This window comes from Uranotaenia lowii, chromosome 2 (assembly GCF_029784155.1).
Source record: "Uranotaenia lowii strain MFRU-FL chromosome 2, ASM2978415v1, whole genome shotgun sequence".
Classification (NCBI taxonomy): domain Eukaryota; kingdom Metazoa; phylum Arthropoda; class Insecta; order Diptera; family Culicidae; genus Uranotaenia; species Uranotaenia lowii.
Window position 1 is genome coordinate 290895894 of NC_073692.1, and position 474014 is coordinate 291369907.

At 36.5% G+C, this 474014-nt stretch overlaps 8 protein-coding genes and 1 long non-coding RNA gene across 11 annotated transcripts; 4 read left to right on the top strand and 5 right to left on the bottom strand.

Moving 5' to 3' along the window:
• Positions 1-75839: 75839 nt before the first annotated feature.
• LOC129742782 (uncharacterized) lies at positions 75840-76466 on the top strand. Its single transcript, XR_008736555.1, has 3 exons — positions 75840-76151; positions 76219-76320; positions 76385-76466. It is a non-coding gene; the product is annotated as an uncharacterized LOC129742782 (long non-coding RNA).
• Positions 76467-80692: 4226 nt separating this feature from the next.
• LOC129750054 (tubulin beta-1 chain) lies at positions 80693-97140 on the bottom strand. The gene is made up of 2 exons (XM_055745249.1): positions 96779-97140; positions 80693-82125 (listed from the first exon to the last, which is right to left on the bottom strand). Exons 1-2 carry the CDS (start codon positions 96833-96835, stop codon positions 80839-80841), a joined length of 1344 nt encoding a protein of 447 aa, XP_055601224.1. The 5' UTR covers positions 96836-97140; the 3' UTR covers positions 80693-80838.
• A 19049-nt stretch (positions 97141-116189) lies between these two features.
• Positions 116190-133731, bottom strand: LOC129747337 (uncharacterized). Its single transcript, XM_055741493.1, has 4 exons — positions 133636-133731; positions 121345-121728; positions 121015-121263; positions 116190-117130 (listed from the first exon to the last, which is right to left on the bottom strand). The coding sequence occupies exons 2-4, from the start codon at positions 121652-121654 to the stop codon at positions 116628-116630; spliced, it is 1062 nt and encodes a 353-aa protein (XP_055597468.1). The 5' UTR covers positions 121655-121728; positions 133636-133731; the 3' UTR covers positions 116190-116627.
• A 38801-nt stretch (positions 133732-172532) lies between these two features.
• LOC129746398 (uncharacterized) lies at positions 172533-193644 on the top strand. The gene is made up of 3 exons (XM_055740036.1): positions 172533-172974; positions 192499-193236; positions 193391-193644. The coding sequence occupies exons 1-3, from the start codon at positions 172553-172555 to the stop codon at positions 193461-193463; spliced, it is 1233 nt and encodes a 410-aa protein (XP_055596011.1). The 5' UTR covers positions 172533-172552; the 3' UTR covers positions 193464-193644.
• Positions 193645-213531: 19887 nt separating this feature from the next.
• On the bottom strand, positions 213532-388971 carry LOC129745195 (oxidative stress-induced growth inhibitor 2-like). Of its 3 annotated transcripts, XM_055738118.1 has the most exons (8): positions 388623-388971; positions 371723-371767; positions 316684-316724; positions 254555-255928; positions 232199-232404; positions 232024-232107; positions 217397-218184; positions 213532-217331 (listed from the first exon to the last, which is right to left on the bottom strand). In XM_055738118.1, exons 4-8 carry the CDS (start codon positions 254622-254624, stop codon positions 216212-216214), a joined length of 2268 nt encoding a protein of 755 aa, XP_055594093.1. In that variant the 5' UTR covers positions 254625-255928; positions 316684-316724; positions 371723-371767; positions 388623-388971; the 3' UTR covers positions 213532-216211. The 3 variants fall into 3 exon arrangements, with proteins under 3 accessions (XP_055594093.1, XP_055594094.1, XP_055594095.1); XM_055738119.1 differs by lacking the exons at positions 371723-371767; positions 388623-388971 and adding an exon at positions 343756-343862; XM_055738120.1 differs by lacking the exons at positions 316684-316724; positions 371723-371767; positions 388623-388971 and adding an exon at positions 304331-305051.
• Positions 388972-389458: 487 nt separating this feature from the next.
• On the top strand, positions 389459-391850 carry LOC129745909 (uncharacterized). Its single transcript, XM_055739287.1, has 4 exons — positions 389459-389684; positions 389755-390621; positions 390701-391459; positions 391521-391850. Exons 1-4 carry the CDS (start codon positions 389562-389564, stop codon positions 391695-391697), a joined length of 1926 nt encoding a protein of 641 aa, XP_055595262.1. The 5' UTR covers positions 389459-389561; the 3' UTR covers positions 391698-391850.
• A 26231-nt stretch (positions 391851-418081) lies between these two features.
• Positions 418082-420870, bottom strand: LOC129745340 (uncharacterized). The gene is made up of 5 exons (XM_055738355.1): positions 420638-420870; positions 419789-420574; positions 419029-419628; positions 418508-418966; positions 418082-418438 (listed from the first exon to the last, which is right to left on the bottom strand). Exons 1-5 carry the CDS (start codon positions 420758-420760, stop codon positions 418169-418171), a joined length of 2238 nt encoding a protein of 745 aa, XP_055594330.1. The 5' UTR covers positions 420761-420870; the 3' UTR covers positions 418082-418168.
• Positions 420871-421420: 550 nt separating this feature from the next.
• Positions 421421-423670, top strand: LOC129746211 (nischarin-like). The gene is made up of 5 exons (XM_055739773.1): positions 421421-421609; positions 421663-422493; positions 422561-422682; positions 422745-423147; positions 423204-423670. The coding sequence occupies exons 2-5, from the start codon at positions 421743-421745 to the stop codon at positions 423416-423418; spliced, it is 1491 nt and encodes a 496-aa protein (XP_055595748.1). The 5' UTR covers positions 421421-421609; positions 421663-421742; the 3' UTR covers positions 423419-423670.
• Positions 423671-427270: 3600 nt separating this feature from the next.
• Positions 427271-471163, bottom strand: LOC129741522 (protein patched). Its single transcript, XM_055733261.1, has 7 exons — positions 469470-471163; positions 432564-433114; positions 432023-432503; positions 430591-431949; positions 430317-430524; positions 429976-430247; positions 427271-429909 (listed from the first exon to the last, which is right to left on the bottom strand). The coding sequence occupies exons 1-7, from the start codon at positions 469605-469607 to the stop codon at positions 429163-429165; spliced, it is 3756 nt and encodes a 1251-aa protein (XP_055589236.1). The 5' UTR covers positions 469608-471163; the 3' UTR covers positions 427271-429162.
• Between the last annotated feature and the right edge of the window lie 2851 nt (positions 471164-474014).

Below are 474014 nucleotides of genomic sequence, written 5' to 3' on the forward strand. Positions count from 1 at the left end.
CCAAAAAAGCACAAATTCCGATCAGCATCCGAAATTTGATTGTTGAACATGACAAAACCGGCAAAAGCTACCATAATATTGCCGATATTGTTCAGCTTAATAAAGATACGGTTGCTAAGATTGTTCAGGGGTACAAACAGCGTGGTTCAATCTCACCAGCTAAGCAATCGGGGTGTCCTTCAAAGACTACACGTGGAATTGACAGAGTTATCGTGAAGAAGGCAGAGCTGGACCGGGGACTATCAGCTCCGAAAATTGCGAAACAGATAAAAGACGAATTCTCCATTCAACTGACATCACAATCCGTGCGAAATCGTCTTCATAAGAAAGGTCTTAAGGGCAGAGTAGCGCTTAAGAAGCCATGGTAGTCCGCAAAAAATATCGAAAAAAGATTGAAGTGGGCCCTGGACCACATTTCATGGACCAGTGATGACTGGAATAAGGTGATTTGGTCAGATGAGTCAAAAGTAATGCTATTTGAGTCTGATGGTATCAGAAGAAAATGGCGGCGAACCGGTGAAAGTTTGAAAAGGAGTGTTTGCGGCCTACAGTTAAGCATGGTGGTGGTGCGTTACTTAACATACATTGGTTTTTCAGCCAACTGAGCATAACTTTGATTCTCATTTGCAGGTTGAGTCATGGTATGGGGATCTATGGCTACATCCGGCGTTGGAGAACTTGAATTCATCAAGGACCAAGGACCAAGGAGGTTTATTTGGATATTTTGAAGCGGAAACTACCAGCGTCTGCACAAAAGCTAAAGTTGGGGCGCAACTATACGTTCCAACAAGAGGGAGATCCGAAACACACCTCAAAGCTGGTTTCGCAATGGTTCAAAGAAAAGCGTATCAAGGTTATGGAGTGGCCAGCACAGTCTTCCGACCTTAATCCGATCGAGCATCTCTGGTCAATTTTGAAAATTAGGGATCAGGAGCAAAAACCAACAAGCATCCAGCAATTGCGGCAGGTAATCTCAACTAAATGAGACAAAATCACCCCGAAAACAACTGCTAAGCTTGTTGAATCGATGCCACGACGTTGTCAAGCAGTTATTGAAGTCAAAGGAGGTCACACGAAGTACTAAAGCTATGTGCGCCAGAGGGGTGGATAAACTTTTTTTGCGTTATTCTTTATCTTTTTTTAACATCATATTTCAAATGCAACAGAATATGTTTTTTTATTTGGAGCTTGAATGAATTGACTTTGTTTTAACATAAACAATAATAAACTGAACAACAATTAACTGTGTTTTAATTTTCCGTAGGGTTTTTTGGAATAAATCTAGTTTTTCGCTGGGGGTGGATTAACTTTTTTGGCATACTGTATGTATCGTGTGACCAACATCTTTTTGCTAAGTGTTAGTGAATCTCGTTTTTTAAGCTTTTTTCCTCAGATTTAAGCTTTTTTTGCCTTGAGAGCATTGGAGCTGAAAGCTCAAATCTGAAAATAAAAAGCTAATATCTGAAGGAAAAAACTTAAATCTGATATATGTGCTCCACACCACACACACAGCTTTTCAACAACATGCCCTCTAGCTTAAAATTTCAACATCTACCAAGCATTCTTCTATTGGCGCACTAATGCCTGTCTATCAACCTTTGTTTCATATTCTATATAAATAAATTTCTCTATAGAATTTCATCCCGCCGAACATGCCACCTAAAATTTCAAATCAGGTACAAATTGTTGATTTGGTTGAGTAATCGATTAAAATGCTTATTTTTAGAGCTCGATAATCATTATATTCTGTCACCTAACAGCCAATTTTGTTTAATGTTCATGTATTTGAACACCAGTTCACTTTTTAATTGAAAAACAGGAACTATAGGAAGCACAGAAAAGATTTTTGATTTTAGGAAATACGTACTTTTGTATAAAAGAGGTGTGTCCACCAGGGGCGGTCCTAGAGTTGGCTCTTGGGGGGGGTGATTTTCCAGTTTTCAAAAATCAGTCAATATAAAGGAACGTTAATATCTGGTGAAAAAAAACAATCATTTTAGTGAGTAAAAGGGGAAGGGATGGGTTGGGGGGGGGGGGGGGTTTGTTCCTTTATAAAACAACCAGCAAATCTATAATAACCACTGCGAAAAAATGTTGATATTTTTTTTTATTTGTAGGTACATCAGGTATTTTAGAATTATCCCTTTATGAGCTCTTTCAAGAATTTCTCGTTATAAATGTAATTTTTCCAATGAAAATAATACATACGTTGTTGAGAGATGAACACGTAGAAAAAACTCAAGTTATCTTTATTTTTTTCCCTGAGCTTCTAAATATTAGCGCTCTGGTATTCAATAATTTATCGGAAGTATTTTACTTTTTACCGATAAGCCCGATAAACAAATTAACAAACATAACTAACGGGCATTGAATTCTTCATTGGGGTATTTTACTGAATCGTGATTTGGAAATTTAGTATTATAATTTTCAAATTTCAATATATTAAATTAACACTTTAAATATAAATTTGTAAAAAAAAAACGGATAATCAAAATCAGTTTCTAAATGCTGGAACCGAATTTTATTTGATTTGCTCTTGAATTTAAAGTGTTCATTCAAAATTTTCAATTTTAATTGTATAACAACAAATAAATTACAAAGAAAAGTGATCAATCTTTGTTCACTTTCACATAATTACCAATTTTTCAAATAATTTTGAATTATAAAGAAAATTATGAAATGAAGGGTTAATTCTGAATGTTATCCCTTCGTTTCATTAAGTAACAAATTTGCAACAATTTATGTATGAAAAAAGTGAAAATCGTAAATTATTTTAAATTTTTTTCTTGATGTCCTCATAATTTCCAACTGTAAAAAATGATGTTTAAGGAAAAATAAAAAAAATCATGAAATGAAGGGTTAAGGGGTTTTTAGTGAACAGTCTCAATAATTTCCAATTGAAATAGCCAAGCTTTCAGATATAGAATATCAAACCTTAAGCTAAATTTTTTATTAACATTTCAATATCATTGTGTAGATGAGCTGAACGCAGTATCGGTGACATAATTGCTGTAGATCTAGAAATCCAGGAGTGTTTGTTTAAAATCACTAAAAGATCTTCTGACTGTTTTGCATGATAGAATGCCTTGTTGTCGAAAAAAAAGTGGAATGATAAGGGGATAGTTTTAATTCACAAGGGAAAAATTAAAACCGTGGCAAATTGATTTTGGAAGCATTTTGCGTCTCAAACTCGATTTTTTATCTGTTTTTTCCCTTCTTATTTTCTGGCATTGAGTAATTTTAAAACTTAGCAGTTCAGAGTAAAATCAATCAATGATAATTGATGAAGTAACTAACCTGAACAACAAAAAATATGCTGAATCTTTTCATTATCCTTTATTCATTCAACGATGCAGGTCAGAGGGAAGAGTGCTAAAAAGTAACAAATTCCCGAAAAAAAAACAATACAGATTTAGTCTAGATAATCTTCGTATTTTACAAAATGGGGAAAGATACTTACTTCTATAATTTTTTCTCATGGTAAATTACTCACAGCCTTGATGAAAATTGATCATTAGGTTAATACCTTTTTTCTCAATTTTTTCGACATTTTACACTTTTGCTTAAAAGTGCACAAATTTCTCCAATGAGCCTTGTATTTTCAAAATTTATACCGGAAAAAGAGCCGATAAAATAATATAAATTTGCATTTAGAGCTCCTAAATAAGTTGAAATCAGTTTTCACATTCTTTGCACTTCGGAAAATGTGAATTTTGTTTTCTTGTGTTATAGTTTTAAACGCAGATTTTGGGTTCTAGAGATGAATTTGAATCTCTATCTCGAACACCAATTCCTGAAACAGCTGATATAAATACTTTTTTGTTCCTTTTGGCACTAAAAACTCATAGGAAACGCAAAAGTCATAAAATGTAATCTCTTTCTTCGATTTATTGTTGCTGAAATCTCTTGAGAGGATTTTTTTAAATTTAAACTCTTACTATGAATATTTTATATTCGATTTCTGTTTGGCAGTACTTGTATTTTTTTTTTTCACAGTCATCCATAATGTGAATGTTTGATGTGATACATTTAAAACAGAATTAAATAAAATCAGATCTAAAATTTAAATTTTTGTTTTTGAATTTCATAATATAGGTTATGAATTTTAAGCTTATAATTCATATTTGAATGGTGGATTAATTGAAGGTGAAAAATTCTCGCGAAAGGGAATCTTTATTGTGATTCAGAACCTGATTTTTTATTTTGCAATTGAAGGCAATAAATGTATGATGAAAGCAGAACAAATATTTCAAATATTTCAGTGTTATAACCATTTTCACCCCCCTATATGACATTTCCAAATTTCTCATTTCATTAAAATTCAAAACAAAATCAAGAATTCAGAAGCTCTGAATTTGAAGCAAATACTAAAATTTGTTGCGATTTGCTCGTGTTAATTGAGGCATATGAGGGAAATTAGTAACAATTTAAAAAAAAAGTTGTCCCTACATTTTATTACTAGCAAATTCCAAATCAACACTCAACAATACACTTTTGTTGGGTAACTTTTCAACAAAAGTCATTTGGTATACATAATTCAGTCCAGGGAATCCTTAGTTACAGCTGCTTGAGTTTGGTGGACCGACTTTTTTCAATATTGAGCCTTTTAAGTGATAAATTAATTTTTTGTTGAATAAACACCCCCACGGAGTGGAAAATTTTTAAAATTGAAAGCACATTTACTAAGAAAAGTTCCAACTTTTTATAGAAATTCGAGCTTTTACGGGTATTTTGTAACGGATTTTTGCCGCTTGGGGGGGGGGTGATCACCCCGATCACCCCCCCATAGGACCGCGCCTGGTGTCCACTTCTTTCTGAGTACTCCTCCTTAGCCATTATTTGCCCTACCTATTTTTCTTAAAATTGGCCAATCTGTTTTTATTTCTTATCGCCAGTCATCAACTTGCGCCAAGAATTTGAATGAATTCTACTTAATTATCCTTCGAGACAGTATTCACTACAAAAAAGAAAATCCAATAGTAATTCTGGGGCAGTACATTACAATTAAGCAAAATGTAAATTAAAAACATTTATAAACGCTTGAGAATTCAGATGGATACATCTTTTTCTAGTCTATCGTGTTGTCAATTCACACTTCGAGCACTGATTTTTTAGAATAAAATATATTTCGTCCATTTTCTTCCTGAAACCAGTGGACAGTGGTGCAGAACATCAATCTAGCTGTACGAAATTAATAGCGCCCAGGGATGAAGAGATAGACATTTGACGTCTTCAGCGACATTGTTCAGTTTTACAAGGAACATATTCTAGTATCAAAATTTTTGCCGAGGGGTCCACCGATAGCGAGATAAAAATGCAAACTTTTTTGGTTTTCAAATTAGGGCTTTGATGTCTTCGACAAAGTTGTTTGTCTCATCAAAATACATAAGTTTGTTGAATATGTTAAAGCCTTATCATATCACCCTGAGGAGTTACAGTCAAAGTAAAAAAAAATCTCTTGAAAAAACAGTTTTTTGAACCTGATACGTTGTAGATTGGATAAAATGGTTCGCTATCTTCGAAACAAAGTTGTAACAAGCCACGATCAACGTTTGACTTATACATTATGATGGGTTTAGAAGTTGTTGAAGCCCTATAGAAAGCTTTTAGTGTATTTTATTGGCAATTTTTGAAGGCTCGTCCATCGAAAAGTGCACATTTTCGCAACACCCCCTTTTTTGGGATTATTTTTGATGATAAGCGGAACCATTTCCATTTAAAATTAGTGCGGAAATCGGTGGAACTAGTAGAGATTTGAATGATTGAACATACACATTTTATGTAAAAATTACCTATTTTACTTATAGAAAAAACGTTAAAACATTTAATTTATTAATAAAGTGATGCAGTTTTCTTTTATATAATTTGTTTGATTAAAAGACACTTAAATTCGATTTTCCAAATCATTTAAACCCCAAAAAATGAATGGAACTTATCTTTTAAATTTGGTAGAGCTCTAAATTAGTATTTGATATAACTTAAATGAATAATAGATTTTTGCCATTACAATATAACTGCTTTAATTGGTTCCAAGTAACTGTATCCAAGCAACCAATCTTACAAGCAATTCGCTTTTGTCTTTCGTTGAGTCATAAGTTTTAATCGAATTTAAATGCCTTTTAATAAAACAAAATATATAAAAGAAAACTGCAACATATTATTAATCAATTAAATGTTTTAACATTTTTTTTCTATAAGTAAAATAGATAATTTTTACATAAAATGTGTATGTTCAATCATTCAAATCTCTACTAGTTCCACCGATTTCCGCACTAATTTTAAATGGAAATGGTTCCGCTTATCATCAAAAATAATCCCAAAAAAGGGGGTGTTGCGAAAATGTGCACTTTTCGATGGACGAGCCTTCCAAAATTGCCAATAAAATACACTAAAAGCTTTCTATAGAGCTCCAGCAACTTCTAAACTCATCATAATGTATGAGTCAAATGTAGATCGTGACTTGTTACAACTTTGTTTCGAAGATAGCGAACCATTTTATCCAATCTACAACGTGTCATGTCCAAAACATTGTTTTTTCAAGAGATTTTTTTTACTTTGACTGTAACTCCTGAGGGTGATGTGATAGGACTTTGACATATTCATCAAACTTATGTATTTTGATGAGATAAACAACTTTGTCGAAGACATTAAAGCCCTAATTTGAAAACCAAAAAAGTTAGCATTTTTATCTCGCTATCGGTGGACCCCTCGGCAAAAATTTTGATACTAGAATATGCTCCTTGTAAAACTGAACAATGTCGCTGAAGACATCAAATGTCTATCTCTTCATCCCTGGGCACTATTAATTTCGTACAGCTAGATTGATGTTCTGCACCACTGTGCAGTGTTATTTTTAAAAATTTATCATATGTTTACTATTTCCGGTGGGTCGTTCAAGACATCAAAGTACCTTGCATAACAAGAAAAATCTGTAGCCCCGTCCTTTCGGTTTCCATTACGGTGATTTCTCAGGTGGCTTATCCCGGAGCACACATGTAGTGAGACCCATTCAAGTGTTCCTGTCTGACCACGTGTGCATTACATGTTTCGAGAAAAGGCTCCAACTCGAGACTTTTTTTTCTGTTTCCTACCAAGATATTATCAATTCTGAATCACCGGAGGCAGCCCAAAAACTTCTAGCATGGTGACCGTTCTCGAGAGGCGAAATGGAAAAGTCATGCGCCAATCATATTATGACAGAGACCGCATCAGAGCCGAAGGAAAAACACATAAGAAAACCGGCTCGAAAGCTATTCAGCAGCAAAAAGCCGGCCGCAGTCGGAAAATCTTGTCTCAGGGCCAAGAATGGTGAGGATTTTTTCTTGCCTTCTCTGGATCCCGATTTTCTGAGAACATCTTCATCTTTGACACAGATCCAACAGTTAGTTGGGACGACCGACGATGGGCGGGTTCGATGTCTGGGCAGAAAGCTATTGGCCGTATTTTTAGATCGATAAAATGGTAATAGGTGGAAGTTCATAGTTTGAACGGGGAAAACTCAAGGTTTTGTTTTATGTTTTTAATAAGTTTTAAAAAAAAGGCAACAATTCTACAAAAATCTTTTACTGCCACATATACAATGGGGATGAGATAATAAGATGGAGAGAAAGTCAAAATTCTCACATAAGTTGATATATTTTTCGTGTTTATATTTTTAGTCGGTTACAGATTGAAATGGAGAATTATTCTTCGACCAAAATTCCTACTGTTACCGTAATCGACATGGCATCGATGCGGATGGATTGTCTTTATACGGTCATCCTCGATTAAGTCGGATGCTCCGCCAAGTAACAACTACTGCTGCTACCGTTGGAAGTTGGAAGTGGCCAAATAGACCCGGCGTCTGTTCCGTTCACCCTTCTTAAATACGACAGAACACTTTTGGGGGGACAAGAGTGAGTGTTTTTTTTGTCGTTGCTGATGGGGAAAATGGGTTGGCGCAACAGGGGGGAATATGGGAACAATATGCGCATTATACCGGGAAACATGTTGGCAAAAAGTGTTGGGTTGATGTGCGACGTGTTTGGAATTTAATGTTTTGCAGTTCAGCAAGGCGGAGGATTTACTGTGCGGTACGAATTCTCAATCTTCCTCTCTCGGAATCAAATCGATGTGCGATGGATGATGATTCATCGAGAGGTTGTATTGTAGGTACCTATACTGATATTTGGATTTGAATTAAAGAAAGGACATCAAAATGTTCACAGTATTTTATCCAATCCATAATCTCAATAAAAAGAAAAACAAACGCCCAGAGCTATACCATGCGGTTTGACGTTTATCATTAAACCATTATGTTGCCAGTTTTCGTACTGTTTATTATTTCATGTTTAAAGATGACGCAATAAATTTCCAATTCAGTATTTATTCGTCAACAAGATTAGAAGTGATTTCAATTTCCCATCCGAAAAAAAAGTTCTGCATCCAACAAAGTTCATTGTGATAATTTCCTTTAACAGTTTTCATTTTATTAAAGTTTAATTATTTGATGGTAATTTACCGTATTTTGAAACTAGTCATTTGATATCCTCAAGTTTCAAAAACTCTAAATCGTTATTTGATGTTTTTCAATTCATTGCTTAAATTAACACTTTTAAATGAAATTCCTTTCTTATAGAACAGGAAATACAACCTTTGTGGGTCATGCACAGCAGTGCCGTGTAGATTTAATATGACACCCAGGATGGCCAATGTGCCTGATTTTTTAAGGCCCGTTTTGATAACCTGATAAGCCTCCGGTTTTTCCTGATTTTTTAAAATATTTTTTTTTAGGGGATTTTAAGCTTATTCATCCCGAGCCTGATTTTGTTATTTTTACGGAAAACAATATCTTACAATAAAAAGAGGGTCGAAGCAACCCATAGGACTGTCAAGACGTGAAAAAATCTGCTCTTCCAAAAACTGTTGAAGTTTTAAAAAAAATTTGAAAATTTTTGAAATTTCGGTTAAGTTGGTTTGGTGCAAAGGGGAAAGAAGCCGGATTTGCTGTGATTTGGCAGATGGATTTGTGCTGCTCAGGTTCCCGGTTCCCTGATCTAAGGCCAAGCTTCAAATCAGGGGACCTCCGGACTAAAGACTGCACTAAAGATGAAGGAAGTATAGATGCTAAGTACCATTTTTTATCGTAACATTGTCATCACATGTGTTGCATTCTAACGGAACGCTCGTAAATAAGTTTTTGTATCGAAGCTTTCGTAAATCGTTTATTTTTAGCGGATGTTTAATCATTATCAAAAACTTTTACATGAAAATCTGCTGAGAAATTGTTCGTTTATGATTTACGATCCAAAGCCTCATCACTTTCATGTTGCTTCGACAAAAAAAAACAGAACGTGGTTTAAAAATTTCAAATAAAGCCGAAACGAATTTCAATTTTTTCTTTTGTCACCCTTCCTACTTTCGATGTTTCCGAAAATCCAGAAGGGGGAAATAAATAAATTTCAAGGTATTTTATTATAAAATTTGACAAGTTTTTCCTATATTCATATGATTGGAAGAGCGAACGTTTTTTGTTTTCTTCTCCTGCCAAAATTCCTGAAATTTTTTTCATGATTTGTGATAAAATATGAAAAATTAAATGATCCTGTAAAGTTCAGTTCACATTAAGAGCAACCTGCCATCCATCAGTTTTAAAAACGATCCAGATATGTAAAAATCTTAGGAAGAAGCCGAAGAGGATGTTTCCGTACTTCCGATGGATACCGCTACATCTTCTGGCATTTAGATACAGTAATTTTTCGATTTTATCACGGTCGAAAAATTTTTTACCGTGAATATGGCGAAACTGAGAATTTGGCGAAACTTAAAATTAAAGTGGAAAAATGTATTTTTATTGTCTTTAATCAATAATTTATAATATTTATAGTGGTGGAAACGTTTTGCATCAATACATTTTGGTCATAAGCTGTAATTATCAAAGATTACTTAACAAAAAGGATCGATTTCAGTTCAAATTATTCTGCTCTTTAGAAATTTTGAGATTTTTTTCATGAAATAAAAACGTGTTGAATATCTTTTTGATAGGCTACATCTAATTAAAGTGAATTATTAAGTTTTTTTATGGAACTTTAACTGTCGTTATCTCTTAAGTCGATTTTGAAAAAGAGTTTATAGAAAAATGCTCCAAAAAAGAAATTCTTCTGCAAATTTCATATTTCAATATTTAAATCTTCACACCTTATATTAACTAAAAAGTTTTTCATTTTCGAAAATTATTTTGTATTTTGCTGAACTTGGACTTTTAAAGTGTGTTTCACGAAATTATTTCATGGACAGATAATCCTTGTCCTAGAAATCTTAGTCCTTTTTACACATTTTCAGTAAAAGCTTGCAGAATTTCGTTTTGATCTTCAAATTATCCATTCAGACAATACTAAAGGCTGTCCAATCAGGATTGCGCACGCCACCATTTCAAATAAACAAATTAAACAAAAAAATCAGAGACCCATATTTTTTTCAAAGACGCTTAAATTCACCCACATCTTTGTATGATTTGCATAACCAAAAAAAATATTTTTTTAGAGCGGCTAGCCAAGCACAAATATCAACACTTGCATTAGCGTGACGTTAAAATACTTAGATATGTCGGTTATTACAAGTGTTTGACAAATGACGATTTTAACATTGTTCAGCTGAAGTAAGCTGTTCAATAGTATTTTCATATTATCCAATACCTATATGCCATAACATGAACCAAACAAAAATATCATGAACAAATATGGCCTACGCTTTTGAAAGAAAATCAAGGTCCTGGAAATGGTTTCTGAATGATTTCTAAAAAAGCGTGATAAAATCGAACCGATAACCGTGATAAAATCGAGCGTGAATTTGGCGAGCATTGATAAAATCGAATAGTGATCAAATCGAAAAACTACTGTAATCTATCAAAATCTAAAACGCTGAAAGCTGCGAAAAATTCATCAGGAGCTAAGTATCTTTCAATGTTTTTAAACTTTGATATTTATCCGTTGATGGACAGTTCGTTTCTTCTCGCGTTACGTTTCGGGCACATGCACCCATAGAAGAGGTTGCAAAAATCCAATGCCTATTTAGCAAATCTCTATGCCGATAATGCGCTGAAATGTGCACTATGCCGAAGACGATATGTTTGAAAAACCGTAAGTGGCATAAGAACTCGGCTCCCAACTAAAATTATGCATGACCACTAGACCGCTGCAGGCTTTGTATGGGAAATCTGAAATTTATAAGTTATTACAACTCCCATACCATTTTTTGAGGGCATTTTCACACACAAAAATCTCCGTAAAGTTTGGAGGCGATACATTGAGTCCTGATTTAGCGCAACGAGTTTTAATTTTGTATGGAGAATTACATGGGGAATCAATTTTTTTTATTCAAAAATCGCTACAGATTTACAGAAACTTCGGAAAAATAAAAAAAAGGCTGAATACTATTCCTCGAATTAATCTCTACAAATGATGTGAAGGTACTACGATGCTTAGTTGTAACACAACAAAGATATTTGGAGTTTAGAAAAGATTTATTAAAAACTCAGACGAGTTTACTTCACTCATGGCATCGCTGGCTGAAAACTTGCATGCAAGTTATTCCTTCCCAGATCGAAGAAACGGTCCCGAATCGGCCCGAAATCGGTCAGAAATTAGTCCAAAGTCAGTCCGTTTAACATGTGAAGATTTATAATGTTGAATTCTTTATAAACTAGTTCAATAACTTTACTTTACACTATGGTGGAATTATTTAGAGAAAAAGCACCATTATTACAGTAAAAACCCGATTTAATACACTTGACAGTGGATTGTAGCCTTTCTTTCAGCCTGTAAATTATATTTGGGTACATATAAAACAAAACGAATTATGAATTATGATTAATGAATTTCATACGCAATAAATCCAAAATTAATTTAGGAATTAAAGATTCAAAGTTTTTATTAGGGTAAAAGTATTTTTATATGATCATAATTTTCATATAAATAACCTTATTTGCAACTAGTTGGAGATTTTTGAATGACTAGATTCTGGAATATCATGTATGATTCCGTTTCTATGCCATTATAATCTAACTCAATTTACTCCTTTTGGAGTTACAGCATATGATATCTTCAAAATGGAAGGGGTATAAAAATTAAGAATACAATTTGAAAAAAGATGCCTGACCATGTATTTCAAATAATTCAACCTCTCAAGTAGAGGAATCAAATACATAGATAAAATTATTGGAACAAAATTTCAATTGCTAGAGTAAAATACGATACCAAAATGCAGAAAATCGGTAGAATAAATTTTGAAAATTAAAAGTATTGAAAATTTTGAAAGCGTAGTATTTTTAATTTTGTTATTTTGAGATTTTTATTCTGTTTTGTTGATTTTGTCTATTTTGTTAATTTTGTTAATTTGGTCATTTTTTCAATTTTGTCAATAATGTCAATATTTTCAATTTTCATAATTTTGTCAGCATTCTTAGTTGATAAATTTTGTCAATTTAACCAATTTTCTAGATTTTGTCAATTTTGTCGATTTTAACAATATTCATGATTTTGTAACATTTTCAAATTTGAAAATTTTGTCAATTTTGTCAAATTTGTCAATTTGGTCAGTTTTGTTAATTTTGTCAATTTTGTCAATTTTGTCAGTTTTATCAAATTAGTCAATTTTGTCAATCTTGTCAATTTTGTCAATTTTGTCAGTCAATTTTCTCAATTTTGTCAATTTTCTTCGATTTTGTAAATTTTGTCAATTTGTCAATCTTGTCAATTTTGTCAATTTGGTCAATTGGGTCAATTTTGTAAATTTCGCCAGTCAATTTTGTCAATCTTTTCAATTTTGTCAATTTTGTAAATATAGTGAATTTTGTCAATTTTGTCTTTGTCAATTTTGTGAATTTCGACAATTTGGTCATTTTGGTCAATTTGGTCAATTTTGTCAATTTTGTCGATTTTTGTCAGTTTTATCAATCTTGTCAATTTTGTCAATTAAGTGAATTTTGTCGATTTTGTCATCGTTAATTTAGTAATTTTTTTTTTTCAATTTTGTCAGTTTTATCAATCTTGTCAATTTTGTCAATTCAGTGAATGTTGTCGATTTTGTCATCGTCAATTTTGTCAATTCTGCCAATTTTCTCGATTTTGTCAAATTTATAAATATTATCAATTTTTATGATTTTTTCAGCTAAGTTAATTTTGTCAAATCAATGAATTAAGCCAAGTTTTTCAATTTCGTCAATTTTGTCAATTTTGTCGATTTTTGTCAGTTTTATCAATCTTGTCAATTTTGTCAATTTAGTGAATTTTTTCGATTTTGTCATCGTTAATTTAGTCATTTTTTTCAATTTTTATCAATCTTGTCAGTTTTGTCAATTTAGTGAATTTTGTCATCTCTTTTGTCAATTTTGTTAATTTTGTCAATTTTGTCAATTTTGTCGATTTTGTCAATTTTGTCAATTTTTTCAAGTTTGTTAATTTTGTCAGTTTTATCAATATTGTCAATTCAGTGAATTTTAATCCAGTTTTTCATCGTCAATTTGGTCAATTCTGCCAATTTTCTCGATTTTGTCAATTTTATAAGTTTTGTCAATTTTATGATTTTTTCAATCAAGTGAATTTTGTCAAATCAATGAATTATGTCAAATTTGTCAATTTCGTCAAATTGGTCTATTTAGTCAATTTTTTTTTCTGTTTCTTCAACTTTGTCAATAAAGATTATTAGCTTTTTAGCTATATATGCATGTTCAAAAAAAAATCCCAAATGCTTCAAACTCTACTATGGAGGGCTTGGTGGCGCTACTGTTTGGTTGTCATCTTCCATTGGCTTCAGCAAGTGAAAGTTCAGATTGACCTCCAAGCCGTCATCGTTTTTGCAAGACACCAACCCCAACAACAACAACGCAACGTTAGATCTGAAGAGAGGAAGAGAAAAGGGAACAAAAAAACAAGCTCGAGAGCTTAAAGCTCGAGAGGATTCGGTAGCATTTGTCTTATTAGATTTAATTTGCTTTCACGGGCGAAATACTCTCCTGTCGTTGCTGCTTAAGAAAAAGCTTCGTAAGCACGAACGGCACGTGAGAAGATGAGAGGATGTGCATACATCGTCCGCGTACCCGTGTTGTTTTCCCCTTCTCAGAGCAATCTGTTCCTGAATATAATGTTGGGCGAAGTTACTATCGCTTTCGTACCATGCAGTGTGGGCATGACGTACTCACCTTGGTGAAAACCATTTTTATGTTCAATAATTCGGAGCTTCGGTTCCGAAATTTTTGAAATGGTTCGGTTTCAAACTGAACCATAAAATGAAAAAATACAACCATTAGCTGGGAAATTTAGAACTGTCGTCTTCCTCCTACACGGTTTCTGTCACGATGACATCAAACCTGAGTGGGAGTGAAGCCTGTCTGTTCTCCCTTCCACTCATCGACAGGTCCATACTTTTAGAAAGCAAGCGCGTATCTATGACGTCACGTATAATTTGACGTCATATATACGATAATCTTGATTTTAGTGATTGCTGGTTGTGGCTAGCAAGGCCAATTGACACGTTTTTTGGAGTCATGATTTGATGATAATTACTATGAAAATTTATTTTTCAAACTATTTTGTTTTTTTTCTTTCATTTATACATTGAAGAGGGAAAAAAATCAAATTTTTTAAGACAAAAATCATTTTTATTGTACTTCCCAGTTTCTCAAAAACGCGTGGACAAAGTTTACAAAAAATCACACCAACACACACAAATACACTGACATCGTCTGAACTCGTCGAGCTGATTCGATAGGTACCTACAAAGGTATATCTAAGACCCATAATTAATGATCTCCCAAATCGACCGATAACTATACCTCTCTGAAAGAAAGGCAAAAAACATAACTTATATAATTTTCATTCGATTTCGGTAAAAAACCTCTTGAATCATTTGTTTTCACTGATTCACAGAATCCACAGGAAATGAAATTTTTTCAAATGTTAAAATCAGGTCCAAAACCATAACTAAAATTAATTTTTTCGAAAAAATAGGCTTCGGGAAAAGGCTATAAATCAGTTATTGAGTACTCGAAAAAAAAAATTCACTAAGTGCCTGAGAACGCTGAAGTTAGATGCTATATGTTACACATATGGAAATATTTTTTTGAAAATTTCTTAAGATCATGGCCACTAAAAATGTAAAAAAATTGGTGTAAAAATCGTAATTTTTATTAAATCAACCGACAAAGCTGTTCCTGTTACAGTAGAAAATTCTTGTAAAGTGAAATGGAAATTTGACGTTATTGACATTTTGGCATCTTTAGATTTCTAAAACACGAAACACAGATTTTTTGACGACTTTTCAAAGGTAGCTGTTTCTATTTTTGCTTTTTATCAATCTGCCTTTGCTGAGACTATTCTAGCACCTAGATATGGCTTTGCACTGGAGCGCAGCGTTCTCAGGCATTAAGTGAAGTTCTTTCCTAGTACTTAATAACTGATTTATAGCCTTTTTCCGAAGCCTGTTTTTCGAATTTTTTTCTTTGACTTTGAATAACTTTGAGAAAAATAATTGTAGCTAAATTTTGTCTGAAAATCATATTTGAGTCACATTACGAGCTATCCAAAACTATAAACTTTGTAGAAAATCGGTTTTAGGTTTTGTAGAAGAGAGTTTTAGGGGAAAGTGTTTGCCGTCATTTGCCGCTCGCGGTATGCAAAGGTATACCACATGCGTAACTTAATCTTATTTTTCAACTTGGTTGTGAATTTCGGGATCGTTTCACCACATCTATCACCGTGTATCTCCAATAATCTTAAAAAGTTTGTATCTTACTTTCTACATAGTGCTGTAGTTTTTTTCTATCTACGTTACCCGATTTAAAACGCCTTTGTGTATGCCACGCAGTAGCTTGTACTCAAGAATTCAGATAGGAATATTGCATGCAAGTTCAGGATTCCAGTGCTGCTGACAGTTTTGACTGATGATCTACTAAGAATGATTTTTTTTTTACAGATTGCTTTAACTTTTTTCTGGTAGCATCTAGCTGAAAGTAACCTTAGTAAAAATTGAAGTTTAAGAATGCAGTAACCCATTGAAAAAGTTATTTTTTGCATAAAACCCAAAATCGCTTCCCTAGCGATTTTAATCTGAAAAAAAAACTTTGCCCATACTAATTTCCATACAAATTTAAAACCCGTTGCGCTAATTCAGGGATGAACCAAATCATCTGATATTTAACACAGATGATTGGAGAGCAAAAAGGAATCGGAAAAACACATGGGAGCAAAAAGTCAGTTTTTGCAGCGGTCTAATGACCACTACATTGAAGCGAAACAAGAAAAACATTTTATGGGATTTCCTTCCTATTGGATAATTCATCCCAGAAACAAGAAAATAAAAATATAAAATACAGCGCCCGTAGGGAGAGTCGAACTCAAATCACCAACTAGATCGTCTTGCCAGTCTGACATCCTAACCAGTGTACTATTCGAGCTTCATGCAGGACGAGGAATATTTGTCATAGGCTTTCTGCCACCGAACAATCACAAAAAAAAACGCACGACGGTGGCTTCCCGGCGTTTGGCCGCCTTTCAAGGTAGTCCTTTGTCTTGCGATGGAAACGGGAAAGGGAACGGGAGTGAAGGCAAAGGGAAACCCATTGAATGAGAACTGTGCTTTGCTTACTGCCTGCTATTACATACACACGCTACATATACACAGCTGCTAAAGCCGGGCAGCTTCGCCGGTGTTTGTTTGCAGGTGAATGGGGTATGATTTTTGACAACCTAGTTCACTATTCACTAACAGGTGGTGCTGACCAAATTGGTTCTTTTTGGTAAAATTTTGTATGGAAAAAAATCTACTTACATTTTTTAAATTTTTTTGGTGAGGGTGGCACACTTTTTGAAGAGTTCTGAAGATTTCCATTAATGTCCCGCATCTTTTGCGCTGGGTGTTGATACCGAATGAGGTGGTGAAAATTGCTAAAATCGCGAAAAACTTTTCGAATTTTTTCATGTTTGTTTACTTTTCGGACGGTGGCAATGGTGCCAGTTGCAGTATGTTTTATTTATTTTCGTAAAATTTTTGTAATAATTAATAATTCTATAAACTTTATTTCTTCAGTGCTAAATATTATTATAAATGAATTGAAACTAACAAACGCTGAAAGCTGGAAAACGGAATTCCATCGATATCTATCATTTACATTAAAAAATGACAAAATTCAACAACCGAACTGTGTTGAATTTTGTGTTAAACTTATTGAATTTTCATATAGAGGTATGTTGAGTTCTAATTTACTAGAAATACTTTCGAAAACTAAGTTTTTCTAATATTGTAAACAAAAATATCTCAGAAAAATTAAATATCAATCAATTTAAATTAACCAAAAATGTAAGCTTATATACTAAATTATTGTGTTTAATCATGTCAGATGAAAAAGCTTATAAGTGACATCCCATATTTCGTCTTTTAGCCCAGACTATAGTAACTAATCAGAGCAGAGCTTGAATTCTTGGCGCTAATGAACTGCAAACTGTCTACGGAGTTTGTACTTCTTTTCTGGATTCAGGATGACAAATTGCAATTTCGCACTTCTTGTCACTCGATTCACAAAATAAGCCCCTATGTATTCAGATTATATTTGTTGCTTAAAAACATTAAATGAAAAAAACAAAACTCAATGTTTTGAAAAAAATTGGCATCTCTGCATTATCGAAATGAATACATGCACTGTAATTTTTTTTGCATCGGTTCCATACAAGCTACACGAAATTTTATCAAAAGAAGTTTATGTGTAATTTTTGGTGTTATTTTTTTTTCCATTCAAACTAATCTTTAAAAAGTTAGTTATATTGAAAACAGATTAAGGTAATGTTATTGCATTGTCAAGCATTAAAATGGCAGAATTATATTTATATTTTTAAACAAAAAAAATTATAAGAAAATCTTAATTTTTCATTTGAAATAGGCACATTTTTTTTAATACCTATTGACCAAAAAATATTCATTTGATTTAAAATAGTTTAAACGAAATTTCAAAAAGCTATGCCTGATGAGGTAAAAATAGAAGGTAACAAACTCGTTAGTAAAAATAAAATCGACCCAATGTGTATTTTGACTTATAACGCTTATTAACTAGCAGTGGCTGAAGCTGAATTTGTGGGGCAAAAGAGTGCCAACAAAAATATGTGTAATAGTAGTAGTAGTTAGTTTATCAACTATCTACAGATATGAAACTTGTAACAACTTAAAACCTCTAGCAAACAATTTAGCAAAAATCTAGACAGATAGCAACTAGTCAGTATCATTGGTATCATTAATCATGCTCCCAATCAAAAAGACTCAAGCACTTGTATGGTACTTTTTATTTAATAAGTAACATATCATCGAAACAGTGAACGAAATAAGAATCTAAGCAGTTATTTTTTGCAAGGATCCACTCCAAACATTTGTTTTTATATTTATGGAGCAGAGGCGAATTAGTACAGTCGAAATAAATCTAGCTAGTGACGGTTAATGTACACAAAAAGGACGAATGTGTTCGCAGCAACGTTGTTTTGTTGTGCATCTTGAACCAATGTAGCTTATTGGGTCGAGATCTACATCTGAATCTCCCACGGAGCTTCACATCGCCGGCTCCGGCACCAATGTCTCTTTTCTTGTCCGGACCCCGAACAAACTTCATGGGCAGTTGCAGCCAGGGGCGCCGATTTTTGACACCCTCATTGGTCAGATACCAGTAGTAGTAACACCAGGCAAACTGCTTCTTGATTGAATCGCCTTTAAGCGCAATTTCGGGATGGCTTCCAGTTCCAGATGGTTTGAGGCATGTAAATCCTTTTGTGCAGCGAGGACTCCTTCCATAAACAGGTGCTCCTGGAAGGGTTCTCGGCATTGCCATCCTGAACGTGGTGTCACTGCACGTCCAAACGATTGCCGGAGGAAGAAGGACAGAAAGCAGCCGTGACCGCAACAAGAAAGTAGTGGTGCAAGCAGCGCAATTGGATCCAATTCAGTAGCACATTACGTTCGTGATATCCGAATCGGTTGAACGAAGCACTTAATGAGGGAGGTCCTTGCGAGGACTTCAGTTCTGAGCAGCGATAGTTTTGGTTGTGATCGGAAGCAGCATTGAATGGGGTATGAAGTGCATGTGTGGTGAAACTAAAAAGCGCGAATCCTAGAGGAGAGCAATAAACTCATATTTAGATCAAGATAATAATTATGATTGATTGATTACCTTGCAGGAGGTTTTTGTTGCAAAGGAGCCCTTGGTTTCAATCTTCAAACTTGAGATCTTGAGTTTCGGCTTCAAGAAATTGGTTTTTCTCCCTGCTGTTTCGGCTGACCAGGTTCCTCCAGTTTGTTTACAAATGTTGACATCAGCTCACGTTCAGCTTAGAGAACCCAAATTCGATATTTATTCCATCCAATGTAAATACAGAGTAAAACTATTTTCATTCCAAGAAAGATAATAACTAACCAATTAGAAGTACACAGAATAGCAATTTAAATCTGCAGTTGGAATTTTGTCTGGTAGTACGAAAAAAAAAACAACTGTGATAAGGAGGAAATTATCGTTTTTCTCCATTACATTGCTTTCTGGGTGAAGATTGGGGAGGTTAAAGAAGGCATACAGTGTTTCAAATTATAATTAATATTTCATCATAAGATTGGATAATGTGTCCCGTTAAATAACATTAATCAAATCATGGTGTGAATCCCGCCCTCACACATTTCCTACGTTCAATGATGGTTCCTCAAGTGAGAAATTCTACAAACGGCAGACATTATCTCTAGAGGCTATGCAAATGCAGTTCTGTTTCGCTTTTCTAGGATTTTGTTAAAGAAAAATAAAAATATTACCTATAATCACTTGAAAAAAAAACTTGAAAAAAAATCAATTCGTTCCTGTGCTTTGATAACGCTATGAAATGCAATATTTTTTATTAATCAAGTATCAGATTTTTTTCCTATGTAGCACAATTTGTGCAACCATTATTCAAACTAACACTACCAGAATTTGAAAAGATGCTATCATATTTAAAAAAAAAGTTTCGTTGTATTAAATAAATTTCACCTTGAAACTGAGTGTAAGAAAGTTGGCAAGTTGGAGAAATGGTGAAATAAGTATAATGGCTGCAACTGCACAACAATTCACAAAATCCAACCATGCAACGGGCAATTTCCCATTTATTCAAATTTTTGAATAATTCAATTTATGTATTGACATCCGCGTTCTGATCCTCATACAGAACAATCCATCCCGAATATTCTGATCGAGAAGCTTGAAACTTGATGTTGGGGATGATGAATGCAAAAACATATCAAATTCATTATAAACATTGCATTTAATAAATGGTTATATTTGTAACTCAAAAATAAATCTGCAACGATCAGTGATTTAAAACTAATATTTCCATTCCATTCTGAATATTCGTAGACTGCATAATGTGTAAAGTTTTATAAATTTAAGTGTGTGTTTCAGATTAAGAAAAAAAAAGTTAGCGTGTATCGATTTGAGTATACTGGAGTGAGCGTGCAATGAGAGTGGCGACTCCAAGCGGTCGCTAGTTTAGAGCGCTTCCCGACAAGCCTCATTGGAGGAATATATTTTTGTTGCTTTTGTTGCTACATACACACGCACAGCTTAGCCGTGGTTGTTTGCCGGCGAATTGAATTGAAGGAATGTTTTTTTGTTGCTTTTGTTACATTCACACGCACAGTGCTCGGTTCGCTGGCTGCCTGGTGTTGGCCGATATTTATTTCCATCCTTCTTCGTCTTATGATGCGATAGGGAGGGACGTGAAATCGTTTTTAATTTGTTTCTTTCAGACATACGTAATTCGGTTAACTTGGGAGATTAATGCCGGTGGGAGCAAATCGAATCAGCACCGGTCGCGTTATCTTCTTGTACCAATGATGCTATGTAATTGACAACACGCCATTGGCACAGAGGCTGAATTTTGGGTGTGGCTTTCTTTCTAATAAGCTGCTCTTAAATGTTGGCTTATAAATTTTACTTCTGATGATTAGTGAAAAGAAGTTTTGAATGATTTTGAGAATAGACTAGCTATTTCACTAGGTGGTGGCAGATATTTTTTGATTTTTCCAAACCCCAGTAATCAACATTTCCATCACCCACACTTATATTCGAAGAAATGATGATAGTGATGCCTAACTCCAGGGGTATAATTTATTTGAGTGCGGCCCACCGGAAAGATTTCAAATTAGAAATGGCCCTGTGCCTTAAAAGGTTGCTCACCCCTGGAATATATACTCATTCTATCATTAACAGTATTACTACGAATGCAGTCGAAATTACTATGCGCAGCCAAAATTAACACAAAGAAAAATTACTATGCGCATGGTAATATCAAAAACAAAACATTATTGACTCAAAAATATGGTTGCGTGTTGTTCATTTAAACCACGGAATTAGTAATTTTACTATGTTTTTTTTGTGTGTAGGGTTCGAATAAAAGCACACTGTGAATAAACGCTTTTTGTGATTCGATAATAAGAAGTGAATTACACACTCATTTTACGGAACCTCTAAAACTTGTGAGATTTATCCTTTATTGGGAACGTCCATTATCTGTCAAATAATGGGTCATTTGGAAGGGTCAATATTACACATGTTTTTGAAAAAGCATGAGTACGCTTAAAAACGGGTAGCCTTTGATCTTGTCAAAATTTCGACAGTCATCCGAGAAGTGAAAACGGTTGATGAAACAAACGAGGCGCGATAGATTGCAGTAAGTATTTCAATATCTGTAATATATTCATAAAAATGCTTTATTGTAAATAGTGAAATTTTTATTACTTTCGTTATAGATGCGGCTGAGAATTCCGCTATTTTGACGGCAATTTGAGACATGATTCTGAAGAAAAAAAGTGGACAGATCATCATTGCATCAAAAGCAAATTTCGTCTTCCAATGATTAACCCTTCATTTCATGATTTTTTATTTTTTCTCGAAAAAAATCACAATAGTGCGCAATGATGAATACATGAAGGGAAAAATAATGAAAAAATATTATTTTCACATATTTCGGTTATTTGGTAAAAATATTAATTGTTGCAAATTTGCAACAACATGAAACGGTTACACTTTTTTGTTCTTCACACTAGACAACTGGAAATAAATGCTTATTCCTAATTTCTTTTGCACTAATCATAGTTTTCGCGCAGGAACATCGCAAATCTAGATTTCTGGACACCGTGAAAGTTGAGAATTCAGCTGGGAGTAGTTATGTATGTTGGTTATCCACCATGGGTGCACGAATTCACCGCAGTTTCTGCCTAAGTATGTGAAGTATGTGCTCACATGCATTATTGGACTGAACCCATGGCTTCGTATGAACTGTTATGGAGTGAAGTATTGTGTTGATGTAGGTATATTTTGGAAGAACGAGTCAATCAGGTTACTTAGAGGTATTCCGGCATCCGTGTATATACCTGGCCAGCAGACAGCTGGTTAAACATTCATATAATCAGAGGAAACACATCTTACCTGCCGGCCACTTTTGGGATTCGAACCCAAAAGTTTTCTCGCCGATATCGGGAATCGAATCCAGCCTGGCACATCGGAACCAGACTCGCAACAGCTTATCCACTAGACCATAAAGGTTCTCGAGAAACTAGCTAGGAGTAGTTATGCGATAATATACCAGCTACTGAGGAAATTATTCCTTACGTTTGCTTGAAGGTGCTAAATGGAAAGCTTCTTACCTATACAACTTATTTACCTATACATACTTTTCTGAACATAACCTTGAACAAATCAACACAAATCAATTCCGAAAACGTATTTAAATTGGTTCTGATAAAGATTCTTAATCTTAAATCATACCATAACTATATGCCAGTTTTAATAAACAAACTTGAGTATTGAAGAGCAAAGTCTCAATTTAGTTTTGAAGGAATGATCCAATTACAAATTACATTTAACTATTAAATAACATTTGTTAGCAAAATTAAAGGAACAATAATGATTTCTTCGGAATGAGCATTTGAATATGGAACATGATTCTAAAATTAGAATTCAAACTTGAAATCAGTATAAAAATAAAATAGAAATAAAAATAAAACTTAGTTCAATAACAAAAAGTTTCAAATTAAAATCCACTTCCAGAGCTTTCAGGAAAAGGTTGAATAAGTATAAATAAAGAGCATTTTTCGTCGATTAATTATATAAAACGGCTCATACTTTAGTGAAAAATAATGAGGATTGTAATTTTCAATCTAACCATTCATTCATCTCTAAGAAAAAAAAAGCAAAACAATACTTCAAACCTCGGTTATCGAATGTTGGCAGATAGTACTAAATTTTCAAGTGGAAAAATGAAAAAAGTATACGTTGTTTGTTATTATTTTAAACTCTCTGGATAAAGCCCCGTACTTGAATTTCAATCATGTTCAATATTGCAGAACTTTTGAAAATTGGTGAATACTTATTTTGCAAGTTATGAAGGCATCTGACAATTTTTTTTATTCAAAATATGTATTTGTAATACCAACGAGTCGTGAAAAAAAAACCAAAATAATGTGTTTTACATACGCTGAATTAAAAATCATAAATAAGTTAATTATTCGGACCCGTCCTAGTTTAAGATTTGATAAATTTCAAACTTTTAATAATATTTTTCTAGTTTTTGATAACGGTTTAGAGAAAAACTTTTTATTTTTTCACTACGAGGCCCTCTTTATCCAGGGGGGGGGGGTCAATTTTTCCCATTCCCCCCCCCCCCTCTCCTAATACAGCCATAACATGATAATAAATCATTTATAACGAAAACACTTTTACCGGGAAACAAATACACTGTTTAAACGATGCAAGTTTCGAAAACTCACTATGGAACCCATGTAACTAGCTAGGGTACTACCGTTGCATGGTGTTGCAAATTTGCAACAATTATTGAAAACCCATTATATCAGAGAAAAAACAAGAAAAAATTCTCAAATTTTGTTTAATATGTGAATTACTTTAGTGGGAATTCGAAAATATTTTTTTGAGTCGAAAAAAAATTTCAGTATGAATTACACTAGGCCAAAAGTTTGAAAAATAAGGCTTTTTCCACATTCCATATTTTTCAGATTCAAGTTGGTTTTTTTTGTACCTTTAAACACTGAAAGTTTTTTTTTTTTTAATTGAACGTGATCTTGAAGTTAGAAATATTATACCCATCGAAAAAAAAAATTGACTTTTTAGCTAAATGTGAAATTTAGAACAGTTTTAATTAATTGTTGCAAATTTGTAGCTTTATGAAACGAAGGGTTAAAGTAAGCTCATTTATAAAATACTTTAATATTCCTAAAATGCCGCAATATTATTTGCTTGTCCTCCATTAATCAGGGAGATCAATAAGGTTAAAAATTTCAATCTCCCGAGAAAAAAATTAAGGTTATTTGATAACAATACCTATTTTTTATTTAAAGATAATTGACCATCCTCATAGTCAAAAGGAAACAAAACAAATAGTTGCATGAATGCCTTTTCCCAAGCAACAAATCGAAATGTTCTTATTTATTCCGATAAACTTCTCTTACTCCAAAATAGATAAATCCATCATGAGCGTGTATTCCATTTAGAGAAACGTCAAACGAAGCTGTGATTCAAGCTATCTTAAAACTATACTGTTTATTGAAATTGTTCTATAACAACATTTTTCTAACTGGCTTAAAACAATTTTAAAATTGTTTTACAACTACTTTAAACGCTATGTTGATTGTGAAATTCAATCGAAATTACTGAAGCCATCTTGCTGGAAATAATATTATAATACTTGAAACTAGACATTTGTAAAAAAACAAATTTGACAATGTTTGCGGTACTATTTGTTGTATATTAAGGTAACGAATTTTTATACAAAACAAATGTTGCATCATTTGAGCAAATTAATATGTTCCTTAAATTATTATTTTTTAATTAAAAAATGCTTAAATGTGGTCAGCCTTGATATTCTTTTTGGCGCGCTTATGGCTACTATTTCGTATTTATTTTACCAGAAATCTGAGGTTGCAGTAAGTTTAATGCTAAGATATATTGAAAATGAAAATGAAAATATTTTCAAAACAATTTAAATGGAATCTTCACCAATCACCAAATGCTTGGAAGAGTAAGTGATAACACGAGAAAAAAACACGGAACAGAAAACTCCCATCGTAAGATTCCTATCAGTTTCAATGAAGTAGTTTAAAAGAGCTGTGGGTAGTAAGAGAACTCTGAAGGGTTTCTTAAAGCTATCTCTATAAGGTCCAATAAAACTACTCTGTTGGATGTTTTATTATAGCTCTTTAAAGATGTTAACAAAACCAGACCAACTAGTCCATATGTAAGCTGCTTAACTGAAGTAGGTACGACGTAAAATAGAATATCAAAACATTATTGTTGGAAGAATGATATCGTAAAATGGAGTGAAGCGGTAGAGTTTTCGGGCGGTTTTCGTAATATTTGTGTTTAAATCAACTTTTTAGCCCACGGATTAGAGCCAAAGGAGTAAAAGTACATCAAATATTTTTCGAGCAAACGTGCATCAAAGTTTTTGTTTTGCCCGTTTTTGATATATTTTTCGTACAGTAGTAGTTTCTGTTCGATAAAGAAAGTACATAGATGAGATTTAATAAAATATGAAAATACAGACCCTGTTCGTTCTTGGTAACATTCGATTTTGGAACATGTACCAAAATCGAACGGTTTTAAGAAAGAACATTAGCTCATAATTTTCGCTATAACGCGACCAATATAATTTAGACAGCACCACAAATACACGTTTTTCCGTTCTTAATGGTGATAAAAAACAACAACAAAAACAAAAAAAATAATTATAGAGTACTCAAGATTGACAAAAAAATTAAAACTTCATGAAACTTTAAAACAGATACAAACAAAATTAAGTTACTGATAATAACGATAGTTTTTTGTAGTTATAAGTGGAAAAAAAAATAAAAAAACCGTTAGATATTGGCAACATTCGATTTTGGCAACACAAATTGTTGTGTATTGCCAAATTATTTCAAGAATTTTCATAATGAAAATGTTGATAAATTATATATTTGTATTAATTGCAATTCACGAGAAACATATGTATCCCTGCACTCGAAAACTGCATACTGCACCGATTACATGTGTGCCCTACAGAAAAACCACTTTATGTAACGCTTGAATATGTCGCCTCGTTTCAAAGAAAGGGAAAGTTCATCAGGGGCTCCACCGAAAAAGGATATGTCGAGGATAACCAGCAACGGACGTGGCCATACGATGTCGAATAAGTCAAGTTTTCTAAAGAGTAAGTTAAGTGTCTACTTGGAGCCATTCGAGCGCACATTCTGCAGTAACATGAATCGCAATATAATCCACCAGCCTTAACCGAATGAATGACTGACTGACTGACTGACTGGCTGGCCGTTTCTATATCTCTGCTTGTTCCGTCGCTGGTATTTCCTTATGTGGGATTCCGGAGGGAGCTCGGCCGATCTTTGCCACCTCTCGACTCAACGCAACCCAACCCCTGTTTTGCACAATTTTGCACAACGACGCATTCTAGGAGAACAAACACGACAACGATATATGAGCGATCAAGTTGAATTATTTCAGACAGCGAAACGTGAATAAATTCTGCGATAAGCCAAGCCCACTTGTTTATGAGCGGGTTAAGAGAACTACCTAGCATAAATGGTGATGAATCGATATCAAAATAACAATATTAACGACCTTCGGGCAAGATTCAGAGGGAATTGTCGAGATTTTTTTTTTGTCAAAGCAACGTTTTTAAGTGCAGAAACAATAAAATCACAAGATACGGAAAATGGAGACATCCCAAATTTTTGTTCATATGTTGGTGTACATTCTATAATTAAAAATATAATTCAATTTGACCAAAATTATAACTAAAATCTTCTTGAGAGAATTTGTATTTCTGGTACAGTATAAGTTGTTCGAATGAGGAGCATTAGACATCCGACAGACAGAACATCATCATATGGTGATAAAATTCCAAAACTAATGTTCCCCTTGGAAAATCTCTCTCGCTCTTCAAACAAGTGAAATAAATACGATGACACCTCGCTGCCGGGGCATGCAAATCTCATAAAAGCAATATAACGAATTATAAATGCTTGACATTATTTGACACAATAGGACATTTCCGAAAATGAATATAAAAATGAATCTCCGCTTTGCTCCTGAACATACACGAAGATGAACAAAAATACCATCATCCAGCTACAATGTCAGCGAGATGAGAATGATATGCTGATTGCGACCGAGTGATGCTCATTGAACTGAAAATAAAATAAATTGTAATTTACGAACTGAACAATGACGGCGATGTTGGTGAAGTGTGACGTGACGTTGTCGTCGAACGGTTTATTCTTGGAGAACTCGCTTCAGGAAGGTATACTTTTTTATGTGTGACAAAAGGTAAGATATGATTTCTTATTGTGCTCCAAGAATTCGATTTTAAGTTCACAGACAACAATTTTTAATTTATTATTTGGATTTTCAATAATTTTTCATGCGTAAAATATTTTCGCAGGTCAAGTTACGAATTCTGAACAAACTTAAGTGGTTAAAAAATAAGCTTATCAGCTACATACATTCGTATTATGTGCCCCTGTACATTTTGTAATTGACGTGCTTAGCAATGAACCGAAAGTGAGCTTCTTAGTTCCCTTAGACTTAATTTCGGAGGAAAAACAAAAATGTTTAGCCGTGTCCGGCATTAAAACAATAATCGCTAATGTGTCTACTCCATTTTTCTTAGATAATTTTCGTTTTCACTTTTATTTCCACCAAACTACTAGCGGATAAACAATCTCCACCAAAAGTAATCAGTCAAGGAAGAATGCTAATACATGACTTTTTCTAGTATCTAATGTTAGATCGCTTATTGCTAATGAGTCCGCTATTTTTCGTTGGCAAATTTATTTTCTCACTAGAATTCTGGTTAAGTAACAGATATATAAACTCCACTAAACGCAATTATTGAAGCAAGAAAGCTGATGAATGTTATTTTCCACAAGGTGATGGAGTTCGTTCATCCGTAACTTCTCCAAAAACAACGTGAAAAAAGGATACACAGGTCCCTTTTGTTTTTGGCAACACGCTCGAGAATTTTGTGTTGCCAGAATCGAACCCTGCCAAAATCGAACGGTTTCTTTCATCAAATTTTTTCACCAATTAATCAAAACAAACCATTGTTATTATTGTTAACTAACTTTTTCATAATTTTTTGATAATTTTTAGCCTTTTTTGTTATTTATTTATCATGTTTTAGTCACATCAGAATATTTGTTATTTTTATCTCATTTGTTATTTTTGTCATTTTGCATCTTTTTATAGATATTTTTTTTCATTTCTATTCTTTTGTTTGTATTTGTTTTTAAGTATTTTGAATTTTTTATATTTTTTGTTATTTTTGAGTGCTTTTTTTTATTTTTTGTTGTTGTTATATTTGAACGGCATTGAAGAACGTAAACACGCATTTAAGGTGTTTGTCTAAATTATGCTAGTCCGGTTATAGCGAAAACTATTTTGTAATGTCGTACCAAAAAAACCGTTCGATTTTGGCACATATGCCCAAAATTGAAGGTTACCAAAATCGAATGTTGCCAAAATCGAATATTGACCAAAACGAATGGGATCTGAATAAAAATGTAGCGGACTAATTGACGAATAGTGTTTAAGGTCGGCCTCTGAAGTTTAGTAAATCGAGATTTAGAAAAACTTGTCTATACATAATCCAGCGTAAAAGAGAATCCTATTGCCATTCATATATTGTGCATTTAGATCAAATTTTTAGGTACGTGTTGCTGAACTGACAGCAGAATACATACTTCAGACAATCTTGTACATAACTTTTCTTTGTCGGAATTAAGTCTGAAGTCCGACCGAAGTAAAATTTAGCGCGATGAGGGGCCGTCCATAAATGATGTCACGCGTTAGAGGGTGGTAGGGGGTATAACTGGTCGCCTTCGTGCCGTAAACAAGAATGACCTTTTGCGCGTCGTTGTTTTCGTCTTACCTCTTTCCACACGGTCGTTTTCAAACCACTCATTCTAAGATAGTTAAAACCCCAATACACGCATCGTTACATCCCTTCTTTTTTTAAATTCCAACTCATCCAATATGTTCCAATCATGAATAAAATACAAAAATTTCAACAGGAGATATTATATGACGAGTATACTCATACTGAATCATACTCACCCCACAGATGTAGAATGTGACACTTGTGGGATCTGTCAAACCAGTCATTTAACTACAGGCAACAACCTCTTGGATAAACCTTCTTGATTCCAAAACATTACAATAAATTCAGTTTTTAATGCTGCACCAATAATTCCTTTTCTCCTCAAGCGAATCAAAAAACACTGATCCGAAATTCAAAATAAATTGTGACTATGAATAAACGTTCTCTACTACTGATACTGTGAGTTTTTTTATATTTTGTTTGAAACCTTGTGGCTATCATTACCTTAGACGTTCTTATCTTCTTCATCTTTTTCTGCATTGATAATTATGAGACAAGTCAGAGCTTTATGAGAAACATGAAGGATGTTACATAAACACCTTTCCCGAATTAAACGACTTTTTACTGAATAGCATATTCATTCCTCCACCTCACACTTAATTTCTTACTAAGAAATGTTTGTTATAAAGCTCCAGGTTGCGGAGTACTATTCATGACATCATCCTTCTCTCCTAATGTATGAGGGAAAACATCCAAAGTCCTCTGTCTGCCCTCTCCTGATGCTGACTCCTCATCACCTCCCATTCGAACTCTAAGGGATTTTGAGTAACGGTACTTATTATATCGTGTATCAAACAAATCTTTAAAACCCTCCGCAATACTTCTCTTCCTTTATCTGTCCCTCGACTTACGACCCAAGACTCCACACACAATTTCAAGACACATGCTGTGCCACAACAATACAAACCACATAGAATAGAATTGTGGTTTGAAGTCTGTAATGAACGATTAAGAACTGAGAGTGAACTCCACCCGATCCCACATGCTTTACAGTCATTCTAATGTTGACTCAGGATCGGCTCGTGTGCCTCAACCATGAGACCAAATAGTTTTCTCCCTGATTGAGTTTAACCTTGCAATGTTACAACGATCAACTGTTATATCCTTGACCTCATTCCAAACACCAGTCTGCAGGACCCTCATATTATTCTTTACCAACAAACTCATTAATAAGCCTGCTATTCAGTTCGAGTTCCAAGTAATAACTTACAATACAGCTATGTACCTTCAAAATCACTGTGGTCCAACAGCACTAATGCAATATCATCAGTGTTTAACATCAGAGTTTTATTTCGTTTCTATTGTTATTATTTTGTTTCCCTTTACCCGGAAGTATCACCTCTTAATTTAACTCTCTATCAGTCTTCCGCGGTTCTTGTGGTGATATCCATGTAAGTTTTGCACTTCCTTAGCAATGAGCACTTTGAACACATTGAACATTACAAACAGCACATCCTCCAATATACAAAAATCTTTGAAAAAGGCTCCTCAGTCACATCAAGAAATTAAATATTCAACATTGGCTTCAAGGAAACTACACTACTTTCGCTCATGCCATCTGAAAAACGATACATTTTATTTGTAATATCGATGTGAATCCAATCGATCTGAATTCACGGGCGAGGTCCATCCTCGGAATCTGTTAGTTCATTGTCAATCTGTTTGGCATTTAAAATTCTCTCTGTAAAAATTATTTCCTTGCAAAGCTCACAGACCAGTAGTACCAGTACTCAACCAATATTCCCAACCCTTTTTCAATTACCTCAAATGTCTGCTTCTTATTCACCTAACCAACTATGTCAGCTTTCTCAGATGGAATTGATTGATGCGAACAGAATACGAGACCAACTCATAGCAGTCAGTCGGAAAACCAAAAGGTACGAGGAAAACACTAGGATGATGATAAAGCAACTCGTTGTTTGTTTCAACCTTTGATTCCAGTTGGTTCAACCTCTTCGTAGCCGTACCAGACTGCATGGTCCAACCCAAAAGAGCCAATGGACGCGTTAGAAGATCTGTAAGCGACAGTCAAATATATTGTATGTAATATACATGTGAAGGTATCTGTAAATAAAAACTCCTCTCTACCATTTTTTGCAAGAATTCGACTATATATCAGTTCACCGATTGCCAACAAAAATCAGTAAAAAACTGTGAGTATTAAGTTCAGGACTCAAGTATAAATTTTACATATCAACGCTAAGTCTACGTGTGAAGGGACCTAAAAATCTTAGTTTAATTTCTCCTTTCATGCAAGCTACACTTCGAATGCTCGATCGAATCTGTATCATGCCTATTTAAAAAGTCACCTTCCGCAGCAAACCATCGCACATCTGTTACTTGCTTTTTGTGAATTCTTTCATCTCTCAATTCATTGTTCATGTTCATTAGAGTCTGGCATCACGGTCATGTAGATGCCCGTATCACCGACAATTTATATCGTTTCATTTGTATCCACTTTGATAAATATATCTTATTCTATTTTATTTGGAGTCTTTGACTACTGTCATACAGACTTAATATTAAAACTAACTTATGAGTAAGATTACAAAACTATTTAGATATATGAATGTCAAATAAGTGCGAGACAACATTAAAAACTTGACAACATCGGTGTAAGGGGTGATTTTGTCCAAAGACTGTTCTGCTTCTTGGCAACCAAAAAATCAACTGACTAGTTGTCGAGCTGGGGCGTAGAGGTTTAAACTCAGGAGCAGTTGGGGTCAGTCAACAGCGTTGGTCAAAATATCGTAGATGAAGATTCGTTGAAGATGGTTTCTTCTTTGACTCAAAGGTGTCATTGATAGTAGGCCACACGTCTCAGAGTAAGGCGGTAGCCTTACGGGATCTTGCGAGGGCATACGGCGTAATGCGTACCGCAGAATTTTTTTCTGGATTCTTTCAATCCTGTCGCTATGAACGGAGTGGTAGGGTGCCCAAACTGGATCCGCATATTCTAAGACGCTGCGTACTAACGAGCAGAATAAAGTTTTCAATGCGTAGAGGGTCTTCAAAACTTGACGTATTCCGACGAAGAAAACCGAGCAAAGCAAAATCTTTGGCTGTAGTCGTCGCGACATGCTGGGCAAAAGTGAGTTTTTGATCAAAAGTAGCCCCAAGATCGTTTATGGAGGTTACCCTTTCGAATGAGCTGCCACTTAAAGCGTAGTCGTAAACGATTGAGACTCTACTCCTGAAGAAGTTAAGCACTTACACTTAACGCCATTAAAAGTCTACGGGAAGCCGTAGCGAGTAAGTTTTTCTATGACGATTCTGTGTGGAACTTTATCGAAGGCCTTGGCGAAGTCAATGTATATTGAGTCCACTTGCAGTTTCTTAAAGCATGGATCACCATGAATCTGGCCGGATTGTTTATTAAACCATTGCGCTCCTAGTTGTTGGATCTGGAATGTTTTGACAGTACTTTGTTCGGAAATGTTTCCTCTATCAGTGCTGAAAATTTCTTTACGATTCGTTTTGTTCCAAAAAAGTTACACGTGATGGAAGCCGCGAGACGAAAATAAATTTTGGACACCCACGTTAACAACCGACGTGGTCGGGTTAAAAACACCGCGAAATCGTTAAAAATGCTCAAATCAACCGTGTGCAGCGTTCTCAAACGTTTCCGTGAGATGCATACTATCGATCGGCAGGTTCATACCAAGCGCCATAGTGGAATTAAGGATCGGAAACTGCATTTTAAGGTGTTGATAACGATCAAGGCAAACACAGGGTAGTCGGACTACGACATCACCGAGAAATTCAACGTCGACCGGTACACCGTCAGAAGGATTAGTCTCCGCGAAGGAATACGATCCTATCGGGCCAGTAAGCAACCAAACCGGACATTGAAGCAGAATTTATTAGCCAAAGGACGTACCCGGAAGTTATACAACAAGATTCCAACGAAGTACGACGGATGCATCCTCATGGATGACGAAACGTACGTGAAGATGGATTTTGGGCAGCTTCCTGGCCAAAAATTTTATAAAGCCACTGCAGTGGTGCACTGCACTGGTCAGGGTGATGTCCCCGCCAAGTTCAAATTCGTTTTTGCCGATAAGTTGACAATAAAGTGTTTGATCTGGCAAGGTATTTGCAGCTGCGGATGAAAAACCCCGGTTTTTGTGAAAAACAAGACCATGGACTCCGAAATTTACAAGGAGGAATGCCTGAAAAACTTTTTTTTTTTTCGTACATTAGATCTCACAAAGGACTAGTTAAGTTTTCGCCAGATTTGGCAAGCTGCCACTACAGCTAGGAGGTTCTACAGTGGTATTGGGCCAACGGGTGGATTTTGTCGAAAAGGACATCAACCCACCCAACTGCCCTCAATTCCGCTCTATTGAAAAATTTTGGGCAATTGTCAAGCAGAAGATGAAGAAGAATGGTAAGACGACTCGGGAAGCAACAAAGATGAAGAGATTGTGGAAAAAAATGGCCGCTGAGGTCAGTGAATAGGGTGTCCAAACTTTGATGACTGGTTCTAGACGAAAAGTTCGAAATTTTATCAAGAAAACATCGAAATATTTTTTTCCTTATTTTTCCTTTGAAGTGCAATAAAAACCCTACATTTTGATTACAAAATATTTTTATTTCGTTTACATAGCTCCGAGATAGACCCGTTTTAATGCGTCCAGATTTGTAGTGATCCATGCTTTATATGTTGCGGTATGCAATTTGCTGGCATAGCACATAAAATTTGTCAACGTTGACCTTTTCTTGACAAAGCCGTGCTGGACCTCCGTGAGTAACGGGACAGCTGCAGTCTACAATCTTTCGTACATCAGGATTTCAAATACTTTGGAGAAACAACAAAGAATGGATATTGGTCGGTAATTTTCCACACGATGAGCGTTTCCAGACTTATGAATTGGAGAAATAGATGCCATTTTCCAAAGAGCAGGAAAGACACCTTCCGATATCGATAGATTGAAAATCATGCTAAGTGGCGTTGCAAGTGATACAGCAATTCTCGAGAACAACGACGTTGGGAATCCGTAGATACCAATACTTTTAGAACCTCCTGGTCTGAAAATACGGGTTGCGGGAGTCTAATGTCACGGTTTTGCAGTGTTCCAATTTAATCATTAGTGCAGTCTGGAGAGAGTAAATAAATATAAATAATGATCAAAATTGAACGATACAAACATATCCACTATTGAAGACAAATCAATCATTTAAGACGATAAAAATACATTTTCCGACTTTAATTCAGTTTCGCGAAATTCACGGTTTTGCCATTATACCGGTGATATTTTTTTTGAGCGTGATAAAATCGAAAAACTGAAATCGCTAGCTTCGATGATGACACATGTTTTCTTGTGATCGACGCGCTTCTGATGCCGAAATTGCCCATAAATCTAGCGAGAAAATGAAAAAGAGTGTCCTATCTGTATTAGTCTGTGGTTTAGAGCCCCTAAACCGGGAGTCAATTGTTTTCGAGAAAAATGGCTATGTTTTAAGGAACGAATCAGACAGACCAGGCAGACCGGGTATGGAAAGGAGAAACCAATTACACATGTTTGTATTAGTCGTTAGTATGAATTTGAAGGTTGAACTAAACTTTAAATTAAATTAAAATTTTAAAAACATGCTTTCTAGAATAGGACAAAATATAAACGCCCATATCAGTGGTTATTTCGTAACCCGCTCCGTAAGACCACTCCTGGCATCGGGCCTAATTTGATTCGACATGAAATCAGGACATCCGTAGCGCGGGGCTCATTTGCTTTGGCCAAGTGCCAGACTGGAAAAAATACGCTGAGCCCAACACCGAATAAGGTAGATGTTCCTGCTATGGACACAACTAACGAGCTTGCATTGCTTGCATGGGATGAAAGTATGGTTTTGTAGCCAATTGCCGAGGCTTCAACCATAGTTTGCAATTGGCACTATTTACCTCCCCTGGCACATAGAGTGCATTTCCGGTGAAGGAACGGCAGGCGGCGCGCTCCGTTTCATTTATCGGTTCTTGACATAGACGACGGGGAGTTCCGTTCGGCGATGGCGATGACGACACAATATGGCGAGGTCGTTTACTTGGAATTGAATGTGAACCACATGGGGGGATGTAGGCATTGCATGTTGCAGGAATATTACGATGAAGGTACTTTTACGATAGTCTAATTTATTATCAGCAAGCATAACATGGATGTATGGAATGGAAAAAAATTATATCATACCAGTGAGATTAATTTTATAATAACGTGGAACAATTGGGTTACAAGCAGATAAATTAATATAATACGGAAGTGTCCTTCTGAATATATTTTTGTTTTATAGAAACTTTCATAATACTTAAACAAACCTCTGAACACAATCATTACTGCCGAGTGTTGGGTGGTTTTTTAATAAAATTTGATTTTATGACATTTTTGAAGCATTATGAAGCCCAAGGTTGACTAGATTCTAGACTTACTAGATTTCGAACATGAAAATATTGTCACAACAACAAAAATATTTTTCCAATATGTCATTCGTTAGAGTATAACATTAACTTCAATATGCCTTATTTTCAAAGCTGTGGAAAACTCTCAACTTATTTACTAAAAGTTTTCTGTTCTGTTCGTTATGCGTTCAATTGATCCCTTGAACAAATATTTTTCTTCTAAATCGATCGTGATCATCGCTTAGCGCCAAATTACTAATATAAATATAAACAATAACTCAGGGTGGCCACTCAAAATCAATTTTTAATTTCCCGCATTTTTCCCGTTTTTTTCCCGCATGATCTCACGAAATTCCCGGTTTTATACAACAGAAAACCAAACAAAATTCCGAATATTCATTTTTGAAGCCATATAAACGAAAATCGATTAAGCTTTCTTTTAATGGTAAATGATCTTTAATGATTTTTGTTTCAGTTATGTTTACCAATTAACCTGCAAATCATTAAATTGATAAGCCGGTTTTTTTTTTCAATTTTCTAAAACTATGTCACTCGATTCGAAAATGTTGATTATAATTTTTAAATTTTATTTGTATGTCATATATTTTTAAATATTTCAATTTTTTCGTCCATGAAGCTTGCCTCTCTCTAAACGTCGAAAAGCACCTTAAATTTTTTCGCTTCCAGTTCCTTACTCTCCTTTTCTGCCTGTCGCTCCCGTTTCGCTATAGTTTTTTTCAGGTTTTCCTCCATTTTTTTGCTTTTGAGGACTCGACATATCTCGAATGAGAATTGAGACCATGCATCCTGGATTAACGATTTCGTTATCGTTATATCTGTAACTCCCCCCTGACCCCCTGAAAAGCCTCTTACCATCGTCGCGTTGCCATGAGACAAAATTAGAAATTTTCTGCAATAAGGTCGTTAAATTGAAGAACTTCTTTTTCGATTCGCCCATAAGTTCCATCCAAAAAATGTTCAATCGTTGTATTTTTCTTCGTTATCCCGAAATGATGTTTTTATTGAAGGTATTGCACACAATTGTCCGAATTCGTCCTAAATTTTATCAGTACAAGCTCTAATTAAGTGTTGCTTGTCAACAAGTACTTCTAGACACAGGTCTAAACGTTTTTTGGCAATATCTGGATAGTGTGCAATCACATCGGGATTTGATGGGATAAGTCGAGGGAGATCGTATTACCATTTTATTCAAAAATCCACTGTAAAACGAACTACAGCTATTTCTGAATACAAGGATATCCTTGTCGGAAACATGATCAGACTCTTTTGCTTTCTTTATTGCCGATTAAGTTGAGAATCCAATTTCTACGCTTCCAGGAGGTAGGAGGTTTATTTTTGTGTTCTATAAGTGTTTTTGACTTTACGTTTAGTCGTTCAGACTTGGCTTTACAACTTTCTCTATCAATGCTCTTACAAGCCCGGTTTATTCATCGAAGAGTCTGTCTGATACTCGCGAAAAAAGGACTCAACAGTCGAAGCGGCCGTAAAAAAACTCAATTTTGGTCCCAGCAAATTATCATCTACAGCTTTAGTAACAATGTCGAATACCTTCGACCAGGAAATCGCTTAAAATTGGAATGATTTTCCTTAATCTTTTTCTCCTCTTGTTTTTTTTTACCTCGTCGACAAACCGTTTGAGGTACGTTAGCATTTTGGCAGCACGTTCTGCAACGCGTTCATTTTCCACCCAGCGAACGTCACAAAATTTTAACGGAAATATTTGAACCCGTTACTGCAGTATAATCTGCCCTTCTAAGTGAAATGTTTTTGTACAGCCTATACAACGTCTTCAAAAATTCATCCAAATTCCATTCACTTTTCCTCAGTCCCTTCTTGAACGCTTTATGTACAGTGTGAAGTCCACAGCTCCCAATGGTGAGAATCGTACGCCGGATTCGAAACAAGTTCTTGAACCTCGCTAGTTAGTTCCTTGAGCATTTTCCAATTTACTGCTGGACAACCATGGAATACTGGATCACTCGTTTCAGTAGATCAGGATTTTTCGAAAAACATAGTTTCACGCCATTCAGCAATCTGGCTGTTGTTCAACGAAGCAAGCTCAAACCAATCGAAACAGTTCCAGTTCGGCAGGAGGATTCGTTTCGACCTGGTAGAAATCGGTCGAAGTCAATTAGAAAGCGACTGGTGATCAGCTGTCAATCCATTTCTACTTGTTTCGACCTATTTCGACTGAACTTCATTGAACAGATTTTCACTGAGTCAAAAATTCCCGTCTTTTGAAAAAATTCCCGGCTTTTTCCCGCTTTTTTCCCGTTGGATTTGAAATCCCGTCTTTTTCCCGCTTTTCCCGTTTTTCCCGGATGGGTGGCCACCCTGATAACTAACTAATGATACCTGACAATTATGTCTGAAAATTAGAAAAAAAACATCTTTAAGTACTCAAACTATTAAAAATTCCATTAAACAGGTGCGAAAAGCTTACTCAACCCCATCATTGATCTGAAGTACGTTCTATGCAGCTACAAATTTAAGTTCTTATTGATACTTTCAAGTTCCAAAACAATTATAAATGACCTTCTATTAAGCTTCCAGCGGTCTTTTGATTCAAATTCAAATAAATCGTAAAATGAGCTTAAAATTCTCTCTATTTCTCCGTTTCACCCAAGGCATCAGGACATATCGGTTGTGAATTTTGAAAAGGGCGAAAGCATCAAATGTGAATAAATTGAGTTATCAGCTGGGTAAGAAAGTACGTTGGGATACCTACATTCTGATTGTACGTTTAAAAATATCACTATTGTTACTCCATGCTTCTAATTTGTATACGGGCGCAAGTATCTTTCTATTTTTGGAGTATATAAACTTGGAATTACATGCTGTTAAAAATTTAAAGGACGGCGAATTGCTGTTTTTTTTTTTCAAAAAGATTTGTTGAAAACAAGAAAATGGTGAAAATATCCCCATTCTACCCTATTTATTTCCACATATGAAAACAGTTTTTATCACGTAAAGCTTGTCACTCGTTTGTCAATATAATCAAACAGTCTGTTGGCGCCAGGCAAGTGTCACGCAGCATAATTTAATCTAACGTTAGGTATCAACTTTTTCCCCAAATACACCAGCACCCATTCATTAGTTTTATTGCAGCCATGGCTCTCTCCCATTTTTGGTTTCTATACTAAATAACACGTTTGTTTAGTTTTAAAACAGACAATTTTGCAATGGCATCATACACACGACACAAGAAAATGAACACCAGCAACAACATCGCCAGGCCAGAATTGGCAGAAACAGCTTTAGGTGTATTTTTCTTGGCCGGGGTGACACTCTGGCGGTAATTTCAATCGATTCCGTCCATAAGGTATAATTTACCAGTTGATTCCTTTTCGGTTCTAACGAGATGAATATCGCAAACTCTTGAAACCCATCGATGTGCCCATGAATCATCCGGTGTTTATTTGTACACCATGTTGGAGATCTGCGCAAAGTTGTTGAAGATATTAAAACACAGTAGCGTGTACTGATAGGGGTATTTTTTTCAAAAGTTACTGTTGGGTCAAAGATTTTAGCTACAAGGATCTTGTACAAATTTTCAATTTAATGAAATACCATTAAGACCCTTCCTTGAAACATTTCCAAACACACCACTCTGAGTTACAATAACACAATATACCCAAGCTAAATGGCAGAAGATTCAACTCTCCGAGAAGCTCGGTAAGGGATCAGCATAATCAATCATTCAACAAGCCACAAGCCGATAAAAACCAGAAAATTTCTTCCACCTACTTCCATCTTCAACACCAACCCGTGCGGAGTCACATTCGTCAAAACAATCAAATAAATGTAAATCTTCCTTATACGCACAAACATCGAAACGATGAGGCGCATATCCTCTCCGTGCAGTCACTTTATCCGACTTTAACCACGTGAGAGCACACAAATCAGATAAATAAAAGCATATATTACCAATTGATTCCCACTTAGGGATAACTTATGCTTTCTTAACTTAGCGCTGCAAACTTGCGTTTTAGGGTTGGGGTTAGGTTCGAATCGTTTTTCCCCTCAATTGACTGGAAGGCGATTAATATTCATTAGAATAACTTGGCTCGTGCGTGACTACAGAATGATCAGAATTGAGGGTTACATATCACGCGACATTTTAACAACAAAAATCAATAACTTTGAAATGGTAAAACAAGCACTCATTAAACTTTTTTTTATATCATACTAGCTGATTTACCCGGCCTTGCTCGGGTTTGCATAAAATATAAATCAAAATTAGTCATTTGACTTTACGAAATTTTGGTAGCTTTGTATTCAATATGTTTTATATATTTTTTATGAGAAAATTTTACCCATGTTGTGCCATGTATGTAAGCTTTGAAAGTTTTGTTAGTGTTTTTCAAGTTTTGAATGACAATATTTACTGTGTTTCCCTTTTCATAATTTTAAAACACTTATAGTTATGAGGTTCGTATACATAGAAATTAAAAAAAGATTCCCATGAATGCTTTTTTTATTTAATCATGAAAAAAATTTATACCTACCCTTTCTTGAAGGAAGCTTGAAAAGTTTTGGAGGTCTATTTTTTATATCTTCAAATGATTAAAGTATATTTTTATCTTTCCACCTCCATCTAATGAAATCTCTTTTGGAGATTATCTCCTCGGACGCTATATGCCAAATGCTCTCCCGTATGCTATATTCAAGTTTTATTTGCCCAGAAAATTCTTAGGCTTCCGAAACTTGCCGCAGCTGGTGGCCTCCAAGTCTTCCAACCCAACGGCCATGAGTTCGAATCCTACTTACGGCATACACAGCAAACTTTTGTGGTTTAGTGGTTCAAGCATTTGTGAGATGCTAGCCATCATATACTTGAACGATGTACACTTAGAATTAAGTAAAAGGAATCTCTTCGAGGAAACATTAAGTTTCATTGAGATCCTGTAAGTACTTGTATTTGGTTTTTTAAACTTGTTAAGACTCATTTTTCATGTTTTCAAATTTATGTGTACTTTGCGTTGTTTTTTACACACCGTTGTATCATTAGTTTTTCTTAAATGTTCCAAGTTCCACTAATAGTTTTTTGAAGTGATCTAAAACAAATTATCTCGGAACCCAAATCGCCCATTTTATAATGTTATAACAAAAGATTTTTTTCAATTTTTCAATTCTTGGAAAAAAAATCTCATTAATTATTGTGAAGAGTGATAAAGTAAAAATTCTTGGAAATAATTTGATTGAATTCACAGTACTTAACGGTTTAAGTTTTCGCATAATTGGATGGTAAAATTGAACACATTGATGATCAACATTTATACAAAAGTCATAGATTTCCCGATAAAATTGAATTGTATAAAACTTAAAACCTCATACTTAATTTCAAATAAAGTTTCTTGCGTTGGATTTGATTTTTCCAGATAAAGCACGTTAAATTTTTGAGTCCTCCATTTAGATTTCTCGACGGCTTTCAAAGCGTTGAAATCACAGCTCTCAACTTATAACTCTGAATTTAATTAAAATTTAATTCTCTATGAGGAATTCTCAAAATACGAAAATGGTTGGTTCTAAAAAGCTTGATTTCAAGAAAATAGCTTGATTTGTTTTCAGCACTCAATCCAAATTCATAATGAAGATAAATCATTGCATTCATACTTCACACATTGTATATTCTTATAGACTCCAAAGCCCTGCAGCAGTGGTAGGGAGTATGTTCTTTGAAAACCACTACAATTCAAGTCAATACATACTTTACAGGCTAGTTGTATTTTTCAATCCGAAATGTTAGCTCATTATTGCATCCAAAATTCCCTCATCTACCGGTACCACGTGCTTTCAGCAGTAGAAGGAACAAAAAACACCCGCCAAAATTTCCCCTTTCAAATCTTCAACGCTCAGCAAGCTTTGATTTGCTTTCAAGTACACGTGAACTCTGGATAGTCGTTTCTTACGCCAGGCCCATGGTGATGGCGAAAACAACCCGCCAAAGGAAACGAAAATCGGCTGTCAAATGGGTGCCATGACTTTTAATTTGTGAGAATAAAAACAAAAGTTGTATGGGAGGGTCCCTTTTCTTAGGTGGGAGGGGCTCAAAACTATCACTAAAACCTTACCCTAGTCCAAATACATCTCTGTACCAAATTTCAGGCTGATCGGTTAAGCGGTGTCGATTTGTATAAGGTGCATACAAACATATATAGTCCAACTCATCTTTATATATTAGAAGTGGAAATTAAAGAAACCATCAAAATGGTTTTCTGACTATTCAGAAAAATAATAATAGAATGACGAGTTAAAAGAGAAGCATTTAAATAAATCTACAGAATATGGATAACAATTGTTCTCACTTTTGAAGCTGATATTATATTATTGTTTTCCATGGTTTAATGCTTAAAAAATTAAATGAAAACGAAGTTCCTAAACTAAAACAAACCGGTATTGAATATCTTTTCCTAGCTCCGAAAAGAAAAATACTTCGTAAACAAGCTGCAATTCTGGGAGCAAGTTGTCGGTAGTTAAGTTGGAAAAACCCAATTAATAAAAGTTACCAAATCTCATAAAGGGTGATACGGTCAAAATTTGGTCAATATCAACTTGACGTATTTCTTTCAAATTTGCATTTAAAAAAACCTGAACACCCCTCATTTTGAAGGTGTGTGTGTGTGTGTGTAGAATGTTGCTCCTATTTTGATTTTGGAATTCACTCTTCAGTTGTCAAAATGCCGTCCAAGGAAGAAGAGCAGCGAATCAAAATTTTGCTCGTGCATCGCGAAAATCCGAGCTACTCGCACGCAAAGCTGGCAAAATCGCTAAAAGTTGCCAAATCAACCGTTACAAATTTGATTAAAGTGTTTGGGGAACGTTTGTCAACAGCCAGGAAGTCTGGATCGGAGGGAAATCGAAAACCGGAAGCCGCTGAGACGACAAAGAGAGTTGCCGGTAGTTTCAAGCAAAACCCTAACCTCTTTCTCCGAGATGCCGCAAATAAGCTGGGTGTATCGTTTACAACCGTGCATCGAGAAAAAAACGAGCCGGACTATCGACTTACAAGAAGGTAGTGACTCCAAATCGCGATGATAAACAAAATACGATGGCCAAAGCGCGATCCCGGAGGCTGTACACGACGATGCTGCCGAAGTTTGAATGCGTGGTAATGGACGACGAAACCTACGTCAAAGCCGACTACAAGCAGCTTCCGGGACAGGAGTTTTATACAGCAAAAGGAAGGGGAAAGGTAGCAGATATTTTCAAGCACATTAAACTATCAAAGTTCGCGAAAAATATCTGGCTTGGCAAGCCATCTGTACCTGTGGCTTGAAAAGCAGCAGAGTGTTTGAATAAACGTTTGCTGCCTTTCCTGACGAAACATGGTTGTTCCGTACTGTTTTGGCAGGATTTGGCATATTGCAATTATGGTAAAAAGGCCATGGAGTGGTACGCCGCCAACAACGTGCAGGTGGTTCCCAAGGACAAGAACCCTCCCAACACGCCAGAGCTCCGCCCAATTGAGAAATACTGGGCTATTGTCAAGCGGAACCTAAAGAAGCAAAAAAAACTGCTGAGGACAAACAGCAGTTCAAGGTAAACTGGCTTTCTGTGACGAAGGAGGTGGACAAGGTGGCTGTACAAAATCTGATGGTAGGGGTTAAGCGTAAGGCCCGGCAATTCGGATTTGGAAAAGCGGACGCCTAACTGAATATTTTTCCTAAATTTTATACTAATTAAACTTGAAAAAGAAATTTAATTTGAGTTTTAAATAAACGATTTCACCGATTTTCACGCGTCTTTCCTTGACCAAATTTTGACCGTATCACCCTTTAATATAGACACATTTTTTCAAAAAAAAAACTTAAGAAGCTCAAATTATCACAATAAATTGTTAAAAAAAATGGAAATGAATAAGTGCTAATATTAAAACATTCGAAAAAAAACTTATTGCCTCCAGTGAGGGGTTGAACCAAAAAATTTGGATGCTTTTGATCTTCACACTTGTGGTCTTGCATGGCCACAAGCCACAGCCAAGCCAACTACGATTTTGAAATTCAATGTCTGTAAGTAAAATTACAATTACGTTCATTGTTTGCTTGTTGAAAAACCTTTGAAAAAATATGTTATTTCGAAGTGTTTCCATGAAAATTGTTTCCTTTCGACATCATGATTCTTTTTTTTTTTCTTTTTTCTTTTTTTTTTGTAGCGGCCCACCACACTCCCCCACACCAAAAGGCTCAATTGAGCCCCCTGGTAATGGACGCTACTGTTCTCAGCACGTCTGGTAGCAAAACAAAGAAACTTCAACGCGAACAAAATTTTAATCATGCTGAGAACACAAAAGTTTATTATTTACTGCGAGGAAATGTATGCTATAATTAAACAAGATTACGATAAGGATCTCAATGGAAGAAAATTTCCTTTAAAGAGATCCATTTCTTTTTTTTAATAATGTTAACTAATTAAATATTATGCTAGATTTACTTAAGTTTACTTATTAATAGTTAAAAATACGACAAAAGAAAACTACGATGCTACAAAAACAAACAAAATTTGATTAAAAAAAACTGGTTGTTGATCGACTTTTTTAACGATTCAATTTTTCTTTTAATAACTGTACTACTTTGACTTTAAACATGGAACGGTTGTTGATGGTCTTTATTTCAGTAGGTAAAGCGTTGTATATTGTAGGTCCTATAAAAGAAATTCTTTTTTGCCCTAAAGATGTCATGGATCGGCTTCGTTGCTCGGCTTCGTTAGAAATGATCATAGAGAATAAGCCTTTATAACAGTGCTTTTGTTAATTTGCTACAGTGTTGCCAGATATTTTTATGACTAGTTCTAGATCATTTTTATTGTTCTTTTTTAAATTTTCATCGAAATTTTCACATTTTTGCCAACGTTTTTTACTAAAATAATATTTCAAAAAAAATTATTTATTTTTGAGGGAGTCTTTACCCATCGAAGATAAAAAATGTAAAATTTAAAGTTCTTAAGAAAAATTATTAGTGAAAATTTTAAAATTTTGCCCGTGTATTTTGTCCACAAACCTTCAAAAAAAAGTTGTTCTGGGCCCCCAGATCGATATTTTTGCTGATATTTTATTTTTGAATGTCCAGTAAAAGACACCGTCACGCGATCATTATTTCCAAATTCTGCATTATAAACATTGAAAAAAAAATATTTAAATACAACGTTCATTGATTTTCCATTGATTCCAAAAGCGAGTTCTGAATAACTTATTTAAAATTCTTACAGAAATAACGTTTTTTAAATATAATTTGCCGATTTTTTTTTTAATAAATAATGAAGCTAGGCTTTGATTTTTTTATTCTGAAACCAAATTAGAAGTTTTGTATGTTTTTGAGTTCACAGTTCAATTGAAGCAGGGAGCTCCACTAAAATTTCTAAAAACATTATTTTAAAAAACATCTACCAGGGCCGGATGAAGCCATCAAGGGGCCCGGAGCTATTTTTCTCGGGGGGCCCCTATGATTCAATTTTTTTAAGGACATCCCAGAGAATACAAAACATTTCAATCATGTTAAAGAACTGGATATGAGCTCAGTTTACTGTCTTCAAATTACCATGATGTCTGCGTATAAGTTAGTTTCTGGTACCTTCTAATAAAAATTGTTAATTAATCACGTGCCGAATTAAACATTGCCGAAGAGTTTAGAAATGTTTAAAAATTGAAAGCTCTGATTTGAGCTGCAAAATGTTAATTTTAATTCTTATTTTTTAAATACCCTTATTACCAACTAAAGTTCCCTGATGTAGAAAAATGATCGGTGAGATGTTTTAAATGATTTTTATTTCATCATTGATTGTCTGGTTTGTGTTTCATCGAGAAATATAACCTTATGATAATTGGAAAGCATCATGAAGATTTGAAACATGGAACACAAAATTCAAATAAATAAACAAAATAAATAAATTCAAATTCCATACAGATACAGATATAAGAGTTTAAGAATTCATGACTGAAAAAAAGTTTATATTCAGAACCACAAGTCAGTGTCTCAAATCTAAATCATAATTTAAATAATTTCAAATCGAGTTTAGAGAAACAAAATATGAATTACATTAAAAAAAAGAGATTTAAATCGAAATTGCACCACATGTGATTTCCAATTTTATATCTTTGAAACACAAAAAAAAAAACGATTTCATGAAATGTTTATGAATATGATTCTCATCAGATAAAAAAAAATTATTATCAAATTGTTATTCTAAAAGTGACAAAAGTTTTATTCGATTTTCCAAAGTCAAAGGGTTATAAGTGAAAATGATCGATTGAAAAATCAGATTAGAGATTAAATGTTCAAAACACAGAATCAGTTATCTATGAAAAAGTCAGATAAGAAATCCAAATGAGTTTAGTACCTTGAAAAAGTTCTCGAGTTCTCAAAACTCAATAAAACCATGAAATTGAACTTCAGTAACTGAAGAAACAACACAAGACTTGAAAATCTCAATAAATTGAATCTGGATAAACATAAGACTAAAAACATAATGATATTAGTAACTTAACTATGAGATCGTTTCCATGATCATTTAGAAAATGAATAATAATAAGTAAAAATGAACATTATTATTGCGCAAGACGTTTGTGTGTTATGAAAATGAGTAGAATTTGAGAAAATGAGAAAATTTGAGATGTTTTGCTTCATATTCTACTTATTTTTTTTTATTTTTTTTTTTTTTTTTTTTTTACATTATTGTTGTCCATATTTTGGGTTGAAAATTTTGAATTTCAATACCGCAAGATTTTGATATTCTCAGCCCGCAAAATGCTGGAGAACTTCTTCACTGGTTACTCTAGGGGGCCCCCTTAACTTATGTAAGAGAAAAACTATTCTAGATATTATTTCACGGGGGCCCCTTTAGTTCTTATATTTCAAGTTTTCATTCCGATTTTCTAGTTTTGTTTTTTTTTTTTCATAAATTTATAGAAATTTAAGTTGTATGATTAAAGTAATGTTAAAACATTTTCCATCGGGGAGCCCTCTGAGCCGGGGGGGCCGGGGCAATTGCCCCTTTTGCCCCCCCCCCCTTTATCCGGCCTTGATTGGAACCGAGATCAACATTTGGTTGAACGGAAATTTAAAAAAAAAACTTATTTTTTATGTAAACGGAAACTTTTCTCAAAACTGTGAAAATTTATTTGTGATACAATTTTTTTTTTCAAACAGTTTATCAAAAACGAAATTTCTCGAAACCCTTAACGAAAAGTTAAGTGAATAGTGTCTACACAAAATTGCATGAAATATTCTCAAAGAGATCTTAAGCAACTTCATTTTTTGTTGAACATACCAGCACTTCACAGGAGGAAATAAAGCCAGGATATGTCTTATGGCATATGTCATGAACGGAAATATAAAGAAAAATAGCAAATCTTCGATTTTCTTCTTGAAATGTATTGTATTTTTTACTGAATGATTAGATTATATTTATAAAACTGGGCAGATAAATTATTTAATCTAGAAAAACATGGAAACTAACTAACTTTTTTATGATATTTTTATCTCATTAAGAATTGCGAACAACATACAACGAGAGACTCCAGGAATTCGCTGAGCCGTATTTCAACAGAAAATGGATTAAATGTGTAGATATCAAATTCTTGAGTTAATTGAAGTGTCGGATTTGATTTCTAATAATATTATTTAAAAATAAATTTAATATTTCAAAGTAGATATGCTCAGTACGACGAAGCTTCGCTATTTTAGCCAGATTTGGCATCATGCCACTATTCTAAAAGTGTCCTGGAGTGGTATGAGGCCAATTCTGCCCATTTTGTTCCAAAGTACATGAACCCGCTAAACTGTCCGGAGCTGCGCCCGGTGGAGCATTACTGGACAATAATGAAGCGGAAACTCCGGAAGAGCAACATGACAGTTGAAGGACATGTTGAGAAAATGGGGAAAAAAACTGATAAACTGGTACCGGATGACACTGTAAAGACTTTGATGGAAGGCATCAAGCGAAAATGCGTTCAATTTTACACTCAAGGCTGCATCGATTAACTTTTCTTTTGATTTTAGAAATAAATAGATGTATTATACTACCGTAAAATTATGGTTTGATATTAAACATTAAAAAAAAATTGGCATGACATTTTCAGTGTCGCAATAATTTCATGTTCACCTTTTATAGACCCTAACCGCAAAGGAAGGTTAAAAAACTAATAAAAAATGTTTAACTTGTTTTATACCAGCAAAAAAGATAATCAACTGAATATGACAATCTGTAATGAAGGGTAGCCTTTTTTTTGTTTTTTTCTGGGATTTTATCGCTTTCGCGTTAGTCATCCCTTCCTATGAAGGGTAGCCCATAATGCCCATACTTTACACAAGAATAATCTACATCAATAAATGACTTGCTGGTTAGTTGCATATCCTGAAGGTATGCTAATTATTGGATTCAAAACTTCATATCGGTACCATGTAATCAGTAGGAAAAAAGGGTATATTTTAAGGTTGCCAGATTGCCCGGTTTTATCCGGGATTGTCCGGCTACATAATTTGAAATTTGGGAACATTTTGGCCCAACCCGGTTGCCCGGATTTCATTGGAAAAGTCCGGATTTTGCCCTGGTTTATTCTCATTCTTATTCCCAAATCAAACTTTAAAAACAAATTGTGTTGAAAAAAAATTATTTATACGTCCAAAACGATTTTTTTGGAGATAGTTTCATAAAATTAATCATGAAAGGTGTTTTGAAAGCCTAAAATACGATTTTAAATCTGCTGATAAAATTTGATGATTTTTTTTTCTTGATTTTTGATACGTAGTTGCTAGGTTTCGACCAAATTTGCCCGGATAAATATTGCACGGATTTGGTCGAAAATTTTTAAATGAAATGCTGGGATTTTGCCAGGTTCTTCGAAAAAATAGCCCGAATTGTCCGGCCCGGATACTACCTGAAAAAATTCTGGCAACCTTAGTCTATTTCATTTTTTAAACGTTTCACAATCAGTAAACTTTTATTTATTTTTATTTATTTGTTATAAATACCTACACATGGGTTCCGAATACTTGATACGTATTCTAAATTAGACATGCCTACATTTTAAATCCATCTCATCTTCAAATATCAGATAGCCATAGTTACAATGTTTCAAACATAAGTGTCCCTCCAAACCCAACTAAAGACACTGCGGGATCATGAACAAACAACTGACTCATGTCGTAAAACAGAAACAAAAGCAAAAAAACTATAACTCAATGTTTCATCCTTCGATCAAGCAACAAAACGAAAGGAAGGAGTTGTCACTTCCTCGACACCCACGCACTTCCCTCGATTCTAAAACTCGATTACCTTCCACTATGCGTACTGCTCAGCCCATAGCTCAAGTTCCACCAACACAAGTCGGGTGCGGGTACGAAAATGAACCACAAAAACGTTAAGTCTCTCTAGCCAAATCTAGTCCAAGAAACAATTTGCCTACTTCCATGAACAGCCCCGGGTAGGTAACGCTCATTACGCCTGACTTTTTATGATGTTCGGTATTTCTTTTTACTTTGGGTTGATGTCACTCCTCAATCCGCATTTTTTTTTCGTTTTTGAATACCGCGCGAACCGCGGAAAGGAAATGTTTATTAGAATGGGTGGAGAAAACCCTCGCGCTCTGATCCCAAATACTTAGTACCTATGTGGTACTTATGTATGTAGGTCCTATACAAATCTTGCCGCTTGAATGACTTCGCAATATTCTTTGCGTAGGAGTACAATCGGGGCGAATATGCTGCAAAGCTCCGTTGAGAAAGCAATACGGTAGCGTGTATCGATTTTGTAATCATAATCATAATCATAGATTAGCTGCTGTGTGACTTGCTTCACGCATATACAACAAGTACATAAGTATGTATGCTGTGTGGTACTTGGAACGGGCGACGAAGTTTAGATTTTCACTCGGTGATTTTATTTTCCAATATCGGTCGGCCGGGCAGAGTTGAATGACTTCCATCTGGTTTAAATATTCTGTCAACGATCCAATACCAGCCTGCCGCCCTCTTTAATCCAACAAATCATCGATAGACTGGCTACAATCGGATGCGGAGAACATACATTTTTCATAGCCGCAGCATGAATCGGTAGTTCTCAGATGTCCTATTGTTTTTTTTATTGATTCAATACTTTGGACTCGGAGTGAATTTTCGTGGTTTAAAAACTATAAAATTTTCATCTCTAGAGTGTATGCTTCACGGCCATTTTAACGTTCCCAGGAATCGGGAAATCTAACAATTCATTTCTCGGAATTTCCGGGGAAAATTGAAACAAAAAGATTTTAACGCTTCACTACATACGAAACCTTATCTAAATGGTGTTTCCAAACTTTTAAGAACTAGTTATTGTAAAAAGATTTCAGACCCAATTAGACAAACATGAGATATCAAAGAAACCAAGAACGTACGCCATTATTATCATGAATTTTTCGAAAAAGATACAACGGCTCACCGACGGGACTTGAACCTGCAATTTCCGCTTCAGTACAACGGCGCGTTAGCCAATTACACCCCGGTAAACGTGCCGAAACAGGCTCCAGCATGGGCACATTTCTCCCTCATCACCCAAACTTACTCACTTAATGGTCTCGCGTCGATTCTCCGGCGCATAGAGCCGTAGTAAAAGACCTCCACTGTTGACAATCCGGAGCCAGCGTCTTCAATCGGTCCCTGTCAAGATTTTCGTCGACAGTTCGGATTTCGGCGGCTATAGGCTCGCCGCCACGAGTTTCTTATTTATTTATTTATTTATTTCGCCAAACATTGTAGGCTACATATATAATAACTTAAAGCTAGGGATTACAATTTTCAGATAGGCTTAATAATAATGATTTTTTTTTACATTTTCAAAGTCAGGGTCTTCGGTGCCTGTTACCGTAAAAACCTTTTTTCAGCTGCTGTTTTGACATAGTAAAGTCTATGTTCTCATAATATTTATTGTAACTATACATTAAACAATTCATTGGACTATATTTTCCATAATCAGTTCGAGTAGAGGTTATAATGAAAAGATTTCTTGTTCTTAAATGACGGCAAGGACAATAAAAGTTTAATTGATTTAGTAGATAAGCAGACTGAACGCGTTGATTAATTATGTCGTTTACAAAACAGATTACAGCAAACTCTCTTCTTACACTTAATGTTTCGATGTTAATAAGCAGGCAACGTGATTCATAGCTAGGTAATTCTCTCTGAGACCATCCTAAATTTCGTAAAGCGAATAGAACAAATTGTTTCTGGACTGATTCTAAACGGCTTTTATGTGATATTTGAAAAGGCGACCACACAACGCTACAATACTCAAGAATGGATCTAACATAAGCTGTGTACAATGTTTTTATTGTGTATGGGTCTTTGAAATTATAACTAAAACGTTTTATAAATGCTAACATACTGTTCGATTTCTGAATTATTGAGTTATAGTGATCTACAAAGGTAAGTTTTGAGTCCAATATAACTCCAAGGTCTCTAATCTTGTTGACTCTATCGACAGGATCATCTCCCAATTTGATAATTTCATATGACTGACATTTTCTTCTAGTAAAAACAATATTTGAACATTTTGCCACGTTAAGTTTGAGCAGACTTTTAATGCACCATTTGTTAAATACATTAACTTCGTTTTGAAAGATTCTGAAGTCTTCTTCGCTATTTACTTTCATATAAAGCTTCATATCATCAGCATAAATTAGCACATTTGACTGCTTGAGAAGACAAGTTATATCATTTACGTATAAAATAAATAATAGGGGGCCGAGATGGGAGCCTTGAGGTACACCAGAAGTGACGGAGATACTTTTTGAAAGTGAACCATTAAATCTAACAACTTGTGAGCGGGTCGTTAAATAGGACCTTATCCATTTCAGTAGGTGTGAACTGAATCCTTGTTTATTTAATTTAAAAATTAACATGGGGATGTCAATGCTGTCAAAAGCTTTACTGAAGTCCGTGTATAAAGCCTGAACAGAATTACCGCGATCCATACAGCTAATATTATAGGTAACAAACTCCAGTAAATTAGTGGCTGTAGATCTTCCTTTAACAAATCCATGTTGCTTTTCGGTAATGAGAGTTTTAATTTGGTTATATATTTTTTCATTCACTAAAGCTTCGAAAAGTTTTGGTATGCACGATAAAATGGCAATGCCCCTGTATTTTTTTATGTCAGATTTTTTTCCTGACTTAAATATGGGTACAAGAAATGATTCTTTCCATACTTGAGGAAAAACACCTGATTTCAATGAAGAGTTAAATAGAAGAAATAAAGGCATACTCAGTTCATTTACTAGATTTTTTAAAAGAAGTGGAGGAATTCCATCAGGCCCGGGCCCTTTAGTGCTGTCTAAGGAGGAAATGGATTTACATATTTCTTCAAAGGAAATTGATTCGACTACAGTTAATGCCGTTGAACCAGAGAGATAACTAAAAAAGGAAGTATCACGATCATGCTCAGAAAAACTAGTGTAAACGGTTTGGAAAAAGTCGGCGAATAGATTACAAATTTCGTCGGAATTTTGACCTTCTATGCTGCCAAAGTGCATGCGAGTTGGAAAACTATTGTTTTTCAATTTTGTTTTAACATATCTAAAAAAGTTTCTTGGGTTCGATTTTATGTTTTGCTCAATTTTTATATTATAGTCTTGGAAAGAAGTACTTAAGCGTATTGCTAGTAGATTACTGGCTTCTTGGTGTTCTAACTTAGTGACTAATGATGGATTCTTTTTCCAGTTTTTATGTGCCTTCTGCTTTTTATTTCTTAAGTACACAAGCTCTTTCGTGAACCAAGGCGGATTTTTGTTATTATTTGTTCGTCGCTTTAATTTTGTTGGAACAAATTCTTTGAGAATATTACCAAGAATTTTGTAAAAAATCTCTACTTGATTGTCTGTTGAGTTCTCAGTTTCTGGGTCTGCCTCTCCCTCGATATCCCTCTGGATTCCATTCAAACACCTCTCTGCAAATCTCGATCTCATCTCCTCGCAGCTTCTGCCCAATCCATCTCCATTTACGTTCCCGAATCTCGATTTTAAGCGCCCTTTGAAGACACCGGCGATGTAGTACCTCATTTGAGATCCAGTTGCTAGGCCCAGGCTTCCGAAAAGTACAGCTTTGCTATGACAGCCTTTTTCTTGCCAAACAAACTGTCTCGGTTTTCCTTACCACTCGGTTCGCTGCTGTACCGTCGGTAACGAATCGTAATGCTTCGGGTACATCGCACACGTGCGAGAACCCAGGCTGTATCTGAACAATCGGCTCAAAGCATGCGTCGCCGAAAATGTTGTGCTTTAAGCTGTAGCGAACCCAACCGACAGTTCGGTTTTCATCCCTTCATGACTCTTGTTTCGAAAATAATTTCATCCTAACTGTCGGCTGCAGGGCGTGACAGTTTTTGCAGGACTGTCACGGGTGACTGTCGTGCCCATACCGTACCCATACCCGATCGTATGCGCTGCTGCTCGGTTCGAATAGATCGAACGAGCCATATATTAACACCGAGCAGCAGCATACGGCCGAGGCGTAACGCGATGTGTGGTGCCGGTGCAGGTTAGGCGAAAGGGGCAGAGGGTGATTGGGGTGATCACCACCCGCAGTAGCTTCAAGCAAAAGGAAAATTCATACGTTCGTTCGAAATTAACTCGGCCCGAGCGAATCTCGGCTACAGTCGGACGGAGTAAGTAGTACTGTCATGCGAAATTCAACGCATTGAAAACTGTCACGAAGATATTCCCAAAACTGTCACGAAGCTTAAAAAACTTTCATACCCACGAACAAACTCTCGCATGGGGTAAAACGAGGCCTCGCTGTACATCGCACGACCGCTCCTTTTAAAACTGTCGGGGATGAAATATTCGGGAAGCTTTCATCGAGGTGCATGTGCGACCTTCGCAAGAATACTGTCGTTCGCCAGTACTTTTCGGAAGCCTGGCCAGGCCACCAAGCGCGGATGATATTCCGTAGGCAGCGATTCACAAATACTTGCAGTTTTCGCGTCGTCACGGCATATGTGCACCAAGTTTCACACCCGTACAGCAATACAGATTTGACGTTTGAGTTGAAGATTCGGATTTTCGTTCGTAGAGAGATCTGTCGTGACCCGCAGATGTTTCGGAGACTTGCAAACGCAAATCGGGCCTTTCTGATCCGTGTTTCGATGTCTTTCCTGGTACCACCATCAGGCGTTATCTGGCTACGAAGATACTGGAAGCACTTCACTTTCTCAACTTGATGCCCAGCTACCACGAAATTGGAAGGATTTACTGTGTTGATTTCCATCGACTTGGTCTTTCCGACATTGATTTTAAGACCTGCCTTGGGCGAGCAAAAAAATATCGTCTGCCAGGCGAGGTTGCCGAAATCACAGAAAAATCTGTAATTTCACAGAATTTTGAACAAATTTTCATCACAGAATTTGTGTCACAGAACACAGAATTTTGAAAATTCTCAAATATCACAGAGTTTTTGAATTTTGAAAAGATTTTCAAAACTATAATTTGTTTGACCAGTATAAAATTTAGTTTTCACTTTGTAATTCAGTAAAATATGATAGGATTGGTAATTTTAATTGATTTTACTCAACTTAAATGTAAAAAAGACCCAATTTATCAGGAATTTTCAATGGAATAAAAGGGAATAGCATCACAGAAAACTATCACAGAGTTTTAATGTAAAATCACAGAAAATCAGAATTTTTTTCTAAAAAGCACAGAATTTTTTTTCCGGCAACCTTGCTGCCAGGTCGAGATCGTCTGCTCTATTGTCGAAGAATTTCACGACAATCCTCGGTTTAGTCTACAGTAGGAATACCATACGTACTCTTTTAAAAGTACATGTACTCTTTTTCGATCGAGAAATGGACATACTATTATTTTTGTGAAATTTCTCCTGTACATTTTTTGAAGTTGTTGCATCTATTTCTTCTATTTCTTTGATCTTTCCACCTATCAATCTATCTACTTCGCCGACATGCCAAAAATATAATAAGAGAATATTAAAAAAAAAATAGAAAGCAGATAGACTTACAAACATCATGCCGGCACCATCATGGCGGTACAGAACATAGTAAATAATCAAGAGAAGGTGATATGAACCGATGCCTAAGGTGCAGTTGAGATAGAGAGAGTTTTTGCTTATTTTACGATTTTTTGGAAGCTGAATTAAAAGGCCGCTGGAAGCTGAATAGAGGATCATTAAGACTTGTTTTGGAACTTGAAATTATCAATTAGAACTTAAATTTTGAGCTGCATAGAACATACTTCATATCAATGATGGGGCTGAGTAAGCGTTTTTGTACCTGTTTTATGGGGCTTTTGGTGTCTTGGGAATGCTTTAGAGATTCTACAGTTTTTATAAAAGTTGAAAAAGAATACATTTATTTCTAAAATCACAAAAGGGAGTTGTAAAGATTTGAATATTAAAACTTTTATTTTATCTACAAATTTGTTGAAGACCGCCATATCTTTTGAATTAAACATATCTAAGATGCATTTTGGTTTAGAACTTCTTTGAAATTTCGTCGAATTCCTGAATTTTTATTTAACTGGAAAAAAACGAACACTTAGGTTAATTTTTCACAGAAGTCAAAATTACCTGAAATCATCGATAAAGTTAACCATTGCTTCAAAACCTTTTTTTTTTTCAATATATTTGTAACATTTTTACAGTTTTTTTCAAAAACCAGTGCACAAAGTTAAATGAATTTTAACCTATTTTTAAATGTTAGCTTGAATCTCAGAAATGAGAGCTGGTAAAATGAAATTTAATGGATCTTTGAATTCAACACGCCCGAACCAGTCAAACCCAATTTTTTTTATTTATTGCATCTCGGAAAATGTGAATTTTGTTGCCTTGGGATATCATAAATTGATCCTTCATGTATTTTTTTCAGTTATATCTTAAAAATGAATTGAAAAAAATTATAAAAAGATGTCATCAAGATAAAAAAAATCAATTTTTACTTTACTCATACATTCTCTGTAGCATTTTTTTTTTACTTTTCGAAACGAAGAGCTAAAATTTCATTTCATTCATTCCAGGTTAAATAAAGTTAAAAATTTTGGATAAGAGCATGAAATTCAAGAGCAAATCAATGAAACTAGAGTTTCAAGAGTGTCGTTCATCAGGATCACAAATCATAATTTAAATTCAGAATTGAACTTAAGCTTAGGAATAAAATTCAAATAAAATAAAATTAAATAAAAATTATGCTCCTGACAACTGGTAGGATTTTGAAAATTCATTCAAGCGAACGAGTCTTCAAAATTTTATGCATCTGGAAAATTCAAAAATTTCATTGCATGTCACATGTAATTCTTTAGTATTGTGCATTCAATTCAATGAAAAATACAATATGATACATTGTATATCTTTCATCAATGCTTGTCAAAGCTTAATTTGTTGGAGTAAAATGTTGATTGACCAGTATAAATTTCTAGAAATGAAATTATGTAGACTTCATGTAAAAACCGTGACAAATCGTAAGAAACAGTACATTTGAATTGGCAAAAATCAGTTTTTATCAATATTTTTAAAGTTTAAAAAAAAAATAACAATAAATCAACGATGATTAACTATCAATCGCAAATGAAAAATAAAATCCATATATATATATCCATATTGGTTGCACCATCACACTTAAATTTTTAAATATTTATGTTCAAAGACTCAAAGGTAACATTTTTTTTTCAATACATACTTATAAATTATTTAAAAAAAACTGCTTCAGAGCGAAAATGTCAATTTAGTTATTGGAAACAAATATTTAACCTGTGGTGAAATTTTCAAATAGTTTTTCCGAATTGTAATTACTATTTATTCTCAATGATGATTCGAGTTTGAAAGCTGTCAAACTTTAATTTGTAATTCTCAGTTCTTAGTTTTGGAATTTTGTATTTCAATGTCATGTAGATATCTATTCACTTTTTTAATCTGTTATTTATTGAACAGGTTTTCCAGAACTTTTCTGTAAGTATCCAGGCCGGGCATTGGGTTTCTAAATATAAAACTAAACGTATTTTTCGAAAAATACAAGAAAAAAGCTGAAAAATAAACACACGAAAATGATTTTCTTTACCAAGGCACATTAGAGGCGTTCAATTCTTATTTAACAATTTCAAAAAATGCATGCGAATTTATTTTGTAAAATTAGTGGAAAATTTGGAGTTTCATAAAAAAAAATTTGGAATAATCCTGGAAAAAACGGGTCTTTTCCCTCGATAAACGGCAACCAGACCGGACCAGAAATTTTTTCTTTGAAAATCTGGGCAAGCCTCGGATGAAGCGGTAAATTGGAATGCTAATGGCCGTAAGAACGGGGGGCGTTTTGAGGGTTAAACCCTCTACCATGAGGGTCCAAGAAAAGCAAGCGAGGTTTTTTACTCAACACTCAATTTTCGGTTCTCAATAAAATTTTGTAATTGAATAAGATTGTTCAAGTAACAAACTTGACTTAGAACTTTAGCATCAGTTCTAATTCAAGTCAAGTCAACCCACACTAATCCCAGGTTCAAAATTCTGCAACAGTTATTCAAATTTTTCTCACTTGTTGATTGAAACTCAGTTCTTTATATTAAATTTTAAATGAGAATCAATTCATTCCAGCAATTTTGATTCCAAACTGTCAAAATCATAATTGTATTTCTGTTTTTATATTTTGTTTTCTGTATCGAGTTTAAGATTTTTTATTTGAAATTTGAATAATTATTGGAAACTTTTGATAGAAAGATAAAGTTTGGAAATCCTGGTTCAAACAAAATTTGAGCCATGAATTTCACAATGCGTATGCATTTTCAAAATTAAAAAGCTTTATTTTCAGAATTTGGAAAAAAGAAGAATAATAACCGTCCTGAGTATTTGTTTTGTTTAAAGATAAAAAATTCTTGAACTTAATTCTTATGCTAAATTCAGGTATAGCCAAGCTTTAAAAGGCCATCCACAACTGAAAACTCGGAACTAGATCTTCATTTTTTTTATTCTGAATTCGAATTAAGATTTAGAAAGCGTATTGAAATTCGGAAACAGATTCAAAATTCAATTTTTTAATGCAGGTTCAGAATTTGGATTTAGAAACAATATTAAATTATTATTAATTCCGATTTAGATTGTAAATTGAGGTTTATAACGTTGATTGGTAACGTAATTTTAAAATTTCAGCTGAAGATCACAAATAATAAGCAAAATTTGATTTTATTTGGAAGTTGATTGTATGAAAAAAAAAACTAATTCCTTTTCATGAAAAAAGTATCCACATGATTTTTGCGTTGGATTTGATTTTAAATGAAGAATGTTTGCTGATAAAGAAACATGTAATCTTCACGAGGAAAAACTCGGTGTTTTGATTCGTTTATTTTTAATAAATATTTTTAGCAGTTAGCTAAAGAGTCGCAGCTTTATATTAAAAGAGCCGCATGCGAATCGCGAGCCGCAGGTTACCGACCTATGCATTAGACTGAGTCGATTTGGGGACATTTTTAAATTTCTCAAATCCTGGGGTCTTCGTATTTGTTCAAAACTCATCCATGAATTTTTGCAGAAGTTTTAAGTAACGTTTTCGTGAGTAAATTTTATTTTTTAGGTTTGTATGGGAAAATTGAATATTTTGTACTGAAAAATCAACATTATTTTTGTTTCTTCTGTGGAACTGATTTTGCTTATGGATATTGTGCCAATTTATAAATTCGGAAATTTTGTGCTATATAAACCATTCCGCAAATCATGGATGAGAACCAATACAAAGCTTTTTAGACCCCAGGGTTTGAGAAATTCAAAAATGTCCCAAAATTGACTCAGTCTAGTATCCATTAGCTAGCATACATATAACATTATTCACAAAGGATTTCAAATTTATCAACTTATTTATATGGGTTTGAGAAACACAATCCATTCACAGCTTATAGGCTTGTGGCTAGCTAGTACGTGCATCACATTATAAATGCATTGCAAAGATGTGATCAAGATGTGCATATATAGGAGGTGTAACGTTGTCCAATTCCCAATTCAGTCATTTTGGTTTTGCTTTCGCTGAACCTCACCGCGCTCTCCTTGCCTACTTACTGACAAAGTCAGAGAACCTTGTGTTCTATTTACCTTGGATGTGATCTGATTAGGATACCGTAATCTTCGACGAGCGTCCAAATTCAAAATTTAATTTCCCTCTACAATATGATAAAAAAAATCCAATCGATAGAGTTATTTGCATGTTGCTAACAGTATTACTTAAAAAAAAGATACGTTGTTCAAGAGTTATCATCTTTCATTCTGCTACGATTTTTTATCCAAAATAGTTCACTTACATCTACCTACTTCAGAACAGACCGGTTTTGTTTCCAAAAACCCATCGATTGTATAACAGATGGTTTCACTCGAAAGATGTCCATAATTAGTCATATCGCCCGATGTTGATCATTCTTTTTTGTGTGACTTCTTAGCTCAGTTGCCTATAAGTCAACTCACCACACTGGAAGACATGTTTGGGTTTATACGGGTTGTCACAGCTGGAAGGTTATTGGTTGACGATACATTTCAATACGAATAAATACGCCAACGCCTCTCGGTCCGTGAGCATCATCGCTGCGCGGCGGCTTCAAGCGCAGGCAGGAATGAATAAAAATAAATAATCATTTAGTGAGTAAGGCAACCGCGAAAAACAATAACAGCCATGCGTACTGTGTTGCGTAATGATGTACCATGCACTGAGAAGTTGACTGAAGAAGTTGATTTCAGTCAGCATCAAGTTCTGTGTTATCGATTAGTATTTTAATGTAGTTGCCTAAGAAAAAGTTGGATGTTTAATTTGAAGACTTCCAACGCTAAACTAATTGTGGACTGTTTTAATTCTTACAAACAAGCTCTATTGCCTGAAGATGGCAATAGATCTTATAAGGACCGCCATACAGTTAGAGGCGACTTATGAGTACCATATCGCCCACCATCTCAACCGATCGCGTTAATCGTTCCTTTCCGAGCTTAAAACTACCTTAATCTGGTGGCTGCGTTTGTGCTGTTCTCCGAACTTTGGCCCTGCTTCTGGTTAGCCACACAGCTATTAAAGTTATTTGATGCCGAGCTTGTAACGCCAGCTAGCATCCTCCCACTACCTACTCATGAGAAACTTCCCGGCTGCTGAACGTAGGACCTACGAACAAATTCTCGCTATATAAGATGTTAATCGTCGTTCGTAGTACCTATGTACGTGTGCCTATAGCACGCTCGAAAGGAAAAAGCCAAGCCAAAAACAACAAAGTGGTGCGCCGTCTGAGCGACTTTTGGGTCGTTTAAGTCTCCTCGCCCCGGTCGCTGTGTCACGCGTTATGTTCGCCCACCCGTGCGTGAGCAGTTTCACGCCCCTGCACTTGGCCTGCCTGTAAAGCACATTCTCCTACTTATTACATGCAGTCCGAGTTTAGGCGTAGGTGTACGGTTTTAGTCCGTGTACAGAATTCTGTCAACAGTTAACTTAATCCTATAATAAAAGTATGGAAGTTATGTTTGTACAATTAGTACCTACAACTTTATAGGACTTTTACTATTTTGAGGTGGAATAAAGATTGGTGCCATATTTCCTTTAAGGACTTTAAAGACTGCTTTTTGATCACATAAAAAAATTAAAATTTGAAGACTTCTAAGGACATTAACAGGCTAAGGCGTGACAGGCTTCAGGCCTGTATCTCACATGCAAACGTGGCACAATGGATATCCACAATTACTTAGACTTCAGCTATTATTTTCAGTTACTTCGACCATGCACTGCAGGATTGAATCCTGACTTCGATTAAGTTATGGATTGAAAGCTCAATTTCATAATCCAATTGGTACCGATATAATATTCAGATTTTTTACTTTGAATTGATAAAATTTTTAATTTTCGTCAGTTTTACCCAACTTATTATCACAGTCATCATAGAATTTTTGGTTCAAATCACAGAAAGTCAGATTTTTTTTATAAAAACACAGAATTTATTTCGGCAACCTTGATATGGTATTGATTTTTTTTTACATTTTTAGCTATATTCAGTGCTGTTAAACATTTCAAATAATTTTAATGCACCAAAAATATAATAGGCTGTTATAAAACCTAAAAAAAGAAGAGAGTTAAAAAATTAAAAAACTTTTCAAATGATACCAAAGTAAACTATTTTGTTTTTTTTTAGGTTAAGTTTTAGGGTAAAAAAGTTTTATTCATCCACAAAAAAATCTAAATCAATTCATTATTAATACAGCAGAGCGTAAAATAAAGACTCAAAATCGCCTTGCATGTTTTAAAAATCATACATATGTAAGTATAGAAAACATGAAAAACTTGAATAAGTTTTCGATAAATTCAAAATTTGAGTTGATCTTTTAACTTTAATCGAGGAGAAGAAAGTAAAGCAATGCATGCTTTTGAAAAGACATAAAATGTTGAACTTATAAGATTTATAAACGTGTAAACCCACATTTCAAATCCGAGAAAAAAATTACCTATTGGAACAATCATATTAAAAAAGCTAAATTTCACTTTAAAAAAAAAAAATCAAAGAAAAATTAAACAATGATTTTAAGAATATGAGGAAATATAATTGTTTGTTACGCATGGATTAAATTGAATCTTGAAAATACGAATAATCGTTCTCGGTCCTTCCTAGTTGTATCATATGCCTCTACTAATTACGGTCACGATACATCACTTGTTAGAATATTTAGAATCATCAATCGCGAATCATCAGTTTATGATTTTGGTTTATCTCGCAGCACATTGAAATGTAAATTTCGCAGAGAGCTTTGGAAAAGCTTAATCTAGGCCTAAGATTAACTTTACAAAATATTGATAGATTTTAAGATGTTTTTATTTAAAGTACGCGATGTATCGTTTGGATTCAAATTGTAATCTGTTGATGCAAAAGATGAGGGTTTTTACGCGACTTGTTGGATTGAATCTCACCTTATATGAACTGTTTCCCCTCCAATAAAGATAAAGAAAAAATGGAATTTAAAAAAAAGAGAAGCAAATTTTTGAAGATTAGATGTATTCCTTTGTTGGAAAATAATAAAAATAGTGACTTTTGTGAAAAATTTCAAAAAAAGTAACTGGTGAGTGACCAGTTAAAAAAAGTAAAAAAGTTACTAAAAAGTGACCAACTTCTAGCCCTGTATTCAGTCTAATCTTGGTTGTCGTTCTTAGGACGTTAGGCTAAACAGGTCATCAGCGCACGAACATGGCACTAGACCTAATGGGATGTTGGATCGAATCGACGATAAATCAAATGTTCCCAAAAATTGGGATAAATGCTTAAGATTCAAAGCAAATTGAAATTAAAAAAAACAAAAATCTATAGGTATTTATGTCACTTTACAACCGAATTGAAATATCTCATAATTTTGATAGAGGGTCAAAAATCTTTCAATAGTTGTTCTTGTTATACACACATACTAGCTGACCCGGTAAACTTCGTTTTACCTTCTCATGGAATCGTAATAAATGTTTGATTTCATCTACACGTCCTTAACTTCATCGTGTTCGCGAATCGATTCTTATGGAAATCGTAACAAATAAAGTTGAATTTGTATTGGGACCACCTTCCATAAAAAGTGAGATTCTTGAAACTATTATACAAACCATCTCTGACCCGAAAAACCCTCGGATACCAAATTTCACTTCATTACGACCGACCATTCATACGTGATGGTGTTACAAAGAAAACGCCTCCATTTTTATACATAAGATGTGTAAAGAGATAATTTTGTATGGGGCCCCCTTCAATAAAAAGTGAGATTCTTGAAACTATTATACAATACATCTCTGACCCGACAAACCCTCGGACCAAATTTCACTTCATTACGACCGACCATTCATACGTGATGGTGTTACAAAGAAAACGCTTCCATTTTTATATATAAGATGAATAAGAGATAAGTTTGTATGGGGACCCCCCTTTCATAAAAAGTGAGATTCTTGAAACTATTATACAAACCATCTCTGATCCAAAAAACCCTCGGATACCAAATTTCACTTCATTACGACCGACCATTCATACGTGATGTTGTTACAAAGAAAACTCCTCCATTTTTATATATAAGACAAGAGGTCTGTTGGGCACACATCAAGGGTTTTTATATGCGGAAAAAGTAAATTTAAATAAAAATGTTTTTTTAACTTAAATGAATGCGCCTCTCTCTTAAAAGTGCCAGAAAGTATAATTCGAATCATTTGCTAACAAGTGGAAAATTTTTTGTGAATATTTGAATGGTTAGAAGTGTGGAAACAAGCAGAACAAAATGAAAAAAAAATGACCATTATGTTCGAAAGGCACATTTAACAGTTCCCGTATTTAGATCTTTTGTTAAAGTATTCGGGTCTATCTTAGAATTTTGAGTCCAAACGAAAATGCTAAGCGTTTTCTTTGCAGATTTTATAAAGAAATTTATCACTTTTTCTTCAGCTTCCTAAGGAAACGGTCGTATTCGTACAGAATCTTCGTTTTTGTTAAAGAACTTCACGCAAAATCAGAAAATAAATTTGCATACAAATAACCAAATGTACTGGCTTCTTAAAAATGTGAATGTTTTACATTTCCTTCAAAATTTGATTAATGATTTTCGAAACTCAAACGCATTTTTTACATTTAGTTAATACTAGCTGACCCGGTGTGCTTTGCCACACCTTTCAAAAACAAATGATATTTTCGGAAATTATTCAAATTTTTATTGTTTATTGCATTATTTTGAATCACAACATAACATAACATAACATAACATAATTCAAAAGCAACCGCTTTGAAATGAGAGCTGCAGCTGGAGTTTTGAATTGCAATACAAAGATGACTTAAACTATTTTTCTGAATCTTGATCTAGTTCTGATAATTTTATTTAATCTGTTTCTTTAAGCTTCGCCCTGAAAAAGGAGGGTCTCAAATTAATCTCACGCAAACAATTTAACTTATAAAATATTGTTGTTTTTGCTTGATATGTTCTGGTTTTATACTAAAAACTGATAAGAGAGCCCCCCTGTCCTTCCCATCATCCCCTGCTGAATTGAGGTCGTGGTCTTTAATAATTAATCATGTATGTATGTATGTATGTATGTATCCACCTTGGGTTTGCGGCAGCGCCGCGGTTATGGCCAAGAAAATAACCCACGCGTCCGTCTTGGCTACCACGCAACACAGTCATAACCCCTCAATGAGACTTTTAAGGGAATGGAATCGTAGCAGAGTCACTAACGGTATCCAGGGTTGTAATGGGGACAAGTCTCGAGAAACTATAACAATATTGTTGACTAACCAAGATAGCTTGCAAATTATAATCCCGCCCCCAAGGTTTCCGAAAAAAGAGTGCGTCCTTATTTTACAAAAAGTAATCAAATACTTTCTTTTTCTCAGCCATGCCAAATTCCCTTGACATAAATTGAGAAACGTCCAGTATTCGAAACGGGTAACGAGCACATACCGCTACCTGTTCCTTTTGCAAAAGAAGGTTACCCTGATGCCCCTACCCTAGTTGTTTAAATATTTAATAATGATGAAATGAATAATATCACATTGTGATATAATTAAATAAATATATGTTATATAATATGATATAATGTAATACGATGTACTACAATATAATTTAATATGGCAATGTTATACATAGTATAATATAATAATTTATATGTATTATAATGTTATCTAATATATTTATGATGTTATTCGTGGCGATTTTTATTATGCTGAAAAACTGTAAAATGATAACTTACTAAATTAAAATGTGTTGATTTTCAAGCATTTTAAAGAAAATGAAACAAATGAATGATATTGATAGTATTAGAAAAATAATTTAAAACAATGATCTGATTAACTAGAATATCTGCAGACAATCGAAGCTATAATAGTTAAAATATAATTAAAGTAGTGTAACATCATTGGGCGAACATCATCTGAGAAAAAATATCTGAAATACATGTTGAATGAATGTGGGCTGAAACTGAAAAGAATTATATAAAATACTAGCTGACCCGGTAAACTTCGTCTTACCATGTTTAACTTGGCGTCTCGCTTTCGTGAACATGTCCTAGTTTTTTTTACATATCCTTCTTGTCACGCTTAATTCTATCAGAATCAAACCTAAAAATTTAAACTCAATTCTACGGGTCTTAACATATGTAGGTTATCAAAACATTACCCTCAATCGATCTACATGCATCTTACAGGAAAACTTTTAATCTACTTTTCTTTGATTCAAGTGCTTTGAATATTGCCGAATGGTGTCAGGTATCAGCTTCCCGTTGAAAATTTGAGTTTTTCAGCATTCAACGTGACCATCAAAGTTTGTAGCTTGTTCCATAAACTTTATGTTGATAATATCTATGTTTCATTTATTAAATACCATTTAGTTGATTTCAGAATGGGGGTGCCCAATATTATGTCTAACGCAGTACTTTCAACTCCCGAGTTTCTTCGGAGAGGAGATTTTTTACTAACCATTTTCAAGCAGCTTTTTGTTCACTTTTTTCACCCTTGGCAGTGATAATTAAATAATATCCATATTTTCATCAAAACCATGTCAAAAAAAAGTTCACCGTTTTATTATTAATTTCAGCAAAAAATGCTAATTAAATTCCTTTGAACATTTACCCAATTAATAAAAAAAACGATCGGTTTTGAAAGGAGAAAAAAATATGTTTTATTGTTTTATATTCAACCAAATTACAGCAATTTTATTTGCATTTTTATCCTAATTGGCATATCTGCCAATTTAAACCATTGTTTTTTTAAGATTCTAACTGAAAAGGTTATTTAATTTTTAAAAACCGAAAAGAGCTAATCTGTTAAGGCTACAATGATTCCATGAGTTCATTCGTTTTTTCTGGAAGTTTTCATGTAAATATACCTCGAAACCTTTAAAAACATATAAGTGTCGTTCGGCTATTATCACAGTTCAACTTTCATATTCTCTCAAAAAGAAATATTTAAGTAAAGGTACATTTGTCTCATTTACTGATGCAAGTGAAAACACATTGCTCTTTTTCAGATGCGTCAGCGTAAAGACTTTGAAATAAATTTAATACTTTTTTCTGTTTATCTATTTTATCAACTTTCATTGATATATCTTCAGTTTTTTCCAGAATAAAATAATGCTTGGTACTTCAACTTCGCTGAACACTGTTTTACCGTAAGACCTTCATTTACATAGACATTTGATAATTTTGAATATCCGCTTCAGATTTAACATTCAGCATACCTTTTCTGATCATTTTGAAGAAATAATTCTTAAAAGGTATATGTTTCATGACTAAAAGGCGCGTTGCCACCGTTGGTTTCACCGTGTGAAATGACAGGAGTTAATATCATTATCGACACTTTCAGGTCATAATAAAAACTTATCAAAAAAAAAATTCTGCTTCTGCTATCAAAAAAATAATGCTTCTGGAATATCAATCACAGAAAAACTTTTCAACAAATAAGCGGATCTAAAGTCTCTTCTATGTAGCCAAAATATGTTAAACATAAACACTCTTTCATGATAAGTACGTACTTGAATACTGTGTAAAAAAATAGGAACCTGTAAACAGTTTTTCGGTGAATGATTTGAAAAAAAAGTTGAGTTTATTTAGTCAGATTGTTTAATTGGGCTCAACGGTTTATAGATGAAGAAATAATGTGAACATGTATATATGAATAACGTATAAATTTTTTGTAAATGTTGAACGTTTGCACTTGATCTAGTGTATTTTTTAACTGAAAATTCTTTCATTTTTATTGATAACTTTCACTTATGCTTGCAGAAAATCAAAAAGTTCTTTGCATTAGGCCTTAAAATAAACATCAATTCTATATAATCCTTTTTAAAAGTCTTGTTCAGCTCATATGTCTGTTCATCTTCAATGGATTTTGTTGTTGTTCTGTAAATTTAAAGGCACCCGAAACATTTTCAGTTAAACACATTTGTACATGTTCGAAAAATGTTTCTAGGGGTATTGGATTATAAAATTGTATGTAAATCTTCCCACTTTCTTTTTTTTTTTTCAAATGTCCGCAAAGAGTCGTACCATAATTTTATATGCATCAGTACTAAGTTCATATTTTTCAGACAACAATTTCTGCAGAACTTAAAATAGTTTTGTTTTTAAATCGTTGAAATGGTATTGATTTGATTGGCAAAATATCAAACTGGGCGTCATTCATTACTATGTGCTGTACAAATGATCTAGGAATCAAGAAGAAAAAAAAACACATCTAGGCTTCATGCTTCATATCGCTACCACATGCATTGAAATTATGCTTGGTTTAGAAATGCGCGCCCAAATATTTCAACTAATCAGTATGCTATGCCATCGTTACCATCCTCTCTCGACGTTTGCTTGCGACGCCTTGGACGACCATGGAGACGAAAAACAAATCGCCCGGCGCCCGAAGTAAAAAAAATCTCCAAAAATGGATGTCATGACTTTAATTTCATTCAAAAAACTACAAATTTAATTATTACAGACAATTGATGCGACTTTCTGTTATTTTTATTCGATATAAACCGATTCGCATGCCTACAGAATATTCTAAAAATAATTTCATTTCAATCGTTTGGGTTACTTCGGAGGAGTAGTACTACAAACACCGTTACAAGAGAATTTTATATAATAGATTATAAGCATAATCGTGTAAATTAAAAAAAAAAAATCAATTGTTCAGCCGTTTAACTGATAGAATTAAAAAAATAGTTATCAAAATAAGGCCGGAACAAATTTAAAATCCTTCTTTTGTCACTCGGAGTTGGAACATCGCGAGGGGGGGACAATAAAAAATAATGCGAAAAACAAATAAATTGGAACAAATTGCAAAAAAGCTTGTATGCAAAAAATTGCAAACTATATCATTGCACAAAACCTATGAATCAAGTAATCTTTTTATCGAAAAATTCAATAAAATTAAGAATACACATGGTGAAATTACTTCCATCTTCAAAAATTTGTTTTTTGGTCTTGTAATCTTTCGAATACTTGAATTTTTGATCGAAATTACAATAAAATACTTAAAACTTTATTTTTTCCCCCTCCGAGTTTTTGGAAATTCCGAAGGGGGGGGGGGGGGGTGACAAAAGAAGAAATTGATATTTCTTCCAGCCTAAATGAATGGTAAAACAATAAATATGACTTATTAATTTGAATTGTGCGTTGAACCAGTCTGAAAAAATAGAGGGATACTGATCATCATTTATTGTAAACTTATAAATATTCAAAATGACCTGAAAAATAAAAACAAACAATTAAAGAGAAGAGTAGAAATATAATATGCTCTACGTTCAATAATATAATTTCAGCAGTTCCGACAGTTTTGCGCATTTTGACTGAAAATTCTGTAACTAAGTTTATTAAATTATTGAAACATAAATGGTTATGAAATCCTCTTCCTCAATCAGAAAATGTTTAAAATGTTTGATCAGTAAAAATGTTTGAATAGTAAAGCTGGAAATAGTTTGTTATTAGCCGTGGTCTTTAATAATTAGGGGAGAATGAGGATACTTGATCCCTGGGGATACTTGATTCCTTAGCTATATCTCGAAACTGGAATGTCTTACAAAGATCAAATGTTCTAGAAAAATGTGCCAAAATGAGCAAAATAACAATGCTTGTAGTTTAAAAAATTTTAACAAAATAATTGTTTGAATAATTGAACTTTGTTAGAAAAATTTCACAAAATGTAACTTGAAGATCTTTTTTCATCACTTTAAAATGTTCCTTACATGGGAAAATTATGAAAAAAATATTTGTTCCAAAATATCAATCGTTCGAGCATAAAATGAACTTTATAATGGCATATTTTCAAAGCAATGGAAAACTCTCAACTTTTTTCAGAAAAAGTTTTCTAAAATGTTGATTATGGGTACAGTTGATCCCCTAGAGTTGGTTACAATTGATCCCCCTTCCAAACGGCATATTCTTCTTCTGAATTGATCGCTATGATTGCTGATTACGAAATTACTAATATCTATCCAAAAGCTAATATTTATCAAACAATTGTGTGAAGAATAGAGCAAAAATAATTAATTTTCTCTTAATTATAAAAAATAGCGCCTTTAAGTATGCAATGTATTTAGCGTTGAGACAACGTTATAGAATTTTCTTCTGATGTCTGCTATAAGTTGTGAAATGAGAACAAACATGACCAAAATAGTCAATTAACATTCTATCATGGGGTTTTGTTTGATTTGTATACAAGTATTAAGGCTTCCTGAATAAAATATCAGGTCTCCTTCAATAGGGGATCAAGTCTCCCCTAACTTCAGAAAAATCGCAATTTTTTTACTCCCACGAAAATGCTTCTAGATCATCAACGGGTTGAAGTATCGTTCTAATTTTTGGAGCATAGAAATTTGAAGTTACAAGCTGTCAGAAAATGTCAAAGACGGCGAGTTGCTAAATTTTTCCAAAAAGATATGGTGAAAATAAGAAAAGGGGATCAAGTATCCCCACTCTCCCCTAATCATACCCATTTTTAGAGACCAAAAATCCTCTTATATCAAATATAGTTCCATTGGTTGATAAGTTTTTAGGCTTTACAACAAAATGTGTATGGAGCCCCCTCCTTTCTTCCCCTCTCTCGTAGCCAAGTACCTTTCCATGCCACATTTGTTTCCATTTATTGGCTTCGTTAGCATAAATTGAGAATAGAGATGTACCGAATATTCGGTGCCGAATATCGCCGAAAAACCGTTAAGCCGAATATTCGGCTCACCGAATAGTTGAGCTAAGTATTCGGCCGAATTGGCCGAACAGGCCGAATTGGCCGAATATCTACTACAGACTTGTAAATTTTTCAAATAATTTTGGATAATTTATAAAATATCGAAAAGTAATGTTGTTAAAGCTACACAATCATTAAAAACTTATGGTTCTGGAAATATTCAGGCATGCCCAGAAATCCAGTAAAGAATCCAGATAAGTCAAATCTGACCGGGATGTCCAAATATTGTTTAATATTTCCCGAGTTTTGCTCGGGTTCATCCAGATTATTTGCTAAATCAAATAACAATCTCAAATTCCTCTTTAAAATTTTTTAGATTTTGTGTTCAATATTTCTAAAATTTTATAAATATGCATAAATTTTGCCTTTTTCAAATTTTTATTTTTTTTTTCTAAAAATCGTTCTGAATGCCTGACCGTCTGGATACGTGTGGTTGAAAGTATGATTTGCTTCAGGTTAAAGATCATCAATTTTTCAACAATTATTTTAAAGATATCTTGCTAGAATTCGACCTTCATCTAATTCAATATCAAAGAAGCAATTTCAAATAGCTTGACACCTGTTTCGACATGTTTTATTCCAGATTTCACAGGAACGCAATCTCTTTGATGATAAACGCCATAGATGCGACTATAATCTTTTAACTTTTCAGTTATTGGTGACATTTTAAAAATCAGAAAGACCCTACTTTTATTAAAAAATATCTTGTAATACATCATCGGATATTATCACCTGGTTGAATATAATCGACTAAAAACATGAGGGGCATTAATATGGAAGAAATATAAAGCATTGGAATAATCGCATAAGGTTTTTTCATTGAAAACTCAATAGAATATTCGACCGAATATTCGGCCGAATATTCGTTTGGCCGAATAGTTGAAAAGCTCAATATTCGGTATTCGGCCGTTCGCCGAATACCACTATTCGGTACATCTCTAATTGAGAACTTATGCTAACAAAACTGTATTGGGCTCACAACCCTCCTCCTATGTACATACTCACTGAAAGGAGGATGGTGTGCCAAATAATCATAGAATCATACCAAAATGATTTTCCATATTATGTTTTGTACATTTCCCGGATTTAAAAAAAAAAAAAGTTAAATATATGCTTTCCTCTTCCCTTCCTATATTCCCAATTCTATCCTCCTACTGCAAGAAAACAATTGTTTCACATCGAAAAATTTCTCGTTTTGAAATACCATCCCATGCCAAATTCGGTTTTATTTGCGTAGCAAAGTAATGCGTAATCTTGAAAGGAAGTACCATCCCCCTTCCGTTCTCTGAATAGAGGGGTGAGAACTTAATATTCATAAAAGTATTTTTCGTACTACTACTACGAACTTTTTTTAATGCCAAATTTGGTTTCATTTTCTCGATTAATTATCGAGCTACGCAAAAAAACTGTATGGAAGCCCCCTTTTCCGCCTTCATATCTTTCTGCTGAAAAAAGGTGGAGCTTCAATTTATAATAGAAACATTTCTCGTATCCAAATATCCTCATATGCCAAATATGGTTCCATTTACTCGATCTGCTCTCCGGATATACTGAAAATTGTAAGGGAGAACTCTCCTCCCATTTGAAGGATTGAGGGATATCAAATATTCATAGAAATATTCCGCGTTCCCAAATACCACCCCATGCCAAATTTGATACCATTTGCTTGATTGGTTCTCGAGTTATGCAAAAAATTGTCTTTTGTTTGGGAGGCCCCTCCCTCCTTTCATGAGAGAGGGAGGGGTCTCAAACCAAAATAGGAACCTTCCCCTGCCTCCAATACCCCCATCTGCCAAGTTTCACGCAAATCGGTTCAGAAGTTTCCGAGTCTATAGGGAACAAACAGACAGACAGACAGAAATACATTTTTATTTATATAGATTGTAAATTTTGATTTGCAATTTAACTAACCTTTTGTATTGAAACTCTAAATTTGACATACAAAACCCCTACCTCGTCTTTAGTATGGGTTTTTATTAGGAAGTGTAACTTAACAAGAACAGTATGAAACGAACTGTTTTAATTTCGAAATTAATTAATTAAATAATTATTTTATACATCGGCATGTTGGAAACCATGTAACAGGCGTTTACCTCTCACGATAGTCAACAGAATTATCGAAAAAAAAAATTTAAGATCTAATACCTTATTACTAAAAATTTTGATTTGAAAAAAAATCATTTATGTTTGACAATTTTATGCTGATTGAAATATTCTTCAAGTAACCAACTTCAGTTTGAATTAGATTTTGTTTTTCTCGTTTTTCTAAATGTTAAACATCATAAATTTTAAATTACACAAGGCCACCGAATTTACATTTTCCGAGGAGCAATTTTGACTTATTTGAGTGCCCTGAATCTAAATGTGCAATTTTTTTTATCAGCTTTTGTTATTAAAATAAATCAGGATAGGTTAAAATAATTTAAGGAAGTTCTACACTTTTTTGGCAAGACTTGAAAACAAAAGAAAAACATTTGAAAACAAAAGTTTTAAATCAATTATTAACTTTCTTCCAGGATTGAAGTAATTATGAGTTCTGCGAAAAAATGTCTAGAAATTTTCTATTTGTTTACATTTTCTCATTTAACGAATTTTTAAAGAAGTTTTTTAAACCAAATTGAATTTTTGATACTTTTTAAAGCATAAATCTAATCGTTTAGCAGGTTCCAAGAAATTTGTGAATGAAATCAAGTTTTTTTTAACTTTCTGCAATGATATTTTCCAAATGTTTAAAAACTGTTAAATTTTAATTTTTCAGATCATGCATCATCATCATCAAAATATTATATCTAAATTGAATGAAGTATAATAAACGAAATCAGAATCAGATTTCTTCTTTCATGAAGGTGTGATAGTTAATCAGTTGTCAATGATTGATTTCAAATGTGACAAAAGATTTGAGTTCAGGACGCTCTAAAATCTACCAAATTCTATAATTAAATTTCTTCCTAAATGTTAAAAAAATTATCGTTTTTATTTCATACTTTTTCAAGGACGCTCTAAAATCTACCAAATTCTATAATTAACTTCCTTCTTAAATGTAAAAAAAAAAATATCGTTTTTATCTTCATACTTTTTCAAAATTTTCAAAAAAATTTACCGAATTTTATAGTACTTTTTTCAATATTTTTTTGAAAAAATTTACCTAATTTTGAAGACAAGCTATTTAAATTTTAGAAATATTTTTGATAAGTTTGTCTATGTTTTTAAATTCTGAATTTTTGTGTTTTTAAAACAAAACCTTTATTTTTTTTTCCTTATCAAAAATTTCCACTTTAAATAGCGATTAATTTTTTTTTAATTTTCAACACTACAGCGGAATTTTCAATCAACCCTTCTGTTGAAAATGAAGAAAAGAAATGTAAATTAAGATGCATAACTAATAACAATTATTATCACTTTCCTAATAATTTATCATGGTTAATTTTTTACCTGATCTGACATTTATTTTAGAATTCAGAATTTTATATTCAATCTGTGTTATGGAAATATTTATTTTAAGTTTGAAAACTAGACTGATTTGAAATTATTTTGAAGCGAATTTCCAATTCAGCATACCATCATTTTGAAAAAAATTTCAATGACTTATCGAAAAAATCATTGATTTGAAACTTTCGTTGTGTTTTTTTTATAGAAAATTCGATTTAGTATTCCAGTAAAGTTTATTATTTTATGAGTTGGTGTGATAATCATGAGTATGAAAAGCGCCGATGTGGTCTAGTGGATAGGCTGGCGCGAGTCTGGTATTGGTACGCCAGGCGTACTGGGTTCGATTCCCGGTATCGGCAAGAAAAACTTTTGGGTTCGAATCCCATAAGCGGGCCGACAGGTAAGATGTGTTTCATTATATTTACTATATAATTGGAATGTTCAATCAGTTGCCAGCTGGCCAGGTATATACACGGATGCCGGAATACCTGTAAGTAAACTAGCCCACCTGATTGATTCGTTCTTCCAAAATATACCTACATCAACACACGCAATACATTCACCACATAACAGTTCATACGAAGCCATGGGGTCCGGGTATGGTGGCGCGCTGCATTGGAGATTTGTCGAACTTAATAATCTAAGGAATGTATGTGAACCCATACTTTGGCAGAAACTGCGGTGAATCCGTGCACCCATGGTGGATTACCAACATACAACATACATACATGGTGTGATAATCATGAGTATGAAATGTTGTCAGAAATTCATTTCCTTGTGTATTGTGTTTTTTTGGTATTGTTATTATTTTTAGCTGAAATTGAATTTCGAAACCCACCCCACCCCCCATGAACCGGTCTTTTTCGCGGGCCTGGGTATTTTTTTTACGTTACAATAGAATTGAAATATCTCATAATTTTTGATAGAGGGTTTAAAATCTTTCAATAATTTTTTCTTTTTTTTATACATTTTTTCATACATTTTGATCTAAATTATTCAGTAAACACATGTCTTGAAAAATAGATCACTAACATTTTTTAAAGCTTATTGAATTTTTAAGCAGTATCAAAACTGAGAAGAAAGTTTTTAATTTATATGTGGAAATGAATAATTTCAGAAATAGTACAATTCTAAACAATTTATTTAATAGAATTCGTTGAAAATTTCAACAATTCAATTGAAAATCGAATGTTGAGAATTAATAATCAGGAATCTGATACACTTTGCAAAAGTAGAAAAAATGTAGTTAAACTTAATTCGAAAAATGAAAAAATTAAGGTGTGCATATGACATTTAATTTAAAAATATAAAAAAAAATATTTATCAATGATTTCAAGAAATACTCTAACTTTTTCATAAGGGGGCATCCATAAATTACGTAACGCTCCTAGGGGGGGGGGGAGGGAGTAAGCTCGAGCGTTACGAATTGTGACATAGGGGAGGGGGGGAGGTATGCTCATCGTTACGTAACGATTTTTTATTTCGAAAAAGATCATTTTTATCTCAGCTATTTTGATGTCATGCAAGTTTTCCAGGGAATGCAAACCAAATTTGTAAGATTCAACGTGATTCTAGCTGGTTTGTATCTTTTCCTTTTCTTTATCTTCATCTTCTTCTTCTTCTAACACCAACATGGTCAAAACTTGTTGGCATCCTGGAAAATGATAAACTTGCGTTCTTCATTTTTCGTTTCAACATAGTAGATATCTGATACATAGAACATGCATTGCAGATACTACTAGGGCCAGGCCAACCGTGTGATGTAAAACGCATAAGATACAGAAACAAGAGGGAGGAATGAAGCGTGGAGTTCCTTGCCAAACGTTTCATATGATTGTATGGAATTCGGGTTTGAAGTGATAATGTTCAATTTGAAAACTAAAAAAAATACAAAAAATGGATTGATCTTACTCGAAACTTTCACATTTTGACGTTCGTTCCACAGGTAAACCAACCTTCAAAATTTTCACTGAACCTCAACAAAAGCTCTCGTTCCTTTAAACTATCATTTAGATTTTTTTTATCTTCATTATGATGTAGTACATTTTTGGGAACGACTGTCAAATACATCTTCGAACGATCGATGCTTACTTAGATCCCTCTGGTTTGTATCTTTTCCTTTCATAAAGATTCTTTGAGAGATTTTTTAAGATCTGTGTTGAATAACCGTAAAATAACTGTTGGAAAACCGTTTATTAGACCCCCAAGATTTTAGCATGCAAAGTTTAATACTCCTTGAGTAAAATAAATTAAACGAAGATCATCAGCCCACAAGCTCAGAGACTTGTCTCGGAATAAGACAATCAATAATTGTTAACAGAGAGTTATCATTATTGAATTCTAACAAGCGATGTAGACAGATATTAACTCAGTTCATTTTGTTGTATGTAATTTGAAAAATGCTGAAAAAAACTATTATGTTAAAACTCGTTTTTAAACCTCCAAAAATCAAAATTCCTAAAAATGAGAAGAGGGGAGAGGGGGGGGGGGGTATTAATCAGCGTTACGTAATTTTTATAGGGGGGTACGCCTCAGCGTTACGATTTGTGACATACGGGGGGGAGGGGGTCAAAAAAGTCCATTTTTTGCGTTACGTAATTAATGGATGCCGCCTAAAATCTCTTTTTTATCTTTGCACACTTTTTTCAGCCATGTATTGATTTATTTTTTTTACCACAGAAGCAAAACCTTCGTAAAATCATGCTATTTTACACAAACTCACCTGGAAAAAGCAATTAGAATCGTGTTGGGACCTTTTCGTGAGTAGGCATCTCGAAGAATTTGATCTCTTAAATTGGGTTTTAACATTCATTTTTTTGTCCATCAGTTAACACATCTGTCATATTGCGCAAAAACCGGATGCACAGATTACAATCTTTGGAACTGATCATTATAAGTTATTTACTTGGTGTCTACTAATCTGGCAACACTTTTTGCCTGCCGGGAATGGATTTTTTTGATTATTTAAGGATTCTGCATTCAGTTATCCCCAATAACCATAGACTTTTTACCATATTTAAGGGCATCTGTATTCGTGGTCTATTCTTGTGTCTAATTTTTACAAGAATTGGACCATAGGAATTAGATCCGATCCAATGAAAAAACTGGCAACTGCACTCGTGTTCCATTAACTGTCAAACGGTTTAGAACTGCGTCAAATTGGATCCAAATCTCATCAGTTTTGGATCAATCCTTATACCAGCTCTAAAAAAAGTTGAATTGAAACTGGTATAATGGATCACTAATGCGGTTGCTCGGGTCGGAATTTGGGTCTAAACCAGCTGTTTGGACCACGGATACAGTTGCTCTAAGATCAAGGGTTCCACACCCAAAATAATTTAGAAATTATTTCTACGGTATTTTTCACGTAAACTAAGATTTTGATGCATCATATCGATTCTACGTGAATTTTGTAGTAACCCCAGTGTAACAAGGACGCCCCGGTAGCAACTACTTTATTTCCTCATAACTTACTCATGAATTTCACGTAAAGTCTAAGTGGATGATTTGTTTGTGCATTTTTGAATCCGTTTTGTGCATTTTTCTCCAGCGTGTGGTGGTAAATTCAAATTAGAATATGGAATTGTGGTTCGTCAGCTTTGTTCCATGTTGTGAAATTTTTTGAAGCCGTTGTGCCTGTTGTTATCATGATCGGATATCCAACTGTTTAGGATTTGTCGTTTTGGTAAGTGATAATAATTCTTAATTGCAATCCACTAACTTTTATTTTTCTAATTTCATTTTTCTGATAGCAATGGCTCTGAATACAAATGCTTTTCCGTTGGAACTGAAGATGACCTTTCGTTCTTTGGTGGGTCTGTTCGAATAAGAGGTTCAACGGAACAACAGACAAGGTAAAATATATTTTATTCCAATAATACTTCTTTTTTAATAATGTATACTTTTCAATTTTTACAGGATTTCAAAAAGAAAGCTGCGTTGAAGGATGTCCAAAAATAAGTGTTTCTTATACTTAAAAAGTGTGGTGTTAAGATGTGCAAAGATAGTAAAATAAAGTTTATTCACAACAAAATTTAGCTTTTTTTAATCATTATAAAAAATAACAAAAACAGGGAGAAAAAAAACACCCTTACTTTCATTCGGATATTAAAAACATTTCTCGTGGCTATCATAAGCAAACCGCATTGAACTGACAAAAAATTCACGTAAAATGTATGTGCGTTCCATGAAGCACAAATTCTTATAGGGACGCGTTCACATATCGATTTCGTAGCATCTACGTGAAAATCAATTGGATAAAAATTATGTAGTTTTTCACGTAGCCCCTACGTGCAAATTATTTTGGGTGCACTAAGATGCTTGGTTTGAACTTCGTAACCATTTGGTCTGAAAAAAATCAGAAAAAATCAACAGTTCGTGAGCTTTCAAGTCAACAATGAAGAATTTTCGAGGCGCAAAATGCATAAAAGGAGCAAATTTGTGCAAAATGATTTTTATCATGTCTTTTTGCGTCGTAAATATCTCAAACACACGTTAACTTAAAAATCTATCAAAAATAGGCAAGATAGTCCTTTTTACAACCAACACAACGCTACTAAAGTTTTACATATCCGAGCTCTATTAACGTAGATATCACCGAAACAAAGTGCCCGGATACTAAATGATCATAGCCTTAGTTTAACACATTGAGGACCGCAAAGAAATCTAAGCCCGAAAATACCAAAATTTGGCATTCTATATCTCAGCAACGACTGAAAGAAATTCTACAAATTTAGTAGTATCGTTAAGTTATCAAAAGTGTTTTAAATAATTATGTAGAATAAAGTTTCTTTAAAATGTATCACATTTAAGTTATGCTACTCAAGCAAAAAACGTGAATAGTTTTCTCTGCGTGCTGATAACAGTTTCAAGTTTAATATTCAGAACCCAAATCACGAATTCAATTTAAAGTTCAGAATTTCAATTGTGTATTGAAGAATTTCTACTCCGGATTGAATATTTTGATACCGAACTTATAACTATTCGTTTGGAACTAAGTATTTTTGATTTCCTAATTCATAATTTCGATAAAGAAAGTATTAGTGTTTTGGAATTTAAGAAAGCCAGAGTTCAGAATTCAAAGTAAAGCGTAAAGAAAAATTATTAATCAAAATATTCAAAAATCCGAATTCAAATTTAAAAGTACAAATAAAAGTTTCAAAATTTAGAAGTAAACTCAAAAATTGAAAATTCAGAATTCACAATAATAATAAGTAAATTCAGCTTCAAATTTTCAGAAACTAGAATTATTTTTTTTATCTGAATCTCTAGGATTTTTAAATTTTAGTTCAGAATGATGAGGATTCCAGTTCTACACCAAAGAATTTGAAATTCATGGATTCGAAACCAAGAAGACATAATCTATAACGAAAATTTAGGATCCGTTGTTTGTTCCGAATGCCATTTTAATAAACATCTTATTTAAAATTTTAAACTATATAAAATCCGACAATTTGAAAAAAAAAAAAGTTTCCTCGAAAAGATTCCTTCTTCTTTACTTTAAGCGTACATCTTTCGAAGATATGATGGCTAGCATCTTACAAATGCTTAAACCACCAACCCTCAGAAAGTGTACTATGCATGCCGGGACTGGGATTCGATTTTATGCCCACTGGTTCAAAAGACTTGAAAGCTATCCTCTTCGCCATGGGCTACGATAAAACAGAACCACGGTAACTAATTTCAATTATTTAAGAATTTGAATTTTCAAAATTCTAAATCTATAAATATGAATTCTTAATCGAAATACCTACTACTCTAAATTCTGAATTGTGAATTCCTAATTCTAAATTATAAACTCTCAATTCAACATTCTAATTGAGGCCCTCAGGATCAGAGGGGTGCAAGTCCCAAATCATCAGTTTTGAGTTAAGTATATCTGACGATTCTTCATGTTTCATTGTACATCTGGTGCAAAACTCGATTTTTTTTATAATTTTTTTTTTTTTGAATACTTTTTCAATTGAATCAAAACTGCTCAAATTCGAAAAAAATTAAAAATCGAACACCTTCACAACTTTGAAGCACGTTTTCTCGAAACTATCATTTAGGCACTTGCACCTCTCTGATCCCAAGCGCCTCAATTCTTAAATCTCAGTTTCAAATTCCTGATTCCTATCTCTTATTTTTTTCAATCCAGATTTTTTTATTCTAATTTTTTAAGTATGAATTCTAAATTTGAATTTCAAAATTCAACATTCCGAGTTCTGAATTTAATGTCTTATGGCATTGAAATCATGTTGAGCCCCAGACTGAAAAAAGTTCGAATTACCAAAATGCAGCGGTGCGATGATCTGGAATACGTTCAAGGTCGTGATTCCACGAAACGACCACCCTTGGATGGATGTAATTAACTAACACGATTCCTAAAGTGGCCTAAAATTCCTGTAGGTACCTACCTCTAAATAAAACTGCTTTCATCAAATTGACTCTATCTTCCAGCTTTAATCACTCAGCCCCAATTTTTGAGGCAATAAATGGAAAAGTGAATACTTACCCTCCTCGCTTTCCGACACCCAATCATTATCAGAAGAGGAATGCCATCATCACCCAATTTCGAAAGGAAACATTCCACAATTCGAGTGAAGGTCAATATGCCTCATAAATCATCACCTGATCTCCGACTGGGAGCTGATATAGAACACACCACGAACACCAAAAGAGAACCAGACATTTCCCACCGGAAACTGACCTTTGATGAACGACGGAAGCCACACAGGGCCCCATTGGCTGCCACCGACTGGAAGGGAAGACCTTCAAGGGAACAATCAAAGCGGAACGTCGATGAAATAACGTTCCTCCTTCATCAACCTTTTTAAGAAGCGGGAAACTACCACCGATGATATGCAAATGAGAAGGGTGTATGAATAATGATGAAAAAAAATTGATTCTCAAACTAATTTGATTTTTCTTTTTTGAAAGTTGGATTTATTTTCAGATTTCTTTCTGTTTTATGCGCTTATCGGGCCAAATGTGCTTCCGATTGATCTGCGTTTGCAAAGTTTACACAATCCAATTCACATCGTTCAATAATTTTCTTCTTTCTAGCAAATTATTTGTTTCGCTTTATTTGGTCACAATGAGCACCGTATCACATCCGCACCGATCGACTAGGGACCGGCACGGATCTTTCCATATTCCGAATGTTTCCACGTGGCTGAAAGCCTTAACTGCTTCGATAAGTAATGCTATATTGGATTTCAAGCTTGCCAATTACGCGCGAGAGGGTTCCAATCATTAATGACTTAAGCTTAAAAATATGTTCAAACAACAGGTAATGTTAAGCGTCCAATTATGGTTTGATTTTTAAACATCTTTCTTTTTTAAATAGAATGAGGAGGAAGGGGGAGAAAGGAGAAATAATTTTTCAAATTGTCCCTAAGTATGCAACACGCGTCAATAAATTAGCAACTGTTTTCTCTATACCGTAATAAATATCGAAGTGTGTTTTATCAACTATAATATAGGAAAAAGAAGCAAATTTGAACGTTTAGGCATTTACTCTCATGTTGGGTAGTTGGTTTTTTTTTCTCATTTTCATCTAACTGCTGCGCTCGGGTAAAGAGGTGTGACGAAGTGGAACCGAAAAAAAGTTTAATTACCCGATTGGCGGTGGTGGAGAGGAAAATGTATTTTGTGGGAGGTGGTGTTTGGTGAAAGAAAGTATAGAAGGAGAGAAAAAAATGGTTAAACCAATAAAAGAACAACAAACACACGAGGCTCTTGTGGTGGATCGAAAACGGACCAGATGGCGACTGACTGACTGAAAAAAGGGGGCAGCAAAAAGTAAAGGAAATTTTCTTTTGGCGATGAAATGATTGCTGGAAAGTGAGAAATGAATGAGTGATGAAGGAGTAAGATATAAAAAATAAGAAACAAAACAGCGGGTTTGATTTTAGTTGTTTTCCAGTTTTTTTTTAAATTACTTCACTTTATTCTTTCTTTTGCTGAGCTGGCAGTGGTTACTAATTTTGCGACTTTATACTCTTGTTTGTATTCTCAGGTTTTAGTTGATTTGCAAGCTGCGCTCTGGCTTGGTTGTTATACTGCTGCTGCGTTCCAGTTTTTTGATTCCTGATGTTTCTGGTTCTCAATGATTGATACGTTAAACGTTTTTTTCGTTTCGAAAAAATAACGTGGCAAATATCTCTCTGAATTGGTGGAATACTTTGTTCAACGTTTTCATTTTTCTTGGTTTAGGGAAAGGGGGATTAGTGTAGCACAGAAGTGGCGCAGGGTATATTCGAGAAGAAGGAAAACTGTTTTGGAATGACAGAGAGATTGTAGAGGTTTGCAGGAGGGCCAGGGAGGATAGAAGAAGAAGAAGGGGAGCAGGGTCGAGTTTAGTGTGTTTTTCTGAGAGCTCAGTTAGCTTAGTTTTCGTCAACTTCAGCCTCCTGCTCCTCGTCGAATTCGGCATCTTCGTCGGCGGTGGCCTCCTGGTACTGTTGGTATTCGGACACCAGATCGTTCATGTTGCTTTCGGCTTCGGTGAATTCCATCTCGTCCATACCTTCGCCAGTGTACCAATGCAAGAAAGCCTTTCGACGGAACATAGCGGTGAATTGTTCCGAGATACGCTTGAACAGCTCCTGGATGGCTGTCGAGTTGCCGATGAAGGTAGCGGACATTTTCAGACCTCGTGGCGGGATATCACAGACGGCGGTCTTCACGTTGTTAGGGATCCATTCGACGAAGTAGCTGCTGTTCTTGTTTTGGATGTTCAGCATCTGTTCATCGACTTCCTTCATCGACATGCGTCCTCGGAATACGGCGGCAACTGTCAGATACCGTCCATGTCGTGGATCACAGGCAGCCATCATGTTCTTGGCATCGAACATCTGCTGGGTCAGTTCTGGGACTGTCAGGGCACGGTACTGTTGCGATCCACGGGATGTGAGTGGGGCGAATCCGGGCATGAAGAAGTGCAGACGTGGGAAAGGAACCATGTTCACGGCCAGTTTTCGGAGATCGGCGTTCAGTTGACCGGGGAATCGCAGACAGGTGGTGACTCCGGACATGGTTAGTGACACGAGATGGTTCAGATCGCCGTATGTAGGGGTTGTGAGCTTCAGGGTGCGGAAGCAGATATCGTACAGGGCTTCATTGTCGATACAGTAGGTTTCGTCGGTGTTTTCTACAAGCTGGTGCACTGACAGGGTAGCATTGTAGGGTTCCACAACTGTGTCTGATACTTTTGGCGAGGGTACAACGGAGTATGTGTTCATGATTCTGTCGGGGTATTCCTCACGGATTTTGGAGATCAACAGTGTTCCCATACCGGATCCGGTACCGCCACCGAGCGAGTGGGTCAGCTGGAATCCCTGCAGACAATCGCAGGATTCGGCTTCCTTGCGCACGACATCCAGAACGGAGTCGACCAGTTCGGCACCTTCTGTGTAGTGTCCCTTGGCCCAGTTGTTACCGGCACCTGACTGTCCGAAGACGAAGTTATCCGGACGGAAGATCTGCCCGAATGGTCCGGAGCGGACAGAGTCCATGGTACCGGGTTCCAGATCGACTAGCACGGCGCGTGGCACGTATTTTCCTCCGGAGGCTTCATTGTAGTATACGTTGATGCGCTCCAGCTGCAGATCTGAGTCACCGTGGTAGGCTCCAGTGGCGTCGATTCCGTGCTCATCGGAGATGATTTCCCAGAACTGTTGAATGAAGAAATGAAAGGAAGCTTCTGTTAGACTTTTTGTTGGAATGCTATACAAAGCATTATGTACCCCTTACTGCTCTCAGGACTTTCAACACTTTATCAGTAAAATTTCGTTTTCAGCTATTAACTTCTGTGCTTTTTCAGGAATTTGAACTCTATAACTTCATAACCGGCCAACCGGTTCTTGACCTTAGTAATTACATAACTATTGCCCACGCTAATTGTAGTAAGTATAATATTTGTCCCTTCATTTTCCCGAAACGAATAATGATGAAAGCGTAAAATTATTCTGACAGAGCCTATTAATCAGTCCAAGTGGTGTCATTAAAGCCAAAAACTTTCTTTGTCATCCAAATACAACAATCGTTTTTCCTAACGTTTGAGTCATTTCCCATCAAGCTCGCACGGATGAGTCATCCTCGAGTCCTCAATTACTTTCCGGTTATTTTTTTTTTGTCCTGCTCCTGAAAGTTTTCATGTCGATTAAGGACACGGAACATGGGTCTGGCTGTGGGATTTTCCAGCAGCAGATTCGGAAGTACGCGGAAGAAATCTGGAATGGGAGGGGACACGACGAGCATAACAATTTTAGTCTCGGGTTCATCGCCCCATTTTCGTGTGCTCCCCTTCTATGTATTATCCGGGGACTCAAATGGGGCTCCATTAGGTCTCTGTGTTTGTGAACAATAAACAGCACACCATCTGTAATACGGGCGAAATTTTCGAGCATGCGCCCTTTGGGCGCCATTAGAGAATTTCGATGTGTCACACATCCCCCTGCTTTTAGGGTAGTTAAGCGGGGGCCAGGAAAACACGATAGTCTGGAGGAGAGTGTTAAGAAGGGGCAGGTTTATCGACCAAACCAGCTACCCCTTTTGCCTTTTACTGCCGGCCTCCGAGACTCGGTTTACTAGCCCCTATCTACAGCACCACGGTGTTGGTTCAAACCATTTATAACATCCTGCTTCCTCCTCAGGCCTTACGACACACCCAAAGGGGTATTGTGAAACAGAGAGACGGGGTCCGAAAGGATGTTTGAAAAATTCATGACTCACAACACCGTTGTTGTCGTCGTAGCTATCCGCCACCTGCAGAACAGGACGAAGAGACGACGACGACGGTGCCACAAACAGACGGTAACCGTTGAGAATTTCTAGGGACTGTGTGGTGTCCTCGTTTTATGATCCGATGGCCTCGTATAGAACGATCTTTTTTTTTGGGTGGAAACTTCTCCAGTTTATTAAACTCTTTCGACATGTACCTCCCTAACAACCCCACGCTTTTCTTTTATGGTAAAAAAGAACAAGGGAAAAAACTATATCGGTCGATTGCGTGTGCTTCCTTTTTTCGATTGAAAAAATGGTTCGAATTGTGTGTGCCGTGGTTGTTATGGTTGGGGTCGTGCGACAAGGCTCGAGCCAAACCGACGATGAATCATGTCAGGGTGGCATGATGATGATGGCAATGACTCACGCGCCCCATTTTTTATTCTATACACCTTGAAAATAACAAATTTGAGTCGTTATCATAAAACATTAAATTGTCTGTTTTATAAAGTTGTGTTAACGATGGTCGTTCGCAGTTTCGATCGAATATATTGAAGAGTACCTTCAATAAATTTCGAAGGCAGGGAAGGGGGTTCAGTTAACGAAATTTGAAAGTGGAATCATTCTAATGCCGTTTTCGTTTTTCTCCACTGGCGCGGGGCAAAACTTTCTCTGAATAAACAAACAGAATCGTCACCCAGGACGATGCAAATATATGGTTGCTATAGTCAACCTTATGCTTGCCCCCAACACTGACAACTTCTACGGGTTGCAACCGCCTGCTTGAGGTTCAAACCTCGGGCAATTCTAGTGGACTTCTGAATTAATAAACGAACACAAAAACAGCAGTTAGGGCAAAACTCGTGGATAACTAGGTTGCCACTGCTTATAAACGAAAACACTATAAGACAGATATATCTGTTATTGAACGTTACCAAAACAGACGTTTTCTAGGGCAGGTTTATTGAGACCCCTAAAGATGAATATTTCATGTTTAATAACAGGCTACTAGATCAAAACTTGATTTCATAAGAGTCTTAAGGAACCTGTCATGTTCGACCAATAACTTTCATTCAAATACCATATCTCCTACTTGTCACGAAAGCTGTATCGGTTTCCGATTTTGAATAACCAAGCATTTCAGAGATATTCGATGCCCTGAAGATTTATTCTGTGCACTAGTTCGTTGTCAATCTTCTTGCATATAAAAAGAGACGCAATCTTATTGAACTAGATACTCTGTATCGAGCCGTGTTTGATGTATCTTTCCAAAATTTCAATCATGACAAATGTTGAAAATGTATTTCATTTGAATGACAAATTAAATAAAACGCTTGAGATAGCTTGATCAATTTTTTTTTCGAAAGAGCCTACAAATATCGATCCGTTTAGATGCCGCCGTCTAGAAGCTATTTGTCTGAGAGTTTTCGCCCAACCTTCAACAAAAAACTGCCACGTAAGGTTGGTGGAAAAAGCTAATGAAACCTCCAGGTGAAAGGTATTCCGATTTGTTTGCATCGGAAACTCTCACCATGGTTTCTAGCAGGCCAGCTAGGCTGGCAACCAACGGTTGTTTGGAGGAGCCCCAGAGCAGAAGTGGGAAAACCAGCCACCAGCCACCAACCAATGTTGAGATTGGTGCCGTCCGATAAAATATCTTGGGTTGGTAGGTATTTTCATTTTTTTCCTGCTGGTGTCGTTACTTTCATCGCCAAGCACCGGACTAACCGTTCGCCGGTCGATTAGCCGTCACCGTCCATTGGCGCGCTTGCTGGCTGGCTGTCGTCGCCCCTTGTTGAGTAGTTTGTTGGGTGGAGGCGTTCTCGGCAGGAAAGAAATATTATGCCGTCAGTCAATCTACCTAGAGACCGCGGCCTAGGGTGGTCAGCCCCAGATTGGAAAGCATGTTCCCATTCACCCAGGTTTCTAATAGGCGATTGGATAGACAGCCCCTGTTAGGAAAAGTTTTTACACAGCACCTCACAGCTCACCTTAATAAGCCTCAGTGGCGGGTTGAGGTGGGTGAATTTGATAACTAGACGAGTGGGTTAAAGTTAAGCCGGTTGCAAGTCACCCTTTGCCGGGGAGAATCAGGCCACTTCGACTCTCTAGTCTAGATGCTTCCACAAACAGCTTCGCGACAACGAGGACGAGCTGCAAATCAAGGTTCCTAGACTGTATTGACAATTCCAAATACTAGCAGCAGCAGCGAATACTTGAAAAGGAACGGCATTCATGACCATAAATGGAGGAAATGAGAAGAATTTGCATTCAGAGTTAGTAGTGATCCCCCCTTCAGTTTTAGTTAGCGGTCTGTTAGCGGAGTCGTCAGGTTTCATGCGTTTTTTTCGATTCGTTTTTATTAATATGAACACGAACTCAACGACGACGGCATCACTCAATTTGCTGGGTCAGCAGAGCCGGTCATCGGATGATGTCATCGGCGACGCACACGCAGAAAACACACTCGAGTTTCACAGTTTTGAGTTTTATGAGATTTCAGATGATGTCAACAACGCCAGGCAAATCCTCTCTCTAGTCAGTTATCAGTTCAATCAATTTCAGCTGTGCGCTGCAAGCTGTTAATGGAACCAATTCAAGCCGAATAGGTTTCCTCCTCTAAATATGAAGTCGCTCAAGTGTGTATTTGTCACATTAAGCCAATTAAACCCCACACAGTTGTGTCGTAAAATTGGTTCAGGTAGATCGATAATTACTGCGCTAAACGAGTAAATCATCAGTGTAGCAAGATGGCAAGGGGATCAAATTTGAAACAAATTTTACTACACCGCGAAAGCTTTTGATTCAGTATAATTAGCCGGATCTCGCTCTTAAATGACTGCTTCTCGTTAGTGAAGGATGATTCGGCTTTTAGGAATTTAATTTGAAGAACCCAGACAAGGTCGATATGCGATAAAGATCTATCTAAACCTTATTTGGGTTTCCGTTGGCCATCGCTTCATCAGACTACAGCAAATTTTGTGGGTTGAAGACAGTCATATGGCGCTTATACTGAGTGCAAAACTCCGTATGTAGCAAATCTGTGCAATCGAAAAATAATCTTATCACCAACTGAATCGGTGCAACTCATAACAAATTATCTTATCCAGTCAAAACTGTTGAAAAAGTGACAAATGTTATGGATAGTATAAAAACAACAGGTCAACTCAAGAGATAAGCGTTTAAAAATGGTCAAATTTCACCTTGACACGAACCTTTTTCCTGCTCAAGGAATCATATTTTTCATAGGGGGTTGAAATCGGTTCTTATCAACCAACCATCTTTCCGCTTTCGTGAAAAACAGGTAGGTACTCAACAACATTGTTGACTAACTACTATTGACGCGGTTGGCTTATCAGTCAAAATTGAAGAAAAACTTCCCATCGATAGTTTCCTTTTACCTGCCAACATTTTTTACTCGCTACTTCTCGCGCTACATTTTCGCGTTATCGAACAAGCCTAATCTATTTTTAATTACATTCCACGAGAGGCTCGTGCACACCTTGAGAAAAAGTGGGTAGAGTACGCTTCAACAATTCCTACCAACTCGAAGTTGCATTGAACAAACTAAATCAAACTTTAGATTTATTCCATACGGTCGCCGTCGTCGTGGCAAATTCCCTTCCGTTTTTTCTCCTTTCGCTTTTTCATCACCCCAACCAACCAACCAACTCATCATTCACTCAATCAGAGAAGGTGTTACCGTCTAATTTTTTTTTCTGTGAGAGTCAAAAAAGAAAGGAAGAATCCCGCGAAAGAGTTCATTTGCTGCAGCAACAAAAAACAGCAGCAGTGAAAAATCCTATTAGCGAGGTGCATTTTTTGCACAGCCACCAGTCACAAACTGGGACCTGGTATGGCTCAATCAATTCAATTTATCATTCAAATCATTCGGCTTGTGGCTGGCTGTTAGGCTCCGGTGCCTGCCTGTCGTTTCACACGGAACGCAATCAACTTGCTGCTGACTGTATGTCTCTGTTTATCTGTAGTTTTTCCTTCCTACCTGCTGCCTCTGCCTTTCGCAAAAATTGGAATCGCAAATTGGATTTTCTATTTTTATCGTCACTCCACTTTTACAAGCGAAATTTTTTTGAGTGTAAGTGCTCGAGTAAAATTAATTGTTTTATCTGATTTCAAAACTTTTTAATTTTCAACTAAAACTAGGTATTAAAATTTTGATGAGTGAACTCTTGATGTCAATTAAAGCTTAATCATTATGAATTTAAATAAAATTTTTAGATACGTCGCTGGTGAACACGGACACGGACTTCCGACAATCTAGTACTTCACTTTTCTTTGTCGAAAGTCTTCCGGAAGTCGGAAGTCCGGACTTTCAAAGTAAAACTGGCGCTATTATATAAATTTAAAGTAGATGAAACTCATACGTTAGGATGTAGACTTGGTCCACTGATGTTCAGTTTCAACGTTCAAAAAAATCAAAGATTAAGCAAAAACTGACGACCCAAGAATACCTTCGGTCCTGCGGACTATGACAAAATCGGAAGACATGACCTTACGTTTTTTGATAACAAAAACAATAATTTAAAAATTCTCTAGATGGCATACCGAGTTAATCTATTAATTCTACAGATCTATGAATTAAATGTCGCATAAATACTGTTCATCAGATGCCCATTTTATGAAGCACTTTTTATATCATGTTAGTTTAGATCAGTGGTTTTCAAAGTGGTCCCTACCGCCCCCTTGGGGGCGTTGAAAGCTTCCAGGGGGGCGGTGAGCTCAATGTTGGAATTTGGGGGGCGTTGGAAGGGCTCAGGGGGGCGGTGAGGTCGTGATCCACATTTTCACAAATCACGATACAACATAGATTTGGAATAATAACGAGTAAGTTCGATGCAAAAAATGAAATTACTTTACAAAACTAGACATCAGGTTGGAGACTAAAATATTTATGATTTCACATAGCTGCAAGCAAATTTTTTGTTCCATAGTATCTCAATTATTATTTTTTAATGCCACTAAAAGATTTTTTTAACTTGTCACTGATTTTGTATATGCTCTACATGTTGATTTTGATTGATAAGAATATTTTGGGTTATACAAGAACAAGAATAATTTTAGATGGCAATGCTTGATAATCTTTAAAGTGTATTGTCTAAAAAAATCTGATAAACAGAAAATACCTTCGAAAAAATTTGTATTCAAAGGCGTTATATGTGATTTAGTGATGGTTATTTTTGAAAGAAATTGTGTAAGAATTATTTTAGATCAGAGAATTTTTATTTAAAGTTCTAATGCAAATTAATGATAAATAGTTTTTTTTACCAAAATTTAAGATATATAATTTGATGTCAAACTTATTAATAAGTTTATGTAAGTGTCCAGTAAACTTTACATAGAATTAAGTGTTTATTGGAGGTTTGAAGCAATATGAGGCCCTTGGAACCAAATAAGTATAAGTTAAGGTAGCCAGATTGCCCGGATATTTATTGCAAAATTCGTCGAAAGTTCGGTCCGGCTCGGTTGCTCGGAATTTTTCACTTCATTTGCCAAAACAAACAAAATAAAAACAAATTGTGTTGTGAAAATTTTTATTTATGATTCCGAAAAGAAATTTTTTGAACAAATTTTAAGGAAATAACCATGAAAAGTTTTTTGAATGCCTGAATAAAAACTTTTGATAAAATATGACAAAAATAAGTTTTTTTTTTGATATTTTGTTAAGAAATTTCTGGGTTTTGAGAAAATTTGCCTGGATATTATCCGGATTCTTAGTCGACAATTTTGAAATCAAAGGCCCGGATTTTACCAGGATTTTAGATAAAATATGCTGGGAAAATTCTGTCAACCTTAGTATAAGTGAATCAAAGCAAATTTCGAGAAAACACGCTTCTAATTTGTTATGTTCAGTAATTTTCCATATATTTAAAAAAAATGCTCTTTTCTTTCGAACAAAATAGTATGCAATTAAAATTCTTAAAATCTGAAAAATCATGAAATATAGTTCGAAATATAAGAATCGTTTGACATTATTAAATCAAAATCGACCATTTTTACACTTATAATACCTTTTTGGATCTGAGGGCCTCATATAAATTTGAATGAATTTTGAGTTAAGCATTACAACAACATCAAGCTAAAAGCTAATGGCTTTTTAACGATCCCAATTTTCATTTTTTCAATAGATTTTCTGAAAATTTGCTCAGGGGGGCGTTAAGCTCGAAAATTTTGCAAAAGGGGGCGGTAAGTGAAAAAAGTTTGAAAACCACTGGTTTAGATCATATGCGGAAGCGATATAAATTTACCTTTTTTCCAGATTCTCACTTCAGGAATAAAAGTGAAATCTTTTTGAAACAATTGTATCGATGTTTAGGAAGATTAAACTGAATAAGTCTTCATCAAGTCATATTGAACAACCTTGAAGATATTATTTAACTTTTAAAAAAAATACTTAGTTTTTAGAGCAAAAGTGTATAAATTCTCTCAACATGAGTAAGAATTGTTTCAAATGAATCGACCCCGGTTAAAAAATCGTCAACTTGATTAAGCCTTGAAGCACTTATACCGACTTAAAGCAATCCCACGTACCCGGAGAGAGAGACAAACCGACCGGTTAGCTCACTAAGATTCATTCATTTAGCCATTTAAAAGTCGTGTTCAACTTAAACAAGACTTATTTCTAGCGACGGACAAATATGGATGGCTTCTCCGTATAGTACTACCTACGGCCGTTAGATGACAAAGTTTCCTGCATCCCACGGAACGAACGAGTAAACTAAGACGCCAAGCAATCCAAACGGCTAAGTCAGTCTTAAACTCATTTCATTTGCTAGAGCGAGGAAGTTTATGGTCCAAAGAATTCACATGGCAGGCAGTAGTGGTGCGCTGAAACGTGCCCGGGGACGTATAGACCTACTCCGAAAGGCTAGAATTAACAGTTTATGACTGCAGAGCGCGTTTAGTCCGCGTCGTCCGTAGGAGGTTATGAATCCTCGTCTCAGGGTGCCTTTTAAGGCGCGCATGGACACGACCGACGACGACGCGTAGGTGGTTCTTCTCATTTATTAAAAGCATGAGGTAGCACAAGAAATAAGGGGAGCAGCGCGGGCATTCGTAAAGGGATCAGGGCTAACAACTAGTTGATGCTTTCTTTGCGGCCCAGGAGTTGCGCGGGCTCTGTGTGGGATGTGAAGTAGTTGCATCTGAGGAATGCGCGCACAGCCAGCCCAGATCCCCGTAAATGGGGAAAGTGTTTCACAGACCATCTGTTCCGAAAATGGCCGGCCAGAGCCGCTAGGCCACAACGAAATGGTTTCGCTTCAGCAGATTTCGGAAACTGACAGCGTTAATTAATCTCTGATGGTGCTGCTACCGGTGCCAACTAACGGCGATGATTCGATTCGGTAGTTTTTCTTTTCTCACCCAAAAAGTTAGACAAATGGGGATTGACCTGATCTCTGTTGCTGCTCTGAGGGGAGCCACGCAACCGAAAAAATGCATAATTCAGCAGAAATTTCTCTACCTCGTTGTTGTTGGTTGTGCGAACTTTCCCACTGCAAAAATAAAACTCGTTTCACTAGTGCTGCGCAAAACGTGTGTGAGTGTAAGCCGAAAACTGCTGCGTGGCAAACTTCTTCCGCATTTTTCGCACGGAAAACCGGCTTGGCTCTCTCACTGAGTAGTAGCTACACCGATCTACCCGAGATGAAATAAAAGGAAACCAAAAATTTTGAACAAACTCACGATGATAATTGCACATTTGCCAGAGGCCTTCCGTCATATTGAATAATATCACGAAAGTTTTCAAAAGGTATCCCGTATTTGGTGTAATGCTGAATCTTTTTTTTGTGATTCTTATTGTCTTGAGATGTCTCATCATGATGTCCCAGTATGGCAAGTCTCAACGCCACAACTTCCATTAATGGTTCATTTTTGACACCGTCGAGAGGCGGTGTCGGCAAATGACCCCTGCCAGTCACTTGGAGAAAAAACTTTCTCTTCCCAAACAGAATAAGCATTCCGAAACGTGTTCCCCAAGATATACAAAAAGATGATGAATTTTGAAGGCTGTTTACCTCAGATAGAGCCCTGGGAACTTACGCCCCAAGCTAAGAGCAAAACAAACCTAACGAATTCCGGGCGTGTGTAGATGACACTTCAACAGAATCTGAGGTGATCTGTTTATTCGAAGCACGACGCCCCGTCAAGAGATGTGTGTTTGGTTTTCCTAGAAGACATACATCGATGATGATCATCCGCCGAATGACTCAAAACGCTGTTGTGGTGAGGGCGACGCGCGAGCCGCAGAAAAATATTTATGAATGAAACGATTATCGCAACCAACAACAGCATCAGAACACCGAAAGATGTTTCTCTATACGGTTGGTGGGCCACATTTTTGTTTTTGGTTGCTCGGTTGCAGCCCCAATGATTGTTTCCTGTTAGTGTAGACTTCTCGAAGTCGGATTCGGTAATTTAACGATCGGTACTGATCGAATTCCGGAGCGAGGGGCCAACAAACAAACGGGAGACGCGGTTGATCCACTCCCTGCTTTTTTTTGAAGCAGCAATGGTATGTATCCGCGATTACTGGAGTGTGAAATTTGAGTCTGTAAAAATTTCGTTTTAATGACTAGCAATAACCGTACAAGCAGCAGTAGCGCAGCGCTCGACTAGCTTGTATGGGATAGACAGTCCAAGCACCATTAGTGCAAATAGTAAGTATAGGAAGGTAAGAAAAACTTCCGAAACGGGATCTCTGAAAGGAAAACGAGCGAGGCGCGGTTCCGTAATAGTTGAAAAATCAAACACGGCCAAGTAGTCAAGCACCCAATCAATCTCAAGTTTCGTTCGACGGTTGAACGGTAATGCTCTAATTAATCTACGACACATGATTGCCGATGATGCCTGCCTGCCCGCCGTCAGTTGTGCTGAAGAGAGCGAGCAATCACCACCGGTGAATGGATCGATCTTCAACTGTTTCTTCTTCTTCGTTGGAGAAAGATGAAGTGGCTCGTTGAGAGAAAATCACTCGTCCGTCGTCAATCGAACGGCCGGCAAAGAGATTTGAATGATCCATCCACAAACGCCCTGTCGGCAATTCGAACGGATAATGAAGAACTAATTTCCGAATTTAGACGCGTGCTAATGGATCCATTGATTAAAAATGCAATCACTTTGCACGTTCAATGGAAAATTAGAAGTTATTGTATCACGTCGTGATCAATGATTTTCGTTTGTCTTCCGATTTTCCATAAAAGGGGAAAACCTATTGCTTCAACCCAACTACTAGCGATTGTTTTATTACAACTCCCTTCTTATATAAAACCTAATTTTTTACTAGAAATTCAAAATATAGGTATCGAGCTGTATAAGACTAACTATCCACAAGGAAGATTGATTAATTTATCTTCAACTTGAGTCAAATACAACTAACAAATTCAATGATTCGGAAACGTTAAAAATGTATATTTAGCAGCTTTCGCTTTTTATAACTGACGCCGCTCTACCGGTCGATAAAATTCGAATAATTTAAACTCATACCAATCAACCTGAGTCGAGAGTGTTAATCTAAAACGCAAGCTTTCCCACGAACCAAAGCAACCGGAACTGATTGGACCCTCAATGGCTCGGCCTCAACAGAAACAACGTCCGATGGACCAAACCAAACCAAACCCATCGACAACAAGCGATCACCCAAAACGGGGTCCCTAACGTAACATAAATCATAACAAACCATAAAAACCGATTTTTATGGAAAGGTTGATTCGAATGAGTTTTACTTTTAATCCGAGCTACCTCGCACATAATAGCCATTCTCTTCCAACAACAACAACGGCCCCAAATGCCGATGAACCGTGGCTAAGCTCACTGGCACAGAAATCGAGAAATACTTTCTTTTCATCGTCGTCGTCGTCGTCATCGTGGACCACATTTCGCGAAATAAAAGTAGAGCCTTGTAATTTTTACAATCAATCTTTCCCTCCTTCTCCACTTTAGGTTTTATGACTTTCGACAAGCAATTCACTGACGGTCCCATTCCAGTCCACTGACCGATCGACTGATCGTCACTTTTGAAGCAAAAAACGTCATGTCGCAAAGCCTCTGGGGACGAATGGGCGTTCATAGTCAAATCTTTTGATGGGTGAGTTTTGAAAGAGGATCCTCAACTCATGTTGCAGGGATTGGAGGCTGAAACTGTACACGAAAGAAAGAAGACTACAGTTATCGTTTTTTCATCGCTTTTATTAAGTACACGACAAAAACGGGCGCATTCCAGACTAACTGCTGTTGGATGTTGCTGCAGTCAGCTCTTTCCCAAAGGTGCTCAAACTAACAACTCTCAAGGCTGTGTGGGGCGCTATAAGAGTTTCAGAGAAGCGAACACGAGGATTTACTGCCCCTGTAGGAGAAATTGGTATTAGACATTAGACAGATAACTGTGTGAGGTGCCCCGTGGATCGCAAACGCTGATCCCTAAAGAAACACCCGAGTGCTTCAACATCCAAAGGCATATGGGGATTGGTTTTTCGATTTAGTGGGAAACTTCTCTGAAGCGACCCAACTCAAGTGAGTGGTGTTAATCGAATTTTATGTTTTTCCTCGGCCGAGGGCCGATGCAAGGCGAACTCGAACCGGAGGACCGGCGCTAATTTTAGATAAATGTCGCGACAAATCTACAAATGGTTTCGATTTTTTGAGTTTTTGTTTTGACTTATTCGCCCCTGCCCCTCCAAAGATCATTGGCATTGTCTTCCGAAAGAACGACGATGCGGTGAGCTGTTGAATACATCCGAGAGAGTGGGATTAAAATCAATCTTTCGATCCAACCGAAATGCTCTTTTCAGGGTTCAAAAACCGTATGTGTTTGCTTTTGGCAGCTTTGTCAACACATCGCATCGCATCGGTTGAAGTTTTGTTTTAGGTGCGACGATTAGCGAGAGAACTTTTTCGAAAATAAACACGATAATTCCATTGCCATGTTGTTTTCGACAAAACATGACTCGTTGAAAAGTCTAGACAAATGGGAGGTTCGATGGAATCACAGTACTTAATACCAGTGGCAATACTCAAATAGGTACATTTGATTTTTTTTTTCGATATTTTAAACCTATCTGACCAATCATTCGTAAATACAACACTGATGTCAGGTCAGGTCACATGGTTTTGTTTTTTTGGTGGGCATATTTATTGAGCCACATTTTGAGAACAAATTTAAGCAGTTATTACAGAAGAAAAATCTACAAATGCAGCTACAAATTTTGATTGTTTAAAAATTTATCTAGGTAAAAACATAAAACATTTTGAAGACAGAAAAAAGGCATAAACTTGTTTGCAACAACTCTAGCAGTTTTTTTTTCTAATCAGATGTACTGCCGTTCTACGCAAGAATGTCCCATGTGACTTTTGGGTCATTTTCACTTTTTTGCTGGAAACGGTCTCTTTTAGTGTTAACTTTCGAATAAAAACACAAACAAGTATACTTTGTTCTGAACTTATACGAAATGTTCATCAAGGTGGTTGTCTCTATGTTGATAGTTCTACGCAAAAATGTCACACTAGAGAAAATTCTATGAAAAATGCAAATTTTATCAAAAAATTGTCTTAAGATGAGTTCAAACTGTTGAATTTAATGTTATTCACTGAAAAGAACACTAAAATAGAGGGCAGAGGAGGAGCGAGAAGCCTTGAGTGTTTTATTCAGAGAAATTTTCACTAAACACTTTTCGGTAGGCACTACTTACAAGATCCATACTCAACTATACATTTTTATAAACAAAGAGGAACGTATTTCTCAAATTACGGTTTAGCATGAGTTTTTGGCAAAAAAATAAACTACGCAAGCTTTTAAAATGATAGAAAAATTGTAGCCGTGTGACAGTTTTTCGTAGAACTAGCATCGGCATGCGTTCTGATTCTACGCAAAAGTGTCACACGGAGCATTTCTGGCTCTAATTTGCTGTTTTTTTTTGTAGGAAATGTAATTTTTTGGCAGAAAACATTGTAAAATGATTAACTTGAACTGTTCACTACGAAAAAAACTGTCGGTGAATTTTTAGTTTGAGAGAAAAATTGGAAATATAGCTGATATTTCAATCGCGTTTTTCTCGTTTGCACGTTTTTCCACATGGGACAATCTTGCTTAGAACGGCAGTGTAAGCTGCTCGAATCCACTTAAATGCTGCAAATGCTGTCAGTTTTCAAAACAAATTCCTGTTAGAATATGCTTGCCATAAACGGTAACATAACAGACCAATAAGAAAATGCAAAAAAACGGCCATGGCCATCTGTCAACCCAAAGTGACGCATTCTGGTGAGATGAAATGGAACACCTGCCTTCTTCAAACAAATACCGAAAATGAAAATTTGAAGATTTGGTGCTGTAAATTTCATTTTCGTACCAAATTTAAGGAAAATTGTTACATAAACGAGAATTAACTACACATTTCTTTAGTAATTTATTTGGTTGTTTTAACACATCAAGGATCGCGAAAACATCTAAGCTAAGAATCACTGGAATACATTATTCTGGTCTCAAAATTCGAAAATTTTACAAATATAATATCTGAGTTACCGAAACTATCATGTTCAATTTGGTAGAAGAAAGTTACATTATTAAATTTATGTTATGCTTCGAAAAGAACACATTCTCGGCAAACGAAAAAACGAGAAATCTCGTATTTGGTCCGCAAGGTATTAAATACAACTTTTAAATTCAGGATGAATAAACCTACTTGGTTTAAAATCTCTGAGTAAAAAAGCTAAAAAAATACAACTTTTAAAACTAATATTCTGCGCTGCTCGAAAGAACAATGCGCGTGTACTTTCATCGATTCAACCGCCAGGTCAGGATGTAACGGAAATTTTCCCGTCCGTTAGTATTGGTGAGTTCTAGGCGTTGTTCTATCTGGTATCGTCAGCCCCTTGATCAACCACACGGAAGTCGAGGCGCGTACAGCCTAAACTCACAGCCTGTTTGGGTTAAGTTGGGTTGGGTGGAGAATTCAAATAAAGCCGCGCGCGCGCCAACCGTTAAATTGTGAGGAATTCAAAAAACCTCTTGTACAACACACAATTAAAACTGCCTGTGCGGAGATGATGGTGTTGGTGATGATGATTCAATGATACTTTTTTTTGAATAGCCGGTTAACTTTTCCCTCGATTTTTCCTACCGTTCTGGGCGAGAAAATTTTACTTGGAGACACACTGCATAAACGATGCAATTTTCGCTCGAGTGTTCCAAATTTCAAGAGCGCGTGCGCTTTCTCCCGTCCAATAACTCATGAGCACGTTGTGGTAAGTTCTTCTTGGACAAACCCGGAGGCAGAGTGAAAAAAAATCGCCACGTAAGTATCTTCCGCACGATCTGCAAATCGATTTCACCATCTGCAGCACCATCATCCACAGACACCTTAGCCGTGTTTCTTCGTCCCCATTTTTTTTTGCGGCCCACTTTTGCAAATGGCGAGAAGCCATCTTGAACTATCATCTCCTTCCGCGGAGCACACTACCGGAATTTGCAAATAACTTATCATGTTCCGAAATTTCACTGGATAAAAACATTGCAGTAGTCCTTGTAAGCTTGCCCCCCACATCCTTACAGCAGAAGGAATCCGAAAATCCAGGATATCTTGCACTCACCTTAGCTCCAATCTGGTTTCCGCACTGGCCGGCTTGGATGTGCACGATTTCTCTCATGGTGAACTAAGTTTTTGTTACTTTTCTTCAACAAATACTAAACTTCACACGCGTCTTTCAGTGGCCTTTGGCTACACTCGAAGACGACTAGCAATAAATAAACGAGTAGTTTTAAAAACTTTAGGGCGAAGTTGCTTGCTTCCTCTTGTCTGGTTAAAATGCACAAGGAATGTCCTCTTTTTTCTGTCCTTTTGTTAGGAAGCGGTACACAAAACACCGACAATCTGAACTGTTTGACGATCACACACTAAATGAGCTGCTCGATTGTGGACTTTCAGCTTTTTGCTCTCAACTCTGGCTCTGGATTCCCGTACAACGCCCCTGGTTTTTATGAACGTACCAATACTTGCGCAAACGACCGCCTCGCTCGGCAACTGTACAGCTATGTGCGTAAAAGTTTCAATTTTTCCAGAGAACTTGTACCAAAAGAGACTATCTAAAATAAAATTTCATGAAAATTTGAAAAAAAAAATCTCACATTAATAACATAATCAGACAACGGTCATAGTAAAAAAAATAAAAATTATATTGATTTACATGATAATACAGTGATTAAACGAAGATATTTGAAAACTAACTTGTCGCGTCTCTCTAGAATCTACAATCTTCAAAGAAAATACCCAATGCGGCTTTTTACTGCCGACGCGGCGACTCGGGTTTCGCACACAAAAAATACACCATCATCGTCATCATCATTGCCCGAAAAGTGCAGCACCTTTCGTTAGCGATCCCACAAACCCAAGCTCATTTAGCCGATGCTTTGGATGTGTGCGAAATTTCGTCGGCTGGGCCGAACGCGTTCGGCGCGTTCGGCCGGTTCTCTCTGGCAGTATGCGTGGGATGTTGATCATCGCTAAAACGGAACCGCGAAACCGCTGACGGAGAAGGTACGATGGGCAATTGTTGTCCATGCCTTGAAATAAGGTAAAAGTTGGACTCAAAATTAGAACAAAACAATCTATTGATGGTATTGATACATAAAGTTTGCCTAAATTGTCTTCTCTCATGATGTTCATTTAGTTATATGTACATGAAAGTGCAATGAAATTCTGAACATGGCAACTTTCTAAAAACCATTTTCTGCGCTACTTAAAGCACAGCTTAAAGCTATATTTATATTTTTCACATTCATATTCATAAATGGCCTACGCCAACTCGCTAAATCAACGATTTGTGCGTGATTTTCCTTTTCAATCTTTAAAAAAATTAACCAAATTCACGTTCAAAAACATTTTTGATCTGAGCGATTGAGCGATTGCAAACACATACAGATTTAACTCATAAACAAAAAAAGGCGAAAACAAAAAACAGTCAAAAAATACAGAAAGACAAAACTGACATAAATAAAAAACAAAAACAATAATACCAAAAGGTTCTCTAGATACAATTTAATCCGGCGGGAGGTGGTTATTTTATCAAAATTGATATGTAATCACTCCCGTATCCCGTCGCACATTTTTCGCAATAACATCATTGATAGAGACACATATTAATGCGGAGAATCTCCAGCAACACCGGACCATCTTATATTCGCCTGCAGCAGGTTCGAGGATACTTACTTACTTAATGATCCCGCGCCGATCCTCCGGTGCATAGGGCCGTGGTAAAAGACCTCCACTGTTGACGATCCGGAGCCAGCGTCTTCACTTGGTCCCAGTCAAGATTCTCGTCGACAGTTCGGATTTCAGCGGCTAGGCTTCGCCGCCACGAGTTTCTGGGTCTGCCTCTTCTTCGATGACCTTCTGGATTCCAATCTAGCGCCTCTCTGCAAATCTCGTTTTCATCTCTTCGCAGCGTGTGCCCAATCCATCTCCACTTACGTTCCCGAATCTCGATTTCTAGCGCCTTTTGATGACACCGGCGATGTAGTTCCTCATTCGAGATCCAGTTGCCAGGCCACCAAGCGCGGATGATATTCCGCAGGCAGCGGTTTACAAATACTTGCAGTTTTCGCGTCGTAACCGCATATGTGCACCAAGTTTCGCACCCGTACAGCAATACGGATTTGACGTTTGAGTTGAAGATTCGGATTTTTGTTCGTAGAGAGATCTGGCGTGACCGCCAGATGTTTCGGAGACTCGCAAACGCAAATCGGGCCTTTCTGATTCGGGTTTCGATGTCTTTTCTGGTACCACCATCAGGCGTTATCTGGCTACCAAGATACTGGAAGCACTCCACTTTCTCAACTTGTTGCCCAGCTACCATGAAACTGGAGGGATTTCCTGTGTTGATCTCCATTGACTTGGTCTTTCCGACATTGACTTTGAGACCTGCTGCCTTGGAACTTTCGGTAAGGTCGTCGAGTTTGCTCTGCATATCTGGTTGTGTTTGGGCGAGCAAAACAATATCGTCAGCCAGGTCAAGGTCGTTCAGTTGCTCCATTGTTGAAGGATTCCACGGCAATCCTCGGTTCGGTGCACAGTCAATCGATCCAATCAGAATCACATCCATTACGATTAGAAAAAGTAGCGGTGACAGAATACATCCTCGTCTCACTCCAGCAGTTACCGGTATTGGTTCGGACAAGACACCGTCGTGCAAGACCTTGCACGAAAATGCCTCGTACTGTGCTTCGATGAGATGGACTAGTTTCTCTGGGACCCCTCGTCGCCTTAGAGCCGCCCAGATGTTTTCATGGTTAAGTCGGTCGAATGCTTTTTCGAAATCAACGAACACCAGCAGAAGAGAGTCCTGGAATTCGTTGATTTGTTCCAGTATGATTCGTAGCGTTGTGATGTGGTCCACACATGATCGTCGAGATCGGAATCCAGCTTGTTGCCGTCGGAGTGTAGCGTCTATTTTCTCCTGGATCCTGTTCAGAATCACTTTGCAGAGTACTTTGAGGGTTGTACAGATCAACGTTATGCCTCGCCAGTTACCGCACTCTGTCAGGTCTCCTTTCTTCGGGACCTTAACGAGGATACCCTGCATCCAGTCGGCCGGGAATGTTGCAGTATCCCAGATGTCAGCGAAAAGACGGTGCAACATTTGTGCTGATAGGGCAGGGTCGGCTTTCAGCATTTCAGCAGGGATGCAATCGATCCCAGGTGCTTTGTTGGATTTCATGTTTTTGATAGCCGCTTTTATTTCAGCCAGCGAGGGCGCTTCCGAGTTGACGCCATTTATGCGACTCACTGTTGGCGCTTCGAGCTGCGGGTTCTGTTGGCCATTGCTATTCGTGACTCGGAAGAGTTGTTCGAAATGCTCAGTCCATCGTTTGAGCTGATCTGTTCGATCGGTCAATAGCTGACCTGCTCGGTCTTCCAGCGGCATTCTTGCATTAGTCCTTGCACCACTGAGGCGGCGAGAAATGTCATAAAGTAATCGGATATCTCCATTGGTGGCGGCTTTTTCTCCCTCTTCGGCTAGGGAGTTTGTCCAGGCTCTCTTGTCTCGTCTACAAGCTCGTTTAACTGCCTTTTCCAGCTCCGCATATCGTAAGCGGGCGGCTGCTTTGGCTGACCCGGTACATGCCTGCTCAATTCCGACTTTCGCCTTTCTCCGATCATCGACCATCCTCCAAGTTTCATCCGACATCCATTCTTCCACAAACTTTACCGAGAGTACCATGGCTCGTCGTGATGAAGGCATTCTTGATTCCACACCACTGTTCTTCGACTGTTCCGTCTGTCGGCAGCTCCGAGGCTCGGGATTCTAGCTGTTCAACGTATGCCCTTTTCACCTCTGGATTCTCCAACCGGCGGACGTCGTATCGACACCTGACTTTCTCCTCGCGCCGTTTGACACGCGCAACTCTCAGTCGTATCTCGCCAAGGACGAGGTGATGGTCAGATGCAATGTCTGCACTTCGTTTGTTGCGGACATCAAGAAGGCTCCTTCTCCATTTTCGGCTGATGCAGATGTGGTCAATTTGATTTTCTGTTCGGCCATCTCGGGATACCCAAGTGACCTTATGTGCTGGTCGATGGGGGAAGAGCGATCCTCCGATCACCTTGTTATTGTTGCCACAAAATTCTACAAACAGCTCTCCGTTTTCGCTCATCTGTCCTAGGCCATGGCGCCCCATGATGCGCTCAAGGTCCTGATTGTCGGAGCCAATCTTTGCGTTGAAGTCGCCCAAATGGATTTGAATGTCACCCTTCGGAATTCTCTCAACCACGCTGTTCAGTTGACTGTAAAACTGCTCTTTCTCCTGCAAGTCGGCAACGTCAGTTGGCGCATAACACTGGACCATTGTAAGGTTTCTAACCCGTGTTCTGAATCTGGCTACGATTATTCTTTCGTTTATCGGTTCCCATCTAATGAGGGCCGCGTAGGCCTCCGGCTTAACAGGAAACCAACTCCTCGTTCCCGAGTAGCATGTTCTCCTCGTATGCCAGAGTAAAGCAGGACTTGCCCGGATTGTGTCTTGTGTTCTCCAGTATTAGGCCAACGGACTTTGCTCAGTCCCAGAATTTCAAGCTTGAGGCGGCTAGCCTCTCTAGCAAGTTGTTCCAGTTTGCCTTGTTGGGCAAGGGTTAAAACATTCCAAGTTCCAATTCGTGTCCGTGTTTTCATGCTAAAAGTCGTCGCCAAAGTTCCAGGTCGGTCATTTCTTTCGGATTCCGTAACAATTTCAAATCGGGAGCAGTAGGTTGTTAGCCTAAAGTCCCTATCCCGCGATGGGGCTGCCATCTTGGACTTAGCTGGCGGGAGCCGCATTTCATAAATTCAGCCGCTTGCTGCAAGACAGACGATGTTTGAGCCGCCCCTGACCTGGAGAACAGACGCTCGGTTGTTGTTGCACGCCGCCCCTGACCTGGGGAACAGACGCGTGTGGCCACCTTCTCAGTCTGCATGCGACCAAAGCATCCACCGGGGTTGGGTACCCGATCTCCGCTTAGGTTACTCGCATCCCAGCCGGCACCACGGGGAGGTAGAGATAGGAGTTGTGAATAAGAGGTGATATGACCACTATGGGGTCTCGTGTTGCACATTATCCACCGTTTACCAGCCAGGTTCGAGGATCAACGCAGAAATATGTGGCAAACTATTATTTCCGAAGGGATGATTCCCGATCTTCAGACTATCCTGAAAAACATGAACTTGAAAATTATGAAAAGCATCGCAGATTTCATCGAGTCGGCCAAGATTGATATTTAATATTTGAATGTTTTTTTTTTAAGTTCTCACTAAGCTTGGTCAAACAATGACAACAGACCATATAGATTAATTAATAAAAAAAACACAAAAGATCAAACAGAAAAAAAGAAATAAAATAAACCTAAAATAATAAAACGATGACAAAAATTGAATAACAACAAAACGATGACAAAAATTTAAAAAATATCAAAAAATGCATAATCAATCAAAAAAATTAGAATTGCAATAATTACAAAATCCATTAATTTAACATACTATAGGGAAGATGACGGCATAACGAGCACCCAGGGCATAATCAGCACTCTTTTTTTCTACATAAGTACCTATTTTCTTAAACAAATTTTTATAAGGACTTGTTTCGTACTATCTATAGTATTAATTTCTGACCAAAAAAGAAATATCCTTTTTCATATTTACAAAAATATTAAATAATAACCAGCTAGGCTCTCAAGTGACGAAAATATTATAATTTTTGAGCACCACCAAATAAGCTTTTATGACCTTTAAATCATCTTGATCTGAATTGTACGCACTGCAACATGATCTACACATTGTTTCTCAATTTTCATCATCATAAAATTTTTGATTTTTCACTTTAATCAATTTTAAAACGCTTTTTAACTTTAATTTGTTAACTAGAGGCGAATAGAGCACTATCAATGAATGCATAATGAGCATTTTCTGCACATACCATTCATGATTGATTTTTTTTATTGTTACATTATACGGCTAATAGCATCAAAGCATCATCCGTCAACAAAACACCAGAAACATAATGTATGAGCATGTGTTAATTCTTTGAATTCTACAAACAGACAAACAGAACAGAAATAATCTTATTTTGTTATTGTTTTGTTTGATGAATCTACACAGTAAACGAAAATTACCGAGTTCGGTAATTTTTTTACCGAAATCCTAACATGTGTAAATCGTTAAACTGTTCGGTAATTTTTTCGGTAAAAAATAAACGAACATCGGTAAATGAAGAACCGATTTACCGATGTTCGTTTTTTTTTACCGAAAAAATTACCGAACAGTTTAACGATTTAAACATGTTAGGATTTCGGTAAAAAAATTACCGAACTCGGTAATTTTCGTTTACTGTGTACGCCTCACCGTTTAGTGCAATCATGATCATGAATGATAAATGAAAAAAATCGAACTCAAAAATGAAAAGAATCGAACTCGAGTCTACTGATTACCTCTCAGACATCTAACCAATAGGTCAAATCGTCAGACGATGCAAATTAAGCTGTAGCTCTATTAGTCAGTTGACTTAATCGAGTCGAATTCGCTGCTAGATTCCCCGGCAGAAAACGCTCATTATGCCTTCATTAATGGTGCTCATACTGCCTCGGGGGGTTTCTCATTATGCCTCTACAGTGCCTGGTTTTCAGCTTTCGGCGAAAATTTTTAAAATGCACTTTATACGTTTTTATCTACTTTTTCAAGTTTCATCCAATTAGGCCATAGACTATTTGAGTGTCTGAACACGAAACAATGATGTAATTCACATATTACAGCTGTTCTCTATAGTTAAATAAGCTTTTTGCTTAAGGTGGCCATTATGCCCCCATCTCCCCTATAAATTATAAAAAAAAAATTACAAAAGATTACAAAAAAACACAAATTTAAAATAACAAAAATATGATAAAAAAATCTTTAAAAAATTGGAAAGGTTGCATTGATTTGAAAATAGGGTAGATACTTTAGATTTCGACAGGAGCTAGTTTTCGACAAAATTTTAATGAAAGGCTTATCTATCTGTTTGGTGACTCAAGCTATCTATTTTCATATTTTTCTATTTTTGCTCTCCCATTTTAGTATACCTTGAATATAAAAACTCCTCTAAATAAGTTATTGAATAGTTGTAAATAAATAATTTTAAAGGAACATTCTAAATCACCTGTGAAATTCAATTCCAACGACCAAATAAGAATGATTTTGAATCACGAAAAAAACCCCTTTTATTTGATTAAAAGCAACGTAAAAGGAATCAATGGAAAGGTTAAGGTTCTGAGATCAATCTTTTCGGTAATTTATTGAATATTTTTGCTAACATTTAATGAAATTTCAACTGTTTTTTGAGCTGTCGAAAACTAGCGCTGAAAATTCTCCCAATAGTTTATTTTTCGACACCCATCTTCTTCTGTATGTTTATACTGTTTCCATGGTGTAAAAAACGCCGTGAAGTAGACAAGCAATTTCAATAAGCAAATATTCATATTGCTGAGCTAACAAAGGAGGTGGAAATATGCTTGTCGAAAACTAAAACTTTTTGTGTCGAAAACTAAAATTGAATGTCGAAAACTAGATCATCGAGAGGTTTTAGTAAAAGGCTAATAAAAACGTTGCTTTAAAACTTCTGATCAATAAAAAAGGTAGAGAATGAAGAAAAAAATCTGATTCATATAACCAATCACATTTTAAATGAAAAAATTTAGTCAAATAGTTTATTTACACGGTTTTTCTGACAAATAAAGCCAAAACTGTCGAAATCTAGGTATTTTACCTAATTAATAATTTTAAACTTTTTGTCAATTTTTGCTATTATGAAATCAATTCATGTCATTGGAACAAAATTTGAAAGAATTGCAATTGAATATTGTTGACAACTGTTTTAAAAATACTAAAAATTCTGAACTTTCCAAGAAGTTCATGTTTTTACATTAAAAAAATCGAATTTGAATTATTTCTAAAAATTTCGAATCTTTTAAAAAGGTGAAAAATATGGAATGATAATTGATTTTTGAAAACATTAATAAATTTGTCAATTTTGTGAGTTTTGTCTATATAGTAATTTTGATTTATTTTGTCAATTTTGGCAATTTGAAAATTTTATTTATTGTGTCAGCTTGGTCTATATTCTTAAATAAGTTAATTTTTTTTCTATTTTGTCAGTTACCAATTGACAACTTTTTAAATAGATCAAATTATCAAATTTTTATATTTTATCAACTTTGTCAACTATGTCAATTTTGTCAATTTTGTCAATTTTGTCAATTCGGTCAATTTCGTCATTTTTGTCAATTTTTGTCAATTTTTGTCAATTTTGTCAATTTTGTCAATTTTGTCAATTTTGTCAATTTTGTCAATTTTGTCAATTTTGTCAATTTTGTCAATTTTGTCAATTTTGTCAATTTTGTCAATTTTGTCAATTTTGTCAATTTTGTCAATTTTGTCAATTTTGTCAATTTTGTCAATTTTGTCAATTTTGTCAATTTTGTCAATTTTGTCAATTTTGTCAATTTTGTCAATTTTGTCAATTTTGTCAATTTTGTCAATTTTGTCAATTTTGTCAATTTTGTCTTTTTGTCAATTTTGTCAATTTTGTTAATTTTGTCAATTTTGTCAATTTTGTCAATTTTGTCAATTTTGTCAATTTTGTCAATTTTGTCAATTTTGTCAATTTTGTCAATTTTGTCAATTTTGTCAATTTTGTCAATTTTGTCAATTTTGTCAATTTTGTCAATTTTGTCAATTTTGTCAATTTTGTCAATTTTGTCAATTTTGTCAATTTTGTCAATTTTGTCAATTTTGTCAATTTTGTCAATTTTGTCAATTTTGTCAATTTTGTCAATTTTGTCAATTTTGTCAATTTTGTCAATTTTGTCAATTTTGTCAATTTTGTCAATTTTGTCAATTTTGTCAATTTTGTCAATTTTGTCAATTTTGTCAATTTTGTCAATTTTGTCAATTTTGTCAATTTTGTCAATTTTGTCAATTTTGTCAATTTTGTCAATTTTGTCAATTTTGTCAATTTTGTCAATTTTGTCAATTTTGTCAATTTTGTCAATTTTGTCAATTTTGTCAATTTTGTCAATTTTGTCAATTTTGTCAATTTTGTCAATTTTGTCAATTTTGTCAATTTTGTCAATTTTGTCAATTTTGTCAATTTTGTCAATTTTGTCAATTTTGTCAATTTTGTCAATTTTGTCAATTTTGTCAAATTTGTCAAATTTGTCAATTTTGTGAATTTTTTCAATTTCGTCAATTTTGTCAATTTTTTCAATTTCTCCAATTTGTCAATTTGTAAATTTTGCCAATTTTGTGAATTTCGTAAATTTTGTCAATTTTGTTGATTTCTCCATTTTGTCAAATTTGTCATTTTTGTCAATTTTGACAATTTTGTCAATATCGTCATTTTTTTCAATTTTGTCAATTTCTTCATTTTTTTTTTTTCAATTTTGTCAAATTTGTCAATCTTGTCAATTTCAGTAATTTAGTGAACTTTTTTTTTTAAATTCTTGTCTAGTTTGTCAATATTGACCACTTTTGAATTCTTACAATTTTGTAAATTATTGAGAATGGTGACAATTTTGATTATTTTGCAATTTCGAGAATTTTGAAATGTTTTATAAGTTTGTATTTACTTTTTCAAGATTTGGAATATTTGGAAAACAACTTAGACCCCTTATTTTTTTTCTTCAAAAATTGAGATTAGATATTCTGAATTCTCAAATTAAATGTTAAATATAAAAATTCGATTTTAAGTTAAAGTACTCACATGAAATCAAAAATACAAACAGTGTATCCTGTGTATCTCAATTCTTTCTAAGATTTATACGATAAATTAAAAACGGAATTTAAAATTCAGAGTTTGATTTGAAACCGCTTACCACACACTAAAATTGCATACAAAAAAAGAGGCTTCTTTAAGCATAAGGTTTGCGCCGTTTCAAATAAACAAATTGCAAAAAAGCGTTCAGCCAGTCATTCGAGTTTTAAAAAAAATCTATAAGCATTTTGGTTTTTCCAAATACACATTTACTAACTAACTAGCTATGAAATACGAATTTGTTAAAAGCCAGCTAAATTAAATATTGAAATAACGTTAGAAGTCGTACTTGGAGGAACTCGTTATATCTATTTGTCAACACAAACCTCAATTTGTTGTTTTGAATTTACACATGCTGAGAAATTAAAAAATACATAAAACATATCCTTTACCTGAACTATAGGTTTAAATTGACAGTCTAATTCACGTACTCCTAACAATAAACATTGTAAATAAATTTATATTACAACAAACAGAAGCTGGTCTCAAATTATGGCAGTCTACCTTTAATCATCATCATCATCGAACAGTAAAAGTATGAATCAATCAGCCAACGCCTTCGCATCCATACTTGTTTAACTTTCTGGCTGTGTTGGTTCGATTTCGACTTCGGGTCCGTGTAAATACAGACCCTCGTGTATGGATAGAAGAAATCCAGTCGGCTCGGAATTCTAAACCAACACATCCGCAAACCCGTTCGGCCGATGATGATGATCGTCTTGTTGCTTCGGCCGAACAACGACGTCATCGGGTAAAGTGGCCAAATTAATGCCATATGAACACCTCCGGCCGAAAGACGACAGCAGCCAAACGAGACTGAATGCATCTTAATGTCTAGCTGTTTTTGGTGCTACACCAACTAAAACTATTAATCATATTTATTCATTCCACGGAGGAGTGAAATTTGGTCATCTTTGGTGCTATCTGGCCACATGGTTGCAGAAAAATCCGGCCGAGAGCCGACCATGTGGTGTGATTTCTTTCCGAATTGCATTGACTGTCCGGGTGTCATCGTCATCTGTCTGCGGTTGATGATGTCATGGAAAGCAAGCATGAGCTGGGCAAGAAAAGTGACTGTGGAGAGAGGAAAGCAAAATGGGTGGAACACACGATGAAAAACTGGTTCCGAGGGGGTGTAGGAAAACTTTCTGCATGTGGTGGTCTAACGGAAAAGCTTCCTGAAATAGGTCACAGTGTGTCACACCTGCAAAAAAGCTCGCAAAGTGAGGTTAGAAGGGCGAAAACTGCATCATTTCGCGCATATGTTGTGCATTCGAACATTGACATATGTACATATGTAGGTACATACAATAATTCGTGATCTTTCCTAACCTGAAGGGAGTTTCGAAAGCTTCGGCATGATTATGGATTGTTGAAAGCCAGTGTTCGAATTCGCTAACTGATAATGTAGAGGCGCTTTTTAATGTTATTAAATCGCGTATTCGATTACAAGTTAACTTAAAATTGAAAAAAAGACATTTGATCAGAGAAGGAGAACAGATGCTGTAAAATTGGATGAATAGTGACAATAGTCAGATTGGCGTTGTAATAATAATGTGTAGAATGACAGAAAAAAATGTCCCTGTCCAAAAGACTGAGTCGATTTGGGGTCATTCTTGAATTTCTTAAACCCTGGAGTCTAAAAAGCTTCGTTTTCCTCCAAAACTTATCCATAATTTTTATCAAAATTTTTACGTAACGTTTACATGAGTAAATTTGAACTTTTAGGTTTGTATGGGAAAATTGAATATTTTGTACTGAAAAATCAACATCATTTTTGTTTCTTCTGTGGAACCAAGCAAGCTGATGGTTTTCATGCCAATTTATAAATTTCCTAAAGGAAGTTTTCCGCTGAACAACTTTGTTGAAGATCGTAACTTTGTATCTTATTAGGCAAAAAAGTTATTAGCTGCTTAACAGGGGTATGTCTTTTAGCATTGATAAACAGTAAATTCAATTGACATTACTGTTGGAGCCTCGCGAAGTATTGGATGAAAAGTATAGTCATCTAGTCATCTAGTCATGCAATACCTCGCTAGGCACCCAATTCAAATTGACACACAGCAGTGATGTCAATTGAATTTATTTTTTTCTATGCCAAAAACCATTCCCCCATTCAACACCTAATAACACTTTTGTCTGATAAAACACGAAGTTACGGTTTTCGACAAAGTAAATTAGCACAAAAATTTTAATGCGACCCAGAAACGAGTCTTGACCAAGGTTGCCGAAAAAAAAATCTGTGTTTTTGCAAAAAAAAAATTCTGACTTCCTGTGATTTTACCCAGGAATTCTGTGATGGTTTTTTTGTGATGGAAAAAGCATAAATTTCTTTGAAAAGTCACGAAGAAATGAGTCTTTTTCAGGCGGAATCGGATTCAATTGAGAGCAAACACCCACGGACAAAAATGTCAATGTGCCTGAATTTTCAGGATTTGCCTGATTTTTAGAGGCTCAGCCTGACAACCTGATAAGCCATAGTTTTTCCCTGATTTTTGAAAATTAGTCTGATTTTCCCTGATTTTTGTGAATGTGATGGAAATTGGTGGTACTGAACTGCATAAGATACCACTAAAGGAGGTCAAAATGTGGAGCAACGTCCATAAAAAGGTCCTCACTTTGACAGAGACTTCCGTTACTCTGATGTATCCTGATTTTTATTTCACACGTTCCTGAATTTAAAAAAAAAATGTAGGCAGCCCTGCTATCACCACCCATCCACTCGAGATTTTAGCCGAGCGCGCACATGCTCGATTGCTTCGGGTTTGCCGCTGCTATATGTTACGGTCAAATGAAGACCATGTGCGCGCTCGGATAAAATCCCTAAAATCCCGAGTCGAAGGGTGGTGATCAGTGATGTCTGAATCTCCCAGACTTTTTGGACTTTCGATAGACAAATTTTTATGTTTCCAGACTTCCATACTTAAGACTTTTCTACCAGACTTTTGTATTTGGACATAATTTTTTTTACAAAAAAATTACATTACATTAAAAATTCAAAATTTTTTTTCGAATAGGTTATTGAAAAGTGAGGAGTTCTACGAAGATGGTGGAAACAGGGAATTAAGCATAGAATGTAGTTCTTTAGATACTTTCACAATGATGTCAGGCATTGATATACTATTTTATTTTCGTAGTATTCCGTCTCACGACTTAACTTTTGCAGAACAGTCGTCCGGCATTCTCGCAGCATGTTCTGCCCAATGTATCCAGCCAGCCTTCACCCCCTTCTGGATACTGCGTTCGTCGTAGAGTCGCGTGAGCTCGTGGTTCATTGTTCTCCTCCACACTCCTTCCTCCTGCACGCCGCCAAAGATGGTTCTTAACACTCGTCGCTAGAATACTCCGAGTATACGCAGGTCCTCCTCGAGCAATACCCATGTCTCGTGCCCGTAGAGAACAACCGGTCTAATGAGCGTCATATACAGGTTACACTTCGTGCGTGGGCTAAGTCTTCTCAACCGCAATTTCTTATGAAGTCCATAGTAGGCACGACTTCCGCCGCTAACTCGCCGCCGGATCTCACGGCTTGGGTCATTGCCTGCAGTCACCAGTGTATCTGGATAGACAAAATCTTCGACTATCTCCAGCTCGTCGCTGTCGAGCGTGACCTTGTTATTACCGGGCAAGTGGGTTCGGTCGGTCTCGGATCCGCAGGCCAGCATGTACTTCACGTTAGACGTATTAATCATTAACCCAATCCTTCCTGCTTCGCGTTTTAGTTTGAGATAGATCTCCTCCACCGCCGCAGATGATCTGCCGGCTATATCAATGTCGTCGGCAAAGCAGATAAGTTGACAGAATCTGGTTAAAATCGTGTCTCGCATTTCACCCACCGCTCGTCGAATAACACCTTCTAGCGCCACGTTGAACATCATGCAGGATAGACCATCACCTTGTCGAAGCCCCCTGCGCGATTCGAATGAACTCGACAATTCACCCGAGATCCGCACACAGCACTGCGTTCCATCCATCGGATCAGTCTGATCACCTTCCCGGAAAAGCCGTTCTCATCCATGATTTTCCATAGCTCGTCACAGTCGATCGTTTCGTATGCGGCTTTGAAGATGGTGAATAGATGGTGCGTAGGGAATTGGTTATCATGGCATTTTCGGAGGATTTGCTGTAATGTGAAGATCTGGTCCGTCGTTGTGCGTTTCTCTATGAAGCCAGCCTGATGACTTCCCACGAGTCTGTTTGCATGTGGTGTGAGGCAACGGAGTAGCACTTTGTAAGCAGCATTTAGAACACATCACTCGGTAGTTCTCACAGTCCAATTTGTCGCCCTTCTTTAAGATGGGTCATATTACCCCCTCCTTCCACTTCTCCGGTAGCTGTTCCCAGATCCGGACCATCACGAAAATTTCTCCGGAAAATAACTGACGCTGCGAAAAATTTCATGCTGCAAAGGAGAGAAAACCGACTAATGTTAACAGCATTATTTATTCAATATCACATTTCATCACCCTACTAACTTTTGAAGGGTTCTGGAAGTGCTGGAACTACGCCTACGACTCGTTTCCGAATAATTTTCTTGCTTGTTTAAATCAAACAGATATAATTTTACACTGTTTATGATATAAAATTCATTGACCGCATCACGGGATGTAAAATTATAGCAAAACAATATATTTCTATACAATAAAAAATACATTGGCTGATATGAATAAAGCTCTAGTAATTGCTTTTGCTATTTTCGTGCAGTTTTGTGAGTTAAATACTTCGAATGGCATGCATATATTTAATCCGGAGCTGGTTAAAAGTAAATGTTCTACTCTGCTTTTTCATATCTAGTTGAGCAAATGCTTTCAAATTTTGCCATTTTAAAGTTTGAGCTATGTAAAAGCTATCGAAGCAATTGCTATTTTCTTATTCATACCACTAATTATATCGAAAGGAGTTGAAAATTACATCTTCTTCGAATTATACTTGTGAAAAATTAGACTACTTGTGTTTAAGATTCCACATACTTTAAAAAATTTCTGCTGTGTACAGCGATAACTAATAGTAAGAAAAATATTTTTTTTTTTTTCAAAAATAAAGTCACATCAGAGTTCGACATTGAATCGGTATTGAAACTGATTGACTGAAATTTCTTCGATATTGTGAGAAAAATTAAAATTTGGAATTAAAATGCTTTGAACCTAAGATAAAAAAAATTGTATGGCGGTTAACCCTGAAAAGCATATTTAGTGCATTTAATTGAAATACGTTTTAGCCTAAAAGCACATAATGAAGTGAAATGCGGCAGCTTATTTAATGAGGATCTATCTCAACTCAACTTCTCGAAAATGAAAATAAAGAAAAAAAGAACAGGTCGGCAAAGGCCAGAGGAATCGATAATACTAAGTATCGACGTAACAACTTACCCATAGCATTAAGTAGCACTTCGAGTAAAGTCATCATCGGTTGAACCGGTTTGCGTAGGAGGACTTGAGAGCATCACGACACAACTGCTCAAAAATATTCCTTATAAGTCTCGTTAATAAAATCATTCACCAATGAATGTCCAGGAGGTGTAGGACTTGCCTGACTGGATCGATTGCTAGAAGCCTCCATCCCACGTGAATTTTTTTTTTCGTTCGGTATTGTTGATGCAGACTATGATCGTTATTATTTTGAAACATTTGCTTATATTTTGCTTCGAGCTATTCCGTAGTCTTTCCTTCTGTCTCAAACAATAGGAAAGTAGATGACTCTTCAATTGTTCATTTAAATTTTCTATGCATATCATTTCTCAAAAGCAAAGTTGGAAATTATAAAATACATTAAGTGCCAGCAAAAACTAGAAGCGTCGTTGCTATAATTAATTCGAAACTTTAAAAAGGAAAAAAGTTTGAAAATGAGGTTCCATATCTCTAAAATTCAAACGCTTTTCTTAAACAAAGGCTTTTGCATTTACAGAATCAGTATCAGAAAAGGGTTAGGCTTAAAAGCGGCACGTTATCCAAACAAACGGGAAAGTTGTGCCTACAAAAAAAAACAAATGTCGAAAAACTACTAAAACATTAGATTACAAATTTGTCAATAAAACTATACAAATAAATGTTTTAACTTAATTTATCTGCGTTAACGGTGAAAAGTGATGTCGTTTTTAGTAGGGACATCTTAAGATAATGAAAGTTTATAGATGGATAGAAAGTTAGAAGAAATTAAAGATGGTGAAAATGAGCGAGTAGAATTTATTTTGAGGCATTAAAGGGTGATACGGTCAAAATTTGGTCGAGGGAAAACGCGTGTAAATGGGTGAAATCGTTTATTACAAAAATCAAATTGATATTCTTTTTCAAGTTTAATTAGTATTAAATGCAGGAAAAATATTCAGTTAGGCTTCCGTTTTTCCAAATCTGAATTGCCGGGCTTACGCTTAACCCCTGCCATCAGATTTTGTACAGCCACCTTGTCCACCTTCTTCGCCGCAGAAAGCCAGTTTGCCTTGAACTACTGCTCGTCCTTAGCAGTTTTTTGGTCTTCTTTAGGTTCCGCTTGACAATAGCCTAGTATTTCTCGATTGGGCGGAGCTCTGGCGTGTTGGGAGGGTTCTTGTCCTTGGGAACCACCTGCACGTTGTTGGCGGCGTACCACTCCATGGTACGCTTTTTACCGTAATGGCAAGATGCCAAATCCGGCCAAAACTGTATGGAACAACCGTGTTTCTTCAGGAAAGGTAGCAGACGTGTATTCAAACATTCTTTCACGTAAATTTCTTGGTTGACAGTCCCGGAAGCTATGAAAATGCTGGTTTTCAAGCCACAGGTACAGATGGCTTGCCAAACCAGATATTTCTTCGCGAACTTTGACAGTTTCATGTGCTTGAAAATATCTGCTACCTTTCCCCTTCCTTTTGCCGTATAAATCTCCTGTCCCGGAAGCTGCTTGTAGTCGGCTTTGACGTAGGTTTCGTCGTCCATTACCACGCAGTCAAACTTCGTCAGCATCGTCGTGTACAGCCTCCGGGATCGCGCTTTGGCCGTCGTATTTTGTTTATCATCGCGATTTGGAGTCACTACCTTCTTGTAAGTCGATAGTCCGGCTCGTTTTTTTGCTCGATGCACGGTTGTAGACGATACACCCAGCTTATTTGCGGCATCTCGGAGAGAGAGGTTACACACAAAACTTTCGAAGCTCCACTTAGCAAAAAATAGCTGTTACTTTCCGTTAGCATAAAAAAATTTTTACTGATCAGTTAGCACTTTTCAATATTGTCCTAACTTTTGCTCAATTTGAGTAAAAAACACCCATTTACTACTTATTTTAGCATTTGTAGTAGCATGGACTCAAACTATTAGCCTGTGCCCAAACCGCGGTCTTTATGTGCTGAAATTTTAGAAGGGCGACACAAGCGGGAACCTGTCAAAAAAATTTTGTTTTTATTTTGCACCGCGCGAGGGTTAATTTATTTGGGAGCTGTTTTAGCCTCAAATTCTTTAATACAAAGGTAGCAGCTGACATGGAGCGGAATGTTAAATGCCTTTTTCCGAGAGATCGATCAGGTGACGCAGAAAGAACAAACCGGCCTTTGAGAGCGCTTGCCACAACCCGGATTCAGTTCGAGAATTCCTTGCTGGTGATCGGTATGCAACGGATTTCCTTATTTGCCAACAGGTAAGGAGAAATCAGGGTTGAGTTGTATTGTTTTTATTCTATTCTAAAGACATTTCATTACTTCCAAATCTTTCTGTGTATGTGACACAGAAGGAAACGATGCCAGCTGAAAGTCTTCTTTCTTTAGTCTCCCCGGTGGGGCAGCAGGTCAGCAGTTTTCCCAACAAAACTGGAAACAAAAGGTAAGTGAATGAGTGTTAAAATAGGTACCTGATGAACAGGCAAAAACTGTTTACAGTGCTCCGTTTGAGCTCAGAACTCGATTTGTCAGTTGACGGCCTTCCGGAACAATCAAATTACTGTTTGTGAGTTTTAAATTCCAATTATTAAAAGCTTCGTCACCAAGATCCAAACTCGAATTGTTCCAGAACGCAACTGAAAATATGAATTCCGAATTCAAACGAAGCACTGTGACAAGTTCTTCTCGCTATTCCGGACAAGCTGTTCCTGTAGGAACAGGTAGAATTTGAAAGAACTCTTATTTTGTTTTATTTTTTTAGGACTTCTTGAGAAAATGTCAATCTTGTTACTGTGTGGTTGTGCGGGAAGCTGGGCCTTGCGCTTTGATATTGATTTTTAAAGTTATCTTCCATTCAAAGACAGGTAAGTTCAAATATGCATTATTTATTGCCATATTCATTAAGCTCTCGCTAAGAATCGAGCTCATAATAAATTGTAGTTTTTGAAATTTATTAAGTTTGACTAATAAAAAATTGCCTGGTTTAATATTTTTAGAGTGACATTTTCCAAGCACTTTTCTTAACTCAAGTCAATAATCCTCCATATATTAAACTACTTTTCCTTTGAATATTCAGCCAATAATGTATAATACTAACATTCTGGTATTTTTTTCTGATTCTGTTAGATAGAACGCAAAATTCTGATAATAAGTAGTTGAACTATCTAAATCTACCAAGTTTCCATCAGAATTAAAAACGATTAAAGTCGTACGATCCGCTAAATCAATTCGATTCGTACGATTTAATTTTAAGCTTTGAATGACTTGTGGCATCCTACTACTTGTAAACTAACAAGTCGTATGATGCCACAAGTAGTTTCTTTTAACAGAAATATGCTTCTGCTTCAATTCATATTTTCAATTCTTAACCCAATTTTCCTCTTATAAAATTTCAGCTAAGATGATTGGTCCAGCCTGGAATAATACCTCGCCTCATTGATTGATGGCTAAGCAACGCCACGGTCCACTGACAAGCTTATCCGGTTTACGCATTCCCGAAGACTTTTCCTTTCGTTTTTTTATGACTTTCGAGCGAATCTCCGTAAGTTTAAAATTGGTTTTAAGATTTTTTAAATTCTATTCTAACCACATTGCTTTTTTGTAGAATGGTTTAATGGCTTCCGTCGAAAGTCCTCTGGTATTATTTCCTTCCTACAAGCATCGAATCTCCGGATACCATACAGTTGGCAAGAAGCTTCCGGTTTTCGATTTCCCCCGATCCAGACTTCCTGGCTGTCGACAAACGTTCCCCAAACACTTTAATTACATTTGTAACGGTTGATTTGGCAACTTTTAGCGATTTTGTCAGCTTTGCGTGCGAGTAGCTCGGATTTTCGCGATGCGCGAGCAAAATTTTGATACGCTGCTCTTCTTCCTTGGACGGCATTTTGACAACTGAAGAGTAAATTCCAAAACCAAAATAGGAGCAACATTCTACACACACACCTTCAAAATGAGGAGTGTTCAGGTTTTTAAATGCAAAATTGAAAGAAATACGTCAAGTTGATATTGACCAAATTTTGCCGTATCACCCTTTATCATCCCCTATTAAATTTTTGTTCAGCACGGGCCAACTACTACTGTGAGGTGGAAAATACAGATAGAGTTGCATCTACCCCACACAGTAGTAGGCCAAGCGTGGTTTTCCCCACAAGAGGAAAACTGGCAGGGTGAACGAACAACGTAAGTATGAGCAGAATCATTTAAAAGCTTAAAAATTATAGCTTTATTATTAAAATTTTTCAATGTATATTTAGGATTAAAATCTTCAACCTCTTAGTTAAATATTGAAGTTGATCATTTCCATAAACGATTTGTCTCCAATTTTTTCGAAGAAAAATAATCAAAAATTGTAATTTGTATGGGTAAATTCGTTTATTGCGGAAGGTGCTACAGTCAACTGACACATGTATTTATTTATCAACAGAATAAATGTAATGGTTTTACCCAACCTCATGCAGCTTTATATGGACGCTGACTCTACCTTTAGATACCCTCTTGTACATAGTATTCTACTTTTGCCAGCATTAACAATTGATAAATGTCCCATTTATGTCTGATGTCTGGACGATCTTCTTAAAAAAATAATTCCCTTTAAATATTGATAAATTTCACCATACCATTTTGAATACTGCCTCCCAGTTCCTTATCTTACTTTTGACACTAGATCTAGAATAAATATTTGCTTCGATTTTTTAATTTGCTTGGATGATGAAGGTTACAATTTCATTAAATCATAATTGAACACTATAAGTATTTGGATAATCCCAATACCACTCTGAAAGGATTTAATCGTTGGTTACAAAATCATTTGCTATGTCCCCGTAGTCGGAGAAATCCACCGGATCAAATCTCAGCGCATTCGCGGTCTCTGTAACGGCTGGTTCTTCGGCTGGTTCGTTGAATGGGAACTTTCCATAGGTCCTAGCAAACAACTGCCCTCGGATGCCCGTTTTGCGTGTTTCCATGTATCCCATCTTAAATCCTTCGGGCCAATCTTCCGCTTCCTGATCGGCGGTGCAGTTGCTTGGTTTTTCGATGGCCAAAAAGTCATGCTCGAAGGCGCTGTTATAGAACAGGGTGCATACTCCGTGCGATCCAAAGGCGGACAGAGGTGCTGCATCCTGTTGCTCTCCGCAATCTCCCAGGATCCAGTCCTGGTGGCAACTGCTCAGGAACCGCGTTCCATACTGTTTGCTGGTATGAATACACTGGACGTTTTTAGCCGCCTTGCGCCAGTTCGGGGCCACTGCGAAGGTCGCATCCATCGCCATGCCCACTACTTCGCAAACTAAAATAGAAGCAAGGCAATTTAAAACGTTTAAAAACATTTAAAAAAATGGGGTTTCAAAACAAGACTTTAAATTTTCCTAAAATGTTAAAAATTCTAGTTATAAATAAAAACATTTTTTATTTTGTATTTGAATTCTTGAGTTCTTTTAACTTCGTTTCGAAATTCATGAAACAGTTGGTACATAGGCACAATTTTTCCATATGTTTGGATAAAGTGCCGCTATTAAGCCTACCCTCTTCTGAGGATAGTGTTTGGATTATTAAAATTATTTGTCCATTCGAACGAAATTATTAGAAACGTCGCTGGCGAAATGGAAGCAAAACTCCGACTTCCGACAATCTAGTATTTCACTTTTCTTTGTCAGAAGTAAGTTCGGGAGTCGGAAGTCTGACGTAAGAGGGCTTGTGACATAGCCCAGTTGGCTGTTGAGCCGATGCCTGCGAGTTCGAGCCCAAGAGTAAACATCGAACCCAGTTGTACCGGATCAGTTTTTCAATAACTGTCCATCATCGCCTGCAATGTTAATGAATATTGTTTTAGCTTTGCAGATATTTTTTTAAATTATTAGTCAACGTGTTGATCACCAACACTTTACACTTATATTCGAGGAAATGTTATCCGAAAAAACATGCTTCGGAAACAGGACCGTAGCTACGGAATGCTAAAAAAATTCATTTTGTGTCCAAGAAAGCTGAATTTAGAATCTATAAGATACCCACAAGGATACATTTTTTAATATTTTTTTTTATCATGACTAAAAAATGTGTAAACCATACTTTTCAATAAAGAAACCGTCAAAATTGTTAAAGTCACACCAGATACATTTTGAAAAGGGGACTCAATTTGGCACATTTTCGCATTTTTTTAAATTGAAATACGAAACACAGAATTTTTGACGAATTTTCAAAGGTGACTTAAATCCAGTGCAAAGTTGAATTTGAGTGCTAGAAAATCTGAGAAAATGTGAATTGACAAAAAATTTGGAAAACTGCTGCCGTTGAAAATTCGTCGAAAATTCTGTGTTTCGTATTTTGAAAATCTTAATATGCGAAAATGTGCCAAATTATGTCAATTCTCCAATCCTCTTTTCAAAATTTATCTGGTGTGACTTGAACAATTTTGACAGTTCATTGGATGAAAAGTACGGGTTTTACACCTTTTTTCAATTTTGGTGGTCATAATCTTAAAAAAAAATCACAAAAAAATATCCTAACTTCAGCTTTCATGGACACAAACCGAGAACAGTCTTGTTTTCGAAGAATGTTTTTCCGTTTATCTTTATCAGACTATGAATAACGGAAAACTGAAGTGTTGTAGCTGAATATTGTCAGAGAAACATATTTCAGTAACATAACGAGATTTCTTGAACTATAAATATAAGAATAGGAATGATGCCAAATTAAAGATTTCAAAACTTCATTTAGGGTCGCCGAAGAGATTTTTTAATTTGGATGCACCCGAAGTTACAAGCCGTCAAACTTCCAACAGTGTCAGATTGACACTAAAAAACGGATTAGGGTTAAAATGTGTCACCATTCAAATTTAAGTTAAAAGTATCCTTTATCGTTAACCAAACTTGTAGATATGGCGCCATCACTATTTGAAGTGTTTACAAACATCATTTGTCATGGTATGACTTTGACGATCGTTTTATGCCTTCAAATAAGAATATTTATTATTTTCAAGCTGCATATGTTATGATAATTGAATTTCTATACATAAATACATCATGAATAAGGTTTCCAGATTGCGTCCACAAGCTCTAATAGCGTATGTGTAGCGACTGTGTATAAAACTATAATTTAGCTTTTGCAAAAAATGTCTTGGCATGAAATACGAAAACTCACGTATTAATCCACAAATGGGGGCACAAGTTTTTACAAGATTTGTTATGCGGGGCTTCCATGATAAGCAGTTGTCTATGTGAACTCCTAAGTATTCAAGGCACGATACTTCTTCTATTTAATTATTTTTGTGGATAAGTTGTGAATGTAGCGGAAGTTTAGTTTTGATTCTGCGAAAAATAATAAATTTGGTTTTAGTGACATTCAATGTAAGAGCACCTGTATCCGTGGTCCAAACAGCCGGTTTAGACCCAAATTCCGACCCGAGCAACCGCACTGGTGATCCATTATACCAGTTTCAACTCAACTTTTTTTAGAGCTGGTATAAGGATTGATCCAAAACTGATGAGATTTGAATCCAATTTGACGTAGTTCTAAACCGTTTGACAGTTAATGGAACACGAGTGCAATTGTCAGTTTTTTCATTGGATCGGATCTTATTTCTTTGGTTCAATTTTTTTATAAATTAGACCCAAGAATAGACCACGAATAAAGATGCTCTAAGTAGGTTGTTTTCGAGATATTTATCTATGGTAATCAGGTCCCTCTCCATTTCACGAATGACGGCTTCTACATTCTTATTCGAATATTCCAGTACCTTGTCATAAGCCAACAGCTTCGGGATACCGAACAGGGTAAGTTTAGATAAGTCTTTCACATAAATTAGAAACAGAAGTGGACATAAGTTGCTCCCTTGGGTTACGTCTACACTTATATGTAACTGAGAGCTTTATGTGCCGTTGATTTAAACTAATTGTTGACGATTTTCCAGATAACTGTGCATTAATTCGTTTGCTGAGCCTCTTATACCATATGTTTCTAATTTTTTCAGCAACAAGTTATGATCTATTGTATCAAAAGCTTTTGATAAATTAAGAAACAAGGCTCCAGGTATTTCATTCTTCTGGTCCAAACTGTATGAATCACTATTAAGTTTAAAATTTAGAAACCCAATGCCCGGATTTTGCCAGGTTTTTTGGGTAAAAATGCACATATTTGCCCAGTCCGAATACGTGACGAAAAAAAATAAAAATATATAATTTAATTTTGGTTTTTTGATGATATGAAAAACCAAAAATCTAATACAAAGAAACCTAAAAAAAAATTAGTTTTTCAAAGAAAAAAATATTTAAAAAATAAAAATAAGAAATAAACAAAAAAAAAGGATAAAATGGTCAAATCGGAAAAAAATTAAACTGCTAAATTTAATTTCTGAGATGACTAGTTTATCGGTAAATCACTAGTAAGAGGATCGAAAACAGTATAAAAAATTTCACACAACACAAATTGTAAACATCGACAATACCTTTCAGCGTTCCTATCTGATATAACCAATCTCGATATTGCGAATTGTTGCGCCAACAAAAGCCTGTCATTATGGTGAAAGGAAAGCATCCAACAACCAACGACACGCAGGGAAATGACAATACTTTCGTTCGGCTTCCAGTATAGTATTAAAAATGTGCGTGATAATGTGACGCAACCTCACGACGACCGGCGACGACGGACATCGCGACGACGCTCGACGTCTTTCGAAATCTCCCAGAGCAGCGGTTATTCGACCCAAAAGCAGGCAAAATCGCTCGAATCAATTGATGGCGCAGATCATTCGAGAACGTTAACTGCTGTTACCAGTCCTACGTGATTGGTCTCCGGTGGGTAGGAAAGCTCTTAATTGACCACGGTGGAAACCTGCTTTCACACAGAGACTCGGGCACCGTAAGAAGGTTCCAGAAAACGGTTGACTCGTTGAAAATATTACGAAATTTAAATTGGTTGAACAGGTTTTGTTCACAGATTGTTCTAGAACATGGTTTATTTAAACCTAATTCCATATTAAAAACCAATCATCGAGTGATGTTTTTGGAGTTAACATCTAAAAAAAGATTGCAGTTCGAGGCATCGTGAATCACCCTAAATAGCTCAACGTTCCGGTTGTTGCACAACAATGAATTTAACGCGCCAACGTGAGGGTTCTCTTAAGGGGGTAAATGAACTCCCACATTTAACCGTTAACAATATTGGTCCAAAACTTACCATCGATTTGTTTGATTTTCTTCACGCCGAACTCCTTGGCCGCTTCCAGAACCATGTTGGCCCCGAAACTGAACCCATACAGATAACCGTTGTCCGGGTTGAATCCCTCCGCCTCCAGGAACTGCAGCTTACGCTTCAAGATGTTCTGGATCTGGGTCTTCTGACCTCTCAGGCGCAGATAGCTCGGCACCTGAGCGAAGACGTCGTAATCCATACAGATCACACATCCTCCCCGATGCTTTGTGAGATCTGCGAAATTACAACAAAAAAAAACACATCAAATAAAATCCTAAACCCTATACGGAGCACTTCGCGAAAAAAGCCACGTACTTCCAATCAAATCCTGCACAAAGTACTTGTCGCACCCAACTTTCCACCCGAAGACGACGATGGCAAACTTCTCCGAGGGGTTGCACGACACGTCGTACTCGTACGATTTGTTTGTTGCAAAGCTGAACGCGTGCACGACGTCACGTGTGGAGTTGTAATATTTGAAGAGAATGCCCTCCTCGTACTTATCGGCACTGGACACACCATTGATGAAGCCGCCGATACATAGGAAGCCGAGCAGCAGGGCGGCTAGTAGTGATTCAGTCCGCCGCGGCAGACCGAGCGAGAAGACCTTTAGTCGCAGCAGCATAGTCGCTATCGATATTTTACTCACTCGCGCTCACTGACTAGTCGTTACGCCTATATGATCTAGCCGTAGGGTGACTATCGACGCGATTGGAGTAGTCAATGGAATAAATTTTGAAAAAATGTTATATGATTTTAATCGCCGTAATTTGTATGATTATAATTTTAATGGCATGTGCGGCGGAATGAAAACTAGAGAGAAATTTATTTTATAGAATTTGAAAGAAAGGTGGATAGACAGGCATTAGTGCGCCAATAGGAGAAAGCTTGATAGGTGTTGAAATTTTAGGCTAGAGGGCATGTTGATGAAAAGCTCCCATGAATTGCTCCCGCCTTTGCTCTGCATTAGCTAACTATACATGAGAAACCCAGAAAGAGAATTCCCATGTATAGCGAGCCCAATGGTTTGAGAGCGTGTTTTCACGCACACTTCAAACGAGCAAAAACGTAGCAACCCATGGGCCTACTGAGCTTTCCTTATGCGAGAACAGTTCTATCGACGTTGCCATTATTTCAGATTCGCTGCGAATAGTTGCTACTTGTCGATTTTTTCGCATTTCACATTTTATCTATTCCGCGTTCTAACTTTTTGGCCAAGTGTCAATTTTTTTGAACCGTATTTTTCTTGTTGTATTTTTTTTTTTTTGCCAATGATTGTTTGTTATATGATTTTAATCGCCGTAATTTGTATGATTATAATTTTAATGGCATGTGCGGCGGAATGAAAACTAGAGAGAAATTTATTTTATAGAATTTGAAAGAAAGGTGGATAGACAGGCATTAGTGCGCCAATAGGAGAAAGCTTGATAGGTGTTGAAATTTTAGGCTAGAGGGCATGTTGATGAAAAGCTCCCATGAATTGCTCCCGCCTTTGCTCTGCATTAGCTAACTATACATGAGAAACCCAGAAAGAGAATTCCCATGTATAGCGAGCCCAATGGTTTGAGAGCGTGTTTTCACGCACACTTCAAACGAGCAAAAACGTAGCAACCCATGGGCCTACTGAGCTTTCCTTATGCGAGAACAGTTCTATCGACGTTGCCATTATTTCAGATTCGCTGCGAATAGTTGCTACTTGTCGATTTTTTCGCATTTCACATTTTATCTATTCCGCGTTCTAACTTTTTGGCCAAGTGTCAATTTTTTTGAACCGTATTTTTCTTGTTGTATTTTTTTTTTTGCCAATGATTGTTTGTTATATGATTTTAATCGCCGTAATTTGTATGATTATAATTTTAATGGCATGTGCGGCGGAATGAAAACTAGAGAGAAATTTATTTTATAGAATTTGAAAGAAAGGTGGATAGACAGGCATTAGTGCGCCAATAGGAGAAAGCTTGATAGGTGTTGAAATTTTAGGCTAGAGGGCATGTTGATGAAAAGCTCCCATGAATTGCTCCCGCCTTTGCTCTGCATTAGCTAACTATACAACTATACATTTTGAAAAAATTAACAAAATTTAGACATTTGGTAAAAAGTTTTAAAATTGAAATTTTCTTTCACTCGTTTACTACATCTAAAAAATATAATTTTCAGTGTTTTTGATTAAACAATCGCCCAATCAAACCTGAAAACGTAGTCAATTATGTAAATTGTTTGAAAATTTACTGGAATTCTAGAATTAATAATCGGTAATTTTTTATGATGGACTTTGCCCTGGATTTAGGCACCACGGTGATCGAAAAAAAAAACTTGGAGGGAATTAAGATGCCGAGATCAAAAATAAAACAAAAATGAAAAAAATATCTCCAAAGCGAAAAACAACAAAGATCTTCGTTCAAAAAGGTAAAAGCATTAGCGAACGTATTAGACCAGGGGTGAGAAACCTTTTTGAAGCAACAGGACACTTTTAGTTTGAAATTCTTTCGGCGGGCCGCATTAAAATAAATTTAGATAATAAATCCAAACTGGAAAAGGATAAATAAAACGAATTCTTGCACTAATGCCTGTCTATCCACCCTTCTTTCATATTTCAATTAATTTTTTTTTCTGAAGCATAAAAATTTCGGCGATTAAAATCATATAACATAAAACGAATTCATGTACTTGCATAAAATTGTTTTTTATTTAAGGTGATTAAACCAGCCGAAATTGAATAGTTTCATCACTCAATCTTAATCATTTTTCAATAATTCAATTGTTTTAATTGATCTGAAATTTGAAGAGAATATAATTTTTTACCAAAAAACATCATTTGCTTCCCTTTAATTTATTAATAACAAAATATTTTGAAAGTCTTTGTATGGTTCGTAAAAAGATTTGAACTGTTTTCTGAGTAAATTCCTTTTTTGTTCGAACCGATGCGATGGTATTTTTTGTCATCATTTCCATTTAAAAGTTTCATGGAGTTTAACCATGGCAATTTTTTTCTGTGCCCATTTTCGATTTTTACAATTTATTTAAATTTTGTCGTGGCGCCTAGTTTTTTCAATAACTGGTGATTTTTTTAAATTTAAAGTTTCGTGTGAAATCATTGCATTGAGATTTATTTATTTATTCGATCCTAGGCTTCAGCCTTTAATCTTTGCTTGTTTGAACTAAATATTCAAGAATACGCTAACTTAAATTTATTTTTAATTTGTTCTCTGGACATTTCTAGCTTTATCACATTAGCATGAGCGTTGTAGAGCGCCATCATACTATAAATAGGTTCATTCCGAGCGTAGTTCTGGATACGGTTTGTTAGCTGAAACGGTCTTATGCTGCGCAAACTGCTACGTCCTTCGTTAGGTGAGATTTGTGACAACAAATACGGTGAAAAATATTTTCCACTATTTAGATCTTTAAAAACAACACGTCGATTGATTTCCTACCATTTTTCAGTGCATCCAATCTTACCAGCATACATAAGGCTCGATATTCCGGCATTTCGTCATGTCAACCAAGGATTCTTAGGGCGTATCTCAGAAATCGTTTTTGGACTCGTTCTATTCTGTTTTTATGTACATCGTAGTATGGCTGCCACACTATACTTGCGTATTCGATAGCAGTTCGGATAAGACCAACATAAATTGAAACAATGGTGTAACCGTTGTCCAGCTCGTGACAAATCCTACTTACCATACCGTACATGGAGTTTGCTTTGGCAACGACTTGTTCAATATGTTTTGAAAAACTGAGTTCCGCATCCAACTCAACGCCTACACACAAAATTTCTGAGGCCGGAATTTAGCAAAATTTTGCTCAAATTTGACCAGCTAAAAAGTTAGCAATGAAATTAGCAAAAAAAAATTACTAATATTTTAGCAAACTAGTCAAAAGTGTCTGGACTAAGTTTTTACTAATTTTTCAGTAAATAAAATCTTTGTTTGCTAAAATTTTTAACAAAAATATTTTTACCCCCAAAAATTACTAGAAATTAATATTTTTTTTAGTTTATTTTCATGCTATTTTTGTCACCTAAACGTTCAGCGCTACCGAATCCGTGCTTCGAGCAAAACATACTCTCTTGAAGTTCGCATTCGCTGATGAAAGCTGAAAATAAAAAGGAAGTATTGTTGAAAAAAAATTACATCAAAATATTTAACACGGTTGACATCAATACAATCAATACAATTAAGTTAACCTTAAATTAAGTATATCAAGAAGACAACTATGTCAGATGGTTTTTAAAACAATAAATATTAAAAATTCAGAATTCATGAATAGAATCATCATTCTCGTTATTAAAATACCATTTTCAAACTCAAACAGGTACGAATTTCAAATGCAAATTTTAGACATCGGTTATTCTTGGATAAATTCAGATTTAAATTCAAAAATGAGATTCAAATCTTAAATTGATAATTTGAGATGAGAACCGCCCCCTTTACGAAGATGAGTCTCATGTCCTTCCATCATCATTCTTAAATTAAATCGTTAAACAATTTTTCTCCAAATTACAAACAAAATGTTGTCGATTATTTGTCGCTAGTGCAAAATATATGCATATAGATGACATAATGATTTCGGAACTATATATTCTTAAACTTAACATATGGTTTACGATATTAAATGTAGAAAGAAACATCAGGCACACATATTCTTGAACTGGTGTGAAGGTCTTTCTACAACTGGGTATTTTTTAATCCAAGATCATTAGTGAACCAAATTTAACCAAAATATTTTACAATATTGATAGCCGAATTAGAAATTTTAGAACATATTTAGCATAAAGAAAGTCACATCCACTACTGTGATCTGAATACTTGTTGGATAACACAATTTTCATTAGTATAAGGGAATACAATATTAACAAACAAACCTCCACAGATAAACAGACGGGACACTCTTTTTCCGGTTTTCGCAAACCGGTTCAATATTTCTGAAAGCTAGGCAATGTCGCCACCAGAGTGCACTGGTCTTAAAATTAAAACTTTTCCATCATAGTAGCTGTTTGCTGGAGACACGCATCAAACTTGAAAGTAAACAAACAAGGTTGTACCTAAATAAAAAAGTCTGCAAAGTTTTTTTAGTTTCAAATTTTGTTAAAACCCCGTAGATACTCATCTCCCTGCGACCGTGTCCCATTCAAACGGATCATATTTCAATTAGCAAGAGGTGGTACCGGGAAGAATTTCTGTTGCAGTGTTCCTTTGGTTCCATTCATTTTGTTCCGAAATCTGAAGAGTTGAATAGCAGTATCGAATATTTGAACCCGAGAAAAAAGGATTATAATGAGGAACAGATCCCTTGTTTTCATACCCATGTTATTTGGCCGCAACTGAGAGTTTTTTTTAAGCAAATGTAAAGCAATGTTTCTATTGCAAATGAGAAAAAAATAATAAATTTGTTGAAATAAATTAAAATGGAATACCTTTTCTGTACGGCTGTGTTTATTTACTTTAACGCACATGACTAAACTCGACTTTTAAGTGGCTGTTCCTTTTGATTTAGCTACTGCAAAAAAACTGAATGTTGAAAACGCAAATGCAGAATTATGAAAAAAATTCCCTTTAAACTTAAAAACAGATCATTTGGAGGCGATTCAGTGCTCAATAGTCATGTTCTACGTTACATTTTTGTCGTTACGTTCGATGTAGTTATCGAAAATTCTTTTTGTAGAAAAACCCCGATATCCTAATTGCTTTCAGGGAAAACCCTGCGTGGGGGATTTTTTTTTCAATTTGCTACCACTCAGTAAATTTCAAACCGGAGTATCATTTAATCAATTCAGGTATGAATTTGATGTTATCCAAAGAATCGTATTTTTGTCAATAACTTATGAACGGCTTCCAGCACTTCAGCGAACACTTTTCCTCGAGCACCATAAGGAATTCATGCATGTAAAAGCACTCCCTAAATTGAACTTATGATTTCAACAATAATTCATACCAGTCTGTTTGTTTACAATGTTAAATGAAAAGTTTGATTTCATGGGTATCATGATGGTTTTAAATTTTCCTAACCGGTTCATGGCTGCATTTTGTCGTGATAGGCAATGTCGACACCAGATGGCAATGCAAGCAGTTTTGCGAAAAATGTTATAGTTTTTCTTCAGAGTGTCATGTCTGTTTGTCTGTGAAACCTCCATATATGATTGAAAAAAAAGGAAAAACAATTTCCAAATTCTAAATGGAATTTTCTGTGTAGGAAACAGCATCAATTTGCATTTGGTCTCAAGTGCAGTGTATCGATCAATAAAATAAAAAGAATAAAAACATATTGATAGTGACTTACCTAACTTCCATTCCACCAAACTTGTAATACACCCAACATCAGCCACAGCAATCAGAGAAATAACCTGAAAAATATAGTTGACTATTAGAATGATTTCTTTCAAATTTCTAGGATTTTGGTCGTTCGAAAACGAGATAATATGTAGGTAACTGCCAACTGCGAAAAAATATCCCTGTGCCCATTTGAGTTTTACGGAGGGCATTGTGGGATTGATTAAAATTAAATTACTTACCAACTTCATATAAGAACGAGATGCTTCCGATTGTGGTAAACGCCATTTCGTAACGCACCTCCGCCAAATTCCTGGAAAAAAGCACCTCCGCCAACTTCAACCAAGTACAATTTTTGGAATCGTTAGTCAACAATTCCACTTAATGTCGTGTCCTTTCGTTTGGACCTATCTCATCCTTAGCTGAAAAGTAAAGTTTAGTTAAAAATCAATTTTATTTTAAATGAAAATGTATTCTTACCGATCAAGTCAGCAGAGCATTGTGTCTTATCTTGGTTCTGCAGCGATTATTACGCATAATTTGAAGCAGCGGCTGGGTGGCCAAGGGATCAGCACCGGCTGTACTATTTAGTGATAACGACAGCGACGGTGGCATCGATCCTGATGTTAGCCGGATCGGGGTCAGCCTGGAGGAGCAGTGCCGGCTCGAATCTTTGGGACGTGGGAGCACCCGCACTTTCACCGGCTCCTCACTAGTTTTCTGAAGATTTTCCCGATCCGGATTCCAACTGAACGTGATCATTCTGGACTTTGTTTTGTGGGGTAAGCCTCAGGCGAATGTACAGCCTTGAACGGAGCATGCAAAAACTTTGTCCACACCGGATGTTTACAAGACGCTTCACTGGGACGAGTTCCCCGAGCAGCAAACGGAATCACCATTAGCCGATAAACGGAATAGAAACAACTATTTTCTTTTTTTATTGCTCGCTTTAAAAATCGGGAACGACCGAACTCGAAAAAACACACCGCCAAATAAACCACCGCGGTTTGAGCACGGACTAATTGTTCGAGTCCGTGCTACAAGAAATACTAAAACTGGTAGCAAATGGGTGTTTTTACTCAAATTGAGCAAAAGTCATGACAATTTGGGAAAGTGCTAACTCAATAGTAAACAAAATTTTTTGCTAACGGAAAGTAACCGCTCATTTTTGCTAAGTGGAGCCTCGAAAGTTTTGTGTGTAAGTCCTTCACCGACGATTTTCTAGCAATGATACTGCTGTTTTCGGAACGATATTTATGCAAGATGTTATTCATCTTCCGAGAAAAGGTTATCGTGCTACATTTGAGGCATTAACCTCCAATCCAAACGCGCTGCAGCACTCAGAAAACCTAAATACAGCGTTTTGTAGAGTCAAGCAATCCTTGGGGTTTCGAACTGAAAGGAACATTTTCAGATCATCTGCGTATATCAAAACATACACGCCACGCAACACTCCGGGAAACTCGTTCATAACAGTGATGAAAAGAAGGGGTCCCAAGTGACTCCCTTGTGGTACACCACTGTTAACCGAGAATACGCTGGATCTCGCACTCCAAAGCTTCACGAATTGTACTCTTTCTGTTAGGTATGAACCAATCCACTGCAGGCAAGTACCGGTAATTCCATTTTAACATAGAACTGACAGGAGAACATTAATGTCGATCACGTCAAAAGCCTTTGACATGTCGGTATATATGGTATCAAGTTGTGATCCCTGCATCATCCATTGAGTAGTGCGAGAAACGAATTCGCCAAGTTCGTCACTGTTGAACGCTTTTTCAAAAAAGCCGTGCTGAAAATATGACATTTTTCTTTCTAACCATGGGTACATTTGATCGTAAATTATGCTTTCGAACAGTTTGTGAGATGTTGAGCAAGGTTTCAAAATCATGAAGCATTCATATTTTCACATATTTTTAAACAGATTTGGCAACGTTACAGTTTATACTTTTGATTCTCAAATGTTTTTACAGATATCATAAATTTTATCAATTTAATTTAGATTCCTGTTGGATAGGCATTCTATGGCTGAATCACGAAAATCTTATGACTTTTGTAATGTGGATTGCTGGCCAGCAGATCGTGGCCTAGAGGATAGCATACTTGTCTTCTAAGCCAATGATCATGAGATCGAATCCCGGTCGTGACATAACCTGGCACACATAGTATGATGAAGGTTGGCGGTTTTAGCATTAGTGAAATGCTAGCCGGGTATACCTTGGAATTGTACGCCTCAATGATGCAGCACATGCACGTGGATGGATCTTTTCAAGGGAACTTAGATTGCACTTGGAGATCCTACCTAGCTATGTGTGTGCTCGTAGTGCTACCGGTAAACAACTGCAACTTCAACCAATAGTGCAGGTGTGTCAAGTAGCATAGCAAAGTGAAACTAATAACGCGGGGTAATACCACAATAGATCAACTTAATGGTCGCAGTGGACTCTCTCCCCAACAGGAAAAAAAATGTGGATTGCTAATTTTGAAATAAAATCACTCAAATTCATCAATGTTTGGCATGATTTGCCTGTGAAATTTTTGAAAATAGCTTTTTTTTCCGGGAATTTAACACAACGGTCATTCTTCCCAATTTTGAAAATAGCATCATAAATAACACAAAACAACAAAATTCACATTTTCCAAAGTGCACGGAATCTCGGAACTGATTTTGACTTATTAGGAGGCGCTGAATCCCAGTATTCATTTTTTTTTCTTGCAAGTTCAAGTTTTCGAGATAACTTTAAAAAAAAATAGGCAAAAATTAGTTATTCAATGTGTGTACTTTTTTGACAACAATGACTCAACAAATTTTGACGAAATTTTAAAGAGAATTAAACCAAATTGAATCTATGACAGGCGAATCATTCAGCAGTCTTCAACAAAGTTATTGAATGAATTCAAATCTTTAATATCCAATATTCAATAACTTTCTTTAAAGATGTCAGAAGAAGTTGTAATCTCATTTTTTAGAATTTCTATAAATTGTAGAATCAATTTTTCGAAAGCGTTGTATGTCTGATACAAGAATATCTTGGCAATTTCTGAGTCCTTGAGTGAATGAAGGGTAGTTAATTGATTGAAAATCAGCTTTTGGTTTTTATGTAGGTTTATTAGTTTATCAGTTATGAAAGATCGATTGTACCCAAAACTGATCAATTTAGTAATTTTCATCAATTTTGTAATTTTATAATGAAACTAGAAGTGACAGACGAAATCTGTGAAATGTTTTGAATTCAGGACGCCAAAATCTTACAAAATTAGTTATTGAAACTTAGGCACCAAAAACGCTGTATAATCGTTACAAACTTTTTTCGCTGAATCACAGAATTCAGATATTGTTTTTGTCGAGAAATCAGAATTTCGCTGAGTCATGTCGATAAGAAATCTATAATCGTACATCGAGTCTTAATTATAAAATTTTCCTTATTTCCGGGAACAAAAATATTTAACTTTATCATTCAACTAGCTGACCCGTTTGTTGAGCCTGTATTTTTGAGATTTTTTTTATATTTTAGCACTGTTCCTTAATCAGCCTTCCTTTTGAGTGAATAAAAGCAAGTAGATACCCTTGTGTCAGAAAAAAATCCAGAACTATAGTTCAATATACAAATAAGTTACGCTAACTTTTGGTTAGTGAACTTATTTTCTTCCAGTAACTTAAGAACGCTTAATTTATCAAGTTTCAATTTAGTTTAGCCATCATTCCTATTCAAAAACTCCTACCTGATCAAGTATTTTAAGATTGCTGAAGATTGATTTGAACAGAAAATGGATCTTTTTTTGCTGGAGTCGTCATAAACTGAGTTTTTTCCGATTTGTGTTTACCTCTGTATTTGAATACATTGAAATTTTCCTTAAGCATGATCGTCAGAAAAGAAAAATAAAAAAATGAATTGGACAAAACCAGAACATTTTTAGAATAATGAAAATAAACTTTATTTTTATTTTTTTTTTCATTATTTCGAATGTCGTTTTTTTTCGGACTTTGTACTAAATACCGTCAACTGGGGCAACATGCAACACTTTTCAACTTCAATGGCTTCTAAAATCTAAATGCTTACAGATAATCATACCTCTCGTACATCAAAAGTTTTAAGGTTGATGGGACACTGAACTGACTCAGTCAGAAAAATTATTGGTTTTACCAGTTATTTTTAAATTTACAAAAATAAGCGATTTTCACCCTGCTAAGAAAAAGGGGTAAGTTGCAACAAACTCTGTAATTAATGAAAAATCAAATGAAAACGTTTGAAAAATTAAAGTTGTGATACATTTGTGATGTCATAACACATGAAACACCAATTGCAGTAATTTTTGGTTTTGTTTGACATAAATTTTACATTTTTTTCTGTCAAAAATGTTTCTAAGAAAAAAGTGTTAATCTGCTGCATACATTTAGGGGTGAAAAATACTATAAAATATTCTATTATCTTAAATCATGTAAATAATTCTCAGAATGGATGAAATTTAATGTTAACAAACGCACAATTTAAAACAATTATATCCCAGCATATGGAAACGCTATTTATGAGATTTAGTTTTGATTTGCATTTTGTTGCATTTTGCCCCAGTCAGCTAACTGAAATTTAAAAATATTTATTTAAAAAAAATTGGTGATTGTTTGAAAAATATTTATGCACCAACAGTGTTTGTATTGGTTAGTGAAAGCAATATAAAATTTGTAGGTGATATTATTAAGCCAATCCGTCATACGAGGTAAAGTTTTTTATGGCATCGAAAAATGTAAAAAATTGTACATCTATTGCTCGATTTTTTAAACTTTTTATGAGAATCAAAAACTTTAAAAAACTGTTGTCCTCATGAATTTGCTATCATTCTATGATAACTTTATTAACGTATATTGTAATAAAAATTAAATGAGTGTTGTGGTATGCAAATTTTGCATCTAACCCTGCTTTTGCAGGATGCCCCGTTTGACGGTACACTAATTGAATGTTATTGTGAATTGACAGAGCTGAGTTTGTCAAATACAATTCAGGAAACAACAACAATTTAACAATTTCAGTCACTATTCATCTCATTTTACAGCAACACTTTTCTAATCAATATAATGTTTGAAAATGTCTTTAAAATTTGTGTCATCATTATCTTTTTTTCAATTTTCAGTTAGGGATTGGCAAATCGCACTATAAATTAGGAAATTAAAAAAAAAGAATTTAAACTGTCATGTTTTTGGATTACTTTTCTCTTAGCATTTGAAACCTTGAATGAAGGCAAATCTATTTTGAGTATTTGGAATAAAAATTCAAAACAATCATAAATTATTTAAAATTTTAGTTTATGAACGTAAGATAAGAAACTGTAATCCAAACAGTTAAATTTAATTCTGAATTTTACTGTTAATTTATATCAATATTCTGAATTTGGCTTTATGAATCTGGATTTTCAGTTAAATTTGAACGTAAATTTTGATCTTGATTTTTTTTTGATAGAGTTCAAGTGTTTATATTCTTTAACTCACTTGTGCTTGATAGATTGTTTTTTTTTTATCTGATATCTGGTACGAAACTTTTTTTTTGTATTTTTGTGTATTGGTTCAGATTTTTCTGTTAAATTTTTATATTCTTTCTTCTTCTTCTTCTTTAAAATCTTAAAATTAATTATCAAATTCCACAAAAACATTTTCGAACTTATCTCTCCATTGTGTTCAACTTCACAATTTATATGAAGGTATAACTAGTTTCCATCACATTTATTTTTCGATTAGAAGTATCACTTCGTTTCTTGTCGCGGATCAACTTTAAAACAATTTTTATACTTTTAAATCACTGACAAACAGAGTCTTCTTGCTCCTTGGAACTTGGAACTGCCTAATTAGTTCAATTATATTTTTGAAACAGAACTTTGGGTAAAGGTGATAAAGCACAATAAATATGAAACCGCCTCACTTCACACACCTTTTTCGTATCAAGAAAACTATTAGGGCTTGTGGTATAGCTCAGTTGGCAAGTCTGTTGTCTCCTGAGCCGATGTACGCGAGTTCGAGCCCAAGAGTAAACATCGAACACAGTTGTACCGGATAAGTTTTTCAATAACGATCCGCCAACTGTAACGTTGATAAAGTCGCGAATGCCATAAAGATGGTAAAACGACTATAATCGAAACAAAAAAAAAAGAAAACTATTATTATTTAGGTATCGAATGCGTCAACATTACTGTTTCGTGAAAAACGCATTCTGAGTTTGACAGCTCCATAAGCTGCCAGCAAAAACTAAATCAAAAAATAAATCAAAAAACTCCAGTTGTTTACATTCAGCGCATTAGCCTTTTTCAAAATTCACTTTCATTTTAAAACCTTCTGGTCAAACCTACACACCTTTCAGCCCCGCGTTGTCTTAACCTTAAATCTTCGTCCGAAAGATAGTATTAGTAGTCAGATCCAAAGACTTCTCAACCTTCAACTTTCAAGGTAACCGCACGATCGAAAAAAGAAGTAAGTACTAAAGGTAAGATTCTAGCCGAGGCTCACTTTTATAAGTTCGAGGCCATCCTCGAAAATTTCTCCTGACCCATTTCTGTCATCAAATGTCACTGGACGGATTTTCGGGTCTCGGGATGGATGGATGGATTGATACGAGAAAGACAATAAGAGCTACCTATCTGGTTCCACCAGCAGTGAATGATCTATCAAGCGTGGGACCATCATTGCGAGTCACCTATAAGTGACTCCAGCGTTATTGGGTATTTATTTTCGGAAGAAGCTGTGAATGAGTTTCAGATAGTTGCTTGAGATGTTTGTTTGTAATTGATAATTAATAATTACTAATTATGAATTCTCGGCCAGATCTTTAATTGAGAACATAGGTTGTTGTGTTCATCATTATTGTGCTGTTCAATAATAAAGATTCTAGAGAGCATTTTAAAATAAGATTGTGAACATGGCAACGTTAAAGTGGTATACTTTGTTTATTGCATAAAACTCAGACCATTTGTTATTTCTCTTCGAAATTAATTCCAATATCATCTATAAGTAGTCAAATTACAAACTAAGTACATGCGTCAAAATTTTCCATCTTGGTGTTTAATGACGGCTCATTTGTAGACCTCGGTTTCTGCTGAAGACGCACACAGGTCACAACATTTTTTGTCGAACGAAAACTTGTTGACTCTGAAGGCAACATCATACAAGTAAAATTACCTTGTTTATGGAGTATATTTTCGTGGTACACCAGTCGTTAAAAAGCAGTCAAGCGATATTAAATTACGTCATCTATGATGGTTTGGGGAAAAATATCGACGCAAGGGAAATTACTATAGCTTTTAATTGATAGTGGCGTAAAAACAAACAAGGGGTATTACTTTCAACACATTTTCAAAGACTATTTGTATCAATGCGCTAAAATGCTTTCTGTCAAATACAGTCTTTGCTTTCAACATAATTCAGTAGCAGCACATAAAGCGTTGATCGTTCAAAAATGGTGAAACCGGATTATACCTTGTTTCAACATTTCAGCTGTGTCTACGAGCCTCTACACGAAGATGAAAAATTTGAATTCAAGTACCTAGTTTGTAATTTAACTTCTGCTGTGTGGCAGCGGCATAAAGATTACTGCCACTGGGATACTGGTCCATATCGTACGAGGCGACTTATCCAGTACTTCGTAGATACATTTACCGCTTATTTCTGCCTTTAGGAAATCAATGAGATTATATTTGAGAGGGGGAGAAAATAGTTCAGGATCAATAATAGCATGCAGACTTCAGAAATGCTTTGAATATAAAGTAGGTAATTTCGAATTCCTGCTGCTATTTTTGTACTTTTTCACCTATTTTCTCTCAAGAAGGGTATGCTAATAGTGCATATTGCCATATGTGCATTTGCACAAGCTCCATATTTCCTTGATTTACCAATTTGGAAAATGATCTTTAAATTTAAGTTAGTAATCTCTTTGCTGTCCTGGTAACTTTGTTTCCACAAATAAAATACAAATGTGATCCTTTACTATAAATATCTTATGTACGCATCGCTTACAGCCCCAATATTGACCATAACGAAAAAAATGTTAAAACGATATGATTTTTTAGCCTATAGGCATTCCAATTGTTTATTGTATCTAGCTAGTTTAAAAGCAAAACTAGTATCGCATGTCGACAGTTATAAGGAGTGTTTGTATTCGAAAAAAATGCAACACTTTGTTTTGTATATAACTTTTGAATGTATGGAGGGATATTGATGAAATTTTCAGTGAAGCAGTAATCTGTCAAGTGGTTTTTGAGATAGCGTCTAATACTGGAGTTCATTGTCGAAATTTTTTGGGCAGGATCAAGAAAAATCTAGAAAAGTCCCATTAAGAGACTAAAAAACAGCTAGGAATCAACTATTCCAAATTGTTTAAATTGTTTAAGAAGCCCTAGAGGATCCAATAGTGAGCTAAAATTTAAAAAAAAAATGAATTTGATTGATTCCATGAAGTAAAGGAATGTGAGAGGTTTTTTCAAGCTCAATCTGAAAATATCTATAGAGCAAATGACAAAAAAAAGATATTTTTATCTTACTGGTTCGTCTAGATGTCTTATAAACAGGCCTGACTTCATTTTAACAAGATAAAAAAGCTGCCCACCGGTAACAAAATACGGTGGTCAAATTGTGCGCAAAATATGTGGACTGCTAGTGGGGAGATATTTTGAAAAATTTCGTAATGAACAGCAAAACGAACTCTTTAGCGGTCACCTAGCAGGTTTCCAACCAAGATCTTTTCGTTGACAAGTCTCGCCTGTATTTCTCGAAGTTAAACAAGGAAAAAAAATGAAAAAAACTTATGTCAAGTACCGTAAACCGGGGTAACTTTGATCAGTATGAAATATTCCACATAATCATCAATAACAGTCTTAAGTTAAACTATCTCAAAACTTTTTCTACGTTTAAAAACCTATAAGTTGAGTTTACAATTGGGAAAAACTTGGTTTGTTTGAAAAAAATTTCAAATTAAAGTAAAAATGTAATTTCACAATCATGAAATATCCATTTTTTCGAAGGCTCGCAAACAAACACCCTTCCTGATGAAATCATAGCGTTTAACCCTCATCCGCATTAGGGTGTCATTTTGACACCATTGCAAGTTTGAAGGCTTGTAACTTCTTTCAGAAGCTTCAAAATACAAAAATTTCTTCGGGGACCCTAAATGAATTCAAAAGTTCTTCAATATTGCATCTTTACTTTTTTTTATGGACGAACCCTGGAAGCCTGGACAAAAAAACTCCCTTTTCCGACTTTTGGTGTCATTTTGACACCACAAAAGTAAAATCTATTTAAGTCGTTTGAATTATTATGAACTTCATATAAAACTTATATCAATAGAAACCTTGTAATGTCAGTAAAATATGTTTAGAACATCATATACAGCTAAAGTTACTAGTTTTCTCGTTATTCAGCATGAAGGAAAAAAAATCCGAAAAAACATGCCTCACGAAAACTGCTGTAGTTCATATATTTTTTATATATTAGTTTCGCAGTTGGAAATTTTCTATTGACAGTAGTTCTCGTTTGCTAGTCACGACACGCATCATTATTTCGTCTGTCGGCTTCGCTCTCTGCCCGAATCACCACCCACCGTACCTACTCGGAGAGCAAACAAACACGATTTGCTGGACGCGGTGCTTGTAGTTCTAGAAATTCAGGAATGATTTTACGTTTATAATTTTCATATTTTTGTGAAATCTCACAGCGTGAATTGTAGCACCTCACTAGAATTTAGATTAAATGTGCTTTCCAATGAATATTCTTTTGATTGGTTCAAACAAAGTAAAAGCACTGATAATTCGGGTACAACCTGACAGTGGACCACAAAAACAGATAAAATTTCAATTTGTAAAAAAATCGCGCAAAGTAGTGAACTTTGAAAAATTCCAGTTAATTCAATTTTTGTTGCATCAAAAATCTAAAGACAGCAAAATGTTGGAATTTGAATACATTTTGTAGTCGTATTTTTTTCAAAACTCTACCATCGCTCCAACAGTATTTACTAGCAATCGAATGAAAAGTAGGTTTTTTAGACCACTTTTTTAAACTTTTTGTGACCATTTCATTAAAAAAAATTTAAAAAAATATTTCTTGTCTCCATGATGTAGGCATTAACTTCAGCTTTCATATGCATAAGGCAAATATTTTTTTGGACGTGTAACATATGAACTACAGCAGTTTTCGTGAGGCATGTTTTTTCGGATTTTTTTTCTTTCATGCTGAATAATGAGAAAACTTGTAACTTTAGCTGTATATAATGTTCTAAACATATTTTACTGACATTACAAGGTTTCTTTTGATGTGGGGATTTTTTTTTATTATCTGACGGGTTTGCGCCGGGGGTCTTCAGATTTTCCCCAAAATTGAAAATTTGGTTCATTTTTGCGACTTAAAAACACATGTATTTTTTTAGATTTCTAACATTTTTATTTTTTGAGTTAGCTTCGGTTAGATTTTTTTGTAAATAAAAAATAACCATTTTTCAAAGCTACATAACTCTGTTGTTTCTCAACGGAAATTATAAAATAGCACATCAAAATGCATTGAAATTTTATCAACTTTCCAAATAGAATAGTTGAAAAAAGTTAAATAATGACCTTCAACATGAAAAGTTGTAAATAAACTTTAAATGGCGTCTAAAAGTACCGTCTGCACCACCGAATATTTTGCAAAAAATACCATTTTATAGCTCGATTTATGATGCAACTTTCATCTGAGGACACCAAAGTGGGCCATTAACACCTTGAAGAGTTATGAAAGAAATAATGACAATAAATCTCTTTTTTTTGCATCGAAAACAAACAATGGTCGAACAACTGCACTCACATATGGAGATAGCAAGCACTTCTAACAACATGGAAACAAAAGAACTTATCAAAGCTGGTAAAAAACACTATTTTTTCGTCCTTTTCAGACTGCCCCTACTCGCATAACAGTCCCATATGAATTTTCGTCATTTTAGGTCAACATAAGGCTTCAACATAAAAGACTAAAAAAAGAGGTTTTGTTCTAGAAATTTCGAAAAAAATATCAATTCATGGCTGTCCTATACGAAATATACCTGAATAACAGTCCCATATGTAAAATACCACGGATTTGGTTACTTTTCAATGTTTCTTTCGGCGAAATAGTCTTTGATTTATTGCTTTGAATCATTTAAACATTTTTTTAACTCACTTGATGTCGAATGATGCACACTACTTTTCGAAGGCAGGTCTGACTTTCTTAGGAATGACTTCCTGAGCGAAAAACTATCGGATGCAATCAAAAATCGTAAAAAGATTCAACTTACAATGTGGAATTCATGATATTTTTTTGCAAAAGTATGTTTCTTTTTCTGACAATTGCATTTAGAAGTTCAAAAATGATCAAATTTAAGTCTTAGAAAGTAGCTTGGTGAGAAAAAAATATTCTGTATGTGACTGTTATGTGAGTAGATTTGAAAAAGGTTTCAAATATGGTCGATGAACAGTCCCATAATGAATAAAAATGGTGCTCTCGACCTTACCAATAACCCAATTTCGAAAATTTCAGGTCTAACGATTTACTATGACAACCTAGAAACGATTTTCGTTTATGCTGAAAGTGGTGGTCACAATTTAAAAATATATTCCAAAACAGAAAAAGCTGATTGTCTCGCTTGCTTATTTTTGTATATGGGACTGTTATGAAAGAAGAGGCGGTAGATTGTTGCAGCTTAACTGACTTCATGTTATATCCAAAAATCTAATAACGTATTCGTGTATACCCTGTTTTGCACCAGGTCACAACAAGTTATGCACATTTTACTGTCATTTTTAGAAGTATATGCGATAAGTTTTGCATCCGTAATTCCCCAGATTTGATTTAAAATGGACGGTGGAACACTGAAGATTCGTGTGTGAGCGATCGAGGTAGCAAAACACTGACGACGAATTATGTTCGTTCTAGTATGGTAAACCTCAAAACTGGGCGAATGTAGAAAACGAAACGGTAAAAGTATCATATTTTCATCATTTTACAGCCTGGGCTGGCCATACTGAGCTCTTTGATTATTTCTACACCATTTTTGTGCCACTTTCTCATACTTTTTTGATCAATGGGAAAGGATTTTGGTGTCCAGTGCTTAGCTCCCGATATAAAAACTATGTAAAGCACGTCTATATTTCATTTTTTTAATCACATTTTTGTGATCCCAAACACAGGGACTGAACCTTCTACTATTGGCATTGATTATGCTTCACATTGATCTTTGATCGAAAAATTAATAAGTTATATATTATATGACCAGGTTGTAAAAGCAACATTCCCATTGTTAGTTATATCACATAAACAATACGATACTCACAATTTTGGTTAAAATTTAAAGTCAGTTTTGCTGCAAACACTCTACAAAGCACGAAAAAGTAGTGTTTTTTACCTGCTTTGGTAAGTTCTTTTGTTTCCATGTTGTTAGAAGTGCTTGCTATCTTCATATGTGAGTGCAGTTGTTCCACCATTGTTTGTTTTCGATGCAAAAAAAGATATTTATTGTCATTATTTCTTTCATAACTCTTCAAGGTGTTAATGGCCCACTTTGGTGTCTTCAGATGAAAGTTGCATCATGAATCGAGCTATAAAATGGTATTTTTTGCAAAATATTCGGTGGTGCAGACGGTACTTTTAGACGCCATTTAAAGTTTATTTACAACTTTTCATGTTGAAGGTCATTATTTAACTTTTTTCAACTATTCTATTTGGAAAGTTGATAAAATTTCAATGCATTTTGATGTGCTATTTTATAATTTCCGTTGAGAAACAACAGAGTTATGTAGCTTTGAAAAATGGTTATTTTTTATTTACAAAAAAATCTAACCGAAGCTAACTCAAAAAATAAGAATGTTAGAAATCTGAAAAAATACATGTGTTTTTAAGTTGCAAAAATGAACCAAATTTTCAATTTTGGGGAAAATCTGAAGACCCCCGGCGCAAATTGTCAGATAATAAAAAAAAATCCCCATGTAAGTTTTGTTTAAATCGGTCTAACACGCCAAAAGTTATAACGATTTGAGCTTATGGTGTCAAATTGACACCACAAGTGCTGATTAGGGTAATGAAATCTAATGCGGATGAGGGTTAAAAGCATACAAGTTGATTTATGCGAGAGTTCAACTTTTTTTCTTAGTAAATGTACTATAATTTTGCTGTAGTTTTTGTTGTAGTTTAAGGTGAATTTTTGATATTTAAAAAGTAGGGACATTTTCCAAAAGTAAGTCTAAGTAAGCCTAAGCCAATAGGCTAGTATCCTTATCAAATGTTAAAGTTTGATGAAAACAATAAAAGGGGAATAGTGCAGAGGCGTAGGGAATTGCCAATTGAATGGCAAATTTCATTAATTTTTGTAGTTAATTTTTTTTAGTAATGTTAAAAATCTTAGCGCCTTAATTAATGCAGCATCATTGTCCATCTTTAGATTTTAATTGTCATTCGGCCTTAAATCATAACCGCGATGTTGTTTTTTTAGGACTGCAAAATAATCTAAACCAAGAAACACCGAAAATCAGCATTCTATATCTCTTCATTCTATATTCACTCAACTGAAAGTTACAAATTTTTTATCTTTTAGCCACCGAAAGTACTGTGTTCAATTTTTTAGTGTTTCATGATTAATTTCACAGAAATGAAAGAACGAGAATTCTCATACTTGGTCCGCAATTTGTTAATAAATAGCGTTTTTGATGATAAGCAGTTGAAATTTAGGTCTCCACAAGTTTTGCTCTAACTGCTGTTTATTTTATTTGTTTATTTATTTATTTTATTTGTTTCATTTGGTTTAACATATAATAAATGTTCTGAACTGCATTAGCAAGTGATAAATTAGCATTTGTAAATATTTATGAAGTTGTTTTGTATCCTTTATGATCAAGAAAACTCGTTCAAATCGTCAAAATAGAGACTAGTCAATGTTATCCCAAAGCATCAAATTCTAAACAGAGACGAAATCGATTTTTAAATCAAATTGAAAGTAGTCTAACTAATTTTTGCAACCATGTTTTACGTTCATAGGAGTCCACAGCAGGGGTGCCAGGTGGTTTCGTCAAAAATCAGGACGACGCGAAGTTAAAATCAGGATTTTTCAGGACACCTCTTGATTGATGAAAATAGTAAGGATTTCTGCTTAGATTTTTTTTTTTTTTTTTTTTTTTTGTAGCGGCCCACCACACTCCCCCACACCAAAAGGCTCATTTGAGCCCCCTGGTAATGGACGCTACTGTTCTCAGCACGTCTGGCAGCAATTGAAAAAGAAAAATTAATACGCGAGCAAAATCTACTCATGCTGAGAACACAAAAATTATTTAATTAATTGCGAGGAAATGTGATGAATATTATTTACACTAATTTAGACTATGAATCTCAATGGAAAAAGTTTCCTTTGAAGAGATTCATGTTGAAACAAAGTTAAACTAATTATACAATAAAACTATATTAAATTAAAAAAAAACTAACACTTCAAGTAAAAAATTATAAAAAATTAACGCTACAAAATTATAAATCTTTACACTTAAAGCTAGCTTTGTTCGACTTGTTTAACGACTTATTTTTTCTTTAAACATTTGAAGCAGTTTGTTTTTGAATATGGATCGACGATTTGTTTCTTTCAGATCATTGGGTAAGTTATTATATTTGGTTGGTCCGATGAAAGAAATTCTTTTCTGTCCTAAAGTTGTTGATGACCGACAGCGTTGTAAATAATTTAAATGACGAGTATTGTGTGTTCTTATTGCAGCTCTAAAGTTGATATTTTGGATGGTATTTGATGAGTGCATATTGTCAAAAACATACATGATAGTTTGGAAGTCACAAAGGTCTACTAATGGTAAGATGTTATGAGCACTGGAGGAGTAAACAAGTTTGGTTGGATGTAAAATAGGGAGGTTGTAAATATTTTTTAGACATCTGTTTTGCAAGGATTGCAGCTTTTGTAAATGTGATTGAGATGCTCGACCCCAAACTGAGATAAGGTAGTGTAAAATTGAATGGATAAAAGCGTAATAGAATTTCAACAAGACATGTTGAGGCACAAAACGTCGTAGTCTCCAGAGGACACCGCAAAGAGGAGAAATTCTTTTTTCTAGGTTTTTTATATGGCAATTCCACGAAAGAGTACTATCCAAGTGAATACCTAAGTATTTGAAATTTTTTACTTCTTCTATAACAAACTGGTTCATGCTAGGGTCTCTATGTTGTGGTAAGACTTTCCTGGCCGAGCGAAATATCATATACTTTGTTTTTGTGTAGTTTAATGATAGCAAATTGCTGTTAAAATATGCGGATAGTAATTTTAAATCATGCTCCATGTTATCGATTATGACATTCGGAGATTTTCCTGTATAGAAAAGTGCTGTGTCATCTGCGAAAAGCCTTGCTGTACCTAAAAGTGGAAGTTTACATAGATCATTAATATATAAAAGAAAAAGTAGTGGCCCTATATTGCTGCCTTGTGGGACGCCTACACCAATATTTCTAATTTCACTCTCTACTCCTTGAACAACTACATATTGTTTCCTATCCGAAAGATAACTGTGAATTATATCATTTGCTTTGCCCCTTATTCCATATTTATTTAATTTTTCCAGTAAGATGCTATGATTAAGCGTATCAAACGCCTTTTTCAAGTCCAAGAATAAAGCACCAACTATATTTTTGGAATCAATTTCTTTAATTATGGAATCCACAAGTTCAGAAATTGCAATAAGAGTATTTGAGCCTGCTCTAAACCCATATTGCATACTATATAGAACATTGTTACAATTGAGGAAATTGGTAATTCTATTTACTAGTAACTTCTCGAAAACTTTGCTAAATACGCTGAGACTTGATATTGGTCGATAGTTGCTAACATCTTCTGGATCGCCTGATTTAAAAATAGGAGTCACTTTTGCTGTTTTTAGGCAATCTGGGTAGCGTCCAGATTCAATTATTGAGTTAAAAAACTGTTTGAGGATGGGAGTGAATAAAATGCTGTTATTTTTTAACACACTTACGGGAAAACTATCAGGCCCACAGCTTTTTTTGTTTTTAAGGGTAATAATGACTGAGTTTACTTCATTTTCATCCGTTGGTTGCAAGAAAATTGTGTTCTGAACCTCGTTGATGTTGGACAAGACATCAAATTCAGTTTCAACGGGTATTTTCTTAGCAAGATCTGATCCAATCGAAGAAAAATATCTGTTAAATTTATTGCCAACAAGTTTTTTATCTGTAATGAGTTCTTCACCTTCTGTGAGTGTGATTGGTGTCGATGATTTAGATTTACCCAAGAGTTGGCTGATGGTTTTCCAGAGTTTAGAGTGGGTAGTATCATTTAGTAATCTCTCAAAATACATCCGTTTACACGTTTTCTTTTTATGGTGCAGTTTTTTGTTAATGTGCACAAGCATTTCTTTTAGATTGTTATCATTAGGATGTTTTTTTACTCGTTTTAAACAATTATCTTTCAACTTAATCAGAGCCCATAGGTCAAAAGACATCCAAGGACAATATCTGCCTTTCAAGCTTATTTGCTTAGATACTGTTTTTGTACACTGCTTAAACATGCGATTGTATGTAGCTACTATTTCTTCAATGCAATTATTTACGTTATCTCTTGGGACGAACGATCTTAAGTATTCCGAAAACAGATTATTAAGTTTAGTGTGATCCGTGATATCTTTATTCAAGACCACTTTTTGTCTTTCTGATGACATTTCAAAAGTTGTAAAGATTTGTGAATGATCACTTTTATCAGTAAGTATTGTGTAATTTTTAAGGCGTTCAATATCTTTTATTTTACATATAACATGGTCTAGAATGTTTTGACTTTTTGGCCTAGTTGGGTAAGAATTGGTACAAAGGAAACTAAAGGATTCCAGCAATGATTTGTATTTACACACAATATTTGTATTGACTAGGTTAACAGGGACATTTAAATCACCGACAATAAGGCATGAATGTGTATCAGATGTGGATGAGAGAATAGATTCTAACTGGTCACATAACAAGCTGAAAGAATAAGCGGGTGGTCTGTAAATTCCGTGGACGTCGACAAGTTGACCACATATGGATATTTCGACACTTATTCTATGATATCCGTCACAAGTAACATTCACCTTTGTTTTGAAATCTAAATCTTTATTGATAAACATGGCCAACCCACCATAAGCCAGGTCTCTGCACGAGAAAATAGAGTTGAATCCGGGTATATTATAAATTGAACAGATATCTTCCGTAAGCCACGTTTCACTTATTACAATTACATCAGGTGTTACATTCAACTGTTCTATTGTCTCAAGGATGCTATCAAATTTGTCCAATCTGTTCATACTGCAAATGTTCCATTGTAATACTCTCAGAGTTTTGTTAATGTTTTTATTATTATTATTATTATTATTATTATTATTATTATTATTATTATTATTATTATTATTATTATTATTATTATTATTATTATTATTATTATTATTATTATTATTATTATTATTATTATTATTATTATTATTATTATTATTATTATTATTATTATTATTATTATTATTATTATTATTATTATTATTATTATTATTTTGATTATTCTTATTATTATTTTGATTATTCTTATTATTATTGCTATTATTATTATTATTATTATTATTATTATTATTATTATTATTATTATTATTATTATTATTATTATTATTATTATTATTATTATTATTATTATTATTATTATTATTATTATTATTATTATTATTATTATTATTATTATTATTATTATTATTATTATTATTATTATTATTATTATTATTATTTTAATTATTATTATTATTATTATTATTATTATTATTATTATTATTATTATTTTTATTATTATTATTATTATTATTATTATTATTATTATTATTATTATTATTATTAAAATTAATATTACTATTTAAATTATTATTATTACTATTATTATTATTATTAAGATTATTGTTATTATTATTTTGATTATTATTGTTATAATTATTGTTACTATTGTTATCATTAGAGTTAATATTTTGACTGTTACAATACATGTTAAAATCTTCTACATTATCGAAAAATACATTCAGAACATTCTCGATCAGTATCTCGACCAGTGCGGACGTATTGTTCTTGCCGCAGTTTTCAAGTCTTTTGTTTCGACAAATCGTAGTGTGCTATCGAAAAGTGTTTCCACGTGGAGTGATTTGTTTGTTCTGCTGCTTGTTCGGTTGTCAAAAGCCGACATTTTAAGGACAATTCATATAAATGTGCGATCGCTGTGCATCAATTGTATTGCCCAGAACATCTCCGAGACATCATAATCTTCCGGCATCTTCCGAGTTGGAGGTTAGATTGCCGCTGACACATTCCCGAAACATCGCAGTTCGAGTTTGGATACTGTTGAGGCCGTAATTCGATAAATCCGGTGTTAGTTGCCGTGATCGGGTTGCAGTTCTCAGGACATTCCAGCGTCGACCGAGATTAACGACGTGTAGATTGATTGACGACGCCATCTTCTTTCATCGAAGGACCACGTGGTTGAAAAAATACACAGTTATAGAAAGTGTGAGTTCTTTTTATTCTTTTTTCCCTTTTCTTCTTTCTATTTTTTATCTTTATTTTTTATTTCGAACATTTTTTGCTCCGCTCATATTTTTGACACGGTAGACATTCGTGTCTCCGCGAAAAAATATGAGCGAAGGCGGGGGGTTGGATCCACCAGCTGTAGATGATGAGAAGATCATCTACGAAGATGAGGAGCATCTGGAGGATTCAGCAGTAGCTGGTCCTTCGAATGCCTCTCTAGTAGACAGTTCTCTCTCGCCACCTATATCTGCGGAAAACTTTTCTGGGCCGTGGGTGGTTTTTATCCGGCCCAAAGCTAACGGTAAAGGTTTGAACGTGGTGCAGATCACCAAAGATCTGGCGAGGTGGCCCTCCGTTACCAGTGTTTCAAAGGTACGGCCAAATAAATTGCGCGTCGTTGTGGCCGACCGGAAGGCTGCAAACGGGTTTCTTGTTAGCAATTTTTTTAATTTAGAGTATCAGCTCTATATTCCGTCTCGGGACGTGGAGATCGAGGGCGTGATCACCGAATCGAGTCTGGAGGCTGAATACGTTAAGGCCCACGGCGTTGGTAAGTTCAAGAGCCTTGATTCGACTTCGGTCGGAATCTTGGATTGTCGCCAACTCAAGACTGCCACCGTCGTTGATGGCGTTAAAAAGTATACGCCTTCAGCCTCGATTCGAGTAACCTTCGCAGGAACAGCCCTCCCTCACTACGTCTTGATTGACGGAATTTTAAGGCTTCCAGTACGCCTTTATGTGCCTCGCCCAATGGAGTGCAAAAATTGCATAAAATTGGGACACACTGCATCTCATTGCTGCAATAAGCAGCGATGCTGTCGTTGCGGGGAGAATCATGGGGAAGGAGCATGCTCGGCAATAGAACAGAAATGTGTCTATTGCGGGGGCTCACCCCATGAAATCTCCTCGTGCGAGGCATTTAAAGGTAGCTGGGATAAACAGAGGCGTTCTTTAAAAGAACGTTCCAAACGTTCTTATGCCGCCATATTAAAGAGCGCCTCTCCCCCGGTCCAACCTCAGACTAGTAACATTTTTTCAGTGCTGCCAGTTGACAATGAAGACACAGATACGGCTGATGAAGTTCAGCCAGTTTTCGTTGCAGGAGGCTCTCGGAAGCGTTCGAAGGCGCCTTCTCCGAAAATACCTGCTAAAATCTCTATGGTTGTCTCTACAAATAGAAACGAGAAAAATTCGTCTTCTGCTGAAAAGGAAAAACAAGTTCCTCCAGGTTTTCGCGGAAACGTACCACTGCAGAACAAACCAACAGCTCCGGGAGCTTCACAAACCCATACCCCTAACGTGATACCAGAATCAACTACAAAGTCTGGCCTCTTTAAGTTGACAGACATTTTGAAGGGAATTTTTTCGTGTTTCAATGTATCAGAACCCATTAAAGACATTGTTTTTGCAATGCTTCCTGTAGTTAAGACATTTTTAATGCAGATGATGCAAACTTGGCCCCTCCTTTCAGTATTTGTATCTCTCGATGGCTAATTTACGCCGAGAGGTCGGAGATATCACTGTTCTACAGTGGAATTGTCGCAGTCTTATTCCAAAATTGGATTCACTTAATTATTTGCTTCATAAAACTAATTGCGATATTTTTGCGTTGTCTGAAACTTGGCTTTCTTCTCAATCTAACATCTCTTTCCACGATTTTAATATCATCCGTCTGGATCGTGACGATTCTTATGGAGGGGTGCTTTTGGGGATCAATAAGCGCCACTCCTTTTATAGAATTCACCTTCCTTTATCAGGCGGAATTGAGGCTGTTGCTTGTCATACAACAATAAGAGGTAAGGACATATGTGTTGTCAGTTTGTACTGGCCTCAGAGAGTTGCAGTGGATCGAAGTCACCTAGAGGACCTGTGTTCAGTTTTGCCTGAGCCAAGGTTGATCCTGGGTGACTTCAATTCACATGGAACTGTTTGGGGGGAACAAATTGACGATAGTCGTTCTACTCTTATTTATGACATTTGCGACAGTTTCAATTTAACAATTTTAAACACGGGTGAAAAAACACGGGTGCCTAAACCTCCTGCAAGACAAAGTGCAATTGACCTCTCGCTCTGCTCAAATTCACTATCATTTGATTGCCAGTGGAAGGTGATCCATGATCCTAATGGTAGTGATCATTTGCCTATCGAAATCACAATCACCAATGGGGTCAGCTCTTCAAACACAATAAATATGACATATGACCTTACAAGACACATCGACTGGAAAAAGTACTCGGACACAATCAATACAGCCATCGACTCTATGCATGTTTTACCTCCTTTGGAGGAGTACCACTTTCTTTCTTGCTTGATACACGATAGTGCAGTTTTTGCTCAAACAAAACCCATCCCAGAATCATCTGTGCGTCGAAGGCCTCCTAATCCATGGTGGGATCCCCAGTGTTCCAAGCTTTATAAGGAAAAATCAACAGCATTTAAAGATTTTCGAAAATATGGAACTCTTATCCATTTTCAAACATACGCTTCTCTTGAGAATCAGTTTAAAAAATTGATCAAGGGGAAGAAAAAGGCCTATTGGAGGAATTTTGTAGGTGGATTATCACGAGAAACATCCTTGAATACTTTGTGGAAAGTGGCACGAAGCATGCGCAATCGATCATCTACGAATGAAAATGAGGAGTATTCACATACACTGAACCAAATCTGGAAATAAAATCTACTAGGTCATTCCAATAATTTTTAAAGTTAATCGCTCATATACAAAGTAATGATTTATCCTGTACAAGTTATTGGAAAATTCAATAGATTCTGCAAGTGTATTTTATCGAAGAAAAACATACTAAAAAGTATAAGAAAATCTAATGAATACCATGAGCTTAATAATCTTAATCAAATGTATTAGAAAATCCATTAATTTTCAAATGTTTATATTTATATAGAATTTATATTTTGCATATCTAATAAATTTACTAACAATTCGCATCGACTCGACATCGACTGATTTGTAAGGTTTGGTTTGGTAAGAAAACCCGTAAAATGGCCAAAAAAGTACTGAAAACTGTACGCACCGAGGCCGAAAACATCGCTAGCGATGAAGGTAAGTTTTTTTTTGTTTTTCTGGGATTTTAACACTCTCGTGTTATTCATCCCCTAAATGAAGGTAATTGGAAAAACTATTTTATATAGCTATAATTTTAATTTTTTCTACCCCCCGTACAGCTCGCATTAGATGCGAAAAAAAACTCTACCATCCGGCCGGACAAACGCCGGAATTGTTCCAGCGCCGAACGAGGTGAAAACTGGGCAGAAACGACCATGCATTCACATCATAAACAGCAGGCGGAAAAAAACATCACTCGTCCAGTTCCTCATTCATGATTGCGAAAACATAATCACAACATTCCGAAGGCTGAAGCAAGAGATCAACACCACAGAAGCAGCTACCAGGAGCCAGTTTTTTTCCCCGACGGTGGAAGCGCACTGAGCCGGCGATGATCGTATCACCATCGCCACCACCAGCGGCAACAGCAGCACACCAGCGACAACAGCAGCAGCACCAAATCCAAAAGCAGATATCCGCCGGAAACGTTTCTCGCATCGCATCACCCCACCTGCTGTAAGTTATTGTCATTTTTTCTTCTCCCACGGTGTAAGTGTATAGGAGATATAAATAAAATATTATAATGCTTCAAGTCCAGATGTTTTATTTTTCATAACAAATCCATTTAAAAATCGCAAGTAGAATTAAATACATTCATTTACTTTCACTGGAAATTCCTATAAAATTTATCGGAACGCTAAACTATATGCGCAAAATCTATAAAAAGTATTGGATTTTCTAGTAGTGCAAAAATACTAAAATTCCCAATACTGTTTATAGCCCGATTTTGTTCAGTGTAGATGGATATTTAACTTCGCACGAAAAGTCTGTCCAGATTCTACACCTGTAAAAAAAATAATTCGGAATGTGCCGCCAAATAGGTGTGGTCTGGATTCCAGCTTTTCGATGGTCGAATTCTCACTTGCCCTTCTCTCTTGCAACAATTCAGCTCCGGGAATTGATAAGATTAAATTCAACTTGTTGAAAAACCTTCCGGACGCCGCCAAATTTCGCTTGTTAAATTTATTTAATCAATTCTTGGAGAACAACATTGTTCCCCAAGCGTGGAGACAAGTGAGAGTTATCGCTATCCAAAAGCCCGGAAAACCAGCGTCCGATGCGAATTCGTACCGTCCAATAGCGATGTTGTCTTGTTTACGCAAATTGATGGAGAAAATGATTTTGTTTCGTTTGGATAAATGGGTAGAAGCAAATGGCCTCCTTTCAGATACTCAATTTGGGTTTCGAAGGGGCAAAGGGACAAACGATTGTCTTGCTTTGCTGTCTTCAGAGATACAAATGGCGTACGCAAAACGTGAGCAAATGGCTTCGGTGTTTCTAGACATAAAGGGAGCTTTTGATGCAGTCTCAATAGAGGTTTTGTCAGACAAGCTGCACTCCCGGGGTCTGCCTCCTCTTTTGAACAACATCTTATACAGCTTGCTTTGTGAGAAACATTTGAACTTTGCTCACGGAGACATTGCAGTTAGAAGAACCTCTTACATGGGCCTCCCGCAGGGTTCATGTTTGAGTCCACTTTTGTACAACTTTTACGTAAGTGACATCGACAGTTGTCTCTCTGAAGGCTGCACTCTAAGACAACTTGCAGATGACGGCGTGGTATCTGTCACAGGATCTACTGAGTCTCATCTGCACAGACCTTTACAAGATACTTTAGACAGATTGTCTTCCTGGGCTTTGGGGCTTGGGATTGAGTTTTCCCCTCAGAAAACGGAGATGGTTGTTTTCTCTAAAAAACGTAGACCTGCTCAACCTAAGCTTCAACTCCTAGGCAGAACGATCACTCAATCGAGGTGTTTTAAGTATCTTGGGGTTTGGTTTGATTCCAAGTGTACCTGGAGAACCCACATTGAGTATCTGAAAGGAAAATGCCAACAAAGAATCAATTTTCTCCGTTCAATCACTGGCACCTGGTGGGGAGCCCATCCAGAAGATCTTATAAAATTGTATCGAACGACCATTCTTTCAGTTATGGAATATGGTAGCTTCTGTTTTCAGTCAGCTGCCAAATCTCACATAATCAAACTCGAGCGTATCCAATACCGTTGTCTCCGCATCGCTTTGGGCTGTATGCCCTCAACGCATAATATGAGTCTTGAAGTTTTGGCAGGAATACTCCCCCTGAAAGATCGATTCAATTTACTTTCACTCCGGTTCCTCATCAGGTGTGAGGTCATGAACCCATTGGTGATTGTGAATTTCGAAAGGTTACTTGAGCAAAATCTTCAAACTAGATTTATGTCTATATACCATGTCTTCATGTCAATGCAGGTAAACCCTTCTTCGTATTCTCCAACTCGTGTTTGTAGCCCAGACTACGACCATTCTTCTGTCCAGTTTGATTTGTCTATGCAGCAGGAAATCCGTGGAATCCCGAACACGCACCGTTCACTTTTGATTCCAAAAATTTTCGAAGCTAAATATAGACACGTCGATGCTGATAAAATGTACTTTACCGATGGATCACTTATAGAGGAAACAACAGGATTCGGAGTGTTCAACGAAATCTTCAGCGCCTCATACAGTCTCCAGTCACCATGTTCGGTGTACATCGCAGAGTTAGCTGCTATTCATTGCGCTCTGGATAGTATCGCCTCACGACCAGTTGAACACTACTATATTATAACTGATAGCCTCAGCTCTGTTGAAGCGATCCGATCTATAAGACCAGGAAAGTTCACGCCGTACTTCCTCGAAAAGATACGAGATATATTGACTACATTATCAAGACGTTGCTCTTTCATCACTTTTGTCTGGGTCCCCTCACATTGCTCAATAGTAGGCAATGAGAGGGCAGATTCCCTTGCAAAGGTGGGTGCGATGGAAGGCAACATTTACCAGCGTGAAATCGTATTCAACGAATTCTACTTCTTGGCTCGGAGAAACTCTCTTGTCAACTGGCAGCGCAGATGGTACGAGGATGAGTTGGGTCGGTGGCTTCACTCGATTATCCCAAAGGTAAGCCTTAAACCCTGGTTTGATAGATTGAACCTGAGTCGGGATTTTATTCGTTTATTTTCCCGTCTCATGTCCAATCATTATTCCTTGAATGCGGTACTCTATCGTATAAATATTGCTAGCAGCAATTTATGCGATTGCGGCCTAGGATACCAAGACATCGAGCATATTGTTTGGTCGTGTGAGGACCACCTTGTCGCCAGAGCGAATTTCATAGATTCCCTTCGGGCCCGAGGAAAACCACCTGACGTTCCAGTGAGGGATGTGTTAGCTGTGATGGATTTGGACTACATGTTCGAAATATATCTTTTCCTAAAAGCTATTGATCTTCAGCTGTAATTCTTTTTATTTTCATATTTCCCTTTCTATCCTTCTTTGTCTTCTAAACAAGTGTTAAGCTAAGCATACCAATTGTAAAAATGCAAAACGAGTTTGGCTCCTTAAAGCCTAGAGGTATGAGCCGTTTCAAATAAAGAATTTACAAAAAAAAAAAAAAAAAAAAATACATTCAGAACGGTTTCCATTGATATTTATTTTAATTTCAAGTTTTTTTTTAAAATATATGGAACTCAAATAACTAGTTCCGCTTACGCTTTGGAGAAGGTGTATCTTTTTGAACTAATGGTGTATTATTATTTTCCTGAATCAGATGCTTGCTAATGAAATTGTTCAGTTTTAGTTCACTTTTTATGGATATTGGTTTGGAGTCTTCGTGTCTTTTTACCAGTATAGCGCCGCCCCTTCCAGGCCAGATATATTTCATTTTTAGTAAGTCCTGGGACTCACGAAGCTCTGTTAGTATTTCGATACCTAACGGAGTTAATTCGTCGCGGATTGAAACGTTCGTGGCTTTTCCATTATGTAGTAATGATGGGTCTATTGATGTGGAGGAAAGTTTACCGAAACTACGTTTTTTACTAAATATTTCTTCCTTTATTGCGGAGCTTTTCAGTGAAAATTTTATTGGTGGAATAGTATCATTAGTTTTTTTAGAGGAATAGAGTCTTACAGCATAATCAACATGTTCTTTATTCAAATCGTAGCCAATAGAACAACATGTTTTACAAACCGATTCAAGTATGTTCTCTTGATTAGTAACTGGCAAACCAAATATCATGCAGTTCTTAGAAACTGCATCCCTATTTACTCTATCCAGGTTTGTTTCAAGTTTATAAACTTCAGTTTGAAGATTTGAGTGTTTTTGTTGAAGATCCGTTACTTCTGCTTCTAGTGCCTCGTTACGGGATTTTAAGTCTTTAAAGTCTGATTGAATTTCTTCAAACTTCGAGGACAGAAATTCCTGAGAGGACTCTATTGCAGATGTAACGGATTTAATTTCAGTTTTAAGAAACGAGACTTCTGATGCAACAACATTTTGGATAACTTCCTTAATTTGATTATTGACGCTGTTTATAAATGTGTCCTGATCATTACGCTGCCCTATTATTTTAAAATAAATATCCGCACAGTTACTATCACAGAAAAATTGCTGTTTTTTTATTTTACGAGCTGCACTACCTAGTATGTTTTTGCAACGCAAGTGAACACTTTTATAACAATATGCACAAGTTAAGACACGGTCAAGACAATTTTCTACATTCTTACACTCGATACATATAACACTAGTTTCATTATCCATTTTCGCAATACAAAAAGCAAGCAAAAAATTTAAAGAATAAATAAGTCAAACCTTGTTTTGTATTCAAAGAGATAAAATATTAGAAATTAGAGTTAAAAAAAAAGTCAGGTCTTAAAATGAATGCTAATGCAAAACAAGTAGCAAGTTAAAAGAAGTTTTTTTTTTCGCAAACGAATAGTCAAAGGTTAAAACAAAGAGCTAGAAAGGACATTGAAAACTTTAAAACGTTGGAAAATTTAATGATTAAGAAAAAATACAACTTTGCAATTAAAATAAGCATCAGTGTAACTGTTTGAACTTATTTTACCATTCATCAAATTCACCTAGTTATGTTTCAACTGGTTATCGGGTATAAGAAGAAAGTTAAAACTGATAACATAAGCATGTACTGAATCTACTAATGTGTGCTACACATCAGCACAAAGGATAGGTTTTAATTTTGCTTGTTATTGCAGCTGATGTTCGCTAGATCTACACCGCTCAGCAACCGAGATTTACTAACAAAGCTGAGCAAATGATAGAACCAGGGGTGTCATTCGCTCACACAATGAGCTCAATGTGCATTTTTTCCATAGCACATTGAGAGAGCAAAACCGAGCACTGCCTGAGCTAGCTGTCCATCAATGTGCCACATCGTAGGAAATCACTGAGCTACGCAGCGGTAGCCCACAGCACATTGCGCTGCACAATGTGTACCAGTATACCACCACAACGCTGAATTCAACAAACGAAAGCGAATTCTTCCTATATAAACAAGCAACAGCAACAACACAGCCGAAATTTGGGCGGGCTCGGCCTCCCGGCTGCCGAACACCGTTGCCACAAAAAAATCTGTATCATAAATGAGTCTGGTCTTCGTCCATACATGTCCCAATTTAACAGAACTAAATACACTGATGGTGCTGATTTTCGTGGCATCGCTGGTCGGCAGCCGGCAGGCCGAGCCCGACCGAATTTTGTTTGTATTGTTGCTGTTGCTTGTTTATGAGTTATTTTCTTCCATGCAAGCAGCCGGTGTGTCTTCGTGCCGGACTGGACGAACGATGATCGTTTTTATTTTCTTTCGATAAGCAGAAAAAATAAAACGAAGAAGAGTGCTTGGTAAATTTCTAAAGCCAGAGTTCACATTGAGCAGAGTGAATCAGCTCAATGTGTTTTCATCATTGTGAGAAACCTCTCAAAAAATTCGATTATAGGCGCGCAGTAAGAGAGCGAGCAGTAGATATTCTATCGCCGTGCGCGCAGTTCTAGAAAGCTTGCGTTCACATTGTGCTTTAAGAACACATTGTGCTGTTTTGAGGAGTTTAACACCCCTGGATAGAACCACAATCTTAGAAATAATACACATGCAACGAAACAGTAATGAACAGAAGACTATACGCACCATCAGCTAGGTGCCCCAACAGCAGAAAGCGAGAAAAAAAAACTAGTTGAAACACTAGCAATCTTCACAACCAAGTGAGCTACTGGCAGTAAGCACAAGCTATATTGAATAGCTTTTTGCGAGGTGCTACTGGTGTTCGCTAAATCTACACCGTTTGGCGATTGAGATTTACTAACAGGCCAAAAAACAAGTGCTAGAATCACAAGATCAGAAGCGAATAAACCTATATCGCAGCTGTTTAAAGGGACCGAAACATCCACGCGCAGCGCACAATTAACCAAGTGAAGGGTTTATGAAACTCGGCACTTATTAGTTGCTCGCTACTGGGTGGAACAGTTTGACAAATTATGTGAAAAAATGATAGTAAAAAAAGAAAAAGAAACGACGTACAATACGCATTCTACTCACCGGGTGAAAGGAATGTGTACCATATGGACGATCTCACTTTTATCACACGATGTACTTCACTAATCCAAAACATAAGTTTTTTTCTCGATATTTTTTGCACAAATCATAAGCATTCAAGTAAACAAACAATTTCAACATAAAAATGACCCACTTATTTTCAGTACAAGTATAATTTCATGACTTTTAAGCACATAAAACAACTCAAGAATTAATATTCAAACTAGAGCAAAATCAGAACAAGTAGTATCGAACAAAGCAAGTGCTGCCAGATTGTGATTGCATAAATAAAGGCGCAATGTAAACGCTTTGATTTATGCAACAACAGTACGCATTTTGTTGGCTGGCCGGTATTTCATACCGAAAAACACCATATAAATATCATCTGAACCAAAGATTACCATCTGTTAAATGGGTTTAACTATTTTATAACCTTTTTATACGTTTTTTTTTATAGTTAAATTACAGATTCTGATTTATGAAAATCAGGACAAATCAGGACATTTTAGGGACAAATTTTCAGAAATCAGCACAACTCTAGAGTTTTTGAAAAATCAGGACGGTCTCTTGAAAATCAGGACAAATCCTGATAAATCAGGACACCTGGCACCTCTGGTCCACAGTACTGGTTTTAAAAATATGAAACATGCCAAAAGCCTATACTTCTATAGCTCAGTTGGTTCGAGTGGTGTTTGCTGGAAACATGCCACATTCCACTTAACAGAAAAAAATAATAGACAAATATGAAAAAATGATCAATTTCCGGATTACGGTACTTATTTTGTAACTTTACTACTTTTAAATAATATAGAAATTGATTTCAAATAAAAATAGCAAATGCTCTGAGTTTTATGCTATGAACAAAGTGTATCACTTTCACGTTGCCACCCTGTATAAAAATACCACAGACCATTGTATCCAACTTATTTTTGTAGGATGCCGGATTGGCGATTTGCAGCAAAACTTTTTGACATGCAGCGCCAACTGATTTTCACTTACGGAACTAACAAAAGGGTGATGATAGCTGATTTTTAACACGGCAGTGAATATGAAATGTTTTAAAAATTAAATTTTTTTTACAGAAACAGTACCATTTTGGAAAATAACAAGGGCTGGATCCAGTAAGAAAATCTTCATTTTATCAGACCCAATGATTTTTGCACACGCAATTAAAATATTTTACGTTTTTTTGACCAAAAATTAATTTTTAAATTCAAAGATTTAATCGAGAAGAAATATGTCTGGCTTGGTGGATATATACGAAACAAGGCAGCGTTCATCAGATTGAGCTAAGCTTGTTAATCCATATCCATTTGAAAAAGTGCTTGATAACAGAACAATGTAGGGAATTAACTTTAAATGAAAAAAAAACATTCATATGTAAATAATGAATCAACTAAGTGAATTTTGAAATTAAATTTAATTGTTGATGTTGTTGAATGTTTATTTAATTTATTTCCGAGCAGTGTAATTAAAAAAATTGTAAATAGTAGTGTAAAAGTTTCCTCATTTGAAATTCTTTATCGTAATCAATTTCTTCATTTTGCCTGATTCCGCTAAAAAATAGTTTGCAGCATTCCCTAGAGCTTCTGTTGTGAATTTTGATTGAGATGGTTGATAATCTTTTCTATTCAAACGGGTGCAAAGTTGTTGTCCAGAAAATAGTTATTTGAAAATAAATCCGGTTTTTTCTTCTAAAGAGTCACTTTCAGCAAAAGTTGTAAAAATTTTTATTCTTTTCAATTTTCATTTCAATCTGCTGGGTAGCAGTCGGGACATACAGTCCATTTAACACCAATTGCGTTGTTTTCAATCTGATCAGCCTTCTAAGAATGGTAAAGTTAAGAATGTCCTGATGCTGGTCTTAAATATATTTTCCGAGTGAACATATTCGCTGTCGAAATTTCCCAAATCTGAAGCCGAATCCGGGTTTCGGGTCCCTGTTTTCACGGGATTTTTTCTTGCGATATTTTATTTTCAGCTCCGTTTATTTTTTTAACGGTTTCTTATTCGTTTGATTTGTTGTCAGACGAGCTTCGTTTACAGTTACGTTGAATTATTTCTCCTGTTGATGAAGGGCGCACAAAGTTTTTCCGAAGAACTAAAATCAGCAAAAACTGAACAATAATCTGATTTAAAAACTACAAACGATTGAGTGAATCACATTTTCTTACCATTTTCTGCGGTCCATATTTCCTAATTTCACAATTTACATAAAGAATGTTAAATTTTATGTTGCGACTTCCAAAAATAATACGCGATTTGACGTTTGAATCAGAAACATCATCATTTTGATCGAAGTGCCCTCTGAGTGTCGTTTTGAACTGCAAATCGCCAATAAAATCAAAGATTTGCAGGTTTCTGATTTGAATGTTTATTACTTGACGAATGGAAAAGATCTGACACAATTTTTATAAATAGATCGTGGCTTTCTGAGTTTTATCATTATTCTGTCCTATGCCCATCTGATCCCTACAGCTCGACCATCCTCAATCAGAAACCAGAAAATCTTTCGATTTTATCCGACATCCTACAAATTCAGAAGTGGGATTAGGAACAAGACATCACCATGGACAATTAGCAACTTTAAGAAGAACCGAAACTCCCGTCTCTAGAAAACTGTGAATCGTTCCGTATCTGTCGGTAGGCTGAGGACCAGCTGTTTCAGACACTGACGCTGCTACGATGGCAGTGGTGGAGCCGGAGATGTCGGAAGTTCAATTTTTCTGGATTTGGCGAAATAAGGAGTTTGTTGGAGCTTTTCCAGAATCGTCAAGAAACAGGAAACGATCCGGGTGCTATGGTAAGAGCTGAAAGTGCAGCTTTCCAGGTACTGAGGCTGTCAAGATGGCAGGCAGTACTGGAGCCATAGATCGCGGAAGTTCGTTTCCTCTTCGGACGGTGAAAAGAGCATAGCAGGATCTTCATAATTTCAACGCTGAGATGTTCGCATGTTTCAACCACCAAGATGGGATTATTGAAGAAATCACCCCTGCTGAAAAAGTGTCTGGAATGCATTCTAATGAAAACTAGACGAAGAATTCAGTTCAAGGGAAATAAGTCTTCTTTTATATTACTTGCCATTTTTTGATCAATTTTGGAAAACTTACAATTTTTATTTTTATTGTTTTTGTACAGTACATCGAGGGCGATGTTATTTATCAGGATGGCCGAGCTGTAGGGATCAAATAGACATAGGACAGAAAAATATATAAAAATCAGAAGGCCTCGATCTATATATAAAAGTTGTGTCAGATCTTTTCCATTCGTCAAATAATAAACATCAAAATCAGAAACCAACAAACTTTCGATTTTATCCGGCATCCTACATTTTATCTAAATTCTAAATATGTATCTTAAACTGATTATTATCCCTATGTGCCTACGTTTCTTTTCATACAAAATCATAACATTTTGTTTCGAAAGTATTATTCTAGCAAGTATCAGTGCCATCATACCTAGTAATAAAAATCGTTATATCTCTCGTGAACTTTCATTACGTCGTATGACACATCTATAGAATTTACAGAAAACTTCTACAAAAATTTTCAAAACAACTTTAAAATTTGTATTTTACATACAGAATATGTTGTTCAGGCTACAAATATTCTAAATGGAAAGAAGTTGCGACTAGTGTGTGTGTCAGTTTTTGTATTTTTCTGTTTGTTTACATTTTGTTTCATACGACGTAATGAAATTTCACGCAAGATATGCTAATTGCATTAGAATATAAAGCAAATAGCTTAATAGATGAAATGCATATTTATTTTGTACTTAGTCAAAAACGCGAGGATGCCTCTTATCTGAACGTAGCGCTGTCAGATCAAACCGCGAATTGAACATGCTGAGATCAGTCGGAATATATATACTTTCCTAAAACTTCATAAACAGAGCGTAGCATCCCAAGGTAAAGCCAGCTTTGTCCATTCTAATTCCATAATCGCCCGCCTTGACTGAAATTGAAAAGAAAGTTCGTCGCTTATGACAAAACCAAGTCTTTCTAATCCGACTGAATCATTCTCGTGCCGCGAAACGAGTTATATGCGCTGGCTAATCGGCTCAACCTCAAGTTCACGGCTACTCCAGTAATCGTTCCTATTATACCATAATGGTCGAACGACATTGGATCTAATGAGATGTCTCATCACAACATCACAAACGCAAATGCCAAACAATTGTTCCAACCGAAAAAGGAAGGGCTAAATTTGATTTTTTTGCTTGCGTTGTTTATTTTGATAAAAAAAACCAGTAAATTGCGTTTGCCCATTGATCGAGTGGTATCATCCCCACCCCATTTTTTCAACTCCCCGAAACCAAGTGATAAAAAGCACACCTCCGATTTTACTGTTGGCTTGCAGCGCACAGGAAATGGCTTGTATTTATTTTTAATTCTATTTTGCTTTTTTTTTTCTCTAGGCTCTATCATACTCAAGAAACTTGCCCACAAGTCATGTTTTGAGCATGTCAATCCATCAAATATGGGTTAACTAGTTTTCATTCTCGTTAGAGGTTGACACGGCGGCGCGCTTCTGGCTAGAGCCAAGCCAGACAGACACACATCAAACATATTGGTAGAGTTATGAAAATCATTTCAAACAATGCCAATGGGCCGGACGGCTTGTGTACATTCGCTGCTGACGATTCCACTCTCTGTACGATGTTAGTGGATAAAGTCAGCATCACCGTAGAAAATCTAACCAAGGTACTAATGAGAAGGTTTACTTTTCTTATTCGGACATTGCAAAGCTGCGCAGTTCGCTTGTTGAGATAGTTTGGAAAGAAATTGAAACTTAAAAACATTTTAAATATTTATTTATTTATCAGTTAATTTAATTATCAGTTTTAAAAATCAAACTGTTACCATAAACTGTATTGTTATGAGGGTTCTATAAATAGATTTGTTTTTTTGTATAACTTAACAGTTGTTAAAAAGATTACGACCACATTTATGTTAGAACGGGTTTTCTATTTCTTTCAAAGCGATCAGTAGGATTTGTTACGAGCTGGATGATACCTATACGATTGTTTCACTCTACACTGGATTATTTCGGACTGGATTAGTGTGGCTACCGTACTACAACATTCACAACACCAAACTAGAGAGAGTTCAGGAGAAGTTCTTGAAATACGCTTTGAGAAATCTTGGGTGGCAAGCAGAAATGCCGGAGTATCGGGTCTTGTGCATGCTGGTAGGTTTGAAAACGCTGGAAACTCGAAGGAAATCGATCAACGCACTGTTTTGAGGGATTTCACCAGTGGAAGCTTTTTTTGTATGAGAAGATCCACTGCGACCAACTTTTTGTGATCTATTGTGGAATAACCCAATTTATTATTTATCTGATAACGCAATACTGTCACCATTGGTAGAGATGGCAGTTGTAGTCGAAATCACTACATTATTCCAGTTTGGGATGGTATTTCTTATGAATCCCACCACCTTACTGGCTTTCATCTTTCAAATATAATCGGGCGTTAAGATTCGTTTACCAAGAACTTTCAGTCGATGTGTCATAAGATATCCCCAGTCACACATTAAGTGCTCTGCAGTTTCTAATTCAGTAAGCCAAACCGGCACATCTCATTACTGAGTTTGCCTATTTTATGTAAGTGGTAGTTGCATGGACAATGCCCTGTGAAAAGGTCTGTAATCGTTTTAAGATCCATTTTCGAGAGACTTAGAAGTTCACAAGTTTTCTTGGAATCGGGCTTTATGAATCTTTTAGATTGTCTAGCACCGATGGCTACAAGCCATTTGAACTTGATTTTTAAATTCTCCAATTTTTTTAATTCACTTGTAAGAGCACAAGTAGATACTCCACAAAAAGGTTCAGGGCCAGTCATGCGCCTTCCAGATCCTTTCCTAGCGGTTCATCTGCTTTTTCATTGCCTTCTATACAACAGTGGCCTGGAACCCAGTATAGGTTCAACTCGCCGTTTTTGTCGATTCTAGAGGAACTTCGTATTTTTTACATTTGTTTTCAAACTATACATTTCGAATTCCATGATCGCTGGCGTGGCTAAGCAGAACAAGTTCCACGTCGCCAATGGTTGCTACTCCGTGATTAATCGAGGCCATCAATTTTGCACAAAATCTAAAAGAAAGGTAGGTACTTTGGATAAGCAGCCATTCTCACTGTACAAAACAGATGCTCTTCCTTTTTTACATAATTTATGTGATTGAAAACGGCGCCGGCCACATCCTAGTAGTCAATGGGGAAAAGGGAAGGATTGTTAGTATGATATGTAGTATCGTAGTTCAGGTTGATATGGCATTCTATACCATATTGCCCTTCCTACTATTCATGTTAAATTTATGTAGACAAGCATGCCTTGAAAAACTGACATTTGTGTTGAACAATCAGGAGTATCAGACGGCGCAGCGTGTGCTTTAGCCTGGTTAACGACATTTGGACTATCAGCAAGAGCTAACGGTTGAGTTCCAGAACAGATCCTTTTCTCGGATACTACAAGATACTCTTTAAGTTCAACTAGCAACCTCTTGCTCCTGCATACTAAAAAAAATTGAAATAGTTAGAACCAGAGAAAAAATCATATCACCAACTATGGAAACCGTTTATACGTCTGCGAATCCATATGCAAGTATCCAAGGAAGGGGTTGTGTTAGTTGGTGAAAGGTGGAGATCCATTCAATGATGATAAATCATGGTAAATCATGATTTTCCTACACCTCCTATGCTCCTAGACATTTCCTAAGGAAACTCCTATTTCTATGAGGCATTTGATAAACATCCAATAAAAATGGATCGAGTAAAATATCGAAGGCAAATCAGTACTATCCAAATTTCTACCTTGATAAACTAGCTCTGATCCCTGTTGAAGCGAAGAGTTTATAAAAGAGCTTTAATGGTTGAAGACGTGAAGCAACTTAAAATGAAAATGAATTATATTGAAATATTTAGACATATTTTTTCCAAATTGTTTTTCTACGATTATTGCCTTTTTGAAAACTTTTGGATTTTTTTTCTTTTTCCTTTGTGTGTGGCATTATAATCCACGGGAAACCACCCATCGAGTAATGCCGCCTACAAACCGTATCGCTAGACTGCCGCATCCTGACTGCCTCACTCACTTACAGCGGCACTCAAGCTGCTCGACTTGGCTGGCTGGTGAGTGGTGAGGTAATCTGCAATCGTACTCACTTACACATTCATTCATCCCATATGTACTCCACACATCCTCCTTCCTCTCGGGAAAAAAACGAAAGACAATGATAGGGGAAAGGTTTCCTAAATGGGCCTATCGGGTTAAATGACCCTACGGCTGACATAAAATGGCTGACTAGACAGCTTATCTGACCAATGCATTTTAAGGGTGATACGCTTAGAATATAAGGCAAGAAAGAATTTTATGAATTTATAAACTCAAAAAAATTAAAAAAATCATTCAAGGTTTTGATACATTTTGATGTAATATTTCGACTTTTAAAAATTATACGTAAAGAAGCTTAAAACAAAAACTAGGATGGTTTCTGTTTCTTACTCATATGAACTTAAGAAATTAAACATATTTCAGCTTTTTTTAAGGTTTAATAATTATGATATAGTGGAATAATAGAGTGTTTTTGTATGCCCCCATCATATTTGTAAAATGCCTCCATCCTAAAATAACAGGTTAAATAGAATAAATAAATGATTTTTATCATTGAACCTTCATATCTCAGCTCTGAATAACATCTTAAGAGAGAATTGAAGATCTAAAAACAGATTTGATAAAGTTTTTCTCATGGATGAACTGCCTCCATAGTATGGCAACCCAAACTTTTGTTTTACTCCATAAAATTTAATATGCATAGATTTTTATAAAACATCAGCTTTGTCGTACCAAAATTATTACTTTCTGGCAGTTTCAATGAAATTATACGGAAATATGTCCAAAAAAACAGAAATTTTGTTCAAAACATAAATAGGCGCATTTAGCCCGCACGGTTTGAGATTCGGCATTTTAGACAACACTTATAATAAAATCATTTTCTTGGAAACAGAAGAAAATTTTAACATAAAAATTACTCCAATGTATAGAAAACAGATGCCTGCACACGTGTATATAGTTTTTGTACACATATTCGATGTGATATTTGATTAAATCAGTGTTCTGCTTAATAGGCACATATAGCCCGCTCCTCCCCTAGTCTATTTGTCTGTAAACCTATTTTTATTCAATCTACTGACATAAGTTGAATGATGCTAGAAAATGGAGTGCTATCGGGAAACTCGTTTTACTTTCGAACTCAATATAACAATTCTAGGAATAGATTCTAAACCAGCAGAAATCGAAATCAAACTATCACTTTTTGTTTAAGGGTTTCTCATCATCAGTTCAATCGTTTGCATTAAGCCGCCCGTGATTTCTCCTGTCACTTTAAATTCTTTCAACGCGGAATTTTCCATTCTGTGAATTTCAAAATTCGCCTAAAATGGCGTCAGCTAATCCAGTGGAGTCAAATCCCGATTTCATTCAAATAGATTCTTTTCGATTTACAATAGGCGATGGGCGCGCTCGCAATCCCGGTATACAATTTCTTGTGTGTTAAATAGAGAAAACAATAGCCTTCACTCTAGTTTCACTCCGATTAGATGTCATCCTTATAAAAATCTGTGCTTTATTCTTTTTTTTTAGCAGTTCCAAACCCAATTATACGTTTTAGGATAGAAAGAAAGCGAATTATTACATATATTATCATCCTTGTTCAGCTTTCTGGATGACCAACCATAACTACTCCGAAACAAGAGACCATGCGTCCGTGGTGGTGTGGTGACCGCTAAATTTCTTTTTTTTCCACCAGGGAATGACCGTTACTTTTTCCAAGTTTGCTTTCCGCTGTTGTCATGTTACCCGCACTCACGCTCAATCTATGAATAACTCACAATACACACACTACAACAATAAACGCAACTCTCCATTTTCCGCAGACACGAATACATTCCCGTAACATCTAATGCTTATCGAGTATAGAGGCAAGCTCTACAGTGATGCCAAACCTAATTTCATTGCTCGTTTGCTGAAATCATATCATAATTCAGGTTTATCATAGCAGTTGTTTTTTTTGCGCGCCCATTTCCCATCTATCGTTTATGTTTTCGTAGTGGTGTTTGAATATCGAAAATCTCATTCAGTTTCTACATTAACATATAGATAAGCATAATTTTTCAGATTGTTTCCTATTTGAAAGCACCTGCTTTTTTATACATAGCCTGTTTATGAAACACCATTCTTTTTAATTAAGTGTATCCTTCTTTACAACATAACACGAGATCTATATATTTTTGATAAGGATATTACTTATCGTTACTGATAATGATAAGGATACTTCTTATCCTTAAAACTTGAACAAACTAATATTTTTCAAGATTCTATTAGATTCCTCCATACAAAAACATAGTTCGCTCGAAATCTTCCTTACTCCTTATGTAAACAATGATATTTTTTCAACTGGCTTTTTGTTATTCAAATCAGTGGTGTTGAGAACATACTTCTCTTTTAATTCATTTGGAGATGTTTTCATTCTTGACAAACAATTTGTTTTTCAGGCAGAACATTTATCATCTCTTTTTAATCTGACAGAGTCACTCTTCACACATTCGTCATAATGCTATCAAAATCGCCTTTTATGTTCTCAGTATGCTTCCATTCCAACACTCTTATTTACAATATCTTCCCGACTCTATCACCCCCGGGTTGCTCTATCACACTTTTTTTACGAACAGATTCTTCAGTAAAATGTATCCTCAAAGCTCCATGATAAAACTGGTTCTCTCAGCATACTCATTTTTTTAAAGCAATTCTTGACAAGAATTTCATTCATGCTTAGAGTAAGTGGTCCTTTCAACACACTTTCGTTTACAATAAACTATTTTCCCTTCCGAGAAAAGTGTTCCTTCCAACACACTCATATTTAAGCTGTCTCCCTACTCGCTTTAATTTTGTGCTTAGAGTAAGTGGTCCTCCCAACACACTTTTCTAAACTAAAAGCAATTTCACCGTTCTCTAGAATGGTCCCCTCATCACATCCGAATTTTTAGCTGTCCTCCCGACTCGCTATTTCTCTTTCTTAAAATAAGTGGTCCTCTCAACACACTTTTTGTTAATATAGTACAAGCAATTATCTTGTCAAGAAGAGTGGTCCTCCCAACACACTCACATGCTAGCTGTCCTCCCGACTCGCTGTTATTTCATGCTCAGAGTAAGTGGTCCTCCCAACACACTTTCATAAACAGTTAGCAATTCCATCATTCTCTAGAGCGGTCCTCCCAACACACTCGATTTCAAGCTGTCCTCCCGACGCGCTTTTAAATTTTCCATGCGGTCCTCCCAACACGCATTTTCCATAACGCTTTCAAATTTTTCCATCTGCGTAAACTTTCATAACTCACATAATTTTCACACTGAACTGATTATTATTCAAAATTAAGTTCCCCTGTGAATCTCACCATTTTGTGCCAATTTGCAAATTTTCACTTAATTTTCACTCTCATGTTCTATCATTCTTATCTGCCTATTTGGCAACACTTGACACTTTTCGATTCCTTTCAAATTCTAAGGCCCTGTTTTTTTCACGTTCACATTTTTCAGCCAAATCTTTTGGATGGGTGGTTTCCCTACTAGGTTCGCTATTTCCTAAAACTAGAACCACCTGTCGGTCGCCAAATGTGTGGCATTATAATCCACGGGAAACCACCCATCGAGTAATGCCGCCTACAAACCGTATCGCTAGACTGCCGCGTCCTGACTGCCTCACTCACTTACAGCGGCACTCAAGCTGCTCGACTTGGCTGGCTGGTGAGTGGTGAGGTAATCTGCAATCGTACTCACTTACACATTCATTCATCCCATATGTACTCCACACACTTTGCCTTACATTTTAGAAGTCTTTAGAGCTTAAATGTTCAAAGACCACAAAGTAATGTTTTGAATAATCAATACTTATAAATACATTTTCAATTTTCTTTCTTTTTCCATCAATTTGAATTAATATATTCTTAGTAAATTTATAGTAAACATTTCAAATTTGTAAATGTAAACATTTCAAGTTACAAAATCAAGCATGTTTAGCAAAAAAAAGGAACTCGTTTCGGGCACTCCCGGATGTAAACACTAATACCGTTTTTTTTTCACCTGGAGGCAAACTAGAGGCAACCTAGGTTCGCTCTAACTGCTGTCATCGTGCTCATTTATTGCTCGAGAGGCAACCTAGGTTCGCTCGAAAAACGGACGGAGTCGCCCTGAGAAGAAAGTCAGTTTTGCGAGAAGTTCACCAATACTCTCAACGTTGTTGTCAAAACATTAAACAGCTGTTTTTGGCTGAAAGCAAAACAGTTGAAATAATGAACGGGAAAATGATGATTGCCGCGATTTTGAACCTCTCAGCCAAGCAAAATCGTACTATCTGCTGTCCAGTGCAATCCGGACACGAAAATAGGCAATCCGGACGTGAAGAACGTGTGAAAAAAAAATCAAGTGTACTTGAAGAAGATTTTATTTATTGGAATTAAAGCTACATTGTCCATTGTGAAAAAAAAATAGCGAACAGTTGAAAACGGTCTATTATCAGTTGTTCGCCGAAGCTTCCGTTTGATGTCGGAACAGGAGCGTTGTACGGCCTTGATGTCAACTTTGTGAATATATTTCTTGATTCTACCAATAAATTGTTTGCAGTTCTTGGCTCTCCAATTATTTTTGTACACCAATGACCTCAAAGATCCGAAGAAATCTTCGATTGGTCGACACTGAGGCAGATTTGTCGGGTTGTTGTTCTTGGGTACAAATGGGATCGAATGCGATGACGCTTTATCTGGCCAAAACACGTATTGTCCATCTGCATGATGTTTGTGTAGAAACGGCATTAAAATTTTCTTCAAACATTCATTCTGGAAGGGCTAGGTTGGGTAATTATGAACAAAACTACTCAGTTTTTTATACTATCCACTCAAACAAGTATCTCTTTAATTTTAAAATTCTGGAAAGTAACCAAACATGAATGACTGGTTCCCTTCTCCATTTCAGAATTTTTCTAATTTTTAAGTTGCAGCTTTTGGGCGTTAAACGTTTGTTCATAATTACCCCGTTTGTTCATAATAACCCTTTTGTCTATGGGGTAATTATGAACACTGTTACGATTTTTGTTTCGTGATGACTTTTGATATTGGCTATATTCCTAGATTAAAACCCCATCTAAACTGTGCATTGAAGTGAGATTTGTTGATTTTTAAAATTTGCTGTAGAAAAGTTATGGGTTATTTTCAGTTTTACATAGGTGAGAGGCATCTTTTCATACAATCACAGACCCACAATTCTTAACAGCTTATAAGTTAATGTTTCAGGCTTATTTTCACAATTAGAATGGCTATCGTGATTTTAACGATAAAAAGTGAATTTTAACCATCAACCAAAGTTCTTTGTGCGTGGGTGGAAATTTTTTTCAACAGAAAATCTTATCACACCACATCAAGCATCAATAACTGAACTTAAAACTTTTAAAAACATTTTATCTTTATTCACATTGACGAGGGAGTCAATTGGTAAGAAACGTCTTAAAACGATTTCCGTTTCTCGGAGACATGAATTTTGTGAATAACTGAAACTACAAAATATACATTGTTAGGTTTGCAAGTTATTACTGTAACTTATCAATAGAATGACAAACTATCACATTTGATCAGATATGAGATCCTACTATGACCCTAACGGCGCTCATGGCGTTTGTTCATAATTACCCCACTTAGCCCTACACATCTCGATTGATAGCCAAACCAGAACCATTGCTTGGAAATACCACTCTCGGAAATGGCGATGTACAGCATCACTTTCTGTTCAAACTTAAGTTTGAACTTGTATTTAATGTTCGAAGATATAGTAGAACTATCCTTGGCTTAGTATCGATCGTTTCCGGGGATGTGTGTCTTCGAAAGAGGGAAGTAGGGTACTTTCGTCGTCCAAAACAAAACATTTTCCAGAATGTATTTTTATCATTCAGCAGCATTGTGATTTAAGGGTAGAAATCTGATCATCAGTGAATTCGGGGCCTGGTGCTCTTGTCTTCTTTCGATACTTATCTCCAACTTTTTTCAATGTCTTGTCAATGTACTGGTGAGAACAATTGAACTTTTTGGCGGCATCCCGTTATTTCAGTGCATCCTTATTGTTGAAGGCACAAGAACGAGAACGCAGTTCTTTTGCGTCCATAATTTTCGCTGGTCTGCGACTTCCTTGCTTGCGAGTAGTTGTTGGAGATTTTAGGATATGGTAAACAGTGGAAGCCGCCACATTTTCACTTTTAAAATGTTGTATTGTAGGGGAAGAGGGGGCATAATGCCCACGTTAAGAAGAAAGCCTTGTTTTAGAATACATTTGAAAAGATTAACTTTAATTCTCGATTGTGTTTGGAAGTTTGGTTTATTTTTTGTCTAAATCTGATAGTTAGAATAACTGGAAGGTCAAAACAGGCCACAAATTTAATGAAGTTTGAAGAGTTGGTAGAAAATTGGATTTCAGATTCAGTAGGGGCATAATGCGCATATGTGTGTACCCAATCGCGCCGTTTAACGTTTAATAAGTGTTTATTGATCCAAGTGCCTCCGAAAGTGTTTGCCAGGTAAAAACACTTCTATTCTACTTCACAGATGGAAAAATGTATTGCTACGCGCAGTGCTGCCAGATATACTGAAATTCTTGTGAATAGTTAATTAAATCTATATTTAATTTAGGAATTTTAAATAAATTTGTTTATATTCAAGTTATGTTTTCCAATACAACTTATAAATATCTTTAAAATTGATGTGATGAAACTGCATATAAATTTAAACAAATATGAAACATGCTTAAAGATAAACGGACATGGCGCGTTTTGCCCCACCTAGACATGTTTGTTAAAAATCGTTCAAAATAACATAAAAAATAATTGAATAAGAAAATTTTTCGTTTTGTGATGATTTTCAAGACCAATGTTCATCATTGTAACAGATGTCAGGTAATTTTTTTTGGCGATAGATGCCGTAATTCCTTACGAAAGTCAAGGCACAAATTGCAAGGAATATGGCTTCAAAAGTATTTTTGGATTTTTGCAGGGATTTATCGTATATTTGATGCTAATTTTTTGTACAAAAGGTTTCTACTGTTAATAAGAAGGGAATAGCGTACCGAATTCTTAAAATAAGTATATATCTAGCTAGATATCGCAGTGGGGCGTTTTGCCCACACTGGGCATTATACCCCCAGTTCCCCTATACTTTTGCCGAGTTTTTGTGCAGTTCGTATAGCTGGAAACATAAACAAAACAAAAAAATACTTGCGAAAAGAGAAGAAAAACTAACACATACACACTCTCATTTTTCTCTGAGCTCGTTTATGTTTTAGTATTAAGTCCTCGAAAAAAATCCAAAATTTTAGTTGCCACCAGTTTAACTGGATTTTTCAGCATTCGGTTGTGTTCATGTCATTTTGGCTGAAAAATCATCAATCAGTTTTCTATTTGCTGAACTTTCCAGCAATTGGTCTATGTTTGCTGGAAAATCAGCAATCGTGTTGTCAAAATGGAATCTGTTTGTTTTCGCATGTTGAATGAAGGTGAGACTCCATTTTACGAATTTTGGTTAGGTTAATACAATTATTTTTATTTTCCTCTTTATTCTAGCAACCAGACATCAAGTAAAAAGTAATTTGTAATTAGATAGATAGATGAATAGATTTTTCATGAAAAATACTAATCAAAACTCTTTTTTCAGGTTCCAGATGATCAACACTTTTGCACAAAGCTGCCACCCCAGAGCCGCACACAAAACTTTCGGAGCTAAATATACTTAATTTCAGTAATAAGAAATTTAATCATGCTTGATTTTAGTAAAAGTAAGGTTTTCTAGCCGCTTTGTTTATAGACAGCAGCCGCCGCTAGTTGAGAGAAAAACAACATCGAAGTGATCCAGTGCGGTTCCGATAATTCGATGTTTGCGGTTTGTTTGGTGCGTAAAAATGGTGGTCAAATAGACACCTGATGCGTAAAGGTAAGGGCCGATCTTGAAGTGCACCGATTTTGAAATTTCAAATTGTTTCTTTTTCCTATCAGGTTGCAACTGCCCGCAAATACGACGGGATTTGTTTTTGCAACAGTTCGAAAATAAAGAGGGACCACAACTGGCATGTCAACACGCTGCATCCGGCACAACCCAGGTGCATTCAATAATCAAGGTTGGCCCTTGGCATTTCGCTCGCCGAAAGGTGCGTTCCCAGGAACGGAACAAATCACTTTCAATTCAACGAAAAGTGGTGAATAAATTTTCGAAAAAATGTGAAAAATAAATTTAAAGTGAAGTTATTCATGTATTCTATTTGATGATCAAGCATTCCCTTCGAATTAGCAGAGAAAAAACAATAAATTTTGAAATTTCAGATCCGGAGCTCTTTTCTACCGGTTTTTGCTAAAAAAGTGAGCAAAAATTGCGGCGGCTAAATTTTTCTATCGTTTGCTAAAATTTTAGTTCGAAAAATTTGCTAAATTGATTGCTAATACCGTATTCGTTTTCACCACCCGAAAGTGTTGCACCATCCACGCTGAAAACGAGCATGAATCGAGTTTTGCACCCACCTTTGTTGGTGTGCGTGAAATCGGCAGTGTCAACAGAAAATTTTAAGCTGTAAAAAATCCATTTCAGCTGGTATTTGTTTTCGTTTGATTTCGAAAATTGAAATCAAATATACTTAAGTTTATCATTGCCATTTAAATAATAATTATTATGAATATTTTAGAATGAATTATGTTGAATTGTGAAGATTTCAGACTGAAACGAACGAAATTCAAGCCCACAATGCGGGTGCAGTCTCGAACTACCTTTTTTTGAAAGGCAACGGGTTGGAATCCGGGACTTGGCGCAACCGAGCATAGACACCCTAAAGCACTGTTCTTTCACGATTTTCACGCTCGAAGCTGGCTTGTAGCAGAGTAGCTTCGAAGCAGCTTTACGCTTGCTGCGCGAGACCAAACTATGGGATCCGCCCGAGCAAGAGAACTCTTCGGTTTGGGCGATTCCGCCAGATCTTTGGGTTGAAATTTTTGCACTCGGATTTGCTGCTCTTCTTCGGCATCGCAGATTGCAGCAAGCCTCCTGGGCACATTTCTTCTTGGGAGCGTCCGATCCGCATCCTCAATTTTTTCTTGAAGATGAAAACGGGTGACTCTTGGTAGCTTTCCGGCTGTTTCCATCGCTTGTTTGCTTTAAAATTTGCTATCCTCGCCTCTGCTGGAAACGGCACTGTTATTGAATCCGGAACAAGTTTCCTTTCTTCGGGATAAATTATGAAAATAGAAACGATGTGAAAATAGCTCGAGAGCAAATTTTGCGGTACAGAAATAAACCAGACCAGCTGATATTTGTTTACATCGGGAAGCACGTCCTGTCAGAATTCATGATAGTATTGGTGAGAGCGCAAGCGACACCGAATATTTTCAGAGTGTTCCAACGTCCACTTTATGGTGCACTACCAGTGGACCACTCTCCCTGAAAACGAGCATGAAAACAGCAAAAAGTGCACTACCGGTAGTGCCCCGGTGCACCACCACACGAAAACGAATTCTCTATAAGTTTCTAGCTGGTCAAATTTCAGCAAAATTTTGCTAATTTCCGGCCTCGAAAATTTTATGTGTATATTTAACTTGTATATTCATGATTGATACATGAAATTATTCAATGTTTTCCTTTTTTCCAGCAATTTAATTTGCTTATGATTATGATCAAATTTTTCCCATTTCAACATACTTTTCATTTATTCAATTTTTTAATGTTTAAACGGGGATATCACATTTTCGGAAATTCATCAGAAAATATTACTTCATATCAAATCACTGATAGGTACATTAAACGCCTGCGTTCAGTTGTTGTTGGTAATTGAGCGGTTTTGCATTTTACAGGTTATTTTTTCGGTTGTCTTCAGATAGGCTACAGATAAATATTGGAAAAAATGGGTCTCGGGTATTGAAATTCGCCAGCACCGAAAAAAATGAAGGTACCCGTTCATCAGCCCGACATGCACCGAAGTGATTGTCACTGTTTCAACAACAACAAACCGGCAACGGTTTTTTGCCTGCTATCGTTCACGTTGTTTTTTTTTTGCGCTCACGCGGGGGGAGCCTCTGAGGAACCATAAACCGCGAGCCCATCGGATCGGCCGCACTTATTGATACCTGAATGAGTCGCTGGGCTGCCAGTTAGTAGTCTTTTCGCAGTCGAAGATGATACGTTCGCGCAGTTCAGCAGCAGCAACCGTAATAGTGCCGGTCATTTTGTCGGTTTTCCTATGGGGGTCCTTGGTCACATCCGGTCGCGTTATGGAACGTTTCAAAACGCGCCAAGATGAGCGAATGATCAGACGCCATCGGGCTCGGGTACTTCGCGAAATGAACGGTACCACCGGTGACGAATTACCACCCACAGTGAACCTGCTTCGAATTTCCCGGGATGACGGAGTGGTCGGAAGTAACTCAAGTCAGGTGGCGACAGCTGCCAAAACCAGCCGAAACAACGAGGATTATCCAGATATGGTTATCGACGAGAGTGACATTGCGGAGGCAGCTCTTGGGCAGAGGTTTAGATACTTTGCCAATCGACGATCGACTCTGTTCGAGCAGAATGTGATCTTTCGGTTCTATCACAAGTAAGGAAGAGTGTACATATTCTTTTCTCAACCCACCCGTGGAGGAAACTGATCTTTAGTGAAGGCAAGCATGTTCGATTGTGCAAGAACTGTATGAACAAATATTCAATTGTGAATGAATCGTTCAGACAAGTGGATTGATTTACACTTCCTAGTTTCAAGACTTAAAGTGGGTTTGTCTACCACGCTACTTTACCTTGTAAATATTATTGGATCATTACCAGGAAGAAATCAAACGAAAAATGGATCTTCAAATAAGCTTTCATCGTCAACATCCTATATCAGTAAAAAGGGTGTGCTGTTCAAATAGGTGTTAAAAGCAGTTATGAGTAATCAACCGGTCTTGTGAATTGAAAAAATGCTCAATGAACGACGTTGTTGATTATATTAATTATCTACCTTACACTTGGCAGCAATTATGGAACTTCTTTTGTATTACATTGATAGGCATGTTCCAGTGCAGTTATAATTTGATGACCTTTCCAGTCACTGATGAAAACACAATAACGTTACAAAAGTGAAAAGTTATGAAAGGAAGTTGCACTGCAACAGAATTATTATAAACCTTTTAAAAAATGAAATTTGGATTTTAATTCCTATTCTTCTAGGAAACCTTATTTCCATTTCGAATTTTAGCTGCCGGTAAGGCAACATCTAAGCGTGACCTTGTGACAGCATGTTTGGCTGTCATATTTTTTTGTTATACTTAAAAATAATGTAAAAAATTTGGGATTCAGAGTATCACGGAGAAAAATATAAAGATTTATCAGTTATGTATATTACGCGTCTTCAAGACCATAAATATGATTGTTTGGTTCTGACCCGAAAATACAATCAAGCCAACAATCTGGTATACGTTGCCACAAATGGATAAATGGCTGATTTAACAATCGCATCAGCTTCGAGAACCCAACCGGAATTTTTAGTCAATCATTCGTATGGCTGTTTTTACCGTAATGCTGTTCCCACGTCGGGAAGCAGTATTAGATTATTGTAGATTCAAATATTAATAAAAAATTAATCAGAGCAGTTAAATGCATTGTTTTTTCTTTTTATTTTTTGCTAGCTGACCCGATGTGCTTTGCTACACCTTCCAAAAATTATTGAAACTTGTGGTCCCTAGTTATTTAACTTTTCATTTATTTGCACAAAATTCTAAATTCAATTTCAATATCATTAAAATGTTCTTCCAAATTAAATTGCAACGTTTTTTTATTTTGAAATCTTAATTTTTTTTTTTTAAATCCGTGTATTAATTCTTTTTATGACTCTGAATTTCTTTGCTTCATAAGTTTATAGCTTATGTAATTTTTTTTTATATATGGAATTTTTCGAGTCCCTTCATTTGTAGAGAGGCTCTCGAACTATCTTAGAAAAATTTTCTGTAACAAAATAACATCACGGGACACTCATTTAACCTATCCATTCTAGAATGATTATACAAATTGTGAGAGTGAACCTCTCCATCATTCCTTTTACTTTAATGGAAGGAATGGGGTTTCATAACACCAACAAAACACTTCTCATATAGATAAATACGATTACATATCATATATGGATTCATTCTCGATAAGCTCTCGAGCTATTCAAAAAATGGGTGACTCTCTCCCCACTTTATATCTCCTCTCTGGCAGGAGAAGGGGGTCTCAAACCATCGAAGCAATATTACCCGTACACAAATATGCTTCCATGCAAATTTGGTTCCATTTTCTTGATGTCTGAGTCACCCTCTTCCCGTTATATCGTTCCACTGAATGGAGAGAGGGGTGCTAAACCACCGAAAAACATTTCTTGTACTCGAATACCCTACCATGCTAAATTTGATTTCGTTTGCTTTATTAGTTGTCGAGTTGTGCCATAAAATTTGTATTGGAACCCCTCTTGCTGCCTGTCATCCCCCACCTGGAAGGAGGAGATCAAGATCAAACATTTAGTGTATTCAAATACATTCCCATGCCCTATTCTGATCCATTTGCTCGATTGTTATATTGTTCCCATGTCATATTTGGTTCCACTTGTTAGATAAATGCTTGGTTTATGCAAGATAATCGTATATGAGCTCCCGTCCTCTCATACTGTTTCCCCAATTGAAGGAGAGGAAGTCTCAAATAAGCTAATAACCTTTTAACGTATCCAAATGCTATCCCATGCCAAAATTGTTTGCATTTGCTCAAGTTATGCGAAAAATTGTAAAGGAGCCCCCTCTCTTCTCCCTATCACGTAAATGGAAGGAGGCAGTAGTACCAAATATTCACAGAAACATTCCATGTGCTCAAATACCCTTACAAACCAAATTTTGTTTCATTTGCTGGGTTAGTTACCAAGTGATGTAAAAATTGTATGGAGGCACCCTCCTCCTTTAAGATTCTACAACTTGAAGAACGGAGGGTTCTCAAAATATCATAGAAACATTTTTCGTTATCAAATACCTTCCCACACCAAATTTGGTTCCATTTGCTTGATTAGCTATCCAATTATGCTGAAAATTGTAAAAGAGCCCCCCCCCCCCCCCTTACTTTTTATCTCCTCACTGGAAGGAGGGAAGGGTAGCAAATATTCAGAGAACTATTTATCGTACCCAAATAAACTTCCAAGCCAAACTTGGTTTCATTTGATCGAATAGTTTTCAAGTTATGCAATTAAAAAGGTATAAAAACCCCCACCTTCCTTACTTTATCTTCACTGGAAGGAGGGAAGGGTTTGAAACAATCATAGAACCATTCTTCGTATTCCCTACCCTCCCATGCCAAATTTGGTTCCATTAGCTTGATTAGTTCTCCAGTTATGTAAAACATTGTAAGGTAGGCCCCCTCCCTCCCACCTATCTCCTCACTGAAAGGAGGGAGGGGTACCAAATATTCTTGGAAATATTTCTCGTACCCCAGTACACTCCCATGCCAAGTTTGGTTTGATTTGCTTGATCAGTTCTCGAGTTATGAAGACTTATGACTTTTATATGAAAGACCCCCTCCCCCCTTCCTGTTAAAGAGAGGGGTCTCAAACCATAATAGAAACCTTCCCCGGCCTCCAATACCCCCACCTGCCAAGTTTCAGGTAAATCGTTTCAGTAGTTTTCGAGTCTATAGGGAACAGACAGACAGACAGACAGACAGACAGACAGACAGACAGACAGACAGACAGACAGACAGACAGACAGACAGAAATTCATTTTTATATATATAGATAGATAAGACATATGTTTTTTTATGAAAACATATATTACATCAGTGATATATTTTTTTATTCAAACCAATGCAATAAACTTAATTGATGCGGCTGCTCCACCGTTTCCAGAAGGATGATTTTCGAGACTTGCGCGGAAAACGCCATCCTGGACCTAAAACAAAATTTTAAAAAAAATGTCAAAATCATTTTTTTTTAAACCGAGAGAACATTATAAATGTGTGTATGTATGTATGTATGTATGTATGTATATATGAGAACCCACCAGTGGCTCATAGGTCTTTCGACCCGAGGCGGTACGGGAAGTCTCGATTGCACATTCAAATATTGTTCAATGTTCATGCTTAACTCATCAACAATAATTGTAGCACTACCAAGGGGTCCGTTACCACTGGCTTGGGACAAGTTTGACTCATCTCACTCCCTTCCAACTGTTCGAAACAAATGAAAAATTCTGAAAAGGTTCCTAAGTACCATACTCATAACTCTAAATTTGCCGAGATACTCCGGCTGGCTTGAACCCACAATCCATTTGTGTCCAACAATTGTTAGTAGAACAAATCTTCTTATACAACAAATTAAACATACGTTTTCGCTTTCTGATGTGTGTCCTCCAAAAAATTACTTCCACCATCTTCTGTTTTTGTGACATTCTGAAGCTATATTTTAGAATCTTTAAGTGGACCTGAATAAAATAGCCAAATCCGCCATATGTTAGCCATATTCGCAATGAGCAGATGAGAAATCCTCGATAGCCAAAACAACTTTACAGCAACGCTGATTTGTTCATAGATATCGATGTTGATCAAGTAGAACGGTAGGTTTAAACAACTAGTAGACTTTTTTATCCATGTATGTACCTACATAAAAAAAAACATTTTTCACTTTCTTTATAATTTAGTTGTTGTAAACTTGTTACGATTTCATTTGTTTCAGTACAATGAAAATTGTAAATTTTGTATGATAACTTGAAATTCAAGTGCAATTGAACTTAAATTTATTTCCAGAAGCTTCATACTTCTGAAACTGATTTCGATAATCTCATTTTCAACTAAATTTATATTTAGAGCGACCATTTTGAAATTGAAATTGAAAAATAAAAACCAGAATTTTCAACGAGAGTTGTGTTTAAAAATAGAAAATAATAATACGAAATTTCCAAATCACGATTCAGTAAAATACTTCAATGAAGAATTTAATCACCGTTAGTTATGTATGTTTGTTGATAAATTTATCGGCCTTATCTGTGAAAGGTTAAATACTTCAGAAAAATACTAAAATATCAGAGTTTTACAATCAGTTTGAAATTCATAGCAAGAATTAACTAACACTCATCTCAAATGTTTGCTTTTTCAATCGTATAGTTTCAAAGTGAGAATCATTAAAATTTGTTTTGAGCTTAGCGCTGTTATTCAGAAGTCTGAAAAAAAGTAAGATAAGTTGAAGAACTTTTGGTACTTATATTTACATTCCTCAACATGTAGGGGAGAGCCACTCTTTTTCTTTATTTCATAACTTCTTTATTATAAAAGACTAGCTGACCCGGTAAACTTCGTTTTACCATTAAATAAATAAATCGTTATTAAAATTTTATTTCACCTAACGTCCTTAACTTCATCGTACGTGATGTGGTTACAAAGAAAACGCCTCCATTTCTTATATATAAAAATGGAGACGTTTTCTTTGTAACAACTTCACGAATGAATGGTCGGTCGGAATGAAGTGAAATTTGGTATCCGAGGGTTTTTTGGGTCAGAGATGGTTTGTATAATAGTTTCAAGAATGTCACTTTTTATTAAAGGGGGGTCCCCATACAAAATTATCTCTTCACATCTTATATATAAAAATGGAGGCGTTTTCTTTGTAACAACATCACGAATGAATGGTCGTTCGGAATGAAGTGAAATTTGGTATCCGAGGGTTTTTTGGGTCAGAGATGGTTTGTATAATAGTTTCAAGAATGTCACTTTTTATGAAAGAGGGGTCCCCATACAAAATTAGCTCTTTACATCTTATATATTACTAGCTGACCCGGTAAACTTCGTTTTATTATTAAATAAATAAATCGTTATTAAAATTTTATTCCACCTCTTTCATAAAAAGTGACATTTTTGAAACTATTATACAAACCATCTCTGACCCAAAAAACCCTCGGATACCAAATTTCACTTCATTCCGACCGATCATTCATTCGTGATGTGATTACAAAGAAAACGCCTCCATTTTAATATATAAGATGTAAAGAGCTAATTTTGTATGGGGACCCCCCTTTAATAAAAAGTGACATTTTTGAAACTATTATACAAACCATCTCTGACCCAAAAAACCCTCGGATACCAAATTTCACTTCATTCCGACCGACCATTCATTCGTGATGTTGTTACAAAGAAAACGCCTCCATTTTTATATATAAGATGTAAAGAGCTAATTTTGTATGGGGACCCCCCTTTCATAAAAAGTGACATTCTTGAAACTATTATACAAACCATCTCTGACCCAAAAAACCCTCGGATACCAAATTTCACTTCATTCCGACCGACCATTCATTCGTGATGTGATTACAAAGAAAACGCCTCCATTTTAATATATAAGATGTAAAGAGCTAATTTTGTATGGGGACCCCCCTTTCATAAAAAGTGACATTCTTGAAACTATTATACAAACCATCTCTGACCCAAAAAACCCTCGGGTACCAAATTTCACTTCATTCCGACCGACCATTCATTCGTGATGTGATTACAAAGAAAACGCCTCCATTTTAATATATAAGATGTAAAGAGCTAATTTTGTATGGGGACCCCCCTTTCATAAAAAGTGACATTTTTGAAACTATTATACAAACCATCTCTGACCCAAAAAACCCTCGGATACCAAATTTCACTTCATTCCGACCGACCATTCATTCGTGATGTTGTTACAAAGAAAACGCCTCCATTTTTATATATAAGATGTGAAGAGATAATTTTGTATGGGGACCCCCCTTTCATAAAAAGTGACATTCTTGAAACTATTATACAAACCATCTCTGACCCAAAAAACCCTCGGATACCAAATTTCACTTCATTCCGACCGACCATTCATTCGTGATGTGATTACAAAGAAAAGGCCTCCATTTTAATATATTAGATGTAAAGAGCTAATTTTGTATGGGGACCCCCCTTTCATAAAAAGTGACATTCTTGAAACTATTATACAAACCACCTCTGACCCAAAAAACCCTCGGATACCAAATTTCACTTCATTCCGACCGACCATTCATTCGTGATGTGATTACAAAGAAAACGCCTCCATTTTAATATATAAGATGTAAAGAGCTAATTTTGTATGGGGACCCCCCTTTAATAAAAAGTGACATTTTTGAAACTATTATACAAACCATCTCTGACCCAAAAAACCCTCGGATACCAAATTTCACTTCATTCCGACCGACCATTCATTCGTGATGTTGTTACAAAGAAAACGCCTCCATTTTTATATATAAGATGTGAAGAGATAATTTTGTATGGGGACCCCCCTTTCATAAAAAGTGACATTCTTGAAACTATTATACAAACCATCTCTGACCCAAAAAACCCTCGGATACCAAATTTCACTTCATTCCGACCGACCATTCATTCGTGATGTGATTACAAAGAAAACGCCTCCATTTTAATATATAAGATGTAAAGAGCTAATTTTGTATGGGGACCCCCCTTTCATAAAAAGTGACATTCTTGAAACTATTATACAAACCATCTCTGACCCAAAAAACCCTCGGATACCAAATTTCACTTCATTCCGACCGACCATTCATTCGTGATGTGATTACAAAGAAAACGCCTCCATTTTAATATATAAGATGTAAAGAGCTAATTTTGCCTTTCATAAAAAGTGACATTTTTGAAACTATTATACAAACCATCTCTGACCCAAAAAACCCTCGGATACCAAATTTCACTTCATTCCGACCGACCATTCATTCGTGATGTTGTTACAAAGAAAACGCCTCCATTTTTATATATAAGATAAAAAGAAAAAAATAAATGGAAAGGTTTTCTATATTTTTTAGTTATCATTAGGCATTTCTTTATAATGTTTAAAATACATTAATTTCCGGAGTTCTGACTGTTTAAAAAAAGTAATTTATTTTGGATTTTGAAAAAATGTGGGGAAACGTGGGCCACCGAATCCAAACTGACTAGACAACGTGCAAAGTTTATAAGTTGACCCAAAACTGAAATTTCTTGATTCATTTAGTTATTTTAAAGCGATTTCAGATGAGGAAATAAAAAAGAGAGATGTGTATGATCGAATAGTTCCTTAAACCTGGCTCGAGAACGTTTCGGCTAAATTCCATATATAGGATTTATGTTCGTCTCTATCGCATTAAAAAAGATACACAAAACAGTTTTCATAACTCTTAATTTGGCTTAAGAAAAATTTACATATAGTAATAACGTATTTTAAGTTTTGAAAGTGTTTAAAAACAACAAACAAGCAATGATTTGCAAATTGTGTGACTTATTAATGTTTCATCAAAAATTCCTTTTCCACATGAAAGAACATGACAAAATTAAGATCATAAGCGTATGAGCATATTATTGTTATGTACTTTAGGTCTTCCACGGATAGAATTTTTCGGGTGCTTGTTTAATTATATAAGTACATTTTTCTAGGCTAGTTAAATAAAAAGAGCATATGATGCGTACATACGTCAACAACATATAGAAAAACATGCTTAAGGCGCCCGCACAATAGCACGTCGGACGTCGCGTCGCGTCAGCTGTCAACGCTGTCGTTGAGTATTAAAACGCTGACGCGACGCACTAGGAATTTTTTGCAGCACAATACAGCGTCCACTGACAAGGCTTTCCAAAATTTTTTAGACAAAACTCGGGGTGCCTAACATTGCAAAACACAAAAAAAAATGACGATAATTTTATTTTTGAGTGTATTTGTGTCAAACTTTGACAAAAAAGCATTAAAAAAAGAATATTCAAAACCCTGCTGACGCGCTGGAATTTTGATTTATTTCAAAACAAAAACGTCGACGCTGGAGAACGCTGCTGTTTAGAACAAGTTCAGCGTTTTAGTACAATGCTGTCACTGACGCGACGCACCATTGTGGTGGATAGAACGGAAAACGGTATCCCCAAAATGAAATGTCAACGCGACGCTGACGCGACGCGACGTCCGACGGGCTATTGTGCGGGCGCCTTTACGCAAAGCGACGACGATGACAGTTGGATTGGGACTTTTATCTCAACACACAGCTGAGAAATTTAGAGGAGCCCACGTTTCCCCATGGCCCACGTTACCCCACTCTCCCCTATTATTTTCATTTGTAAAAAGAGACATTTATAACGAAAATTCATTAAAGAGATTTGCAAATTACGACAATTTTCTTTTTATCAACATTTTTTCGCAATGAATATGGATATATACGCTGTGTGAAGGATATTGAAATGAGTATACATATGAAGTATACATAGAAAATTTGTTAAAAGCTTTCAACACTCTTTTGTTATTTAATATTTTTTAAATACATCTGATTTTGTTCAGTGCAATTCAAGAGGAAGAGGAGGAGGAGCAGTACGCAGCTTATATTGTAAACTCATTTGCAACTGAATCCACCCCCCATCACCCCTCCCCTTCTTTTCGCTCTATCAAAATGATCGTTTTTTCACCACATATTCACTTCGAATGTGTTGAAAGAAATAGCTGGTTTATGTTTACTAATTTCTCCAGCAGTTCATATTGCTAGAAATTTTCCTTGAAAATCAGCATGACAAAAACCAGCAAAATTTTGTTAGTTTTTGTCCCGCTGACTTTTCAGCAAAATTTCCAGCAAACCAAATTGCTGAAAATCAGTAATCCAGATTGCTGGAAACCAGCTATTTCTTTCAAAAATTTCTTTAAGAACGTACAAATAATTGTATTAATCTAACAAAAATTCATAAAAAAGAGTCTCACCTTGCTTCAGTGTGTGAAACTAACAGACTCCAATTTGACAACTCGGTGGCTGATTTTCTAGCAAACTAGACTAGGTAAATAATTGCTGGAAAGTTTAGCAAATTGAAAACCGATTGCTTATTTTTTAGCTAAAATATCAAGAACACTACCGAATGCTAAAAATCCAGGAATTGAAAAACCGATTGCTGATTTCCAATAAAAAATTTTATTCCTGAACATTTCCAGCAATTATTATTACTAGAAATCGAATGAAAATCTTAGTGTGTACACAGTCTCACACATCATGGGAGAATGCAGAGTATCTGCAACTTGCAGACATATATCCAGCCAATTTACAAAAGCTAGTAAAATTTTTACAAGTGGCAAATTTATTTTGAAAAATTTAATTTAAAAATGAAATGTAATTAATTCCGAGTCACCACGAAGGTTAAAATCCTCTTCTAACGAATAACAATAGAATAGAATAGAAATTACGTTAACAAAGAATCTAATAAATTTACGTGGATGTTTTGTGAGCAGCTTCGGAGTAGTATAAAGCTTAGTTCTTTTAGAAATGGGACAGTTACGAATGCGTGTATCTCAAAACCATTCGTTTGATCGAAATACTTTCTATAAAGGAAATCAAGGTAATCTTAAGATAATTCATATAAAAAATTGAAAAAAGTATTAATCGTTTTAGGTAAGAATTTTTTTTAACTTTATTCTTGGTACCACCTATCAGCCGGGGCACACTTTTTTTCAGTCAAGATATGGATCAGTTTTTCAAACTTATACGTCGTTTAATCTGTATTTTAGGTGGCTGCATCCTCCTCCTTCAATTTCTGCTTTATTTCGGTCCAATACTTTTCTGTTAAAAGGAACTGAGGGCAATTCAGTGGATACAGCTGTTTCTAAATCAACAAAACTTGATTATTTTTGAGCTCATTTAAAGCGTTTTTAATAGAATTTCTGATGAAAAAATCTGACAATGACGAAGTAAAAATATCATGAGATTGCTTTTGCTTATACCAGCTAGTTAAATTTTTACAAGTCGCCAATTTAGTTTAAAAATGAAATGTAATTAATTCCGAATGACCATGAAGGTTAAAATCCTCTTTAAACGAAAAAAAAAAAAAAATTACCCAAACAAAGATTCTAATAAATTTTCATGAATGTTTTGTGAACAGCACGGAAAAAAATTGTTTAACATCAATTTCGTAAAAATGCGCATGATACATTATTGCAATTACTATGTACCAGGTAATTTTTGATAACTCTCAATGTTTGTTGTCGAAAGTACTATGGTCATGATAGTTTCATCATAATTTCTATTACAACTAGTGTCCGCATAATAATTTAAACATTGTGGCACCAATTCATATCAACAAAATACTACGCACATGGTAGGGGAAAGGTTTCCTAAATGGGACTATCGCGTTAAATGACCCTACGGCTGTTTGATGAAATGACTGACTAGACAGGTTATCTGACCAATGCATTTTGAAGGTGATACGCTTAGAACATAAGGCAAGAAAGAATTTTATGATTTTACAAACTCAAAAAAATTTTAAAAATCAAACAAGGTTTTGATACATTTTGATGTAATATTTCGACTTTTAAAAATTATACGTAAAGAAGTTTAAAACAAAAACTAGGATTGTATTTGTTTCTTACTCAAATGAACTTAAGAAATTCACCATATTGCAGCTTTTTTGGACGTTTAATTATGATTATATAGTGAATAATAGAGTGTTTTTGTATGCCCCCATCATGTTTGTAAAATGCCTCCATCCTAAAATAACAGGTTAAATAGATGAATAAATGATTTTTATCATTGAACCTTCAAATCTAAGCTCTGAATAACATCTTAAGAGAGAATTGAAGATCTTAAAACAGATTTGATAAAGTTTTTCTCATGGATGTACTGCCTCCATAGAATGGCAACCCTAACTATAGTTTTATTCGATAAAATTATAATATACATAGATTTTTATAAAACTTCAGCTTTGTCGTACGGAAATTATTACTTTCAAGCAGTTTCAATGAAATTATACGGAAATATTGCCCAAAAAACAGAAATTTTGTTCAAAATATAAATAAGCGCGGTTTGAGGTTCGGCATTTTAGACAACACTTACAATAAAATCGTTTTCTTGGAAACAGAAAAAAATTTTAACATAAAAATTACTGCATTGTATAGAAAACAGATGCATGCACTCGTGTTTATAGTTTTTGTACACATATTCGATGTGAATTTTGATTAAATCAGTGTTCTGCTTAATAGGCGCATATAGCCCGCTCCTCCCCTACGTTTGAGAACAAAACATATTTGACTCAAAAACATCAGTGCGTATGATAATTTTACTATGGTAAACATTTTTGTTGTTTATATTAATTAAGGATAATTAATTTTCCAAACCACGAGTAAACAAACAAATTTTTCAAGTTTCATAACTTTGAAAATCTTTTCAGAGTATCGGGAGAACACACGAGAAGTGTGAATTTTAATGTTTTGAATAATGTAATAATGCATGCAAGCAAATAAACAAACAAACATGCATAGTAATTTTACTATTTGAATCAAGCTTCTCGTGCATACTAATATTTATCATAACACATACTAGTTTCATCATGAAACATATCAATTCTACTACACAGTAAATTAAAATTACCGAGTTCGGTAATTTTTTTTACAGAACTAGTTCTGTAATTAGAAAATTTTCGGTAATTGATCAATCTGACGTGTTGTTTTTACCGAGTTCGGTAAATCGGTTCTTGACTTAACGAAATTCGTTTATTTAATGTAAACAAATCTCAATGTCATTGATTTTCGGTTAAAAAAATTGCCGAAATTAAACTGCAAAAGTGTAGCTGTCAAGGCGAACGTCGAAATTTGATTGTCATTTTTGGCATTTCGGGTCTTCCTTCTCATTCTTGCAACCGAAAGTAATCGTTTCGACTTCTTTCGTGTGCTTGAGTGTGATGGCTATCTTTAATCCAGCCAGTCGTCGCCATTGCTCGGCATTTTCGGTATAAACGATCGGAATTGAGACACCACTAGCACCGGTGCTTGGAAAGGATTTGCTGAATTGATCGCTGCTCCAGTAAAGGTACACCAGATGAATTTTTTTCTGCACTTTAGTTGAAAATTAAATTTTACTTCCAGGTGTTCCCGTGCCTGTGACAACCTTCCTCCAATCACCTTTGTGGACAGCGCTATGGGGCGGATGGCAGATGGCACATTGCCCACAACACAAGAAGCAGAGATATGGCCGACATTAACTCTATCCATGGATCCTGGGAAAGCTACTAGACGGTACCATGTTGCAATAACGCAGAAAATAAAGTGGAAACAATTTGATCCAGCTTCACATTTTTATTTGTAGATTGAGCCTCTGCTATTGAGGCATCTTCTGGAAATGCCGTTAGTATTTATCAAAAACTGTAAATTTTGTTGGTAATTTTAAACGAAAACCGTAAAACGTTCGGTAGTTCATATATGATGCACGGCATATTACACGAGATGTTTCGAGACTCGAATCATCAAGCGAAATATGACGGGACGCCGAAACTATCGAACCTTTTCCGATTTTCGGGAAAAATTATCGAAAATTTTACAGTTTTGCGGTAAATGTTATCGGCGTTTCAGTAATTACAGATATTTCAGTAAAAAATTTCAAATTTCCGGTAAAAATAACTGAATTTTCGGTAAAAAATAGTTTTTCTGTTAAAATCACCAGTTTTTCGGTAAATATTACCGAACATTTTTAATTTGCCTGGTAAAACTTACCGGTATTTGCGTAATAAGTACAGAAATTTCGGTAAACTCTACCGATTGTTCGGTAAATATTACCGAATTTTTACAGTTTTCTCGGTAAAAATTATTGGTATTTCGATAATTATTACAGTTATTTCGGTAAAATTGTAGGAATTTCGGTAATAGTTTTAGGTGTTTCGGTAATCATTACAAGTTTTTCGATCTAGTCTACCGGTTGTTCGGTTTATATAACCGCGTTTTTTAGTTTTTCGGTTAAAAATAACCGGCCGTTCGGTAATAGTTAAAGACATTTCGGTTCAACAATACCGGTTGTTCGGTAATAAAATGAGCTGTCATGTTGACATGATCAACCGAGTTTCGGTTATTTTTTACAGATAAAAGTCTGCAATATTTGACAGCTGTCATTTCTCTGCCATGAAAAAAATTACCGAACAGTTTAACGAGTTACACATGTTAGGATTTCGGTAAAAAAATTACCGAACTCGGTAATTTTCGTTTACTGTGTAGGCATGAAGTAATACAATGCATCATTTCATTGACAATTTTACTAAAACGCAGTCGAATTTACTATGCGCAGCCAAATTGAGAACATAGTAAAAGAGACATGCGTAAGGTATTTTAAACAACAAAACATATTTGACTCAAAAAGATGGTTGCCTGTTGTTCACTTGAACCACGGATTTAGTAGTTTACTATGATTTTTTTGTGTGTAAGTATGATTTTTTTTTCTTTTTTCTCGGGATTTTCATCCCGAAGGATGATGTAAGTATGAAGATTCGGATAATAATACGAAAAGTAGTATATTATTAGATATATTTGAGAAACATTCAAATTTAAAATGTTGCATTTGATCCAATAAACTAAGTTTAAATCTATCATTATAATTTACAAGTATCAACTGATTATTGTAAATATCCAATTATTTTCTAATAAAAATATCAATGTCTCAATTCTCGTTAGACAAATTTAAAACTTTTTTTTTTAGTATCAAATAAGTCAAGAGCAACTCAAAATTTTACCGGGAACTTAATTCGCCTTTTCAATTCATTTTAGAATATATACGTTCAGACACCTTTCCATAAAACTTGAAATTTTTTTTTAAATTATTTTATTATTCGAGAAAGATAGCGGCAGTGCACAACTTAAGGGATGAAAGAAAAATATTTTTAATACCTAACTACGAAAAACCAAATACGATATCAGTTTTATTGAAGTTCTTAAATAGGCTTGTCCAATGCCCACTATGCCTGTTTATTTTTTTAACCTCATCGTTTAACGCGGTGTCCACCATTGTGCAGGTTTACTTTAAAATCCAAATATTTCTTTTTGTAATTTAATTTAGTAGCTGACCCGGCAAACTTTGTTTAGCCTATATTTTTGAGATTTTGTTTTATATTTTAGCACTGTTCCTTAGTTAGACTTCCTTTTGAGTGGATAAATGCAAGTGGATACCCTTGTGTCAGAAAAAAATCCACAATTATAGTTCAATATACAAATAAGTTACGCTAACTTTTGGTTAGCGAACTTATTTTCTTCCGGTAACTTTCAATATGTCATTGGAATCAGGAAATTTTCCTAAAATTTGGAAAAGCTCATTTTTAGTGCCTATTTTCAAATCTGTTCGAAAGTCTGACATTCGAAATTATCGCGGGATAGCTATTATCTCTTGCATTCCCAAGCTTTTTGAAGCAATTATAAACGAAAAATTATTTTCCCAAATTAAGAACCGAATAACTGACAGGCAACATGGCTTTTTCAAAGGCCGTTCAACCTCAACTAATTTAATTGAATTTATAGACTTTTCATTGAATGCAATGGATAATGGCAACCATGTGGAAGCTCTTTATACAGACTTTAGTAAGGCATTTGATCGCATAGACATACCAATGCTTCTTTTCAAATTACAAAAAATTGGAATAAAATCTAAACTCCTGAAATGGCTTGAATCATACCTGACGAATCGCCAACAAATAATAAATTTCAATGGAAAGAAATCGCTCCCTATTCAAGTCACTTCAGGAGTTCCGCAAGGATCTCATTTAGGACCTCTACTTTTCATACTTTATGTAAACGACATTTCCTTTATTCTCAAAAATCTCAAAATGCTCATTTATGCCGACGACATGAAGCTCTATTTGGAAATAAGAAGTGAAGAAGACATCAGCATATTCCAGAATGAAATTCACATTTTCTACCAGTGGTGCAAAAAAAGCCTTCTGAAGCTCAATGTAAAAAAATGCAATTTAATATCATTTAGCAGAAAAAGAACAACACCAAACATCACAATTACATTAGGAGATCAGAATGTAGAAAAATGTGAACGAGTTAGGGATTTAGGAATTATCTTAGACTCTAAACTTACTTTCACAGATCATTACCATACTATCATCCATAGGGCAAATAACATGTTGGGCTTTATTAAGCGCTTTTGCTTTAATTTTCAAGACCCATACACAATAAAAACACTATATATTGCCTATGTAAGGTCTTTACTGGAATATTGCAGCGTTGTTTGGTCCCCTTATTCAATTTCACACGAAGAAAGAATAGAATCAGTACAAAAGCAATTTCTACTATATGCTCTTCGTAAATTAGGTTGGACATCATTTCCACTTCCATCATATAAAGCGCGCTGCATGCTCATTGACATACAAACACTAAAAGAACGCCGTGAATATGCAATGGTTTCATTTGTAAACGATATTGTTTCGCAGCGTATTGACTCAAAAGAAATTCTATCAAAATTAAACTTTTATGCACCTTCTCGGCAACTCCGAAATCGAAATTTGTTTTTCATTAATCACTATCGCACAAACTACGCGAAAAACGGGCCAATAAATCGCATGATGGCCTCTTACAATCAACACTGCGAAACCATTGACTTTACAATGTCTCGGCAAAAACTCAAACAATATTTTAATCGAAGAAATCTAAACTCTTAAGGAGAAATTGTAAAGCAGACACTGCTTAAACCTATTCTTAAGGAAATTCACATGTAAACTATGTAGTCTACGTTACGGTTGACGAAATAAAATAAACTAAACTAAACTAAACTAAACTTAAGAACGCTTAATCGCTTAATTAAAAATTAGTTTAGCCATCATTCCTATTCAAAAACTCTTATCTGATCAAGTATTTTAAAACTTCTGAAGATTGATTTGAACAGAAAATGGATCTTTTTTGCTGGAGTCGTCATAAACTGATTTTTTTTCGATTTGTGTTTACCTCTGTATTTCAATACATTGAAGTTTTCTTTAAGCATGATCGTCAGAATAGAAAAAATAAAAAATGGACAAAACCAGAACATTTAAAGAATAATGAAAATAAATTTAATTTTGAATTTTTTTTTTCATTATTTCAAATGAGGTTTTTTCGGACTTTGTACTAAATACACTAATTGAATCTTATTGTGAATTGACAGAGCTGAGTTTGACAAATATTTAACAATTCAAGAAAAGTAACTATTCATCTTATTTAACAGCAACACTTTTCTAATCAATATAATGTTTGAAAATTTCTTTAAAATTTGTGTCATCATTATCTTTTTCCAATTTTCAGTTAGGAATTGGCAAATTGCACTATAAATTAGAAAATTAAAAAACAAGAATTTAAACTGTCATGTTTTTGGATTACTTTTTTCTTAGCATTTGAAACCTTGAATGAAGGCAAATCTATTTTGAGTATTTGTAAGAAAAATTCAAAACAATCACAAATTATTTAAAATTTTAGTTTATTATCATAAGATAAGAAACTGTAATACTGTTGGGAACACTGGTCACCCTAGTGGTAGTTTAGCACTGGGCTCATCCAGCTGACAGTTGGATGTCATCTGGATTGACGTCACGAGTGATTCACATATTTTTGTCATCTTGAATTCCGCAGTTGAGGAGTGCACACGCGATAAAGATTTTATTCCGTTAAATATAGTTTAGTTTATAATTGTACCCCGGGTTTTTACTATCTATATCACCTCGTCTCCGGGAATACAACAAATACTAACAGTTAAATTTAATTCTGAATTTGTTAATTTATATCAATATTCTGAATTTGGCTTTATTAGATTTTCAGTTATATTTGAACGGAAATTTAAAAGCTGATTTTCTTTGATTTTAATTTTTTTTTGTTGATCGAGTTTAAGTGTTTAAATTCTTAAAACCACTTGTGCTTGATAGATTGATAGATTTTTTGATCTGATATCTGGTACGATTTTTTTTTGTATTTTTGTGTATTGGTTCAGATTTTTCTCTATACTTAAATGTTTCGAAATTTTAGGTGACATGCTTTTTACTTAAGTGTTAAATTTTTATATTCTTTCAAGTTTGATGATATTTTTGATTACGATCCTTTTTTCTGACTTTTGAAACTGGGAGTTGGATCTAATATCAAGTTAAAGTCCTATATAGCTAAACATTGGAAAAGTTCCTTTTAACCTCTGTCTGAGCATAAAAAGTAGTGTGCATTTTTCAATGTTTCCTGATCCTCCAATCCGTTCTTATGATAGTGATGCAATTTACTTGGAATCACAAAACTGATAACATTCAATTCTCAAACTGACTGGATAAATTCCTAACATCTTCTAAAAATCAACCAAAAATAAATAAAGGCGATTTTTTATCAGTTATATGACTTTCTATTGGTGTTATCAAAACTCATAAAAAATGATTTGGTAATGGTAATGCTTTGAGTCTATCGAAAACTTTACATCTATATTGCTTGAGTTGCTAAAAGAATATGACATTTCAAAAAAAAATTAACGGTGCACGAACAATCATCTAAGAAAATATTGAAATATTGAACACCACCCTTAAAAAAGTAAGCCCATTTTTGAAGCCTAATAACTTTTATATTAACTCAAATCGATTTGCAGTCTTCGAATAAAACATTTGTCATAGTTTGGGCTTTAAGAAAAACCGTTTTCAAAAGAAATCGGCCGAAGAAACCAAAGTTATTCATGAAAAACTGGTTATTCATGTTTCTCCCGAACAAAATGTCTCAAAATCCCATACAACCTTCAGGCTCGTTGAGCGACCCCGTCCCGTGATCCGAACTGGCCCAAATTTGGCATGAGATCTTGCACTAGGCCTAGGATCAATTTTAGCCTGCAGCACATAACTTTTTCAAAAGTCGGGTCATTTGAGGCACTCTAAGGTACATGATTAATGATCTATCATTCTTTTTTTCTTATGCACGTTTTGTTTCTGAATCTAAATGAATGAATGAATGAATGTACTGATTCTAAAGCTGAAATAGAGAAACTCAGTGCTAAAGCTTAGTTCTTTTAGAAATGGGACAGTTACGAATGCGTGTATCTCGGAAACCATTCGTTTATTTAATCCAAATACTTTGTACGAAGGAAATGAAGGTAATCTTATGATAATTCATGAAAAAATTTGAAAAAAATTATTGATTAGTTTTTGTAAGAAAAAGATCTACTTTATTCTTGGTACCTCCCATCGGCCGGCACACACTTTTTTCAGGTATGATATTGATCAGTTTTTCCAACTTATACTTCGTCTAATCTGAATTTTAGATTGCTATATAGTTTTCCTTCAATTTCTGCTACTTTTTGGTATCATACTTTTCTTTTAAAAGAAACTGATGGCAATTTAGTAGATAAAGCTGTTTCGAAATAAACAAAACTTGATTATTTTTGAGCCACTTTAAAACGTTTTTAATGCAATTTCTGCTGGCAAAATCTGACAATAACGAAGTAAAACTATCATGAGATTGGACTTAAAGCATTATCGGTTAGTATAGATTGTAGGTTGCAAAGAGTACATACAAAATTACTCTTTTTGGGCTTTAAAAAACAGCGAAAACTAAAGTTTTCGTTTTGAAAATTCTTGTTCTTTTTCCATAAGAGCAGAATTTTGGCAAATTATTGTATTTTATGAAAAACACCCAGCAAATACATTTTTTTAATATACTCCGGACCTTGCCACGAGCAGACATGGTAAAGGATTCAACCGCTGGAATTTGTTTGAATTAGGGTTTCATAAGTTTTGTTGTTCATCAGAAATCATCTGTCCCATTGCCTCGGTACCGGCTGAACAGTTAACAAGCTCTGGAACTAGCAAAAAAATGTTGTTTGAGGTTGGATTTGAATGACTCATTACTAGGCAACACTTTCAGCTTGTCGAAGAAAAGATTTACTGCACATTTCGGCGATCTACTCTTAGTTTTTCGCTTATTCCAAACTAAAAATGCTGGTATGAGACTTGACTTTCCAGATGACCTTTAACTGTAGTTGCCGATCATGCGCTTCACTACAATGCTTGATATGAACTTTGTGGACATTTTTGGCAATGTTTGCAAAATATTCCACCACTCACACACAGTAATTTTTTGAATAATCAACGGTTTTGTCAGCTATCAATTACATAGTGATGGATTTTGAAGGAAACTGTGCAAAATTATTTTTTTCATTTTCTCTAGCATCGTAAATATCTCAAAAACTCGTATATTTCAAATTTTGAAAAAAATAGGTCAGATAGTACTTTTTACAGGTAGCAAAATGCTGTCAAAGTTTTGAATTTCGGATGAAAAGTTATCGAGCTATCAGCAAAAGAAAGTGTCCCATTTCTAAAAGAACTAAGCTTTACCTACATAAAAATATCTTTTCTTTTTTTGAAGCGGTAACAAAACCAAAACTACAGCCCTCTCAGCGGGATCCCTTTTATCCGGAACGGACTGCTCCACAACGGAAAAATTCGCCATAATCGCCCACGGCTGGCATGAGAACTGTTACGAAACATTCTGGGTGAAAGATCTGCAGGACAATCTGAACGTTTATCGGGGCGGTTGCATCATCTGCATGGACTATTCCACTTTCGCCAGCAACGGATACACGTACCTGTTTCGGCGATTTAACGACCTGAGTGCGGTTTTGCTGAAATTTATTCGCACCCTTCAGTACGAGGGAGTTTCGCTTGACAATCTATATATGTTTGGGTTCAGTTTTGGGGCTCAACTGGCATTGGACGCGGGGAATCAAGTTGGTTTCAATTTGATCGAGGCAATCGACACCTGTGACATGGCCGGTCCCGGATTCGATGCCGATCGTTTCTTCAAGGGGGTTAACTTCCGAGGGGCGGCCAAGAATGTGCAGTGTATCCACACGAGTACCGATAAGGGAACTAAGATGACGAACAAATGCCATCAGAACTGGCGCATGGGGCAGTGTGGATTTTTCCAACTGGGAGCGGGAAAACCTCCTCTAGGCTCACATGGTCTGTGTCCCGTCTACTACAATCTGGCGTTTAAGGAGAATTTTTATGCCCAAGAAAAGCCGGGAGAGTGCGGAGTGCTGAGGGATCCCACTGCAGATTATCCTACGAATTTTAAGATGGGCTACATGGAGAGGCGCAAAAGGTAAGTTAAAAAATATCATAAGAAATACTAAAACTACCTCCAGGCGTTTGCTGAAAATACATGCTTCGCTTCGACTAAATAAAAGATTTTTAACTCCAAATTTAAAATAAATACATTCAATTCAACTTCTTAATTTGTTTTTTTTTCTTTATAGCCAAGTACGAGGAGAACTGTTTGCACAAACTTCGAATCACTACCCATTTGCACTGGGTAATGAACTATTTTAATGACAATGCTAATCGGAAAAATGTGTGTGATAAGTCTAATCCAGTGAAAACAAAAATCAAGCATTTGTTTGTTTAAAATTTATAAGTTAGAATAGTTTTTAGATTGAGTAAGATTTTGTTATTTAACCAATGCATGTTGAACAAGCATTTTGAATAAATATTGACCGAATAATTTAAATCTGAGTTGCGTTTCATTTTAATTAAGTATGTCCAGTAGTTTTTCGATTTTATCACGCTTACTTCACCGTGATAATGGTAAAACTGTGAATTCGGCGAAACTTTAAACTAAAATAGAAAAACGACAAATGGTTTCTGAATGATTTCCAAAAACAACGTGATAAAATCGAAACAATAACCGTAATAAAATAGAGCGTGAGCTTAGCAAGTATTGGAAAATCTAACAGTGATAAAATCGAAAAACTACTGTCTTTATTTGTACCAATTTATCATAACATTAATATTACATTATTATACGTATTTAATTACGCATTCAGCTCAATAATAAACTGTTAATAGTTAACTAAATATCTCAAATGATTAATTCGACTTAAATTTGCTGAGCACAATTTAGTTTTTTAATGTAGGAGAACATCCTGTAATGAGTCTAATTTGCCAAATTGCGTATCTACATATTTCTGTCATGTCTTAAGCCACTGGGCTTAACATTCTATTGAAAACCAATCCTTGTTCTAAGAGTTAAGTTCAAAAGACAGAGTCTCTATAGTAAAACAACAAGAAAAAGGTTCAATTAAGTTTGACCGACTTAACGCCTGTTAGCTGGGAAATTGGCGAAGCAGAACATAACGTAGATTTGCGTCAAGGTGTTTGATGTGACCGAACTCGTGCTTGTCCCCGTTAGACTGTTGGGTAGGTATCTTCCGATGATGCCATAAATGAAAGTCGCCTCACTGGATTTTCAAGTTCAATTTCGGTTAACAAGACCACATGTTTCTTTAATTAAGTCATGTTGGAAAAAGGTAATGATAACACTGTCAAAAAATTGTTGATTAGGTACTTCCCCACAGAACTGTTCTGGAATTTTGAGACCTGTTTGAGTAGGAATCACGCTTTACATCGAGTTCGATTTATTTAATTGCCAAAAGCCTAACAAAAAAGGTTCTGTTGAAGAAATTATTTTTTAGAGTCCAACCCCAGGAAACCTTAGAAAATGGTGATAGATGTGTATGTAAAACTATGAACAACCAATTTTTTTTTCTTCATAAGTTTCTTAATTTGAGGTGAATCAAGTCATTTTCATCGAAAAAACATTCTTTTCAACGCATCTGGATGTCGAATTTAAAAACAAACCCAAAAATTTTATTCAATCGGAGTTGATTCAGGGGTGCTCAAAGCTTTGATTTTTTACCCTAAAAATCAGCAAGGGAATCAACAACGGAAATCGAGGAAATCGAAAATTGAATTTCTACATTTGATAACTTTAAAATGCATAAAACGTCTAAGGTAGGCTTGCCAGATACTTTCAGAAAAAAGCGGAACATTTCACGACAAAAAAGCGGGACACAGCAGAAAAAAGCGGGACATTTAAGAAACTCTAAAAAAAGTTTAATTGTATTGCAATACTTATACGGATACCATCAGCCAAGGTTATTTAAAAAAAGTACGCTGAGATTTTTTTTAACACGGATTGATTTTGGTCAGGTTTTCTTACATGATTTCTATTAACACGTTTTTTTTTGCAATAAACACGATTATTTTTCACGGTTCTCGGAAATTACATAGCAGCAAGGTTGTCAAAACAAATTCTGTGTTTTGACGATGAAAAAACCTGAGGTTCTAAGATTTTATCCAAAAGTTCTGTGATGGTTTTCTATGGCGCTTTTTTTTCAATAATGTCATTAAAAAGTCATGTCAATTTACGTCTCTTTTACATTTTCTTTGAGAAAAATCAAAGAACATTACTAATATTATCATGTTTTCCAATTCATACTTAAAAATTCAGAATTATAACGACTAAAAAAAAATAATTTTGAAAAAACGTATGAAATTTTAAAATTTGGTGGAATCTGTGAATATTTCTCAAATTCTGTGTTCTGTGACAAAGATTCTTTGATGAAAATTGGCTCAAAATTTGTCAATTTGTATAATTAAAGATTTATCTGTGATTTCGGCAAACTTGATTAACACGTTATTTGTGAGAAATATATCAAGTCCTACATGTAAATGCCGAATTTAACATCGTGTAAAAACCTATGTGCATTAACAAATATATTTCAAATTTGTTTCAAAAATTTAAAACTCAAGAAAAGTCCCATTATTGTATACTTGACTAATTAAGTGGAAAAGATGGTGTGTAAAAAGCAATGAACTAAGATTCTGTCGAAAAATCAAGATTTATAATAATTTAGAAGCACTAAATACTAAAGGTATTTAATTGGTTGAACGTGATCCGAATCTTATTGTAACTTCAGGGCTTTTTAGTATTGTCTTATGTAAACTCTGGAAAATTGATGCTTATTTTGAGAAAAATGACCTTTTCGATTTTTGTTTGTGTTGTGTTGCTTATTTTGAGAAAAAAGACCTAATCATAAAGAGGATAAAGTTTGATTTTTTATAGTGTTAATCTGTGATTTTTTTAAAAGTTTTCCTTGAAAAAAAGCGGGACATTTTGATGAAAAAGCGGGACGGCGGGACATTCAACAAAAAAGCGGGACATGTCCCGCTTTTGCGGGACGGATGGCAACCCTAGTCTAAGGAACGTATTCGAAAAAAATGCAACACTTTGTTTTGTGTATAGCTTTTGAACGTATGGTTCGAAATTGATAAAATTTTTAGTGAAGCTACCTAGTGATGTAATGTGTACATTAGGGTGTCCCAAAATTGCACACCCAAAATAATCCGCACGTCGTGGCTACGTGAAAAACTACATAATTTTTATCCAATTGATTTTCACGTAAATTGTACGGAAAAAATAAGTAAACACTCCCCTAATAAGAATTTTGGCTTGGTTAATATCGCGTACAACTTACGTGAATTTCAAGTGAGTTCAACGCGATGTGATGATGGAAGCAACGTAGAATGTGTTTAGTATTGAAATGACGTTTGAATCTTTTCTAATAATATTTTTTCGTCTCTACTCTCGGTAATAAAAAATAAAAACAAATTTAATTTTATCGCAAACATAATTTACACGTACACTGCCACTTCATTAAATTGTCAGTAGAAAACTCAATTCCGGGACCTCTATGTGGAATCCTGTGGAAACGGAATTTTTTTAAATAAGAATTAAACTACCTAATTGATGAATAATGTACCATGTGCGCCATTCCATTGCTACATGAAATATACCTCAAATTCCTACGAAATCTTTTTGACTGGAATCGTCTCCTCGATGCCGACGGCTACTTCTCATGGTCCTTCCTTTTCTACTCGGCGGAGCTTCCAGAAGCTTTCTCCGAAGCTGGAAACAAACACAAATCCCAGCTTAGAATGAATTAATTTCCGACTGGGAAATCAATATACACTTACCTCCACGCTGCCGACGCTCGGATTCACATTGCTTGTGCAAAGGCCCCACAGGATGATAAGTGTGGTCTATTGGTCGACTTCCGACGACAGAAAAAAAACAAGTAAGCTGACTGACAAGAAGTCCCTTTTCGAATAAGATTTTATTATCACTATTCATCTGCTATCATCCACTTGATATTTACGTGAAATTCATGTGTAAATTATGTGAAGGTAAAGTAGCTTTTACCAGGGCGTCTTTGATACTCTGTGGTTACACAAAATTCACGTAGAATTGATAGGATGCAACAAAATCTAAATTTACGTGAAAAATCCCGTAGAAAAAATTTCAAAATTATTTTGGGTGGATAACTTCTGGGAATCTGGGGGCTCACCCTCCAAATGGTAGATTAGGATGTGCAGAACAAACTTTTGTATGGGGCCGAGTAAAAAAAATCATGTTCGGAGGTTCTGCAAGCGCGATCTTTGAAAAAAGTCCACTTTCAAAAGATTTGATTTTAAATAAATTCTGGGTCCAAAAATTTTCATAAAATTTACATATTTTATATTTTTTTAAATTTTGTTTGAGTTAAATACTACACGTAAAAAATTAAAAATGAACCAAATTTGTATCAAAATGTAAAACAAGCAAGCTATTTCCAAGAAAAAAATTTTTTTGGTCCAAAAATGTTGTATTCAACTGACCAAATTGTGTACCAAGCGTAAAATATTTTTGATACCAATGCCATCAAAAGATGCGGATTTTTGTGCACTTAAACTTTGTTGAACAAAACATGTTGTTTGTATCATCGTATAAAGAGCTATTCACGGTTCAATCCTTAATAGAAATCACAATTTAGGATATTTTTTATTTAATTTATCAAATTTGTCTTAATAAATACCTACTTTAAAATCAAAATACAGTGAAAACCCGATTTTGCCACACACCGATTTTGTCTACCTCCGATTTTGTCTACCCCCGATTTTGTCTCATTTTTTCACCCGATTTTGTCATCATATTTTATTCAACGCAATAATACTAAATATCGCCTTTTTTCATTTTCATTGAATACCTTAACGTTGAAATCATTCTGAAGGGACAAACTGATGGATGATTACATCGATATTGAAAGTGAAGATGATTGATCGGGGACGTATCAAGATTTTTACACAAAAATGTCAAGTGTTGAACAGGTTTTTTGTTATTAGAATTTTTACTAAATCAAAGTTGTTGAATTCAATTATATCTAAATATAATGGTATAACAGAACATATTCAATTAACCTTAAAGTTGTGTTTTATTTGTTTGGGCTTTTTTCAAAGCAATCTCTCTTATACGTCGCAAGAAGATGACATCATCTATCGAGAGATCTAAAGCATCAGCCCAATCAACTATGTTGTCCAACATACGTACAGCTTCAACATCATTTATGTTCCCTGAAGTTTCACATGAAACATTTGGAGTAGATGCCGCTGATTCTAAGTCTGGTGCTACAACCGAAATTTTTAATGGTTCCAATGATTCGAGGGGCTCGTTCAATGCTGACTGATCATCCAGCGTCATGTTCAGAATTTCTTCATCCGTAAATGCTTTACTTGCATATCTCTTCCAGGGTCCTGTGGCAAAATAGTTTCATCGCTGTTGTTTACATCAATCAAATGGATCAAGGGAACATCATTTTCGTGAACGAGTTTGTTATTTAAAATAACTCCAATTTTCTTCCATGACTGCTGGATTACTGTACGCTGTATTTCACTCCAAGCATCGTGCATCCAGAAACATTTTGATTCAAACGGAAGCTTTGAATCTAATCTTCAGTAATTTATAGCCAAAAGATATAATTAGATCATTATGATTTGAACCATTTAAGATTATATTATTTTCTGATAATAGCGATCGAAACAAGGTGTTTAAAGAAACGTAGAAACAATATTGTATAATGTGTTGATGTAAATAGAAACTGTTACTAGTAATATGTCAAAAAAGGGAATATTTACTACAAAACCTCTACACAGTTTTATTGGGATGATATACGTTTTTTGTAGTAATTGATTAGATTAGAACGGATTAAAATCATGTTTTTAAAAATCTCCCGATTTTATCACTCTCCCCGATTTATCACTCTAAAATTCATCATGGGGGTGATAAAATCGGGTTTTCACTGTACTTACAAAAAAAGACTTGGATGGTTTAAGGAAGTCATCAGAAGGCCATATGCCAAATTTGAGCGGAATCGGACAACAGGAAGGGGTTGCACTGAATCTCAAGTGTGAAAGGGATTCTAAAACATAGTGTTCTAAAGAAGCATAAAAAACTGACTTTTCATCATATTTTTTTTCTTTACCAATCGATTGCTTGATTATGTAGATTTTATTAAAATTTCAATTAAGACTAACATTTCACCTGAAGACTGCAACTCGATTGTTAAAAAAGTTATGGATGTTTTAAGGATTGAACCGTGAATAGCTCTTTATACGACGATACAAACAACATGTTTTGTTCAAAAAAGTTTAAGTGCACAAAGATTCGCATCTTTTGATGGCATTGGTATCAAACATGTTTTACGCTTGGTACACATTTTGGTCAGCTAAATACAAAATTTTTGGACCAAAAAAAAATTTTTCTTTGAAATAGCTTGCTTGTTTTACATTTTGATACAAATTTGGTTCATTTTTAATTTTTTACGTGATGTACATATTTAACTCAAACAAAATTTAAAAAAATATAAAATATGTAAATTTTATGAAAATTTTTGGAGCCAGAATTTATTTAAAATCAAATCTTTTGAAAGTGGACTTTTTTCAAAGATCGCGCTTGCGGAACCTCCGAACATGATTTTTTTAAGTCGGCCCCATACAAAAGTTTGTTCTGCACATCCCAATCAACCATTTGGAGGGGATCCCCCAGATTCCCAGAAGTTATGCAATTTTGGGACACCCTCGTGTACATGTGCAGTTTTTGAAATTGTGTCTAATACAGAAGCTCATTGAAATTTTTTTTTAACCGGATCGAGCAAAAATCCAGGAAAATCCCATTGGGAGACCCAAAAAAACCTGGGAATCAATTATTTGTCCAATGTTCATTGATAAATCGTTAAGTTAAGGAAGTCCTAGAGGATCTAACTGAAATTCAGAATGAAGTGAAGATGATTGATTTCATCATGTTAGGGAATGTGAGAGGTTTTATTTATCTGTGGTTTTATCAAGCGCGATCCGAAAATTTCTATAAAGCAAGTGTTAAAAAAGATAATTTTTTTAACTTATATGTTCAGCTGACTAATAAGCACTCCTGATTTTATATCCACAAGGTAGAGAAGCTGCCCACCGGTAAAATAATCAAAATACAGTGGTGAAATTGTGCGCAGAATATTTGGACCATTGGTGGGTAGATATTTTGAAAAATTTCGAAATGGACTGCAAAACGATATCTTTAGCGGGATTTTGGCAGGTTTCCAATCAGAAAAGTTTCGTTGACAAGTCTTGCCTGTATATTCTGGAGATAAAAAAAAAGAGAAAAAATTGAAAAATTTGATGTGTATTACTTGAGAAGACTGGCGATATGTGGAAGCTGCAAATCAGTCAATGTTTCATACCGATTGGCACGATGAATGGCTAAATATACAAAAAAGACTGCCTCCAAATACGACCAAGGGCAGTGCATAGATTATATACTAAGGTTGTCAGATTTCCCGGTTTTATTTGGGTTTACCCGGATATTTAGTACAAAATTTACAAAAGTCCGGCCCGGTCCGGTTGTGCGGATTTCATTGAATAATGCCCGGATTCAGGGCCGGATTAAGCCTTCGGGGGGCCCGGGGCAATTTTTCGCGGGGGGCCTCTATGATTCGATTTTGTTTTTCAAATGCTATCCCAGAGAATACAAAACATTTTAAACGTGTAAAAGAACTGGATATGAGCTCAGTTTACTGTCTTCAAATAGCCATGTTGTCTGCGTAGAAGATAGTTTTTGGTACCTTCAAATAAAAATTATTAATTAATCAGGTGCAAACATTGTGGAAGAGTTTGGACATTTTTAAACAATAAAAGCTCTGATTTGAGCTACAAAGTGCTAAATTCAATTTTCAATTTTTGTTAATACCCTCATCACCAACTAAAATTTTCTGATTTAGAAAAATGACCGGATAGATGTTTTAAATGATTTTCATTTTACCATTGATCGTCTGGTTTGCAAATCATGGAGAGATATTTACCTCATTACAATTGGGAAGTATCTTGAAGATTGGAAACATTGAATACAAAAAAATGAACAAAATAATGAAATTCAAATTCCATAGAGATACAGATATAAGAGTTTTAGAATTCAAGCCTAAAAATCAGTTTAGATTCATAATCACAATTCAGTGTCTCAAATCTTTAATCATAATTTCAAATAAAGTTTTGAAAAACAAAATATTAATTAAATAAAAAAAAGAGATTCGAAGTTACAATCAGAGCCAAAACAGAAATTGTACCAAATGTGAATTTCAATTTTATATCTTTGAAACACAAAAAAACGTCTTCATGAAATGTTTATGAATATGATTCTCATCAGATAAAAAAATGTTATCAAATTGTTGTTCTAAATGTGACAAAGTGGTATAAATGCAAAAATGATCGATTGAAAAAAAAATTCAGATTAGAGCTTAAATGTTCAAAAGACAGATTCAGTTATCATGGCAAGAGTCAGATAAGGAATCCAAATGAGTTTAGTACCTTAAACAAAGATCCTGAGTTCCTCAAAATTCAGAAAAACCATGAAACTTAACTTCAGTAGCTGAAGAAACAACACAAGACTTGAAAATGTCAATAAATTGAATCTGGAAAAAGATATGAAAAAAATCATAGAAATATTCATGTTAAGAGAATAACTCAATGATACTTGCAACTTAACTATGAGATCATTTTTATAATAATTTTAAAAGCAGTTTAAAATATTTCAATACGAATTTCAAGTCTCAGACAGAAATTATCATGAAAATTCAATAAAGAAACTCTAAACTGTTGTTTGGTCCAATTTAGGCAACTACAGTTTTTTCAAAAGATTTTATTTTCGAAAATTTGGAGGGAACAGGGTTGAGAAATTATAAACCAACGGAAATTTCAATAATAATGATCGAAAAGTGAAAAGTAATAACAATACCCGGTATTAACCCGGATACTGCCCAGGAAAGATTCTGAAATGCTGATCAGAAAGTTTCTCTGTTCTCTCTTAGCACTTTGAGCCAGTTTTGGCGAAATTAGCTGCTATTTTAGAACAGTTAGCAGCATTACTGGGATAGTTAACATAATAATAAAAATCATTATTGTGCAAGACGTTTGTATGCAATGAAAATGAAGAGAAGTTTTTCATAATTTTCCCTGTTCTGTACAGAATAATAACATTTTCGTATTCTTCTTATTTTTGTTTCTAATTCGGTTCACATTATTTTTGTCCAGATTTTGGTTTGAAATTTTTTGAAAATCAATACCAAGATTTTGATATTCTTAGCTCGCAAAAGCTTGGCAAACTTCTTCACTGCTTACTCTAGGGAGCCCCCTAAACTTATGCAAGAGAAAAATTATTCTAGATATTATTTCCAGGGGCCCCTTTAATAGTTTTATTTCAGGTTTTCATTCCGATTTTCTAGTTTTGATTTCTTTTCATAGATTTGTAGAAAGTAAAAGTAGTATGATTAAAGGAATGTTAAAACTTTTTTTCCCTCGGGGGGCCCGGAGCAATTGCCCCTTTTGCCCCCTCCCCCCCTTAATCCGGCCTTGCCCGGATTTTATCCGAATTTATTCAGTTTATTTGCCAAAATAAACAGAAAAAAAACCGTGCTGAAATTTTTTTATTTTTGCATCCAAAACGATTTTTTTTGAGCAAGTTTTATAAAAATAATGATGAAAGGTTTTTTGGAAGCCTTAAAATACGATTTATAAGCGGCTGATGAAAAAAAAATTTTTTTTTTTGGTTTCTGTTAAGTGCACCCAAAATAATCCGCACGTCGTGGCTACGTGAAAAACTACAAAATTTTTATCCAATTGATTTTCACGTAGTTTCGACCAATACCACAGGTGAACGCACCTCAATAAGAATTTGTACTTGATTAAAATCAGCTACAATTTACGTGAATTTCAAGTGAGTTCGATACGATATGAAGATGAAGAATACATAAAATAATTTTAGTTTGGAAATGCAATTGGGGTTGATTTAGTTAAGGCGGCATCCATAAATTACGTAACGCAAAAAATGAACTTTTATGACCCCCTCCCCCCCGTATGTCACAAATCGTAACGCTTCGACGTACCCCCCTATGAAAATTACGTAACGCTGATAATTACCCCCCCCCCTCCTCTGATTTTCTCATGTTTTAAATACTGATTTTCGAAGGTCAAAAAAAGATTTTAACCTAAATTTTTTTAACGTTCTTTAAAACGGAATTAATATCGATCAGAATCGCTTCTTAGTACTCATTGATCATATAATTCTCTGATAAAATAAATTGAATGACTTATTACGAGTTGCTGTGTGCTTGTAAACTGATGATTTACCTTGTTTACTTAATTTTGTTCAAAGTGCATAACTTGTTACGCAAAATAAACTCCACTTAGTAATATTCGTCGGAATAATCAAAATTGAATATTTTTGAATCAATTGAGAAAAAATAGTAAAATTTCCGTTTTAATATAGAATTGAGTTCTTGGGGATAAACGTACCCAATATTCGCTTATTCGGTTATTTCACGGATATCCAATACACATTTTAAGGAATCTATCTCAGAATCTTTTAAAAGGAAAGCTTACAATCCAGTTTCAATCATATTGAAGCTCACAAATTTTAAGCTGATTTTGGTTTGCATATCATTCTGCCAAAATTGCATGACATCAAAATAGCTGCAATGAAACTGAAATTTTTAAGGAAAAAAATTGTTACGTAACGATGAGCATACCTCCCCCCCTCCTCTATGTCACAATTCGTAACGATCGAGATTACTCCCTCCCCCCCTAGGAGCGTTACGTAATTTATGGATGCCCCCTAAGGCTTTTTTCCTCTGTTGATTTTAATAAAAGAAATAAAAGTTTTATTCAATTAAATTTATTTTCCCTACACTGCACACTGCACTTCTTTTACTGCACTTGTTAGCTGATTAACAATTAATTCGATTTCCGCTAGCTCTTGCGGCGCAGTTTACTTTGATTTCCAACATCCTGAAAAAGAAAAAACTTATTTCAGCAATAAATAAAAAAAATTAGAAATGATGAATAACTCACCATTTACGATGCGTCCATAATACCCTCTGGCATTCGTTCCAGCACACACGAAGCTCTTCCTTCTCGATGTGCCGGAACTTTTCTTATCGTACTATACTGAGGAGAAAATATATTTTCTTTCAGCGGGTATCAAATTTTTTTTGCTTAGACTTACCCTTTTCTTTCGATCTACACGGGCGTAAAAATTTCAGCATCAGTACGTTGACAAGGTTTCGAAAAAACACGGAATTACGGGAAAAACGTCCCACCCAATTTTCACAACCTTAACAAAGCTCAACAATGATTGAATCTTATTCTGATAAGAATTTACAACCAAACGTTTGAGAAAATTGCCCAATTGATTTCAGAAGCCATTCCCTTAGACTTTACGTGAAATTCATGAGGAAAAACATAAGTTACTCCGGATTCACGTAGAATCGATGGGATGCATCAAAAGTTCAGTTTACGTGAAAAATACCGTAAAATAAATTTCCAAATTATTTTGGGTGTAATTTCTGGATTTTGATCAAATTTGCCCGGATATTGTCCGGATTTTTGGTCGACATTTTGGAATCAAATGCCCGGATTTTGCCAGGTTTTAATATAAAATAGCCCGGATTTTTCCGGCCCGGGTACGTGCTGAGAAAAATCTGGCAACCTTATTATATACACTGCCGGCAAAAAGTTGGGATCACGCCCTCAAAAACATGAAAATTTTGACCGGCCATATCTCAGCCATCTTATAACATATTGGAATTCTCTTGATCTCATTCATTCTCATTCTTTGTATGTATTTGACAAAATGTTAATGTTAAGTTTATATAAGTTTAGCTTAAAGTTAAGACATTTTTCAAAAACCGAACTTAAAATTCAAACCCGATCATCTCAGGGTGGAATGGACCAATTTCAAAATTCGAGTTGCATTCGAATCCTTTTTTCACACTTATTAAAATACTGTGTACTTAAAATATATAAAACAGCTACTTAAGTCTTCGTCCAAAGTTTGGGATCACCCCGTAGTATGATGTAACGGCCAAAAGTTTGAGATCAGTCTTCTAAAACATGATTTTCAATTCACGCGTACCTATTTCTGTTATCAAACAACGTATTGTTTATCTGGTAAGCTGATTTGCAAGCTAATGAGTTGAACTAGCTTTAGGGATATTTAGTTGAAATATTTTTGAAGACTAACTTCTTTAGAACTTTAGCTAAAGTTTCATCATTTTCTGATGAGTTTCACCAAATAGTCTGACTTAAAAAAAAATGCAATTTTTTTACCATAACTTAGTTGTCTTTCAAGTTATTGCAGATCAGATTGGCTTATTAGAAAGCTTATGAAATGCACTTACTAATATGAAATAGTTATTAAAAGTAAAAATCTTGAAATCATACGATTTATGTTATCACAACTACATACTCATTTTAAAACTAATTTTCTCATTTTGGTTAACGTTCTGATGAGGATCATTTGGGATTTTTGAGGAGCTTAGCCTTCCAAATTAAGTGCAATTTATAAGCGTGCAAATAAGCCAATCCGATCTGCAATAACTTGTAAGACAACTAAGTTATGGTCAAAACAAATTTGCATATTTTTTTTAGAGGTCGGACTATGTTGTGAAAATCATCACAAAATGATGAAAAGATAGCTAAAGTTCTAAAGAAATTAGTCTTCAAAAATATTTCAACTAAATTTCAATAAAGCAAGTTCAATTAATTCGCTTGCAAATTAGCTTACCAGATAGACGATACGTTGTTTGAAAACAGATACGCGTGGAATAAAAATGCATGTTTTAGAAGACTAATCCCAAACTTTTGGCCGTTACACCATACTACGGGGTGATTCCAAACTTTTGGACGATCACTTAAGTAGCTGTTTAATATACAGTGAGCGAAATAAGAATAGCACCACTATGTTTTTTGCTTGTTAAAATATGAATGATTGAAAATTACGAAAATTTTCTTCCACAGTTTGTTCAGAATTGCTTAACGGATAAATCAAGCATAAGTTTACTTTTTTTGGACGTAGCAATTGGCGTTGAGGACCAAAAATGTGAAAAAGGGGTGCGAAATAAGAATAGAACCACTTGAGATTTTCAACAAAAACAGGCTTATTATTAAAAATTTACTGTGTGAAAGTGAATAATAACACTTCTATGAATTATTTGAATACATAACTTCATTTTATAGAGTTTTCCAGAATTCCAAAGGTTTTTATTGGTTTTAATTAGGGGGTTTTAAGAGATGCTCATCTAGCGTTAAGGAATTCGATATTTGAGCTGTAATTCTTTAACAAACTACTTATTTTCTTCATAATAATAACGTGAAATGATGAAACAAACATTCGGGATTAGTTTAGGATTAGAAAAAAATAGGTTGGATATCAAAAACTTTGATTTTGTTAAGTAAACTACACTTTTTCCAGTTTCAAGTCGTAGATGGCAGCACTATCTTGCAGTTAAAACCAAATTTAGTCTCAATTCTGATTTTCCAGGTTTATTTAGGCCCATATTCATCATTTTGAGGTATTTTCTCATCACAGTTTTGTGGAAGTTTACGCTGCAGAAAGCTTTTCCGGATTTGCAAAAGAATCACCACCACAAAAAGGTACAACCGCCAAAATTCCTGCTCATTTCAACTTCCGATTCAATTGCAAATCATATCAATTATACTGCTAGCCGTCTGGTCCACCAATTTCCATGGCAAAGTATAACTTTATTCTGATAATCGGTCCAAAAAATTCACTTTTAGTGACCTTGATGCAATTCTATTTTTTTTTGGATTTAGTGATCTTAGAATTTCCAAAGCGTGCACACGGAAGATGTATTTATTTCTTGACCAAAATCATCCAGCACTACCTAATTAATCTCGGATATCCGAAAATGGGCATGAATTTGGTTAAATGGCAAGATAGTGCTGCCATCTATGACTTAAATCTAGAGAAATAGTGTTTGACTATTAAAAAACATTAGTATTTTTGATTTCCTACCTACTTTTTGGATTCTAACTCAGCATCAAATCTATGTTTCATAATTTTGGATAATACTTATGAATGTTAATGAAGAAAATAAGTAGTTTGGTAAAGAATTACAGCTCAAATATCAAATTCTTTAACGCTAGAGGAGCATCTCTTAAAACCCCCTAAATAAAACTTATGAAAACCTTTGGAGTTCTGGAAAACTCCTTAAAATGAAGTTATGTATTCAAATAATTCATAGAAGTGTTATTATTCACTTTCACACAGTAAATTTTTAATAATAAGCCTGTTTTTGTTGAAAAACTCAAGTGGTTCTATTCTTATTTCGCACCCTTTTTTCACATTTTTGGTCCTCAACGCCAATAGCTACGCCCAAAAAAAAGTAAACTTATGCTTAATTTATCCGTTAAGCAATTCTGAACAAACTGTGGAAGAAAATTTTCGTAATTTTCAATCATTCATATTTTAACGAGCAAAACACATAGTGGTGCTATTCTTATTTCGCTCACTGTATATTAACCCTCATCCGCATTAGATTTCATTACCCTAATCAGCACTTGTGGTGTCAATTTGACACCACAAGCTCAAACCGTTATAACTTTTGGCGTGTTAGACTGATTTAAACAAAACTTACATCAAAAGAAACCTTGTAATGTCAGTGAAATATGTTTAGAACATTATATACAGCTAAAGTTACTAGTTTTCTCGTTATTCAGCATGAAAGAAAAAAAAATCCGAAAAAAACATGCCTCACGAAAACTGCTGTAGTTCATATGTTACACGTCCAAAAAAATATTTGCCTTATGCATATGAAAGCTGAAGTTAATGCCTACATCATGGAGACAAGAAATATTTTTTTAAATTTTTTTTAATGAAATGGTCACAAAAAGTGCAAAAAAGTGGTCTAAAAACCCTACTTTTCATTCGATTGCTAGTAAATACTGTTTGAGCGATGGTAGAGTTTTGAAAAAAATATGACTACAAAATGTATTAAAATATCAACATTTTGCTGTCTTTAGATTTTTGATGCAACAAAAATTGAATTTACTAGAATTTTTCAAAGTTCACTACTTTGCGCGATTTTTTTACAAATTGAAATTTCATCTGTTTTTGTGGTCCACCGTCATGTTGTACCCGGATTTTCAGTGCTTTTACTTTGTTTGGACCAACCTAGAGTATATTCATTAGAAAGCACATTTAATCTACATTCTAGTGAGGTGCTGCAATTCACGCTGTGAGATTTCACAAAAATATGAAAATTATGTATGTATGTATGGGTCCCCCATCGGTAGCAAGGTCCTGCCTATGTCTGTGTGGTTGGCCCGAAGGCTTCCACGGCCGATGGTTCGTCGAGAGAAGGCATCCAACCCTTAGAAACCTACAATGGTTGGCTACCACTCCGCTTGTAAAAGTTTCCTCAGGCTATCCCCAGATGCATTCCCTCTAATTATATACAAAAGTACAATATAGATATGAAATACAATGAAAACAAAATATAATCAATATGAAATGTATAAATGAAAAAAATATATCGATATAATAAAATAAACAAAAACCATTTGATGAACAATAATAATAATAATATCATTGATAAATAAAAAATATTTTATAACAAAAAATTTGAAAATGATAATAAAATAATAGAGATCAAATTTTTGGCATGATAAAATTTTTGTTTACTCCTGATGAAAAAAAGATATAAACTAAATCAATAGAATATTCTAGAAAATAGAATCATCTTAGCAATGATGATAACTTGAGAACATAAACAAAACAAATATACTTTAATGATAAAAATGAAAAAAATAAATAAATTCAAAATGATGATTAATTTTATTCACAAAAAATTCAAGCAAATCTGATTGTCAAATAAAAAAAAAAGGTCATATTTAACCAACTCAAATGCTGCTTATTGGGTAAAAAATATTGTTTGAATGACCCTTAAAAGATCGCAACTTTGAACTGTAAAATTCAATCCATCATACAATTACTATTCTTCATTATATTTCATTTAAATAACACTGCTTAGTTTAAAAAAAAGATTTTTTTTAACATAGCCACAATTATTTCGGATCAGGATTTCATTTAACCCAGATGTAGGAAAAACAGAGCTTGACGCGATGAACTGACGCGCTTTTGCTGTAGTATTTAGTATGATAGTATCGCCACTTTGGCCACCCCGCAACGAATTGAAATTTTCTTATTTTGTTCGAAACATGTATCGGCTCGAGTCCACCTAACAACATGCAGACCCACGGGTCGTCCAGCAATCAAAACTTTGCAATCGTCGCCTAGATTGATTCAATAAAGCGAGAAGACTACGATCCCGCAAACCATCATAAAGCGATTAAAGAAAAGCTAAACGGAGAAACAAATTTCAAATATGTTCTAAATCCTATGATATTTACATACTTCCCACTTGTTTCTCCCAGGGAAAAGTGGGTTATAAACCACGTAGCAAAAATCCCATAATTATTTCAAACAAAACTACACAAAAAAGAAGAAGCACGAGCAGAAACAAGCTTGATAAAAAAAGTAAAATGGCTAAAATGGAAACTTCTCACCGCGTAAAGTGTCAGCTGTCTGCAAGCCTCAATGCTGCCGTGCAACGCTTGCTTCGATCCAGCCAAATTTCCGTGCAATGAAAATCGAAGGTCGCGCTACTGATGCACATGTTCTAACATGTCAGCGTACTGGTGAATTAATCTTCTTCATATACCGTATTTTTTTTCACCTGGAGGCAAACTAGAGGCAACCTAGGTTCGCTCTAACTGCTGTCATCGTATTGCTCGAGAGGCAACCTAGGTTCGCTCGAAAAAGGGACGGAGTCGCCCTGAGAAAAAAGTCAGTTTTGCGAGAAGTTCATCAATACTCTCAACGTTGTTGTCAAAACATTAAACAGCTGTTTTTGGCTGAAAACAAAACAGTTGAAATAATGAACGGGCAAATGATTATTGCCGCGATTTTGAACCTCTCAGCCAAGCAAAATCGTACTATCTGGAGTCCAGTGCAATCCGGACACAAAAAACGGCAATCCGGATGTGAAGAACCGAATGAAGAAATCCAGAAGGGAGAACAAAATGACAGCTGCATGTAAACATTGCGCTCGTTCTCACGCACACCTACGTATGGAATAACTCGAAACCCGAAACTTGCTTTTTTATTCTGACGGTTCTAGAGCCAAATCCGGAATCAAAAAAAAATACGCCAATAGTTACGAATTAGTGAAACTATTTTCCACAACACTTTCATTTTTCACATAAGGAGTCACACAATTAATTTATTATCGTTGAGAATTGACGACACAATTTCGAAACATTCATTCCTCTTTTCACCTGAATCCACCTTTCCTTGCTCGAAATGCCGCTGGAAAATAGGCACTTTGGAAATCGCATATTTTTCCTGTTTTCGGGGTTTGTTCTAGAAAAAAACTGGTAGAATGGAAAGATGCTTAACAAGGTTCTAATTATGAACTTTTCATATAACACCTGATTAATGAAACCGCTCACACGCACAAAAACTTTCGATTCGAGTTGAAATAAAATTCGAAAAAAGCCTATGGTGTTCAAACATTTGCCCGGAGCAAAAACAGAACGCAACCGTTCGGGTCCTGGTGATTCGGGCAGAGAGCGAAGCCGACAGACGAAATAATGATGCGTGTCGTGACAAGCAAACGCGAACTACTATCATTAGAAAATTTCCAACCAAGAAACGCTCGACACGCATCGTTATTTCGTCTGTCGGCTTCGCTCTCTGCCCGAATCACCACCCACCGTACCTACTCGGAGAGCAAACAAACACGTTTTGCTGGACGAGGTGCTTGTAGTTCTAGAAATTCAGGAATGATTTTATGTTTATAATTTTCATATTTTTGTGAAATCTCACAGCGTGAATTGCAGCACCTCACTAGAATGTAGATTAAATGTGCTTTCTAATGAATATACTCTTGGTTGGTCCAAACAAAGTAAAAGCACTGAAAATCCGGGTACAACATGACGGTGGACCACAAAAACAGATGAAATTTCAATTTGTAAAAAAATCGCGCAAAGTAGTGAACTTTGAAAAATTCTAGTAAATTCAATTTTTGTTGCATCAAAAATCTAAAGACAGCAAAATGTTGTAGTCATTTTGTAGTCATATTTTTTTCAAAACTCTACCATCGCTCAAACAGTATTTACTAGCAATCGAATGAAAAGTAGGTTTTTTAGACCACTTTTTTGCACTTTTTGTGACCATTTCATTAAAAAAAAATTTAAAAAAATATTTCTTGTCTCCATGATGTAGGCATTAACTTCAGCTTTCATATGCATAAGGCAAATATTTTTTTGGACGTGTAACATATGAACTACAGCAGTTTTCGTGAGGCATGTTTTTTCGGATTTTTTTTCTTTCATGCTGAATAACGAGAAAACTAGTAACTTTAGCTGTATATAATGTTCTAAACATATTTTACTGACATTACAAGGTTTCTATTGATATAAGTTATATATGAAGTTCATAATAATTCAAACGACTTAAATAGATTTTACTTTTGTGGTGTCAAAATGACACCAAAAGTCGGAAAAGGGAGTTTTTTTGTCCAGGCTTCCAGGGTTCGTCCATAAAAAAAGTAAAGATGCAATATTGAAGAACTTTTGAATTCATTTAGGGTCCCCGAAGAAATTTTTGTATTTTGAAGCTTCTGAAAAAAGTTACAAGCCTTCAAACTTGCAATGGTGTCAAAATGACACCCTAATGCGGATGAGGGTTAAGTACATTGTAAAATTTTCGCACAAAATTAAACAAATGTATTTTAATAAGTGTGAAAAAGCATTCAAAGGCAAATCGAATTTTGAAATTTGGTTAACCCCACTTTTAGATGAACGGGTTTGAATTTTAAGTTCGGTTTTTGAAAAATGTCCCAACATTAAGCTAAATTTAAGTTATATAACTCAATATTAACATTTTGTCAAATCAGACAAAGAACGTTTTCCTCACGATCTGTTGAATGAGATGTCGTGATGTCCAAAAATTAAAGACAATAACTTCTTCATTGGATGCTGTTTCAAAAACCACTTGACAGAACGTCAAAAACACAACTTGAATGAAAAATAACAAAGATAACATATTTACATAACAAAAACTACAAAAAATCAAAAAGACAAAAAAAGTTACAAACATTATTTGACAATATTGATTAAAATAATAAAAATGATAGGAATGACAGGCAAAACTAAAGTTACAAATACGCCAAGGTTTTTTACTCGACATGAAATCCACCTGTCATGAGACTTTAAAAAATTCTCCCAGAAACAATGTCGAATGGAGCATTTTGCTGTTTTGTTGAAGCTTCACATTATCACAGTTTACGGATGTGATTGACGTGAAAGCTGCTTTTGTCGAGCATTTTTCCCGGAAATTTCACTCTGCAGCTTAATGTGAAATAAAAATTTATTTGGGTTGTAGGTAATTAGGTTTCAATTTAATCTCAAAACTATTTTATGACACCTGCATTTAACGCACAAAAAAAAACAAATCTCAACATTTGATTACGATACTCGGCTTTGAAATCAAGAATTTTCAGACCATCTGATCTACCATGTGTAAAACGAGCGCACTAAAACTAGTGTAGCCTAACGCACTATGGATATTTCAAATTCATAACAGAATAAAGTTTTTATTGTCTAACAAAAAGTCTAAGAAAAATTAAGTTAATGAAGGTGCTTAGTTGAAGACTATTGAACTTGCTCAATAGCAGTTCTATTCTAAACTCGCTTACACTTAGACAATATCTTGCCCAGGCGGAAAGTGTTTAGTTATTTAAACTGAGTCGAAAAAATTCATAAAAAATAGCCTTACTTAGAGAAACCCACCCCCATCTGTGTGAGGCATTCAATTGTTTCATTGGAGCTCCTTCATCTCACCAAATTTCAGCCGGTATGTGCCAATTCGGAGATGATCTTGACTTGGAGCTGCCTATTTTGGGACAGATGCGTTTTAAATGGACCCAAATAGGAATGAAGAAAAACAGCACCACAACAGTTCGGTCCAGAAATTGTAATTTATCCTCCAGTCAAACTTGGATCTAATGAAACAAAAAAAAATCCGAGGTGCTTTACGTGTTTAAATTTCATCTGCTGAACACCATACGGTTTAATTCGAGAAGAGATGAGTGGGTGCTGAAAGTGACAATTCAACAGAGACATTCAACACCCTCCAGTATTGATGACAGTATTTCTTTCTCGAAACGTTGTTGCTTTTAACTTTTTATTGAACAAGTCGTTACAAAATCATCTCCATTATTGTATTACGTTGAATAAATTCGAATCAATAAATATAAGCAATCAAATTTTCATCATAAATGAATTATACTTTATGGGGAAAAGAAGTGGTCAGTTTCGGATGCATTTAAAAGTCTTAAGATAATTTTTTCAACTCAGTATATTTCGGGGGACAAAAACTAACAATCGGCGCAACTAGTTGCATCAATAAGGATCCGAACAACTAGTGGCTTATAATAAAATTGTTTTTCAAATGTTACACATTTTGAATTTGATTATAATCTTCTAGAAATTGTACACGTTAGAACGGCAACGCTAGCTTCTCTAAACAGAGTGCAATCTCGAAAAAACGTACCTGCTCGTTACAGAAAGTTTGCTTCCAACACGCTTTACCCTGATTTTTTTTTCTAAATTAGATTTAATCACCTTTAATTGCTTCAGATACCTTACTGGCTTTTAGTAAACTAGCGTTCTGTCATAAATTTGGGAACAACTGGTTACTTATATTAGTTTTGTTTTATTTGATCTTTTTTATCCTGTTGTATCAACGAATGGGACTATCACCAAGGTTCAAATTTGTTACATATTGGTCATAAGGTTTTTTTTTCGGGCGAACGTCAAACAATTCAAACCCTTCTGAGATAACTTCACGCTTGAATGCCTACATACATTTGAGAAAATAGACATTAGATAGCAGTTAGAATATTAGTTTTTTTTTCTGAGGAAGAGTGTTTTAATGAGAAAATTCAATTTAAGAATTTGCATTCATTTTTTTATATATCTTTGTCAGAAATGTTCAACAGCACTAGAAGAATGGCAAAACAATTTTTGAAACTACGTGAAGTGTATCCATACTTTACTTACTGCTAGTTAGAACTGTAGTTTGCGTTTTCTGAAAGTATCCGGCTTAATTTTAACTTCGAAAACGCCAACCGATCATTGAAAACAAAACAAAAATACACAGAGAGATACAGTATATAAGCGTTAAAATGGTAATTGTTTTAAGTAGTTGTCACAATTCGAACATGTTACTTACGAACGAACTAGCTATCAGTATTACAAATCAGTCTCTAGTGGGGTTAAGGTTAGTTTTGAATCGTTACGAGAGCGTTTCCTATCACTCTCTTGGATATATCCCTATTATAAATAATTGAAACTGATGTCTAGTCGAATCGATTAAGTATAGGTTTTGTTGTTCTGCTCATTTTGTTTGTTTTATCCTAACGGGTTCTGAATATACCGCAAAGTTAACAACACTGCTTAAACTAATTCCTCGGTTTGTTAGAATATCATTGCAGATAATCGACAGTTTTGTGTGTGGGACTGTTGGGAAATTTTCTTAATGGCGGTTAAACTAAATATTTGTGGTTTTCATTCAAATCGGCTGTAATAGGAATGGTTTCTGATGGCATTGAGTGGCCTTGTTGATGATGTGCTGTAATAGTAATATTTTGTTCGATAGCTTTAATCTAAACTGATGCGATGGAAAACAATCATATCAATACTTTGTTATAATTTTCTTTAACTCCAAAAATCCTTCTATATGAAATTGAAATTTTATTAGTGTCCATCTGAATTAATGAACAAGTCTTGTTTGGAGAAAAAAGGTGATAAAAATAAATTTTTAATAAGAACAAATAATTAAAAAAGAAACTGTTAAAAGAAGTGAGTGGTGAAGCAAATAGTTTCCATAACCACTTAGCAAAACTTAAAACATATGTATGTGTAAGGAAAACATAATAAGTTATTTGATAACGATCTCATAAAAATATCAGGATCATATATTGTTGATTTAACAAATTTGGGTTCGAAGTTCACGGGATTTCTAATTATGAGTTGCAGTCAGATGCATTCCACTTGATATCATTGCACGTTATTCTGAATCGCTATTCGGAATATAAACTAGCACTGATATGGATTAATAATCATACTAATAAAATTGAAGTTTTACACATTTTATTTTCTTTAAAAATATTCCGATTGATAAAAAATTTTATTGCAATCTTTTTTTCAAACTAACAAAACAAAATACAATTTTGAACAAAGGGGTGAAAAAACAATTCTATTTTGGTTTGATCCAACTTTATCAGATACCAGATCCGAAACAAAAGCTAATACAAATTGCACACGAATTGTGTGGACAAATAAATTCATATTTAGTTATTCTATGGCATGTAATCGAAAGACTACACAACATGTCTATTAAAAGGCTTCCATTCAAATACAATTACAAAAAATGATACTTTTTCAGGTTTAGAAACGAAGACTTAAGAGGAGAGTCAAGCATTAAGTATCGGAGAAAGGAATGTACGTGGAGAAGGCTTAAAACAATAATATAGAAAGGTGACTTTTGTTTCAGAGTAAGCAGTTGCAAGAGTTGAGATTATAAAAAATGAATGAAAAAAATCTAAACGTAAAAATAAAAGTTGCTTAACATTAAATGTACGTACTAAGGAAACTTAACCCGGATAAACTTGCTACGCTGCTGTTCTACATTCGTAGCTGCAGGTTCGGATCTTGACTAGCAACGGAGTGGGGCGCCACCTGGCTAAGGGTAGGGAAACCACACTTTTCTAAAGCGTTTGCTAACGCTTTGTTGATACTCTCGAAACACGCTGCATTGCCATGCACTTGGAGATCGAGAGCATCGTTTCGGACAAAAGAACAAATTCCGGCTCTAATGAGACCAACCTGGTTGATCTTGACTAGTTTACAAAGGTGTTTACCAAAATTTTGACGATATGCCGATGAGAAGTTTAGTCCACTGTCCGAACTGAAACTTCTCAAACAAAGAACAACTGGATCGATGGGGGTTGGATGTATCAATCGTTCTCGGTTCGCTTGTGCATTGCTGATGTAATACTTAATGCTCCGCCAGGGATGAATCTAACGAAATTATCTCCTACCAAAGGTCCCATGGCGTAAAGTCCTTTATGCGCTGAACGCAACACTGCATTGGTGTACTTGTCAACATCGATAGGGTTATTCTTACAATCAATGGGTTTGGTGGGATCCTCGCCTAGTCCTAAGCCCGATGCATTCGTCTGGTAATCACCGATGACGGCCGGAATTGCCACCGGCAGGGTACACTCACAGGCTCTTCCCAAAACGCTCAAGTGATTGCAATTGCCGAATTTCTTGGCATCATTTGGTCCATTTCCGGTCTGATGGTAGTTCTTGTAGCGTCCGCGATCACAAACATTCAGATGACGGCATTTGTCGCAAATGTTCTTCAACCAAAACAGTTTTCGTCCAAAACTTGACGTCAACAAATGTTCGGCCAGCGACCAGAAAGCAACCGGACTAACTCCTCGATTTTCACAAACATCGTGCTCGGTAACTGTAAGAGCAGGTGATTGTTTCTGTAAAAATTCATCGCTAGTTTCCTTGGACAAATTGGCGGCAAATCGCAGATCCGGTTTTGAACCAATCAGAATAGCGCAAAACGACACTTCCATCTCACGCTTTTCGCCAGTCTTCAGGTGCTGCACCGTAACACGATGAACCCCATGGCCCTGCGAAAGGTCCACTATGGTGTGCTCAGGCAACGGGGAGTACAGCTCATACTTTTGGCTGGAGTCCTTCATCATCTTGTGTACCTCGTGGTACTCTGGATAAACATTCCCCGGAAGCATCTTATCCAATCCGGCCGTTCGATTCCGGTAAACGTGCACCACCGGAATACCCGAGGATCGGCAAATGGTCACCGCATCGGCAGCACTCAAGCCGGCTCCTACGATCAGTACCGGCTTCAATCGCGATCGGCCATCGTCGTCGTACCGCTCCAACGCCCGCTCCAAATGAGGCAGCTCGTACTTAACCCAGGGCATCTCCAGACCTTCTCCTCGGATGCCAAGTCGATTGGCTAGGTCCGAGGCCCCGTTGGCCATCACCAGGTTGCGACAGACCAGCGTGAACTGTTTGTTGGTAATGCGGTTGAATCTGCAATCAAAAGGGTGATCATTAGTAAGCTTTTCTAAAACATTCAAGTTTTTCAAGTAATTTACCCAGAAACGATCCACCGTCCGGTTTTCAGCTTTTCCGGTACCGCCGGATCCGATACGACGGAGAAATCCAGCGGCAGCACCGTCGTCACGATCGTATCTTTCATAAAGTATCGACTCAGATTCATTTCCTCCACGTAGCTCTCGTAGTACTGGGCGACGCGCGAAATCAACGCCCTCGTTTCGACCTCCTTCGAAAGTTGTCGCTTCAGCGAAAGATTACGCCTCGGGGGACAAAGCTTCACATTGACCTTGCCCCGGCGTTCCTCGTAGGCGATGCTGTCCTGCAGCAGGTTGTTCTGGTTCTCCAGAAGGATGCTGTTGTTGTTGTTGTTCTTACGGCATCTGTTACAGACTAAGGGCACTTTGTGCAGCTGTAGCCGGTTCAACTCGCTACATCTATCGCACCGATTACTGTTAGAATTACTGTAATTACTAGCGTTACTGTTACTGCTACCGATCAGTATCTTCCTATTACGATTTATGCTAGCACCATGGTGATTATTTGATTTCAGAATTTTAACGCCCTCCTCACTTCCGGCTGGCGGCGTCAGGTACGAATGGTTGTTATAGGTATGATAGGTATTGCTTTTGGACGTCGACGTGTTGTTTGTGGTAACAAAACTAGGCAAATCTGTGGGATCCAGGGTGGGTGGGTGTGTTTTCTCCCAATCGGCAAAGGGTAAGCCGGGCAGGGACATCCAGGCTGACAGCGATAGGGTACGCAGGTTCGGATCCATCCGGTGCCAGGAACCACCCGGGGGACCTCGCCCCAGAACTAGGTGGTCGATCTAAAAATAAAAGCGAGAAAAATTTATGAGTAATGGAAATCAGACAGACTTATGAGATAAGTGAGTTGACAAGGCTATCATTTGCGTGTGCTGGAGAGACTCGTGACCATTTTTTAGGACTACTCATTGCATCCTACATGCTAGGTGAGTAAAAGTGGTTTCAAACACAAAGAACTGCGATTTCTTTTTCAAACTTTGCACTTAAATGTCAGTGTTTTGGATTCTGACTTCCTAAGAATAAAATACATAATGTTAATACATTCATAATAATTGAATTCTTGATATCCAAAGAGAAGATTTAGCAAGAAAAAGCTTTTTTCGTAGAACTTCGCTAGAATTTTCCAGCCGAGCAGAGATGCATTTCGTTTATAAAATTTTTCTCACTGTACTTATACAATGCCATTCTTCTGGAGTGCTTTCACACGGAGCCGTGATCCACGTTCACTTTGTAATGCTGATAAAATGAACAGAGCCTTCTAGGAGGCTTTATTAGTCCAGATCATCTGCACAAAACCTCATAAAAGCTTATAACAATGATTAATAGTGATCCCAAGTGTCTGCCTTGCGGTACGCCTCAGTTTGCCGAAAATTTAGCTGAACATTTACATTCACATTTACTGAACATTTGCAAACTGCAGGCCCAATGAATCAACTATAAGTTTGGGGTCATAAAGGGTGTCCACGATGAAATTGTCACGCTATAAAATTACTCTAACTTTTTAACCGTTGGGTAGAATTTAACGAAAACTTGGGTGGATTAAGTTCATGATGCATTGTTTACATCCTGCAAGTTTTAAAGTCCTTGATCAAAATTCGCGGAAATGGAGTCGAAAGAACAGCTCGTGCGTGATAAAATCTTGCGCATTCATCACGAAACAAGGATCACTCACATCGTTCCATCGCTAAAACGTTGGGAATCGTAAATTCCACGGTGTCACGAGTGATTAAGCGGTTCGAAGAACGATTGACAATCGATCGGAATGCCAGAAGTGAAAGAAAAAGTATTCCGGACAACACCAAAAATCACAACCGCGTAGTTGGGGCCTACAACCGAAACCCGGACGCCTCCGTTCGGGATGTGGCTAAGAAGCTGCACCTGAGCCGAAGTTTTGTCCAGAAGGCTAAAACTAAGGCTGAGCTTCGACCGTTCGAGGTACAAAAGGTCCCTAATCGCGACGAGAAGCAGAAAAAGTCTGCCAAAACCCATGTCAGGAAGTTGTACCTCAACATGCTGATGAAAGTTGAATGCTGCATCATGGACGACGAAACATATGTTAAGGCCGACTTCAAACGGATCCCCGGCAACCTGTTTTTCACGGCCAAGGATAAGTTGAGCGTTCCGAAGCATGTCCGCCATCAGAAGATGTCCAAATTTGCGAATAAATTCCTGGCCTGGCAAACCATCTGCACGTGCGGGAAGGACACGATGGACGGACAGGTGTACATGGAAGAGTACCTCCATAAGCAGCTGCTTCCGCTCCTGGAGGTCTACAACGTCCCAACAATCTTCCGGCCGGATTTGGTCTCATGCCACTACTCCAAGGACGTGCTGAAGTGTTATGCGTACAATAAGCTCAATTTCGTGCCGAAAATTTTGAAACCCTCCCAACACTCCGGAGCTCCGCCCCATCCAGAAGTACTGGGAGATTATGAAGAAGCACCTTCTTAAAAGACCTAAGGTAGTGAAAAAGGTTGAGGAACTGAAGAAAATATGGTTTTACATGCAAAAAACGGTTGATTCGCAGATTGTGCAGAATCGTGCGGGCATTTGCGTATGGACTGTAAATTAAATACGAGTAAAATGGTAAAATGAAGTTTAATTGTTATTTTTCAATCCCTGACTATTTGATGGCAATTGGATGAAAACTAGGATTTTGCGAATCAATTTTGTGTGTGGCAATTTAATCGTGGACACCCACTGACAGGCGAAGTACTAAAACGTTGAAATTCGTTAAAAAATTTCTAACGGTCGCCATGGAAGAAGCCCCCTTTTACACTTCCTTGCTTTAAATGCCACCAAGGGTCTGGGTTTTCAGCAGAAACTTCGAATTGAGGTCCACCGCAACAACTAATTCTGGGAATTCTCCAAACACCAGCAATCAGTCTGTGCACCTCGACGTAAGCTTATATTTATCCCCAGATGTTATCTTGCAAATATTAAAAACAATTCGATAGACAGAGAGTGCATATTGCTCTTGCGAGCTAATATTTGCTGCATGCCAACATCCAACATGCTGATTAGGAAAATGTGTGTACCTCGTGGACAACAGTTTTCAATCAGTTTCCTCCTGAAAGGGGAAGAGAGAGAGTGTGTGTATAAATATTTGCATGGTGATTGATAGAGTGTTTTTCGCACTTTCACATAATTTATAGTTGAAAGTGCATACCGTTGGAGTTCTCCTGACTGATGAGTACATTTGCAGTACTTATAAATGAGAGTGTGGGTGGTTGATGAGAATGTAAACCACGCTTCGCACCTCACCTTCTGACATATCTATCTACCCAACCCTTTAAAACACGACATCGACCGTAATTTGGTGACAGGCATCGTGAATGGGTGTTGACAATGCACTCGAAAGAGTGCATCCGTTTCCGATGCCGACGAGGCTTTCCGCTTAAATTAACATCGATACCCGGGTGCATCATCATCCAGGGGATTATACCTATCGCCGGGCGATGTTCAATCGTGTGAATTGAACGGAAAAGATGAGAAACAACTAAAATATATATGAAAGAGGTAGATATACCGATATTTGTAGCATCTACTTCATCTGCTTCAGCAACCAGCGACAATGGATTCCCACAACGCCGGGTAGTTTGCTGATGATGGCAACATTTATTAATTCATATTCAATTAGACTCACGCTGCATAATTGGAATGAACGTTCTTCATGCATTATTTCCATTTGGTGGTACCAAAAATAGATGCACCATCTACAATCTGCCATGGCTGGTTATCGGTGAGAGATAACGGGACCGAACAAGCCTATCACACGAATTAGTTTTGAAAATGAGAATGAATGTATTTTCATAACTAAGTAAATCACAGTCAAAGATCCTTAGAACACAACTAATACATAGCAGAAAGTTTAATTAAAATTTTCAATTCATAAGATAAGATTATTTTTGCACAACAAAGGCTAATTTAATAGTTTAATAAAAGTTTGGGCTAAAGGCCGTGCGAACGGGGGAGGGATTTAACACTCTCTTCCCCCATGGAGATCTTTTTTAAGTAAAATTTCCAGCGCAAGAAATGAATTTACCGTAGTAACGTGAAATTACTTGATCCCAAAAGGTGATTAAAAATAAGTGTTACAAACATGTCAGAAAATTTACTTGTCCCCGGCGGTATTTATCCTAAATCACCCTAGGTCAGTGGTCGGCAAGCTTTTGAATCAGAAGAGGCAAAAACTTAAAATTTTCAGAGTTTGAAAGAGCCACATTGAAACAAAATATATGAATGATAAGTGTACTTAAGTTTTACGAAAATCGCTTTAAAATCATAGAAATTATTCTTACTCTTGGATATTTTTTCAAATTTGTTTCTGATTACCATAAAGTACGTGAAATCTCTTATGGATCGTTAATTTTGTTGAACATGGTGTAATTGTATATAAATTTCAATGCGTTGACAAATATCGGGTCGAGAAAACTTCGAATCCATTTCAAGCTTAAATTAAGAAAGTACATGAAGTTAAAGTCAAAGATTTGAACATATTAACATAATTTATAATTTCTTCGGCAAAGAAAAGCTTACCATAACAAATAACAAAGTAAAGGAGAATACATTTTCATAACATTTTCAAGCTTTCTCTTAACAATCCCCCAGAATTAGCTTATTCTTATCATCATCCATAAGTATATAATCCTCATTCTTTTAGAGATTGGAAAGGATCAGCTAATTCTTGGGAGTTGTCATGAGAAAGCTAAAAAAAATTATGAAAATGTATTCTCCTTTACTTTGTTATTTGTTATGGTAAGCTTTTCTTTACCGAAGAAACTGTAAATTATGTTATTGGACTGAAATTAATGTAGCCAAAAATCAAATTCTTCAAAATCATGCTCCTGATAACTGGTTACACATCTCATTCCAAAATTAATATTTTCGTAATGCATGACATTAAGCAAACGAGTGTTCCGAATTTTATGCATCTGTAAATTTAAAAATCTCATTTTTGTCACATGTGATATCTTCAGCATTGTGTGTCCAATTAAATAAGAACAAACTTTAATAGCCTCGATGAATAACCTACATTGTGGATAATTCATCTTACTAAAGCATATATTACTGAAAAAATCAGTGGTGTCACCAGTATAAATCGGCAATAATGTGACTTGAAGCCTTCATTTAAAATTCGTGACAAATAATAAAGCAACAGCACAATTTAACTGGCAAGATCAGTTCAAGGATACTTTTGTTTGAGCTTTCGATACAAAAATAATTCTTAATCCATATTGAAAAAAAAAGATGTCCGTTACTGAAACTTTGTTCGAAATTTCTGTGCTTTTAATAAATCTTGGCTGAAGGCATCACACTTGAAATTTTAAATGTGTTCAATGGATCAAAAGTCAACCTTTTGTTAAAGGCATACAATTTAATTATTTAAAAAGAACTAGTCAGTTTAATTATCTTTTGCGACTATTTAACCTGTGTTTGAGTATTCAAATATGTTTTAAGAATTGAAATTATCATTCATTCTGGATGCTTATTCGTGTTTGAAAAGCTATTACGTTTTAATTTGTAATTCTCAATTTCAGAATTTTGTATTTTAATTTTATGTACAATTTTGAAAACTGTATGCGAATTTCAAACAGTTTGAAAATTTGGAATTTGGTAGAAATTGTGGAAAAAAAAACTTGAAAAAAATCGGGCCTTTTTCCTCGATATCCGGTCAATCTGACCTGGCATTCTCAATTGTTTCTTTGAAAATCAGGGCAAGACCGATAAAATCCGGGAAATCTGAAGTACTAATGAGGTAACTGGATGAGGATACATTAAAATTATTATTTTCAATTTAAATAATTTAGATAAGATTGAGGTGGTTTTCTCAAAATTTCTTTGTAACATGTCAAAGTTGTAAAAATATTGGCGAAATGGTTGTTAAATTTAATTACGATTTTGCAAACTTCAACTGAGCAATTTATGTAGAAGGCAATTTAAGAGTGCTTACAATATAAAATTTGATGAGGGTTACGTTGTTTGATAACAAAACAGAGGCTGTCTCAAAACTACTTTTTTGTAAATGATAAACTTTGATTTTCCTGTTAGTTCAACTCTTTTGTTTGATTCACTCAAAAACATACACACGTTTTAAAAATAAATAAATTGATTTAAGTTTTTGCTTAAAAAACAGTTGTTCTTTGCAATTACTGTGTACAATAAATTTAATCTTGATATCTATGCCGATACTTCAAAAACAGTAGAAATAAAAAAAATTGTATAATTTTAGCGTAGTGAGCTAGAGAGCCGCAGCTTTACATCAAAAGAACAGCATGTGACTCGCGAGCCGCAGGTTGCCGACCTATTCCTTAGGCCTAAGACATTTCATTCTACGGAATTATATATATATATATATATATATCTTCATTACGTCGTATGGAACATCATAAGAATTCACGGTAAACTGCTGCAAAAGTTATCAAAATAACTTTAAAATTTGTGTTTTACGTATGGAATATGTTTTTCAGGCTACAAATATTCTAAATGGAAAGAAGTTGCGACTAGTTTAAGTCAGTTTTTGTATTTCTTCGTAATAAAACTCTTAGATTACATTTTGTTTCAGACGACGTAAGTAAAGCTCACGCGAGATATTTTTTTTTTGTTTCGATCATAGTCGTTTTAACAGGTTTTAACATCTTTATGTCATTCGCGACTTATATCAAGGATGCAGTTGGCGGACAGTTATTGAAAAACTTATCCGGCACAACTGTAACCGATGTTTACTCTTGGGCTTGAACTCACGAACATCGGCTCAGGAAGCAACTGACTTGCCAACTGAGCTATATCACAAGCCACCAGCGGAATCATATGACGTTTGCAAATCGCAACTAATTGAAACTCAAACCTTGACACACATAAACCCTAGTTCGACTTATGAATCGGATTTTATAAAGAAGTGTATCTTAACAAGTTCATCCCCTACTTAATTACTAATAGACTTAATAATAAAAATAAATCGTTTATATCATTACAAATTTTATGTAGATATGAAATCTTCTTCAAGAAACCAATTGTAGCCTCAATTTTATTTTGTATTTCTTGATCTTTTAATACACTCAAAAGATTTTTTTTATAAATTACACAAGGCCAAAAAATTCACATTTTCTGAGGTGCAGTGAATTTAAGAGCTTATTTTGATTGATTTTGGTGCCCTAAAACTTTTGAAAATGAACATGAAACATCTAAGAAAATTCTTCATTTTCCTGACAAAACTTTAAAGCATTCCAAAAAAAAATTAAAATAATGGCACGAAAATAGTTTCTTCAAGAACCACAGTAACTTTGACATCTTCGAAAAAAGTTATAAAAGTTTTATATTTGTTTGCTACTCACAATTCTGTGGAATAAAAGATTTTTAAAGAATTTTTAAATAAGTTTATTTCTAAACCTAGTTAGTTTTAAGATATTTTTAAAAGCAAAACTTAAATCTTTTTGCAGACTGCAACAAATTTGTTATATGAGAGATTTTTTTTAAATTTTCTTCAGTAATGTCAGAAATACTTGTCTTCCCATATTTATACAGCCCATTGAATCACTTTTTAGATCATGCATCATCATCATTAAAATATTATTCCTAAATTCAATAAAGTATAATGAACAATTTCTTCATATTATATTTTAAATTATGAAGAGTTTAATCACCTTAGTAATGTTTGTTAATTAAATTTATCGATCTTATCGGTGAAACTTATATTCTTTCAGTAAGTACTATGAATTATGAAAATTAGAGATGAGTAGAAAGAAATTCATACATAGGTATTTAAAATGAGCGAGTAGAATTTTATAGGAAGCATTTTTATCACATCTCATAAATTTGTTCCTTGTAGAACAAATTTTCATTTTCATAATCTTGAAATATTTATACTAAAACAACATAGCTTTTACCGATAAGGCTGATAGATTAATCTTACATTTCATTTAAATTTTCAAATAAATTTACGGAACTTTATAGTCGAACTTATGAATTTTTTGAAGCATTTTTTTTGCCTTTGTTTTTAACTCTGCAGTTTTGTGTTTTGCAAACATAATCTTCTATAAATCCTATAAATATAGATTTTTAATAAGAAAAACTTAGTTTCTACCTTTTGTCATTCCCAGGACCCAATATTTAAATTGACGGCGAAAAAAAATTCAGAGCCTATACTATAAACTATAATTGCGCTTGTCAATTTTTAAACCTTTTACTCATTTATAATTGTTTGTTATTGTATTGTCAATTCATTTTTTTGGAATCGATTATGACTTAATGAAAAAAAACAAACTTTTGCAGCCTTCTATTTTGATAACTGGAATAATTTGAATATAAATTTTTTTTATCACTAACTCTGATGATTTTTAAAATAAAAATATTTTTTTCCTTTGTATCAAATTCAATTTAATTATCATCTATGTGATTTGAATAAATTCTCTAAAGTTAAAAAAGGATATTTTTTCCTTATAGAAAATTTTCATTTCAAATCGTGATTAAATATTATTTCAAATTAAAAATTAAAGAGAGGAATTTTTCAATCAAAATTAAAATAAAAAAAAGTAAATTAATATGATAAATAATTAACAATTATATTATCATTTTGCAATATTAAATCACGGTTAATTATTGACCTGATCTGAAATTCATTTTAGAATTCCGATTTAATTCCTTTTTAACCTGGTATTATATTCTATGTATTTTATTTCTTTGCACTGATTCTTATGTCCAAAGTATTAAATTACGTTTAAATAACTTACCGGAAATAGCATTGATTGGAAACTTGACGGTTGATTGATTTGAAAGTATGAGTTTAACACCGTTTTTTTTACTTTTCATGGTCATGATTTATTCGAGAAAAAAAACATGTCTAAATACATGCAAAATGTAGAAACCAACTTTAGCAATCGGATACTTGTTGTTGGATGCTTTATTGCATTTGATAACTGGTCATTTTTCGATTTTTTTTCTTTGAATTTTGAAAACGTAAAAATAAATAAAAGAACTCGAATTTTATTGTTTGAGAATCTTATTTGATTTACGTGACAAGATTTCTAGAACTGGTAATTTTGTACAAATCGGTTGAGAAACAAAAGAAATGTAAGGCTTTTCAGACGGGACACTCTCTAGACACACAGATTGCCCGGATTTCCAATGAAATTCTCGAGACAAGTCCGGTCTGGCCCGGGTGTCCGGATATTGGAGAAATGAGAAAACTGCTCGAAACTTTCCCGGTGTTATCCAAATTCTTTGGAAAATTCATCAAAAATCTAAAATTTAATTTCAAATTTTACGTTCAAAACCTTTTTTGAACAGCTTTTTTCGGATGCCTTAAATACGAATAAAACACTGCTAATGTGATTCGATAAAAAATTCAATAATATTTCTTTACTTCCCCTCAAATGTTTTTGATTTGTGCCGGGTTTAAAAAAAATGCCTGGAACTGCTCGCAACTGTCTGGCCCAGGGTATCAGGTATCAGAATGGGAGTAGGCTTAATAGCGGCACGTTATCCAAACATACGGGAAAATTGTGCCTAGCCTTTTTTTATCCAAGATTTCATCATTTACCTGAGAAACCTGAAAAACCTATAAAAGGAAGAAATAAATTCAATCTATTTAAGATGGCATAAAGCCTTTCCACTAGGGATTATTAGCATTGAAGCTCTTTTCTACATTCGGTAAGGAATGATAGAATGTTTTTAAAGTTTAATTTCTTAAACTCAGATTCGCTTAAAGCGTAAGATCCCAGAGTACGAAAACGTAGTCTGGCAAATGAGGGACAGTTACATATAAGATGGAAGGGATCTTTCACATCTGATTCACAACTACCACATATTGGAGATTCAGCACGCTGAATGTTGTGCATGTGATAGTTGAGTTTACAATGACCGGAGAGTGCTCTGATCAAGATGCTGCAATGAGATTTATTTAAAGTTAATAAGTACCTCGATATGATTGGAGATGGTTTTTCTAAAAATAATTTAGTTTGACGACAAGTGTCCAACTCTTCCCAGTATCGTTTATGCTGGTTAGAGGACCAACTTTGAATTTGGTTTCTGAACCAACATGGTGATATTGGGAAAGCCGGCTCTGGTCCGTAAAATTCCTTTTCCGATCCAGCTCTAGCGAGTTTGTCGGCGCATTCTTTTCCAAAAATTCCCTTTTGTCCGGGTACCCATAGAAGGTTTAATACTTCGCCTCAGCAAGTTCTTCGATTGCTTTCCGGCATGCGATTACCAGTTTTGATCTAGAACTGGAAGCACTGAGTGATTTGATAGCTGCTTGGCTATCTGGACAGAAATAAATTGTTCTGAACATAATCTTCTTTTGAAGTGCAATTTGCACTCCATACATAATAGCATATAGCTCAGCCTGAAAGACTGTTCAATATTTTCCTAGAGGTTGAGCATGTTCTATATTCAACTCGTGACAGTAAATTCCTGCACCTGCACGACCGTTTGATAATGAACCGTCAGTATAGAATACAATATGAGAGGACATTTGGTCCTCTACGAAATCTGATAACCATTCTTGAGGAGAAGGAAATTTGACTTTAAACCCCATGTAGGGAAAACTACTCGAGAGTGTTAAATCGTTTGGAGCTAAATTAAACTTGTTTAATCTAACTAATTCAGGCCACACATTTGTATGACTCGATGAACTTTCGATATTTCCTGACAGCCAGAGACCAACTGCCTGTAGACGAAAAGCACATGAGAAGGCTTCCTGTTTTAGGAACAAGTGTAGAGGTTTGATAGAAAACAGAGCCTCTAGTGCTGCAGTAGGAGTTGTAGTGAACGATCCGGACAATCCTAAAAAACACATTCTTTGAAGGTGATTTAGTTTTGTCCGAACTGTTGCAACTTTTCCTTTCTGCCACCACACTATACACCCATAGGCCAAGATTGGTCTTACTATTGTGGAGTAAATCCAGTGAATATGTTTGGGTTTGAGTCCCCAGTTTTTCCCGATTGCACGTCGGCATTGTCCGAAGGCCATGCATGCTTTTTTGATTCTGAATTCGATGTGATCAGACCAGTTTAATTTGGAGTCAAGAATGACACCCAAATATATAAATTGTACGTCTCGGTGGTCGGGTGGTTAGCGTGGTAAGACGGTAATCGCTGGTCCACTGATGGCATGGGTTCGATTCCCATCTCGGTACTGGGTGTTAAATGTTAATCTTAAGTTGTCCACGTCATTTATTCAGTCTGTAAAGCCTAAATCGGCTAAGACGGTGTATGTCTTTTAAAAAAAAATATTTAACTTGATCAGACACGGTGATTTCGGAACCATAAAACAGCAGAGGGCGCACCCCGCGGGTGATACGTTTTTTAGTAAATAAAACAATATTAGTTTTCAGAGGATTAACTGAAAGTTCTACATGAGAACACCATCGTTCAATAGAGCGCAGAGCTTGTTGCATTATATCAAATAATGTGCTGATAATCATCTGCGAATCCATAGGTTGGTATTCCACGGTCATTGAGTTTTCTCAACAAGCCGTCTGCAACTAGGTTCCACAAAGCGGTGATAGTACACCTCCCTGTGGGCAACCACGTGTGCTAACTTTTGTTATTGAAGCCTGTCTTAAAGACGAATGAAGATTCCTGTTACTTAGCATTACGCTAATCCAGTTAATTATAACATTAGGCACTCCATGAAGTAGTGCCGCATCCATTATTGATGTAAACGAGACATTTTCAAATGCTCCTTCTATGTCTAGAAATGCTCCTAGACATGATTCTTTCTGTGAAAAACTATTTTCAATATTATGTACTACGTTGTGCAGAAGAGTTAATGTTGATTTTCCTGTTTGGTATGCATGTTGTGTCGCATTTAGCGGATGTTGGAAAAGGCATTCTTGCCGGATATGATGATCAATTAAACGTTCAAGTGCTTTTAATAGAAATGAACTTAGACTAATAGGACGAAAGCTTTTGGCTTCGTCGTATGATGATCGTCTCCCTTTAGGGATGAATTTCACGGCTATCTGCCGCCAAAGTTTAGGAATATATCCATGAGCAAAACTGCTTATCATTATTTTTCTTAATATGTGTTTGAAATGATCGAAACCTTTTTGAAGCAAAACTGGAAATAAACCGTCAATTCCAGGAGATTTGTATTGAGCAAAACCATCGATTGCCCATTTGATCGATTCTGTAGTAACTATTTTCCGAGCGAAATGCAAGGATTCTAGACTTCCAGGAAAGAATTCAGGCTCTATCGATGAATCTTGATCAACACATCCTGGAAAGTGAGTATTGAATAGACAACTTAATGTTTCTTCGTCGTTTGATGTATAATCACCACTAGGGGTTTTAAGGTATGAAACCTGATAATCTTTTGATTTGGCTAAGACTTTATTTAACCTACTTGCTTCGTGCAAGCATGAAATGTTTGTGCAGTAGCTCTGCCAACTTGAGCGCTCGGCAGCTCTTGTTGCTTTCCGGTAAGCTCGGCGAGCCAACTTGAAAGCATCAAAACCTTCCGTGCGCCTTCGGTTCAAGAGCGCATGCAGTTTTTTCGTAATTTACTGAGATTTGAGTTCCACCATGGTGTACTGTTTTTGTTGAATTTCAACGTTCGTAAGGACACGCTTCTTCATAAGAATTCAAAATAATTTCGGTGGTTTTTGCAACAACTTCATCCAACTCAAGAGAAGTAGTAATTTCAGGTGTATATCCATGATGTTAGTAGCAAGATGCTCCAAATATAGGTCCCAATTAGTTGTTCTTGGGTTTCTGAATATAATTGTTTCTAAAAACTCACCTGAGTTTTCAAAATAGATAAACCTGTGGTCAGAAATCGATTCTTCATTAGGCACATGCCAATTTGAAGTTTCCTGAGAACAAAGTGTGATGTCAATCACCTCTTCTCTATCACACCTAACAAAAGTTGGATTATTTCCTACATTTAGAATTTCTAAATCAGTGCTGCTTAAATATTCCATTAAATTTGAGCCTCTCAGATTGATATCTGAGCTACCCCTTACAAAATGATGGGCATTGGCATCACAGCCAATTATAAGAGGTATATTTTGTGATTCACAGAATAAAATGACATTTTTTAAATCATCCGTAGGGGATGATTGTTCATATGGTTAGTATGCTGAACAGTAGACGTATTTTCTATCAGGCAGCGAAACCTGAACGACGCAAACCTTTTTTGAACAGCTTTTTTCGGATGCCTTAAACACGAATAAAACACTGCTAATGTGATTCGATAAAAAATTCAATAATATTTCTTCACTTCCCCTCAAATGTTTTTGATTTGTGCCGGGTTTAAAAAAATGCCCAGAACTGCTCGCAACTGTTTGGCCCAGCTACGTGCGAAAATAATTCTGGAATGCTAGGAAGTTATGAAATTAAAGAGTTCATGAATTTATAAGGAACCCCAGATTTTTTTAACTGTCTTCTGTATCCGCAGATCTTTGTTTCTGTTGTTCAAGTCTCTAATGAAATGATAGACTGACACACAATAGACTGAGTCGAGTTGGGCTTATTTTTTAATTTTCAAACCTTGGGGTCTTGAAAGCTTCGTTTAAACTCATCCATAATTTTTTTTTGTAGAATTTTCAAGTAACATTTACATGAGTAACTGTTAGGATTGTACAGGAAAATTGAATATGTTGTACTGAAAAATCAACATCATTTTAGTTTCTTCTGTGGAACCGAGCCTTCAAATGGGTTTTTGTGCCAATTTACAAATTCTCTAAAGAAAATTTTCCGATGAACAACTTTGTCCAAGTTTGAACAGTCACTTTGTTTTTTTTAGCATTTTAGATTGTGTATTTTAGTTTCAAAATAAGTCTTCAGAAACAATTAATACCAAATTTTGAAAAAGCTCTGCGAAATACTTGTTTGAATCCTCAATAAGGTACCCACTTGCGAATTATCGTATTTTGAAGTTGTTCGATAGGCGGCTGGTCTAAAAGACAATGAGCTTAGAAATTCAAGCAATTAGTGTAAGACCGTTTATTGACCCTCCCCCCCCCCCATCTGATTAAGTTACAAACGTCGCTGAACAATACTCAAGTTTGTATCTGCTTTGGACATAGTTTGATCTACAAAATTAAAAAGAAACATTTTTTAGCTTCTTCTCATGTGTAAATGCATGAGAAAGTTTAATTGATTAAACATTAGTTGTAGTTTCTGAAAAGGTATAGAAACATCTTGCGATAATACGGGCTAAGATAAACAAGCAAAAGCTATCCACGCCTGTATATTTTAACGTTTGGAAGAAAAAAAAAATCTAAACTTTGAATAACCTAAAAGTGTCATTAATCGTCCATCAAAGTTTTCGAGAACCATCTAGAAAATCCAATAAAACCGCGATTTCGACAAGTGGAACGGCGACTCCGCCAATTGATGGAATAAATTTAGCTCCGGTCGCTGAACTACCACCACTTGTTCTCGCTTGGCTGAGCAATCATCAATGGAAGTTGCATTGACCAACCGCTTAGCAACCGATCGAGATAAGTAAGTAGGTAGGTAGTTAAGTTTAGTCATTCATGTCACAGCAACTTCTAGTCCTGCTCCTCCGGAGCCTCTGAGCAACTTGAAAGCTTTATCAACTCAGACATCAATCAATAGAAACACATAATGGAAAAATACTGAAGCCTCTCGGTTTGGTTGTGTTTCGCACTTACCTCCTTTTCCGGGTGATATTTGTACTCTACCATACACGGCAACTCCATGCCAAGGTCGGCACAGGGATGCTGCAAACTGTCCAGCTGTTGTGTTGAGAGAAAAAAGTGAACAATAATGCAGAAATATGTGAGTTATTTTACCTCAAGCGAACTGTTCACTGTATGTTCAACTTACCAGCAACGATACTGGGTTAGTGCTGCGTCCTTCGAGCCCATCGGCCAAACTGAACAGGTCGTGCTCGACCAGGCTCTTCTGGGCATCGTAGTAGTTTAGCCGGGCCCGCAAAAGCTCGTCCGGATGCTTTTGGATTTTTTCCGGGGACCAATATGGCCAATTGCCCGCCAGCATGTATGATAACGAAATTCCGCTAGGTCCATTGCCTGTGTTAGGATAGAAAAAAGGGGGAAATCATCTGTTAGAGCTTGCACAAAGAACTGGTAGGAATTAATTTGTTTTCATTTTTTTTTGCGTGGTGGAATAAAATTCTGCGACAATCGAGCGGAAAAAATGTATTGTTTGTAAATCGAGTTTGAAATCCCTTCCGGCTTATCAAAACTTTACCAGGTTGGTATGTCATTTAACAGTCGAGCACGTTGTTGTGACTTTAGTTTATTTTAAACGGTTATATGTGTTCCTAGCAAGTGAACCTTGATGACGACCGTGCAACTGACAACAAATGATTTGCATTGAGGAGCGATGTCGTGTTAATTGAATGCAATTTGCCTTAGTTATTCCAGTAAACCTTGTGTTGTGTCTTCATTTAGAAGGCCGACTTGGGTAGAAACAAGTGAATGTAGAATTTGGAAAGTTGAAATGAAAAGTTCTCAAAAATTGTGTGTTGATCTAAACAACAATTTAGGATTTCAGGTAAAGAAAATAACGTTTCAGGTTTTGGCAGTAAGAAATGGAACACAATATTTAAAATTTAGACAAAAAACCTTTGTGATAACTTTAATAAAAGCCTCAATTTCTTTATAAACGTTTAGAAATAAGTGGCTTTTGAAAAATTAAAGGGTGATACGGTCAAAATTTGGTCAAGGGAAAACGCGTGTAAATCGGTGAAATCGTTTATTTAAAAAATCAAATTTAATTTCTTTTTCAAGTTTAATTTGTATAAAAACCCTGCCATCAGATTTTGTACAGCCACCTTGTCCACCTTCTTCACCGCAGAAAGCCAGTTTGCCTTGAACTGCTGCTCGTCCTTAGCAATTTTTTTTGGTCTTCTTTAGGTTCCGCTTGACAATAGCCCAGTATTTCTCAATTGGGCGGAGCTCTGGCGTGTTGGGAGGGTTCTTGTCCTTGGGAACCACATGCACGTTGTTGGCGGCGTACCACTCCATGGCCTTTTAACCGTAATGGCAAGAGGCCAAATCCGGCCAAAACAGTACGGAACAACCGTGTTTCTTCAGGAAAGGCAGCAGACGTTTATTCAAACACTCTTTCACGTAAATTTCTTGGTTGACACTCCCAGAAGCTATGAAATGGCTGCTTTTCAAGCCACAGGTGCAGATGGCTTGCCAAACCAGATATTTCTTCGCGAACTTTGACAGTTTCATGTGCTTGAAATTATCTGCTACCTTTCCCCTTCCTTTTGCCGTATGAAACTCCTGTCTCGGAAGCTGCTTGTAGTTGGCTTTGACGTAGGTTTCGTCGTCCATTACCACGCAGTCAGCATCGTCGTGTACAGTAGACTGGCCCAAATTTGTATGGGATGATTTTTACAACATTTTTTTCAAGGCGACACCCCATAGATTGGTGCATTCAGGTCCAAAAATGACTTTCTGAAAGTTTCAGGTCATTTGGCAGAAGCACGAGCTGGCGCAAAAGACTTGAAATTTGTATGGATATTTTCGGCAAAATGTATGAAAAATCGACTCTTTGTGTTCTAAAATACGTCTCTAGTGTGCTAGAAAGCTCAGAATTTCAGAATTCTTTGCAAAAAGTTGAAAGAAAGGTTTGAAAACTATGAACGGCTGCGTTGTTTTGTGATTAGAAAAAAGACTTTTGGTTTAAATGATCTTACTTCAAAAATTTTGGCGTTCATATTACATTATTATATCACACATTTAATTGCAAATAACTCATCACAGTCAGCTCGTATCGCGTCACAATCTTCTACTAACTTGTTTGTCATTATTTGAACTACAATTCCTGAAATTCTGAGCTTTCTAGCATACTGGTAACATATTTTAGAACACAAAGAGAATTTAGAACAGAAAGTATGTCGAATTTTTCATACATTTTGCCGAAAATCTCCATACAAATTTTAAGTCCTTTGCGCCAGCTCGTGCTTCTGCCAAATGACCTGAAACCTTCAGAAAGTCATTTTTTCACCTAAAGGCACCAACCTAGGGGGTGCCGCGTTGAATATAAGGATTTTTTTCATCATGGGCCAGTCTAGTGTACAGCCTCCGGGATCGTGGTTTGGCCGTCGCATTTTGTTTATCATCGCGATTTGGAGTCACTACCTTCTTGTAAGTCGATAGTCCGGCTCGTTTTTTGGCTCGATGTATGGTTGTAGACGATACACCCAGCTTATTTGAGGCATCTCGGAGAGAGAGGTTAGGGTTTCGCTTGAAACTACCGGCAACTCTCTTTGTCGTCTCAGCGGCTTCCGGTTTTCGATTTCCCCCCGATCCAGACTTCCTGGCTGTCTACAAACGTTCCCCAAACACTTTAATTGCATTTGTAACGGTTGATTTGGCCACTTTTAGCGATTTTGCCAGCTTTGCGTGCGAGTAGCTCGGATTTTCGCGATGCGCGAGCAAAATTTTGATACGCTGCTCTTCTCCCTTGGACGGCATTTTGACAACTGAAGAGTGAATTCCAAAATCAAAATCCGCTGTTTCGAAGCTGCGCTGCTGCCATCTGGGGTAGTACGATGTTGCGTGAGCAACATTCTGGGTGAACGATAAATTATAGACGACTTTACATTGCTTCGAGTTAAGTTTTCATAAATCCAAATGATTATGAAAAAAAAACACTCCTTTGAAAAATTGGAGTTTGTTTTCATTAAATTTGAATAAATTAGCCTGGTAGGAGACTCAATTCTATCTGATAGTTCCATTTTAAAATAGTCAGTCGGTCAGAGAAAACTAACATGGGGCCGTTCAGATACCACCTGGACAACTTAGGGGGGAGGAGGGGGTATGGAAATGTCCACGGAGAGGGGGGTAGGGGTTTGGGTAATGGGGATTTTTTTTAATTATCTGACAATTTGCGCCGGGGGTCTTCAGATTTTCTCCAAAATTGAAAATTTGGTTCATTTTTGCGACTTAAAAACACATGTATTTTTTCAGATTTCTAACATTTTTATTTTTTGAGTTAGCTTCGGTTAGATTTTTTTGTCAATAAAAAATAACCATTTTTCAAAGCTACATAACTCTGTTATTTTTCAACGGAAATTATAAAATAGCACATCAAAATGCATTGAAATTTTATCAGCTTTCCAAATAAAATAGATTTAAAAAAATAAATAAAGACCTTCAATATGAAAAGTTGTAAATAAACTTTAAATGGCGTCTAAAAGTACCGTCTGCACCACCGAATATTTTGCAAAAAATACCATTGAATAGCTCAATTTATGATGCAACTTTCATCTGAAGACACCAAAGTGGGCCATTAACTCCTTGAAGAGTTATGAAAGCAATAATGACGATAAATCTCTTTATTTGCGACGAAAACAAACAATGGTCGAACAACTGCACTCACATATGGAGGTAGCGCGCACTTCTAATAACATGGAAACAAAAGAACTTATCAAAGCAGGTGAAAAACACTACTTTTTCGTGCTTTGTACAGTGTTTGCAGCATAACTGACTTTAAATTGTAACCAAAATTCTTAGTATCGTATTGTTAATGTGATATAACTTATAAACTTTTCGATCAAAGATCATTGTGAAGCATAATCAATGCCAATAGTAGATGGTTCAGTCCCTGTGTTCGGGATCACAAAAATGTGATTAAAAAAATGAAATATAGACGTGCTTTACATAGTTTTTATATCGGGAGCTAAGCACTGGACACCAAAATCCTTTCCCATTCATCAAAAACAAAGAGTGTGACACAAATGTAGAAATAATCGAAGAGCTCAGTATGGTCAGCCCAGGCTGTAAAAAGCATCATTCCCATTGTAGGTAATATGACATTGAAAATATGATACTTTTACCGTATTCGTTTTCTCCATTCGCCCAGTTTTGAGGTTTACCATACTAGAACGAACATAATTCGTCGTCAGTGTTTTGCTACCTCGATCGCTCACAAACGAGTCTTCAGTGTTCCACCGTCCATTTTACATCAAATCTGGAGAATTACGGATGCAAAATTGAGCGCATAAACTTCTAAAAATGACAGCAAAATTTGCAAAACTTGTTGTGACCTGGTGCAAAACTGGTTATAAACAAATACGTTATTAGATTTTTGGATATAACATGAAGTCAGTTTAGCTGCAACACTCTACCGCCCCTACTTTCATAACAGTCCCATATGCAAAAACAAGCAAGCGAAAAAATCAGCTTTTTCTGTTTTGGAATACATTCTAAAATTGTGATTACCACTTTCGGCATAAACGAAAATCGTTTCTAGGTTGGCGTAATAAATCGTAAGACCTGAAATTTTCGAATTTAGGTTATTAGTAAGGTCGAGAGCACCATTTTTATTCATTATGGGACTGTTAATCGACCATATTTGAAACCTTTTTCAAATCTACTCGCATAACAGTCCCGTACAGAATATTTTTTTCTCACCAAGCTACTTTATAAGACTTAAATTTGATCATTTTTGAACTTCTAAATGCAATTTTCAGAAAAAGAAACATACAAAATATCGTAAATTCCACATTGTAAGTTGTATCTTTTTCTGATTTTTGATTGCATCCGATTGTTTTTCGCTCAGGAAGTCATTCCTAAGGAAGTCAGACCTGCCTTCGGAAACTCGTGTGCATCATTCGACATCAAGTGAGTTAAATTTTTTTAAATGAATCAAAGCAATAAATTAAAGACTATTTCGCCGAAAGAAGCATTGAAAAGTAACCAAATCCGTGGTGTTTCACATATGGAACTGTTATTCGGGTATATCTCAGATAGGACAGCCACAAATTGATATTTTTTTGAAATTTGTATAACAAAACCTCTTTTTTTAGTGTTTTATTTTGAATCCCTATGTTGAACTAAAATGACGAAAATTCATATGAGACTGTTATGCGAGAAGGGGAAGTCTACAAAGCACAAAAAATAGTGTTTTTTACCTGCTTTGATAAGTTCTTTTGTTTCCATGTTGTTAGAAGTGCGCGCTATCTCCATATGTGAGTGCAGTTGTTCAACCATTGTTTGTTTTCGTCGCAAAAAAAGAGATTTATCGTCATTATTTCTTTCATAACTCTTCAAGGAGTCAATGGCCCACTTTGGTGTCTTCAGATGAAAGTTGCATCATAAATTGAGCTATTCAATGGTATTTTTTGCAAAATATTCGGTGGTGCAGACGGTACTTTTAGACGCCATTTAAAGTTTATTTACCACTTTTCATATTGAAGGTCTTTATTTATTTTTTTTAAATCTATTTTATTTGGAAAGCTGATAAAATTTCAATGCATTTTGATGTGCTATTTTATAATTTCCGTTGAAAAATAACAGAGTTATGTAGCTTTGAAAAATGGTTATTTTTTATTTACAAAAAAATTTAACCGAAGCTAACTCAAAAAATAAAAATGTTAGAAATCTGAAAAAATACATGTGTTTTTAAGTCGCAAAAATGAACCAAATTTTCAATTTTGGGGAAAATCTGAAGACCCCCGGCGCAAACCCGTCAGATAATAAAAAAAAATCCCCTAATGTCAACGTGGACATACTTACTTTCAAAATATTTTCTAAAGGTGAATAAATATTAAGATGTTTCAATCAAAATCTTAAAATTGCAAAGCTTTCCAGTTTAAGTCTAAGCAACTAGTAACCACTTGAAAGCAAGCTATAAATATGATAATTTAGAAATTAATAATAATTATAATTATTATAAATTAGATTTAGAAAAAAAAAAACAAGTTCAAATCTGTCCACGTGAACATCCGGGGAGGGAGGTAGGGGTTTGCCAAATATCCATGCTTGGCCAGGAGGAGTAGGAGCAACATTCTACACACACACCCTCAAAATGAGGGGTGTTCAGGTTTTTTAAATGCAAAATTGAAAGTAATACGTCAAGTTGATATTGACCAAACTTTTACCGTATCACCCTTTAATCAAATTCTTAAGGTTTTGCATCCTCATATAATTAATTGAAATGATTTTCTCCCATGTTTGAATAATATTTCGTGGGATTTTTAGTTATTTTTTTGTATGGAGACCAGTTTAGAAATGAAAAACTGTGAGAAACTATCAACACGGATAAAAAAGTCTTCAAGTTGATATAAAAATTCGTAAAGTTCGTTCTTATATGCCACTGATTTTTGATTGAACCTACTAGTTTTCTCAATCAACATCGATATTTTCGAACAAATTAAAGTTTATGTGAAGTTGATTCGGCTGTAGAGGATTTTTCAACAGTAAATCGCTAAAATAGTTCAAAATATGGTAGATTTGACTATTTCTTAAAGTCAACATTAAATATTCTTATAGTTAGTTCCATAATTTCACTGGATGTTAGACTAGACTTTAAATCTTATTCATATCTAAGATGAACAAGCCAAAATGCCGTGGCATCGAATAATCTGATGGTTGACCAGATTATTGATTTTAAAACCATTGAGCAATATTAAATCAATCAAATTGAACATTGAAACAAAACTAAAAAGTGACTGTTATCAGTTCTCCCACACCTTTAGGATAAAAAACTTGTTAAATTTTATGAGATTTTTTAATGTCTATTTAGTCTAAGCTTGCCAGATTCTCTGGTTTTATCCGGACATGCCAGAATCAGCTTTGAGGCGTTGAGAGCTTCCAGGGGGGCGGTGAACTCAATTTTGAAATTTGAGGGGAGTTGAATGGGCTCAGGGGGGCAGTGAGGTCGTAATTCATTTTTTTTTTACGAATCACGAAACAACGCAGATTTAAAATAACAACGGGTAAGTTCGATGAAAAACAATGAAATTATGATACAGAACTGAACATCTGATTTGAAACTAAAATATTTAAAATTTTTACAGAGCTGCGATCTAATTTTTGTTCCAGTATCTCAAGAAAATTTCTCCAAAAATGCATCTAAAAGGTTTTTTTAAATTGTCACAGATTTTTTATACGCTCTACATGTTGATCTTTTTATGTAAGATGATTTTGGGTTCTACAAAAAAAAAATTCATTTCAGATCACAATAATACTTGGTGATCTTAAAAATGTATTGTCTAAAAAATCTGCTAAACAGATAAAACCTTCATAAAAAAATTGTTAAAAAAGCGTAACTTGTGATTTAGTAATGGATTGTTTGGAAAAAAATATGAAGTTTTTAAGGTAAGAGAAATTTTTATTTTAAGTTCTTTTGTTCATCTTTATTTCAATTGATCTAAAAAATCAATTTTGCTATTTTCCATGGATAAACCACGATAAACTTTTAATCTATAGATTGCCGGAATTCAGTTATTAGGATCTTATTTAAACTTTACGACCCGTGAATGCTGCATAACTTTGAACAAGGCTCAAATTCAGATACCAAGAAATAATATTATTTTTAGCTTGACAGTAAACAATTTGTATTCAATAATGCAAATTAATGGAGAATATAGAATAAGGTTTATCAAAATTTAAGATCTATGATTTTATACCAAAACAGACTAATCAATCAGTTTAAGTAATTGTCCAGATAACTTTACATGGAATTAAGTGTTTACTGGAGGTTTGAAGCAATAAGAGGCCCTTGGAGCCAAAAGGGTATAAGTGCATAAAAGCTATTTTTCTTTCAAACAAAATAGTATGTAAGGTTTTTAATAATCTTTCAAACAAAATAGTATGTAGGTTTTTAATAACATCCAGACTAAATTGATGAAGAGTTAAAACACTTTTTATAATCGCCAACACTTTTAATAAAGAAAAAAACATCAATTAAACGAACAGCACCAAGTTAGGCTCCATCTTACTCCAGACATAAAAAAAACCATTGGATTTTTTGTTAGTGCTTACTCAATATCAAATTGCAGCCGATTGTCCTGGTCCTTTACTTCTTATCAAATCTATCACGTATCTCACATCTCACTCTCATTCGTCTCAAGTTTTCACTTAATTTCTACAGGTTAGCTTAAGGTGCTTTTCATGCCCTCATTCCCCTTACAGGTTATCCCATAAAAATAAATGTTAAAATTTTCTAAACCATTAAATTTAATGATCTTTAATTTGGGGAAATAGTTATCTTCGAAAGGTACAATGGGAAAATTTGGCCTCAAAATCCGCAAAAAAATCGAAGTCCCTTCGGTGAGCCGTTGTATCTTTATCGAAAAAAATCATGATATTTAAGGCTTATGCTCTTTCTCCCTTTGATATCTCACGTTACACTAATTCTTTCCATCACCCTTGAAAATGCGATAACTCCCAGGTACGATGATGTACGAAGACGAACACAGAACATTAGATTCGAAGCCGCGGGTTTGAGAACCAGAAATAATACTTATCATACGTGAAATCTTCACAGAAATTTAAATCTGTCATCGGATTCGATCGGAACAATTCGAGAGAGGTGTTTTTTACTTTGATACCCAGAATTAAGCTATTTTCATAAGGTTTTCAGTGAAATTGCATAAAACGAGCTGAAAGTTTTTTAATACTCAAACTAATGTAAAACAAACCATTTACAGATAAGAAGATCTTAAGAAGCGATCTGTTTTACCCCTTTTTAGCCTTACTAAGATTATGTAGTTTAATGAAATAATCACTTTGTATCTCACTTAAGTGTTGATCGATTTGAAGAAAATGAACACAAAAATTAAAGCGTTAGAATGTGTTCAACAACGCTCAAAATGTTAGATCTATTGAAGAATGTCTTCAGAAGACCTTTAAAAAAATTTAATTTATCAAAATAGTGTATTTATGTAAAAGGTCTCATTTATAAGGCTTGTAACTTATGTGACACTTCATCAATCTTCATGACCCTTTCATATATCTTTAAAATGATTCCCAAAAACATTTCTTCTGAAAACATTTTTGGCTAAAATTGATTTTCACGAAGTTATGCTTGTGTTTTTTTTTCATAAAAAAAGGGCAAATAACACTTCACTCAGATGTTTCTTGTCAAATCTGACGACAAATCTGAACTCCTAGGAAAATATCACACAAGGTAAGCATTACTTAAGGTCGTTAAACCTGCGGCTTGGATTTTTTAGAATTTTCGATACAAATTTTCCCACCGTTCGATGTGTGGAAAGATGAAGATAATCGTGGAATTTTTTGACAGTCATTCTCCAAATAAGCGATTACTCATTTTTTTCCAAGTTTACTGATCATAGAGTTGCTTATCTACCTGGCACGTGTACCAAATTCAACAATTCAAAGTGGGGAGGTATCTACATAAATAATAACAATTCATCAAAATTCCTTTTACCTGTCGCAGAAGTTTACTAACTAATGAACACATTCCCAGACACTGTTCATCGGTTCGCTTAGCGAGACGAACATTGTCCTTTGACATTTTGGACATAGTGTCCGCATTGGTAGCTATCATTCAAAGTTCTTCACGTCTACACGTCAGATTGTGCGTTTTCCCACAGACATACATTATTTCCGTTCCTTACAGCAGGGGGGTCTCTTCGGGTAATCAATTATGATTATGTGTATGAATGCGGACAACTTTCCCGATAAGATAAACTAGTTCCGATTACCTACGCTTTACGGACGGGCCTAGGCCCAAGTACAGATTGATCTAGTTCCCGGTTGTAACGATGACGCGGTACCTTTCAAACATAGCTGCTGAAGCTTATCTGCGCTCATTGTGCGGTTTATGATGATAACCTGCCTGTGTGTTTTCAAACACTGGTGGTTGGTAATTTTCCATTCGCGTGATATTTGGGAATGTGTCAAAGTGATATCAATCTAGGTGGTTGTTTTCCAAATTGGGTCCAAATGTGTGTCATCTGGAAATGTAGGATTTTGTTGCCGCCTGAAAGCTGTGAGATAAATCTAAATTGAAGCATCGAAGCGAAATTTTAGTATGGGCAACTACTATCTGAATCAGGCACGAAAATGTTCATCGTCATTAGTGGATAAGATAGGTGAAAGATTAAAACGTCCGGGTGAAGCTGAATGCCTCATCAGGCTGAGAAACCTAAAGATTAAACTATAGAGATGGATTCCCATAAATAGAACATTCTTGGTGCTGTTGCTTTTCCTAACTGTAGATTAAAAACAATGATAAGCACCATTGGATGTAATATTATCTTTTACTTATGAAAATTTAACGAAAGTTTGATGTTGTTATGTTTATAATCACCCAAACATTTTAGGCTAAAATAGATGCATCGTATATTAAATTTAGACACGAATGCAACAAGGATGCTTAAGAGTCGTTTATAAACCATAAAAAGTATATTCAAACACAATTATGTACTTACACCGTGATGCTCACAGTGTGAAAGTTACTTTTAGCATATTTATACATGTAAGCACTGCAGGAAAACGCCCAAGTTTTTGCTTTAAAAGACGACCCACAAATCAGGATCTACTACAACAATAGCATGCTTGGGAACTTGAAATATCGGCACTGGATGATGGCACTATTAGCATAGACAAGCTTTGCAACCGTTGGCATAGTCCTTAATCTTTTAAAGCTGTTCGAGTCAATATGACCCGAAGCGCAAAATCCAATCATCATAATCATTATTCCAATATGAAAAACTGAGATTTTGAGAGCCTAAGTATGTTTTATGAAAATAATAATCTCGTCTTTCCTAGAATAGGTATTGGTAAGCCGGTAAGATTCAATGGTTGATTATTCGTGACAAAAAACACAACACTTTTCAACTGACATTAGTAGAACAGATGGCACAGTGGTGCGTTTGAAAAGAAGAGTTCGAAATATTGTTTTGTGTTCGATTCTCACGCTCCCGTCGGATTTTTTACTCTGTTGTGTTATGAGCCTACTTGGTTGAATGATTTAACTGAATTAAAGCAATCGAAAGATTCCTTTTAATTCAACCACGGTAATTTTTTTTTATTACATGAATGTTTTTACAACATGAATGTTTGTATGTAGTGGTAATGCATCATCGTGCTCGATAGCTCGAGTTTCTATGCCAATGCGCAATGGTTACATAAGCTATCATGTCATTTTTGGAGTAGCGCATGTTTTATCTCATTTTTGGTAAAGAAAAAGCATCGATCGACATTGAATTCTGTAATTCTTTGGGTGAAGCGTCTCAGTTAACACGTTCGTCGCCACGCTCATTTTGGTAATTTTACTAACCAGGCTTGCTGAGCGGCTAACTTGAGTAAAGAGAGCGTCACACGTTTTTGATGTGACGGGGCCTCCCAGGAAATACACCAGTCACCAGTGGTGTCAACCTTCCAGATTTTTTTCTGGATCTTCCAGAGTTTTTGGACTTTCGTCAGACATTTTTTAGGGTTCCACACTTTCAAACTTTTGTGCTTTCTTCCAGACATTTCCAGAGTTTGAAGTTTGGACAAGAATTGTTTTACAAAGCAGTCAAAATTCAAAATTTTGCGTGGGGAAATATCGGGAAATGATTAGATTTATAATTGAAAAGTGATAAATGCTACAAAGTTGTATGAAATGATTAGATTTATAATTGAAAAGTGATGAATGCTACAAAGTTGTATGTAAAACAGGAAGTTAAGCTTAAAAAGTATACTCTCGCCACTACTATCACGTTCCAAGTATTGATAGTGGGGTGTATTGAATGGGATGTATGATTATTACACGAGTAATGAGCATCTGCAATAAAGCGATCTGGCGATCAAAAAAAAAGGTCACCACCTATAGGGGAGATGAGGGCATAACGAGCACCCAGGGCATAATTGTTTCTCAATTTTCAACATTATAAAATTTTTGATTTTTCACTTTAATCAATTTTAAAACGCTTTTTTACTTTAATTTGTTCACTAGAGGCGAACAGAGCACTTTCAATGAAGGCATAATGAGCATTTTCTACCGGGGAATCTGGCAGCGAATTCAACTCGATGAAGTCAACTGAATAATAGAACTACAGCTTAACTAGTTTCGTCGGTCGATTTGGCCTATTGGTAAGATGTCGGAGAGGTAATCAGTAGACTCGAGTTCGATTCCTGTTCGAGGGGATTTTTTTCGCACATACCATTCATGATTGATTTTTTTTATTGTTACATTATACGGCTAATAACATCAAAGCATCATCCGTCAAACAAAACACCAGAAACATAATGTATGAGCATGTGTTAAATCTTTGAATTCTACAAACAGACCAAGATTATTTTGTTATTGCTTTGTTTGATGAATCTACGCCTCACCGTTCAGTGCAATCATGATCATGAATGATAAATGAAAAAAAAACACCTCGACCAGGAATCGAACTCGAGCCTACTGATTACCTCTCCGACATCTTACCAATAGGCCAAATTGTCAGACGATTCAAGTCAAGCTGTAGTTCTATTACTCAGTTGACTTCATCGATTCGAATTTGCTGCTAGAATCCCCGGTAGAAAACGCTCATTATGCCTTCTTTAATGGTGCTCATACTGCCTCTGGGGTTTCTCATTATTCCTCTACAGTGACTGGTTTTCAGCTTTCGGCAAAAATTTTTAAAATGCATTTTTAAACGTTTTTATCTGCTTTTTCAAGTTTCATCCAATTAGGCAATAGACTATTTGAGTGTCTGAACACGAAACAATGATGTAATTCACATATTACAGCTGTTCTCTATGGTTAAATAAGCGTTTTCCTTAAGGTGGCCATTATGCCACCATCTCCCCTAAAGTTCGCAATCCAGCAGACTTTTCTAGACATTTTGTCAAATTTTAGGCTTTTTTGAAAAACAGTTGGCATCTCTGTCCGTCGCCCGAATATGAGTCTCATGGCGACGAACGTGTTAAACTTCATATTTCTTTAACACGTTCGTTGCCACGCCCAATTTGGTAGTTTTACTAGCCGGGCCCAAAGAAATTCTCGGAGCGACAAAATAAAGAAGGATAGTTAAGAATTTTTAGGGTTTTCCGGGCAAGTGGATGTAACCTACGTGGATTTCGCCAAGACATTCGATCGGTTAAGTTATAAACTCGTGATAGATGAACTGCTCAAAATGGAATACCCAACCTGGATGATTAAATGATTCGTTTCATAAGTTTTAAGGCAGAATTGCATTCATCGGACAATCGAAATTTCAAAACATTTTGAAATTCTGTTCCTTTTGTAAATAGTTCCCTAAGGAAGACAACTTTTTCCACTGCTTTTCAATTGATTCACTAAAGACTTTGTTGAACTAATCGAATCTAATGGATATGAGATCAACGCAGATGATATCAAAATTTGCCGTATTGTTTTATTTTCGTCGGTGGTTTGTTGTACCAAAGGATTAAGTTTAATATTCTAGAATATAGCTTTTAGTGTATTTCTAAGAATCGATTTTAATTGTTGAATCAACCATCATTCACTGTTGATGTGTGGTTAGTTCAATTAAATTTTTGTCATGACATTAACCAACAACAATTAGACGTTAAAGTTAGCGGTTAGCTTATTTCTTAGTTTTGCATCGAATAAACTAATTGATCTACGAGATCTACACTATTCCGAGAGAGAATTACCAGTATTTGTCGAGGGAAGGCAATCATGCAAAAAAACGAACCCAAGATCAGTCACCCTGCGATCAATTGGACCAGACCGCTCAATCTGGATTGCAATTACTTTGAGGCCTGAAACTTATATCAGTGACAAGCGGCATGACTTGTCAAAACACAATCTACAAAAGGCTGCCATACGCGGAAAGCACGTGGCCAGAAGTGTCCGCATTATTGTTGAGCTCGCGCGCGCAATCACGCGTCTCCAATTCAATGTTTGCGGGGTTCAACTGATGATGATAAGTTTGATGAAGCGAACCGATAAACATACGGTTAGACACAACCACAATCACTAGCACGGATAAGATTTATTTTTGGTAGGTTAGGGTCGATAAGAATGAGGTTTTAGCAGATAAAGCTAAATAATAAATTGTGAGCTTCAAAAACTTGTGTCTGTAATGGTTTGTTTAATGAAGTTCCTCAGTTATTTGTAGAATGACACTCAATATTCATATAAGTTCAATTATGATAAGAACAATATATCCGAAATAGAAAGAATTATTTCCTTTCTCGGGGTAAGAATATGAAATATTTACCTCACTCGTGACGTGACAGCTTTCGATCGCGAGAATGTACTATAAAATCATTAAATTCCTACCAACAACGACAAGCACTGAAAGTTACTGTGTAACTTATAGGGCTTTCTCCTCTCGAAGAGTCTTATGTAAACTTGATAACACTTTCCTCAGTAAGTGTCTGGAACGTAATCCCTAGCATGAGCGATAGTCTGTTTACATAACTAAGCCTTCCGTTTGGTCTTTACTTTAAAATTTCAAAACCTGGTGTTCTGAACCCTGTTGGCAAGAGCTATCGAAATGTCAAATTTGGCACTCAAAAGCCTCTGCATGACAACAATTGTTATGCGCAAAGTATGATTATAAATTCAATCCATCAATATCAAAAACCATCGAAAGTTCAAGCTTGTGTTGTGTCTGACCTCTCCAGGTCTTGTACATTCAATTTCCCCAAAATATGATTGGAATTGCTAACCGTTGCACAAAAACAATGTATTATCAATGGGGCAGGCACCCGAAAAAGGAAAAACAATTACACAATCTGTGTCTGGGAACAAATTCCTCACCACCCGTCAAGACACCGGAATTATTATTCTCCCAAAAGAAGATGCTTCTAGAATTGGGCTAAAAGGCGGTTGCAATGCTTAATCTTATCAGCCAGTGGGATTGGGGTTGTTGGAGCAAATTTGCAACAGCAAATCAAGAAAAAAAACCTGCTGTCACCTATCCGGGATGCGCGCCTTCGACTTATCAATTCTACAAGCGAAAAAAAAATTCAAGTTCACGTTCCTTTATCAATGTTGGTGAGTAAGCTCCTACACAACGAGCCTCCCGGACACAATTTGCTATCAGTAGACGTGCAAATTCCATGCCGCACATTCATAGGAACGTCACCATGGGGATTCCAGTGGGTCAATCTCTGTTGACGTCGCGCAAGTTGTGTTGGAGTGAACGAACTGGATTGAGCACATGACGGCGTCGTGGGCAGTTGGAAGATAAGCCCCGAACCGGGGCGTGCGATTTGAAGTTAAGAAACTGTTGCACGGATTGTTGGAAGAGCAAATCTGTCCGTAAACATGGCTGGGGATTCGAGGAATATGATCACCTTGGGATCATTGTTCCGTCAGATTTTGTATCTTGAAATGGAAATTTTGATCCAGATTGTGAAATTGCAGTGGTTTAAGAAATCTCATTGGATTTCGTTTTCTATTTTTTTTTTGTTTACAAGGCAATGCAAAATTCCTACCAGGATCGAGATCAGAATCAGAATGAGAATTAGGCTCAAGATCTGAATAATAATCAAGCATGATAAGGATCAGCATTAGTATTAGGAATAAAGGGTGTTTCGTTATGTCTAAGCACGATTTTGCTACAACGTTTCGTGGACAATAAAAATCTGGGCGGAAACCGGGTCCGGTGGACAAAACTTTGGACCGGAAAGTCATGCGTGCTTAAGCCAGTAAGAAGACTGCCTCAGTTCGGATGATGAGAATTAGGTTCAAGATCTGAATAATAATCAGCATCAATATCAGGATTATTTCCATGATAAGAACCAGGATCAGTATTAGGAATAAAGGGTGCAAGCACGATTTTGATACAGCCCTGCGCATTTCGGATGGCGTTTAAACAGTTTTCATACTTTTCGTTAAAATGAGGATCAATTCCCCGGAAAAGCGCAAAAATATAATGCACTATCCCTAACATGTCGCCGGATCAGTTGGCGAAAAAGGAAGAAGTAAGCATTCGAAGTATGACGGTACGGTGGACAAAACTTTGGACCGGAAATTCATCGGTGTTTACGCCGGTAAGAAGACTGCCTCAGTTCGGAATGTGGCCATAAAAGTGGGATCTCCTCTCCTCAGCACCGATGATTGGGTCTAAAAAATACAAGAAGCAAAAGAAACCGAAGAGGAGTCAAGACAAGCTGCTTCCATCAAACCATCGTTCGTAAATTATATGATCAACTGCTGTGTGTAAAACCGGTGTGCGTTATTATCGACGACGAAACCCATTGTAAGTTTGATTGAAAAACGCGAAAAAACGACTAATCCTCCAAATTGTCCTCAAGTGAGACCGAAACTTTTTGGGGTTTCAACAGATTCTATCTTATACTTCGAAGACTGAAAAAAAGTGATCGAAATGCTCGCAAATTAGTCTGTGCTGAAGCTGGCCTACGATTGTCTGGAATCTGATCTTGTATTGAATGACTGCACAAGAAAACTGTAGAAAACATAAAAATTCAATAAAAAAAAATGAAATTAATTAAATTGTGTTTAAACTATTCATTTTAAATCGTGCTTGGAGTTAATGAAACACCGGAGAGATCACCAAGATCAGGCTCAGGATAAATATAAAGTTAGGGATCAGGTAAGCATTAGGATCAGTCCCAAATTTAGGATTAGAATAAAAATCTATAACAAGACCAGCATCAGGATTCGGATAAGAATAATCGAAGAAAGGCGAAAGGTTAAACATAATAATCAGGATTGTGATCCAGATTAGGATCTGAATCAAATTCAGGGTATGGATTAGGACGAGGATCATCCTATCCTATTGTTTTGTATTTCAATGCTTTTCAGTTTAGAGAAATTAATTAAAGTTGAAGAAATTGTGTAAAAGACACAAACTCAAGGTGATCGTGTGTAAAATTCATGTTAAATATTAAAGCAAAATATCATGAAATTGTTCAACTCCAACACGCATAGGATCTCAGTGAAACTTTAAATTTCTTTGAAGACATCTAAATTCAACTTAAGACTAAAGCGTACATCTTTCAAGGTTATAATGGCTAGCATTTTACTAATGCCAACATTGGTTTACGTTTAAAACGTTTCGATCATTATTGGAACTTCTTCAGGGAAAACTTCAGGGGAAACAAACATGAAAAATTAAAGATATTGGAAAGCTGCCTCATTAAAACAACTAAAAACACAGTGAACATTAAAAAAGACACTGAAAACATTCACTCTTCATACTCAAACATTTTCCAATTACTCGAAAAAATAAGCGAACTACCAGATATAAAAAAATACACACATACACAACAGTTGAATTTTGATCAATACACAATGAGTGAAAAGTGAAGACTGTGCTTAGAGTTCGATGCTGTGGAAAATTAATCCCAAAAACACTAGACAACGAATTTTCATCCGCAGACATCTGTACGTAGTAAGTAGATACGCACAGCAAAAATTATTTCATGTAAAATTACCCAAATGTCCTGTAACAAAAAGGAGCAGGATATTTACCGTAACTTTACAGGTCGAAACCATAATTACGTGACATTTTATTTTTAGTGCACAACTTTTTTACATGACATTTGTTGTAATAATAAATGAATCTTTGTTAACTTTCAAGGAAAACAATTTAAAATTACAGGTTTTGTTAATTACAGGTGATTTATTTTAAAGGTTGCAGTTTTCAGTGACACGTAATAGTCAAAAAAAATTCTGTGCACCTTATATCTAAAATCATGAACTGACCTAAATTTTTCGGAAACAGATCAAAAGACATCATACACGACCAGCCAAGTCTCTCACTCACAAGAAAACGGCATCTTCTCGGTAAGAAAGCATAAATAATGATCAGCAGAACCTAGGAAGTAAACACTATTTTTATTCCCTGAAGAAGATCTAATAAGGATCGAAACGTTGGAAACGTAAATCAATATGTCGTTTTTGCTAAACATAAAACTGCAAGCCGAAAAAACTTCCCGAAAAAAACATATTTCCTGTCGAATTTGCTACCACAAAAGACAAAAGTTTTTAAAAAATGAGTAAATGTTCTCTGAATTCATTTCTATTGGACATTCAACATAGAAGAGCTCAAAATCGTATAAACAGGTGTAAAAAATCTGTGTTTTCAGAAAAAAAACGTTGTTTTTCATGCTACTGATTTTGGACTTCATTTTTTTAAATCCGCATCGTGTGTTCTTTGGTGTGTCAATTGACCTCACATTTTGATAATTTTATTCAGCATTTAATCATGTAAGTATTGCTGTAAGAAAACCATTTTATCATAATGTTCTTCCCCAACTTTATTTTTCTTACAAATCTAACGCACGAGAAAATGAATGAAGAGTCAATCAATGGGAGAGTGACATAAAAGAGTGAAATGATAAAATTTGTTGAGATATATCTTCATATCGAACGGAAATCTAGATGAGTTTTTGGTCGCCCTGGGGAAGTTTATTTCAAAGCATTGTTACTTATTTTAAGAGGGATTTTGAAAACAAACTATTCTGTTTATAAATAATCTCCGATTAGGATCATCCCAACTCTAGGCCATATATATTTTGCTCAGATTAAGATTAATACAATGTACAACGGACAAAAAAGTTTATAAACCGCGAAGAAATTGAATATCTTTCCTCCAACATAAACCAAATCTATGAAAATATACTTTCTTTTAGTGAAAATGTCCGGAGAATCGATTTAATATAGTTTCAGACGCCACACGAACATATGAACGGAGATACAAATTAATATTTTTTTTAAGTTAATTCAGAAAAACGGACGTTCAGGCTTGAAAATTTTAAACCACATGAGATGTATCTTGTGTAACTTTTTTGAGGAATCGTATGAAGCCTGAGATACCTTACCCATCGGAAAATGGAGTTATGGCTGATTCAACCTTAGTTCCCCTACATTTTTTAAATATTTCAGAAAAATCATGTTCTGACTTGAAATTTTTTAAGCCAATTAAGAATTATCTTGTGTGATTTTTTTCCTAGGAATCAATTGAGCGCTGATTGAGCCACCGCATGCTGCGTAAAAGTGAGTTATAGCTGATTTTACCCTCTATTCCGTATATTTTTCAGTTAATTATGAAAACAGTAAATTCGGACTTGGAAATTTTGAATCAAAAAAACTTATCTTGCGTGATTTTTTCGAATTAATCGAATGAAGTTTTCTTTAGCCACCGCACGCATTGGAAAATATAGTTACAGTAGTTTTCGATTTTATCACGATCAAAAAAAAATTCACCGTGAATATGGCGAAACCGTGAATTTGGCGAAACTAAGAATTGGAGTAGAAAAAAGTATTTTTACTGTCTTTAATCAATAATTAATATAATTTTAAGTAGTGGAAACGTTTTGTATCAATAAATTTCGATCATAAGGCATAATTATCAAAGATTACTTAACAAAAAGGATCGTTTTCAGTTCTAATTATTCTTCTCTAAAGCAAATTTTTAGGCTATTTCTTGAAATAAAACCATGTTGTATATCCATTTGATAGTCTACATTTAATTAAAGTGAATTATTAGGTTTTGATGGAAATTTAACAGTCGTTATCTCTTATTTCGATTTTGAAAAAAAGATTAAAAAAATAGCATAAAAAAATTTGTTTCTGCTTATTTCAAATTTCAATATTTAATCTTAACACTTTTGATGAACTAAAAAGTATATTTATTCGAAAAATATTTTAAAATTTGCTCAACTTAGACTTTTTCAGTGTGTTCCTCGAAATTTGCTTTATGCGCAGATAATCTTTTGTCTTTATATGTAGAAAAACAGAAATCTTAGTCATATTTTCAGACAAAGCTATCAGAATTTCATTTTATTCTTCCAAAATTATCCATTCAGACAATACCAAAGGCTATCCAATAAGGATTACGCACGCCACCCTTTAAAATAAACAAATTCAACAAAAAAATCAGAGACACTTATCTCTTTTCAAAAACGCTTAAATTCACCCACATTTTTATATGATTCGCATAACCAAAAAAGTTAAATTTTTTTAAAGCGACTAACCAACCCAAGTAACAACACTAGCATCAGCGTGACGTTAAAATACTTGTGTCGATTATTACAAGCGTTTTTAAAATCCAAATGACGATTTTGAACACTATATAGATAAAATAAGCAGTTCAATGGCATTTTCATATTATTGGATACCTATATACTATAACATAAACCATAAAAAATATCATAAACAAAGACGCTCTATGGTTTTGAATGAAAATTTAGGACCTGGTAATGGTTTCTGAATGATTTCTTAAAAATCGTGATAAAATCGAAACAATAACCGTGATAAAATCGAGCGTGAATTTGGCGAGTATTGATAAAATCGAATAGTGATAAAATCGAGACACTACTGTATGACTGTTTTCGCCCTCAATTCCCTTATCTTTTACAAATAGTTAAGCCATAACTCCATTTTCCGATGCCTTCATTCGATTTCTCGAAAAAAATCACACAATATTTTTTCTATTTTTTTCTATTTTTTTTTAATTTTTTAGTCAAAATCAGTGTTTTTCTGGATTGTTCACAAAATATAGGGGAATTAGAGGTTAAAAAGGCACTATATCTCCGTTCCCAAGCTCGTGCGGCGTTTAAAACTATGTCCAATCGATTTTCGTTTTCATTTTTACTAAAGTAAAGTATATCTTCATAGATTTTGTTCATGTAAGAGGAAAGATATTGAATTTCTTCGCGGTTTATACACTTTTTCCTCATTGTGCAATGGTTGAACAAGCTCGAAGACAAGAACGTTGCAATGGTAGATCAGTCATTTTACTTATATGTAAAATGTGCTCAATGCTTCATTCAGAAAGCAAAATCAAGGCCGGCATTTAGAAATACAAAAAAATCTCTTAAAAATTGCATTTTTGACTTCCGGAAAAATACTTTAGGATCATAGGATATTAATTTAAGCCAAATAGACTTACATAAGAACATTTCTGCCAACTTTTGAAATAAATGTAGAGTAATAACATTGATCCCAAAAAATTCTAAGTACCATACAGTGGGATCTTAAAATTTTACTCGACTCTTCGAGGTATTTCCAACAGTTTTTTTTTATAAGTCATTGATTTTATACCTTGCTCAACATTGCATTCAATTAAGTTTGGATGCCTATTCCTTTTTTATTCAGTTCTGAGATGCATGTTTGTAATTTTTTTTTTTATAGAAACAGGGTAGAGATATGAAAACTATATGTACAAGTTTAAAAATATAATTTTTAACATGTGTGATTTTAAGTATACACATATTTTAAATGATTATATGATTGAGTGATAAAGTGATTTTGTTGATATGTTTTGAACAGTTCTTGCATATTTTAAAATTAAGTTCATAGTAGGATATTTTTAATAAATATTCAATATGAACAGCATTTTACAGTTGAGCCTTTCTAGGCTTTCCACACTACTTTTGGTTCTGATTACGGCGTTTATAAATAAATGAGGAGCAACGGCCCAAAACTGCGACTGAAAAAGTTGACCAAAGCATAGCACTTGAACATTACTAGAATATTGATACTTCGTTCTGATTTTCCTTTACGTTCTAGCGCTAAAATATTAAAATCCCAATGCTACCTACCGCGCATCGACATTAAATTTTTTTTCATCATAATACACTTTCAACTTTATGTTTTAGCCCTGTAAATCTCTTTTTTCCACATTCGCTGATGCCATTTTCTTAGAAGAGGAAGAAAAGTCAACCTCAAAGAGCAAGGCCGTCGAAGTGGCCGCTATCGAGGGGCCAAAAAGGCCTGTGGGTTTTCCCATTCGTTCGTTTGGTCCTGCATTTTGTATATGCGAGAGCTCTTCAATCAATGAATGCCGGCACTAAACATGTATGAAGGAAGGTATATTTAGTATATACATGTAGGTATATGATGGCGAACGAACTCGCTACAACAACCCGTTTTCTCACTTGTGGGGAATCCGGAGAATGATTGAAAAAATGGTGCTAAGGGCTTCGGTAGGTCTTTCGTATGCAAACAAAAGGTTGTGGGATTGGAAAAAAAATCAATTTCCCCATTGTCGGGTTCGGGTATAGTTTTGAATATGGTTAATATTAAAAGTGTTTTACGTAAAGATAAAAAAAAGTTTTCCAGAACTATTTGGTGAGAATAAATTTGGAAGCAACCGGTTTGGCATCGGTTATCCCACCTGAAATTGTCGAGGTGAGCTAAGCTTTCAACAATTATGAAGCAACAAAGTCTACGGGATATTTTACCCATGCGTCAAGGAAAATATTCAAAGAATAGTTCGAGTAAGTGTCTGTGATATCTATAAATCTTCACAGCAGCTCCCCTACCCACAAGGGGAGTCCCCGTAACACGTTGAACCCAACAAATCAAGATCAGCCCGGCCGGTTGCCGGTTTCGTTTAGCAATGACATGCAAATTTCGGCTCGTTTTTGTGCTTGCTATCCTCCCGAAACCTCTGTTCAATGGTGAAACCTTCAATCAGTCACACGCGATTTGCATGCTGTGTAGGCTAGAGAGCTCAGTTCAGAGTGCAAAAACTAACCACAGTTCGATTTCAATACTTACCGATGATGACCACATCCTTGATGATGGTATCCTTGTTGATAAGGTTTTTGTTAGCAATGATATCCTTCATGGTGAAGTGCTGTCGGCTTTCGTCGGTTCCGGGAAATGCACTAACCACACACAATCGAATTTGGGTTTGGGTTGGAAGGAAAGAAAAATGAATCCACTCCCAAACTCACTATTTCTATGCGATATTTTCTTACACTTGTAAACTTGTACGATGAGTGTTTATATAACGTATATAGAGCTCCTATAACTTGAACTACACTCGATTCTAGCTTAAACTTTGAAAACTACCAGAATCGGATTCCTACTAACTATGCAGACAGAAATTGCACAATTTCAAGCAACCTCGAGGTGGTCTCGAGTGGACTTCCGTTAGCGTAGGTTCAACTTCCTAGCTTAAAGATTTTTTCGAGTAAACCGATATGTCTCGGGGATGTTTGTAAACAACGCTTTCTTCCTTCCTTTGCTCGACCGGTGCTGATTTACTTTCTTCTCTCAATTGGCACTACTGTATACAGACAGGGTAGCGAAAAAAGTATTCAGCAGCGTAGTATACAGTTGCATCAGCAATATGATGAAGCCTCAACGTTCGGTTCACTCGGAACGGGACTATGACTGAATTCATTCACGGCCGGCACTGGACTGTTGGCTGGTGTGGTGCTGATAGCGTATATAAGTTGCCCGCGGATTCACGCTTCCACGAATACATCGATTCGCTACTGGTCGTGACGCGCTAGTACATAAGTGAGTAAGGCAGAGGGTTGGCACGGAGTGGGTGGTTGGGTGGGTTGGGAGTTGTACGATACGGACGCTTGGCTGGAACCGGCGGCAGTTCGATTGTCGGTAATAAAACTCCCAAGTGCTCTGAAGTGGTTCAACAAACACCCGACGCGCCGTCCGAGAGCGACTGGAGAGAATAGCCGCCACCTTCCTTTGGCACGTTACGTTGCTGGTTGGAGATGCGAAATTATTTCGCCGGGTGCAAAAAGGCGCGCGCGTTACTCTCAGCACTTTCTTCGGCTTTGGACGATAGTCTCCCGAGTTGGTCTCTAGAACCTATATAATACTGCTGGCTGATCACCGCTTTACAAGCGGCTCTATATCCAAGTGTTGACACCGAGATAGCCAAAATAAAGATGGGATAACACCGATGTTCGATTAATTAATTCTTACACAACAACTTTTCGCTGACCGGTTGTCGGTAAACGTGATGAACTGGATGAATAAATAAATTATTCGCGGATACAATGACGATGAAGTTTCTCTGGGCAGCGCAGATATCAATTTAATTTATCACTGTACTGAGGGGAGCGCGCTTATTGACCTAAGATAAGATTAGCGGGTAAGAGATCCTTGTCGTTGCAGTATCTGTAATTGAAAAGAGATAATACGGATGATTAATGCAACGTCATGAGTGGAACTTGTTTTTTCTTGTTCTCAAATAACTAGATGGAGAACAGGATTGAACATGAAAAAGTTCAATCATTGTGCTCAATCATTGAACAAACAAGAGTCAACCTTCGCTAACAAAAACATTATAAACAGAAGATAGTCTTCTGCTAAAAAAAAAACTAGGCAATGAAACCACAAAATTTGATTTGGGTTTCCTCCTATGAAATTAGTATAATATTTGAAACGAAAATTATGAGCTCATCGTTTGTGTTTGCTTGATAACGCTTCTGTTTGTAGACTTGAAGGTTGACAATTTTTGAAAATTGAACTATAGATTATTTTTCTTCCGATTGACAAGAGGAAAGCTTGCTGCTGTTATATTTATTTATTTTCTTTTTGTTGTTTTCATTTCATATTTCATGCTTTTCAATCAGTACAAACGCATGTAATTGCTTTGGAACTGTAACGCACGGTATTCCTGATATCAAAAAAAAAAAAATATATTTTCTTGAATTCGAATCTTATCGATCTATGACTGTGACTTAATTATTATTTTTGCGGTCAAAACGATTTTTTTTAGGCAAGTTTCATCAAAATAATCATTAAAAGTTTTGGGAAGCCTAGAAAACGATTTAAAGTGAAGTTTTTAAAAACGTCGCTGTCGAACTGGCAACAAAACATAGACTTCTGACAATCTAGGACTTCACTTTTCTTTGTCGGAAGTCTTTCGGAAGTCGGAAGTCCGGACTTTCGAAGTAACATCGTATTTCCAACAATAATCCACTTATATCCAATCAATGATTGCTTCTCGACCAACTATAGTTATCAAAATTTAAACAATACATTTTTTTTTATACATATAATAGACAATCTGATTGATTGATCGTACATTCAACAATATATAATACATTCAACTATAGTTGTATGATTGATTTTGTGCATTCAACTATAAATATAATTGATTCAACTATAAAGTACGATTGATGTCAGACATTCAACAATAATTATAGTTGATTCAACTATAATAATACAATTGATTTCATTATAAATATGATAGATTCAACTATGATAATATGATTGATTTAATTGTAAATATGATAAATTCAACTATAATAATATGATTGATTTAATTATAAATATGATAGTTTCAATTAAATTTATATGATTGATTCAATTAGGTCAACTATAAATATTGTAAATTTAAATTCTGTTTATATTGAAAGTTATCATATCTTAAGATGTTTCATTTGCGGAATAATTTCATGGCTACGTCTTTTTTTTTTGAATTTATTATTTCAGCATTTTGCATCTAGTTCGTTTTAGCCGCCACGATGCTAAAAAGCTGACCGGAACCCGATATCTACGTCCTGGTTTCTCCGATGTTGTTCTTTTTGCATCTGGATGCCCAGCAAATTGTGCGTCGGTCCCGGAAGAGTTCCTCAGCAGTCCGTGCTTCTGCACCCGGTGAAGATTGACCTTGTGCGGGGAAAATTCACTCAATATTAGAGATGTACCGAATAGTGATATTCGGCGAACGGCCGAATACCGAATATTGACCTTTTCAACTATTCGGCCAAACGAATATTCGTTCGAATATACTATTAAGTTTTTAATAAAAAAAAAACTTAAGCGATTCTTTCAATGCTTCCTGTTTCTTCCTTATTAATACCCCTTATGTTTTTTAGTCGATAATTTTTAACCAGATGATATTATCGGATGATGTATTACAAGATATTTTTTTAAGTAGGGGTCTTTCAGATTTTGAAAATGTCACCAATAACTGAAAAGATATCAGATGACTCGTCGCTTTAGGGCGTTTTTCACCAAAGAGATTGCGTTCCTGTGAAATCTGGGATAAAACGATTCGAAAAAGATGCCAAGCTTTTTGAAATTGCTTCTCTGATATTGAGTTAAATGAAGGTCGAATTTGAGCAAGATATCTTCAAAATAGTTTGAAAAAAATAGATGATTTCAGGTCAGGCATTCAGGACGATTTTTGAAAAAAAAAGAATTAAAACGGGCAAAATTTACGTATGTTTTGAAATTTTTAGAAAATTGTTATTGAACACAAAATTTTGAAAATTTTTAGGAGGAATTTGAGTTTTTCATTTCATTTTTCAAATAATTTGAATAAATGCGAGCAAAACTCGGGAAGGTTTAAACAATATCTGGACATCCCGGCCAGATTTGACTGGATTCTTTTCTGGATTTATGGGCAAGCCGGAATATAACCAGAAAATCTGGAATAAACTATAATCAAAGTATAAAACGATACCGTTCAGCATTCTCCTGCAAGATCTTCAGTGAAAGATACGCGGATACACCTTGGATGTTTTACTGAAACCATGTTTTTCCTTTTTTATAGGAATTTAAACCATTAAGGTCATTCTTCCTCGTAAATAACTGCTGAAACCATAAGTTTTCAATGATTGTGTGGCTTTTACAACATTACTTTTGGATATTTTATAAATTATCAAAAAAAAAATGGAAAATTTAACAGTCTGTAGTAGATATTCGGCCTATTCGGCCGAATACTTAGCTCAACTTTTCGGTGAGCCGAATATTCGGCTTAACGATTTTTCGGCGGTATTCGGTCGACCGAATATTCGGTACATCTCTACTCAACATCATTACATCATACGCTGACTTACCAATGCTAGTTTCCTGTGGGATCCTGCCAGGATCACGTATAGGAACGTCGAGACCCACGTCGATTTTGCGGGTAACCAGAGTAGATGTACCTTTCCCAATTCCAGGAACTGTCGGCCTACTACACAACCGCTGCCAGGAACTGGTAGAGGAAAATTTTTTCCCACCGCCGGAGAATGCTTGCGCTTTGCCACCGACGTCAGGGAATACCGGCTGTGCCCTAAAAACAGCACTACAATTGCTGCAGGAAACACGTACTGGTCTCAGACTTACGATTTTTTTTGCTGATGAACACTATAGTATTCAAGTAGCACACAATCAATCATAAAAAAATATAGTTTAATTTACTATATTTATAGTTCAATATCTAGAATCAATCATACATTTGTAGTTGAATCTGTCAGTAGAATTTATCATATTTACAGTTGAATCAATTATACCACTACAACTGAATCTATCGTATTTATAGTTGAATGTGAGACGTCAACCAGGAACGTATAGTTGAATCTACTATATTTATAGTCGAATACCGAAAATTAATCATACAAATGTAATTGAATCTATCATTTTAGCAATTGAATCATTACAGTTGATTTTATTATATTTATTGTTGATTGCATAAATTCAATCATCAGTTTGTAGTTGAGTCTATATATTTAAAGTTGGATGCGAAAAAATCAACTACGTTAAGATGATTGGTATAATAAGCTGAAATAATTAGAACAATTGTGGTCTTTTTTCCCCGTGCACTTGTGCAACATGTAGCTTCTAACTTCAGCTTACTAATGCACTAAGTGAATTTTTTTTCGAGCACTTAATTACTGATTAATAGCCTTTCCATGAATCATGTTTTTAAAAAAAAACTTAAATTTTAAATAACGTTAAAATAAATATTTATAGCTGAGTTTTGTCAGAGAACTATACCTGAGTCAAGTTACAATTAAGCTCTTCAAAACTGTAAATTTTGTAGAAATCGGTTGAGGAACAAGAGAGTTTTAGCGGAAAAAGTGTTTTACGTCATTTGACTCCCTTTGTCTATTTGGTATAAATAGATATACCACATATCTACGTTATTCAAAATCTACAAAATTTAGAAAAAAATTTTTTTTGAAAAATACTAGCATTTTGAAAATAAAAAATAGTCCTGTAATAAAATTTAAGGAAAAAATAATTATTTTAGGCAAAATCATCATTTTAAGTTCTAAATACGTCATTTGACCCACTCCGGTAAGTTTTTGCTGACGTGTCTCGATAAAAAAAATTAATAATTCCTGAATTTTGACCAATTCTTTCCGAATATTGTCCCGGATACATGCAAAAGAAATTCTTACAACCTTGTTAGTATATTTTAGATAACAGCTCAGAAAAAAGGTAGACTTAACAGCGGCACATTTTCCAAGCATACGGGAAAATTGTGCCTCTTCCTTGATCCATCGAGTCCTTCAATTATATTAAATGACTAGCTTGTGCGGTGTGCTTTGCTTTACATATCTTCTAAAAATAAAATAAATTTGTTTTATTTTTAGACATTTCAAACCAAATTTCAACATAATTTAGAAGCAAATGCTTCAAAAAGACAGCTGCAACTGAAATTTCGATGATTTAATAATATTTTCTTGAAATTGATCTCTAAATTTGTATTTCAAAATCTGAAACTTTCATTCTGTTTTTATAAGCTTCAAAGAATTTATTATGATGTAAAAATGTATGTTTTAATGATATGGACTTCCAGCACTTTCCTTTTCCCAGTGCAAGAAGTGCTCACGTAAAATCATTTTTAGTATCTGATTGACGTAACATATCACTTTATTTATCTAATCGATTCGGTAAATTTAATTTGAAGCACGACTGGCGTACTCCAAACATTTTTGAAAGTGAATGAATGTTGAATGCTTTTTTTTTGGCTATGTCCCGTTTTATTTTCATTTGTCCCCATTTTGTAAAAAATTTCCAATAATTTCCCCTAAATTTCCAATAATATGGTAAAAAAGCGGCTTGTGATGGATAATAAATTTACATAAATTAACATACAGTATGGTGTTAATCCCAGGGTTGCTAGCGATTTTTCGTTTTGAAATTCCAAAGTTTTTCTCGATTCTTGCCGGTTACATATGATGATTTTCTCTGTATTTTTATACCCTTTTTTAAATAAAATCATGGTGAATGCAAAAATCAATGAAAACGCCTCAAATTTTCAGCAGTTGTTTCCAAAATTTGTTAACCGGTAAGAAATTATGACAATTATTGCGACAAGTAGTCTTTTCATAACAAATTGACAGGTTTGACATTTTTGGAACAAATCCAACGAAATTGGCATTTGTTCATTGTTCTGATCCGCAATATCAACAATTTTGCCAAAAAACAAGTCCGGTTAACTTGATCTTGAAATTATAATGTGGTTGTTTTGAACCACTGTTAAAATTTCAGTTTTCCTAGAATTTGTATAGAGTTGTAGAAAAAATAATTGTATACTTTTTTATAAAAATATGAAGAAAATACATCGAAATACAATATCAAATCAGCTTATCAACTTTAATAGGGTTTTGTCTTATAAAACTTAAAATAATCAGATTACTTAAAAATATTTAGTTATCTTAAATGCGGTTATTTTCTTTTTTTTTTTAATAAATCTGAAAACATGTTTTAAAAAAAATGTTATTTTTTTATTCAAAACAATGAATAACTTCAGCAGTGCCCTAGTCATTTGAACTAAGGATTCGTGAAAATATAGAAAATCGTTAACAAGACAGGACTGAACTTTAATCATTTGAATGTACGATATTATTTTGTATCAGGGTAAATGCCTTAGATTTCGACAGGAGCTTGTTTTCGAATAATTTTGACATAATAAATATGTACACATATTCCAGCGTAGGAAACTTTAGGCATAAGTTTAACCTAGAAATAATGAAAAAACGAAACGCCAACGATATAAGGCTTCGTTCTTCAGACAAATTCACACGAAATACACAACAACATCGTAAAAGATTTTTCTGACGAAAAAGATATTTTTTTTCGCCATAAAAATGTAAGTCTGCTTAGAAACAACTCACGGTGCCAAAATATTTTCTTTTTGCATAAAATAATTTCATGATCTACGCTGAGAAACACCGGAAATCGACACGCTTTATATACGACAGAAACCACTGGACCAAATTGTACAAAATTGGTATCATTGAATTACCAAAGGTTTTGTGATTAATTTTGTCGATAAAAGTTTTATTATTGAGTTTATAATATTTGAATTATGCTTGTAAGTGTAGCACACTCATGTAAAAATACTTTGTGAAGTAGATTTAAGCAATCGATGAATGTATTATAAAAAAAGCCCCAGACAACCATTTGGTGGGTATTTCGAATTTTCAACACAAATATACGTGCAAATATACGTGTAAACATATCGTATATAATGCAGCAAAACAAGTATAAACGTATCATTTTGGAGGTCATATAGGAACATTAGCACAAATATTCTTGATTTGGATTATATTGTAGTAATAAAGAATATACATGGGCCGCACATTGTAGGTGCAGATATACGGATTGTCGTAATAAAATCATGCAATGCATTTAAATACGATAAAGAATTATTTAAAAAAAAGTGAAGCACACTTGCGGAGAGCAAAAAATTGAGATATCTTATATTTGCTCCGCAATAAGTAAAAGGCGATTTAAACTTCTTATGTTTGATAATTAACGAAAAAAAAGCATTTATGAGGTAAATCTACATCGGGACTGTCAAAAAATTAATTTGAAAAAACACGTGAAAAAATTACAAACATGAAAATTTTCCCGGTGTGGTGCCAAAATGCTAGGTTTTTTCCCGGTTTCCCGGTGACGTGATGAAATTCCAAAGTTTTTCCTAGTATTCCCGGTTCGCTAGCAACCCTGTAATCCTTATAGTTACGAAAACATCAAGCACAAATATTTCACCTGAGAGGAACATTTTCCATTTTCTTTAATTAACACTTAGACTCTTACTCAGCGAAAGAGTTTATGGGCCAAAGCAAAGTTGACTGAACGTTCTATGCATCTATCGAAGTATCAAACAGACGTATAACATCGAACAATGCGTACACGCAAAAACCGCAATAACGGTTCGACGAGACTGCACGTCTGTAGATCAATCGATAGGTATTTTTAAGGCTAAATCACTATCGGAAGACATGCAAGCTCGTTAACAAGTAATGTACTAAACGGTTTAAGAATGTGTGCTACAGGTCATCATCGAGTTCAAATCGAAACTACGTAGTTCTACCTAGTAGTAAAGCTTCTTCAAATTTCATTCACGTTCTCCACGGAACTAGTCAGACGTGACGTGACGAGTTAGCTACTATGCAATCGTCAGAATCCGCAACCAATCTTGCCAACAAATCAATGATTATATGTGTTGTTATGATTGTAGCTATAATTAGCAAAACACTTTAAGTTGAAGAGTATAGCAGGATGTCAATTTGGTATAAGGTTAGGTAAAGGTATATGTATTTGTTGAAAATTCAAATGAGGAATGACTCTTGTCATTCCTCATTCCTCAAATGTCTAGATTTCCGACTGAATGAAAAAAACCCTTACGTTACCTGAAAATGTATATTGCACATGGCAAGGCTAGAAGTTGGTCCAACTGAGCCTATTTTTTTACATTTTCTTCATTAAAAACTTTATATTTTTTCAAGAAACGTGGTATTAGTCTATTCGTTTATTATTTATTTTACGGGTTCCTTTTCTTTACTGTCGAGTCCTTCACACGACCTAAATTTGGAGAATGACTCAGATTGAGCAAGGAAGATTATTGTTTTGTTTTGCGTTGATATATTATTTGGATAAATTTTAAATTTAAACAAAAATAGTTTTTCGCCTAAAAAAATATGTATTTTTTTGTTCATTTGTGACACTCTACCTACGTTTTGGCATTCGTGTCAAGAAAAAAAAACAGATTTATAAATTTATTACATAAAATATTTCCTAAAGAGACACTCTTACAGCATGTTTAACCAAGATTTGGATTTAATTTTCAACTTAATTTAAAAAAAAATCAAAAATCTGTACAGTGCACTTAATTACATGGCACGAAACATTCCATGCTATTAATGCTCTTGTTTGTATTGAATGGAAGGTAAACTTGTGAAAAGTGACTCAATTGAATCGAAAATATCAGATATTTCATTTATAAGTTCCCTTATTTCTAGACATTTTCGAATCATTTGTAAAATTTATAGATATACATAGATATCAATTTAAGATTTCAAAACTTATTGGAAACTTTCGATAACTTTCAGTAATATAAGGTTAATTGATATTTATTTTCTACACTATTCCAAGAATTTTGTGTGATGTTTCTTGAATCTGTTAATTTTTTCAAGAAATTGTCCTGTTAAATCATTTATGATTTTTTAAATTCCTATCTTTTTGAACTCCGTTTTCCTCTAGTAAATCTTTCTAATGAATGACATGTGAATCATGCATGAAAGTCTGCAGTGAATCTCTTTGGAAATGTTCCATTTTTGTAGGTTAATTCTCTTTGAGTTAGTTTAAAATTTGAAAAATTATGTTCTACCTTGAAGATTAGTCTCGTAAATTTTTTGAGCCTATTTTTGTTATTATCTTGAATCATAAGTCAATTTCGCCCAGCTTCTTTGAGTAATTGTCAATCTTCTTTCATCATTTTGTCGTTTATCTATTTTCAATCCTCTATCATTGATTTCTCACTTTTTCAAGAGGACTTCCCAATTTTTAATTTCATGACTCTTCCACTTTCTAATTGGCAAATTGTAAAACTTGTAATTAGCTTCCTGAAGATTTAAATGCCAATTAGAAAATAAAGAACCAAAGAATATCAGTAGTTTAAAATTACCTAAAAAATAACTCTTTCATGAAATGAAACTTCTGTAAATGTAAATCTTAACTCAATTTCAAGTAAATTCTTTAAACTTTTCTTGAAAGTGTGCTGGTTTTCTATTTGCATTTGTAGATTTCTCACATATAACAATTTTGTTTGAAGTTTTTGGTTCTGTAAATTTATTTCGAATTGTTAACTTTTTTCAATATAATTTAAGGCTTTTTCAACTGTTTTAACGACACTGAAAAAATTCTGATTTGGGTATATACACTATAGAGTGAATTTAAAAAATTCGTGAGTTTTTTTTTCAAAGGAAATGGATAATCTCGAAGTTCTAGTTGGGCTTAGTTGTCCTAGTCCTTCGGGTACGTCCTTTTGGTTTCCTCCCATTGTTTCCTTAGAACTTAAGGATTCTGCGGTCGCTATTCTTAAATTATCTTAGTTCATTCAAAATGTTCCTCTTTTCTCCAACATATTGCTTTTCTACTAGTAAGGCCAAGGGCCTTTCAAAACCCGTGTTTAAATTAACAGAATTGTCTTTAAAGCGTTATATTTTAGTTTTCAAAGTCATTTTTAAATTTGTTTTCGTCTTGATGTGGTCACTAATTTTACCCTAATTTCACTTCAAAGTAACTATTTTGCCCTACTTTTTTTCCACATGGTTGCTTCTAGCCCTGACATGGGCAGTTTTTTTATGCGCATGTCGAAAATAAACATAAATCCATTACTGAAACTAATAGTCTTGTTACTCTTTGTTCTGGAGTTACAACGCTTTAAATTAATAAATAGAAGAATGCAACCTTCAGCTTTACATGCACTGAACGAATCTTATTTAATGCATCAAATCTGCTAATATAGACTAGAACTTTAATCGTTATCATTTAAAAAGTTTTCACACAAGTTGGATATCTTAGAATTCCCCGGACCAACAAACTTGAGTGATAATAACAAAAAATCCCCTTCATTCTTACAGTGCTTATTTATAGTTCGCATTTCTCCTAACTACTTGACCTGATTTTTTCATATTTGTTATTTTTTCATATACACTGTATCAAAAAATTGTCCGTACAGCACGTACCTTGAAATCCAAACAATCCAAAATTGCACTTTTTCAGTCAATAAAAATACTTCAATTACATCATTCGCTGCAGAAACTAGTCCTTTTTGTAGATCAGTATTAAAAATGTTTATGAATTAAACCTTAAAAATAATCAAATTCATTTTGTATAGAAAGTCCCAAAAACGACGTCAAAAAATTGTCCGTACACTGAGGCCTTTGTCAAATATTAGTCAAAAAACAGTTATATGTCAGCCTGTCAAACGCAGAAACGTGAGTTGAATCTCAGCAAAGACAATTTTTAGTGGTCTGAGCGATAAATACGGTAAAATGAACTTTATCAGTAGATTTTCGTGCTCCCGGATGTCAACGGGTATTTTTTTGTGAAAAGCAGACATTTTCTTGTTTATTAAATCCACAAAAATTAACAAGAAAATGTCTGCTCCTCACAAAAAAATACCCGTTGTCATCCGGGAAACTGATTGCTGACCTGGAGAATGACGGTAAAAGCTTGTCCGAAATCGCAGGTATAGTAAAATGGCCACGATCGTCGGTTCAGTATGTCCTTAAAAACTTTAAGAAGACTAACTCCCTGGAGACTACTCCAGGAAGAGGCCGCAATCTGAAGCTTACGGATCGTCACCATCGCATCATTGTCAGGGAAATCAGTCAGAATTCTAAATTCATGCCCCGAAACTAGCAGACAGCCTGAAGAATTTTGAAAACATACAGGTTAATCCTCAAACGCTACGGAACATACTTCATGAGAAAAAATACCGAGGTCGTGTTGCTCTGAAGAAGCCGTTTATATCTGCTAAAAATAAGAAAAAGCGGCTGGAATATCCTCAAAAGTATGTAAAGGAACCGGAAGAGTTCTGGCAGAACGTCATATTCACTGACGAAAGCTAATTTAATATTTTTGGGTCTGACGGACATGTGAGAGTATGGCGTAATCCAAATACTGAATTGAATCCGAAAAATTTGTAACCGACAGTTAAGCACGGTGGTGGCCATGTAATGGTATGCTTTCAGCGCAAATGGCACCGGAAACTTGACATTCATTCACGGAGAAAAATGAATAGATTTATCAGTCATATTACGCGTCTACAGAAATATAAATATGATCGTTTGGTTCTGACCCGAAAATACGATCAAACCAACCATCAGCTTATACGAATAGTCTCCAGGGAGTTAGTCTTCCTAAAGTTCTGAAGGACATACTGAACCGACGATCATGGCTGTTTAACTATTCTATGCGTAATTCGAAGACAAGTAAATAAATAAATTTCGGACAAGGTTTTATCGTCATTCTTCAGGTCAACAATCAGTTTCCGGATGTCAACGGGTTTTTTTTGTGAGGAGCAGACATTTTCCTGTTAATTTAATCCACAAATTTAAAAAAACTACTGATTTATTCTAAATAAAGTTCATTTAACCGTATTTATCGCTCAGACCACTGAAAATTGTCTTTGCTGAGATTCAACTCACGTTTCTGCATTTGACAGACTGACACATAACTGTTTACTTGACTAATATTTGACAAAGGCCTCAGTGTACGGACAATTTTTTGACGTCGTTTTTGGGACTTTCTTTACAAAATGAATTGGATTAAGGCTGGAACAAATTTCAATTTCTTCTTTTGTCACCCCCCCCTTCGAAATTTCTGAAAACCCGAAGGGGGATAAAAATAAAGTTTGAAGTATTTTATGTAAATTTCGAAAAAAAAAAATTCTAATATCCGAAAGATTACAAGACCAAACAACAAATTTTAGAAGATGGGAGGTATTTAACTTTTTCTATTCATGATTTCATTGAATTTTACATTAAAAAATTGCTTGACCTATAGATTTTGTGCAATGGTATTTTATGCAATTTGGTTGCATACAAGATTTCGTGCAATTTATTCCAATTTATTTGTTTTTTGCATTATTTTTTATTCTCCCCCCCCTTTCGGTGTTCATACTCCGAGTGACAAAAGAAGGATTTGAAATTTGTTCCGGCCTAATTGTAAGGTTAAATTCATAAACATTTTTAATACTGATTTACAAAAAGGACTACACGGCAAAAATAAAAAACTCAACGGTAGCTTTTTTGTACGCAACTCGGACAAAAAGTGCAGGGACTTAACGTTAAGTTTAATGCATTAAACTCAACTTTAAGTTAAGCGTATTTAACTCAACGCTAGTTTAGTGCATTTTACTCAACAGAAAGTTTTTTCGAATTTTCTCGGCGGTGCGTGAAAATCGAGGAATCGTAAAAATAAGCGATTTTTTCGGATTAGAAGGCTAAATGAAAATACGAGAAAGGAATTTTGAAGGCAATTTGTTTATTGAACTATTAGTGTAGTATCTGCTGCTTTAATCGCATTTCTTTCGGGTTCGGTTTTATTTTAATCCCGTACTAAAACGCGAAACACTTTTTTGGATTGTTAGTTTAGTATAAATTTCAAAAAACGAAAAATATTCCATTCTTATTACTAACTACAAGAATAAAGTTCGGATCATACAAGTAAACCGGAAGGACAAACCTGACGTTAATTATTTAACTCGAATGATCGAAAAAAGCCCTCGTTTACAGCTCGATTTATGTTCTTTCTAGTTCCCCTGTTGGCGGAGCTCTTCTGCAATGAATACTTTCAACTGCGAACGAGTATAGTTGATAGGAATAATTGATTCATCCTTGAAAGAAAACATTGTGAAAATAAAACAAAAAATTATAAAATTAATTTAGTTAAACCTTACATTTACCAATTAATATTGTGTAGAAAATGAAACGAGCTTCGGTTCCTTCCCAGGCAGTTCGAAATTTCTTTCTTTCCGATAATGTACGTCGAAAATAACATTATCCGGATAACTTTTAAATTTCCGGAAAGCTTTTTTAAAAGTATTCAGATATTTTAGTGGACATTATTGAATGCTTTCTGGCCTCGGACTTCTAACAGAAAAGTTGGGACTTTTTTCCATCGACAGGACCTGTAACACAAAGATTTTTATTGTTACAATTTAACTCATAAAAACTGACATTACTTACCTGATTTGGTTCCGGGTTCATTTACCGTGAGTAGTTGGCTTCCAGGTGGTGCATGCACACTTCTATCAGCACCAGCCCACCGGTACCCAACCGTGACGTGCATCCTTCGGGTTTCTCGTTTACAAATTCAGCACAACTGTTACGGTTCTTATACCTGTCACAGGCTTCCAGGTATAAGATTTGGGTCTGCGCTCCGGTTTTTTCTTCTGCTTCCAGCATTGTGAGCATAGATCATCACGTAATTAAAATCCGATTCCTGTTTTGGCCGATAAGATGGAAACGAGTAAACTTAGCACCGGGAAAGCAGTATAACTCCCGGAAAGTTTTTCTCAGATCTCCTAGGAATCGCATCCTCCCTTCGGACATTTCTTGCCGCCAGGTGGTGTGCAGTAACTGCAGTTCGACAAGAACCAATTCATCGAAGGATCGTTGTCCTGTTTCTCCCATAAACAATCGCCATTAGCGATGCGGTTCGGACCTGTAAGAACAGATTTCATTTTAACTATCAATTATTCAAATGTGATTACCTGCATGATAGATATACTGACTGATTCGACTTGGTTGCCTCCGGAGGATCATGATACAAAAAGTTCTTCGAACTTGGCCGTGTTTGTACTAGGAACTTCCTAGAGGTGATGAATCGCAAAAATTCCGGCCAACGCGTCATCAAAAACCGCTCGAGAACAAACAAAATGGCTGGTGCAAAAGTACTCACGCAAAAGTTTTATTGGAAAAACTTTTAAGATGCATACAAATTATGGAACGAAAAGTATGCAAACAAAAGAAAATATCAAAAAAGGCCCGGTTGCGTAAAAATAACTTACTCGGTAAGTTTTTAAAAATTTGCGTGTAGTTTCTGCAGCGAATGATGAACTTGTAGTATTTTTATTGACTGAAAAAGTGCACTTTTTGATTGTTTGGATTTCAAAGTACGTGCTGTACGGACAATTTTTTGATACAGTGTACATTTATTTTGTACAAGATGGTTGGTTCAAACGTGCTAATAACTGTAAGTTATTGAAATAAATTTAAAAAAAATAGTTTAAAATCATAAAAATAAGTTTAGTTTTCTAGAAGTAGAAGTTGGTATTAGATATTGAATATTTGTGCGATAAATAATTGCATTTTTGTGCGATAAATAATTGCATTTTATAATTATTTCAAACAAGTCATAATAAAATAATAAAAGACTGTATTCTTAAAATCACTCCGAAATCTTTCACAATACACTTTCATATTATTAACATTTTTCAAACAAGAGTAGAGTTCAATAGAAAAAGTCGATAAAAATTATGGAAACGCCTCTTTTTTTCCCTCTGCCTCTAGGTCCACCGGCAGATTATTCTCAAAACAAAACGTAAAAATCAACAAAATTCTGTTTGAAGCTTTGCTACGCAAATTTAATCTTTTTTGTCCCGACCGAAAAGTAACGGAACGGGAAAAAGGCAATCAAAGCAACGGGCAGCCATTAAACACCCATTGCACAATTAATCAAATTTCGCTTGAAGTACCTATATCTACTCGTGTCGCTCCACTCGTCATCAAGCACACACAAGCTCGAAAACGTGAGATAAAATGTGTTCTAGAGCAGAAGGGAACGAAAAACCACTTCGATCGAGAAACCAGTCTCTCGATGAGCTATTTTAAACAATTAACAAAACGATTGACTTCATTCCGCCGCTGATTGGTCACACACTAGCTACTGGTGGCATATATTATTGATTGTAAAGTACGCGGATGAAATAATCCGTATCAGTTCGTTGAACGGATTCTTTTTTTGCTCGATGCTGTTCCCGAGTATTGAGGAAAAGGGGGAAATGCAGCACACGTATGGTTGCTCCTTCTAATGTTACATTATTGTAATTTTTTACGTTTAAAAGATGAGATTCGTTTAACTTTTTTTCAAATTAGCTTAGCTGGAGCTTAGCTTGATTGACTACTCACATCCACCTGAAATCATTGAACCCAAAATGCTTTATAACTTACTCTTTTTTCCGTCTAAGGGCCTTGCAGTTTTTAAATTAACATAACAATTAAAATTAAAATTTATTGATGTGGTCCAGATTATTATTTTTATGCATTTCGAACTCCATGATCGCAGGCGTGGCTAAGTGGATTCCACATTGCCAATGGTTGCTACTCTGTGATTGACCGAGGCCATCAATTGTGTTCAAAGGTTAAAAAAGTGCTTGGGACTAGCATGTCACACTCAATGCACAGAACTGATGATCATCAATAACGACGCCGGCCACGTCCTAGTAGTCCATATAGATAGACAATTGAGATGAAGGAATGATAGAATGACAATTTTGCCCTTGAATCGTTTAACTTAAATCAAATTGTTAAAAAACAACAAAAATCGAGTTCTTCTTTTGTCTCCCTGATATTTCAGAAAAATCACAAGGGAGAATAAAAAACTTTGATTTACATATTATAGAAGCGAAAAAATAATTTGAGGAAGATTAGAATTATACCACATTTTATATTCTATATTCTTATATTTTTTTCAAAAAAAATTGAATATTCCATTTTGAACAATGTACAGGAAGACAATAAACTTCCCGTACTTTTTTAAAATGCTTTAAAACATCTTGCTCAATAATTAATCAAATCGAATCACCAGTAACGAGCAGCATTCTATAGAACCTTGGCAACATCATCAAACGAAAAAAAATCGAAATTTGTTCGAAAATTCCTCCCACGACCTCTAAACATTCCTTTAGTCAGTTGCGAATGCCTCCGACGATGCTCGCTGACACTTTTTCCGTTAATGTCGTTCTAGCTAGACCGTTATCAGTGCCATTTTTTGTAAGTCATCTCCCGCCGGAAAAATCAGTTGTGAAAATTTTTGCGTTGGTGAAGAAAACCCCGCGAATAGTTTTAGTAGCGAGCAGCGACGAAGACATGTTCTAGTAATTGAAAAAGGCATGGAGGTCTAAGGAAGGTATTTTGAACTATTTTTTGTATTTTTTCGGTTCAAACTGATAGCAAAGATTCCAAAGAATGTTACTATTTATAGGTTGATGCAATTTGATTGTATATTTAAAAAAAAATCTATGTTGTAGAAGTATTTATGAAAAGTACGGGCAACTTATTGTCACTCTGTAGGAAGTATGCATTTTCGTAGCATACAAGCTTCTATCAAATGGAAAGTTCAGTAGTTTTCTTAAATTGTATGGAAAACCGAGCAACACAAAAACATTGAAGCATATTTTCTCGAAAACAGCTTGATTATACATCTTTGGTTCTAAGGGCCTCATGATACTTATTAAAGAATTCCAAAAGAAAAGCGTCAATTGATCACTACGTTTCATTATTCCTTCCTTATTTGGGTTTCAAGCGAACTTTGCCAATCCAGCTGAAACCTGAACTTTCAAACGCCATAGTACAAATATGTTATGTGTAAAAAAACATATAACAAATATTTATGTTGCTTGTTTCACCGTGCTTTGTTTTCGATCTCGCTAACAAATCTTTATCGTGGTAAACAGAAAGCTGATTTGTCGATTTTCGAAGGAATTAAAAAAAACGCTGGCGAATGTTGAAAATACAATCAACTCGGTGGGTTTGAAATTCGATAATTTTATGGTATGCATTTCTGTACGGTCATCGATTCACCGTCTTTTGGATATCTTTGCATTTACGCAAAGTGTCAAATTTATGTGTGTAAGCATTAGAGAACTGCGAAAATTGACTTTTTGCTTCCATATGTTTAATCGATGTCTTTTGAGTCACCAAGCTTCAGTGTAAAATTTGAGATGAATCGATTAATTTCTGAATTAGCGCAACGCCTTCCAATTTTTTATGGAAATTTGTATGGAAGGAGAAATTTTTGCATATCATATCATCCAGGAGATTCGAATAAGGTTTAAATAATATTTGCCTTTAATTTTTGGTTTTGTCCGTTTTAAACTGCTTTACTATTTTCATTTTTTTTAACCTTTCTATGCGATTAATATGACCCGAACTCTACCTTCTCGATGCGATATCTCAAGAACGGCTAAAACTAGATGCATGAAATTGTCTTGCTTTTTCGGAGTTCTACAATCTCTTGATATTTTGTCAAAAGGTTACCAGAGTCACCCAGCAAAAAAAAAAAATGATAACTCATTTTGTTGAAGTCGTATTGAAAAACTTTTGATTGTTATCAATTCAGATAGATTAGAAGTTCGTATTGAAATAATAAAAGTGCTTGGTTTGAAAAATATTTCCAATGCTTTTATCACTATATTTTCATGAGGTTTATGGAATTTTGATTTAAAAAATTGCTTTTCTATTCAATAACATTCTCTTCCAGAACGATAGAACGATTTTTGCTTTGCGTTTCTCGTAACATTGAGCACAACTGCTTTGAAATACGACACAAATACTCAATCAACTCAAGAATTTAAAATTTGTGTTGAAAAAAGGCTCAGCGAATTTTTTAAATCCCTCGTTGTATGTTTTTCGCGGTCCTTAATGTGATAAAAATATCATAAAAAAATCAATATTTAGTTGGGTTTACATCAGGGCCGGATTAAGCCATCGGGGGTCCCGAAGCAAATGCTGTCCCAGAGAATGCAAAACATTTTAAATCTGTAAAAGAACTGGAGATGAGTTCAATATATTCTCTTCAAATAGCCATGTTGCCTGTGTAGAAGATGGTTTCTGGTATCTCCAAATAAAAGTTGATAATCAAACACGAGCAAACATTGCGGAAGAGTTCAGAAATTAGCCTCCAAATGAAAAATTTAATTCTCAATTTTTTTTTAAACTCTTTTCACTAACTAAAATTCTCTAATTTTGAATAATGACCGGATAGATTTTTGAATGTTTTTCGTTTCATCATTGATCGTCTGGTTTGTGCTTCATCAAGAAATTTTCACCTTATGACAATTGGAAAGTATTATGGAGATTAAACACATAGAATACAAAATTTAAAAAATAAACAAAATAATAAAATTAAAAATTCCATAGAGATACAGATATAAGAGTTGAAAAATTCAAAACTTTAAATTAGGTTATTTTTTCAACCACAATTCAGTGTCTCTAATTTAAATCATAATTTCAAATCATGTTTTGAGAAACGAAATATGAATTAAATAAATAAAATAGAGATTAAATGTTACAATCAGAGCCAAAGCAGAAATTGCACCAAATGTGTATTTCAATTTTATATCTTTGAAACATAAAAAAAAACGTTTTCATGAGATGTTTATGAATATGATTCTCATCAGATAAAACAAATGTTTTCAAATTGTTATTCTAAATGTGTCAAAATTTTCATACGATGCCCCCAAAGCCAAAGGGGTATAATTGAAAAAAGTCATATAAAGAATCCAAATGTGTTTAGAACCTAAACCAAAGATCCTGAGTTTTCAAAATTCAGAATCCATGAAACTGAACTTCAGTAACTGAAGCAACAAGACAAGACTTGAAAATCTCAATGAATGTAATCTGGAAAAATATAAAATTAAAAACTTAGAAATATTCATGTAAAGAGAATCACTCAGTGATATTAGCAACTCAACTATGAGATCGTTTTCATGATAATTTTAGAATTTTCATTTGGAAAATGATATGCAGAATTCAGGATATTTATATCAGTTGATGGTAACATTTTGGTTTTATTAGTTGAAAATGTTGAAAAGTTGAAACGAATTTTAAACCTAAGACAGAAATTGGGATGGAAATTCAATAAAGAAACTGTCGATAAAGTACTGTCGATTGGTTCAATTTAAGCCACTACAGTTTTTTTTATAGATTTAAATTTCAAAAATTGGGAGGGAAAAGGGTTGAGAATTTATCAACAAACGGATATTTCAATAATAATGGTTGAAAACTGAAAAGTTATAATAATACCCGGTATTAACCCGGATACTACCCAGGCAAAATTGTGAAATGTTTATCATATAACTTCTCTGTTCTCTCTTAGCACTGTGAGCCAGTTTTGACGAAATTAGCTTCTATTTTAGAGCATGAACCATTACTTGTAAAGTTAACGTAATATGTACCGAGCTAGTTTCACGGATCACGCAATTAGTAGAAATGATATAGAACACGTTTTATGGACCTAATATTGCTCAACCAAGAATTCTCTTTCATGAGACTTACTCTTGTTTAGATAATATTGCAGTGTATTTAGACATGATTAAGATAAATTTTCTGTATATGTAGAAATGATCACGATAAACTCAATTGTCATTGACTTACGTTTCCTCCTTTCGTCAACGTGGCCAACCGCGGCCGGCGGGGCCAATCTTGCAGGATAAGGTCTTGGTTCGAAGCAATTCCCCTCTTAATTCATCCTAGGCTGAACAATTGAACCCAGCGATTATCGCATCTAAGGCGCTCACCAGAATCCGCCTCCAGTGTCCCAAGCCAGGTGCTGAGCGTGTCTACTTTGACTTGCTCAGTCCGAATGTAAACAAGCCTCACTTCTCACTCCTTCGTTGCGCAAGGCGGTTTGACACCAACACCCTTAAATGAAGCTTCTATATGCAGAAGCCTGAGATTGATGGCACGTACACTAATGGGCGAATTAGGTAAATATGCGCCCTTAATATTGATGAACAACCCAACGCTTCACTTATTCACCTACACACTTTTCATCGGCCGATGTCTTCACAACCACTGATACCCTATCTCTTCCGCTTTAAGGGCAACATGCAACTTTTATGCCTACTTCTATGCCTTATCCTCGGCTCATGCACTAACCTCCCGCTCACGTGCCGTCCTGGCCACTCTTCTTTTCGCTATACCCTTCACGAAACGAACCTTGGCAGTTTCCAAGTACGACGATCTACTGCCTCGCCACGCCACGATGGTTACCTTCCAAGTACCGTCGAACACTGACTCGAGCGCTTCTGTGGAGATGATTTGTCGGAGTTCCTAGGTCGCACCAATACTTCTTGCCCTAGGCTGCTCGGATCCTACGCTAGCGTTGATGTTCGGTTCACCAATACGAGTACAGATGATGATTCGTCCACTTTCACCGTCGCTATGAGTGTGAGTCGCTATGTGCCGTAGTCACCACGTGATGCTGATGAGGGATTCCCCAAAACCGGTTTTTAAAGGGCCCTTGATGTAAACATCGAGATGTTGGTTAGGGTGTGTCACTATGCATTTATAGTTATAATAAGATTATGCGCTTTCAGAAGGAAAATTTACCTCTTCGAGAACCCTTTTCGTTTGACGGTGATAGAACCGTACGTGCTTTTCCTGTTGAGGTCCCTCACTGCTCCGGGACTCGGTTCAGCTGTTTGGATATCGATGTATGTTAGATTTTTCACTTAAATCACCCTTTTCATAATACCTGCGAAATAGTATTCCTTTCCGAGTCGATGTGATGGGTTTCCGCCAATAACTCAGTCCTGCGATCCGCTTTTGATGTGAAGGATCTCTACCGAACAACTCTATGGTCGTTTGAGGATTGCCACGTGTAAAATCTACTGACGAGCTTACCTCTGATTTATTCCTATTTTCGGATTTTATCAATAATTGATTAATTTTCTACTCGACTTCATCACTAGCTATTTTTTACCTGATGAAGTTCTGCAATCCACTTTCTGTGATTGACATGTGCACTTAGGATTCGTAACTCCAGTGGAGATATTTTGATGTTACACGTTTGAACGACTGAGTAAAATGATTCAATGACAACTTAGCGGAAGTTGAATGTCCAGAGAGTTCTCTCTAGGCTCTCAAGATGACGTTTAGTAGTGTCAAAATAAAGCAAAAGGTGATATCCGATGTGACTCTTTTACTATAGCTAAAACTAGTTTGGCTAGTATTTTCATGAAATAATAAAAATTTGTGTTGTTGATTTTTATTGAGAAAAGTAACTCGTAACACAACCACATCATTTTCCGAAAAAAATTTTCGTGAATGGTAAAGCATTCACGAAAATTTTGCTACTGCTTATGTTGCTTGCTTAATATGTATTCGACAAATGCTTCCAACTTGGATTTCGAATGTTGCTTCGTTTGAGTTTGATGGGGATACTTTAGCACGACATCAATAATTGCTTGCTTTCACTTCGTTAGTGACAAAAACGCTAAGCTTTCCTCTGTCTTATTCTGCGCAGTATTTATATTTAAAATTATGAATAACACTATACTTTGATGATCATATTATTAACTTGAATTTAATTGATTTTTCGTATATAAATCAATTTGTATGGTAGTATGAGTAGATCAATAAGTACTAGAAAATTTAACATGTCTTTTATGTATTGCTTATGTTATTACAAGAGAGTGGGTTTTGGTTGAGAGGTCATGACGGAAATAGCTTGACATAGTGCTATTTTTCTTCCGTTTGTTTTTTGGGATTTTCATAAAACGTATAACAAATTGATTATTGCGGACGCAGAGAAACTAGGTATAAAAAGAGGTAAATTCTTTGTCCTGAAGTTTCTCGTGGCGTATGTTTTCGTGGCAAGGTGCTCTTGGTTGGCAGGCATACTGCGATCATAGCTGAAGGTTTTCGGTGTTAATCAGATTTAATATCTTTAGCGTGATAAACTCCGCTTTTAGAGCTCTTGACGTCTTCCAGGGCATAGTTGTTACATCCATGTTTCTGTCGAACAATACTCAAAACAAATTTAGGACCTAATTTCTTTGTGCGATGGTCTGCTGCCGAAGATTGATCAAACGATCGCCTCCACACGATGTTGCCAACCTTAAATTCTCTGGGACGGGCTCTCAAATCATAGCGTTTCTTACTGTCGACGTGCGCTTTACTGATTCGAGTTAGTACGAATGTTTGGATATTTTCAATTACTTTCATCCTTGTTTTGTGTGCTGCTACTGGATCTTCTGGAGTATTCATATTAGCTAAAGGGTAAGCTTCTGAGAATAAGATGTGATCGCGTCCAAAATTACAGAAATGAGGGCTACAGCCGAGCGTTTCCTGTTTCGTAGTGTTGATTGCGCAAACGATTTGTTGAATGTTACTATCCCAGTCGCGTTGATCCACATCCAGCAATGATCTTATGCATGTCACCAGCGTGCGATTTGTTCGTTCTGCTGCATTGCACATGGGAGTGTAAAAAGCTGTTCTCATGTGCACTACATTGTATCGTTTAAGAAACGCTTGGAAGACATGTGAAAGAAACTGTGATCCTGAGTCCGAAACTATTATTCTTGGCGTTGAAAACCTTAGAAAAACATATCCTTCTAAAAATGCCACCATCTGTTGGGCGTTTGCCGTGCGAAATGGTTCTACTATTATAAATTTTGTGACCCAATCAACTATAACAAGAAGTACAGTAAACCCCTTCCGCGATCGTGTCATAGGACCTACCCAATCAATTGATATTAGTTCCCATGGTAGTTTTGCTGGTTTGGGATTTCCCAGTGTGGGTGTTAGTGTTGCATTTGGGGACTTGGAAGCTTTGCATATTTCACACGCTCGAACATGTTTTTTAATGTCGATAGACATATTGGGCCAATAGTATTCGCGCTGAATTCTGTGGAGCGTTCTTTCAAAACCCAAGTGTGCAGCTGTTGGAATGTCGTGGAAACGGCGAATGATCTCGTTTCTGAACTGACTCGGCACTACTCGTTTCCAGCGGAGTGTCCTACCTCCAGTTTCGTCAAGCATCGAGCAATTCTTGTAGAGGGTTCCAGCAACAAGTTTAAAGTCTGGAAAACTATCACCTTCTTTCTCAACCTTATTTTTAAGTTCATCGTACCAGGGATCCTGTGTGGTAGTTTCGCTTGATATCGCGTTGACAATCTCAATCCTGCTCAAGCAGTCAGGGACAACGTTGGCACTTCCTTTTCGATATTTTATGTCGAAGGAGTAGGCGTTAAGCCGAAGAATCCACCTGGCCAACAAAGGCGTGGGATTTTTCATAGTTTTTAAATAAAGTAAACTTGAATGGTCACAATAAACGGTGAAGTGTGTCCCTTCCACATATCCACGGAATTTTTCGATGGCTCTGATGACAGCTAAGCACTCTCTCTGTGTTACAGAGTATTTTCTCTCTGCAGGAGTCAACTTTTGGGAAAAATACGAAATTACGCACTCTCCGTTATCGCTGTCTTGTGTCAACACCGCGCCTATGGCTATGTCACTAGCATCGCAAGCCATGGAAAACGGTTTGTTGTAATTTGGTGTGGATAAAACTGGAGCCGATGTGAGTTGTCCTTTTAGAGTTTGAAATGCTTTCTCACATTCCTCAGACCATTTGAATTTAATTCTAGCTTTCGTCAGTTCTGTTAATGGAGTTGCCGTCTTCGAGAAATCCTTAATGAAGCGGCGGTACCACCCACACATTCCTATGAACCGTTGGATTTCCTTCTTCGATGTCGGTGTTGGGAACTTTCTAATGGCTTCCACTTTCGTTTCGTCGACATGCCAACCTTTCTCATCCAAGACATAACCCAGGTAGTTAAGACTTCTCCGGCAAAATATTGATTTCTCCGAGTTGATAGTCAATCCCGCTTTTGATAAACGTCTAGCAATTTCCTCTAGCAAAGTTAGATGCTCTTCAAACGTTTCCGTGGCTAAAATAAGATCGTCCAGGTATACAAATACTTTTGGTTCCAAATTGATGAATATGTAGTTCATAACCCTAGACAGAGCCTGACTGGCTGTTGCTAGACCAAAGGGAACCACGCGAAATTGATAGTGGCCCCTCTGAGGTATTGTGAATGCTGTTTTTTGCTTTGAGGATGCTTCTAGGGGAATTTGCCAGAAGGCTGACTCCAGATCTATCGACGATAGATATCTCGATCCACTCAAGTTATTCGTAATCGTGGCTATGTGTGGTATTGGATATGCCTCCTGTACTATGATGGCATTAAGCTTTCTCGCATCGAGACATAGTCTCATGGACCCGTCCTTCTTTTTTACCGCTACTGTGGCGTTGTTCCATGGGCAGCACATAGCCTCTTCAATCACCCCTAGCCGAAGCATTCGGTCTACCTCCTTGTTCAGATCTTCCAGAACTGCTTTCGCCATAGGGTAGTATTTCTGCTTAAAAGGAGTTGCCGAGCCAGTATCAATGCGATGCTGGTATAAATTTGTTCTTCCCAGGTGTCCTTTATTCTGGGACGTCGGAAATTTCCCTACGGCGGCGTTCAGTTTTTCTCGCTGCGTGACGGTCAAACTGTCGATAATGGACGCGTTGTTTACCTCAATGGTTAGTCCGCAGATCGTAGCTTTAACACCAAATGAGTTCCAAAAATCTATTCCTAAGATTAATGAAGATGGCATAGTTTCCACAAATAAAACTGGTAGTGTGTTAGATCGTTGATTGTAGGTGGAGCGGTTAAGGTAACCCTGCATAGCTGCAGAAGTTACCACAACATCCGAAGTGGTACGTCAGCACTTAATGTGCTACTTGCCGCGAAGGAAAATAGGAAACAGTAAGACCAAACTGTGGTCGAAATAACAAACATCAAATTTGTCAGCACAAAATGTGCTATCAACGATGGCGCGGACTCAACGACCGAGCTCGCGCACCCAGCCAACCCAGCAGCAACAATGTTGCATTCATTTCGTGAATAGCAGCCAGAAACCTGAGACGCAATTCGAGATGTGGCCGTTTACAATGGAATCGCCACCCGAAGTCGCCGTGGAGAATAACATCTCCACTCACAACATTGTGGGCTACTCTGTGGACGCCCTGTTCATCATCGCGGCGATCATCATCGTCATCGTCTGGCGTTGGCGCAGGAATGCGCGACGCCTGAAACAACTGGAGGGCGCAGCGACGAAGCTGCGTCAGCAAACTTTAAACAACTCTGTATGATACAGTAAAATAAATTCCAGTCTTCTTAAGTCTCTCTAACCGTTGTGTCGCGTTTCTGTTCCGATGACATTTCTGTGTTAAACCCTTGCGGGAGCGGGGTTTTACCTTAATTTCTAATCAGGCTCTTTCTGCCTGGAACAGTAGGAAATTGGAACATGGGCGAAAAATGACACCGGGTGTGCCGAATTGTCCACGGTTCGAACTTCTCCTTTTACAGGAAACTTTTGAAGCATGTAATCGTCCGCAATCTTTGTGAGCTCTCCGCCTATCAGCGTGCATGTTGCTCCACTGTCAAGAAGTCCTCGAAATTCTTGTCCTAGAATGGAAATGCTAGCATATGGTCGTTTATCCGTGTATGCAGGATCTACAAGTAGTGAATCTGCTTTGTGAAATAAGGGTATCGTTGATATGTTAGGGATTGGATCTGTACTGGAAGAACACTCTTCCCTTAAAGAGAGCTCTCCCTGTTTACGTTTCCCGAGAGCAAATGGGGAGAATCTGGTGTGAGTTGCCTCCACCTTGCTAGACAGCTTTGACAATTTCGTGTTGTGCAGCCCTTTTGACCACAAGTAAAGCAAAAGATGAAACTCTTAGGGTTGGGGCACGTGAGATACGTGTGTCCGGGATTATCACATTGCCAACAAATAATGGTGCTGGAGGACGATTTACCTTGCTGGTTTCCTGGATTTGATCCATCTTCTGTTGGTCTGTTTGGACGGTATTGTTTTCTGGCATTCAAGTGAAACGCGTTTACATCTTCTGAAATGATGATATTAGGTTCCATTGTATCTGTGGTGGGCATCGGTTCTCGCTGTGAATACTCTGCGTCGTAATCCTCTGTCCGAATTTCTTGCCGTGAATCAGCAGCCTCAGCTGTTACCATATTTATTTGCTGTCTCCCAACGTTTGGTCGATATGAAGGCTGTTGTGGAAAAGAGCTTGGCCCTGGTTGACGTATATTAAAGTTGTTCATGGGTCTAGTCCAGGTGGGCCGTTGGCTGTTGTTTTGAGGTCGATTTTTCAGAGCGTATGATCGTGAAATTTCGAAGTCTTTACAAACTTTCACTAAATCGCTGACTCTGGTTACTTGTGACGCTGCAGCTATGGGAACAAAATCAATATTCAAATGGGACTTCATTATAAAAAGCTTTTCCGATTCTAGCATAGGTGGCTCAATAACTTCGAAAATTGCCAGTAGGTCTCTTGAAAAAGAAGTAAATGTTTCATTAACTCCTTGGAATCGTAAGTAAAGATCTTGTTTGAGAATTTCTGAGAAATTTGTTGGAAGAAATTCGTTCTTGATCTCTGTTTTGAAATGGTTCCAGCTATCAAAAGTCCCGTAAGCTCTTGTGTACCACTGTTGAGCTGGCCCCCTAAGCAGGTGCTTTACCGATCGCAATAATGTTAACTCGTCAATCCCTTCCGTGCAGGCATACACTTTAACGTCGTTTAAAAATTCTCCGAGCTTCCGAATGTCGTTTTCTCCACTATACTCCATCTTCCATTTATAAACTGGCTGTGAATATCTTTGAAAATATGAAGAATCTTCTACTCTGTTCTGCTGATTTGTCCTAGAATTTTCAACCGCCCCTGCTTGGAATTCTCTTGATTCACCGTTTGCATCAGCATGGGTTGGAAAGTTCTGTCGTTGCCGCATTAGTTGCTCGATGTTCTGTCTCTTCTCTTTTTCTTCAGCGAAGGTTCTCTGCAATTGCTCATATTGTTCCTGTAGTCGAATAAACTGTTGAACTTGCTGTTGTTGCTGCTGTAGAAGGTTTTGAAATTGTTGCTGTAGTTCGCGTTGAGGCATTTGAAACGGGTTTGGTGGAATATGTGACATTGATATTGATGGATGTTGCTGAGACTGCTCCCTGACGAGTCTCTCCCTTTGTTGCTGTTCCCATTGATGACGGTATTGTTCTTCTCGATGCTGTTCACGCTGTAGCTGCTCCTGCTGTAGTTGTTCTTGTTCTTGCCGAAGCTCATCTATTTGTAGCTGCTCTCCTCGTTGACGTTGTAGTTCGCATTGAAGCTGCTCTCTTAACTGTTGTTCCCTCTGTTGTTGTTCTTTTTGTAGCTCTTCTTGATGTTGCTGCTGTCGCTGTAGTTGCTCTCTTAGCTGTCTTTCTTGTTGTAATTGCTCTCGAAGCTGTTGTTCTCGTTGCAGTTGCTCGCGAAAGTGCTGTTGTTCTTGCTGCAATTGTTCCTTAAGTTGTGCTTCTCGTTGGTGTTGTTCTCGCTTCTGCTGTTCCCTTCGATGTTGTTCTCGTTGTTGCACATCTTGTTGCTGCTCTTGATGACGCTGTTGTTCTTCGTTGTGTTGCTGTCCCAGTAAAATGTGTTGTTGAACAACTTCCTTGATGCTTGACTGCAGATTTGAGTTCTTCAATCTATCTAGCGTATCTTTTTCCGTGGGCAGAATGTCCTGATCACCTGTGGTTACTTCCATCCTTGATGCTTGTCTTTTCATGAATTCTTGTATCTTAGCTAGAGAAGCTTCCACTTTTGCTATCGATTTATGCGCATTTCCTGTTATCATTTTATCTTGGATCAGCGATAAACGATACCGGTAGTGTAAGAGTCTCGATCGACATATTTTGAGTGTGTCTGGAGCTTCCTGTCGGATGGCACCATCCACTAAACTGATAATATGGGGAACCTTTGCTTGGCACTGGTATATGTTGTCTACATCCGTCATAACATGAGTAGAGGATGAGACAGTGTTTCCTGACTTTAACTCCTTGTCAACAGTCTTTTGTAGCGTCGAAATTTTAGCATCTCTAGTCAATGCCTTTGGGTCCTTGAATTTTCTAAGGGAAAGTTCAAAGACGAGTTCGTCGTCTTCTAGGTGTATGATTTCCATTTCACTATGTATATTTTCACTATATTGATTACTCACTTTGACAGAATTTGAAAATTTCCGAAGTTTGAAAACGAATATTTGCGGTTTTTTAGTTGGGCGCCAATGTACCGAGCTAGTTTCACGGATCACGCAATTAGTAGAAATGATATAGAACACGTTTTATGGACCTAATATTGCTCAACCAAGAATTCTCTTTCATAAGACTTACTCTTGTTTAGATAATATTGCAGTGTATTTAGACATGATTAAGATAAATTTTCTGTATATGTAGAAATGATCACGATAAACTCAATTGTCATTGACTTACGTTTCCTCCTTTCGTCAACGTGGCCAACCGCGGCCGGCGGGGCCAATCTTGCAGGATAAGGTCTTGGTTCGAAGCAATTCCCCTCTTAATTCATCCTAGGCTGAACAATTGAACCCAGCGATTATCGCATCTAAGGCGCTCACCAGAATCCGCCTCCAGTGTCCCAAGCCAGGTGCTGAGCGTGTCTACTTTGACTTGCTCAGTCCGAATGTAAACAAGCCTCACTTCTCACTCCTTCGTTGCGCAAGGCGGTTTGATACCAACACCCTTAAATGAAGCTTCTATATGCAGAAGCCTGAGATTGATGGCACGTACACTAATGGGCGAATTAGGTAAATATGCGCCCTTAATATTGATGAACAACCCAACGCTTCACTTATTCACCTACACACTTTTCATCGGCCGATGTCTTCACAACCACTGATACCCTATCTCTTCCGCTTTAAGGGCAACATGCAACTTTTATGCCTACTTCTATGCCTTATCCTCGGCTCATGCACTAACCTCCCGCTCACGTGCCGTCCTGGCCACTCTTCTTTTCGCTATACCCTTCACGAAACGAACCTTGGCAGTTTCCAAGTACGACGATCTACTGCCTCGCCACGCCACGATGGTTACCTTCCAAGTACCGTCGAACACTGACTCGAGCGCTTCTGTGGAGATGATTTGTCGGAGTTCCTAGGTCGCACCAATACTTCTTGCCCTAGGCTGCTCGGATCCTACGCTAGCGGTTCACCAATACGAGTACAGATGATGATTCGTCCACTTTCACCGTCGCGATGAGTGTGAGTCGCTATGTGCCGTAGTCACCACGTGATGCTGATGAGGGATTCCCCAAAACCGGTTTTTAAAGGGCCCTTGATGTAAACATCGAGATGTTGGTTAGGGTGTGTCACTATGCATTTATAGTTATAATAAGATTATGCGCTTTCAGAAGGAAAATTTACCTCTTCGAGAACCCTTTTCGTTTGACGGTGATAGAACCGTACGTGCTTTTCCTGTTGAGGTCCCTCACTGCTCCGGGACTCGGTTCAGCTGTTTGGATATCGATGTATGTTAGATTTTTCACTTAAATCACCCTTTTCATAATACCTGCGAAATAGTATTCATTTCCGAGTCGATGTGATGGGTTTCCGCCAATAACTCAGTCCTGCGATCCGCTTTTGATGTGAAGGATCTCTACCGAACAACTCTATGGTCGTTTGAGGATTGCCACGTGTAAAATCTACTGACGAGCTTACCTCTGATTTATTCCTATTTTCGGATTTTATCAATAATTGATTAATTTTCTACTCGACTTCATCACTAGCTATTTTTTACCTGATGAAGTTCTGCAATCCACTTTCTGTGATTGACATGTGCACTTAGGATTCGTAACTCCAGTGGAGATATTTTGATGTTACACGTTTGAACGACTGAGTAAAATGATTCAATGACAACTTAGCGGAAGTTGAATGTCCAGAGAGTTCTCTCTAGGCTCTCAAGATGACGTTTAGTAGTGTCAAAATAAAGCAAAAGGTGATATCCGATGTGACTCTTTTACTATAGCTAAAACTAGTTTGGCTAGTATTTTCATGAAATAATAAAAATTTGTGTTGTTGATTTTTATTGAGAAAAGTAACTCGTAACAAATAATTAACATTATATTTGTTCCAGACGTTTACATATAATGAAAATGAGGAGGTCCTGACAGAATATCCTGACTGACATTTTTCGATGAAAAAAATGAAAATTTAAGCTGTTTTCCCTCATATCCTTCTTAATTTTTTTCGAGTTCGGTGTACATCATTTTGGCCAGATTTTGGGTTGAAAATTTTGGAGTTTAATTCCAAGATTTTGATGTCCTCAGCCCGAAAAATGCGAGAAAACTTCTTCACTGCTTACTCTAGGGGGGCCCCTAATTTAAGTAAGAAAAAAAATATTCTAGATATAAATTCACGGGGGCCCCTTTGTTGTTATATTTCAAATTTTATATCTTTTCATAGATTTGAAGAAATTGAAGTAATATGATTAAAGTAATGTTTAAACTTTGTATTCCTTCGGGAGGCCCCCTAAGCCGGGGGGCCCGGGGCAATTGCCCCTTTTGCCTCTCCCCCCTAAATCCGGCCTTGGTTTACATACAAATATTATTTTTTTATGACTCAACGTTCAGCGTGGTTCACTTCCACAACTGCAGAGACACCCGATCAAAAGAGAAAAAAAAAATTATATCAAGATGATAAATTTTGATATTCAATTTGATATAATTTAGAAGGATGTTAAAATACCTCAAATTGAAACAAAAAATCGACTGGGACATGCAATAAATTCATTATATGGATTGCCAAGCATCAGAATTCAATTCAACGAATTTTCACTAACAATTTATTGAATAAATTTTATTCTGCTGATAATCAGTAATACTTTACTTACTGATAACCAGTGATACGTTGAGGGAACATAGAAAACTTCCGCTGTACTCAGATCTAACTCTTTTCGAAATTCTCATTTTTCACAACGTTGGGATTGATTATCGAAAGATTTTTCTTGAAAGACTTATTTTCATTTCGAATGGCATTCAGCTTCCATATGTGTATCAGAGAAGAGTGCGAGCAAGACATTTTGACCTCGAACGGATAATACCTTCGAATGTTTTCCCATGAAAACTATTTGGTTCTAACGAATTCTGTACCATGCATTGAAGAAACAAACAAACAAATATTTTTCAAATTATTTTTCAGGAAAGAACATGTTTAAAATATCTTATTAAATCCAACCAACAATAATTACATATTTTGAAAACATCGAGGACCAAATTCGAGAATTCTCGTTTATTTTTCGCTTGCCGGGAATGCGCTGCTTTTAAAAAGAATCATAACCTAAACGTTATAAATTTATCAATAAACTCTATTCAATGAAATTAACACAAAATTTTTGGAAACTCAAAAATACTAAATTCATAAAATTTGCTCCAGCCAGTTTTCAGATATGGAATGCCAAATTTCGATGTTTCTCTGTCTTGATTTCTTCACGCCTTTAATGTGTTAAAATGTAACAAAATACTGGATAAATGACCATGCTTGTATTAATTTTTCGTGCGCGATTAGTACCTTTAAGCAGAAATTGCTTACTTTTATAGCTATTTTGAGTAGAAACATCAATGAAATACCTTGTGAAATAAATTTTTTTGCAATTTTATGCGTCTAGGAAAGAGAGCAATGTAGTTTTATTTCGCCATTAAAAGTTAACATGTAAACGACAATAAAATTTCCTATCACGTCATTCGCGTTATGCTCTTATGTTCCTGCGTGAGATATTCTAATCTTGATCAGAACATACTCTCGGATCGTTTAGTTAATTTTTTACATGTCAGACGTAATTGGATATCAAGTTGAGCATAAAAATTGTTGGGATCGTAAGAAGTATCAAACCAGACAGTATACATGAATTCCCGATTCAGAGCTAGTTTAATGTTTTTGTTTTTGACAACGGTAGGAGATTGTCATGAAAAAAAAAAACAAAACCTAACTAAAAATAACTTTTTGTAAGAGTTGGTAAGTTTTGTACTTAAATTCACGATGGCCCTTACAGTCTTAGAAATATATTAACGAATAATTTGTTTCAAGGCTACAGATTCTATGCCGGACCGGCATTAACAAGCTTTCTAATAACTGGAATTGTTTTCCCTCCACCGAACCCCCCCGGCAAAACCGCATTGCATGTATCTGAAAGAAATCAAATAAAACATATCCCATATCCTATCCCAAGATAAAGTAGGTAAGAAACTATAAATTGAAATTGAACTCCATTTTTGGGATTCAGCAAATTTGTGGCCCACAAAAAATTACGAAAGGTTTTTTAGAGGAAGTTTTGATAGTGTAGCTTAAGCTTGCTCCACAGCTTGCTTGCTTTTTTTAATCCCAATAAGGCCGGAACAAATTTCAAATCCTTCTTTTGTCACTCGGAGTTGAAACATCGCGAGGGGGGGGGGGGACAATAAAAAATAATGCGAAAAACAAATTAATTAGAATAAATTGCACGAAAGCTTGTATGCAACCAAATTGCATACTATATATTGCATAAAACTTATAAATCATGTATTTTTTTTATCGAAAAATTCAATAAAATCAAGAATACAAAATGTGAATTCATTTCCATCTTCCAAAATTCGGTTCTTAGTCTTGTAATCTTTCTGATATTTGAATTTTTATTTGAAATTCACCTTAAATATTTCAAACTTTATTAATTCCCCCCTTCGGGATTTTGGGAATTTCGAAGGGGGGGGGTGACAAAAGAAGAAATTGATATTTGTTCCAGCCTAATTGATGTGGAAGCAAATAGCTAATTTTGTAACCTTATTCATACAATTTATAAGAAAAGCTAAACATAAATCGTACACCAAAAATTCAGCCTCTATGCCAATCGTGATAAATCAATATCATAGCATCATTGACATAAGAACAGAACGCGACCGGGGATGATTCGATTTGCGACCGCTGATATTAACCAATTGCATTGCGTATGACTGAAACAAACAAAATAAAGCGTTTTCACGTCCCTTCCTATCCATCACAGGACGAGGAAGGAGGATGAAAAGAATACCGGCCAACACCAGGCAACCAGCGGACCGAGCACTCTGTGCGTGTGTATGTAACAAAAGCAAAAAAAAACATTTCCTTATTTCAATCCACCGGCAAACAAGCTGCCCGGCTTTAGCAGCTGTGCGCGTGTATGTAAAACAGGCAGTAAGTTAAAAAACACAGTTCTTATTCAATTGGAAACTATTTGTTTTCCCGTTTCCTTCACAAGACAAAGGGCTATCTTGAAAGAAGCCAAACGCCAGGAAGCCAACGTTGTGCGTTTTTTAGTGATTGATCGGTGGTAGAAAGCCTATGACAAATATCCCTCTTCCTGGATTAATCTCAAGTAGTACACTGGTTAAGATGTGGGGTTGGCAAGACGATATAAAAATGGTGTTGTGAGTTCGATTCTCACTTCCCTACGGCACTGTTTTTTTTTTTTATTTTATTGTTTTTGAGATAAATTATCCAATAGGATGAAAGTCTCATAAAATGTTTTTCTTGTTTCGCTTGTATGTGGTGGCAATGAATCATTTTGCTTGGTAGCTCGAGTCCATATGCCAGTAGTGCTTTTTCAAACATATCATCTTTGGCATGGTACACTATTCAGCGCATTTTCGGCACAGAGATTTCTAAATTTGCATTGGATTTTTGCAACCTCTTCTATGGGAGCAGCCTTACTGCTACGTATCCCATATTTAGCATAGGATTTGATCTGTGGGTGTAGTGAACGAGAAAAAACAAACCGGTTGATCGTTTCGATTGGTATTGTTCCAACTACGTCCAACTGTTTCCGCGGAAACAGTCATCATAAAGACTCAAAATAATAAATAAATAATATAATTTAGGCTGAAAAAATTATACACCCCGATGAACGTAAACAAAACGAAAATCCTCCAATAGGTATGTAGGTACTGATTCATTTTACCTACACCGTTGAATGTTATCGATAGAGAGACAGAGGGGGTACAGAGAGAAAATGTGCAATCTGTCATTATTAGTAAATTGCTGACCAATCACGATACCACAGCAAGTGAAACCTGTGCGGTCGCACTGCTGGTGATGCAAATTGATAGATAAAATATGCTGTGTCATGAAAATTATTTCGTTTATTAGTGGGTATCTGTATTGATGGAACAAAGTGATCGAATGCTTGCAGTGAGTGATGTCAATAGTCTTTCCTCGTGATTAACTACGAAAGCACTGGCTGCAGTTATTTAACAAGTTTCACCTAAGAACAACATTCGATTTTCAACGGTACAATCTCAAAATGATCGCTTTGTTCAAATCTCTTTGATTCGTGTACGCCATTCCTGAAAGTAGCAATGTCACCTGAGCTGCCCTCGGTTGCCAATAAAAATTCCTAACACCCTTGAATAATTTGTTAAAGGATAATGACATTAACAGATAACTATTAGAACGTCAATCTTAAAATTTAATTTAGTTTTTCAAATCGCTTCCTCTTCTTGAGAAAACCTTTGTCTTCGGTAAAAACTATCTAGCGTGAATAAATCAACGAGCGAAACTGTCCACCTGTTGCTTCCCATCGGCGGAACCCACCTCATGTTCAGAAATGTATGTACCTACATATCTCTGCTGACCGAGAAAATGCCGCAAGGCAATGTTTTGAAAGGAAAAAAAGAAAATTTACTTCGGCGAATGTCCCTTTTTCCCCTGGGCGTCCCAAGCTTCTGTCTGATCAGCCGCTTGCGCTTCTGCCGCCAGGCGTTACGCAAACTAAAGACACATACCCCCAGCTAGTCTGATGTATGATTAGATACACATATATAATAGTTACGCTTGACCCGGTGCCAAACGAATGAATGTGAGGCCATGTTTGTTTTTATGTATTTCCTTCATGAGACGCTAAAAGTTGAACCTGAGAATGGATCGCCGCTTTGTAGGTAGGTTTGGTACAAGCCGGCAAGGCGGCACGGCAGCTGGCAAACTTAATGGCGATTGGGGCAACACACAGTTGGGGTAGTTATAGTTTATAATTTCCGACCTGACCTTGAATGGAATTCACCATGGACATCGCCGTCCAGGATGTGACCAATACGCCGTTTAGTGTGCGATACATCAAAGGACTTCGACGGACTGAATGGGTGATAGTTTTTCCTGATGGAAAGTGGCAAATAACGTCAATCCGATTCCGTTTCACGATTCCAAACGAGTCCCTTCTAATCGATTCACCCTACATGATTCAATCATTACGATAACCCACACGCGAGAACGTAATTCAGCCCGTGATGGTTTTCCCATATACTTGAGAATCGGACTTGATTTCATTTTCGCTAATTGGAATCCCGTGAGTCACACGAATAAACAAAAATGTAACTTTCAATCTAGTCCAGTCCGTTATCAGCGTTGTTCAGGAAACGAATCATCCTAGCGCGGCCTTGTTCTAGGACGTGTCAGGCGACACAGTATTTTTTAAGGTTTAATTTTAAATCTGGATGGACAAAATTGGATAGTGCCATGAATCTTGGAACGTTTCATTTCAATAACATTATCGAGAAATTTCACTTTTTTATTGTTTAAATTATCAAATCTCTGAGTCAACATGAGATTCGCAAAGTCAACATAGGTAACCTAGCAAAAAAAGCAAAAAAAAAAGCAGTATCAGCAAACATTTTTACTCGAAAGCTTTACTCTTTGTGAATGTATAACATGGTTTTTGAGAGACCAAGTATGTGCAGAGCACGGTAGTGTAAAAAGGTTAAATAAATATCCGTTTATTTAAAAGCTATGTTATAAAATGGGTTAAAAATTAAGAAAGATTTATATCGAGGCTGAGTCATTCGGCCTATGGACGTTAGGCCGAATGGGTTATCAGGCCGAACAGGCCACTTGGCCGAATGGGTTATTCGGCCGACGGTTATTCAGCCGAAGACTGTTAGGCCGAAAGGATGCAAAGCCGAAATGATGTTCGGCCGAATGGTCACTAATACGAATGGTCATTTGGCCGAATGGTCATTTGACCGAATGGTCATTAAGCTGAATGATTGTTAGGCCAAATGTATGCCAGGCCGATAAGACATGTTGGGGCGAATCGCTGTTAGGCCGAATGACCTTTAGGTCAAATGATCGTTAGGTCGAATGGTTGTTATGCTGAATGATCGTTGGGCCAAATTTATGCTAACTCTATAACACATATTATCGCTTTTTTGCATGTTAGGCCGAATGGTAGTTAGGCCGAATAGTCATCAGGCCGAATGGTCATCAGGCCGTATGGATATAAGACCGGATTCGACTATTCGGCCTGATGACCATTCGGCCTAACATGCAGACAAGTTTAAAAGATTTCTTAATGACCTAGCAACCATTCAGCCTTATTACCATTCGGCCTAACGACCATTTGGTCTAACAGCCATTCGCCCTAACATGTAAACAAGCTTTAATAAAGGGTGATACGATCAAAATTTGGTCAATATCAACTTGACGTATTTCTTTCAATTTTGCATTAAAAAAAACCTGAACACCCCTCATTTTGAAGGTGTGTGTGTAGAATGTTGCTCCTATTTTGATTTTGGAATTCACTCTTCAGTTGTCAAAATGCCGTCCAAGGAAAAAGAGCAGCGTATCAAAATTTTGCTCACGCATCGCGAAAATCCGAGCTACTCGCACGGAAAGCTGGCAGAATCGCTAAAAGTTGCCAAATCAACCGTTACAAATGTAATTAAAGTGTCTGGATCGGGGGGATATCGAAAACCGGAAGCCGCTGAGACGACAAAGGGAGTTGCCGGTACTTTCAAGCGAAACCCTAACCTCTCTCTCTCTCCGAGATGCCGCAAATAAGCTGGGTGTATCGTCTACAACCGTGCATCGAGCCAAAAAACGAGCCGGACTATCGACTTACAAGAAGGTAGTGACTCCAAATCGCGATGATGAACAAAATACGACGGCCAAAGCGCGATCCCGAAGCTGTACACGACGATGCTGACGAAGTTTGACTGCGTGGTAATGGACGACGAAACCTACTTCAATGCCGACTACAAGCAGCTTCCGGGACAGGAGTTTTATACGGCAAAAGGAAGGGGAAAGGTAGCTGATATTTTCAAGCCCATGAAACTGTCAAAGTTCGCGAAGAAATATCTGGTTTGGCAAGCCATCTGTACCTGTGGCTTGAAAACCAGCATTTTCAAAGCTTCCGGGACTGTCAACCAAGAAATTTACGTGAAAGAGTGTTTGAATAAACGTCTGCTGCCTTTCCTGAAGAAACACGGTTGTTCCGTACTGTTTTTGGCCGGATTTGGCATCTTGCCATTACGGTAAAAAGGCCATGGAGTGGTACGCCGCCAACAACGTGCAGGTTGTTCCCAAGGACAAGATCCCTCCAACACGCCAGAGCTCCGCTCAATTGAGAAATACTGGGCTATTGCCAAGCGGAACCTAAAAAAGACCAAAAAAACTGCTAAGGACGAGCAGCAGTTCAAGGCAAACTGGCTTTCTGCGGCGAAGAAGGTGGACAAGGTGGTTGTACAAAATCTGATGGCAGGGGTTAAGCGTAAGGCACGGCAATTCGATTTGGAAAAGTGAAAGCCTAACTGAATATTTTTCCTGAATTTTATACTAATTAAACTTGAAAAAGAAATTTAATTTGATTTTTTAAATAAACGATTTCACCGATTTACACGCGTTTTCCCTTGATCAAATTTTGACCGTATCACCCTTTATGACTCATCGGCCTGGCATACATTCGGCCTGAAGACCATTCGGCCAAATGATCATTCGTCCTAATGACCATTCGGCCAAATGACCATTCAGCCTAATGATCATTCGACTTGATGACCATTTGACCTAGTGACCATTCAGCTTCTTGACCATTCGGCTTCATGACCATTCGGCCTAATGACCATTCGACCGAACACCCTTTCGGCTTTGTTTCCTTTCGGCCTAACAGCCTTCGGCTGAATAACCGTCGGCCGAATAATCCATTCGGCCTGATAACCCATTCGACCTAACGTCCATCGGCCGAATGATCCAGCCTTCTTAGCCCGAATGGTCATTTAAGGCTAAATGATCGTAATGAGTGGTTCATAGGTCAATAAGAAATCTTTTAAACTTGTCTGCATCAGGCCGAATTGACGAGAGGCCGAATGGACGATAGGCCGAATGGACGATAGGCCGAATGGCTATTAGTCTGAATGTTTGTAAGGCCGAATGGTCACTGGGCCGAATGGTCTGATCTACACCTTTCTAAAGATCTACATGTTGAAGGGTGAACACGAAATTATTGCGACACCGAAAATGTCATGCCAATTTTCTTATAATGTTTAGAATCGAGCAAATTTTTAAGATAGTTTTATACGAATAATTACTTCAAAAATTGAGAGAAAAGGTAATCAATGGAGCCTTGAGTGTCAAATTGTACGCATTTTCGCTTGATGCCCTCCATCAAAGTCTTAACAGTCCTCCAAGTTTTTGACTGTTTTCTTGCTCTTCTGAAGTTCCCGCTTCATTATTGCTCAGATTGCTCAGTACTGCTCCAACGGGCGCAGCTCCGGACAGTTTGGCAGGTTGTCCTTCGGAACAGAATAAACAGAATTGGCCTCATACCATTCCAGGACACTTTTAGAAAAGTGGCATGATGTTAAATCTGGCCATAATATCGGAGCTTCGTCGTGCTGCTGCAAGAACGGCTTCTCGAGACACTCAGATTTGTAGATTTCACCATTTATTGTGCCCTTTGTCACGAAAGGCTCACTCCTCAGTCCGCAAGAGCAGATGGTCTGCCAAACGAGATATTTGGAGGCGAACTTTGATCTTTTAGCCAAATCACGGCTTCAGACGTTGGGATTTGCTTTAATCATGAGCTTCACCTTTCCCTCCGTCTTTTTGTTCTCCGGTCCCGGTTTCTTCCAGTTCCTTTACCGTGGTCCAACGTCTATCGCTCCTGGAACCGTTTCAACACTCTGGAAACGGTTGAATAGTGAATGTTCAACATTTTTCCCAACTGCCGGTGCGACAGGTCAGGAAATTCCAGGTGCTTGGATAGAATTTGTTCACTCGACTTGCTTGGTTTACCTCCATTTCCGTTTAATCGAAAACACGACTTCGAGTTTGACAGCATGCAAAAAATACACATTAAAAAGAAAGTGTGCAAAATTTTGTTGATTTTTACCCAATGGTAAAAAAGTTAGGCAGGAGTTGGCAGGTAGCTTTGCTACTATCTATGTACGTCTTAGTACGCCAAAAGTGATTCGTAAAATTGGTCTTCCATATAATTCATATATGGGCTTCCAGTGTACATATATGTCAGTCAAATCTTTGTAAAGTTCTTTCCAATTTTACCAGATTGTGAATTGTAAAATATTTCTGTCTGTGAATCAGTTCAATTATCAGCTGATACCGACTATTAAAACTAGAGTATAAACTCCAGTTACACATTTGACTACCACTTCTGTTGCTCAGAATAATTACCTCTGATAAGTAAAATAGTCGCCACTTATAAATAGCAATAAAGTAATAACGCAAATAATACAAATGTGATTTTGCAAATCTTTTTTTAGGATGGCTAAGAGAGCAGGCCAAAACGTTAAAAAAAATTGTATTTATTAGAATTCCAAAATTCATCAAAAATAAGGTTGCCAGATTGCCTGGTTTTATCCGGATTTTAATAGAAAATTTGGGAACAGTCCGGTCCGGCCCGGTTGCCCGAATTTCATTGAAAAAAGCCCGGATTTTTTCACTTTATTTGGCAAATCAAACAAATAACAACAAATTGTGTTGTAGAAATTTTTATTTATGCCTTCAAAACGAAATTTTTTGAGCATTTTCTATAACCTAAAATACGATTTGAAATGTGTCGATAAGTTTTGATGTAAAAAAAATGATTCATTTTTTTCTTGAATTTTGATGCTTTATTTCTGGGTTTTGACCAAATTTATTCGGGTATTTCCCAGATGTTTTGGTGGTGATTTTTTGAATCAAGGTTTTATTTAAAATTGCCCGATTTGTCCGGTCCGGATACGTGCTGAAAAAATTCTGGCAACCTTATAAAAAGCATCAACCAAAAAAGCTAATAAGGAACAACGGCGATCGAAGCTTGTTAACGCAAAATGTGTTCAGTTATTTGTTGAATTATTGCTGAAATCGATTCACGTTAGGTAAAGATATTCTTCGAATAGAATAAAAATAAAACATGAAATTCTTGAGGCATGATAAATGGCTCCAGAGAGCATTTCAAATCACTTAAGGCTTGATTGCACGAAAGGTTGAAATAAACTATTTGCTTTTAACAGATTCGAATTTTTGTGAATTAATCTCACAAAATGATATATATATTTATTGTAATTTTCACTTAAAATGTACCTGAAACACAAAAGAATTTTAAATTCTTTCAACAGAAACCGATTTCGATTCGAAATCAAATCAAAACAAAAAAAATGGAACATGATCCACATTACCAAGTAGTTTTGAATGATTGACTGCATAATAAATTGAATCGTTTAACTGCACGATATTCCTGGGAGAGCCCATGAGTCCATCCCACCACAAACACAGAAACAATGAAAAAAGGAAAATCGCTTCAAAATGCAACTCTGCCTGACGATTTACAACTTCCCCAGAATTAGGTCAGTGCCGTTTTTGCACTGACCACCATCAACGAGCCTCGGACGGTTCTATTAAATTCAAGCAAAAAAAACGAAGCAGCAGCACCACTAAAACGTATGATAGGGGAGATGCCCAGCAAACATAACATCGCATTAGAAATGTCAGCTCAACTCGTTAACAATGTTAATGCGAATCGTAATTCCTACCAAACCAAGTAAATGATCGTAAACATGGTTAGTTAAAGTCTACCGACTCGTATATGACAAAATTGCGCCATGTTTGCAAATTTGTCTCCCGCGTGCGGGATTCAAGTGAGAAAACAACCTTGTTGTTCTCTCTGCGATTCGCAGTGCAACCAGATTTCTAAAAACAGAGGGTTCGTTTGGTTACACTGTCCAATGAGAGAAGCAGCAAATATTGTCGCTGGCAACGGTTTGCATGCATTGAGAGCAAAACTTGCGCTCTCTCGCATGCTGTCAGGATGTACGGTAAAAGGTGTTGTATATCGTCCAATTTTTGCATCACTTATCGCATAAGCCAGAAGTTAAAAATATGTATGTATATTGCCTCCACTTTAGTACGTAAATGCTGTTTTTTCGAGTTATATAAGATGATTTTATAATGTATATGAAGCGTATAGCAAAGTTGGTTGAGAAATGTACCTACAAAAATGTTTGCTGGGTGGGGGCATAATGGCCACCTTAAGGAAAACGGTTATTTAACCATAGAAAATAGCTATAATATGGAGGTTACATTATTGTTTCGTGTTCATACACTTGAAAAGTCTATTCCCTAACGGGCTGAAACGTGAAAAACTAGATGAAACGTTAAAAAATGCATTTTAAAAATTTTTGCCAAATGCTGAAAACCAGCCACTGTGGAGGCATAATGAGAACCCCCCCTGAGGCAGTATGAGCACCATTAATCAGAGCAAGATGTGCGTTTTTGCCGGGGAATATATCAGCGAATTCAATTCGATGAAGTCAGGTGAGTCGTAGATTCATCAAACAAAGCAATAACAAAATAATCTAGATCTGTTTGTAGAATACAAACAATTCACGCACGCTCATACATTAAGTGCTTTGTTCGGAGGATGATGCTACTAGCCGTATAATGTAACAATAAAAAAATCGATCATGAGTTGTGAATGGAAAAAAATCACCTCGAACAGAAATCTAACTCTAGTCTTTTGATTACCTCTCCGACACCTTACCAATAGGCTAAATTGTCGGATGAAAACTAGTCAAGGTGTGGCGCTATAAATCAATTTTAATTCGCTGCTAGATTCTACGGCAGAAAATGCTCATTATACCTCGATAATATGGTGCTCTATATGCCCCTAGTCAACAAATTTAAGTAAAAACGTGTTTTAAAATTGATAAAAGTGAAAAATCAAAAATTTTTTGATGGTAAAAATTGAGAAACAATGTGTACATCATGTTGCAGTGCGTACATTATAGATCAAGGTTATTTTAAGATCATAAGAGCTTATTTCGTGGTGCTCAAAAATTATAATATTTTCGTAACTTGAGAACCAAGCTAGTTTTTTTTAAATATCTCTGTAAAGATGATAAGGAGATTCCTTTTTTTGTGAAAAATTAATACTATAGGAAGTACGAAACAAATCCTCATGAAAATTTATTTAAGAAAATACGCACTTTCGTAGAAAAGCGTAGTTCTCATTATGCCTCGGGTGCTCGTTATGCCCTCATCTCCCCTACCTATCATGGAAAGTAGATAGGTACTCTCGGAATTTAGTTCAATGTTTTTCAACATCCTCGTTGGCTGGCCCGAACATGAGGATGGCATGTGAGAGGAGGTACAACATTCCTTGGAAAGAAAATCGCTCAAATGACCTGACCCTGCAGGTGTTTGCATCGTTCGTCCAGTGCACTGTTCTGATAGAAACGGAGAATTCCGAGTTGAATGAACAAGAATGGAAACAGAGATGTTTTTGTTATTGAATTCTTATCGTGAGGGCACAGAAAATTCCAATCAACGTAAACATATTTGACAAACAATGATTAGATTTATGAGAATATTTAGTTTTTTTTTCAATTTTGTAATTGAAACATGGCAAATAGTAAGGTAATTTTTTTTTATTTCAAAATTACATTTATGCTCAGATTTAACTTCAGTTGTAGAAATTTCATGAAGCATGCGAAAAAATACGAAAATTTCAAGCAGTCTTTTTTGGGTTGTATTTGACGAATTAAAAAATGATTTGTGTAATAGCACTAACCTTCATCTTCCGATTAACGTAAATCCAGTAGTGCTGTATATATGTAGTAGATCAGCAAGATGTTCACAAATCCCACATTTGACAGTTTGCTTCGCGCCCAAAAAGTTCCCAAGCAAAATGCGGTGGCTGTATGAGGCCATGTTCTTTCCTTCATTGACCACGTCCGCAGAAGCCGGATAGTGGTAGACCACGGTCTGCACGCACTGTAAAAGTGGTAAAATTGGTCCAAGACGAAAATTAAGTGGAATCCAGTAAGATCAATCCAGAGCATTCCTAAGGAAGCGAATATCTCAAATTTTTAATGCAAAGATTGGTCAAAGATGACATCAATGCATCATGTCAATGGCAAGAGCAAAGTGCCATTTGATAACAGAAAGAATTAAAGCAAGCTTTCGGAGCGATTTTTGTCTAAGTTGAGGAAGTAGCATGTGATTGTCGTGTTCTCAGACGAGTAACTTTTTTCGATTGATCTGGTGTCCAACTCACGTACGGATCGATATATTTCACCCATAGAGGCTGAGCGATGTTCGAGAGAATGTGAAATTCAAGTTTACTATCAAGAATCCTATCAGAGTAATGGTATTTTGAGCGGTTCCTTCGAATGGATGAAGATGCCTCGTGTTTCCATGAAAGCTGGAGTAAAAGTTGATACTGAAGTGTACATGAAGAATCATGTGCTTCCATTGATTCGGGCAAACTTCGATGAACCATAGATTGTTGTTTTTCAGCAAAATGGAGCCCATGGCATATCTCGAAACGGACCCGAACTTGATTGGAGAAAAATATGAAGGATCTTTAGCCTCCGAGGATTTGAACTCCCTCGATTATTTGATATGGGCGTATGTTTAAGCAAAGGCCTGTGGATCATCTCACCCAAGTGTCGATTCTCTGAAGGCTTCCAAGTCTGGCTTATATTGCGAAGGTATGCTCCCATTTCAGATCTCGCCTGGAGAGAGTAGTTGAGATCGATACATCGAGTGATTGATTCTTAATATGTTCATCTACGTGCCTTAATGAATAAAAAAGTCATACTGTAGTTTCCCTCAATTTCTACAAGTTGGCGAATGCTTGCGTGCTAAAAATGGAGTATTTTATCAACTGTCCAATAAGCTATAGATATCAAAAATTGGTAAAGAAAAAAGTTTAATGAATAGAGGGCCATATAGAAACTGTGGTTTTAAATTGTACTCGCTCATTTTTACCATCTTTCATTCCTTCTTACTTTCTATCCGTCTTTAAAAGTTCATAACCTTGAAATGACCTTGTTGAAACTTACGTTTTTCAAATCCTACTAAAACGTTGATTTCGCATCTGGATTAGCCAGTTCCGAATTGCTGCCGATTCCGGAAAACCAAAATATGTTGTTTTGGTTCCGTTCTCTTTCAGTCAATGCGCACTAAATAGAATGAGTCGATTTGGCGTCATTTTTGAATTTCTCAAACAAATGCTTCGTTTTGGTTCAAACTCAACTCAATGATTTTTTTGCAGAATTTTTAAGTAACGTTTACATGAGTAAATTCGAACTTTTTGGTTTGTGTGGGAAAATTGAATATTTTGTACTGAGAAATCAATATCATTTTTGTTTCTTCTGTGAAACCAAGTCTGCTAATGATTTTTGTGCCAATTTATAAATTCTCATAAGTAAATTTTCTGTTGAATAACTTTGTCCAAGACCATAACTACGTATCTTATTGGGCCAAAAAGTTATAAGCTGTTTAACCGGAATATGTCTTTTGGCATTGAAAAACAATAAATTCAATTGACATCACTGCTGGATGCATAGCAAGGTATTGCAAGACTCCTTTTCATGCAATACTTTGCGAGGCATCAGCAGTGGTGTCAATTGGAATTATTGTTTTTCAATGCCAAAAGACATAACCCCTGTTAAAGAGCTAATAACTTTTTGGCCCAATAAGATACGACGTCACGGTCTTCAACAAAATTGTTCAGCAGAAAATTTCCTATGGAGAATACATAAATTGCCACAAAAACCATTTGCAGGTTCGTTTCCACAAAAGAAACAAAAGTTCAAATTTACACATGTAAACGTTACTTACAAATTTTGCAACAAATCATAAATGAGTTTTGAACCAAATCTAAGCTTTTTAGATCCCAGGGTTTGAGAAATTCAAAAATTACCACAAATCTAATCTGTCTAATGCGCACATCGAGAACAATAGCGGTTGACATTTAATGGTGATAAATAAAGTGACAGTACAAAAGTTTCATCATACAGGCTAAACTCAGCCAACACAGCATGTGGTTATGAGTTTCCCTACAGTGTTGGCAGTTTTTTCAGGCAATCTTTTCTATCCCAGAAAACGATAGTATTTAAGGAATCAGTTTGAGTATCACTTAGAAAAAAGCAATAAGATTATAATTGCTATAGTTATAATTTAGCTTATAAGGACTTGACAAACTGAAATGAATAAACGGTATCTCATTTCCAAACCAAAAAACTCGTTGCTAAACCATTTTTTTGTTTTGATTAAACCATTGAAATCAACGACCTCATTTTCACCGATAATGTCGATAAAAAACTAATCAACAAACATAACTAACGGTTGAGAATTTCATAAAATAGATTTTATTTTAATTGGAAAATGTTGAAAAATGTCCAGCTACTCAAGACCTTAGCCAGACTTGAACCCGGAACCTTTGACTTTTATGGGAGTCTGAACATAGATTAACGGTTATTTTTTGTTTAGTTTACTCATATTTTACTTATTTTACTTATTTATGATCTTTATCAGTATTTCGTAGACAATATCTAAATTTCACTCAGAATTATGAACCAGGATCCGAAACAAAATGCTTACATCTCGAACTGTGAATCCCAACTACGAACATTTTTTTTTTCATTTTGAATTGTGAATTAGGCCGGAACAAATATCAATTTCTTATTCTGTCCCCCTCCCCTTCGAAAATTAAAAGCCGATGATGGGAAATTTATCACCTTTTGTATGGTTGATTTTGTTGAATTTTTCGGTTAAAAAATTGATTTATGGGTTTTTTTTGCAATGATATAGTGTGCAATTTTATTGCATACAAGCATTCATGCTGTTTATTCCACTTTATTAGTTTTTTGCATTACTTTTAATTATCCCCCCCTTGTGATGATCTAGCTCCGAGTGACAAAAGAATTTGTTCCAGCCTTATGGATCCAAAATTTGAAACGGAATCGATGTTTGTATTTAAATTTTAAATCAAAATAAAGGTTTCAAATTTGAATCTGAATTATGAAAGAAAATCTTGAAACCTAATAATGGTCAGTTTTTTCATGCTTTGAATTTTGTATGAAATATTATTGATCACGGATAGGAAATTACACCATTAATACAGTTTGAATTTCAAATTGGATTTAAGTTTGAAATCATACGTTAAACTCAATTCTAACGAACTATTCTAATGGCGTATTTTTTTTTTATTCCGGATTTGGCTCTGGAACCGTCAGAATAAAAAAGCAAGTTTCGGGTTTCGAGTTATTCCATACGTAGGTGTGCGTGAGAACGAGCGCAATGTTTACATGCAGCTGTCATTTTGTTCTCCCTTCTGGATTTCTTCATTCGGTTCTTCACATCCGGATTGCCGTTTTTCGTGTCCGGATTGCACTGGAATGCAGATAGTACGATTTTGCTTGGCTGGGAGGTTCAAAATCGCGGCAATAATCATTTGCCCGTTCATTATTTCAACTGTTTTGTTTTCAGCCAAAAACAGCTGTTTAATGTTTTGACAACAACGTTGAGAGTATTGGTGAACTTCTCGCAAAACTGACTTTTTTCTCAGGGCGACTCCGTCCCTTTTTCGAGCGAACCTAGGTTGCCTCTCGAGCAATAAATGAGCACGATGACAGCAGTTAGAGCGAACCTAGGTTGCCTCTAGTTTGCCTCCAGGTGAAAAAAAAATACGGTATAACGAACTCATTTCTGACGAAATGAAAGCGTTTCAAACTGAAGACAGGATCCTAAATCCGAAGACTTTAAATAAAAAAAAAATCTTAAATGATTCTAATAACATCTTAAATTTATTAGTTGTGTACTTGAATGTTCACCATTCTTCGTTTTTCACAAGTGAAAAAAAATTAGAAAATATTATATCCAAATAATGGCCTTGTAAGAATTTTCAAGGTATAGATTTTAGTTCATTATTAAGATTTGAACTCTTAAATTACCTTAGCAATTCAACAAAACTGTTTAAACGTTATAACATACAAAAAGCGTCCACGAAAGGACCCAAAAAGGCAGTGTTCGGCACAAAAACGCTAATCCGCTAATCGCTAGTTAGTCCGATAACTTTTTGTTAGCGGTTTAATTTTGCCGCTAAATTTTGATTGAGCTAGCGAATTAAAAAGTTCCGCTATTTTTTGGTTCCGCTAAATGCAGAACGCTAACTTCCATTTACTTGTTTCAAATTCACAAATTATTACTGATAAAAGTAGACTTTTTGTTATTTTACAAGTAAAGGAGACATCGGGCATCATTTTTACACCAATATGCGTGTAATAATCCAAGTGAAAATGGTCACTTCGAATGGTCTCAGGGCAGACGTGCCTCATACAGATTCACTTTTTTTCTCTTTAAGTACTTCTTCTCTCAACATTCTCAGACAAACAATTCAATAAATATTGTAAAACAGTATTAAACTATTTTAAACATCATTTATATAATTCAAAGCTAGAAGGTCAATTTTTAGAAACTGTTTTTTGCTTGCAAAAGTACAGTAAACGGCCTACTTGATCAATATTTTACATGACTTTAGCATGGTCATCCACATGCGGTGATTTGTTAAAATGTGCTTTTTAAGTAAATGGATTTTGGATTATTCAAAAGCTTTTCCAAGTTTCTAAGTTTTTTTAAGAACTCACATTACTATCTCACACGGCAAGTATCGAATAATAAATGCTGGAAAAACCGCTTTTTACAACTTGTTTTAAGTGGATGAGATATTTACTTTTCACAAAGCAGTTTTTACAAGTATTTAAGAGTAATAGTAATAATAAGATGGTATCATCATAGAATGAAATTGCATTTTTTTCATTTAGTTTTCTAGATACGCGTTTGGCAATGTTCCTACCATGAGAATTTTGCGTTACTATTTAGAAAGTTTGATAAAAAAAAGTGAAACCTGGTTAAAGATTTTTCAACAGACTGGGCACAATAAACAATCTGCACTATGTTTGTAGAGTATTTGAGCAAACGAATTGAGATGCAACAATAATCCATGCTGTTGTCATCCTGTTTACGTTATTGCTTATCAACAGTTAGCGATTAGCGATTAGCGCTTTAAGCTTGAAGCGATAACTTTTTCCGCTCATTTAGCGATCGCTAAATTTGAATTAGTTAGCGATTTAATTAGCGCCGCTAATTTTTCAATTAGCGATGCCGAACACTGCAAAAAGGTACATCGATAAGTGCAAAAAATATAAGTTCAACCTGATTATGATTTGGTCGATAACAAGTTTAGGGTATTTGTTGTGATCGATTGCTTTTGTGATGTGAATTCTCGCTTTAAATGATTATTTTTGACCTCAGTACATATCTTCTCAAATTCCTGTTTCTCTGTGGAGCAATGGTGTCTTCTAACAAGCTGTTGATAAAACAATTACCCACATTTTGATTGGACTACAAAGAGTTGAGCAAAAACAGGGCTTGAACTGAACTGAATTAATGTCATAAAATTTTAAGTAACAATGAGCCATCTTTCATCAAATTTTGTGCAGAATTTTCAGAGTGAGTTTGATCTAAAAATTTCAAAACTCTTTTTCTACCTTTCTTCTGATTTTGATTTGCACTAACATGAAAGCATATTGTAGAATCATACAGCTGTTGTTTATCACAATGATTAGAAAAAAAATCACCAAATTCAACCAAAAAACATGAACTATATCATGTTCGATTAAAAAAATCCGACCATATGGAGAGTCAAAACAGCTTTCAAAACATTTTTTCGTTATAAATTTTTTAAAACTTAAAATTTTGTCTCTCATATACGCTGTTGTATTCAGCGGGATATCAATTGTTGCTGTGTCTGACGAAAATTTGTTTTTTTTTTTTCGAACGTAAAAGTATATAAATATAATTTCAAAAATTTGAAAAAAACCATCAAATATAATTTGAATAATGAAGAATTGTTTGGCATTAATAACTCAAAATCGATCAATTTTGCACTTATATCCCTTTGGCTCTGAGGGCCTTACACGTGAAAAAATGTTTCTCTTTTATCCGTTGGTTTTGTGTGATTTAAATTTTCGAAACATGAATGAATTTGAGATTTTTTTGTTTACGAAAATATATTGAGTTGTACAAGCGCATTTCCATTAGCTGATATCATAAAATAAAATAGATAAAGTTATTTTCAATTAAAAAAAAATGAAATTTATGATTCGTTATAAATTTATGGAAAAAATTATGTGGGTATGCAACATAACGATGGTTGCAATGACAATGAATTTGAACAAAACTGATATAAACTATATGAATAAAAGCCACTTAAAAAGACTATCAACGGTTTAAAAATTTAAACCGAAATTTTACCATACCTGATTGTACAATATCAACTCCAACAAATCAAGAAATTGCAGCTTAGTTATTCTACTGCAATCATACGTTATACCGAAACAGCTTTACGGTTTATTCAATTTTCGCACAAATTGTCAACATACTTCCTCCATTCGCAATATGTGGAATACACAATCAACGTCCACACGTGTGCAGTGCAATTTTTCTCACATTCACGGCTTCATCCAAACAGAATTTCACTCGTTTGCTGCCAAATGCTATTAATTATTTCCACTTACTCCCGAACGGTTCAATATTTTCCGGATATTTGCCTCGTAAAACGGCCGATAATCGGCTTGTTAGTTCCCTTTAGAACAATATCATCACACTTCACTCAACCGTGAAATCGTTAAAGCTAAATAACACTTCTGCATACACGAAACTTAAACCAACAACAACAGAGCTGTTACATTAGCCGACCATTTTCGGCTGCACGTCGTTATTAGCAAGAGAGAAGCACAAGGAAAACACAGCAGCAAAGATAAACTCAATCCCGAGGATACTTGTCCAATTGAGTTTTCCACACGCGATACGGTCGCCTGACAGACGGGTCGAGGGAAAATGTCGAACCCTAGAGACACACGCTTTTGCACACACTTCAGGCTGATGCGGCAGAAGTATTTGCCACTTAACTGGTCGAATATTACGAAATCAAATCTCGCTTCGGAATTTTCGCGTCAGAACCGTTTGGCATTTGGTGTCCAACTAAAACTAAGCTCCTGGCAGCAAATACCTACTCATCCTAGCTGATTCGAATCATTGAATCGGCCGGCCCCGAGACTAAACCGACATCATGTATGTTGTTAGTTGGTCTGAGTTTGAGTCTGTTGAGTCTGAGTCTGAGGGGCTGATGATGGCAGGACGCGCGGTAGATCGTCGTTGTATGGTTTGGGTGGCAATAATAAACAGTCAGTGTGACTACGGCTGTGAATTTGGCACCAACTCACGCCTGCCTGTACAATAGTCAATCGAAATGCTGCTCACTTTCCGCAGCACTATGGCTGCCGCGTCTTGCACTGTTTCGATTTGTCTCTCATGTATGTCGGTTTTTCCACCCCACCACCTACGTACCAATGTAGATTTCCACCTTTTCTTGGACCGATGTTGACGTTAAGTTATACTTCTGCAAGCTGTGACAACTGGGAGATGTTATTCAACCGATTTGATTAAAATATGAACGTAGCCAAAGGGCGACTTCATCATTTTAATTGGATGTTAATATTTTATCTAATTGTCAAGGTGTCAAATTGAAGCAATCCGAAAACAATTGTTTCCAAGGTGGAAAATAGCTAAAGGAATGCTTAAATATTTATTCTATTTCTCACGACAAAACTTTATTTAAATTATTATCAACACACACTAGCACTGCCGTTTGTTGGAAAATTTTATTTATTATTATAATTCTAAAGGGTGATACGGTCAAAATTTGGTCAATATTAACTTGATGTATTTCTTTCAATTTTGCATTCAAAAATCTCGAACACCCCTCATTTTAAAGGTGTGTGTGTGTAGAATTTTGCTTCTATTTTGATTTTGGAATTCACTCTTCAGTTGTCAAAATGCCGTCCAAGGAAGAAGAGCAGCGTATCAAAATTTTGCTCGCGCATCGCGAAAATCCGAGCTACTCGCACGCAAACCTGGCAAAATCGCTAAAAGTTGCCAAATCAACCGTTACAAATGTAATTAAAGTGTGTGGGGAACGTTTGTCGACAGCCAGGAAGTCTGGATCGGGAGGAAATCGAAAACTGGAAGCCGCTGAGACGACAAAGAGAGTTGCCGGTAGTTTCAAGCGAAACCCTAACCTCTCTCTCCGAGATGCCGCAAATAAGCTGGGTATATCGTCTACAACCGTGCATCGACCAAAAAAACGAGCCGGACTATCGACTTACAAGAAGTTAGTGACTCCAAATCGCGATGACGACGTAATGGACGACGAAACCTAAGGCTATGATCATTTAGTATCCGGGCAGTTACAAACGTGTGTATTTTAAAAACTATTCACTTGATCGAAAAACTTTCTACGGAGGAAATGAAGGTGATAATCTTTATCTTTGCACACTTTTTTCAGTCATGTATTGATTTAATTTTTTTACACAAACTCACCTGGAAAAAGCAATTGGAATCTGGTTGGAATCTTTTCATGAGTAGGCATCTCTAAGGATTTGATCTCTTAAATCCGGTTTTAACATAAATTTTGTTGTCCATCAGAACACATCTGTCATTTTGCTTAAAAACCGGATGCACAGATCTTTGGAACTGATCATTTTTAGTTATTTACTTGGTGTCTCAGAATGGGGGTAGGCTTAATAGCGGCACGTTATCACACTTTTTGCCTGCCGGAAATGGATTTTTTGCATTATTTAAGGAGTCTGCATTCAGTTATTCCCAATAACCATCGACTTTTTACCATATTTAAGATCAAGGGTTGCACTCCGATGGTTGGTTTGAACTTCGTGTGGATCTTAGAGTGGCTCCTTATACTTCTTAACCATTTGGTTCGAAAAAAAATCAGAAAAAAACCAACAGTTCATGAGCTTTCAAGTCAACAATGAAGCATTTTCGAGGTGCAAAATGCTTAAAAGGAGCAAATTTGTGCAAAATTATTTTTACCATGTCTTTTTGCATCGTAAATATCTCAAACACACGTTAACTTAAAAATCTATCAAAAATAGGCAAGATAGTCCTTTTCATAACGAACACAATGCTACTAAATTTCCGAGCTCTATTAACGTCGCTATCACCGAAATAAAGTGCCCGGATACTAAATGATCATAGCCTTACGTCAAAGCCGACTACAACCAGCTTCCGGGACAGGAGTTTTATACGGCAAAAGGAAGGGGAAAGGTAGCAGATATTTTCAAGCACATGAAACTGTCAAAGTTCGCAAAGTAATATCTGGTTTGGCAGGCCATCTGTACCTGTGGCTTGAAAAGCAACATTTTCATAGCTTCCGGGATAGTCAACCAAGAAATTTACATGAAAGAGTGTTTGAATAAACGTCTGCTGCCTTTCCTGGAGAAACACGGTTGTTCCGTACTGTTTTGGCCGGATTTGGCATCTTGCCATTACGGTAAAAAGGCCATGGAGTGGTACGCCGCCAACAACGTGCAGGTGGTTCCCAAGGACAAGAACCCTCCCAGAGCTCCGTCCAATTGAGAAATACTGGGCTATTGTCAAGCGGAATCTTTTTTTGTATTTATTTACTAGCTGACCCGGTGTGCTTTGCTACACCTTCAAAAATTTTTGAAACTTGTGGTACCTAGTTATTTAACTTGTTATTTATTTGCACAAAATTTTAAGTTCAATTTCAATATTATTAAATTTTTTTTTCAAAATGAATTTGCATTTTTTTTTATTTTGAAATCTTAATTATTTTTTTTAAATCCGTGTTTTAATCCTTTTTATGACTCTGAATTTCTTTGCTTAAAAAATTTATAACTTATGCCAAAATATTTTTTTATATAAAAATGAAACTATAATGTCAAACTATCATGTGAGCATTTTCAGTAACAAAATAACATCATGGGATATGGGAATTATCATACAAATTACCCCCATTCCTATATCCCTAATTGAAAGAAGGTGGGTCTCATAACATCAGAAAAACACTTCTTGTATACAAATACGATCCCACGTCATATATGGCACCATTCTCGATAAGTTCTCGAGTTATTCAAAAAATTGGTGTCCCTCTCCCTACTGTATATCTCCCCTCTGGCAAGAGGAGGGGTTTTCAAACCATCGAAGAAACATTGCTTGTACACAAATTTGCTCCCATGATAATTTAATTCTATTTTCTCGATAAGTTTTCGAAATATTAACCAATTTTTATCAATGCCCTCTTTTCCCTCTATATAGTTCCACTGATTTGTTGTAGTGATGCTAAACTACCGGAAAAAAACATATCTTGAGCTCGAATACCCTCTCATGCCAAATTTGGTTTCGATTGATTTATTAGTTGTTGAGTTATGCTATAAAATTTGTATCGGAGCCGCTCTTCCTACCTATCCCCTACCTGGAAGAACAGGATCAAGATTGAACATTCCGTGTATTCAAATACACTCCTATGCCAAATTCTTCGCCAGTTACTAAATTGAATAATTGCTCCATTTGTTAGATAAGTTTTTGGTTTATGCAAAACAATCATACATATATGAGCTTCCGTCTTCCCTAACTGCATTCTCAATTGAAGGAGAAAGAAGTCTCACATAAGCTAATAACCATTTTACGTATCCATGCCAAAGCTTTCCCATGCCAAAGTTGTTTCCATTTGCTTGATTAGTTCTCGAGTAATGCGAATAATTGTAAAGGAGACCCCCCCTCCCACTCTCCTTTATATCACCCCACTGGAAGGAGGCAGTAGTACCAAATATTCACAGAAACCTTCCCTGTGCTCAACCCAAATTTCGTTCCATATGCTTAGTAAGTTCCCGAGGGATGTAAAAATTATATGGGAGGGCCCTCCCCCTTTGAGATTTTCCGACTTGAAAGACGAAAGGTTCTCATAATATCATAGAAACATTTATCGTAATCAAATACCTTCCCACGTCAATTTGGGTGCCATTTGCTTGATTATTTATCCAGTTATGCTAAAAATTGTAAAGGAGCACCCTCCCCACTTTCTATATCCTCACTGGAAGGAGGGAGGGGTACCAAATATTCATAGAACTGTTTATCGTACCCATATACCCTTCCTAGCCAAATTTGGTTTCATTTGCTCGAATAGTTTTCAAGCTATGCAATAAAAAAGTGGTTAAACCCCCCCCCCCCCTTCTTCCTGTATCTCCAATGGAAGGAGGGAGGGGTTTGAAATAATCCTAGAACCATTTTTCGTATTCTACTACCCTCCTATGCCAAATTTTGTTCCATAAGCTTGATTAGTTTTCGAGTTATATGAAAAATTGTAAGGTAGCCCCCCTCCCCCCTTCCTATCATCCCACTGAGAAGAGGGAGGGGTACCAAATATTCATAGAAATATTCCTTGTTCCCAAATACCACCCCATGCCAAATTTGATACCATTTGCTTGATGGGTTCTCGACTTATGCAAAAAATTGTCTTTTGTTTGGGAAGCCCCTCCCTCCCTTCATGAGAGAGGGAGGGGTCTCAAATCATAATAGGAACCTTCCCCCGCCTCCAATACCCCCACCTGCCAAGTTTCACGCAAATCGGTTCAGTAGTTTCCGAGTCTATAGGGAACAGACAGACAGACAGACAGACAGACAGAAATTCATTTTTATATATATAGATAGACTAGCTGACCCGGTGTGCTTTGCTACACCTTTCAAAATCAAATGATATTTTCGGACATTATTCAATTTTTTATTGTTTTATTGGCATTACTTCAAATCAAATTATAACATTATTTATAAGCAATCGCTATAAAATGAGAGCTGCAGCTGGAGTTTCGAATTTCAACACAAAGATAACTTAAACTAATATTCAAAATCTCGCTCTATAAATTTGTGTTAAAGATCTGATAATTTGAAGCTGTCTAGACGGTCTCAAATTAATCGCAAACCATCTAACTTATAAAATATGGTTGTTTTATCTTGATATGTTCTGGATTTATGCTTCAAAACGGATAAGAGAGCCCTCCCCTGTCCTTACCTTCACCCCCTGCTGAATGCAGATCGTGATTTTTAATTATCATACCTAATTTGTTCGTTCCCAAAAATCCTCTTATATCAAATATAGTTCTATTGGTTGATAAGTTTTTAAGCTTTACAACAAAAATTTATATGGACCCTCCTCCTTTCTTCCCCTTTCTACACTGTAAAGCGTAAGGATCTATAACAATCGTAGAAAGATATCTCGTTACCAAGAACCTTTCCATGCCATATTTGTTTCCATTTGTTTCCTATGTACCTACTCACTGAAAGGACGATGGTGTGTCAGGTAATCATAGAATTATACCAAAATGATTTTTCATGTTAAGTTTTGTCCATTTCTCGGATTTTGTAAAAAAAGAGTTAAATGTAAGCCTCCTCTTCCCTTCCTATATTCCCAATTCTATCATCCTACTGCAAGAAAGGCATTGTTTCACATAGAAAAAGTATTTTTCGTACTCAAAAACTTTTTGATGCCAAATTTGGTTTCACTTGCTCGATAAATTCTCGAGTTATGCAGAAAAAATTACATGGAAGCCCCCCCTTCCCTTTTAATATCTTTCCGCTGAAAAAAAAGTGGGGCTTCAATTTATGACAGAAACATTTCTCGAATCCAAATACCCTCATATGCCAAATATGGTTCAATTTGCTCGATCAACTCTCCAGTTATACTGAAAATTGTAAGGGAGACCTTTCCTCCCCCTTTTCATCCACCTCTTTGAAGGAGTGAGGGATACCAAATATTCATAGAAGCACATCTCATACCCAAATATGGTTCCATGCCAAATTTGGTTCCATTTGCTGTTGTAGTTTTTTAGTTATGATGTAAAAATTGTATGAAACTCCCCTCCCTCTTTCCTTTCTCCCCACTGGAAGAAAGAAAGGTTCTCAAACAATCATTAGAACATGTCACGTTCCCAAATACCCGCCCATGCCAAATTTGATTCCATTTGCTTAATTAGTTTTTGAGTTGTGTAAAAAATTATAAAAAAGGCCCTTCCCTTGTTTATTTCTCTCTACTGGAAAGAGTGATGGGTCTCAAATAATCACAGAAATATTTTTCATATCCAAATACCCTCCCATGCCAAATTTGGTTCCATTTGCTTTATTAGTTTTTGAGTTATGTAAAAAAATATGAAAGAGGCCCCCTCCCCCTTTCTACAAAAAAGGGGGAGGGGTCTCAAATAATCATTGAAATATTTTTCGTATCCCAATACCTTCCCGTGTTAAATTTGGTTCCAATATCTTTATTAGTTTTCAAGTTATATGAAAAATTGTAAGGTAGCCCCCCTCCCCCCTTCCTATTACTCCACTGAGAGGAGGGAGGGGTACCTAATATTCATAGGAATATTCTTTGTACTCAAATACCACCCCATGCCAATTTTGATACCATTTGCTTGATGGGTGCTCGAGTTATGCAAAAAATGTCTTTTGTTTGGGAGGCCCCTCCCTCCCTTATTGAGAGAGGGAGGGGTCTCAAACCCGGCCTCCAATACCCCCACCTGCCAAGTTTCACGCAAATCGGTTCAGTAGTTTTCGAGTCTATAGGGAACAGACAGACAGACAGACAGAAATTCATTTTTATATATATAGACTAGCTGACCCGGTGTGCGTTGCTACACCTTTCAAAATCAAATGTTATTGTTTTGTTGGCATAATTTTAAATCAAATTATAACATCATTCATAAGCAATCGCTATAAATGAGAGCTGCAGCTGGAGTTTCGAATGGCAACACAATGATAACTGAAAATTATATTCTGAATCTTGATCAATGAATTTGTGTTAAAGATCTGATACTTTTAATCCGCTCTAAAAAAGGAGGGTCTCAAATTAATTGTATGCAATGAACCTAACTTATAAAATATAGTTGATTTCGCTTGATATGTTGTAGATTTATGCAAAAAAAACTGATAAGAGAGCCCTCCTGTCCTTTCTTTCACCCCCTGCTGAATGGAAGTCGTGATCTTTAATAATCATACCCATTTTTTAATCGTTCCCAAAAATCCTCTTATATCAAATATAGTTCCATTGGTTGATAAGTTTTTAAGCTTTACAACAAATTTTATATGGAGCCCCCTCCTTTCTTCCCCTCTCTACACTGTAAAGCATAAGGGTCTAAAACAATCATAGAAATATTTGTTTCCATTTGTTGGCTTCGTTAGCATAAATTGAAAACTTATGCTAACAAAATTGTATTGGGCTCACATCCCTCCTCCTATGTACCTACTCACAGAAAGAAGGATGGTGTGTCAGATAATCATAGAATCATACCAAAATGATTTTCCGTGTTAATTTTTGTCCTTTTCTCGGATTTTGTAAAAAAAAAAGTTAAATGTAAGCTTTCCTCTTCCCTTCCTATATTCCCAATTCTATCGTCCCACTGCGAGAGCTTAATATTCATGAAGTAATTTTCGTTCTCATATACTTTTTGATGCCAAATTTATCTTTCCGCTGAAAAAAGGTGGGGCTTCAATTTATAATATAAATATTTTTCGTATCTAAATACCCTCACATGTCAAATATGGTTCAATTGGCTCGATCAGCTCTCCAGTTATGCTAAAAATTGTGAAGGAGAACTCTCCTCTCCTTTCTATCCACCTCTTTGAAGGAGTGAGGGGTACCAAATATTCATAGAAGCATTTCTCGTACCCAAATATCGTTCCATGCCACATTTGGTTCCATTTGTTGTTATAGTTCTTGAGTTATGCTGTAAAAATTGTATGAAACTCCTCCTCCCCTCTTCCCTCTCCCCGCTGTAAGATGGAAGGGGTCTCAAACAATCATTAGAACATGTCACGTCCACCCATGCCAAATTTGGTTCCATTTGCTTAATAAGTTTCTGAGTTATGTAAAAAATTATAAAAGAGGCCCCTCCCCTCTTTACATCTCCCTACAGAAAAGAGGGAGGGGTCTCAAATAATCACAGAAATAGTTTTTGTATCCAAATACCCGCCCATGCCAAATTTGGTTCCATTTGCTTAATTAGTTTTTGAGTTATGTAAAAAATTATGAAAAAGGCCCCCTCCCCCTACCCTATCTCCCTACTGAAAAGAGGGTGGGGTCTCAAATAATCATAGAAATATTTTTCGTATCCAAATACCTTCCCGTGGCAAATTTGGTTCCAATACCTGGATTAGTTTTCGAATTATATGAAAAATTGTAAGGTAACCCCCCTCCCCCTTCCTATCACCCCATTGAGAGGAGGGAGGGGTACCTTATATTCATAGAAATATTCCTCGTTCCCCAATACCACCTAATGCCAAATTTGATACCATTTGCTTGATGCGTTCTCGAGTTATGCAAAAAATTGTCTTTTGTTTGGGAGGCCCCTCCCCCCTTTCATGAGAGAGGGAGGGGTCTCAAACCACAATAGGAACCTTCCCCTGCCTCCAATACCCCCACCTGCCAAGTTTCACGCAAATCGGTTCAGTAATTTCCGAGTCTATAGGGAACAGACAGACAGACAGACAGACAGACAGACAGACAGACAGAAATTCATTTTTATATATATAGATTGAAACAACACATAAGGCACATTCGGTCATTGAACCATAACAGAGCCGGAATTTTTCCTTAAATCTATTGGTTACATAAATTATTAGGTAAAATTACCAAAATTTCATGTATGAACCGTTCTATTCTACTGCCAGCACGCTTCCAAGAGACGGCCAAATTTTGATCAGCAGAATAATGAGGTTGTTCAAGACGGGCTTCAAGTTCATGAGCTTTTTTGTACAAGCTGGGCTCAAATCGAACAAAAGGATGGCAAAAGAGATTAAATCAGTCACTGTGCTCTCTCTGGTCTTGGGCGGCGTTACCACTGGGGTGGTTGTTCGGGTGCACTCATTTTGATTTGGGCGGCTTGATGAACTATCGACTGTTGTTGATCTAGGTAATTTTGGCCACTGTGTTTCTTCTTTTGTTCTCTTCGTTGTGCTGGTAGATGGTTGGTGAGAAACCGATATGGATCGCTTACGTGGTTTTGGTTTCCTCCAACGGGTTGCTTCTTCTCTTCGTTCATGATCGGGCATATCTTCGTCACTGTCTACGCATTCACTCAGTAAACTAAATGGGTTCAGGTCCTCAGCTCCAGTTACTGATTTTCGAACCATATCGGCGTAGCTTGAGTTCGATTTCCGGGCTAGCTTCATCTTGACTTGTTGCACACGTTTTTTATAGTCCGGACAATCGCGCACTCCAGCATGAACTCCTTTGCAATACAAACAAACGTTTACTGTGCAAGTGGAAGGTTCATGTTCCTCACCGCATCTGCATTTCAGTTTATTAGCACAAAACAATGATGTATGCCCGTATCGCTGACATCATTTACAGATCATTAGTTTTGGGGTATAGAATCGAACGGGGATCAAAATTCTTTCAATTTCCACGTAATCTGGTAAAACGTTGCCAGAAAATGTAACGCGAACTGAATGCGATGCGATGTAATTCTTCTTTCCTTCTTGCAGTTGGGATTCTAGAAGTTGCTGGCACTCGAGAATTTGGACTGCTGATATTCGGGAATCTTTAAATACCCCTTTTCCGTTAAGCACCAGGGATTCGAAATCTAAATCGGCTTGTTTTATAACGCCGTCGATTTCAACTTTGTTCGCTGGAATGTAGACACGATACATACTTGTTAGCTTCTCGTTGTGAACGACATCGTTAGCTTCTTCTCTGTTGGAAAACTGAACCCGAAGTTTACTAAAATTCACTTTTCTCGTATTCTCGATTGACGAGTATTTGGTGTGCAGCTCCTTCGAAATCAGAAGAATGTTGATGGGCTTCTCCACTTGCCGTATGAATACCTCGAATGGACCTTTCGCTGTAGATGGATAAACCCTTATCCGGTGGTTGAGTATTTCGGAATTTTCGTCTACGGGCTTCTGATTTACGGGAGCTTCATCGTCCGAAATATCGTCAGCAATTACCATGGATTGGCTGCCGCCAACCATGGCAGAATTAAATTCACCACGTGTCAACTTTTATAATAGGTAAATAGCAAACTGGGAAAAGAAAGGAAAGTGAACCGTTCTCGTGGAAAGATGATCAGCAACTCACAAGCGGAACCTAAAGAAGACCAAAAAAACTGCTAAGGACGAGCAGCAGTTCAAGGCAAACTAGCTTTCTGCGGCGAAGAAGGTGGACAAGGTGGCTGTACAAAATCTGATGGCAGGAGTTAAGCGTAAGGTCCGGCAATTCGGATTTGGAAAAGCGGAAGCCTAACTGAATATTTTTCCTGAATTTTATACTAATTAAACTTGAAAAAGAAATTTAATTTGATTTTTTAAATAATCGATTTCACCGATATATACGCGTTTTCCCTTGACAAAATTTTGACCGGATACCCCTTTAAGAAAATTCCTATTCCATTTATCGAGACACTTTTCATGGCGGCAGTGGCAATTTAAATGATAAACATGAGAATTCCAATTTAACTATCTGATTGCCCAATTGATTTCCCTATCGCCTCCATGAATTTAAAATCAAATTAAAAGATGTCTAGAAAAAGTAATGAAATTGAATTTGTAATTGAAATATTATGAACTTTTTGTGAAACTTCACCACACTTATGTTTTTTTTTAAACTTAATAATACTTTTTTCAAAATTGTATAAAATGTTACTAGTCAATTATTTTTATGAAATAAGGTCGATGCGTTGCTTAACTATGACCATATTGATTTGAAAATTATCAATAATATTATTCAAATCAGAAATATATTAAATCAGACTTGATAACGACATCATAAGAAAAATCAAAAGATTCCAAAAGAACAATTTTAAATTTGCTATTATTAAATTGTTGTAAAACACTACCGAAACTTAGGACTTCTAAACTTATGGAAATAAAAATCAAACGTTGCATACCTGCTTGCTGACATACTCAAATTTATTAGTAATTTATGCATTAACATTTCAGGTTTCAGGTTACCTTAAAAATGGTAACATTTCGAAAGATTTTACGTTCACCAACGTTTTCAAAAAGTTTGTATATGTATTTCAAACATTTTGTATATGTATTTCTTTTTCGAACACGAATGCCAAACATTTGGAAAAATGTCCTTAATCAAACACATAGTCATAATGATAAGTCGTCTTTCAACCTTCCCTGAATCAAGTTGTTTCAATTGCACTGCGTTCCAATATGTTATTGGCCCAGTACGCTTTCACTGCTAATAGCTGTGCTATTAGACTGAGTCGATTTGGGGTTATTTTTGAATTTCTCAAACCCTGGGGTCTAAAAAGCTTTGTCTTGGTCCAAAACTCATCCAGGATTTTTTGCAGAGTGCCCAGCGATGTATTTCATGAAAAGTAGTCATGCAGTACTTCGCAAGGGACAAAGTTGTTCATCGGTAAATTTCTTTTGAAAAATTTATAAATTGACATAAAACCCATCAACTGGCTCGGTTCCACAGAAGAAACAAAAATGATGTTAATGTTTCAGTACAAAATATTCATTTTTCCCATACAAACAAAAAAAGTTGAAATTTACTCATTTAAACGATAAAATCATGGATGAGTTTTGTACCAAGATTGGACCCCGTGTTTTGAGATATTAAAAAATGACCCCAAATCGACCCAGTCCACTGTGCTATACTATTGATATAAAACGACATTCAAGAAAATGCCATAAAATCAATCTACAAAATGTCAAAACTAGTCTTCGATAAAATTGTTGAGAAAATCATACACCTCCGGCCCAAACTTTACAAAAAGAATCACATTACCTTGAGTATATGTATCAGTCTTGAAATAATAGGGGATGAATCTGAAACAAGAAGAAAATGTAGGAGTTAGTGAATTGCTTCAAAAATTAAAAATTAGCATTCGTTTATAAATTGTACAATTTTGTACAAAAATCATTCTTTAAAGCATTTGTAGTCTTAACCTTTTGAGCTCTATAACTAGAGTTTGTATAATATATTTTCGACAATGTATTATTTTCAAATCAATGTTCTTAGCTTGCCAACACGAGCGTTAGCAGCAAAGCTAATCCTTTTTTGAAAGCTTCCTACTCTTAAGCGAGTGTCCCTCGTATAGGCACGTTCAAGATTTGTCCACATCCACAAAAGTGGATGCAGCAATGTATGTAGGTCAACTCGACATCGAGAATTTATTGCCCTCGAACGCTTTGCAAGCAATTTATGAACAATGCTTGAACTTTGGCTCCCATTCGAAACTAAACGTCCCGTGTCTACACTTTTGCAGAGCAAAGTGGACTCATCCATCAAGCAATCGCTTCCAACTACCCAACTACTGTATGTAGCTTTCCTGCGGCAAAATTCGAAATCCTATAGGATATATCACCTTTCTGCTGGCTCATCCCCTGTAGTGGGACACCAGCACTGCTGCCAGTGGATCCTATCGAAAGACTGCAGCTGCTGTGGATGCAATCTGTGTATTGGAGCAAATAAAATTGGCAGTTTTAGCAAGTCAAATGATGTTGGCTTCCCGCCTCTTCAATATTTATTAGATTCTGTTTGGACGAGAAAACAAGCAGCAAAACACCTTTCCTGTTGTTTGCGGATGGGAAACAATCACTATGCTTGTGCGACAACATGGCGGGAAAGTTCGTCTAGTTAAGATTGACAATATATTCATTTTAAAACTTTTTAGGCAAAGATTCATAAACAATTCCAATTTAAAAACAACACATTGAAGTTCAATGATTCTTAAGCATTATAAAATCTATATATAAATAAATAGTAACTGAACACGCTCTCTAGAATTTGTGATTCACAAATACTCCATATACTCGGTTAGTGGGGGAAAAAAGAAAACGATTTTTCCTAGTCCTTTATCGAAACACACGGTCGGTTGATTTCATCTCGAGTTCTGCTCGACTTTTGGCTTCCTGTCAAATCTGGCAACAACGAACGACGCGATGAACAACAAATCGAAGCACTGAGCGTCTCTGGTATGACGTACGAACATTCCGTGGAATTGTCGCAATTGGCAGTTATTCCTGGTCCCCAAGTGTTTCTCACTGCAGGCAGGGCCATCGGCTTTCGTACCCTAGCCCAGCGCGAAATGGAAGTCGTAAATTATGTCTGCAAAGCCACGCCAGATTAGTCATATTCGCACAGATTTCCCTGCATCAGTGCAATTAATGAAGAGAATCCAATACGGGCCGTCATATTACGTACGATACGATGCGATATACCTTTATTATAGTATGCACACAGTAGACTGAGTCGATTTGGAGTCATTTTTTGAAATTCTTAATCCCTGGGGTACTAAAAGCTTCGATTTGGTTTAAAACTTGTCCATGATCTTTTAGATTTGTATGGGAAAATTGAATATTTTGTACTGAAAAATCAACATCATTTGTTTCTACTGTGGAACCGAGTTTGCTAATGGTTTTTGTGCCATTTTATAAATTATCTAAAGGAATTTTTCCGCTGAACAATTTTGCCGAAGACCGTTACTTCGTATCTTATTAGGCCGAAAAGTTATTAGCTTTTAACAGGGGTATGTCTTTTGGAATTGAAAAACAATAAATTCAATTGACATCACTGCTGGGTGCCTATACTACTTTTCATGCAATACTTTGGGAGGCACAAGCAGTGATGTCGATTGACTTTATTGTTTTTCAATTCCAAAGACATACTCCTGTTAAACAGCTAATAACTTTTTTGCCTAATAAGATACGAAGCCACGGTCTTGGACAAAGTTGTTCAGCGGAAAATGTGAAAGTTGAAATTCACTCATGTAAGAGTTACTCAAAAATTCGCAAATACTATGGATGAGTTTTGAACCAAGACGAAGCTTTATAGACCCTATAGGGTTTAAGAAATTCAAAAACTGACCCTAAATCGACTCTGTCAAATGTACAGTATGACCCATAAACAATGGGAAAAATCTTAAGAGTCTGTTTTGTGTTGTTTTTGACACATTTTCAAAAGTGATGGGTATAGAGTCTGAATGAAATGTTACGCGAAACTTGTGGTTTGTCCCTCGTTGCAATGTCAGACGAATCAGCAGGAGATACCATGGTTGCCACATGTACAGATTTATCTAGACAGGTACAGATTTTTGAGCTCATTTTTGGTACAGAATCTGTACGTACAGTTGACAGATTTTCAAAATTTTGTACAGATTTGTACAGATTGTTGACTTTTGAAAACTGAAAATAGTTTCTACATTTGCTTTCATTCAGTGTATTGAAAACTTTATAGAAAATAAGTCAAATGATATAGGAGTTCCTTACTGAGATGCACGATGGAGCAATTAGGTTTCCAAATTTCCAAATAATTAAATATCTGATTATAATCCCCTACTCGTCAGCAGTGTTTGAGCGCATTTTCTCGCAAATAAATGCCAATAAAACCAAAGTTCGTAATCGTCTGAGTGTTGACACATTGGACGCTATCCTTAGAACGAAAAGTTATTTAAGATTAAACGGCGGATCGAAAAATGTCGTATAAAATATGACGCTCAAAAATCGTTTTTATAAATCTATGGAGGGGGTTTCCAAAAATCTTACATAAGAAATGTTACATTGAAAATTCATCACAGCCACAGCCATACGAAACCACAGTACTCATGTTTTTTTATTCACTTTCTATTTGTTGGTTAATTTTTATTTTATGTTATTTATCTTTTAATGTCTTTGAATTAATAAAAAAAATTGCCGGTTCTATAAAATCTAGTTGTATAGAACCAATTCAAACCAACAAGCCATCAAAAACACTAAATCAAATTATTAAAAAATTCGTCGCTTTTCGCATATCATCATAACAATCTTTTTAATTGAGAAATTTATAGAAACAAAAGGAAAATAGCTCGTTGTGACACAACGATTTGAATCCATCGTATTTTAAAATGAAATCATCCAGAAAGAAATCTTTAAAAATCAACATAAGGCGCTTTAAATGATGAATTTCTAGACAGTTTTTTCAGTGATAGACACTACCAACTCTCAATTTTACAAACGATTTACCAAAAAAAACCCTTAAACTTTATCGCTTACCACTGAATGAGTCTGAGCTTTTAGGTTAGTTGACATCGTGATTGTTGTTAATCATTTTTGCCCCAATTCTAGTAGTATTGAATGATATTTTTTTAAAGATTTTAATGATTTTCAGGTAAAAAAACCTAAAAAAAAATTATGGTACCTTGTGCTAACCTGATCTCTTTTTTTCGGAATTTAAATTTAATATTGTTTATTCGATTGTGGAAAATTATTAAAATATTGTTACCCCAAACATGCTATATATTGAATATTGTTTTCTTTAATCTTTTATGGTATTCCATCTGCTGTTTTGTATAGATTGTGCTTTTTAAATACAGTTTTTCAAATTTAACTTAAAAAGTGCTTTGCTTTAAAGCATGTACAGTAGAGTGCCCCAAATGACCCGACTTTTGAAAAAGTTATGCGCTGCAGGCTAAAATTGATCCTAGGCCTAGTACAAGATCTCATGCCAAATTTGGGCCAGATCGGATCACGGGAAGGGGTCGCTCAACGAGCCTAAAGCTTGTATGGGATTTTGAGACATTTTGTTTGGAAGAAACATGAAAAACCAGTTTATCATCGATAACTTTGGTTCCCGCCGGCCGATTTCTTTTGAAAACGGGTTTTCTTAAAGCCTAAATTATGAAAAACATTTCATCCGAAGACTGCATATCAATCAGAGTTAAGATAAAAAAGTTATTAGACTTCGAAAATGGGCTAATTTTTTTACGGTGGTATTCATCACTGTTAATGAGGCGTCAATATGTTCGACCGCCCCGACTCATTAACAGTGATGAATACCATCCTTAAAAAAGTTAGCCCATTTTTGAAGCCTAATAACTTTTTTATCTCAACTCTTATCGATATGCAGTCTTCGGATGAAATATTTTTCATAATTTAGGCTTTAAGAAAACCCGTTTTCAAAAGAAATCGGCCGGCGGGAACCAAAGTTACCGATGATAAACTGGTTTTTCATGTTTCTTCCAAACAAAATGTCTCAAAATCCCATACAAACTTTAGGCTCGTTGAGCGACCCCTTCTCTTGATCCGATCTGGCCCAAATTTGGCATGAGATCTTGTACTAGGTCTAGGATCAATTTTAGCCTGCAGCGCATAACATTTCACAGGTTTTGAATTTCCCATACAAATTTGGGGCAGTCTAATGTACAGTACCGTTCATAATTGTATATAAATTGAAAGCACGCGCACTGTCACTTCGACTTTGAACTTCCATAACTTTTTACTATGATGATATTTTTTGATCAAATTTTCAGCGTTGAATAGATCAACTATCACACTATTATACCACCAAATTTGAGCTTTCTGGAGTTTGTGTGGCTTGAGATATAGTAATTCTACGAAAATCGGACTGTTTAGACTTTTACCATTCCAACTGCAATATCTAAGAAACTACGCTACATTTTATACTGAAATTTTGCAGAGTGATTGTTGAAATATAAAGCTAGCAGGTCTGAAGTTTGTGAAAAGTTCTATCGATGGGATCAAAAGCCACGCGAGATACAATATTTCAGGCATGAATCTAGAAATGCAATTTCTATAGAATTTTAGACGAATGTTTCCATAGAAAAATCCTATTTTATGTTTAAGAACCAGTAAATATATTTTAAACAAAACATTAAAATAATATCGTGAGATTCTGATTTCAAAACACAAATAGACCATTTATTCCATTGTTTCTTTTCTTCAATGCTTTTGCCAAACATTTTTTGACTGATTGTGGATGGACACGATATTGTTCTCATGAATCGTCCAAAATTCTATAGCAATCGCTTTTTTAGGTTTATGCTTGAAATATTGTGACTCACGTAACTTTTGATCCCATCGATAGAACTTTTCAAAAACTTCAGACATGCTAGCTTTATATTTCAACAATCACTCTGCAAAATTTCAATATAAAATGTAGCGTAGTTTCTTAGATATTGCAGTTTTAATGGTAAAAGTTCAAAAAGTCCGATTTTCGTAGAATTACTGTATCTCAAGCCACACAAACTCCAGAAAGCTCAAATTTGGTGGTATAATAGTGTGATAGTTGATCTATCTAACGCAGAAAATTCGATCAATAAATATCATCAAAGTAAAAAGTTAAGGAAGTTCAAAGTCGAAGTGACAGTGCGCGTGCTTTCAATTTCTATACAGTTATGAACGGTACTGTATGTCACATTTTAAATATTTTCAAGCCTTTTTTTTAAATAAACGTGTCAATTTCTAAAATAATAAAAAATGTAAGATCTTTCTAGGGGGGGAGGGGTTTTTGAAAAATATTACTTTATCTTACCTAGGAGGGAGGGAGGGTTGAAAATATCCAAAATCGTGCATACGTAATAAGTGAACGGCTTCTAAAGTATTAATTTTTTTAAGATTAAAAACGAGGGAACAAAAGTAGAAGTTAATTGAACGGAATAGAGAAAATTAATAGTTTTTGGTACGTCCGAAGATTCTACAATGGGAAGCATAAGAGAAACATGGGATACCAAAGAAAGAAAGAATATAAGCCGTAAACACAGGTCGGACTCGATTTTACGTTGACTCGGTTATCCGGTGTCTCGATTATCCGTGATTCGATTATCCGTGTTTTTTTGAATCGATAATCCGTTCTCTTTTTTTAAAGATTTTCTCTACAGCCATTCCTACAACCAGAATGGTTTCTCGATAGACAAACCGTTTTGTTGAAAATGCAGGTCTCAGTGGTGGAATAGAGTTTTCTCTATTCATGTTTCGTCAGTCTAGTCATTACATTATTACACAATTCATTAGCGATTGCTATCGTCGCACTCTCCACTTATCATATTCCCCATCCGGGAAAGTACTCATTGCTGAATGAGTAAATGATAAATTACTCATTTCTGTGTGAATATTCTGAGTTATTCACTCAGAATATCTGGCAACAATGCTAAGCTACCACGAACTCATCATCAGCGGCTAGGTTAGCCACGTAGCGTTGAATAGCTTCTCCTGTTCGCTAACAGCGTCTCTGGGCCTGTCCGGGATTGACGGAAGCTTGATCATCTTAGTCATCGCTACTCTCGTAGTCACTCTCGTCTCGCACCATACGCACCGGAATCGATGATTCGTTGATTTTAGTGGTAAATAACCTCAGCACACGAACGAACTGTGTTTTTTGCATGTTGCTTCCTGGTAACCCCAGAAGAGCAACCTCTTGTAGCTAACATCATCACTCGATGGCTTGGAGAATGAGCAATACTCCGTGAGGGAGCACTCATCCGTAATGCCTCGGAAATCAAGGAGTGGTTGAAATCGCCTGCAACTAACCATCGCCTAAACCAACTTTTTTTTTTAGCTCTATTGCTTCAACGCTTCGAGCGCTCCAAAAAGCCGGAGAGCAACGTTCAGCAGCAAGATTCGGATTTCGATATGCGTTTCTGAAGGCTAACTAGCCGTTGCCCAAAACATCTCCTCCAAAGCCACAGAAAAATAGGCTGAAATGAGCTCCACGTGCTGACCACAGCGCAGCTCAATATCACGAAAGTAACCCTCTCACCAAACAGCTTCTCCCATCCTTCAATACGGTCCAATACGCCATCTGGAATATTAGACCCTAACCAATCCTGGTTGCCGATCCCGAGAGTCCTCCTCCCGGCCGTCGTTATATCGAACTTATGATGCTAACCGCAGCGTTTCTCGTGACGGCATCGAGAGTATTCCTTTCGATCCGCGCACCTCCCCGGACTCTGGCGGTACCTCCCGGCTGGCCGTGGACTTTTGGCGGCCTGTCTCTGCCCTGGCTGGTCGATATCCGCTGGCTGGTTCCTCTAGGATGGCTCGTCTCGCCGCTGGCTGATCCTACTGACCCTCTTCCGGGTGGGTCCCTCTGCGCTGGCTGCTGGAGCAATTGTTAACCGTAAGTCTAAATAACTTGAGAGTACCCCCCTCACTTACACATAATTTTACCATCAGAATAAGCCCATAAGAAAAAAATATTCCGATGTTGTTTTGATGAAATTTCGAACTTTTCGTCGAGAACCACTCATCATAGTTTGGACACCCTATTCACTGACCTCAGCGGCCATTCACTGCCCTCAGCGGCCGGTTTGTTCCACAATCTCTTCGTCTCTGTTGCATCTCGAGTCGTCTTACCATTCTTCTTCATCTTCTGCTTGACAATTGCCCAATATTTTTCGATAGGGCGGTATTGAGGGCAGTTGGGTGGGTTGATGTCCTTTTCCGACAAAATCCACCCGTTGGCCCGATACCACTGTAGTACCTCTTTGCTGTAGTGGCAGCTTGCCAAACCTGGCGAAAACTTTATTGGTCCTTTGTGAGATCTAATGTACAAAAAAAAACGGGTTAAGGCACTCCTCCTTGTATATTTCGGAGTCCATGGCCTTGGTTTTCACAAAAACCGGGGTTTTTCGTCCGCAGCTGCAAATACCTTGCCAGATCAAACACTTTCTTGCCACCTTATCGGAAAAAACGAATTTGAACTTGGCGGGGACATCCCCCCGACCAGTGGCTTTGTAAAATTTTTGGCCAGGAAGCCGCCCAAAATCAGATTTCACGATTTTTTAACCAGACCACGTCAGGTTATTGACTTGGGTGTCCAAAATTAATTTTCGCCTCGCGGCTTCCATTACGTTTAACTTTATTGGAACAAAACGAATCGTTATGAAATTTTCAGCACTTATAGAGGAAACATTTCCGAACAAAATACTCTCAAAATATTCCAGCTCCGACAACTAGGAGCGCTATGGTATAATAAACAGTGCGTGCAGATTTTGGATGATCCATGCTTTACCATATCGCTAGGTGATCTCACACTTGACGAACAAATCGCTGTAGTCGAAAATGTATCATAGGATTCATTAAACTAAATCACAATTTCTTCATTATTCATCACATCAAACTGAACATCTTTTATTTCAATGGTGTTACTCCATGCCACTTTCGTTGAATTGATGTTAGTCGCTCTCTGATAACAACCAGCGCGATATCTTCCGGGAAGACCCCAGAACTGCATCGTGCTGCATTCCGTGCCTCAGCTATCAGAAACATTTAATGTTAATATGCTTAACATTGTCATCAAATTCTCCAGGACGACCAAGAACACTTCTCATTAGCCGGTAAATAACTAGATTTGATCATCTGGATAATGTCCTCATTCATCGGCTGAAGCTATGCTGTGATATTTAAATGTAATACAAAAGCTGAAGTTGAAACGTCGACGGTTGGAGATCTTCAGCTTTACAGTGGGCTGAACAGTTGTCAAATACTAGGACGGATTCTACTGGAAGCTGATGGCTAGAAAAGCTACGATCTTGAGAACAAACACCTTCAAAAACCACACCCACAAATCAGACTCTACTCCAATATTGAACTTCCTTGGAGGTGGAATTATTGGTATAAGATTTTAAGCCGGACCGGCACTAACAAGCTTTCTAATAACTGGTATTGTCCTCCCAGCGCAACCGCATTGCATATGTCTGAAAGAAACCAAATAAAATATATTCCATATCCAATCACAAGACAAAGCAGGATAGAAACAATCGGCAGTGGCAGAACTGAACGACTATGACAATTAATTTTTGTTTGCTAACCGACTCAGATGGTGTGACTCACTGGGTAAAATATCGGACTGGTAAGTCGAGATGAGTTGTTGCAGTGGGTTCGATTCTCACTATATTTTGTTTTCGGGTTGAATTATCCAATAGGATTAAAATTCCATAAAATGTTTTTCTTGTTTCGCTTGAATGTAGTGGTCATGCATCATTTTGCTTGGGGACTGGAATCTTTATGCCAGGAGTGCTTTTCCAATCATATTATCTTTGACACAGTACACTTTTCAGCGCATTTTCGACACAGAGATTTGCTAAATAGGCATTGGTTTTTGCAACCTCTTCTATGGGTGTAAACTACAATTTCCTTCGTCCACAAGATGAGTCATTCGCATTTACTTCGAGTACCGAACAGCTGTCTGGCCCAGTGAGCTAGCAAGGATGAATATGAATTTCAAAATGCTACACTTTCGTCAACTAACCCACCTTCCTAGCCGTGGGTGGAGAACCCGAGCACGCGCTTAGATAAATCCATTGATCTTCGATTTGATAGTAAGGCAAAAATTCATTCACCAGAACTGCCAGACGTGTCATCTCTGGCCGGTGGCCAACATCTTCTTAGCTCTCTATAAGACGACGACGTGCGACACTTTCGTCCCCGAAATAAGTTTACCTACTAGAAACATTGGGATTAGAAAAGAGAAAACTAATTGATCGCTTCCGGTTGTGTTTCGATTTGGTGACCATTCGGGGCGCCCCTGTCCTACGACGCTCTATTGGTTTTTTTCTTTTCATCACTTCCCGGTTGTAGCTCAATTTTCTGTTTTGAACTCGGGGTGACCGGTTGATGTGATGTATGTCTTAATTCATTTGTGTACACTTTGGTTTCGATTGAATTTTTCCCTTGTGGTTTGCCTATGTATGTGCCTAGGTATCTGCAGTGAAAAGAAGCAGATTCAAATCCACCCACGCCACCTGTCGAGTAGCTGGCGACAGCAAAAGTAACGAGTAGCTCGACGACCATCCATAACGGAAATAGATCAGACGAAGACGTCGTCGTCGTTTTCTTCCATTCACATGGACGCCATGCTATGTGGCAGTATCATCATGGCACACAACCGAGTTATTGCAGTCACGCGAGCATCCAATTGGCATAGTTCAAGCATGCTTCAATGGTAATCCATACCTACTAGGTACTATAAAACTACATAACATTGCAGGTTTAGATCAGTAGATGGACCTTTATGTTCCTCAAAAAAGTGGGCCGCCCTTGGTGTAAGGAATTCCGATCTAAGGTCAATGCGACAAAAAAAAATCGTGTCTGCTCCTTTTGACAATTCGACCGTTAATTATGAATCAATGAGTGAACCTTTGCCGAATCCTGATGATTCAACGGAATAAGGTATCGATTCTTATTCATGACTCGTGGAAATCGTATAATTAGAAAAAATGACCTGATAACTCGTGGGATTAGCAAAAGTTAAGATATGTACCTTATTGATTTAACTTAACAAAAAATATAACAAGTCAAGTAAAAGTTGGCCATATTGAGCAATATGCCAAGTGAGCAAAAACATTTCTGGATTTATGTCGTTCATCGGATCGAGATTATATTTTGCGCGATATATTTTTGACACCATCTTTCGTCGCTGCATTTATGAATGAAAATTCCACCCAGGCTTATTTTGTTTGCCCGTTTCTGGTGACGCAAGTTAATTTGCACTTCGAGAAACAAGGACGGAACAGATGTGAGCTGTCACCGGAACCTGCAACGGCAATGCAAAACTTCCACAAAAGTAGCCAATTTTAATTTGTGCAAATACAGCTCTATATTGAACTAAGTGCAACTTGAAAAACAGTGAAGTATTCCGAGGGTACAAAGTCAAACTATAGGATTAAAGTTTGTTGCACCTTCAATCACTTTTCGTTCTGTCAAACTATCAACCTTATCTAACGTCGCCTTCTGCTATCGGTGTTCCAAAGCTTGAGTGCGATTATCCCGTTATAGTACCTTAACGCCAACCACGGCATTTGGCTCAGATTTTTCAAGATCATGGCTTCAAAGCTTTGATGATTTGATAATTTTTATTAATCTTCCACTTTGGCCAGACTGTGACAGTAATCAGACTCTCGAAAAACTAGTGAGATTAGCGACTGATGAAAAGGAGAATGGACGAATTTCGTTTACCTTTTTTCCTTTTTTAAACGAAATTCTGGTGTACACGAATGCGCAATATACGGTTCGAAAGATTTGATGAGACAAGAAAAAGTTATGAATCGAAGATTTTGTATAATTTCAAGAAAATGCTTAGCTAGCAATGTATTTGAAAAAAATGTAACACTTTGTTTTGGAATAACTTTTGAATGCATGGATAGAAATTGACAAAATTTTCAGCAAAGCTACCTGGTAATGTAATGTTTAAATGTGCAAATTTTTGTGACGTTTTATAAAGTGCGAATGCCGCTGAAAGACCGAGCAGGTCAGCTACTGACAGATCGAAAAGATCAGCTCAAGTGTTGGACTGAGCATTTTGAACAACTTTTCCGAGTTACAAATAGCAATGGCCAACAGAACCCGCAATTCGAGGCGCCCACAGTAAGTCGCATTAATGGCGTCAACTCGGAAGCGCCCTCGCTGGCTGAAATAGAACCGGCAATCAAGGACATGAAATCCAACAAAGCGCCTGGAATCGATATTCCTGCTGAAATGCTCAAAGCCGACCCTGCCTTGTCAGCACAAATGTTGCACCGCCTTTTCGCTGACATTTGGGATACTGCAACATTCCCGGCTGACTGGATGCAGGGTATCCTTGTAAAGGTCCCGAAGAAAGGAGACCTAACAGAGTGCGGTAACCGGCGTGGCATAACTTTGATCTGTACAACCCTCAAAGTACTCTGCAAAGTGATCCTGAACAGGATCCAGGAGAAAATCGACGCTACAGAAAAAGCATTTGACCGACTGAACCACGAAAACATCTGGGCGGCTCTAAGGCGACGAGGGGTCCCAGAGAAACTAGTCCATCTCATCGAAGCACAGTACGAGGCATTTTCGTGCAAGGTCTTGCACGACGGTGTCTTGTCCGAACCAATCCCGGTAACTGCTGGAGTGAGACAAGGATGTATTTTGTCACCGCTGCTTTTTCTCATCGTATTGCAACTTCATTGAGCAACTGAACGACCTTGACCTGGCAGACGATATTGTTTTGCTCGCCCGAACACAACAAGACATGCAGAGCAAACTCGACGACCTTACCGAAAGCTCCAAGGCAGCAGGTCTCAAAATCAATGCCGGAAAGACTAAGTGGATGAAAATCAACACAGAAAATCGTTTCAATTTCGTGGTAGCTGGACAACAGGTTGAGACAGTGGAGTGCTTCCAGTATCTTGGTAGCCAGATAACGCCTGATGGTGATACCAAGAAGGACATCGAAACCCGGATCAGAAAAGCCCGATTTGCGTTTGCAAGTCTCCGAAACATCTGGCGCTCACGCCAGATCTCTCTACGAACTAAGATCCGAATCTTCAACTCAAACGTCAAATCCGTATTGCTGTACGGGTGTGAAACTTGGTGCACATATGCGGTGACGACGCGAAAACTGCAAGTTTTTGTGAATCGCTGCCTGCGGAACATCATCCGCGCTTGGTGGCCTAGCAACTGGATCTCAAACGTTGAACTTCATCGCCGGTGTCATCAAAAGGCGCTAGAAATCGAGATTCGGGAACGTAAGTGGAGATGGATTGGGCACACGCTGCGAAGAGATGAAAACGAAATTTCAGAAAGGCGCTTGACTGGAATCCAGAAGGGCATCGAAGAAGAGGCAGGCCCAAAAGCACGTGACGGCGAAGTCTAGCCGCTGAAATCCGCACAGTTGACGAGAACCTTGACTGGCAGCAAGTGAAGACGCTGGCTCCGGACCGCCAGCAGTGGAGATCTTTTATTTCAGCCCTATGCGTCGGTCAATCGGCGCCGGACCCTTAGGTAGGTAGGTAGGTATTCAAAAGTTATTCACAAACATCATTAAACATCATACTAGACTCCCTGAGTACGACAACCTTGCGTCAAATTGACAGAGTTACTAAACGGCCTTATGTTGGATCTCTGCTTTGCTAGTGAAGAGTCTCGTGTTCCGACCATTGATTCGGCTCCTGCTCCGTTCGATAAGGCAGTTCAGTATCATCCAGCTCTACTGGTCTCGCTTGAGGTCACTGGATTGCATGCTTCTGTCGAAAAATCAGCACCTTTCTATCTCGACTTCAAGGAAGCGGATTTCGATGCTATCTCCCATATCCTGGTCACCATCGACTGGGAATCTGAACTCGATCTTTTTAATCCTAATGCTGCGGCCGAAACCTTTTCGCATATCTTAAATTACGTTATCGACCGCCACGTGCCAAAGCGAACGACTTCCGGGAATTTGCGGACTACCTGGTTTACGAAAGAACTGCGTCGACTGAAGATGGTGAAGAGATGTGCTCTTAGAAATCACCATAAGATCAAACCCTCCCAAACTAAGGATGTATATGAACTCCGCTTATATACCGTTGTTACCAAAATTAGCTTTTTCGAGTACAAAGTAACCTCAAGTCCAACCCAAAATAGTTCTGGAAGCATGTCAAAAGTCAGCGGAATGAACCTGGTATTCCAACTCAAATGTTTCTGGATGACAACACTGCGAACTCTGATTGCGGAATCTGTGCGCTCTTTGCTTACAAATTTTCGAGTACCTTTGCTACTGCTTCAACATTCCCAGAACATGTGGAGAGTGCTGTTAGGAATGTTTCGCCACTCCGCTTCTGCATGAGCACGATTGTAGTAGAGGATGCGGTCATATCTAAAGCAGCGGCAAATCTCAAAAACTCTCTCTCTACTGGCCCAGACGGTATATCATCTACCTTTTTAAAACGATTGATGCCTGTTTTACTGACTCCTGTGAGACTCATCTTCAAGCTTCTCTTGACAGAGCCACCTACCTGTGGAAGGAAGCTTACATGTTCCCAGTCCATAAAAAGAGGGATCGGAGAGATATCAACAACTATAGAGGAATTTTATGCCCAAACGCTTTACGACAACTAACCTGTTGACCTTCACCTCCTATGTACACGAAAGTTTTGCTGCTAAGTCTCAAACTGACGCCACGATATCGCCATTCGTAAGCTTGGACGCTTAGGATTCTGCGGACCTTTACTTGGCTGGTTCCGCAGTTACTTAAGTGGACGTAAATTGACAGTTTGCACTGGAAACCCTCTCTCCAGCCAGTTCTCTGCCTCCTCCGGTTTGCCCCAAGGTAGTCACTTAGGACCGATCGACAGAAGTCATTCCTGAGCTGAGAATATCGATCACGGATGTTCTACGAAAAATTTTGCTGCTTGATGAATCCAAAGGGAGTGGACCTGATGGAATTCCTAATTCCTTTCTTAAAAAATGCGTTAACGCCTTGGTGGAGCCGTTGTTAATGCTCTTCTCAACTTCAATTCGTAGAGGTCAGTTTCCGAAATTTTGGAAAATCTCCCACATTGTGCCAATCCATAAAAATGGTTCAAAACTGCCTGCCGAAAATTATCGTGGGATAGCAATTCTGTCTGCCATACCCAAACTGTTCGAGAGCATAATTTACGACCAAATGTATCTCTGGTTAAAAGGGAAAATGTCGGACTTTCAGCATGGCTTTTTGAAAAAGCGATCAACGGTTACGAACTTGGCAGAATTCGTCTCTCGAACTTCACAATGGATGATGCAGGGTTTTCAAGTCGACGTTATATATACCGACATGTCAAAGGCTTTTGACGTGATTAACATAAATGCTCTTCTGTCAGTACTGTGTAAAAATGGGCTCACCGGAATTTGTCTTCAGTGGATTCGTTCGTACCTGAAAGAAAGAGTCCAGTTTGTGAAGATAGGGAATGCGAGATCCAGGGTATTCTCGGTCAACAGCGGCGTACCACAAGAGAGTCACTTGGGACCCCTTCTTTCCGTCACTGTTATGAACGAGTTGCCCGGAGTGCAGCATGACGTGTTTGTGTTGATATACGCAGATGATCTAAAACTGTTCATCCCTGTGCGACACCCAAAGGATTGTTTGACCCTACAAAATGCGCTTCATAGATTTTCAGAGTGTTGCAGCAGTTTCGGATTGAAACTCAATGCCTCAAAGTGTAATGTGATAACCTTTTCCCGGAAAGTGAGTAATATTGTGCACGAATATCGTTTCGAGAACAGCTGTGCCATAGCTAGAAAATCCTCCTTGAAAGATCTGGGAGTCGAAATGGATGAAGAACTCAGTTTCTCAAAACATGTTGAACAAGTCGTAGCCAAAGCAAACTCTATGTACGGAATGGTAAGCAGGATTTGTAACGAGCTGGACAACCCTTACACTATTGTCTCTGTTTATGTTGGGCTTATCCGAACCACTATTGAATACGCCAGTATAGTGTGGCAGCCGTATTATAACGTTCATAAAAACAGGATTAAAAGGGTTCAAAAAAGATTTCTGAAATACGCCTTAAGGAATCTTGGATGGCAAGAAGAAATGCCGGAATACAGATCATTGTGTATGTTAGTTGGACTGGAATCACTCGAAACTCGGAGGAAATCAACAGATGCGCTGTTTTTAAAGGACTTGATCAGTGCAAAGTACTTTTCGCCATATTTAGTATCACAAATTTCTCCAAATGAAGGACGTAGCAGTTTGCGCAACGTGAGACCGTATCAGCTTCCAAATCGAATACAGAATTACGCTCGTAATGAACCAATCTATAGAATGATGGCGCTTTACAACGAACAAAATGCTACAAAATTCCGTACAGATTTGGTGCGCAACCTCTTTGGTTGCTCCCTCGAGCACAAACTTTGCAGGTGGACTCTGGTAAACCAATGATCAATTTTAGCATTATGTGCGTAGGATTTTCGATAGAAGGCAGATTTGGACACCCTCGAAATGTGTACTGCTACTTCATCTTTGAACTGTCTTAGTTCTATTCTGTAATGATATATTTCTCCCACAGCTCGATTTTTGACATCTTCAAGCGAGTAGAAACTCTAACCGGTTCCATTAACTTAATAACCCAGCAAACATTTTTTTTAGCTATATTCTTATGCTGTTTTGATATACGTTCCATGCTGTTTTGACATACGTTTTGATATACGATCGTAAGAAAGTTGAAAAAAAGCATTGACCTACTAAAGTGGAGGCAAAGTGGAGAATACACAAATGTCATTTCTTTCTAAAACGACGAAAACTACACCAATTGGGCATTATCCGACACCATATTCGTACCTATCGGAAGAATGCAAGAGAGCGCAAAATTTTGCTCTCATAGCCTTCAAACCGTTGCCAGCGACATTATTTTCCAGTACCCTCATTGGTCAATATTACTCAATTCCCATCTGATTTTTAGCCATCTGGATGCACTGCTGGTTGCAGAGAGAACATGGCGAGCAAAATCATTTCAAAGTTCACAAACATGGCGGACTTACCAGTACTAGCATAACCGAATTAAACTGACTTTAGACGACATTTTATATGATCTTTTCACTATGCAGTTGTGTTGAAACTTCTGGCATCCGGAACAGCAGCAAACTATTTCTGCTGCCACGAACAGAACCAAAACATTGCTTGTTATGGTTCCTTGCGAAATTTCCAATTCGCAATCGAGAACAATAGACCAATGATTGCTGATGACAGGTGACGATGATAAACGCGGTACAAATGTTTACATCATCACACGGTTAGGCGAGACTACTCAAATTTGGTTCGTGGTAACTCAACAGTGCTGCCAGATATTCTGGGTAAGAGTATCGAAGTACTCATCGAGAAATGAGTAATTTCCCGGTTAGGAAATATGAGAAGTGGATAGTGACAAATAGCTTTTCGCCACGCCATTGTGAACGACTCAAATCATCATTTCTAATACGATTTAATGTTTGTTGGGAAGGATAAACGACTTTTTATTGTACATGAACGCTTCAAGTTTAAATTTTCCAAAAGTTCAATAGAAAATTCAATAAATAAGTAACCAATATTGAACCGCTTTATTTTTTAACTTTTTTTAACTTCAAATTGGATAATATAATAATAAATAAATATTTGAAGAATTGTTTTTCTAAAAACCGAATATGCTCTCAACACATTCAGCCATCAAGATTCGATGACGAAAAACGTACCCACCGCCTTCGCTTATTTTCATCGCTGCTGGTTAGCTTTGTTGATTTAGCAATTATCGTACCCGTTCGCAAAATGATGATCCGCTAAAGCACGTGATTTTGATGAACTGTCTGCTGCGCGCTACTTGGCAGTACAAGCTGAGACGAAAAATTATCGTATCAGATCGAACGAAGAGCTACGGCTCGATACAGAATTAATGATGGTGTTAAACTGCTGTGTAGAGCGGTGAGCAAATATTCTCAAAACCAACAATTAATATGGTTCAGCAGAATAAAACATTTTGCACCTGCCGTTGAATGTGGCACATTGGCACATGGTCTCAACGATCTACATTTTGAGCCTGTCTTCGGAGATGATACACTGATACACGTTAATCGACATTGATATTCGGGTAAAAGTTCTCAAACAATTCCGGTTGAGGTAACAAGATGTCTTTGTCCGTTGATAGGATGATTCGATTTGTACGTAAAAATTGTTTGTTTTTTTACGGCACAGCCGTCACTCGTATATTCATTCAAAATTTCGCACAAATTGAACGCTCTAAGAGCTGAACAAACACTAAAAAATAAGGCTTCAGTAAATATTTAAACAAGTTTATATTCAACTGTTAATGTGAAGTCGCAAGGTTGAAACAACGTGTAGTGTTTGGTGTGGTGATTCATTATAATTTAAGAATATCAATGTATGTTATCTACATATTTTTTAAATTTTAATTATACTCTTTTATCATTAGCGCCATATTAAGCTTTCGGTTATTTATCATTCAGTGTTTATTGTATAAACATCATATCACCGCACAAAACGAATATAAATTATACCGGAAGATTTTGGAACATCCATCAATAATAAACGGAATCGTTTGTGTTTGTTTACCCGTGTCTTCTACAGCTCCAACACGTGGTAGTCGAATGCTCTTTCAAATCTACGATTTTTGTTCCCTTTTACAGCTCTGGCTTACGACGCTTCGCTGTTTCCGCGTTTCGGTTTGGCCCAAACCCACCAAAACAGGAGCAAAATTAACAAATGGCAAAAAAACGCTGTCCGTAACCCGCACAATCACTTCCCGGTTTCGTGATAAGCGACCTTCGTCTGTGGCCGAGAAGATGAACAAATAGTAGGTATGTGATAGGAAAACACCCGCCTGTCGCCTTTCCGGTAAAATAAACTGGTTTGGTTTTCGAGCTCTAACAAGACGCGAGAGAGATAGAGAGGGTCAAAATTTCGAGTATGCTGCCCACATTATCATATGTACCAGTACCATATGTAGCGTTAGGTTTAAATTTGCTGGGGAATTTCCATCCCTTTGCTAAATGACACCGTATGATGAAGCTGTTGTGGGGTAACGGACTTATTATGGACCGGGTACATATTTTGGATCACCTTTTCCAATATTTCTCTCATACTCATTTTTAAGCGTATTTGTGCCAATGTCAGAACTTCACTACATAATTAACACACGACGTATTACATGGAAATGACCCTTAACGTTCTTACAAACACGTTGTGTTAATTGTAATTTCTCTCATAAATCAAGTTAATCCTGATTTTTTTTAACAATTATAGTTAAAGCTGTGATGTGGTGCTTAAAGATATTAAATTGAAATTTGTGTTAGTGTGAAATATCAGGAGGAAGTGCCTCTATTGGTGTCAACTTTCAAAAAGTTCTTTGCAACAAATATGTTCACAGCGAGCTCGAAAGAACAACAAAAAAAAACGTGTTTCAACAGTAATTTGACCTATGTCGAAGATAAGTCCCACTTTTTTTCTCTAGGGTCTTATTTTGGACTACTTACCCAAACTAAAGCATTAACCTTGCATTTAAATGTTAATGATCGTAAAATAAGTAGATCGAAGAAAGAAATAGAATCGTGCACAATATTCTTATCGCATGGGTATGGGAAAAAATAATTCGGATGGAAGTATTTTAATTGATTAGAAGGATCGTGGACTGTACCATAATTTCAGGTTGTACTTTGTACTATGTAGTATGTACTTCACTGATGAAAAACAAATCCACTTAGGTTTGGAAGTCAAGATGGCAACAGAAAATTTACCAATATTTTGAACTGCAGAACAAATTTTGAAAAGGTTGCAATGTACTTTTGGAATTTTCAAAACACTCGTAACACATTATATAAATGAGGAGTCCTTCAGTTGGTACTCTTTGCTTATTGACAATTTATGTTTTACAGCATAGCTGAAGAAAAAAAAATGATTTAAGTTAAAGATAGTTGATTAACGAATTAATTAACGTGAACCAAACTTCATAGAAAGAATAAAAGCAAAAAAAAAGTTAAGTAAATTATACCTTTACATTAATCAATCGCTGCCAAAACTTCAGCAAAATTTAAAAAAAAAACATATTAGTTAAAAGGTGGTAGGGTGGTCAAAAATAGAAACATGAGGGTCCAAAATATCGAATAAACAAGTTTTGAGGCTCAAAAATGTAAAATATACATTTTTCTTTCAAGTAATAATGCATCCCAGAACGGTCAAAAATAGTTGCGTTACCCTATTCAGTATTGTCTTCGATAGTATTTTTGTTCGAAGGGCTCGAACGAACCTGCTTTTTCAATGAATGATTCATAACGGTATAATGCGTAAAGCCATTGGAATCTCTTAGCATGGACGCTTCTACTTTTTAAATAAAATAGTTTTTAGACAGTCGGAATGATGAATTGAAAGATTTAACCGAATTTTATTATTTGTGCTCAATCATAGAAAATTTACTATTTTTTTCAACTGACGAAATTTTTTTGTTTGATACGATCAAAATAGCATCCAACCTTGAATAGCGTTCTCAACTTTGTAAAAAAAATCTAAAGCTTTGTAACGTGTACATTTTTTCAAAGTTGTGGGGATGCAAAGGTGGAATTACCAAATTAATTTAGTTTCGCGGAACTGATTCCACAATATTAAAATTTTCCGTGGTAAAGGGATCGATTGCATCCCTGCTGAAATGCTGAAAGCCGACCCTGCCTTGTCAGCACAAATGTTGCACCGTCTTTTCGCTGACATCTGGGATACTGCAACATTCCCGGCCGACTGGATGCAGGGTATCCTCGTAGGTCCCGAAGAAAGGAGACCTGACAGAGTGCGATAACTGGCGAGGCATAACGTTGATCTGTACAACCCTCAAAGTACAAGTAAAGTGATCCTGAACAGGATCCAGGAGAAAATCGACGCTACACTTCGACGACAACAAGCTGGATTCCGATCCGGACGATCATTTGTGGACCACATCACAACGCTACAAATCATACTGGAACAAATCAACGAATTCGTATTGCTGTACAGGTGGAAAACTTGGTGCAAATATGCGGTAACGACGCGAAAAATGCAAGTATTTGTAAACCGCTGCCTGCGGAATATCATCCGCGCTTGATGGCCTGGCAACTGGATCTCGAATGAGGAACTACATCGCCTGCGTCATCAAAGAGCGCTAGAAATCGATATTCGGGAACGTAAGTGGAGATGGATTGGGCACACGCTGTGGAAAGATGAAAACGAGATTTGCAGAGAGCCGCTCGATTGGAATCCAGAAGGACATCGCGGAAGAGGCAGACCCAGAAACTTTTGGCGGCGAAGCCTAGCCGCTGAAGTCCGAACTGTCGACGAGAATCTTGGCTGGGACCAGGTGAAGACGTTGGCTCCGGATTGTCAACAGTGGAGGTCTTTTACCACGGCCCTATGCCATGGAGGATCGGCGCGGGAGCATTAAGTAAGTAAGTAAAGGGTGTTTGGTTCAAGAAGTGGTCAACTTAATGTCGCCAACCAGATCACCCCTCATTTTATAGGTATATGTGGTAGGTATATGATGCCTCTGTTTGGATTTCGACATTATATCTTTAGTTATCAAAATGACGTCCAAGCAAGAAGAGCTACAAATCAAAATTTTGTACATGCGTCGTGGAAATCCAAACTACACGCAAGGAGAAATAGCAAAATCGTTGAATGTGGCCGAATTCACCGTCACCAAAGAATTCAAAGTGTTCGGGGAACGTTTGTTGAAAACTAGGAAGTCTGGATCGCAGTCCCGAACTGAAGAGTGGCTAGCGCTTTCAAGCACAACCTCAACCTCTCCGTTCGAGCTGTCATAAATAAGTTGGGTATATCGTTTACAACCGTGCATGAAGCTAAAAAACGATTGGACTATCAACTTAAAGAAGGTAGTGACTCCAAATCGCAACGATGAGAAAATTCTTACGGCGAAAACAAGATCTCGGAAGCTGTGTACGACATTGTTGACAAAGTTTGATACCGTGATAATGGACGACGAAACCCACGCCAAGGCAGACTTCAAACAGCTTTCTGGACAAAAGTATTATACAGCAACCGGAAGGGGAAAAGGTGGCAGACATTTTCAAGCATATTAAACTATCAAAGTTAGCTAAGAAACATCTCGTTTGGAAAGCTATCTGTACCAATATGGCTTGAAAAGCGACATTTTTGTTGCAGCCGGGACCTTCAACCAGGAAATTTACGTGAGAGAGTGTCTTAAAAAGCGTTTGCTGCCTTTCCTAAAGAAACATGACTTGTCTGTGCTATTTTGCCCGGATTATGCATCCTGCCATTATGAAAAAAGGCCTTGGAGTGGTATTCTGCTAACAACATTCAGGTTGTGCCCAAGGATAAGAACCCTCCCAACACACCAGAAATTCGACAATCGAAAAATCTTGGCCGATAATAGGGCAGAACTTTTAGAACTATAAGCAGCGAGAAGCAGTTTAAAGCAATCTGGCGTTCTGCGGTAAAGAAAGTGGATAAGGATACAAAATCTGATGGCAGGCGTCAAACGAAATGCTCGCTAATTTGCACTAGGTCAACCAGAATCTCAACTGAGCATTTTTCCGTCTTTTATATCTACATATTGAACTTCAGAATGAAAGATACTTTGATTTTTTTTAATAAACAAATACTCGATTTACACACAATTTAGTCTGACCACTTTTCGATCCGAACACCCTTTAATAAAGTTGAAAATTCAAAGATGAGGTAGCAGTACGCATTTGGAGTTGTCCAAATCAGCCTTCAATCGAAAATCAAATTGATCATTAGTCTACAAGAGTTCACCTGCAAAGTTTGTGCTCGAGGGAACAACGGGAAGAGGTTCGCGCAACTAATCTGTATGGAATTTTGTAACATTTTGTTCGGGCATAGCGTGAAAAACTGCTTTATCAATGATTTTTTTAAAGCTGTAGGATATCTTACATGGTTTTTCATAGTTTTATTTTAATGAAAAAATGACCTATTTCCATCGTTCTGGTTGCGCCAGATTGTGATTTTTGTTTTGTTTCAAACTGCAGAGGTAAAAAAAACATTTCTTTGTTTCAAACCACCGGCAAACAATCACGGCCAAGCTGCCTGTCTGTAAGCAGTTGTTCGTGAGCCATTACTGTTGGTTTTTAAATTGGGCGTGGCAGAAGCACTATGACAATTAACCCTCGTTTACCAACTGGCTCAGGTAGTACACTGATTAAGCTGTCGGATTGGCAATGGCAGTTCGATTCTTACTATCCGACGGCATTTTTATTTATTTTCTTGTTTCCGAGATGAATTATTCCAATTTTAATTTTCTTGTTTAGCTTGAATGTAGTGGTTATGCATCATTTTGCTTGGGAGCTCAATTCTTTATGACATTAGTGCTTTTTCAATCATATCATCTTTGGTTACTTTTAGCATATAGTTAGTGCCGAGCGGCATTGAAATTTAGTAACCTTTTCTTTGGGTTTAGTTATTGCACTTATGGTGTAATGATTTACTAATTAATACATGTTTAGTTCAAGATATTTTTGTGTGATTATTATCGAAGACATTAATAATAAAATAGTTACAGTAATGGATTACTTCAGATCACTGTCAACCGGAGCAGCTGAGACTTTAAAAATCAAAATATTCGGAGTGGCGGTTTAATGTCTTGATAACACCAATTAGTGCTTTGTTGGTTCCATAATTATTCAACCGTAGTGCTGGAAGTCACCATTTCCCAAACCTCGTGGTCGTACGTTGAGTTGAAGACCTTTCAAAAGTGCAGGGAAATCAGTTCTCGCGTCCTGCGTACTTGCAGCGTGTCGTTATCAATAAGGGAAAGCGGCTCTCGTAGCTGGGAAGTCGAAACGGGTCTTGTAAGTTCAGGTGTCGAAGGTCGAATCTTATAAAGCGCCGTTTAGAGACTTTTCAAACAGTAAATATCCTTAAAGTCTTTCGTCATGAGGAATAGTGGGCCGAGGCTTATAGAAGCTTTATCGACGATATAATTGCCGTGAATCTTAAAATCCAGCCGTTTGTCAAAAATGACACCAAGATCATTCTCGTGCTCAACTCGAGCGTTAGCCTCGTTTCCAAAAAATGTAATTGTAGCCGCTTACGCGAAAAAGAAATTGCTGCGCACTAACTATGATTCTAATGCAAACAATTGACATCGCAACAGGAGGCGTAGAGGTTAAACTGGTCCCGGAGTAACTTGGCATCATCGGGGCCGATGATAGGATAAAATAATTTCAGTTTGTCTGGGTAAGCTAATTTCGGTCCATCGAGGAGCTACAGCACGTCGTTGAAATAAATCAAGAATAGTATTGGCTCCTTGAGGCACTCCAGAGGTGGCAAAAAAGTGGTTGGAGAAGGATTCGACCGTTCGGACAAAGCGTTTCCGACCTATCAGGTACATGCAAAACCCTTCCAGTAGACCCACATAAAACAATTCGATCGAGTTTTACGATAGCTATTTCACGGTTCGCTTTATCGAAAGCGGCTGACAGATAGCGTAGATGGCGTCTGTTTGGAACCTGAAGCAAAACTGTATCGACAATCGACAAAAAAAATTCAGTGAATTCGGCTGAAATGACTTAAATACAGCATAAAAACCTAAATCTTGTTCTTAGCTGTGCAACGATTGACAAATCACTGTAGTTTTTTTTTTAATGGCCCGCCACACTCCCCCACACCAAAAAACTCAAATGAGCTTCCTGGTAATGAACACCTCAGTTCTCAGCATGTCTGGCAGCAAACAAGTTCAAAGTAATTAAAAAGAACGCGAGCAAATTACAAAAAAGTTAAGCATGCTGAGAACACAATATATTTAATTTTTAGAGCGGAAGAATGTATTAATATCAAAATGAATGTAAGCTAATATAGTGAATCTCAGTGGAACAAGTGTTCCTTTTAAGAGATCCACTTCTCAATCAAAGTTGTTTAAAATATGAAACAAGTTAAAAAATTAAAAAAAAAATTGTACTAAACTAAGTTTAATTTCAGAGAATTATACTAAACTAAAAACACACAAGCTAAAACCAATTATTATATACAAATTAAAAAAAAAATAAAGCTAGTTTGGTGATTTGTTGTTCAATGGTTTAATAGGTTCTTAAAGTATTGCATCAGTCTGGTCTTGAAAATATTTCTGTTATTTATTGTCTTCAATTCTTCTGGAAGATTATTGTACTTTGTTGGTCCGATAAAAGAAATTCTTTGTTGTCCTAGGCTTGTTGGAGAACTACTTCGTAGTAGATGATGAGATTGTCTAGTGTTGTGAATACGAATTCCCGCGGTAAATCTTAAGTTTTGAGATGTATATGAGGAATGCAAATTATCAAAAACATAAATACAAGTTTGGAAGTTACAAAGCTCAGTCAAAGGAAGCACATTATGAGAGCGGTTAGAGTACAACAAATTTGACGGGTAACGATAGGGAAGGTTGAAAATAGTTTTCAAACAACGATTCTGCAAAGTTTGTACACGATAGAGAAGAGATATAGAAGCCCTGCCCCACGCCGCTATTAAATAATTCAAGTGGGAATGAATGAACGCAAAATAAAATCGCAACATCACATGTCGCGGTACAAAATGTTTCACCCTCCATAAGACACCACTAAAAGATGATATCTTTTTGTGTAAATTATTAATATGCGATTTCCAAGAGAGCGTGTCATCCAAGGTTATTCCCAAGTACTTAAAACTGTTGACTTTTTCCAAAACATTGTTCCCAATTTTTGGGCTATTGTGAAGTGGGATTATTTTTCGGGAGGAACGGAATAACATGTATTTGGCTTTTGCTAAGTTTAGAGTAAGAAAATTTGCATTGAAATATTTGTGCAACGTATCTAGTTCTTCTTCCATGTTTTTGACTATAGTTTTGGGACATTTTCCTGGGTAAAAAAGGGCAGTGTCATCAGCAAAAAGTCTTGGTGATCCATGCAGCTGTAGGTTACTTATATCATTAATGTACAAAAGGAAAAGGAGGGGCCCTATGTTACTGCCTTGTGGAACTCCAACTTCAAGTTTTCCAAGGGAACTTGTTTCATCATCTATACGGACAAATTGTTGTCTTCCTGAAAGGTAACTGCGAATCAAGTTGTTCGTGATACCTCTTATGCCATAACACTCAAGTTTTTTTAAAAGTACTTCATGATCCAAAGTATCGAATGCTTTTTTAAGATCCAGAAAAAGGGCACCAACAATTTTTTTCTTATCAATGTTGTCGATAACAGAATCCAAAAGTTCACATATAGCAGTTAGCGTACTTGAACGGATCTAAACCCATACTGATGGTTGTAAAGAATATTGTTGTTGTTCAAAAAAGGGTTGATTCTTTCGATCAATAGTTTCTCGAACACTTTACTTAGAACGCTCAAATTAGAAACGGGACGGTAATTGGTAACATTTGTTGGATCACCAGATTTAAAGATTGGAGTTACTTTTGCAGTTTTCAAACAATCAGGATAAGTTCCTGTTTCCAAAATGTTGTTGAAACATTCAGCGAGAATTGGTCCGAAGAGCTATGTTTTTTCAATAAACTCGTAGAAATGTTATCCGGCCATTAACTTTTTTTATTTTTTAACGACTGGATAGTAAGAGAAACTTCCGTTGACGATGTCGGGCGTAAGAACAACGAATTAGGAGTTCGATTCATGTTTGTTAATAGATTGTAGGATGGATCGACAGTTATTTTCCCAGCTAATGATTCACCAATGTCTGTGAAAAAATCATTAAAGGACTGGCAAACTAGATGCTTGTTTTCTATTTGGGTAGTTGCATTTTTTTATCCACAAAACCTTCTGAAGTATTCTAAGAAATTTCGCAGCACTAAAATTCTACCCGCCCGTTTGAACGAAGCAAATGGTACAAAACAAACTATCAACACCCTGTTGTCAAAAAAAAAACGACAAGAATTACGTAAAACGTCAAGATTGTTTCCCATTAAAATTACGCACAACTAAGTTTAATTGAATTTTATTACGTGACGCCGCATAATGGTCTGCGCTGAATACTCCAAAGGACACCCGGGAAGGATGGATCGTCTGCTGACCTTCGGCGAACGGTGGTGGCGCTTTCGCTCGTTTGTTTGTTTATTTTTGGGTTGAGTGACACACCACATAGCAGCTCAGACGACGACGCAACCTGTAACGTATTTACTGAACAGTTTGCTTTTTACCGGTCCGAGGTTTATCAGCGAAATTCTAACGGTCGAATGATTATTTATTTTAGTTTGACCCGTGGTCGTCGTCGTCTGTTGCTGCAAGTTGTGCCTGCCTCCACATCGGATTCACCGGCAAGGAAAATTCATTTTCATCATTCATCCAACCAGCTCCATCCACTATCGTCGATGTATTCCCCAGAGGCCACAAAAGAAAACCGATGAATCGTGATCAGCCGGGGGGCGGACGTGATCAGCCAAGTGGGTATGGACCACGCCTTCGCAATCGCAGCATTTGTAAATATTGCCACCATACATCCAATCCCATATTTCCACGTTCATACACTCAAAAATGTTATCGTACACATTAATCGTACTTCAACGGATATAATTTCAATGATAACACCAGATGTTGGGTATCAATATTTTATCCTTAAAGCCTGTGGTTCCATACACATTCAATAAATCAACTCCCCACTATAAACACTCGAGCTGCTTTAATCAGCATTTTAATCATTCAGGTGTAAATCACTGCTGATGACCCTGCTGTCATACAGAGCACCACACTTTACACCACAGTCGTTGTTATTTAAATTTTTTCTTTCACTTCGGTCTACACCGTTGTGTGTTTCTGTCCCAGAAGAAATGCAAACAACCGGGGCTATTTTTAGAAGTCCAGCTTCGAAGAGGGTTATAAATTATAAACAGTGGCTATTTAAAAAGTTCATACGAAAACTCACCGAGCTTCAAGCACACACATGTCGCTGCGAGTGTCGATTCCGGAAGAATATAACAAATGTACGCGCTTTGAAGTGCACGGAAGCCACGGGACATTCGTTAGCCGACGACGTTTCCGACTGAATAAAATCCCAGGCTGCATTTTCCTTCTCCTGCTCGATTCGGCCACTAGATTCCAAAAATAAAAACCTTGGTTGGAATAACCTGAATTTGTTTTGTGAATTTTAACGAAGCACCTGTCTTCGAAGGATCGGCCACCGATCATGAATGAAACAATATGTCACAGTTTAAAATGACACATCAGGGGATTTTTTTTTATTATCTGACGGGTTTGCGCCGGGGGTCTTCAGATTTTCCCCAAAATTGAAAATTTGGTTCATTTTTGCGACTTAAAAACACATGTATTTTTTCAGATTTCTAACATTTTTATTTTATGAGTTAGCTTCGGTTAGATTTTTTTGTAAATAAAAAATAACCATTTTTCAAAGCTACATAACTCTATTATTTCTCAACGGAAATTATAAAATAGCACATCAAAATGCATTGAAATTTTATCAGCTTTCCAAATAAAATAGTTGAAAAAAATTAAATAATGACCTTCAACATGAAAAGTTGTAAATAAACTTTAAATGGCGTCTAAAAGTACCGTCTGCACCACCGAATATTTTGCAAAAAATACCATTGTATAGCTCGATTCATGATGCAACTTTCATATGAAGACACCAAAGTGGGCCATTAACACCTTGAAGAGTTATGAAAGAAATAATGACAATAAATCTCTTTTTTTGCATCGAAAACAAACAATGGTCGAACAACTGCACTCACATATGGAGATAGCAAGCACTTCTAACAACATGGAAACAAAAGAACTTACCTAAGCAGGTAAAAAACACTACTTTTTCGTGCTTCGTAGAGTGTTTGCAGCAAACCTGACTTGAAATTTTAACCAAAATTCTTAGTATCGTATTGTTAATGTGATGTGACTAATAATGGGAATGTTGTTTCTACAACCTGGTCATATACTATATAACTTATTAACTTTTCAACCAAAGATAATTGTAAAGCATAATCAATGCCAATAGTAGAAGTTTCAGTACCTGTGTTTGGAATCACGAAAATGTGATTAAAAAATGAAATATAGACGTGCTTTACATAGTTTTTATATCGGGAGCTAGGCACTGGACACCAAAACCATTTCCCATTGACCAAAAAAGTATGAGAACGTGTCACAAATGTTGTAGAAATAATCGAAGAGCTCAGTATGGCCAGCCCAGGCTGTAAAATGATGAAAATATGATACTTTTACCGTATTCGTTTTCTACATTCGCCCAGTTTTGAGGTTTACCGTACTAGAACAAACATAATTCGTCGTCAGAGTTATGCTATCTCGATCGCTCACAAACGAATCTTCAGTGTTCCACCATCCATTTTAAATCAAATCTGGGGAATTACGGATGCAAAACTTAACGCATAAACTTCTAAAAATGACAGTAAAATGTGCATAACTTGTTGTAACCTGGTGCAAAACTGGGTATAAACGAAAACGTTATTAGATTTTTGGATATAACATGAAGTCAGTGAAGCTGCAACAATCTACCGCCCCTACTTTCATAACAGTCCCATATACAAAAACAATCAAGCGAGTCAATCAGCTTTTTCTGTTTTGGAATATATTTTTAAATTGTGACCACCACTTTCAGCATAAACGAAAATCGTTTCTAGGTTGTCATAATAAATCGGCCTGAAATTTTCGAAATTGGCCTATTGGTAAGGTCGAGAGCACCATTTTTATTCATTATGGGACTGTTAATCGACCATATTTGAAACCTTTTTCAAATCTACTAGCATAACAGTCTGATACAGAATATGTTTTTCTCACCAAGCTACTTTCTAAGACTTAAATTTGATCATTTTTGAACTTTTAAATGCAATTGTCAAAAAAAGAAACATACTTTTGAAAAAAAATATCGTGAATTCCACATTGTAAGTTGAATCTTTTTACGAGTTTTGATTGAATCCGATAGTTTTTCTTCGCTAAGGAAGTTATTCCTAAGAAAGTCAGACCTGCCTCCAAAAACTAGTGAGTATCATTCGACATCAAGTGAGTTAAAAAATGTTTAAATGATTCAAAGCAATAGCCCAAAGACTATTTCACCGAAAGAAGCATTGAAAAGTAACCAAATTCGTGGTATTTCACATATGGGACTGTTATTCAGGTATATTTCATATAGGACAGCCACGAATTGATATTTTTTTCTCGAAATCTCTAGAACAAAACTCTTTTTTTAGTGTTTTATGTTCAAGCCTTATGTTGACCTAAAATTACGAAACTTCATATGGGACTATTATGCGAGTAGGGGCAGTCTGAAAAGGACGAAAAAATAGTGTTTTTTACCTGCTTTGGTAAGTTCTTTTGTTTCCATGTTGTTAGAAGTGCTTGCTATCTCCATATGTGAGTGCAGTTGTTCGACCATTGTTTGTTTTCGATGCAAAAAAAGAGATTTATTGTCATTATTTCTTTCATAACTCTTCAAGGTGTTAATGGCCCACTTTGGTGTCTTCAGATGAAAGTTGCATCATAAATCGAGCTATAAAATGGTATTTTTTGCAAAATATTCGGTGGTGCAGACGGTACTTTTAGACGCCATTTAAAGTTTATTTACAACTTTTCATGTTGAAGGTCATTATTTAATTTTTTTCAACTATTTTATTTGGAAAGCTGATAAAATTTCAATGCATTTTGATGTGCTATTTTATAATTTCCGTTGAGAAATAACAGAGTTATGTAGCTTTGAAAAATAGTTATTTTTTATTTACAAAAAAATCTAACCGAAGCTAACTTATAAAATAAAAATGTTAGAAATCTGAAAAAATACACGTGTTTTTAAGTCGCAAAAATGAACCAAATTTTCAATTTTGGTGAAAATCTGAAGACCCCCGGCGCAAATTGTCAGATAATAAAAAAAAATCCCCATCAGTCACTTTGAACGGTAGAGTGGGCGATTTCACTTTTCCATTTATGTTGTTCCCCTTCATTTTGCACTAGATTTCAATGTGAATAAAGAAGATATTAAAATAATCTTTCTGCTGTAGAGCGAATTGAAATTTTACAGGGGTAAAACTTAAAGCATGCACCCAAAATAATTTAGAAATTAAATATACGGGATTTTTCACGTAAACAGTACTTTTGATGCATCACATCGATTCTACATGTGCCTTGTAGTAGTTACTGTACTCCCATATAAATGACACATGAATTTCACGTAAAGTCCAAGTGGATGAATTAGAATTTTTTTTTCTCTGCTTTTCTCAAGCATGTGGTAGTTTATTCTTGTTGGAAACGGAATTGTTTTAGCTAACTTGTTTTTTTTTCCTTTGCAATGTGTTAACGGTTGCTGCAGCTGAAGAACATTCAGCGTTGGAGGACGAGTATGAACCCAAACTCGAGAAACACAAATCCGAGCGTCGGGATCGTGGAGGTGAGTGTATTTATTCCCCCTTCGAAATTCTATTTAACTGAAGTTGTGGATTGTGTTGTTTTCAGCTTCGAAGAAAACTCCTAGAAGTTCCACCGATTTCAACGGAAAACATACGGATGTGGTATTCTCGTGGCTGGCTGTCGAATACTCTGGAAAGCGGCAGCCATCGAGGAGACGATTCCAGTCCGGAAAATTTCAGAGATGTAGCAGATGCTCCAGCTCCAAGGAAATTATCGGAACCCATTCAATTTTGGCTATCAACGCCTCTGGCAGATGATACATTTTGTGCTAATTTGTGGAAATAAGTTTTATTTTCTATTAATTTTGTTTAATTTTATATTTATTGATAAAAATAAACAAAAATAAAAAGGAAAACAATTAACAAAACCGACCCAAATTTCATTTCCATTCCAAAAATATTTTCGGTAGCTTTCATGAACATACGCGTTGAACACACTCAAATTTCACGTAAAAATCACCTACAACATTCATAAAGCACCAATTCCTATAGGAGCGCGTTTACATATTTATTTCGTAGCATCTACGTGAAAATCACTTGGATAAAAACTATGTAGTTTTTCACGTAGCCGCTACGTGCAGATTATTTTGGGTGTGTAACAATTAAATATTATACTTGGTTGCACAGCAAGAAAAATAAGTGTAAATTTAGATCGAAAACGATGCACGAAAACGGAACATCGATTTTGATGTAAAATTCTATCACGGTTTATTTTTTCAAGAATGTAATTTTTGAGGCGTGTAAATTTAGATCGAAATCAATGCACGAGATCGGATCACAAAAGCCGTCGTGTAAAAATACACAGGGATGTAAATTTTAAAATTTATTATCGTAAATATTGATATTTTTGTTAAATATTCAGGTTTTTTTTTTTGTTTTTGAATGATGTATCATGTATCATTTTTAATTCACATTTATTTCCAAAACTGAACATAAAAAAAAGCATCACGGAAAGTGTCAAGCTGGAATTGTTGTTGCATCCGATGATTCCCAGCACGGGGATGTTTTTCGGATCAGCGTCATCAGCATCCTTGAATGGTTCCGGGACATCATAATTTTTCTTTCAGCATCACCTGCACACTGAATTGTTCTGACAAAACTTTCTCCGGATAATCACTGTCCGGATATAAGCCACTGAGAAAAATCTGGCCTTGCTGTAATGGATAGAAAACTTATAAGTTTCAACCGCATTCTTCATTTCACGTCTCATAAACTTACTACTTTAAAAGACTCTTAAAGTGCCTCTGAAGCTGCCGCCTTTGAACGACTAGTTTCCGAATAATTTTCCGACATGTTTACTTTGTGCCCGATGCGCAAACCAACTTGAAATATAAAAAGACACAAGTTAAATATTTGCATTCAATTTTAAATCGAACAGATTACACTGTTTGTCATATAAATTTCATTGAGTGGTTGATTTTTGCATGACGCAATGTAAAATTAGATCGCAACAGTTTATTTTTATTCAATTTTGGAAAAAAATACTCTTATTACATCGAAAGAAGTTTAAAATTACATCTTTTTGTAATTACACTCGAGAAAAAATAGATCAACCGTGTTTTAGGTTCCGTATATTTTTAGACATTTTTTGCTGTGTATTCTGTGCTTAAGCCAATTCGGAATCAGGGAGGTGGCAATCTAGTTCTTCTTTCGAACAAGAATCTTTTTCTTTCTTTCTATCCATCGGGAGAGACGTTCATGGTGTTTTCCTCTCAAAGCAGTACGAAGTCTCAAAAGTCAAAATTTCAACCAATGAGGAATCAGAATGATTGATGTGTTAGTGTGCTATCAACCATACTTCTCTAGCATTTGACATTTAGTTCGGGTCCTTGACAGCAAAATGTCAGGTTTGTTATGGGCCCACAAAATCGTGGGCCCGTAATTTTGATGGTTGTCAAATTCAATCACAAAGGATAGGGATGCCATCTCCCTGTTCGGAATAAATGTTCAAAACATTGCAAATCATAATCGACGTGAACTACTCTCAGGCCGATGATATAGTGAGTGCGACGCGGCGAACCACATTTGATGAAAATGTATGTGAATCGCTTAAACCTGACATACTCAACGCGGCGAAGCAGATGTCAATTTGTTCCGCCGCTCGAGTTCGCATTGGCCGCGTTAGCCAATTCGCATCGCATCGCTCTTACTATGTCATCGGCCTCAGTGCAGTAAGTTGGGTAAACGAGAACCCAAATAAAGTGGGTTAAACAAATTCCGAAACACTGTGTACTTATATTGCCAAAATAAAGAAAACAAAAAAAAGCCAGATGCTAGCTATCGAAAAAACCGCCAATTTCCAGGAGCGTTGTTAACCGTGCGAGTCAGAAGTAGGGACGCCGCGAACGATTTAGTCCTGCGGTCGGAAATAAATGGCAGAAATACCCGCGGAAGGTGTAGCCTTGAACGGCGGCAGTTCTGGTGAGTTCTGAAAAAGAAAATTAACCCGCAAATTTGCACGCAAAAAACGACTACAACAGAAAACTGATTTTACGTTTTCTTCACGCCATAAGCAGTCAGGTAATCGTGGCCACGAGCCAGTGCGGAAACAAGAGAAAAGAGGCCTGAAACAAAAAAAACAGCAGAGAGCCCCAAAGAAGGGTAAGAGCAAGATGCTCTGGATTTTGCTGAGCTATTCCTAACGGCAGACGGCCTTTTTCTTTTTCCTTCTCGATCTCAACTAGCATCCTAGCGATGGACACGGTGGACGGACGAAACCGGGATCCAGACAGAAAAATCTTCCACCTCCGTGGAAAATCTTTCCGGAAGCGACTGGAACTGGAGGTCCGGTCACGCAGGAGTCGCCGGAAAGAACGAGGGGAGCCAAGGTCACCCGGCTTTCACGTGGTTCCAGGAACTTCGTTCATCTGGCCGAAGGTTTGTTTGCATCGAGTAGATCCGTCGACAGAGCGCTTGGCACCCGCCATGTGGAGTGCCGAATCGATCTCATGCAGGCAGCGGGAGCAGTTCCGTTCCGGAAGAATCGACGTCGTGTGGGAAAGGCCAGTGACCGTCACGACATCTGATGGCCAGAATCCACAACGTTCATCGGGCGAGGCAATACACCTGGTGGCGGGTTTCGGAAACTCGCATCTGTTCAAGCAGCAACAGCGATAGACAAGTGTTAGCCGGTTCCTGGAAGCGCATTGCCTGGTGGCGAGCGTGATGATTGGTCCGAGGATGACAGCAGGGCAGCAGGAGATCGACGCACAGGAAGACTCTGGGGCAACGAGCCATCCACCGATTGCGAGAATATGCAGTTTGCACGTAAGTCGAAAATGATGAATTGTTGTTTTGTTTACTCACCCACAATAATCTCGACTATGGGCCATTGGGGCCAAAAACAAAATGATTTGTTAAAGCAATGTTATAAAATGAACAACAAGATCTTATGTTTTTTTTGTTATATCATTCGGAAATCTCTACAGATTCTCCTTTTGGCTAAATTTAATGAGCTAGCCGGAGCTAAAGAGGAAGAAACAACTTCACTTCTTCTTTGTTGAGGCAAAACCAATTTTACGAACTATACAGTAGTTTAAAGGAGATGGATGTATCTAGTTATTCTGAAACCTTGTAGCGTTATAATTATTTATGCCTGGTTATTAAATGTTGAGCGTGTAGTGTTTATATAGTTTAAGCCTTAAGCCAAAATCCCCAAATTCGGCAGCGCTTCCATCGCCTATTATTGACGAATAGAAGAGTATCACGCCAACCTGCAGCGGCCAACAAAGTGCAAAGATCTCCATGGCAGCTTGGCTGAAAGGTGAGACCAAAACAGACAATTAATCGGCTTAAAACTAATTTGTTGCAACTCCCAGAAGGTTGAGGATTTAAATGCAACATTATTCGGTGCCAGCAACGTTCCACCAAGTGCGAAAAAAAACTTAATGGATCAGATCGAAAGGGAAGGTATTACAACAGCAGGGAGTTCGGCATTCCGTTAAAAATTCCTTTCATCGTTGGTGTTGGTGATAAGTGCCTGGTGAAAGAAAAATCGGAAACAGGAAATAGAAAGAAAAGTGAGCCGGATCCAAAAGTGCAAGGGTGAGTGAAACCAATCAGAACTTCCCTTCAGAATGTGCTTCATCATGACTTCGGATTTGTAGGAACCAGCAGAGAGGCGCAGCTCCGCCGAGATCCGTGGAAAAGACGGTGGCAAGTAAACCAGATCGAAATCAACGATTCTATTGGGTGAGTTATTGTTTAAAATACTGCACGAACCAATATTTATGTCGCGCTTGATGAGCGACAGGGTCGTTTTTTCGGGTCTCAATCGTTGTTGGAAAGCCAAGTGCCGTTATTCGGGAGCTAAAGGCACTATTGGCTCTATAGCTCAGTCGGTCGGACAAAACCTGAACAAATCCAGCTGGAAGCAGACAGCGGAGATGCTCCGGGTCTTCGACATGCCCGTTGAGCAGAGCAGCCAGGCAGAGTTGCCAGAAACTGTGATATGCCGTGATATTTAAAGGAAACCGATGATATTACTGTTGTTTGTATTCGCTGTCAGCTGTTTGCCTTTAAAGTAGGATACGGGCCCGTGAAATTATGTTAAGCTAGCTTAGGTTTTGAGAATGTCGTAAGAGTAAATTGTGATTATTGCTACAAAGTTTTGGGTTTTGAGTGTTTGTGTTTTGGGTTAAAGTTAGCCGTGCAGCACACACTGAAAGTCAGTGGTGCTCAACTTGTTTCAACCTTGCTGAGAGCCACCAAATAAACCTCTATGGAGCCACTAAAAGGCACTCAAGAAGGTTTAATGCCTTTAATTTTTCAAACGTTTGTTTCGATGTTGTGTGTTGCTTCCTTTCTTTCCATTGGTTAGGAAAATAAGAAAAATCACATATTGCGATAAGCCTTGAAAGCTGAAATGGCCATTTTTAAGCTGAAAGAAACATCAATCAAACTAAGAGCATCAGCTTGCGGACCATCTTACTAATTAAAAAACTATCGAAATTGTTAGTGCTTACAAAATTCAAATATCTAGCAGGTTGGCCTGGTCCTTTGCTTCCTGTTAAATTTTTCAAGTGTCTTCCCACTCTCCCCAATTGGTGAAATAAAATGAGGAAATTATTACAATGATGAAATAGTTATGGCAATTTTACTTACACGATGAGTGTTTAACAAAATCTAAACGAAAGAGGGAAAAATACCGGGCTTGTGCGCAATAACTATTCTAGTTTCTATTCCTAAATTCTTCACAGAAAACAAAAAAAAAACAATTAGATCCGCTTAAAATGTTGCTGCAAACAACTGTCTAGCTAAACCAATCTCATATTGTTGAGTCAACCCAACGGAATGGCTGATTCACCTTAGAAATTAGTGCAACAAAATATGAGATGCCAACAAATATTAGCGACAGTTTATTGCTTAAATTGATTATTGCGTTTTATTGTAAAGCTAATATTTGTTTGCAAGGTAAACAATTTGAACTCAAGTACTTAGTTTGTCATATTAAAATTGATTCCGAGTAGAAATAACAAATGGTTTGAGTTTTAAGCAAGAAACAAAGTATAAGTGTAGAAAATGATTGATGAATAAAGCAGAGACCAAGTCCGCGCACCCGAGTGAGTGGGAGGTAATTTTGATAAGAAAATAGCAAAGCTATGACAATAGCCCCTCCCAATCGCTCAGAACAAAAAAGATTACGTCCGGAATTTGAGTTATATTTCAAAACAAAAACAGATAACCTCACAGTCAGAGGAAAAAAAAGCAAATTGCTTAACTCTAGGATTCCAAATAATGTATTTTTTTTCAGAGAAATGGAGCCTCAATGGCTTTCTCTAAGAAATTAGAAAAAAATATCATAAAAATAGACGAATGACAAATCCGACATAGAGTTTTTCAGCTTAATTTATTGCTATCCTAAAAACAGACACTAAAGAATAGCTTTTTTTAAGAACGTTCCGCACAGCACGTCGTCAAGAAGATTGCAGCAACACAATAAAAAACAATTGTTGTTGAAAGTCTCGTTTTTCGTCTCGGGATGACAACGCGGTTGTCTCGTGTTTCACCCGACGAATGTCCGCGAGATTACCGGGAGATATGTTACATTTGTGTTCTTCTTTCGTTGAACGACTTCTCAATGTGGTGAGGAGCACTCTCAATAAATCTTCAGAAACATTCTTGTGATTGACCGCGTGAATTACTTGTTTCTTTCAACCCAATTAAAACCCTATAGATCACTTTTTCACAATTTTGCTACGGATCATACCCAAAACGGTTGAGTAAGTAACAATTTCTACAATGCGGTAGAATCATTATTATAACCATCATCATCAACGTTAGGACAACATTCTAGGCGAATGATTCGAGAAAAGATGATCTCTTGATGGCGACATTGAATAAAAAGCGTGTGAAATATTGTGCAATCTTTTATTTAGCTGTGGTCAACATTTTCTTCTAGTTTAGAAAAATGAGACGAAACCCGAACTGCTTGGGAAATGATATCCGTATTTATAAGATTTCCTATAGAAGGCAAAAGGAGTAACAAAAACAAGACTCAACAGACATTTTGTGAGGTTATTCTCCAGAAGTATGAATATTATATAGCAATACCAATATTATGACCTACCTTTGAATATTTAAATTTATCAAAAACAAACTTAACATCAAACTCGTATCGTAATCAGAAGACATCCTAATGTCTCATAAAATGCAGTATCGAAAAGATGTGCAAGTAGATGATGCAAGTAAATTTTTTAATCATCTCATTCAATGATCGAACAGTTTAATTGTTTATTGAAGTGTTATCTACTTTCAAGGAACGATGTTCATAAAATAGTGAAGAATAAGCGGGCAATAGTTTAAATAATAAAACATTCAGCACGGGAAACTATGGTAAGTATGTGTACATACGCAAACAATCTTTAAAAAAATCTTTAATACCTACTTGGCTAGAATACAATTTTATAGCAGTTTATAAACAGGTAGGCATAGCGCACGTGTTTCGACAACGATGAAAATTGTTTTATTGAACTTAACAATAACATTTAAGCGGTTTGTTTTATCAAACGATGTAAAATGTTTTATTCAAGTGTTTATGTACCTACACTTTTCAGCTTATCTAGATGATAAGAGCTAGTGTTAGAAGCGTTTTCTGCAACGCTTTGCAAAGTGACAATGCTATTTTATTACAAACAATATTTTGATACAATTTTTGCGTTCTTTCAAAGTTATCCAAGGCGTATAATAACAATATGGGTGTTTTGTCCGCTAATCTAGAATATCCAGTGCCATTTTTTAACTAAATAATGCTACACGATGCAGCTTCTGCTTATTAAAATTTTTAATCAACGGCGGAATCACTTAACCTTCCCATGCCGTTCGCAAAAATTTGAAGAATATTTTACTCGCTAGTTTTGACAAGTAAATTGATTTCATTCCCCTGGTTATGTATCTCGATCGATATTTATAATTTTAGATTCATTGTAGAGGTTATTTATTTAAGACTAGCTGATCCCATACGAACTCCGTTTCGCTTTCAACTTGGAATATGTCATGAACAGTTTGTATGAAAGTCAATTGGCAAGCATTTTCCAGATGCGCTTCTGAATCCATTGTTAAGTACTGATTTCAAAAATACTGGACCATCACTTTGTCTGTCGTCTGCCACTAAATTTGAATTCAGGAATCAATTGACCATGCCAAAAAACCCCATGTATAAATTTTGACTTAATCGTTGCATAACAACGCAATTATTGCCAAAAAGCTAAACCCCTTTCGATGGCCTCTTATACAATCTTTGATATCTGAAATCGATTGCCCCCCCTTCTAAACTCCCGTGTGCAAATTTTCAAAGCAATCCATTGTATAATAACGTCAATATTGCTAAAAACAGTGATAAATTAATCTATATGAACGACCCCTTTCGTCGACCCCTGGCAAAATATTTGACATCTGAAATCGATGGCCCGTTCCTGAAACTACCGTGTGCAAATTTCCGTCCCAATCCGATGCATAATAACGACGATATTGCTAAAATATTGAAAGGTTTATATGGACGACCCCCTTTGCCGGCCCCTTACACTGAATTTAATACCTGAAATCCATTGCCCGTCTCTCAAAACTCTCGTGTACCAATTTTCGTATGAATCCGATGTATAATAACGACAATATCGCATCAACAGTGAATAGTTAATATGGACGACCCCTTTGTCCCACTCCTGATTTTAGTTTGGATAAGTGAAATCAGTTGTTTGTCCCTAATATCTTCTATGTGCAAATTTCCAATCCCAATCCGATGCATAAAAACGTCAATATCACTAAGATACTGAAAATTTAATATGGACGACCCCTTTTGCCGGCCCCTTACACTGAATTTGACACCTGCAATAGATTGCACATCACTCAATACTATCGTGTACCAATTTTCATCTGAATAGGATGTATTATAACGTAAATATCGCAAAAACAGCGAATAGTTAATATGGACGACCCCTTTGGCCGACCCCTTACACAAAATTTGACACCTGAAATCGATTGCTCGTCTTTCAAAACACTCATGTGCAAATTTTCAACACGATCCGACGAAAAGTACTGTCAATATCCGGAAACAAAATTTGTCTTCTATGGACGACCCCCTTCAGAAGGGGTCATCCGAAAATCTAAACCCATTTTTCATCATTCCTGGTCCTAATGAGCATCCATGCCAAATTTCAGACCTCTAGCTTTTAAGACGGCTGAGTCTATAGAGGACAAACAAACATACAGAAATTGCATTTTATATATATGATAGATTTTGAATATATGAAACTTAAATTGATTTGACCTAGCAGATGACCTAGAGAATGCTTTGAATAAAAGCAAAAGCTCCGAAAAAAGAGATCATTTTAAAATTCCGATATCTGCAGTACACGATGATGTATTAAATTCTTTTCATATGTTTTGAAATTGTGATAAAGAAATCTTTCCAATCATATACACAAAATTTCAGGGTCACATGGGAGTTTTGGCCGCAATCCTGTAATTATCGAAAAAAAAATTCTCACTTTTTAAAAGAGGTTACATTTTTTTCTTAGCAGCGCTGTATCTAATTTCTAATTGGACCGATTTTCAAAATTCAAATTTTGGTTTTATTTTGATAACATGATCAACATTTTCACTGAATACACATAGTATCTTAAATATTACTGTTATTCGTAATACGAGAATGAAAACCAGAAAAAAATCGTGATTTTCGAATCCGGCTTGATGCGCACATTTCTCATTTTGTTATCGTGATTTCTTAAAACTTTTCATCGAACCTGCCCGCTTTTTATATACCCAATGATAGATTTTAATCTTTACAATTAATTGATATGCATTTTATGTGGTTTTTCAAAAATGTATAGCAACGTTTTCCGAATTAACTAAAAGATGTCGGAATTCGACCAGATTTTCAAACGTTTTGTAGCAAGCCAGCACAACCCCCCGGGAGAGCTCAAATTGAACAAAATCTATGGCTCTCCCAGACGTGCTCTCGAAATTGGCCGTCCTATAGCAGACTTAAGGAATCGCCCGCATGGCTACGTATGGTGGTTTGTGCTGATACGTAAGAATACTTTTACGTAATTCATATCTAAGTCATTTGTTTTCATCATTTAGATTGTTTTTCAGCTTTTCAAAGTTATAGTGACATAGTGTAAACGACACTGAATTCAAATCATTTCGAAAACACGTGGAAATTGTTATATTCAGAATAATCGCAACCAATATTAAAACGATTTAAATTTTTGCCATATCAATTTAAAAAAAGTCGTGTTTTAAAGGGTTAAGACATTGTGTTCCAGAAAATTGTCATATTGCATAATATTTTGAACGACATCTTTTGTTTCAGTGATATTATTATTCAAAATAGACATTCTTCATTTACATAAGTGTGATTTTTATTATTTTACTCATATTTTCTTCAAAAAGATTCATAATTTGAACTCAATATCAGAATTCAAAACACAAATTTGAAAAAAAAAACTTCAAATAAATAATTAATTATTTATGATTTAAACTTTAGAAATAATTTTATGGATTCATAATGCTGTGTTTCGAATTTTGAGTTCTAAACTAATTTTTCGGATTTTATTATTGAAATTTTTGTATTACCAAATATGAATTTTGCAATTCAACATTTTTCTAAGAGTTCAGAATCGGAATTTATAGTGAATAAATTAATAATTAAAAACATAAACAAAAGAATTGATTATTCTTAATTCTAAACTCATAACTCAACAAAAATCAGAATTTGAATTCAAATTTGACAGTTTCGAATTAAGTATCATAAATATGATATTAACAATTTTTGAGTAGGTACGAATTTATTCTTTTTTAAATCAGGGTTTAAAAAAGAATGTGAAATTGTGGACTTTTTATTTAAAATTCACCATTGGAAGGTTAGTATTGTGAACAATGAATTTTCGAAAGTGAATTAGAAGCTCATAATTTCGATTTAAGAGTTTTGAATTCAGAAAAAAAATTATTGTGAACAAAGAAGTATGAATCATGAATATTGAATTTTTCATTCTAAAATTTTATTCATCATTCGGATTTGAAGTTCAGATTAGTAATCTGAAATATAAACAGCAAATCTTATTTTAATACGTACGGTTTTGAAATATTTCAAAAATTAACATCGAAAACATATACACTTGTGTAAAAGTAGTATGTTTGTATGTATGTCAATTTTATGTTATAACTAGCTGACCCGGTAAACTTCGTTTTACCTTTAAATAAATAAAAAGTGAGATTATCGAAACTGTTATACAAACCATTTCCGACCCGAAAAACCATCGTATACAAAATTTCAATTCATTCCGACCGTCCGTTTATACATGATGGTGTTACAAAGAAAACGCCTCCATTTTAATATATACTAGCTGACCCGGTAAACTTCGTTTTACCTTCTAAAGTATAAATCGTAATAAATGTTTAATTTCATCTACACGTCCTTAACTGCATTGTGCTCGCCAATAGATTCTTATGGAAATCGTAACAAATAAAGTTTAATTTGTATGGGGACCCCCTATCATCAAAAGTGAGATCCTTGAAACTATTATACAAACCATCTCTGACCCAAAAAACCCTCGGATACCAAATTTCACTTCATTCCGACCGACCATTCATACGTGATGTTATCACAAAGAAAACGCCTCCATTTTTATATATAAGATGTGAAGAAGAGATAACTTTGTATGGGGACCCCCCTTTCATAAAAAGTGAGATTCTTGAAACTATTATACAAACCATCTCTGACCCAAAAAACCCTCGGATACCAAATTTCACTTCATTCCGACCGACCATTCATACGTGATGTTATCACAAAGAAAACGCCTCCATTTTTATATATAAGATGTGAAGAAGAGATAACTTTGTATGGGGACCCCCCTTTCATAAAAAGTGAGATTCTTGAAAGTATTATACAAACCATCTCTGACCCAAAAAACCCTCGGATACCAAATTTCACTTCATTCCGACCGACCATTCATACGTGATGTTATCACAAAGAAAACGCCTCCATTTTTATATATAAGAAGATGTGAAGAAGAGATAACTTTGTATGGGGACCCCCCTTTCATAAAAAGTGAGATTCTTGAAACTATTATACAAACCATCTCTGACCCAAAAAACCCTCGGATACCAAATTTCACTTCATTCCGACCGACCATTCATACGTGATGTTATCACAAAGAAAACGCCTCCATTTTTATATCTAAGAAGATGTGAAGAAGAGATAACTTTGTATGGGGACCCCCCTTCATAAAAAGTGAGATTCTTGAAACTATTATACAAACCATCTCTGACCCAAAAAACCCTCGGATACCAAATTTCACTTCATTCCGACCGACCATTCATACGTGATGTTATCACAAAGAAAACGCCTCCATTTTTATATATAAGATGTGAAGAGATAATTTTGTATGGGGACCCCCCTTTCATAAAAAGTGAGATTCTTGAAAGTATTATACAAACCATCTCTGACCCAAAAAACCCTCGGATACCAAATTTCACTTCATTCCGACCGACCATTCATACGTGATGTTATCACAAAGAAAACGCCTCCATTTTTATATATAAGAAGATGTGAAGAAGAGATAACTTTGTATGGGGACCCCCCTTTCATAAAAAGTGAGATTCTTGAAACTATTATACAAACCATCTCTGACCCAAAAAACCCTCGGATACCAAATTTCACTTCATTCCGACCGACCATTCATACGTGATGTTATCACAAAGAAAACGCCTCCATTTTTATATCTAAGAAGATGTGAAGAAGAGATAACTTTGTATGGGGACCCCCCTTCATAAAAAGTGAGATTCTTGAAACTATTATACAAACCATCTCTGACCCAAAAAACCCTCGGATACCAAATTTCACTTCATTCCGACCGACCATTCATACGTGATGTTATCACAAAGAAAACGCCTCCATTTTTATATATAAGATGTGAAGAGATAATTTTGTATGGGGACCCCCCTTTCATAAAAAGTGAGATTCTTGAAAGTATTATACAAACCATCTCTGACCCAAAAAACCCTCGGATACCAAATTTCACTTCATTCCGACCGACCATTCATACGTGATGTTATCACAAAGAAAACGCCTCCATTTTTATATATAAGATGTGAAGAGATAATTTTGTATGGGGACCCCCCTTTCATAAAAAGTGAGATTCTTGAAAGTATTATACAAACCATCTCTGACCCAAAAAACCCTCGGATACCAAATTTCACTTCATTCCGACCGACCATTCATACGCGATGTTATCACAAAGAAAACGCCTCCATTTTTATATATAAGAAGATGTGAAGAAGAGATAACTTTGTATGGGGACCCCCCTTTCATAAAAAGTGAGATTCTTGAAACTATTATACAAACCATCTCTGACCCAAAAAACCCTCGGATACCAAATTTCACTTCATTCCGACCGACCATTCATACGTGATGTTATCACAAAGAAAACGCCTCCATTTTTATATATAAGATGTGAAGAGATAATTTTGTATGGGGACCCCCCTTTCATAAAAAGTGAGATTCTTGAAAGTATTATACAAACCATCTCTGACCCAAAAAACCCTCGGATACCAAATTTCACTTCATTCCGACCGACCATTCATACGTGATGTTATCACAAAGAAAACGCCTCCATTTTTATATATAAGAAGAAGATGTGAAGAAGAGATAACTTTGTATGGGGACCCCCCTTTCATAAAAAGTGAGATTCTTGAAACTATTATACAAACCATCTCTGACCCAAAAAACCCTCGGATACCAAATTTCACTTCATTCCGACCGACCATTCATACGTGATGTTATCACAAAGAAAACGCCTCCATTTTTATATATAAGAAGAGATAAAAATCAAAGAAGATGCCACTGAAATTATTTTGCAAAATGAGGATTCTGAAAAATATCTTAAAAAATTTCTGAACAATGTCTCTTTAACTTTGAATAGCTGAAAAACAATCAAAATGATGAGCTTAGCTATGAATTACGTAAAAATGTTCATACGTTATTTTATTTATTTACATAGTATTCCGTCTCAGGACATAACTTGACGAACATAATTCCTAAAATTCACTCGGTTCATAGCAACCGTTCTCCAATTTCTCGGGCACCCCACGTTCGCCAGATCACGCTCCACTTGGTCTAACCACCTCGCTCGTTGCGCCCCCGCTCGTCTTGTTCCTACCGGATTCGTAGCGAACACCTGTTTTGCAGGACAGTCGTCCGGCATTCTCGCAACATGTCCCGCCCAGCGTATCCGGCCAGCCTTCACCACCTTCTGGATACTGGGTTCGTCGTAGAGGCGCGCGAGCTCGTGGTTCATCCTTCGCCTCCACACTCCGTTCTCCTGTACGCCGCCAAAGATGGTTCTTAACACTCGTCGCTCGAATACTCCGAGTGTACGCAGGTCCTCCTCGAGCAATATCCATGTCTCGTGCCCGTAGAGAACAACCGGTCTAATGAGCGTCATATACAGGTTACACTTCGTGCGAGGGCTAAGTCTTCTCGACCGCAGTTGCTTGTGGAGTCCATAGTAGGCACGACTTCCGCTGATAATTCGCCTCCGGATCTCACGGCTGGTGTCATTGTCTGCGGTCACCAGTGAGCCGAGATAGACAAAGTCTTCGACTATCTCCAGCTCGTCGCCATCGATCGTGACCTTGTTATTACTGGACAAGCGGGTTCGGTCGGTCTCGGATCCGCAGGCCAGCATGTACTTCGTCTTGGACGTATTAATCATCAACCCAATCCTTCCTGCTTCGCGTTTAAGTTTGCGGTAGATCTCCTCCACCGCCGCAGATGATCTGCCGACTATATCAATGTCATCGGCAAAGCAGATAAGTCATACGTATCAGCACAAACCACCCTACGTAACCATGCGGGCGATTCCTTCAAACTGCTATAGAAAGGCAGATTTCGAGAGCACGACCGGGAGAGCAATCGTTTTTGTTCAATTTAAGCTCGCCCAGGGGGTTGTGCTTGCTTGCTACAAATCGTTTGAAAATGTGGTCGAATCTTTGAATAAATTCGAAAAACGTTGCTACACATTTTTGAAAAACCACATAAAAAGCATATGAACTGATTGTAGAGATTAAAATCTATCATTGGGTGTTTAAAAAGTGGGCAGGTTTGATGAACAGTTTTAAGGAATCACGATAACAAAATGAGAAACGCGCGCATCGTAACAGCCGACAGTCGGGTACGAAAACTACGATTTTTTCATGTTTTCATTCTCATATTACGCATAACAGTAATATTCGAGAAACTATGTGTATTCAGTGAAAATACTGATCATGTTTTAAAAATCAAACTAAAATTTGAATTTTGAAAATCGGATCAATTAAGAATGAGATACAACGGTGTAAAGCAAAAGTTTAAAAAAAAGAAGCTATTTTTCGGAAAATCCAGGCTAGCGACCGAAACTTCCACATGGTATTCAATTTTTATATATCATTGGAAAGGTTTATTTTTCACAATTTCAAAACATATAAAATAATTTCAATACGCCAAAGCGAGCAGAAGATATGGGAATTCTGAGAAGACATCATTTTCGGGGGTTTTTCCCGCTCTGAGTATAATCCAGACGTTCGAATAAGTTTTATCAACTGAAATTTTATAGATTAAGAAACTAGAATAAATTTCCGAACTAATGAATGAAAAATCATGAAAATCGGTTAATATATATCATCAGGGGAAAGCGCGCAAACTTTCGGGTCATATTAATCCGAACGGAAAATGTGTAAATTTTTTTTCGGCATGCTAGTTGGGGCACTTCCGGTGGTCACCGGAAGTTGCTTTTTCTACAGTTATACACAGTATCTCGTGGATTCAGTAATATGTTCCAAATTTCATATTTTTCCGAATTCCATTATGACGAATTTAAAGTTCGCTTCGGGTCATATTGACCCGAACGGCATGGGAAGGTTAAAAGGACAACAAAATGATAAATGAAACCTTTGTCATTTTTTGGTCATAATTTTGTTTTTTTTTCTCATAGTGTTGTCACATTTTCGTCATATTTTTGTCATATTGTTGTCATAACTTTGTCTTATCACATTTGTAATACTTATGTCATTTTTATAAGTTATTATAGTTGTCATATTTTTATCACATTTATCATATTTTCCATACAGTTATCAAATTTTTGTCAAAGTTTTTTTTCCGAGTTTCGTCATTGTTGTAAATTTTTTGTCAATTTTTTTTTACAGTTTTGTCCATTTTTTTTTTGTTTTTTGGCAAATTTCTGCAATCTCTCATATTTTTATTATTATTTTTATATCTCGGTAATGCCTTTTTCATTTTATTGTCAAATGTTCTCATATTTTTTTCATAATTTTGTCATATTTTCTTCACATTTGTCATATTTTTCTCAGGCTTTTTTTTAAATATTGTTATATTTTTTTTCATATTTTTTGCACAATTTTGTTATGTTTTTCTCATAGATTTATTGCATTTTTTATGCGATTTTCAGTCATTTACAATAGATACTTAAAGCACAACAGAAGCCGCCATATTGAATTCCAAGGTGGCGTACCATAGCTCCAGACAGCGAAATTCGACCCCTACACTAATTAAGTGGGTGTTTCATGCAATTTTCAGTTATTGAAGGCATTTTAAAATTAGGCGGAAGCCGCCATCTCAGATTTCAAAATGGCGTCAAAAATCAATTTTCCGACGTTCTCATAATGTCCTGGAACCGTGTATTCATTTTCTTAAGATTCCTCTTCTTATCCCCTGCGGTTTTGTTTGCACGGTCCTGGAATACGCAAGGCCCTTTTAATACGTTCGTAGCCACGCTCAGTTTGGTAGTTCTACTAACCGGGTCAATGAAATTCTCGGAGCGAAGAAGTAAAAGGAGAGAACTTCATAATTTGCAAAGTCTGACTAAACTGAGCGAATAACTTGAGTAAGAGAGCGTCACCCGTGTTTTGATGTGACGGGCAGGGTTGCCAACATGTATTTTAAAAAATCAGGGAACTGGCGATATAAAAATCAGGCAAAATCAGGATACGTAAAGTAACGGAAATTTCACTCAAAGTGATGACCTTTTTTTTGGTCATCGCTCCAATTTTCACTCTAATATGTGTTGTGAGCCTACTTGGTTCAATAATTCTACTGCATCAGAGCAATCGAAATATTCGCTCCAATTCTATTTTGAATAAGAATTAACGGGAATCTTTCGATTACTTTGATATAACCACATTTTGATTTTTTTACTTCTGCTATGGTACCTATTCCAGTTCCTTACTACCCATTTTTCATGACATTCGCAAAAATCAGGCAAAATCAGGCATATTTTAAAAAATCAGGTAAATTGAATGGGTCATCAGGTTGTCAGGCAGAGCCTCGAAAAATCAGGCAATGCCTGAAAAATCAGGCACATTGGCATCTCTGGTGACGGGGCCTCCCATGAAATACACTCGCCAGTCGCCACACGAATATGGGTTCCATGGCGACGAACGTGTTAACAACGCGGTTTCCGAAACTAACGCGTTTTTTCGGAATTAATGCAGATTGTTTTTTTTTTTTTTTTGCGCGGTAGGTACATATCCCTCGCTCACATTTTTGATCCTGCAAGGGTTTTGTCAGACGGTTGATTAATGTTCAAGTCAATGACAAAAAAAAACGATTATCCTTATTTTACTTGACTGCTTCGTAATATTTGAGGAAAAAATTTCACTCAAATTATTTCTACACTACAGTGAATAAGATTTCAATGGAATTTAACTTTTAGATTCCAGACCTTACGTCAACGAAATCCAACTAATAATTTCCATCTCATATATTTTCGAATAAGACAATCGCTGTGTTTGTTTGTTGCCTCTAATATATGTCACAATTCATTCGACCGTGACCGTTGCAGATAACTGAATTCATGCAATGCTGCAGAACATAAATCTGACATTGTGTGCAGCTGCTGCCAACTTTTGACAAAGCTAGTACAAATAATCGAACCAAAAAGTCAAAAATACTCCTTCTACTTTTTTTTATTTCTACAAAAACACACAATCGGAAGGTACATATAAGTTATCCAAAACCGAAAAACAATTTGGCAAAGGGCACACATTATTTTCGACCCGCTCTGATCCGCTTCCATGCCAACATATATAGAGTAGAATAATATATGTCAACTTATTGCTGCATCATCAAAATTCGGTAAGCAGCAGTTGTTGCAACTAATTTCCCTGCAATGACGGCTCTCTAGGGATGGGGAGTAAATATCAAAATGAAACCACCCGGGAACATCGGGTAAATTTGGCATTAGTATTGTATCCAACGGGTATCTCCCGATGATTCAAATTAGGTGTAGGATGAAGTGGAAGCGCTGCATGTAGAATGTTTTCAGAAGCGCAGGCAAAACTTATGTATAAGTATAGTGCCAGATAGACCAGGAAAAATGGCAGATTTAATTCCGTCAGTATTTGCCTGAATAATTGCTTTGTTTTGGCGTTCCACGGTCGGTCGGATGATGCTTTAGAAAATTCTGCGGAAATCAGTTGTTTTACACAAATGAAAATCAAGATGCGGTGCCAATTATTGTTTTGCCATGCAATTCTGGCACATGTACTAATTACAGAAAGCAATTGTTTTTATCCTAAATGACATGTTTTTATCTAAAAATAATTTTCCTATCCACGTATATGGACCTTCGATAAATTAAAACCAACAGATTTCATTAAGATCGAACAAAACGCGCAAAAAAAAGAATAATTACCACTCATATTTTTTACCACAATCCGTAATAAAACTCGTCGGGAGTTTAAGGTTTGGCTTATTAATTTTAAACCATACCTGTCCGATGGCGTGCAAATTATGATTTATCATCCCAAATCCTAGGCAAATGTTTTCAATTCTATTCGTAGGGGCTTTATCCAAAACATGACCACCAACGAATGCTATCATCATCACATGAGCGTAAGAGATGAATGATCTGTTAGATTGATTCATTTAAATATTCAGCTTTGCAGCTGGTGAAAGAATGAATTCGTAACAGTTCTGACAGTTCTAGCGTGATGGGGAATGTTGGTTAAACGAATCACAAACAACAATAAATACTTTGAATAGTTTTTATGTTCATTTAACGTAAGGGTGATACGGTCAAAATTTGGTCAAGGGAAAACGCGTGTAAATCGGTGAGATCGTTTATTTTAAAAAATCAAATGAAATTTCTTTCTCAAGTTTAATTAGTATAAAATTCAGGAAAAATATTCAGCTAGGCTTCCGCTTTTCCAAATCCGAATTGCCGGGCCTTACGCTTAAACCCTGCCATCAGATTATGTACAGCCACCTTGTCCACCTTCTTCGCCGCAGAAAGCCAGTTTTCCTTGAACTGCTGCTCGTCCTTAGCATTTTTTTGGTCTTCTTTAGGTTCCGCTTGACAATAGCCCAGTATTTCTCAATTGGGCGGAGCTCTGGTGTGTTGGGAGGGTTCTTGTCCTTGGGAACCACCTGCACGTTGTTAGCAGCGTACCACGCCATGGCCTTTTTACCGTAATTTTTTTTTGTAAACATATTTTAAAAAATATATTTCGGGTTTTATTCTCTACAATGCATTCATTCTACAAGGTCTCGCAATGTAACGTAAAATCTAGAGCCCCTACCGTTAAATCACTACTGCTAGCTTCTAAGATAAAGTTTACATATACTAGAGATGTACCGAATAGTGGTATTCGGCGAACGGCCGAATACCGAATAGTGACCACTTCAACTATTCGGCCAAACGAATATTCGGCCGAATATTCGGTTGAATATTCTGTTGAGTTTTTAATAGAAACTCAAAAGCGACAAGTTCATTTTTCCTCTACTTCTTCCATCTTAATACTTCTTGTGTTTCTGAATCGTTTATTTTCAACCAGATGTATAAATCATCAGATCTTTTTTAAGTAGAGGTCTCTTTGATTTTCAAAATGTCACCAATAGTTAGAAGGACATCAGATGGATTGTTGCTTCTAGGATGTTTATCATCAAAAAGATTGGGTTCCAGTAAAATCTGTGACAAAAGATGTCACAACAGGTGCCAAGTTATTAGAAATTGCTTATTTTATATTGAATCAGATGAATGTCGAATTTCAGCTAGATGTCTTCTAGTTGCCAAAAAAACAATGATCTCTAAGTTTAAGAATACCATATATTCGACCAAACGAATCCACACGGCCAGTTCTGGACGATTTTTTTTTAAATTGTAAAAAAAGAGCATATCTCAACAGAATTTAGGCATTATTCTCTAACATATAAGAGGAGAACGAAAGTAAATTACTTAAAATTAAATGTTTTCATCGAATGACAGCAGCAGTGTTGAAATCGTATCTAAGGGTTAAAGAATAATTGAAGTTAATATTTAAATTAACTGTAACAAACCGTTTTTGAACGAAAATCTAAAAAAAATCAAAGAAAAATTTAAGTTTTTATTTGATTTAGCAAATAATCTGAATAAACCCTAATTAATTTCCGGAAAATTTCAAATAATATCTGACTTTAACGGTAAGATTTCACTTTCTCGAATTCTTCATTGGATTTATGGAAAAGCCTGGATATTTGAAAAAAAAATCTGGAATAAACGATAATCAAAGTATAAAGCTGTTTACAGTGAAATTAACACGGATACACCTAAGATGTTTTACTGAAACCATAAGGTTTTGATGATTTTGTTTCTTTTTCATCATTAATTTTGGATATTTTATTAATTATCCAACACCAGTTGAAAAATTTGACAAGTCTGTTAGTTTATAAAATTTGAAAAATAAGTATTCGGCCTATTCGGCCTATTCGGCCGAATATTTGGCTCAACTATTCGGTGAGCCGAATATTCGGCTTAACGGTTTTTTGGCGGTATTCGGCGCCGAATATTCGGCCGACCGAATATTCGGTACATCTCTAACATATACTATAAACAATTTTAGCGCTTTATTTCTTCTCACTGCTCTGGTATTTTTAAAATCAGGATAAAAAAATGCTTTGGTGTTTTCATCTTTCCTCTGAAGACTTCTAAAAGTGATGTTGTGGATGGGTTTTCTCGAACTTGATCAGCGATGTAGGGCAGCTCACGAGCAACTATTTTGAGGCATGGATATAACGCTGGAATTCCTCTTGGATAAGGTGGATTAACGATTAATCCATCAAATGTTGAAGTAAAAGGCATGTGTTCTCGAAGCGTACAAAACGATTAAGCAAAAGTGCTTTGCATTTTTGCATCGGTAGATGAAGATTTAGACCACCTTTCTCGACTGCAAGACCAAGCTGCTCCATCGAAACTCTGGTTGGATGTCGTTCCCAGATAAAGTTTCCGATCTGAGACGTTATCCGAGCTGCTGATGAGTTGGGGATGCCAAGGATTGATGCCATGAACCACAATTTCGACGTAACAAAGGTGTTGATTACGGTAACTTTTTGAAGTAAGGAAAGGATACGTGGTTTGAATTTCCACATAAGCTGTGATGTCTTCCTGATGACGTCGCACCAGTTTTCCTCAATTGTACGCTTAGCTGAATTGAAGAAGATGACGCCAAGAATTTTAACTGAATCGCAAAGGGTGAACCAACCAGGGGATCTCGTACTCTGTTGGGTTCCGATGTTGATTGCCAAGGTCTTGTTAGTGTTAAGAACTGCTCCAGAGCAAAGCCCGAACTCGTTGAATGCGTCCAAAATCCGTTGAAATTTATCTTCGTTCTCCACGATTATCGAGATGTCGTCAGCATACGCCAAAACTAGCTCTTGTGGGTCGTTACATATGGATAGGAGTTTTTCTAGGAGAGGGTGCAAATAAAGGACAAAAAGGTGCATGCTTAGGGGATCACCTTGTCTAACGGGGCGTTGGATAGGAAAGGAGGGGGACAGATTTCCGTTTATCATTATTTTCGAGGTCGATCTCGACATGATGTTACCCAACAAAGAAATAAAGACAGGATGAAATTGCAGACTTCTTAAAACACATAACAGATAGCTCTGATAAACACGATCAAAGGCGTGATCGAGGTCAAAAGAGATGAGCCTTCCTGATCTTCTTCGACAGTTGTATTCTACAACGCGGTCTTTAATGGCTGTCAATGCTTCGAATATGTTACGATTACTGTTCGAACATTTTTGTGATGGATTCAAAATATGATGGTGTTCCATTATTATTTCTACTCGCTGCTTTAAAATCCGTGACAGGAGCTTATAGTCAAAGTTTAACAATGAAATCGGACGGTATGCTTTGATTGTGTCATCACTGGTTTTCTTCTTGGTCAGTACTATGATTCCCTCCAGAAAACTTTCAGGAATGTTTCCATTAAGCGCTTCGTTCAAGATTAAATTGAGTTGTCTATGGATGATATCGAAGGCTTTCCAATAAAATTCTTTGGGGATACCATCATTTCCTGGAGATTTTCGAGAGGCACTTGATTTAATAGCAAAATAGATCTCTTCAGGGTTTATATCTCTCATCAATTGTTGGTTGAATTCAGAAGTTGGCTCAATCTCTCTATTTACAGGAAAATTCGAGCTCGTCGTTACGTTTTGTCTACTATACAAACCACGAAAGTAGTCTGTAATATAGTTCTCGATTTCAGCTGGATCAGTTAAGACTGAATCCTGACGTCGGATTGTCGAAATATGACTCTGTTTTTTGCGTTGCATTCGTTCACCCAGCTGAAAGGAGGAAATTGTTTCACCTCCTATGTATGTATCGTTCAGGCGTTGAAAAGATCTTGAAAACCGGTTTTGATGCAACAACATCTCTGCTTTGACTTTGTTGACTTCTGCAGTTGATTGGGGATTATTCGAGAGATTATTATATGCGACTGTCAAATTGCGATATAACAGCTCATTTTTCGCATGAAACTCTTTAAAAGCTTCATTAGTTTTCCACTTAAAGAAGCTTCGTATTTTGGGCTTAGCGCATTCGATCCACCAGTCCAGCTAACTTCTATAGCGTGTTCGTTCACGTAGCCAACGGTTCCACTTTTGAATGGCAAGATGCCAAATCCGACCAAAACAGTACGGAACAACCGTGTTTCTTCAGGAAAGGCAGCAGACGTATATTCAAACACTCTTTCACGCAAATTTTTTGGTTGACAGTCCCAGAAGCTATGAAAATGCTGCTTTTCAAGCCACAGGTACAGATGGCTTGCCAAACCAGATATTCCTTCGCGAACTTTGACAGTTTCATGTGCTTAAAAATATCTGCTACCTCTCCTCTTCTTTTTGCCGTTTAAAACTCCTGTCCCGGAAGCTGCTTGTAGTCGGCTTTGACGTAGGTTTCGTCGTCTATTACCACGCAGTCAAACTTCGTCAGCATCGTCGTGTACAGCCTCCGGGATCGCGCTTTGGTCGTCGTATTTTGTTTATCATCGCGATTTGGAGTTACTACCTTCTTGTAAGTCGATAGTCCGGCTCGTTTTTTTGACTCGATGCACGGTTGTAGACAATACACCCAGCTTATTTGCGGCATCTCGGAGAGAGAGGTTAGGGTTTCGCTTGAAACTACCGGCAACTCTCTTTGTCGTCTCAGCGGCTTCCGGTTTTCGATTTCCCCCCGATCCAGACTTCCTGGTTGTCGACAAACGTTCCCCAAACACTTTAATTACATTTGTAACGGTTGATTTGGCAACTTTTGCCAGCTTTACGTGCGAGTAGCTCGGATTTTCGCGATGCGCGAGCAAAATTTTGAAACGCTGCTCTTTTTCCTTGGACGGCAAATTCGACCAGAATACAGACCCCGTTCGTTTTTGGCAACATTCGATTTTGGCAACATTCGATTTTGGCAACATTCGATTTTGGTAACATCCGATTTTGGCACATGTGCCAAAATCGAACGGTTTTCAGAATCAACATTACCTTTTAGTTTTCGTTATAACAGGACCAATTTAATTAAGACAAACACCATAAATACGTTTTTATATTCTGAAATGGTGATAAAATGCAACAATAAAATCAAAAGTTTTTTAAAAAATGTACAAAGTACTCAAAAATGACAAAAATATTAAAAATTCAAAAAGTTGAAAAACAAATTCAAGCAAAAGACTGAGAATGACAAAAAACAACAAAAAAATGATGAAGAATGACAAAAACAGCAAATATGACAAATGAAAACAAACATTATAAACACAACAAAAAAGTGGAAAATGTTTTAGAAAACATGATAAAACAAATTAAAAAATGACTGAAAAAGGTCGAAAATTGACCAAAAATAACGTGTTTGATAATAATAACAGTTATTTTGTAAAAATAACTGAAAAAAAAGTTGAGAAAATTTTTTTTCGATTTTGGCAACACAAAATGTACGGGCGTGTTGCCAAAATCGAACGGGGTCTGTACTTGAAAATGAATGAAGATCAAACCATGTAAGTGGCATTGTGATCAGCAAAAAAAGCCGAAAAGTGAACTAGTTTATTAAGCATACATTTTCTTGTATAAACTTTTGAAAAAAAAAATATGAAATGTGCTTTAAATTTAGCACCGTTGTATTAGACGCATCCTTATATTTGCCCTAAAAATTTAAGTAAAAAACTGCGCCCCATACAGCGTTAAATACGATAATTCATAAATCAAAGGATTATTCGATTTAATTGAACACGTTTGAAAACAATAAAATGGAACAGGAGGTTGAAAAAAATATTTAAAAAGGATGTTTTCTAAAATCACTCTTGATAATGTCCTCTCAAAGCGTGGAGGTTCTAGATTTGATTTAAACAATTTTTCATTTTAACAAGCGTTTTACAAATGTTAAAATAAGTTTACTAAACTTAAAATTGATTCAAAATGAAGTTTGTATCGACCTTGTTATAAAACCACATAAAACTGATTGTTACTTACCGACCGCATAACTTAACTTTTGTTCGAGATGGAGCAAAAAGCAATTCTTTCTTGGGATTTGGGACGGAGATAAACAGGAATGGCGAAAAATGTTTTCTGATTTGGAGATTGCCTTTTTTATTAGAGAACCGTCGTCTTTAGAAACCATTTAATGTTTTCGTGTTACTGTCGTCATTATGCACATTGAGACCAAAATTCGTACTCACCGGTAGATAACTAGACCAGCAATCCCTAGTTTTGAATTCCGGGTTCTGAAAAGAAATTATAAGGTCAAATATAAGGTCAAATCTGAAAAATATTGATATCTTTTAGGAACTTTTCGCTCAAATCTTGAAAAGCCGAATAAAAGCCTAGACATCATTGGCAGAACCAAATAACGCAATAGCACTATCTAATTACATCTAATTACAATAATTTTTCCCTGTTTAGAACCAGATAAAAATCTTATCCGAGAAAGTCATTCAAAGGACTTATCATAACTCTTTTTTTCGAGCGGAATCAGTAGTATTTAAATTTTCCTGGATTTTTTTTTTCTAAAAACAGGGTTGCTAGCGATTTTTCGTTTTAAAATTCCAAAGTTTTTCCCGGTTAAAAATTATGATTTTCCCGATATTTATTTGTTTTTTAATATAAAATCATGGTGAATAAAAAAAAATCAATGTAAAGCCCTCAAGTTTTTAACAATTGTTGTCATGATAAATAAATATTTCGAAATATTTTTGTGTCAAATAGACAGGTTTTCATACATTTTTGGAACGATTTCAACGGAATTGGCATCTATTCATTGAGTTGCTCAGCAATATCAACAATTTTGCAAAAACAAGTCCGATTAACTTGATTTTTTTAATTGAAAAGTCATACTTTTGAGTCACCGTTAAAAGTTTCAGTTTTTCTAGAATTAATATAGATAAATTGTATAGAAATATGTACAAACTGCATCAAAACATAGTATCAAATCAGCTTGTCAACTTGAATAGGGATTTGCTTTGCTTTTTGCTTTGCTTGATTGACTGCTCACATCCACCTTAAATCGTTGAACCTGAAATGCTTTATCAACAAAACTCAATTTTTAATCCATGTACCTATTTTTCTCCCTCTTTTCAAAACCTTGCTCGATTTAAAATAAATTCCTTTTATAAAATCATCATTACAAGCTTGGCATTTCAAATCCCACGATCGCAGGCGTGGCTCAGTAGAACAAGTTCCACATCGCCAATGGTTAATAAAAAACAACAATAAAAAAGATATTTGTCAACACTTCAATTCCTACTTTACAAACATTGGAAAGAATCTGGCCAATAGTATTGTAACCGATCCATCCTTTGATAATTTGTCATTTATAAATAGAGTTCCAAACACAATTTTTTTACGTCCTGCAAGTAGTAACGAAGTTGTTCTTATAATCCAATCTTTAAAAAACAAAAAAAGTTGTGGTCCTGATAAAATACCTAGCAGCCTGATAAAATCTAATTGTTTGGAATTTTCAAGAATACTTTCTGAGTGTTTTAATAATATTTTGGAAACGGGAATTTATCCAGAAATTTTAAAAATCGCAAAAGTTGTCCCCGTCTTTAAATCAGGTGATGCCACATGTATCAACAATTACCGTCCAATTTCAACGCTTAGCGTATTCAGTAAAGTGTTTGAAAAACTTCTAATAAACAGACTAAACCAATTCATTAATGAAAATAATATTTTATACAACCTGCAATACGGCTTCAAAGCCGGCTGCAGTACATTGATAGCTATGTGTGAACTGGTTGATTCTGTCATAGAAAATATAGACACAAAGAAAATCGTTGGAGGATTGTTTCTAGATTTGAAAAAAGCCTTTGATACATTAGATCACGAAATCCTCCTCAAAAAACTTCATCGGTATGGTATAAGGGGTGTTGCTAATACCATCATTAAAAGCTACCTTACAGGTCGGGAACAATTCGTTTCTATCGACCAAACAGAAAGCTCTTTGGAACCACTTGATGTGGGTGTACCACAAGGCAGTAATATTGGGCCATTGTTATTCTTATTATACATCAATGATTTAAGCAATCTACCTTTACACGGCATTCCCAGACTGTTTGCGGATGACACTGCTTTGTTTTATCCTGGAATTTGCCCAAAGATTATAGTTGAACAAATGGAAAAAGACTTAGAAATTCTTCACAAATACTTCAACAGCAACCTTCTAACTCTAAACTTATCGAAAACCAAGTACATGATCTTTCGCTCGTCCAGAAGAGTTATCACTAGCAGTTATCACCTTTTTTTCGCAAATTCTACAATTGAAAAAGTTGACAACTTTAAATACTTGGGTTTGACACTGGATGAAACACTTTCCTGGAGTCCTCATATAAACAACATAATCACAAAAACATCGTCCTTGAGTGGCATTCTTTGGAGAGTCAGGAATTTTGTACCGCGCCATGTTCTAATGAAATTTTACTTTGCATTCATTCATTCCCAGTTTAACTACCTTATAGCAGTGTGGGGGAGGGCATCTTTGTCCCTTCTTGCCCGGTTGCAGACGTTACAGAATCGTTGTATGAAAACTATCTTCAAACTACCTTTCCTCTATCCAACTTCATTACTTTATTCAAGTACATCTCATAATGTTTTGCCATTATCTAAACTGTGCAGCTTGCAAACATTAATGTACGTGTTCGATAATTTAAACTCCACAGATAATAACCGTAATTTATTGTTTAGCTCAGGTACTCGCTCTCGAATTACTCGTCAGTCAAATCATTTGCTTCAAAGTCGCTGTTCAACATCTTTCGGTCAACGCAGAATCTCCTACATTGGACCATTATCTTACAACAGTCTTCCAGAAGTCTTTAAAAGCACTAACAACCGTAACTCTTTCAAAAACCCAACTCATTCGTCACCTCAAAGGAATGCTCTAGTCAATAACCAAATCACCTTGCCAGTTTTTTTTTGTGTATTAGTCAATAATTTAATTTTTAATCTGTTAATTTTAATTTAGTAGTAAAACATTTAGTAGTAAAACTTTTTTTTTTTAATTTTTCTTTTGTAAAGCATTAGTTTAATAGATTCTTGTTTAATTTTTGTTGTTTTGTTAAATAAAATGGATCTCTTAAAAGGAAATCATTTTCCACTGAGATTCATGTTAAATATAGTTTATCGTATCGTACCCTTTCCCCGCATAATGTAAATATTTTTTTCAGCATGAGTAAATTTTGCTCGCGTTAAGTTGTTGTTGATAATTGTTCTTTGCTGTCAGGCATGCTGAGAACAGAAAGCGTCCATTACCAGGGGGCTCAAACGAGCCTCTTGGTATGGGGGAGTGTGGTGGGCCGCTTTACAAAATAAAAAAAAAAAATAAAAAAAAAAATAAATGGTTGCTACTCCGTGATTGACCGAGGCCACCAATTTTGTTCAAAGGTCAAATGAATGGTGTCTGGGACTGACAGCTCATTCACATTGCCCAAAACTGATGCTCTCTCTTTCAACATCAATAACGGCGCCGGCCACGTCCTAGCAGTCAATAGATAGATTGGAAGAAAGAGAAAGGGATGAAAGAATGATTTCGTGCTTTAGGACCGAGGTCACCTCTGCATCCTAGCAAAATAATTTTGGTTTGGAGTACGGGTATAAGGATATGATCAGGAGACACTTTTGACTAGTGCAATAGTTTTGGTTGTAAACCTTATCTTATATGCCTCTGTTGTTTCATATAATTGAACAAATAACGAGATCTAGAACTTTTAATTTCATACTGTTTATTTATTTTGATAGAACAAGATTTTATAGGTATTTTTAACTCTGTTAAAGTTTAAAAAATAATAAATTCAAACCTCATCGAATTCAATGAAACTTTAATTCAATTTTAACTGAAAAACGTTGCATGATAAACCTTTCTACACATTATTTAAAAAAAAACATTTCTTATTTTTATTCTAACTAAATAAAATGCTACTTTTGCTGCTGCCTAATCTGCTTTACAGTGGAAAACAATTTAGACTTGGAGTTCAAGCTGATCAAGAAAAACGAATAGAACAAATATTTCTAAGGCAAGCCCGTAAGGGATCCAACAGACAATGAAATAAAGCGAGTCTTGAGCCTGATTTTCCATGAATTCTTACAAACCATGGAATAATAAAACCATCACAGTAATTTAACAAAACTCGCAGCTTAGGAAAAAAAATAATTTAAAGTAAAGATCCACGTATGTGGATAAAACATTTGATAATAGGATTAAATTCCTTCTTTTTTTTCTGTTTCCCGATTTTTACTAAGTAGCACAACCTAAATCATAATTAACTCCACGCAATAAAAACCTAAGCAGGTTACGCGAATTGAAACATAACCCACTGAACGGGTTAAAACGGGTAAAACAAACATCCTACACAAATAAGTCGCGTGGGAATCGGACACTCAAACACGTCCTCGCTCGACAAGTGCCGGCCGAACCCGAACTTCTTAATTTTTTAAATAACTGCATTTATGAAAATAAAAATAAAAATATTGAAATCAAATAGAGAACATTAAGATTATTATTAAAGTATGTTTCCAGATGCGTAAATGAAATGCCGCAAACACACATCGAGCTTGTTCTCCGTCTTTTAACGAAAACTCTAATGAAACCTACTATATTCAGGTTTTTATTTAATTTTCCCCGCACACAAAGTGTACAGTTAAAGTCAATGAAAAGAGAGAGGGAAATTGAAAATTGCCATCATTAGTTTAAAATCCCTGGGCAAGAAGTAAAAAAAAATGCCATCATGGAATATCCTCACCGGGTTTTTTTCCGTATTCGTCAGAGATGTTGCCTTTTCTCCACCCAGCGGCGCATGCAAAAAGTTACTCCTGATCTAGGTGCGAGGCGCAATGTATACTTCTGCCACAGTCACATACATCACTTCAACACAAAACGAAAAATCCCCGAACAGCCAAACAAAATTATAATTTTTCTAGAAAACACATTACGACAGGACCAAAAACGAAACCGACAGCCTTGTCAACTTGAATAGGGATTTGTTCTACAAAGTTTGAAATCATCAGATTGCAGGAAAATATTTAGTTATTTTATAAGTGCAGTTATATTTTTTTTTTTGTAAAAAGATTTTGTAAAAGATATTGTGTAAAGATATGTTTTAGAAAAAAAAAATTCTAATAAAACAACGAAAAACTTTAGTAATGCCCTAGTAGTATAGGAAGAAACAATTTTATGAAAGATGTAAATCGAATACTGAATCGTTTGACGACGAAAAATAAACCTGGTTACATATCAAGGACCGCAAAGAAATCTACGCCGAAAAATACCGACATTCGACAAACTTGGTGTAGTTGAGTTACTAAACGTGTTGTGTTTAGTTTTGTCCAATATAGTTTAATTATTAAATTTATGACAAGAAAGTTGTGCTTAGTATAGCACATTTGCGGAGAGCGAGAATATGAGATATCTCATATTTGCTCCCCCGAATCAGTTGAAAAAGTGATTTAAGCTTTGTCTGTCAACTAATATACGAAAATATGCGTTTATGAGGTAAATCTATATCGAGACTGTAAAAACTACTCTTACATTTAGAAGTTGATTTCAATAGATTTTTAAAATTCCGTGAAAATTTTTCAAACAATGGCAATTTTCCCGGTGAGGTGCCGAAATTCCCGGTTTTTCCCGGTTTCCCGGTGACGCGATGAAATTCCAAAGTTTTTCCCGGTATTCCCGGTTTTCCCAGTTCGCTAGCAACCCTGTAAAAATTAAGAAGACGAGGAGAAATTTCCGAAAACTGGCATTTGGGTATCAAACTGACACTGAACTCAAAGGAAAATTGACATTATAGTACCACACGGTGTGTTTATAGAAGATGTTTGAAAGAAAAACAATCAGTAACTCTTTTTTCCTGAAGAGTAGAATATAGCATTTTATGAGTCATTTCAGACCAAATCAAAATATTTGGTGGGCGAACTCGCAAACATTTTGTCTTTTAGAAGATTTGTACCCTATTTTATTAAATTTTCTTGTGTAAAATTATTTCAGTGCCATGGAATAGCAATGCATTCGTTTGATACTTTTATTTATTTGTTTTTATTCAAATTGTTATCATTCTGAAACATAAAAAATAACAACGCTTGGAAAGATTGTATTTGGATTGTCTGAAAATCTCAATTGTTGTAAGAAATTTTTATTTATTTTTTTTATAATTGGAATATCCTTGTTTTAATTGGTATTGTCCAAATGTAACATGAATTCATATTTATATGCGTATATCTAGAAGAAATAATTCTGGTTAAATGAAATTTTCAGATACAGTACCATTCATAATTGTATAGAAATTGGAAAAACGCGCACTGTCACATCGACTTTAAACTTTCGAACTTTTTACTCTGTTGATATTTTTTGTTCAAATTTTCTGTGTTATATAGAACAGCTATCACAATATTATTTCTTAAAATTTGAGCCTTTTTAAGTATATGTGGCCTGAGATACAGTTATTCAACGAAAATCTGGCTTTTCGGACTTTGCCATTCAAAAATAGTTGAAAATTTTCATATTTATCAATTTTTAATAAATCATTTACTTTGGAATATTGATTTCACTATTTTATAGCATAGCTTTTTTCAATTTTTAAATAAATTTAACGAATTTCAAAGTGGAACTATAGGGTAAGTGTTCCTAATTTGGCATGTGTACCTAATGTTAACATACCGTTCGATTTTCACTGTTTTTTACCTTGTTTTTCTCTTATCACAATTATAAAAAACGTAGTGACAAAGTTTATAAAAAAATCACACCAATACATACAAATACACTGACATCGTCTGAACTCGTCGAGCTGATTCGATAGGTACCTATAAAGGTATATCTAAGACCCATAATTAAGGATCTCCCAAATCGACCGATAACTATACCTTTCTGTAAGAAAGGCAAAAAAAGATAAAGTGACGGATCATGTGAACTTTCATTTCACAAACAAGTTAGTTTTCTAACTCACAGGACTTTCCGTAAAATCCGGATTGTTTCAAAGTATGTCCAAATTGAATAGAATTGTTAGCAAATTTCTTAAAAAACACCTGTTTTGAAATGGAAGATAAAAGCTGAATTTTTCATCCGATTTTTTGGAAATTTTTCGTCGGGTTTGTTTTTATCATGATTTTAGTAATAAGTATGTTAGAACCATGTTTTTTTCGTATAAAAACTAAAAAAAGCTTATGTCCACTATTAGGAACACTATTTTCAATGTGTTCATAATTATGGACATAGTCAAAGTTTTCCAAACTTTATCAAAGTCATAGAATGTATCTGAAATAAATTTGATTGGTTGAATTGTGTTTTAACTTAATTTTCAACGATCTGTTAAAATCAGCTGTTCTGAGTTAATCAAATAGATTATTTATTACTTCAGTGTATCTCAAAGCTATAAATGTTGAAAAAATATTTTCTCCAGGTTGTAAAGAACGCACCCTACGCAACAGAAAAGGAAACTATCAATTACTGAGAGCTTCTCAACAAGAACAGAATCGAAAGGAAAAATTTAAAAAAAATCTAAATAAAATACGTTGTATACCGTCACCTGGGCATCATGCAACACTTTTCCATTTCAATGGCTTCTAAAAACTTTATGTTCACAGATAAACCTACCGCTTGTACATCAAAAGTTTTAAGGTTAATGAGACATCAATTTAACGTAGTCAGAATAATATTTGGTTTCACCAGTTATTTTTAAATTTTCAAAACATGCGATATCACCCTACTTAGGAAAAGGGGTAAGTTGAAAAAAACTTTCGTTTTGAATGAAAAATTAAATGAAAAAGTGTGAAAAGTAATAGTTTTTTTTATATATTTGATATTTCGTTACGCTTAAATCACGATCTGCAATTATTTTTGATTTTGTTCGAATTAAATTTGATATTTTTTCGGTCAAAGATTTTTTTTAAAAAGAAAGCATAAGCGTGCTGTATACATTTAGTGGTAAAAAATACTACAACAAAATTTAAAACGATATTCCAGCTTATGGAAACAAGATTTAAACTGTGAATCATTGATTTGTATGTCGATGCATTTTAGCCCAGACTGCAATCGGAATTTTAAAAATATTTATTTAAAAAAAATTAAATGATTGTCGAAAAATATTCATACACCAACAGTGTTGATATAGGATAATAAAATCAATAAAAGTGTGTAGGTGATAAGCCAATCCATCATACTGTGAAAGTTTTTTACGGTGTCAAAAAATATAAAAATTTCTTATTTTCAAATTTCTTATGAGAATCAAAAACTTCAAAAAACTATCTCACGACGTGAGAAACTATGGCATCATCGTTTTGTTATCATTGAATGATAATTTTATTACATTATACTCAAACAAAATTTGAATAAGTGTTTTGATACACAAAAGTTGCATCTAACCATGCTGGTGCATGATGATGCTCTGTTTGACTGTATTTATATCCATTACAATGATTTTTTCACTTTTTGAAATATAATAAGTGTACCCATTGGAAAAGATAAAGTTTGAATTTCAATAAGCTCAACATCTACTAGTTTCTTGAAAACTAGCGTAAAGGAATATTGTGTAGGATTTAAATAGTCATTATTTCTCTATTCATGTTCCAAAAACGTTGTAAAATTTATAAAAAGGTGAGTTTTGAGATTGTTCTCATTAAAGTATTAAAAAACAGACCCATATGCAAAATCAGGAACAAATATTGGGTACGCGAATACATTTTTCCTCATATGTTAACATTAGGAACACCCTTATGTTAACATTAGGAACAATTAGTGCCAAATTAGGAACATTGACACACTTTATAAAACATGGTATTTTTTGTAAATTGAAGCTTGAAATGATTATTTTAAACCATAACAGAGTTCAGAAAAAAAAATTGGAACTTAGTTACCAAAAAATTGTATATCTAAGAATTAATGGTTCGGCCTACTAATATGAAAGCTAAAAACCTCTTACATAATATAGCGAAATTAGGCTCACTTACCCTACTAAATTTTAGAAATATTTTTCATAGTTTGTTTATGTTTTTCAATTGTGTACTTTTGGTGTTCTGAAATCATAAACCTTTCATTTGTCTCCCTAATAAAAATTCACATTTCAAATATGCGATTATTTTTTTTTCATATTCAAAACACTACAGCAGAGTTGTTTAATCAACTCTTCAGTTGAAAATGAAGAAAAGAATAGTAAATTTAGATGAATAATAATTAACAGATATTTTCATTTTCCTATAAATTAATCATGGTTAATTTTTTTTCCTGATCTGACATTTGTTGTAGAATTCAAATTTTTTCCTGACCCTGTGTTTTGTGAATATTTATTTTAAATTTTAAAACTACACCTCTAAGAAATTATTTTGAAGCAAATTTCTAGTTCAGAATAAGTAACACAATTATAAAAGAATATCAATGACTTACCGAAAATATAACTGATTTAAAACTTTCACTGTGATTCGTTTGGAAGTTTTAATTTATTTTATCAGTTAAATTTATTACTTTTTGAGTTTGTGTGATAATTATGAGTATGAGAATTATGTTCAAAATCCATTTCATTATATATTGTGTTGTTGTTATTTTTAGATAAATTTTAATTACGTCAGATTGTTTGTTTGGGATTTCAAAGAATACGACTGATTTTTTTCTTAAATATCGTTCACCTATCTTGAACATTGTGTAAGAATCATATTTCGGATACGTTACACAACTATAACGGGTAAAACAAATCACGTCAGATGGTTTTTAAATTAACCATCAGTTTATTAATTTTCTACCTTTTTCCGACTACGTATCACTCTAATACCATTGGTGCAGATCAGCGAGCTAGCAAAACTGGGACGTTGGTCACCACGAAATATACCGGTAGTCCAACGGCGTTATTTTTAACTCTTAGCTGCCGCTTAATTGTGTTTTTTTTTCCATTTGTATGTTTTTTTTTCTTGCCTGAAATCCTCGATCCCATATTTCACAATGTCCAGAATGTTTCCTTTCTTCTGGCGCGGCACTTTTCTCCACCAAACGATGATGAGTTTAAGATTATTAAGCTGTCAGATTGTGTGAACGTTTTTGTATATGGGCGTGGGGGGTCAACGCAGAGGCCATACCGCATCGCATCGCACCGGGCCGGACAATAAAAAAGATTTGCGAAATTTGGTCTATGTTGTGAGTGGTTTTTTCACCTTTCGCTTGCGTTTGATGATTTACTAGTGCCAGACATTCCAACTCGGTTGATGAATTTGCAACATGTGCCTGGCCCTGACAGATAATCGTGTCTGCTACTCTGTGTTGTAATATGTATCTGGAATTGATTTTCACAGTTGTTCGTCTGTTAGTTTCAAGGAAGCAGTTGATCCGAAAACCAGATTAGAATGGTATTCTGGTTTTCATTCGTTTCCTGAATACAGTGATATTACTGTGACAATCTATCCGGACTTAATAAAATAAAATTTGGCATGTTCTGTTTGCAAAAAAATTAGCCTTGAAAAAAGTTTATTTTGATCTTTTCATTATTCTAGACCTTCCGAAGCAGTTCTGGAGGAAAAATTGTTAGTGTTTCTTAAGATTTCATTTATTCGTTAGACTGAGTTGATTTGAGACCATTTTTTCAATTTCCCAACCCTTACCCAAATTTTAATTTTAGTTTAGTATGAGAAAATCCAATATTTTGTTGCTCTTGTAGAACCGAACCTACCAACGTTTATTATGCTAATTTATAAATTTTTTAAAGGAAATTTTCTGCTGAAAAACTTTGTCAAAGACCGTAACTTGATGAACATAATTTCTAAAACACACTCGGTCCATGGCAACCGTTCTCCAATTTCTCGGGCATCCCACATTCATCTATTCACGCTCCACTTGGTCTACCTACCTCGCTCGTTGCGCCCCTGCTCATCTCGTTCCTACCGGATTCGTAGCGAACACCTGTTTTGCAGGTTTTGCGTTGATACTCGTGGATCATCCTTCGCTTCCACATTGAGTTCTTTTGCACCCCACCAAAGATGGTTCTTAACACTCGTCGCTCGAATACTCCGAGTGTGCGCAGATCCTCCTTGAGCAATATCCATGTCTCGTACCCTTAGAGAACATCCGGTCTAATGAGCGTCATATGTTACACTTCGTGCGGGGGCTAAGTCTTCTCGACCGCAGTTACTTGTGGAGTCCATAGTAGAGTTTATCAATCATAAAAAAAACTGTAGTTAAAGTTGCAATCCTTCTATTACAGACATTTTTCTGTGCTTCTACTGTATTTCAATGATAACGCTTTCAGGAGACGGTACATTTGTTATTTTAAAACATTTTAAAAGGGTTTGAAAATTAAATGGCGGCTACTCGATTTTTGGTTTCTTATTTCTTATTTTTTAAATACTGAGCAAAAAATTTTATTAATTTGTTGTTTTCGACCAACCACAGAGAAATAATAATGGAAATTACATTCGCACAATTGAACAATTTCCTTATCTTTTCCTTAACTCCTCCTTCCTTAACTTTTGTTGCAAAATGGCAGGAAATGATTCGAATTAGTAACTGTAGAGTGATATGCCACGAATATGGTTGTAAAACAGGAAGTTCAGCCGCCGACACCACCACAATGGTCTCAAGCATTGATAGCGTATAGAATGGATGATTATTATCAAGTAATGAGTATTAATTCTTAGACTGCAATTTGCGATCTAGCGACAAAAGAAAAGTCGTCACCTTAAAAGCTCACCATCCAAGCTTTTCCAGACATTTCTGAAAAACAGTTGGCATCTTTGATTAGGGCCAGGATTGATTATAAAAGTTTTTAGATTTTCGGATGATTCCTTTTGAAAGAGGTCGTCCATACAATACAAATATTTTTTTAGCGATATTGACGTTATTATACATCGGATTAATTTGAAAATTTGCACATGATTATTTTGAGGGATGGGCATTTGATTTCAGGTGTCAGATTTTGTGTAAGGGGTCGTCCATATTAACTGTTCACTGTTTTTGAGATACTGACGTTATTATACATGTAAATTGACACACGAGAGTTATTTGGGACGAGAAATTGATTCCAATAATCCAATTTTGAGGCAGGGGTCCATATTACATGTTTACTGTTTTAGCGATATTTACGTTATTATACACCGGATTAAGATGGAAATTGGCACATTAGAGTTTTTAGGAACAATAAATTTATTCCAATTATCCGATTTTGGGCCAGGAGTCGAAAAAAGGGGTCGTCTATGTTACATTATCACTGTTTTTGCGATTTTGACGTTATTTTACATTGGATATAGACAAGGAATATTTAAATAAGGTAGTGCCGAGAGCCATATTGGATTTTTTTTTGTGACGTCACAAAAACGAATGTATCGAAAATTTATATGCGAATGGCAGAAATTTCAAAGAAAAACATGTTTTAGAACGAAAATGAATTCCAATTTCATTTTGATTGTGTTGTAAGACCTCTATTTCACTATTTTATGAAATTTTCTGTTCCTTTGAAGATTGCATTATGTTTTTTTCTCATTTAAATAATGAACGCAATGTCATCTTGAACCTAAAACGTTCAAAAACGAAGATAATTTCTACTTTAAAAAGGTCTAGCTGGTAGTTATTGGGTGTTCAACTGATTGTTATGATTTTTATCCAATCGGTTTACAATATTCAATTCTTATGTAGAACAATTAACATCAATTGAATATTGTTAACTCGATTTACTAAAATGCGAATAAATAATTGTGGTTTTATATAAAAGTTTGTTTTTTAATAACTTTTTTGTAATAAGGATCTTAAACTGCACTGACTTGATCATTTTCATGGAAGACTTTGAACTAATTTTAAAGTTTTGCAAATTTTAGTAGGGAAAATCCACCATTTTTTCGAACTTCGATGGTCTATTTCATACAAAAATTACTCGAAAATCCAACTTTTTTCGTACCAATTTTGAAGAGCAAGAATCCTTCTAGAATAACAGGTATTAAAAGTGGAACATTTAAAGCAAATTCTTCAAATTATCAACGAAAAAGACAAATTTCCTAGTAAATTAACAGATTTTTCGTGATTCTGACGTCGCAGTGTGTACTAATACTAAAGCAGGGCTGCCTCGACACTACCTTCTTTAAATATTCCTTGGGATATAGATGAAAATTGACACAGTAGACTGAGTCTGCTAATGGTTTTTGTGCCAATTTATAAATTCTTTCAAGGAAATTTTCCGCTGAACAACTTTGTCGAATATCATAACTTCGTTTTTTTTAGACGAAAAATGTTATTAGCTCTTTAACAGGTGTATGTCTTTTGGCATTGAGAAACAAGAAATTCAATTGACACCACTGCTGGGTGCCTATCAAAGTATTGCAAGACCACTTTTCAGTGAGTTTGAGAATGCTATTCAGCTTCTAAGAGAATGTCAAAAAACTTTTATGCGCCGAAAAAAAAATCCGGTTGACAGAATTTTACGGACATTTTTGACAAATCGCTTAGAATTCCCGTAAAGGTTCATTAAAACATCAGGGGCGGTCCTAGGGTTGGCTCTTGGGGGGGGGGGGGGGGGGGTGATTTTTCAAATTTTCGAAAATCAGTCAATATCGTAAATATCTGGCGAAAAAACGTTTATTTTGAGAAACAGAATGGAAGAGGAGGGAGGGGGGGGGGGGGTTTACAGTTGCAAATAAGACTTGTATTTTGTAGGTTTGTAATTTAAAAAATTTGAAATTAGAGAAAAATAGTGAAAACTCTTATCAAATTTTCTCAATACACTGATTTTTACTGCGAAAAAGTGTTGATAAAAAGATTATTTTCGTAATTTTTACAATTGGTAGTTTTAAAAATTATAACTTTAAGAATTCTTTAAAGAATTTTCCGATATGAATATCATTTCACAAATGAAAATAAAACACACATTTGTGTAGAAGAAAATATAAATAAAAATCTTCAAGTTATCCACAATATTTTAACTGGGCATCTTCATATCAGTGTAAGACCCGCCCTCAAATTTTAATGATTCTCATTTTGCAACAATTCCGAAACAATTATTTAAGAAAAGTGTTCTTTAATAATTGCTGTGAATTGAAAACTGAATATACAATTATTTTTCTGAAGTATTTGGCTGAATCGTTGTTCGAAAGTATCGAATTATTATTAATTCTTGTTCCAATTCTTCAATTTTAAATAAAAATTTAATTCTAAATAAGATCATCAAAATCATATTCTGGTATGAAGTTTTTGACACTTCATTTTTATTTGTTTTTTCTTGAATTCCGTGCCCTCATACTAGATTTTTTATTTTATTGTAACTGAATTCAAAGAAATAGTAACAAATTTGCAACGAATAATTTAAAAATGTGAAAAGTAGTTTTTTTCATGCTCTCAATATTTCCAAACTATTTATATAATGTTTGAATAAAATAAAAGAATATTGAATATAGAAATAATTTCTGAAAGTTAATACTATTTCAATATTTCAGTGAAAAGTCGATTACATCTTTTCAATTGCAATTGAAATAACCAAACTTTCAGATTCAGAGTAGATTTTTTAACCTAAATTATTAAGCTGCATTTCTACTCAAAATTTTAAAATATTATTGTGTAGATCTAAAAACAGTATCGTAGTTATAATTGGTGCGAATCCTGAAATCCAGCCGTGTTCGTCAAAAATTAGAAAAATGTTCTCCGAATGTTGAACTTGAGAGATTGCCTTGTTTCCGAGAAAATAGTCGGAGATGATGGAATAGATTTATCTCACCTGGAAAAATTAAAACATAGGCAAGTTTTTGGAGCCTATGCTTTAAAAACTGATTTCGGAAATAAATTTTTGAAATCGATTTTTTATCAGATTTTATCCATAATCTCTAGTTTCAGTAGAAGTATTTTCAGTATTTTAGCAAAATTGAACATATATCATTAGAGATGTATCGAATATTGCAAATAACCGAATATCGATTATAAGCCGTTTTAAAATATTCGGTAAAACGAAAATGAAATAAATAGCATGAACATGAAAAGGCGTAAATAAGCTTAAAATGTGTTCTAAAGTACCGTCTGAATCACCGAATATCCTGCGAAAAATACCATTGTGAGTAATAATTCAAAACTGATGATAGAACTGATGAAAATAAATTTCACTTTTTGCAAAGAAAACAAACAATGCGTGAACAACTGCACTCAGATACATACGCAGGTAAGGCGAGCCTCTTACAGCTTTGGAAATCAAAACATATTTTGAATTTGATGTGTTTGGCCATTTTCCATATATTTATCTAAAATTTGTATTACTTTTTCAATCGTAAAAGTATTTAAAGTAAAATTCTAAAAATCTGAAAAATTAACAAATTATGAAGAATCGTTTTATATCAATAAATCATAATCGATAATTTTTACTACGTCCAGGCAAATACAATCAAAGCTTATTTTTTTTGAAAGCGTTTTAAAAAAAGATTTTATTAAAAAAAAATCAGAAATTTAAATGTATTTTTTTTATTGTAATTGTCTAGTCAGTTTCGGTATCTTTATTTCAGAAAAAAATATGAGCTTTGGAGTGCATTCTGTAATAATCGGAGCTTGCAAGGCAAAATAAACTAAGAAATGGAAATGTAGTATTATATGTAGGCAACAAAAATCGAATCAGTTTAGGTGGACATCTGGGGGAGGAGGGTAGGGGTTGCCAAATATCCACGCTTGTGCACGGAGAGGGAGAAGGGGGTAAAATCTCATTTTTTTTGTCCACGTGGTACCTGAACGGTCCCAAAGGCAATTTAACACTTAAAGGTTTTTAATACTTCTAAAAAGAATCGAGAACTTTTGATCGTTAACATAAATAGCTATTTTATCATTTTTATCTATTTAAGGCACTATGCAAATTTAAGCACAAAATTTAAAGAAATGTGTTTTGAGATTTATGAAAAAAGATTTAAATGCAACTCAAATTTTAAAATTCGGTCTACCCAACCCTGAACTGATCGGGTTTAATTAGAAAGTGCGATATTTCGGAAATTTTCCAACTTTAAACTAAGTTTAAGTCATATTAAGTTAACATATACATTTTGTCAAAACATACGAAGAAGGTTTTGCTCATCGACTTTAGAATGAGATAAAAAAAAATGCAATATGTCATAAGATGACTGACATATGGCCAAACAAATTAGCTTTTGTTTGAGGGGGTGATCCCAAACTTATGGCCGGCAGCGTATATGGTCAGCAAATTCGAAATCAACGCTGTAAGAACCTCAACAAAAGTTATTTGGTGAAATTTGGTCCAGCGAATTGCAATTTACAGCTTTTTTAGTTCGGTGGACTCACTTTTTTCAATTTTAAGCTATTAAGTGATTGATAAATTTTTTTATTGAACAAACCCCCCCCCCCCCCCCCCACGAAGTGGAAAAATTTGAGAATTCGAAGGTACATCTACTAGTAAAAGTTCTTAGTTTTTATATAAAATCCAGCGTTTGCGAGTATTTTGTAACGGTTTTTTGCCGCTTGGGGGGGGGGGGGTGATCACCCCGATCACCCCCCCCCCCCCCCCCCCCCATAGGACCGCGCCTGTAAAACACCTAGAAGTATCTTAACGGTTTGTTAAAAAGTAAAGCAAACGTTATCGACCTTCTTGAAAGAAGTTGCATTAAAAGCGCTTAGAAGTTTCGTTATCGATAATTTAACCTTTCAAATGGCGATGGAAGTTCCTGAGTAACTTTTACGTGACAAGAGTCACCTGAAGCTCCCGTAAAACATTTTTCAGCCAAATGTGAACTTCGGAGTTCCATCTTTAAGTAAAAACGCTACTTTTGATTGCTTGGGCGGGTTTTGGAAAGAAACAAATACGTTGTTAATGGGGGTGATTTTCCAACTTTTTATTAAGAATATTCTTTCTGAAAAGGTATTTTTTTATTCAGTGTAAAGAAAATTATACTTTGTTGATGAACAATCTTATTTTATCACATTTAATAATTACTTGCGAAACGAAGTTCGAACGGGATCAGCTAGTTAAATATAAACTTCAAGTTTAAATTTTCAGTAGTAAGGCAGATACTTTTGCAGAAAAATGCCTTGATAAATATTCATATGATTGAAAAGCAATACTTAGGTAGATATTTTTTAGTCCAAATAAGCAATGCGATAAATTATTGATTAGGTACCTATATTCATCTGTTGAATGAAAACCTTTTTTAACTTACCTGTTGTCGAAAGAAGCGTAATTATTCAAATTTTCTCTCATCAAGGACCCAAAACTTGATCACTCGAAGATTTTCGTTCACTCAACACTTAAATTCAACTTATATAAACTTTTGAAAAACCCACCATTGCACTAAAAATCATTGCAATTTTATCAAAACCAAAACAAATTCACTTTATTTGATAATTCACAAAAGAAATGTAGTTATTACTCTTATAACTTTTACAAGCACAAATCTAACTTTATTCTTTGCTTAATCGTTTATAGATTGATTAACTATTTCACTTAATAATCGGAAAAATCGCGAAATTTCAACCCTTTTTCTGGTCGCGCGCGTGCATATATCAGGTGAAATTGCACTGATAAAACTTTTGACATCGACCGAATTTTTTTTCGCCAAAACAAATGCTCGACAGCGTTGCCAGGATTCGCACGTTTTGCGAGCACACTGAAGGAAAACGTTTTCTTGTTTTGGAAATACAATTGGCCCACAGCCCTGTTCATTTGTTGAACATTAAAAATATTAGTTTCTTCAAGGAATAAAAATTTATGACGCGGGAAATGTAAAAAGATGGTTTGAATGACAACTTCAAATAAGTAAATAAAAAGTAATAAATGCTAACAACTCTGAATCCTTTCATTTGAAAATAATAATTTATTTGGATAAAACAATCTCAATAATTTTATGAACGCCCATATAGATTCAACAAACAGGGAAGACGTTTATATATGAATCTTCGCACCTGGCAACCCAGTTTATATGAAAAAGCCTGCTGTACATTTTGTTTCGGTGTAAGAAGCATAAAAAGCAGAAAAGGCCTTTTCCCATCAAACGGATTTTCGTAAAAACAAAAATTTCACCGCTGCGTCCACCATCAAACCCGATCGTCATAATTTGTTCGTTTTGTCTTAATTTTTCACCTTAAAACCATTCTGCAAAATGGGAAATAAACAGAAATTAGCTTCGTTCTGCCGACTGTGTTTGACCAAAACTGAAAATCGTGTTCCGGTGTTCGACAACGATAGCGTTTTAATCGAATTGCTGCGTCTTGTTGACATACAGGTATGTAAAAAAATTTTCAATGGTGGCTTTATGTTTAAGACTAAAAACCCAATAATTTGATTTTACACAGATTGAACGCAGGCAGGAACCGGACGCTGTCGTCTGTTTCGATTGCGTTGTGACGCTAGAAGGATTCGACCAGTTTAAATCACAGTGTCATGTGAGCGATGAATTGCTGAAATCAATTCCCCCAAGAGAGGAATCCTCAGGGGAAGGTTCCGAGGAAGAAGACCTTGATTGTGATTATCTCATCGAGCATAATACTTCGGATACCAATGAAGGTGTTATCGAAGAGGAACTGCTTGAAGAAATCCCAGTAAACCAGAACATTCGAAAATCCCCCGTCAAGAAGAAAGCTAAAGCATTACCCGAGCTTCCTCGGGCAAAGAAAGCAAAGACAATGACCAAGGATGACGATTCTACGGATGATGATTGGTTTAAGCCTTTGAATCCTAAAACGGATCCAAAAACAAACAAGGTTTTTTTAACCGAAGAAGATAAAACTGAATTATATTCTAAAATTCACGAATTCGTGGATAATCTGAACGAGGAAGAATTCGAGGCCGAGTGTGAGGCTATGAATGTGTCCAAGCGAACCACATCTGGTCCATCGGTCGATGAGCTGCAGGTTCTGCGCAAAAGCTATCCAAAAAATTTGCACTTTGAAAAGTGCACTAGATCAAAACATTTTACCCTGGTGTACTACGGGGAACGCTTCCACGGGGCGCTCTTCACGGATCGTTACACCTACTGGCAGTGCTACGGCAGGAGGAAGCATCGCTGCCCGGCACAGGTGGTGGTGCTGAATGACTACCAGCAGATCGAGCGGCGGTACGAGCACACTCACGACGAATTAACATGCGCCGAGGGCAAAATTTACAGCCCAAGGCAGGCCCTGCCGGAACTGTTCAAAGCATGCCGGGAAGTTGTGATCGGTGTAAGTAGATATACAAACTTCTGTTTTTTTATTTCATAAAAATGGGAATAGTTTTATCAGAATTTTTTTTTGCTTTTAGAAACGAATGCGTCGTCGTAAGGAAGTTCTAAAAAGGCAAAAATATTTAAAGGCTCTGAAGGACATTGAGCAAAGCGAACCAATTGTTACCCAAGAAGAAGTCGTTTTTGATCCTAATTCGACGATAGTCGTGGATGAGTTGCAAATAGACGAAAGTAATATAAGCATTCCGCAAACGAAACAAGAACAGTATGGTGAACAAGAGAGCATTGAGGAATATTCGTTAATTGAGAGTGATTATGAATACGAAGATAACACGGAAACCAAAGGCAACCATGAACCTAAAGAAGTTTCAGAGAAAGTTGAAACAAAAACTGAAGCAGATGCAAATAAATCGCAGTCAAATGAATCCGTCAACACATCACCTAAGGTTAAAGTTGAAACTATAACGTCACCAAAAGTTAAAGATGATGCACAGCAAACAGCAAAAACAGGTACCGTTGGACTGCTGGAACTAGCTGACAGCTATCCGGATTACTTTCACTTCGAAAAATCATCTCGCGTCGAGGGTTTTGCGCTGATATTCTACGGTGAGCGATACCAGGGTGCAATTTACACCGAGAATTATACCTACTGGCAGTGCTGTTGGCGTCGCAAACACAAATGCCCGGCCCAAGTTTGCGTGACCAATGACTACCAGAAATTCGAACGTCGCTACGAGCACACCCACGAGGACCTTCAGACGGTCGAAGGCTCGATCTACACTCCGCTGGAGGCTTTACCGCACATATTTGAAAAAACGAAAACGATGATTCGCAGGGTAAGATTTTTAAGTTTGCGTTTTGATATATTGCATTTATATGGTTTAATTTTTTTCACAGAAAAAAGAAAGAATCGAGCGAAACAAAAAAGTTGGCAAGAAGAAAAATCTTAAGGTAAAACGAGAAGAGTCCAGTGATGATGATGATGATGATGATGATGACGACGACGAGCAGTACGAAATAGAAGTTGACGAGGAGTTAGCGGAAGATGTAAACGAATCGATGGAGGATGAATAAAATTATCCTTCTGTGACGTAAACAAAATCAATTTCACATCGAGACAGTCTAAAACGAGCTCCTTCAATGTAAAATGAAGAATGTTGGAAAGTATTGCAAATGGGATGTGTTTGAAGTCTTAATAGAAAGGTAAAAATAAATTAAAATATTAATATAAGAAATTGAATTGAGAAGGAGAAGATATCACATCCTTGAATTCGAAAAAAGGAAAGCTAGATACATTTTAACTTCACGATTTGATTACATCGTATAGGGTGGTATAGGGTAGATTTATTTGTAGAGATTTTTTAGGTACAAATAAACGGATGTGGAGATGTGTAAATAATCATAAAATGAAAGTCTTTTCGTAAAAATAGGGACCCTTCTGTATGCCATACCTGTTATGCGCCACTAAAACCGTCTGAACACAATGCCAAATTTACCAACAAGCCCAAATGTCTGGCAACTTGCCAACAGCCAACAAGAGATCCTTTCCAACGGCTCAGAAGAGGAGGAAAATGTGATGACCAGTGAATCAAAAATCGCCTACTATCGAATGATAATGATATTGTCGCAACTTGAACTTTTCATGACAAAAAAAAATTAAATCTTCGTCGTTGTCGTACGCTCGCAACGATAAAGCCAAATTTCTTTGCTGTTCGATCCCGATAATATTTTTTCAGAACATTCGTTTGTTGCTATTGAAAAATATAAGGATAAGCGGTTCCGAAAATACCAACTAAAAGGTATCGGATCATAGCTTGGGAGATATTGGAAGAAAGCTCTTGGTCTCTTCATAAAGGGAATCGATAGGAGAATCGATTCGGGGACAGTGGGTCGTGGCCATGGCCAATCTGGCCGATTCTGGAGCGAAAAATGTCAAAGTTATCAGATCGAGACTTGAGGCATATCAATAGAAAGCTCTTCGCCTCAACATGAAGGGAATCGATAGGAGAAGCGATTTGGGGACACTGGGTCGTGGTCATGGTCAATTTGGCTGATTGATATGCCGCAAGTCTCGATCCGATAACTTTGACATATTTCGTTCCGGAACCGGCCAGATTGGCCATGGCCACGACCCAGTATCCCCGAATCGGTTCTTCTATCGATTTCCTTCATTAAGAAAACATGAGCTTTCTATCAATATGTCGCAAGTCTCAATCCGGTAATTTTGACAATTTTCGTTCCGGAACCGGCCAGATTGGCCACGGCTTCTACCCAGTGTTCCTGTACCACTTCTCACATGGTTTCCCTTAAAGTTAGGCCAAGCGCTCTTCTCAAATAGGTTATGATCTGGTTATCCCAAGTTTTAAATTTCAGGACAATTGCACATTAGAATTTGTCATGATCTTCTCAACGACGCGACAATCCTTGATTACCTTTCTCATTTTGTCATGCTACTCATACGGAAGAGACAAAAGGTTGTCGCAAAGAGAGCGAATAAAGACAAAACCACACGTCGACTTTGTCGCTTGTTTTGAGACAATATCAGGGACAATTTGATTCACTGGTGATGACATTTCTTTGAAATTACATTCTTTTTGAAGAAATCTGACAACTTAAAAGAAAATTTTTGTTTTTGGTTCAGTGCTGCTTTTAAAGGGTGTCCATGATGAAATTGCCACACACAAAATTTATACGTTTTCATCCAATTCCCATCAAATTTTCAGGGATTGAAAAATAGCTATTAAACTTAATTTTACCATTTTACTCATATATTATTTACAGTCCATACGCAAATGCCCGCACCTTGGCCTTAACCCCGCCATAAGATTCTGCACAACCTGCGAATCAACCGTTTTTTTGCATGTAGACCCATACTTTCTTCAGTTCTTCGACTGTCTTCACTACCTTAGGTCGTTTAAGAAGGTGCTGCTTCATAATCGCTCAGTACTTCTCGATGGGGCGGTGCTCCGGAGTGGGTTGAATATTTTCGGCACGAAATTGACCTTATTGTCTAAGCACGTCCTTGGAGTAGTGGCATACGGCCAGAAGATTGTTGGGACGTTGTGGGCCTTCAGGAGAGGAAGCAGTCGCTTCTGGTAGCACTCTTTCATGTACACCTGTCCGTTCATCGTGTCCTGGGTCACGAAAGGTGCACTTCGCTTACCGCACGTGCAGATGGCTTGCAAAAACATTCATTTATTCGCAAATTTGGACATTTTCTGAGTGCGGACATGCTCCGGCGCGCTGAATTTATCCTTGGCCGTGAAAAACAGGATTAGTTGGAAGTCGGCCTTTACATATGTTTCGTCGTGCATGATGCAGCATTCAACTTTCATCACCATGTTGAGGTACAACTTCCTGGCCAAGTTTTGGCGGACTTGTTCTGCTTCTCGTTGCGATTAGGGGCCTTTTGTACCTCAAAACGTTCGAAGCCCAGCCTTAGTTTTAGCCTTCTGGACAAAATTTCGGCTTAGGTACAGCTTCTTACCCACATCGGCGATCGGGTTTCGGTTACGTGGTTGTGATTTTTGGTGTTGTACGGAATACTTTTTCCTTCACTTCTGGGCTTCCGATAGGTGGTTAATCGTTCCTCGAACCGCTTAATCACTCGCGACACCGTGGAATTCGCGATTCCCAACGTTTTAGCGATGAAACGATGCGAGAGAACCTTGTACTCGTGATGAATGCGCAAGATTTTATCACGCACGAGCTGTTCTTTCGACTCCATTTTTTTATCACATCAGGACAGTAAATTTGCAGGATGTAAACAATGCACTTTAAACTAAATCCACCCAAATTTCCATTAAATTCTATCCAACGGTTAAAAAGTTAGAACAATTTCATAGTGTGGCAATGGGTGGTATGAAAAAAAACTTAGTAATTGCTTTTGCTAAACTGAATCGAGCAGTCGAGCAGTCGCTTAAAGCAATTGCTTCAGTTGTTATGAATAAAGTTTTTTTTGACATCTGTTTTCTCAGTCAGGAGCTTTTACTTTTAGTACAAGCTAGTTTGGTATGAAAAAAGCTCAAATCTGAAGCAATTGCTCGACAAATCTCATAGCAATTGCTTTATTTTCTAAGCATGCTCGGTAGCAGACTTTTCCAATAAAAAAATCTTTAATAACGTCATGAACTTATCAAATTAGCAATATTTCACTTCAAAACAATTCAAAAAGGTATTTTCAACATGGATTAGAAAAGTCGAAGTGATAACCCAACTTTTTTCATATTCCTGTCGTTGTATAAAATCATTCGTCTAAGATGACAATAAACAAATCAATTAGTAAATATTTCAAATTAAAAAAAAATCCGGCTATAGTGGAAGAAGTCCCAATTGGCTCAAAGTAAGAAATAAATTGTAATAATTTAAAACATTATACAGATCCCTCATTTTTATATATATAATTTTTTATAATCCAAGATTTAAAAAAAATCTAAATTAAAATGCGCGCCTATTGCCTATTTTGTTTATACATCGGATTATCCCGATCCGAATACATGTGGGAGAGCTTACGATAAATATTAAAGTTAGGCCATTTTTTGTTTGACAATATTCGAATATGTATTCATTTTTCTTTAAACATCAACATACGAGCACGCAATAACAAAAAAATCCGGTCGTTCTTACACGCACCACCCGCTTCGTCGACTTCAAGGCTACTTTAGCCGTACTTTTCAATTTTCTGATCGTCTTCTTTCATTTTACTTTAGAAAACTTCAGATTCTGCTGGTTGGATAGCTCGCTATCTTTCGAAGCAAAAGCTACACGGAAAATAATAAAAAGGTAAAATTTACCGAGATAAAAAGGTGAATGCTTATGAAATCCAAAAAGGTAACTTTTACCTCACCGAGGTGAAACTAACCTCACAACAAGGTAAAGTTTACCTGAATCGAGCAGACAAAAATGGTAGAATTCACCTAAAAAAAAGGTAAATCCAAAAAAGGTACTTTCTACCTCTTCGAGGTAAAGCTTACCTCGTAGCGAGGTGAAGTTGACCTGGATTGCGCTAAACAAAATGGTACAATTCACCTCGAAAAAAAGGTAACTATTTTCCGAACCCGTTTATTGAGGTTAAGTTGTTTTTTCATTTAGGAATAAGTTTTGTTTCGTGCGCAATACGTGAAAATAGGAACAGAAAGGTAAATTTAGCATTAGATTTCATTTTGTTGTGCTGGTCTCATCATAAAACTATATTACAGATTGGCCTACTGAGCTACGAAGTGTTTTCCATAATTTCGGAACAGCCAATATTATCCCCCAGCTATAGCCGGATGAGTCGAACGGAGAAGGGACGAAATGTGCTAATTGTAGGAGGATTCAACGGCCATGGTGGACACGGAAAAGACAGCGTTGATGACCGAGAGGATGCAATAGTGTTTTCCTCCGACAAAACGGAACATTCGAGGAAAAAAACGGAGAGGAACATTATTAAAACATAGATTCCCAAAACATTAATGACATAGGTAATGAAAAACAAAAATAAAATCTTGAATGAATTTGTGTCTTAGTTTCATTTAATGTAGTGTATAACCAGAACAGTGGAAAAAAACCTTTTAGATAGTGAATGGGAAACCGGTAGAATGTACCTTTTTGCTCAGTGAATCTTAAAAAGGTAATATTTACCTTTTTTCTAGGTGAAAAGAAAAACGGTAAAATTCACCTCGAAAGAGGGGTGGAAAAAAAGTACCGCGCTAAACGGTAAATTTTACCTTTTTATTTTTTTCCGTGTATGTTCTAAGACTTTAGTACACATCCGCTAAGCAAATGTTTATTCATACCAAACTAAGCAAATGCTTGAGATTGCGGTGTTTACATCGATAGGGTGTACATTAGACCGCTGCAAAAACTGACTTTTTACTCCCATGTGTTTTTTCGATTCCATTTTGCTCTCCAATCATCTCTGTTAAATATAAAATGATTTGGTTCATCCCTGAATTAGCGCAACGGGTTTTAAATTTGTATGGAAATTAGTATGGGGAAAGTTTTTTTTTCAGATTAAAATCGCTAGGGAAGCGATTTTGGGTTTTATGCAAAAAATAACTTCTTCAATGGGTTACTGTATTCTTAAACTTCAATTTTTACTAAGGTTACTTTCAGCTAGATGCCACCAGAAAAAAGTTAAAGCAATCTGTAAAAAAAAAATCATTCATAGTAGATCAACAGTCAAAACTGTCAGCAGCACTGGAAACCTGCCCAAGTAACAATTTTAGTTTTATAAGAAACTGGAAGGGTACTTCAATACTTTGTTATAAAACAACATTTGGTTTTATAAACCCCATTAAAACATCTTTAAAACACTTACAAGTGCAAAAAGGCCCACCTGTAGGAGGTTCTGGAGGACACATTACAAGTCCCTTATAAAACCATTATGGATTTCTTCAAGGATGGTAGCTGTCAAATTTCAGTTTGGGTGAATTTTCAATTTCTTGGCAGCGGTTTAAAATTGATTGAAAAAAAGGCGAAATTATTCTGACACAAAATAAGATGGTTGCATTTTGTCAGGAATCAACAGCATTATAAATTATCAATTAACCCAATTAAAATGTTGGATGTTGTTCGCTTGATATATACACAAATCTAATGCGCTTAAAATTTTACCGATTATTTTTTCGAAATAGACGTGAGAAAAACGCGCACCACAATAGTTTTGCAAACTAAAAGAGTGAAATACATAAATATTTTTGTTTCAAAATAAAAATTACATCTGAATTTCTGTTAAAATGCTTATTTTCTGTATTTATGAGTGTTTTATAAAGTATTTGTGAGAATAAGGTGTTAGATGCTGTTTTTATGGGAAATAACGCTTCAAAATATTAAAATTCATAAGAACTATTTCTCAAAATTTTAAATATGCCTACCATCAGAAAATGGCGTTCCAGCTGATAAAATAAAAAGCAATTCGTGATTCCAAGAAACAATAAAAACACCTGAATGCAATTCACTTTTTATTAAATTTTTATTTATGTGTCACTACCGTAGTCCGGATCCAACTACAATTCTGTAATTGCTAAGGGGTTTGTTTCAGATGGATCATCCTTCCGGTTTCCTCTGCCACAGCTATGCAGCAGCTCGAAAGTTAAACAACGGATCAGGCAGTTTTTTCAGGGGCTTTTCTTAAGCCATCTCCTGCTAGACGCATTTCGCCACAGCTGCATAATTATTCCGGTAGCCAATACAACGGAAAATCGGTTATTTCGGTGTGTTGCTGCAGAAAAATAAACCATTCGATATCGAAATATCACTCCACTCATCCATCCACACATCCGACCCGGGGCAATTGGGACAAACTGCGAACGAACAGGCCATGGGACGCATTGTCTGCATATTTCCAATAAGGTATTACCTAAAGCAGTTGAGAGAATAAATTAGCTCCACGATAAGGATTATCAAACGATTAAAAATTTACCTTTTGATTTTAAAATTCGATTGCAATATCCTCTTGTTTATTTTTTTGTTCATCTTCTTCTTTTTGTTTATTTTTTAATTTTCCGATCAGTGACACTTGACGTTTAATGACATTTCGACAGGGTTTTATAGCACGGTTTTGAAATTGCTTTATAGCGGTTTTGAAAACTGCTATAAACACGGAGGATAAAATATTCTTAAATTTGATTTTGGTTTTCTAAACAGGTTTTATAATCGTCCTGTAGATACCCTGAAGATGGTTTTTGTAAGTGTCTTGTCGAAATACGCTTCACGGCTATAAAGACTTTCGCAATTACGTTATAAAACTTGGATATTTTCTTATAAAACCATCAAGGGTTTAAAATGTTGCTTGGGCTGAACTTGCATGCAATATTTCTAGATGAATTCTTGAATACAAGCTAATGCGTGGCATACACAAAGGCGTTTTTAATCGGGTAACGCAGATAGAAAAAAACTGCAGCACTATGTAGAAAGTAAGATACAAACTTTTTGAGATTATTGGAGATACACGGTGATAGATGTGGTGAAACGATCCCGAAATTCACAACCAAGTTGAAAAATAAGATTAAGTTACGCATGCGGTATACCTTTGCATACCGCGAGCGGTCAAATGACGGCAAACACTTTCCCCTAAAACTCTCTTGTTTCTCGACCGATTTCTACAAAGTTTATAGTTTTGGAAAACTCGTAATGTGACTCAAATACGATTTTCAAACAAAATTTAGCTACAATTATTTTTCTCAAAGTTATTCAAAATCAAAGAAAAAAAAAATCGAAAAACAGGCTTCGGAAAAAGGCTATAAATCAGTTATTAAGTACTCGGAAAGAATTTCACTTAGTGCCTGAGAACGCTGCGCTCCAGTGCAAAGCCAAATCTAGGTGCTAGAGTAGTCTCAGAAAAGGCAGATTGATAAAAAGCAAAAAAAGAAACAGCTACCTTTGAAAAGTCGTCAAAAATTCTGTGTTTAAGAAATCTAAAGATGCCGAAATGTCAATTACGTCAAATTTCCAGTTCACTTTACAAGAATTTTCTACTGTAACGAGAACAGCTTTGATGGTTGATTTAATAAAAATTACGATTTTGACACCACTTTTTTACATTTTTATTGGCCATGATCTTAAGAAAAAATATTTCCATATGTGTAACATATAGCTTCTAACTTCAGCGTTCTCAGACACTAAGTGAATTTTTTTTCGAGTAGTTAATAACTGATTTATAGCCTTTTTCCCGAAGGCTGTTTTTTCGATTTTTTTTTCTTCAACTTTGAATAACCGTATTTGAGTCACATTACGAGCTTTCCAAAACTATAAACTTTGTAGAAATCGGTAAAGAAACAAGAGAGTTTTAGCGGAAAAAATATGACTACTCGCGGTATGAATAGGTATATAAAAAATGTCGGTATGTTTAGTGTTAAATTTGCAATTGATCATCTGAACTTCATTTTTGGGTAAATTTAACACAACACACACAGTATTTGTGAATTAATGATAGAAAACACGATAAATAACGCATTTTTTTTAGAAAAAATCAACTTTAGTTATTGTTTTGGACCTGATTTTAACATTTGAAAAAAAAATCATTTCCTGTGGATTCTGTGAATCAGTGAAAACAAATGATTCAAGAGGTTTTTTACCGAAATCGATTGAAAATTATGTAAGTTATGATTTTTTTCAGTGTAATAATGGTGCGTTTTCTCTAAATATTATCACCATAGTGTAAAGTAAAGTTACTAAACTAGTTAATGAAGAATTCAACATTATAAATCTTCACATGTTAAACGGACTGACTTTGGACTTATTTCTGACCGATTTCGGGCCGATTCGGGACCGTTTCTTCGATCTGGGAAGGAATAATTTGCATGCAAGTTTTCAGCCAGCGATGCCATGAGTGAAGTAAACTCGTCTGAGTTTTTAATAAATATTTTCTAAATTCCAAATATCTTGGTTGTGTTACAACTAAGCATCATAGTACCTTCACATCATTTGTAGAGATTAATTCGAGGAATAGTATTCAGCCTCTTCTTTATTTTTCCGAAGTTTCTGTAAATCTGTAGCGATTTTTGAATAAAAAAAATTGATTCCCCATGTAATTCTCCATACAAAATTAAAACTCGTTGCGCTAAATCAGGACTCAATGTATCGCTTCCAAACTTTACGGAGATTTTTGTGTGTGAAAATCCCGTCAAAAAATGGTATGGGAGTTGTGATAACTTATAAATTTCAGATTTCCTATACAAAGCCTGCAGCGGTCTAGTGTACATGTATTTTTTTTAACGTGGATTAATTATAAAACCAAATTTTAAATTGTCGTATTGTTATTAGCCTTAGAGATTCTGTGATATATTCGAAATAAAGATCTGTGATATTTCCTGTGATAGAGCGCAAGTGGAGTGACGAATTATTATTATTCGTCCCGAAATGAGTGAGAAAGATGCTGCTCCAGATGGAGTAGCATCAACCAATAACCTCAATCAACCGCTGGAGAGTTCCGGATCTTTAGAACGGATGGAAGATGACAACACAGCAACACCGGTCAACAACGGAGGAGTAAACAAGGACAAAGCAGAATCGGAAAAAGTATACATAAATTATAACTACAAGACAGGTGATTGTCGACCGTATCGAGTAGTAGTAGAGAGCACGGAAAAACAGAAAGTCGTAAATAGGCTACAAGTCGGAATTCTTTTACACCAAAATGGGTTTGACAAATCGATAGAGGATATAAATAAAACAGGCAGAAATAAGGTAACGGTGTATGTTGGGAATATAAAAGACGCAAACAGTTTGGCAAACTGTAAAAATTTAAACTTAAAGGGCTATAAAGCATATATTCCTAAGCAATTCGTTACAGTAACAGGTGTGATCTCAGGGATACCCTTGGAATTGAAAGATGAAGAAATTAAAGATTACATTAAGGCAAAAGTAGAAGTGGAATCAGTTTTTAGAATGCATCGTTTTAAAGATAAGAAAAAAGAACCAACTTACAAAATGGGTGTAGTTTTTCGTAGCAATATTTTACCTTCTGACATCAGTATTTGTTCCGTAATTCACCGAGTTCAACCGTTTGTCCGAAAACCTGTGATTTGTTTTAAATGTTTACGTTACAACCACTTGTCCAAAAACTGTAAAGCGTCCAATGAAAAATGTTTAAACTGTGCGACGGAGCATCCTACTGATAATTCTTGTAATATTTTAAAATGTTTGTATTGTGGAAGTAGTAATCATAAGACAACTGATAAAACATGTCCCCGATGGAAAAAAGAAATAAATATACAGGCAATTATGGCAAAAAAGAGCATGACTTATCAAGAAGCAAAACAATACTACGAGATACCTACAGAAAATATATTCGATGTACTAAGAGTTTCCGAAGAATTTCCTACGCCAGCAGAATCCTTTTCTAGAGTAGCAGCAAAGAGCCCAAGATTTAACCAACAAACACAACAAAAAAATAATAATTGGAATCATAATGATAAGAGAAATAGGTCTAGAAGAGAAAATAAAAATGAAGAAATAGTACCAGGAGTGGCAAGCGTGTTGGGAATGAATCAACAAGAATTCGCCAAAAAAAGAAAAATGGAAGAGGAACCTAGAGGAATGGGTTTAAATAATAATCACAAAACTGAAGAGTTAGAAAGGTTGAGAAAAGAAATAGAAGAATCGGTTAAAAAACAATCACAAGAAGAGTGGAAAAAACTAATAGCTACAGTAAACACGAAATTAGAAATTATAACAAAAACACACGGCAAAGCTGGAGGAGATATATCAGCATGCATTATTGGTGAATTGAGTAAATTGGTGGGACTGTCGGGAGACAGTTAGTCTTGTATTATCAAATTCAAGGTTCTACAAGCGAATATTCAAAGTTTATATAGAAACAAAAACGAGCTTAGCCATGAGTTGTATACACAAAAATTCGATGCGGCTTTACTATCTGAAATTTGGGTTAAACCAGAACAAATATCTACCGGTAGATGGAACATTCAAGGTTACCATCGTATTCTTGCTCCCCGTAAAGACGGATTTGGAGGAGTAGGAATATTTTTAAATGAAGATTTGAAATTTGAAGAAATTAATCTTTCAAAATCAGAAGATTTTGAAACATTAGGATTATACATACCTACGATAAAATTAGCTTTGGTGGTTACTTACGTAAATCCAAGAATATCAACGAACAATTTAGAAGCAGCAATAACAATCTTTTTCAACGAACTTTCTAAATTTGAAAAAATCTTAGTAGGAGGAGATGTCAACAGTCACAATGTGATATGGGGTTGTAATGACACCAATACCAAAGGAAAAATAGTCCATGATGCTATAGTAGGTTCTAATCTCATGCTACTCAACACTGGAGTCTCCACTTATATACCTCCAGTAGCTAATCAGAGATCAAGTGCGATAGATCTGACACTATGTTCAACAAACCTCTTCGACATAGTTCAATGGAATGTGATAGAGAAAGCTTTTGGTGGAAGTGGACATTTGATGATCGAAACAAACTTAGATCTGCGAATCAAAACCAAACAAAAATACTTCTACGATAAAAAAAAAATAATCGAAGAAATAGCACAAATAAAACATTGGGAATTTGACAATCTGAAAGATATATCCAAGCTTACTCAAAACATTAGCAAAAAACACAAAAAAATAAGCACACATACTCCAAAATATTACTGGAGCTCAGATCTATCAAAACTATATGAACAAAAACAAAACGCCCTTAGAGAATACAACATATACAGTAGCAGTGAAAATTTGATACGGTGGAAAAAATCTTCTGCAATATTTCAAAAATCCAAACTTCAACACATTAAAAACAAAATGGAAGAACTCTCTGGTTCTATTGATCCGAGAAACACGCAAGAAAACTGGAAGCTTGTAAAAAGATTGAAACTACGACCGGTAGTTAACCCTAATAATAACCTGATAGTTAATAGTAAAGAAATGGCAACGGAATTCCTATTGCTGAACTTTGGACCATCCAATTCCTTAGAACCACTACCACCTGAAAATAACACAAGACCAACTATATTAAAATTTCAAAACTGGAAAAATTTTCTTAAAAACAAATCACCATCATCATCACCAGGCACTGATAATCTCAATTACGGTGCTCTAAAAAATCTAGATTTCCACTCGGTAACAAAAATAATTGATCTTTTAAATGAAATGTGGAGAAAGTCCACGTTAGATAATCATCTATTTATTTATTTATTTATTGGGTTTATATCAACGGATAACGTATTGATTTAAAAGAAATAAAAATTATACCCATTCTTAAACCTAATAAACCTCCCAATGACGTACGCTCTAGCCGACCTATTGCACTACTACCAACATTAGTAAAAATTTTAAATGCAGCAGTCCTAGAAGATATCCAAGAAACGTGCAACAGAAACAATATTCTTCCAGACCTCTCTTTTGGATTTAGAAAGGGAATGTCCACAGAACATTGTGTGACGTTCGCTACAAATACGATAAAAGCAGCAAGAAGAGAAAACTACACAACAATTGGTGTCTTTTTTGATTTTTCAAACGCTTTTAACACAGTTAATGTTGAACAACTTTACAGAATAATGCTGTACAATGGTTTCAAACAGGCAGGCTTCGGACGACTCCTGAGGAGTCACTCATTAGTGCAAGAGCAAAGCTTCACAAAGAGGAGTGGAACCCACGCTCTTGTGAGCGCTAAACCGCACACACTCTGCTCATGCTTCCCGGAAAATAAATGTTCGACACTCACTTACATGAGTGATGTGTGCTCCGTCAGTGTAGCTCTTAGAGCGTGCTCTTAGGGGAATTAAGTGTGTTCTTAGGAAACCGTCCCATCATCTGCATAGCAAAAAAAAAGACGCTCATTAATGGAATTCTTTAGGCAGCGCTTTGAAAGGAAAGCGTGCAAGCGCTTGGTGCCGAGATTCAAATTCCAATGGTTTAATGAAATTTATGTAAAGTAAAGTAATCGTTTACAGTTACTCAATAACATATATCTACATTATCATGACAATAGATAAATGGGGAAAATTTCATTATCAAATTAAAAAAAAAAAACTTGTACGTACATTTTGATGACTGTTTGATGTCACTTGACTTAGAAATTGCATAAAACATCTGGCACTGCCATTTTTTTAGATATCTGAGGGATTCATATCGAATATTTAAGAATTTCACAACTCGCTGAAAATCACATGTTAATCATTTGAATATTCATAATGCATATTAAACTATGTTTCAGAAAACCGAAAAAGTCCCACAAAGTCAATTTTTGGCAAAAAAAAATCTTGAACTGCGGTCCTTTCACAATCATTGATCACTTTACGTTTCCTTTTCCCACTAATTTTTCGTTTATTCGGGTGTTAATAGACCAAATATCTAGCTTTCGTGAATTTTAGTCACTAAATACTTCCTCGTTGAGTTCAAGAACCGTCAAACAGGGCATCATGTAACAGCGGGGTTGGATGCAATATTTGATTACTACAGCCCTGTTTTATTTTTAATATTATATAATGCAATCAAGTTATCTTTTAATGTCTACAAAATGATGATGAAATAATTTCTCACATCTTAAGTGAGTATTTTAAAGTTTTTCATTTTCATTCAAAATTTAAAAACATCAAAAAAAAATTAAAAATAATTTTAAAAATCGAGCAATAGATGTACAAATTTTAACATTTTTCGATGCCGTGAAATGCTTTCCCCAGTATGACAGATTGGCTTAATGATATCACCTACAAACTTTTTTTCTGGTTTAATTTTTCTGTAACTGTTGGTATAAAAATATTTTTCGAGCAATCTCCAAATTTTTTTTAATAAATATTTTTATAATTCAATTACCAGCCTGGGGTAAAATGCAACAAAATGCAAATCAAAGAGACGCCTTGTAAATCTCGTTTCATCCGAACATTTAATTTTATGATTTCAGCTAGTAGAATATTTTTTAGTATTCTTTACCCCTAAATGTATGCAGCATCCTTATGTTCACAAAAAAAAATCAAAAATCAGTTTCAACAGATCCTAAATTTACTGAAATTGGTATTTTTATACGTAATGGTTTTTATGGCATCAAAAATTTATCAAAAACAATACATTTTCATTAGATTTTTCATTTAAAACTAAGTTTGTTGCATGTTATCACTTTTTCTTAGTATAGTGAAAATCAAATGTATTTTGAAAATTAAGAATAACTGAAAAAACCAATAATTTTCTGACTGCACTAATTTTATATCCCATCAACCTTAAAACTTAAGATGTATAAAGGTTATGATTATCTGTGGACGTGGGTTATTTAGAAGCCATTTCAGTTGAAAGTGTTGCATGTTGCCCCAGTTGACGATATGTTATTATTTTAAATTTTGTTAAAAATAACGTTTTTCAAAAACGCATATTTCGTTCAAAATTGTAGCCCGTAACAAATGTTAGTCACATAGAACTCCATGGAAACGACTTGTTTCTGGCAAACATTTAGGGGCATTCTTTGCTAGTCTATACTAGGTATTGATTTTATTTCACGAATTCAAAACAATCTAAATCCAAAAAAAATCTTGTTAATAACACCCTCGACACTAGCTAACGGACTGCAAAATTAACTTTCAATGTTCAATCAGCACCACTATACTGCAGAAGACTTATGCTACCTTTACCACCGTGGGGGAGCAATTTAGTTTCACCCGGTAAAGAACTTTCGGATCGGTTCTAAGCGTGACTTGTTTGGTTTGTTGTTTGGTAGAGACTTATATTGAACCAAATTATATTAGAATATATTGTTCTCATCTATTCCGGCTTGATGTTATTATCTTTTTGATTCATCTTCCAAAAAAACAGCTGGATACGAACCAAAGCGAACAGCACCATCAATTAATTACTTGGACGCACATTGTGTACACCTTAGGAGTACTCTTTAGGAGACGCTCTTATAGAGCGCTCATTTCAATTTTGAGTGTTTTGTGAGTGACGGAAAACGCTCCATGTGTGTATGGTCACTCCGCTCCTATCGACCACTCTTGCTCCGCTCACAACTAAATTTAAAGAGCGGAGCTGATTTTTACACCGCTCTTGTTGGGCTCTGAAAAGAGTCCGAAGCCTGCAAACAGGATACTTGCACATGGATTTATAATTTTTTGATAAACCGTAAAACTCTAGTCTACACAGAGCAAGGAATTGTAAGTCAACAAATTTGCTCTGGAGTACCACAAGGAGATGTCATGTCACCTGTGTTATTCAATATTTATACAGCTTCACTACACAATACTAACCTTGACCCAGATGTAACTACACTACAATTTGCCGACGATTTTTTCAAAATTGTTAAAGCAAAATCACTGTCACAAGCAACTAAAAAAATGCAATACGAAATAGACAAATTTGTGACTAAAGCTACAGAGTTGGGGTTACATCTTAATAGCTCAAAAACAAAAGCAATGCTATTTAAAGATAGTGATAAACAACTCCATTTGACGATGGGAGGTGAAACATTGGAAACAGTCAGAAATTACAAATATCTAGGAATAACACTTGACCAGACATTAAAATACGGCATACACATTGTAGAGTCGATATAAAATATTATGCGAGACTTATGATTCACCCCTCACAGTCTTGTCGAAGTAGGCTGGAGAAAACATGCGGAACTGGAAGAGAGAGAACTAAAACGTTCAGTTGAATGCGGACAGCGAACGGAATCAGTGCAATCAGAAGAACGTCCTACTGATTGGCAGAGTTTTGAAGAGCTACCAAAAAGGCGGTTGATTGTCCATACTTGGAAGGACTCTACAATTTGGCGCAGCCGGTACGATGGTAAGCGTTTTTTTTTTCTTAAGTGCAGCCTCGTAAAAAAAATTGACGTAATTCGACCTCGGCGACGGCGGCGTTGATATTTCCATTGTGATGCTTACCGCAGCAGAAATCCAAATAATAAATCGGGGGAGGAATGAATGATAGAAGAAAACGAATCCGGATGTTCAATTTAATGACGGTGGAAGAATGAGAAGCTACTTGGAATTCAAATGAAAAGATCCGAGTCCGGCTGAGGGCCGAAGCGGCAAATAAAATAGATTCGAGTCCGGCTGAGGGCCGAAGCGGAAAATAAAAAAGATCCGAGTCCGGCTGAGGGCCGAAGCGGCAAATGAAAAGATCCGAGTCCGGCTGAGGGCCGAAGCGGCAAATAAAGAAAAGATCCGAGTCCGGCTGAGGGCCGAAGCGGAAAATGAAAAGATCCGAATCCCTCTGAGGGTCAAAGTGACAAACGAAAAGCGAGGCAAGGGAGAAGCAATGAATTTGCGATAGAATAGAAGAATCAGAGTCCGGCTATAGGCCGAAGCGGCAATAGATAGAAAGAGAAAGCACTAGAGGATAAATGAAACGAGCCGAGACCATCATAGTGCCGAAGAGGCAACTGAAAAACTGTGCTTGAAAGAGATGGCTGAAAGCAGAAGATGGATAAAATGTTACACGAAGTTAGTATCGAATTATTTAATTATTGGGGCGAAAATGTATGTTGATTTTCAGTGGAAAGACAGTTGGGTTGAACTTGTTTGATTTAAGGTGAATTCACGAATGCTCAGAAGAGGATGAAGAAATAATTAGGAGACAGTTTTGACGCTTCAACTATTTGCACCGATTGTGATCCCGAAGATGATATTTTGTCGTCTGTAGGGTGAAGCTCGTGGCGGTGTAGGCTCACACTTCCGTGACTGTAGACCCGTTCGAACAATCAGAGTTCTCGATAGCTCCATTGAAAGACTTGAGTTTCTTTTTATTGACAAGTGCAATGAATGTGGTTGAGCACCGGTTATCAAAGTGGTTGACCGGGTCTCGGATGTATCGATCTACTAATCTTCAGACCAAGTAATGTTGAAACGGATGAAGAAGAAAGGATTTGAATAAATATAGTTTATCGACTAATTTGGATACGAAATTAGAGGGTGCTTCAAAACTGTTTGCTCTCTATAAAGCTGTTTCTATTTTTGTCAGAGCGTAGCAAAAAATAAATGAGGATTGGATGTATAACATGATGTATGTTACCGATTTCGAGGTTTAGTGTACAGAAATCAAATTTATGTTCAGTACAACTAATGATGGAAGGTTTACGTATAAAAAATTACAGAGTTTTCGTGTTTTGAAAGTTTGCTAAATGGCTAAGCATGTATTAATATTTTCGATGATGATATAAACAAATTAACTTTTGATTTTGGATCATTTTTATTGAACTGATTGTTATATCATATGAAGACCGTAAAGCCTGAAGGGTTTCAGATCATCATCATCAATTTTTGGAACGCGTTACCGTGAAAGACTAAATAAGCATTGTCGCTGAATCCCCAAACCGAAATTTTCGTCAACATCAGCGTTGGCGACATCACTGATGACATTTCATGTTGACTATCAAACATCTTCTAAGTGTCGGAACCAAACAAAAGAAAGGGTTGCCGATTGCCGTGGTGTTAGATGAATTCTTCATCGTCGCTGGTTGGTAAGGTTGCCAATCACCAGCGCAAAAACTTTGGGTTTCAACTGCATTGACAATATACCTCGGATCGGAGGTTTTTGTAGTTGAGTTGATGGCTCCATTTTGAGTGATTGTGCTAAGAGGAGTGCACGTGATACTGGTAAATTGGAGGACCAATGTCAAACGATAGTACCCAAGAATAAATGAAGTTTTAAACTACAAAGGTACTGGTTGCTGGGCGCTTCATTGGTTGCGATCCGGACTGGAATAAAAAGATTTCAAAAACATTTGTGACACTGAAACATATCTGATTGGTTGTGATAGGTGAAACATAAGCGAAAGAAGAAACCGTCCCACTCAGGTAAAGCAACTGTGGTATCATTTTTCAGTGAGAGAGAGAGAAAGAGAGAGAAGCTTTTGATCCTGAATTAGAATAAATCGAACGAGGTTTAATTTACAGATTGTGATCTAGATACTTCAGATTTGTGAATATTTTACTGGTTTAACTAAAATCGGCAAATGTTATTGAATACAGCCCTGATTGAATTATATTCACAGGAGCCTAAAGAAGATTCATTGCGTAATCAGCAAATTTATTGTGAGACTTTGGAAAATTCAAAGAGCAATTTAACAAATCTAGAAACTGAATTTGAATTTCTTGCCTTTTGCGATCTCCTCCAATCCATTATAGTTGCTGTTAGACGGTCTGAGCTCTTAAACGAAAACCATAAGTTTTGAGTCACAATTTATGATTAAATTTGAATTATAGGATTTTCATTTTTTTTCTCAAATTAAGTTGTGTTTTTTTTTGGAGAAGAGATGAGATGTAGAGTCGATATAAAATATTATGCGAGACTTATGATTCACCCCTCACAGTCTTGTCGAAGTAGGCTGGAGAAAACATGCGGAACTGGAAGAGAGAGAACTAAAACGTTCAGTTGAATGCGGACAGCGAACGGAATCAGTGCAATCAGAAGAACGTCCTACTGATTGGCAGAGTTTTGAAGAGCTACCAAAAAGGCGGTTGATTGTCCATACTTGGAAGGACTCTACACACATCAAAACACTAAAGCAAAGTATACTGGACAAACAAAACATGCTGAAAATAATAAGTGGTATCAAGTACGGCGGCACTCCAAGAGTATTAATGCTATACCATAAAGCTTTATATGGAAACTTTTTAAACTACGGAGCTGTTATCTATGGATCAACACCAAAAAAATATTGTGATATGCTGGAAATTACGAATAGACAATGTCTACGTATTGCTACAGGATGCACGAAAACTACACCCATAAATACCTTAGCTGCTATAGCTGGAGAAGAACCACTGACAATCAAACGAAACTACTTAGCCAAAAAAAGAATTGCCCTTCACATACACCGAAACGATTTAATCGCGCAACAACTTCATTCAATAGACTTGTTAAATATAAAAAACGAAGCCCAATACACATTCATAGAAAAAATTTACATAAAAAATGCTGAAAAATACCAGAAGATTTACACAGAAACAAAACCTACAATAGAGATTAAAGTAAAAATTGAAGAACAAATGATAGGATCGGGAATGAAAAAGAAACAAACGTCCCCTATTGTTCTGAAAAAGCTTGCCCAAGAAATGATTAATAATCACTACAGCCACCTCGATCAATGGTACACAGATGCTTCAATTAGAACAAATAAATGTGGAATAGGAATTTATGACGCAACTTCCGGCACCAAGATAAGCATGAGTCTAGCTAATGAAGTAAGTATAGCGACTGCAGAACTTATAGCACAGAGAACTTATAGCAATTAGAGAAGCCCTAGAACAAGCAGACAACACAATCACTGGTGTGGTGATATTTACCGACTCCCAAACAGCCTGTAAAATCCTCACTAGAGACCTGAAAAATAAGAAATTTGATAAAATCACCCATGATATATGCACAATAGCGACAACGAAAAACGCCACAATTCAATGGATCCCATCACACGTTGGAATTGATGGTAATGAACACGCAGATACTCTAGCTAGGCAAGGATTAGATGGATCGATCATAATAGAGAATAAACTACGACTTGATGACGCATACAGACAATTTAAATCTGAATCGCTGCAAAACACAAACACTTGGTACAAAAACATCGCAAATAAAGACAAAAAAGGAATCAAATTTTATGAATTCCAATCGAATTTTAACAAGAAACCATGGTATTGGAATATTGAACTTAACAATATCCAAATTCGAACATTAAACCGATTACTCAGCGGGCACGACTACTCACCGTACTACCTGGGAATTATGAAAATCCGTGACTCGAAACTTTGTGAACTATGCGATACGAACTTCACCACAGAGCATGCCCTGTTGAACTGTGTTCAGTTCAACTACATCAGAAACCATTATGATTGGGATCGTTACTCCAATCTACTCGAGATGGTTCAAAACTTCGAAGAAGCAAAACTAAAAGAAATTCTTAGTTTTCTGGAAAAAGCGAGATTTAAAATCTAGAGTCTGAAACGACATCATTGAGAATGGATCAAAACTTGCTGACACTTGCACAACCAGTGTGAATAGCCGTAGAATTGTAGTGAATAAGATTCCATTCAACCCTGGGGAAAATGTTAAGTCCATTATCGAAAAAGTTTTTCTCATTTTGGGGGTTCCTGATCTCTTAATTAACGTAGTGAATTGTTTTCGTTTACCAGTGAGACCGTCGAAGTGGTCCGACCGTACTTTGAGTCCTACTATCCTTGTTGTTATGGATCATGAAGATAAACGCAACACAGTACTCAAACATTATTATAAAAAGTTCGAAGAGTTTAAATTATCCGCACTTAACAACCGAGTACCGCTCAATTATCGCTTTACGTTAAATGAAGCTCTGTCTGCATCCTCTTTCCGTACTCGTAATCTTGCACTTCGACTCAAACATCAAAAACGAATTCAATCCATCTTCATACGTAACGGTAATGTTTCAGTAAAACTCCCAGGACATAAGCGCTACTGCTCGGTAAAAAATGCTGACCATCTAAAAGAACTAGTCGAAACCTCGAAGTCAGAAAGCCCTAACGACTCATCTGTATTTTTCGATGCTGAAAATTCTGACATCTCCGGTGTTATCCTTACACACTTAAACGAACCGACGACTTCCTCTCCTCTTAACCATGTCTAACTTTAACTGTCCTTATTTGCGCATTGGCCACTTGAATGTCCGTAGTCTTGAAAAACATATCGATGGAGTCAAACTCCTTCTCGATAAAGCACAGTATCTTTCTTTGGGTTATCTGAAACCATGTTAAAAACATCTGCACCTGTTGGCCCAATTCGTATCCCTTTCTATAACTTTTTACGCCATTCACTTGCTACCAAACACGAAAGACGGGCAAGAACTCATGGAGGATTAGGACTGTATGTTAAAAAAGGCTTGAAAGCTACACCTATCCTGAAATCCACTCATGATCCAACTACTCCTCCGAACCAAAGATTCGAATTTCTAGCTGTCCAAACGAAAATAAATTCTTTGAACATCTGTGTGGCTGTCATTTATAATCCCTGTGGATCTAATCCGCTTTTTGCCCAGCACTACGAAATTTTTTTAATAGATCTGCAAGCATTCAATTTCGATAGAGGCTATTTATTAGGAGATTTCAATATTAATGTATCATCGAACCTACCTTCTATCAATCTACACGCTCTTAACAGTATTCATACTACATTCAATCTCACGGTCTTACCCACATCTCCTACTAGAATAACTGAACACTGCGCCACCACTATCGATCTCATGATCACTGATTCACCTCAGCATATAACTAAAGCTAAAACTGCTAATGCAAACTCTATTTCGGACCATGAAATTATTTATTTGATATCCGACGTGAGAGTACCTAAATCACATCCACAAAGAGTTAAAGTACGCAGTTTAGCAAGGATTGATACGACTCAACTACACATTGACTTCCAAAGACTCGACCTAGCACCTTTCTTCGATACTAACGATATCGATCACAAAGCTTCATATCTTACATCCAAGCTGAAGTGCCTTCTAGATACTCATGCTCCTGAGAAAATGATAACTGTCCGCGATAAACGTACTCCTTGGATCACGAGCGAGATAGAGCGTATAATTGCGCTCAGGGATCTAGCGTATTCCCTTTACGTCCGTAACCCCAACCGGTTCAAAGGAGATCCCCAATGGATTGATTACACTCGTATTCGTGACAGAGCAAGAACCTTAATATCCCAAGCGAAAAAACGTTATGCTGATAGGTGTTTTTCTATCGATCTACCTGCCAAACAGCTATGGTGTAACCTACGTAGAGAGGGAATACATAACGATTCCAAAATGAACGATTTAAGTCAAGACGTCAATGTTGACGAGCTAAACACCTTTTTCACATCTGGACATCTATCGTTATTACAATCGTCTCGTAGTTATTCACCGTTAAGGGACGATGATTACTCAAGCAACAGCAATATCCAATTTAACTTCCAAAGTACATCTGTTCATGACATCTCTAAAAAACTCTACGATATTCACTCTAATGCCACTGGATCAGACTGCATTCCCGTTAATTTTCTTAAAATGCTTTGCCCCTTCATATTACCTGTTCTGTGCCATCTTTTCAATAGTATCATAGCAACTGAAAGGTTTCCATCTATATGGAAGAAAGCCATTGTAACTCCTATTCCAAAAATAAATAATCCGATTGCTGCCAAAGACTTTAGACCAATAAGTGTACTGCCAGCCATGTCTAAACTGCTAGAAAAAGTTCTACTTGCACAAATAACTGAGCATCTGAATCAACACACTCCTCCTCTTCTCGCTCAGCATCAGTCTGGCTATCGTAAAGGTTACTCAACAACTACTGCTCTAGCTAAAGTGTCCCACGACATCCTCAGTAACCTTGATAACGATCATTGCACGGTAATGGTGCTTGTTGACTTCTCCTTAGCTTTCAACTGTGTCAACCATAATTTGCTGTCAAGGAAGTTAATATCCGAGTTTTGTTTCTCGTCACCTGCCTGTAACCTCATATCATCTTTCCTCACAAATCGGTGTCAGGTAGTGCGTTGTTCCAATAAGATATCAACTGAACAACCTCTAACAGATGGAACACCTCAAGGTTCGTGCTTAAGTGCCCTACTTTTTAGCCTTTACGTCAATAGTCTCCCCTCCATCTTAAAATGCAGTTATCAGCTCTATGCAGATGACTTGCAAATTTACATCAACGGGCCAATAACTGAAATAGAACAGCTAGTGCGATCAATTAATGTAGATCTGGGGGGAATAGAGTTGTGGAGTAGAAATAATTTTCTATCGCCCAATCCCAGGGCTGGTAGCGGTTTGACAATGAAATAGTAGGGACTTTAGTGACCAAAATTTGAAAAAAAGTGACCAAATAGTGACTTTGAGGACCGAAAAAAGTGACCAAATAGTGACTATGTAGAACGAAAAAATAACTTTGAAGTACAAAAAATGTGACCAGTCAGGCCCGTGCGCTGGACCCTTCCGGGGGGGTTTTCAAAATTCAAATTTAGATAAAATTAATAACAATACCAAAAAAAAACAATTGAAAAGGAAAGGGTTTTCTTACACCATTTGTCACTCATGTTCAACACAAAAACTAAAAAAATGACTGATAAGCAAAATTTTGGAAACATATAACAATGAATGTTTCAAATTTTCGATAAGTCAAGAAAGTAAGAAATAAATTAGTTTCAAAAGAATTTATTAGCAAATTTAAAATTAAAAAATATCTGAATTCTAAAATAAATGTCAAATCTTGTACAAAACTTAGCATGAATAGATGTTAGGAAAATGATAATAATTGTTAATTTTTATTCATCTAATTCTTTTCCTCATTTTTAACTGGAAGTTTAGTGAGAAATTCCGCTGTATTTTTTTAATTTGAACAAAAAATATTTAATCACGATTTAAAATGTAAATTACCGATTACTGAATAAGAAATGAATTTTGAACAGAATTTATTCAATGTTTGATGTTTTAATTTAATTTTATAAAAAGAAGAATATATTTATAATTATTTTAAAAGTGCCAGTTATAGAAGCCAGACATAAAACCTTTAATAAAGTAAAATCCTCCATGTTCAACTACACTGACAAAGAAATGTTAGAAAATGAGTAATTATGTGAATGATAAAAACTGATAAACAATTAAAAAAAATGAGTTCAAAACTTTTGTTATTAACACTGCGTATTAAAATTTATTTTGAAAGTTGCTACTTAGAACAATTTTTCAAACTTTTTAGATTAATTTAAAAATCATGATCGATCCAAAAATATGATTTCATATAAAAAATATTAATAAAAAGTTTTTAAAGTTTCAATCGCAGGTTTTTAAGCTTTGAATTACAAGCTCTGAGTATTTTGTCTCTTTTGATTAAAATATTGGGTCCTGAAAGAACAGAAGGTTGAAATTATGTTTTTTTTTAATTTAAAATTTGGAGTTAAAGGCTTATGGTTGAAGAACACAAAAATTTAGAATTTAAAAACCAGGAAACAATTGTTAAAAATATGTCTTAAAAATTTAAAAAGTTTGATTTAAAAAAATCCGGCAAGTTGATTATAAAATTGAAAAAAAAACTGTACAATAAAATTCGGTAGATTTATTTAAAAAATTGAAAAAACAGTATGGAAATAAAAAAGATTAGTTTTTAAAATCATTTCAGGAAGAGTTTTTTCAATAAACATGTTTCATCATAACCATTTTGGTGCTTATTTTTTCAATTATAGATTTGGTAAATAGTGTCCTCAACTAGAAATTTTGTCAAATTCGGCCATTTAGTTTTGGTAATAAAGAGTTTATTACTAGTAAAATTGATAGATAACTGATTATGGAAAAATGTCATTACAAGTATTTTTGACATCACAGCAGAAAGTGTAAAAAAAACTTGATTCTATTTAAAGCTCATTAATTCATATAAAACTTTTATTTCTAAATAATATGTTTTTGATTTGAGTTTTTGTAAAAAGAAAGTGCAGAAACTTCTCTGAAGGTTTTAAATTATTTTCATTTCAATAACAAACCCACCGTACGAGGAAAGGTGTGCTCTGATATGTCTAACCTCACTCGAAAAGCGGCGCGTCGAACTGCAGCAAGGTTTTATATTCGACACATTGACCAACCGTATTGACTGTGCTTACATTCTACAACGTGTTAACATTTATGTACCAACGAGAACACTTCGACAACGTCAGTTTCTTTCAATTCCTCACCACCGTACTGCCTATGGCCAAAACCACCCTATTGACAAGTGTTGTGAACTTTTTAATTTAGTGTATAATTTGTTTAATTTTAATATGTGCAAACGTCGTTTTAAAATAGGCTTAAGAAGAATTTCCTAGTTTTTAAGTCATCAGTCTGTACGGTAATGAAACCAAAGACGAAATAAATAATAATAAATATAAAAGCTGATAGAAATATTGCATACATATTTAGATTCGGGGAACCCAAATTAGTTGAAATTACCGTTTAAATTCAATGCACCTAAAAAAAATAATTTTTGTGGCCTTTGTGTAAATTTTTACAACCCTTTTTTAAGTATTTAGAAGAACAAAAAACACGAAATAAAATTGAGTCTGAAATTGTTTTTTAAAGAATATTTCATATCATCATAACATTTGTTATGACATAAAAGATTTTTTTTCATAAAAAAATGGTTCATTTCAATCTCAATCTTAGTTACACTTCTTAATAAAAACCCATTCTAACTAAAGACGAGATAGGGTTTATGTATATCAAGTTTTGAGTTCCAATACAAAAGGTTGATTGAACTAAAAACTAGAATCTACAATCAAAGTTAGTTTCAATTCACGAACGTCAAATAATGTCGTAGATCGAAATGTCTCAAGCCAAGGGGGATTCATGGCGAAATTCCGCCGGAGGCGAAAAAAAATTCTGACTGACTGATCAAGTAATATACCGTTACTACCGTCAAAAATAACACGCGCAATTCAAATTACTTTTTCATTGGTTTATTATCGGTGAAAAAAGTGACTTTTGGTGATAAAAGTGACCATTTTTCGGAAAATAGTGACTTTAGTGACCAAATGATGAAAAAAGTGACTTTTTAGTGACTGACCCAAAAAAAGTGACCAAGTCACTAAAAAGTGACTCGCTACCAGCCCTGCAATCCCACTAAAACCCAAGCAATTGTTTTCACCAAGAGAGGTACAGTAAATCCAGACTCTGACATTGTTTTCTGTAACCACACCATCCCTCTGATGAATAAAGTTAAAAACTTGGGTCTTATAATGGACCACAATCTGAATTGGACCGACCATGTAAATGGCGTTACATCTAAGGTTTTTCTCACTCTCAGAACGTTCCGCAAATTTCAATCAGTTCTCCAACTCCCAATCCGTCTTAAATTGGTCCAATCTGTGATTGTTCCCTTCTTTTTATACTGCGACGTAGTTTACTTCCCAGGTCTATCAGCAGCATGCAAGGACCAGCTGCTTAGGTGCTTCAAATCGGCAGCTAGATTTGTCTTCAATCTAAAACGTAGGGAGACTACCGAGACCACCAGAAGACTAATACTTGGCTGCGATCTTCTGGAGAATTATCGAAGACGAATTTGTTGCTTCATGCGTCAGGGCTATGACCTAGGGCTACCTATCTATCTCCTAAATCACCTGCAGCGAGGAAGAAACGATCGAGCCAAATGTTTCATAATCCCGCAACATACGACGACATCTAGGAAGAGCGTACTAGTGTATGGAGCTTCCTGTTGGAACAGCCTACCTTTGGCAACTAAGCACGCTAATTCGCTAACCACCTTCAAGGCCGCACTGAACCGAGCCAACTAGAGAGAAACTATACCAATTTTTTATTAACATTCCAAAAGTTTATTTTATAAAAGTGTTTTCCTTAACCTGAATTAATAGTTCATTGTAACTGATAGGCTACGTTTAAGTTAATAAATTACAAATTACAAATCAAAAAATAAATAATTAAGGAACACCCTACGATGAATAACAGAAATACAAACACAAACAAAAAGTGGTGATATAGAGTATCATACTCTCGGCCAACCCAGTCAGATTAATACATACATACATAAGCAAATGCTTTGGACTTTTGCTTTGATTGATTTCGAGCTAAGTAAAAGCTACCGAAGCAATTGCTAAACCTTATTCATACCACTAAATAATATTTCATCGCCTGCACCTTTTAATAAATACTTAATAAAAAAAAAATCGTATAAGTACCAAGAAACAGTTTCAAGAACATAGGAAAACCAAGAAACACGTTTAATTTGAAATTTCTTAAAAATGGTTTTCAGCAAACTATCGACAACGTTCTTAAGAACGAATTATATAATAATAATTATTATTCTTGATACAAAGTCTAAATTTAGTTAAGTGTTCATTATTTTAAAGTTCGAAATCACTCCGTTGAGCTGCGCTGCGAAGGGATGAGAGCGAGTTCTGCAGAGAGGCATTTGCTTAACTGGAAAATCGGCTTGATAACTGAGCAAGTAATTTTTCAGATTACTTTTGCGTAAATTCGGCTTAAGACTTAAATATTGTACGCGAAAAAAGGAGCTTCGAATACCATCAGTAAAAAAACGTGCTGTAATCTCGCAGCCATTCAGTAGAGTTTATTATCTTAACAAAATATTTGAAGCAACCATTAACTGCTAAACATTATACGAGAGTCATTAGAATCCAATAAAACCTTCTTCGCTTTTCTGTCCGTCGTCCGACATTGGCTGTTCCTGTGATTCATTGCCTTCGAAATCCTGCTCCAACAGCTCCATCTCTTCCACATCTTCATCGGCCTCGTCCACGCCGCTTTCCTGCATGGCCTGCGCCAGTTTATTGGTTTTGCTGGTCGACGGACCCAAAATGATATCACTTGGTTTCAGTAATTTGGTTAACTTTTCAGCCTTCATCCGAAGCGATGCCTCATTGCGATGTTTCTGTCGGTTCTGATGGGTGGATGAAAAAAAAGTGTCAGAACAACCAGTTGATTGCGTTACATGTGTTTCTCAACTTACCAGGTGCACCATTTTCCGCGTTATTTCGAACACCAATGGCATGGCTTCCAGGGCAGTGTATTTGGTGCCTTCATTGCATTTCAGATCCCCATGTGTATGTTCGTGGCGTCGTTCGAAGTTCAGATAATCGTTGGAAGCGATAACGCGAGCCGGGCAACGATGTTTACGGCGCCAGTAACATTGCCAGTAGGTATTTCGTTCCGAGTACAAAGCACTGTTGTATCGTTCGCCGTAGAAAATAAACGAAAAGTTTTTATTTCTGTCACTCCTTTCAAAGTGGAAAAAGTCCGGATATGATTCTTGCAAGTTGAGAAATTCTTCCACTTTTGGACCAGGTTTTTGTTTGTAAGGAACGGTTTCTAACTTTGTCGAACTTTCATTTTGCGCAAAGGAGTCCTCGGAGCTATCCAGTATATGGTGATATTTTTCCACAAGCTGTCTCTGCATGTTACGGTTTTTCTGTAAGTAATAAAACAATGAATAATTTATATCGTACTATCCTGAATGTTTCAGTTAACTACCTTCATAACCATGCTCCGACAGATTTCGAATATCTTCGGTAGAGCCTGCATCGGGGTAAAAATTTTTCCCTCGGGAACTTTGGGGGTCAAATCTGGATGCGTGTGCTCGAAGCGTCTCTCGAAATTTTTGTAATCGTTGCTCACAGCCACAATCGCCGGGCAGGTGTGCTTCCGCTTCCAGTAGCATTGCCAGTAGGTCATGGTGGTCTTGTACATGGCAGTGTTGTACCGTTCGCCGTAGAATATCATCGAATAGTAGATATTTCTAGGACCCTTCTCAAAGTAGAAGAAATCCGGATACGAATCCGCCAGAACCAACATATCGTCCAGTATTTTGGTGGTTCTATTAGCTTTGAGCTTTATAACAGATTTATCCGTAGGCTTCCGTTTGTACCTTTCGACGCTAGCCGGCTTTATGGTTTCTCCGAAAGAACTTTCCATCGTATCGTCATTAAAGGAGAAATCTTCGTCGCTTTCATCGTTGACGTTGTGATACCTCGTGGAGCTCACAGGTTTGCGTTTAGGCTTGGGCTTGACTTTCTTAGGAGGTTTTACTTTCTTGACTTTCCTCGCTTTTGCCTTGTTTTTGGCTTTCTCGCGCTTAAACGTAAAAAAGATATTTATAATAAAATGCTACGACGCTTTTCTTTAAAATTGCAGTAGATTGGAACTTCTGCTTGACGAAAAAAAGTTTGTTTAGACTTTTAAAACTATTCAAGCGGATCAGAACCTCTACCTCGTAGATCAGAACGAAACTTACCGCATTAGCTGCCTTGTCAGACAGCTCGAAAATGGCTGGTAGTGCTTCCATGGTCGGAATGATGTCGCCTTCGGTTTCCGGGAGCTCCCCGTGGGTGTGCTCGTACCGTCGTTCAAAGTGCTGGTAATCGTTGCGAGCTACGACCTGGGCCGGACAGTTGTACCTTCCGCGGTGGACGCACTGCCAGGTGGTGTACACCTCCGAGAAAAGGGCCCCATTGAATCGTTCCCCATAGAAGACCATCGTAAAGTTGATTGACTTTGGAGTTTTCTCAAAATGAAAGTAATCCGGATACTCATCGGCTAGGACCTGCAATTCCTCTCGTTTAAAGTTTGAGGTTTCCTCTTCTTCTGCTTCCTCCTCCTCCTCCTCCTCTTCATCCTCCTTTTCGGGTTTAATAGAGATGTCTATTTCATCGGCAACTAGGCCAGGCTCCTCGGAAGAGTCAGAAGCTACGGACGATTTACGAGCTCGCTTGGATGCTATGCGTGGGCTTCTTTTCACGTTAACTGGTTTGATATCCACTGGTTTCACATCGATCGGTTTAATATCTTCTTCTCGAACTAAGCCCTCTTCTTCCGAATCATTGTTGACGTTGTCGTGGTCATCCAGATACTCGCAATCGTACTCCTCATCCGATTTTTCGGTATCAGAAGCCCCGTTGTTTGGAATCGTTTTCAGGAATGAATCGTTAACATGGCACTGATTTTTAAACTGCTGGAATCCTTCCAAGGTTACAATGCAATCGAAACAAATAACCGCATTACAGTCCCGACGTCGATCAACCTGGAACATTGAAAGGGTCAGTTGTTATTGAGCAAATACGTACTAACAAAAAGTAAAGCTTACCTCCAACTCAATCAGCTTGAGAAGTTTGTGCATCGATTTTACATTATCGAAAATACCCACACGGTTTTTGGTTTTCGATAAGCAAAGCCGGCAAAACGTTGCCAGCTTAGAAGGCTTCCCCATGATGGTGAAACAAACGTTATTATTGATAAATTAACAAGTTTAAAATGCAATTTTTTCGCACAAAAACTGAACCCGCGAACGACAATCGGAAAAATGCTCCGAATAATAACGCGCTGTCAAACCGAAAAGGCTTTTCGATATAAAAAAATAAAAAATGGCGTTTTGATTTTGGCACACTGAAGGAAAACTTCCGGTAGGTTTTATATAAAATGGTGTTAAAAATAATTACTTTTTTAATATTTTGGACGGAATTGATCCACGAAATTGTTAAAAGTTATTATTATCTAAATGTGTTGTGATTACGTTGATTCTCCTGTGTTGTACTTTCCCTGTACTCTCCTTGACCTTATGTATTACAAAAGAAAGCTATAGTTACTCAATAAAATTACAATTACAATTGCTTCGGAATACCGATGATACCGAGCTTAAGTAGTCATTGTATGTAACCGAGCAAAGAAATTTCAGAATGGAAAATAAAAAATAACAGATCGATGTAAACATCAAGCTAATACATCAAACCTATTGTTTTTTTCATTCGTACTCAAAAGTAGTTTTTTATTTTATGGAATAAAATTTTCAACTTTTGATTTTTCGGGGCATCACTCGTATGTAAATTTTCGACTGTGCCTTCGTTGAAAAATAAAAACACGCCCTTGAGAAACGCGCACGTTCGCTAATTTGTATTTTTATTCTCATTGTCGAATTTGTTCGCTGTGTGTTTCGATTCATAAATTTTAGTATTTTTGTTCAATAAATTTCTAATTTCTACCAGATTTATCAATGACTATAAGATAAACTTTCAGCTCGGATGTTATTCAAAGTATATCAAGCAAAGGAAGTCAGTTTCAGGTTAGTACACGTACTGATATAAGTGCATAGATAGTAACACCCCCATTTCTCAGTATTGTTTTGTTTTTGGATTGAAGGAATCGACCTTGAGTGAGAATAACGTGCACTCTAAGCCAGATAATCGCCAACCAGGATGTCCAATTATCAGTTGCATGCAAATGAAACTAGCATAACGGTTCCTAGGGTGGTCACCTTGGAGAATGTCAATTACTACGAGATAGTGGTGAAATGCGGTCACGTCATGTGGACCATTAGTCGTAGATATCGGGATTTTGACGATCTGCACAATAAACTTGTGCAGGAGAGGAGTGTGGCCAAGGACAAACTTCCTCCAAAAAAAGTTATCGGAAACAAATCGCCTTCCTTTCTTAAGAAACGACAGGAAGCGCTTGAGCAGTATCTCAAGGAAATGCTCATTTTCCTGAAGGTGACAATGCCGAAAGAATTCGTAGAGTTCCTCGAGTTTCACCGGTATGATATCATCTTCATAGTACAATCTCTGGCGAACTCTTTCTTCCTTCGTGGGGAAACATTTTTGGCCAAATCTAAAAAGTATGGATTTTCGGTGTTAGAGCTGCATGCCATAAGCGAAAGGCTCAAAATTCCATGCCCACCCACAGAGGCGGCCGATAGTAGTTTGGACTTTTCTCACATAATGGATTTCTGTTCCCAACTGGAGACAGTTATCGTGCTGCCAACAAAAAATAGCCTACCGATGATTCTGTACGATGACGACTCTGAAAAGTACATTCCCCATGCAATCCACAAACCGGCCGGAAGCAGCAATCTCATACCTTCTCAGTTGAGGTACGAACTGAGCGTGTTCAAAAACTTGAAAAATCTCATCATTTACGGAATATCGACTGAGAATATTGAAAACATTGGTAAGCCAAACACGAAACTTGTTCAACATATTTCATAATTGTCTAATAAATTGTTTCTAAATTTTAGGAGGTCTCCGAGAAAGTTTGGTTCGGATAGAAGTCTACAAAAGTGAAATAAAACACATTCGCCAGATTGCACTTTGTGATGATATTCATAAGAACGACACCGAACAATTTGATCGCTCTAAGGTAGGATTTTTTTTAAATAAAAGTTCTGGTTGACTTGCTCAATCCACCATCCTTTTTTTCAGGTGTGGAAAACCCTAAGGCATGCTGTTTTTAAAGACAACCAACTGGTTGAAATCGACCATGCGATGCGTTTGTTTCCGAACCTTAAGGATTTGGTGCTGGACAAAAACCACATCGAAAGCATAGCGAACCTGAGCCACCTGAACAATCTACAAATACTGAGCCTCCGGGCCAATCGCATAGCTGAGTGTGTCAACTGGCATGTTCAGCTGGGCAATCTGGTTAGTTTGAATCTGTCCCAGAACCGCATCCGTCGGCTGGAAGGACTCTCGAAGCTGTACTCACTCGTGAATTTGGATCTCAGCTGCAATCTGATCGATGACGTCAATGAAATCGATCACATAGGAAATTTACCGTTGCTGGAGAATCTACGACTGTTGGGGAATCCGGTGGCCGGAAGTGTCGGTAAGTTTTTTTTAGCCTTTTTAATTATTCTCCATTACATGTGGCTATTTTTCAAGATTATCGCGCTCGGGTGCTATCGCGTTTTGGGGAGCGTCTACAGGAAATTTATTTAGATAATGAAAAGGGAAACCAATCGGAGTATGACACTGCCTTAGTTTTGTCGGCATTACGGATATCCGCCCAAAACTCTCAGCGGAAACTTCACAAACTCCTGGAAACGACTGACGATAATTTGCCCAATAATACTGCTAGTAGCTCTGGTAGCAGATAACATTAGAAGAAAAGAGGAGGTCTCGAATATGTCTTTTCTAACTTTTATTAAATGTTTTATTGTATTAATTTGTACATTTTAATTGTTTATGTTACGTGCTAGCATGTATAAAATTTATATTGTTTTTAGCGACGAGATCCATTAGTGCAATTAAATTGGCGCAACAGCGCATTAAAATATTTTTAAATTTATCTACCTTTTGTCTATTTTCCATAATGTAATATAATACAGATAATATCAGCGGATTATGATGTAAGATTTAGATAAAGTGTCTAATGTTTGAATTTACCGCGTGGATATCACATCATATGGGCGATGGGCGCGCTCGCAATCCCGGTATACGATTTCTCGTGTATTAAAAAGAGAAAGAAATGGCCTTCACTCCAATTTCACTCCGATTAGCTGTCATTCTTATGGCAATCTGTGTAAGATCATTTTCTGGCTAATTTTTTTCCTATAGTTTTGCTGGTTCGCAATACCGACGGTAGGTGGCGAACCCACCATTTTTCCGATACAAATTCTCTGTAGGAAAAATATTTCTGTTTAGTCCGATTTTATTGTAGGAATTGCCTGTTTTTGTTTGAAAGTTGAGTGGCACTTTCTAACTGGGATAGCCTTTCTTCAAATCGATCGATGCGCACTCTGGAATCGATCTTGCGTACTGTTAAAAAAATTATCCAACAAACGAAATCGAGTGTCCAGACAGTATGGTCAGTGCTTCAACAGTGCACATGCTCGGATGTTCTTTTTAAGATAAGGTACATAGGGCAAGTTGACATTAAAAAAAGAATCAAAAATGTTGGCAAAAAGAAACGGCATTTGAAAAAAAAAAAATCTTTGCTTACACCGTTATGAAGGCAAGCGCAAACGGCAAACGCAATACTTTTTTTTTAAACTAATTTGCAGATGCGTCAGTGTAAAGGCCTTAAAATGAATTTAGTACTTTCTATTGATGTCTCGTCAGGAAAACGGCCTCAGACTTATTGATTTCGCCGCCTCCAAACGAATGGCCGTACGTAGTACCTTTTTCCAGCACCGCCTCCCACACAAGTACACCTGGAGATCACCGTACCAAACTCAATCACAGATCGACCACGTTTTGATCGACAGCCGGCACTTCTCGGACATCATAGACGTCAGATCCTGTCGGGGCGCCAACATCGAGTCGGACCATTATCTGGTGATGGTGAAGATGCGCCCAAAACTCTCCGTAGTGAACAACACGCGAAACCGGCGCCCGCCTCGGTTAAATATCGCGCGACTGAAACAACCCGAGGTCGCGGCAGACTACGCGCAATCGGTCGAAGCAGCGCTGCCGGCAGAGGGCGAGCTTGACGAAGCCCCTCTCGAGGACTGTTGGGATACCATCAAAACAGCCATCAACAGTGCTGCGGAGAACGTCATCGGTTATGTGGAGCGATCTCGACGGAACGACTGGTTCGACGAGGAGTGTAGGAGGGTGATGGACGAAGAGAATGCCGCGCGGGCGGCAGTAGTGCAAAGAGGCACCCGTCGAAATGTGGAAAATCACCGACAGCGGAAGAGGCAGCGAGTCCGACTTTTCCAGGAGAAAAAGCGCCACTTGGAGGAGGAAGAGCTCGAGGAGCTGGAGCAGCTGCATCGTTCCCAAGAAACACGAAAGTTCTATCAGGTGGAAGCAGCACTTCGATGAACACCTGAACGGCGCACATGCAGGAGATCAAGACGGTGGGGGAAGGTACATCGCCGGCGTAGCCAACGACGAAGAGGAGCCACTCCCAACGATGAGTGAAGTTAAGGAAGCCATTCGCCAGCTGAATAGAAACAAGTCGGCTGGAAAGGATGGCATCGCAGCTGAACTCATCAAAATGGGCCCGGACAAGTTGGCCGATTGCCTACACCGGTTGATAGTCCGGATCTGGGACATAGAACAGCTACCGGTGGAGTGGAAGGAGGGGGTAATATGCCCCATCTACAAGAAGGGCGACAAATTGGACTGTGAGAACTACCGAGCGATCACTGTCCTCAATGCCGCCTACAAAGTGCTGTCCCGAATCCTACTCCGCCGCCTAACGCCACAATCAAACAGATTCGTGGGAAGTTATCAGGCCGGCTTCATGGAGGGACGGTCAGCGACGGACCAGATATTCACATTACGGCAAATAATTCAAAAATGCCGCGAACACCAAGTCCCTACGCACCATCTATTCATCGACTTCAAAGTCGCATACGACACGATCGACCGTAACGAGCTATGGAAAATCATGGACGAGAACGGCTTTTCCGGGAAGCTGATCAGACTGATCAAGGCGACGATGGATGGAACGCAGTGCTGTGTGCGGATTCCGGGTGAATTGTCGAGTTCATTCGAATCGCGCAGGGGGCTTCGACAAGGTGATGATCTATCCTGCATGATGTTCAACGTGGCACTAGAAGGTGTTATTCGACGAGCGGTGGGCAAAATGCGGGGCACGATTTTCAACAGATCCAGTCAACTTATCTGCTTTGCCGATGACATTGATATAGTCGGCAGATCATCTGCGGCGGTGGAGGAGATCTACCGCAAACTGAAACACGAAGCAGGAAGGATTGGGTTGATGATTAATACGTCCAAGACGCAGTACATGCTGGCCTGCGGTTCCGAGACCGACCGAACCCGCTTGTCCAGTAATGACAAGGTCACGATCGACGGCGACGAGCTGGAGATAGTCGAAGACTTTGTCTATCTCGGCTCACTGGTGACCGCAGACAATGAAACCAGCCGTGAGTTCCGGAGGCGAATTATCAGCGGAAGTCGTGCCTACTATGGACTCCACAAGCAACTGCGGTCGAGTAGACTTAGCCCTCGCACGAAGTGTAACCTGTATATGACGCTCATTAGGCCGGTTGTTCTCTACGGGCACGAGACATGGATATTGCTCGAGGAGGACCTGCGTACACGCGAAGTATTCGAGCGACGAGTGTTAAGAACCATCTTTGGCGGCGTACAGGAGAACGGAGTGTGGAGGCGAAGGATGAACCACAAGCTCGTGCGACTCTACGGCGAACCCAGTATCCAGAAGGTGGTGAAGGCTGGCCGAATACGCTGGGCAGGACATGTTGCGAGAATGCCGGACGACTGTCATGCAAAACAGGTGTCGCTACGAATCCGGTAGGAACAAGACGAGCGGGCGCGCAACGAGCGCGGTGGTTAGACCAAGTGGAGAGTGATCTGGCGAACGTGGGGTGCCCGAGAAATTGGAGAACGGTTGCCATGGACCGAGTGAATTTTAGGAATCATGTTCGTCAAGTTATGTCGTGAGACGGAATACTATATAAATAAATAAACTAAAAGAAAAAGTTGAAGAGGTTGTACATAAGGCACATTCACAAGTTTTTCGTAGAATAACGCCATCTTTATTTTTCTCTCCTGAAAAGTTCATTTTGATGTATCAGATTTTCCCCATATTTTTTTTATTAGTTGATCACACAGGTGGTAAATCCTTTTCACGGATTGCATTCCAAGGCCCGCCGATCCACCGCGTCCTCCCAGTCTGCTACTCTGGGTCCACGGGTGCAATTGGTCGACTCTAGATACTTTGTACCTCTACGCCATAAAGTCCACCTGGGGCCTCTGGCCATAACTCCCAACTGCCTTTCTTTTAGTATAGGCAACAATTTTGTTAAAGGCGCTTAGTAACACATGTTGCAAGTGAGACAAAGGGAAATTTAAACACGATATTCCACATTGAAAAAAATGTTCGACAAAAACTTCTTACGGTTGGAAAAAATCACTTACGAATTGCAACAACTTTAGAGTGAAGAAGAAATTTTTTAGCGGAATAAGTGTGATATCTAAAGTAGAACATATACTGGGGCTTATTTAATACCATGATTTTATTTTACTGCATTTTCTCGATTTATTTGGAAACACGTTTACATTGTTCATAAAAACTCAATTATTTTAATTAACCTACTAGACTCGTTGAGATTTCCCTCATGTTTTGTTTTATTTTTAATCTGCCTAATCTAGCACTTTTCCAGTATACATATCAAATAAAGGATAATACACATTCACATCCTTTTCCTCGATTTCTCGCACTCTCGATCACTTCTAAACTCAATTACTATTGTTGCTATACCTGTGTTTTTCTATCTAATTCGCGTGCGCATTTACTTGTTCTATATAGCCATCCAATGGGTGTGTGTATTTTGTCGCGTCCGAATATTTTTTTTAAATTTTAAAAAGAAACTCGTTTTAAATTAGAATAACTACTCTACATACAGAATTGGTTTTTTGCCTGACACAATCAGACATGAATAAATAAATAGGTTTTTGTGCTGTTGCTACGTTTCCTTTTTTTCAGATGCTGCTCTCATATCACCTAACATGCTGACAATCTTTTCGAATTATACGGCTTTGTATTATACAACGTTTTGCACATATGTGCTTGAGGGTGGGGAATAGGTTTTTTGTTACAGCAAATGCCAGCTATAACATGGGTGACAGAGTTTATCTATAGCAAATATAAGGTGCATGATTATTGGCGCTGTAAAACTATCATCTGATAAATGCTGCCTTTCGTCTATGGTTGGTAACGTTCATAATCAATGAAAACAAAATGATTTGCCTTTCTTTTACAATTTGTTAAATTTTTAGAACATATACTGTACAAATTTAGCGCAATGTCATTGATCCGTCAAGTTACTCCTAGAATGCAATGCGTTTAGCTTTAGTCTCTGATATTTTTACAATTTGTTTTTTTTTTATTCAAACAGTTAGTTTCATTTGTATAGATGAGTTGGTGGTTTGGTTTGTGTCTTTAGTTTATTTTCGGTATACTTTCGCTCGATTACGAATGTGCATTTGACTTGTTTAGCTTTTTTACAGTAGCATATGGATGTTTTGTTCACTGATAATGGTTGCTCGCGTTAAGTACAATGGAAATGGAGTACTTTTAAAAGTTTTGGATGGAAAACATCATTATTCGTGTTTCGTTTGAATTGCTTATCGTTAGGTTTTAAGTCTGTTTTGTTTCGATAGATATTTACACTAATGCCTTATTTGGGAAGGCCCAAGCTAAGCAAAATAAGTTAAGACAGGTTTGCTTGTATAGGGAAATTTTGTGTTTATAACTCAATATATTTGGCCTTAAAGCATGCATCTTGTAGTCGATTTTCGTTCCGGGACCCGCAATTGAATGTTACAAAAATGTACGCAGCATTCTACTAGAGCTGTTAATTGGTTACGAGTTCCTAAGTTTTGTTGCGCCGTAACAGCTTTTCTTGGATTTATACTGCAGAAGATACTAATCTTAAGAGCTACAGTCGATGTGGCTAATGCTAGTTTAATCAGTTCGTTATAGATGTTTGACGCGTTTTGTGTGATTGAACCAAAACGCCACAAACATATGCTAGAGGAACAAGTTTTATATTGCTATACAAAGGATCGTGCAATCCCTTAGTAAATCAACAGTCACTCGACGCGGACTAAACAGACCTTTCCCATCTAACGTTCGTAAACTCATGTATGAGAAAATAACTGTTAATGTTAGAATGATTCCGATTGTTTGTTGAGTATTTATGAGAAAATAGATTGAAATTTTCACGGGCTTTAGCTACAACCTACTAGTAAATAATACTTATTTTTTCATTTGGAAGAGGAGCAACAAATAAATAATGGTCGTTTTCTATAAATGTTGTTACTAGATAATGAAATAGATGTGCTATTTACAGGCGCATTCGTTTGTATAAAATACTTCTATAAAGCTATCACTCAACGTTGGTTAACTACTACTATTACCACTACTGCTGTTGCCGCTACTACTGCTTGAACTGCTGGTCCGCACCATTCGTGGGGCGCCTCCTCGGGATGGAGTGACCAGTTCGACCTTGATGTTGGCCGTGGCCGTCACCTTAGTGTTCTGGTGGTCGCCTCCGTGATGGTGCGTTTCGACCGTCACTTCCGGCTGTAGTACGATACTTTGCAGCTCTGGGGCTTGATTCTGGTGGTGGTGGTGGTAGTTCATGTTCAGATTACTCTTCTCGTGAATCGAAGGAATGGACGAGGCGGAACTCTTCCACGAATGTGGTTCCTCCGTGATTGTCGTTAGCGATGGTTCGTTGTTTAAGTTGATGTTGTTGTGTTTATGGTGGTGGTGTGATTTGGAACAATTTCTCGAAGATGATCGTTTATTGTTCAAAATGATCGGTTTGTTCGAAACTTTGTTGTTTCGCTTGGGTGGCGGTGAGGGTGTCGATATTCGGTTAGCGTATTGTAGTGGAATTATTTCCGCACCTGGTCCTACCAAACTCAGTAGGATAGGGAAGAAGAACAGTCCGTTAACTGCTCCGACAACAATGGCCGATAACAGTAGCCAGAAGAAATGTCGAACGACAAACTCGAATGACGAGGTTGACAGCATGAGAACAGCCAAGATCGAAGTCATGACTGCGTGTATCACCGGGGCAAGTGAATGTTCTAAGGCTAGCTTAATACGCCGGTCACGATTGCCGATTGCGGTTATAAATCCCTGTTGATAGAGAAATAGATTTGTTAAACTCAATCCTGAACGAGTCTTAACAATTTTCCAACTTACCAATGATACGTGGACTGTAAAGCACACCCCTAAGCCAATGCTGGCTATCATGATCACCGCCGGAATCGCGGATAAGTTGATGCCCAGGACAGTCATTACTCCCAACAGTTGAATCAGCATCGTTACAATACAGAAAACGATCAGAATGGCTGCCCACACCGAAAGCAATAGAAGAGCGACCAGGCAAAATGCTGCCAACAGAGCTAATCCGATGGCTTTCAGCAAACAGGGCCGGAGGTTCATGTATTGTTCCCAGAATAGGAACGGTATTCCTGTTGAACAAATTAAAAAAAAAATGTTAGTTGAGCTAATTCAAACTGTCTCAGCATAAACGTTGTTACCTGATGGATAATTTGGCAAACCGCGAGCCTCAAATCTTCTGCTCAGATCTCGAATTTGACCAATCATCGTTTTGATATCTTGCGTGTCGCTTAGCCCATGCAGATAGAATGGTAGCTGGGTGTAAGTCAGTGGTGCGCTTTTCGGAATTTTTAGTTCAAAATCACGCGGCATATGGAACCATTCCCTAGGTTCGGGTCGCAAATTTCCCTGTAGCGAAAATTAAATTTCATTATAACAATGGTTTTGAGAAAAGAACATTTTTGATGTTATTACCTGTGAAGCACCATATGCTAGAACATCGTTCCAAGCCCACGCCGAGAGATAGTTGTAGAAGGCACGCGGATTTATCACACCTTCCGAATCTACCAAGCGCACTTGAGTAACCAGGCTTTTATCGATAGGATTATCCACGTGACCTGTTTGAACCAATAACTTGTAGGCCAGTATAGCGTCGTCACTAGCATTAGGAAACCAACGTTCTTGCGTGATCCGTCCTTCTCGATAGTCTCGATCGAAGGCCTTCTGCAGGTTGATCAACCAATCACGGAACAAGCTCAGCCAAAACTCCGGCAATCCTCCGTTGTCATTTTTGATCACATGCGAAACTCGAACGAACGCTTCGTGGTATTCGTGCAGCAGTTTCTGATTCGTTGGATACTCGAAATCGCCTTGCGTAACGGCAAACATACTGTAGAAACCGAACAGCTTTCCTTGAACGCTAAGGAATTTGTGTTCGTTTGTATTCTGGGGCACTAGGTCGGTAAGCTCTAATCCGTCCGGAAGTTTCATGGAGGCGAACAGGGAGCAACCAAGAATACCGGATAGCATCAGCATTGCAAGAACCTTGATTGAGCTTTTCGTAATGAATGGGGCGTAGTGTTTAACGGCGAACTTAGAGATGGAGAAACTGAAGCAAGCTTTCGCAGGGCAGTCGATCAACGAATCGTCTTGACTTGGTTGAAGGTGTTGGCGTTGTTTCAGGTCCTGATTAGTGGTCGGCAGAGATGGCAAACAGCAACATAGGATGTCGGCACGTCCGGATCGCCTTCTTCTCAGATCAAGGGATACCATTGCTGGGAACACGAGAAGAACGGCAGCAAGGTTGAATACCAGTAGGACAGCACCCTGGAAGCAGAAGACGCGGAGGGCTGGAACTGGAATCAAGGCAGCAGCGAAGAACGAACCCGCCGTTGAAGCTCCACTGAACAGAACGCTGAGACCGGCTTTTTTCAATACATGACCCGTTTGTTCATTGTTATCTCGCTCGGCATAGGCATGAGTCAACACAAAAATGTGATCGACCCCTAATCCCAGAGCCAGGAACGGGATCACCTGAGTGGTTGAAGCATTGAACGCAATACCCAACAAGGCACAGAATCCCAGACCAGCCGCAGTTGTGACGCCGATCAGCAAGACACCAGCCACCGCTACACCGCTCTGCCCATTAACGGGATCTCTCCAGCGGAGCAGAGTTAGCGCCGAGTACAGTAGGATGATGGCAACACCGATGCCCAAACTGATCGGGTTAGGGTTCGAATACTTCCCCAGGATGTCATCCAGGGCAGCCGACGAGAAGGCAAACACCTCATAGAACGACATCGGTTTCACCTCGGTTTGCATGATTTTGTTCACCTGTTGAAAGAGACAAAATAAAGGGATCAGCATTCTCGAATACGCTTAAAGAAAAAAAATCTCTTGAACTTACCTCAGAGGAAAATTTCTTCTGCCACGCGTTCAAAACCTCAGACGCTTTCTCCGGATTCCAGCCGATGTGATGCACCTTGTAGTGGTTGTTCCAGTACTCGTACATCTCCCGTTCGCCCATCAGCTGGATGACGGTTTGCAGTGCTTTGGCAGTTTTCAGATGCTGGGATCGGTTTCGAGTGGCGCCACCAACGATCAGTTCTTCGGGCCAGTGCATGTATTTGGCGGCAAACCCGTAACAACCACCGGTCAGAATCGAGGCAACGTCCGGCACCTGTTTGGATTTGTGATTCGGGGCCGTTTCCGGACACTGCTGGTCGTTTGGATTGAGGCATGGCTTCTCCGTGTAACCGGAACCAATTCCCGCCCTCTTCATGTAGTGCTCAAGGGTGTCGAAGGGGAATTGGTAGTTGCGCGACTTGATATCCTTAAGCAAGTTTTGAGGGTTCAACGAGGTCCACTGAACTTTGGTCGACGATTGCCTGTGAAGAAAAGTGGATTAGGATTCGCAGAATTAGGAAATTGTGGGAATGTGAACTTACGGTATGAAAACAGGATATTCCGGTCCAAGAAGTTTACTTCCTTCCCAGAAGCAATCGAGAGGAGTAATGATAGCACACGGGATGATATTCTCGAAGATCTGTTCGATGAAATGGGTTTCGAAGTTCGGTATACTGGGCGAGTAGCACATATCCTTAAGGCTCCACTCGATGTCGTACATGTGGACTCGAACCGATATGGCCTGTTTGAGCACCTCCAGATGGGTCAGTAGGGCATTCGGGTGTAGTATTGAGGCTTCCATGTCCTTGGGCGTTTGTATCAGTAGCTGATGCGTCGAGGTTTCCATTTCTCCGAGGGACTTTTGCGTGTAAGCCAGTTCGTGTTCCAACGTCCCGCCCTCCTGTATCCACAGCTGGTGTACTTTCGAATGCACCGTTGCAGATTTGAGGCCCACACAGAACGTACTTAGAACTAGTATTGCTACGAATATTACCTTGCCCGCGTGCTTCTGTATCGAACAGCCAAGGTTGTACAGGTGGGACTGGAACAGGGATCGCATGTACACGGCTGACCTTCTCCCCCGGGCTTTGCCCTGCAAGAAAAGAAAAGACCTAAGATTAGATCCGTATCCCGTGTGTTAAGATTTGTTGAGAAAAATTCATTCAACGTTTCAAGAAAATTCCTAAAAGTTTAGCTTTACTCTAAAATTTAAGATTGCAATCACTCCCACTTGGAAGCTTTCATCGTGACACAAGAAGAAGACGCTTTAAAATACTTTGAAAATTGCTGAACAAAACCACACCAGGTTCGTCGCTTGATATGCGTTGGAGTCTTTTGTTTATTGCTTAGTTCAATTCAACGATTACGACGGGTGTGGTCCAGCAGGATCCAAAGGGATTGTAGAAACCCTAGTAGCTTCCAGTTTTACGGGGCAGCAGAATTATTCTGCTGTTTTTTTTCCTTTCTTTAACTTCGGTCTCATAATGTTGCACGCACTGGTGAGACGCTAAATTGAGCGTTAAAGCTAAAATACCACAAAATTAACTACTTTGTGGCTTCGGGTAACCGAACCTGCTGCTGCTTTAACCTGCAACCAACCACACGAGGTGAAGCTGGTGAACATTCTCAAATTTCAAACGTCTGTAGCACCCTTCCTTGGAAGTATGTGGGTCTTTTTCCCTGATTTATGTTTTTTTTTCAAGCAGTTACTTGAACTCCGAACCAAAGAGTGAAAATAGCAGAAATTCCGAACCCTCCGGGATTACTCGGGTGGAAAATCGAACTTGGGTTTTTTTAAGTTCGGTTGAGACGCCGTAATAGATGGGTGCATGTGGAAAATCAAGGGAGCATAGCGCACGTTTTTTTTTTTGGGTAGGACGAAATCAACAGTGCTGTAATTAGGTGCTGCCCTTAATCCTTGTATTAGTCCCTATCGAATTACTGTGTGTACTGGCTATTTTTGTTTTGGTGCTGCGGGGGTTTCGAATTTATGTGAGCTTAATAGCTGCTCGTTCTTTAGATTGGAGGATCGAGTTACATTTTTTGTGCTGTGTAGAGAACTTGCTCTGAGATTGGAGACTGAGGACCACCAAGAGATAAATTAGAGATGACATTTTTTTTCGTTCAAGACGTCCTTGTATTCAACTCAAACTGCAACAGAAGGTATTCGGCGGGAATTGGACCTACAAAATTGTTGAAAGTTGAGCCGGTAAGGGAAACATTGGGAAAACCGTTGCACTTTAAATTTTGCACAGTGAGGTGTTTTATTGTACTTGAACTTTTGAAGGACACCACCCGCCATAAATCAACTGAGCCAATTGCTGGTCCCGGGCCATTAAACAGTGCATTTTCGTCACAGCAATTCGTCATGAAGTTGGGCCGATACGGTACGAAAATCAACACCATTATGGTCGACCCCTTCGAGAAACCCGTCCCGGGGACTGATTTACTGCCTGCAATGATCCTACAATACATGTACGGAATCTCGAACTGGCATGTTGTTGTCGTCGTCGTAGTTGGATGCAACCATAAAATGCAACGGTGCGAAGATGAAATTCTAGAAGACCTGCCAACAACGACAGCGGCTTTTCTCTTTGGAACTATTCCACTCTAGTAGGTTCTCCGCATTCCGAAACGGAGGAAGAAATTTAAATTATTTTATAACCCCCCCAATAGACATCGACAGCACACCAGCCAACGGTGATGGAATTGCTACTTAAATCGATGTTTCGACAAAGCCCCTGACTTCTTCGCGGAAGGTCATCTGGTGGGGGTCCGCTGATGAAGCCATTCGTCCGTCAGCTTTGATTGCCTCCAATGCCACCCAAGGGCAGAGCAGGCTGCAATTCGATTTACAACGGTCGCCTTGTAATTCTCCGAACTACGATATGTCTCTATTTCCACATCTAGCAACAACAAGCACTGAAAAGGCCAGCCTCATCGGTGATGAATCTGGTCGACGTCCGACCTAAGTCAGGGAGAAGAAGAATAACAATCGGCGCAGAAAAAATAGGAACATCGTTGGCGGTCCCCGGGATGGCGGCAATCACCGCTCAACATCTTGATTAATGAAATAAATCATTTGCGAGAGACATTCTTCAGCATCAGAGTCAGTTCTCAGTTCGGTTTTATGGTGGCCCCACAAATCCGAGGGGACTCGAGAGGAAGTTTGCATTGTGTGAGAGTTGCTAGGCCAAGCCATATAAATCCTCCGTCGTCGATGCCGATCATGTTGATTGGGGAGTAGCAACAACGATGTGGCAAAGGTGCGGAATGATATTAATTTCTTATTTATTGCTCCTATAATGTCTCAATCAGCGAACGACTGAACCGTCACTCGTCGGACCAAGCTTAGCAGCAGCTAGAGCTGGCGTCATCATCGTTCTCCGGAATCATCACATTACTGATCATGATGATGGTGAGGAGGAGACAGCATAAGGTGTAGGCAAACAATAAGGAAGGTGCTCAACACACAATTTGCACGAGATAATCTCGTGAAGATGCGCGCGAAAACAGCACTCTTCTACGAGAAGTTCCACTCCAAGGAACAGGCAGCAGCATCATAAACGGGCTGACCGCTAGACTGAGTCGATTTGGGGTCATTTTTGAATTTCTTAAGCCCTGGGGTCTTAAAAGTTTCCTTTTGGTTTAAAACTTATTCATGATTTTTTGCAGATTTTTTAAGTAACGTTTGTATGAGTAAATTTTGAACAACTTTTTCGAAGACCGTAATTTTGTATCTTTTTAAACATAAACGTTATAAGGTGTGGAATGGGGGCATCTCTTTTGGCACTAAAAAGAAATAAATTCAAATGACATCACTGCTGGGTGCCTAACAAGATATTGCATGATGACTACTTTTCATGCAATACTTGCACCAGCAGTGATGTCAATTGAATTTATTACTTTTCATCGCCAAAAGACATACCCCTGTTAAAGACATTATAAGTTTTTTGTGTATTAAGGTACGAAGTTGCGGCTTTCGACAAAGTTGTTAAATAAGCGGAAAATTTCCTTTTGACAATTTATAAATTGGCACAAAAACAGCAAGCAGGCGGTTCCACAGAAGAAACAAAAATGATGTTGATTTTTCCGTACAAAATATTTAATTTTCTCATACAAACATAAAAGTTCAAATTTACTCATGTAAACGTTACTTACAGTTTCTGCAAAAAAATCATTGGCGAGTTTTGAACCAAAAGGAAGCTTTTTAGGCGTCAGGGTTTTAGAAATCCAAAAATGACCACAAATCGACTCAGTCTACTGACCACACCAGGCCGTCGAGATGAAGAAGCTACGTGTAATACGCGGTCCTCACGACACGTACGATTTAGTAGTGGCAATGAGATGCGAAAATACTTGGCATTTTATGGAGACATTATCCATTCCTTTCCTCGTTTTATTATTATCATTATGTGCCATTTCTGTCCCAGCAGTTTTCGCTCCTTGGACAAAATTCTCCCTGTAATGTTGAAATTTATAATGAGAATTATTTCAGTACTTATTCGATTTTTTTATTCATCAGTTGGTGTTGATTTAACTAAGCCGTCAGTCATGAGAGGGGATTGATGAGAACTCTTCAAATTTTGAGAAGTCCAACAGCTTCATCAGAAAAGCTTTGAATATTTGAAGCAAAAGTAAGTGGAATCTAATTTAATAAAAAAGTATGGTTTAATGCTATGTTTGCATTTATTTTTTTATCAACATTGGAACATAAACAAGTTTTGATATAACGAGATGGTTTATTAAACTGTATGCCCTCTCTTTCTATTTAGATAAGGAGAATCCCTTACAAAAACAACAAAAAAATATGACACTATTTACATATTATGGTTTTTTTTCCTGAAAGTTGGTATACACGCTAGTTTTGACACTATTATATAAGTCGTGTTCACGAAAGAAAGTGGCACCTATCTATAGATATACAAAAAAAAATTGTATGAGGCTCCCATCTCATCTTCCTATCTCACTCAATTGAAGAAGAGTAGGATCACAAATAATAATAGAAACATTACTCATATCAAAAGACAATCACATACCAAATTCAGTACCTTTCGACTGATTAACTCTCGACATCTTAAAGAAAACTGTGGTGGCTCCTCCTCTCTTCCTATGGAGGATCAGGGAGGAGTCTCAAACAATCAGGGAGTCATTTTCCGTATCCAAATATCCTCCCATGCCAAATTTAGTTCCAATTGCTCGATTTTTTCTCCAGTTACGCAAAATATTGTATGGGAACCCCCTCCTCCTTTCTGTTTCTCATCTATCTTGGGGACATTTCGTTCACCCAAATACCCTCGCATCCCAAATTCAATTCCCCTCCCTTGAACAGTTATCGCGTATTGTAAAACATTGTATGGTTCCCCTCTCAAATTTCTATCATTCCAATGCGATTCGGAAGGAGTCCTAAACAATCATAGAACCTTTTCCCATATCCAAATTTACTCCCATGCTAATTTGGTTCCATTTGCTTGAATAGTTATCATATAAGGCAATGAAAAATGTAGGGAAGCCCTCTTCCCTCTTTATTTCTCCTCACTCAAAGAAAAGAAGGGTCTGAAATATTTATGAAACATTTTTCGTATCAAAATTCCCTCACATGCTAAATCTGGTTCCATTTGCTTCATTAATTTCGAGTTCTGTAAAAAAAATAGTAAGAGAGCCCTCCTCCACCTTTCCTATTTCCCCTTTGAAAAAGGGGTGGGATACCAAATATTCATAGAAATATTTCACGTGCTTTCATCTCGTCGTATGAAAAATCTCGTCGGTTATTGTGACCAACGTGAAAAAGGGCAGAGCTCTTCAAGCTCTGAGGTTTTCAGGGTTGCTAGCAAACCGGGAATACCGTGAAAAAACTTTGGAATTTTATCTCATCACTGGAAAACCGGGAAAAAAACGAGAATTGCGGTACATCACTGGGAAAATTGTCATGTTAGAAAATTTTCTGCAGAATTTCAAATATATTTAAATTTTTTTTAATTTAAGAGAATTACTTCCAAAACGCCAAAACGTTTGGTAACTCAATGACACAATGTTTGTATAATTTGGTCCAGTGGTTTCTGATAGATATTTAGAGTATCGAATTTCAGTGTTTCTCGGCGTAGATTTCTAACCTTTTATGTTGTCTAGTTTCCGACTACCAGTTTTAGTCATCGGCGTCAAATGATTAATTGTTCTATACCTACACATTTCATGCAAAAAGCAGGGCTAGAAGTTGGTCACTTTTTACTAAATTTGTCACTTTTTCTAAGCTTTTTCTAATTTTTTTTTAAATTTGGTCACTAAAGTAACTATTTTTATAATTTTCTAACAAATGAATACATTAAATTTTCAAAAATGTGCTTCTGATTTTTTTTTTCAAAATTCCATTTTATCTTTATCTTTATTGGAGGGAAATAAAACCATATAAGTTGTAATTCAATCCAACAACTCATATGCGCCTAAAACCCTCATCTTTTGCATCAACATATTACAATTCTAATCCAAATGATACATCGAGTATCAACACACTTTACAATCTAGCAATATTTTGTACATTTAATCTTAGGCCTAGATTAAGCTTTTCCAAAACTCTCAGCGAAATAACATTTCAATGTGCTGCGAAATAAAAAAAAATAATCAAAAACTGATGATACGCGGTTAACGTTCTAAATATTCTAACAAGTGATGCATTTTGACCGCAATTTGTGAAGGCGTATGATGCGACCAGGAAGGACCGAGAAAGATTATTCCTATTTTCAAGATTCATGGATTATTGAATCGTAACAAATGTTTATATATCGTCTTATTCTGAAAAATATTGTTTCATTTTTCTTTCATTTTAAATTCGTTTTAGGTGTTTTACAGCACAGAAAATAGCTAAAAATGTAAAATAAAATCAAGACAATATGGGCTGGTTAGACAAATTATTTATGAGTTGTTTTGAGGTCTAATTTTTTTTTTTGTTCTGGCTCAAAACGCATTCACTTTCTTGTAATTTGTAACTAAATGAAAAGTTAAGGTCTTCGACAAACTTGTTCATAAGAAAAAAAATTAATTAAAGAATTTATAAATTGACACAAAAACGATAAAATGCTTTCCGTAGTTAAAAGAAAGTTAATATTTGTTTTTCGAAATCAAATTTCAAACTTTTGTATACAAACCTAAAAGTTAAGATCTACTCACGATGAGTTTCTGAACCAAAATGAAATATTTTAGACCTCAGGTCCTTAGTAATAAATAAAGACTCAAAATGGACCCAGTCTGATGCCTGCCTTGTAGTACCATGTGATAAACTTTTGTTTTGCTGGCAGGAGCTCATAAATGCTCATAAAAAACTGTTTTTAAATTTCATTTTTACAAAAAAAAAAAAAAGAATGATAAATTGCTCATTCAATCTATTGGTTGAAATTTGTTAAGTCTCTTTTGATGACATTTTTGACTTATTTTTTTCCGGAAATTTAACACCATGGCCATTCTCCTCAAATTTTTTTGACTTGATGTGGTCACTTATTTTTCCCTAATTTCGTGTGAAAGTAACTATTTTCCCCTACTTTTTTGCCTTATGGTCGCTTGTAGTCCTGAAAGAGCAAATATTTTGCGTGAGACATTTAAGCTGAGTTACATTTGTTGTTGTTGGTCTTATTGTAAAAATCCTGTCGAAATCTGAGGTCTCTACTCTGATACAAAATAATATCTTAGATTCAAAAGATTGAAGTTCAGCACTGTCGAATTTAAATATTTTCACGAATCTGAAGTTTTAATGTCTAGGGCACTACTGAAGTTATTCATTGTTTTGTATGAACAAAAATTTTTTTTTTCTACAACATATCTTTGGATTTATATTAAAACATAAATACCATTCAAGTTGACAAGATGATTTAATATTATATTTCGATGTATTTTCTACATACTTCTATACAAGCTGTACACAATGTTTCTCCTACAATTCTGTACAAATTTTAGAAAAACTGGAATTTTCTTTGTGGCTCAAAAAACCTTAAAACAGTGAAAATTTGAAAATCGAATAAGCCGAACTTGTTCTTGCCAAATTGTTGAATTAATCATAGATGCATTTCGTCTGATTCGTTCTAAAAATTTATGAAAAACTGTCAATTTGATACGAAAAGGCTACGTGTAAAAGAACAGGAAACAATTGTTATAAATTCTAAAGCTTTATATTAATGTTTTTTACCATGATTATATACTCAAAACGAGTATAACAAATACCGAGAAAATCATCATATCCGGGGAAAACTTTGGAATTTCAATACAAAAAATCGCTAGCAACCCTGGATTTTCCAATTTTTTGCAGTGAAGATTGTGTGCAAGATTGTTGCATGCAAACTTCTATTCAAGTTGTACCATTTTATTGAAAATTTGGATGTTTTTTTTTATCATGCGAAGCGTTTAAAAAAACTGAAAGATTTTGGAAAAATGTCTGGAAAAGTCGACACCCAAGTTTGTATGTAGCATTACCCATGCAAACTATCTTTCAAACACTTTTTTACTCCTTATCCTAACCATTTCCTGCCATGACACCATGAGAATTTTGAATTTTGATTGTTTTTCTAGAAAAAGTTTGTCCAAACCCAAAAGTCTGGAATTGTTGTGAAAAAGCAAACGCCTGGAAGTCTGGAAACCTAAAAGAATGTCTGACGGAAGTCCAAAAAGTCTGCAGGACCCAGACTAAATCTGGAAGGTTGAATATCCCGAATAACGCTCGATTGACATACTCAAAGACATTTAAGAGCCGAGTTCTGTAACACACCGGTTAAAAAAATACAATTCGCAAGCACTCGATTGTGGAGATCGAATTCAATAGGATGAAAAAGTCGTAATCTCATGTTACGAATATTAAAAATTGAGGATCTTAACCCTAATCCGCTCTCAAATGTCAATATTACACTATTGGCAGTTTGGCGGCTTGTAACTTTATTCGAATGCATTCAAATAAAAAAAAAATCTTCGCAGAACCTCAATGAATTCTTGAAATCTTCAATTTTGCGTCATTACTGTTTTATGGAAGCACCCTGAGCCCATGAAAAAACTCCTTATACAGACCTTGAGTGTCAATTTGACACTCCTCGCTTAAAACCGCTATATCTCTCAAGCGATTTTTACGAAATTTATAGTTTTGGAATCCTCGTAATGTAACTGAAATATGTCTCTCAGACATTATTCACCTCTAAAACTTTAGGTTTCCGTTATTTAAAGTCTAAGAAAAAAATCCGAAAAACATGCTTCGGAAAAAGACTGTAGATCAACTACGGAATGATCAAACAAAAATTCACTTAGTGTCTAAGAAAGCTGAAGTTAGAAGCTTGTTAAAATCGGTTGTGAAACAAGAGAGATGAATTACTTTTAGCCAGGAGTGTTAAATTGTTACTCCAGGGATTGTAACGGGTAAAAATTTCAGGGACGGATGAGGGTTTTATAACTTTGAACTAGATCTAAATATTTTCAGATATAGATTTCAATATAAAATCAGTTAAACCAGTTAATTTCCAAACTATCTTTTTTAAGTTACACCCGAACATAACTTCGCTAGGAACTTGTTCCGTTTTAAAAACTGGTTCAATTTCGAGTCTCTAAGTATTGATTTTCCTAACCACAAACGATCGTGGTGCTGTTGTTGTATCTCAATTACCGGCTTCATTTATCAAAATCCCCAGAGCCAAAGAGGAAAACTATCTCAAAATTCCTAAGCTATTATACGTTCGCAAGGTTGGGGTTCGTTTTCTGAAAGCGCTGAGTTTAAGCCTACCAGAGAGGCGAGACGCCTTTACAAAACAGCGCGCCTTAGCCAAAAGCTTAAAGCCCGATGATTTATTGCACATTCTGTAAAAGGCTTAAGCCTTCGCAGCAGAAAAAAAACCCAGCCAACCACAAACACGGTCTAATACCCCCGAAAATAATGGACCTAGTCTGCTCCGTTCCAGCGCTTCCACCTCCTCAAGTCGGATCGTTTCGGTTTCGGTCAAGCCCAGCATCCTTTGCCAAAGCTTTGCGCTGGTGGCTAATCGCGTAGGAACACCCAAAAAAAAGACATTATTATACGAGAGATCTCTTTATATTTTTCGGGTTTCCAAGCCTCCCCCGCATCCGCTGTTCGGAGCAGGACTGCCATGGGTGGCCCAATCGCATCACCTACGCCGGCAGGAGATACAACCAGAATAAGAGATCAGCCAAACGCGAGCACGCGCACTCGTTCAATCTTCGCGCGCGGGATCACCCACCACCACACAACGAGAATGCGCCATCGTCGTCTGTGAACGGCATTTTTATGTTAATTGACTAAGCATGTTAATATTTATAAACGATCTTTCACTCTCCGCGCGCGCGTTGTCGCTTAGCTCCAAATGTTGAATGCGCAACCAAGAATCGGTTTCTTATTACCCTGGTCTAGGAAATTGTTCCACGTATAGATCCCACCGAAAGTGTCTTATTTATGGTTGGAGGGAGAAAAAAAACTTCTGATAGTGTCTTTTTGGTTCTGCCCTGTCTTAGTCGTAGGCCGCCTACAAAGATTTCCGTTCCTGCAGCATCCAGCATTGCCCACATCAAGGTAATCATCCATAGAGTGAGAGTGTTAAAGATCTTCTTCATCCCTCCCTTGGATGTTCGGTCGGTATCGGATGGAAATATTCCCCTAGGACCCGGCATAGGACGATGGCTTCATTACTGGAAGAGGGAAGACAGGCAGGCAGGCAGATAGAGAAAATTAAACCGAACTGGTCAGGTGGTCGTTTCCGAGTGAGTCCCAGGAACGCAAAAGCAATGAGAAACATTGCAGAGGAGAAGAAAACAGAAGATTGCTCCGAGCACTTTTCAGCCATCATTGCTTCGGCTTAACCTCGGCTTCCCTGAAATTGTGTCAAATTCTAGGAAATTAAGACAATTTATACACTTTACCTAGCAATTAGTTTTTCTCGTTATTCAAGTCTCCTTCGTGAGGCAGGTCTGTGTTGCCCTCTGTACTTTTGCGATTCCGACCCGACTCTCAGTCGAGGATTTTCCTCGTGGCATTTGGTCGTTTTCTTTTTTCGAAAACAGAGTCATCAACAATCAGGTCAGATTCGCTACGGATATGTTTTGTGCGTGCGTATAAAATTATGATTGAAGCGGCAGCAGACGGCGAGAAAATCTACTGAAGGGAGAGACGATCCTCCAACGACGAGGTCATCCGGCTTTAGAAGATCGAGCGAGATACCGTCGCCGCCCGCTGAGCCACCTAAGCAAAACAATTTACGAACGTTTCAAACTGGGTCTTCCATCAGCATAACGTCAATCATCATCTAGAGAGCATTAATTAAGATTTTCTCCGCTGCAACTAGTCAACTGCCCATTGATACATCTGCTTCTGGTCGTTCTAAACGAAGCTGCATTTCGTAAATGTTTAAAAAAAAATGGTTTCGAAACTTTAGAACCCTCCTCAAGGCAATTTCGAAACGACCTACTAAGTTTTTTTTCCAAATCGAACCCAATCAATAACACCTGCCTCCGTTTCGGCTGTGGTTGATTAGTTACTCTGGAAGATGGAAACCGAAAATTTGGACCAAAAAATGAAAACGAAAACCCATCCTCAGCCCAACCCAACTTTTTTGCGAGAGCCAAATGTTTTTTTTACCACACACGGGATTCGATTCAAGCGCCTAAAAATTTTTTCCGACATTCCGAACCCACAGAAGGTTTTCGAACGATTTCAGTACACCCGGGTTTTCGCTTTTTGTTTTCTTTGGAATTTTGCTACCCCAGCATGGTTGCCAGCTAAAGAATGTTGATTATGGTTCCGGATTTAGACTTTATGTGGTCTGGTCAGTTGTTCGATTCACTTAACACACAAATTTGAAGAGTGTAGTGCAATGAATCGTAAGTAACTTTTTTTTGCTAAACTTTGCTTGAATTTTCGTAGCTCGTATAAAGGGTGTCCGCGATGAAATTGCCACACACAAAATCAATTCGCAAAATTTGAGATTTCATCCGATTGCCATCAAATTTCCAGGGATTGAAAAATAACTTTTAAACTTCATTACTCATTACTCGTATTTAATTTACAGTCCATACGCCAATGCCCGCACCTTGACCTTAACTCCGGCCATAAGATTCTGCACTTCTGCATTTCTTCAGTTCCTCGACGTCTTCACTACCTTAGGTCGTTTAAGAAGGTGTTGCTTCATAATCGTCCAGTACTTCTCGATGGGGCGGAGCTCCGGAGTTATTGTCCGCATACCACTTCAGCACGTCCTTGGGGTAGTGGCATGAGGCCAAATCCGGCCAGAAGATTGTTGGGACGTTATGGGCCTTTCAGGAAAGGAAGCAGCCGCTTCTGGAGGCACTCTTTCAGGTATTTACACCTGTCTGTTCATCGTGTCCTGGGTCACGAAAGGTGCACTTCGCTTCCCGCACGTGCAGATGACTTGCCAAACCAGGAATTTATTCGCAAATTTAGACATCTTCTGAATGCGGACATGCTGCGGAACGCTGAACTTATCCTTGGCCGTGAAAAACAGGTTGCCGGGGATCTACTTGAAGTCGGCCTTCACATATGTTTCGTTGTCAATTATGCAGCATTCAACTTTCGCCAGCATGTTGAGGTACAACTGCCTGGCACGGGTTTTGGCGGACTTGTTTTGCTTCTCGTCGCGATTAGGGGCCTTTTGTACCTTGAACGTTCGAATCCCAGCCTTAGTTTTGGTCTTCTGGACAAAACTTCGGCTTAGGTGCAGCTTATTACCCACATCGGCGTTTGGGTTTCGGTTGAGAGCCAAAACTACGCGGTTATGATTTTTGGTGTTGTACGGAATACTTTTTCCTACACTTCTTGTCTTCTGATCGGTGGCAATCATTCCTCGAACCGCTTAATCAATCACTCGTGACACCGTGGAATTCGCGGTTTCCAACGTTTAAGCGATGGAACGATGCGAGAGATCCTTTTTCTCGTGATGAATGCGCAAGATTTTTCACGCACGAGCTGTTCTGTCGACTCCATTTTAGCGAGTTTTAATCACAGGAATTTAAAACTTTCAGAATGTAAACAATGCACTATGAACTTAATCCACCCAAATTTTCATTAAATTCTACCAAACGGTTAAAAAGTTAAAGCAATTTCATAGTGTGGCAATTTCATCGTGGACACCCTTTAGGAGGATTATAAATTTTTTATAGCACTCTTGAAATATTTTAGGGAAAATCTGTGTCTGAGCAATATCTGGATGAAGGGTCAAAAGTCTGTGTATTACAGACAAATCAGGGCACCTGGCAACCCGGATCCAAGGGAAAAAAACTCAAAAAAGCTGTCGATATAGAACAAAAAAAAACAGATCGGAAAGCAAAAACATAACCTAGAATCAGCTCCGAGACTAATGTATTTCGAGCCTCCTGTCCTGTCAGGGGTCCTGGTGCAACCGGAAGAAAAAAGCAGGGCGGACAAAAAATCCCTCCCCGGAGCCGAAGGCGAAGGGAGTCGAAGAATGGAAAAAAAATACGAAAAAACAAAAGATGACGATCCTCTACCGCACAGAGCCTGACGCTACGTGATCATTTTTCCTCGAAGTTTGTATTCGTTTTTGTTCGTGCTCCGCCAGCCGACCAGGACTGGATTGGTTGTTTTGTTGTCGATCGCTGCTGCTGCTGCTGACTGACTGACGCTGGCTGGGTGGGTTATCTGGTGGGTCGTCGGCAGTCCGGCGGCACGACCACCTTTAAATTATGTTCCGATAATTTCTTAATATAATTTCTTTGGCCGGGCTGCAAAACGGGCCGAGAGGCGGAGAGGTCTTAAACGAAGCAGCAAGAAAACCGCAATACCACCACCCTACACCTACCCTACTGAATTCCGGAATGATCTTTCCCGAGGAGAATTCGAGACTCAGTCAGACCCCAGCCAGTCGTCATTAGTTCCGTTGTTGTGCGTGGTTTGCGTGCTCGGGGTTGCTTATTCAAACGTTTTGAGCCGTGGAAACGAGAGAACGAAAACAGTCGAATATCGATGGATGGGTCTCAAAAAGAGGGGAGAAAAACAGTCGAACGACTGACGAGGAGCTCCTTCCTGGCTGGCGTCTCATAATTTTCGGTATTATAATTATGTTGTTTCCCCTCCGGGCGGATGTCTCTATTATAACCAAAAGGTAGAGGCCGCGTGTGTGGCTTTCGAAAACATCAGGGAGCGGTACGATCATCCATGGGTCTGAGGATTATTTATGTTTACCCTGAAATTTAACGCTAATGATCGTCAAAATCAGTTTTATGCTACGGGCAGAAGTTAAAGGAACGAGCATAGAACCGCACATTTGAAGATAAATTCGTTTGATGTCTTCTAGCTGAGCGCTTAGAATCGCTTAATTAAAACGAGATGATGCTCGTCTTCGTAGACGATTTGCCGTTCTCAGACGGCATACGAGAATGATCACTTAAAAGTGAAACAGTACGATTACGAAGTTGGGAACTTCGTGTATGCGTATTCTTGTTGAACAACATACTACTTCAAAAATCCAGACAAAAACGTCTTAACTAAACTCAGTGTTAGTCATTCAATCATGGCGGCAGAGCTGATGGTGGAGATCGATCGATAGAAGCAGATCACACGTGCTTTCGTCGTTTGTATGGAGCGTGATTTCCGCAAAAGCATCGATGACGCGCCAATTCATAAACTGCTGACTCGGTTGATGTTTACGATATTGCGCCATTTCTTGTTGCCGTCTTTCGTGGACCAACTTTAGAAACGATACCGCACCGGACCCGGCCAAGATCGCCCGTATACTCATTCGATCGGATCCAGCGACCCTGGGTACAATTTCATGAAGATTAATCGAATTTAAGAAAGTACCGTGTGGAAGCCACAGAGAAAAGGGAAATAAAGACATAACTATAAATAAAATTCCTTCGGTTCTCCGCTTTGTTACACAGTTTCTCGGATATCGAAGTGCCGCAGTGCCCGAGGGCCAATTCTCTGGAAGCTCTTCAGCCGTTACGCGATCTCTTGTACGCCTCTGCCGGCTGCCGTCCAAGAAAGCGTATGTGAGGTGTGCAGCGCGGCGCGCACGATGGAAAATATAAATAAACAACATATCAAACTTTTTACGCGACGACCCGCGTCCGTCGACCGACTCTCGAGATTGCGGCGCACCGTGACACGCTTTAGTGTTACGCGCCCTCATTCGCCGTTGACGAACGGTGGTAGGACTAAGGTCAACGAAATTTGAACCCGGAGCGATCCGGGATGGAATAAATCTGCCCGTTTTTCTGTTCGCCACCTGCTTCTCACAAGGTTGTCCGGCCATAGTTCCGCGTCTTATCTGCTGGGATATATCAGTTTCGTTTTGGGGTTCGTTAGATATAAATCACAGATTACGATCGCGCGGGATCCAACTTCCAGCAGCATTATTCGTCGTCACGTGATCACCGGGGACAAGGGTTAACCCATTTCCGTTCCCACAGCTGGTATGGATCTAGTCTCCCTCCGCCCCTACCGAGGTTCCACCAGAAGAAGGTAGCCGGTGGAGCAACCCCTCGACATACCAAATTTTACGATCGTAACCTGTCATTACTTATGCACACGTAATTGTCGTTCATTTTCTCTTTTCATTCACACGCATACGCATACTGGGAATATCGGCCCAGGTCTCGAATACGAAGACGACGAACGTCTGTCCCAAGAGCTCTTTATCCCGCCCTGGTTGTCGCGGCGCGACCGTAATGAATGATAATTATCAATAAACTGATTTATTATCCTCGGGAACATCATCATTTACCCTATACGCTGACATCGCATCGGAAGGACCCAGGAGCCGGTATGATGGTTCCATATATTTTAGCTTTAGCTTTAGTCTTCCCAAGCGGATCGACCGATCCCAGCTTATGACCAACAAGCAACAATTAAGTTATCTCTGCTCTGCTGAAGGAAGCGTGTTGTTGAAAAGCATCCCTTCCGGTACAGCTTAACCTTCCCATGCCGTTCGGGTCAATATGACCCGAAGCACACATTTAAAATCTCTTTATCATCATTCCAATATACTGAAGAACTTGGAATTTTGACAGACCAAGTATGTTCTATGAAAATAAAGATCAAATTAACGTCAAAAAATTGAAATTTGAGTTTTGAAAATCGGTTCATTGGGAAATGAAATACAGCTAAGCAAAGCAAAAATTGGATATCGTTTTTTAAAGATAGAATTTTTTTCTACCGGAAGATCTGAGATAGCGGTCAAAACTTTCATTGGACCCCAACATATCTATACACTGTCGGATAGATGGATTCTTGACGATTTCAAACATCAATGAAACACTTAAATACAGAAAAGCTGTCAAAAGTAATGGGCATTTTAAAAATAAAATTGATTTTTCGGACTTTTTACTTTCTGAACCAGTTTCTGATAACTTGGTAATACATATCGACTTTATTTTAAAATTTTGAGTAATAAGAACAAATTACCTACACAATGAATATAATATCATCAAAATCGGTTTACATTTACAGCCAGGAGAACGAAATCAAACTACAACTCAAATTTCCCCGAAACGGATATTTTGCGAACGGCATGGGAAGGTTAAATGAGCTTAGGTAGTTGGGATGCTGTTGTGCCATTGCATCTTTGTAAACTTAATCTCCCGTGTCGTCGATGATTGATGCGGATTTCCGTTTCGGATCTCTCGAGGGACAAGGTTGGAAAAATAGTTATGACAGGTTCATTAAGAATTTTGTGATTTGAAATGGGTCATTTCCTCAAAAATAATTTAAATTAGGAACCCAAAACCATTCTCAATACTCCCGTAGCATTTCTTGCTTGTTAGGAAAAGGTTGAAAATTGTGAAACGGACTGGGTCCAAAGTTAATTTTTACACAAGTGTCAATTATAGTTTAAAGAATACCTCTAGCATGGTTGGTCGGAAAACAGAACTGTTTTCAGTTCGGCTTCCGAGTATAATCCTCTTTTGCTGGTCGTGCTCTATTCGTTATCTGAGTTTACGCGAGCTGTAAGCAGTGATGTCAACCTTTCAGATTTTTTTGGATCTTCCAGACTTTTTGGACTTTTGCCAGACATTTTTTTTAGGTTTCCAGACTTCCAGACTTTTATCATTTCCTCCAGACATTTCCAGACTTTTGAGTTTCGACATAAATTTTAAGACAAAACAGTCAAAATTCAAAATTTTCGTTGCAAAATGTTAGGAAAATATTCGAATTAGTAATTTAAGAGAGAGGAATACCACGAAGATGGTAGTAAAATAGGAAGCTAAGCATAAAACGTAGTACCGCCGACACCACCGCAATGGTCTCAGGCATTGATAGTGTACATAATGTATGATTATTATCAAGTAATAAGTGTTATACCCCAAAAATGCAATATTACGATCTGACGACCAAAAAAAACTCATCTCCTAAAAGTTTGCCATCCAGACTTTTCCAGACATTTTTTCAAAGTCTTCCAGAAATTTCTGAAAAATAGTTGGCATCACTGGCTGTAAGCGACTCGGACGGTAAGCAGAGTTCCCAACTGTTTTTTCATAAAAGTCTGGAAGATTTTGAAAAAATTTCTGGAAAAGTCTGGATAGCGATCTTCGTAGATGGTGCCCTATTTTTTATCGTCAGATCTAAATTATGCAGATACTGCTCTTATTTTAATCGTATTTTCATATAACTATCAATTGCACGGCTCTTAACGATCTATGCTGAACTTCCAGTTCCACATATATCTTCACAGAATTTCTCTCTTTAAATATCTTTCACGCTTTTTGATTCCTTATTCTCATAATCGCCTACCATTCCGCCTCCAACTTTTTCAATTTTTATACTTTTGTTGACCCAATAGTCTGTAATTATCTGGAAGAAATGTCAAAAGTCTGGAAGTCTGGAAACATGAAAAAATGTCTGGCGGAAGATCAAAAAGTCTGGAAGATACAGACTGAATCTGGAAGGTTGACATAGCTGACGGAAAGTGTGAGCCTTTCGCACCTGAGTTTGAGCTGTGTTTCAGTCATACACTCTAATGTAAATGGAGAAAAAAACTATTTCAATTCCCACCACACAACGTACAAAAAATAACAACAATTTCTTTCCCGCTGTCAGGGTTGCCACGTTGAAATCTTTAATCCTATAAAAAGAATTACAGATCAACAAAAAATCTGCACTGAACAACAACAACAACAAAAATCATGAGTGGAAAATATTTGGCAAATCTGTAGTTTTTTTTACTGTTGCTACCATATCTTTCCTTTCAATTTTTCAATAATCAAAATAAATTAATTAACTAAAAGGTATTTTAAAAACCGGTAGCTTCAATCAACTGTGTTATCATTTCTCATAATTGACGAATTTCACATGAAAGTGAATTCTGTCTTTTTCTAAATGAGACGTTCAATCGATATGGTTTCGTTTGTCTATTTCAAAACGCTTTTTATGGTTTATTGTTATTATTAAAAGTGGAATCTGTACTAATTTTAACCAAATCCTTCAAATTTGTCTTCTGTGCGGACAGAATCTGTACCAAAAAAAAAAATCAACTTCCTAGCTGACTTGCAGTTTATATCGAAAAACACCGTTTAAAATATCATCTGAATCGAAGATTACCATCGGTTTAAGAGGTCAAAGGAGTTTTGTTACAGATTTGCTTGATGTTCCCATCATTGAACTACAAAATCAATCCTAATTTAAAATTTTTGAAAAATTAGAACGGCCTCTAGAAAATCAGAACACCTGGCACCTGAGAGCAGCGGCTTTTTTCGTGAACCTACCAAGCAAAAACTATGTGAGCTCTCAGATTTCTCCTCAGCACAATGCGCAATAGATTTTTTCGGAGAAGGGAATTCTCTTCATTAGCGGATGTGAATGCTCTCGCTCACTCTTATGTGTTAACAATCTATGTGATTTATCACTCCCTGCACAGCTTGGGGGGAGCAGACGAATAAAATTGCACTCTCTTTCACTGGACAAGCTGATCTGAAGAGTTGCCATCCATGGCCTCAAGAACCCAGTTCGCGCGTTCTCTTAGAAATCGACAGAGCATGCAAAAAATTGAGAGTTGAGTCACCGAACTTAGAATAAAACGGTTAATTTTGGCGACACTCCAAGAACGCAAATATTCTCATTCGGTTTGTTCTGCCGAGATACCTAGCTAGATGCAACGAATACGAATGCGTACATGCGAAATCAGTTTGAATCGTACACTCGTACGATGTGCTCGCCTGTTTTTTTATATGTGCTTTCAATCGTGGCAGTCGACTTTTCAGGCAGGCAAACACGCGTCTCGAAGGGAAACATACAAACACGATTCGTGGCACTCACCTATGGTGGGTTCCTCTCTGCCGATTAGATGATGCAAAATCGCCAGAGAGATCGTAACGATCCCTCTGTCGATTTATTTTACCTCTCTGCCGATTTATGTTTACTGGGTATAAATCCAAGTCTCACACAGTTATGAGAGTCTAGTTTAGGGTTACCATACGTACTCTTTTAAGAGTACATGTACCCTTTTTCGATCAAGATAGAGCGTACTCTTCTTTTTGTGAAAGTTTGCGGAATGTACTCTTTTTTTTGTTCAAAGGCATGGAACAACAGCGCACCACAGCAATTTGAACTCTTTTTGAAATTGAACATTTTCTCATGTTTGCGATGTTCTGATCTTTTTCTCTTCGAAAGTTCGGATGGGTAACAAGGTATTCGATAGTTCGAAAGAGCAATGGGGAAGCAATTCGTATGAAAGAAGCAAGGAGGTATTCGTGCCCGAAAATGCTTGGAGGTGTTTGATAAGCTGAAAGAGCAACATTGTTTTAGCTATATTTTTATGCTGTTTTGATATACGTTCCGTATACATTATAGAATGATCGTATGAAAGTTGATACAACAGCATTTACCTACCATAAATGCATACATAAATTTCATTTCTTTCTAAAGCAACGAAAACTACATCAATTGGGCGTTATCCGACACCTTACTCGTACCTATCGGAAGAATGCAAGAGAGCGCAAGATGTAGCTCTCATAGCCTTTATATCATTGCCAGCGACAATATTTTCCTGTTTTTTTATTGGTCAATATTTATGATTTTTAGACATCTGGATGCAGAAAGAACATGATGATGATTTTCTCACTTGAATTTCTATCACATATAAATTCAAATTGACTTCGGACGACATTTTATACGATCTTTTCACTATGCAGTTGAAATTGCGATTCGCAACACCATTGTAAATGACTTAAGTTATCATTTTTGATACGATTTCATGTTTGTTGGGTAAGAATTCGATGGTCCGAAAAAAATCGAGAGCTTGAAAGGGCGAAGAGGTAATTGATCATACGAAAGAGCAAAGAGGTGTTTAATAGTCCGAAAGAGCAAGCAGAAATATGAGCTGTTTGAAGCCTAAGGGTTTTGGTCCTTCGAACCGGATCGTAAAATGTTCAAAATCATCTTTAATGTCGTCTCCAGTGAACCATGAATACCTTACTGATGAGGGTGGGTTGGGGAAAGAATTTGTGTCTAGCAGCGTTGCCAGATTGCAAACCGCACAAATCCGTAGGTTTGGGGGAATTCGAAAAATGTACTGATTTTGGTAAAATGAAACCTGATGACTTTTTTTTATTTTTTTTGGTCGTCAGGCACAATTTTCGTTTATTTGCAGAATCCCTTAATATTTTTTTTTGATAATCCGGAAAAAATCCATAGGAAATGCTGAATATCCGTAGATTTAGAGCATTGATCCGTAGATATGTACAAGTCCTTGAAGACTTTGGCTCCACACAACTATTCCAGAAGGATAAAAAAAGTGTTTCGAGATGAACGTTTCCTTTCAGAACCATATTAAAAATTTTCATAAATATTCATTCAGTGCTCAACAATAAGGAAGCGAACTAAAATATTTCGAAAACGAACGGAAATAAATATAATAAGCGATAGTTTAAATTAAAATTTACTTATTTTTAAAATTAATTTCGTAATGCTAATTGCCCTTCATTCTACCAAAAAGATGTTTATAATTCCTCCACCATTAATCAGTGTGTTGAATCTGAGATTAAGAAAACAACAGCAACACCTCCTAGGTAGTCCGCACTACTTCGGAGAGCTTTTTATTTATTTTAAAACTCATTTGCTTTCCAGAGTTGATGACTTTCCTCTTGGCATTCACATGATCTACCTTCCTTCCTTGAGCCAAACTGTCTAGTGGCAGAACCCACGGTTCACGTACCTATCGTATAATGAACGCGACTCACACGACGATCAACTAGAGGGAGAGAGCGAAGTTTGCGGTACGCTGGAGGTTGCAGATGGAGAAGATCACTTGACTACTGCATCATCATCAGCGGATAGAGTACCTTCCTCGAATGGAAGAAAGTGAAGCGTTCGTCTTCTACTTCTCTTTCATCAAGTGGATCCAATGACAGCAACCAACCGCGGTTCACAGTAGTGCCACACAGAAGTGCTGCTGAGGCTTCTTAATCACTTCCATCTGGGATGCTACAAACTATTGCATAATTAGGCAGAGGCAAGCAGGCAGGCTCTTTTGATCTGCTAATTGAGTTGTATTTATACGAGATTCTCCGGCAATGAAGACGCCTCAAAGAGGTTTAGCGGTAAATTTAATACCCTTGACCGATGCCGGTCGATGGCGGTGCGGCTTCAAGTACCTATTCGGACGACATTGCGATCAGAAGAAGAGTTTCGCAGCAATCAAACGAAACCGATCTATTCATTTTCCGTGAATTGCACCAAGATGGATGGCCATATGTTTTCGCTCACATTACACGGCAAACCTTCCAAGACATTATCATCACATTACTGGTGTCGATTGAGAGCTACCGTCCAAAATTTTTGCTGCCTTCTTCCGTCAGTTATCGACGCTAACGACAGCCGGAGATTATGATGAAATATGGGAAAACAAACTAACACGAAAGTTGAGAAAAGGAGAACGAAAAAAAAACTACGCACAACTCCATAATGAGTAATGCCATATTCGTTTTCATCTGGTGGAAAGATGGTTGTGCACCAACTGCTGTCAACTTCATATAAAAAAAACGCTTTGACAGCACTTGGTGCACTACCGGTGCACCACCAGAATGAAAACGAATATGGCATAAGTAAACATAAATCCCGGGATTTCGGTGGTATCGCGCTCGCTGTTGTTCGCTGCAGTACCATTCCATTGTGTTGGGTGCCAGCTTTTTTTTTCCTTGGATCGAGGCCGGGAAAGCCCTCTTCCGGCCATACATATTTACTCGTCTAACAGTGGGTGCATCCCGGTCAATCAACGTTTGCTTTGGCCCAGCAGCAGCAACGTAAGCACATATTGCATTCGGATCCCAAACATTCTGTTGCTGTGACTGACTGACTGACTAGCAACAACAAAACAATCAAACGACCACATGTGAGAAAGAACGCTCCAGTTCGTTCGGTAAACTTCTGCTGAAGTGGTCAAGTGCAGTTGGGTGTCGTGTTTCCGAGAGGAATTCTGAAAATTTCCACATTTCTATGCTTATGTAAAACGATTTGTGTTGTTTTGTTTTTTTCATCGGAATTTTTTTTTAGATTTGGTGCTATAAAAGTATAGCTCGGGAACCGTTTTTGACCTTGAGATCGGTTGTAAAATTATAGTCGTTGAATGGTTCGACTTTATTTTTTTTTAGCTCAGAGGCTTTTCTTGGATTTTAATTTACCAAGAACAAACAGAAAACGTGAGGATATAGTGTAATTAGCAGAATACATTTAGCTATCGTTTTTATCATGAATGTCATGAAGATTTCACAGATAGTTCAGTTTAGTTCAATTCAAAATCGAATACGAATCTTAATCCTCTGGTTACTGCCCTATTTTTATTTTCCCTGTTAAGCTATAAGATTCCATTGGTTCTAGCCAAAAAAAATCATTATACAAATAAAGATATCGATTGACAATCGAGTAATTAATTTGTGCGGCTGATTTCACAACGCGATAATAACTAATTGAGATGTTCCTCAGCAATCAATCTCCCTCTGTCTTATTGTGCTGGATCATAAAAAAACACCTTCGTTCATATTGTCGAGTGAAGCAGTAAAGATACGCCATATGAGGAGTAGTCCTGCCCTGCCCTGTCCCCTCCCCCTTTCAAGACGGTTCAACGGGTATTTATACCGTGGTCTCGTCAATTTTGAATCGCGCATCAGCAGCGATCGCGTCTGGGCGGTCCCTGAGAGAGTTTTGATGCCAGAGGAAAAAGAGGTCACAGCAATTAAAGAGGCAATAAAACAGACAAAATTGACGCATCGTCAGTGACAGAGACCTTTCATGTGACAAAAGTGTCGCACCTCTTCTCACCTTTTATTTTATTTTGGTTTGAAGATTTTTTCCCCGATGCCATAACATCGGTGGAAACACAATACCGTAGTCAGCTCGAAGCCATGAGGGGCAGATCCAACAAACAAACCCGAAAATCTCCTCTCAAAATAATAAAACATTTTTAGCACGCTTGGCAATAAATTTCGTATCTTTCGAAAAGTCTCATTAAGCATTCATAAATTATCGGTGTGTAGAATGAAGAAAAGTCGCGTTTGTCGATGCGTCCCCGTCTGTCGTTTTCTTGGGGGATGTCCAATGCCGGTGATGAACGAAAAACAGAAAAAAAATCCGTACAATCATGGAGGGGATCTCTTAAAATAAGCTCGCGGCTTCGAGAAAACGACGCGTCGTCGTTGCAAGACAAATGGCAGAACATTCATTAGGCGACAATCGCGAGCTACCGTTTTGATTGTTTATCATATTGGCTGGAACGGTACGGAACGGTTCGCGGTTCGTTCGTCACGCGCCTTGTGCGCTAAGTCGGATTTGATTTCTGCGCCATTCAGCGAATTGATTGATCAGTCAGGGGCACATTGCGAGTGACCATTTAAAGTTCTGGACTTGAGTGATTTTTTTTGTTTTTACCTCGAAAATGGACCCGGAATGATCACTGTTTGGGTTTGAAAGAGTGACCTAATTTCGTGAAGACTATTTCAAGAGGTAAGAAAGAACTCCAAATTCGAAGAACTAGCTTTTGCTGAACATCAGAGATTTCCTGTCAGCCCGCAGAATGCGATCAGTTTCTTTCATCACCCACAACTGCATCAGAGTAGAACAGCCGGATTGGGTATCATCATCTTTATAGCTAGCAGTCGAATGCATTCACCAGGAGTTTCCATACGTGTGTCATTCATGAAACTTCTAAACAGGAAAAAAATCGGAACTCCCCTTTTCGTATTTTCTCCGCGGAGTTGTGCCTGCTTTCCTTTCAACTGGTCACGTTTCGTTTCCATTCTCTGGCATATGGATTGGAGAAAAAAAACCTTTATTCAAGGAATAAATAGATCTACCATCGGATATTCTATTCAACACACCGGATACGGTTCTTGAAAAAAGGCATTATGCGGGTTATAGAAACAGTAGTCGGACTAAAAGCATAGTGTGAGTTTCACCTTCTAACGCAAAGATAAATCTCTAGTGTTTTAGTCGAGACTGCAGTATTTTTGAGTTTTTCAATTTTACGTGTGATTAAAGTTGTTTGTCTAAAAAACTCACGAACTAATTTAGCCCTCATCCGTCTCTGAAATTTTTACCCGTCACAGTCCCTGTAGTGTCAATTTGACACTCCTGACTAAAATCTATATATCTCTATTATTTCCTAGCCGATTTTTAGAAAATTTATAGTTTTGGAAACCTCGTGATGTGACTTAAATATGTTTATCAGACAGTATTGAGCTACAACACTCCAGTTGTCCGTTATTCAAAGTCTAGGAGAAAAAGTCCGACAAAACATACTTCGGAAAAATGACCGTAGATCAGCTTTGGATAGCTAAAAAAAATCACTTGGTGTCCAAAAATCCTGAAGTTAGAAGCTAAACAGAACTTTTCTAGGTGAATAGTGTCTGAGAAACATATTTGAGTGACATCACAAGGTTTCCAAAACTATAAATTTAGTAAAAATCATTTGAGAAGCGAGAGAGATACAGCGGTTTTAAGTGAGGAGTGTCAAATTGACACTCAAGGTCTGATTAGGGATTTTTTTCCTGTGCTTTCATGGTGCGTCCACAAAAATAAAAATGTATTATGCATAATTAAAGATTTCAAGAATTTATTGAGGGTCCCCGAAGAGATTGTTTTATTTGGATGCACCTGAATAAAGTTACAAGCCGCCAAACTTCCAGTAACGTCTTTTTGACACTCAAGAGCGGATTAGGGTTAATATATCGATAACTTTTAAACACTGAGCCAGTTAAACTAGCTTGTTGACTTTCGTACTCAACTTAATCTAATAACTTGTTGGTCGATTCATGATGTGCTGCGCGTCGCCACGTTGTAGTTCCGGAAGCAGGAGGACCGTCGATGTAATGGCGTATCGACTGGGTGCAGAAACCATCGACTTTGCTGGACTCCGTCGTTGCAGGCGTCTTCCTTCGTTGGCTGTTAATCGGCCTGCCCACGAGAGTGCCCCGTATCCGGACTGGCCTAGAAAGGAAGTCCTCCTTAGGAATTAGAGTTCCGCAGAACCCGAAGACGGTGTAGAAGTAGAACACTTGTCTCTCGGGTAAAATCCTTGGATGTACACGAACACTGTAAGGAAACCGACTTAACTCACGGACGCCTGTTATAGATGATACTCGAAAAACGGAAGCAAGCTTCCTTTTCGGCTTTCTCGTTTCATTTTCTAAATATTCAATTGACAGCAGCTTGCAGAAATGTAGCCTACTGTGGTGCTATCTTTTTGTGAAACTTTACAAAGACATGAATTTTCTAGAACATAACATTTAAAAATACAAAACAAAAACAAAAATTAAACGATTTGTAACCAATTGATTACAATCCTTATCCAGTTTCCCATAAATATGTATATTATTTAGATCGAGAAAATCTGATATCGTGTAGTAAGAAATTGGATTCAAGATTTGTTAACAAGATGCTAACTCTCATAGCATGAAAATAGTCACATGCAACTTTGTTATATTTATCAATTTAACAAAGAATTCATAGGAAAAGTTCAACGTCACCAACATCTCCGAACCATTCAAAAACATTCCTATACAAAAAAAATGGAGGCAACTGTTCAAGAGGTAAATTGCGGGAACGAAAGGAAAAAATCGCTCCAAGATTGATGGAATTGAGACATCAAATCGCAACGCACGTACCTACAGAAGAGGGAAAAAAAAGGCAAAAACACTCCAACTAACCGCCCAGCAGCCAATCCAAGGCACGGCAGCAGCAGCACGAAAAGGTCGACTCCAATTCAAGCACCAACTTTGGACCAACAACCAAGAACCTCGGACCCGGACCGACCCGGGGTGTATGTGTGTGGCTAATGAAAGGAGGCGCGCGCGCTCTTTTGGGCTTTGGACCCAGCTGTGCGCGCGTTCTTTGGGGTCCCTCGTCGGAAAGGTTGTACGGGACGGACCGGCAGCAGCTCCCTTCGGTTGGCAAAGTTTTATGCTGCGCTGCGCGGATGATGGTAGCCAGCCCAGTACCCGAAGAAAAGAGAAATCCAAATAACAACTATGTGGCTGCCGACGACGACGAAGATCGAAAACATCGTCATCATCATCATCATCATCATCTGTGGCTGCTGCGCGGCCAGGAGGTTTGCAGATGAAGTTATTATTTCGTCGGGATGTGGGCGCATTTGTACGACGACGGCAACTACGGCGGAGTGCCCGCTGGCAGAGTTGCCTGCGCCTTGGAATGGGGTAATCTACGACGGAACGAGCACGGCGGCGGCCCTCATAGTAGATATACACAGAGAGACCGCACACACAGGGGGTTGATGGCGAAACAACAACAGCGCCAGTCGCATGCAAACGGTGAGATGGCGAGACGAATCTACCGCAGCAAAAGCAAAAGCAGCAGCAAAAACACGAGCGAAAAGAAGGAGATAAAAGGAAAAAGATAGCCGGGTCCGCTCGCTCGAGCCATGCCAGGCCCTCAGAAACGTGGATTGGACTAAAGCTCAGCTTGTAGAGCTCTGAAACTAATGTCTCAATTGAAAAGTATAAAGTTTAAATTGAGATATTATAATGGCAGAGTGTGTCGGGTAGGTAGATGGATATTATTGCTTTGATGAAGTATTCATTTGCGATTTACAAGGAAGCCTATAGCACGGTGAATGGAAAATGTAATTTTTCTTTCGTTAAGTGTTGGTATTGCAGTTTTTGGATGCCATGGATTTGACTCCGAAACTCCATTCCTTGATAGTTCCCAGAAGGTAAGAGTTCCGATACCGTCTAATGAAACTCCCAAAAAATCGTTTGAATTTTGTCAGGAAGATCTTCTTCGGCCAGGCACATTCTCCGAATTCCTCAGGTAGCCATATGACTCATCTATTCCCCAATAAAAATCGGCTTTCCGGGGCAGACACGAACGAAAGGCCACTACAAAAAACGATCTGTATACATTGATCGTCGTATCCCGGCTAAGCTATTTAAGAGAGTCATAAACGATGTCAGTGTTGGACGAAAGCAATTGATCGGTTCCCTCTGTCCGTTCGTTCGTGCCAAATCTCGTGATGTGCCGGGCGGCTTGGCAAGATGCGGAAGGCGGCCGACCCACGTTGGATTGTACTCCGCCATTCGCCACAGATTCGACGAAAAGAAGAAATAAAACATAATTAAGATGTTTGGTTTGTTTTGAAACGTTTCTGCTGCCTTTCGCGCTAGGATCTCTCAATCAACTCTAGCAGCAACAACAACAAAAAAGAACAGCAGCATTCCACCGGCCGCCGTTGCCTGCCGTTTTGGATCGGTTGTTCGCGAGCCCGATTATCCCATGGGGAGCCCCGTAGAGTTCCTAGTCGTTTCCATTAGGCCAACCAGTTCGTGGAGCTGAATGGCACCACAGCTATACTAGCGCAACCGAGAGCGAAAGAAACGCGATTTAACCGAAAGGTGAATAATAATAAATCTGTTATTATAGCGGACTTTTGTTTTCCTCTAGCTATCCGTACTTTTGCCTGTTCTTCAATTTGTATAATTCGTTTCGTTGTAAATTAAGAAATCACAGTTTTTTTCTACAACGTCAAATCGAGTTTTGATTCTTTTCTGAATATAGCAACCTCCTGAGGCTGTTGTCCGCGGCTGGAATCGCTCTAAGCTTTCTATAGGTATAGATATGCCCGAGCTGCTGCTGTTTGGTTAGGTTATTGCAGTAGTAACGAGTGTGCGCGCGGCTTAACATTTAAGTGAACTCCCGAGGTGTCTAGGCGAGCCCCGGCAACAACGGTTACGATTGAACGTCTGGCGCTGGACCGAAGCAGAAAAAAACTAACTCGCCTCGCTATTGCCTGCCAGATAGCCGGATCCATCCGCGCGTGGTGTGCGGCATGTTTCCAGCTGAATTATGACTATTTTGTTAGCGCTGACTGGCCCTGGACAGGAAAAGCGCCACACCGCGAATGAATTCGATTACAACGACGACAACCGCAAGATTATAGTATGGTCTGGTCGGTCATCAACAGTCTAGCGACGATGACGGGGACGGTAGGAACGCGGTGAACGGCCGAGCTGCACACATGCCTCGCCTTGCTTCACGGCCGCGCTTCGAGTGAGCACATATACACAGAAATTGAACGACTCCGGTACTCCGGTGGTCTCCACTCGGATCGACTATGTAACAACCACCGGTGCCTTGGCGGCCAGCCGTCAGACCCCCGTTTGTTTAATAGCGTTGCGGCGAGTTTGGTGTGGCCACTCGCCGTCGCATCTTCATCTGCAACCGCAAGAACCTTGACAAGGTTGTTCCGTGTCCATGCGGGCAGTCTCAAGGTCGCTAAGTTTTGATTCAGCGAAATTGGAATCATATCCCAGCCTATTTTACTAAGATTATCGTTTTGTGTCGAAAGCGTCATGCGTTAAGAATGAAGTTAGTCGATGAGTTCCTTTGAATTCAGTCACAGTATTCGAATAACCCATATATCTAGTGTTTCACAGGCTACTTGCTAGCATTCGTATATTCATTCAGGAGGTTCTTTGAACCTTCTTTTTGAATGTTAGTCATGCGTTAATCCTTGATCAACTGCTATAACTGATCAAGGATTAACGTTAAACTTCAAGAGTGTTTCGGTTCACAAGTTTCAAGACAATCGGAAACAGGAAAACTAAAAAATATCACCGCATTTCGAGGAACCAACAAATCTCCGCTGTCATCGCGATCACGTCCCACGTTCCTTGATCTTCAGTTGCGCCCATTTGCGTCCTTCAAACAACAACAACCCAAAAAAAACAGAGCCGTAAAGTAGGTTTTTCAATGGCCTTACTACGCGAGGGACAACTACGGGAGCGAGCGTGCGCGCGCGGAAATGTGGAATCATTTAATCTGATATTCAGACCTACCGCATCGGCACTGTTGCCGCACAGTGCTTATTTTCGTCCCTTCAAGCCACCCCATAATCTCCTTCCTTCTTCTTCCATACGTCAGTCAGGCAGGCAGGACAGGCACGATTCATCACAGAAAAAAATACGAAAACACTCGTGGTGAGCGCTCAAACATCGTCGAGAAGAGCGAACAGCGGAAACGTCACCGTGGTGCCCTCTGTCAAAACGATACAAATACATTTGCGACATGTGTTCCTCGTTCGTTCGGCTGGAGCAGTCGAGGATCGCTCTTGCTCATACTCTCCTCACCGCGAATCAGCAGTGAGAGAGATCAATTCAACTCTCAAAAAGTTTGCTCGCACTCACACCACCCAGCGTCGACTGTTTGTGGTAGTGTGGATCATGCTTCGCTCACACGCAGCAACGGAAAATGTCTTTATTATTGTGTAGTAAATCCAAAACGGAGGAATTATGAATCAGGGTGGTCCGTGCTGCGCTGTGCCAAATACGGGCATCGTGCGGTATATGGCGTCGTGGCGTGGAGCTGCCTCTGACAGAGAAAGAGAGACGGGAGGGATACTTCCATCAATTCTCTGCGGCGAGGAAGTCCCGGCCTACTACTATGCTGTATTAATGATAATATAAGCATTATTAATGTTAACCAAACATTTTATTCTTCTTCCAACTCCAGCTGTCGGGGTGATCGCAGCGTATTCTTATTCATTGCCTGTGTCATTCAGCTTTGGCTTGCTCCTTTGCTCGCTGTGCGGTAGACTTGCGCTCCTTGGCTTCCGTACGTTCCCCATTCGCGATCGCGATCGCCGCACAGCTTTTAATTTCTGTGTGGCGGTTTTTCTTTAGTCAGTCGTACCGTATTCCGCAACACAGAGATCTGAATAATTACATAATAAATATTTATTTTAATTATAGTCCATTCATTTCTATTATTGCCGCTATTGTCAGTCGGTTACCCGGCAACACGTCACACCACTGCTGCTGACATCAGTGATGCGCTTTTGGCTGTGTTGTGGCGTATTGAAGCGATTGAAGCATGGTAGCGTAGTTGTGGTGGTGTTTGGCAACTACTGCCAACGCAAGCATGGTAGCACAAGGCGACGTTTAGTTTGTGTACCGACTTAATTGTTTCTGTCTCTCGGTAGGATTGCCGCAATGTGGATGAAGACGACGACGACGACGACGGTTTCGAACAATGAAGTGACAACGACGATCACTGACCTTTTTGCCGTCAACAGAGCGGCGAGTGCGAGTTTATGTGCACTTACTTTTGACAGTTCGCGTACGGTTAAACGGACGTAAACTTGTGCGTGTGTCCTGCATAACTGGGCACACTGTCGTAGCGCCAGTCTGATATGGGAAAAGAATGTTGTTTATTCATGCTCTGTTACATAGTGACCTGATTAACCTGTATACACCGAACATAGGCGTGTATTTTGACACATACTGGCTGCTGGACCCAAAAGCGTTGACAGTTTAATTGATTGCAATCAGTCTTACGCTTGACCGTAGCACATTGAGTATTTCAGCTAATCAAACAGATGACTTTACAGATATGGCTCTTAGGAGCAACCAAACCGTTTTTCACAAAAAAAGTCATCTAATATAGATGACAAAAATGCAAATACCCTGTCGGAAAAAGTTGCTGCTTCGACAACCCGTTGGGTCCTTTCAAGCATCCTAAATTGACTGATTTTTCTAAAAATTCGGATGTAATTTTCTTACTGGGATGAAACTACTCCAATAATGATCAAAGCGTACGCTGGTGTCGGCATTGCGTACCACTGGGATGCTTAGCCAAAAGCAGTACCAAAAGTTTAAATTGAGTGTCCCTCATATGTAGTCAGATTGACGTAGTTGGTAGTATATTAGCCTTGAAAACCCTTTTGATCATTATCGTATCTTAATCATGAAAAACGTAGTATTGCTTCGGTCGTTTAAAGGTGTCAGATTTATTACTTAGCTCTAATGGGAATAAATCAAAACCCCCGTAACGCCGAATCGTCGAACACTAATTAAGTCGTACAATTTTGTGATAGCTCTTTTACACACAGTACCATGAATATACAGAAAAAAGCCAATCTGCCGCCGCCGCCGGCATTTCCCAGTAGTCGCCCGAAGGCGGCACGATACTAATAAACACATAACTCCGAAGCAAAAGTAAACATAAATATCCGCAAAGTTCAAATAAACCATCATCGTCATCAGAAGCCGCGAGAGACAGAATGTAAGAAAACCGAAACGGCAGCAAGAAAGCAGAAAAAAGGAACGGTTCATGGATCCGGTGTGGTGCCGCCGCCGTGGAAACCGCCGCTCGAATAGAGGCCAATCATCATCTCGGGCACAGGGTTGGTTGTTGTTGTTTGCATGCCACACAACAAGGAAACAGGGGCTGGACAGAGGCGGCAATAAAACAAAAGGAAGAAAGAAAACACACATATTTGCGATTGAGAAATCCGGTAGCAATTTATAAGAGATGGCAAAATTTAGATAACGAAAATGACATATTTCCAGTTCGATTCTGGAGCCCAGCAGTTGCTTCTACATCAGCTCAGAGTGGCCAGCAGAGATAAGGTACCGATCGCCGATGGATGATCGATGGATGCCTGTGTCGGTCAACTTCAAACGGCCATGTAGCCCAGTAGCCACGACGGTTCCCATAGCGAATGGTGGCCACACTTCAATTTCAGTATGTTTACATTCACTCAATCGGCATATAGGCAAATGTTTGTCCTGGAGGGTTTTTTCTGCTGCTTCTTTTTCTCTCTCAATTATGTTTTGGAACAGAGATTCGAGTTACTACTGATGGCGGTGGCAGCGGCGTCAGAAAGTTGTGGTGGCACCACTGATAAGCTGATGTAACTCTGGGCTCCCTTTTCATCAACCATCATTTCAATAGTTAGTGATTATACCGTTGATAGTGATGGCGCTAGTAGAATAGGAAATGATCACACAGGAGCCTATGGTTCGGGAATGATGAGCTAGATGTCGCCCAAAATTTCTGGGCGATAAAATATTCTTTCGTTTGCTTAGGGAATTACATCAGTTTATCAGTGGTGGCACCACCGTGGTCATTCGTCGTCCGGTCCGCCAGACTTTCGAAGACGACGACGACGATGACGATCATGTGGCCAAAGGTGATGATCACACATAGCTGGCGGATGCTGCTGACACCGACATTTAAGCAATATTTGTATAACTCTGTTTGTGAGACATTGAATTTTATTTTCATACAATTCCTAGGGTTTATTGGCACTCATATTTTGTCAAAATTTGTTAAACAATTGTTTGAAATTGAAGGAACAGTTTTTGTCGGGAGCGGAAAATTTAAACTTGAATATGGTGTTTATTTTCCTAACTTATCATTTATTTCTGTTGACAAATCTGTTTGTGAGAAATTAGATTTTATTTTCATTTCATCAAATTATAATTGGTATCCATATTTTGCAGAAATTAGTAAGGAAAATGTCCAAAAGTACAGTTTTGTCTGGAGCGAGAATTTTGAACTTGAATATTGTGTTTATTTTTATAACCTATGACTTATTCTGTTGGTAGAATTGACAAGTATTTACTTTGATTACTTGCCCCTTTATAAGATTTTTTGTATTTATTTAAAATCTGTGAAAATGTACACAAAAGAGGTGTTTACGAGTTTTATTAAGTGGAATTCGTAAGATTGCAGATAACTTTAAACCCGTTTGAACATAAAATGTGTTTACAGAATGCCACACACTTGGTTTTTACACTGACTTTCAGCCATAAAAATTGCTGGTTGTTTTGCGGAGAGTCAGCGAACATGCTTTGCCTGATGAAATCTTAGCAGGCAAAATCCAGCAAATTTACTGTTTGTATTAAACATTTTAGAAATACAGAATTTTTAAAATTTCTATTTCCTTTTCGCAACCTTTCGATTTCCGGCTCGAAACCACAGACGACGATGCATTGCCAAAAACAAACATTCTAACCTCATCAGCCGAACGACGGGTGGTGTCTGCAACGTGTCTTAAGTGAGTTCTAATTTTTTTTTGCTTCTCAAGAAATCAAACCGTTCTTGACTTGCATTTGCGAGGGCCAGAAAGATAACAATGCACCACTTAACCGAAAATCAGCAAACACGATCTGCTGATGTGTTTTTTTCTTTTTCCATTTTCTGGGCAACAAAACACAGGGCCACACACATTGTCCGGTACCCCCTGAGGATGACTGACGGGTGGGTGAACCCCGAACAAACGAACGGACGAAGGACACCCTCCGGGATTCCAAGTAGGCATTCCGCTATCCCGGTCGGTCGTCGAAAAATTCGAATCCAAGAAAACCCATCGGAATGGCAAATCCCGCCTTCCCTGTGCTGTTGATGTTTTCTGTAGAATTTCGAGAAAGTCACGTTATAGGTAAACACAACAGAAAAGAAACTGCCCAGACATATTGCGCTTGTTTTGCATTTGTTCGGAGCTGTTTGTGCGGTTACAATTCAAGCAAGTAGAGCCATTCGATGAGTCTATGTATTTTATTGCTAGCTAGCTAGACCACCCAGCTCTTCTTCTACACGTCGGAGGTCGTATCTGTGACAAACCATCAAGACAGATTACCATAATGCCGGGACATGAATGGAGAGAAGATGCCTTGAATGAATTTTGTGCTTTTTTATTGAACCGGCAAATTACGCTGCCAATGAATGGCTCTAGTGTAGGCAAGAATCGAGCATTACACCGTTATCAGTTTAATAAAACAACCATCCACGAATGGTGAACTGTCTATAGTTGATAATCCCTTTGAACTGGAGATTATGCTTGATGAGAATGATTGACCTATTGCTCCGATCGTTGCTTACGAAATAAATTAAACGAGTTTTTAAATACCTATTACTATACGGAAAATTTAATTTAATAATAGGTTAAGTAGAGCCAAATATTTTCATACCTCTTCTTACGAAATTGATGAGAATTATTTGCTCAGTGTTTAATATGATCGACTGATATGACTTGATTCTCTATTCATTTTAATCACACGCATGCCAAAATAAGTAGGCTTTTCGATGTCAAAGTAGGCATGCATTTCATTTCAGGAAAAATAGTATGTTTTCAAGTTTATGTGGTGAATTTTTTTTAAACTGTTAAAAAGTTAAATAAAGGGAAGCCTGTTTAGAGGACTGCACATCGCGATTGGAGGAGAAAACCCGAGGTTGTCTGGAAGTTGAAATTGAAACTGATATCCAACTGGTAGGTTGTAGTTTTATGTTGTTTAAACCCCCAAACACTTAATAATATGCAACATGACAATCCTTCACGTACGATCGACGACACGCTGCTGCTAGGGAATCATTCTCTTCGGCAAAGCTGACAGCTGACGGAATGGAATTTTCATTCGCGCTGATTCGCCTCAGCTAACTCTCTTTCTGTTCATCCATTTCACTGCTCGATCTGCCAACGCGCCAACGATCAAGCGAGCCAGTGAAATGTGCCATGCTGGGTGGTCCTCGAAAGCCCGAAGCAGTCCTTTCCCGGGTACAGTTGAAGTATGGCAGGAAAAAAACCCGCCTGTTTTAACTTTTCGATATTTCTCCCGGTCCCCTGGAGGCCTCGGGCTTGCTGCTGGCCAACGCCTGCGCCTCAGCTTCCATGCCGTGTCCACATATGTAAAGCTGTTGGCAAATGTGTAATTCAGGTAGCTGCGTTAAAACTTGTTCTGCCAGAGATAGCAAACGCCGCCGCCAGCAGCGGTGCCTCTGTCGTTGATTGAGATACGCGAGATTTTGCCGAGCTAAATGAGTCGTGCCAGGGGTATACAAGACGGGGTAATTACTGAACTGGAAATTGAATCCAAAAATAAGCAACCCTGAATCCTTGACAACCAGAACCATCCCATTGCGCATAGTTTTGGCTCTGAATCATCACCGTCCTATGTTTAGGTTCCCTTTCAGTGAAAAAAAAAACTAAAAATAGACCCTAGAGTCTCTAAAAATGTCGATTGAGACTGATAGAGTGATCATCGTAGGGCCGGCATACAGTTTCTTCATGTTTCGACCTTCTCTCCGTGCCTTTGTGTGTGTCCCCAGGGTTCGGACCTTTCCAGCGAATGTGTAGTATACTACATATGCGGATCACATGGGCATTCGTTGCAGGCTCCGGGGAGTCCGTTCGTTTCTACCTTAATTTTTCGCTTTTCCCAATGTTTATTGTACTGTTGCTTTTTGTTCCAGTCAGCCTCGCTGGGCCTGCCGCAGTTCCGTCGCCCGAACCTCTGCCCTAAGAGTTGAGAAAAACAACCGATTTCATCCTCTCTGCCTTTTTTGGTTTCTTCTCGATCCCGCTTTTGATCTTTCTTCGTTCGACTACACACGTTTGGAACGAAGAAGATTGAGTTGTAATGGCTAATGGAATAATACACGAATACTCGGCGTTGTTGTTCTTGTTTCTTTTGCTGCTGTTGGACGAGCTTTTGGAGTTGGGATTGGTGGATAAAGTTGTTGGATGTGACTGACTTAAACCGGGAATGGCCACTACAAAAGATGATGACGATGATGATAATGATGACGATGACGACGATGAATCTGATGATGATGTCTTAATGTTGCTCGGCTTTAAGATGGGAATAGAGATTGAAGTGGATCGATGGAAGACGGCGCGCGCGATCTCGTTGAGGCCAACTTCATAGAAACACAGGCAGAGAAAGAGACCCTTGAACCACCATCAACCAACCCTCTACTAGGCAGAGCTTTTTGAGAAGAAGATACAACCTGAAATCGTTGATCTCTCCATCAACGGAGTGGATACAGAAATGTCGGTCGGCATATTTCTGTGTGTGGTTCAATTCACGAAACGATTGGCGGCAGTACAAATTATGAGGAAAGCTCCAGAGACCGTTTATCTTTTTTTTTCCTCAGGTCGTCGTCATTGAGGAGATGCTGCGGTTTTCAGGAGATCCACCGAGTCCGAGTTCCAAGTAAACCGAGAAGATCGCGTGTGTGTGGTTTCTCTTTCTCCTTGTTTTTGTTTTTTAAAGGTCACTGTCGATCGACTATTGCGTTTTTTGTTGCTGTTGTTGCAGTTCGTCCTCGCTCGTTCGCTGCAACCGGTAATTATTGCAAATTCTAGTCGCATGTAAAATAGGGGAGACCGGTTTTGTATTGGGGCAACCCGCACCCTGCTTGGGTGAGCTTTAAAATGATCGGAGCAAGAGATGACGGTGACGATCTTTCGTTGGCGATCCCTGGCCTCTGCTGCCTGTCACCGTCGAACGAATTCATTTTCATGGGGTAATTATGTAAATATGGGGCGGAAAATCTTTTTCCTTTTGCTTCGGCTAATGGGATCTTCTCTGGTGATCAGTCGTGTGGGAAAAGATAACCCTCTAAAGGAATACATTACTACGATAAGTTACTGGGGGCTACACTTTACAACTCTTGATAATTTAAATTTCACAGAATTTTGTGATAATTTATGGTATTATTTGGACTTCACTAAGAAGGCACTACAAGAGCTTCATTTAGTCTTTCTGAGCAAAATTATTGTGATGTCTTCATGAACTCTCCTTCAACCATTTTTTAAGGGACGTGGTGTATCTTCTATAATTGGTCAAAGAATATTATCTTAGCAAGCTTTGGATGCAGCTATCTCAGTTTTAAACATATAGAAGCCTATATTTGTCCCAAAAAAAATAATCCTAAAATCTAGCCCAAAAAAAAATTAACGTGTTTATACATATGTATGTATTTACATTCAGCTGGGTCCAGACAAGGAGGTCAATGCCCATCTCCCAAATCTCCCAAAGGGTTTAAGCAAACATCGGGAATTGTAAACTATGATAAGGCCATAAAAATTGCAAAGTGTATGCATATTTTCTGGTCACAATAACAGGTTAAAAAAAAAACAAATTCTTGTTTTTAGGGAAAAAAATAAACCGTTCATCTCAACGACGCATAAATGAGATGCGATAAGAAGTATTTGGTTTTAAGATGATGGTAATATGGATCATCTTTTGCTTCAGATTGAGACTAACTTCGATATAATTTTGATTAAATTTTCCCAAATATTTCGATTTAAAATAACACAGAAAAACAGAGTAAATCTATAAAATAACTGTTCTCATTCTTCAAGTGTGGATTTTCAAGTGAGATTTAAAAACTTTCTGGTTTATTTATTCGCTTTCAAGTGTTCTAAACCTACCTTTTCAATTTGATCCAGCGCTATCGAGGCATCGAACCAGCTAGTCCTAATGTACAGGTCGGAGAATACTTTCTCGTCCACCGTGTCCCCGTGGGTATCCGGAACTCTCGGTAGACTATCCATAGTTGGTACTACCATTTCGATTTTTTAATTTGAAATATTGCGTCTTCAAGTCGCAATTTTTTTTCGTCGGTTTCGTTTGGTTTTTCCAGAGATTTTTCTTCTTAACACTTCTAACAAACTTTCACTTCATTCGATCGATCACTTGAACCGCGCTACCCTCACAATGTAAATCACTGCCATTCGAATCGAAAGCAAATAAAGCACCACCGATAGGCTTGTATGATGTTTTCATTCGTTTCCCGGATTCTCTAGAATCGAAATGCCCTCAGCAGCTCAATCTTGAGGAACGAAACGAAACACGAAAAACCTACTACTATCGGTATGGTCGTCGATCCATCCCGGGTTTTTCAAGCGGAGCGGAGGGAGGATGGGTGACCGGATTCGTCGAAATTTATTTTCCTGTCACTATTCGATTTGGTATTCTGCCTCGGAATCAAAAACACGATCCGAACGGACCCGCTTTACATAGCTTTCCATTCTAAAGAGGCATTCATAAATTGTGCACGAGGCGGCGCGCAGCATATGGGGGTTTGGAAACCCGAACTCTCCGCGCACTACCCACGCCTATCGCGCGTCGCAGCAGAGAGGTGCCGTGCCGTTGACACACAATTTCTAGTTTCGGTGCGTCGACGACCTTCCCAATATCTCTTCACGGAACGCACAGCGCTAGGCGATATTGCTGCTGTTGATGCTGCTTGGAAACAATCAGATTTCTGAACTTTTTTTTTTGTTGAAGGAATTTGTTTTCGGTTGGTGTGTATATATCACTGACACTTTTTTAAGGCCTTTTTTTCTCGGACACCGAATATTACCACGGGACGGGTGTTTTGTTTTTCCTAATAACACAGATCAGCATGTGCAGACTGGGTTCTGACAACCACCAGAGATTATCGGGACACTTCTCAGAACGATCGCCGAGGGTGACAACCAGGACAAAAACAAAATATCTATTCCCATCGATCTTTCCACCCAGCATAACACTTTTCATGACATTTTTCTTTATTTTTTTTCTGGTATATTCACTTCTCCGGCAGGGCTTTGCTTCACTTTTTTTTCTGTCGAATTAAGTCGTGATCACCGAAACAGAAAACAGTGATCTTGTGATGTTTCAATTGAATCACACTTCCTAGTTTCCAAGGAAATCTTCAATGAAATCGCGACCGATTCCAGGTATACTTCGTAAACGCGATCGTAAGACCCGCCGCGAGGTCGCTTACGCAAATTCTTCGCGAGACTTCGGTGGCACGAATCGGGAAAACATCAACTACCGACTGATCTCCAATCGGGTCGAATCACCAGGGGTTGTTCAAATTCGGGACATTCGGATCCGAACACACTGTTGTTGGTTGATTGCCTGTTGTTCACTCACGATAACCGAAGGTGGTACGCTCGCCTGGCCCTGGTATCGCTCTCTTCTTGGGTGGTATTTTTTATACTTGAACTATACAACTATACCACACGGATAGGTTCAACAGAGTCGACACGACACGGAGCATCGACGACTTTGCACGTCCGAACTTCGCGATTGTTTTCGATCAAATAAAGTCGGCCATCTTGCTTGAGAGGGCTCGTTCGGCTGCTCGTGCCGTTGTGTACGTGGGTCATTCGTCAAAAGTCTCTCTTCCTCTCTCTTGCAGAAAAGTGAGCGAGCTCAGTCCTGCTCTCATTCTCCATACCGGAGCACAATTTTCGCATCGTCCATCGTGTCGTGATCGTATCCGCAATCACAACAGTAGAAAAGAGCCAAGGAGAGCATAACACACCACACTGTGTGGAAAACAAGGGTGGATGAGAGCGAACATAGTTTTTCCAGTGCTCGCTCGGATGCAGTCAGTCAGAATTTTCGCTCACCCATACATATGAAATGATCCTGGCTGGTCTCGTGCTACTCCCGCTTGATGTTTCTGGGAGGGTTTTTCGTTTGAACTTATGCTCGTCGTTCCGAAATGCGCGCTCAGCCAGCTCTTGTTTCCAAGCCTAGGTAATAAAACTTGCTCAGGCCAGACTAACGTTTATGTGTTCGGTTTAAGCTGAAATATAGGTCTGGTGGCACATTGATTCAGCTAGGGTTTTGAATACCGTTCCAAAAATTAATTACATTAATCCCAGATGCAACGTGAACCTAAATTTTATGATATTCGTTTTGTTTGTTTACAACTAGGGGTTGACTTTGATATATTTTTTATATATATTTTTTTAAGTTTATTTACGATTCAACCTTAGAGGTCTCTTGCGTCCCAAATACTTTTTCGGATATATATCGAGTTAAGGGAAACGTGCGAAATGAGACGTGTGAAGTGTGAGAAGTGAGACGTGATCTCACTTAGTTGTGAGAAGTCTCACGTTTCAAGTCTCATGTCTTATTTCTTACGTCTCACACCTTACGTCTCATTTCGCACTTCTTCCTTCTCAAGTCTTACGTTCCACGCCTCACTTTTCACGTCTCTTTTCTAACTTCTCACTGACGTGGAACGTGCGAAATGAGACGTGTGAAGTGTGAGAAGTGAGGTGTGATCTCACTTAGTTGTGAAAAGTCTCATGTCCACTTCTTACGTCTCATTTCTTACGTCTCACACCTTACGTCTCATTTCTCACTTCTTCCTTCCCACGTCTCACGTCCCACGCCTCACTTAGGTCTCAGATTTCAGGTCTCAACTATCAAGTCTCGAGTCTCAGTTTAATGTATTAGGTATCTTATCTCATGTCCAAGTCACAAGCCTAATGTCCCATGTCTTACTAACATATCATGCCTCATACACCATGTCTCAAGTTTCAGGTCATATGGCTCAAGTCTCATGATTAATATCTCATGTCTCAAGTCTCATATCTCAGGATTTATGTTTCAGGTCTCAGGTCTCAGGATCAAGTTCTAAATAATGTATCAGATCTCAGGTCTCTGGTCTTAAGTTTTAGGTCAGGTCTCATGTGTCAGGCCACAGGTCTCATGTCTCCGGTCTCTTTTCTAGGTGTCAGGTCTCAGATTTCAGCACGATTCATGGCTCAAATGTGCAGGTTCCATTCCTAATTGTCTCAAGATACAGAGTAGGCTCCCCCAGCCTCAACTTTAAAAGCTTTTATGCGGTTTCCGCAATAAGCACGGTGTTTACACGGTTTTCGCAAATAACACGGTTTCTTCGCGGTACGTATACCAGTGAAAAAACCTTATTTTATTGGACATGGAATGGGAAATTGTTTAAATAATAAAGTCAGTTCTTTTGCTAATAGCTCGTTTACTAGGAAATCTAACCTCAAACAACAATTTTTGCTAGTTCCAGAGCTCGTAAGTTGTATAGCCGGTACCGAGGCTATGTGACATAATTTCTGATGAACGACAAAACTTTTGAAAAACTTAATATCAAACAGATTCCAGCGTTTGAATCTTAAAACATGTCTGCTCGTGGCAAGGTCCCTAGCATATTAAAGTGTGTATTTGCTTATTGTTTTGTATAAAATATAATGATTTGCCAAAATTCTGCTCCTGTGGAAAAAACACAATATCAAGAATAAAGTAGAAATTTTTCTTACAAACCACGATACATTTTTTCAAATTTTATCATGAATTGTCATAAAATTACCTTCATTTCCTTCATAGAAAGTATTTAGATCAAACGAATGGTTTTTGAGATACACGCATTCGTAACTGTCCCATTTCCAAAGGAAATAAGCTTTATGAACAAGGTTAATCATAAGTTCAAAATCTTTTTCTTACCGGCACTTGAAACCCTGCCATGGTTTCGACTTCACTTCTATGTATACATTTTACTCGGAACATGCTGACGCTGAGCGGTTCTGGAGCAGCAGAGAGGAAAACGATCGCGTGTGAGATTCAACATGAAGTGACTACAGCTGTGGGACACTAGTAGTAGTAAATTATTTTGAAGGAAAAGATTTTTCCTTTTTTTTTTTTTACTTTTGCCTTCGACAGAGGATCACCAACGAAGTTGCTGACTCCAGAAAACAAAATCACCAGTGTTGCTGGAAAGCTGTTTTGTACGTTTATCATCATAATTTGTAATTGAGGCATTCAATTCGTCGGTAGTCATACATCGTCAACATGATTATTTATATTCATTCTGTAAGCATGTATGTATGTTGGTTATACACCATGCGTGCACGGATTCACCGCAGTTTCTACCTATGTGTTCACATGCATTCTTTAGATTATTAAGTTAGACAAATCTCCAATGCAGTGCATCACCATACCCGGACCCCATGGCTTGGTATCCAAAAGTTTTCTTGCCGATACCGAGAATCGATTCCAGTACGCCTGGCATATCAAAATCAGACTAGCCTAATCTATATAGCCTATCCGCTAGATCACATAGGGGCTAACATGATTGTATATATTTCTTCTGGTGCGATGTATCATAGATTTGCATAGATTTGCAATACTTTTGAAGAACATAAAGTTTGAGTTAAATA

Excerpts from the sequence above, each read along its gene's own strand:
- LOC129746211 (XM_055739773.1), top strand. The coding sequence starts at position 421,743 with ATGTCCAATTATCAGTTGCATGCAAATGAAACTAGCATAACGGTTCCT. Across the intron at positions 422,494-422,560 it reads TGAGAATATTGAAAACATTG|GAGGTCTCCGAGAAAGTTTG; the intron begins GTAAGCCAAACA and ends TCTAAATTTTAG. Across the intron at positions 422,683-422,744 it reads AACAATTTGATCGCTCTAAG|GTGTGGAAAACCCTAAGGCA; the intron begins GTAGGATTTTTT and ends CCTTTTTTTCAG.
- LOC129741522 (XM_055733261.1), bottom strand. The coding sequence starts at position 469,607 with ATGGTAGTACCAACTATGGATAGTCTACCGAGAGTTCCGGATACCCAC. Across the intron at positions 430,248-430,316 it reads TTTGCCAAATTATCCATCAG|GAATACCGTTCCTATTCTGG; the intron begins GTAACAACGTTT and ends TTTGTTCAACAG. Across the intron at positions 429,910-429,975 it reads TTACAGTCCACGTATCATTG|GGATTTATAACCGCAATCGG; the intron begins GTAAGTTGGAAA and ends CTCTATCAACAG.
- LOC129745909 (XM_055739287.1), top strand. The coding sequence starts at position 389,562 with ATGGGAAATAAACAGAAATTAGCTTCGTTCTGCCGACTGTGTTTGACC. Across the intron at positions 389,685-389,754 it reads TGCGTCTTGTTGACATACAG|ATTGAACGCAGGCAGGAACC; the intron begins GTATGTAAAAAA and ends GATTTTACACAG. Across the intron at positions 390,622-390,700 it reads GCCGGGAAGTTGTGATCGGT|AAACGAATGCGTCGTCGTAA; the intron begins GTAAGTAGATAT and ends TTTTGCTTTTAG.
- LOC129750054 (XM_055745249.1), bottom strand. The coding sequence starts at position 96,835 with ATGAGAGAAATCGTGCACATCCAAGCCGGCCAGTGCGGAAACCAGATT. Across the intron at positions 82,126-96,778 it reads GAAACCAGATTGGAGCTAAG|TTCTGGGAAATCATCTCCGA; the intron begins GTGAGTGCAAGA and ends TTCATTCAACAG.
- LOC129747337 (XM_055741493.1), bottom strand. The coding sequence starts at position 121,654 with ATGCTGCTGCGACTAAAGGTCTTCTCGCTCGGTCTGCCGCGGCGGACT. Across the intron at positions 121,264-121,344 it reads TGTGCAGGATTTGATTGGAA|ATCTCACAAAGCATCGGGGA; the intron begins GTACGTGGCTTT and ends GTAATTTCGCAG. Across the intron at positions 117,131-121,014 it reads GAAAATCAAACAAATCGATG|TTTGCGAAGTAGTGGGCATG; the intron begins GTAAGTTTTGGA and ends CTTCTATTTTAG.
- LOC129745195 (XM_055738118.1), bottom strand. The coding sequence starts at position 254,624 with ATGAAGGATATCATTGCTAACAAAAACCTTATCAACAAGGATACCATC. Across the intron at positions 232,405-254,554 it reads CAAGGATGTGGTCATCATCG|GCAATGGACCTAGCGGAATT; the intron begins GTAAGTATTGAA and ends ATCCTAACACAG. Across the intron at positions 232,108-232,198 it reads CTAACCCAGTATCGTTGCTG|CTGGACAGTTTGCAGCATCC; the intron begins GTAAGTTGAACA and ends TCAACACAACAG.
- LOC129746398 (XM_055740036.1), top strand. The coding sequence starts at position 172,553 with ATGATACGTTCGCGCAGTTCAGCAGCAGCAACCGTAATAGTGCCGGTC. Across the intron at positions 172,975-192,498 it reads ATCTTTCGGTTCTATCACAA|CGGTAACAAAACCAAAACTA; the intron begins GTAAGGAAGAGT and ends CTTTTTTTGAAG. Across the intron at positions 193,237-193,390 it reads TACATGGAGAGGCGCAAAAG|CCAAGTACGAGGAGAACTGT; the intron begins GTAAGTTAAAAA and ends TTTTCTTTATAG.
- LOC129745340 (XM_055738355.1), bottom strand. The coding sequence starts at position 420,760 with ATGGGGAAGCCTTCTAAGCTGGCAACGTTTTGCCGGCTTTGCTTATCG. Across the intron at positions 420,575-420,637 it reads TCAAGCTGATTGAGTTGGAG|GTTGATCGACGTCGGGACTG; the intron begins GTAAGCTTTACT and ends TCAATGTTCCAG. Across the intron at positions 418,967-419,028 it reads GTCGGAGCATGGTTATGAAG|AAAAACCGTAACATGCAGAG; the intron begins GTAGTTAACTGA and ends TATTACTTACAG.